The sequence below is a fragment of the Carettochelys insculpta genome, chromosome 2, assembly GCF_033958435.1.
Source record: "Carettochelys insculpta isolate YL-2023 chromosome 2, ASM3395843v1, whole genome shotgun sequence".
Lineage (NCBI taxonomy): Eukaryota > Metazoa > Chordata > Testudines > Carettochelyidae > Carettochelys > Carettochelys insculpta.
This window is the reverse complement of record NC_134138.1, coordinates 24,255,759-24,832,474: the sequence shown is the minus strand read 5'-3', so window position 1 is coordinate 24,832,474 and position 576,716 is coordinate 24,255,759. Positions and strand designations below refer to the sequence as shown.

The 576,716-nt window shown below is 44.8% G+C and overlaps 4 protein-coding genes and 2 long non-coding RNA genes across 6 annotated transcripts; 3 read left to right on the top strand and 3 right to left on the bottom strand.

Moving 5' to 3' along the window:
• Positions 1 to 93,803: 93,803 nt before the first annotated feature.
• SQLE (squalene epoxidase) lies at positions 93,804 to 118,211 on the top strand. The gene is made up of 11 exons (XM_074986671.1): positions 93,804 to 94,872; positions 98,610 to 98,859; positions 99,124 to 99,304; positions 103,029 to 103,125; positions 104,945 to 105,058; positions 106,964 to 107,135; positions 109,488 to 109,583; positions 110,101 to 110,243; positions 112,203 to 112,299; positions 112,564 to 112,651; positions 113,926 to 118,211. Exons 1-11 carry the CDS (start codon positions 94,579 to 94,581, stop codon positions 114,116 to 114,118), a joined length of 1,725 nt encoding a protein of 574 aa, XP_074842772.1. The 5' UTR covers positions 93,804 to 94,578; the 3' UTR covers positions 114,119 to 118,211.
• Positions 118,212 to 131,806: 13,595 nt separating this feature from the next.
• WASHC5 (WASH complex subunit 5) lies at positions 131,807 to 184,487 on the bottom strand. Its single transcript, XM_074985618.1, has 29 exons — positions 184,356 to 184,487; positions 178,396 to 178,698; positions 173,298 to 173,443; positions 172,273 to 172,357; positions 171,515 to 171,615; positions 170,172 to 170,361; positions 169,083 to 169,235; positions 165,770 to 165,883; positions 163,323 to 163,494; positions 161,423 to 161,550; positions 160,227 to 160,356; positions 159,598 to 159,710; positions 157,606 to 157,772; positions 157,173 to 157,248; positions 156,087 to 156,197; positions 155,852 to 155,992; positions 153,286 to 153,366; positions 152,062 to 152,163; positions 151,200 to 151,379; positions 150,371 to 150,495; positions 148,490 to 148,652; positions 147,186 to 147,288; positions 147,026 to 147,105; positions 137,216 to 137,319; positions 136,539 to 136,668; positions 136,203 to 136,299; positions 134,823 to 134,976; positions 133,434 to 133,521; positions 131,807 to 132,200 (listed from the first exon to the last, which is right to left on the bottom strand). The coding sequence occupies exons 2-29, from the start codon at positions 178,579 to 178,581 to the stop codon at positions 132,144 to 132,146; spliced, it is 3,477 nt and encodes a 1,158-aa protein (XP_074841719.1). The 5' UTR covers positions 178,582 to 178,698; positions 184,356 to 184,487; the 3' UTR covers positions 131,807 to 132,143.
• Positions 184,488 to 189,838: 5,351 nt separating this feature from the next.
• Positions 189,839 to 391,877, top strand: NSMCE2 (NSE2 SUMO ligase component of SMC5/6 complex). Its single transcript, XM_074986669.1, has 7 exons — positions 189,839 to 189,873; positions 197,094 to 197,240; positions 256,927 to 257,033; positions 288,476 to 288,629; positions 376,070 to 376,173; positions 377,174 to 377,280; positions 385,505 to 391,877. Exons 2-7 carry the CDS (start codon positions 197,108 to 197,110, stop codon positions 385,617 to 385,619), a joined length of 720 nt encoding a protein of 239 aa, XP_074842770.1. The 5' UTR covers positions 189,839 to 189,873; positions 197,094 to 197,107; the 3' UTR covers positions 385,620 to 391,877.
• On the bottom strand, positions 281,188 to 288,950 carry LOC142009123 (uncharacterized). Its single transcript, XR_012644352.1, has 3 exons — positions 288,875 to 288,950; positions 281,724 to 281,881; positions 281,188 to 281,456 (listed from the first exon to the last, which is right to left on the bottom strand). It is a non-coding gene; the product is annotated as an uncharacterized LOC142009123 (long non-coding RNA).
• LOC142008429 (uncharacterized) lies at positions 330,779 to 336,204 on the bottom strand. The gene is made up of 4 exons (XR_012644142.1): positions 335,637 to 336,204; positions 333,259 to 333,367; positions 332,103 to 332,209; positions 330,779 to 330,986 (listed from the first exon to the last, which is right to left on the bottom strand). It is a non-coding gene; the product is annotated as an uncharacterized LOC142008429 (long non-coding RNA).
• Positions 391,878 to 405,945: 14,068 nt separating the features above from the next.
• TRIB1 (tribbles pseudokinase 1) lies at positions 405,946 to 413,096 on the top strand. Its single transcript, XM_074986668.1, has 3 exons — positions 405,946 to 406,419; positions 407,904 to 408,196; positions 410,898 to 413,096. The coding sequence occupies exons 1-3, from the start codon at positions 406,096 to 406,098 to the stop codon at positions 411,364 to 411,366; spliced, it is 1,086 nt and encodes a 361-aa protein (XP_074842769.1). The 5' UTR covers positions 405,946 to 406,095; the 3' UTR covers positions 411,367 to 413,096.
• Positions 413,097 to 576,716: the final 163,620 nt, after the last annotated feature.

Here is a 576,716-nt window from a genome sequence, read left to right as displayed (position 1 = left end):
CCAACGTGGCTGCTATCCACCACTTGAGAATGTTGGGGGTCTTTGATCCTCTGTTTTCGTAAGTAGCTTCTATGGATGGTTGGCCCATATAGTTCAGAATACGTCTAGGGCTAGTCAGGGATCCATCAGGTGAGTTTAATTCTGGAAAGGGAAGGTAATTGTATGTCCTTTCTGATATGTCATGTGTGCTGTTTTCAGTAGTCCTACCATGTCAATGTAACTATCCAGGAACCCTGTGTGTTATCATGAGAGAGATCCGAGAAATGAAGGCTCTTGTCCATCTATGGTATTAAGTTCCCTGGATGTCTTGCGAACTGATATCTGTATTTTGTGCATTTATTACATCTTTCACCTTTGTCTGACCATACATTTCTTGGGTTATGATTTTTCCTATACCCTGTGTATGTAGCCTGAAAAAAAATGGTAGTTAGCCTAGAATTTGTCCCTGTCAGCCTCAGAGGTCTTACGATTATGACTTTTAGCATACTTGCTGTGTCTGCTTACATCTTCTAAGCTAGTTTCTGGATTTTCAAGTTTGGCAAGTTGCTCTTAGTTTTGCTGCTTCTCCAGGTTAGACTGATTTGCTATTTGTATAGCTGTGGTTAGGATTAAGTCTGTTTTTAACTGTAGTTGCTGTGAAATATTTTTGTCTGCAAGTTCTAGAGCTAATCTGTCTTGGATATTTTCGTGTTCGAAGACCCAAAATCAGTTTCCTGTTAGTGAATGTAAAGCTCTGGAAAAAGATATTATCAGTTTCCCCAGTTGTTGAATTCTTTGCTGAAAACATACACTTTCTTAAGCCACATTTCTCTGAAGCATAAAGTGTACACCAAACTGAGCCAGAACCTTTGTAAAGTCATCTTTGTGACTGTCTTCCATTGAGGTAAAAGACTTAAAAGTATGCTCTGCCTGTTTCCCCATTGTCTAAATTAAAGATGGTACCTGAGTAACTCCAGTTTCCTTGAGCAGTTTGGTTGTGATGCCAAATCTTGGAAAACTCTAAGTTTACAGGGGGCACTGAAGAATGACCTGAGTGATCTTGTAACCTTTGTTGTTGTTTTTTAAAGTTTGTCTCTAACCTTTATTGTACTTTCCTTCTGTTTCAATTCTCGGACACTCCTTAGGCTGCCTTCACTTCTGAAACCATATTACTTCTATCCCAGAGATACAGATAAGGTGTGTTCTATTTTAAGACATAATATGCTGCCACCTCTGGTAAGGTATGTTATACATGGCATCACCTACTGGCTATGTATTATCATACTGTTTAACAGTCTCCACTGTGCTGTGCTGAGATAGGGAAGTGCTCTTATCCTTATTTGACTCATGGGTGCTGAGGTACAGAGACTGTCACTTGCCCAATTTCATACAGGACATTTCTGATGGAACAGGGACTTGAAACCATATCTTCCAATTCCTGAGCTATTGCTCCAGCCACAGAGCCATATTTTCTTTCTCATTTTCTAGATGATGAGGACAGCTTACCCTTTGCTATCTTCTGCTCCACAGGCACACAGGCGTTGCTCGAATGGATGAGACCCATGGTCCATTGAGTTCAGTATCCTGTCTGTGACAGTGACTAGTACCAGATGAGTCAGTGGATGGTGCAAGATACCCCACAACAAGCAGATGTAAGATAGTCTACTCCCACGAATGTCTCATCTTCCTTCCTAATAGCTGGAGATTATTTTAATCTCTGAAACATTAATTTTGATCTCCCTTCCTATATTCTTTTCAAGCATGTTCTTAACCATATAAGCATCCAATCCCTCTTGGATTCTGTTTTTACTTTACTTTTGCGAGACACTCAGTTGCCTCTGGGTTGGGAAGCTTTAGAATTACAAAAATGTTATTATCATAGCAATCCAAAGAGGGCATCTCTGTGCCAAAGGTTAAATGGACATAAATCTGACATCGGGAATTGGAATACACATAAACCTATAGGGCAACACTTTAACCTCACTGGACATTCAATAAAGGATTTAAAAGTAGCCATTCTTCTACAAAAGAATTTTACCACAAGATTACAGAGGGAGACCTCTGAATTGGAATTCATTTCCAAATTTGACACATTTAAACTAGGCCTGAATAGGACCTCAACTATTTTATGCATTACAAAGGTAATTTCCCCACCTTTGATATTCACAGGAATGGGACACATTCTACTTAGTATGCTTCGTTAACTGGCCCTACTAGTAACAGGTAATATTACCCCACTGCTCTTCTGCTATTTCAACTCTGGATTCTATTTGTCTATTCCACTTTTCATCTGATGTAGTGGCTCTTACCCACGAAAGCTCATGATCTAGTGAATTTGTTAATCTCTCAGGTGCTACAGGGCTGCTTGTTATTTTTTAAGTGTTGTATTCATTACTGGAAGAGGAAACAGTTACTGGATTTTAGGGGTCGTGCACTTTGAAAATAAATATGTAAAGCAAAACTTGTATTACATTACTAATGGCCATGTTAAACATTGTTTCTAAAAGAAGGGAAGAGTCTTTAATAAAGAAGACTGAGAACTGTACTGGAAAATTTCAGGAAACTGCATAAAAAATTAGATCAGACTTATTTGATAAGTATTATCTATTACATAGGCTAATAAACCCAAACTTTTAGTGTGCAAAAGGTCACTTGTAGCCAAAATATTGCTTTGTCTGCTGGTAACCCAAGGTGAAATGCAAACTTCATTATATTTAACTGCTGCCAGATAGCTGAGCCAAAAAAAAAAAAATGGAAAGCAACCTCTGCAATCGTGCACAGACAGTGTACATACAACCCCTGTGTACAGACTGTGTGCACATACCCCTCTAAACTGTAAAGCAGGTCTCTGAGGAGATAGGTCTACTAAACCAGAACAAGTTCTGGGCAGGTGTTTTGTCATACTAGAGAGGTCAAATTACCTGTTAATAACATTGTAAAATGCTTAAGGTTATCACTTAGTAGTCACTTAATAAAAGTGGGGTTTTCCATACAGGGTTCATGTCTGATCTCTCAGTGGTATAAAATAATTTGTTAAAATGACTCTGCTATGATCCTTAATTAAAATATTCATTGTGCCTGGAGACTTCTGACATGTATAATGAAAGAACTGGATTCTGTAGCTTGGGCTGTGGTATGAATTTCCATTTGGCCTCTTGGATAGCTTTGTGTAAAGGAAAAGAAAAGACAAAAAAAGAAAAAAAAAGAAGAAATAAAAAAGCAGTCCTGTAGCACTTTAAAGACATTTATTTGTTTGTTTATTAATTTATTTAATTTACTAGGTGATGAGCTTTTGTGGGACAGACACACTTTTTCAGGTCTGGAAAATCCTGATGAACAATAACTAATAATAGAAAAGAAGAAAATAATAAGGAAAAGTGAAAGCTGGTGTCAGGATAATTTCTCCAGGACTAAGATGTGATATTTTTTAAAATGGTTGTTAACAATCTCTCTTATCCTCCTGCTTCTTTTTTCCCTCTCTGCATATGGTCAGCCTTAATGAAGAGTGACACATAATTTGGATAGTATTCCCTTAAAATTATTCAGGTGGGGTAGACCTGGTCTCCTATAGACTACAGGGATTACCAACCTCAACTCCTGCTCCCCAGTTACACGAGAATAGCAGACATGAATGGAGGGAGCACACTTCCACCCATAGGCATACATCTCACTGTCGGAGTTAAGGTTACATCTATATTACCTGGGAGCTCCACGCCATTGGGGTCAATCTTCTAGGGTTTGATTTTGCATGCCTAGTGGGGATGTGTGAAATGAAGCTATCAGGGATGGGCAGTTGACTCCTGTACTCTTCAGTCTCATGAGGAGTAAGGGAGGTTGGTGGCACAGTTTCTCCCATTGACTTCACTCAGTGAGGACAGCCAAGTAAGTTGATCATAGATAGGTCGATCCCAGTTACGCAATTGCCCTAGTTGGAATGCCATAGCTATGATTGACTTTAAGATCTAGTGCAGACCCGGCCTTAGATCCAAGCCCAGCTCCTGCTCTTGATCTTTCCCTGGCCAGGCCATCTGGATATATAGCCCAACAGAAGTGACAGTTCCAGGAAATTCAGCATGATGCTAAGCACCCATTTGCCATGCCAGTTTGGGCAGGAAGCTGTGACTTGGGAGGAGCTTTGTTCTATTCTTACTATACAATAGGACACTGTTTTGAGGGGAAGTGGGGCCTTGTTGATGAAGTATCCAGCGGTGTGTGCTATCAGTCGTTGGCCATCTTTGATGGAAAACAATGTGGCCTACAGTCAGATTCAATCTGCATGGTTCCTAGGATACAAAGGTGTTGTCATTATTATACAAAGCTCTTTCGTGATCACAGCTTCTCACCCACACATATGTGGGGAGTGAAAGCCCAATGGATGAGGATGGAAACACTTAACTGTCTTCTCCAAAATAGGTTTGTTTTATAAACACAGCTCTGCTTACGGCAGGGCCACATTTAATAGGTAGCCACCCTTGTGCTCATAGCTGTGATTTGTGTTTAGATTTTCTGTAGACTAAATATGAACTTAAAGAATTAGAAGGTTTGGTGAAGGGAGTAAGCATTGGTTTTGACTTGCAAGTAGAAGGAAGGCCTTGAAAATAATGAGTTGTAAAGCTCAAAGGAATGTAGTAGGGAGGATGTCTGTTTCAAAGAGTAACTAATGAAATACAGGACGTCTCTAAAAAGAAGGTCTCTGGACAATAGAGGTGACTGCAAGTATTTGAGATAAGACGAAGAGAATCTGTCATAAAATGAGCCAACATGGCAATTCCCCACTCCTGGCCACACACCAGAGTTATCTCAAATATTAGGACCTAAGTGAAGGAAGGTGCAAAAGAAAAACTGTTGGTTAGCAAGAAAGGAGGGGAGGAAAAAGCAATGGGAAGGAAGGTTTTAACTCTTACATGGATTAGGACTGACAATAAGGCTGAACCATCTCAGATTGGTTTTTAGCTGAAGTCAGTAACTGGCAGTGACTTTGCTCGTTTATTAAAGGCTATAAAATAAGCTCTTAAAGGTTTTGTTGCTGATATCTGTTTGTCCACCTTGGAGCCATCTAATATGGGTTTAAGCACCTCTGGGTTTAGCTTGCTTGTATCTTGATCAAATGCTTATTGTTACTCTCTAGATGTGGTAAAGTGCTTATTAGTTAGGTATTTTTAGGCGTGGTTAGAGCAATTGTATATATACCATTTGGCTTTTGAATACGATAAAGGAATTTATGATTACATTAGTGTCATAATAATAACAACCCCAACATTTGCTCTGCACTATGAAGGAAAACTGGCATCTTTTTTCTCATTCCTCAAAGCCTGGGGTTATTTGAAGGCCCGTGGGTATTTGGGATTTTATCCCCCTAAGCTGGTCGGGTTCCACGACTGAAACTTTTGTTCTCTGAAATACTGTCTCAAGATCTGTACCTCAAGAATCACTTCTGTGAATCACACTTTGCTCAGAGAACAATGTGGCTTTGTTTATGGACCCAGTTCCTTTTCTGTGCCTTTGGACAATGAACATGACTACAGCTTGCACTATTATTTACAATGCTGCACCACCCACGTGTATTTGGTGCTGTACCAACACTGAGGAAAGCTTGGTGCCTACTCCCCAAAGAGTTTACAATCAAATAAGACAGGCAAAGGTTAGAAAAAAGGGCTACACCATACAAGGTGAATGTGCAAGGTATTAATGAGGTAAGGGGTGGGGGCTGTTATGGTGTCTCTTAAACCATCTGTCTGTTCTAGGATCCCCAGTTCAAAGCAGTTAAGTTGACAACATAGAGGTCCAACATCCTGACCCTACTGTAATGTAATGTTAAAGACAGATTTCATGTTACTATCAACATGCCTTTGTAATCTGCTGAAACAATAGCAATAAAAGAGTCTAGTCTAGCAGCAGAAATAGGGCACTGGCGGTTTCCAGGCAGCTGTTCATTACTCTGCCACTGACTTGAAATGTTGGCCTTGGGAGAGTCACCCAATCTCTCTGTCCATTCATTTCCCCCTGTGAAAACAACAGTGTTCTCTCCTCTGACAAGAGTATGAGGAAACTGAGTGACTGAATGTTGGTAACATGTTCTGAGGTCCTTGCATGATTTGTCCCACAGTTTTAAGACTCTAGAGACTGTCTATTGAAAGTGCACAGGTGTAGTATTTGTGCCCTTTTTAGTCTTGTTTGCTTTCTGGCAAAAGACCTCCCGGACACCCCCAGTTATGCTACAAAGATGTTTGCAAGAGGGACCTCAGGGGGGTAGACATCGGGCCGGACAGTTGGGACAAGCTGGCAGACGATCGCAGCAGATGGAGGCAGGAACTACACAAGGGTCTTCAGAAGGGTGAGATGAGGATCAGACAGCTAGCAGAGGAGACGCGAGCCCACAGAAAGCATAGTAAGGACCTGCCAGACACCCACTACACATGCAACAGATGCAGCAAGGAAGTCACTCTCGTGTGGGCCTTCACAGTCACAGTCGACGCTGCAAATGCTGATCCCAAATGGAACTAGAAGGGTGCAATCCATAGTCTACATAGACTGAAGGATGCTGCTACTACTACTACTACTACTAGTCTTGTTTGATATAATCTGTCAGCAGAATGAGGAATTTAGCACTCCCGTGCTCTGCTGGAATACTGGAACTGGAATGTAAATTAAATTGTGATGATTTGTGATTATGGGGCTCTTGGAGCACAAATGACTCAACACCTTGGGATATACACCTCTTCCTAGCGCAGGTCATTCACACAATGCTAATCAGTTGCAGAGCCTTCTCTGAACATGCTGTGTAAATGTGGTTTGGTTTGTTTTAAAAATAAATATGGCGAGATTGAAATGCAAAGGGATGTTTGCATGCAACGTACAATATTAAAAATCGCACATAACTGATATGACATGTAAACTAAGGTCACTTTTCAGCTGTTCTGTGAGGCTGAGATTTTCAAAGGTACTGATGGGAGTCACGTGCTCACCTCTCGCAGCAGTTCAGTGCAACTTGGGTACCCGAGTCTCTTCAGCTCATTTCAGAATCTCAGGGCTATAAACTAAATTAAACTTGTCAGTGCAATTTTAATGTTGCACAATTAGGATTTGATCCTGTTTCCATTTAAGCCATTGATTACTGATTTCTATGGGAGCATAATTGGGACAATAAAGTCAAAAAGTATCAGGGAGGTAATTATCTATTACTACAGAGGTAGTGTTCAAAAGCTCCGAATCAGTTCATTATTATGGTGGTATTGTTCAAACCAGGATGGGGCCCAGTTGTGCTAGTCACTGCACAAACACATAGGAACACGTTCCCGGGAGGTGCTCTGAACTTTCCAAAATCAGGGCCAATTAATACATATGAAACTTTTAGGCTTCACCAGGCCTTAAGTACCTGGTCATTCAGTCTGGTGTTCAGCCTCTGAGGCTCCCGCTGCACTGTAAGCAAGGTCTGTGATTCACCTGTACACGTTCTAGCATGAGCTACCATATAGCTAGAATGAGTGTAAAGAGCAACAGAGGCACAGCTGAGCTGGAGAATCACAATCCTAGGGCTGGAAGAGACCTCAGGGGTCATCAAGTCCAACCCCCTGCTGGAAGTTATGTTGAATGCAAACTTGCTTGAAACCAGGCTCTGCACTACCAGTGCTACCATGACTACACTGCTATTTATACTCACACTAGTATGAGGTGGGCTAGTGTGGGTGTGTGAGCACACAAGCAGGGAAATCACACCTCTAATTTGTAGTGCAGAAGTAGCCCAAGGGACTTACATCTAATGCTTCAGCGGATGCTCCCCTCCAGACGATGCATCTAGGCCATTGTACAGTGCTGTACGCAGCAGGAGAATTCCTTCCTGACCTCTACAGCAACCAATTTATGCTCTGAAGCTACAAATGGGATTTTATTAAGCTCCCACTGCAGTATTTAACTCCTTAGCGCCCTGAAGCAGTGAATGCCTCAGGCTGACTGCAAGTAGTGTAAATGGGTATTTTCTTGCCGCAAATGTGACAAACCGTGCTGCCCAGAGCTCAATAGCACAAGTCAAGACAATGCCTGTGATAAAGTTCAAAGAGTATGTAGGTGGACTCAGATTCTGAACTCATGTTGGTGTAAGTTTGACTTTGCTCCACTGACTTCAGTGCAGGTGGTGCCTTTTTGTGACGGCACGGTATGCCACTTCCGAGCTGGGGTCCCCGGCCAGCTGGGCAGTCCCACGGCTGGAGCGCAGAGCTCCACTGGCAGCTCCAGCTCCAGGGACCTGGCCAGGGTTGGGAAATGCCTGCAGCCCCATGGCTGAGAGCAGCCGCAGTGTGGAGCTCCACTGGCAGCTCCAGCCCCGGGGTCCCAGCCAGAGGGCAGGGGTCCCCTACTGCCCTGCAGCAGGAAGACGGCTGGGGTGCAGAGCCCCGTCAGCAGACCCAGCCATGGGAGCCCTGGTTGGGGTAGAGGAAGGGGCAGAGAGCCAGCTGTGTACCGGCTCCTCTTTTTTACCAAAAAAAGCCCTGAATGCAGGTATATCTGATTCAGACAGTATAAGTTAGATCAGACTCTGAACCTTGGACCATTAATGATAGCTAGGATATTTTTATGGCAATATGCTTCTCCATTCATAGTTAAATTTCACACTAACTTCCCATTATAATACAAGAATAATGGGGCCAATTTAGACTATCTTACTTACACTGGGCAGTACCTTAGTCCCCAAGTTGCCCATTGATTACTCGTCATGTTAGGTACTATCTGATGTTCCTGCTTCTCAGTATATTACTCATTTAATACATAGCACACATTTCAGTCCAGACCTGCCTTTAGGTAATGGGACCTGATTAAAACATGAGGTTTATGGAGCCAATTTCTGCCGTCAATTGCATCCTAATCAAACCAGTGACATGCATACGGTGGCCCAAGCATAAGCGAGGACTGAATTCTACCTTAGCATGTTCATTTTACTAACTTCTCTTTGCAGGTTAACATGGTTTTGTTTTTTCTTTGAGTAGTGTTGTTGATACTACTCTGGTGGCACGAGCCAGGTCACTTTACAACCCGTCATGTAACTGATGCATTCTGATTTGATATATTACAGAGGGCTGCGTTACACAGGAAAACATAGAAGTGTAATTTTCTACCTTTTAGAATAAAAGCAGCCTTGGCTTTTTACCTTGACGACAGGAGGATACTGGCCAACGCTCATACTTGGATTGTATGAATAAATTACCTGTGGATCTCAAACTGTGGGCTGGGACTCCAAAGTGGGTTGCATCCCCATTTTAATGGGATTGCCAGGGTTGCCTTAGATTTACTGGGGCTCTGAGAGCCAAAGCCCAAGCCCCACCACCTAGGGCAAAGCTAAATAGCTTTAGCCCTGGCAGTAGGGCTCAAGTTACAGGCCCCCTTCCTGGGGTCAAAGCCTTTTGGTGAGGCTCAGGCTATGCCCACACTGCCCACCCATCTCAGCAGTAGGGTTGCCAGGCATCCAGAATGCCCAGTCAAAAAGGACCCTTGTGTCTCTGGTCAACACTGCTGACCGGGCCATTAAAGGTCCACTCGGTGGCACAGTGGGGTTAAGGAAGTCTCCTGGCCTGCACTGGCTGCGTACAGCTCCCAGAAGTGGCCTGCATGTCCCTATGGCCATAAGGCCCACAGGAGATCAGGGAAGTTGGGAACCACAGCCAGTGGGAGGTGTGGGAGTCGTGCCTGCAGGTGCAGGCAGCATGCACCATGCAGAGCAGCCTGGCCATGCCTCTGCCTACGGGCCAGACATGGTGGCCACTTCTGGGAGCAGCATGGGGGCAGGGCAGGCATGGAGCCTGCTTTAGCCCTACCATGCTATAGACCTGAGATAAGTGAGGATTCCCACTGGGTGAGTGGTCTCTGGGGTGGGGCTGAGGGGGTTGAAGTGCAGGAATGGGTTCCAGATTGAGGCAGGGGTCTGGGGTGTGAGAGGGTGTGTGATGTTATTGGATTTTGAGAAGACCATGTGAAACATTGTTGCAACTACTGTTCTAGGTTTGCACCAAATCTTGTGCAAAATCGGCCAAGTAAGGTATCTATGGAAAGCTTATGATTCACTGATTCTCTTTTTATTGTTCATATGCATGTATCATTCTTATATTTGAAGTTATGAGTATTGGCTCAGGACTTTGAAATGTTTGTTTCTGGGATGCCAAGCCACCTTTTGAGGTCTCCCAGAAATAAACATTTCAAAGTCCTGAGCCAATACTCATAACTTCAAATATAAGAATGATACACTCCAGTACCTCAACCCAGTGAAAGTGAATGAAGGTGGGGGAGAGTGAGCAATAGAGGGAAGGCAACTGGGCTGAGTGGGGCAACACATCAGAGCAAGGGAGGGGCAGGGGCTGGGACTGGGGGAGGGCGAGAGTGTTCAGTTTTGTGCAATTAGAAAATTGGCCACCTTAGGCAGTGGGGCTTGGACGGGATCAGGCTTCAGTCCCCAATCCTATGATCATGCAGTAATTTTTGTCTTCAGAAAGGGGTTGCAGTGCAGTGAAGCTTGAGAACTCTTGGTTTAAGCATTTATCCTAAGGAAGTTAGGCCTATTAAGTCTTCGCATAATTAAACTGACCAGCAATGAACCTAAGTCACAAGGTGGCACATGATACAATTATGCAATAAATAATTCTGCTGAAATTGTGCATACAGTGTTGAAAGGTAACCAAAAACATCAGCTGATTCCAGTTTGGGTATTTTAGAATAAGAACAATCAGCAGATTGTTCAACTGCATAATTGTTACAGTAACTAATTGATGTATTTGCTAATCAGATTGAGATAACTAATATACTAACCAATCGTATAAGAACAACTAGAAGTCCTGTGGCAACTTGTAGACTAATTTTGGACCATAAGCTTTCGTGAGCAAAGACCCACTTCATCATAAGCATGAGAAGTGTGGGGGGGGGGCTGGGGTTCAGAGGAGCATTTAAAGAGGGGGGTCTCAGTAAAGGGGAGGGCCAGAGCTGACAAGGTCTAATCAGTCAGGGTGGAAACGGCCCATTATCGGAAGTATACATCAAGAGAGGAGAAAACAAGTGTGATCAGTAGGTGGGGATTCCCATTGTCAGATTCTAATGTGGGGGTGTGAATATCAAGAGCAAAGAAACTGCTTTTGTAATGGGCCAGCCACTCCCAGTCTCTGTTTAATCCTTGGTTGATGGAGTCGAATTTGTTGTTGTTTTTGAAGATACAAACTAACACGGCTACCTCTCCAACAATCATATAAGGCCACCTCAACAATATCTGCGTGAGGATGTTAATTATGGCCAAAGGAGACTGAAAACTCATGAATATTTTGGCAGAAATCAGATCCTATAAGAGCTCTGACCTTGACCACCTATTCCTCAAACACTGGACTTATTTAACACTCCAGGGATAGGATTGGACCCCCGTGGACCTGCCTGCCTGCTCCTAGGTCTCCCCAAAGATTTCACAAGTATGCATATGCCAGGACACTGGCCCTAAAATTCATATTGCATGCCTGCTGTATTCTTCTTTGGAGCGGAACCTTTCAGTGTTTATTAACCATGTCATAGAATCATAGAATCATAGAACACTAGGACCGGAAGGGGCCTCGAGAGGCCATCGAGTCCAGTCCCCTGCCCCGACGGCAGGACCGACCACTATCTACACCATCCCTGATAGACATCTATCTAATCTGTTCTTAAATATCTCCAGCGAGGGAGATGCCACAACCTCCCTTGGCAACTTATTCCAGTACTTGACCACCCTGACAGTTAGGAACTTTTTCCTAATGTCCAACCTAAACTTCCCTTGCTGCAGTTTAAGTCCATTGCCTCTTGTTCTCTCCTCAGAGGCCAAGAAGAACAAATTTTCTCCCTCCTCCTTATGACACCCTTTAAGATATCTGAAAACCGCTATCATGTCCCCCCTCAATCTTCTTTTTTCCAAGCTAAACAAGCCCAATTCTTTCAGCCTTTCTTCATAAGTCATGTTCTCCAGACCTTTTATCATTCTAGTTGCTCTTCTCTGGACCTTCTCTAATTTCTCCACATCTTTTTTGAATTGGGGTGCCCAGAACTGGACACAATATTCCAGCTGAGGTCTAACCAGCGCAGAGTAGAGCGGTAGAATGATTTCTCGTGTCTTGTTCACAACACACCTGCTAATGCATCCCAGAATCATGTTTGCTATTTTGCAACAGTATCATACTGTTGACTCATATTTAACTTGTGATCTACTAGAACCCCTAGGTCCCTTTCTGCTGTACTCCTTCCTAGACAGTCTTTTCCCATTCTGTATGTGTGAAACAGATTATTCCTTCCTAAGTGCAGCACCTTACATTTATCTTTATTAAACTTCATCCTGTTTACTTCAGACCATTTCTCTAATTTATCTAGATCATTCTGAATTATGACCCTATCCTCCAAGGTAGTTGCAACCCCTCCCAGCTTGGTATCATCTGCAAACTTAATAAGCGTACTTTCTATGCCAATATCCAAATCATTAATGAAGATATTGAACAGAACTTGTCCCAAAACAGACCCCTGCGGAACCCCACTTGTTATGCTTTTCCAGCTGGATTGAGCACCATTAACAACTACTCTCTGGGTGCGATATAGCCAGCCAGTTATGCACCCACCTTATTGCAGCACGATTTAAGTTGGACTTGCCTAGTTTGTCAATAAGAATATTATGCGAGACCGTATCAAATGCTTTACTAAAGTCTAGGTATACCACATCCACTGCTTCTCCCTTATCTACGAGTCTCGTTATCGTGTCAAAAAAAGCTATCAGGTTGGTTTGACATGATTTGTTTTTTACAAAACCATGCTGGCTGTTCCCTATCACTTTACTACCTTCCAAATGCTTGCAGATGACTTCCTTAACTACTTGCTCCATTATCTTTCCTGGCACAGAAGTTAAGCTTACTGGCCTGTAATTTCCTGGATTGTTCTTATTCCCCTTTTTGTAGATGGGCACTATATTTGCCCTCTTCCAGTCTTCTGGAATCTCTCCTGTCTCCCATGACTTTCCAAAAATGAGAGCTAACGGTTCAGCTACCTCTTCTATCAGCTCCTTGAGGATTCTAGGATGCATTTCATCAGGCCCTGGTGACTTGCAGACATCTAATTTTTCCATGTCAATAAAACGTGTACAAATTCAGAAGCTTTTTCCTAAGTTGCAGCCGCGCATTTGGGTTTCCAATCTAACTGTAATTCTGATAACTCTGGGTCCAGCCTTGGAATGAGAACCTCTGAATGTTAAATAACCATAAGCAAGACTCAAACAATAGATCAGGCAACACTGTGCAAGTTCTATGGTAAAGGATTAAAATGTTTATGATGAGCAGTATTTTTCGACCTAGCAGATGTACCCAGCATTGCTCAAGTCCTGCACACTTTTTTTTTTTGGGGGGGGGCATGAAGGAGTCAGGGCATGGTGTGGAGGGTGCAAGAGTCAGAGCAGCAGGTTGAGAGGTGCGGGGGCTCAGGGCTGGGGCTGGAGGGCTCAGGGAAGGGATTTGGGAGGTGTGCAGAGGCTTAGATTGGGAGGCTTAAGACAGGAGTCTGGGAGGTCATGGCAGGGACGGGCTTACAGGGGCTACCCATGGCATAAAGGTCATGCTGCCCAGCTGGTGTCTCCTCCCAGGAGGCTGGGGTTGCTCTGTCCTACTGGGGTGGTGGAGGCTGCACTGCCCAACCCCCTGGGAGGAGTCACTGGATGGGTAGTGCCTCTCACCACAACAGACAGTCTTAGTAAGAACCCGCCCCCCGACCTCTCAGTCCTGTGCCCTTATACCATGCACCTCTAATTGCCTGCCCTGCTTCCTTCTCCCTGGAGGAGGAGTGGGCCCACTGGGTCACAGGCCTTCCCCTTACCTCTGACACTGGAGCTGAGGGCCAGGGAGAAAGTGTTTGACCTAACCCCATGGGATAGGGTGACCATGAGCTCAGACCAGCGGCCTGCAACATGCAGAGCCCTGGCCCTAGCTGGCTACTTTCTTACTGGTGCAGCCACCCTCCTGTGGTCATTCTGCAGTATAGCCTTTCTCCCGTGCTCACTTCCCCACTGTGGTCATCGTGGAACATAACTGTCCCTGCTATCAGACTCCTCTCTTTCCATCCTATGGAAAACAATCAGATTCTAGGCATACCCCATTGTCCTGGCACAACCAAATTCTTACCTTGCTGTAAGTCAGGAAGAGAGAAAGCTGCATAGCAAATTTGGAGATCCTAGCTCTTACTGTTGAGGAGGAGTTCTTGAACAAATGGACTCAAGGATGGACAGATCATAGAATCATACAATTCTAGGTCTGGAAGGGTCCTCAGGATGTCATCTAGTCCAGTCCCCTGCCTAAAGAAGGATCAACCCCAACTAAATCATCCCAGCCATGACTACGTCAAGCCTAGACTTAAAAACCTCTAGGGATGGAGATTCCACCACCTGTCTCCATAACACATTCCAGTGCCTCACCACCCTCCCAGGGAAATTGTTTTTCCTAATATCCAACCTAGACCTCTCCCTCTGTAACTTCAGATCATTGCTCTTTGTTCTGCCATCTGTCACCACTGAGAACGGCCTCTCTCTGTCTTCGTTAGAGCCCCCTTACAGAATGTTGAAAGATGCTATCAGCTCACCCCTCAGTCTTCTCTTCTGCAAACTAAATAAATCCAAATCTCTCAGCATCTCCTCACAGGTCATGTTGCTCCAGCCCCTTAATCCTTTTTGTTGCCTTTTGCTAAACCCACTCCAATGCATCCACATATTTTCTATACTGGGGGCCTAGAACTGGACACAATATTCCAGATGTGGTCTCACCAGTGCCGAGCAGAGGGGAATAATAACTTCTCTAGATCTGCTGAAAATGCTTCTCCTAATGCACCCCAGTATGCCATTATCCTTTGTGGCTACAAGGGCACACTGTTTACTCATATACAGCCTCTCACCCGCTATAATCCCCAGGTCCTTTATTGCTGCTGTGCTGCTTAGCCAGTTGGTCCTCAGCATCTAACAACACTTGGGATTCTTCGGTCCCAAGTGCAGGACTCTGCACTTGTCCTTGTTGAACCTCATCAGATTTCTTTTGGCTCAATCCTTCAATTTGTCTAGGTCACTCTGGACCCTATTCTTACCCATCAATGTGTCTACCTGACCCCCTACAACAGAAGCACATTTCTAAATACATATGTAACTGCAGCACTTATAAGATCTAAGATTGATCTCCATTCTAACAGGTATTGCACAAAGGCAGAGGAAGAACCAGACCCTCTATTGTGCAAAAGCAGAGGAAGAACCAGCCCCTCCACTGAAAATATTGCAAGCTAAAGAGCTAAAGAATCATATCACCCCCATTTTGCAGATGGGGACAGGACCTGAGGCACAGAGAAATTAAGCCCAGAGCCTAAAGGGATGCAGGTGCCAATGGGAGTTGGACACCTATATTTCTTTTATGATCTGGACCTAAATAGCTTGCACTAGGCATGGAGGAAGTCTGGAAGAGCCAAAGTCCCAGTCCAGTGTTCTATGCACGAGATCATCCTTGAGGCCCACCGATGGGGGTGGGTGGAGGAGGCAGAAGAGGCCAGTTGCCCCAGGATCTACTGGAGCAGCGGTGGTGGCAGGAACCCCAAACCCTTTAAATTGCCACTGGGCCACTCTGGGCAGTGCTGAGGGCTGGCTGCCCCCACCCCTGTCCCTTCTGCCCAAGGCCCCACCCCTTCTGGGTGCATGGAGCTGGCCCCCCTCCCATCTTGCCCACAGGCCTGGCACATCTTTAATCCCTGCCCCATCCTTCCTCTTGCTTTTCAAGAAAACATGCATAGAAAAGAAAGTTACTTGTGTTCGGGCTCATTGCCAAGTGCCATATGCCTGAGGATGGGTGTGCAGAATGGCAGAGGGTGTACAGAAATGCTCTTTCAACTGTTGGGGGCTTTTGGTTAACTGGCAACATTTTCTGTTGCTTTTGTTGGTTGGCTTGTTTCTGTTCCATGGTGACTACTTGTGTTTTATGCTTGCCTTGTGGTTAGTGAGTCACCACTGCATGGACTTGACTTTCCTCTGAGAACACAGGCAAGGAACAGGAACTCAGCAATGATCAGCAGATAAGCTCAGTTCCCCCGCCCCCCCCCCCCCCCCCCCCCCGTAATATCAAAACGATTTCCTCAAAGGAAAAGCAGCATTCTGATTCTTCTAATTTTTGGGCTCTTTTTTTCTGTGCTGTGTCTGCTCTCTTCTCCAAAGAATGGTGAAAGGGACTTCACTCCAGCTTCCATTCCTGACCAGCCCTGCTGCTCTGTCAATGATGTTAGCTGTGCTCACCATTTGACATGGTCCCCCACAAACACCTAGGGGCTTTCCCCCATCCATGGAAGGACCTTCCTGAATTCCCCCACTTCACAATCACCTTCCACCTGAAAGCCCACCACATCATGTCTATGAGAGGTTTGCTGACAGTGACACCTTTGTGAAGTAACTTGGGTAATGTTTATATAGCCGACACTTTATAGATACATGTTTATCAACATAACTGCATGTATATTGCTCCTCCTCACCCATTCTCTGTTCACTTCCTGGTTCATCTTTAGATGGTGAACACCTCAGGGCTGAGAATCAAATGAACCTGATTCTAGCTTTGTCAGTTCATGTCAAGTTAGGGTTAGGCCTAAATAGCTTTATGATGCAACTCCTTTGCAATTATTCCCTAAAGATTAGACTTGTAGGTTGGATTAGGATATCCAGGCATGTGTAAGCAAAGTCAGACTGAGCTCTCCCGGGACATCTCGTGATGACCAGGGAGAAAAGACCTCAAGAGGAGAGTGTATCTGCATAGACACACCCAGTCTGACTAGGTTATCAGCAAACAGACTGCTGGTGTTGCCAAAGTGACCAAGTTTGGCTGTTTTGGGTTAAAATTCACTGTAGGTGTTGAGTGCACCAAGAATGAAATGTTGTTATCCTGATGCTGTAAAAGACAACAAGACTATACTTAACATGCCCTGATGGAGGGTTTCATCTTATCTTTCCTTCTCCCTGGCTAAGCAGGGGGTAGTGAAGCCAATGCCAAGTAAGACTTGGGCTTTGACTCCCCCTAAAACTAGTTTATCTTCTTTAGTGTTTGAAGAAAGAACTGCCTAGACTCATTTGGGCATTCTGGTTCTCTCTCAGGGACAGTTAGAACTGAGCTTGCGGATAGGCTGATTTAAGGGGAATGAGCTGTAATTCTTGTACAGAGATCATGCCAGCCAAAGACAACGCAGAAGAGAGTGATTATTTTGCAGTATAACATCTCCACCTGAGACTGCAGGGACAATTTGGGAGGGAAGAGTGTAATTATTCAGGTTGCAATTTGGCGAGGACACCAGGCTAATAGCACTACTCTTTTTCAAAACTGTAAAGCAACATGCGGGAGATGACCATTGATAGAATTAGTCAAGGCAAGTGACTAAATAGCCCACAGATGCTTAAAGCTCTGAACCTCTCAGGAAGAGCAGGTTTCCATCCAAGGATGGCAGAATTTTCATCACTCACATGATACTCACAAAAATCCTCATTTAAACAGCTGCAGGCCACACATAACCAACCAACCAACACACAGAAATTGACAGTGTCACTCACATGATTGGTGGCTTTGTGCATACACGCATTCCTCATTTAATGAGTACTGTACTTGTGAGTACTCACTAAAACGAGGGATGCACACACTTACCTTTGTTCACTATGCGAGTGAACTTCCCCCGCTTATATGAGCAAGCTGCGGGGTCCCTGGCTGGGGCGCAGGGAGATCCACAGCCCCAGCCCAGCTGCTCTCAACACTTCCCCTGCGGCAGCTCCCTGCGCACCCCCCCGCCTGGCCCACTCCCAACACTTGCCCAGCCTGCAGCTCCCCACTGCCCCCCAGCCCTGCCCTCTCCCTACAACCCCCCTGGCCTGGTCACCAAATCCCCCTCCCCACCCCAGCCACGGCACACACACCCCCGGTACTGCTGCTGCAGCCCAGAGGAGCAAGCCGCTACCTCCTCCACCGGAGCTGTCACCAGGTTTTAACCCTCCCTCCCACTCATGGCCCCAAACTGCCCCTAGCCCTTAATCCTCTCCAACCCCAACACCAAACCCAAGGTTCAGTTACCTTTCCAAACCAGCACCACATGCTGAGACTCCTTCACCAGCTGAGGAGCACCAGGAACCAATTAGAGACTTTCACCTGTATTCTAATGGTAATTTAGTGTCCCTCCTGCAAGTTTTCGCCTACGAGCAGCAAGTTTGGAACCAATTGTGCTCCTATAGTGAGAGAGGAGTGTAACTTCACCAATGTAATTCATTGCACACCTACTCTGGTAAATGATTTTTCTCTTCGGCATGTCAGTTTTCATAGGGCAACAAAACCTGGTCCTGACTGCAAAGAGGACAGGCGGCAGAAGCCCAAGGGTTATTCAGCTTCATAAGTGAAAAGAAGGCACTCTGAATGATTGTCTTTAAAGGTGCAATGAAAAGAAAAGGAAAGGCATTGTTAGCTCTCCACTTTCTGGTTTAACAGGGTGAGTTGACCATGCTAAGTTATCAGGCTTACACTGTGTCCCAAAGGGACCCTTCAAATATGGGTCTGTGCCCAACTTGGCTACGTCTATACGGGGATGCTACATCGAAATAGCTTATTTCGATGTAGCGGAATCGAAATAAGCTATTTCGATGAATAGTGTCTACACATCCTCCAGAGCTGGTGCCGTCGACGTTCAACGTCGACGTTGGGCAGCACTACATCGAAGTAGGCGCTGCAGGGGAGCGTCTACACACCAAAGTGGCCCAAATCGAAATAAGGTGCCAGGAACAGCTGCAGGCAGGGTCACAGGGCGGACTAGCACTTCCGGGGCAACAGCTAGCCGCTCCCCTAAAAGGGCCCCTCCCAGACACACGCAGCCTGCACAGCACGCGGTCTGCAGAGCCACAAGCACGCACACCCTGTGGAAGCAGTATGGACCCCCAGCAGCAGCAGCAGCAGCCAGAGGTCCACACACCCGCCCCTGGAGGAGCAGTGCTTGCCCTGCTTAGCCATGCAGGAGGCAGCTGACCATCTTTTATTTGAGGAAGATGAGCTGCCCCCAGGGGATGAAGAAGCAGCCCCAGACCTTGCTGCCCTCCCAGCTATCCTACAAGCACGGACTGGTGGGAGCGGCTGGTGCTCGGCGAGTGGGACAACAACCGTGGGCTCCAGAATTTCTGGATGAACCGGCAGACATTCCTGGAGCTCTGCCAGTGGCTCACCCCTGCCTTACAGCACCAGGACACCTCCATGCGACGTGCGCTCACCGTCGAGAAACGGGTCAGCATCGCTGTCTGGAAGCTGGCCACTAGGGACAGCTACCAATCTGTAGGGCAGCAGTTCGGCATGGGCAAGGCCACCGTCAGGGCCCTCCTCATGGAGGTAAGAGGACCCGGGGGGGGAGCCCGGGGGGAGCCCTGGGGGGGAGCCCTTGGGGGGGGGAGCCCAGGGGTGGAGGGACAGACACACCCTGCACACCCCTCACTGGTGCTCTCTCATGTCCTTCCCCTGCAGGTCGTCCGCGCAATCAATGCCCTGCTCCTCCACAGGCTCGTGCGGCTTGGGAACCCGGATGCTGCCATCACGGGGTTTGCCAGCCTGGGCTTCCCAAATTGCTTTGGGGCTCTGGATGGGACCCATATCCCCATCTGTGCCCTGGAGCACAGCGGAGGATGCTTCCTCAATAGGAAGGGATACCATTCCGTGGTCCTCCAGGCCTTTGTGGACAGCCGGGGCCACTTCCTGGACATTTATGTTGGCTGGCCTGGCAGCACCCACGACTCCCGGGTGTTCAGAAATTCGGGCCTGTGCCGCCGGCTGGAGGTGGGGACCTACATCCCCCAGCGGGAGATCCCTGTGGGGGACACCACCATGCCTCTCTGCATCGTCGCAGACGTGGCATACCCCCTCCGGCCCTGGCTCATGCACCCCTACACAGGCCATGTCATAGCCAGCCAGGAGCGGTTCAACACGCGCTTGAACCATGCGCACCAGGTGGTCGAGCGGACTTTCGGCTGCCTCAAAGGGCGCTGGAGGTGTCTCCTCACCCGCCTGGGTGCAGGCCTCACCAACATCCCCCAGGCTGTGGGAGCATGCAGCGCACTCCACAACCTGGGGGAGAGCAAGGGAGAGGCCTTCTTCCAGGGCTGGGCTGTGGAGGCTGGCAGGGCCGACGTCCAACCACCCGCTGCCCCCAATCACCAGGTCGACCCTGAGGGGATCCGGATCCAGGAGGCCCTGCAGGCCCATTTTGACCAGGCTGTAGGGTGAATGCTGGCAGGGCCAGCTGCGGGTGAGCCACCCACTGCACGCCCCCCATCCTCCACAACACTCCCTGCCCCCATGCCCACACCACAGAGCACCCGAGAGCAACACCCCCACACTCTTCTTTGAAATAAATGGAAATGTTGTTTCAAACAAAACAGTGCAACCTCTTATTATTAACAGAAGAAAAGGGGGGAACTATTTACATGGGGGGCAACAGGGGTCCAACAAAAACTATTTACAAATGGGGGAATAGGTACAAAGGGGGGGGGCACGTCCTTGGCCCCGCACCCTAATGTCCAGAGCCCGGTGTTGGGGGGCGCGACCCATGTATCGGCCGGAGCCCTGGTCGAGGCTGGGTGGGGGCCGGGGGAACCGGCAAATACGGCCGGCCGGTGTCCGCAGGCCCATGGTCCCCCTCGGCGGCAGGCCCCAGCGTGGCAGACAGTGGAGGGACGGCAGGCGGAGCGGCGGGCGGCACGGCAGGGGGGGCAGGTGTTGAGCAATACGATCGAAAGTGTGCATGAAGGCCCCCCAAGCCTCCTGGCGCCAGGCCAGCGCTCGCTCCTGGAGCTCTAGCCACCTCTCCTCCACCCGCAGGCGCCGCTCCGACACCTCCAGCTGACAGCGGAGGGTCGCGAGCTGCTGGGGGTCTGTGGCCGTCGGCGGGTGGCTCCTCCGTCGGCCCCGTCCTGGGGCTGGTTGGTGCTCCGCCGAGGGGCTGCCCTGCTGGGATGGCCCCGGTGGGCTCTCTGGGACCACAGACACCTCTCCGGCGCTCTCCGGCCCTCCGATGGTGCAGCTGTGGAACACAGGGGGGAAGAAGAGTGGAGACAGCCGTTAGTGTGGGCCCTGACCCGTGGCCCTTGTCCCCCCACCCCTCTGCTGATGGTTCCCCATCTCCGTCCCCCGGAGATGCTGCTGCTGCTGCTGGGTCCCCCCCACACGGCGGACCCTAGGTTCCGCTCCCCCCATCCCCAGGGATGGGGCATGGCGCTGTCCTGCTGGGGGGCAGGGGCTGATGCACTCTTCTGAGGGACATGCCACTGCTGTCCTTGGGGCCATGGTCATCTGGGCATGTGGAGGGCCCTGGTCATGTCTCTTGTCCCCGCCCCTTAACCTCGGGGGTGTGCACCAGGGGGATACATACCTGATGGTCCGCTCCCACGGTCAGGGGACACCCATTGGGTGGACGCCCTGCTGGAGCTGCAGGACGGGAGGGCGATGCAGAGCCCTCCGTCGCTGGAGGAGTCCCCCTCCTCCTCCTCTGGCATCCCAGGGGTGGGCTCCTGGGGGGGCCCCTGGGGTGCAGGTCTTGCCTCCGGGGTGGACTCCGTCTCCGGGGCCTGCTGGGGCTCGTCGGCTGAGGTGTCAAGAGTGGCCTGGGGAGAGGAGGTGTACCAGGGGCCCAGGATGTCCCTGAGCTCCCTGTAAAAGGGGCAAGTGGCGGGGGCGGCCCCAGATCGGCTGTCCGCATCCTGGTCCCGGGCATAACCCTGCCACAGCTCCTTAACCTTACTCCTGATGTGGTCAGGAGTGCGGGCAGGGCGACCCTGGGCAGCCAGGCCCTCGGCCAGCCAAGTGAACGCATCCGCGTTCCACCTCTTGCTCCCCATTACCTGGAGCACCTCCTCCTCGCTCCAGAGCCCCAGCAAGTCCCGGATCTCAGCCTCCGTCCAGGAGGGGCCCCGCTGCCTCTTCCCCGGCTGGCTGCCAGCCAGGGAGCCCTGGCTCCCCTTGGGGGGGTGCCCTGTGGGCGCTTGTGGGGCTGGCTGGCTGCCATCACCGCAGGGTGTTGGGCTGCGGCTGCTGCGGGCGTGCAGGCTGAGTACGTGGCAGTGCTGCTGCCTGCACACGCTCTCAGCTTCCTGCACAGGAACTCAGGAGGCGGGGAGCTTTAAGGGGCTGCTGCACGCGGCGACCATATTGCTCAGGGGCTGGAGAGAGCATCTCTCAACCCCTCAGCTGATGGCCGCCATGGCGGACCCCCCTATTTCGATGTTGCAGGATGCGGATCGTCTACACGTGCCCTACTTCGACATTCAGCGTCAAAGTAGGGCGCTATTCCCATCTCCTGTTGGGGACAGCGACTTCAATGTCTTGCCGCCTTACGTTGATTTCAACTTCGAAATAGCGCTCGCCACGTGTAGACATGGCAGGCGCTATTTTGAAGTTGGTACGGCTACTTTGAAGTAGCCGGCTCGTGTAGACGCGGCTCTTGAGACACTTTTGAATCTAATTTTTTGGTGAGCTCTCTCAGCAACTCTTAAGATCATCTGAGCTTCAATATGCTGAGTTTCAATGAAAATCAGACTGAAGTGGTTTCAAGTTGGGCACTCAAAATCCGTGGCAACATTTTAACCGGTGCCTATTTATTATTCCTTCATAGAAAGAGAAGTGGGGAAAATAAGAGCCTGATGCTGTGTGTTGCTGTGCATCCTTAGTGTCTCTTGAAGATATTCCCATAAGTGCTTTGCAGGAGGCATGTTAGTGTCATGGCACTTCTCAATAATCTGTGAATGAGGGACAGCCTGCAGGCTTCTGTGCTGAGGACCCACTCCATGAGAAATTGAGCAGTTCCATGGCTCCATATTTTCCCAGCATGGCCCTATCCCCTTCTAGGCACTATGTAGCTTTGGAGAATGAAATACTTATGGTTCCCAAGTGCGCACTACAATGCTTCTAAGCCCTTGCATAAACAATGCAAGGGAGAAGCTATTGCCTGGTTCCCCACCCTTCCCTACTGCACACTCATGCAAATGCCAGACATGGAACAGTCAGACTATAAAAAGACTCTGAGAAATGTCTGGTTGTAGGGTCATTTTTATGAACCCTGGGCTTTATAGAACTGTTTGTTTTGTCTGAATTTGTCATGACAATCATATTCATGCCTTTGTGGTTTCCGTTTCTCTGAACTTGGTCATTGTACATCATCTCTTGTTTCAGAGAGTGACTTGGGTTTTCCCAGCTCCGCTGTCTTTGGCTGCAGTCTCATCTGAATTCTTAAGTAAGAAAGCTAACAGACGTGAGAGCATTCCAGGAACACCTGGACACTGCAGGAAGTGATGCAGATGATGATATATGCCTCACTCTGAGTCAGAGCTGAACCAAGGATGCTTTCTGCAGCCAGAGATGGTAGGGGACACAGTGCTAACAAAGCTACCATGTTCTATGTGAGATGTAAAATCATGGTACTGAACTCCTGTGGCCATTACTGATTTTCTGCAGAATACATCAAAATTATAAAAGGAGTGTGTCCCGTTCCATACTATTACATGAGGAATAGCACTGGAACCTTATCTGATGATACATTCCTTAAAGCATGAAATTCAGTGTTGAAAGTTTCTGTGAAAAACTGTGTGACCTAAACTGTTTACTCATCCACACGATCTGCTGTTTGGGAAGTGAAATGAGAATATTGCCACAGAAGGCAGAGACGTGAGTTCAGTGATCTAATGTCTGCATTTGCAAGGGAAAGACATGTTAGTCATCTCTTAAATGTGTATTTTAAAGAATGTTGTTTTAAAAGATAACACAAGACAGAATTTCAAATGGGGTCACATAAAATCTTCCAAGGGTGTCAATCAGGTATTATTGCAAAATGTCATTCTCTCTTCTTAAAACATCCTGTAAAGTAAATTAAATTAGGAGACTCCCAAAAACTGCCATTATAATGAGACATACCATACTTTCACAAGACCACAATGTTTTACTGTCTTGGAGAACTGACACTGATTTTAATTTTGCTCTAGCCACATGGTCAATCACCTTAGCTGTGGCATCATAGCCTTCTTGAAGAGGAAATTTTGGGCAGTGATGTAAAATTGATTTGAAATGCAGTGTTTTTTGTTTAGATAGACATTACCACACAGGAAGAAGTAAAGAGAGAATTATCACCCCTGACAACCAAGCAAAAACACCGGTTTGTGAGGCAAGGTACATAAAGGTTTGAAAGTTAAGCAAAATATAAAGTTGAATCTTCAAATAAACATGCTTGAAAGGCAGGGTAGCATTTGTAGTAAAGATTCTCCAAACACTCTTAATTTATAACTTAATAGTAGCTGTGTGCTAATACCCAGCTGTCCATGCACCATTTTGCTAGGTTTGTTTGCATAACAGAAGGATGATCTTGGCCCAATGAATTTACAACCTACGAATGAGATGAGAGACAGCAGATGGATGCAACAGATAGACGGGGAGCACAAGGTAAAAATGATATTCTGTATTCTAGATCAGTGCTTCTTAACCAGAGATTCAGGGCCCCCTTGGCGGAGGCCACAAGTAGGTTTCAGGCGGTGCACCAAGCCTGGCTGGCATTTGACTTGCTGAGGACCAGGAGAGAAAGCTGAAGCCCTGGGGTCCTGAGCCCTGCTACCCCGGGCTGAAGCAGGAGCCTGAGAAATTTGGCTTTTTTGGTGCCCCTGGGGGTGGGGCCTCAGGCATTTAGTCTCCTTGCTATCACCTACTGCTGATCCTGGCTTTTATATGCAGAAAAACATGGCATAGGTGGGCTTGGAGATTTTTTTAGCAGGCTGGGGGGAGAAAGAGGTGTTTGGAAAGAATAAAGTTGAAAATCTCAGGTCTAGATGACCCTCGTGGTCCCGTCTAGCCCAATGAGTCTATTCTATTTATCCTAGACACTGTATTCTACGTTACGGTTACCTAGAGTAATTCCCCACTGTAACATCTAAAGGTCAGATCCCAAAAGGGCCTTAAGCACTGCAGTGCTCAGTGCTGTAAAGCATAACTTTCACGCAGCTAGAAAACCACTGGAATAACAATGGGATTCAGAAAGCCCAAGATTTGCTGTGTAAACCCAGGGTCAGTGGGAGCTGAGCTCCCAGCTCAATACTTGCAAGCCCAGGCTTGCAAACAATGAATATCGGTCCTGGATTTAAAATTTCCGAGCCTGAGTCTCTTAGCCATGTTTAGGCATCTGCACAGCATTCTGACAAGCTGAATCAAGCCATCCTATCACAAGTCTCCTACCCCTCTGCCCAGCTGTAGCCTCTAGCCTGTTGGTGGAAATGGGCAGATCCTCCATCAGATGCTGGTGCACATTTGGTGGTGTTCTCTGACCCATTGAATGCACCTGTTGGAGGAGGTTGAGGATCAGAAAGACATGGCAGATATGAACTGGTGGATGCTCATCATGGTTCTTGGTATAGCCACTGACACCCTGCCTATGCAGACCAGCAAATCAGTAGCAAAGTCATAGGCATCGATTGGTAGGCTCACATCATCATACAGAAAAAGACCCATGGGTCCAGAGTTTTTGCATGAAGGAAGCTACCTTTCTGAAGCTTTGTAAGCTACTTACCCTGAGCCATTAGCTGCGTCTACACGTGCACGCTACTTCGAAGTAGCGGCACCAACTTCGAAATAGCGCCCGTTGCATCTACACGCGTCGGGCGCTATTTCGAAGTTAACTTCGACGTTAGGCAGCGAGACGTCGAAGTCGCTAACCTCATGAGGAGATAGGAATAGCGCCCTACTTCGACGTTCAACGTCGAAGTAGGGACCATGTAGACGATCCGCGTCCCGCAACGTCGAAATTGCTGGGTCCTCCATGGCGGCCATCAGCTGGGGGGTTGAGAGACGCTGTCTCTCCAGCCCCTGCGGGGCTCTATGGTCACCGTGTGCAGCAGCCCTTAGCCCAGGGCTTCTGGCTGCTGCTGCGGCAGCTGGGGATCCATGCTGCAGGCACAGGGTCTGCAACCAGTTGTCAGCTCTGTGTATCTTGTGTTGTTTAGTGCAACTATGTCTGGGAGGGGCCCTTTAAGGGAGCGGCTGGCTGTTGAGTCCGCCCTGTGACCCTGTCTGCAGCTGTGCCTGGCACCCTTATTTCGATGTGTGCTACTTTGGCGTGTAGACGTTCCCTCGCTGCGCCTATTTCGATGTTGGGCTGAGCAACGTCGAAGTTGAACATCGACGTTGCCGGCCCTGGAGGACGTGTAGACGTTATTCATCGAAATAGCCTATTTCGATGTCGCAACATCGAAATAAGCTATTTCGATGTTGGCTGCACGTGTAGACGTAGCCATTATGACCCCTGGCTCCCCCAGCCTTGGAGGACATGCAGTGGGGGCAGTGCCTGGTCCCAGCCTCTGGAAGGTTGGGAACTCCGCCCCAGTGTAAGTGTGGCTGAAGCTCAGATAGCTTCAGAAGACAGGGGAAGACTAAGGTGACCGTATTTCCCTATCCCAAATATGGGACTGGGAGAGATGTAGGAGTCGGCTTCTCTTCTGTCCAGGCAGCCTGAGCTGCAGGCGTACGGATGGGGTGGGCAGGCAGGGGGCTGTCGTGCAGGGGGGCTGGAAAGCAGCAGGGAGGGGCTGAGGCCAGGCGAGGGGTGCTCTCTGCACGCTCCAGGGGCCAGATCCTGCAGGGTGCCCAGAGTGCACAGGCAGGTGGGGGTGTGTCACTGCTCCTGGGAAGCTCACAGCAGCACCACAGCTCTGCCCAGGAGGAGTGGTCCCCCAGCGGGGTGCTGGGGGTGTGTGTGCTGGTACCTTCACAGACCCCCCAGAGGCCAGAGGAGAGCCCTGTGCCCCACCTCAGCCCCATCAGCCCAGCCCAGAGCTTTGCCACTTCTGCCCATGCCACCCCACCATGCAGCCCATGAGCATTAGGGGTCTGGGCATCCCCACCAGCCTCCAGGAGGCTGGCAGCTCGGCGGGGCACTGAGGCCAGGGCAGGGCCCGGGGCTGCCCACGTGTGGGCTGGGCTGGGCATGGCACGTCGCACTCTGCAGCTGCCCCTGTGGGAAAGGCCCTGGCCCTGGCGGGGTGCATGTGCAGGGCCCCAGGCACCCTGGCTTCAAGGAGCCCCAGGCAGCATATGGCCCTTGCTCTGTGTCAGGCTGGGCACTGGTCTTTCTGAGCCCTGAGCAGCTTGCGGGGCTGCTGGGGGGCGCAGAGCTGCAGAAAGCAGCCAGGGCGCCCTGTTCCCACAGGCCGGTGCTGTGCAGTGCTGGGACATTTTGCCTCTCCTGCCAGAGCATTGTGGGTGGGCTCCCGGCTTCCTCACGGCTTGGGGAGCTGGGAAGGAGGAGGCAGCCACCCCCCGCCCCATGCCCCAACATACCTCTCCCTCCACAGGGCCCTCCACTGGATCTCTCTGGTGTGGCTGAAGACCACACGAACACATGTTCTCCATGTGCTCTCTGGCCAGCAGGGGGCCGAATATAGGGCAATTAGCTCCTTAGTTAAAATAAATCAGGACGCCTTCCTGGTGCCCGAAATATGGGGCTGTCTCACCAAAAATGGGATGAATGGTCACCCTCGGGAAGACACACAGAAGGAACAGAATGGGGACAGGGCAAACCAAGCAGTTTGGGACATCATGGCTTTCCCCTGTCTCTTATACCCACCCTCCTTGTGTAGAATAGTGGTTGAATGTGTGTTTGGGAGATAGAAAACCCACCAGCGCTGTATGAAATCGGGCAGGGTGTGCTAAGTGGCAAAAAATGTGGGTTTTCATCATGGACTGCTATAAATAGATGTATTGAGAAACTGTTTGGCCTATATGTGCTATGTCATGTATTTATTTATTTATACAGCAACTCACACCCCGCCCCAGGGGCACCCTGCCCTCCTTCTTGGAGGGAGGGAAAAAAAAGGAAATGGGGCAAAAGAAGCAAGAGAAGAAGAGAAAGAGGGAGAGAAAGAGGAAAAGTGAAACTAAAAGGTCAAACCCCCAGTGTCACATGCAATTCTACAGGACTGAGTTTTTCCTAGGAAATCAAATGGTTTTAGCTGAGTGATTTCTGTACCTAGAAGTGAGATGGTACTGTGTGAATCAGACGGAACAGGTCCTATACCTCTCCAAGGCTCTTACCTTCTAAAAAGGAGCTACAAAATCCAAAGTAAGGAAGGAGAAAACTCTGATGAGTTTCCTCCTCATGCTCTTACACATTAATCCTAATTTGCTCTCAGTCCTCAAGGATCATCCCATTTATTGATAGATGAGTCTGGGGATGAAGCTGGCTGCACAGCAAAGTACCAGAACCTGCTCCTTATCCCACACTCAGTTTTTCATTAATTAGTAGACTTTAGAAGCCCAGAAGGGACCATTAGACCATCAGATCTGACCCCTGTACATCACAGCTCTGCTTTATATCTCAGCAGCTAAACTTGATCCAAGAGCATACCAGAAAGGCATCAAGAAATGGAGAATCCAGCACTTGCTTTGGTAGTTTGTTCAGACGGTGAATCATCCTCACTGTGACATATATGTGCCCCACTTCTCATATCAATTTGTCTGATTTCACCTTCTAGCCACTGGTCTTGTTCTGTCTTTCTCTGCCCAGTACTGGGATTTAGGTGTGAGCCAGATACGTAGGCATCGGGACTTTGACAGCTTTATGCAGTAGATTCATGTGTGTGTGTGGGGGGGGGGATGATTCTTAATCTTAGAGGTCTAAGCTTATCAGTAAAACTTAGGCACCTAGAGACCATGAGCTCCTACATGGCTAGGTGGCAGCTGAGCAGGAGGTTTAAGAATCCAGCTGTTGCACTTAAGCACCTACGTTGCCTAAATTCTTGCCCCTCCCAAAAGTCTGTTAATATGAGACATGCAGGCGCTGAGACACAATAACTATGGAGCCGGAAAGGCCATCTCTTTGCTTGTCACAGAGTGACTTTTCAGAGTAGAAACCTGCTGTAAACAGAGAGATGACTAAACAAATGGTTAATGTTGAAACTGAAGCTGCAGAGTCCTGTAACTGTAAATGTGTGACCACCCTGGACCCAATTCTCCTTCCAGTCCCAATGATCAGGTAACACTGTGGATGCATCCACTGAAGTTTGGGCAGAGATATATATCAGAGGGGTAGCCGTATTAGTCTGTATCTTCGAGAACAACAAGAAGTCGTGTGGTACCTTATAGACTAACAGATATTGTGGAGCGTAAGCTTTCATGGGGAAAGACCCACTTTGTCAGCTGGGCTTTGCCCACGAAAGCTTATGCTCCAAAATATCTGTTAGTCTACGAGATGGCACAGGACTTGTTCTTGTTTTTGGGCAGAGAGTTTCTCAAATGGCTTTTCATTGTTGATTTCCACAAGTGGGGCTCTAGGCTGTGGTTTTGAGGGAAGGCCCACAAACATTATCTTTACCGCCACTGCTTCTAGCACATCAACTACATTAAACAGAGCCTGCATCCTACTTGTCAGTTATATGGAGTGCAGTGAGGGACCATATGGAGACACCATTTTGCCTTCTGTGGCATTTCCATGTTGCTGGTTGCTGTGTGGGGTGGACACCAGCCTCTGTAGCACTACTGATCCCTGTCCCATGCCTATTAGAGTGAGAATATCATAGTCTGATTCTGCATTATTAAGAAATAAAATGTTTTTCTGTTAAAGATTTTCTATTTGGAAGTTGAGCCAAGTATCTCTCTGGGTTAAGGGGAAAAACTTTCAAAAGCTTGAAAGTGACAGGAACTGTGGTCCCATTTTCAAAAATCACTTGGGAGATGGCATCTTATTGGCAGTCGAGGGGATCTTAGCCATTTGGAAGCAGATTTTAAAGGTATTTAGGTGCCTAACATGGCAGACGAGGGCACACTGGGACTTCAGAAGTGTTCAGGGGCTGGATTCATGAGGGAGACTTAAGACCTACATTTTTCTGGTGGACTTTAGTGCTTAAGTCCAATGTTTAGGCATTACTGCTGTTCATAAAACCATTGATCAGATGCCACCTAACCTGTAGGCACTTAAGTGGCCTTACATTGTTGCTTCTAGCCATGAGCACAGACACTTAGTCCTCAGGCCTGTATTCAGGAATTTCTGGGAGGGGGTGTAAATGTGGACACCGCCCCCCACACACAGGGCCCAACCCTCTTCAGTCAACTTGGCCTTGCCTCTCTCCCACAGCATCTCCTTCTACCCAACTCTTCTCCTGTCTCCTACATGCCCTGCATGCTAGGGTCCTGGCTGCCATGCCCTCAGGTCTCTCCTAGCTGCTCCTCAACCCAGCACATGCACCAGGGCTCTCCTGACAGCATGCAGGGCAGGGGAGCAGTATTCCCACTACAATGTTCCATCCTTAGATGGGTTGAACTTTCTTTTGGGCAGGTTAAAATTTATTATGTGCTTCACCAATACTGAGGAAGTGCATGGATACGCACCACCAGTATGAACAAAAAACCTGCATATAAATATATATTGTAAATAGTCCATAGGTGCAGAAGAAAAATAAGGGATTGTTAACAAGGAGCAATGCTTACTTCGTTCATTTAATATGAAACCAAATTAAAAAAAAGACCACCAATCTTGTATTATCATCCTTTCTAATAACTTCAAGCTGCTGAACACACCAAAATGCATGTTATCCATACACAGTTCAGCTTTAAGATGTTAAGCAAATCTATAAGTCAATTAGAAATACTCCAAAAATTATGGGATGGAGTATGGGAGGCTCAGGGCAGTGAGCTGGGGATGTGGGAGTTCAGAAGCCAGGGTTGGGTTATATGAGGTGCTCAGGGTACAGGGACTTGTCACTCAGAATGAAAACATGCCACAGTCACTGATGGATTGTCTGTCCAGAGCCTGGAAGTTGTTTTCCCTTGACATAAGCATGAAGAAAATTGTTGTATTCACTCAAGCTATACCTCAGCAACCCACTGTCATCCCAATGTCATGAACAGCCCATTAGATGTAATTCAACAGTTTTGTTACCTTGGATATACAGTCACCAAAAACCTATCCAAGGACGAAGAACTGAACATCAGAATCGGGAATGCAGCTACTATTTTTGGCAGACTTACAAAATAGGCATGGAACAGTCCTGAACTGACAGTGAAAACAAATACACTAATCTACCAGGCATGTGTATTGAGTATCCTGGTGCATAGTTCTGAGGCATGGACCATATACTCAAACCAGGAGAAAAAACTGAACAGCTTCCATCTCTGCTGCCTCCGCAGAATTATGAATATCAGCTGGCAAGATAAAGTTTCAAATGCAGATGTCCTGTCAAGATCTGGCATACCCAGCCTCATAGCGATCCTCAACAGCAGAAGACTATGTTGGCTTGGTCATGTGAGAAGAATGGGAGATGAACATCTTCCCACAGAAATCCTCTTTGGTGAACTGTCATGTGGGTTGAGAACAAGAGGAAGACCAAAGCTAAGATGCAAGGATGCATGCAAAAGCGCCATGAAAAAATTCAACATAGATCCAAAATCCTGGAAATCTACAGCATCAGATTGAAACACCTGGCAACAACTGCTACAACAGGGCACATCATCCTTTGACAGTATGGCTACGTCTACACGTGCACGCTACATCGAAATAGCTTATTTCGATGAATAACGTCTACATGTCCTCCAGGGCTGGCGATGTCAACGTTCAACGTCGACGTTGCGCAGCACCACATCGAAACAGGCGCTGCGAGGGAATGTCTACATGCCAGAGTAGCACACATCGAAATAAGGGTGCCAGGAACAGATGCACACAGGGTCACAGGGCGGATTAGCGCTTCCGGGGCAACAGCTAGCCACTCCCTTAAAGGGCCCCTCCCAGACACACTCAGCCTGCACAGCACGCGGTCTGCAGAGCCATAGGCACGCACACCTCGAGCAACGCAGTCATGGACCCCCAGCAGCAGCAGCAGCAGCAGCAGCAGCCAGAGGTCCACCCAGCCGCCCCTGCAGGAGCAGTGCTCGCCCTGCTCCATGCCATGCAGGAGGCAGCTGAGTACCTCCTTGCCACAGAGGAGGAGCTGCCCTCAGGGGAGGAGGACGCAACCCCCAACCCTGCAGCACCCCGCCCCCCCCCGCCGCACACGCCGCCGGCTGTGGAGCTGCCCCACGAGCACCAACTGGTGGGAGTGGCTGGTGCTCGGAGAATGGGACGACGACCGCTGGCTCCAGAACTTTCGCATGAGCCAGCAGACATTTCTGGAGCTATGCCAGTGGCTCACCCCCGCACTCAGGCTCCAGGACACCTTCATGCAGCATGCCCTCAGTGTGGAGAAATGGGTTGGCATTGCTGTCTGGAAGCTGGCCACTCCAGACATCTACTGATCCGTAGGGCAGCAGTTTGGCGTCGGCAAGGCCACTGTCGGGGCTGTCCTCATGGAAGTAAGAGGACCCACAGGGGGAGGGGGAGGCAGCCCTGGCAGGGGAGGGTGGGGGAGGGGGGCCCTGGCAAGGGAGGGCCACACACACCCTGCACACCCCTCATTGGTGCTCTCCCATGTGCTTCCCCTGCCGGTCGTCCACGCCATCAACGCCCTGCTCCTCCACAGGCTCGTGAGGCTTGGGGACCCGGATGCCGCCATCGCGGGCTTTGCCACCCTGGGCTTCCCCAATTGCTTCGGGGCTCTGTATGGGACTCACATCCCCATCTGTGCCCCGGAACACAGTGGAGGACGCTACTTAAACAGGAAGGGCTACCACTCAGTGGTCCTCCAGGCCTTGGTGGACAGCTGGGGCCGTTTCCTGTACATTTATGTGGGCTGGCCTGGCAGCACCCACGACGCCTGGGTATTCCAGAACTCGTGCCTGTGCCGCCGGCTGGAGGCAGGGACCTACATCTCCCAGCGGGAGATCCCTGTGGGGGACACCACCATGCCCCTCTGCATCATCGCAGATGCGGCATACCCCCTCCGGCCCTGGCTCATGCACCCATACATGGGCCATCTGTCAGCCAGCCAGGAGCGCTTCAACCAGCGCCTGAACCACGCGTGCCAGGTGGTGGAGCGCACATTTGGGCGCCTCAAAGGGCGCTGGAGGTGTCTCCTCACCCGCCTTGATGCGGGCCCCGCCAACATCCCCCAGACTGTGGGCACGTGCAGCGCCCTACACAACCTCATGGAGAGCAAGGGGGAGGCCTTCTTTCAGGGCTGGGCTGTTGAGGCTGGCAGGGCCAATGTGCAGCCACCCGCTGCCCCCAGTCGCCAGGTGGACCCCGAAGGGACCCGGGTCTGGGAGGCCCTGCGGGTCCAGTTCGATGAGGCTGTGGGGTGAACGCTGGCAGGCCCCCCACTGCCCCCCGCATCCTCCACAACACTCCCTGCCCCTACGCCCACACCACAGAGCACCCAAGAGCACACCCCGCCACTTTTCTTGTAAATAAAAGCAGACAGTTGTTCGTCAACTCAAATATCTGTAGAACTCTTATTATTATTATCAACAAGACTAACTATTTACAGGCAAAATCTAACTTATATATATATGTATTATAAATAGGGATAAGATGAAACGGGAAGACAAGGAAGGGGAGAACTATTTACATGGGGGGGTAAGGATCAGCATAGTAACAGGGGTCAAATATACAAACTATTTACAACAAACTAACTTAAAACTGGGGGGAATATATACAAAGGGGGGGGGCCACGTCCTGGGCCCCCCACCCCCTAAAGTCCAGCGCTGGGGGTGGGTGGCCAGGATCTCCGCCTCGGCCTCAGCCCTGGCCCGGGCTGGCTGGGGGCCGGGCGGACCGGGAGATACGGCCGGCGGGTGTCAGCTGGCCCCAGGTCCCCCTCGGCAGAAGGGCCCTCGGTGGTGGGTGGTGGTGCAACGGCGGACGGCGCAGCGGCTGGAGCAGCAGGTGGAGCAGCAGGTGGAGCAGGCAGGGCGGGCGCAGCGGTGGCCGGCGCGGCATGGGGGGCCAGGTAGTCCGCGATACGGTTGAAGGTCCGCATGTAGGCCCCCCATGCCTCCTGGCACCAGGCCAGCGCCCGCTCCTGCAGCTGGAGGCGGCGTTCCTCCACCCGCAGCCACTGCTCGGCGACCTCCAGCTGCCGACAGTGGAGGGCCAGCAGCTGGGGGTCCGTCGCTGTCGGCTGGTGGTGCTGGGTCTGCCGTCTTCCCCGCCGTGGGGCTGGTCGGTCCTCCGCCGAGGGCCTGGCCTGGTGTGATGGCCCCGGAGGGCTGTCCAGGACCACTGACGCCTCGCCGGCACTCTCCGGTCCTTCCGATGGTGCAGCTGTGGAACACAGGAGCGGGGGAAGAAGAGTGGAGACAGCCATTAGTGTGGGCCCCGAGCCGCGGCCCTTGTCCCCCCACCCCTCTGCTTCAGGTTCCCCATCCCCGTCCCCGGGACATGCTGCTGTGATGGGGTTCAGGGGTCCCCCTGCACTGCACCCCGTCCGCTGGCAGGAGTGACTCTCTCTCAGCAGGTACAACAGGAGGTTTATTAGGCAACAGATGCCCAGTTTCTCACAGAAGCGACAGTACAGCAGTCAGAGACAGTCCGTCCAACCCGTCCTGGGGAGAAGACCCCGAGGGGTGCCCCTCTGGGGTGTAGCTTTCCCCCTCCTCAGGCTGGCTGCCTTCTAGCTCTCCCTTCCCCTAGCCTCTAACTGCGGCCCCCGATTCAAAGCCAGCTCGGCTCCTCCCTCCTCTTTGTTCAGGGCAGAGGTGTAACCTGCCAGTTGTAGCCCCAAGATCATCCTTAGCCACTGGGAGCTATTCTGCTTGTTTCTCATATGTAGCCTGAGTCTCGCATTTGCACTCCCCTGACTCCATCACATGCTGCTGCTGCTGCTGCTGGGTGTCCCACCCCCTCCCCCCGGGGGACCCTAGAAGTTCCGCTCCCCCCAGCCCTGGGGATGGGGCATGGCATTGTCGTGCTGCGGGGGGTGCGGGCAGGGGCTGATGCACTCTTCTGAGGGACATGCCACTGCTGTCCTTGGGGCCATGGTCATCTGGGCATGTGGAGGGCCCTGGTCATATCTATTACCCCCGCCCCTCAACCCCGGGGGTGTGCACCGAGGGGGAGGTACATACCTGACGGTCCACTCCCACGGTCGGGGGACACCCGGGGGGCGGACGCCCAGCTGGAGCTCCTGGAAGGCAGGATGATCTGGAGGCCGGTGTCGCTGGAGGAGGACTCCCCCTTCTGCTCCTCCTCCTCCTCCTCCGGTGCCCCGGGGGTGGGCTCCTGGGGGGGCCCCCGGGGTGCGGGGCTTGCCTCCGGGGCGGACTCCGCCTCCGGGGCCTGCTGGGGCTCCTCGGCCGAGGTATCAAGAGTGGCCAGAGGGGAAGAGGTGTGCCAGGGGCCCAGGATGTCCCTGAGCTCCCTGTAAAAGGGGCAAGTGACGGGGGCGGCCCCAGATCGGCTGGCCACATCCCGGGCCTGGGCGTAACCCTGCCGCAGCTCCTTCACTTTACTCCGGACATGATCCGGAGTGCGGGCAGGGTGACCCTGGGTGGCCAGGCCCTCGGCCAGCCGAGCGAACGCATCCGCATTCCGCCTCTTGCTCCCCATTACCTGGAGCACCTCCTCCTCGCTCCAGAGCCCCAGCAGGTCCCGAAGCTCGGCCTCTGTCCAGGAGGGGCCCCGCTGCCGCTTCCCCGCCTGGCTGCTGGGCTGGGACCCCTGGCTCCCCTTGGGGGGGGTCCCCTGGGGGTGCTTAGGGGGCTGGCATGCAGCCATCGCAGCTGGGGGGGGTGTCTGTGGCAGCTGAGGGACGTGCAGGCTGGCTGCGTGTCTGGGCTGCCGCCTGCACGTTCTCTCAGTTTCCTGCACAGGAAGGGAGGGGGCGGGGAGCTTTGAGGGGCCACTTCACGCGGCCACCATCAAGCTCAGGGGCTGGAGAGAGCGTCTCTCAACCCCTCAGCTGGTGGCCGCCATGGAGGACCCCGCAATTTCGATGTTGCGGGACGCGCAACGACTACACGTTCTCTACTTCGATGTTGAACATCGAAGTAGGGCACTATTCCCATCCCCTCATGGGGTTAGCGACTTCGACGTCTCACCGCCTAACATCGATGTTAACTTCGAAATAGCGCCCAACATGTGTAGCCGTGACGGGCGCTATTTCGAAGTTGGCGCCGCTACTTCGAAGTAGTGTGCATGTGTAGACGCGGCTTATATGTGCAAGCCATGTGAAAGAACTTCGTGTGAGAAGGAAAAGCTCTCAGGCTCAAGAATTTGGAAGTAGACTGACATGCAGTTATTGCAGTTGACCAGGCAAATCCAATATTGGACGGATAAGCCAAGAGAGAAGCGCAGACTCAAACACCACCCATAGATCCTCACCACCACTACTAACCACCATCTCTCAAGATGAAAAGGGGCCATATTCAGGGTACAGGACTGGAGTGTGTAGGGGGTGCAGAAGTTAGGGCACAGTGCTGGGGAGGTGGAGATGCAGGAATCAAGGTTGGGCTGCATGAGTGTCCCAGGACGGGGTTGTAATTTGTGGGGGTACAGGAGTTAGGGTAAGGTGCTGGGGATGTCAGGCGTTCAGGATTAAAAGTTGGGGTGTGTGAGGGGCCCAGAGAAAGGCATCGGGTTTCATGAAGGGCTCAGGGCAGGGCATTGGGGTGGGAAAGGTACAGGAGGCAGGGTAGCAGACTGGGAGTGTGAGTTAGGGTACAGTGTGGGGAAGGTGAGAGAAGATGACCCTGGGGCCAGGTCACTGATTACCAGGTTACCAGGTCACTGATTTTAGATCAGGGTGGTCTTTTGAAGAATTTATTTAAAAAAAACTGTCTGAAGATCCAAGCATTAAATGATAAAGCTGAATACTCAGATTGTGGAAATAAATATCTATAAAAGGATTTTTTAAAGCTGTGGTTTTCAGAAGCTGCAGCCGCAAACTAATGAAATAGGTAATGCAAATTTTAAACTAAGGTCCTGTGGACATAATACACAATTGTTTTTATCAGTAAATTTACCATTGGCACATGCCTGGTGAATGCTTTTAATGACCACTTAATGTCTCTTTCACACATGTGTACTGTAGTTTTAAGAATGCTTAATAGAGACTCTGTAGGTATTTGTTTTTGTCTAAAGTACTGGAACAAATGCAGTTGTATCATAGGGCTTTGCTACAGGCAATGGACTGTGTGATGTGCTCTGGATGAAAGCTCAATGCATGTAGGAAAGTAAGGCGATCAGTAGATTTCTGGTATAAAGCAGTGTTTATGGAACCATCATTTATCTGCCGATGCAGCCCTGCAAGTGTAGACAAGTCCTGAGGATTGCAGTGCTTAAGTTTCCTTGTTGAAACTAATCTGTGCCATCTAAGTCACCAATGGCACCTTGGTGCTTCTGAAAATTGGTGCTGTGAGATGTCCTAAGATGCTTCTGAAGATTTTACCCCAAGTCTATAGTTATTAGAAAAGCAATCTAAAGCTAAACAATTATAAGGGACAGTTCTGCTCTCACTTGCAGCCATGTAAATATTAATTTGCATAGTGGTCATGCCAAGGTGGTCTCCAGTAGGTTGGAGCCTTACAGTGCTAGGAACTGTGTAAGCCTACAGCAAGTGTGCATTCCATGCCCCAAGAATGTACACACTGCTTTCAGTGGGATTACAAGGCTGTAACTGAGTACAGAATTTTGCCTTTAGGGAGCAGTTCTTCTCAGAAGAACATCACAACTTTTTGAGCCACTGCTGACTATAATCGGAGAGGTGGCCGTGTTAGTCTGGATCTGTAACAGCAATGAAGGGTCCTGTGGCACCTTATAGACTAACAGAAAAGTTAGTCTCAAAACTTTTCATGCTCAAAACTTTTCTGTTAGTCTATAAGGTGCCACAGGACCCTTCGTTGCTGTTGCTGACTATAAAAGTCACCCAGCTGCTATAAAGGTTAGAGCAAGGTTTCTGTGTGCTTGCCTCTTCTACTTTTCTTTCAGGAACCCAAAATGGCCAGTTTGTCTCATGTTTACCTACCTCGCTTAACAAAAGACTCTTAGGTACAAACAGGAATGTCAAATATTAATTAGCCTTCAGGGAGATATTGCTTTCTGATGCTTCAAAGGGTACTTCTAAGACCAATCTCTTGAGGCATCACAACGAAGTGAAAAGAGGCTTTTCAGGTTATAGTTATAAACCTAAGAACATAAAAAATAACTGAGCTGGTATTTTCATTCATCTACATTTGCCCAGGGGTAACAGAATCTCCCTGCAGAATTTTCATATGAAAGTTGCAAGGGCTTTTTAGAAGAAGCGATTGAGTGCAGGCCTGGTGTAAATGGGTGAGACTCCCTTGATATCAATGGAGTCTCACCTATTTTCGCCAAATCTTCATCTGGTCTGGTTTTTCTGCTTTACGTTCTATGTGAGGTTCGACAGTTTTTCTGTTCCTACTGTGGCAGCTGGGACAGGGCCAGCAGTGACTCAGAACTCCTGCCTTCTCCGGTGTCACTGGGAGGTGCAGGCCTTCTCAGAGGTCCAGTGAGGCTGGGGCCACTTGCAGTGTTTGAGGCACCTAGCCATAATAAAAATAAAACATGGAAAGAAAATAAGGCCCCAAAATAGAGTGAGACATAATTTGATTTTTTAAACAAATGTGTTTTTTTTCCTAGCCTTTTTTTCTGTGCAAGTGTACTAATTATTGAAGAAAAATCTAGCTTTGAGGCCCCCTGTAAGCTTGAGGCCCAGGCCAAATGGCCCTCCTGGCGCCCCACTTTGATTGGCTGTAGGGAGGTGCTAGGAATCATACTGCAGAAGCATAGAAGAGCAGCCCTATTCTAGGTCCACAGATGTGATAGGCCATGTCAGGAGAAACTGTCTCAACATTATATTGAAACCAAAGATAAATCTGATGTCTAGTATAATCAGCCAGCAGACCATGTCTCCCCAAACCAGCACAGCCCTGGTAAGGCAGGGATGTTGTGAAAAAACAAAACCTCTCTAGCTTGGGGGGAAAACCCATGATTTTCATAACAATAAAACTCTTAAGACCTGTTTTTAAAGCGTTCCTGCACTCTGTGTTCTATTCTCATGCAAAAAACATTCCATACATTTTAGGGATCAGCTGAAATTCCCTCTTCTTGATCTTGCTCTCATGTAAAAATTTGCTTTCAATAACTACCAGCTTCCTGAACCACAAAGCTACCTGCTCTGCTGCACGGTTACAATATTCTGTGGGGAGAAAATGCAGGTGTGCTTACTGTCAGTCAGAGCAAAATAAACTTATGCTGTAGCATGAATAGAGGGATGAGCCAGAGGCTAATCTACAGTTCTTTAGCTTTCACCTGCTGCAGAAGAGATGCAGTGGGAGATTCTAGAGACTAAACCAAGCATAGGACTGCCAGCTCTCCAAGTTTCGCTGGGAGTTTCGTGGAATTGGGCTTGATCTCCTAGCAGCTACTGCAACCAGTCTAGAAGGTTTTCAGCCTCTGAAATTCTGGTGGTGCAGTGGGGCTAAGGAAGGCTCTCAGAAGCTGCTAACATGTCCTTTTAGTCCATAAGTGGTTGGGACAGGGGACTCCACATACTGCCACCTCCCCGAGTGACGTTGCTGCGGCTCTCATTGACCAAGAATAGGGAACTGTGGCCAATGGGAGATATGGAGGTGGTGCTTGAAGAGAGAGACAGTGTGGAGCTGTGTGTCTCCTTCCCCGCGCCCCGCCAGGGGCCACAGGGACATTCCAGCTGCTTCTTGGAGTGGCTGTGCAGCTGACCAGGAACTGCCCAAGGTAAGCACCACCGAACCAGAGCCCACACCCCTCACCTCCTCCTGCATTCCCACCTTCTGCTCCAGTCCTCAGCCCGCTCCCAAACATTATGCCAGCAACTCAAAAGAACCAGATGTTTTCTTGGTGAATCTGAAGTGCAAAACTGGGGACTTCAATTAGCCATAAAAGAGCAAGAAGGAAATGGGAAGATGCATGGCTCAGCGGGTTAGGAATGCCTTATGCCGCTAGGTCCTTTGACTAATGGGATGTCTACACAAGGTGCAAAGGTCAGATTTAGTAAGGTCAACTTTGTATTACTGAATTTACAAAGCTGAGGGTGCCTGTACTGCCTGTGCACGTGAGGTTGACAGAGTGGTGCCCAGTAGTGTGGCTGCCTTTGATGTTAAAAAGGATGCACTGTGGATAGCCATCCCACAGTTCCTGCTGTCCCTTTGCATTCTGGGTCATGCTCCTATTGCCTGATGGGATCAAAACATTACAGCAGGTGGCTATGAGCACATAACTTCAGCCTCCCATAATGCATTTGGCTCCTTCTTCTCTCCCTGCTTGAAAGCAATGTCAAACAATCTTGACACACTTTTTCCCCAGTTATATGTGCAGATGCCATAAGATGGCAAGCATGGGTCCTGCTCAGCTGCAAACTTCTGTGGCAAGCATTGCAAACACCTCGCACATTATGCTGCAATTTCTCAAGAGCCTAGCCCATTCCCATGTATCTGCTGACTATTACTCTCCATTCTCACAGTGCCCTGCAGGAGGAAAGCAGGGGTGAACTTGTTCTCTGGGATAATTCCTTTAAGCCGTTTGCAAGCAGGGGAGCAAACCTGGTGTTGTGATTTGTTTGGGATGAGCAAATAGGAGTGGATTGCCTCAGAGCTATCAGTTACGGAGAGCTAGGAAGCTCTATTTCAGTGTTTCCCAAACTTAAAAAATTCACCTACCCCTTTCAGAACTTTGGCCTTATTGGTGTACCCCATCTCCCAGTGCCATCCCAGTGCTTATCTCCTGATTTTTAGTAATTTATTTTCTACTGGATACCCCTTGAAATCCTTTCACACACCACTGGTGGTACACATACCACACTTTCAAAACACTGCCCTATTTCATCCAAGTTGTCATGTGGGATGTCAGTCTTCTTGGAATCAAAGAGCATGATAGGGAGTGGATGCTGACTGAATGTGGCCATAAACCTGGGCCTTATGCTGCTATGCTTTGTGCTGCAATGATGCCATGTCGCTTATTATTGACTTGGCATGGAAAGGTGTCCTACCGTGGAGAATGGAATACGGCAGGCCGCCCCAGAAACCTTCTGAATCAAATCTTTGGAGCTCATTCCTTCCACAGTGAGGTCGGCACTCAATGGGGAAATGTGTTTGGCCCTGCCTTTGCTCTCTTGCAGATAAATGGAAGACTTGAGGATGATGAATGTTGTGTAAAGCTTCTGCCCAACCCAGTGTAATGTGGATGTAAGTTTGTAACTTTCAGTTACTGTCTGTATAAACTTTAGGCTTTGTAACAATAGCATTGTTTTATAGATTTAGCTTTGTTCTATACAGTTATATTTTATTTTTATAAATTTTGTTTTGTAGCAGCTGCTAGGTCTATATTAAGTATTATAAGTTAGTAAGAAATTGTTTATAGAGACCATAAGTCTGTAAGAAATCCTGGCAGTTAGGAAGTTAGGTATGTCTGCAATTTCATTTAGATGTGTGAATGTGGATATGTGTATGTAATGGAATTGGTCCCTGAACCCAGCCTGTCCGGACAACCAGCTGCCAGCAATACTTCAATGGCCAGAGAATAACAGGAGATGAGCCCTGTAAAAGAACCCTCCTGAGAAAGAGGCCCCATCAGGAGATGATCAAATTCCCATCTGCTATTAGCTGGTGACTTATGGTCAAACTAGAGTCCTGGGACAGCAGTGATGACTCATGGTCAGACAGAATCCTGAGGCAGTGGGACAGGACAGGAGCGATGGACTGAAACATATAAAAGGACGGGTGTAAAACTATAGTGGGGGTTCTCCTTGGCATCACCACTCTGCAGGAGTTAGTCTCAGCTGGCTGGGGAGGTAGGAAGAGACGGCCCTCTCCCCAGGATGGATGGTAGTGACTGCTCCTGAGTATCATGCTGACAAGAGAGCAAGCTGATGATGGGCTCATATAATCCGCTTGCCACCCTGGATTCGAGACTACAGCCAGCACACTGTATCCACTATGTCTTGGGTTCTTCTGCTCTCTGTGCAACTATTCACCTGAGTGAGGTTGCCTGTGTAAGTGTCTGAGTGCAGGATGTTCTGAATGTGTGTGGGTGTGTGCTTGAAAGCTAGTTCCCTCTTTTTCCTTTAATCCAACAGTAGTAGTAGTAGTAGTAGTAGGCATCTTTCAGTCTGCATAGACTATGGATCGCGCCCTTTAAAGTTTCAATTGAGGACTTCATTTACAGCGTCTATTGTGACTATAAAGACCCACACGAGAGTGACAGTCCTTGCTGCATCTCTTGCAGATGTAGTGGGTGTCTGGCAAGTCCTTATTGTGCTTTCTGTGCACTCGCTTCTCCTCTGCTAGCTGTCTGATCTTCAACCCGCCCTTCTGAAGGCCCTTGTGTAACCCCTGCCTCCATCTGCTGCGGTCGTCTGCTAGTTCTTCCCAACTGTCCACCTCGATGTCTACCTCTCTGAGGTCTCTCTTGCAGACATCTTTGTAACGCAACTGGGGGCATCCAGGAGGTCTTTTGCCAGAGGCTAGCACACCATACAGGATGTCTTTTGGAATCCTTAAGAACATAAGAACATAAGAACGGCCATACTGGGTCAGACCAAAGGTCCATCAAGCCCAGCATCCCATCTGCCAACGGTGGCCAATGCCAGGTGCCCCAGAGAAGGAGAACAGAAGACAATGATCAAGTGATTTATCTCCTGCCATCCATCTCCTGCCCTTGTTATGAAGGCTAGGGCACCATACTTTATCCCTGGCTAATAGCCATTTATGGACCTAACCTGCAAAAATTTATCAAGCTCTTTTTTAAACCCTAATAGAGTCCTGGCCTTCACAGCCTCCTCAGGCAAGGAGTTCCACAGGTTGACTGTGCGCTGTGTGAAGAAAAATTTCCTTTTATTAGTTTTGAACCTACTACCCATCAATTTCATTTGGTGTCCCCTAGTTCTTGTATTATGGGAAAAGGTAAATAATTTTTCTATATTCACTTTCTCCACACCATTCATGATTTTATATACCTCTATCATATCGCCCCTCAATCGCCTTTTTTCCAAACTGAAAAGTCCCAGTCTCTCTAGCCTCTCCCCATATGGGACCCTTTCCAAGCCCCTAATCATCTTAGTCGCCCTTTTCTGAACTTTTTCTAATGCCAATATATCTTTTTTGAGGTGAGGAGACCACATCTGCACGCAGTACTCGAGATGTGGGCGTACCATAGTTTTATATAGGGGAAGTATGATATCTTTTGTCTTATTATCGATCCCTTTTTTAATAATTCCTAACATCCTATTTGCCTTACTAACTGCCGCTGCACACTGCGTGGATGTCTTCAGAGAACTATCCACTATAACTCCAAGATCCCTTTCCTGATCTGTCGCAGCTAAATTTGACCCCATCATGTAGTACGTGTAATTTGGGTTATTTTTTCCAACATGCATTACCTTACACTTACCCACATTAAATTTCATTTGCCATTTTGCTGCCCAATCACTCAGTTTGCTGAGATCTTTTTGTAGTTCTTCACAATCCCTTTTGCTTTTGACTGTCCTGAACAACTTGGTGTCATCTGCAAACTTTGCCACCTCACTGCTTACCTCATTTTCTAGATCATTGATGAACAAGTTGAACAGGATCGGTCCCAGGACTGAGCCCTGGGGAACACCACTAGTTACCCCCCTCCATAGTGAAAATTTACCATTTATTCCAACCCTTTGTTTTCTGTCTTTTAACCAATTCCCGATCCATGAAAGGACCTTTCCTCCTATCCCATGACCACCTAATTTACATAAAAGCCTTTGGTGTGGGACTGTGTCAAAGGCTTTCTGGAAATCTAAGTATATTATGTCCACTGGGTGCCCCTTGTCCGCATGTTTATTAACCCCTTCAAAGAATTCTAATAGATTAGACAGACACGACTTCCCTCTGCAGAAACCATGCTGACTTTTGCCCAACAATTCGTGCTCTTCTATGTGCCTTGCAATTTTACTCTTTACTAGTGTTTCTACTAATTTGCCTGGTACTGATGTTAAACTTATCGGTCTATAATTGCCAGGATCTCCTCTAGAGCCTTTTTTAAATATTGGTGTTATATTGGCCGTCTTCCAGTCATTTGGTACCAAAGTGGATTTAAAGGATAGGTTACAAACCACTGTTAATAACTCCGCAATTTCACATTTGAGTTCTTTCAGAACCCTTGGGTGAATGCCGTCTGGTCCTGGAGAATCTTCCATCATGCATCCTGTGGACGTGGCCAAGCCAGCGGAGTCGACGCTGCCTGAGGAGGGTGTGCATGGTTGGGATTCCAGCTTGCTTGAGGACGGCAGTGTTGGTCACTCTGTCCTTCCATGATATTCCAAGGATGCGCCTGAGGCAGCGCAAGTGGAAGACGTTCAGCCTCTTTTCCTGGTGGGCATACAGGGTCCAAGTCTCGCTGCCATAAAGGAGGGTGCTGAGGATGCAGGCTCTACAGACTTGCATTTTGGTGTGAGTGTACAACTTGTTGTTATTCCACACTCGCTTGCTGAGTCTGGACAGAGTTGTGGCCACTTTTCCGATCCTCCTATTTAGCTCAGTGTCCAACGACAGGGTGTCAGTGATGGTGGACCCAAGGTAAACGAACTCGTGGACAACCTCTAACGTATAGTTGTCAATGCTGATTGATGGGGATTCAGCAACATCCTGACCGAGTACGTTCGTCTTCTTTAGGCTGATGGTAAGCCCAAAGTCCTTGCACGCTTTGGAGAACTGATCCAGCAGTTTTTGAAGCTGGTCTTCTGTGTGAGACACTACAGCAGTATCGTCTGCGAACAGCATGTCTCTGATAAGGACTTCTCGCACCTTAGACTTAGCTTTCAGCCTTGCAAGGTTAAACAGTTTCCCATCAGATCTTGTGTGCAGCAAGGCATGCTTCAGGAGGAGTGCGAAGAAGATCCCGAACAATGTCGGAGCAAGCACGCATCCTTGTTTGACGCTGCTCCTGATTCTGAAAGCAAATCCAACAGTGGCATTTAATAAACTACGTGAAAGTGTAACCCTGGGGTGGTCTGTAGTAGAAATGAGTTAACAATTAGTCTGGCAGTTTTCAGAAACGTTAAATTTACTACAAGTTAAAAAACCCAACCTTCCAAAATGAAAAAGGACAAGTTTTCCCTCCCCAGCAGTGGAGTTTACCAGACTGCTCTGTCTGAGCTGGAGCATCTCACGCTGAGACCTGTATTCAAATGTCCACAAATGTGTAAAGATGACAATAGCCAGTGTAGAACTCTGGGGGCTATGTTTGGCCAACAGGCTGCAGCCTAATTTGTATATTGGATATATAAAATGATTTCAACAAAGGAAAAATACAGGTAACAGAATATATCCAAGTAACTATAGAAAAGGAAATTATGACAGTTTAGTGTTCCTCTTACAGTTAGTTATGGGAGAACAAGCAATTGAAATACTTTCTCCAAATCACTGGAGAACTCTCTGCTGCTACTACTGTATTCTCACTGTGTTTAAAATCTGGGGCAGAGAAGGGAGGGAGGGAGAAAGGAAAATGAAGATAAGTGAATAAGCTTTGCTATTCCCAGTTATAGCAAATTCCCTTGTGATCTGGAATTGTTACTACACGCAGTCTAAAAAGACATATTCAAACACATCCCACACAGTGTATATAGTACAGCATTGACATGTAAGAACAGGACTAAAATGCAGAGATAGAAAAACAAGGTTTAAATTAAGGCAGAAGATAAGATGCAATTTGTAGTCTAGACAATGATTTATGCAATTGTCAGCCTATGTAATTTATTATATCAAACTGCACCCTAAAATGAATAATTTAGCACAAAGATTGGAAAAAATCACTTGTAAAGTCATGAAGGTTAATAGATAACTAGGCAAACAATGGGCCAGACCATCAATTGATGTAGATCAACAAATGCCACTGAAGCCAATTGGGCTTCTCCAGTTTACACCAGCTGAGACTCTGGCCTTTTGAACACTTTGGGGGCAATGTTAAAGTCTGGACATTGTTATTCAGCACTCCCTCAGTCTTCATCTTTTCCTAAGAAAATTCTCTATGAAAAGAACATATATATTTTTTTCATAGAGAATATTCTTAGGAAAAGATGAAGACTGAGGGAGTGCTGAATAACAATGTCCAGACTTTAACATTGCACCAAATTAAAGTCCCAGTAGAAATCTTTCAAACACATTTATAAAGAAGCCTAAACCACATCTCAGACCTCCATGTTTCTGTGACTGAATGAAAAGAGATTGCATGGAGTACAGAGTCAAGTGACTTGCCTGTCAAAAGCTGTATCGCCTTAGAGAATAAAATTCAAGTGTCCCTTTCATCTGTCTTCCTCTCTGGCTCACAGAAATGATTTTCTGCTTTTATCTTCTTCAGTAAATGCCCTGGCAGACTTCATGTCCTAGAAATGAAAATCTTGTTACTGCACGCTACCCTAATTTGCAGGAAAACAATAGTAACCTAACCTGCTTCTGTGGTTAAAGAGCTGTTTCCACAGCAAGATTCCCTTGCCCCTGGCCTACTTACTAGCGATGCTGTCTGGAGTGAAATGGGTTTTCTAATCCTTATGTTTTATGTCCTTTTGAGCCTCTGATGCCTTTAGGTCTGATGGCCACAAATGGACGATTATCAGCATTGTACTTTTGGATTCATTCTCCTTATATAACTTTCCTGGAAGAATTCACCAGCCGCTTCCCACACACAAATCTGTACTGAGACATGAGGGTAAAAGGGCTTCTTTGGAAAGAAGCTCCATCTGTGAGCTCTTTGTGAGATGATATCCCAAAGGCCTGGACTTTCTGCCTTTTGATCTGGGGCTCCTTCCACTTCTTGTCTCTTCATATGTAGCTTTGAAACACATTTTTAGATATTTGAATAGTTCAGTTTGTCTAGAGCTTCACACTTGCACTCAAATGCAGGCCACAAAGTTCAGGAGTGGTTGCCTAAAGTTAGACTCACAAGTCTGTATTAAGGTATCTAAATAAATGGCTTGCTCTTCAAAAGGACTAAGCTCCTTAAGCTCCTAGCCCTAGGTGCAGGTTATCAAAGGTATTTAAGCTCCTAGCTTCCACTGAGATACCTAATACCTTTGTGGATCTGAGACCAAAATGAATGGCCTAGTTAATTTCCATCCTAGAAGATTAAAAGAACTAGCACAAGAAATTAGAAGACCATTAGCAAGGCTTTTTAATGAATCCAAATACTCAGGGGTCATAACCTATGGCTGGGGATTTGCAAATACAGTATCAATATTTGGCAAAGGAAAAAAAAAAGGTGACCCAGGAAACTATGTACTCTTCAGTCAGACTTCAATTGTAAGCAAGGTCTTAGAACAAATTGTGAAAGAGAGACTGGTTAAATACAGAAATAAACAGTAATTGGGATAAAAATACAGCATGGTTGTACAAAAGGTGGATTGTGCCAGACCAGCTTCATGTCTTTCTTTGGGAAAATAACCAATTATCTCAAGACAAGGGAAATAAAGTCAGTCTTAACTATCTGAAGTTCAGTAAAGCATTTGACACAGTTCTACATAGGAAATGAATAGTTAACTTGGAGAAGATGGGGATCAAAATGAGATTATAGGTGGGTGAGGAACTGGTTAAAGGGGAGACTCGAAGGGGTAATGCTAAAAGCAGAGGTGTCAGGCTGGAAGGAGGTTGCTTGTGGAGTTCCTTAAGTGTTGGACTTGAGTCCAATCTTATTTAATATTTCCATAAAATACTTTCATGCAAAAAGTGGGTGTGTGCTAATAAAATTTGTAGATCACTCAAAGTAGGGAGACACTGCCAATATGGAAGCAGATGGGAATATCATTCAAGAAGATATGGATGTCTTTGAAAACTGGAGTATTAGAAATGTGATGATATTTAATAGTGTAAAGTACAAAGTCATGCACTTGTGGAGTAACACACATTTTTTGTGTGAAGCTGGGGACATATCAGTTGGAAGTGACAAGGAGGAAAAGGACTGGGGTACTGTGGTCAATTGGTGTGGATAGGTGAGGTTCTGTAGCCTGCAATGTAAAGAGGTCAGACTATATGAGCCTGGAGGTGCAGCCTTAAAGTGTGTATGTCTCAGGGGAATCAGTCTTGAGGAAACATAGAAACAGATGGGTCTGTGACCACGAGAACACACAGCCACATACTACACCCTTCCAGAACGTGGTGTGCAATCCAAGGTTCCCAAGTCTCACCAGTCCTCTGCTGTCAGCAAGTATTTATGAAACTGTCTTGGCAAAGTGTGGGCCTCATCTGCTCGTGCTGTTCCATATAGAGGATGATAGTGAAGTGTAACTATCAAGACTTCAAGAAGAAGAGGTCTGTGTGCTGGATTTAAAGGTTCCATTCCTGCTGTTAAATCCCACGTTTGCTAATATTTTTTCAAGTTTTTTTTTTTAAACTTAAGAAACTACACACACAAAAATCATTAAAGGAATCTTAAAGTTGCAAAGTCAAGCACTCAGAAGTTAGGAAATTCCAGAATTGATGTTGCCTGTGCTACCTGATTTTGCCTCTTTGTCTGTAAGCATTGAGATGCAGTCTTTAATTCCATGATCACATATTTTCCCCTACCACCCTGCTTCATTTAGTTCATAGGATGGACCAAGCTCAGGTCATGCATCAGAGCTGAATAATTTAAAAGTCTGTTTTCTGTAGGATCCTGTCTCATTTGCTGCAGAACTAGGAAATTGTATAGTGAGTGAGGCAAGGGATTGTAGGAAGAGAAGGGGTGGCTTCATGCTTAAGGAAGTTGAAATTGTCCTGGAGAATGGGATTCTGTCCTTTCCTCTATCATGGAATTCTTCTGTGATGCGGGACAAGTCACCTGAACCAAACCTTTCACAAGTAGTCACTAATTCCATGTTCTTCTTTTTATGAGTGGCCATCCTGAGAGCCTGGGAACTGATTTGAACACTCACAGCTACAAACTGAAGTCATTTGGACCTGAACTTGAAAAATATGGGCGACAACCACACAGCAAAGTTATTTTGAGATAACAGCTGTTATTCTGAAATAACTTTTCTGTTGGCTACATTATGCACATTATTTTGAAATAAATTCAAAATAGCAGGTGCATTATTTCGAAATCAGTAAATCTCATTGCAGGAGGAATCATGCCTATTTAGAAATAACTGTTTCAAAATAGGTTTGTTAAGACAGGGAATAGCACTATTCCCTGTCTTAACAGCACCTATTTCAAATAGGTGCTGTTAAGACAGGGAATAGTTATTTTGAAATAGCACAATGTGTGCAGACTATGTCTGTGTCTACATGTGCCGCTTCTTCCAGAAGCAGCACGCTAATGAGCTATCTGGAAGATGCTAATGAGGTGCAGATGCAAATTTTCTGCACCTCATTAGCATATCGGCACATGGTTTGCAGTCCAGAAGAAGCTGTTCTGGACTCCAAAGGACACGTGCAGACGCACAGCCTGCGGGGATCTTCTAGAAGTAAAACCTCCTTCCGGAAGCCCCCTTCTTCCCAAAATTTTCTTCCAGAAGCTCCCCGCAGGACACATCTGCACTCATGCTTTGGAGTCTGGAAGAGCTTCTTTCAGATTCCAAACCATGTGCCGAAATGCTAATGAGGTGCAGAAAATTTGCATCCGTGCCTCATTAGCATCTTCTGGATAGCTTATTAGTGTGCCGCCTCTGGAAGAAGCAGCACGTGTAGACGCAGCCTCTGTGTTTTGAAATAGCTAAGTGCTATTTTGGAATAGCTATTCCAGAATATCTTATTTTGAAATATGGCTGCTCTGTAGGACTACGTCTACACTAGCCCCTTCTTTTTGGAAGGGGCATGATAATGAGTGAGTTGAGGAGATGCTAAAGAGGTGCTTCCATGAATATGCAGCACCTCATTAGCATAATGGAGGCCATGCATGATTCTAAAGTGTTGCTTTTGAAAGGACCCCCAGACTTTGAAAGCCTCTTCTTTCGCAAACCAAATAGGAGGAAGGGGCTTTCAAAGTTTGGGGTGTCCTTTCGAAAGGCCCCTGTCTACATGAGCTTCATGCAATTTAGAAGTGGCACTTTCAAATCACGTGTGCCTGCCATTATGCTAATGAGGTGCTGCATATTCATGGCAGCACCTTATTAGCATCTTCCCAACTCATTCATTACCATGCCTCTTCTGAAAGGAAGGGGCTAGTATAGATGTGGCCTAGATGTAGCCAGGTAGTACTGTATAATGCTTATGTAACCCACACACCTACTGGGTGTGGGTCACTGTCCCATGATGTGGCACTTAGCCCACTTATAGAGATACTACAGCCTTCTCTATAGCCTTAGCTAAGAACCAGCTGACTTTTAGCTCCTGTGGTAGAAGCTCACACACACAGGTCCCCAGGTTCAGTTCCGCCTGCTGGCATTACACTTAGGCTGTGTCTATATTAACTCCCAACTTCAAAGGGAGCATGCTAAGCAGGGTGTCAGGAGAGTATTAATGAAGTGCTGAGGTGCATATGCAGCAGTTCACTAAGCTAATTCTCCCCTGTGGCAACTTTGAAATGTTAAACTTCGAAGTACCAGCTTGCATGTAGCCCGCCAGTACTTTGATGTGCCCGGGCTATTTCGAAGTACAGCGGGTGAACCATGGCTAGACGCGAGCCGGCACTTCAAAGTTTAACACTTCGAAGTTGCCACAGGGGAGAATTGGTTTAATGAAGTGCTGCATATGCACCGCAGCACTTCATTAATAATCGCCCGGCACCCTACTTAGCATGCTCCCTTCGATGTTAGAAGCTAGTGTAGACACAGCCTAAGTCTTCTGAAAAAGTCAGACTCTAGGGCTATGATTACACTGCAGCCTTCTTTTGAAATAAGATAGTATATCTATTTTGAAATAACACAACCACACACAAAATGTGTTTTGAAATAGCAGCCAGCTATTTTGAAACTGCATCTCCAGACATATAGCACTCTTTCCCACTGGAACCCATTATTGATCATTTCGAAATAGCTCTATTCCTCTCACTTTGGCTGTGTCTACACTAGCATTATGCTTTTGAAAGGGCATGCAAATGAGGAAATCAAAAATGCAAACAAGATGCAGATTTACATATCTGGCAACTCATTTGCATATTATCCTTTCAAAAGAGCTTCTTTTGAAAGAAAAAACACAGCGTACACACAGCTCTTTCAAAAGTCAACCGTTTTCAAAAGAACTTTATTCTTTGAAAAGAGCCTCTTCTACACCGCTTTTTTTCTTTCGAAAGAAGGATATGCAAATGAGGTGCCAGATATGTAAATCTGCACCTCATTTGTATTTTTGAGTTCCTCATTTGCATGCCTTTTTCGAAAGCGCAATGCTAGTGTAGACACAGCCTTTGAAGGTTACCAATATTGGAATAATGCACATGCTATTTCAAAACAGCATGTGCGTTGTGTAGACGGCAGCCTAGCTGTTGTTATTTCGAAATAACTAGGTAGTGTAGCTGTAGCCTAGGTGTCCCATGATGGGTACCCGAAGTTAGTGGATACAGTGTGTTGAAGTAAAAGACTTCTCTGTGTTTAGGCGGCTAACATTCAGCTTTATTGAATTCAATAAGGCAACAGATGAGCCAAACTGGACACCAGTAAAACCAGGTCCAGCAAGGCTGCTTGATGCAGCTAACTCTAGTATTTTATACCCTTACACAAACAAGTCCAACATCAGAGGCAATTAGTTAGAGAAACATAAATCATTTTCAGAGAGAAAACTGTTATCAGTGAGGAGGAACAGGTATCTGGGAGTAAGAGCCCCAACTCCAAAGAGTTCATTAATGCATTCCGCTTAGCTTGTCATCCCTGCCATTCCCAAATAGGTCAGGAAAAGTCCAAGCTCTTTTGTATGTGCACAAATAAGAAATGTGAAATGGCTTCTATATAAGATGGCTTCCACAAGTGGATACAATAATGTTTCACTTCTGTCTACAGGCCTTTGCTCCACATTTGCATAATGATACTACTAAACCTTGAGCTTGGATGTGTATGATGAGAACAAATTCATTCATGTTTGTGAAGTGCTTGGATAGTCTAGTGATGAGGCATGACTAGATAGTTTGGTGTACTGTCACCACACTGCCCCGCCCCCCAGCCCTGAGCGCTGTCTCTGCAGCTCTCGTTACCCAGAAACTGTAGCCAGTGGGAGTTGAGGGGATGATGCCTGCAGGTGGAGGCAGTGCACAAAGCTGTGTGGCCACACCTCCTCCGGGAGCAGCAGGGAGAGGTCGCTGCTTGTGGGGAGATGCCTGAGGTGAGTCCCCCAGCCATGCCCAATACCCCAAAACTCCTCCTCCACTCCAGCCCTCTCCCCTGAGTTCCCGCTTGCAACCAAATTCCCTCCCTCTTAGTTAACTGGATTTTTCCACTTACTGGCCACACTTTCCCAACAGGCTGGATAAAAAACCTTCTACTGTAATTCTGTCTTCAGAGTAGTATTTGAATAGCGTGTGCAGGCTGCACCTCCAACTACCAGCACTCTCTGGTCTGACAACTTCTGTGGTCCTGGACCTGACGGCCTGGGAGCCTATGGGCAGGAGAGCTAGCCCAGGCCAGGGAGATTAGGGTCAGCTGACGTGCTGGGTGGCAGCATAGGACTGGGGCTGGAGCCCTATGGAAGTCCCCAGTAGCCCATGGCAAGCAGGACCAGGACTGGAGCCCTGTGGAAATGTGGGGCCAGAGATGGAGTCCCACAGTAGTAGGCCAGGGCCAGAACCCCATGGCAGCCCCCAGAAGCATGGGACCAGGGCTAGAGCTCCATGGCAGGAAGCTGGCAGCAGTGGGGAAAGCAGCCCAGCCAGGCTCAGGGGGAATGGGGGCTGAGGCAGGGTACTTGGTGGGTTGATAGCCTGCTGGCAACAGGCAGTGGAGTTTGGGGCTGGTGGCAGAGGACCTTCCCTGATCTGGCAAATTCTTTTGTACATAATCGATTGGGTCCCAACTATACCAGGTCAGGGCTATATATAAAACGCACAGAACCACATATGAAAGAATGAGGATAATACAAAATATTGACTAGCTTGACATTGTCCATTGTGTGTGCTGAAAGACACACAGGTCCTGTGGGAAACAAAGTATGTGGTTATATAATTAGAGACTGCGACATAATGCCTACATACAAGGGGGCTGAAAAAAGGTTGCATAGACAACCAAAATTTTGACTTATCCTAAAAGTTCTTGTTGACTTTGCAACCTCTGTGCTCTGTGAACTTACTATGTTTGTAAAATAAGTATAAGTTAGTGAAAAGGAGATTCAAAACAGACACTGGGAAATCATTTTTTCTCTGAGAAAAGATATGTTTGGAATGGCCCAGTGGGCAAAGGAAATATATAATGGTTATTCAGAAAGCAATTAGATACTAACCCCAGGGAACTGTGTTCTGAATGAGATGAGCTTTAACAGAGTAGACCCAGTAGCTTTTTTGTGCCATTGTCTCTTATATAAGACAGATTTTTTTCCATGTAGCTGAGATTTGTGTTAAGGTTGAATGTGTTATTATATATTGCGTATACAGTACTTCACCATGGACTCACTCTATACATGGCCTGCACCTAACTGCTTTCTAAAAATAAGTTAATATTCACTTTTTTAACTTATTTCTAATGACAGTTTGCAAAATAAATGTACTTGTATATGCCTTTAATGGAATTGACTGTTCCTGGTTAAACACCTCAAGAAAATAAAAAAGCGGTAAAGTAGCACTTTAAAGACTAATAAAATAATTTACTAGGTGAGCTTTTGTGGGACAGACCCACTTCTTCAGATCATAGCCATAGCAGAACAGACTCAATATTTAAGGCACAGAGAACCAAAAATAGTAATCAAGGTTGACAAATCAGAAAAAAAAGTTATCAAGGTGAGCAAATCAGAGAGTAGAGGGGCGGCGGAGGGGGAGAGGTCAAGAATTCGATTAGAATTAGCTGTTCCTCAGCTAACATCATACATGCTGTCATGTGCCAACGATGCCCAGATGCTTTGTATATTGGATAGACTTCAAAACTCTCTTAGACAAACAGTTAATGGGCACAAAACAGACATAAAAACACTACTGATCCACAAATCAGTCAGCCTACATTTTAATGGAGTAGGCCATTCTGTTAATGGCTTAAGAGTTTGTGTCTTACTGAAGAGGAATTTTCACACTACTTTGGAAAGAGAGGCTGTTAAACTCTCTTTTATATTCCAATTCGACACATTAACACATGGTTTGAAACGGGATGCAAATTTTCTGGGACATTATAGGGGCTGTTTTGCATACTTGGCTTTATCTAATTCTCCCCCCGCCCTCTACTCTCTGATTTCCTCACCTTGATAATTTTTTTTTCTGATTTGTCAACCTTGATTACTATTTTTGGTTCTCTGTGCCTTAAATATTGAGTCTAGTCTGGTATGGCTATGGGCTGAAGAAGTGGGTCTGTCCCATGAAAGCTCAGCTAATACATTCTTTTGTTAGTTTTTAAACCGCTACTTTACTGCTGTTTTGTTTTGATAGTATATAGACTAGCACGACTTTCTGTCTGTTACCCTAAGAAAATGTTCAAGCTTTTTCATCTACAAGAAAAATCACCATCCAGCCAGCTGGTGTATTGTTTTAACAGTGTGACACAAAACAACAAAAGTAAATGGAAGTCAAAGTCAAAACTGAAGATGAGCCTCTCACCCTGGAGAGGTTCTAGTGCAGGAGTCAGCAACCTTTCTGAGGAGTGATGCTGAAATTCGACATTTTGACCTCTATATATAGACATATATATATGTACATATGTACATATATATATATATATGTACATATATATATGTAGGTGATATTTTTTAAAAGTCACTTACTTACACCAGCTTCATTAATAAATGAATAAAGATGCAGAGCTTTACTGTTTGCAGGGCTCTCCCTACAGGAGCAAGGAGATATGTCACCTAAGTCTGAAGTATTCATTGATATCACTGATATTTCCTCAGCGTAAGGGCAGCACAGTTCTCGCCAGGCTGCCCTGTTTCTAAGCACAGAGAAGCAATGCTGCTGAGCCAGGGCAGTGTTGTTTTAGTTCCAAGGGACTTCAGTTGGACATTTTCGCCCATTTGTGCTGCAGCAGGGCTGGTGGGAGCTCCAGCTCCGGCTCTGGCCCCAGCTCCATGTCTCAAAAGGGAATGTGGCTCCAGCCCTAGATTTGATCAAGCTGCCTGAAAATAAACAAAACCACAAAAATCAGCAAAAAAAATCAATTTCCCACCCCACCCCACCCCCCGCACACATACATAAACCTGGTTCTTATTGTCACAGTTCCTGAGAAAACTGCACTTCTGAGTCATTCTTTTAACCCTTGATGACACCACACTCACAGCTGCAGCAGGGGCACCAGTGGGGGCTCCGGCCCCAGCCACATGCTGCTGCGGGGGCTTCCACAGCAGGGCCTCTGGTCTCAGCCCCAAGGCCCCCTCCTGTGCTGCATGGGGCGAGAAGGAGTGGGGCTGAGCTCCTGCCACCTGCTGTTAAAATCAGCTTGGATGCCTGGCCCCTCAAAACTGTTAGTCAGATGTATGCCCTACGCTGCACGTTCCAAGAAAATTGTCATTGTTGAAGGGTTGCTGCATGTGATTGAAAGAGATTTTCTTTTCATTCCTCTGTGTAATTAAACATTGGGTGTGCTTCTTTTTAGAAAAAAATGATGAGGAGTCCTGTAGTGCCTTAGAGACTAACAGATTTATTAGGGCATAAGCTTTTGTGGGTTTTGTGATTGTGGACATTCAGTGTAGCAGATGGGGAGATATGAATGTCCATCCAGAGGAAGTTGCTTCCATAGAGTGTTGGCCAATTAAGATCCTTATTGATACCAAGTTGTATAGTACTGAATGTTAGGGAGATCATATCTATAATTTTAAAGATATATTTTCTTTCATGTTTCCCAGGCCCTTCTGGGAATACTGGTATCACCTGAAAGCCTCTGCTGTGGTTTGAGGTATATATGCCAAGTCTTCCTCTGTAAACAGGGTCTGAATGAGCTCTCCCCTGACATTGAGGGAGGAACGACAGGAATAAATGTCAGATATGGACTATATGCATAGCCACACTTACTCTGCCAAGCAGATCAGCAGACAGACCTGTGTTTACCAAAGTGATTGATTCTGGCTGTCTTAAAAAATGGATTTAGCTTGAATAAAGGAGTAACAGAATTACGTTATCCATATGCTTGGAGAAAGGACATCAGGACTCTACTTAGCATGTCTTATCCTGGGAGAGGGGTGTCATCCTAATTGTTAGCTCATTCTGTAAGTAGTGGGTAGCAATGTCAAAGCTAGGCAAATATCCTAGAAAAGGGGTGAGAAAACTTCTTATGTTGGGCCCCACTTTTCACCCCTGGAATTACCAGAGCCCACCTAACCTGTCTAATGTAAGCCAAACCAATGGACATTTTGGATATGTTTATATGGAAAAAAAAAAAAACCTTCAGCGTGTGTAAGAAAATAGGCTGAATGTAAAAACATAATTAATCGGTATGTAAACAAGAATACACATACATAAAAACAGTAACATATTTCAACATTTTTAATGAGATGTCTGAGCCTCAGAACCAGCAGCTGATTATGCTGCACCCCCTTACAAAATTTCATGCCCCCCACTTTGCACACCCTTGTCCTAGAAGACAGGGATAGATAGTTTGGAGTTATAGCATACAGCTGTTTGCAAACAACTACCCATAAGGATAGGACCCCATAAGGGGTCCTTCTTTCTAATGTTCTAAATAAAGCTGACTTTGCTCCTTTGAGAGTTCTGAATCTTTTATGAGGATTTTTAGAGAGGACCTCACTAAAGAGCTGAACCTTAAAGTTGACATGCAGCCAACGGTATGAGAAAAGGCAATGCAGAAAATGCATCAGCAAAAAAGCTGATTTCCCCCTTTATACACCGAAAATAAGAGTAAGTGAAAGATCACAGCAATGGCCTGAAGCAGCAGTGACGGCAAATCCTGGTGAGCAGAGAATGAAGCACCACTCAAACTCTCTTCTCTCAGGGGGCGGATAGGGAACCCCCCCCAAATATATTTCTGAGGCAGAGATTTTTGCTGACCTTTGACAACAAACTATGAGTGGGGTGCAGTGGTGGGGAAAAGAGAATGTCATGTGAAAGAGATTCATCCTTTGGATTTTGACAGTATCAGGTTGGAAGCCATGAGTAAAAGGATATGGCCCAAAACACTGGGGGGAGGGTCACACATGAATTTTACATATTGGTTACGTACTTTCAAGTCACTGTTGTAATGTTTTCCCAAATTAGTGCTGTGTTTTCTTCTTTTTATAAAAGGTTTCTCTTGTTATACACAGACTCAGTGATTGCAAGCGGGAAGTATTGCCTCATACAGGTGCCTGGGCAGTGTTTAGTTAGATTATTGGGTGGGAGCTCTAGCTGCTTCTGTTTTGTATTGTTAAATGGAACTTCTCCATATAGGACCTGGCCCTTGTTGCTGCCTACACCACGTGTCAGGCAGATAGACATGACCCTTCCAGATAGCCATGCTATCTAAGCAGAGCTTCCTATTACCAGGGAAGAGAACAGAAAACTTCATGCAATCCACTAGGGACCTCACTATTTTTCCTTTTGGGTGCTTAGATGCTATAGTGTTGAATGCTCTTAAAATCTTTGGGAAAGGTACATAGAACTTATTGCAGTAACAGAGAGAAAGCTGTGCTAGTCTATAGACTATCAAAACAAAATAGCAGTAAAGTAGCACTTTAAAGACTAACAAAATAATTTATTAGGTGAGCTTTCGTGGGACAGACCCACTTCTTCAGACCATAGCCATACCAGAACAGACTCAATATTTAAGGCGTAGAGGACCAAAAATAGTAATCAAGGTTGACAAATCAGAAAAAAAAGTTATCAAAGTGAGCAAATCAGAGAGTAGAGGGGCAGTGGGGTGGAAGTCAAGAATTAGATTAAGCCAAGTATACAAAAGAGCCCCTATAATGATCCAGAAAATTCGCATCCTGGTTCAAACCATGTGTTAATGTGTCGAATTTGAATATAAAAGAGAGTTCAACAGCCTCTCTTTCCAAAGTAGTGTGAAAATTCCTCTTCAGTAAGACACAAACTCTTAAGTCATTAGCAGAATGGCCCATTCCATTAAAATGTAGGCTGACCGGTTTGTGGATCAGGAGTGTTTTTATGTCTGTTTTGTGCCCATTAACTCTTTGTCTGAGAGAGTTTGAAGTCTGTCCAATATACAAAGCATCTGGGCATTGTTGGCACATGATGGCATATACGATGTTAGTTGAAGAACATGAGAATGTGCCTGTGATTCTGTGAATACCCTAGTTAGCTCCAGTGATGGTATCCCCAGAAAAGATATGTGGACAAAGCTGGCAGCGGGCTTTGTTGCAAGGAAAAGTCCCAGGACTGGTGTTCCTACAGTACAGACTGTGGCTGTTGGTGAGAATTCTCATAAGGTTGGGAGGTTGCTGAACTTGTTCCAGGCACTGTTTAAAAGATTAAAGTGTTCCAATGGGCCACTGTTCTCTTTTCGTTGGTATCCTTCCTTCTTGTTGGCTTCTTTCATGAGGCCTACAAGACAAAAAGCAACCATGATATTCATGGCATATGTAAATAAAACACTCAGCAGTTAATGACTTTGGTTTTCCAGGATGTGTACATACCTTCGCTGAATAATTGTGCAGCCATCTTTCTGGAAGCTCTGCTCTTCTTTCCCGAGCCACTCTTAATCCTCATAGTGGAGGTGTGTCTGATATTCCAAAGGGTCTTCCCACATATATGAAGTTATTCATGTATTCAAAAAAGGATCCATGCTCTAGTTTGCAAACTCCTGGGTCAGGAACATCTTCTCTGTACTGTAAGAGGTCTTTCACATTTCTGGGTACTGTAAAATAATATATTATTAATGATAATATGTTGCTGTGGCTGACAGTGCAGAAGTCCATGGATCACAGATTGGCCAACTCATGTACTTTATGGGTTTTATCTTTAGTGTGTAAATGGAGAAATTCTGGAAAATGTGGAGCACTTCCCATACCTTGGAAATCATCTTTCCACTAAAACTGACATTGATATGGAAATCCAGCATTGTCTGAGCTGTGCAAACTCTGCTTTTTCCTGCCTGAGACAAAGGGTCTTTGAGAACCAGGACATCTATCCCAAGACAAAGCTCTTTGTATACCGTTCAGTGCTTGGTCCAACCCTACTATATGCATGTGAAACCTGGACAACATACAAGTGTCATTTGAAGGCACTTGAACAATATCATCAATGCTGCCTCAGGAGAATCCTAAATATCTCTTGGGAGGATAGGCATGAACACTAGTGTCCTGGAAGAGTTGAACATGACCAGCACTGAAGCCATTATCATTCATCAACAACTTTGTTGGACTGGTTATGTGGTTCAGATGTTTGATCAGCACCTCCCAGCAAGATTCATTTTTCATATTGGAGGGAGGACAGAGGAGTGTTGGGGGCCAGCAGAAGTGATATAAGAACATGCTCAAGGCACTCATGAGAAAGTGCAACATTGGTGTCAACATTTGGGAGAACCTTGTCCAAGACCATCCTTGGTGAAGAACTCTAATCCATGAGGGGGTGGTGCAATTTGAGAGGTCCCGTAGCAGTGCAGACGAGGACAGGGGGCGAAGAAGAAAAGAGCATAAAAAATTCCCCGCGCCCCTCCAACAGCTATGAACACCTGCCCATTCTGTAACAAGACCTGTGGCTCCAGAATTGGGCTGATCAGCTATCAACACACTCATAAATAAGAGGGTGACATGAAGATGTCATACTTGTTATCAAGTGATCACCAAGAATTCTGGAACACATTTTGAATTTAAATTCATGTGTATTCCCTACTTAATTTGTCATGTGTAATTAATGAGTCCAATCAATTCTTGGCTTTTTTTTTTAACTGCACAGCAGTTGCACACTTTAGAAAATGTCACAATGACATTGCTCTTCTTCATCTGTGCCTGTAACCTTCTGGCTACTTTAGATTTGGCACTTAAACTGTGCCTTTTTCTCCACTTACTTTGCATTTCTTAGTCTCTTAATGCAAGAAACACTAAGAGTATAGAACACCTAACTATGATATTAATTCTTTAACCTGCTGCATCATAGGCCATCACACACATTTCCTGTCTTGTGAATCAGTGCTGGAACACAGGCAGCCAACTCAATCAATTAGCAACCTAATTCCTGAGGAGTATGTTCAGGTCACTGGGAATCAGGCAGGAGCCAATCAAACTAATTCAGATGGATTCAGACTTTAGATGAATCATTAGGAATGAGGGAAGTCAGAGCCTGAAGCAATAGGTGAGTCCAAGCAGCTCAGTAGGGCCTAGCTGGGGGGACAACATTTTGTGGGTTTAAATAGGAAGTTCTGACCAATCAGAGATTCTGAAGTTCTTCCAGTCAGGGCCCAGAGGCAGCCTCCTGGCTATAGTTTCAGGTTTCGTGGGCTCAATGCCTGGTCAGAGTAGCAAGCCAGTGAATGTGAGTAAGAAGGCAGCAGTTGTTTGGTAAATCGCCGTGACCCAGGTTTAAGACCTGTGGAATCATGACAGTAAGATTCTGAGTAAGTGTGGTTTCTACTCCAGGCTAGCAACATTAACTAATGTTGAGTGGTAGAAGTTAGGCTCTTAAATCCATGTTAATGGTGCTAAATAAAAACAACCTGATTTTCAGAAATGTTACCCACCAACAAATTTCTATTAAAGTTAATGAATGAAAATCATTAAGATCCCTGACTGGCAAACAGAATCAATGGGCTACCTCCAGCCATTGTGTCGTTATGGTGGATGGCATCTCCTTAAGCCCTGGCTGAATTTTTCCCAGAATCTCTTTTTACGTATCATCTTACAACAGAACAGCACTCTTAGCGTCAGTATTGAGACTCCAGCTAAGTAACCAAAGGGTGGCTGCAAGGTCATATCCAAATCCCACCAATAAACAAGATTTCAGCCAGCTGTTCCAGAATAGAATCATGGAATATAATAGGGATATGATAGAAATGGCAATCTGTAAAAATGTAGAAGGGCTTTCTAGAATTTGCTCTAAACACTTGCAGACATGACCTTCCTTGCAGATTTTTGCAGCCAGCTTGTGGAGTTCTAGTTTGGTTAAATTCCAGAGAAAAGATGGAGTTCTCTAGTCAGCATGACCGGATTTTCCCTCAGAGGGTAGCTAAGAGGGCCCAGAGGGAGAGAAAGGGAGAAGAGAAGACCGATCCCTGCCACTTAGGGTTGCCCACTGTCTGACCAAACAAAATCAAACACCCTAACCCTGCCCCTTATCTGAGGCCCTGCCCCACTCATTCTATCCCTCCTCCCTCATTGCACGCTCTCCCCCTTCTTCACTCACTTGATCATTCTCACCAGGTGGGGAAGGGTCCCTTTTTGACCGAGTGTTTGGTTTAAAACTCAACACCCTGCAATACAGGGGACCTCCTCCTTCTGCTTGCATTGTGCTTAGCTAGAGGAGGATTATGCCCTTTCTACCCCCAGGCCTCTGCAACAAAGTGGGATGGGGGGAAACAAGCCCCTTCGGGGGGGTATGAAATTTCATAAGGAAATTTCATAATTTCATGATCAGCTGCTGGGTCTTAGGCTCATTCATCTCATTAATACTGCTGAAATATGTTTTTATGTACATGTATTCACATTTATATACTGAAAAAAAAGTTTTGACATTCTACAGACTTATTTTCTTACATATGCCAAAAGGTTTTTTTTTTATATGAACATAACTGAATTTCCCATTGGTTGGGATTACATTAGACAGGTTCGGGGGGGGGGGGGGGGGGCTGCTAATTGCAGGGATGAAAAGAAGGGCCCAGTATAAAAAAAAGTTTGCCCACCTCTGGATTAGGGCACTCAACCAGCTCCTCAATGGCACCTCCTCTAGAGCATAGCATGGTAATGTTTGAGTGGTGGGGAGAAGAGTGAATAGCAATGGGGTGGAACTGCAGCAAAAGAAAGAAGCAATTTCCTTTAATCTCACCCCGTCTTCTGACAACCAGCAGCCTCCAGCCAGAGCATTTATCCAGCATCCCCAAGCTCAGAATTAGCTGTGTCTTAGCTCTCCTGTGGCAGCCCATACATACAAGCTTCATTGTCTGCCTGTCTCACAGCATCTGGTGTGTCTCTCAACTCTGCATGCCAGTCTGAGGGCAGACTGTCACGAAACAGCACACAAGTCCTAAATTGGATGTGTGCCCTCAGATTTCACCAGTCAAATATTAGATGTGAATTTCCAAAGCACTGTAACAACTTTAACATAAAGTTGTAAATAGTTCCCTTAAAAAAGCAACGAGGGGTCCTGTGGCACCTTATAGACTAACAGAAATATATGAGCATAAGCTTTCGTGGGCAAAGACCCACTTCGTTGGATGCGGGACAATAGTTCCCTTGTGGACTCTGACCTATTTCACCACCCACACGCCTAACTTTGCCATAGATGGCCTCTCATATCAACAATCGCCTTAATATTCAGGTTACTCCCAGTCCCAAAAGACCAGTCACTTATCCTGGTCAGTTGTAGCTTAGATCTCTCACCAAAGACAACACATGTATCTAGTTCTAAATGTTTATTAACTAGGAAAAAGAAATATGAGCGTTATTCACTGTGTTAAAGAAGGTAAATATACACACACAAATAAGTTATGATCAGGTTTCAAAAGGCAATAGAAGATGCTGTAATAAGCCAGCCTCAGAGGGCTAACCTAAGCTAAATAGCTGGGGATCCCTTGCTTGTGCTCAGAAATCCTTGCTCCTTCCAGTAGTGTAGGAATATCAGCTTTCCTCCACTGGCATTTTTATATTCTTCCCCAAGTGTGCAAGCTTTTCTATTTGCATTCAAAAATCACCTCTGCAAGTTGCAAAAGCTACGTGAGCAGAGGAAGCTCTCCTGCTGACACAGTGCTGTGCATACAAGCGCTTATGCAGGCATAATATATGTTGCTTGGGAGAGTGGAATATTCACATCCTGAATATTCACACCGCCAAACAATATAAATTAATCCAGCATAATAGTATAGATACAGCTGTAGCAATCGAATTTGTAGTTACAGAGCAAAAATTTAAACATAATCTTTTAACTTGGAAAGTAGATATTAAAAATAAGATATAATACATGCAGCATCCTATAAACCTTCCATAAAGTCTAAGCATTAAACGCATTCTTATAATTGAATGTCTCCTTTAACAATATTAATCCACACTACTAACCCAGAGATCAGTTTCTAGCTATGCATTGTTCAGTGAGGCCTGGTGCCTTGGCATGAGCTGACACTGGGTCTTGGAGCATCACAGCCTGGTTTTCCATTTCCCTGCTAATACAGTAAAGTGTGCCTGGTCTTAGTGACCTTAAAAGGCATCTCTGTAGGGCTGAGAGCTTTTGCTCCTATTGCACAGGTATATTGTTGTATGCTGTACCCTTAAATCAAGCACTGAAATAACAGTATAGTTCATGCAAGGGTCAGAGCTTTTCTTGAGAATTGTGGTGAATTATTAATTATATTTAAAGTTTTATAAAGGCTTACATGCAATGTAAGCCAGAGGCAGTCTTTTCATTCCTGCCTCCCTTGTGCAGTTCTGGTTTCCAATTCCTTTACTTTAATGCTGGTCTTTACGGCTAGGGAAGGGTTCAGCTTTGCAAGACCCAGTCATACTTTCACTGCGTCCTTATGGTTTCCTCACTTTCTAAGACTGAATCACTGCATTATGAATTCTCAAGGGTATGGAAGATCGCTCTCCTCACTCCATCTCCTGGAGGGGAAAGAGAAAAGCTTTGCGCATGGTCAGTTCCTTATTCTATCTAAACAAAGTCTATTGCTGGAATCAGCTGGCAGGTTCCTAGGTACGCCTGGGAGGGCATGGACAGAATGGATTGTACAATTAACACCCTGTCCCTAGAATCACACCCTACCTAACCGATAAAGGTCCTTTTATGGGTGGTTGCATGCAATAGCTAGCCTTACATTTCCTAAAAATGGCTTCGCGCCGATCTGGGTTCAAGGTGAGTCTTCAGAACAGGAGTAACTCTGCATAAATAGGTGTTTAGGATCAGCAGCGGTGACTCACTTGAGTACATTTAGGGTCTGATTTGCCAAAGCCTTGGCACACTGGGTATAACTGCTACCAAAACACAATTTCCCCCTAATTTACATTATTGGCAGTGTGTTCCAACCATTTTGCACAGGTCTAAATGGCTACACATAGTAAAAGTCAAAACAGAATTTTAGCCGGTAATATTTGTGGCAAGAATTGGCTTACCTATTATACTGTTTCATTTAGATTTTTGTACTAGATACTAAAGATCAGATTCTGATCTAACAGTGCTTTTACGCATGTGTAGCTCCATTTACTTCAATGGAGCTGCTCTAAGCATACCCAAACATAACAAATCATAACCTGGCCACCAACTAGCACTTCCAGAATCCATCTGATCTTTTCAGATGCTTGTTTGTGGGGCCATCTGCTGGTTTACTTTGATATTTTCAGGGCTGGCTATTCAATGGGTTGTAGTAAAGCAGTTAAAAAATGAACAAGCTTAAATCTTAAACTGTGACACTTCATACCTTTTGATTAAGCAATCATAACATTTTGACTCTGAAATCTGGGAAGTTCTCTTCCTAAGTAGGTTTGTATTCTTCTTTATTGATGGTCTTTTCTAATCTCTAAATAAAAAGTAGTGAGCAATCTACCTGTGCAAAAATATGAAAGGGCACGGTGACCAAAAGCAATCGCTTACTACAGATAGTACTTCTTGAGTTCAACAATTCAGTTAGTAAAATTTTCTTATTAATGCAGCCCAGAAGGTAGCTTCATTTAACTAATAAAAACATTTAAAAAATGCAGTTTTTGTGTGTTTAAATTGAATTTCGAATTTCTATCCAAACAGAGCTTAATAGAAATTGCAAGGAAAATATTAATCTAGAAAAAAAGAAATGTGTCATTCTCTGTTTTCTAACATAATAAATATCTAAAAATTAAGAATTGGAATAAATATGAATTAAATTATGGAATTGCTTACATAAATGTGCACATAGTCCACCCTCCTAGTTATTATAACTAACAACTCCAGTGTAACTCCAGGTGGAGTTGGCAGCAACAAGTTCCAGGGATTTCTCCAAACAACAGAAATTAGAACCAGCTTGACCCCCGATTCAGTAACCTGGGGAAACACCCCACTACCCCTGGGTGCATCTAAGAGGCAATACTTCCCTTACCACAAGCACACTGTGTATAACAAAATAAAAGGGCAACAGGGACCCCTCCCAACATTAATTTGGGAAAACACCACAAGCATAATTCAAAAGCACCCACTTCACAATGCATTTACCAATGTACAAGCATGTGACCTTACTGAAACACTCAACCCACAGGGCATAGGGGAATGCTCTTTGCCTCCATTTCTCACCTTTTGATGTGAAAGTCCCTTAACACACCACTCTTCTTTGTCTGTGTGGAACCCCACTCGTGGGTGACAGACTCTGTTAGCAAAGACTTGGCCTCTGTTTACCCTGCCTGTTTTTTTTTTTTTTCTGATGATACTTTTTTCCTCATTCCAAGGTCGAAATAAGTAAAGTGAAAAAAACTCATTCATATAACCACAGCATTGCAAAAATAGAGCAGTCACATTTATAGCCATAGTTCCCAGCCACAGCATTGCAAAAGGAGCCTTCACATAAGCCGATAATAGCTGTGCATTGCTCACATGCAGTCATTTTCGTCCTGGTGGGGACGGTTGATGAAAGTTGTTCACAGAGCTGGAGTTACTATTTCAAGGGAAAAGCCCTCTTTAGCTTGACTTTTTCTGCATGGCAGTTTAAACTCTGTGGGGCTTGGGGGCGGGTTTCCTTTGTTTTTTGGGGAAAAAAGTTTTTTTTTCCCAAAATACCCTCCCCCAAGAGTAGACAAGCCCACTGAGTTCAGAGATTATTCAGAAGTTGTTGCAGCTCCTCTGACACTCTGTCCTCTGTTCTGAAAATAGTGGGAAAAAAGGAGTATTACCTGACCTTACTCTGCCTAGCAACAACAAGTCACATAAGGGATGTTCACCCAGTCCCTCAGGACTCTTCTGCACCTCGGAGGTGCTGAAGTAGCAGCTCAGTTGTGATCCCTTCAGGCAGCTGGGACAGGCTGCTGGCATAGTAGGCCGTCAGAGGGAGGAAGGTTGGTTGCTTCCCTGCCTTTAGGAGGCTGGAGATCTCCAGCCAGAGGGAGCGTGCCTGGTACAGTCCTTTAGTGGCAGAACAACACAGACACCCACACCTAGGAAAGGCTGCTGGTGTAGTGTGAATTCCCTCCACACCAAGGTAACAGCATAAGGGCTTGAGCCTCTGGATCCTTCAAGCTGACTTGCATTCATTTGTCACTCACCTGTCTCGATCACATTCTTCACACACAACTGCAAGTCAAGAAGAGGCAGTCTGAGGAAAGAAGATCATCTTCTGTTTATCTGGGCATCCATTTTGAAGATCCACATCAGTATCCAGTTATCCTGATTTCCCTCCCAGTGTCTCCAGTTCCTGTGACATCCTCATATCTCATCTCCTATCATCGAGAGTGTGATGAAGTGGGTCCTCCCCTAATTTATCCCATCCTGATGTTACCTGCATTTTTGGGTTCTAGTATTATGCCATTGTCTTTGCATTGACAACCGGATTTTTTATCTTATTTGTCAGGCTGAGGGGTCCCATCTTTTGGTGTTGGTGTTATTTTAAATAAAGTTATTTGTTGGACCCAACCACCCTGGTGTGTCCCCTGTACTTAATTAAATAACCAGTGATTGAGATACAGCCGGGCAGAGAACCTGTGCTTACATCCTTCTGACTCAGATGCCTCAGCCTAGACCTGACCAGATCAAATCCCTGCCTAGTAGGTTCTGGCAACTGTAGCAGGACCCCTTTATTTAGTTCAGTAAATGTTTTAGCTTCTTTTCCAGCTCTGTCAATAACTAACAGCTCAGTACGCTGTATGAGTGGGAAGCCACTGCCGTGGGTGCCGGAGCTGGAACTTTAGGTGGGGTGCCTGTTTGCCTACGGTGTGTGCTGGCATCTCCCACAATAGTGGCAGTGTACCACTGACTGCCTGCCCCAAGGCGGCTGGGAAGAATCATTGGTCTGAGGCACTGAATGACACCCTCCCTACCACCACCACAGGGATCTAGGAGGGGTGGAATCTGGGATAATTCAGATAGCAGGTAAAAGAAAGATTGTCCATCTGCTGTGGGCCCAAGCAGGGTGGGTGCTGCCAGTTCAGGTTAAGTAGGTGTCCAGTCTTTCCCAGGCTGTGGATCTGGGGAATATCAGATCTATAGTATATAAGGACTAGACCCAGAAAGCAGTGAAGAGTAGCTAATTGATTCACACAAGCTGAATCTTGTCTGACATTGACAGGGCCCTGCCCTGCATTAATAACTGCTGCTATTTACATATATCTCACCCACTGCTGACAATTGCTATCGCTAGTTCCTGTGCTCCTCTGAGGTGCAGCAGGGAAGCTGGGTGGTTTCAGGTCTCATGTGGTTGATTCTTATCCAAAATGTGCACCTGGACTATTGGTGAAACCGGATGGTTACCTGCACAGAATAAAACTTCTATTGCAATGTATGTGGAATTATTTTGGAAAGGGAAGAACCCTTGCGTGGGAGAGCTGCTCAAGGGGAGTGAGGTGTACACTACCATCACAATGTGAGGTTCATACAGGCTACAGGTATTTAAGAGGCAAGTTTCAAGAGTTTGGTGTATTGGAAGACTTGGTGTATGTGGAAAAAAGAGAGTCTCACAGAGAAATGCCCTTGTAATAAACAGAGCTTCCCCCAGTCTAAGAACTGACCTCATTTTAATCTATACTTATGAATTTGAGGAAGAATGTTACCTTTGAATAATGAAGCCATCTGAGAACATGGTGCTGTCCTTGGAAATGCATGATGGCAAACCCTATATACCCCCACAAAGTCCAATCCATAAGCTATCTATGAACTGTGAGAGGGTCATCGATCCAAGTCCCTTCACTGAAATACACAGAAGATACTAGTGACATGGAGTCTACAAAGTTGCTAAACTTGGAGGTTCAGCATCTTCCATGGTTACTCTGGAGCCTACCAACTTTTTTTTTGTGTGTTTCTCCATCACAATATCCTCCTAGAAATCAACAAATGATGTGTTTTCCCCCAAACCATGAATATTTAGAAGTAGAACTGTCCTGTGTAGCATGCAGTGGCATTTGTGATGTTCCCCCAGGAAGTCTGGTGAACTCAAATTTGTTTAGGTTAAGTAACGTTAGGTTCACCAGACTTCCTGGGGGAACATCACAAATGCCATTGCATGCTACACATTCACTTCTAGTCCCTCTAACTGAACATAAACGGGTATGTGTAAGGAAGGATAAATATATCCCAGTTAATTTGCAGGCATGCATGGATAAAGGGAGCTGTAATGGTCATGTGCCACTGAAGTGTGGGCTAAGGATACTGTGTGCTTGAGTCCTCTGGAGGAGTTGTGCTGTTATGAGTTCCTTTACCTCCCTAATAATAATTACTTGGTTGGGGTCCAAATAGATTTCCACTGCTATTATATCAGAAGTTTATTCCTTTGTTTTATAGCTAATGGATTCTATGTAATTGAAAACGATGAAATGGGTAATATATGTTTATGAAAGACAATTAGCATCAAAGGATGTGATGTTAACATCACTGCACATAGCGCATGCAGTCAAATACTTAATTGAGTGTCTAAATTGCGTGAATGCTCTGGAGCCTATTCGCATAGGAGCCAATTTAGACCTCACAGCCAGGCCTCTCAAGCGGTGTTCCTCAACCAGGGATACATGTACCCTTGTGGGGTACTCAGGAGTCTTCCAGGGGGAACATCACCTCATCTAGATATTTGCCTCATTTTACAACAGGTTACATTAAAAACAATCATAAAGTCAGTACAATCTAAAAGTTCATTCAGACAATGACTTGTTTCTACTGCTTCATGTGCCTTATGCTGAAATGTAAGTACAATATTTCTATTCCAATTCATTGATTTGATATGAAGATGGTAGAAAGTCAGCAAGTTTTCAGTAGTAGTCTTCTGTCACATTTTTGCATGTTTTGTAAATAAGTAGTTTCTAACTGAGGTGTAACTTGGCGGTATGCAAAACAAATCTGACTCCTGAAAAGGGCACGGTAATCTGGAAAGGCTGAATGGCACTTGTTTCAAGACCTCAGATTACCTTAGGACTACATTTCTCAACTGGTGGCACATGTACCCTTAGGGGTATGTGAGAGAAGTCTGGGGGTACTTATATTTTTTTTAAAAGAGGTACTTTATAAAAAAGGTTGAGAAACACTGTTCTAAAGTATAAAAACCTGGGCTCCTAGTTAAAGATCCTTTGAGAAGAGTGGCATAAGGCTTTCATTTCTGTGCATTCCTAGGGCTGTCCTTACGATTTCTGGCACCCTATGCTGCCAAGCACCTGCACACTCCAGCCCCTGTGGAAAAGTGCAAATGGGTTGATACTCTATGGAACAGGGCTGTGCTCTGGGCTATGATGGCAGGAGCTGTTTGGGGGTGGGCAGGAAGAGAGCAGGGATGCTGCTGGGGGAGCAGGCAGACCAGAGGGTTGGAGCTGCTGGCTGGTGGGTGGAGGACAAGGTGGAGTGCTGGGGTGGGGAGACCAGGGTCTGGAGTACTGGGGCTGATGGAGCTTGGAGGTGGAGTGGGGGCTGGAGGGTGGGCCAGGGGATTCGGTCTGACAGGGTTGGGAGGTGAAGCAAGGGGCAGGGAGGCCTAAGGAGATTGAGTCCAATGGGGCTGGGAGGCAGAGTAGGGACGGGAGCTGGGTGATTGTGGCCACTGGAGCCAGTGCTGCTTATGGCTGGTGGTGACTCCAGGCATATGCAGTACAGGACACTACTGAATTTGGAGCACCTTGCCCTATTGTCACTAGAGGTCACCCCAGGGTTACACTCATGTATTTTTAAGTGCCACTGTTGGGGTGCATTAAGAGAAGCATCTCCAGCAGATCTAGAGAAGTTACTATTCCCCTCTACTCAGCACTTGTGAGGCCACAACTGGAGTACTGCATCCAGTTCTGGGACCCCCAGTATAGAAAGGACGTGGACTCATTGGAGGGCAATGAAAATGATTTAGAGGGCTGGAGCACATGACCTAAGAGGAGAAGCTGAGGGATTTGGGCTCATTTAGTTTACAGATGAGAAGACTGAGGGGCAATTTAATAGCAGCTTTCAACTTCCTGAAAGAGGGCTCTAAAGAGGATGGAGAGAGGCTGTTCTCAGTGGTGACAGATGGCAGAACGAGGAGCAATGGTCTGAGGTTACAGAGTGAGAGGCGTAGGTTGGAAAGTAGAAAAAACTATTTCACCAGGAGGGTGGTGTAGCACTGGAATGCTTTACTGAGAGAGATGGTGGACTCTGCATCCCTAGAGGTTTTTAAGTCTAGGCTTGACATAGTCATGGCTGGGATGATTTAGTTGGGGTTGATCCTGCTTTAGGTGGTAGTTAGACTCAATGACCTTCTGAGGTCCCTTCCAGCCCTAGAATTCTATGATTCTATGATTCTACAGGAAAAAGGGGCACTAGCTCTCAAGCGCACACCCACACACACTCATACCTTCCTGCACTAATATACTAACACAGGCAAACTCACACAGGTGAAGAGCTGAATAGGGACAGCAGAGGTAGCCAAGGCATAACAGGTCTGGTGTGTCTGACTGCAGTCACAAATCCAGGATGGCAAGCTGATTGTATGACCCCCTTGTCAGCTTGTGTTAACTCCTACAGAGGGGTGATAGCAAGAAAAAAACCCTATAGATTTGAACTCGTCTTTTTATATGCTTCAGTTCATAGCTCTTGTCCTGTCCCACTGCCCCAGGATGCTGTATGACCCTGAGTCATCAGCTAGCAGCAGATGGGACTTTGCTCTTCTCTTGCTCTTCTCCCCTTTCTCCTTCTTGGGTGGGTTCTTTTGCAGGGCTCAGCTCCTATTAATCTTTGGCCATTAGAGTACTGCTGGCAGCTGGGTGTCCAGAAAGGTTAGCGTTGGAGATTGATTCCATTGTACACATGCCCATATTTCCACTTTCATCACTCACAAACTACAACTATATGGAACAAAGCTATAAAACAAAGATGCAAGGCTTATTACCAACATACTGTAGAAGTCATGTTATCCAGCATTCAGATGATTGGCACGTAACAGGACAGCTGCCCTGCCAGAGCAGGGCTGCCCCCTTCCCCTCAGCCGGGGTCAGCTGAGAAGGGCCAGCTGCTCTGTTGGGATTGGCAGGAGCAGCAGGGTGCTCCCCTCCCCCTGGCTCCTGGGAGTGGGGCTGGCCCTGCTTGACTAACTGGAAAATTTGATTAAATGGCAAAAATACTACATCTTGGCCACGTTACTTCTTATAGAAATTCACACTCCTTTATCATGGTGCGGTGTTGCATAGCTCAGAGGTTATTCAGGCAGTGACTGTTACAAAGCTTACAGAAAGTTATAGGGCTTAAACCCAGCGATGACTGAAAGCTACAGAGCTTACTTCTGTATCGTACTGGACTGAGCGGAGGCTTTATACAACAGCTGCCACTCCTTTTCCATCAGTCTGGGACAGAAATGTCATTGGAGTCCCCAGTGGTCCTCCCCCAGGGCTGTAAATCAGCCTGGGAGTAGAAGATCCTGGGCAATTCCACCATTGCCACTGCCAAGTCCTAAGGAATAGAAGGTCACTGTAGTTAGAGGGGCTTTCTTGCTATTTAAATTACTAAAACCCAGGTTTGCTTAATTGGGTTTGGGCTTCAAGCCCCTGGTTGTCATTATCACTCATTTGTATTTGGTATATCTGAATGGGGTTATTTCCCCATTTCTTCCTCCTTTTTTGTAATCAATCCCTAAATAACATCCTACCTGTTTGAACCTGAACATTGCCTCCTCTTTCTTTATTACACCTACATTGGAGGTAAAGGAGGTGAAAGAGTCCTACTTCAACACACCTAATTAATTTGCAGGTGAGAGTCCCTGAGAGAGGGGCCAGTCCTGTGTTTCTGTCAAAGTCGCGCTGCATCCTTTATTAATTCTGTTTTCTACTTACACCATTGGGGTAACATATGTGCTTAATTATTTATAGAACCACGAACCTAGATGCAAACTGGTAGGAAGTATAAGGACATATGCTAACAACCTGGCTCCTGAAAAGCTATTAGACCAGTGAATGATATTTATGAATGACAGCAGAACTTTCTTTCATGAATGAATTCGGACCCTAAGCAATCACAAGACTGACACCAAGAAAGAGAAGCCTGGTCCCTGAATGGCTGTTGGTCGACCTGATGTATGCTAAGAGCTGAAATAATTGCAACAAAGGAAGTTGCAAAAGAGATTTGGGAGTTCAGGTACAGGTTCATAAACCACACTTCCTGTGCATCCTGTCTCCAGATGCACACTACCCATGGAGTACAAACACTGCAGATTTTGGTGATGAAGAAAATAGGGCATAATTTTTGGTTCTTCCCAGCTATTTCCTTTTGTGCAAGAGACGCGTTTTGTTTAATTATGGCTAATGGCAAACACACCAAGACTAGGGATTAGGAAATGCAGGGGCCTTGTCCACGGTTGAGAATTTAACTCCTTAAAGGGTCATTGGATAATTGTTGTTTTCTCTTCCTTTATACATACAAGGAAAATATCAGGAAGGGGGGAAGGAAGACTAATTTTCATTATATGACAAAACAAAATTATAAACTTACTCAGAAGGTTTAAAAGAAGAGAAAGAAAGACAAGAATATTCCTGAATATTTAGGAGGCTAGAGTGGTTGACATGGCTGCCAACAGTTCAAGCAGGAAATCTGGCTCCTTCCTCAGTAGAAGAAGTGCCTGTTGTATTAACCGTGCCCATTGTATATTGCATTTTAAAGAGTCCAGGCTTTTAACATCACCCAATTACAATCCAACATTCAATAGTATTAAACAATGTTTTGTGTTTGGTTGCTGAGACCTGGCTAGCTTACCACTTGGGCAAACACACAGTTGCAAAACATCTTTTTTACCTGCTATAAAGTATGCAGAAAAAGAAGAAAAATGGTTAAAGTATTTGAAATGTAAAATATAGAGCAAGGCTTTCATTTTAATAACATCCTTTCCCCCTTTATCTGGAGAAAATCTCTGAAAGAATAAAACCCTTTTTTTACAGTCTCTTAGATATTACTAAAGATGGTAATGACTGTCCTTTTGGGGAAAAGAGAAGACTATTGACACAGGCTGGTGCTATTATTGCTGTTGTTGATGCCCAAGCCAATTTCCTAAGAAAAGATAAGCACAGAAAAGGGGAGGGTAAAGAACAGCAAATAAAAAAGTGCACTCTACCGTTGACTTGCACTGCTGGAAAAACACATGCACCACACATGATTTTGTCAGTCATTCCAAGACTGGTTGGTATAGGTCATTGCATTTAGCTACCTCTTTCTGGTCACAGATTCACAGCAGTGTTGCGTTATATACAGCCTTGACTGGATAAAGCAGAAAGGAAATAGGGTGGAGAAGGAAAAGGATACTTGGGATGGGGTGGGTGTGACCAAGTCTCACATCTCATGTGGCATTTGAGATTTAGCTAGAGCTGCTAGAGATAGCAATGTCACCTGAATCTCTCTTGCTGGCCTGGTCAGAGGAGGACATCTGTCAGGAGAAGGATGAAGAAGGTCTGGGGTTCCAACAGATGGTGATGGTGACAGTGATAGCCATGATGGTGAAGCTCACTGTGAGAGCCAATTTTTCTCTCAAAATCTTTAAAGACCCCAAAATTAAGTGATGGGTGGAATAGCTTATCCTGTCATTATTTTGTTGGTTAGATCTATTCCAATACACAAATTTTAACTCATTAATTTCAAGTCCCACATTCTTTTTTGTTTACTTGGCATGCTTTTCCACACAGACTTTGTATTACATCAGTAGGCCCTGTTAAAAAAAAAAATTCTTTCTTTCTTTCACACCTTTTTCTATTAACATTTCTCGTGATGAGCTGTTGCGGCATCTTATAAACTCACACTCATTTTTGACAGTTGGGTTCACAATTAGGGTAAATTTGTGGGCCGCAATGTCATAACAGATGGAAGGCGAGGACTGCAAGCTAAGACTTAGAACACGTCTACATAATTGACTTTACTTATGCAAGTTATGTCAGCATAAAGCTGCCACATTTCATATGTTGCTTGTGCAGGTACATACTTCACACCTTTTGTCAACACCACACATGCTGATGAAGAGTGCTTGTGTCAATGCGGAATATGGTGAAACACGTATAGGTATCCCAGTGTGCAAATTGCCATCATCCAATGTCTTTTAGAAAACTTTGGCAATGCATGGCAGGTCAGAAACAAGTCACTTGGGTGACTAGGAGCAAGGTGTCAAGCTCCTTCTGTGCCAGTTTGTCCATCTTTCAGGCTTCAGTTATACTACAGCAATCTGTTGACAGAAGTCACTGTCGAAAGAGATTTCCTGACAAAACTTCTGTCGACAGTGTGCGGCCACACACAAGTCAATCAGAAGAGCACTCCACTCTGTTGACAGAGTGGCTGGACTGCTGGGCTGCTCCCTAGACAAAGCAGGCACGCAGAAGCACAGCAGACAGGGCTGGACATTGTCCTGGACTCTTTGTCTGTTGAGAGAAGGCCCGGCAGAACATCCACAGAGTTTTTTTGTTGACAGAATCTGCTGACAAAGAGCACTCTTTTTCATGTGGGAGAGGCAGAATGTTGTTGGCAAAAGTGCAGACTTTTATTGACACATTGTCGACAAAACACATTTTGTGTGTGGCCGTTCCACAAATTTTATCAACAAAACTGGTGTTTTGTCAGCAAAACTTGCTAGTGTAGCCATAGCCATAGTGTATTCATATCCCATTATTTTTATGCCTATTTGAAAATCCCATGAACTGGTGTGGCCCTCCTGCCATTTGTGACAGGAAAATGGAACATGCAGCTCTGTTGTCCTGTCATGAGTTATTCCAGCACAGAATGCATGATCCTCTGGAATGCGCATAGCTGCAAAGAGAATCAGAGGGGGGAAATTATGACTTTTTAGAGGACAGACTGCCATGAAACATAGTGGATGTGATGGATAACCCCCAGGCTTTGTGAAAATTGGCTTATGAATATAAATATGCATAACTCAGAGATGCTTTGGACAAAATATCTCATGTAATCTACAAATGTTAATGTTACAGTTTTCTGGATCTGTATATTCTATTTTGTTGCATATACACTTCTATATGAAGTAAGAAATATGAAATGCAAATCTGTTTATAGTTTTAAATGTGCTAAAGAGAGCCATTATTCCTGCTACTGGAATGACTCAAAAAGCAGTCAAGTAGCACTTTAAAGACTAGCAAAATGGTTTATTAGGTGAGCTTTCGTGGGACAGACCCACTTCTTCAGACCATAGCCAGACCAGAACAGACTCAATATTTAAGACACAGAGAACCAAAAACAGTAAGCAAGGAGGACAAATCAGAAAAAGATAATCAAGGTGAGCAAATCAGAGAGTGGAGGGGTGGGGGGGAAGATCAAGAATTAGATTGAGCCAAGTATGCAGACGAGCCCCTGTAGTGACTCAGAAAGTTCCCATCACGATTAAACCATGTGTTAATGTGCCAAATTTGAATATAAATGTCAGCTCGTCCACTTCTCTTTCTAAAACGGAGCGATAATTTCTCTTCAGTAACACACGTACCTTGAGGTCATTGACAGAATGCCCCATTCCATTAAAATGTTGACTAAGTGGTTTGTGGATCTGGAGTGTTTTGATGTCTGTTTTGTGCCCGTTGACCCTTTGTCTAAGGGAGTTAGAAGTCTGTCCAATATACAAAGCATCTGGGCATTGTTGGCACATGATGGCATATATGATGTTAGTAGAGGAGCATGAGAAAGTGCCCATGATTCTGTGAGTAACCTGGTTAGGTCCAGTGATGGTATTTCCAGAGAAGATATGTGGACAAAGCTGGCAGCGGGCTTTGTTGCAGGGAAAGGTTCCAGGACTGGTGTTCCTGGGGTATAGATTGTGGCTGTTAGTAAGGATCCTCACGAGGTTGGGAGGTTGTCTGTAGGAGAGAACAGGCATGTCATCCAGGGCCTTCTGGAGTGTAGCATCCTGATTAAGAATAGGTTGTAGGTCTTTAATAATTCGGTGCAGTGGTCTGAGTTGGGGGCTGTAGGTGATGACCAGTGGTGTTCTGTTCTTGGCTTTTTTGGGCCGATCTTGGAGTAGCTGGTCTCTGGGTATGCGTCTGGCCCTGTCGATTTGTTTTTTTACTTCTCCTGGTGGGTAGTTCAGGTTTATGAATATTTGGTAAAGTTCTTGTAGTTTTTGGTCTCTGTCAGTAGGATCAGAGCAAATGCGATTGTACCTAAGAGCTTGACTGTAAACAATGGATCTAGTCACGTGTGCAGGATGGAAACTAGAAGGGTGTAGATAAGTATAGTCAACGGGCACAAAACAGACATCAAAACACTCCAGATCCACAAACCACTTAGTCAACATTTTAATGGAATGGGGCATTCTGTCAATGACCTCAAGGTATGTGTGTTACTGAAGAGAAATTATCGCTCCGTTTTAGAAAGAGAAGTGGACGAGCTGACATTTATATTCAAATTTGGCACATTAACACATGGTTTAATCGTGATGGGAACTTTCTGAGTCACTACAGGGGCTCGTCTGCATACTTGGCTCAATCTAATTCTTGATCTTCCCCCCCACCCCTCCACTCTCTGATTTGCTCACCTTGATTATCTTTTTCTGATTTGTCCTCCTTGCTTACTGTTTTTGGTTCTCTGTGTCTTAAATATTGAGTCTGTTCTGGTCTGGCTATGGTCTGAAGAAGTGGGTCTGTCCCACGAAAGCTCACCTAATAAACCATTTTGCTAGTCTTTAAAGTGCTACTTGACTGCTTTTTGTTTTGATAGTGTATAGACTAGCACGGCTTACTCTCTGTTACTTAATGACTCAGTGATCTACTGACTTGTAAACAGCCTTGTTTGTCCTGTAAGTGTAGAAGTTGGTTGGTGCTAGAAAGACATATGACTATGCCACTGGGCACTGAAAGCTGTTTTGATCAAGTGTTTTTCCAGGAAATAGGTGGGTATTAAAACAAAGGTTGAGAAAGTCTATTTAAGCAATGGACTCTATCAAGTCTTTGCCTGTAGCCTGTTTTGGAATCTGCCTCACAGCCCTAAGAAGAAACAAAGAACTATGAAAGATGGTTGACCCAAATGAGAGAAGAAGAATAGCTCTAGTTTGAAGATTTTAACTGACATGAGAACAGCTCTTTACGGTGAGAATCTTTAAGCAGTAAGTCTCTTAGGGAAGTTAGAACTAGCATGTGTTTTCATTTCATTTTAATAACTTACTTTGATCTATCTGTTTTCACTTTCATCCACTTAAATCCTACTGTTTTTGCTGAATAAAAATTCTTTTGTTTATTATTAAGCACAGTGTAAATGGAAGGAATGTGACGGCAGGACATCAATCCTGCTGAAGGAATTTGAAGACTGTGTTCTTTAGAGATGCAAATGGGAAGAGCTGTTTGGATGTATATATGCGAATATAAATAGGGTGTGCATACATAAATAGTTGTTTGTTTGCAAAAGCTTCTGAGAAGCAGGAAAAAGCAGTTGTGCTTCACCTATTGTAAACAACTTGTTGTGAAGTCACAAATTAAGCTATCACCCAGGTAGGAACTGTGGAATACCCCCATGCTTGAAATATTATGGGGATACAGGGCAGTCATCATCGCTGCTTAAGATGTAGATCCCCCACGGCTCCCCTCTACAGAGCTCTGTAAAGTTGAAGAGGGAGGGAGATTGGTTGAACCAGCTGCAATTCATTTGCAAATTTGACACCATCATCCAAGGACTGAACAGAAACCTGGAGTGGCTGGCCAATTACAAAAACAATTTCTCCTCTCCCGATGTTCACACCTCCACATTAGCTACTGATAATAGGCCACATCTTCCCTAACTGAATTGACCTGGTTTCTCCTCTCTTGATGTTCACAGCTCCACATTACCTGCTGATAACGGGCCACATCCTCTGTGACTGAACTGACCTTCTCAACTGTGGCCCTCCTCTTGACTGAGACTCCCTCCTTTTCATGAGCCTATATATTTAGACCCTCCTCTGGAACCCCAACTCGTGCATCTGACGAAGTTGACCTTTGCCCATGAAAACTTATGCTCCAAAATATCTGTTAGTCTATAAGGTGCCACAGGATTTCTTGTTGTTCTTGGTGGATACTGAGATGATCTGGCTAGGCCCACACCTGAAGCTACTATGAGCTGAAATCGCTGAGAGCCAAAATCATTGGCAGCTGAAGCCACAGAACTCTTCTTCAGGACTAGAAATGGTACTCAGTATCACAACTATATCCAAGATTAAGAGAGAGAACTACTTATACAAAACTCTCTGTTTCATATTGTATTTACTTGTGATGCTCTGAGAACCTTTCCCAGACCTGAAGAAGAGCTCTGTGTAGCAGGAAAACTTGTCTTTCTCACCCTCAGAAGTTGGTCCAATAAAAGACATTACCTCACTCACCTTGTTTCTCATTTGTGTCATGCCAAAATCAACTACAAGAAAATTATTTTAAGCTCTATTGTTAAGGAGTATTTTGTTCGAGCTCCTGAATGGGTATTTCCGAGGAGCTAAAAAAAGGCATGTCCCTTCCACAGGCAACAGGAAAGCTTTGTTGTTCAAAAATGGAGTAACTATAAAAAGGGAAACCAATATAAATTATTACAAACTGCCTTTACTTTGCAGTTTTATCAGGTAATATTGATTCATTTTAGAAAAATTAGTTTGTGCTCATAATTCCAAATACAAGTTAACTCTTCATGATATCGTTTCTATAAAACTTCAAAGGAAAGTTTCATATGGTTATTTGTAAAAAAGGCTAATGGCTGCCATTAGGGAGACTTTGTATCCAAAACCAATCACAGATCTCATTAAAACCAGTGCATGTGCCACACCTTATTTCAGGTAAAACAGGAAGATCAAGCTAGAGGCCTCCCTAGTGCAAACCCAAGGGCCAGGTTACTGGTTGTGGGCAGAGAGCCTGGAAAAGGTACGTGACTGATCCTGAAAAGGAGCAGAAAGACTAAGGCCAAGAACATACTGGCACTTTACAACGCTATAGCTTTCTGGCTCAGTGGTGTGGTTTAAAAGAGCTCCAGGTGACCCTGTAACTGAAGTAACATGAAAGAGTCAAACACACTCACTCTCCCCAAGGCTGCATCTTCACTACAGCAATCCTTCGAAATAAGATCTTCCAGAAGAGAATTTCCAGAAGATCTTCTTTTGAAAGATTGCATCCACACATAAACAGTGGCCCAAAAGAAGCTATCTGTTCCTTCGAAAGAGAGCATCCACACTGCCACAGGTGCTGTTTCGAAAGAATGGGTCAGGAAACACCATGGACAGGGTTGTACAGCCGGAAAGCCCTTTGGGGGGGGTGCTGGCCATGCACTGCCTTAAAGGGCCCCTCCCAAACAGCCCCTCCCTGCACATACGGCTGAGGATTGCTGAGCTGTCTACAGTGAAGCTGAACCTGTGCCTGGTTCCAACCCTCGCTTGAGAAAGCCATGGACCCACAGTAGCTGCATACCCACAGGATCGCCAGACTTATCTGCTGGTCATCCTGCTGGCAGCTGTCCTCTGCCTCCTGTGGTGCTGGAAACCTGGCCCCAGGGGCTCCAACCAACCACGGCCCCTGCCATACCCTCCCAGGGCCATTCAGAGTGTGTGGACCCACACTGTGAGCTCTGACTGGTGGGACTGGGTGGTTTCCCTCTCCTGTCAAGAGTGGCAGTCACATTAACTTGAGGCACATGCAACTTGTGCATCTCTGGAAGATTTACTGTACCAGGAAACAGAGTAAAATTTCTGAGTGATCTGGAAATCTGGTGATAAATTCATTTTGTGCAAACTTGGGTACACAAAATAATCAAGGAAACTGAAAAAAATTTGAGAACAAGAAACTAATTTTGTGAGCAGTCTGAAAATGAATTAAAAATATACCATTACTACTACTGATATGTAAACAATCTTATGCAGTTTTACAATCTGCCATATTAAAATACAAAGTGAAAGTTCAGGAAAACAAATTATTGAACAACTATAATCCTTTGTGAATAAATTTCACATGCCCTGACTCTTGATAGAGAAAACAATTTTTGTTAGAGAATGTCATTTAACCAGAAGGCAATTTTATTTGTGTATAATATATATCCAGAAAAGTGTTGATATGCAGCTTTTATAGAAGGCAATGAGTCAGGATTCTTTTGGATTTTGTTTCTCAATCTCTTGTATGTCAAACTAGAGTTCAAGAAGAAATTTCCAACTCTCAAAGAATAGTAAGGCAAGAATTTTCTCTGCGCAAGCACACCTGTGTGAAAAACACCAGGTTTAAGGCCCTATGGTCATCGGCTGGCTTGTTAGCCCTCTTATCTGTGTTCTTCCGTTATTCAGGGTCATGATTGGGGCAGCACATCCTGTGTTCTTGAAGCATCAAAGACTGTGCTTGAGATAAGCACATCTGTGCTTTAAAGCATTCTAAGACTGTGCAGTTTTCTTCTTTGTCCTTTGTGCTCTGAGGCACCTAAGAGGGGCAAGATGGAGTAAAGCAGGGGGATTCTGTCTGGCTACAGTCAGGCATGCACCGTTGCTCTTCAGTGTTGTAAGCAGAACATTACCCAAAGGTTCTCCTATCCCACCCCTTCTTTTTATAGACTTCAGGTTAGGTGTAAGCCTTGGGGATCCTGCTGTGTCATGCTGCCTCAGGGTTTTCTCTTCAGAGTGGATCTTTTTTTCACCTTCAGGGTGGTGTCTGCACTCTTCAGCCACTGAGGGAGAACTGATATTTGATCATCAGGACAGGCTGGTGTTGAGGATCAACCACATCACAAATACCCCATTCACACATCTCATACAAGTAGATAAAGTTCTAGTTTTAACAGAGCTTTACAAAATGGAGTATGTTATCAAAATGGATCCTTGGTTACAATATGGAGTCAGGTTTTGGTTTCCAATGGTACAACATAACTTGAATTACAAATATAAATTACAAATATAATCACTAACATTCTGGATGCATATACCTGGGTTTTATAGGAATACCTTAATTTTGAGTCTAATCCTGTGTTTATAGGTAATCTTATTATTTATCATACAAAAAATACAATATTACAAACAGTTTCATTCTTACTAATTTATCCTACAATCCCCTGCAATCTTACACACCCTGCTTCTGATTACAGCATATAGGCATATCAGGGCAGCCTTTCCTTGAAATCCCCAACATGAAGTGTGCATACAGTGCATTGGAGGTATGGCCAGAGTGATAATCTCTGGCTGTTCATGAGTAGTGTAATGGTGCTGGTGGTAGTAGGCATCCTTCAGTCTGCATAGATTATGGATCGCGCCCTTTAAAGTTTCAACTGAGGACTTCATTTACAGAGTCTATTGTGACTATAAAGACCCACATGAGAGTGACAGTCCTTGCTGCATCTCTTGCAGATGTAGTGGGTGTCTGGCAAGTCCTTAGTGTGCTTTCTGTGCGCTCGCTTCTCCTCTGCTAGCTGTCTGATCTTCAACTCGCCCTTCTGAAGGCCCTTGTGTAACCCCTGCTTCCATCTGCTGCCGTCGTCTGCTAGTTCTTCCCAGTTGTCCAGCTCGATGTCTACCTCTCTGAGGTCTCTCTTGCAAACATCTTTGTAACGCAACTGGGGGCGTCCGGGAGGTCTTTTGCCAGAGGCTAGCTCACCATACAGGATGTCTTTTGGAATCCTTCCATCGTTCATCCTGTGGACGTGGCCAAGCCAGCGGAGTCAATGCTGCCTGAGGAGGGTGTGCATGGTTGGGATTCCAGCTTGCTCAAGGACGGCAGTGTTGGTAACTCTGTCCTTCCATGATATTCCAAGGATGCACCTGAGGCAGGGCAAGTGGAAGACGTTCAGCCTCTTTTCCTGGGGGGCATACAGGGTCCAAGTCTCGCTGCCATAAAGGAGGGTGCTGAGGATGCAGGCTCTGTAGACTTGCATTTTGGTGTGAGTGTACAGCTTGTTGTTATTCCACACTCTCTTGCTGAGTCTGGACAGAGTTGTGGCCACTTTTCCGATCCTCCTATTTAGCTCAGTGTCCAACGACAGGGTGTCAGTGATGGTGGACCCGAGGTAAACGAACTCGTGGACAACCTCTAACGTATAGTTGTCAGCGCTGATTGATGGGGATTCAGCAACATCCTGACCGAGTACGTTCGTCTTCTTTAGGCTGATGGTAAGCCCAAAGTCCTTGCATGCTTTGGGGAACCGATCCAGCAGTTTTTGAAGCTGGTCTTCTGTGTGAGACACTACAGCAGCATCGTCTGAGAACAGCATGTCTCTGATGAGGACTTCTCGCACCTTAGACTTAGCTTTCAGCCTTGCAAGGTTAGACAGTTTCCCATCAGATCTCGTGTGCAGCAAGATGCCCTCTGTTGAAGATCCAAAGGCATGCTTCAGGAGGAGTGCGAAGAAGATCGCAAACAATGTCGGAGCAAGCACGCATCCTTGTTTGACGCTGCTCCTGATTCTGAAAGCATCCGATAATGCGCCGTCATATTGGATGGTTCCTCTCATGTTTTCGTGGAACGACTGGATCATCTTGAGTAACTGTGGAGGACAGCCTATCTTGTGGAGCAGTTTGAACAGACCATCCCTGCCAACCAAGTCAAAATGTCCTGGTGGGCATATTGAGCAAAAGCACATACTGGTCACAGTTGAGAATCTGGATTATAGTTAACAGTTGTTCCAGATATATACCAGTTCCATTAGGAGCATGAGGCCTTATCAGTTGGAGGAGTTTGGGTCAACTTCACAAAGAAACTCACATATTGCGATATTGTCACTGAACTCAGGGTTATTCGGATGATGGTTCTGGGCAGTGGGTGAAGCTGCTGCTTGAAGAGCCAAGTTCCCCAGCCTGTGGCCCCACCCTTACTCTACCTCTGCTTTGAAGAGGCCATGCCCCCACTCTGTTCACGCCCACTTCTTCTCCACTGTCTCCCTCTTCTATTCCCTCCCCGTCTTTGCTCACCCCTTCCAGCCAAATCCCTGAACCCAAATGTAGCAAATATTTGAAAAAAAAAACAACACTCTTTTAAAATTTCTGTTTAAAGAAAATGGAGAATATTTTCCACTCAGATTGTGTAGACCAGTGGTTCCTAAACTTCTCAGCATCACGCCGCCTGTTTGATTTTTGAGAAACCCTCAGGCCCCCTTGCCTCTTCTTTACCATCACACAACCCCCCCTTTAACAAAAAATTCAATCCGTACTTCTACACCTCAAAAGGCAAAAAATAAAATAAAATAAAAAACTCACAGTGGTATGAAATTTGAAATGCAAAAAAATTTTACAGCAGTGGTCTCCAATCTTTTTATACCCAAGATCACTTTTTAATTGTCAGGGCAAGCAACAAGACCCCACCCCTTTCTTGAGGCCCCATCCTCTCCGTTCCCCACCCTCCATTATTTGCTGTTCCCAACCCTTACTCACTCTTGCTGGGTTGAGACAGGAAGTACTGGCTCTCTGGTGGGAATGAGGGATTTGGGTGTGGGAAGGGGCGAATGGTGCAAGCTCTAGGAGGGAATTTGGGTGCAAGAAGAGGTGAAAAAGAGCTGCTGGCTCAGCCACAGGGCTCCAGGCTGGAGAGTGTTGGGGTCAGATGGAGCGTTGGGGTGCTGAGCAAACCACAGGCTTGTGGATGTGAGGGTGCAGGAATTCAGGTTGAGGTGTATGAGCTGTCCTACTCAATACAACACCAAATATTATGCAGTACATGATGCAGCTCTTCTGTCTTACATTTTTAATCAGTATTTCTAAGCTGATTTTATATTTTAAAAGTACTCTTAAGCCTTCAAAAAGCAATCATTCCAGATTGCTACATATTTAATGTACTAAAACAAAGTATTATTTTAAATAATCAATCTGAGCAGTTTAGTGGGTTCATCACAAAGTTAATTGCTTTTACAAAAAGGGAACACTAATTTATTTTGTGTTATCTTCATAACGTTAGAGGTTTATGAAATTTCACCATGGCTGCATTTACACTACAAAAATAACTTCGAAGTTAAACTTTGATGTAGGGCACTACTTTATTCCCAGGAATGGAGTAAGGACTTCAAAGTTGAGCTCCCTACTTCAGAGTGAACTTTGAAGGGAAAAATGTGTGTAGACTCTCTGCTGGCTACTTGGAAATAGCGCCTAACTTCAAAGTTCACTTTGAAGTTAGTTTCTAGTGTAGAAGTGCCCCATATGTTTATATTTCCAAATATTTTAGGCATAACAAAGAATTTTATATCTTAGCAAGATAACTGATTTTGGTGGAGGAGTCCCTTGAAACTAGTTCATTAAATACTCAGACATAAAGAAAGGGAAACTCATATATCTAGCTATCTGAGGCTATGTCTACACGTGAAGCCTACATCGAAATAGCTTATTTGGATGTAGCATAACGTCTACACGTCCTCCAGGGCTGGCAACGTCGATGTTCAACTTCGACGTTGCACAGCACAACATCGAAATAGGCGCTGCGAGGGAACGTCTACACGCCAAAGTAGCACACATCGAAATAAGGGTGCCAGGCACAGCTGCAGACAGGGTCACAGGGCGGACTCAACAGCAAGCCGCTCCCTTAAAGGGCCCCTCCCAGACACAGTTGCACTAAACAACACAAGATCCACAGAGCCCACAACTGGTTGCAGACCCTGTGCCTGCAGCATGGATCCCCAGCTGCCGCAGCAGCAGCCAGAAGCCCTGGGCTAAGGGCTGCTGCCCACGGTGAACATAGAGCTCCGCAGGGGCTGGAGAGAGAGCGTGTAGCCGTGACGGGCGCTATTTCGAAGTTAGTGCCGCTACTTCGAAGTAGCGTGCACGTGTAGACACGGCTTGAATGAAAATAAATGTTTTCCCTTTAATGGCTCTCTTCAACATGGGGTGTAAGTAGAGTAGAAAGGAGAGGAAGACTTTGGAAGAAAGATTTTGTATTATAGTAATTAAAATTGAAAAGGGTACGTTAGATAAGGGTGTTCTTTTTTGAAGAATTTATTAAAAACGACAATGAAAACTTATGTCTGAAGGTCCAAGCATTTAAAGCTAAACCTGAATGCCAGATTGTGCATCTAAAAATGTATGCAAAGATTTTTTTAGGGGTGTGATTTTAATAAACTTCAGCAACAAACTAATGAAATATTTAAAGCAAATTTTAAGTTAAGGCTCTGGAGACATAGCAATGCACAATTGTTTTTGTCACTAAATTCAAGACTGACACATCTGTTAAATGGCTTCATTACCACTTAATGGCTCTTTCAAGGGTTTCGTGTTGTGCTAGTGGGTCTGGCAAGCTGGAATCTTTCCACTTTAAAGTTACTAGATCCACTGGGGAGGGGAAAGGCAAGATCACCAACCTGCAGGCTGCAGCAGCCAGCTGTGGAAGTCTTCAGGAACAGTCAGAACAGTGATAGGAAGAGGAAAGGTTGAGTGCTAAGACCCAGGAGTGGCATTGTCTTCCCCTGCCGTTTAGACCCTCCACCCATGTTGATAGTCTTTCTCCATTTCTCCAACTAAATGATTTAAAAAATTAAGTATCAGTTGGTCCAGAGTATGATAATTACTCTATAGTCCAGGGAACTCGCCTGATAGGTGGGGAACCCCCTGTCCAAATTCTTTCTCCTTATTAGGAAGAAGAGGGATTTCAGCTGTAGTTTCCCAAATCCTGGGAGAATAGCTTGCAAGTGGGTTTAAGATTATAAGGGAATCCCCCTCCTCCCACAACTGTTGTGTGGAGCTAGATATCCTTTGAGCAACCCTGCAAGGTGACACCCTGAATGCAAGATAAGGATTCCTGTCTTCCTCCAGGGACTTACATGGGGCTAGATGCCTGGGTGCCTAGTGTGAGGCAGGAATCTGCATGCCTAGAAGCAGAAACGTATGTGTCTAGAGAATTTTTTACTGCAAAAGTATAGGCGCTAAGTGAGTTTGCATACCTACAGGAGGGCAACAAAGTGTGGATTTTGTGTGTCCAACAATTGGATTTAGGTATTTTAGACCCTTTGTGGATCTGTACCTTTAAGCGTACGAATCATTTAATTTGCTGGCCATCTGAGCCTCTGCTTTTTTTGAACTCACTAATCAAAAAGGGGTTCCATTCCACCACACATTGAGGGACTCACATTTAAAAGTAGAGGGCCGTGTCTACACGTGCCCCAAACTTTGAAATGGCCACGCAAATGGCCATTTCGAAGTTTACTAATGAAGCGCTTAAATGCATATTCAGCGCTTCATTAGCATGCGGGTGGCAGCGGCACTTCGAAATTGACACGCCTCGCTGCTGAGCGTCTCATCCAGACGGGGCTCCTTTTCGAAAGGACCCTGCCTACTTCAAAGTCCCCTTATTCCCATCAGCTCATGGGAATAAGGGGACTTCGAAGGAGGCGGGGTCCTTTCGAAAAGGAGCCCCGTCTGGACGAGACGCGTGGCGGGAAGCCGCGTCAATTTCGAAGTGCCGCTGCCACCTGCATGCTAATGAAGCGCTGAATATGCATTTCAGCGCTTCATTAGTAAACTTCGAAATGGCCATTTGTGTGGCCATTTCGAAGTTTGGGGCACGTGTAGACGTAGCCGAGGTTCCATTTAAATGTTCCCTTGTGAGCTCTGAATTAGCTGAAATATACTGTACAAACAATATCCTGTATTGTTAGTTACTAGAAGTAGCTATTAATGTAGTTTTTCTTTGCCTAATACAGTAATTAGGTAACTAATTTAGATCAAAATTATGTACTTAAGGTCAAAGAATTCACATAAATTGGTAACTGATGTGGGGAAATGATGTTGGTAAGCTAGTCAATACTTGTTAATTGAATCTTACTGGTAATTATTTTTATGTATATTAAACTATCTCAGGGATGAATTAGTGTATCAAGGGTATTCCTGTCATTTACTTCAGAGGTACCTCTTGAATTGCAGGTAGGCATAAAAATCATGGCACTTCAATGCTTTCTTAGAATAGATTTCCAGAGTGAGAACCCAGATTCTCCCTGCTATAACTTTCCTCTACAGGGGCAACATTGACACGTGAAGTTGGGGAAAACTGGTGGTTCAGAAACAGTACAGTATTCTCTCTATACTCCGCCACATTCTTTTACATACCAAACTCAGTTTTTCCACCAGAGGTGCTACATATGACACAATCATATGAATAATAAATAATAATCTTCCTTTTCATAACACTCATTTTCAGATGATGCTTGCAACATCGATATGAAGTAGGTATTATCCTCTTCCACATTATCAGGCAGGAAGGTTAAGTGAGCGTCTCAAAGTCTCAGTACCAAATACTGAATTAGAATGCTGAGTTCCCATCTTCTGGTCTTGTGCTCAGAGCACTTCATCATACCTTTCTAATTGTGCAATGTAAAGGGAAATGATCAGGTATAGAGGTTTAAGGGTGGAACTTGTATAAAGTAATATTATCTTCTCCAGCCTCCAGTACAGGCCTCTAAACAGGGGAGGAGGGTGTGAGTGTGAGGGGTGCATTTGCATGAACCTATGGGCCGCCCCACCCCTTCCCCACCTCACGCCTGGTCCCCTTCCTGATCGTGCTGGCCTGGGATTACCTGAAGCAGGGAGGGCAAGTGGCAGCAGCAGCAGCTGCAGAGGATTGCCTTCCCGCAGCCTCCCCAGCACTCACCACACTGTGCTCTGCGGGGCCTTCCCAGTCCGTTGAGCCCTGCTTCTCCGTTTGTGTCCAGAGTGTCTTAGGCTATGTCTATACTAGACACAGAAGTCAACTGCTGATACGCAATTTTACCTATGCCAGTTGCATAGGTAAAATCAACTTATCTGCAGTTGACTTCCATGTCTGTCCACGTGGTAGAAGGTCAATGGGAGTGTTTCTTCAGTCAATCTTCCTTATTCCTCACCTCTCACGAGGAGTACAGGGGTCAATGCCAACCCCTGAGAGTGCCATTTCACGCATGTATGAAATGAAACCCTAGAAGACCGACCTTCAGCAGGTTGATCTTCAGCTGTAGTGTGGCTCTAGAAATCACAACTAAGTGGACCTGATTCAAAACCCAGTAAGGATATGTGTCTACAGTGCAGCCCAGCCAAGATGGACGTAAACCTATTAGCTCTGCTTATGTGAACATGGTAAAAATAGCAATGCGACCAGCATTGGCAGCTGGGGCTAATCATCTGAGTTCAATCCTGCTGAGAACCTTGCATAAGTATTTGCTAAATTATGGTTTCACTGCTAGTTTTTGAATGTTTGCTCAAACACAGCTAGCATCTGCCTACCCGGGCAAACTGGGAATTGCAACTACTGTGTGTAGACAGGCCTGTTGATGCAGCGGGGCATGTGAGGCAAAGGGGTCAGTTGCCCCCAGGTCCAGCATTTCAAAGAGGTTGGGAGCTCCCAGTAGCAGCAGTTGAGGCTCCAGCCCCTTTAAAACTCTGCAGTGTGCTGTGCTGCCACCTCACGTGCAGCTCTGAGGAAGCATGGGGGGCGGGGCTTCCCAAGGCTGCCTGTCTGAAGCTCAGCCACTTCCAGGGGTGGGGAGCTGGGCCCTCCCCCACCTATGCTGCGTGTCAGTGTCATTGTGTGTAGACATATCCTGAAGTGGGTGGGAGTTTTTCTATTAATTACACTATGGGCTTGTCTACACTACCACCTTCCTTCGAAGGAAGGATGCTGCCATGCATAGGCAGCAATTCATTAAGCAAATCCCACCCACCCGCCGCGACAACTTCGAAGTTTTAAGGAGGAGTAAGGACACTTTGAAGTACTGGTGGGTGAGCCATGGCTAGATGCGTGCCGGTACTTTGAAGTTTAAAACTTCGAAGTTGCCGGGGGTGGGGGGGTGGAATTTGCTTAATGACAGCACTTCATTAGTAAACTCCCAACACCCTAATTACTATCCTTCCTTTGAAGAAAGGTGGTAGTGTAGACACAGCCTATGTGTTGAATCAGGCTCTAAATGCAAATGATTATTTTTATTTATTGTAATTAGAAACAACATGCAAACCCCTGGAGCTGTTCTACAGTAAAGGAATGTCTACGAAAAAAACATGAAGCAAGGGAAAGCTGCTGTCTGGGGCTTCTCTTTACCATTCCCTGCCACAGAGCCAGTCTAGACAGAAAGGGCTAGCTCCACAAAAGGATTTAGGATTTTTGAAGGGTGGCACTGGATTACCTAACATTTATTATTTAGACCAGTGTTTCTCAACCACAGGGACATGTACGCCTGTGAGTACACAGAGCTTTTCCTGAAGGTACATTAACTCAGTGGTTTTCAAACTTTTTTTATGAACAAGAATTGGATTTATTTTATGTTCATCTAATATCAGACAAAGTGGGTCTTTGCCCACGAAAGCTTATGCTCCAAAAAATCTGTTAATCTATAGGGTGCCACAGGACTTCTCATTGGTTTTGTGGATACAGACTAACCCCTGATACTAGTATTTTTGATCTTTTTTGCACAATCAGAAGTACAAGGACAATGTGTTGCAATGGTACAAAAAAATCTGAGTCTGAAAATTGTAGGTAATGGGGGTACGAGGGCGCTTGCGACCGGGGCTCTTGCAAACAGGGTGACTGCTAACAGGTGGGAGTTTTGAGAGGGGCTCTCCTGGTGAAAGAGGGGGAAAACTACAGCACCTTCAGGTAAGTGGCTGTCTAGAGTGTGTGGGTTTTTGTGTTTTGGGGTTCTGGGCTTGTGTTTGTCTGTTTGTCTGGAGTGCTGAGCTGTCTGTTTGAAAAGCCGTGTGCTCAGGCTGGCAGTTGGAAGCTGTGAGCCTTGATTAGGTTTGAAATCTAAAACCTCTGTGCTGATTGGCTGAGCTGTAGCCAGAGGGAGGGGCTATCAGGAAGGCTAGAGCCTTTTAAACCCTGCTGGCAAGCAACCAGGGTGCTTGCAAACAGGGTGACTGCTAACAGGCAGGAGTTTTGAGAGGAGAGTTTAGAGGGGGAGCTTAGAGGGAGCTAGTTACTGCTAACGTTCTTAAATCTTTTATAACATCCCCATCTAAAACTTTTACTTAAAAACCCCATATAGAATTAAATTAAATCAGAGGAGGAAATGGAGGCAGAAGACCAGCAGCAGAGCGGGGGCTATCCTGTTTATTGCGTCGAGTGTAATATGTATGATTACCTACCCTGTGGGCAGGTGGCGTACGTGGTAGTTTTTTTAAAGTGCTTTTACACAAATGCTTGAAGTCTGTCTAACAAGATGGGTGAATTAGAGTACCTTATATCAAAGGAGGAGATTGACATAATAGGCATCACGGAAACCTGGTGGAATAAGGACAATCAGTGGGACACTATCATACTGTGACATAAAATATCGCAGAAGGACAGAATGGTACTGTATGTGAAAGATAATATAGAAAGAATCAAATGAAATAAAAATCCTAAATGAATCAAAATGTGCCACAGAATCACTACGGATAGCAATTCCTTCCTCTGATGGGAATATAGCACTAGGGATATATTACCGACCACCTGACCAGGACAGTGATAGTGATGCTGAAATGCTAAGGGAGATTAGAGAGGCTATCAAAATAAAAAACTCAGTAATAATGGGGCATTTCAATTATCCCCATATCGACTGGGTACATGTCACCTCAGGAAGGGATTCAGAAAGAAAATTTCTTGATGCCTTAAATGACTGCTTCTTGGAGCAGCTGGTATAGGAACCCACAAGGGGAGAGGCAATTCTTGATTTAGTACTGAGTGGAACACAGGATCTGGTCCAAGAGGTAACTATTACAGGACCGCTTGGAAATAGTGACCATAACATAATAATATTTAATATTCCTGTGTTGGAAAGAACACTGCAACAGTCCAACAGTCTGGTATTTGATTTCAAAAAAGGGAATTACACAAAAATGAGGAGGTTAGTTAAACAGAAATTAAAAGGTAGAGTAACTAGAGTAAAATCCCTGCAAGCTGCATGGAAAATTTTCAAAGATACCATATTAGAGGCCCAACTTAAATGTATATCCCAAATTAAAAAACACAGTAAGAGACCTAAAAAAGAGCCACCATGGCTTAACAACCATGTAAAAGAGGCCGTGAGAGATAAAAAGGCATCTTTTAAAAAGTGGAAGTCAAATCCTAGTGATCAAAATAGAAAGGAACATAAACACTGCCAAATTAAATGTAAAAATGTAATAAGAAAAGCAAAAAAAGATTTTGAGGAACAGTTAGCCATAAATTCAAAAAACAATAGTAAAATGTTTTTTAAGTACATTAGAAGCAGGAAGCCTGCTAAAAAAGCAGTGGGACCCCTGGATGATAAAGACATAAAAGGAGCAATCAAGGAAGATAATGCCATTGCGGAAAAACTAAATGATTTCTTTGCTTCAGTCTTCATGGCTGAGGATGTTAGAGAGATTCCCAAATTGGAGCTGTCCTTTATTGGTGACAAATCTGAGGAACTGTCCCAGATTGAAGTGTCATGAGAGGAGGTTTTGGAAGTAATTGACAAGCTAAACAGTCACAAGTCTCCGGGACCGGATGGTATTCACCCAAGGGTTCTGAAAGAACTCAAATGTGAAATTGCAGAGCTATTAATGGTGGTTTGTAACCTATCCTTTAAATCAGCTTGGGTACCCAATGACCAGAAGACAGCTAATATAACACCAATATTTAAAAAGGGCTCTAAAGGAGACCCTAGCAATTATAGACCAGTAAGTCTAATGTCAGTACCGGGCAAATTAGTAGAAACAATAGTAAAGAATAAAATTGTCAGACACGTAGAAGAACATGATTTGTTGAGCAAAAGTCAACATGGTTTCTGTAAAGGGAAGTTGTGTCTTACTAATCTATTAGAGTACTTTGAAGGGGTTAACAAGCATGCGGATGGGGGGGATCCAGTAGAGATAGTATACTTAGATTTCCAGAAAGCCTTTGCCACAGTCACTCACCAAAGGCTCTTATGTAAATTAAGTGGTCATGGGATAGGAGGAAAGATCCTTTCATGGATTGGGAACTGGTTAAAAGACAGGAAACAAAGGGTAGGAATAAATGGTAAATTTTCACAATGGAAGGGGGTAACTAGTGGCGTTCCCCAAGGGTCAGTCCTGGGACCAATCTTGTTCAACTTATTTGTCAATGATCTAGAGAAAGGGGTAAGCAGTGAGGTGGCAAAGTTTGCAGATGACACCAAACTGTTCCGGATAGTCAAAACCAAAGCAGACTGTGAAGAACTTCAAAAAGATCTCAGCAAACTAAGTGATTGGGCAGCAAAATGGCAAATTAAATTTAATATGGGTAAGTGTAAGGTAATGCACATTGGGAAAAATAACCCCAATTATACATACAATATGATGGGGGCAAATTTAGCTACAACAGATCAGGAAAGGGATCTTGGAGTTATAGTAGATAGTTCTCTGAAAACATCCACACAGTGTGCAGCAGCAATCAGTAAAGCAAATAGGATGTTAGGAATAATTAAAAAAGGGATAGAAAATAGGACGAAGAATATCTTACTTCCCCTATATAAAACTATGGTACGCCCACATCTTGAATACTGCATGTAGATGTGGTCTCCTCACCTCAAAAAAGATATAGTGGCGTTAGAAAAGGTTCAGAAAAGAGCAACTAAATTTATTAAGGGTTTGGAACGGGTCCCATATGAGGAGAGGCTAGAGAGACTGGGACTTTTCAGTCTGGAAAAGAGGAGACGGAGGGGCGATATGATAGAGGTACATAAAATCATGAATGGTGTGGAGAAAGTGAATACAGAAAAGTTATTTACTTGTTCCCATAATATAAGAACTAGAGGACACCAAATGAAATTAAGGGGTAGCAGGTTCAAAACTAATAAAAGGATGTTTTACTTGACGCAGCGCACAGTCAACCTGTGGAACTCCTTACCAGAGGATGCTGTGAAGGCCAGCACTCTAACAGAATTTAAAAAAAGAGCTTGATAAATATTTGGAGGTTAGGTCCATAGATGGCTATTAGCAAGGGGTAAGGTATGGTGACTAGCCTTTTGTCAGAGGCAGGAGATGGACGGCAGGAGACAAATCCCTCGATCATTGTCTTTGGTTCACCTCCTCTGGGGCACCTGGCATTGGCTACTGTCAGCAGACAGGATACTGGGCTAGATGGACCTTTGGTCTGACCCACTATGGCCGTTCTTACGTTGTTAGGTACTTATATGTATTTTTAAAAAGGGATACTTGTTTAAAAGAAAAGGCGGAGAAACACTGATTTAGACAAGCCCTGGCATTCAAAAGGCTGGAGTGAGGTATCTAGCCAAGCACAGGTGAGCCACGGCAGCGCTGGGGAGGTGCGCCACTCCCCGCCTGCCTTACATTTTAATTGCTAAATGGGATGCCCGGCATGCCCCTCCCTGAGCCTCTGGGTGGCTCTCCTTACACGCCCGCAACTGCCAACCACCCCTCTGGGCGTGGGGCTCGGCCATCGGGAAGGAGAGCGTGGACTAGGCGCTGTGGCAGAGCAGGCCCAGCGGCCGCCACGCCAGGGGAACACACTGTTCCCCACTGCTCCGCGGAGCTGCGCCCCACCTCCCCGGCCAGCGCGCCCAGTATTCTCCCTCACCGCGCCCATGGCAACCAGAGGCAGCTGCTCCCCGCCCGCTCATTTCGTCACATCGCACTAGGGGGACCAGGAGGCACTAAGCCCCGCCCTCCGCTCCTTGCCATTGGTCAGTCCTCAATAGCGCCATCTCGGCCTAGCAGCGCCGATTGGCCGGGAGCCGCTGAGGCACGGAGCGCGCGGCGCTTGGAGGACGGTGGAGGGAGCCGCATGTTAGAATAAACCCCGCCCCCGCGTAATCTCTTGGCTGTTTGGCTAAGAGCCGTAGCCTTAGAGACGGAGAGGGCTGGGGGGGAGGTAGCCTCGCGTCACCCTCCGCAGCCTGCGAGAGGAGCGGGGCCCAGCTCAGGCGGAGGCGGAAGGGCTGGGCCGAGGCTACAGCCCAACGAGGGGCAGCTGCGGCGGAACAGCCGGGTGCCCTGTGGACTGGTCTTGTCAGAGACTGCCGGGCGGGAGGGCGAAGGGAGCCCGGGCGGGGGATCGCAACAGAGCCGCCCAGCTGCGCCAGGAGACTTGTTCCAGTTGTGGGTTGAGGGCAGGAGCCCGGGGGCAACCTGGGATTTAATAAGATTTTAGCTTTAATCAAAGAGGTCTCTGCTCTCAGTCCGCATCCCGAGGGCGGCTGTATGTCAGACCACGTGCGCTATTAAGCCAGTTAAGTACCTCGGTGGGGAAAAGCCCTGGTGCTGGAGAAGAGTGATCCCAAAGGGGAGGTAGTAACAAAACCCCTCTCCGATGGTGCATTTGATCCTCTTCAACATCAGCTCGTAGTAGCCAGGGTCGAAGATGGAGTCACGCTGTCGAATTTAAATAATATGACCTGCTGTAAACCCGTCTGCAAGTTAAGAGAAGATTTGTGTTGAATTCAGACCATTTCTGGAGCATCATTGTTTCTGGGCTGGTCCCGAACGCCTCGGCTTCTACCTTTGCAGGACCTGATGAGAAATTCTTGCTTCCACCTTGCCACACACATCTGTATCTCAAGAGAATATTTGTATTTTTGTAATTTTTCATACCTCGTGCAAGACCTCTTTTTCAGAGAACTTTGATCACAGTATTAAAGGGAGCCATCAGCAAGAGTTATTTGCCCTTGTTCACAATGTGGACTTTTCTGGGCATCGCCTCCTTCATCTATGTGTATAAGAAATGTGGTGACTTAATGATTTACGTCAACAAAGAGGTGCTGCTGATCGTGTTGATGTTTTTCTTTCTTGGTTTGCTGCTGACCTATTGGTATCGTTCCGGGTGGCTGAAAAAGCAGCAGCAGGGGCAGCTGAAACAGTCCCACTTCGGGATCCTCTGTCGTGTTCTCTCAGCTTTGCCACTTATCGGTTTTTTCTGGGCCAAATCCACCCCTGGATCTCCAAAGGTGGAACAACCCAAATCCAGAAAGGTAGGTTCAGTTTAAACCTGGGGAAGGGGAGAGAATCCCTTCACTGATGGTTTTTACAGTGGGGCTCCTCTGTCAGTTTGAGGGAAAAGCAGCTAATGAAAGTTGGAGAGGATTTATCTTTTTAGTCCCCAGCTAGGGGTTGATTAGATGTTATTTCAGTTTTGGTTGACGCATTCCTAGATAGAGCCTATTAGTCGAGCCTATTACACTGGGCTCTCTGGTTTCAGATCAGGTTTGACTGTAAACATAGTGAAAGCTCCGCTATTAAGTTGATGGTTCAGTCTCTGTGTTTTGTGTAATTTTGAATATATTTTCCCACATATGAAACAAATCTTAAATTGTCAGTGTTGTGATATGGGCCAGCTTTCAGCATTTCTACTTTTGGAATTATCTGGTGTACTGCTTTACATCTTGGAAGACTTTTAAAACATTGGGTAGACTCTCTGAAGCAGGCTGTCAGTTTGTCTTTGTGTCTCAGTGGTATGCTCATTCCTCCTCACTGGAGTACTTTACTTAGGAGTACTTGCTAAAACAAGGGATACATAGACCTGCCTTTGCTCACTAGATGAGTGAACTCACCCCACCCCCTGGTAATATGAGCCTTACCCCACTGGCCCTGCAGACCCAACCTGCCTCAGCCTAAGGCCCCCTGCCATCCCTGCAGACCCAATCTGCTGTGGTTTGAACCCCCCACCGGCTCCATGGCCCCAGCTTGCTATAGCCTGAACCCCCCTCCCCCCATTTCCCTTCAGACCCAACCCTCTGCAGTCTGAACCCCCGCCCACCCCGCAGACCCAACCTGCAGTAGCCTGAATCATCACCCTAGCCCTCCCCATGGACCCAACTGGTTGCAGCTTTAACCCCCACCCACCTACCTGCCCTACAGATCCAACCTGCCATCAGGTTTTAACCTTCCCTCCTGCTCATGGCCCTAGTCTGCCTCCAGCTTTTAACCCTCCCTACCCGCCCCAACCTAAGGTTCATTTACCTTTCAAAAGCAGCGCTATATGCTGCAAATCCTTCTCTGAGTTATGAGCACTTGGAACGAAGCAGAGACTTTTACATGTATTTTAATGGGAATTTAGTGTCCCTCTTACAAGTTTTCACCTACCAGCAGAAAATTGGGAGCCAATTGTGCTCTTATAGCAAGGGATGAGTGTATGATAGTGGAAAGTTTTTTAGTTTAAGGCAGGAGCTCAGTAGTAGCCCCATTAGGGTGCTAAGCAGATGCACAAATTCATCCTTGAATTACAATAGTGGGACTTGCTTCTACATACACTTTGGAGTAGAGATGACTGTCTGATCCCACAGAGCAGGGCTCACTGGCTTTGTGCTGCTGCAGCAGTTTCCCCAGGACTTTCAGGTAATAGATTTCTTATAAAGACTATGCCCTGCACAATAGGTAATTTATTTCAGTTAATTTATTTTATATTTACCCCCCATATTTTATAGTAATTTAAAGTAGCAGTAACATGGCATCTTGTTACTTAACAATTCTGTTTCCCTTCGACACCAGGGTGGCCAACCCATGGCTCTTCGAGCCATTAAATGCAATTTGTCCTCAGAGTTACGTGCCAGGAGTGCCATTCGCCACTCCACGCACATGCACCAGTACTTGGTGGGAGAACGACGTGGCAGCTCTGATGAATCATCATCCACCAGTTAGAATGAAGGAGGGCTGGAGTTGTGGGGCTCTGGATGAGTGGTGGGGGACTGGATTATAGCGGGGAGCTGAGGGTACGTGGTTCTGGAAGAAGGGAAAGGGATTGGATTAGATTAGAGTGGAAGGCTGGGGTTTTCTGGCTCCGGGGGAGGGCACTGAGCCACATATATGTTTTATCTATAGGTGTGTGTGTGGAGAGAAAAATAAATATACAATACATGGTTCTTTGCACTCTATCCATGGCTCTTCATCACTAACTTGTTGGCCACCCCATTCTAGTCAGTTGTACTGAAAAATATAGGTTTTATTATGTAAGCATTGCAGAAGTAACAGAGCTGTGTCAAAATGAGCCAGAGTACATTCTACTTTGCACACCATTGGTAGCTGTCACTTCGATTCTGACAGTAGAGTGTTTGTCGCTGGGAGTGATGTGAAAAGCAGAAAAATACTAGAGATTTTGAAAAATAGCAGGTACAAGCCGCAAATCTGTCACTGAAAACATTACATGGGGTTGCCAAGTAAGTTGCCGAAAGGGAATAAATAAGATATTCCACTGTACTATTTCTATTCTATTTCAGCACCCAGGGGAGCATTGATACAGGCAGTGACCTGGGAGACTATATTGACTATTCTATTTCTTGTTATTTTTGTGCAACATGAGGCATAATTGGTGACTGCCATGGAGGACTGGAACTTATGAGGCTTTTTACATACAGGACAGACATTGATTAACCAGTATGTATAATTAGATGAATGGTAGCCAGTACCTGGGGGTTTCAACTGTAAGCAGTATAAATAGTCACATTGTAGACTAGCACATATTTAAAGTTGCCCTAACACTTTCGATGATAAAACTGTTTGCAATTACTTATAACTTGGCCAAATTGTAACTGTTTGAGCTGATAACTTTGCGTTTTGACTATCTACCTTGGGATGGATTTTTTGTTTCGGAGGTGACGTTTCAGCTAAAATGGTTCAGTTATTCTCAAAATAAGGGTGCACAGAAATAGATTTTAACCATGTTAAAAGAAAGTCTTTCAACTTTTGAGAAGTTGTAGTGCCTCTATGCTTTGCACCATGGACTTAAAATTTGGCAGGGAAGTTACTGTGGTGTCAGAAACTTGCTTTTTGCCATGCTTGTGAAAATACTCCCAAATCTGGCCACATTTACAATTAGCCTCAGAAAAATCTCTGCCTCCAGACCAGTACTGGTGTTCTGTCATCCCCTCCTGCAATTCCTTTCTACTGAGTTTAGGATAGGGTGACCATCTTTCCTAGGCTAAATATGGGACAACTTGGGTGTGGGGAGGTAGGGTTGATGGCTTCCTGGTGCTTGAAATAGGGAACTGTCCTGACCAAACCGGACGTATGGTCACCCTACTCAGATAGTGGCTGCCCTGTGGAGGCTGTCACCCTGCTGGTGGGACAGGGGAATGCTTCATGGCTGCAGGGGGCAGCTGCAGCTCCTGGCTGCCTCAAGCCTTGGGGTGCTGGGAATGGGGCTGCAGCCCCACTGAGGACCTCCCCATGCCAGTGCTCCTTCTGGCTCCCTCGAGCTGTGGGGAGCCAGGAGCGGGTACTCAGCCATGCTGGTGTTCCTGCTGGCTCCCCCAAGTGATGGGGAGGCAGGAGCCAGGCGGCAGCTGTGGTGGTCAGGCTCCCAGCTTTCTGGGGAGATGGGACTCGGGTGGCAGCCATCCCACCATGTGAATGTGGGGCAATTGGCCCCTTTGTTAAAATAAATCAGGATGCCTTCCTAGTGCCTGAAATACAGGCTATCCCGGCCAAAACAGGATGGATGGTCACCTAGTTTAGTGACACTTGCTGCTCTTGAGTGTGCCCCATTGAACTCCAGTAGGGCTGCTCATATCACTAGACTTAATAATAATTTGCAGGATTAGGGGAGTTGATAGTCAGACCTAGACCCAGAAACGACTAAAAATTATGTTTTAGTTTTAAAAATCAATAATTCATTTTTATATTCTATTGTCCATGTCTTCTATTACTTGTAAAATAAAGACTGAAAATGCTAGCTAAGTCACTTTCATTTTTGTTGGTCTTCATTTCTACATAGGGTAAAAGAGGGGTAAACTCAAACATGACTGTTACAGAGACTGCTACAAATACAATATTAGCTCCTCGGTATGATCCAGAGATTATCATCGTAGGTTCAGGTGTACTTGGTTCTGCTTTGGCTGCGGTGCTGTCAAGGGATGGAAGAAAGGTGACCGTAGTAGAGAGGGATCTGAAGGAACCTGACAGGATAGTTGGAGAATTGTTACAACCTGGTGGATATAATGCTCTTAAAGACCTAGGTCTTGAAGGTGAGTGCATCTTAAAACTCAGATCTTTTTTTGCAAGAACAAAACCCTCATGTATCAAATAAAAGTATGCTTACAAAGAAAATTAAGAAATACGGCTTATTCTGGACATACTTCAGTTAAAATTGATTGTTCACATTTCCTGTTCACTATTTTACAAATGTTCCCGTCTGTGTTGTGTGCATGTGATTAAATGCTAAAGAAATAGAATAGTCTTTATATAGAGATCAATTTTTAAACACTAAAATATTGGAATTTGTTTTCCAGATTCAGTGGAAGGTCTTGATGCTCACATAGTAAATGGTTACATAATTCATGATCTAGAGAGCAAGTCAGAGGTTGAAATTCCTTATCCAAATGCTGAAGATGGTCTGGTGCAAAGTGGAAGAGCATTTCATCATGGACGCTTCATCATGAGTCTCCGAAAGGCAGCCATGGCAGAACCCAAGTAAGACCACTGCCTTAACATTTTAATCAACATAGTATAATAATTTTAGCTTAATTTTGTAGATGTTTATAAAGATACATTAATTATACGATAATCAACTAAAAGAGCATCTACATAAGCAATAGTGCACTAGTCTTTGGGACATAATTTGGTTTTGAAAATACAGGTTTTAAACATTGGGCAGAGACAAAATAATGGACCACATCAAGGAGCAGCCTAAATCTTGGGTAAATTCTTCCCTTGAACCTCTTGTAGTCATTTATATCTCTGCAAAGTCGTTGTAAAACACTAACACTGGTCAGTAATGTGCTGTCTATATAGGTAATGCTTGCACTGCATGCCTCAGAATTTAAAAATGCAGTCCAACTGGCAGTCAGTGTGGTGGATTTTCCCTGCAATTTGACTCACTCTCTCTGCCCTTCCAACAGGTATGGAAGATACTGTTTTGTAAAAATTACATTTTCCAGACAGTGTGATCTCTCATACTCCAGATGCATGAGGTCATGCTGCATGGAGTATGCTATTTTGTGGAACATTGTTGAAAAATTGGACTGCTTAAGGCATTTATGTATAGAACTGGATCATTGCATACCATACTAAAAATGTCATCGAACACCACTGTCTCTGATGTGAATGTAGAATTCTAATTTGGTGGGTTTTATGCTTGGTCTGCAGAAATCTAAACGGCTACACAAAGTTAATTCAGTGGGGAAACAAGCCCATAATGCACAATGTATACTTTAAAAAACTGGGCCAAAATGAACTCTACTATACATGGTTGTAACTTGAATGGAGTTTCACTTGTATATACCTGTGCTCATCAGAGCTGCTTGCCAAAACAAGCCATGCGTTATCTGTGAATGATGCAAAGAAGTACCTGTATTAATGAGAGAAGAAAGTGGTAAAACTGACTCATTTTATGCTCAGGATTTGTACATGCATAAAGTTATTCAGGGATAGCTTTAAATCACATCTCACTTAAATTTTCATTAACTTGACGTACGTACAGACCCTAATCATGTTGATTTTTTCCCTGAAGATTTGATTTATGATGCCATTAAATAAGTTTGCCTCAGCAAGAATTAGAATTATCATGGTTCTCTTGTCTCTCTACTCCACCTTTTCCAATGCTACATATACAAGTAAATTGTTGTAAAAAAAATAGTGAATACTTCCAGTAGTTTTAGTAATCTAGATTCTTGAAGGCAACCCTATCTTCTTTAAAAACATCTATAATAAATTTTTAAATGATCACTACCTTTTATGTAAAGGGGTGTTAGGAAATGTGTGTGTTAAAGAAAAGTAAGGTTTTCCTGCTTTGTCTTGCAACATACCACAATAAGCTATATATTTAAAAAAGAAGTGCACCATTGTGGTATGCATCTTTGTTCTTTACTGAAAATGTGTTTGTTTCCATTATGTCTATTTGACTAGATTAATTAATTATTTTGAAATAATATTTAAAGTCAGCCTTGCAATACTGCTGAGATTGGTGAGATCTGAGTTATTGTGATGCATTTGTGATAATTATGCAAATTTAAGATGCTTGGGCATGGGATGTGGACACCTAACTCTTCTTAAAATCCTTATAAAGCATATATGACATAACTTTCACAGTTTTTAGGGGCAATTTAGAAAAACTAGTATTTGTAACTTGAGTTTATTTCTTTGTTCATTTTGGATATGTCCCATTTCTCTGTGTACCAGGGGAGGACAAGTGAATATTATAGTTTGGAGATTTCAGACATTTATAATTTGAATGCTGTGGAGTCTCACTTTTTTCCTCTCAGAATTCTTAAAAATGTGACTCCTAGGGAGTTAAAAGTTAGTGTTACTACACATTAATATACTTTAGCATGTACTAATCAGTAAGTATTAATTTTCAGATGAATAAAAGTAAAATTACGTAGAGGGTAAAGCTGTGGTCCATTATCACTGTTTAGTTCTAATGATGAAGGCTCTGAATCCGTAATTGGATCTGTGTCAGTGGATCCTTGCACCCATGTGAAATGCCACTGATAGTCCAGTACAGGTTGAACCTCTCTAATCCAGAACTCTCTCATCTGGCAACATCCCTAATCTGGCATGATTTTAGACCACTTATGGGTGTGGTCAAGTTTCCCATGGTCCCATCAAATTTGTTTATAGCCACCAGTCGTGGCTCTCTATGTTCTATGCAGTCGTTTAGCTCCAGTTTACCCCAGCTGTCCTCTAAGAGCCCAGTAAGGAGTGGAAGTGTTGGTAATGCTGCTAGACAATATTGAACTCCTGTAGTTCAGCAAATTCTCTTGTTCAGCACTGATCAGATCCTGAGAGTGCTGGACTAGAGAGGTTCAACACATAGTTAAAAAATTACCCCAGCTGAGTTAGTTATGCCTGAAAACCCCCTAATGTAGATGCAGCTATATAGCAGACCCTTGTTCTTGAGGGTTTGACTAATGCCATTTGTAGCTCCCAGTGGTTTGAACATTGGCCTTGTAAACCCGGGGTTGTGAGCTCAATCCTGGAAGAGGCCATTTAGGATCTGGGGCAAATAGATTTAAAAAAAAAAACCTGTAAGGGATGGTGCTTGGTCCTGCCAAGAGGGCGGCAGACTGGACTCGATGACCTCTTAAAGTCCCTTCCAGTTCTGTGAGAGACATACATGTATAGTCTCAGAGAGGTAGCTGTGTTAGTCTGTATCTTCACAAAACAAAACAAAAAAAAACAGTCCTATAGTACCTTAAAGACTAGTAATATTATTTATTAGATGATGAGCTTTCATGGGACAGACCCACTTCTTTCAGATGTACAAAAAAAATCTGATAACTGAGAGAAAAAATTTGTTTTAAAACAAAGAAGGAAAAAAAACCTCTGACAAATCAGCTTAATGTGGGGGAGAGGGAAGTGTTGAGGCTGTGCTGTCAATAGAGCTCCTCATGGCAGCTATACCATGTACATGGGAGTGTTCTACCTGCCTAGCTATACAGGCCAACCCTCTGTAGTGTTGACCTGGGGCAGGCCATTTTCTTTCTGAGCTCCCCCACACCCCCTAACATGATATTAAAAGCTCCACAGCCCACCTCTGTCACAATAACGGGTGTCTGCATATAAAAACTCAGGACTGGCATTAGGGAGTAGCAAGCAGGGCAGTTGGCTGGAGCTTCATGCCACATGGGGCCCTGCAAAACTACGTTGCTTGGACTTCCCCTTTAGCCTCAGGTGCCTAAGGACCTTAGCTTCTATCCCACATAGCAGGGCTTTGGCTTTCTACCCTGGGCCCCAAGGAGTCTAATGTTGGCGCTGTTTGGTGACTTCCCTGAAACCTGCTCACAGTCCCCAAGTGGCCTTCCATCTCCTGCTTGAGGATTATTGGTGTAGACAAGCCCACAGGCACCAAACTTGTAAAGTCTTCCGTGGGTATTTTACATGACAGACTATGAAGTCAATAGGATTAAATCACAGTGTATAGAGTTAAGCCTATATGGATGCCTTCATAGGGCCTGAGCTATAGCATTTGGTGACATTTGGTCTTTTCCATAGATTGCAAGATAATAGGAACCATTTAATACTGTATCTGAAATAGCAGAAACCATTTTTTGTATAAATGAATGCTTTTTATATGCAGTAATGGGATCATGAACCCCCTTGTGATATCATGTCAGTTTGACACTTTGGCCCTTAATAGCCCTTTTTTTTTTTTTTTTTCCCCTCCTGTAATTTTAAAAGTTCTGATTTATTTCAGCACAAAATTCATTGAAGGGACTGTGTTACAATTGCTTGAGGAAGATGATTGTGTGGTGGGTGTTCAGTACAAGGATAAAGAAACTGGAGATACTAAGGTGAGACAGCAGATTTCACCTTTTATGTGGTAACTATTGTATAGTCACCGATATATCGTTTAAGAAGTAGTAACAGAGAAATAGCCGTGCTAGTCTATATACTATCAAAACAAAAAAGCAGTCCAATAGCACTTCAAAGACTAACAAAATAATTTATTAGGTGATGAGCTTTGGTGAGACAGACCCACTTCTTCAGACCATAGCCATACCAGAACAGACTCAATATTTAAGGCACAGAGAACCAAAAATAGTGATCAAGGTTGACAAATCAGAAAAATATTATCAAGGTGATCAAATCAGAGAGTAGAGGGGCAGAAGGGGAGGGGGAGTCAAGAATTAGATATAACCAAGTATGCATAAGAGCCCCTATAATGACCTAGAAAATTCCCATCCTGGTTCAAACCACGTGTTGATGTGTCAAATTTGAATATAAAAGAGTTCAGCAGCCTTTCTTTCCAAACTGACTCCCCACACCCACCCCTTAAATATTGAGTCTGTTCTGGTATGGCTATGATGTGAAGAAATGGGTCTGTCCCACCAAAGCTCATCACCTAATAAATTATTTTGTTAGTCTTTAAAGTGCTACTGGACTGCTTTTTTGTTTTAACATTTAAGAAGATTTTGGTATTAAAAAATGTGCATCAAGCATTAGACAAATAAAGTGAGGTTTTATGGGCTTGTGAATAGAGAGCTGGACTGGATCAGAGAGACATGCTTTCAATTTCTGGCTCTGCGACTGGTCTGCTGGGTCATTTTGGGCAAATCACTTCACTCCCTGTGTCTCTAATTCCACATCTCTTAAGTGGGAATAAAGGGTGATTTGTTGAGGATTTTGATCTACCAGTGAACAGGGCTATGCATAGGCTAGATGGTTTTTATCCTTTTTAAAAAAAGAAACTGGGCAGTAACTTGTATGTATGGCAGTACAGGTTAGAACATTACATTAAGAAAAGTGTACAGTTTCTTTTGGTGGACAAAACCCACACTTTTGATCAGTTTCTAGTGTTGAATATTTTCTTCAAATACAAGTTAAGTAACATTCCTGCAGTTTCAATTTCAGAAGATCATGGGTGTATTTTCAGACTGCTAGGGGTGGATTTTGATGTTAACTAACGTGGTATCCTAAGGCAAATAAGCGATTTTGCATAACTTGTTTTGATAGTTTGACAGTGACTTGGTCATTAATTGCAGAATTAAATAAAAGTGGTGGTGGTTTGTTATCTAGAAGTTATTTTTTGTTTATTCCTCTAAAAGGAAAATGAATTGAGATATCTATGCAGAAATCTTTTATTTATTATTCATTAGTGTAGAAAAAGATATTCCTTTTTTTTGTTTATTTATATAGAGACTTTCGGATTCCACAATAAAAATAAATTGGATGTTGAGGAGCACCTTCCTCTTTAGGTTCATCATCTTCTTAAGCTACTCATTGGGCTTGCGTACACTTGCCTGCAATGTTGAAGGGGGAATGTTAATCAGGGTGATGGGAGATTATTAATAAAGTGCTGCGGTGAATACAGTATTCACTGCAGCACTTCCTTAGTAATCTCCCATCGCCCTGATTAATGTGCCCCCTTTGAAGTTGGGGGAAAGTGTAGACCTAGCCATTATGTCTCAAAATTTTTATGGTGGTGAACTCTTCCATACTTTCTCTCATTCCAAAATGATCGATTGATTGTGCTTGTCCCTTTGTAATTGAGATAAATTAATTCAGCTTAATAATATCTTAACAGATCCACAATTACATAGGATCAACATATGAATTACAGAGACAATTTATTCATCTTTTTGAAATAAACATCACATTTTTATGCTGCAGGAACTCCATGCCCCTCTGACTGTTGTTGCTGATGGACTTTTCTCTAAGTTTAGGAGAAACTTGGTCTCCAGCAAAGTTACTGTATCATCCCATTTTGTTGGCTGCATTTTGAAAGTAAGGACCTTGTATGTATATTGCAAGAAGAAATAAGTAAGCATTCTAATGTATATTTTTCTCTTCATAATCAACTACACCTCTCAGTAGCTTCAAGAAGAGTTTTGTGTATCAGTTGAGAATTTATCCTTAGGTGTTTAAAATACCTTGATTATTTTCTGTTGTTTGGCAAATATTGATAGCAAAGTCTCTTGAATGAAATGTTCCATTGGAAGAAGAACATACTTTTAAATATTTGAATGCAAGTTATGTTAACTAATTCTTTCATTTTGGCATTGAAAATTATTAAACTATGGTCAGAATAGTGACTTTAAAAATTGGGTTGTGTGTTTTTAGTCACAAATTACTGGACTTATCTGCATGGAAACTCAAGTGTGAATCTCTAGCTCACTGGTTTGCTGCTCATTGTCTGGCCCTGTGGCTAGATTGTGCTGCTTGGAACTAAAAATTCTGCAGTATGCTTTGATGCACTCTCATTGCAAATGTGATGTAGAAATGTTATTGAATGGTAGCAGGGTCCACATACTCATCTAATGTACGGCAAGCTAATGTACTGTGGATTCACACCAAGCATTGACTTTCTGTGTGGACAATCCCACTGATGTGTATCCAGATTTAACACCATTTTTTATTTGGGAGTGTTAAAGTAGTGGGCCAGTGCTACACTCACATCTAGTGCCAGCAGCTTGATGCAAATGAGCTGTCTTGAAAATTCAAAATGGCTGCTCATTTGCATATTCTCAGCAGAAAACAAGCAGTGAAGACATGGTTCTGCCGGCAAAAAAACCCTCTGTTGCCAGCCCCTTATCCCTGGAAAAAATCAGGGATAAGGGGCTGCTGACAAGAGGGTTTTTTGCCAGAAGAACCACATCTTCACTGCTTTTCTGCTGCAGATATGCAAATGAACCACTTGAACATGCAAATTAGCACCCATTTTGAATTTTTGAGGCTGCTCATTTCCATCAAGCGGTCAGCACTAGGGGTGAGTGTAGCACTAGCCATAATGTGAAAAATAACACACTAGTTAAAATTCATACCAACCCAGGTTTTCAAAGTTCTCAAAACATCTCTGTGGAAGTCAGTGACAAATTTCTCACTGATTTCTGTGAAAGGAAGACTGGGTATGTAGTCCACACTAGTGCCCTTACTTGGTTTGAAATAAAACCCTGTGTTTTTATTTAACAATATTTCAACCACTTTAAATATTTACTATTGGTTGTAACCCTAATTCAGCAAGGTGCATAAGAACTCATTTAACTTTAAACAAACAAGTATACCTAACGACTACTCGCACTCTTATTTCTCATTTGTTCATTTTAAACAAAATCCTAAACTGGACGCTTTAGATATAGAAATTAATGAAATGTACCAGGGCCAACAGCCACTGTGTGCTCTGGGGCAAGGTGGTCGGGGGCCCCAGCTCTGTGTCCCTAGAAGTGGCAAAGCCAAAGACAGAAGCAGCATGGCTGAGAGCATCCCAGACTGGTGCTGCCCCCTCACCCCCATATGCACATGGAGCAGTGCTTCCACGGTAGTTCAAAGGGGCTCACAGCTTGGGCTGCCACCATTGCTACTTCGTCAGCAGCCTGAGCTCTAGGTCCCTTTGAAACACTAGGCCCCTGTGCAACTGACTGCTTTGTTCCCCCAGATTTGGAGGGCCTGTTGGAGTGTGTAGCTTACTATACAAATTAAAATGCATTGTCATAAAAGGTTTCCTAATGTGCAAAGAAGTCACATTGATTGATTATATGTTGGTCAAAGAACGTACTGAACTTCCAAAAAAAAACCCATATTTTTGTTAAATTTATATAACTTGTTTTGCATAAAAGATGTCAGGAAATGATTAAGCAAGAGAGCAACTTTTCGCTTCTATTAACTAGTTTTTTTGTTTAATTTCTTTTAAAGAACTCCCCCCAGTTTAAAGCCAATCATGCTGAACTTGTTTTAGCTAATCCTAGTCCAGTCCTTATCTACCAGATTTCTTCAACTGAAACTCGAGTACTTGTTGATATTCGAGGTGAAATGCCAAAAAATATCAAAGAATACATGATTGAGAAAATTTATCCACAACTTCCTGGTAAGACAACAAAGATGTGTGCTCATACTCTTTATAATGATAATGTATTATTCACCAGGTTGGGTGTGGGTTTTTTGTTTGTTTGTTGCTGAATTGTCCATTTGGAACGTCAAGCGTCTGATCAGCTGAAGTATGTATTTCTGCACATTGTCAGGGAGCTCTCTCTAGCATCCAGAATTCTTCCCTGGGTGGAGAAGGTGGTCCCTCATGCATATAAGGTCCCTCATGCAAACCACTTTATAATTCACACTCTGTTGGTCAAATGTCACTTGACTCTGCAAGCACCCATCTCCTTTTACTAGGATGTGAGTGCATCATTGGCTGTAATTCTGTAAGTTCTGGTCAACAGCAAAAGCTTTTTCCATTTATTGGTGGGGTGTGTGTGCATGCCATGGTCTTTTCTTTCCCAGAATTTCTGTACCAGCAAATGCTTCAGTGTAGATGCAGTTATATGGAAATAAAAGTACTTTTATCAATATTATGTATTTCTTCCAGGAACTGCTATGAACTATATTGATTTAAAGCAGCTTTTGTGAGTTATAAACTGCATCAACACTAGACGGAAGTGCCATTGCAGCTATACCACTTTCTGTAGTGGAGAACTTTCCTGAGGTTGACTATCAAACATGGAAAATAGGCAGGATGGAGATTCTAACTTGACTGCTAGAAAGGAGTCTGCTGTAGGACAGGAAAACCATGCTGAGAGCAGGGTGAAGAGCTGAGGACTGGTGGACTTCTAGGCTGTGTCTACACTTGTGCAAACTTTTGAAATGGCCACGCTAATGGCCAAATAGGAGAATACTAATGAGGCGCTGAAATGAATGTTCAGCGCCTCATTAGTATGCTGCCAGCCATGGCACTTCGAAGTACCAGAATTTTGAGGAGTAAAGGGACTTTGAAGTTGCCTGGGCACTTTGAAGTACCAGTAGCTTAGTGGCGGCTACACACAAGCCAGCACTTCGAAGTTTAACACTTGAAAGTTGCCACAGGGGAGAATTAGCTTAATGAAGTGCTGTATATGCACAGCAGCACTTCATTAATAATCTCCTGATACCCTACTTACCGTGCTCCCTTCGAAGTAGGGCGCTCATGTAGACACAGCTTTTATAATGGTGAATATTACAATTCCTAAGGTATGGGTTGCAAAACCAAGTAGAGGTATGCTGTCAGCCATGCACCAGATCAGTTCTATAAAGTGGTGTCTTCCATGTGATGTGACCTCATGTATGTGGTATATACAAGGTCGTTTTGTAGAGCAGAATGGTTCCTCTATGTAGTATGACCTTGCACGCACTGTACTGGTAAGATCATGCTGCAAGTCAAAGTTTTGTTGTTGTTTTGAGATTGTGAAATAATTCAGGCTCAAAATAGGGTCATGTAGGCAAAAAGATTACAGATTGGTGTGATTAAACCATTATACAGGGTCTATATGTAAACACAACATGGAATTTTCACAGCTGAAGAAGTGGGTCTGTCCCATGAAGGCTCATCACCTAATAAATCATTTTATTAATCTTTAAAGTGTTTCAAGACTTTTTTTTTTTTTGTTTGTTTTGATAACATGGAATTGAAATTTATTAAGGGGGCAAGTTTTTAAGTGGCTTTCTTATTTAAATACCTGGCATATCCTAAACTATGCAGAAGTGAACAACATATATGTCTAGATACAGATTATGCTCCTGCTGGGGAAGGTAGAGTAGGAATGATTTTATCAGTCTTCCTGAAATAGTCTTTTTTTTGGGCTGATGTGGAAACTATATTTTATGACCCTTGTGAAGGAGGCAACTCATCATGCCTTTTCTTTTGCCTGTCTTAGAGTTTCACTGATGTTTTGCCATGGTAACTGTGCTAAGCCCTGATCCTGCATTGTCAAAGTTATTGTGAGTTTTGCCACTGATTTTTTTAATGGCACCTTCGTAGGGTCATTTGAGGGCAAATGTATGTGTTTTAATGTGCTTATTCTGATTAAAATGCCAAAATTATTTGTTCTTTTCAATTTTCCTCCCCTCTGTAAATGAAGTTCCTGATGCTGCAAGCCTTTGTGTGATAAGCTGCAATTTATACAGATTCTATGAGATGCCAAGCATCCTGTACTCCCACTTAAGTCGTTTGCAACTGAGGGCAATCAGAATCTCTCAAGATTGAGCCCTTGTAGAAATATGCAGCATTGAAACCTAATTTTCTATTATTTTTAGATACCACAACATCAAATGGTAGTTTTTGTTCAGTTTACATATGTTATACTGACCATTCAGAGCTACATCTCTGTTAACTGGTTCAGATTAGTTGTACAAGTTATTTGATTTTTTTGTCCTGTATGTAATATAACTAACCAGAGTTTTATTATTGAAGGGCACCTAAAGGAACCATTCCTAACAGCAGTTCAAAATGATCGTTTGAGGACCATGCCAGCAAGCTTCCTACCTCCATCACCTGTTAACAAACGAGGTCGTGTAAGACTAAAAATACTTATGTGTAGAATTAATGACCACCAAACAGACTTAGAAATATTTTTGTTTGCCTTCAGTGCTACTTTTCAGTCGAGTTTGTTTTATCTTCTTGTGAAAATGGTGCTTTAGAAAGCATTCCTATGTGTGTTTGACACCTATAACTGGAATTAAGTTGTTGGTCATTCCCTTTTTTAAATCCCTATTTTACAACATGCATTTTTTTAAAAAGTCAGTTTTAGGCTGGTGGTTTTCATGCTTGTTATCTGTCGAAAGTGGCCAATTTTTTAATTCTTATAATCCTTTTTTAGCTGTGTGGGTTTTAAAACACATTTTCAAGCTTGTTCAGATGTATTTTACACCGTGACATCAAGTAGCTGCATAAAATCTATTTAGTTTTCAATCTGCAGAGCTTTCTTTGCTATGTCTTGACAAATTTGATAGAGAAATAAAAGTTTTGATTTCCAAATGAAAGTACTTGGCAAGTGTTCTATGCCATTATTTTTTCTCCCATCTAGGCGTTCTTCTTTTGGGAGATGCATATAATATGAGGCACCCTCTGACAGGTGGAGGAATGAGTGTTGTTTTGAATGATATTAAAATATGGAGATGCTTGCTTCAGGATATTCCAGATCTTTATGAGGATTCTGCTGTTCTTAAGGTGAGACATTATTTTGACGTTAGAATTCTAATTGTGTGGGGTTTTTTTAGGGCTGCCAACATTATTTTTAAAAAATAAGGCACTTTTTTCTTAACACATCTGTCCTACCCTTCCTTCTGATGTTGTTAATGATAATAAATAGGCAGTGCTCATTTGCATTCAGGTATTTCTTGCTACTCTTTTGCAACACTCAGCAACTCCCATCCTTTCACAGAGAAAAACAAATAAAGGAGGTCCCTTTTAACCAGGACTGTTGGCAACTCTGTTCTGAGACATGTCTAGGCTTGTGTTTCTGCAATTTCTTTTACTTAGCTCACACTTCTCTTAGCTTGGGGCTAGAACAACTAATAGATCTGTGCTCACCTAGATATTAGATTTTAGATATTATTGTGAATGATTAAACTGCTGTGGCTATTGGAAGGGATAAAAGGGGAGTCAACGGGGACCAGACCTCCTTCCCTGTCTGGATGCAGAACAGTGCAAGACACCTTCCGTCCCCCGTCTGTTGTGAGGAATTATATCCTAGTGGTGCCCGCCGTCTCCGCTCTTCTTGATGTATGGCATTTGGGTGGGAATAAGGAAGACACTGCAGAGAGGAGCCAGCTGGAGGCCAACCAGAGCAGTTGCAGAAGTAACCATAGCACAGTACTTCGGGATGCATAGAGAGGTTTCTAAAAATTTTGACAGGACTTTTTCTGCCCTGTGGTGATTGGCTGTTTGCTCCAACTCTTCCTTTTCCCGTCCCTTAATCTCCTTATCTTAGCATCACTCTGTCTGTCTGCCCTTCTTGACCCTCTTTTCCTTTGCCTCTCCCCACTCTTCCTCCAGCATCTCCTCTTTCTTCATTTTTTTCCCCATTTTTTTAGCTTCTCCTCTCATAATCAAACCAAACAATCAAACAAAACAATTGGCGCACTAACTTGAAGCTTGCTGCCATTATATGTTCAACATGTGAACGTTAGGGTGCTGCAGGAAGTAGCAGTTATTTGAAAGGTAGCATTCTTGCCTCTAAATCAACCTTTTAGTTTGTGTTATTGGGGAGGTGAAAAGCAAAGTCATCCTCATTTGTTGATCAATAAAGTTTGTGTGGCTTCATGTGTGGATGTTACCTGTAATGACCTGGCATAATAAAATTGTTTTCGGTTCAGAAAAACATACACAAACTTGGTCCAGAAGGGTTCCTTTAGAGAGAAAAATCAAAAAGTGCTAGTCTGCTGCTTTGAAAGCATCTACCATTGTAAGCTATACATTCCTCCAGGAGGACTAATCCAAAGCATCCTGAAGTCAGTGGAAAGACATCATTGATTTCAGTGAGCTTTGAAATAGGTTTGATTATAAGAGGGAAAATGTTATTAAAAATAGTAAAATAATTCAAAACAAAACAAGATTGTTAGAGTGGCCAGTGGAATCAATGCTTTGTTTGGCAAGGCAATTGTGTAAGAGAGGGAAGAATAAGATTTAGAAATATTAGGAGGGTGTAAATACCCAGGATGGAAAGCAGTTATTTAGATGGAGAGGGCGGGTGTAATTGGGTGGCATGAATGAAATGAAAAAAACTGTGTGTATACTATATGATATAGTTTTCCAGGGAAATGATGAAAGCCCCATTAGTTAAAACATTCTTCCTGTTTCTTGTTTAGTTTTAAGAGCTACCATAGGGGCTGGCAGAAGGATGGCATTATTATGTAATAGGTATCCTTCCTATCAGAGTTCATGATTCTGTTATCCTAATGGCTGTTGCTGAATGGGGGAAGAGGAGATCCAACTGGTTTTTAAACAAGCTGTCAGTATTAAGAGACAGATTTTAATCTTTAAATAGAAGAAGTGTACAAAATCTATAGGAAAATAGGGCAGCAACACCAGTAGACCTTTGAAAAGAAGATAAGTCCTCTACCCATTTAGAAGACTTCTGAATATTTTTCTGTACCATGATACGCTTAATATTTTTTATCTTTACAGGCAAAAAGGTCATTTTATTGGTCAAGAAAAAAGTCTCATTCTTTTGTAGTCAATGTTCTTGCTCAGGCCCTTTATGAACTGTTTGCTGCCAGAGATGGTATGTACATTTAAGAGAATTTCTGTAATTAATTGCAGCTTATTAAAAGTACTCAGTGTGTGTTCATGGATGAGCATGTGTAGCATTTATAATTTTCAGAAGAATTTAGAATACTTGTCAGTGTTAGTCAATGCCGCCAAAACTGTTGAGTGGTACTAGTGTCTGATATGAGCTTACATTTTGCTGATAATGTCTCTGCAGACAGCGAGGGAGGAATTCCATTTTTTTAAACAAACTGAAAATATTTTTAATTCCTTTTTCTAGATTCCTTGCATCAACTAAGGCAAGCGTGCTTCCATTACTTCAAACTTGGGGGAGAATGTGTCTCGGGTCCTGTTGGATTGCTGTCTGTGTAAGTTACATAAAACATCTACTACTGTACTGTATCAGGAACTGGCATATACCATAGTTAGTGGACTGTGATCCACTAATGGGCTGCAGCCTCACTAGCCCCCTCCTTTCGGAGGGCACATGACAACGAAGCACTTTGGCAGATGCTAATGAGGCGCTGTCATGAATATGCAGCAGCTCAGTAGCATAATGGCAGCCTTGCGCACTTCAGAAGTGCCACTTTTGAAACGCATGCCCCTTGTGTAGCAAGAGGCCTTTCAAAATGACCCCCTGATTTCAAAAGCCCCCTCTTCATTTGCTTTTGGGAAGAAGGTGCTTTCGAAATCAAGGTGTCATTTCGAAAGGCCCCTGGCTACACAGGCATCGTGTTTTGAAAGTGGCACTTCAGAAGTGCATGTGGGCCACCGTTATGCTAATGAGGTGCTGCATATTCATAGCAGCACATCAGCATCTGCTGAGGTGCCTCATTGCCATGCCCCCTCTGAAAGGATGGGCTAGTGTGGCCATAGCCATGCAGACACTTGTTCACCTTGAGTGGTCATCTGCATGGGCAAAAGGATACACACTAACAAACCTCTTTAGGATTCGTTGTTGTTTTGCTTTATGCTTTCATATAAAGCGTGTCCCCAAAGAGTTGTAGAGAGGAAGTAAGATATGTGGGCAGGACAGTTTGAGAGAGTCAAAGAGGTTCAGGATGGCTGAAGATTTGAGGCTAGCTGACACAATTCATTCACCAAGAATGGTGTTTGTGTAAAAGCTGCGGAAGAGGCCAGTTCTAGAGGAGAAGAGGGAATAGGAAAGGAGAAGAGAGACAAGTTCTTTGAAGAAGGTAGGCAGGAGTCTGGGTGTTCTTTAAAATAGGACAGTTTTGAACTGCATCCTGAAATGAATAAACAAACAATGGACTGTGTTTCTTTGAGCATGTGAGAAGGTGGACTACTACATTCCTCACTCGGAGTCCTGAGAGCTGGACCTGTGGAGTTGAAATAATCCAGATTGTAAATGATAAAGGCAGGGATGAAGGCTGCAGCAGAAATGATGCTGAGACAATGGTACATCTGGGCAATAATGTAGAAGGAATTACTTAACACACAGCAGCTCCAAGTTATGCAAAATTCTTCCATTTTGGCTGGCAGGGCTGGGATAGTTTAGATCAAACAGATGTGAGTCACATGCTAATGAAAATTTATTGAATTAATATGTAAGACTGAATATTCTATAGCACCTCAGGTGTCTGTTTATTAATGTGTTTTTTCTCTTTTTCTGTCTGTACAGCTTATCTCCTAAACCAGTGGTACTGATTGGCCACTTCTTCGCTGTTGCACTTTATGCTGTTTATTTTTGCTTTAAATCTGAGTCTTGGATTACAAAGCCACGAGCATTTTTTAGGAGTGGTGCTGTACTTTACCGGGCATGCACTGTACTATTTCCACTTATTTGCTCTGAAATGAAGTATATAGTCTATTAAAGATGAGAGAAAAATAAAGGGAGGAAGAACATGTGAAACTCACCAAGCCTTTAAAATTTTTTGGGCATGAACTGTTCGATCATAGAATCATAGAATAGTAGGACTGGAAGGGACCTCGAGAGGCCATTGAGTCCAGCCCCCTGCCACCACGGCAGGACCAAGCACTTTCTAGACCATCCCTGACAGCCATCTATCTAACCTCTTCTTAAATATCTCCAGTGATGGAGATTCTACCACCTCCCTTGGCAATTCGTTCCAGTGTTTGATCACCCTGACAGTTAGGAACTTTTTCCTAATGTCCAACCTGAAGCTCCCCTGCTGCAATTTAAGTCCATTGCCTCTTGTTCTATCCTCAGAGGCAAGGAAGAGCAAGTTCCCTCCCTCTGCCTTTTGACACCCTTTTAGATACCTGAAAACTGCTATCATGTCCCCCCTCAATCTTCTCCTTTCCAAACTAAATAAGCCCAGTTCTCTCAGCCTTCCCTCATAGGTCATGTTCTCTAGACCCTTGATCATTCTCGTTGCTCTCCTCTGGACCCTCTCCAATTTCTCCACATCCTTCCTGAACTGCGGTGCCCAGAACTGGACACAATACTCCAGCTGAGGCCTAACTAGTGCAGAGTAGAGCGGGAGAATGACTTCTCGTGTTTTGTTCACAACACACCTGTTTATGCATCCTAGAATCATGTTTGCTTTTTTTGCAACAGCATCACACTGTTGACTCATTTAACTTGTGGTCCACTATAACCCCTAGATCCCTTTCTGCTGTACTCATTCCTTGGCAGTCCTTTCCCATTCTGTACCTGTGACATTGATTGCTCCTTTCTAAGTGGAGCACTTTGCATTTGTCCTTATTAAACTTCATCCTGTTTACCTCAGCCCATTTCTCCAGTTTATCCAGATCCTTTTGAATTATGACCCTATCCTCCAAAGAAGTTGCAACCCCTCTCAGCTTGGTATCATCTGCAAACTTAAGTGTACTTTCTATGTCAATATCTAAATCGTTAATGAAGATATTGAACAGAACCGGTCCTAAAACAGACCCCTGTGGAACCCCACTAGTTATACTTTTCCAGCAGGATTGAAAGCCATTAATAACTACTCTCTGGGTACGGTTATCTAGCCAGTTGTTCACCCACCTTATAGTAGCCCCATCTAAGTTGTATTTGCGTAGTTTATTGATAAGTATATTATGTGAGACACTGTCAGATGCTTTAGTGAAGTCTAGGTATATCACATCCACTGCTTCTCCCTTATCTACAAGGCTCGTTATTCTATCAAAGAAAGCTATTAGATTGGTTTGACATGATCTGTTTTTAACAAAACCATGCTGGCTGTTCCCTGTCACCTTACCACCTTCCAACTGCTTGCAGATGATTTCTTTAATGACCTGCTCCATTATCTTTCCTGGCACAGAAGTTAAGCTGACTGGCCTGTAGTTTCCTGGGTTATTCTTGTTCCCTTTTTTATAAATGGGTACTATATTTGCCCTTTTCCAGTCTTCTGGAATCTCTCCCATCTCCCATGATTTTCCAAAAATGATTGCTAAAGGCTCAGATACCTCTTCTATCAGCTCCTTGAGGATTCTAGGATGCATTTCATCAGTCCCTGGTGATTTGCAGGCATCTAATTTTTCTAAGTAAATTTTAATTTGTTCTTTTCGTATTTCAACTTCTAAACCTACCCCTTTTTCAGTAGCATTCTCTGTCAGGTATTCCTTCAGATTTCTCAGTCAAGACCGAAACAAAGAAATCATTAAACATCTCTGCCATTTCCAAATTCCCTGTTACTGTTCCTCCCTCCTCACTGACCAATGGCCCTACCCTCTCCTTGGTCTTCCTCTTGTTACCAATGTATTTGTAAAAAGCCTTCTTGTTTCCCTTTGTGCTTGTAGCTAGTTTGAGCTCATCTTGTGCCTTAGCCTTTCTAATCTTGCTCCTGCACGCTCGTGGTGTTTGCCTATATTCATCCTTTGTAATTTGTCCTAGTTTCCATTTCTTATAAGATTCCTTTTTTAGTTTGAGATCATGCAAGATCTCCTGGTTAAGCCAAGGCAGTCTTTTGCCATGTTTTCTATCTTTCCTACACAGCGGGATAGCTTGCTTTTGGGCCTTTTATAATGTCCCTTTGAAAAACTGCCAACTCTCCTCAGCTGTTTTTCCCCTCAGTTTAGCTTCCCATGGGACTTTACCTACTAGCTGTCTGAGTTTACCAAAATCTGCCTTCCTGAAATCCATTATCTCTATTGTACTGTTTTCCCTTCTACCCTTCCTTAGAATTGTGAATTCTATGATTTCATGATCGCTTTCACCCAAGCATCCTTCCACTTTCAAATTCTCAATAATTTCCTCCCTATTTGTTAAAATTAAATCTAGAACAGCTTCTCCCCGGTAGCTTTTTCAACCTTTTGGAATAAAAAGTTGTCTGCAATGCAATCCAAACATATTGTATTATGTTTGCTTCTGTTTAAAACGCTAACCCCAGTTCAGGATTTGGCTTTCTTTTATTCTTGTCAATATATGTACATAATGTAAATATATGTTCCATTACCATCTACATTTAAAATGTCTTAATTGTTTACAATGACCATAACTAATTGTTGATATATGGTAGAAAAGTTCCAGTTCTGGCAGAGGGCAACTTCCTCATTTAATTGCATAGAATGCACCGTTAATGATGATGACAATAATAATAAAATGAAGAGTGAATAATTTGTCATTCATTGCTGCATCGTTCAGTATTTCTGGGGAGAGTTTGTTTTCTTTATTACTCTGAAATATTGTAAGAAAATCTTCATTGATTTCAATGAAAGTTTTTGCTTCTATTTTATTTCAGTTGCAATTAAAATAGCAATCTATTGACACTTAAAAAAAACTGTCAGAGTTTCAGGTTAAAAAATTACTATTTAGTGAAACTTGATTACTGTCGCAAATGTCATCCTATACTAAGTAACTAATTTTTTGAAAAAACACATTCTCCTCCCCAGAATTACTTCATTTATACAAGAGGTTACTTGGTCAAAATTTGTTTAACAATGCTGCATTTTATTAATATGGGGAAAACATGCAATTTCAATTTGAAGCTACATTCTCCCAGTTCTGAAGTCTCACTTTATTTAAAGGACTTTTCATTTTCCTTGGGTAGCAGAAGTTAACAGGTACTGACCATTTAACAGAAGTACATCTACTAGTTGTAGACACTGAAATAAAGGTAGTCAGGATTTCTTCCAAGTGAGTATTATAAATAATAGGAACGGTTATTTAAAAACACATGAGAAATACTACAAAAATGTCCTTTTTAATACTTGGATTTTGTTGTTCTTCTGCAAGCTATTGCATGTGACCAAAACGTTTAATGCCTTTTACTGACAATATTCCTCTTAATGTTACCTTTAATAATGTCCTTTCTTCTGCTATGTGTATTTTGTTTTGTCCTTACCTTTCTTTTTATTATGCTGCATAACACTGGATTGCTCTTCCATTTTTGGCTCGTTGAAAAACCCTGGTATGAGCACAGCCAGGAGGGTAGAAAGTAATGACAGATCATCTTTTTTTACCTATGATTTACAAAAATCTGTGTATTTTTTTTTTTTTTTTTTTAAAATTAAGACCGATTACGTCGCTGTATGTAAGCATAATTACCTTTTCTGTTGGACTATGAAAATATTTATGGAGAGACTTTTAATATTTTATTTGATAAATATTTCAAATGACCTTTTTTCCAGTGAAAACAGAAATATGTATTTTTCTAACCAGTATCAAACTTCGTACCCTATTGAAACTAAAAGTTGCCACATTAATAACTTTACTTAGAGGAAAAACAGTAATATTTTTCAAATATGAAAATTAATCAGATGTTCAGATATGAAAATTAAACAATGCCACTTTATGGGTATTCAGAGTTTGCAGCATTTATATTTAAAGTATTTTCATAATTTGTGGAGTCTAATTTTAGAAATGTTATTGACTAATTTATGTAATTGTGTATGTTTTATATTTGAATATTTTTTGCAGTCTCTGTAAACCAGAGGTTAATGATTCTGAGCCAAATATGCACCACCAGCTAACTAACTTAAATAAAGATACTTATTGTTCATGTGGAGATTTGTTGCTTTCTCTGGGTAATGAATGTTATAAAGCCCTGATTTAGCCAGGACCCCTAACTTTCTCAAAGTTAAACATATTTACGTACCTTTCTGAGTCAGGACCTAAGGACAGATTCTGCTCATTTGAGTTTGTAATAGGGAAAAAATATTTTGTACAGTAATGCCTTGATTTATGCGAGGGTTCCATTCCCAAGCACCCTTGTATAACTGGAATTTCGTGTGAGTTGGGGGGTTTCTCCCTGACAGAAGGCATGTTCTGCAGCCCAGGAAGCAGCAGGAGCACATGGAGCTCCTTCTGAAAGGTAAGTCCTGGATTGGGGAGCAGTGGGTTGGGGCCCTGGGAGTGGGGCAGAGGGGTTAAGCCTGGAGTGGGTTAGGGCTGGTGGGGTTGGGGGGCAGGGGGGAGTTAAGCTGGGGCTGCGAGCAGGGGACGGGCAGTTGAACTGGCGGGAGGAGATTGAGCGAGCTAGAGCCACGCATGGGGGTTGTGAGCTGGAGCCGTGCTCAGGGTCATTGAAATGGTGTTTTGCGTGTTGAGCCAGAGCTAGGTGCAGGGGCTCAGTTTGAACCTAGGCTTGCGTGGGCCAGGGGTATGAACCAGAGCCAGGGGCAGCAGGATTTTGAGTTGAGCTTAATGCGTTAATGTGAGTTAAGTGCAACTCGAAATGGTGCATTTCAAGAGTTTACTGTATATGCTTGTGTTAAAGAGCAACTTGCAAATGTAGCTTTATTAAATGGATATATAATTCTTACAGGGAATAAGAGACAAAAATATTTTTAACTAACATAAATGAGGTGTTGCATGAACCACCAGTCCCACACATCCCTCAGATTGGAGTTGGTTCACACCAAACTCATTCCAGCTGCACCTGCTTAGTTGAGAGTGTTGGCGCTCTGAACTCCTCAGCCTATCGGTTCAATTTCTCACGTCTCTGTGGAGAGACTTGGCATCTAGACCTGAGCAGCCTGCACCTAATGGTTATACAGCAAACCCTTAATTTAATGGACCCTGATATAACGGACTTCGTACATAATGGATGCTGTCTGCCAGCCCCCACCCGTTCCTAAATAAGTGCCAGAGACTCACCAGAGCCACTGCTGAGGCTGGAGGAGTTGCCAGAGAGGCTGTGGTGGGGCAACCATAGCAGCTGGGGCCAGAGGAGCTGAGGTGGGGGGCCTGTGATGGGGCACAGGAGCTCTGCTTCCCCTGCCTTGTGTGCTTGGAGCATGTCTGTGCCCAGCCGCAGCTGCCTGCAAGGTGCTGAGCAGCAGCCGTGGCATCTGAGGCTGCTGCCCACTGGCAGGCTGGGGACGGCCATGCTCTACTTTCACATGGGTGACTCAGAGCTGGTGGCTGGAGGACCTGCAGTGCTGAGAGCTGCTGGAGGTGGAAGGAGGCAAGCTGCCATTCAGATCCTCTGGTAATAGGGAGAGGGATATGGAGGTGTGAGGGGAAGAATGGGGCAGGAGGGGGAAAGGAAGGGTAGGAAAGAGGACAGGAGTCGGTATACAGTCATGGTCGTACAGTATAACCATTTGGAGATAACGGACTCTCAGCACTAACGGACACCCCTTCCTCCCATTAGTCCATTAAATTGAGTAATTTTGCTGCTACACAAGGACTGTCACTCTCGTGTGGGTCTTTATAGTCACAATAGATGCTGTAAATGAAGTCCTCAATTGAAACTTCAAAGGGTGCGATCCATAGTCTATGCAGACTGAAGGATGCTGCTACAATGCATTTAATAGCTCACAGTTAATGAATTATCATGGCAAAACCCAAAATAACATAGGCTGCTTGCAGCTCAAGCACCGTCTACATTGCTCTCTAGCTAGATCCTTAAAATGGTCTGTCTGATTTTCAGTCTGTCCATCATTAGTGACCCAAATGTTGTTGGTGCCCACACAATCACCACCTGTGCCATTCTTTGGTATTGTGAACAGCTCCTAATTCTTTTGATTATATCAGTTCAAGCCTACTACATCAAGCCCTTTCTATTTGCCGGTGGCTAATGAACTTCACTCCATCTCCCCCCAAAGAGTCCACCCTTACTGTCCACCTTCCCCCTAACAATGTCTTCACTCCTCCCCTATTACAGTCCTCGCGTGACCATGAAATGTACTTCCTCTTCCAGTTGAAGACTGGACAGGGCTATTTGTTTTAAGCAGGCCTGCTGGCAGGGCAGAAGAAGTGTCCCGGCCAGAAGTGATGTCTGTGGAGAAGGGATGGTGCCTCATTTGGGGGACAGACAAGGATAGGCCCATTTCTTTCCCTGCCTGCTCCAACCACAATAAGAGCAGAAAGATAGGAGCCAAGCTAGCAGCTCTGTTCTGTATACAGCAACCCTGCCCAAAGAACCTCAGGTGAGTCAACAGAAGGGTTACTAGGCTTGATGATTCAGAAGATGCTCCTAGGATCAGCAGTGCAGATAGGAAGGGAAATCCCAGTCCCCCAGCCAAGAGGGGCATTAGCAAGTATAAGTGTGTGTGAACATTGAGAGCCCCCCTTTCTGTGAGTAAATAGGGTGAGCAGCCACTGACAGCAGAGACTGTAGAGGAACCGCAGCCAGAAGGCACGTAGGGAGACATTGATTGGGGATGGAGAAAGGGGCGTATCAATATCTCCCTGCTTGTGATTCCCTCCATGCCTCCGATGCACAGAGTAAATGAACAGCAGGCCTGTATGCAGGAGTTTCTGTGGGTGGCGGGTGGTTTTTATTGTAAACGTGGACCACAATTTTTTTTAAATATAAGAGTTCAAAATAGTTGCACCATGAGTGTGCATAAGAGAGGTTAATGACAAATTTGATTGGAAACCGTGATTGGTAAAATGATTTTGTTATGAACAAAATTTATACAGTAATCAGTGTGCCTAAGATATGTTTATGGTTCTTTTCCTGTTGCTAGTGGCCAAGGGCATGCTGGGAAATGTAGTCCCTTCCGTAGTCCAGGGCCAGCTCTTGGCAGGGAACTGGCCAAGGAACTACAGCTCTGGGTTCTCCCATCATGGCCAGCAGGGCCCCCTGCACAGCACAATAGGGAGGAAGGGAAGGAAACTGGATATGGGGGTGTGTTTGCACCCTTCACAGCCCTCCCCACAACCACATCTACAGGCCTGGACAGGGTTCAGTCTTATCAGCATGGATCCTTCACTAGTGAGCTAGCTGAGATCTAGCAGAGCAGAAAATCTGCCCATGCTTTGTCAGAGCCAAAAGAAACTCCAAGGCTGTGTCTACACAGCATTTGGAAGGGGAATGCAAATGAGCAAGATCAAAAATTCAAATGAAGCATGGATTCACATATGTTCCAGCTCATTTGAATATTCTCCCACAATTACACTTCCCAAAGAGAATTTTCCGGAAGCAAAAACAGCCATGTAGACAATGTTCCTTTAGAAAAAATCCTGTTTTTCAAAAGAACCTTTCTTCTGCATTTGTTTCAGGAAGAAGGAGTCTTCTGAAAATGGGTTTTTCCCCCCGAAGGAAAAGCGTGCAGAGCACCCAAGAGTGCAGCCTGGAACATTGCTCTAGCACAAACTCCAGCTGCTCTATCTAGATGCCTTTTCTCATGAAAACAGAGAGGGCAGGGACAGGGAGATGGAAAACAGCAGAGGTGGGGTAGCTCCTGGGCTACAGCAAGACAAGGAGAGGAAGGCCGGTAGAGTCCATAATCAAATCTACCAAAGATGCAGCTCAGCACCATCACTGGCAGCCAGTGTGTGCTGCTGAGATTCTTCCTGTAAACCTCCCCTTCTACTTCTCTGCCATATGGCTGGGGGATAGAACAGGCAGCATGATGTCTGGGGTAGGGTCTTTTCCACCCAAAGCTCTGAGCCTGTGTAGAACTGTTCCTTACATTTTTTTGCACCAACAAAGAGCCACGTTGCCCATGTGTCAACAGCAAGTATATGCAAATGTTGCTGAGGTTGGCATTAAGGATTTGGGTTGCACAAAATTTTAATGCCCACCTTAGCAATGACAAAATATATTTGCTGTGGAGATCTGTGCCTAACATGTACCCAGGATGAGCTCTTCGCATGGGCAATATGAGTGGGTTGAACTGGTGAGTGTGGACTATTGCTGTATCTGTTGGTGTTAGAGGTGGCAGGCAGGGGCCTGAGGAGGAGGCTTTGCTCTTATGTGGCTATAAGAAACCTTGTATTTATTGCAATGGTTTTATTTCATTATAGGTTAAAGGCATTTTATTACCCTCAGTATATAGGCCTAATCAAGTAATATTCTCTGAGTACTTGCTCATGCTTGCTCCAGTGTAGGTGGGGGCTCACCCCAAGTGTCACTGTCAGAAAGTTCTCCCTCAGTGGTATCCGTCAGATTGGCCCAGCTGTTCCCTGCAGTCACAGTCTCAGTGCATCGGTATAAAGGGGCAAACACTTTTCACAAAGCAACATTCGACAGCTCAACTTGTCCTCAAAGAAAACTTGCACAGCACTTTTGTAAGGTGAGCCTGGGACCTGAAATTAATAGCACTGTTGGAAACCAAAGCATCTGGACTGAACAGGAGCACTGTTTTAATGGCTTTTTGCAACATGATGTAACACATCACTTTGACTGATAAACTTAAATGCCCTCCTCACCCCTCAGTAACAAAATTCATTACAAGAGCCTTACTGCTTTTGGTGAACAATCTCTCTGAATATGTCTTTAGCTCAGGTGCTCTCCTGCTATCTTTGGAACAAAAGCAGAGCTCTGTGCAGCTAAAAAATTCATACCTTGCATGCAACAGAGGTTGCTACAACACAGTGTTAAATCACCCTCTTGAGCGATCCTAATCTAGGAACAGTAGAATCAAAAACATATTAAACGAGTTACTGTTCTTTGTTTTTAAAAATGTTCGTGGAGCTTATCTGAAGTCCTTTATGGCTATTCTTTGCACGCAAGGGATCGTTTCTCTAGTGAGTGACTACAGACGGAGGTTCTGAAAGGTTAGCTTTATTAACACATAATGGCTACGTCTACACTAGCACATACATCGAAGTAGCCTATTTCGATGTAAGAACATTGAAATAGGCTACTTCGATGCATATTGTCTACACATCTTCCAGGGCTGGTGCCGTTGACATTCAACGTCGAAGTAGTGACAGAGAACATCGAAAGGAGCCGCCCCAGAAGGAAACGCGGAGCGTCCACACACACAAGTCCCCCCGTCGAAATAAGGGGCCAGCAAAGCCCCAAGCCGCTCCCTTAAAGGGCCCCTCCCAGACACACTCACCCTGCACAGCACGAGATCGACAGAGCCAACATCCGGTTGCAGACCCTGTGCACGCAGCATGGACCCCCAGCTGCTGCTGCAGCAGCAGCAGTACCTAGAAGCCCTGGGCTAAGGGCTGCTGCACATGGTGACTATAGAGCCCTGCAGGGGCTGGATGAAGCGTCTCTCAACCCCTCCACTGTTGGCCACCATGGAGGACCCCGCTATTTTGACGTAGCAGGACGCGGATCGTCTACACACACCCTATTTCGACATCGAATGTCAAAGCAGGGCACTATTCCCATCTTCGGATAGGAACAGTGATTTTGACGTCTCACTGCCTAACATAGACGTGATGCGTACTATTTCGCTGTTGTGCCAGCTACTTCGAAGTAGCCATCTAGTGTAGATGCACCCAATGTGAGGAACTGCAGTGTGTCTGTTTGAGCCTGACAGTGATAAAATGCTGCTCTGTACCACCTACTTTCTTCTCTGGAAGAATGCGTTGCTTTTACTAGAGAAGCAAGAGAAGGGTGCATAGTCTGAGTGGATGGTTCGCAGCCTGGTTTGGTCGATTCCATTATATCTGTAGTTATGCATGCAGCAATCTAGCAGAATTACTAGGGCGCAACATGCAAAGAATTTTTGTACTGAAGCTATGTATTAGTGTTTTCTAAGGCAATGATTACTATACTGTGCCAGAGTGCCTGTGAAATAGATTAATAATTATGGCAATTCAAATGGCGAAAATAGGCTAAGTCAAGTAAATTACATCACCAGCAGATAGCATGAAATTGAAGGAAATAGTAGATTTATTTAAGTAACTAAGAGGTGGAAAAATATTAACAAAGACAAATATTCTGGAGCTCCAAGCCTAGGTACACGATTGTTCATAGCTCCTCCCAGATCACACCAACTCAAAGCAGGCACCAGACTCTGCTAAAACAAGAGATGCAAAATTTCCAGGCAGACCTCCACTGCTACAGTGCTGAATATTTTCCACAACACATCACTCAAGAAGAGCCATGAATCCTGCACATACTTCGGGATGACATCAGATGCTCCTGGAAAAAAAAAAAAAAAACCTATGTGGGAGAAGCCAATCATTGTGATGTTGAATGAACTCACACAGACAATTAAAATAAATGACAAATATGCCCTTAGGCAAACACTCACAGACAAACACTTTTCACAGTGCAAAATCTCATTGCACATTTTACGTGTCCTCAAAAATACCCTACACAACAGCTTAAAAAAGCAAGTGTGGAAAGTAAAATTCATCACACTGATATATACCTGACATGATGCACTTAACAGGAACTTTGTTTTGAAGGCTTTTTGCAATAATTTGTAACGCACCATACTGACAAACTCCCTTAAATACACTCATCAGGAATTTACATGTAAGAAAAAACCAACCCCAAATGGCCCAATTTATTACAAGAGACATTCTACAACAAGCTTTACCAGTTTTGTTCAACAATCTGTCCAGTCAGCCAGCTCAGACACTGTGCTACCCTTTCTGGGACTGAAGAATAGTGCTATGCAGCTCAAAAATCCATATTTTCATCCATCAGAGGCAGGTGCAACCAATTGTAGCACTTCCCGAGCCTCGCTCTCCCATACTCTAAAAACAGCAAGAATTTAAAATCTCACTGCCAACATTTATTATTCTTTTTGTTATGAAAAAATGTTGTCTGGATATTAGCTCACTTCAAAGAAAGTCCTATAGCTATATGGATACCTGTTATTGGCTACGTCTACGCTAGCCCCAAAGTTTGAAATGGCCACGCAAATGGCCATTTTGAAGTTTACTAATGAAGTGCTGAAACGTATATTAAGCGATTCATGAACATGCGGGCGGCCGCGGCGCTTCAAAATTGACGTGGCTCGCCGCCGCATGGCTCGTCCCAACTGGGCTCCTTTTTGAAAGGACCCCGCCTAAGGGGACTTCGAAGTAGGCGGGGGTCCTTTCAAAAAGGAGCCCCAGCGAGATGAGCTGCGCAGCAGCGAGCCGTGTCAATTTCGAAGCGCTGCGGCTGCCTGCATGCTAATGAAGTGCTGAATATACGTTTCAGTGCTTCATTAGTAAACTTCGAAATGGCCATTTGCGTGGCCATTTCAAAGTTTGGGGCTAGTGTAGACATGGCCATTAAGCCAAAGCATCTGGGATAGTTTCCAGAAAACTTGGGAGGTCATGCTCCCTAGAGTAGTGGTTCCCAACGTTTTCACCAGTGTGGACCCCCAACCATTCCCCCAAACCATTCACGGATGCTCATCAAAGCCAATTCTAGCAATTCCTATTTGGCTTTTATTTTTTTCATGGACCCCCTATAATACCCTCACAGGCCCCTGCAAGGGTTCTGCAGACTCATTGGGAACCACTGCTCTTTTGAAATGCTTCCCAACCTTCTCCATCTCGTGGAACGCTTGTAAGAACCCAAACTTTTCCTGGTACACCAATGGTTTAAAAAATTGTATAAAATATGGCAAGAAATATCTTTTATTTCAAAATGAAACATATTACCATGCTAATTAAAGCAATATTTGACTTCATATTTTCAACTAGAATCTTAATGCAAAGTGTGAGCTTGTTTTAATGGCCACAACTGCCTAAGTCCTGATGCCTAGACATCTGGCTCACACCTACCTCCCAGCAGTGTTCTCAAACTGGGCCTTCCCCTGCCATTCTTGCCTGTAGGTCCCAATCCAGCAAGAGTGCTCAAAGACCAGGTCTTGCACACCACTGTTCTGTGTCCAGAGGAGGTGGCAGTGCTTTCTTTATAGCCTTTAGCCCAGCAGATTAAAGCCCTGACCCAGCAGCACAAGCATGGACAGAGATTGGGAGATATGGGGGGCATTGTCCCCCACTGTGTAGAGACATTGAAGAGATGGTACAAGGCGGGGAACTCAGATTTCTCCCTTAGCCCATGGAGGGAGGGAGAGGGCAGGGCAAGCTGTGGCGCCAGGCGTTCTGTTCCTGCTGGGCCATTTCCCTGACATGGCCAGTATAAGGGGAGGGCAGGAGAGTTGGGAGGTGCTGAGAACCCCATGGATTTTTGGCTCAGACTGCTTGAATGAATTATAAAGTGGGAAGATTAAAGTCTGTATTTGTGAGGTTTTTCTCTGCACTTGTAACCAATATCCTGTCTTAGGTTGCACAGCAGTGACTAGGCACCATATAATGTCTGCTCATACCGGTCTATGTTTGACAGTGGGCAGGGAGAGCACTTAAAGTCCTGATAGGTCCTGGTCTACAAAGACAGATACCTGAAGCCCAGATTTAGACACTTAACTCCCAGTTTTAGACACCTCTTTGACCCACAATAGTCTCTTATCTGGCCAGGTCCTCATCCACTTTGGATGCATATGCAGAGTCATTGAGCCAGAGAGAACGTGTGAGAATGACTCCACAGGCTGGTGATTAGGACACTGGCCTTGGAGGTGGAAGGGTCCATTTTTCTTGCTCCAGTGTTGATCAGTGTCCATCTCCTCCAGCCATGTGTTTGGAGTGAGGCGGTTACTTAATTCATTCTCCCAGGGAGTAGCTTTGGTCCCTAACTCCTAGACAGAGGGTCTCTGCTGTGGACCCAACCTGAGTTAGGTGTTTCCCTGTATCAAGGTCAAGAACTTGGTCACCTCCCTTTGTGCGTGGAGGCGGGAGGGGTTTAGGACACATTCCTCTCCTTGGCATTTCCTGCTGACTAGTGTATGTGGCTCCCTGCCTAGTGTGGGGGCTTCTGTGGATCCCAAGAGCGAGCAGCTAGTAAGGTTGTCAATGTTCTACTCACACAAAACCAAACACCTTTGCCCCATCTCCTGTTTCATCCTCCTCTGAGGCCCTGCCCCTGCTCCAGCTTGTATAATTATAGAATCCTAGGGCTGGAAAAGAGCTGAGGACGTCATTGAGTCCAGCTCCCTGCCAAAAGCAGGACCAACCCTAACTAAATCATCCCAGCCTCTGGTGTGGGGTTGGTGCTGATGGAATGGGGGTACAGAAGTGGGCTCTAGGCTGGGGTTGAGGGGTTCAGCATGTGGGAGGGGGATCAGGACTGGGACAAAGAGTTGTGGAGGGTGTGGGGGCTTAGGAATGAAGGTTCTGGGTAGCTCTTACCTCAAGCAACTGCTGAAAGTAGTGGCATGCCCCCCCCCCACCCCGGCTGCTGGCTGAATATACGTGAACGTCGAAGTAGGGCCCGTGTAGTCGTTGTGCGTCCTGCAACATCGAAATTGCGGGGTCCTCCATGGCGGCCATCAGCTGAGGGGTTGAGAGATGCTCTCTCCCGCCCGAGCTCAATGGTGGCCGCGTGGAGCGGCCCCTTAAAGGTCCCCTTCCCCTCCCTTTCCTGTGCAGGAAGCTGAGAGACCGTGCAGGCGGCAGCCCAGACATGCGGCCAGCCTGCACGTCTCTGAGCCACCGTCTGCCACCCCAGCTGCGATGGCCGCCTGGCAGCCCCACCAGCGCCCCCAGGGGACCCCCCCCCCGCAGGGAAGCCAGGGCAGCCAGGGCGGCAAGCGGCAGCGGGGCCCCTCCTGGACGGAGGCCGAGCTTCAGGACCTGCTGAGGCTCTGGAGTGAGAAGGAGGTGCTCCAGGTAATGGGGAGCAAGAGGCGGAACGTGGATGCGTTCGCTCGGCTGGCCAAGGGCCTGGCCGCCCGGGGTCAGCCTGCCCGCACTCCTGACCATGTCCGGAGTAAAGTCAATGAGCTGCGGCAGGGTTACGCCTGCGGCCGGCTGATCTGGGGCCGCCCCCGTCATTTGCCCCTTTTACAGGGAGCTCAGGGACATCCTGGGCCCCCGGCCCACCTCCTCCCCTCCGGCCACTCTTGATACCTTGGCTGAGGAGCCCCAGCAGGCCCCGAAGGGGGAGTCTGCCCCGGAGGTAAGCCCCGCATCCCAGGGGCCCCCCCTGGAGCCCACCCCCGGGGCACCGGAGGAGGAGGAGGGGGACTCCTCCTCCACTGACACAGGGCTCCAGATCCTCTTGCCATCCCAGAGCAGCAGCTGGGCATCCGCCCCCTGCCCCTGCGTGCTCCCCGACCGTGGGAGTGGACCTACAGGTATGTACCCCGCCCCCCGGTGTACACCCCCGGGGTTGAGGGGTGGGGGTAATAGATATGTGGCCAGGGCCCTCCACATGCCCAGATGGCCATGGCCCCAAGGACAGCAGTGCCATGGCCCCAAGGACAGCAGTGCCATGGCCCTCACAGGAGTGCATCAGCACTTCATTAGTAAACTTCAAAATGGCCATTTGCGTGGCCATTTCAAACTTTGGGGCTAGCGTAGACGTAGCCAATAACAGGTATCCATATAGCTATAGGACTTTCTTTGAAGTGAGCTAATATCCAGACAACATTTTTTCATAACAAAAAGAATAATAAATGTTGGCAGTGAGATTTTAAATTCTTGCTGTTTTTAGAGTATGGGAGAGCGAGGCTCGGGAAGTGCTACAATTGGTTGCACCTGCCTCTGATGGATGAAAATATGGATTTTTGAGCTGCATAGCACTATTCTTCAGTCCCAGAAAGGGTAGCACAGTGTCTGAGCTGGCTGACTGGACAGATTGTTGAACAAAACTGGTAAAGCTTGTTGTAGAATGTCTCTTGTAATAAATTGGGCCATTTGGGGTTGGTTTTTTCTTACATGTAAATTGCTGATGAGTGTATTTAAGGGAGTTTGTCAGTATGGTGCGTTACAAATTATTGCAAAAAGCCTTCAAAACAAAGTTCCTGTTAAGTGCATCATGTCAGGTATATATCAGTGTGATGAATTTTACTTTCCACACTTGCTTTTTTAAGCTGTTGTGTAGGGTTTTTTTGAGGACACATAAAATGTGCAATGGGATTTTGCACCATGAAAAGTGTTTGTCTGTGAGTGTTTGCCTAAGGGCACATTTGTCATTTATTTTAATTGTCTGTGTGAGTTCATTCAACATCACAATGATTGGCTTCTCGCACATAGTGTTTTTTTTTTTTTTTTTTTTTTTCCAGGAGCATCTGATGTCATCCCAAAGTATGTGCAGGATTCATGGCTCTTCTTGAGTGATGTGTTGTGGAAAATATTCAGCACTGTAGCAGTGGTCTGCCTGGAAATTTTGCATCTCTTGTTTTAGCAGAGTCCCAGTTGGAGAAAGTCTGCGCTGAGGGATTCCCCAGTGACCCTGAAGTCCAACTGGATGAGAAGTTTCTGGCAGACCATTTCCCACAACCTCCACTGACTCGGTCACAGATAGGGCCCTACCAAATTCACCTACATTCTGGGCAATTCCATGGCCAGAAGTTGTACAAATTGGCCAATTTCACACCTTTTGGTGCTGAAATGTGAAATTTCACAGAGTTCTAACCATGTGGGTCCTGACCCAAAATGGGACTGTGCACGGGCGGGGGTGAGGTATTGTTTGCAAAATTGTTGTGGGGAGGGGTCCCAAGAATGCCACCTTAAAGGCTGTGCTGCCTTCAGAGTAAGGCTAAACATGCCAGACAAAGGGGACGGTTACCTCCAAGATCCTTTGAAATGCCACAGCAGCACTGCTCCAATTGCCCACAGCTGTAAGGGAGAAGGGGGCCCAAGGCCATGGTCTGGGCAGTGCTGAGGGCTGACTGCCCTTGGCCCTGCCCCTTCAGAACTGGGTTGCCCACCCATATTGCCACAGGGTCCATGGTGGCTGTCAGCACCACTGGGGCTACAGTAGTTTCCACCCTCATTTCTGCACTGTCTCTCAAGGTAGCTCTGATCTCTCCACCAAGAGTGGCTGTATAGGGGAAGGACAACTCCTGTCCCTCCCCTGCCTGGCCAGATGAGCAGCTGGGAGCCCCAGATTCCCTGCAGCTTTGGGAGATCAGATTTCACAGTGCAGGACAGATTTCACAGCCTGTGACATTTTACACAACTGTGAATTTGGTAGGGCCCTATTCATAGATTCTCAGGGACCTTTTTCCCCACTCGTGGTCTGCACTGGATGGTAGTCTCCACTGGAATGGCCTGGTCCTGCTACAACCATCAAGGGGAGTTCTTCAATTCATTGTGTGTTGTTTCTTTCCAATCCAGCTTCATGGACTAAAGGGGCTGGCAGCCCGAGCTCAGGTTCTGGTGAGAAAGGCATGAGGAGGAGGAGGTCCTCTTAGTCTTTTCAAGCCTTTCATCAGTCCATGTGGTACAGCCTCTGTCTCACTTCTCTTCCCTGGATGGTCGATTTCACTATCAGCCGCCCTTGCTCTCTTTATAACCTTCAATGGTGTTGGCCACTTGGCCAGCAGATTTGACTTCCACCTTGGCAGCAACAACAAACGCTCTCACGGGGTTTAAATTTCCACATTTGGGCCCATTGCTGTCCGTCTGTTCCTGGTTGTGAGATTACAGCAGGTTCTCCTATGACAAAGCCTTCAGGAGCTCCGTGTTTCCCTCTGAGAGAACATGTATTGCCTCATGTTGGCTGTTCCTGGGCCTGGCTTCTTCCCTGCCTGGTGGAGGAGATCCAGGAGCCTTAGGGGTTGCCTCCCACGTAGCAGCTCCAGTGGGACAAGAAGAGGCCTGGGATAAACCAGACTGAGTGCCTGGATCTGAGGCTTCAGCCTTCTGGCTGTTCACTGGTTGAGTTCCAGATTCACAGCGTAACACAACATGCAGTCCGATGTCTATTACTTAACAGCTATGACCAATTAAATCAAAAAGAAGTCACAATTACAAAAAAATCCAAATATTTTAGACCTAAAATATCCAGTCGGGAACAGTCACTAAGGCTATGTCTGCACTACACAGATCTTTTGAAATAAGCCCTTCCGGAAGATCTCTTTCTAAAGAGCTTCTTTCGAAAAAGTGTGCGTCCACACACAAAAAACGTGGATACAAAAAGAGCAATCTGCTCTTTCAAAAGCGAGTGTCCACACAGCCCCCGCTGTTTTGAAAGAACAGGCCAGGGATCAAAAAAATCAAGTGCCATGAGGACTGCTGTTTCAGAAAAAGGCCCTGTGGAGCATCTACACAGGTTTTCTTTCCACAGAAGCTTTCTAAGGGGGTACTCTTCCTAAAACAGGAAAGGAAGAATGATTTTGAAAGGAACATGGCATTCTTTCGATATACTTTCCAAAGAACACTTTCTGTGTTGTAGACACTCCACGAGATCTTTTGAAAGAGTCCCCACTTGTTTCAAAAAATCTTTTGAAAGAACTTGCCAGTGTAGATGCAACCTACCTGTTTATTTCTCTGACTAAGGACTGGATCCTTTGTTCGTTTAAATCAGGGACAAAGCTACCACTGACTTCAGCGGTACAAGAGCAAGACTTAAATCCTTTTCCAGGATGTGTTCATCTGCTAGATGTTACAGAGTGAAGAAACTGATATTTGTGCATCACCTGTGGAAAAACTCCAATCCCACTGCTTTCCATGTTATTTTATTTATGATACAAAAAGCCAGTCTTCCACAAATAGTTATTTAGAACATAAAACTAAATGATTCTGTACATAAACAATTACATACAGCATTTATTACATGCAGTACAAAATGTGCTAGATGTGATAGAAATTGCATATGATACGATATATGCAAGGTTAGTTACATGGGTTAGTGCCAATGGTTACATTTTATTTAGAGCTTTGTGGTTGTTTCTCCCGAGACAGAAGAGACAGTTCTGAAGTGCTGCTTTTTCCTCTTCACCCCTCCCCAAGCTCACTTGTTTTGTGATTGGCAAGAAGGCTCATTCTTATCTCCACATTTACAGAACTGTTCTGAATTCATCAAAAATGAAATTAGGCACATGTGCTTCAACAACCTAAAGAAACAGAGAAAAATAACTCAAGTATTCCATAGCAATATTCCGCCAGGAACATAGCAAACAACACAGCCCATGTTACATGTAGGCAGCGGTCTGTCCTCATTATGGGACATATGCATTAGTTTTGGCAGAGCACTGGAGCTCTGCCACCACATGACCCAACATCAGGGAGGTCTAAGATAGCTTGTGCCAGCCAGATGATGTAAAGTGGCTGGCACCACAGGAAAGACTCTGGAGCACAGTATTCTGTATCTTTTACTCAAAAGCATTGCTTAGCAACACCCTTTCCCAGAAAGAGGAGTTTCCCCAACCTTTTCTACTTGTTACAGTTTATAGTGAATGGTATTATGTATCCAACTTGTATTGAGATGCAGACAGGCATCTTGTGATGAATAAATTGTCGGATTCATAAACTGAAAAATTAACTTTATAAACCCAAATTGTCAGGGCTGTCTTCCATGTGAAACTTCTATTTTTTTGGTATCAAGAGACCGAGAAAGAGGTTTTGGCTGCCTTACATAACATTAGTCAATGGAGAACTTGTTCTGCTCAAGTTAGAAACCACCCAAATCCACGGACCTCGATTTAGAACCCGTCACCCGCATTATCCTCATTTGTCATGATTTCAGAGTGCAAAATAACCCAGGACCACCAGTGTCCTTTGAGGGGGAACATTTCTGTCACAAATGCAATCACTAGAAGATGGGATGAGCAGAAAGTTAATTCTTCCCCAAAATTGCACAGAGGATGACACGACAGAGGTGAGATCAATGGCATAAGCAATCAAAGTCCTTTCAGGGGCCTTGTGCTGGGCACAGATGCACTTGTATGACATGCCTATCTGGCCAGTTTCCACAGAGAGATGAGTGAAAAGATGATGAAACCACTAAGCGTGACCCCCTCACAATGTACATCAGCAGCATAAATTAATCTTTTAAAAAGGACAGATGAAAAGGCATATGAAGGCTAATCTCCAGTAACAGGAAAACATCTATTGTATTGTCTACCTGCTTCCAGGCTCCCACGATAACTAATGACTGGAAAACGTAAGGCATAACAGACTACAGCCAGGACTTCTGATTAATAATGGGAATACTTTGAAGATAATGGGCCAGACACCCAGCTGGTGTAAACTCATGTACTTCCTTTGGTTTTATGACTGTTTACAGTAGCTGAGGACAGGGTGTACTTTTAATGCTCTTCCTCCTGAATCCATGTTTGCTTACTTACCCTTCTTGGTAGTTTTGTATAACGGACATAATCTTCCAGAAACATAAGGGCACCTACTACATCAGCAGGCATTTCTGGTATCTTCTGGCTATAATATAAACACAGATGAAACTCATACAGCTGGACAGTGGTATTTTCTAAGGCTACATCTACATTTACTTGGAAGGTCAATGGCTGCTATGCAATTTTTGGTAGGCCAACTGCATACCAAAAATTGACTTTGCAGTTGGCTACTTCCACGGCTGTCTTCATGGCAGAAGGCCGACAGGAGCACTCCTCCTGTCAACGTTCCTTAATCCTTGCAGCTTGCGAGCCATTCCAGGGTTGACACTGACCCTGGAACATGCCATTTGTCACATGCGCAAAACAACGTCCCAGCAGATTGAACCTACCCAGTCCATCTTCCAGAGTTAGTTTAGATGTAGCCTTACAAAACATTTGTTCTCTAGTCAAAAAGAATTTCCTCCCAAGTCATGTTTATTCACATAGGCCAGTGTGCTGTGCACGATTTCCAAGGAAAAAAATAAATAAAAGCAAACCAACAAGCAAAAAACAAACCACGACCACCTACCCTCCCACCTACCCATTCCATCCACAAGCAGAATGAATTTTGTTATGTGCACTAAGATCAAGGTAATGTGTGCCAGTAGTAGAAACAAAAAAAAATCTAGATCATGTATATTTCTGTAAGTTAACGTAGGCATAATTACTGCAGCCAGGCCAGGTTAGGCATTTAGGACTCACTACAAAAAGTAAATTTAATGCATAGATCAGTCAAACAGAACTTTGAAAAGAAGAAACCAGTAGAGCATACATGTGCACTGCAGGAAGTCCCAAGAAGTAACCCCCTCCCCACCACCAGTATGTGTTGGGAGGTGACTGTAAGAGAGAAAGTATGTGTGTGTGTTGGGGGCTGGAGAAGTTTAGGAGAGACCATGTGTTGTCTCAGAAGGCTCAGACTGCAGTAGCTGAGCTTTCCTGCTCCTGAGCCCTGTCCACCCTCCCTCAGCTCTGCAGATGAGGGTACATGGAAGGGCGGAGGGCACTGCCCAGACACCAGCTCTCCCCCTACCCGCATGCTGCAGGGGAAGCAGGACGGTCCCAGCAGCAGATGACCAGATGCACCAAGGCAGAGGCAGCAGCAATGTGGCTTCAGAGCAGTGGGGGGAAGGGGCACCAGAACACAATGCCATGCATGGCTCTCCTAATCAAGTGATTCACTCCTGGGTTGCTGCACAACCGCTCCGCTTAGTGCGAACACAGGAAGATACCAAAGCAGAAGATTACACATCTACCAGTCATGTTACATATATTTACAAAAATGAATATTCACATGAACCGAAAGCCCTTCACAAAAGGGGACATTAAAATAAATATGAGAAGAGATACCTTGTGCACTGCTCCATTGTTGAGCGAATAAACTGACCAATCAGAGCCAGAAATTGTTCAGTGTATCGTGAATGAAACTGTTTCAACAACGTGAGGAGCCCAAGCACTAAAGGGGGCCAGTCAATTGGATCCGCAGGCTTTTTGCACACCATTCCTGAAAAGAAAACACCACATTTTCCATTCTGTATTCATCAAAATGCTGGCAGCTACCACTTTCCCGGAGCTCCCAGGGAGGTCTAGCAACTGCCACCTCCTTCCCAGCTCCCTGGGGCTTGGTGGACCTGGGAGGAGCTGCTCCTCCCCAACATATCTCCCTGTCCAGTATTTGAGACAGGGTGATATGGTTGCCCTAGTTTTGAATAAGGCTCCCAAGCTCCCAGGCTCTTCCTGTGTCACAAAGGTCAAGATGAAACTCAAAACTTACCTCACAGTCAACTTAAGGGCTACATCTACACTACAGCAATTCGTCAACAGAGATCTTCCAGCAAAACTTCTGTTGACAGATCACATCCACACACAAAAGCGGATGAAAAGAGCAATCTGCTCTGTTGACAGATTGTGGCCGGAAGGCCGTCCCTCTTGTGACAGAATGGTTGACTGGAAGCTCCGCAAACAGGGCTGTCCAGTGAACCGGAAGCCCTGTCTGTCAACAAAGGGCCCTTCGGAGCATCTACATGGCTTTTTTGTTGATAGAAACAGTCAACAAAAGGTATTATTCATCATCACAGAGAGGTAGAATGCTGTCAGTGGAAGTGCTGAGTTTTGTCAACAAACTGTCGACAAAATGCATTTTGTGTGAAAAGTTTTGTCGACAAAGCTCTCTAGCATAGATGTAGCCATCATGTTCTTCTAGTATCTGAGTTCTCTCCCACATTAACAGAACACTGTAGATAATGGTGAGTAGTGCCTTTTCTGCATTACTTTACTCATGTTAAGTGAGTTGGCTGTGCATATTACCTATATTGTATTTGTCCTTGTATATTCAATTATTATCATTAAATATTTATAAAGCAGTCCTCTCTAGGATCTGACATACAGCAGTTACACTGTAGCTAATAAATGGAGTTGTACAGAGAGGGGACAGAGGAGGTCTAGTTTGTGCTGAATGTAAGAACAAAAACTCTAGCCCATACATATTAAGTCATGAACTGAATAGTCTCAGAGGGGTAACCATGTTGATCTGTAGCTTCCCAAACAAGCAGTCCTATGGCACCTTAGACATTAACAAATTTATTAGGTCACGATGAAGTGGGTTTTACCCATGAAAGCTCACGGCCTAAAACTTTTGCTTGTCTCTAGGGTGGCACAGGACTACTTGTGAATAGCTTGACTACATGTACACAGATGCCAATTGTATGTATGTAGTAATTCATACAATACCTAGATTTTTGTTGTATTGAAGTTTTGGCAGCTGGGCAATCAGAAATAGGAAGTTGACTGTGGGGAAATATGGAAGTCGTTTTGTAGTTATGTATATCTGGGAAGAAAAAGGAATACGTAGTGTTTATAGACTTATTAACAGAAGCTTCATACGTAAAAAATCTTTTTTATCCATGCTCTTACAGGAGGAAATCACAATAATCCAGAGCTTATTTGTGTCAGAACTTAAAAACACTGCTAGCTACATTTAAATGCACAAGAAGTCAGACCAAAATAATGTCTGACTGCAATTCAATGTATGTATCGGCCAGTATCACAGAATAGTGCATATCTCACCTTATTCAATGGGTTATGAATGCCAGCTGCTTCTAGATAGGCTGTAATTTCATACAAAAGTGTGTTGTCTTCCTTAGGGTAAGGCAATGATGGATTCTGATAATGGGCTTCAATGTCAGCCAAGATTGCTCTAAAATTATAAAAAAAGATAGAGATCAACTTCATATAGTTTATTATCAAGGAACAGTTAAAATAATAACAGGCAAGCCTGAAGTCATACAGCAATTGAGAAAGATGTCATATTAACATAAAATAAAATGCTGCAGACATAGGATCTCTGAAAATTATTTCAAAGAAAAATTCAGTTTTACAGATGTCCCTTTTGGTAAGGACAGGTATTTCAGTGCTTGCACGAGCCATGAACTGTACAATTGCTAGCAGTGGGGAAAAAGCAAAAAATATGGTGAAATTTTTACAATGTCACTGCTTTTAATTCTTAATCTAAATTTGACCTGCATTTCAGATATATCCAAATAATGAATGTATTCAAAATATGTTCTTTGCATTGACATTTGAATTAACAGTTACTATTGTCAATTATTTGTCCCTGAATTTGGCTGAATCTGAAACTGTCAAAACCATTCCCCAGGTTTTTTTTTTTTTTTTGTTAAGCCTGACTTAATTCACAAGAGCAATCCACATCACATATAATGTTTTCAAAGCATTCTGCTTCTTACTTATTGAGATTTTCCAAAGCAGCTGCCAAATGCTTAGAGTCAAATCTGCAGGAGTAATTTAATTCATTGGTAATCTGCTGTCTTAAAATCTGCATTTGACCAACCTGTAAAGAAAATGAATAAGAGTACTGAAAGCAATATTTAAATGTTCAAAAGACATAGAGAAAACATGTTTAAACACTATCAACTTACAGTTATATAAAACCTTAATTCCTTTAAAAATGATAAACTATTTTACATATCAATTATTTGTCCAAAAGTAAAGTTGCATCCTGCTTCTAAGTCAAACGTAGCAGCCTTTCTAAAGGCTAGAGAAGCTGTATTGCAGAGCAGTTTGAGAGAGAAATCTGAACTAGCGATTCTCAAGTGTGGTCATACTGTGGGCCATTTCTCAACAGAGCAAGTTTCAAGGCACATCTCATTGCCTGTACTCTTTATCCTGATGCCTCCTTAGCTTATTCTGTACACACTGCTTCGATATATGACAGAAAATAAGCGGACAGTGAAAAGACCTCTGACATGAGAGATGCAGCCAGTTGCTTATGTCATCTGATTTCATAACTCTGCTCTTTATTCCCTCTCCCAAAATGTGTGATAGCCTCTAGTTGCCAAGCAGTCTTGATTGATCACTTTGCAGTTTGAGTCTCAAATATGTTTAATAGCTTCATTTTGTCCTAATGACCCTTACAAAACATCCAGCAGAAATATAAGGCAGCAAGACAGGGGAAAAAAGGGGTGTTAGAGTTTAGCAGGTCAAAAATAAAAGCTTTTGTATACCCTCAAGAGATCCCTGAACAGAGTTACAAAAAACAGGGCATATAAGTGCTTGAATGCTGTTGGGTGGTTCATCATTGTGATGAAAGCAGATCTAAGAAATCCCACTTTATGCCTGAAGCTGAAGAAGTAATTTTAAGCCAGAAAGTATTACTGCTCATTCTGATATTTGGCCCAAACAACAGCATCTCCAGTAACATAGCTATGTGATTTGTAAATAATAGCTCAAAGAAAAGATCCATTATGGACTGGGCTTAGTCCTACTTAACATGTAATACACGACAGGATCATGGGAAGAGGCAAAAGAGAATTACAGATTCTACTTTTCTAAAAACAATTATGTTAAAATATAGAATCACAGAATCATAGAACACTAGGACTGGAAGGGACCTCGAGAGGCCATCGAGTCCAGTCCTCTGCCCCAATGGCAGGACCAAGTACTGTCTAAACCATCCCTGATAGACATCTATAGAAAGGTTACTCACCGTAGTAACGGTGGTTCTTTGAGATGTGTCCCCGTGGGTGCTCCACATTAGGTGTCGGGCTCGCCTGGCGCCGCAGATCGGATCTTCCAAGCAGTTTCTGCCAGACCGCGCATGCGCCGGTGCGCGCCACTCCCCCGCACGCTCCCGGCGAGGATGGGAGGGTAGTGGAGCACCCACGGGGACACATCTCGAAGAACCACCGTTCCTACGGTGAGTAACCTTTCTTTCTTCTTCGAGTGTCCCCGTGGGTGCTCCACATTAGGTGACTACCCAGCAGTAACCCAAGATAGGAGGTGGGTAATCGGATTATGTGCAGCTTGTCCCCGAGAGGACCGCTGTCGAGAGACGGGTATCCTCTTGGAATACCCTGTGAAGGGCGTAATGTTTGGCGAAGGTGTCACAGGATGACCAGGTCGCCACTCTGCAAATGTCTTTTAGCGCAACGCCCTTGAAAAGGGGCTGTTGATGCTGCCACCGCCCTAGTGGAATGAGCCCTGGGCATGGACAGGAAAGGAGTCTTTTGAGTTTGTAGCACATTTTTATGCAAGATACGATGTGCTTCGAGATTCTCTGTGAAGAGAGACATTCTCCTTTTGATTTGGGAGCGATAGAGACTAGGAGTCTATCCGTTCTCTGGAAGGACTTGGTCCTGTCTATATAGAAAGCTAGCGCCTCCTCACGTCCAGGAGGTGTAGGCGCGCCTCTTTGTTAGAGTTATGAGGCTTTGGATAAAACGAGGGTAAACAATAGGTTCGTTAGTATGAAACTCAGAAAGAAACTTTAGGAACAAAGGCTGGATGCAGCCGTATGGTTACCACCTCCTTGGAAAAAACAGCGCAGGGTGGCGTTGCCATAACTGCCGCAAGCTCGCTCACCCTGCGAGCTGACGTGATTGCGAGAAGAAAGATCGTCTTTATCATAAGGAGGCAGAGGGAAACCGTGGCCAAAGGCTCGAACGGTGGTCCCCTTTTCGCATTAAGCACCAGGTCCAAGTTCCACGAAAGTGGAAGCGGTTTCCGAGGGGAGTATAGGTTTACCAGCCCTTTAAGGAACCTGGTAACCATGGGATAGGCGAACACCATGTGCCCTGTCTCTCCGTGTCTGAATGCCAAAAAGGCGGCAAGGTGGACCTTAAACGAGGATAGCGAGAGTCCTCCTCTCTTGAGGTCCAGTAAATACTCTAATATCACAGCCATAGGCACCGAAAAGGGGGGCTAGCTGTTTGGTAGAACACCATGCCGTAAAGCGAGTCCATTTCTGCTTGTAGGTCTTCCTGGTGGAAGTCCTCCTGCTACTTTCTAGGACTTGCCGCACTTCCTCCGTACATGTGCTCTCTAGGGAGCTGAGCCATGGATTAACCACGTTTGTAGTCGCAGGCCTTGGGGGTGCGGATGCACTATGGACCCCTGGGCTTGCGTGAGCAGATCCGGCGCCACTGGAAGGGGCATCGGTGGCCGGTCCGACATGCGCAGGAGTAGGGGGAACCATTGCTGTCGATCCCACGTTGGGACTATCGGGATCATTCAGGCTCCTTCCCTCCTGGCTTTCTGCAACACTTTGTGGATGAGCACTGTGGGAGGCAAAGCTCAAAGCAGGGGGCCCCTCCATGAGATCGCGAAGGCATCCCTCAGGGACCCCCGTCCCAGTCCTGCCCTGGAGCAGAATCGCGGGCACTTCTTGTTGTGCTGAGTAGCAAACAGGTCTATCTGGGGAAAAACCCCATGCATGAAAAATCGGTTGCAGCAGATCGGGACGGATCTGCCACTCGTGCGTGAGTGCGAAAACGCGTGCTCAGCTGGTCTGCCTTCACATTGTGAGCGCCTAGGAAGTACGAGGCTTTCAAGGTTATATTGTTGGCAATGCAGCAGTTTCACGACCGGACTGCTTCTGCACATAAGGCACGGGACCGAGCTCCTCCTTGCCGATTTATATAAAACATGGTGGAGGTATTGTCTATACTGATCCCGACTACTTTGCCTTTTATATGGTCTCGAAAGTGTCTGCAGGCGTTGAACACTGCTCTGAGCTCCAGTATATTTGTGTGCAGTGACTGCTCCATGGAGGACCACAGCCCTTGCGTCACCTCTTCGCCCATGTGTGCTCCCCACCCTATGAGGGAGGCATCTGTAGTAAGAAAAACCAATATGCGTGGTTGGTGGAAGGGTACCCGTTAGCAGGTTCTCGGGGTTTACCCACCATTGCAGGGATTTGCGCACCTCTGTTGTGGGCGACGCCACCCTGTGAACAGTGTGTGCTGCCGGGTTGTATACGCTCGCCAGCCAGTGCTGCACGCTGCGCATGTGTAACTTGGCGTTCTGTTCTACAAACGTCGCTGCTGCCATGTGGCCCCGCAGCTGTAAGCACGTCAGAACCAGCACCGTAGGGCTGAAGGTGAAGACTTGCACGAGGGAGCCGACGGCCCGAAAGTGAGTCTCTGGTAGATACTCCCTCGCTGTAATAGAATTTATGCGTGCCCCTACAAACTCTATGTCCTGCGTGGGGTCTATCTTTGATTTTGTCAGATTGATAACCAGGCCAAGCGAAGAGAACGTGCCTGCTGTGACGCATATCATGCGTAGTACCTCCTCCTTTGAGGCCCCTTTGAGTAGGCAGTCATCCGGATACTGGAATATAAATACCCCCTGTCTGTGCAGGTAGGCTGACACCACTGCCAAGGGCTCGGTGAAGACTCTGGGGGCTGAGGAGAGGCCAAACGGTAGGACCTTGTATTGAAAATGTTCTTTGCCTACCATGAAAAACCAGAGGAATCGTAGGTGAGCCGGATGAATAGTTATGTGAAAATACGTGTCTTATAAGTCGAGGGCTGCGAACCAATTTCCATCGACTAGTGCCGTAAGGATGGAGGCGATTGTGATCATCCGAAAGCGTTGCTTGCGCAGGTACCGGTTGAGGCCTCGAAAATCTAAGATGGACCTCCTGCCTCCTGTCTTTTTCCCCGTGAGGAAGTACCTCGAGTAGAACCCTCTCCCTTGCAGTTGCTCCGGCACTCTTTCCACTGCCCCTATGAGCATGAGATGGTCTACCTCCTGCTTGAGCCTCGCTACGTGGGAGGCCTCCTGGAGGTGGGGCCTGGGTGGAGGTCATGGCGGTGGAAGCGACTGGAAGGGGATGCCGTACCCCGTGGCTATGATCTCCAGCACCCATTTGTCTGTGGTGATCCTTTGCCACTGGTTATAGAATGGTCGGAGGCGATGGTGGAATAACTGCTTCGGATGACCTTGCGACGGTAGTGATGGCGCAGCCCTGGATCTGTGTGTCAAACTTGTGGCCTTTGGCCCTGCCCTGAGGACGCATGGCTGTGTTGGGAACGATGCCTGGGAGTTCTGTACTGCTGGTGCTGTTGATGTCGCCCTTGCTCGTAACCCCTGTGGTACTGGGGACGCTGTTGCTGAGTCCGCAACATCCAGGGCGATCTGAACTCCCGTCCTCGAGGCCGCGTAGCCTTCTTGCATGATGGCCTTGAGCACTGGTTTCTTGCCCTCTGGAAGCGAGTCCATGAGGGAGGTTAACCTAATGTGGTTATCGAAATTATGGTTCGCTAGATGCGCTGCGTAATTTGCCATTCGCAACAGTAGAGTGGAGGAGGAGTAGACCTTTCTGCCCAACAGCTCTAGCTTTTTGGCATGTTTGTCTGTTCCCCCACATTGCGACGACTCCACCACCAAGGAATTTGGTTGCGGGTGGCTGAACAGGAACTCCGTGCCCTTTGTCGGCACGAAGTTTTTGTTTTTTTTGTTTTTTTTTTTCCCGCTCTCTTGTGGACAGGCGGAATAGTCGCAGGAGTCTGCCATATCATAGTGGCAGACTCCAAGATTGCGTCATCAAGCGGTATTGCTATTTTGGAGGAGGCCGGAGGTCTCAGATTTTTGAGGAGCTTATGATGTTTCTCTTGCACCTTAGCTGTCTGGATGCCTTGCGTGAAGGCCACCCTCATAAAACAGCTCTTGGAACTGTTTGAGATCGTCCGGAGGATGGACGTGCCCCGGGGCCGTAGCCTCATCCGGGGAGGAGAGCGAGGAACCGCTGGGGTACATCTCTCTGGACCCTTCCGGTTCCTGCTGGTGATGGTACACCCTCTCACTAGAGGTTTGCGAGGGAAAATCTCGGGGTTCCATAACCAGTCCCCCCTGAGATGCTTGAGTCTCTGTCCCCGGTCGCAATTGCCCTCGGGGGTACGAGATCGTTTGTGGGGATCTTTCCCCAGTAGATAGCCGATGGTGTCTATGCCCCGCGTGGTAGGGGCGACCATGGCAGTATAGGCACTGTTCTTGAGAAGGTGCATACCCTCTGCGTCTGGGGGAGGGCTGGAGAGAGCGATTTTGCTTAATAGTCCAGCGGTTCAAACCCCAGGAAGGGCGAAGGTGGTCCCAGCCAGGGTGAGGCTGGTTGCAAAAAAATGGAGAAGGGGGCTCCGGGTAGGCTAGGGGGGACCCCTGCCTTCTGGTTGGAGTCTGCAACATAAGCGGAGGGCTGTGAGAAAGCAACTCCACAGCCCTGTGCGGAGAGGGGCTGCAATGCCTCCTCTTGTGTGCAGCCTTCCCCCTCCCTTGAGGAGGTAACTCCGCCCCCTGACGTACAGGGGATCCCGGCCCCGTCCGCACCGAGCTCGGCACGCTCGAGGGCGGTGCCGCAGGTGCGGTGTCCTCCGCGTGCCTGCGCGCTCTGCACCGCCGGTTCCCCGGGGGTCGGTGCCGCTGCCTGCAGTGCCGCCGGTACCGGCGCTTGTTTAGCCGCCGCCCTGTCTGCGGTGCGGGGCGGCTGGCTGATTATCAGAGGCTGAGCCGCTTCCACGTGGCTCTCCGTGCCGCCACCGATCAGCTGTTGCTGCGGCTGGGGGCTGCTTGCTCCTCCCGTCCCGCTCGCTATTGTTGCCGGCAGGGATTGGGCTGGGGAGACTTTCCTCCGTTTTTGCGCTGATGGGGTGAGGGAGGCAGCTTTCCTTTTAAGGGCCCCGGGGGGTCCCTCCTGCTGCGGCCGCTCCGGCACGTCTGGCTGGAGGGCCTTATGAAAAGCAGTTTTAAGCCGCCGCCCTGCCTGCGGTGCGGGGCGGCTGGCTGATTATCGGAGGCTGAGCCGCTTCCACGTGGCTCTCCGTGCCGCCGCCGATCAGCTGTTGCTGCGGCTGGGGGCTGCTTGCTCCTCCCGTCCCGCTCGCTGTTGCTGCCGGCAGGGATCGGGTTGGGGAGACTTTCCTCCGTTTTTGCGCTGATGGAGTGAGGGAGGCAGCTCTCCTTTTATGGGCCCCGGAGGGTTCCTCCTGCTGCGGCTGCTCCGGCACGTCTGGCTGGAGGGCCTTATCAAAAGCAGCATTTTAAGCCGCATCTCCCTGTCTCTCCTTAATCACCTCTCGGCAGGACTCACATTTTTTTAAAGCCTGAAGAGGACATTGTTGGTGAGTCTTTCAGTTGTTAAGCGGGTACTTAGCACCTTCCCTGTGCTGTTTTCCCCGTCCGATGGCCTGCCTCAGCAGGAGGGCTGACGGCCCGATGCTCCTGGCCTCCGGCGCTTGTTACTGGGACTGGATTGAAGCTGTCCCGCTTGTAGTTTGTTTTGTTTTTTTTTTTGTTTGTTTTTTTTTGTTTTTTTTGAAAAATAACAACCGGCTAACTTGCAGTAGCCCAAGTACTTGAAAAACTTTAAAGAAAAACAGTTAAAGTCATTGAATACGCTACTTGGCCTTAGCCTAGTTCGGATTCCGTCTGCAGCCGACGGCGGTTAAGAGGAACTGGCGGGGACCGGATCGCGCACGTGGCCGGGAGCGCGCGGGGGAGTGGCGCGCACCGGCGCATGCGCGGTCCGGCAGAAACTGCTTGGAAGATCCGATCTGCGGCGCCGGGCGAGCCCGAAACCTAATGTGGAGCACCCACGGGGACACTCGAAGAAGAACTAACCTGTTCTTAAACATCTCCAGCGATGGAGATTCTACAACCTCCCTTGGCAATTTATTCCACTGTTTGACCACCCTAACAGTTAGGAACTTTTTCCTAATGTCCAACCTAAACCTCCCTTGCTGCAGTTTAAGCCCATTGCCTCTTGTTCTACCCTCAGAGGCCAAGAAGAACAAGTTTTCTCCCTCCTCCTCATGACACCCTTTTAGATACCTGAAAACCACTATCATGTCTCCCCTCAATCTTCTCCTTTCCAAACTAAACAAGCCCAATTCTTTCAGCCTTTCTTTATAGGTCACATTCTCTAGACCTTTAATCATTCTTGTCACTCTTTTCTGGACCCTCTCTAATTTCTCCACATCTTTCTTGAACTGCGGTGCCCAGAACTGGACACAATACTCCACCTGAGGTCTAACCAGTTCAGAGTAGAGTGGAAGAATGACTTCTCGTGTCTTGTTCACAACACACCTATTAATGCATCCCAGAATCATGTTTGCTTTTTTTGCAACAGCATCACACCGTTGACTCTCATTTAGCTTGTGGTCCACTATAACCCCTAGATCCCCTTCTGCTGTAATCATTCCTAGACAGTCTCTCCCCATTCTGTATGTGTGAAACTGATTGTTCCTTCCCAAGTGGAGCACTTTGCATTTGTCCTTATTAAACTTCATCCTGTTTACCTCAGACCATTTCTCCAATTTATCCAGATCATTTTGAATTATGACCCTATCCTCCAAAGCAGTTGCAACCCCTCCCAGCTTGGTATCATCTGCAAACTTACTAAGCTTACTTTCTATGCCAATATCTAAATCACTGATGAAGATATTGGACAGAACCAGTCCTAACAAAGACCCCTGAGGAACCCCACTTGTTATTCTTTTCCAGCAGGATTGAGAACCATCAAGAACTACTTTCTGGGTACAGTTATCCAGCCAGTTACACACCCACCTTATAGTAGACTCATCTAAATTGTATGTGCCTAGTTTTTTGATAAGAATATCATGTGAGACCATATCAAATGCTTTACTAAAGTCTATATAATGACGACAGCCCGTAGCCTTAACTGTGGGAGCTCTGCTAACTCAATTCACCCCTTTTACAAAACTATCAAAAATTTTGCCCAAATATCCCTTATCATTTGAAAACTCAGAAACGGATTATTATTGTCCTGGTAAAATACGTGCAGCAACACTGCATGTAAAGTTGTAAGATTCCTCTGTATGGTATTACCAAGACATGTTCCAAGTCCTAGAGGGAGCACCCACAAATCAGTTCACCAAAGACAAAAGGTTAGCCAGTGCCTCAGCCAGATGTCAACATAAATCAAATGGACCATTGCTTGGTTAAACAGCCTTTGACAGGAAAGATGTTGATGAAAATCTGCACCTTGACAAAAAGACAGCTGAGGTCTCCTGTCTACACAAGCTGTTCTGTCGCTCACATGTCACTGGTGATGATTCTCTACTCATTGTAGTGACAATACTTGAAGAACAAAGGAAGCAGCACTGGACTGGAGGAAGCGGGGATGCTGACCAATGTTACTGCTCGTCTTTTCCATCCACGTGTGGAATAAATTTTTGTCTGTGCACTGGGCCCGAGCAAATGTGCATAAGCAGAAGAAACACAAACCTAGCTGCTGATCAGCTTTGTGTCATCTGAATTTCTCCTGCACAGCATACAGGAGATACTGATCCTGACTGAAAGGAATTCAGCCAGTAAGAATACAGAAACATGTTGAAGAACTTTGCTTCGAATTCACTTACCATATTAAGTTAGGTATTAGTCTTATTTTATTTTTAGTTACTTATAACTGATTTTGATTCTTATGCCTCGTTAGTATAATCATTTAAAATCTATCTTCTGTAGTCACTAGACTTGTTTTATTGTTTTAGCTAAACCAGTGTGCCCGGGACTGAAGTGTTTGAGAAACTAGCCATTTCTGCACTAGGGAAGGCAAGTTGATTGCAGATACACAATTCTAGTTATGGCAATCACGAAGCTAGAATCAGCATATCTTCAATCAACTTACTTAGCCATCTTTACTGAAGAAGGATGATGGGAGAGTTTCTTCCACTGACCTTCCTTACTTTTCGCATCTCATGAGGAGTACAGGGTTTGATGCCTACCCGATAGCTTGAATTCATGTGTCCCTACCAGACATGCCAAATCGATCCCTGGAAGATCAACCCTGAGCAGGTCAGTCTTCTCGGCTAGTGTAGACATAGCCTCCATTTGGGATAACAGGACTCGTGCATAGAATTTTCTATCAATTAAATGATGGACTTTACATGAGCTTGTACTGTCTGTCAAGAGAGCTGGGCAATGTAAGATTCCTGGGAGAGTCTAGGAGCAGGAATTTCCTGCTGTTGCTCTGCATTGTACTGCATGAGTGTCTGGACATGCACAGCATGCATACAGTTTAACTGAGAGTAACTTATATGTTGGAGGCTGAGAGAGAGCAGGCCAGGAATAGCAGCTCTCACAGAGACGCAATGGAAAAGACACCCGAGGTTGGAGAACTGAGTGGACACAGATGTTCATCAACCCAGCTTGTACTTGTGGTAATGTTGCAGGAACAAATAACACATGTCCCAAAAGGGCACTCTGCTTAGCAGTAACTAAAAATATCACAACAAATGTACCTTCATTATGGCATCAAGATACGCAGTCCAGATCTTCTGAGTTTTGGCAACTGCTGAAGAATAAATTTTGCTAGCATTTGCTGTAACAACAAAACAATGAGTAAGAACACTCAGAAATCCTATAATTAGCTTTCCAGAAGCTTGTATCAGAGGCACTTACCTACAATTCCTTTCAGAGGGCTGACCACATTCATAAGAGCCTTTAATGCTTCCTGTACAGTTCTGTCTCTTAGTACGTTTTTCTGAAACATACTGAGGAAATTCTAAAAACAAATTAGCAGACATTACATACTCACAAAATATGCCTGATCTAGTAGCTCAATACAGGGATTATAGCAATTAGATCGACATTTTCTAACGGTAATTTTATTATAGGGTGAGTAAGGTAGGAAAATTCTCATGGACACAAAGGCTACGTCTACCCTAGCGCCAAACTTCGAAATGGCCATACAAATGGCCATTTCGAAGTTTACTAATGAAGCGCTGAAATGCATATTCAGAGCTTCATTAGCATGCGGGCGGCCGAGGCACTTCGAAATTGACGTGCCTCGCCGCCACGCGGCTCGTCCTGATGGGGCTCCTTTTCGAAAGGACCCCGCCTACTTCGAAGTCCCCTTATTCCCATGCATCAATTTCAAAGTGCTGCGGCTGCCCGCATGCTAATGAAGCGCAGAATATGCATTTCAGCGCTTCATTAGTAAACTTCAAAATGGCCATTTGCGTGGCCATTTCGAAGTTTGGGGCTAGTGTAGACACGGCCAAAGTGGTTAAACTTTCTTCTTCTCTGGTATTAGGACACCAGCCGTCAGCGAATAATACTTGAAGAACCAATCTTTTGCCTACCTTAATTAATTTCCAAGGAAGGACCTATTCCACGTATACATTAAAATGTTTCGCTCCCCCACTTTTTTGCCAGACCGAAGTATTAATTTCAGCTGCTTTGGAATAATTTGCGGGGGGCGGGGGAGGAAGACTTGGTTTCAAGTATGGATATGGTCAGAAAAAAAGATTATGTAGAATCAACATCTCCTTATTTTATTCCAGTAAAAACAATACACCTTTCTTTTAAGTACAACCAAGCCAAACTTTCTGTAGGTGTGTATCTTGCCCTATACTCCCCCAACCCAAAAAAGAAAGAAAATAGAGGCTGACCCAAGGTGTTCATTAAATTATACCAGGACATTATACCGCTGTAGTACTGACACCCCAAAAGTCACCCATTTAACCTGTAACAACACTTGCACTGGGGCAAGAGCTCTGACATTTTCTCCATCCGATAACTAGCAGTTTATCTTTGTGAAGAATACCTGTTTGCATTCAAGTGTGTTTGATATAAAAACTCTTCTTATAAAAGGCCAACAAGAGTGAGCCATTACAGCTTTTGCTTTTAAGTGGCAAATGGACACAAACAAATTACAAGCACTAAAAAAGAATATTTCTCAAAAATGGCAGCTCAGAAATTACCTGCAACTCCTTCACAATCATGAAACAGAGCAGCCTGTCTAGGCCATTCAGACCAAAAGTGCCTAAAGTGTCTTGGATCTCTGTGAAGAGGTGACTGTTGGTTACTTCCTGATGAGTCTTCATATCATACCATGTGTTCATTTGGTCAATGTAACATGTAACTCTAAAGGAAAATTCAGAAACAAAATAAGTTTTGAGAAAGGCTCAGTGCAGTTTCTAAGAGACCATCATGCTCTGGGACTTCTTGGTGCCAACTAAAAGAGGGCACACAAGTGCGTAAAGATTACACGGATCACCTGGGACTGATATTTATATAGTAGTTTGTCAAAGAATGTCATGTAAGGTCTCTAGTGAAAGCCTGCATCCCACTGGAACTCAGTCATTTTGAAATGTATGGATGTATGACATATAAGTTGTGTGCATATACATGCATGTACAAACACTCAGAAAATTAAGGTCTGTGGCTTGGGGCTTGTCACCTAAAGGTGAGAAACTGGGTCCTTTCAGGCAGATGATTCTCCATTATCCATCTACATGTAAACTGAGTATCACATACTTCAAAATGAATTCTTATTTATGGTCTGAACAAAACACTAAGCATATGACTGCAGTATTTCCAGGGGAAAGCCTAGAGAGGAAAGCAGAAGCAGCAGCGGTTATTCTGTTTGCAAGTGCTGACACTAGAATTTTTCTATCATCGCTGCAGACATAGCTAATCTCTGCATCTTTCCACTAAGGGAAGCAAGAGGGTGTCACGCTTGGCTCATGAACATAAGATCACAGGTCAAGCCTGGCTGTCAATCTGCAAAGATTTAGAATGAGCTTTTGTTGTATAGGACATGATGATTCCTTTTCAAAATTTAAGATCCAGTAGATGTACTGTGATTTTATTTTATATGTAATCTTCTGTTTCCAATATTTCTGCTAACAGTGGAATCTCAGTTCTTTGTTAAACAAACATATGCTTAGTTTATTTACACATAAATCAAAGTGCTGTGTGTTAAGCAGATGTGTGTTCTACAGTGCACCTGACAAGTCATGCTGTACTGTTCCTTTGGAAACATGATCCAGTAATCCTGTGAGGGGTGTGTCTACACAGCAAAATTATTTTGGAATAACACAGACATAGCCCCAGAGTGTTTCCAAGGGCTCTAATTCAAAACAGGCTCTACAGTATGTGGATGAGCTATTTCAGAATAAGTTTTGCTTATTCTGGAGCTTCCCTGTAGTGTGGGCGTGTTATTTTGGAACAGTTTACTTTGAAATAACTCCAGCATAAGACAGTCCAGAATAACTCTGTAGTGTAGACATGCCTGAATGTCCAATGGAGAAGCAGATTCACGCTCCAAGGAGATGTTCACAGGACTGAGTGGGTGGAGTGTACCTACTGTTAATCTATACAGCAGGGCCTGCAGAGATCTGGGAGGTACTCATGTTGCCAGAGGCTGGTGGGGGTGGGAGATTGACCCACAGCAGGCACACACAAGCTTCCTCATGCTCAGAGCAGGTGGCAGTGAAATGACTGGGTAACCCTGGGAATTATCACTGACATAAGTAATAAGTTACTCAGACACATGTTAGACATGAATGGGCCATAGATATCAGATGATCTCTGGGCACTCTCCATGACATCAAATCCTTTCATCCTTATAATGGGTCCATGCCATCTGTTTTTTTTTTTTTAACAACACTTTACAGCATTGCTCTTGGGCTAATCTTAGAAGTACAGAATACATTTGTGGAAGTGCTTTGTTCTGAATATTTAAAATCAGATGAGGAGACTACCACCACCTAGGGAGCAAATATGTCAGCATGACAAAAGTGGGATTCAAAGAATGCAGTGCATGAATTATAATGAAGTTTGAGACACATGGTACTCACTTCGGGTCTGTAATCCTCAGTATTTCTCTGCAAAGCCGACCAATAAATGTTACAGATTCATCTACAGGTGTGAATTTGGGTATTGGAATATGAGTGGACTGGTATATACTTTGCCAGTCTTGAATCTGAAAAACACATTTTAGAATAACTTTTCAACTCTATCTTTTGTCCCTTTCTATTTGGCTTCAGAGAATTATTTTACTTTTCTTGACAAGCAATCCTGAACAGGACTCAATACATGAGAGACTGACAAGAAGTGGTAAGGAAGAATGGGGCTAACATGAATAAGGACAAGTAATACTAGAGAATTATACTTACGCTTTTATACAGATTCTGCCCTTTTGCTAGCTATGTTTGCAACTGAGCAGATCTCCAGCTTCTCATAATGATAAACAGCATCTATATGCAGTTAAGCCCATGCAGTCTTCCAGGACACATGGGGTTAAAGAAAGGCTAGGCTCTTTGTTTTCTGTTACATTTCAATTGGTATTTTGGGATGGCGTGCAGGGGGAAGAGGAAGGCTTATTGTTGATTTTATTATTTTATGACTAATTTAAATATTCCCAAGCTATAAAACCTTGGAGAAGGGACCATCCCTTTGCCTTGTTTGGGTTCAGTGCTTAGCCCAGTGGCATCTGCAACTATGAACATGCCAAAAAAGCACTAACTTTTTTTCTTTTACATGTCCAGCATATGAAGTTGATAATCTCAATTTTGTCTGTATGAAGACGGCACAATTAATTACATGCTAACTCATATGGTATGAATGTCCAAATGTAAACACATTTGTAAAAACTGTAACAACCTTGATTGACCAGAATAAACATACCTTTGTTCTTAGGAAGTTATTGCATTCCTGTTCCACATTATAGTTGATGATGCGGGACACCTCTTCCTGCCAAATCTTTAAACCATAAATGTTGACATAATCCTGGATGTACTCAAAAGATCGATGGAATCCGTCCATGGTAGCTGCCATGTCTTTCAGTTTTGGCATCAGTTCACTTGGCTATAGAAAAAGAGATTATTAATAATAACAACACCCCCTCTCCCTGAAGATGGAGTACACCACAGACAGGGATAATTACTTGGTTTTAAGTGGTACCATGGAAAAAAATCTAACACAAGTTCAAAGTGTGTTCTATTTAGGCTTTCACGCTGTGCTTGTCTAATGGGTTTACTGGCTCCAGAATTGATTTTTTCTAACTTATCAAAGGTTAGCTGAGAATTCATGTATTTAACACAATCATAGTTGGAACAGAAACATTCGCGACTTTCAAGAGTCATGTCCAGACTATGGCGCCTCCTTCTCCAGGAACAGCTGAGTGCTTTACTGACCCATGAAGCAGCTGAGAGAACTGTATTTCTTAGATGTGAGCTGAAGTGTATTATCAATTGTTGCACGAAAACAAAGAACTCTGTGTTGGTTGGTAGGAATTTAACAACAAATTTGCGACAAAAGTTGTATCTGCTTTTACTGATTCCCTTAAGTATTTTTGATTTCCGTTAATGGCATTTCAGCTTCACATTCCACTACATAATAATGAACATCTTGAAGCGTTCATATTATCTACAGCATGAAAACCTACATGTATAGAGCTAGATGCTATTTGAAAAGGTCTAGTACATCAAGTTCCAGTCAAGTTCACATCCAGAAAAAAGTAACAAAACCAACTCTACTTGTACAGCACCTTGGCTCTGGGGTTAAAGGTGAGTCCCCTGTGAAGAGCTAGAGCTACTCGTTTGACTAGCTCTTTTCTTATTCCATCCTCTAACAACTGTTTTGGGTCCACCTGTGTAAAAAGAACCACAAGATTTCTCTGAAAGTCAGAAAAAAGGATTTTCTAAACACACACATAAAGTTTTCAATCTAAGAAACGCATTATCTTGAAATGATAATGGTATGAAGTGCGTCAGCAAGTATCAAACACAGCTGAACTGTGTAGTACCTGCTCCCTCTAGTGGCTGGCCACAAGCAAATAACTTCTAATACAGTAAAAGCTGAGTTATCTACAATTTGGATAACTGGCAAGCTCAATTAACTGGCACCCGCTCTGACAAAGTGGAGATGATTGCCACAGGACCGGGGTGAGCCAGCTGCCTGTCCATGGCCTGTATCCGCAGGGCCAGCTGGTGCCAGTGGCTGTGGGGCTGGCTCTTTAGCCAGTGGCAGTGGGGCCAGTTGTCTGGTGAGTGCAGGCAGCAGTGGGGCCAGCTGTCCGGCTGAGACTATGGCCAGCTGCCTGGCTAGGGCCATAGGACTGGCTATCCACCAGTGGCAGTGGAGTCAGGGCCAGCTGCCTGGCCAGGGCTGGGGATGATGGCTACGGGGCCCACTGTCTGGCCAACAGCAGTGCCAGCAGGGCCAGTGGCCCCTCTCCAAAATCCAGCACTTTTGATTATCCAGTACCCCCAGTTACCCAGGGGTGCCAGATTATACAGCTTCTACTGTACTTCTAGCTAACAGAGTCATATGAGTCAAGCAATTTGTGTTCAGCATCCTAACTTTAAAAGTTGCTGATGACCCTTGAGAAGGGGGTTACATGCACAGTGCAGCAGAGCACATGTAAGAAAGTTCTGTTGTCTTGATACCCATAGCAGAAGACGTGTTCTTCATTTGGGAAGAGTGAATCCCATTCAGATGGGGAAACTGCTCTTTGAAAAGGCTTGACAGTAACATTAAGTGTTAAATAAATGCAACAAATACTAAAGCCCTCGTCAAGTCAGTGCGCAGTTGGAATTGTGGGCACTTGGCATTTCAAAAAATTAGGCCATTTATTTGTGTGTCCAAGTTTAGGCACTCAAATTTGAAAACTTCGAACAAAACTATTCCCTACTTCTCTTTGGTTTTGCCTTGTAAGCTTGTTTGATTAAGCACTAATCACCCTCAGTTGTTACATCCACTGTGACATTACCTTGATGATACCAACCAGAGTAGTTTTCATCATAAGGATACCTTCAGTGAAAATTGAAATAGCATGGGTTAGCTTGGCAACCTTTAATGAGAGGAAAGGAAATTACTTATTAAAATGTAACAATAATTCAGGAACAATCACAGAAAAATAAAATAAATAAATACATTTATTGCTAAATGCAAACTTTTTATTTTATAGCAGAGTCATTTTTGTACCTTTTAACAGACGTAATTTACATCAAAATGGAATAGTTTTTCCTTTCAAGTAAATTCAGGTAGATTTTTAAGAGCAAAGCAAGAAATAAAGATGTTTCTCAAATGTTTAGTAACTTGATGGAGATTTTCAAAAAGTTAAAAATGAGAGAGAGATGCCTTGTGCTACCTAGGTACATAATTCAAAGTTATGTAAAATGGAAGTCATTGGCCATGTCTACACTAGCCCAAAACTTCGAAATGGCCGTTTTGAGGTTTACTAATGAAGCACTGAAATACATATTCAGCACCTCATTAGAATGCGGGCCATCATGGCACTTCGAAATTGCCACGGCTCGCCGCCGCGCAGCTCATCCAGACAGGGCTCCTTTTTGAAAGGACCCCGGCAGCTTCAAAATCCCCTTATTCCAGGGGATTTTGAAGTTGCTGGAGTCCTTTCAAAAGGGAGCCCTGTCTGGACGAGCCACACGGTGGCGAGCTATGGCACTTTTGAAGTGCCACGGCCGCCTGCATTCTAATGAGGTGCTGAATATGTATTTGCATGGCCAGTTCGAAGTTTTGGGCTAGTGTAGACGTAGCCATTGTTTGGGAGTCCAACGGTGGCACTGCTTTTAAAGGCATTTCACAGTAGTGACTGTTGCCAGCAACAGGCCCCAATCCAGCAGTCCTTATTCAGACAACATTCTTGTTGGCTTAACAGAATGTAGTGATTTTGGTTAGCAGTCTAATTTTCACGTTGCTAGTGCACTTGTCTGCTATTAATAATCATATTGAGATGATATATTCCCTGAGCATTGCATGATCGAGTATGAGATCTTTGAAGCTAGTAGGGTGTGCAAAGGTTATTTCTGAACACTTTGTGGAAAAACATTTTGAGGAGCAATGAGAAGACAGAGGAATTACTACTTGTAAAAAGTACTGGAGGGGTAGCCATGTTAGTCTGGATCTGTAACAGCAACGAAGGGTCCTGTGGCACCTGATAGACTAACAGAAAAGTTTTGAGCATGAGCTTTCGTGAGCACAGACTCACAAAAGCTCATGCTCAAAACTTTTCTGTTAGTCTATCAGGTGCCACAGGACCCTTCGTTCCTGTTACTTGTAAAAACAAAACCACAAAAGTTTCCTCTATCTGGACCCAGAATGCTAATCTGAATTTCAGCTTAATGTGAAAGAACCAGGCATTTGTACAGGTTTCATTAATATGCTGCATACTTCTGATGTCAGGGCAGATGATGAGGGAGAATATTAATCAGATGCAATAATAATATGAAATAGTTATACTTTAGGTCACTTGTTGTCGTGTTGCATGTGGAAATCCCTTTGAGGTCAGCGGAGTATTGGTACAAACTGCTGGAAGGACCCAGTGTATATTACAGTGCTTATATATATACACACACACACTGTGTTTTAGAGAAAGCAATTTTAGTGTTTGCGAATGTTGCCAGACTGATAGCAGCAGAGATTAAGTCAACTAGCCACAGAACAGGTTAGATTCAAACACCAATTTAAGTTTCAAAACAAAAAGCAGTCAAGTAACACTTTAAAGACTAGCAAAACAGTAAAGTGCTACTTGACTGCTTTTTGTTTTGATAGTGTATAGACTAGCACGGCTTACTCTCTGTTACAATTTAAGTTTCTCTGTGTCCCAGCATCACATGCCCCAATCTTGACTCAACCTCTGAGGGCCAGAGGGTAGTTTAAGTCTTAATGGCCCATTCAGTCCTTAACCTCTCTGTTGTGACCTGAGTGGTGATGAAGAGCCACAGTGGTGGAGGTAATATCTTTTACTTCTGTTGGTGGAAGGGACAAGTTTTTGAACCACAAAGAGCATTTCCTAAGGTCTGGAGAACATAAACTGAGCATCTAAAGCCCTGGTCTACACTAGGGATCAAAGCTGATCCCAGATACACAATTCGAGCCATGCAATTAGCATAGCTAGAATCACTGTATCAGGGTCAACTGTATTCCCTGGTAGAGATCGGGGCTCTTTACGTTCCTTCCAATGTGTCTCACTCCATATGGCAGTGTGGAGTACCAGGGTTTCCAGTCAAGCCCAGAGAGATTGATTTTGCCGCATCTTCACTGTAAATATAGACACAGTTTAATTTACTCTCCTATTCTACAGACAGCCATACTTTTAACCTTTCTGCTATGAGTTTTCAGTAGAATAAAAGGACTTTGCCAAGAAATGCAAGATTCACTTATTCCAACACTAGTCAACCCTGATTCTTATTCAATGGGCAAGTCCAGCTCTGCTAGGAATAGGTGTCTTCAACAGAGTTGCATCTACTTACACTGGGGCTAAGTTTAGCCCCAAACATTGTACTTTTCAGAATTCTGAAGTTTAACTGCACCTCATATCGTGGTCCAAGCTGAGCATAATCTCGTAGTTTGTCCTTGTCGAGACGAGTAGGGACTTCCATAATATCATGAGTCTGAAGCTTTATAATTTTGAGAAGGGAGGTAAACATGCTTTCTGGAATGATCTGCAGAACCTTCAAGGAACAAAATGACACAGACTCAGGTGAATGATAAAGTGTTAGCAAAAAAATTCAGGAGTGAAACAATTACATCTTGATAAATGCCTACCTTTCTTACATAGGAAACCAATTCACCAGAGTAATACTGCGATACACTGAGAAGGTCAGGGCTGTTTGCTTGATTAATACGAAGCAGTGGCAAGTCAAGAGCAGAGGCAAGCTAGAAATAAAATTTACAATCCTTAATTGTTTTATTTGAGATTTTGTTGCCAAATATACAAGCTAAACTTTTTAATTCCTGGTAAGCCTTTAAAATCCAGAATTCAAGTTGTCATTCTCCTGCTAAAGAATGACAATACACCACCATTACTTTTTCTTGCTAAAATATCTCACACATACACCCCTTCTGAAGCCAATGACTCTACATTTATTGTGTTCTTGTCTTGGTGGTTTGCAGATCCACCAGGAAGCACAAGACAGACTTTTATTTTTCTTATGATCTTATCCTGCTACCCACGTACTCATTTCCCTCAAACAAAAACATTTCCCATGCTTAATACCATGATGAAAATGCATCCTTTGAACTGATGTCAGATCCACCTCATGGCAGATTAAGAGCATCAGCACCACCGCCACCATCTATAGTCAGGCTCCTCTAGTTCCTGCACAGAGACACAAATGTATGTTCTCTAAAAACACCCATGTCTCCAACTAACGCTACAGATACCTGGACCAGTTATTAGGGAGGTAATATGGCCTAAAGGTTTGAGCACTGGATTTGGTGTCAGAACACCAGGATTCTAGTCCTGGTTCTGCCACTGTCCTTTTGGATGACCTAGGGCACGTCATTTTATTACTCTGTGGCTTAGCTTCTCCATTTGCAAAATGGGAATAATGAGACTGATCTCGTTTTGAAACCTACTGATGAAAGCTCTGGATACTATTAACATGAATAATTAATTAGTAACATGACTAGGTATGTTCCATGTTAAAAATTATGTGCAATCTTCATTTAAAAATCCCAAAACAACACTTAAGTGATTTCATTAATCTATAAATAGTTCTGATTACCGTTACTTTTCACATCTAAACACTTGGAATAAGCCATGTGTACAGATACACTCTGAGACCTATCTTGCTGGTACACTTCAATGATAATGACACTTCAGGAGTCATTCATTTCATTCACACCTACCTTTAGGAAAGTAGCTCTGAGTTTAGTTACCATTGAGGGGTTGGCTCTTATGCTTTCCTGCATGATAGATGTGAAGCTGGAAAACAGGAAAAAAGATCAAGCCCATCATCTCAAACTTTATTGCTCACATGTCATAGTCTGATGCAGAAACTGTACATGGAGTCAGTGGAATTACAGTTTGAATGGACTCAACCAAGAGTGATGCCTTCAGAGACCAAAGTGCAGTCAGTGTAAGGTAAGAGAGCATCAGACACTCAGTAACACCCAGTGCAGTGATGCACCATTTAAACTCCGTAGGCAATGGTTTGTCTATTTGTTTTTGATCAAAACAATCCAGCTGGAAAAGATAAGCCCGATGCACTGCTACTTAGCAAGACTGAATTAAAAAAAAACAAACCACAACAAAAAAAACAACCAGACCTTGATAACATACCTGTCAATTAACTGCCAAGCATAAGAAAGATCACCAACTATCTGCATGGTGATTAAGACCTCTTCTTTAATGTTGATTGTTCGGATCATCTGATGGAGAAATTTCCGGGTATCAGCAAGAAACTGACAAACTTGCAAATTAGATTCCAGCTGGTGAAATTCTTGGACCTGTGTTAAAAAAAAAGTCTTCATTAGACTTTTTTTTTCCTTTCCTCCTCAGACAATTTATCTAAGGGAAAAAAAAACGGCCTAAGTTTACAATTTTTTTTTTGTTAAAACAAACATTTAATAAGAACTCTTGCTTACTTTGGAACAACACAAGGGCTGTGTCTACACTAGCCCAAAACTTCGAAATGGCCATGCAAATATGAAATATTCAGCACCTCATTAGAATGCTGGCAGCTGCGGCACTTAGAAATTGATGCAGCTTGTCCTTTTCTAAAGTACCCCAGCAACTTCGAAATCCCCTTATTCCTATCTGCTGATAGGAATAAGGAGATTTCGAAGTTGCTGGGTTCCTTTCGAAATGAAGTCCCGTCTGGACGAGCCGCACGGCTGCAAGCCACGTCAATTTTTAAGTACCGCGGCTGCTGACATTCTAATGAGGCGCTGAAAATGTATTTCAGCACCTCATTAGTAAACTTCAAAATGGCTATTTGCATGGCCATTTTGAAGTTCTGGGCTAGTGTAGACATAACCAAGGAGTAAGGTGGTACCTTAAAGACTAACAGATTTATTTGGGCGTAAATTTTTGGGGGGTAAAAATCACTTCATCAGATGCATGGAGTGGAAATCACAGAGGAAGGGGTATATATATTTGTAATAACATATCAAAAGAAGGGTGTTACTTAAAAAGTGTAGGATCAGTGTTAATGAGGACAATTCAACTAGGGTGGACGTGTCTCACTCCCAACAACTAATGGGGAGGTGTGAATATCAAGAGAGGGAAAATTCCCTTTTTAGTGAGATGTCCATTCTAAATCCTTATTCAGCCTTACCTTCTTAGTGTTAAATTTTGGAACTAAATTGCAGCTCTGCTGTTTCTCTTTGTAGTCTGATTTTGAAGGTTTTTCTTCTTTTTTTTTTCCTCCCCAAAAGGATAGTTACTTTTAAATCTGTTACTGAGTGTCCAGGGTGATTAAAGGGTTCTATGAGGTTTTGCATGTTAGCTTTCTTGATGTTTGATTTGTGTCCATTTATCCTTCAGTGCCGAAACTATCTGGTTTGCCCAATATATATGGTCAAAGGACATTTGATGGCATATATCATGTTAGTAGATGTGCAGGCAGATGATCCCTCGATGGTGTGGCTAATATGGTTTGGTCCTATGATGGTGTCGTTTGTGGACAGAATTGGCAATGTGGTTTGTTGAATGGATAGGCTCCTGGGTTAGTGATTCAATGGGTATGATGTGTGGCTGCTGTGGTGTATTTGCTTCAGGATTGAGAGAACGTTACTAAGGAAGCAATTTCATTTAAAGTCTACAATTATTCCAGGGTGCCTACACACCTCGGGTGCACTCTGAGACATCAGGCTGAAATCTCTTTTACTTCCTGGAAATATGGGTAAAAAAGGCGTTTGGTATGGTATGCTGGCCAAATTCTAATATGGATATTTATCTTCTGCCACTTGCATTTCCCCATGCAGTTCTGAATGCATTTGGGTTTTCTTTTCACATCCGGTCCTAAGATGAGGTATAGGGCTATGAAAAGTTGTACAACAACAAGTTATAATTTTGTCTTAAAAGTTACTGAACTTAATGGGAGATAAGGGCTGTCACAGGAATCAGTTTATCCTGCAATAATGATCTTTATGGGTAAATCCTATAGGTCATATGGAGTGGTTTACAGAATCAAAGCCTGTATTCATATAAGGGATTTAAGTTAGAAAAGAATTTCATGATCTACTGGGTTGAAAGGCCAAAATAAACTTATCAAAAGCGTTTTTCCAAAGGTACTACACACAACACTGCTCCCAAGTCTCTGTTTTTTACCTCTTCCAATGCCTGTATCAGCTGTACAGTTTTTCTGCCTGCTGCAGTGGAATCATCATAGTTTAGAGATATTATTTGTTTGGAGATCTCTCTGAACCAAGCCTGCAGGTTTTCTATTTTAATCAGGAAAAAGGATATTTTAAAATTAGTGATGCTCAATCCTCAAACACACAATTGAGGATCTGATTAATAAAACACATGGGTTGCCTTTAATACTAAAAACATTAGCCTCTCCTAAAACATATAGTAGATAAATGAAGATTCTGTATTTTGCTTTTAAAATTCCAAAATTACCGCATGTGATTTCAAAGGGGGTACTGCCAACATAAAGGCTTGCATGATAGCTTAAAATAATTTCTAAGATGCAGTACTAGTACAAATGTAGATTGTAAAATATGAAATCATTAAAAATCCTAAACACATGTACCAGCAATGATGCTGCTTAATTAGTTCCTGCTTTATGTCTGCTTTGACAGTGGAAGTAGCTAGGGCAGTTTCAGTTTCTAATTCTAGTTAAATGGTGTTGGCTTCACAACAATGAAGGTTTTTTCTGTAATTGCTACTTTCAACATTCTCACTCCCCCCTGCAAACCTGTACTTATTCTATGTATTCATTTAATTTAAATTACCATTTTTCTCCACTCTGGTAAGAGGTTTAACTCCTGAAAAGACATCAGCAAGTTCAGTCATTCTTTCAGAGCCTTCCTTTTTATAGTTCTCCCATTTAGTCTGCTTTTCTGACAGCATTTGCTTGAACATCTATTGAAAAAACAAACCTTCAGTTTATCAATTTGGTACTAATGAAAAGTGCAATATCAATCAATTTTAAACAATACTGAAAATATTCAGTTGGCTGGAAGGGATTCATAATGAACACAACATACATTAAAAACACTGATGTATGCTTTGAATCTAAGCAAGACCTCAACAGTAACTAAATGTAAACTTAACTGCACTTGTGGGGGAAAAATACAGAGAGCAAGGCCCATGTCCAGTGGGAAACTGCTTAACACATTTTATGTTAAAAAGCGTGCTTATGGCAGATATACTGCTGAGTTTTTAGTCACCAACAAAAGGATCTACTAAATTTTTAATTTGTAGAGATTGGAGGCAATTCCAAGTCGCAGAATCTGCTACTTTCTGACTGAAAACCCAGGTAAACAAGCAGGAGACTCATTTGCTGATATTAGTGGATTGTACAGTTGTCTGTTTTAACATTCAATGCCCTTTCCTCAGCAGCTCTTCACATTTGAGGGGATATAATATGGGTTGAACCTCTCTAGTCCTGCACTCTTGGGACCTGACCCATGGCCAAAAAGAGAATTTGCCAAATCATGGGAGGTCAGTAGTGTCCAGCAGCATTACTAACATTTCCACTGCATAGTGGGCTCTTAGAAGTCATTTAGGCGTAAACTGGAGCTAAATCACAGCACAGATCACTGAGAGCCATGAAGAGTAGCTATAAACAAAATTTAGTAGAGGGGATAGCTCAGTGGTTTAAGCATTGGCTTGCTAAATCCAGGGTTGTGAGCTCAATCCTTGAGGGGGCCATTTAGGGATCTGGGGTGAAGAGATTTAAAAAAAAAAGGGGGTGGTGTCGGGCTCTGTGACCTCCCAAGGTCCCTTTCAGCTCTATGAGATGTGTATCGCCACACATTTTAATTTTTCACTCTTTTGTGTGACCACAGGAAACTTGGTTGCACCCATGGTAAGCAGACACATGGCTAACTAAAATCATGCCGGACTAAGGATGTTGTCAGACAAGAGAGCATTGGATTAGAGAGGTTCAACCTGTATTTTGATGGCTATTTTTAAATCACATTACCTCTTTCAAGATGAGCTCAAACTGTGCTGTATCCAGGAGAAGCTGGAAAAGGATCTTGGCATTGTATTTGGAATCCATTAGAATTTGCTCCTTTATCTGGCGAAGACGCTTGTTATTTGGGTCACCAGCTGCAAATGAAAGGACAAGCATTCTCACATGGTACAGAATTTATCATACTGTTGGTCATGAGCCTACTTACCAATACAGGTTGAACCTCTCTAGTCAAGTTCTGGAGTACTGGACTGGTACCAAACCAGAGAATTTGCCGAACCACAGGAGGTCGATATTGTGGCAAGCGGGTATAATTTTATTTTTATTTTGCCAAGGCAAATAAATGGAATGCTGCTTGCAACGATGCTTAATCATATATGACTACTGATACACCCTACATTAGTTTATGTCTAGTAAAGGCTCACTGACTCTCTTTGTAACAATGTGTTAGTGTTGTTACACAATTTTACTGCACTGGTACAAAGAAGCAAAAATACTTAATAAAGCAGATAAGTATATAATTTACTCACCTGTAACAACAAAGGCATATGTAGGGGTAAATTAGAACTAAATAGCAGAGAAAACTGAGTGCCAGGACTGGCAGCTGTGTGGAAAATTTGCTGGAGTGGGAGAAGCTCAGTCCCACCCATGCGAAATGGACATACAGCTAACTGAAATCATGCCAAACCAGACAGTAAAGGACTAAAGAGGTTCAAGCTGAATTTAGCTTTCTGAAAAGATGGAGAGAGACAGGGAAGGTGAGGCAGTATCTCTTCAGACCAGTTCCAGTTGCTGGTAGGGACTGATACTCTACAACACGTCACTGAACAAAACCGATATGAGTTGTGGTGGTGGAAGTTTCCACAGCACCTCTACTGACGTATCTGATGCTTGACTTGCAGGAGCTATCTGTAATTGAGAATATAGCTGAGTCTCAACGTGCATTCAGTTTTTGTTTGCTCTGCTCAGACTGCAAAAGGCACATTTGTTGGCAGTGATGATTTTTAAAATGCAGATACCTCATTATGATTAGCTGTTTTTCTTTTTAAATGCCTACAGACACTGTATGAACATAACAAAACAGATGGTCTTTGCTGTAGTGGTCTTACAATCAAAGTCCAACAGGAACTGGACTGGCATTGCCAGGCTGGAGGATTTCAAATGTTACTCAACAGCCATCAGAAATAAAATTGTTTGATTTCTAAGGGTTTGCTGTACAATATATTAAAAAGTTAGATGAAACACTGCCCGTGCTATGTAGCACTCTGAAAACTGAATTTTGTTAAACAATAAGGCAGACAGAATATGACAGTCTCCTGCTCATATGGGGTCAACCTGCATGGAATAATTCCACAGAACTGTGATTTCACATAGAAGTCCGTCTGGCTGTAAGAATAAAAATCATAAGGATGCTATTCTGAGGTGAAATATCAAGAAATGGTTGTGTAAAGGGCAACTTCTGCAAATGATCACAAGCACTGGTTGAAACTCAACTGCCTTCCATGATGCAAAAAAGAAAAATCCAATCATCATGGATGTATGTATACTAGCAAGTTCTTTTGAAAGATTTTTTCAAAAGAAGAGGGCTCTTTCAAAAGAGCCCATGGAGCGTCTACACACAAAAAGTGTTCTTTCGAAATCGCTCTTCCTTTCCCGTTTCAGGAAGAGCGCTCCCTTTCGAAAGCTTCTTTCTAAAGCAAACGTGTACACACTCTGCAGGGCCCTTCTTTCAAAAGAACAGTCTGCATTTTTGATCCCTGGCCCATTCTTTTGAAAGCGTAGGCACTGCGTGGACACACTTTTTTGAAAGAAGTTCTTCCAGAAGAGCTTCTTTCAGAAGAGCTCTGTAGTGTAGATGTAGCCCACGTGACATAGAATCCAGTGCTAAAAGCCCAGTGCATTGCCTTACCTGAGTCAGCAGTGTGAAGCATAAGCCAACGGATTGCAACATTACAGTCTCTTAAGCAGTTGAGCAGCTTGGGAATATTATCCAGCACCATCTGCTCCCTCAGGCAGCCCTCTTTCAGAAACTGCTGTACTTGAGTATGCACACGATCTGTGACAGCAGCATAGCGGCTTGCCTTCGAACATACAATACCGTCATCAGTATTGAACAAGGAAACGTTATTTATTTCCCATGTGCAGCTTTGCACGAGCACAAAGTGGGTATGTAGGAAGTAACAGGTGCTGTAAATTCACTATCCACATAGTTTCCCTGGAGATGGCCAGAGAACACAGGTCATGGCAGACTTCGTAACTAGCTGAATGCAATCTAACAACTAGAGCCTATACACAAAAGGACAATACTTCAAAAAAAAAAAACAAAAACAAAAAAAACCCTAAGTGGTTTACAAAGCTGGGCCTTCAGCTTCTAAGTAACTTAAACATAAACTTAACTTAAACTTAACTTAACTTACACTTAAAAACTTAAGTAAACTTAAGTAAACTTAGTAACTTAAATTTTAAAATATTTACTCAAAATATGGTGGAACCACCTAACTGAGAATGAAAACAGTTTACTGTCCACCCTGTAGAAAAAAACAGAGCAGTAATAAAATACTCCCCAGAACTAGAAATATTTGTTATCAATCAGTTGTGGGCTGCATTAACAGATTATGGGGAAATATGACAATTAACATTAATTTACAGTGGTTTTCTTGCAAAATCTGGCAAAACCCATAAGCATGTGATTAACTTTAGGAGTACTTTTTTTTTAAATAATTGGAGCTACTCATCTCCTAGAACTGGAAGGGACCTTGGGAGGTCATCTACTCCAGTCCCCTGCTCTTTTGGCAGGACCAAGCACCATGCCTGACATCTATTTACCCCAATCCATGAATGGCCTCCTCAAGGACTGAACTCACAAGCCTGGGTTTAGCAGGCCAATGCTCAAAACCACTGAGCTATCCCTCCCCACAATGTATAATCCAATTGAAATCAGAGTCCCAGGAGCATTAAAGTAATTTAACACAAACATGCACCCAACTTTTTTGTGCTGTGGTGTATTTTTAACCATTCTGCAGACCGCAGGTTATAAGCATTTCATGAAGATAGCTACTTTCTAGCAGATGGACAGAAACGCTGCTCAGCACAGTTGCTCAGCTCATAACAAGAGACTAAAGCCCTTCGTTAGAAAAAGCATCCTGAGAACTGTGCAACTTGATGTTGGCTGTCAGGAACTACGAACTCAAAAAAGAGCACTGGAACTTCGAGGAAGAAACAAAAATATTGCAGAAGCAAGTGCAAGCATGACTATGAAGATTCAGCGTTTGAGACTGGAAGCCATTCCCAATATTGACTTAACTGGAGCTATGCACTAGAGCAGCGGTTTCCAACTTTTTCCAGACGGGACCCATTTTGACAATCCAGGAAGACTTGGTGACTGAAGGCAATTCAAAAATGGGGGCGGGGGGGGGGGGGAAGGCAGAGCTGTAATTGTACCCGCTCATGTTTATAGATTCATGATAGTTATTTCATAGAAAAGAGGAAATATATTAACAACAACACTACATTTACTATGGTTAATCAGAGTTGTGGTGTTGGAAAGACACTCATCCCCAAACTGCTCCCCCCAGCTTAAACCCCACAAGTCAGGGGTTAGGGGAGTCACACTCAGGGGCTAGAGGAGTTACACTTGGGCTGGGAGAGTCAGACGCAGGCTGGAGGGGACTAGGGGAATAACACTCAAGGGTTAGGAGTCACTCAGGAGCAGAAGAGGGCTAGGGGAGTCACGCTCAGGGGCTGCAAAGGGCTGGGGGAGTCACACTCGGGCTGCGGGGGGTGAGGGAATTCACATTGAGAGGCTAGGAGTCACGCAGGGCTAAGGGTGTCTCACTCAGGGGCTTGGGGGTCACTCAGGCTGCAGCGTGCTAGGGGAGGCACAGGGACCCCCGCAGCTGTAAAGTTGACTGGGACATGGTGCTTGTGCTGGCAGTGCCAGGTGTGGAAACCCCAACCAGTGGGGGGGGTGAACCCCCAACCCCACAATTGGAAGCTGGCTGGGGCAGAGCCCCGGCTGGCAGTGCTGGCTGCAGGAACCCCGGCTGGGGCTGGTGGGGAGACACAGACCCCTGTGGCTGGAAGCCAGCTGGGGCCGGGAACCCCCGACCCGTGTGGGGGTCCAATCCAATTGGAATGTTAATCCAATTAAGAAGTTGAGAACTACTTCAGGAGTGTGAATGGCTTCTTAATAGCCACCTCTGGAGCTGCCCTGCTCAGCTAGCAACGCTTTTGAAATGTAATCACGACCCATGATTGGGTACTGACCCATAGGTTGGGAAACCCCTTAGTGCTAGTGAATACATGTGAAAAACCCACACAGCTTGACTCTTACCCTGAATACAAATATCTCCTCACCTGTTCTTTGATATTTGAAAGATCTAATGTATAGTTGAGGGCAGTTTTTGCAGCCTTGTAAGGTTCCCATGCATCGGCTAGATTTACAGTTATTCCCATATAAACACTAATAACCTAGGGACGGAAGCACAAAAAAATTTAAATTGTGTTCATATTCTTATTAGCCAAGAAAAATTATCTCCACCAAGAACAGGACACACTAGTTCACAGGTTAGAAAGTTAGAAACAATCAGTACCCAAACTCATATACAGATGAATTACAGCAAAAATTTCTACTCTACATCCTTATTCCCTCCACCTCCACTGCAAATCCAGGATTCTTATGGTACGTCTACATAGCAGCATTATTCAGAAATAAGCTATTCTGGAAGAGACATTCTGGAATAGCATATTTTGAAATAATGCTGCTAAATACAAAATGCATTTTGAAACAGCACTTAACTATTTTGAAATACAGCATCTAGAGAAGTAGTTACTCCTCTTTATTCAGCACTGGTGAGGCCACATCTGGAATATTGTGTCCAGTTTTGGGCCCCCCAGTATAAAAAGGATGTGGATTTGCTAGAGCAGGCTCTATTTCAAAATGGCTACATCTACACTAGCACACTACGTTGAAGTAGCCTATTTCTATGTAAGAACATCGAAATAGGCTTCTTCAACATGTATCATCTACCCATCCTCCAGGGCTGGTGCCATCGACGTTCAACGTCAAAGTAGCGACAGAGAACATCGAAAGGAGCCACCCCGGAAGGAAATGCGGAGCATCCACATACACACACAAGTGCTCCCTGTCGAAAGAATGGGCCAGCAAAGCCCCAAGCTGCTCCCTCAAAGGGCCCCTCCCAGATACACTCGCCCTGCACAGCACGAGATCCACAGAGCCGACAACTGGTTGCAGACCCTGTGCATGCAGCATGGACCCCAGCTGCAGCAGCAGCAGCCGCCACCAGAAGCCCTGGGCTAAGGGCTGCTGCACGCAGCGACCACAAAGCCCCACAGAGGCTGGACAGAGCGTCTCTCAACCCCTCTGCTGATGGCCACCATGGAGGATCCCGTTATTTCAACGTAGTGGGATGCGGATCGTCTACACATGCCCTGCTTCGACGTTGAACATCGAAGTAGGGTGCTATTCCCATCTTCGGATAGGAACAGCGATTTCAACGTCTTGCCGCCTAACATCGATTTCAACATCAAAATAGCTCATGCCACGTGTAGACGCGATGTGTACTATTTCGACGTTGTGCCAGCTACTTCGAAGTAGCCGGCTAGTATAGATGCACCCAATAGGTGCTACTCCCCGTGCAATGAAGTTCACCTATTTCAAAATAAGCCAACCACTACTTTGACATTATTTTGAAATAGTGGTTGAGCTGTGTAGACGCTAAGAAAGATATTTTGAAGTAACAGCTGTTACGTCAAAATAAATTTGCTGGGTAGACATACCCTTAGACTCTTCCTTTCACTTGACAAGACGGTGTCAATTTGAAATCTAGTCAGTTTTTTAAAGTGTCAAAGTCTCATTTGACATGAAGCATTGATTGTGTCTATCTTTTTCTATAACCTTGTAATCACCTTTTCTTAGTTTCCATCCCTGTCCCCAATCCCTTGCCAACATGTGAAAACTGCAACACAAGTGACAGGGAAACAAACCATACACAAAGGGCTATTAAATGCACAAAGCAGACAAACTGAGAAAAACTCTGTCTTCCCTGTGTTACTTAAGTTTAATGGGACTTATTATATGCAACAGCAGTATGCACAATGGCTTCAGTCTGAGGACGCGATTTTAAAAGGAACAAAAAGGAGCTGGATGCCTCCGAGGAGCCTTTAAAAATCTGAGGAGCTGAAGTGTAATGAAGTTCCCGAGGAGTTTAATTTTTTTTATGCTTGTGTGTAGTACTTGACTGTAGGTCGATATCCCATATTACTGACAGAACAGGGATATCAAAGGCAGCAGCAGTGAAACTTCACTATACCGTTCCTCTGGGATGCTTCCTTATGGGATCAGGTGTAGGAGTGAGTGGACAGTTTTTATGTGTTTTCCCCATCAGTCCTTGGTACCCTCTAATGAACACAAACAAGGAGCTTGTTAGGGTCATCTGTGACTGTATTTTGTAAATGGGGACCAATGCTCCCTGTTAACTTGTCCATCCATGTGCAGATTTTTTCCATCCCTATGCAGAATAAATTTTTATGTGCACTGAGGCATGTGTGAATGTGCACTACCAAGAGGAACACAAAACACAGCTGCATGCACTCTGCTAATCAGCTGGGCAGCATTTGAATTTCTCCTGAGTGGCTGCACAAGCACCCAGCTTACAGAAAACCTGGTGGGGACCTGCTTAAATTCACTGGAATCAGAATAACTAATTGCACAAGTTACTGAATGTCCATTAAAGATTAAAGCTTTCAGTTACTACTGAGTGCTGATTTGAATCCAGCCTAGAACTGGAAGGCTCTATCATAACTGAACCAAAGCTGATAGTTTCACCACACAACCAGTCATTAAGATATCTGCATCATTGTGGAATTGAAGATGGTAAATATTAATGAAAAATCTATAACGGTATATGCTTCCTTCCGATATTAGCATGCAGTTTCCACAAAGACAATGGAAGTTGCATACTTGTGCCCACAGGGCACAACTTCTATTCTTTCTTACAGTGCTTGCTATGATTAGTCTCTCTAATTCCCCATGTCTTTTTCTACCCTGCTTATGCAAAACAATTGGAAGTGAGTGAAGATTTGCAAGATCACTTGTTTCCACTTTGTTCACTAAGACTCCCTTCTTGTACGTACAGCCTTAAAGATAGAAAGATCCTTAAAAGATAACAGTGGAAGCTGCTATTGCATTTGCACTTCATCCTAAATGAACAAGAAGCCCTGTTGCACCTTCTAGACTAACAGATATTTTGGAGCATAAGCTTTCGTGGGCAAAGACCCGCTTCATCAGGCAGGTCTTTGCCCACAAAAGCTTATGCTCCAAAATATGTTAGTCCATAAGTGTCACAGGATTTCTTGTTTTTGAAGATACAGGCTAACTTGGTTACCTCTCTGATACCTGTCATCTAAATAAAGTAAACTACGTGTTGAATGTAACTAATATTCACACCGTTTATTATACTGGGGCTTGATCAGATCCTTTACTCAATCAACACGTTCCAAACAAAGTATATTTGAATCTCCCTAGAGGAGTTTGCATTCTGTTCTTTAACACATTATCTTCTCCAAGGAACACTTCAAAAAGGTACAGCACATAAAGTGGCACAGCAGCTTTAAATCCAGTACATGGTAGAAGAACACCAGTACTTACCCAGTTATCTGGAAAATATTTATCCACTATCTCTCTCATTTTTGCTTGCTGGGTATGAAGAACAGAAGGGTCAAAATAGAGTATCACATACAGCATGGCAGCTTGAGTAGCCAGAGCAGTGCTGCGGTGCTCCGGTAATGGATATGCAGAAACCTAGAAAGTGGAAAAAAACAAATCGAAGTACATGCAAATATTACTATGATGCACTTGAGTACTGTACATTAATATTATAAAGCTATTCTCTCTCTCAGCTGGGCATCTTGGACTTGTAAGTCTCAAATCCATCAGTCCGTCCTACTGAGCCCTTTACATCCTGCATCTCACTAAAATACTCTAGGGCTGGGTCTACCCAGAGCTCTGCTCAGCGCTGTTGTCGGCAGAGCTATGCAAAGTGAGCTTCTCAGGATTGCAAATGGCTGCTTATTTGCATATTCCTGAAGCTCATTACAAAGCCATGCAAGAGTTGGGTGCTGGCACTACAGAGGCTGTGTGGACATGCTTCTGCTGGCTAAACCCTCCTCTGTTGCCAGTCTTTTATGCCTGTTCAGGGAACTGGCAACAGGAGGGGGGTTTAGCTGGCAGAGGCCTGTCCACACAGCCTCTCCAGTGCCTACATCCCTTCTGCTGACCCTGAACTCTCGTGTGGCTATGGTAATGAGCTTTGTGAGTATGCAAATAAGCACCCATTTGCAATCCTGAGATGCTCACTTTGCATAACTCTACCAGCAGCGGTCCTGAGTAGAGCTCTGGGTAGATCCAGCCTGGCTGATTTACACATGCTAGCCACATTTTGTAAATATGTTACCTTGTTGTAAATGATTCAGAGATGGGAAGAACAAATCACTAAAGATGGACTGCAAGGAATGAGCCAGGGAAGGAGGCATTTTGGAAGACTTGGGGGTGGGGAAGGTCAGGTTAGAGACAATAATCATCCATGGACAAAGATAACTGAGGAAAGGAGAAGTGCATTCCTTCACTTTTGCTTTTGTTACCTGAAAAAAAATCTACATATATTAATAGGGCCAAGACATTGTCTTTTTATTAACTGAAACCTCAGTGAAGAGCTCCATAACACACTGGTTAACTCACCTGGTTATAGATGTCATCAGATCTCAAGCGGCCAATAACCATGCTGATGAATGTTTCACTGATGGGTACCCTACTGAAATAACTCTCGGGATAATTTAGAGGCCTTTTAGCTCCTGGTTGGCTTGAATAACCAGTGCTGCGAAGCAGCTTACATATATCATCCATATTGGAATCAGCAGATCGAGCAGCACTAGGGTACAAAAGGAAAAAGAAAATGTATCTACATGAACTGACATTTGAAAAAACAAAAACAAACAGTATTTCTCTCTTAACCAAGTAATAGCAGCTATTAATGCCTATACTGGAATCCTAACTAACAGTGCAAAGCATGAATGAAAAAGAATCTCAGACGTAGTTCACAGAGAATAGAAAGAGAAGCCATACAATTCAGAAGAGGAAACTGACATTTTCCTTTACTTCGGAATTCCCTTCCTTGCTCCACTCACACATTCTGGAAATGAGGAATCTCCATTCCACTTTCTTACGTCTGAAAGTTTAAAAAGGTACCAGCTGAGGTGTGAGGATACATTTGGGCTACGTCTACACTAGAAGCACGTGTTGACAGACGTGTCTGTCAGAAAAGATGTTCCGACAAAACTTCTTCTGACAGATTGCATCTACACATAAAAGCAGACCGATCTTTCCCGGAGTGTCTACACGGCTTTTTTGTCAACAGTTTCTGTCAACAAAACACATTTTGTGTGTAGACCCTCCACAAGTTTTGTCAACAAAACTCTCTAGTGTCGATATAGCCTTAAAGACTTTCCTTTTAGTGACAGTATTGCTGGTGAAAGGGTTTAGATTGTTAAATCACACAAATTACTTCAAGAATAGCAAAGATTTCTGAGTTAAGGTAACCTGAATCTACTGACTGGACTATTCAAAAGCATGCTGAAACTGTGGGAAGTACATTTGGGGATAAATGTACTATCTGAAAGTCAGCACATTTCTCAAAAATTTTATTCTGCCTTTAGAAACGTGTCAGTCTGATAACAAAGAGATACAGTACTGAATCTGTAGGCAGATATATTTTAGCCAAGGTGTCCACACCCTCATAAGTTCATAGTCAAAGCAAGTCTATAGCACTGCTCATGCAACTGGATTTATGCAGCATGTTCTGCACAGGCAGATCATGGTGCATGAAGGAAGAAACCTTCATGTCCATGCGGATTTGCAGAAGCACCAGCATCCACCCAGGCGGAGCTGATTGCAGAACAGGAGCCAATATCTCCACATCCCATATTAAATTAACGCTTACAGAAAGAAAAATCTTAGCTAAATATGTTGCATGGTACAATTTTATTATACAAACCACATTCAAATACTTCCAAGCACAAGGATACCTGTATCTATAGTAGGAAACCAAGATTCTCTCTCTGACCTCCCCTTCAATCTTCTGATCAATGACCAGCAACATGACTCCATACAAATAAAGAGCTTCACACTATTGAGAAATAATAGCATTCATTTGTTCATTCATAATTAACATGAACATACTTTTACCATTTAATTAAATTTTAAGGTGAATTAAGTGTTTTTTGCACCTTGTGAAAAGTGCCAGATTAAAATGCTTGAGTGTTTTGTCTCATCAACCAGATATAGCTGAGGCACCACTTTCACATAGGAGCTCACCGATGTTTGTTAGAAGTGGCTGTTTCAGAAGAAGGCTAAGCATGAGAAAAATCAGTAGGGAGATCAATACTATTTATTAGCTTTGCAGAAATGCCCACTGGCAGTACTAATGGAGTAATTTGTGTATGGGATGAGGGCAACTATCTGCTAAAATGGTCTGAGATGACCAGCCTTTTTCACAGCAGCCATGAAATGGTCATCAGGTGACAATGAGTTTTAGATAACTAATAACCTGGATCAGATCTGAATCACGAAGTGAAAATGAAAACATTTCCTTTTCCTCTTACCCTTTCCCATAATGGATTCCTAACAAAAGTGTGAAAGATCTCCAATGCAGTTTGGGAAGTTAAAATGCAGACAAAATATAACGTTAGAGTTAAAATTTAGAAAGGCTGGATGCCAAATTGTGTCAGGCGTTAACCTAGTTGATATAGCTTATTTTACTGATTACAAACAGATAAATACTTACTAGAAGTTGTTTGCCATCTTCATTAAGGAGCACTGTTTCTATTGTTTGTTGAATGTAAATTCCTTCATTTAGATCATCCAAATATCTACAAACAGTAATCAAGAGTTGGTCATTCATCACAAGGAGTCTGTTCTCTTACTTCTCAGCTGATGTGACCTTACAAGCAAGTGGGGCAGTTTCCCCTGAAGGTCAACAGAAAAGTGTAGAAGCTTGCTTATAGCATTATGACACCACCTCCCAAAATAGAAAGAAGATCACTTAGCACTGGTTTAACAAGCACAAACAAACAAAAACGTCTTAATAGTATGAAGAAGGCAATGGAGGCTTGAGCCCAACAGATGCAACATACTGAACATTCTCTGGTCCAATTAATGTCAGATTGGAAAGTACTCAGTATGTTGCAGATTCAAGTGGGAAGATCAGCTCTTTTGGAAACTATCCCCTCACATCTGTATGGATGGAAGTAGCCTAAAGAGCAGAGGATGGAAAGGAAAAACTAGTCAGATGAGGAAGAAATAAAAAGACTGAGCCTCTTTAACCTGGCATCATCAGGACCTGACAGGTGCCAGACAAGAGACTTTGCCAGACTGTGGGAGGCCAATATTGTCTAGCAGCATTATCAACTCTTTCCGTGCTTACTGGGTTCTTAAAAGACAGTTAGGGATAAATTGGAGCTAAATAACAGCACAGAACACTGAGATTCAGGACTGGGGGCTGTACACAATCTTTATGGGACCGAGGGAAACTCATCCACCTCATAACTGGTCACCCGGCTAACTAAAATCATGCCAGATTACAGATGTTGCTGGAGGAAAGAGTTCTGGATTACAGAGGTTCAACCTGTACTTGAATATTATGCAGGTGAAGTAACTGGCCTAAGGTCCATCAACATGTTGGAAACAGTAACAGCAGCACAGTGCAGTGCCCCATGCAGCAAGTCATGCTGTTACTAGATATTCTGGCAGAGAAAAAAACAATCATTAACATTAGTGGAGTCACTACCTTAATGAATCTTACACACATACCTGTTTAAGTCTACAATATATTTATGGACACTTTGAAATGCTAAATAAAATCTTGTCAAAATTTCTATGTTGTTTTCACGAAATTCTTCATCTAAATCCAGTAACTCAGGTTTGGCTTCCAACTTGCCTTCACAGATTTCAGGCCCCTAAGAAGTGGAAATTAATTCAACAGTTATTCAAGAATACTGATCAGCATGACGACTGTTTGCTGAAGGAAAGGGTATATGAATTCATGAAGCACTGAGCAACTGTATCCTCCTTAACTAGCAAAAACAGCGTTGTCAAGCAGTGTTCAGCTAACTCTGGTTTTGCAATTAAGTCTTCCTGCAAAAGATAATATGAATGTTTGAACTTCCAAATCAATTCTATAATGAAAGGTTAGTGGACTTTGCATTTTATTAGGCATTCCTACTGTGCAAACATGGTAATTAACTCCTTGGCTAAAATCCTGGCCCTACTGAAATCAGGAAGAGTTTTGCCCTTTGCTTTAGTGGAGCCACAGTTCCACTCTGTGATGGGGTTCTGGGGTCCCCCAAGCTCTGCACCCTGTCCGCAGGCAGGAGAGTCTCTTACTTAGCAGGAGAACAGCGGGTTTATTAGCCGACAGGACACAGCATCGTACAGAGGAGTCAGTGCAGCAGGCAGAGATAGCCAGTCCAATTCATGTTGGGGAGAGGAGGCCCCGAGGGGCCCTTGCCCCCTCCTTTGTCTCTCTCTCCCTCAGCCCAGACTAACTGCTTCCAACTCCCAGTTCCAATTCAAACCCCTCAGGCTCCACCTCCTCCTTTGTCTGCAGTACAAAGGTGTTACCTGGTTGTCAGGGTTACCCTCAGCAGGAGACACACACAGGTATCCCCCACTCCATCACATCTCTCCCCACTTCCAGACCGAACTGAGCGGGGTCACTCAGCCAGTGACCTGGGGAAGTTTGGGGCCCTCCCCTCGTGATTGGGCATCGGCTGCACCCTCAGTGCTCCCCTTGATGTGCACCACCTCCATGTCATAATCCTGCTGGGGGAGGCTCCAACTTAGGAGCTTGGTATTGGCCCTTTTCATGTGATGCAGCCGGGCAAGTCCCTTTAGTTCCCTCAGGTTGGTCGGTCTCCCTGCTTCTGTCTCTGGTCCATCAGCCACGTTCTCAAGTTGGGCAGGCAGAGCCCATACAGATGCTGCAGCACCAACAGATTAAATAGTTCTTTTCTGGTCTGGGCCCTGCCCTGTCTGCCCACCAGTTCATACAGCTGCTCCAGCCAATGTTTGGAATTTAGTTACAGTCCAGTAAAGGAAGGTACAAATGCTTCCACCCTTGGCATTTAGCCAGACCACCAAAATGGTTGTGTGCCTCAGTTTCCCCTTCCATGCCACACAATAGGTTTGGAATGTTCCTCCTCATGTGAGAGGTTGCAAGACTAGTTACAGGGAACAATGGTGATATTTCAGAGTTACAGACTCCTTCAACATACAACTTATGCTTCTACATCAATGTCATTATGTCACATGGCTCTTTCCAAACCTTCAGTACATGGTACAATTCTACAGCTTTTGGTAGCAGCACCCCTTGGTTACAGCAGTCAGCTTGAGTTACAGAACAAACCCATTGCAACTGCACATTTACGTTGCTCTTTGGTAGACCACAACCTTTGTGCAACATCCTTGAGAATCTGGTATTTTGGGGATAAATGGCTGAGGCCTTTCTTAGCACCATCAAGTTCTAATCTTCTCTTTTGCCCCCTGGGGTGGAAATTTGATCTTTTTGGCTGTGCCCTCCCTTCTAACAAGAGCTGGGCCATTGATGATCTCAGGGAGACGGCCCCCTCCCAGCCAGCCTGGAAATTTGCAAACCAAACTGCTTTTTGAGAGTTGTTTTGTGAGTCCCAGACGCAGAATCCACACGGAGGAATCCCTGTTTATCCCTTACTGGCCCACCAGGACCACAGCTCCTTTGTCCTTCCCCCTCCAACTACTGCCTCCCCATGGAATCAGAAGTGGAGTCCAGTATAAGAATATAAGTGTTTTCACCATCTGGAGATGGGGAATTGCTGAACCTCTCCTGCATCCTACAGAGATTGGCTGTGCAGCTGTTTTACTTGGTTCTCACAGGGCTGCTCACATTCCCTGATAGTTTTTACTTTACTTGCACCAGCTTCCAATTCCTGAGAAACTTTTACACTGCCTGCTTTGGACCCTTGCAGAGCACAGCCAGTGGTTTCACACTCAGGCAGGTCCTGGCCATGAGGGGCTGAAACAAACTTCTCCCCAGGCAAAGGGCTGCTCTGGCTCTTACAGACATGCACCTTTCCTGTTCACTCTCCTTCACCTCACTCCCATTTTCTGCAGTCCCCACAGACGGGTCAGGAAAAGTTTCAGGGAAATTTTTTTCCTCAAGAGCTCCCCCAAACAACAACTCACCCCTGTCTGGCTCCACAGGGGCACTGCTCCCTTGAGCCACAACCAGCTCCTGGGTTTTACCTACACCCAGGATCACTTCTGGCCCATCAGGCAGATTCCCATGTAATCCCCCTCCAGGCAGACAGCCAGTACCACCGGACAGAAGGTCAGGGTTCCTTTCCTCCCTTCTGCTACCAGCTCCTTTATTTTCATCAGTCAGCATAACTCCATTGCCCATCTGTTCTTGTGTCCTGGCGAGAGGATGACTCTGGTAGGACAGAGTCCTCTCACCCCCTCCCAGTAACACCTCAGCATCAGGCAAAGAACAAGTACCAGAATCGTCTGGTCTCTGGGATTCCCTGATGATACTAACTGGATCAGACCGAGTTAAAGCATCATCCCCCCTGAGAGACACAGAGGCAGGCCCACTTCCCATCTGGGCTTCAGCTGCCCTTAGATCCAGCTCTGGGATCTTGGCTCCATCTCGAGCCCCCACAGGCTCAGGCAAAGGATTCACTTCCCCAGAAGCAGAAGCACTTTTCTTGCACCAAGGACCAGTATCCTTAGCAGGGCACCACTGCCCATCCCAGAGCCATTCCCTCTGCTCCAGCCCCCATGGCTGGATTCAGAGTCACACCTGGAATGCTCTTTCCTGGTGGTTCCTTCTCCAGCCACCCCAGGCTGGTGAATCTTCCTCAGACAATGGGCTAGTTTCCTCATTGGCACCTTTTCCAAATGCAGGCTCTGCTCTCTCCCCAGGCTGCTGCTGCTGCTGTTCAACAGACAGACAGACAATGGGAGACACTCTCTCCTTTCTCCCAGCCCCCCGGCTGGTCTCCACACACACACACAGAAGGTGAAGCAGCTTCTCTCACAGACAACTTGCCATTCCCAGTGGATCAGCTGCTTTCCTGCACAGACACACAGGCACCTTCCCTGGCCCAGGCCTGGAAAACTCTTCGCAGGTCTGTCTTGGCCACTAGTAGATGATGGGTTGGAATCGCTCCTTCCCTCCTTGAGCTGTGGCAGGCCACTCGGTTCAGAACTCCATGCAGTCCAGGGTTCCCTGCCCCGATCCGGGCTCACCTCTGCAGGATTCTCCCTAGCCCTCAGCTCCGCCACTGCACATCCACGCTGCCCTGTCCATCTTCTTTAATCTCGATTCGGTTTCCAGGTGCTGCCACTTCACAGCGGAGTTGCTCAGCGTGGTTGCAGGCTCTCAGGCTGATGCCCTCTGCACCCCACGATTCCTGGAAGAATCCCTTCAGTGTGCCAGGCTCCTTGCGGGTCACAAGCTCCCCGGGGTTAGGCCGTAGGCCCCTCTGCCCTCTGGGACCGACTCCAACAGACTCTCAGAGGAACCCCTTCTTCAGTGTGACACCCGCTCTCAAGGACCATGAGTACCCTGTCTCGGGACAAACTCATTCAGCGTGTCAGCCTCCTCAGGGGTCACTTGTTCCTGGGGGTTGGGCTCTCGGCCCCTCCACCTTCTGGGACCGACTCCAACAGATTCCCAGGAGTAACCCCTCCTCAGGTGTGACACCCCCTCTCAAGGACCACGACCGCAGTTGCTTGGGTTCGGCCGCAGGCCCCTCCACCTTGGGGAGCTGCACCTCAGTGCCCTTCAGCACACCTGGGTCTCACAGGCCCCACTTCTTCCGGGGCCCCAGTCACTTACTGCTGGATGCTCCATCCTCAGGGTGCAGAACATCCCACTCCTGACACCAGTGTGATGGGGTTCTGGGGTCCCCCAAGCTCTGCACCCTGTCCGCAGGCAGGAGAGTCTCTTACTTAGCAGGAGAACAGCAGGTTTATTAGCCGACAGGACACAGCATCGTACAGAGGAGTCAGTGCAGCAGGCAGAGATAGCCAGTCCAATTCATGTTGGGGAGAGGAGGCCCCGAGGGGCCCTTGCCCCCTCCTTTGTCTCTCTCTCTCCCTCAGCCCAGACTAACTGCTTCCAACTCCCAGTTCCAATTCAAACCCCTCAGGCTCCACCTCCTCCTTTGTCTGCAGTACAAAGGTGTTACCTGGTTGTCAGGGTTACCCTCAGCAGTAGACACACACCCTCTGTGAGCCACACACACACAGGTATCCCCCACTCCATCACACACTCTTAACAGGATCTGAACCTCCCATATCAAGGCTGGATCCTCTGATCTTATGTGCAAGTTTTGCAATCAGCAGCTCATATTACTAGCCTTTTCTGATGCACATTGTCTCCCTGAAGGCAGGAAAACTCTGGGGGTATGGTTACATAGCAAAGGTATTTTATAACTGTCATTATTAGGTATTTTGAAATAGGGGCTGTGTGGACAGGGGACAGAGCTTATTTCGAAATAAGCCCTAGTGTGCCTAATTGTTCTATTCTGAAATAGGCTCTATTGTGCATGGACACTATTTCAAAATCTATGAGTGCTATTTGAAATGCCTTTTGTGTGTAGTAAGCATTATTTCAAAACAAGCTATTCTGGAAAAATCTCTTCCAGAATAGATTATTTTGAAATAACACAGCTGTGTAGACCGTTTGTTGGAATACAGGATACTGGGCTAGGGGGACTTTGGTCTGACCCACTACAGCCACTTACGTAAATTAATTACTCAATAATTGAAGGCTTAACACGTGCATATCAAAAAGGTAGAACACCTTAGCTATTGTAGGAAAATGATGGTTCAGAAAGAGATTTAACAATAGGAGAGTAATATTCACCTTAAAGTAACTGAAATCAAATATGATATCCCCATACTTCTGTTGATCAGCTTTGTCTTTGAGCCTAAACACACCAGGAATAAACTCAGAGAGTCTCAAAAGTTCTGCAATGATGGCATTCCCACAAGAGACAATCCGAAGAATTGCCTGGCCACAGTGATTGTTTTCAGCTAGAAAATCAACCATCCTGAAGATGACCGTGACTTAATAGAGATATTATTGTAGAATCTTTCTGTGTGTCAATCTTCATGTCATTTGGAGAAAGAAGTCTAGCTGGAAATATATCTACTCCACTTCAATTACCTGTAAAAACAAAAAAATCCACATATTCAGCATATTTTAAATGGCTCAGTCTATAAAGATATTAATTAAAACACTTCTGGAAAAACAATAGTAAGAGAACTCTACATCTGCCAGAAATTGTGATTAGATGGCAGATAAAAAATTAACAGTGTAGTGCACAGACAAACATAATGGCTACGTCTCCACTACAGAGATCTTTCAAAAGAAACCCTCCAGGAAGATCTCTTCCAAACACACTTCTTTTGAAAGTGTGTGTCCGCATGCAAAATAGCAGATCAAAAGAGTGATCTGCGCTTTCGAAATAGAGTGTCCACACAGCTCCCGCTCTTTCAAAAGAAGGGCCAGGGATAAAAACACTCAGTTGCCTTGAGGACTGTTCTTTTGAAAGAAGGGAGCTGCGGAGCGTCTTCACACGTTTTCTTTTGAAAGAATGTGCTCTTCCTGAAACAGCAGTGGAAGAGTGCTTTCAAAAGGAGTGCCTCGTTCTTTCAATTTACTGTCAAAAGAATGCTTTTTGTGAGTAGATGCACCGCAGGATGTTTCAAAAGAGCCCCCTTTTGAAAAATCTTTCAAAAGAACTTGCTAGTGTAGACACAGCCAATTTGTTGGGGGGGGCGGGGAACTCAACATGGTTTCTGACAAGGGAAATCATGCCTTATTAATCTACTAGAGTTTTTTGAAGGGGTCAATAAGTATGTGGACAAGGAGGATCCAGTGGATATAGTATACTTAGATTTCCAGAAAGCCTTTGACAAACTCCCTCAACAAAGGCTCTTAAGTAAATTGTCATGGGACAAGAGGGAAGGTCCTCTCATGGATTGATATCTGGTTAAAAGACAAGAAACAAAGGGTAGGAATAAATGGTAAGTTTTCACAATAGAAAGTGGTAACTAGTCATGTCCCCCAAGGGTCCATACTGGGAACAATCCTATTCAACCTATTTATAAATGATTTGGAGAAAAGAATAAATTGTGAACTCACAAAATTTAGATGATGCTATAACTACTCAAGAGCAAGATCTTGGAGTCATTGTGGATAGTTCTCCACAAACATCCACCCAATGTGCTGCAGCAATCAAAAAAGCAAAGAGAATACTAGGAATCATTAAAAAAGGGATAGGGAATAAGACAGAGGTTATCTTATTGTCATCATATATATACACATGGGATATCCACATATTGAATACTGGATACAGATGTAGTTGCCTCCTCTCAGAAAAAATAGGTTGGCATCAGGAAAGGTTCAGAAACAGACAACAAAAATTATTAGGATTTGGGAACAGGTGTCATACGAAGAAAAATTAAAAAGACTGGGAGTTTTCAACTTACAAAAGAGGATACTAAGGGAGGATATGATAGAGGTCTATAAAAACCATGAGATATTTTATTTGTGCCTATAACACAAGAACTGGGGGTGGGTGGTCACCAAATGACATTAATGGGCAACAGGTTTAAAACTAACAAAAGGAAGTTTTTCTTCATGTAACCCATAGTAGGACTGTGGAACTCTCCTTGCCAGAGCATGTTGTGAAGACCAGGTCGTTAACTGGGTTCAAAAGAGAACTAGACAAATTCATGGAGATTAGGGCCTTCAATGGCTATAAGCCAGGATGGGTAGGAATGGTGTCCTTAGCCTTTGTTTGCGGTTCAATAAGGAGAAGTGTAGAGTCCTGTACCTGGGACGGAAGAATCCCAAACATTGTTACAGGCTGGGGACCAACTGGCTTAGCAGCAGTACGATGGAAAGGAACCTAGGGGTTATGGTAGATGAAAGGCTGGATATGAGTAAACAGTGTGCTCTTGTAGCCAAGAAGGCTAACGGCATACTAGGGTGCATTAGGAGGAGCACTTCGAGCAGATCTAGAGAAGTAGTTACTCCTTTTATTCGGCACTGCTGAGGCCATATCTGGAATATTGTGTCCAGTTTTGGGCCCCCCAGTATAAAAAGGATGTGGATTTGCTGGAGCAGGTTCAGCAAAGGGCAACAAAAATGATTAAGGGTTTGGAGCAAAGACCTAGCATAGGCTGAGGGATCTGGGCTTGTTTAATTTGCACAAGAGAAGACTTAGAGGTGATTTAATAGCAGCCGTCAACTTCCTGAAGGGGAGCTCTAAAAAGGAGGGTGAGAAACTGTTCTCAGTGGTGTCAGATGGTAGAACAAGGAGTAATGGTCTGAAGTTGAAGAGGGAGAGGTGTAGGTTAGATATTAGGAAAAACTACTTCACCAGAAGGGTGGTGAAGCATTGGAATGCATTGCCTAGAGAGGAGGTGGATTCTCCATCCCTTGAGGTATTTAAGTCCTGGCTGGACAAGGTCCTGGCTGGGATGACTTAGTGGGGGTTAATCCTGCTTGAAGCAGGGGGCTGGACTAGATGACCTCCTGAGGTCCCTTCCAGCCCTGTGATTCTGTGAGGCTGGAAATGGATGACAGGAGAGGGATCAGTTGATGATTACCTGTTCTGTTCACTGACTCTGGGGCATCTAGCACTGGCCACTGTCAGAAGACAGGATATGGGGCTAGATGGACCTTTGGTCTGATGTAGTATACCTGTTCTTATGTTGTACGTCAGGAGTGAGCAAACTTTTTATGCTGGACCCCACATTTGTCCCCGCAATTAGACAGATTGAGGTGGGTGGGGGCTACTCATGTAATTCAAACTAATGGCACTGCTCTGGGAAGGTAGGGGGAAGGCTTTTAGCTTGCCTAGCTGCCTGCCGCTGTGGGCAGCCAGGCAGGCTAAAACCCTTCCCAGAGCAGTGCTGCTGTCAAGCTGACAGCAGCACTGCTCTGGAAGGTAGGGAAGGATTTTAGTCCCCCTAGCTGCCTGCTCCTGGAGGCAGCTAGGGGACTAAAACCCCCTTGTCCCCTCCCAGGATCAGCTGCCCTTCCCCCATGGCCCCAGCTCAGCCCCAGCCCACGTGCAGGGCTCCCAGCCCTCAGTGCACTCCAGCCCCGGCACAGCATACAGGGCTCAGGCTCCAGTGCCCTGCCCACCACTCCTGACAGCCTTGCTCCAACCCCCACATGCCCAGGCTCAACTCTACTTTCCCACCCCAGGCTTAACTCCTTGGCCACAACCCACCACCCAAGCCACCCCAACTTACCCGAAATTCAGGATACACAAGGGTTGCATGGAACACAACCCTCGCATATCCCAAGGGATACTGCTGTCTAATTCAAATATGCTTTCTGTAAGATGTGGTATGAAACCGGTTATTGAAAAGCTTGTAATCCTCTGAATGTGAATGTTCTATTTGCATGTGTGTATCATTCCTGTATTCTCTGTGTTAGAACCTGCTACAATAAATATCTCCATTTTATAGATATGTTAAGTTATGTCACTTGCCCAAGATGGCAGAGGAAGTCAGTGACAGAGCTTGAAAGAGAAGGTAGGTGTCCAGAAACAGCCTGCGCTTAACCTTCTAGGCTACACCAGACTACAACAGAGTTCAAACAAGGCCTCTTAAAACAAAATCACAAGTTTTGCAATCACTTCCTTTCTCATACAGTTTTAGTCAATGCAGTCAATTGCAAAGTATGGATAAGAAATCAAAATTCTATCTCAAGCCTGCAAACAGATCAGTTAAACAGTTTAATTTTTGCATGTCTCTTAGCTTGGCCAAAGGAAATCAACATTATTTATGATCACTTTTCCAGTGAGATATTTACTGCTGCAATGTTAAAAGCAATTGTTTTCATTTTTAAAAACCCTCTATGGAAAATATTGTGTTGATTTGTAAAAGCTTGTTTTAAAAAATGTTGAGCTCAATTTAAGTTGAGGGCTTCCCCTCTAAACCCACTCTATCGCAATACAGTAGGGTTCCTACATTCACAAGGGTTTGGTGTTAGGAACCCTTGAAAATGTTTAATTTTCGCAAATACCTGCTGGGGCTCAGAAGGAGGGTGACCATACGTTCTGTATTTGGGATGTCAAAAAGGCGTCCCTACTTATTCTTTAAAAAGGACTAAATGTCCCATATTTGGGCCCTCCAGGGGCTGATGGGGGAAGAGCCCTGGCAGCTGCCACTTTCCTGGGGCACTGAGGGGGGAAGAGCATTGGCAGCTGCTGCTTCCCTGGGACTCCGGGTCAGGGGAGTGCTGGTGGCTGCTGCTTCCTGTTGGGTGGGGGGGAGCACGGGCTTCCTGGAGCTTGGTGAAGCTGGGAGGAGCCACACCCCCATATATCCCTATCTCATATTTGGGACAGGGAGATATGGTTGCCCTACTCAGGAGGACACTCCCTGGGCCTGCTGCAGGTCCGCACTCTGGAGGTCCCAGGCTCCCAGAGCTGCTCCGAGCCCTGTCCAACATTGCTCTCTCCGTGCAGGCACGAGCGGCTGGGAGAGTGGAACTTAGGGGGCTCCTGCACCATGGGCGGCTCTGGACAGCAGTGGAGAGCTAGTCAGTGGCTGGGCTGGGCTGTGCCACAGGCTCTATATAGGCCAGGCTGGGGCCGGTGGCTGCCGTGAGCAAAATGACTGCTGCTGTGGCGCAGGGCATGTTAGTGCCACTGGAACTGCTGCAGCTGTTGGAGCAGGACCCCCACCTGGTCCCCTTTGCGCTCGATTTCCAGAGCAAGACCATGGCCCCGCGCTCTGGCCTCACCCTGCTCTGCCCGCAGCCCTAGGGGGTGCTAGGTCCCTGGCTCAGTGTGTGTGTGCAGAGGGGATCCTCTGCTTCTACCCTTCCCCACCATGTCAGTGACCCCACATGGGTCCCTGCAGTGGTAACCTCAGCAAGCTGGGAGAAGAGCTGTTCAGAAGCTCGCTCCTCCCACTCACTGAGCCTGGCATAGGGAAGTGGAACTGACTCCTCCAGCTGCTCACGAATAATTGAATTTGTGATTGTTGAATTTGCAAATATTGCAACCCTCCTGTACCCCCAAAAAAGGCCCAACCTTTCTACTAAGTACACCACACTGGAATAAATTTTGCACATGGGCAGAAGTTTGACCGTTTAGTGCTTATTTGCTGGATCTAGGCCTTAAAGCATTCCTCACCCTACCCTCCAGAAATTTCTAAACCAACAGAACAGCCCAGCACTATCTCCAGGTCTGAAGAGGTGGGTCTGTCCCATGAAAGCTCATCACCTAATAAATCATTTTGTTAGTCTTTAAAGCGCTACACCACTGCCCGTTTGTTTTGTTAAGATACAGACCAAAGCTACTATTAACTTGCAGCATGGTTAAGTCTTGCTCCCCGGGAAGCCAGGCCCGCATTTGGGTGTGAAAATAAAGGCTTCTTTTAGCAAAGCCTTTGCCCAGCGTGTTTCCAGGAGTTTCACCCAAGACCTGGCTGACTTTATGAGCTGTCACCTCCAGCGTGAGCGCGGAAACAAACCAACCTCTCCCCCATTCCCCGCCCTTACTGGCACTTAGCAATTTCCCTTTGCAGCAAACCCGCCTCTCCCAGGCACTCGGGTCTCCCCTCCCGCCACAGAAACGCCCGCTGAAAACCGCCCTCCCCCTATACACTCACTGCAGCGGCTCCCGGGAAGAGGACCCAACCCCGCCCAATTCACCTTCGGTTCTCCACCCCCTCGGCCACAACCCCCACCGGCGAGGGGTGGAGTGGAGCCCCTGCTGCGTCCCCACCGCCACCCCACGTAAGAGCTCCCCCCGAGCGCCTGGGCCCACCAGGCCACCCCCGCGCACGTACCGCTCCAACCGCGCTCGGGATCCTCCGGCCTCTCCGGCGGACGCCAGCCCCTGGAAGCCCTCGCGCAGCGACCCGCCCACCTCGCGCCAGCGGCCCTGGGTCATGTGCACGGGCGCCGGCTGATGAGTCGGTTCCTTCTCGGGGCCCGCCTGCGCCACGGAGAGGCCTCGGCGGCTACGGCTCCTGGAGGGAAACAGGGAGGGGCGCGCGGCGCCGCTTGCTGCTGGGGCCGGGCCGGTGTAGCCTCAATAGCTGCCTCCGTCAGACTTTCCTACCTGTAGCAGATTTCAGCGTAGAAGCTGATCATAAACTGCTCTCTGTCATAATTGGCTGCTGATGCACATTGGGCTTGTCCCTCATAGAACAGGGCCTAAGGGCGTTAGTCCGATATTAAAATGTCACTGTCTTCGCGTTATACACCATTAGCTTGAGTTAATGAGCTTCATCACCGATAACAATATCTCGATCTTACCGGATGGGGTAGCGTCAATTTTGGATTTGAAATGTATACTGAAGGCTAGTGAGACACACACATCTCATAGAACTGCAAGAGACCTCAGGAGGTCATTGAGTCCAGTCCCCTGCCCTCTTAGCAGGACCAAGCGCCATCCCTGCTTTTTTTAATTAAATCTATTTGCCCCAGATCCCTAAATAGCCCCCAAAAGGATTGACCTCACAGCCGTGGGTTTCGCATGCCACTGAGCTAGGGTGGAGGCATCATGTCTTTAATTTTAAATTATTAGCCTCCAAAGTGCCCTGTATATGGCCTAAAGGAGTTAGCTCAATATTAAATCTTCCCTGGTGGGTCAAATTTCCAGGAGGTTTGTGGACACACAAATTTGAATTCATAAGAAGGAGCTTAAAAAATCAAAGTTAGTCTAGCGTGGAAGGCAGTGGTTTTATACTGGCAGCAGATATCAACGGCCAAGCTCATTGTTAACTGTTATCTGTTGGAATTCACCGCTGATCAGAGACTATGGCTTAAAGGAGGTAGCTCAATATTAGAATTCCAGTGTATTCACTTTAAACACCATTAGCTTGAGTTAGTGAGCCCTATTACCAATAACAAAATCTCAATATTACTGGGTGGTGATGGTGTAAATTTCGAATTTAAAATTTCTAATAGAGGTTAGTGAGGATAGTTGTAGGCATCCTTCAGTCTGCATAGACTATGGATCGCGCCCTTTATAGTTTCAATTGAGGACTTCATTTACAGCGTCTACTGTGACTATGAAGACCCACACGAGAGTGATTAGTGAGGAAGCACCATGTCTTTAATATGAATTGATTAGCCTCTCAAAGTATCTCATCTGTATCCCACAAAGCTACACAGTGTCCCTCCATGTATGGCTGCTTCCTTCTCCGCCACGCTGCATTCATTTGCACATGAAGAAGGTCACAGGAAGCCCACAAATTTTTGATTGAATTAGAATTAGAATTTGAATTCTGCAGTGTCCAGGCCTGACTGCAAATATGAAGGTCCGGACATGTGGCTGATGGAACTGGGCGGGGCTGGAGAGGGCTGATAGCAAAGCTGCCCAGTGCTATGCCAACGTCCGCGGTGGGTGCTCTGAATTCTGCGACAGTACTGTGCATTCTGGCATTCTAACATGAAATGCCCACAAGCAATTGGGGCTATGGCTTTGTGGGAATGCTGTCAAAGCTGCATAGGGCAGTGGGGACACAGAAACTTGACCAAGAAAAATGGTGGGTTGAATTTCAAGAAGATTTGTGAACAGACAAATTTGAATTCATAAGAACAAGGTTAAAAAATTGAAGTTAGTCCATCACAGAAGGCAGTAATTTTATATTGGTAGCAGATTTCAATGTACGAGCTGATTGTAAACTGCTATCTGTTTGAATTTGCCACCAATGCCCATTGAGCTGGTCCATCAGGCTATGTCTACATGGACATCTTCTTTCCGCAGATGGCTCTGTCGTTACTCTGGCATAAGATCTGTTGATAGAGAGCGTCTACACATAAAAGCAGCTCACTATCAGGTTGCACTGTGTACTAAATACCAGACTGGGACCCCAGATGGTGACATCACTAAAGGCCAGTGTCATAAAGCGTTCCCTAGAGCTATGTGGCTTAGACAGTAGAGTTGACAGTGGGAGTAGAACCATCATACAAGGGCATGCTGCCCTGCAGTGCTAATCCCCAAAATGGCCATCAGGAGGTGCCAGTGTGGTGAGTCTCACACCCACCCAACCATCCCCTTCGCAGTCTTCTGTTCGGAGATAAAGTTGCCCAAAATGTTTTGGAGTTTAAAGATGCCCCATAGCAGAACTATGGCCCTTCCCATCTTGCCATCATAAGTGGCTTAGGGTACTTGGTACATCCCGTCCTGCTCATGTGCAGGTGTGTGCTCTCATTCTCCTTAGAAACTTTGGCCACATCCAGTATGAATTCCTCTGATCCTTACCACCCCTACCCTTAAGTGGGCATCCTGAGCCCCACATATTGCTTTATCGGAGGCAGGGATGATAGAGTTGTGCCTCTGGGTGAACACTGTCTTTTGGCCCTAGCTAGCTGGCACCAGGCAGGACTTGTTCTGTCATCACAACAGGCCCCGAGCATCTAAACGTCACTTTTGTAGACAGAATACTGTTGACAGAGTTATTATACTTGATCAGGAAGAGGCATAATGCTGCTGTCTGAAGAGCTGGGTTTTGCCAGCAAAAATCTTGACAGAGTGCTTTAATCATGTGGTAAATTTTCTACCAGTAGTAATTTTTTACCGGTAGCAGGTTTGTACATACAAGAGGATCATGAAGTGCCATCAGTTTGAATTTGTCGCCAATGCACTGACTGTAGGGTTTGGGATGTGTAGTCTAGGGATGGGTGTTCTACAACCACCACCCACAAGAGAAGAAGACAGGTGATGGTGGTTGTGGACACCCTCCTAAGAGAGATGGAGTCATTCATCTGCTGTCCAGACCTGGAATCTTGGGAAGTTTGCTGCTTGCCAGGACCTAGAATCCAAGATGTGAGAGAGAGTCTTCCAAAAATCATCCAACCTGTGATGCTGCATCTGTGGGGTTCATCATAAACTAAAATGATTAATGAGCTGGAGACATGACTTATGAGGAAGGCTAAGAGATTTGGGGTTATTTAGCTTGCAGAAGGGAAGACTGAGGATGATTTGATAGCAGCCTTCAACCTCCTGAAGGGGGGCTCTAAAGAGGATGGAGAGAGGCTGTTCTCAATGGTGACAGATGGCAGAACGAGGAGCAATGGTCTGGAGTTACAGCAGGGGAGGTATAGGTTGGCTATTACGAAAAACTATTTCACCACAAGAGTGGTGAAGGACTGGAATGCGTTACTGAGAGAGTTGGTGGAATCTCTATCCCTCGATGTTTTTAAGTCCTGGCTTGACAAACTTCTGGCTGGGATGATTTATATAGGGTTCATCCTACTTTACCAGGGGGCTGGACTCAATGACCGCCTGAGGTCGCTTCCAGCCCTAGGATTCTATGATTCTATGATACATCCTGAAATCAAAACTTCCCCTTTTGAAAGCTACCAATGAAAGATTGGCTTTTGATAGACCATGACCACATGCCAGAAGCGGATTGCACCTCTGATTCGCTCTCTCAGAACAACGAAGCCTTCTTTCAAAAGACAGTGTCCACACAGCAGTGGGTGGCATGGTGGATGAGCGCTTCCAGGACACGCGGCCAGCTGCTGTCTTAAGGGGCCCCTTCCAAGCACCTCCTCCCTCCACAGGCTGAGGAAAGCCTTGCTACGTGCTGGACAGCAGACCCTGTGCACAGAAGCAACTATTCCACTGGTAGCAAATTTCAATGTTCAAGCTGCTTGCCTACCATATTTTCTTTTCTTACGGGGCATTGGGATGGTTTGTTCTTGTGCCTTCAGTAAGACCTCCTTAAAATACTGCCGGTTCTCATGAACTCCTTGACCCTTCATATTAGTTTCCCAGGGGATCCTGCCTGACAGTTCTTCCAGGGAGTCAGAGTCTGCTCTTCTGAAATCAAGAGTCTGTATTTTAGTACTCACTTTTCTTCCTTTTATCAGATGCTGAAATCTAACATCTCATGATCACTGCAGCCCAGGTTGCCACACAATTCTATTTCTCCTACTAGTTCACAGAGAACCAAAAATAGTAATCAAGGTTGACAAATCAGAAAAATATTATCAAGGTGAGCAAATCAGAGAGTAGAGGGAAGAAGGGGGTGGGGGAGTCAAGAATTAGATAAAGCCAAGTATGCATAAGAGCCCCTATGACCTGAAAGTTTGCATTTTACTGAAGAGGAATTTTCACAACAGTTTGGAAAGAGAGTCTGCTGAACTCTCTTTTATATTCAAATTCCATACATTAACACGTGGTTTGAACTGGGATGGGAATTTTCTAGGTCATTATATCAGAGGGGTAGCCGTGTTAGTCTGGATCTGTAACACCAACGAAGGGTCCTGTGGCACTTTATAGACTAACGGAAAAGTTCTGAGCATGAGCTTCCGTGAGCACACTCACTTCATCAGATGCTGGTGATCTGATCACTTCACCAGCATCTGATGAAGTGAGTCTGTGCTCACGAAAGCTCATGCTCAAAACTTTTAGGTCATTATAGGGGCTCCTATGCATACTAGGCCTTATCTAATTCTTGATTCCCACCCCCACTTCTTCCCCTCTACTGTCTGATTTGCTCACCTTGATAATATTTTTCTGATTTGTCAACCTTGATTACTATTTTTGGTTCTCTGTGCCTTAAATATTGAGTCTTTTCTGGTATGGGTGTGATCTTGACTCCCCCTTGTATGTGGTTTCAGTGCCTCTGGGGTAACATTTGTAAAGGAACAAAACTCCCATAGAACTGGGGTACGAGGAGGGGAGTGCAAGTCAAGGAAACAGAGGGTGAGAACAGGCGAGACTTCCAGTGAGAACTGAGAGGACGCTGTTGTGGGAAGCTCACAGCGCAGAAGCTTGGTGCTGGCCGGGAGAGACAAGGCGTTAGTGCCGCTGTAGCTTTAAGAGCAAACAGGCAGCTGCACTGGCGAGAACATGGTGAAACGGGAGAGGGGAAATAAAACCCCTTTTTTCACCCGCCTTGTGCCCCCCGCCTCCCCTGGGCTGTGCACATTACGGGGGCGGGAAGGCTCAGCCCCATGGGGCACTGTTCCCGCCTTTGGTGTCTCCCGGGGAAGAGGAGAACACTCGCGGCCGCCAGGCTGCTCCCCTCAGCTCTAGTCACCGCCCCCCCGACCTCTTTTCCCCTTCCAGTCCCTGCACTGTCGCCCCCGACAGGACATTGACCCCACAGGTGGGTTAGTTTTTGGCCCCTGGTCACACGCCGCCCCGTCCCGCCCCGTCGATGCACTTTGTCATGTGGGAAAAGAGCGGGCAGCAATTTTCAAAGCCTTCTCAGAGCAAGAAGTAAGGGCAGCAGCTACAGCTACGCTTACTGCGCATGCCCAGCTCGAGTGAGCATGCGCAGTACTGCGGGGTGGCAGATTCCAACGATTGGCAGTTTCAGACGCTGGAGCCTCTGACACCAGGTAGGGGGCTGCGGTTGCTGCCGTTGCTTTGCAGGCGCCCCGCCCCGGCAGAGCGTCTGTTTGGGGGTGGTGAGGTTCCTTGGGGGGAGGGAGGAGCTGCCAGCTATGAGGGGTGGGGGGGTGGTAGCCTCCCTTCGCGCACTCAGCCCTGGCTGGCGTGGGGCCGGGGGGCATGTTACCCATTGAGGTTAGGGTCCATATGGGTGCTCCCAACCGTGATGCTGTTGTAATCTGCACACCTAGGTGTGGTCCCCTGTCCAGTGTACTGGCGCTTAGATCCCTTACACATGAAGAAAGACTGAGTCTTCTCTACAGCCTTAGCTGAGAGCTAGTTAGCTTTTAGCTCACCCTGTAGCAGCTCATATATGAAGCTACAGAGATCCCTGGTTTGAGCCAGCCTGAGTCAACATACATGCGTTGTTACCCCTGAGGCAGCTGCAGCTTCCTGTGGTATGGGTCAGCCTAGTGGTGGTGCTGCTGCCACCCACAACTTGGCAGGGATGTGCTGTGGTGTGGCCCCTGAGATGGGGAGGCCAAGATAACAGACCTGCATGTTTCAGCTGAGATCACCCAAGGCCACCCCAGTGAAAGATGTGGCTGAGATCAGCATTAGGCTAATGCAGGCATTAGAAGAAAGGGGAGCACTGATTGTGAGGCAAAAACAATGAGAAGTCCTGTGGCACCTTAGAGACTAACAGATATTTTGGAGTGCAAGCTCTTATGCAAAAGTTCTGCTTCTTTGCTCATGAAAGCTTATGTTCCAAAATATCTGTTAGTTTGTAAGGATTTCTCATTGTTTTTGAGGATACAGACTAATAGGGCTACCCCTCTGAAACTTGTCTGGAAGAGTGGTGTTGGCAGTGTCAGGGATACTTGGCATTTTTCATCCACAGAACTCAACATATGTTGCAAATGTCTTTTTTAAAATCCCTGTTTTAAAGATATGGGAAACTGAGTCATGGGACCATTAATTGATTTTTCCAGAATCACCCAAGAAGTCAGTGGCAGAGTTGACAACAAACTAGGTTTTTTGATGCCTGCTGGGGGCTCTGACCCATTGGTCTTTGCAGTCAGTTACCTATTTTATTTTTTGGAAGGTAAAGACTGACTACTCAGCCCCATCTTTGTCAGATTTCTAGTTATCAGGGCGATCTGTGATATTTTCAGGGAAATACTTAAAATGAAAAACCCTCTCAAAAGCTGCCTCACTGAAACACACAATTTCCCTCATTGCAAGACAGAAAGTCAGTAAAACACTGCTTAAAATGAATTTCATATGAGGGACTTTACCTCCTGATAAGGCCAATTTGTGTAGCTCTGCTCTAATATGTAGGGTTTGAATAATCCGTGTGCCTAATTTGAGTGGGAAGCTTTTGTTGGTGGGTGCAGACACCTGCATAATCTAACTTTTGTATAAAATAAGAAAAGACATTTCTAGCCTTAAGGGGCTAAAATGGGTTTATGGAAAATATATTCTGTCAAATTAATGTAATTTTTTTATGGGATTATAAATTTTGGTTGATTAAAGATAGTACAGTGAATCCTTGAGTTACGTGAGGGTTGCATTTCTGTAACCCTCGGGTAACCTGAATTTCCGTGCTAGTTGAGGGGAGATGGGAACTAGGGCTGATCAGTTTCCTGGTTCCAAAAGTGGCAGGGAGTTGGGAACCAGAGGGCAGCCTGGTTCCCATCTCCCTGCCACTTGCTGCTTATGGGACCTGGGAAACTGACCAACAGCCTGGTTTCTGTCCCCCTGCTGCTTTACCGCTTGCAGGACCTAGGAAACTGACCAGCTGGTCAGTATCTCGCATCCTGAAAATGTTATGTTTCTAAGAAACACAAAGGATCTTTTAAGAGGGACAAGGCAAGAACCCCACGTTTGAGGATACAGTACCATTATATGCGTACAGTATACATAGTTTACTCAGAGGCATATACACACACTCACACCATACCAAAGGTTGCTCACTCTAATCCATTGGCCAGATGGATTAGAGGGGAGTGTGGAGCCAGGTTCTGTTGATCTGGATCAATGCTCCCATATTGACAAGACAAGAAGAGGAGCCCAACCCTGTAGTGGAGCACTCGTCTTTTATAGCTTTTAGTCCATAGTCCTGGTTCTACCCCACTGCCCCAGGCACAATGAGTCACCAGTCAATGGCAGATGGGTTTAATCCTTTCCCGCTGCCCCAGGTCTGTGTGACGCATCACCTACAAATGGGACATAACCTTTCTGTCTGGGTGGGTCACTGATGTAGAGTCCAGTTCTCATTGTTCTTCAGCCACCAAGTCTTCGTTGTCCAGACAAGCTGGCTTCAGAGCGTAACTCTCTAAGCATCTACATTCACATTTCCAGGTGGCTTTCACACAGACAGCACAAGGTGTACAGGCTAATACAAAGTTAAAATGGAGTTTTAAATACAGTGTGGAATCTGGTACAAAATTTCTATGAATATAAAATAACCAATATAAAGGATAACACAAAGGTACAAAGTAGTATAAAATAACAAATCTAAAGAGTAATACAAAAGTCTGTGGTCTATTAAAAAGATATAGGGTAATACAGGGTGATACAAAGTTTCCACTAAAAATACATTACTATCCAGGGTTGCTACATAAGTACAACCTCTGCAATGACCTCTGGTTGTAGCCCTGGTCAGTTTCCTGAGCTCCAGAAAACTGATGCGGGTAGCAGCCTTGTTCAGTTTCCTGGGTGCAGCTAATGGAGGGGAGCCAGGAGCCAGGCTGTGGCCTGCTTCCCAGCTCCCCACCACTCCGGGGTCCAGGAAACCACTCCCATTGGGGCATCAGTTTTTCCCCTGCTTCTGTTGAGGATGTAGCCTGACTGGTGGCTGCTGCCCCTGACAGGAGCAGTTTCTGCTTCCTATTGGGGTGGCAGTTGCGTTAACCCATTGCACATATGTTGAGGGTATACTGTGTTGATGTAATATATGTAGCTTTCTGTCAGGTGGTTGACTTGTTAACACACAATATTTTGATTAAAAATTGAAAGATATAAAATTAACATGGCATGTAAATGGATTAAAATCTGACCAACTGAGAGGTCTCTAAATGTAGGTGTGGCTGGGAAATTGACATCAAGCAGTTTTGTTTCTGGTGTGGTCCCTCAGGTCCTGGTTCTTGGCTCTATGATATTTAACATTTTTATCAATTATATGGAAGAAATCATAAAATCATCATTGATAAAATAAAATCATCATTTCAACTTGTTCATCAATGATCTAGAAAATGAGGTAAGCAGTGAGGTGGCAAAGTTTGCAGATGACACCAAGTTGTTCAGGACAGTCAAAAGCAAAAGGGATTGTGAAGAACTACAAAAAGATCTCAGCAAACTGAGTGATTGGGCAGCAAAATGGCAAATGAAATTTAATGTGGGTAAGTGTAAGGTAATGCATGTTGGAAAAAATAACCCAAATTACACGTACTACATGATGGGGTCAAATTTAGCTACGACAGATCAGGAAAGGGATCTTGGAGTTATAGTGGATAGTTCTCTGAAGACATCCACGCAGTGTGCAGCGGCAGTTAGTAAGGCAAATAGGATGTTAGGAATTATTAAAAAAGGGATCGATAATAAGACAAAAGATATCATACTTCCCCTATATAAAACTATGGTACGCCCACATCTCGAGTACTGCGTGCAGATGTGGTCTCCTCACCTCAAAAAAGATATATTGGCATTAGAAAAGGTTCAGAAAAGGGCGACTAAGATGATTAGGGGCTTGGAAAGGGTCCCATATGGGGAGAGGCTAGAGAGACTGGGACTTTTCAGTTTGGAAAAGAGGCGATTGAGGGGCGATATGATAGAGGTATATAAAATCATGAATGGTGTGGAGAAAGTGAATATAGAAAAATTATTTACCTTTTCCCATAATACAAGAACTAGGGGACACCAAATGAAATTGATGGGTAGTGGGTTCAAAACTAATAAAAGGAAATTTTTCTTCACACAGCGCACAGTCAACCTGTGGAACTCCTTGCCCGAGGCGGCTGTGAAGGCCAGGACTCTATTAGGGTTTAAAAAAGAGCTTGATAAATTTTTGCAGGTCAGGTCCATAAATGGCTATTAGCCAGGGATAAAGTATGGTGCCCTAGCCTTCATAACAAGGGCAGGAGATGGATGGCAGGAGATAAATCACTTGTCTTCTGTTCTCCTTCTCTGGGGCGCCTGGCATTGGCCACCGTCGGCAGATGGGATGCTGGGCTTGATGGACCTTTGGTCTGACCCAGTATGGCCATTCTTATGTTCTTATGTTCTTATGTTCTTATGATAAAATTTTCAGATAAAACAAAAATTGGGTGACTGGTAAATTACAAAGAGGACAGGTCACTGATCTGGAGCAATCTGGATGGCTTGGCGAACTGGGTGCATGCAAACATGCATTATTGTGGCTAAATGTAAATCATGGAATTATAGGACTGGAATCGACCTCAAGAGGTCATCAAGTCCAATCCCCTGCACTCACGGCAGGACAAACCACTGTCTAGATCATTCAGAATAGGGATGTTAAAATGGTTAACTGGGTAAGTGGAGTTAACTGGTAAGGGCAAGCTAGCATCCCTAATCCCTGACAGGTGTTTTTTCAACCTGCTTTTAAAAATCTCCAATGATGGAGATTTCACAGCCTCCCTAAGCAATATATTCCAGTAGTTAACCATCCTAATAGTTACCAAGTTTTTCCTATTGTCCAACCTAAACCTCCCCTGCTGCAATTTAAACCCATTGCTTCTTGTCCTGTCATCAGAGGTTAAGAAGGATAATATTTCTCCCTCTTCCTTTTAACAACCTTTTTGGTACTTGAAAACTGTTATCAAATCCCCTTTCGATGTTCTGTTTTCTAGACTAAACAAATACAGTTCTTTCAGTCTTCCCATATAGATAATGTTTTCCAGATCTTTGATCATATTTGCTGCTTTTCTCTGGACTTTCTCCAATTTGTCCACCTCTTTTGTGAAATATGGCACTCAGAACTGGGCATGATACTCCAGCTGAGGCCTAATCAGTGCAGAGTAGAGCAGAATTGCCTTCTTGTTTCTTACTTACAAATGTATATCTCTAGGGACGAAAAATACGGACCATAGTTACAGGATGGGGACTGTATCTGGGGTGCTCTGACCCTTAAAATGTTTGGGGTTGTGGTGATTAATCAGTTGAACAAGAGATCCAGTGTGATGGTTTGGCCAAAAAAGCTAATGTGGTCCTGTAAGGCATAAAAAGAGGAATCCTGAGTTGGCGTGGAGAGGTTATTTTTTCCAGGTATTTGGTATTGGTGTGACCACTGTTGGAATTCCCCATCCAGTTGTGGTGTCACAATTCAGGAAAGATGTTGATAAATTGGAGAGGTCAGAAAAGAGCTGCAAGAATGATTAAAGGATTAGAAAATGTGCCTGTTAGTAATAGATGAAAGGTGCTCAATCTATTTATCTTAACAAAGAGAAGGAAAAGGAGTAACTTAACTGCAATCTAAGTGTCTACACAGGGAAAAATATTTAATAATGAACTCTTCAGTTAATTGGAGAAAGGCTAGATCAAATGGCTGGAAGTGGAAACAAGACAAATTTGTGTTGGCAATAAGGCATCACTCTTTACCAATGAGAGTAGTTAACTGTTGGCTCAATTTACAAAGATTGTTGTGAATTCTCCCTCGCTTATCATTTTTAAATCAAGATTGAATACTATAGAAATTATTTTTGAGCAGTTCCATGGCCTGGGTTTTATAGAAGTCCAGATTGATGATCATAATAGTATTGTCTGGCTTTGGAGTCTATGAAAATTACTTCACCAAACCAAGCCATGGCGTAGCCTGTATTTCTGTTTGCAGATTAACATCTCCAGTGCCACTGCTGCTACTCAGAGCTTCACAAGCTTGTCAGTTTTTACTATTGTTTTTCAAATCACTTTGGGCAGCTGTGACGCTGAGGAGAATTGGGTCAATTTCATTGTCATGAAACTTGGAAAAGCAGAGGCAGATACTGGGGGTGGGATCTAAAAATGAAAGTTAAGAAAACTGTACAGTATCAGAATTACATTCCTCATCCTTCTGGCAGCATCTAGAAAGAACTGGAGTATAAGTGTGTACACCTGAAGAATAGAATGACCTAAAACACAAAGGGCTAGTCTATGCAAGGGAAATAAGTAGATTTCAGATATGCAATTCTAGCTATGGTAATTGCATAGCTAGAATCACCGTATTGGGAATAAACTTGCCTGACTGTCCTAAGTGAGGAAGGTTGAGGGCAGTGTTTCTCCCGTTGACTTATCTTACTCCATGTGTCTTTACGAGATGAGCAAAATTGAACTCTGTAAGATCAGCCTTAACCGAGTTGATCTTACAGGAAATATAGATGTGCCCAAAGTAATGCACATTTAAAAACATAACCTGAGCTATACATGCAATACAGTGATCAAAATTAGCTTGTATAACTCAAGAAGGAGCTCTTAGAGTCATTGTGGATAGTTCTTTTAAAACTTATGCTCAATATGCAGGAGCAGTTAAAATAAGCTAACAGTGTGTTATGAACCATTATGGAATAGATAAGTGAGGATATGATTTTTGTCACAAAGGATTTAGTGACTTTAATGGACCTTTTTGGTAATATAAAAACATCACTCTTCGAAGTAGAAGTTGGGTAATGCATTTTTGAGACAGTCATGTCCTTTGTTTGATGGTGTCTGTTAGTGAATATTGTTACTTTCTTTCTTCTCCGGACTGCCTTTTGTCAAAATTGCCCTTCTGATCAGCGGGCATTTTATCTTCAGTGAAACTGTGTGCGTGAGAATGTGAAAGCCACAATTTGCAGTGTAGTATTTGGTGTGTCTGAGGTCAAGTCCTGACTCCAGTGAAGTCACAGAGTGTTCTCTCTGATCTGTTATATACATGGGCAGAATAAATTTAATGCGCACCAAGGCATTTGCCAATGTTCACTACTGTTAGAAACACATGCTGCCCACAGTGGGTAGCTGTGGGCCCTCTGCTGGTTGAGTGTCACATGAATCTGTTCTGGGCAACTGTCGAAGCGCTCAGCTTACAGGACAAACTGGTTACTGACACCAGTTACTGGTTACTGACTTGCTCAGGATTTCACCTCTGCTCTTTAGCATGTGATTAGAGATGCTTGCACTCTCAGCTGGATGTTTGTACTGCTGTTTCTTTTTCCAAACTCTTTATCCCTAAAACCTGCTTTTTGTTATTTCCAAGGCAATTATTTCAAGATGCCTGGGGGTTCAGTGATCTCATTCAGTTGTGTGGATTCTTCTCTATCATCTCTGAAAAACTGCCAGTCATACATAAATACTGGGATGGATATTGCTACTAATGTTGCTCTTGACCTTGTGGAAAGTTGCAGTAAGTACTTGTTTTGAGTACATTACATTTTTTTTATCATCACCTTTGAACCTTATAGACAGTCCTAAGCATACATGTGAGGGCCAATTAAATGTTAGTGTTGACTATTCTGCAGCTTTGCAGAAGTGATAGCAGTGCAGAAAGTGTGTGGGGGAAGTGGGGGGGGAACTTTTACCTTAAACTGGTTAAAAAGATTCTTGTTTTAATGTAGCTCATCTATTTTTGTTCTAATATTTTCAAAAGTGACTAGTGATTTTTTTTGGATGCTCAGTTAATGCACGTTCAAGAGGCCTCATTTTCACAAAATGCTGAGCTCCCATTTCTTAAAAGTGCCTCATGCTGAGCATCCAAAAATGGAGGAACCCGAAATCACTAGTTCCTTCTGAAATTTGTGGCCTTCATGTTTTCTGATATTAGGTGCGTGCAAATCTGCTTCCCAAGGGAAAGGGAAGTGAGAGATCACCTATTCCGATCACCAATGAGTCTGTCAACTTTTCCTGTGCTGTTACTGACCACAGCCAGGATTTGGGTTATACTCTTCTGAGGGGTGCCTAGAATGAGTGCTCTCAAATAGTCTTGGAGAAACATTAACTCCATGACAGGTTGGAAGTTTGCTTTTCCTTCAATGATATGCCACAGTGGCTTTTTTTCTAAACAGTCAAAAATTTAGCTAACAAATCCATTTATTTTTCATAAGAATGGAAATGGAAAATTCAGTGAAAACAACAAAAAATGTATTCACAAGTTCAACAACTGGACTAGACAGGCATCAGTTGGGTTTAGTTACAGTGAGGAAGAACAGCCCTTCATTCTAGAGAGTGTTACCTTTCTCCTCTCTGACCCTTTCAGCCAGCTACCGTGTCTGAGACAATGACAGGATTCTTATCTATGTGCCATTCCCATTACCTTAGTGGTGCAAGGGGAGCAGAAAATTAGCTTAATCAGACAATGTAAGAGTTCCCCTTGCATGTGGAAATCTATAGATGGAGTAAAACTGGTATAACCAGCCCTATATACCCCCACTCCTGGTTTTAACCCATCTCCTTCCCATTTAGGGGCATGCTGGGGTATGTGGGAATTTCAGAACACTGTCTTCCAGTAATCTCAGAAACTCAGAATGACTCCCTAAAAGGCGTTTATTGGCAGAATGAGTTAAAACAGTCCTGAGGCTGCACAATGTGAAATATGAACTATATGAAACACTCTGGATTGGGACTCAGGAGCTTTATTCCTGGCTCTGCCATTGACCTGCTGGATGATCTTGGGCAAATCGTGTCAATTCTTTGTGCTACAGCTTCCTCACTTGTGACATTGGGCTAATGACACTGACCTCCTTTGTAAAAAGGTTTGAGTGCTACAGATGAAAAGTACTGTATAAAAGTTAGGTACAGGCTGAACTACTCTAATCTGGCAACATTCGTAATCCAGCAAGATTTTAGTTAGCCAGATGACCATTTACCATGGGTGTGGCCAAGTTTCCTGTAGTCCCATGAAGTTTGTTTCCAGCCACCAATCCTGACTCTCAGTGTTCTGTGCTGTTACTTAGCTATAATTTACCTCTAAATGTTTTCTACGAGCACAGGAAGCAGTAGAAGTGTTGCTAGTGCTACCAGACAATATTGACTCCCCGTGATCCAGCAAATTCTCTCATTCAACACCAGTCAGGTCCCCAGGGTGCCAGATTAGAGAGGTTCAATCTGTAGTATTATCATTAACACTTAATCTGTCACACAAGTAAGCTCATGTACATGATGAAAGTATAACCTGGTGACTAGTGATTTAGCTAATGAAATGTGTATGCAAATACTTTTCTGTGAATTTCACTTTTGACTTGAGATTACCTTCTGAAGACTGGAATGTAACTGTAAGATGTTCAGTTATATTAATATTTCTCTTAAAGATTGTGGAATGGTTTATTGGACAGAAGATCTCTGTGAAAGGTTCAGAAGAAGGTTTGGGATGTGGTGAAGGACAGAGTTAAAGTAACAAGGGTGTTGTTAAGGCTCCAAAATATGTCGGTCTGTAAGGTGCCACAGGACTTCTGTTGTTTTTAGGTAGGATTTGATGTTTATACACATAATAACAATTGTAATAAACTATTGTGATATATGCCATCATGTGCCAGCAACGTTCCCTTGCCTTGTACATTGGACAAACGGGACAGTCTCTGTGCCAAAGGATGAATGGACATAAATCTGACATCAGGGATTGGAATACATTAACTTCCCTGGACATTCAATAAAGGATTTAAAAGTAGCCATTCTTCTACAAAAGGATTTCTCCACAAGGTTACAGAGGGAGACATCTGAATTGGAATTTATTTGCAAATTTGGCACTTTTTAAAATCAGGCCTTAACAAGGATCTCAATTATTTTACATGTTACAAGGACAATTTCCGCATCTTTAATGGCACACAATCTACTTAACTTAATTTGCTTCTTCTATGCCTACTATTAGCGACAGGTAATACCCTTGTTCCCTCTCCCCCCACCAATATTATATAAATCCTGGATGCTGATTGTCTACTCCAGATCTGAGGAAGTGGATCTTACCCATGAAAGCTTGTTACCTAATAAATTTAACCTTTAAGGTACTACAGGACTCCTTGTTATTTGCGTAGTTACAGACCAGCACGGATACCCCTCTGAGTATTTTAGATTTTGTTTGGACAATAAATTGTGTTGCTCTTTGTGCCAGCATTTCATTTGTGTTTCATGCATAAAAGGGATGTTTTATTGAAACAGTCTTTTGGTTTAGAGCTGAGTTGGTTTTAGAAGTTTTATTTCCTTTATAGAAAAAATAGTTTGTCCCCTCTGATTCTTCGCAACCAACCAGAAGTATGTTTGGTTTCATTAGAACATCTTGTTTTGATGTTATGAGCAATTTGATTCTTAGAAATAGCACATGCAGTAAACCCTTGATGTAACGGACTAATGAGGGGAATGGATGTCCGTTAATGCTGAAAGCCTGTTGAATCCAAGTGATGTATGATGATGCACTGACCTTCCCAGCCATCACTTGCTCTGGCCCTCTGCCTCCACCCTTTCCCTCTCCTGCCCCATTCTTCCCCTCACACCTCCGTCTCACTTCCCAATTACGGGGAGAGGAGCTGCACACTGCATGCTGGCCTGGCTCCTTCCACCTCCTCCTGCCCTGGCAGCTCCAGTGGTGGCTCCGGTGGCTCTGGTGAGTTGCAGGCATTTATTTGGGGGTGGGGAACAGCTGGCAGGCAGTGTCTGTTATTTCCGAAGTTCGTTAGATTTGGGTCCATTAAATTGCAGTTACTGTATGTAGAAAAGGCCAAGTACTATCTTATGATACATGAATGAGTTGTGTCAGTTTGTTTCAACAGGGCATTGCACTATTCACTGTGACTGAATTGATATGTGAAGGATGTTTGGTGTTAGAGTCGTGAGTAGTATTCCATGTAAGCTGAACACTTGGGTGACCACCCGGGAGAGAGTCAGGTGCCACCCAGCTGATTAGCAGAGCACTTACAGCCGCCAGGGTGAACTTGTGCCAACTCCGTTACTTCGCTGAGGGAAATAAGCAGGGGTGGAGGCCTTATTCAATAAAGGTTGTGAAGTACAGAAAATTACTACTAGCCAGAAGAACAGTAGAGACAAAAATTATTGGATTCAAATTCAACCCAGCTTTTCACTGCTTTCGTCAGTGACTCTCAGCCCACTGTCCACTTGAAGCTAATTAGCATGGAGCTGTGGCCCGTGTGATGTTCTCAGAGCTGTACACTGTATAGATAGTGTATTGATGTGGGCCACATAATATACAGAGAGCTGCATATGTGGCAAAAAGGTTGCAAATAATACTGCTATGTTGCTTCTGGAGCTCAAGCTGTGTGGTGCTGGGGAACATACTGAGTGCAAATGGGATGTTAGTAATTTGGAAAGCATGATCAGAGCAGATAAAATGTTTGGAGAGGTTAGCATCAGGCTTCAAATGCTAAGTGGAGCTTTTTAGTGAATTGAAATTTCATCACCTGACCAAATCTACGTGAAATGTTATGGGGACAGCAAAAATGAACTGTGGAAGCTCAAGTACTCACCTCCTGCCAAATGTCATATTCCTGCCCTAAAATGTGGAAATGCGAGAAGTCTCCAGAAAGCAGTGGGGTAAAAAAAAAAAATAAACAAAATTCTTTAGAAAAATTCTGTTTTTCTCTTTTAGAAAAAACCACTCTGAAGCACAGACTTAATGCAAGTTTTAGCCCAAATGATCAAAGCTTGGCAAAGTTACAAAAAATTGAAAACAGGAGGTAATGTGGGAATTGATAGGCATGTTTAACCGTAGGTAGTGTGTTTGAACTCTGCCTGTAATTGCAGTAGCAAGATGAATGGTTTTTAACTGTTGCTGGGCTACGATGATCATGTACTGTGCACCATAATGCGAATAAACACTACAGACTTAACTTTATAAATAAGCCAGGTATATGCTTTTTTCCATCATTCTTGGATTTACAGAAATGATGCTTTTGTCAGCCTCAATAGTTGGCCACTTCTAAGAGCTGCCAGCTATCTGCGTTGGTGAAATTGACAGCTGAATTAGGCCAATCTACTCTCTCTCTCTGTTCCTGGGTTTGTGAAAATATTTTTGTTGTTGCTGTCCATGGCCAAAAGGACTTTATGGCTAGCCACTGTACTTGTGGGTGTTCCAGAATGTTAGCAGTACGATTCATTGGCATACTCCCAAGATTTAACTGGCCTGAACAGCTCTGGCTCACCTTGCTTTTGTGCTCTGCCAGTCATGCTTACCTTGATCAATGATCTCGCTCCATTTGTCTCTGTCTTCCCCAGCATCCTTGTGATTTTCCTCATGTGTCCCACTATATCTTTCCCTCAGACATTTTAAATATATACAATGCATGCAAATCCAAATGGCTTTCTTTTTTTGTTACCAAGATCATGTGGCATTCCCTCATTGCCATTTTCATGTGTTGTTGGAAGGGGGCTATTTCAAATGTCACTCACCCTTTTGGTGGCCTTTCTGGAGCTCTACAATGTTACCTGTTTTAAATTTCTGCTCCATAAGAAACAGGGCGCAGTACATGTAAAATAGGAATGGTGACCACCTACACCTCTGAGCACAGATTATTTATCTTTTTCTAAATTGTTTTCTTAATTGGAAATTCAAATTTATTGTCCCTATATCACCTATAGCAAGGCATGCAAGACAAGGCATAACACCATATACAGTCAAATACACTACTGTATATGCGCAAAATAGTTACTTTGGGAGCTGCAACAGAATTTTCTGACTTGTGGTTTCAGCATGTGGAGATACACCTATCTCAGAACTGGAAGGGACCTTCAGAGGTCATTGAGTCCAGTCCCCTGCCCTCACAGAAGGACCTGTCACAATCCCTGACAGATTTTTTTTTTTTTTTTTAAATCTATTTGCCCCAGATCCCTAAATAGCCCCCTCAGAGACTGAGCTCACAACCCTGGATTTAGCAGGCCAATGCTCAAACCACTAAGCTATTCCCCTGCCACCCCATTTGTATTGCAATAGTACAGTATATTGGGAAGTACAAATGACCCGATGCCATTATTCATATTGTTAGTGTGTATCATTTTCTGTTAAGATATAAAAAAGGCAAGGTTGCTGCCCTCAAGGGGTAGGCTGCAGTGGAAGGACTAAACTGGTCTTTCATGGTTTGTCCTTAGAACAGGGGCAGTGCATATTTGTGCTGACCAAGGAGCACCACATTGGGAATTGGGACTCTCTGGGCTTGTCTACACTAGCTCCCTACTTCGAATGGAGCATGGTAAGTAGGGTATTGGGAGTTTATTCATGAAGTGCTGCACTGCATATGCAGCACTTCATTAAACAAATTCCCCCCTGCAGCAACTTTGAAGTGTTAAACTTCAAAGTGCCAGTGTCTGCTTAGCTACAGCTCACCTACCGGTACTTCTTCAACTGTAAACTTTTAAAAGAGAAACTGTAGTCCCTCAAAATGCACAATTTTCAGTTGCACTTAACTCACATTAATGCAAGTTAAGTGCAACGCAAAATCCCGCTCCCCCGGCCCTGGTTCCGCATAGCCCCTGTTCAAACCCCCCGTGTGGCCCTGGTTCAACACTCCCTCTAGCTCTGGTTCAAACCTCTGTGTGGCTCTGGCTCAATCCCTTGCATGGCCCCGGCCCTACTCCACCTCCCTGCCCCCTATAGCCCTAACCCACCCCTGGCTTAACCCCCTTGCCTCTTTCCTACAGCCCCAACCCACTGCTTAACCCTTCCCCCCTTCCCTCCTCCCCTGCACCCAGGGCTTACCTTTCAAAAGGAGCTCCAGGTGCTCCTGCTGCTTCCCCAGCGCAGACCTTGCATTCCGCCAGGGAAAAATAAAGCCTCCCTGACTTATGTGAAGTTTGAGTTATGTGAGGGTGCGTGGGAACACAACCCTTGCATAACTCGAGGGATTACTGTACTTAGAAAAGTAACAGATGTAGCTGTGTTAGTCTGTAGTCTAACACAACAAAACAACAGTAATGTAGCGCTTTAAAGACTAACAAAATGATTTATTAAGTGATGAGCTTTGGTGGGACATACCCACTTCTTCAGATCAATATTGTTTTCAGTACAGACTGACATAAGTACAGAGGTCCAAAAAATTGCAATAAAAGCTGACAAATCTAAGACATAGCACTGAAGGAGCGGAGTGAGGGGTAGAGGATGTTAAGTGTCTTGCCTGAGATAATTATGAACATCAAAGGAAAGGAAGCACTCCTTGTAATGAGTGAGATAATTGCTGTCTTTGTACATACCAAGTGCTAATGTGTCAAATTTGAATATGAATCCCAGTTCACAAATCTACCTGTGTAATCTGTTTTTAAAGTCTCTTTGTTGTAGGATGCATATTCTCAGGTCTTTTAACAGAATGGCCCACTCCATTGAAGTGCTCACGGACAGGCTTATGTGTATTGAGATTCCTGACGTCTGCTCTGCGTCCATTCATTCTCTGGCAAAGTGTTTGTCTAATGTACATTGTAGAGGGACATTGCTGGCACGTAATGGCATATATAATTTTTGTCAAGGTACGTGAGACTAAACCCTGATCATGTAATTAACATGGTTAGATCCGGTGATGGTATCCCCAGAATAAACATATGGACAAAATTGGCAAAAGGATTTGTTGCAAGGAAAAGATCCAGGATTAGTATTACTGTGGTGTAGCCTGTGACTGCTAGTGAGAATAGGAAAGGAAACTACATTTAATGAATCATAAGGGGGAGCTCTTGTCCAAATCCTTGGGAGTCATCCTCTCTGGGGAGTAAACTCCCTAGTGAGGGATGCCACTGTTCCTGGTGAAGAATACAGCTTCAGCGTATCTCATTCTAGCTTTTAGATAGATGAATTTTTATGAAAACCTGATGTATCTCTTTTCAATGTTTTTGCTAGTAGTTCACATCCTCATCCTAGTTCAGCAGAGTCAAATCATTGTATCATTGATGTCTGCTAACCAGAAGTTAGGAATTGCTTTATGCGTTGGAGCAGCTTACTGTCCCATGTAGTCCAGTATTCTCCCTCCAGCAGTGGCCACGAAGAGATGCTTTGGGAGAAGCTGCAAGAGTCCTTGAAATGGACTAACATGTCCAGAGAAATTTCTCCCTAATCCCAGGAAGTTAGTAGTTTGTTAACAGACCCTCTGCTTTGTTGCCAAACCAACATGTGCCCCTAATCAGCGGCATGCACAGGTTTAATAGAGTCACCAAATCTAGAATTCCTCTCCTCTTATCAAAGGAAATTTCTAATGTCAGCGTAACTGCGATAAGGTGCTCCCTATTTGTTCTGACAAGTGGACCCAACAACATGTTTTATTCCCCACCCCATTTTAAGTCCTTCCTTTAGTATTAGGAAATCTTTGTCCTTATTATAATAATTAATAACCCAATGACCCATGTTGTTGTCCTATATCGTGACATCTTTGTTTACCTGTTTCATAGAAGCTTTTGGGGACAGGGAGTGCATATTATGTGTGTTTTGTAAAACATGTTCTATGCTATCAAAACAAAAAACAGTCAAGTAGCACTTTAAAGACTAGCAAAATGGTTTATTAGGTGAGCTTTCGTGGGACAGACCCACTTCTTTGTTTTATGCTACTATTGTAAATGTTTCATAATTATTACACAGAAAATTTTTGCAACGGCCTATATAACGCAAGTATGAATTGCCTGCTTTGTTTGGTTTCTGAAAAGATCAAAATCTGTTTTTCCTAGGAATGGGTACTGAAGTATTAGAAACTTGCTAATTTAAAAAACACATTTCATTCTTTTCAAACAAAAGAGTGGGCTGGTCTTAATGAAATGCCTTTCTGAAGACAAGCTATTGCAGTCTGCACTGGATGCAACCAGTATCTTTGGGAAGTTTTCCAGTTTAATTATACCTTTTGCTGATGTCAAGTTCTTAGGCTCCTGTATTTACATGTATTAAACAAAAATGATTTCAGTGTTCCCTTCCTTGTCATGGGTGTTGACTGCAGGGCACTGACTTGACTACCATTTATACAAGAGATGTCTGACTATAGACTTCTCTTCATTCTAACAAAAAAGGTTAAACACCGTTCCGTGACTTCAGGCTGCAGCTTGACAAATTCAAGATTAGAAATAAAGTGCAATTTTTTAATAGTAAGCATAATTAATCATTGGAACAATTTACCAGGGTTGCAGCGGATTCTTCAAAATTTGAAGTATTTTGTCTTTCTAAAATTAGCTATCATTAACTCAGAATATGGACTTGATGTATGTATGCTGTTGAATTTGTCTGGTGGCAAGTTTTACTCTCAATGCGAGAAGAATCAAGTGGAAGTCGAAAAATGTATAGTGAAGGAAAAATGGAGATTATTAGCAAGATAAAAATTAGACAAATCTAACTTTTTTTGGTGTTTTCTTCTGTGAATTGAAAATAACTGAATACTGTAGTTCCTTTTATGTTACCAGGAGAAAAATAAAATCCAGTAGGTGGCAGCAAAGACTTTTTGTTGCATTTATTCCACTATTAACAGTAATCTATGGCATTGTTTCCCAAAGTGTGGTACGTGTACCACCCATGTGGTAAGCGAAAGGATCTCAAGGGGTACATGGCAGAAAATAAATTACTAAACATCGGGAGATAAGCACTGGGATGGCATTGGGAGAGTGGGTACGCTGATAAGGCTGAAGTCCTGAAAGGGGTATGCAAATGTTTTAAATTTGGGAAACGCTGATCTATGGAATGAAAATCCACTATTAAAATGGATTTGGAAGTTTCACTGATCTGTCACCAGACTCTTGGAATTTCAGTAATATTAACGTGTATAGGCATTAAGATTCCTGGCTAAGATAGAAGTAATTATTTTCTGTTGGCTTTTTATTCATTGTTCCTTTCTAGCCTTAAGAATATCAGCGTCAACTGCTTCACCATCCTGCATCACAAGCCACAGAATTTCACTCAGTTTTTTCTGCCTTAAACTTGATAATTTTTGGTTGGACTAGAGAGCAACTTTTCAGAAGAAATCTAGCCTTCATTTGAAAGCTAACTCGATGAAGACCATTTTCTCTTTCCTTCATCCTAGAACTGTTTTCCACTCATACTTTATTACTAAAGAAAGTTTCATGGTACAAATATCACAATGATCTTTTGACTCTGTGTGTACTGAAAAGAACTTTTGTAATTCATGATCCACATGATTTTTATATATCATTGTTAACCCTAAGACTCATGAAATGCTTGGTGGATTTCAAATATGTATTTTCTCTTCCTTTCAGCTGCCTCATGATGCAGTTCAGGCAACTCCCCTCTTAAGAGCGGCTGAAAGTTAGAGAGGTTGATAGCTGGTTTTTGGATTGCCTTGTGTAGATTCTCTTGTGTTCTAGATCTTATAGAATCATCTTCTGTAGATTCCCTTGTATTTTAGACCTTATAGAATCCTAGCAAACATCAAAATAAGTTTTAAAAGGAGCTTAAGTGCTACACAGATCTTTTTGCAAACCCATTGCACAAGGCTAAATTTTTCCCAGAGACAACTAGAAACTGGAGATATTTATATGTAGGAAGTTAGGGTCTTGACATTATTGAGTGAGGAAGTCCTTTGGCCCATGTGCGTTAAACCAGAGTAGGTGATGGTGATGGTCCCTTCCAACCTTAAAACCTATAAAGAATTTCTTGGGCCTTGTGTGGGCCATTTAGTATGGTGTAGATTTTAACCAAACCTGGAAGGTGCCTGTGTGGGACTTCTTTCAAAATGGGGAGACTGGTGTACAGCAGTCACCACATTGTCCTTGACAGATATAGGGCTTGAAACAATGGCATGGACACCGTGATGATTGGAAATCCTCTGTCAGCTGCAGCCTTCATCTGTCTTCACAGCCATTATAACATTACACAGCAGCTGTGCCTCCATTGTGAAGTTATTGTCCCTCTGATTTGCCATTGAGGACTTCTTTGATTGCACTTTGCCTGGAACCTCACACTTGATGACCATTCTGCCATGGGGGACCCTAAGGGGGTATGTCTCTCCAGGCAGCATCACTCTGAGTCATTGAAACATGCTAGGATCACCACCTTTAAAGCTTTTGTGAGCCATGAATACAACATCTGAAGTTACTTGTAGATGGAAGACAATATGAATAGTGCATAATCAGCTGTTGTGACCTGCACAGGGTATACCACTTTTTTCTTTCTCTGAGTATAGAAGTGGTTTTGTACGCAGTGCAAGATGGTCTCCTTATTGGAAGAGAAGGTTAAAAGATTAGAGATGCAACTGTCAACACTGTACTCCCCCAGAGAAAATGAAGATTTTCTGGATAGAAGGCAGCATTTGATATTGTGGATACAGCATTATGAAGAATCAGAGCATTGCAGAGTAGGGAAGAAAATTGGCAGCATGTGCCCCTGAGATGGGAAAAAAAAAGATGCCATGTGCTCCCAGACGGAGGTAGCCTGAAAATGGTTTGTTATCTGCACAGATACTGTGGTGGAAAATGGTTTGGAAAAGTCATCTGACAGACGGGTTCAGAAGGAGACCTCATCTACTGGAAGACATGGGGTGCCTTGCTCTAGGGATGGGTTTCAACAAGTACCACTCACAAGAGGAGGGGATAGAGGGAGGCAGAATGATCCATCTGCCGCCCAAGCTGGGAAACTCAAAGTATGTTTCTTCCCTGGAACTAGAATTCAGTATATGATGGAGTATCTGCTGAGGTTGATCAAGCCCTTGGATGGCTACCACTTCCTACTTCTCCATGTTAGCACCAGTGATATGCCAAGAATGACCGTTAGTAGGTTACTGCAAATTATGTGGCTCTGAGAAGAAGGGTAAAGGACTTTGAGGTGTAAATCATTTTCTCATCTGTCCTCCCTGTTGAAGAACAAGACCAGATTGGAATCATTGAATTGTGGAAACAAATACATGATTGTGGTGTCTGAGAGGGGGCTTTGGATTCTTTGGCCATGGGTGGTTGTTTTATGAATACGTATAGCTAGGAAGAGATGGAATCCACCAACAGAAGACAGGGAAGAACATTTTCTCAGGCTTGCTAACCTAGTAAGGTGGGCTTTAAGCTAGGTTAATTGGAGGACAGAGACCTAAGCCCTGATGTAAATGAGAAGGTGGGATACAAGGAGACATGTGCAATATACTGAATCATACTGAGAAAGCAGGGTCATCAGCTAGTCATCTTAGGTGCCTGTATGCAAATACAAGAAACCTTAGGGATTAGGGGTTTGGAACGGCTGCCATGTAAAGAAAGGTTAAAAAGACTGGGACTTTTCATCTTAGAAAAAAGGGGACAAAGGAGGGCTATGATAGAGGTATATAATACCATGACTGGTGTGGAAAAAGTGAATAAGGAAATGTTATTGTCTTGTTCCCATAACAAAAGAACTAGGGGTCACCAAATGAAATTAATGGATAACAGGTTTAAAACTAACAAAAGGAATTTTTTTCTTCACACAGCACATAGCAGGGCCGTGGAACTCCTTGTTATAGGAGGTTCTGAAGACCAAGACTTTACCAGGGTTCAAAAAATAGCTAGATAAATTCATGGATGTTAGGTTCATCAATGGCGGTAAGCCAGGATAGGTAGGAATGGTGTTCCTAGCCTCTGTTTATCAGTGGTTGGAAATGGGTGTTAGAAGAGGGATCGCTTTGGTGATTACCTGTTCTGTTCACTACCTCTTGGGCATCGGGCATTGGCCACTGTTGGAAGACCAGATACTGGGTTAGATGGACCTTTGGTCTGATCCTGTCTGACTGTTCTTATGTTAAGCTTGGGAAACAAGCAGGGAGAATTGGAAGTCCAGGCACAGTCAAGGAACTGTGATGTGGTTGAAATAAGAGATTTGGTGGTGTAACTCACATGACTGAAGAACTCTGATTTATGGGTATAAATTGTTCAGGAAGGACAGGAGGGAGAGAAAAGGTGAAGTTGCACTGTATGTAAAAGAGCAGTATAATTGCTCAGAACTACATTGTAAAGCTCTAGAAAAACCTGTTGAGAGTCTTTGGGTTAAGTGTAGCGGTGAAAGCAAGAAGAGTGATGCTGTGGTAGGTGTCTGCTTTAAACCACCAGACCAGGAGGATGAAGTTGATGAGGATTTCTTGGAACAACTAAAAGAAATTTCCAGATGCTAGGCTCTGGTTCTCGTGGGGGACTCCAGTCATTCTGACACCTGCTGGGAGTAGACTTGTCAACTCAGACATATCAGATGCCATTTGCAGAAATGGTGTTTTGTCCAACCAAATTGGCAAACCTATCTGTGAGAGCAGTGGACAGACAATCCAGGAAGCTTTTGGAGAGAATTGTGGATAACACTGGCTCCTCCTAGTGCAAGTGCTGGTGGAACCAACCAGGGTCATGCTCCTCTTCAGCTGCTGCTCACAAACATGGAAGAATTGGTAAAGGAAATAGAAATGAATTACACCCTGGGCAGCAGTGACCATGAAATGACTGAGTTTAAGATCCTGACAAAAGGAAGAAAGGAAAGCAACAGACTGCGAAGCCTGGATTTCAGAAATGCAAGCTTTGAGTTTCTTGGGAAACTGGTAGGAGGGATCCCCTGTGTGGCTAATATGATGGGGCAAGGAGTCGAGGAGAGTGAACTGTATTTTAAAGAAGGGTTATTGAGGCTACAAGAGCCAGCCATCACAATGTGCACAAAGAGTAGCAAATATGGCAGGTGACCAGGTTGGCTTAACAGAGAAATCTTCAGTGAGCTTTAACACAAAAAGAAAGCTTACAAGAAGTGGAAATGGACGGATGACTAGGAAGGAGTATAAAAATATTGCTTGAACGTACACATGTGTAATCTGGAAGGCTAAAGCGCATTTGCAGTTAGCAAGGGATGTGAAGGGTAGCAAGCTATGTTAGCAGGAAAGAAGGGCAGGGAAAATGTGGGGATCTGACTGAACTTGGGAGGCAACCTAGTGACAGATGTTGTACAAAAAGTTGAAGTACTCAGTACGTTTTTTGCCTTGTTTCACAGACAAGGTCAGTTCCTAGACTGTTGTCTGGGCAGCAGCACAGTATGGGGAGGAAGAAAGAAGCCTTTAGAGGTGAAAGAGAAGCTGGATATGCACATATCCCTGGGGCCTATGCTGAGGGAGTTGGCTGATGTGACTGCAAAGCCATTGACCATTATCTTTGAAATAATCAGGGCAATCATGGTAGTCCTGGATGACTGGAAAAAAGCAAATGTCGTGCCCATCTTTTTTTGTTTAAAAAAAAAAGTGAAGAATCATCATCCAAGGAACTAAAGACTGGACAGATTCACCACAGCTTCTGGAAAAGTCATGGAGCAGATTCTCAGAGTACATTGTGAAGCACTTGGAGGAGAGGAATATGATCAGGAATAGTGTGGATTCACCAAGGGCAAATTATGCCTTATCAACTTAATTGCCTTCTATGATGAGATAATTGGCTGTCTGGATATGGGGATAGTGTGGATATGATATCTCTTGACTTCAGCAAAGCTTTTGGAGTCTGGGAGGATGCTGGGAAGGGGAGCCCTGAACTTCAGGGTCTTGATCCAGGCAATCCATGGGCCACCTCCAGACTGCTGGCCAGGGGTTCTCCACCCCAGAGTAGAGGGTTAGGGTGTATGATTTATGAGTAAAGTCTGAGAAACTGGCCTTATTTAGTTAGCAGAAGAGAAGAAAGAGGGAGGGGGGTTGGTTAGCTTCCTTCAACTACCCAAAGGTGGTTTCCAAAGAGGATGGAGGTGGGCTTTTCTCAGTGCTGGCATATGACCAAACAAGGAGCAGTGGAATCAAGTTGCATGTGGGGAGGTCCAGGTTGGATATTGGGAAATACTATTTCATTTAGAGGGTGTTGAAGTAATAGAGTGTGTTACCTATGGAAGTGGTGGAATCTTCATCCTCAGAGGTTTTTAAAACCTGTTTTGACAGTGCCCTAGCTGGGATGATTTAGTTGGGTTTAATCCAGTTTTGAGAAAGGAATTGGAGTAAATGACCTCCTGAGGACTCTTCCAACCCTAATCTTCAGTGATTTTATGAAAAGCATGTGGGTTGGGAAGGTTCTTGTTTTTTAACATTTTGAGTAAATCAAGGTTTAACTTTCAGTGATCTGACTGTGAAGATTAGTAATGAGAAGAACAATGTCTTGGAGATGTTCAGAGAGATTAAAAAATTAGAGCAGTTCTTATTTTTAATTGCAGCTTTCCATTATGGAAAAACTTTCCATTTATGGAAAAATGAAGTTCGGGGCTCCCCTCCCCAGCATCTGATTAAGTTGGTCAAGCATAACTTTCCCATGGTGAATCCTTATTGACTATTTCTGATCACATTCCTGTCCTTCAAGTGCTTCAGAACATATTCTTTCAGGATCTGCTCCATAATTTTTCCAGCAACTGTGGTGAAGCTGACCAGTCTTTGGTTCCTTGGACTCTTTATCTATCTTTTTATTTATTTATTTAAAGTTAACTAAGTTAAGGAAAAGAAGTAAGCACAGCTGGCATTTTGTCAATGTTGGGTAAAAGCACCCTGCATTTTAGGAGTACTTGCAGAAAGGGAGCACTGTACACTGGGAATAATACACACAAAATGACCCTGTGTGTGTGTGTGTGTGTGTGTGTGTGCGCGCGCGCGCACACACATCTGCCTGGGAAGTCAAATGATGTATTCATAACTGTTTTGACCCCTCTTATTCCCCACTTTTTACACTAACCGTTGAAGTTTCAAACCAATGCATGGAGATTTAGCTCTGTTGCTTGCCTTTTTTTCCCTTTTTCTTCTCTCAATCATAAATTTTGTTGCTAAATTGAGGCCTTTTCCCATTTTTCAGTTTGCATCAAAATGATGTATTTGAAATGTACTTTGCTGAAAATGTATAGGCTCACCTAAGTGGAACTTGACGAGCAGTATTCATTTTGTCATTTAGGACTACATATTGGAATGAAATTTGCCTTATGTAGAGGACTGGCATTGATGCATATGTGCTACTTAAGTTCCTTCTAAGCCCATTTCCTGGGACATAACAGGTGCGTAAGCATATGCTAGCCATAAGCATGGGGTGAATTTCACCCTAACTGTGCAATACAACTTAGATTAGCCAGACTCCCTGCTTCACCTTTTCTCTGCAAGGGTCTCTCGTAGCACTGCTAACATTACATATGAAAGGCATGGGTAGTGAGATGTTATTAGGCTGATAGATTGGGCTCATGGTTGGGAGCCAGGAACTCCCGTATTCTCATTCTATATATGCTACTTGGGTGGCCCTAGGAACACCACTCACATTCTCTGTCTCTCAGTTCTCCTTTTGCTAATGGAGATGCCTACTTCACAACAGTGGTATGTGAGGATTTATTAACATTTGTACAGTGCTTTGAATGTGTAAACCTCCCATGTAGGTACTAAATCTGCTAATGTCTGATGTGTCTTGTGGAATTCACAGCTGCATGCTAGAAGTGTTTTTAACAGTCCATATCAGAAGCACTGCAGTGGGAAAAGGGAGTGTTGGAAGCAGAGGACTGGAGAAAGAGGAGGTGAGAAATGGCAGAAGAGGAAGGAAAAAAAAACAGTGTTCGTTATTGGAGGCTTAGCTCTTTTTAATCACATACAAGAGGTGTGCAGCTCCTTAGAGAACCAATTTGGGCATTGAAGAAAAGATAGGAGCAATAGGAGGGCTGAATTCTTTGATGCATGATAAGGAGGAGATATGGGAGAGGTTCCCCTTGAGAAATTTTAAATTGAACTGGGCAGCTACACCAGTGTCCTTTGAGTTTAATATGGGTAAGATTAATAATACACTTCTGCTCCATTGATGCAATACACTGCCCTATTTCCATAGTATAACAGACATAAAACTGAGATTGCTTACAGCATTAAGAATTGAATTGCTAGTGCAAACCATGTAGAAACTAAGGCTATGTCTATTCTGAAATAAAATTGATTTTAATAAATTTGACTTTTAACACTGGTCTTACATACTCAAAGTTAATTGTCCACAAATGTTCCAGAAAGGTGACTTACTGTTTCCTCATGTCAATTTACCACGTCTCCATTGCCTTATTCAAGTCCAACTGTGTGAGCAATGCATTGTGGGTACCTATTTCACAGTGCCTTCATCCTGTTGCATTCTGGGTTCTTTTTTACCCTTGGGTTCTGGGAGTAAAAATTTTGCCACAGTTGCTTGGGGGATTTGATCTCACTAACCCAGAATGCAAAGCACCATCCCAGAATTCAAAGCACTCACTAACTGCGTGAAAATGAATGGGAGATTGTGCCATTTTTTCTGGCACAGTGCTAGCGCTAACGTGGATCCTCAAACACTTCAAGTTGTTGCACAGGCCATTATGACCATTTCCCAGAATGTCATGCAGTATTTGCTTCGATGAAGGCAGTGGACTGAGATGATTGATGGTTCTGGATGAAGAGGGTGGAGATGAAATCTACGTGGACCAGGAACTTAAAAATGCTGACTTGCTTGGATGGAGTGCTTACAGTGGAGCAGCATTTTTGAACTTGTGAAACCAGCACACCTGGTGCGACCACATCATTGTGGAGATATGGAATGACCAGCAGTGGGTGCAGAATTTCTGCATGCACAAGTCCATTTTTATGGAGCAGCCTACGCCCTGAAGCACAGCAGTAAAAGAATGATACCGGCTTTAATGGTTCACAAGCAAATTGCAATCTTTTTATGGAAGTTTGCAATGCCCGATAGTTACTGGTCAGTGGCAGATCAGTTTGGGGTGGGCAGATCTACAGTGGGGGCTGTGGTGGTGCAGATAGCCAATGCAATCTGTTGGCGTCTCCTGAGGAAAACCGTGACCCTGGGAAATGTTCAGCACTTCGTAGATTGCTTTGCTGCCGTGGGGTTTCCTAACTGCAGTGGAGCAATAGATGGTGCACACATCTGCATCATGGCCCCAGACCACCAGGCCTCTGAGTATATAAACTGTAAAGGATACTTTTTGATGGCATTGCAGGTGTTAGAAGATGACAAAGGTCATTTTACTGACATCAGCATGGGATGGTTGAGAAAGTTTCACAAATTCCTTCAGAAATTGTGGTCTGTACAGAAAGCTGCTGGACAGGACATTTTTCTCAGACCAGGAAAATCAAGATTGCCAGTGTGGAGATGGCTATATTAATACTGAATGACCTTGCTTCTGCTTCCTGGCCTCATAAAGCCATAAACAGGCACCCTGGACTGCAGCAAGGAGTTCTTTAACTGTAGACTTAGCAAATGCAGAATGGTGGTGGAATTTGCCTTTGGGTGTTTAAAAGCAAGGTTCAAGTGCCTCTTGACCTACTTGAACATTTCAGAAAATAATGCCCTACAGTGGTTGCAGCGTGCTGTATTTTGCATAACCTTTGTGAATCTGGGCAGGAGAATTTCAGGATGGTCTGGAGTGCAGAAGCCGATGCCATGAGTAGGGCTTTTGTGCAGCTGACCACAAGGGCATTCACCAATGCAAATGTAGAGACAGCTGTAGTACGGGAGGCTTAAAAATAGCTTTATGAATGATTGGGCAGCCACATGATTCTGTTGTATTTGACTGTTGTGATACCACCCCCCTCCCTGCAATGATTTGTGCACCCCCAAAATGTGAACCAATAAATCAGAGCGTGGGCTTCACAGAAAGAATACTTTTATTTTATTATTATTATTATTATTATTATTATTATTATTTATTATTAGCAGAAATGCACACGTGTGAAATGAGCCAGGTTTGCCTTCCCAGGGACAGGCACTGTAGCCAGACAGAAACCCCCCATCTCTCCTACCTCTTGGATCACAAGAGAGAGAGAGCCGTCTTTGATACTTCAGGGGGCACAGGTGTGCTGCTTCATCATGACCCTGAACAACAGACAGAAGCCAGACAACAAAGGCAAACAGGCTAGCTGATGACTGGGGCCTCAGGCTGCCCTTGGCTGGTACTGGCAATTGATATGCCTAAACACCGTCCCAGGAGAGGAATCTCACGCCCATCAGAAAAGAATGCTTAAGTTATCTTCACCTCACAGGTATAAATTAAGTCTCTGTAACGCTCTTGTGTGAGAAGTGGCATCACAAAGATGATCCAACACAACTGGAATCTTTAAGATAAGGAAGAGTGTACGTGACCCAAGGAGTATAAAGAAGGGTCCGGCAGCCCACTCTAATTGAGCTCCAGTTACCCATACCTGCTGGTCAGGAAGGTCTTTGCTTCCCGAGGTCCCAGGGGACGCCCTCCTCATACTACTTCTTCCCAAGAGATTGAGTGAAAGATGCTGGCCACGCCAAAGTTAGGTAGTGCAGGGGTGACAATTATACCTGCTATGTGTTTCTTTTGCACACGTTCAATAATAACTCTGTAAACTAAATTACTTCATTATATGTAAGTTACTTGTAACCAAAGAAGTGAAGCAATAGCCTTGTAACCATAAGAGTTAAGTTTTCTTGTCTAATAAATAGTAACTATTTAAGTTTCAGCCTGACTCCTCCTGTTGCTGTATTAAACCGAACACAAAGTACCCCAGCTGGTCTTGGCTGGATTAGCATGGTCACTGGTGAGGTGTACTGAGAGCTGGGCATTGAGTCGTGTCGCCTCCATGGGGCAGACTCTTGGGGTACCCGTCAGCCACCCTGGCTGCCCGCTGTGAAGGGACTGTCTATCCTAGCAGTTAAAGACTCAGGTCAAGTAGGCTCTCAGTATAACCATTGGGGCACCCGTCAGCCACCCTGGCTGCTGCTGCGAAGGGACTGTCTGTCCTAGTAGTTAAAGACTCGCATGATATCTCACCAGGCCATCAGCTAACAGGCAGCACTGACAACCCACCAGCCCCTGGTCCTGGACTCTGTGTGGTGCCTCTGCTGTTTCATCAGCCCCATTGGCTTTGGCAACCCCTGCCACCACTTGGGTCTCTCTTCTGCAAGTCCTCTGTGGACCTTTGCGTAGCGGCATGCAGCTGTGCTGTCAGCCCTCTCCACCCCTGCCTGGGTCCCTCTGCTGAACTCCCTGCAATGATTTTTGCACCCCATCCCACCACACATGTGAATGAAGAAATCAGACTGGTTGTCATAAAAAGGTAGTTTGTTTGGGGTGGAGAGGGTTAGGTAAGGGTGCCAAGCAGGGAAAAGAATAAGTGACAAGCATGATGAAATAGCCTTTTGCACTGGCAAAAGGTCTTGGGGGTGAAGTGGCAGACTGTCCTTGCCATCCCCTCCCCTTGTTTGGGGACCGTGATGGAGGGGGGTGACCTGGATTCAGGGGAGCCCCAGCAGCAGGGAACAGAGCCTGCAAACTGAATGCTGGGTAGGGTGTCCCTCGGCAGCTCCAGCATGGAACGCAGGACCTCAGTTTGCTCTCTCACAGCCACAACGAGCTGTGCCATGTCCTCTGTCAGGTGCGCCATTTCCTCTCTCCTGAACTCCAGGATGTTCTGCCGCCACTGTTCTGTGGCCATCTGGCTGGCAGTGGCTGTTGTGTCAGCCCCTCCAGTTGCTGCAGGATAAGGTCCTGCTTGGACCTTTTGCACTTCATCATCCTATCTCCCATGCTGAGAACGCCTGCAGAAAAGTCAGTGAAACTTTATTTTTCCAAGGCCAATTTTGGCTTCTTAAGAATGACAGGAATCAAACTCTGTATTGTACAAGCCATCACTTATCCAGGCCATTTCACTGTGGTCATGGTAAGCTACTGTGTAGTGACAAGGAGAGAGACGTCTTAGTCTGTATTCTATCAAAACAAAAAAGCAGTCATGTAGCCCTTATAGCTCTAGGGACTTCTGAGAAAACGTCTTCCTCTGCTTTTGGACACTGTCCGGCTTCCCCTGCTTTAAGCACACACGCCACACCTCACTGTGCCTAGTAAAGTGGACAATAGCTTACCATAACAAAAAAGCAGTGATGTAGCACTTGAAAGACTAACAGAATAATTTGTTAGGTGATGAGCTTTAGTGGGACAGATTTACTTCGTCAGATCATAACCTTACCAGAACAGACTCAATATATAAAGCACAGAGGTCCAAAAATTGTTATCAAGATTGGCAAATCAGAAGAGCAGAGGGATGGTGGTGGGTGGGAAACTTAAGAGTTAGATAAAACATTGAAGTATGTGAAAGAGTCCTTATAATGGATCAGGTAATGGGTAATTACCTGACCCACTATAAGGACTCTTTTAAGTACTTTGACGTTTTATCTAACTCTTAACTTCCCTACCCCTCGTGCCCCCTGCTGTCCCTCTGCTCTTCTGATTTGCCAACCTTGATAACAATTTTTCTCATTTGTCAACCTTGATAACAATTTTTTGGACTTCTGTGCTTTATATATTGAGTCTGTTCTGGTAAGCTTATGTTCTGGTTTTGCTAGATCATCTGTTTTAGAAAGTCATCTAATATTTAATGATTCCATGTATCAGAGAATCCAGCAAATCCTTATGTAAGTTTTTCAGTCATTAATTACTGTCACTGACAAAAATGTGAACCCAACTTAATTTCTCTCACTTCATTTTCTAGGCATTATATCTTGTTATGCCTTTGTCTGGTAAATTAAAGAGCTCTATATCAAAAATCTACTTTCCAGAAGGTACGTGTAGGACATAGTCATCACCTTTCCCTTAGATAAGAGGTTGAGCTTCTTTTACTCTCTCTCATTCTGGGGCAGACTCTGAAGCATTCTTATAGCCTGCTTTAAACCTTTTAAAAATATCAAGGAAAAAGGTGATTAGGAATGACTCATCTTATTTTTATTGACTTGGAAAAGCCTGAAGTCACTGGTCCTGCATTGAGAACCATATAAGACTATGAGTGCACCTCAGTGCTGGAGTGGGGCCTTAGAAAAAGCTGTCTTTGATCTTTAGACATAGAACAAGTGTCTGAGAATATGTTCTTCTTCGAGTGGTCCCCGTGGGTGCTCCACAATAGGTGTCGGGCTCGCCCGGCGCCGCCGATCGGAAATCTTCCAGCAGTTTCTCCTGGATTGCGCATGCGCCGGCGCGCGTCGCGCCCCCTGCGCGCCCCTGGCCGTGTGCATGATCCGGTCCCTGCCAGTTCCTTCTCAACCGCCATCGGCTGCAGACGGAATCCACTCAGGCTAAGGCCAGAATCAGATTACTTAGTGGTTTTTTTCCACGTGTAATTTGTTGTTTCGGTTATTAAACAAAAAAAAAAGAGAGAGAAAGCAAAGACAAGGAATATCGGGGAAAAAAAAAAAAAAGAAAAAAGAGAGGAGCGGAGAAGAGAAGAGCAGATGTGAAGGCCATTTAGGCCGCCCACTGCCCCGCAGGCCGATGATCACTATTTGGGGTGGAAAGGCACAAATTAAGTGCTAAGTACCCTATTAACAATAAAGGACTCACCACAATGGCCTCTTCAGGTTTTAAAAAGCGGGAGTCATGCCGTGAAGCTGTGCCGGCCTCTGTGGGGCATAGCGAAGGCATCCGACAACTGGGGGAATTACAGCTTACCCAGACGCGTTCTCACTGTGCTAAGCTCACAGCCAGGGCCAGGAAGGACAGAGCGATGAGGCGTAAAATGCTCTTGTTGATAAGGCTCTCCAGCCGGACTTGCTGGAGAAGCCTCACCCAGAAGGGCCCTCTGGGTTGCATAAGAGGAGGGCAGCTTTTCTCTCTCACCCCCTCAGCGCAGAAACAAAGGAAACTCTCCCTGGCTTGATCCTTGCCATGCGTTTGCAGCGAGCAGGATGAGCGGAGCACACAGCCACCAGCTGCATACTCAGGCAAGCGCCAGCGCGGCAGCGCACGTGGCAGAGGCTGAGCCTCCGATTATTCAACAGCCGGCACGCGCGGCGCCTAGAGCGTGAGCCAGGCAAGCGCCGGAACTGGTGGCACCGCCACAGGCGGCACAGACCCCCGCGGCACCAGCGGTGCAGGGCTGCCAGGCATGGAGCCTGCAGGCACAGGAGGGGGATACCCGCACGGCACCGCAGCTGACGGTGCCGAGCGTGGCGCTGACAGCGGGGCCGAGATTCCCGGCACGGAAGGGGGCTGTGCCGGCCCTGCAGTGGAGGGGCAAGGCAACATCAAAAACCCGGCACCGCAGTCCATCTCTGGACAGGGCTGCGCTGCTGTTAGCACCAAGCCTTCCCCGTGTGATACACACGCCGCACCGAAGGCCTGTGTCTCCACTGGCCCATCCGGGGAAAAAAAAAACAAAAAACAAACAAACAAACAAAAAAACCTCCTTCTCCGTTCCTCCAACCAATGTCACCATGGCTTGGGCCACCTTCACCATTTCTGGGATTGGATCCCCTGGCGTACTATCACAAGCCAGTTTCACCTCTATCTGTGTTGTCGCGGAGGTCTCGCTCTCCCAGACATCGGGGGTACACACCCCGCGAGTGGTCTAGGTCTCCATCCCCGGACCCTTGCCCATGCTGCCATGGTCGTCCTTATCAGGCTGGACACAGACAAACCACAGGCCTACACCCAGGGGCAGGTCCCGCCCCCGGCCGCTCAATACCCCCGTGGGCACTCCCGATTGGGGACGGAAACACAGTTGTCTAAAGGGGAGTTAATTTTAGAACCCCAAGACTTTTCTTCACGATCCTCCGGCGAGCAAGTGTATCATCGACCGCAGGAACCTGAGGGTTCGAGGGAGGTTTACCTTAGTGGTTCCTCCTCATCCTCCCCAGATGAGGCCATGGCCCCCGGGGACGTCTCTCCCCCGGATGACTTTAAACAGTTTCAGGAGCCGTTTAGAAGGGTGGCTTTCACGCAAGACATTCAAACGGCAGAGGTGCAGGGGAAACATCACAAACTCCTGAAAAATTTGAGACCCCTGGCTTCATCTAAAATTGCTATTCTGCTGGATGAAGCCGTTCTGGAGTCAGCCACTACTACATGGCAGACTCCGGCCTCTGTTCCACCTACGAACAAGAGAGTGGATAAGAAATACTTCGTCCCGCCAAAGGGCATGGAGTTCCTCTTCAGTCACCAACAACCAAATTATTTGGTGGTCGGGTCGTCCCAGCAGAGGTCAAAGGCTTCTCAGTACAAATCGGGGGATTGGACAAAGATGCTAAGAAGCTAGAGCTGTTTGGCAGAAAGGTATATTCCTCTCCTATCCTACTATTGAGAATGGCAAATTAAGGGCACACCTAGCAAACCATAATTTTGATAATTACTCCGGGCTTACTCCCCTCATGGATTCACTTCTGGAACATAAAAAGCCGGTGTTAAAGGCGATGGTTCAAGAGGGCTACGCAGCATCGCGGACGGGAGTCCAGATCGCCCTGGACGTGGTGGACACGGCGGCACGTTCAATGGCTACAGCAGTGGTCATGCATAGAGAATCCTGGCCCCAGACGTCGGGTATCTCGAGGGACCGGCGAAGATCATGGACCTTCCCTTTGGTACACAAAAGCTGTTTGCGGACTCAACCGACTCGGTCCCTCACCCCAGTAAGGACTCGAGAGCTACACTTAGAACCTCGGGCATTTATACTCCCCCATACAGGAGGAAAAACTTTTACCCTCAGCAAAGACGCTACGCTTACAACCACAGCGTGCTCAATATCAATGGGGCTAAGACCAAGGGCGCTATCAATAGCAGCAACAGTACAGAACTCCTAGGCGACGTTCTTAACAAAGCCGTACGCCCTCGGGTCAGGCCTAAAGGCAACTAGTTTGATGGGTAGGTCGGGAGCTGCACTATCAATACCCTCGCTCAATGCCACTCTCATTTCATGTTCCATCATTGCCTCAGACCGTTCCACTCCCAATGGCAAAAGATCACCACAGACATATGGGTGCTGGAGATCATAGCCACAGGTTACGCGATCCCCTCCCAGTCGCTTCCACCGACGAAGCCTCCCACCAGGCCTCACCTCAGGGACGCTGCCACGAGGCGAGGCTCAAGCAGAAGGTGACTCACCTGATGTTCATAAGGGCGGTGGAAAGAGTGCCGGAATAATTCCAGGGGAAGGTTTTCATTCACGCTACTTCCTACCAGAGAACAAAACCGGACACTGGAGGCCATCTTAGATCTTCGGGGCCTCAACAGTTACTTGCGTAAGCAACGGTTTTGGATGATCACAGTTGCCTTGTTACTCACGGCACTGGATGATGAAGACTGGGTTGCAGCACTCGATTTACGAGATGCTTACTTTCATATAACAATCCACCCGGCACACAGACACTTCCTCCATTTCACGGTCGGCCAGGAGCGCTTCCAGCACAGGGTTCTTCCGTTTGGCCTCTCCTCGGCCCCCAGAGTCTTTACCAAAACCCTGGCAGTGGTATCAACCTACTTGCACAGACGGGGGGTGTTTATTTTTCCCATATCTGGGCGACTGCCTGCTAAAAGGGACCTCAATGGCAGAGGTCTCATGCATGATACGCGTCACAGCGGACACGTTTCTTCGCTGGGCCTAGTCATCAACCTCGCAAAGTCAAAGTCCGAACCCACACAACATATAGAGTTCATAGGGGCATGCATAAACTCTATCACAGCAAGGGTGTACCTACCCGACGCCCGCTTCCGCGCAATCAGTTTGCTGGTGCAAGTCATTACATACAGCCCCACGGTGCCGGTCTTAACGTGCCTACAGCTGCTGGGCCATACGGCGGCAGTGACGTTTGTGGTACAGAATGCCAGGTTGCACATGTCAAGCCTGTAGCATTGGCTGGTGAGCGTTTACAAACCGGCATCCCACACTGTCCACAGGGTGGTGTCGTCCACAACAGAGGTGCGTAGATCCCTGGCGTGGTGGGAAAACCCTGAGAATCTGCTAGTGGGGGTGCCTTTTCACCAACAACAAATTTCTATTTTTTTCTTACTACCGACGCCTCCCACATAGGATGGGGAGCGCACATCGGCGACAAGGTAACGCAAGGGCTATGGTCCCCTGCGGAACAGACACTGCACATAACCATGCCGGAGCTCAGAGCAGTGTTCAACACCTGCAAACATTTTCCAGATTACCTACGTGGCAGAGTAGTCGGGATTCAATACCGACAATACCTCCACTATGTTTTACATCAGTCGACAAGGAGGAGCACGATCTCGTGCCCTATGTGCGGAAGCAGTCCAATGGTAGAATTGGTGCATCGCCAACAACATAATGTTGAAAGCCTCGTACTTGCTGGGCGCTCACACCGTGAAAGCACTGGTGTTCCGCCAAGCAGTTAGCTCCCCTTGACGTTCCTATACCTGTAATACTAGAATACTTATTGGACCTCAAGAGAGGTGGGTTTTCTCTATCCTCGCTAAAGGTCCACCTCGCTGCTATATCAGCCTTTCGGCATACAGAGGAAGGGCCCATGGTATTCGCCCATCCTATTGTTACCAGGTTCTAGAAGGGGCTGTTAAACCTGTACCCCCCTCGGAAACCGCTTCCACCATCGTGGAATTTGGACTTGGTGCTCAGAACACTATCGGGTCCACCTTTTGAACCACTAGCCACAGTTCCCATACGTCTCCTTATGATTAAAAAAAACAAAAAAACCCAACAACCTTCCTCCTTGCTACTACGTCAGCCCGCAGGGTGAGTGAGCTCGTGGCAGTGATGGCAACGCTGCACTGCACAGTATTCTCAAAGGAGGTGGTAACCTTAAGGCTGCAGCCAGCCTTTGTTCCAAAAGTCTCTTCGGAGTCCAGTCTTAATGAGCCAATAGTTTTACCCTCGTTTTACCCTAAGCCTCATAGCTTCAGCACAGAGGCACGCTTGTATCTCCTGGATGTGAGGAGGGTGTTGGCCTTCTACATAGACAGAACTACGTCCTTCTGGAACACGGACAGGCTCCTAGTCTCTCTCTCTCCCAGGTCAAAAGGAGAAGGTCTCTCTTCACACAGAATCTCTAAGCACATTGTGTCCTGTATAAAAATGTGTTACAAGCTTCAAACTGCTCCTTTGCCGGCCCCGCCCAGGGCTCACTCCACCAGGGCGGTGGCGGCGTCGGCGTCAACAGCCTTCTTCAAGGGCATCGCGTTAAAAGACATCTGTAGAGCGGCGACCTGGTCTTCCTACGACACCTTCGCCGAGCATTATGCCCTGCCTCGGGTATTCGAAGAGGATACCCGTCTGTTGACAGCAGTCCTCTCAGGGGCAAGCTGCACATCAACTGATTACCCACCTCCTTACTTGGGTTACTGCTGGGTAGTCACCTATTGTGGAGCACCCACGGGGACCACTCGAAGAAGAAAGAGAAATTACTCACCTGTAGTAACGATGGTTCTTCAAGATGTGTCCCCGTGGGTGCTCCACCACCCGCCCATCCTCTCCGCTTCGGATCTCTGTCTAGTGTTTTTCAGGAGCATCTGAGGCGGTTGGTCAAGGAACTGGCAGGGACCGGATCGCGCACACGGCCAGGGGCGCTCGGGGGGGCGGCGCGCGCTGGCGCATACGCGATCCAGGAGAAACTGCTGGAAGATTTCCGATCTGCGGCGCCAGGCGAGCCTGACACCTATTGTGGAGCACCCACGGGGACACATCTAGAAGAATCATCGTTACTGCAGGTGAGTAACTTCTCTTTCTTGAATGTAGGCTTCATCCTCCTGCAAAATTAGACAGCTACCCATGGAAAATAATGGATTAGACATATGAGGTGAACTTCGTGGGTTTTTATGCATATTACTGGCATTTTATGAAGTCTTTTGTTCCCAAACTGCAGTCTGCAGTGCTCACTTGTTACTGATTTCTGGGGAGCTGGTAGGTCACATGACAAGACTGAATCTCCCTTTTTGTTCTAGCAGTTCCTACAGTTAAAGGTGGAGGGAAGGAACAATGATCTTAGCTACCAGCTCCCTCTTAGGCCTTATTTCTGTGTAAGAGGAGGGAAAGAAACACCGTAGTTGCCATCAAAAGGACTGGTGTTGTCAGTGAGAGAAGGCAACAAAACAGTTGGACAGCATGTGCAGGGGAGAGGAGGCAAAAGACAGATGGCACAGAAACATGTGCAAGGGAGCAGGAGAGAAGGAACAGAACGGATGGGAGGAAATGGAAAATGAAGAACAAGATATAAAGTGTGATTGACCTTTACACTTAGTGCATTCAAGACACTTGAGAATAACTGAACACTTGGCTAATGCTACTTTTCCAAGTGGGTAATTGCTGCAGAGATTGTGGGGATATTATACTGTTGCAAAGGGAAGGGAAGGTGTATGAGGCATTCATAAATGGGAGGAGGATTGGTTCACTTGGCTGCATATGATGATGATTTACTACTTGTAATATTGTAGTGCCTAGGAGCCCCGTTATAGACTAGGACTCCATTGTGAGAGGCTCTGTGTCAACACAACAAAAAGATTGTCCCTACCCCAGAGAGAGCTCGCAGTCTAAGGCTATGTCTACACTGTGAGATAAATTTGAATTTAAGGCAGTTAGCTCGATTGTACTAAGTGACTCTCTTCATTGTAAATACCATTAGCTCGATTTAGGGAGCACTAATATCGATAGGATAATATTGGAAATGGCTGGATGTAGTGTCAAGTTCAAATTTGACAGTTCGAGTAAAGGCCTGTCTTTGAATCAAATTCATTAGTCTTTGAAGGCTGACTGGCACTGCTGCACCTGGCTCCCGGCCTCCTGCCACTTGTGGGAACTGGGAAACTGAACAGTGCAAGGCCTGGCTCCCTGCTGTGCCTGGCTCCCAGCTCCCACAAGCCAGGTGCAGCAGCGCTGGTTAGTTTCCCGGCTCCTGCAAGCTGTGGGGATCCTGGAGCCAGGAAGCAGGGTTAGCGCTGCCAGCGGTGGAAGTGCAGCAGGACCTGGGGGAGAGCGCAGAATGCGGGGGTGAGGGGATTGTGGGACAAGTTCCCACAATGTGTGGCTGCAGCAGTTGATGTTTGGGCACTCTAGTGTGACAGTGCTAACTCGACTTTGTGGGAATTAAATATATTCAAAATTGAATTTATAAAACCCAGCATTATAAAATCAAATTTATCTGGTAGTGTAGACATGGTCTAAATATGGGACAAAAGATACAGTAGACTTCCACCTAAGTTGAATTTTTGCGTAACTCGGGAGCCAGGAAACTGACCAGTGTAGCCAGGCTCCAGCTCCCTGCTGCTCACAGGAGACAGGAAACTGACCAGTCCTGGTGTTGGTCAGTTTCCTGGCTCCCACAAGAGGAGGGGAGCCAGGAAACTGACCAGCACCAGGGCTGGTCAGTTTCCCGGCTCCCACAGTGAGGCTGGGAGGTGGGAACAAGACAGTAGCCTGTCTCTTGGCTTCCCTCCACTTGTGGGAGCTGGGAAACTGACCAACACATCAGCCAGGAAACTGACGAACACACCAGTCACTTTGGGAGCCAATGGTGGCTTCTCCCCAGCTGGGGGAAGCTGGGGAGAACCTGTGCCACTGCAGATGTCTACCTGGCTTTCCCCAGCTAGGGGAGCCCGGAGGGCTGACAGCTGCAGAGCTTCTTTGAGTTGCATTTAACTCACGTTAATGCAAGTTATGTGCAATGTGAAATCGTGCATTTCGGGGGTTTACGGTACAGATAGACTACTGGGAATATGAGGAAACCATCAGACAATTTTGGGCAGTGTGTTAGACTGTGGGTTTAGCATACCAGCAGCCACTGTTTTCAAGTTTTAAGGAGGTATATGAGAGAGGATAATGAATTAATGTTGTGGGTGTTTACCAGGAGCTTCCCCTAAGAGTGATGGGAAGGGTGGAAGAAAGCATCATGGCACAAGTTGATAGCTTGATAGCATATGAGAGACAAGAAGTACAATGGGACTGGGCCAGGAGGGCTCTACAAGTGAAGACAACTTATGTTTGGTGTGATAGAGAAGGAGGACTTGGTGGAGTGATGCAGGGAGAGAGATGGCATGGTCAAAGCCAAAGACTCAGAAAAAGGTCTTTGCAACAGCATTCTGAATGAATATGCGCAGGGACAAGACTGTATTTGTCAAGGTCTGAGGGGATACTGCAGTAATTGAGGCATGATGAGAGCTTTGACAAGAGTTCTAGTTGTGTGGATGGATAGACAAGGCCATACTTTAGAAATGTTAAGCAGAAGGAATCAGCAAGATTTAGACAGCTTGGATTTCAGGACCCTAAGAGAGGTATGAAATGAAGATGCTACCCAGGTCATGGGGCTGAGTGACAGGCAGGATGATCTTGGCCATAGTGATACAGAGAAGAGATTGTGAGAAAGGTTGTGTGGGGAGATTGTGCTCTGTTGTAGCTGTGCTGAGCTTGAATTAGTGATTAGGTAACCACAAGATGTCAGAGGGAGAGTGTCCTCGTGACATTCACTATCAAGATTTGGTGCAGAATACAAAAAAAGAGCCCTTTGTATTCTTTATTTTACTGTAGCAGTGATATTTTGCAATATATGTATAGTTTAGCCCTCAAGAATGTCAACCTGTATAAACCAGTCATGATTTAAAATACATTACTCGGAAAAAACTTGCAGAGAATGCCAGTGGAGGTGGGAGAGAGGTTGATGGTGAAAAGAACACAACCCAAAGTGTTCACACATTAAAAAAGTATTTTAACATGCTTTCCCCAGTCTGTTAGTGGGCTGAAAATCCTATATTATGCATGCATGTCAGGTGCCTAGAATTCCTTGTAGGTAAAGCTGCTACTACTACTACTTAACCCCTGTACTCCACATGGACTATAGGTCATCTACAAGTTGCCTCCACTTCACTCTGTCTTGGGACAAAACTTCCAACTGGCTCCAGAGTACCCCACATGATGTTCTTCAGTCTCAGTAGACCTCCATGTTGCCTGAGGTCTTCCTCTTTTGCATTTTCCTTGTGGACTCCATGAGAGAGCTTGACAGTCTATGTTGGATGATGGTTTTCTGAGAGTGTGGCTTAGCCATCCCCACGTTCTTCTCTTGATTTCAGTGCCAGTTGGTTCTCGTCCTGCTCTGTTCCAAAGCTCCTCTTTTGTGATGAAGTCTTGCCGTTTGATGTGAAGGATGTATCACAGGCATCTGTTTATGAATCTCTGTAGCTTGTGATTTGAAGACTTTTTAGTATGCTAGGTCTTGCATCCATACAAGAGCACACTCTTCACATTTCAAAACAAAAAGCAGTCAAGTAGCACTTTAAAGACTAGCAAAATAGTTTATTAGGTGAGCTTTCGTGGGACAGACCCACTTCTTCAGACCGTATCCAGACCAGAACAGACTCAATATTTAAGACACAGAGAACCAAAAACAGTAAGCAAGGAGGACAAATCAGAAAAAGATAATCAAGGTGAGCAAATCAGAGAGTGGAGGGGTGGGGCGGGGAGATCAAGAATTAGATTGAGTCAAGTATGCAGACGAGCCCCTATAGTGACTCAGAAAGTTCGCATCACGATTTAAACCATGTGTTAATGTTCCGAATTTGAATATAAATGTCAGTTCATCCACTTCTCTTTCTACAAAGGAGCGATAATTTCTCTTCAGTAACACACATACTTTTAGGTCATTAATAGAATGCCCCATTCCATTAAAATGTTGACTAAGTGGTTTGTGGATCTGGAGTGTTTTGATGTCTGTTTTGTGCCCGTTGACCCTTTGTCTAAGGGAGTTAGAAGTCTGTCCAATATACAAAGCATCTGGGCATTGTTGGCACATGATGGCATATATGATGTTAGTAGAGGAGCATGAGAAAGTGCCCGTGATTCTGTGAGTAACCTGGTTAGGTCCAGTGATGGTATTTCTAGAGAAGATATGTGGACAAAGCTGGCAGCGGGCTTTGTTGCAGGGAAAGGTTCCAGGACTGGTGTTCCTGGGGCATAGACTGTGGCTGTTAGTTAGGATCCTCATGAGGTTGGGAGGTTGTCTGTAGGAGAGAACAGGCATGTCACCCAGGGCCTTCTGGAGTGTAGCATCCTGATTAAGAATAGGTTGTAGGTCTTTAATGATTCGTTGCAGTGGTCTGAGTTGGGGACTGTAGGTGGTGACCAGTGGTGTTCTGTTCTTGGCTTTTTTGGGCTGATCTTGGAGTAGCTGGTTTCTGGGTATGCGTCTGGCCCTGTCGATTTGTTTTTTTACTTCTCCTGGTGGGTAATTCAGGTTTATGAATATTTGGTAAAGTTCTTGTAGTTTTTGGTCTCTGTCAGTTGGATCAGAGCAAATGCGATTATACGTAAGAGCTTGACTGTAAACAATGGATCTAGTCACGTGTGCAGGATGGAAACTAGAAGGGTGTAGATAAGTATAGCGATCAGTAGGTTTTTGGTACAGTGTGGTACTGATCAGGCCATCCTTGATTAGTACTGTAGTGTACAGGAAATGTATCTCTTGCATGTTGTAATCGAGGCATAAGTTGATGGTGGGGTGTGGATTGTTAAAGTCTCTGTGGAATTCTTCTAGAGCTTCTGTACCATGGGTCCAAATCATAAAGATGTCATCAATGTATCTTAAGTAGAGGAGTGGTAGTCGGGGACGAGAGCTGAGGAATCGTTCCACGTCAGCCATAAGTATATTAGCATATTGTGGGGCCATGCGGGTGCCCATAGCAGTTCCACTAATCTGGAGGTATAAATTGTCCCCAAAATGGAAATGATTGTGTGTGAGAACAAAGTAACAGAGGTCAGACACCAGGTTGGCTGTGGTGGCATCAGGGATGGTGTTCCTGATTGCTTGTAATCCGTCTTTATGTGGAATATTAGTGTACAGAGCCTCTACATCCATTGTGGCAAGGATGGCATTATCAGGAACTTTTCCAATGTTTTGTAATTTCCTCAGGAAGTTGGTGGTATCTCGGATATAGCTGGGAGTGTTAGTGGCATAGGGTTTGAGGAGGGAGTCCACGTAACTGCATAGTCCGGTGGTAAGGGTGCCAATACCTGAAATGATAGGGCGTCCAGGGTTTCCAGGTTTGTGGATTTTAATGGAATGGGGCATTCTGTCAATGACCTCAAGGTATGTGTGTTACTGAAGAGAAATTATCGCTCCTTTGTAGAAAGAGAAGCGGATGAACTGACATTTATATTCAAATTTGGAACATTAACACATAGTTTAAATCGTGATGTGAACTTTCTGAGTCACTATAGGGGCTCGTCTGCATACTTGGCTCAATCTAATTCTTGATCTTCCCCCCCCCACCCCTCCACTCTCTGATTTGCTCACCTTGATTATCTTTTTCTGATTTGTCCTCCTTGCTTACTGTTTTTGGTTCTCTGTGTCTTAAATATTGAGTCTGTTCTGGTCTGGATACGGTCTAAAGAAGTGGGTCTGTCCCACGAAAGCTCACCTAATAAACTATTTTGCTAGTCTTTAAAGTGCTACTTGACTGCTTTTTGTTTTGATAGTGTATAGACTAGCACGGCTTACTCTCTGTCACTCTTCACATTTGTGTTGAAGATCCGGAGTTTTGTCTTCATAGGTATTATTGGTGAGCTCCATATAGAACGGAGAGTCTTGAATGCAGCTGTTGCTTTCCCTATCGTGGCATTGTTTTCTTTATCTGTTCTTCCATCTATGCCCATGGTATTCCCCAAGTAGTTAAATTGCTTCACATCTTCCAGGTCATCCCCACCCAGTGCGATGGTGTTGTTGTTTGACTGGTTGATCCTCATTGTCTTGGTGTCTCCCTTGTTAATGCGCAGTCCAGTCGTTGAGACAGTTTTGTCTAATGTTGTGAACTTTTCTTTCATGTCAGTGTGAAAGGAGGATGACATCATCAGCAAAATCAATGTTCTCTAACTGTTTGAAAAATGTTCACTGAATGCCCCATTGATGGCCATCTGTTGTCCTGTTCATAATCCCGTCCGTTGTGATCAAGAGCAGGAAAGGTGAAAATAGGCACCCTTGTTGACTCCCGACAGTATGCTGAAGGATTCTGTCAAGACACCATTTTGAACAACTTGACATGACAAGGATTCATATGTTGAATGAATCAAGTTAATAATTTTGGATGGGATGCCGTAGCATTGCAGCAGTTTCCACAAAGCGTCTCTATCAATGCTGTCGAAGTGTTTTTCAAAGTCCATGAAGGTTATGTACATGGGGGAGTTCCACTTGAGCAACTGTTCTATGATCACTCTGAGAGTTGCTATTTGGTCAGTAAAGGATCTCTCACTTTGGACCTGGCCTGGTCTTTCCTGAGCTGTCTATTGGTTTCTGTCTTCACTCTGTCAAAGAGAATGCTCTTGAACACTTTTCTTGGAATAGACAGTAACATGATGTCCTTCCAGTTCTTGCATTCCTTCAGGTTGCCTTTCTTTGGAAGCTTGATAAGGTAACCATCTTTCCAGTCTTGTGGGATCTCTTCAGTGTCTGAAGTGAGACATCAGTCAACACCTGTCTACCTGCTTTGATTACTTCCTTGGCGATGTTGTGTGGACCAGTCGCTTTTCCGCTTTTCAGATGGGCAGTGGCTTTTCTGATTTCTTTTTTTGTAGGTCTGCAGCTGTTAATTTGCAGCAGTATATTTGCAGATGGCAACTCTGGAGGTTCCATGTGGGTGGGGCAGTTCAGTAGCTCTTCATATTGTTCCTTCCATCTACTGAGCTGCTCACTTGGGTTTGTTAGCACGTGCCCCTCCTTATCCTGTACTGGCTGATCCACTGTACACTGTGACCCAGCTAGCTCCTGTGTGATATTACAGAGCTCTTTGAGGCTTCTCTGTCCTGCAGTTTGTTTGGCTTCATGTGCAAGGTTTTCCACAATGTTCTTCTTGTCCCATTTTTCAGCCATTTTAACTTCTTTGTTGGCTTCTGAATAGTCTCTGAGCTTCCACCTTGGCTGCTCTTGTTTTGCTGTTGTTGACTGCTGCTTTTCTGTCCTTTTGTTCCTTCACTTTTCTCAGAGTTTCTGCTGTGATCGATTCTTTGTGACACCTTATCCTCTTTCCCAGCGTTTAATCACAGGTTTCTTTCTAGGCTGTTTTGGTGTGTTCCCAAATTTGTTCCACTGTAACATCTTTTGGGATGAGTTTTGCCAGATGTGCATATCTGTTGGACAGTTCCACTTGGAAACTGCCTCTCGTCTCTAAATCCTTCAGCTGATCAGTGTTGAATCTCAGTCTGGGCTTGATCACTTCTGTGGTGTACCTCTTGAGCTTGAACTTGAGTTTTAACATAACCAAATGATGGTCTGAACCTACATCTTCTCCTCTTCTAGCGCAGATGTCCTGCATTGGTCTTGTGCAAGAACTGCTGATACAGGTGTGATCAAGCTGTTTTTCTGACTGGTGGTCCAGTGAAACCCAAGTGACCTTGTGGATCCTTTTGTGTGGAAAAACACTACCACCTATCACCAATCTGTTGAAGGAACAAAAGTCACTGAAGCACTCTCCATTTTCATTCATGTTGCCTAGATCTTTTCCCATGGTCCCATGTCTGTATCTGTGCTTCCAATTTTCACATTGAAGTCGCCCATCAAAATTAACATATCCTTCTTTGCTTTCTGGTTCACCATATTTTGTAGTGTCTCATAGAAGTCTGTTTTACGTTCCTCAGCTGCTTCATTGGTTGGTGCATAACATTGCACAATTAGTACCTTTCACGCTTTGGTGTAGAATCTGGCCATGGTGGTGTGTGATGATACTGATTAAAACGCTCCATTAAAACACCTGATGCCTCTCTTGATAATATAAAGCCCACACCTTCTGTGTGTGATGTGCCCTCTTCTTCATGTCCTAAATAGATGAGAGTTTCACTGGCTGCCAGGCATAGCTGCCCAGATTGTGTCCATCTTGTCTCACACAAGCCCAAAACTGCGCACTTGTACTGTTTGATGTCAGCTGCAATCTGTGTTGTCTTCCTCACTTGATACATGGTCTGAATATTCCACATACCAAACTAGGTGGTTGTCCTGGGTGACGGAAGAGTCATCCGTGGGACAGCTTCCTTTTGGCTTTCTCTGCCATGCTACATACTCAATCCAAGTGGATTCTCAACTCCTCACAAGACTTGTGTATTTGTACGTTTCTTTCTAGATGTTTCTGTAACTTTTTTTTTATGCATAGTGTTATTAACCCTAAGTCAACCCCTTTTACCTCAGGGAGAGGTGATCCGAATTTGTCTGGTCTCTACCTTTGACCTGCCCAGTTTGGGTAACACTTCCAGGAACTGTAGCTCCCGCTGGAATAGCTCTCTGGTTCTGGAGACACAAAAGCCACCTCACCATGACAAGGGATGGGCTATGAGATAGTTGTAGTTAAAGCAGAATTACAAAATTCTACTTGCTTCTGCTATAGGCAAGTCATCTTAAAAAAAAAAAAAAAAGTCATGTGAATAAATTATAGCTTGTGATTTCCATATCAGTCATTGTGGTAAATTGTAGGTGAGTACATTTAATGCCTGGGTGGATGGATTGGCATGACAATTTTGCAGCACGGAGTTAAATCTTTAGTATATAAATTGTTCCCATTGTGCCTTTAATTTATAAATGGTCCTCCAAATGGAATCAGATATGCCATCTGTTACTTGAAATCTGTTACTTTCTCATACTTACTGATTTTTGCGTGTAGATTGCCATCAGTTCAGCCATGCTTGGAGGTGGATTATTCCTCTCATGTTTTAAAATAACTCCTTTTGTTGCCATTAAACTAATTCTTCCTGATGACTTTAGTGGAATATATCCATATTCAGGAATATCCCCATATACTGTAAATGCAGAGTTGGCATAGACACTTATACATAATACCAAAATAAAACTACTTAAATTTCCCAACAACATGAGGACAAATGGTAGAGGACATATCGTTCTTTATCTCCAGCATATGTCCTTGACAACGATGTAAATGTCAAATACCGCCATGTGGTTCTGAACTGAATTCATTACTAACAATTTAACAGTTAACAGTTCCTGATAACCATATTGTGTGATAACAATCCTCTTTGTCTTGACCATACACAGGGAAATTTGTACAGTGTCAGATTAAAATCTCCTTGGGTGTGGCCTTACTTGGCCAAAACTTCGAAATGGCCATTCTAATGGCCAAATTGGAGAATACCAATGAGGCGCTGAAATGAATATTCAGCACTTCATTAGCATACCGCTGGCCGTGGCACTTTGAAAATGCTGCGTTTCACTTGCATGCGGCTTGTCTACATGGGGGTCCATTTGAAAAGGACCCTGCAGACTTCAAAACCCCTTCTTCTGATCAGCTAATTTTGAAGGGATTTCAAAGTCTGTGGGGTCCTTTCGAGAAGGACCTCTTGTGTAGATGAGTTGTGCGCAAGCAAAGTGCAGCACTTTTGAAGTGCTACGGCTGGCGGCATGCTAATGAGATGCTGAATATTCATTTCAGCACCTCATTAGTATGCTCTGATTTGGCATTATCATGGCCATTTCAAAGTTTTGGTCAAGTGTGGCCACAGCCCTTATGTTTCCAAACAGGCTCAATTTTTAGGCAGCTATGGAGTCCATTGACCTCTCTTTTCTCCTGGCTCAAAACCATGGACAAATAGTATTACCCAAAGGCATGCTGAGAAATCAGCATCTATAACAATCTCCAGTGTATCTATTGTCTTTAAACATATGTTTGTGTCCTCTCAAAAGCATAAGTATTTACACACAAATAAGGGACCAATGCAAAGCATTGAACAATGGTCCATTCTAGAACTAAGAGAAGTAGAAAGCATTTTTCAAAAGGTAACTTAAGTAGCAACACCTCATAGTAGGAGAAGTTTGTGTATTAAGTTTTGAATAAATGAAATTCCTGCTACAGATTTAGCCTCATCATGTACCAATATACAAGCAAGAAAATTAATTCTGTATACCAGCAATTTATGTAAAAAAAGATAGATTTACCAAACCACAGAAGAGTGTTTATCCAAATGAAAGCCTGCTAGAGGCAAAATGAGGTGATGTTTTTCATTTTGCTTGCAGTTTGTGTTCAGTTTTTGCCTTTTCTGTGTGAGAAGTTTGGTATGATTTAACTGCTTGTCTTAGGAAATTATAGGCTCTGAAAGCTTCAGCTTTTGTATCACCACGTAGGTAACATTTGAGGAGTGCCACTTCAATACATGATTCACACTGAATAGAGTGTTTCATACTTGGAGTTAGATAATTAATTTGGCCTTTTGACCAAGACAGGGACTGGTATGCTAGGCTCAGGAGTGGACAGCCATTTAGAGACGAAGAGCCAAAATAACTGGATAGAGTGCAAAGAGCCATGTATTAAAAATATTTATTTTTATCTATCTATTTTATCTATATAGATAGTAGTCAACAAAATATAGTGATAAAAATAACATTACAGGACATGATGCGGGTGGTTGATAATACTAAGTTCTGTAGAATGGTTCTGTTGTAGAATGCCTGACAAAAAATTATCTTGTCCACTGATTGGCTTCTAAAGCCCCCTCACCCACTCTAACCCAGTGCACCCACCCTTCCTCCAGAGCCAGGCTCCCCTAGCCTCCCTGCTCTAACCCACTGCGCTCCCCCTCCCCCAGAGCCAGGCACTCACAGTCCTTCCTGCTCTAACGCAGTTTCTTCTTCGAAACACCCCGTGGGTGCTCCACAATAGGTGTCGGGCTTGCCCGGCGCCACAGATCGGATCTTCCAAGCAGTTTCTGCCGGACCGCGCATGCGCCGGCGCGCGCCGCTCCCCTGCGTGCTCCTGGCCATGTGCGCGATCCGGTCCCCGCCAGTTCCTCTTAACCGCCGTCGGCTGCAGACGGAATCCGAACTAGGCTAAGGCCAAGTAGCGTATTCAATGACTTTAACTGTTTTTCTTTAAAGTTTTTCAAGTACTTAGGCTACTGCAAGTTAGCCGGTTGTTATTTTTCAAAAAAAACAAAACAAAACAAAAAAACAAAACAACAAACAAACTACAAGCGGGACAGCTTCAATCCAGTCCCAGTAACAAGCACCGGAGGCCAGGAGCATAGGGCCATCAGCCCTCCTGCTGCGGCAGGCCATCGGAAGGGGAAAACAGCACAGAGAAGGTGCTAAGTACCCGTTTAACAACTGAAAGACTCACCAACGATGTCCTCTTCAGGATTTAAAAAATGTGAGTCCTGCCGAGAGGCGATCAAGGAGAGACAGGGAGATGCGGCTTAAAATGCTGCTTTTTGATAAGGCCCTCCAGCCAGACGTGCCGGAGCGGCCGCAGCAGGAGGGACCCTCCGGGGCCCATAAAAGGAAAGCTGCCTCCCTCACCCCATCAGCGCAAAAACGGAGGAAAGCCTCCCCAGCCCGATCCCTGCCGGCAGCAACAGCGAGCGGGACGGGAGGAGCGCGCAGCCCCCAGCCGCAGCAACAGCTGATCGGCGGCGGCAGGGAGAGCCACGTGGAAGCGGCTCAGCCTCCGATAATCAGCCAGCCGCCCCGCACCGCAGGCAGGGTGGCGGCTTAAAACTGCTTTTCATAAGGTCCTCCAGCCAGACGTGCCGGAGCGGCCGCAGCAGGAGGGACCCTCCAGGGCCCATAAAAGGAAAGCTGCCTCCCTCACCCCATCAGCGCAAAAACGGAGGAAAGCCTCCCCAGCCCGATCCCTGCCGGCAGCAACAGCGAGCGGGATGGGAGGAGCGCGCAGCCCCCAGCCGCAGCAACAGCTGATCGGCGGCGGCAGGGAGAGCCACGTGGAAGCGGCTCAGCCTCCGATAATCAGCCAGCCGCCCCGCACTGCAGGCAGGGCGGCGGCTAAACAAGCGCCGGTACCGGCGGCACCGCAGGCAGCGGCACTGACCCCCGGGGAACCGGCGGTGCAGAGCGCGCAGGCACGCAGCCTGCAGGCACCGGAGGACACCGCACGTGCGGCACCGCCCTCGAGCGTGCCGAGCACGGTGCGGACGGGGCCGGGATCCCCTGTACGTCAGGGGGCGGAGTTACCTCCCCAAGGGAGGGGGAAGGCTGCACACAAGAGGAGGCATTGCAGCCCCTCTCCGCACAGGGCTGTGGAGTTGCTTTCTCACAGCCCTCCGCTTATGTTGCAGACGCCAACCAGAAGGCAGGGGTCCCCCCTAGCCTACCCGGAGCCCCCTTCTCCATTTTTGCAACCAGCCTCACCCTGGCTGGGACCACCTTCACCCTTCCTGGGGTTTGAACCGCTGGACTATTATGCAAAATCGCTCTCTCCAGTGTCTCGACGATCTCCCTCCCCCAGACGCAGAGGGTATGCACCAAGGGAGTGGTCTAGGTCACCTTCCCAAGAACAGTGCCTATACTGCCATGGTCGCCCCTACCACGCGGGGCATAGACACCATCGGCAATCTACTAGGTAAAGATCCCCACAGACGATCTCATACCCCCGAGGGCAATTGCGACCGGGGACAGAGACTCAAGCATCTCAGGGGGGACTGGTTATGGAACCCCGAGATTTTCCCTCGCAAACCTCTAGTGAGAGGGTGTACCACCACCAGCAGGAACCGGAAGGGTCCAGAGGGACGTACCCCAGTGGTTCCTCGCTCTCCTCCCCGGACGAGGCTACGGCCCCGGGGGACGTCCATCCTCCGGACGATCTCAAACAGTTTCAAGAGCTGTTTAAGAGGGTGGCCTTCACGCAAGGCATCCAGACAGCAGAGGTGCAAGAGAAACACCATAAGCTCCTCAAAAATTTGAGACCTCCGGCCTCCTCCAGAGTAGCAATACCGCTTGATGAAGCGATCTTAGAGTCCGCCACTACGATATGGCAGACCCCTGCGACTATTCCGCCTGTCCAAAAGAGAGTGGATAAGAAATGCTTCGTGCCGGCGAAGGGCATGGAGTTCCTGTTCAGCCACCCACAGCCAAATTCCTTGGTGGTGGAGTCATCGCAACAATGATCAAAGACATCTCAATTCAGGACAGGGGGAACAGACAAAGATGCCAAAAAGCTAGAGCTGTTCGGCAGAAAGGTCTACTCCTCCTCCACTTTAACGTTGCGAATGGCAAATTACGCAGCGCACTTAGCGAACCATAATTTCGACAACTATTCCAGGTTAACCTCCCTCATGGACTCGCTTCCAGAGGACAAAAAGCCAGTGCTCAAGGCCATAGTGCAAGAAGGCTACGCGGCCTCGAGGACGGGAGTTCAGATCGCCCTGGACGCTGCGGACACAGCAGCACGTTCCACAGCAACGGCAGTGGTGATGCGAAGGGAGTCCTGGCTCCAGACTTCGGGTATACCGAGGGATCTGCAGGCAAAGATAGTTGACCTTCCCTTCGACTCGCAGAAGCTGTTTGCTGAATCAACTGACTCGGCCCTTCATTCCAGTAAAAATTCAAGAGCCACACTCAGGACCCTGGGGATTTACACCCCTCCATACACAAAGAAAAGGTACTACCCTCAACAAAGACGGTACCAGTACCAGCAACAGCGCCCCCAGTACCACAGGGGTTACGAGCAAGGGCGATATCAACAGCACCAGCAGTACAGAACTCCCAGGCGACATTCACAACAGAGCCGTGCGTCCTCGGGGCGGGGCCAAAGACCACAAGTTTGACCACAATCGCCTCCATCCTTACAGCACTGGACGATGGAGACTGGTTCGCAGCCCTCGATTTACAAGACGCGTACTTCCACATAACTATTCATCCGGCTCACCGGCGATTCCTCCGGTTCATGGTAGGCAACGAACACTTCCAATACAAGGTCCTACCGTTTGGCCTGTCCTCGGCCCCCAGAGTCTTCACCAAGACCTTGGCAGTGGTGTCAGCCTACCTGCACAGACAGGGGGTATTTATATTCCCGTATCTGGACGACTGCCTGCTCAAAGGGGCCTCGAAGGGGGAGGTACTACGCATGATACGCGTCACAGCAAACACGTTCTCTTCACTCGGCCTGGTTATCAATCTGGCAAAATCAAAAATACACCCCACACAGGACATACAGTTCATAGGGGCTCGCATAAACTCGGTTACAGCGAGAGTATATCTACCAGAGGCTCGCTTTCGGGCCATCGGTTCCCTTGTGTAGGTCATCACCTTCAGCCCTACGGTGCCGGTCTTGACGTGCTTGCAGCTGCTGGGCCACATGGCAGCGGCAACGTTCGTAGTACAGAACGCCAGGTTACACATGTGCAGCATGCTGCACTGGCTGGCAAGTGTATACAAACTGGCAGTACACACCGTTCACAGGGTGGTGTCGCCCACAGCCAGGGTGCGAAAATCCCTGCAATGGTGGGTAAACCCCAGGAACCTGCTAACAGGGGTACCCTTCCACCAGCCGCAAATATCGGTTTTTTCTCACTACAGATGCCTCCCTCATAGGGTGGGGAGCGCACATGGGCGAAGAGGTGACTCAAGGACTGTGGTCACCCGCGGAACAGTCACTACACATAAATATACTGGAGCTCAGAGCAGTGTTCAACGCCTGCAGACACTTTCGAGACCACATACAAGGCAAAGTCGTCGGGATCAGTACAGACAATACCTCCACCATGTTTTATGTAAACAGGCAAGGAGGAGCTCGATCCCGTGCCTTATGCGTGGAAGCAATCCGCTTATGGAACTGGTGCATCACCACCAATATAATCTTGAAAGCCTCATACTTGCCGGGTGCGCACAATGTGAAGGCAGACCAGCTGAGCAGGCGTTTTGCACTCACACACGAGTGGCAGATCCGTTCCGATCTGCTACGGCCGATTTTCCACGCATGGGGTTTTCCCCAAATAGACCTGTTTGCCACTCAGCACAACAAGAAGTGCCCACGATTCTGCTCCAGGGCAGGACTGGGATGGGGGTCCCTGGGGGATGCGTTCGCGATCCCGTGGAGGGGCCCCCTGCTTTATGCGTTTCCTCCCACAGTGCTGATCCACAAAGTCTTGCAGAAAGCCAGGAGGGAAAGGGCCCGGATGATCCTGATAGTCCCAACGTGGGATCGACAACACTGGTTCCCCTTAGTCCTGCGCATGTCGGACCGTCCACCGATGCCTCTTCCGGTGGCGCTGGATCTGCTCACACTAGCCCAGGGGTCCGTAGTGCACCCGCACCCCCAAGGCCTGCGACTGCAAGCGTGGTTAATCCATGGCTCAGCTCCCTAGAGAGCACATGCACAGTGGAAGTACAGCAAGTCCTAGAAAGTAGCAGGAGGACTTCCACCAGGAAGACCTACAAGCAAAAATGGACTCGCTTCACGGCTTGGTGTTCTACCAAACAGCTGGCCCCCCCTTTCGGTGCCTATACCTACAATACTAGAGTATTTACTGGACCTCAAGAGAGGAGGACTCTCGCTATCCTCGTTGAAGGTCCACCTTGCCGCCATCTAGGCGTTCAGACATGAGGAGGAAGGGCACACGGTGTTCGCCCACCCTATGGTTACCAGGTTCCTCAAAGGGTTGGTAAACCTATACCCCCCTCGGAAGCCGATTCCACCTTCGTGGAACTTGGACCTGGTGCTTACCACGCTAATGGGACCACCGTTCGAGCCCTTGGCCACGGTTCCCCCCCGCCGCCTCACAGTACAGACGACCTTTCTTCTTGCAATTACGTCAGCTCGTAGGGTGAGCAAGCTCACGGCAGTCATGGCAACGCCACCCTGCACTGTTTTTTCCAAGGAGGCGGTAACCATACGGCTGCATCCAGCCTTTGTTCCCAAAGTTTCTTCTGAGTTTCACATCAACGAACCTATTGTTCTACCCTCGTTTAATCCAAAGCCTCATAATTCCAACGAAGAGGCGCGCCTACACCTCCTGGACGTGAGGAGGGCGCTAGCCTTCTACGTAGACAGGACCAAGTCCTTCCGGAAAACGGATAGACTCCTAGTCTCCCTCGCTCCCAAATCGAAAGGAGAGGGTCTCTCCTCGCAGAGAATCTCAAAGCACATTGTATCCTGCATACAAATGTGCTACGAGCTCAAAAAGACTCCTTTATCGGCCACTGCCAGGGCTCATTCCACCAGGGCGGTGGCGGCATCAACAGCCTTTTTCAAGGGCGTTGCGTTAAAAGACATTTGCAGAGCGGCGACCTGGTCATCCTACAACACCTTCGCCAAACACTACGCCCTTCACAGGGTATTCCAAGAGGATACCCGTCTCTCTGCAGCGGTCCTCTCGGGGACAAGCTGCACATAATCCGATTACCCACCTCCTATCTTGGGTTACTGCTGGGTAGTCACCTATTGTGGAGCACCCACGGGGACACTCGAAGAAGAAAGAAAAGTTACTCACTGTAGTAACGGTGGTTCTTCAAGATGTGTCCCCGTGGGTGCTCCACTACCCGCCCATCCTCCCCGCTTCGGATCTCTGTTAGTGTTTTGCAGGGGCACCCGAGGCGGTTGGTCGAGGAACTGGCGGGGACCGGATCGCGCACATGGCCAGGAGCGCGCAGGGGAGTGGCGCGCGCCGGCGCATGCGCGGTCCGGCAGAAACTGCTTGGAAGATCCGATCTGCGGCGCCGGGCAAGCCCGACACCTATTGTGGAGCACCCACGGGGACACATCTCGAAGAACCACCGTTACTACAGTGAGTAACTTTTCTTTCCCTCTCCTCCCCCAGAGCTAGGCAACATCAGCCCCCCACCATGCCCACTGCCTCCTGGAGAACCAAGCATCCCCAGCCTCCAGCTCTAGGTCCATGCCCTCCCCTTCCCCTAGAGCCAGGCACCCTCCACCCCCTGCTCTAACCCAATCCTCCTCCCCTCCCTGAGAGCTAGGGACCTCCAGGGTGCTCCCCTCCCTCCACGCTAACTTACTGCTTGGGTCTCACTGGAGCTGCTGCCTGCCACCACATGCTTCTCCCTCCAGGTGCTAGGGTGCATGCGCAGAGCAGCAGGGAGCAGTCCAGGTGTGCACTACAAGCAGGAGCCACATTTCAGTGAGCAAACAGCCAGGTTGGCCATCCCTGTTCTAGCTCATTGTTTCTCAATCTTTTTGATACCAGGGGCCAGCTTGCTGCCTTCCTAAATGGTGTCAGGGGGTTCTCATGGACTGGCACCAGTCCCCTGACTCTATCTGGCTGTTGAGAAGTATTGCTCTAGCTTACTTTAGGTCAATTTTGGTTCAGTATTGTCTGGAAATCCAGTCAGTCTGTTCATTTGCAAGTACACTCAGAAGTATTCAAGGGTCACCTGCTCAGCAAATAGTTCAGTTTGGATCTGATTTTCATTTTTACTGTACCAACTTCCTCATTATCAAGCAATTCCCATTTGCCTAAAAGACTGTGAATTTTACTTGTTTCCTATAAATTGTCAATCCTTTTCCTGAATCTTTCGTTTTCTTTCTTTGCTGAGGGAAGTAAGTCTGGTGAATTAAAGTTTGTGAACAAGGCTTTAATACTGACATTCTTTCTGATTTCACCCAGATCAGGGGTTGGCAACCTGCAGCTCCAGAGCCACATGCAGCTCTTTAAGGGCTTCTTTGTGGTTCCCAATGCCATAAATGCAAAGTTTAAAAAAAAATCTGATTATTTTTGATAAATAGCGAATGTCTAGAAGCCCAACAAAAAACAACTCATATCTAAATTGCAAATGATATGTGATCTCAAAATGTTGGATGACTCCCCCTTTAATATGTGCAGTGCATTGTGGGATATGATACTGTGTTGCTAGTAAAGTCTTGATTTTGAAAAGGAGAAGGAAGCTTGTGGCATTCCTGCTATGAAAGGCAACACACATTTTAAGAAAATGGAAATTAAACGTGAAATAAAATTACATAATTAAAGTAGGTTTGGGAGTGGAAGTCAGGAAGATAGTTGTACAAACACACACATGCCGTTTCTTCACATGCCTCTTTCTCTGGAAGGGGCATGGTAATGTGCAACTGAGAAAATGCTAACGAGGCATGGAAGCAAATTTCCCACACCTCATTAGCATATGGCCATGTGATTTGGAGTCCAGAAGAATCTCTTCTGGACTTCAAAATAGCCCTGTAGACGCGGGGTCCACAGGAAACTCCCAGAAGGAAACCCTCCTTCGAGAAGCCCCCTCTTCTTCAAAATTTTAGAAGTGCAGAAGCAGGTGTAAAGTGTGAGGAAATAGATTATGTAAAAAGTTTGTGAATGTCCTGCAGTAAACATGTATTGCATTACAAATCACTGTGTGTGCACTGTTCTTAAAACATGGTTACAAAAAGTGTGGTTTAACATTATTTATTAAGGAGCACCTCGTATTCAAATGCATTGCGACACATGAATTATTGATTTTTTTTTACTGAATTTGAAAAAAGGCTCTTCCTGATATTTTGGTTGCTGACCCACTGCTCCAGATGATTTGGAAGCCAGTAAGTGCTGGAAACCCTAAAAGCAGAAACAGAAGCATTACAATGCATGAGCAAGAAGTCGTCAACCTGTAGCTTGAGTTTTTGATGCACCCTATTAACATGCATCTCGTTTGTTATCTACTCAGCTCTCAAGTGCCAAAGGTTTCATTGCTATAATGAATAATAATATTCCCACCTCTTTGATCGTCGTCACCAACAACCATGGGCTCAGTGCCCTTTGGTGTCTGATGTCTCCCTCACTATTTCCTTCTATCTTTCCCTGTCCAGTGTGGAGTGGCTTAGTTTCTGTAGACTAGCTCTGCACCAATCTACTGTATTATCTACCCAATCTCTGTGGGGTCTGCCTCTCCTATTTGAGCTGTCCATTATGCTGGCTACCAGGGCCTTGACTTTTCACTTGTTCATTCTGCAGATATGCCTAAATAACTGTAGCTTCTGTTGTATAACCTTCTGCAGTAGGTTTTCTTTCTGCTGTATCTTCCTATGTATTTCCTTGTTGGTAACTTTCTGCATCCATCCTATTCTCAGGATCTTTCTATAACAACTCTCCTCAAATGCCAATATCCTTCTCTTCAGATCTTTCGTTATCACCCATATCTCACATCTGGACAACATGCTGCTGAATATACACATTTTAAAACACTCAGCTTCATTCCAAAGCTAATTGCTTTGCTTTTCCAGATCTTATCCATCACCTTCAAACTCACTCTTGTTTTCATTATTCTATTTGCTATTTCTTCCTTACAATCTAGATCATATGTCATGTTGCTCCCCAGATACGTGAACTTCTCTATGTTCTCTAGTTGGATCCCATCTACACTGATCTACCTTTTTTCATTATCTCCAAATACCCTTGTTTTTGTTTTATCGATGTTCACAATCAGGCCATACTCCTTTCCTTCCTCATTTAGCTGCTATACCATTCTGACTAGTTTCTCTTCATCTTGCTTGATGATAACTATATCATCCACAAACCTCAAGTCATAAATTCTCATTCCATGCACTGATATCCCTTCTACCTCTTGTTTTTAATTTCGCCCATCGCTCTCTCTAGGTGTGTGATGAAGATACTCAGAGATATCGGACCTCCTTGTCTCACACCTCTTCTTGTTCTAAATCAACTTCCCAAGTCTATGCATGTTCTCTCCACATTGTCGTTGATATCTTTTATACAACTCCAACACCACACAAGTCACTTTCCGATCTATACTGTCAAATGCTTTCTGAAAATTGACAAAGCAATTGTAGATGTTCTTGTCCTTTCGTCAGGTTTTCTTGCTATCAATCTTAGTGCCAATATCTGCTGTGTGGTACTTCTGTCTTTCCTGAGCCTCTCTTGCTCATCTGCTGGATATTCTTCTTTCTGTAATCTGTATCTACATCAGAATCATCATCAGCACTTTGCCAAGATGACTCATTAGGGCAATCATTCTGTAGTTCTTCCACTCCAATGCACTGCCTTTCTTGTGTATTGTCACTAGCACAGATCTTGTCCATTCCTTAGATGGCTTCCCTTCTTTCCATGCTATGTGACAAAGGCCTATTTCCTGAATCATACTTTCTCCGCTGTATTTAATAATCTTTTCTGTGATCTTATCTTTTCCAGGGCTTTTATTATGCTTGCATTGATTTATCACAGAAGCCATTGTTATGTTGTTATTTTCTTCTTTTATGTGCTAGCAGTATACTTTATGCTATACTAGACACAAAACAAAGAAACTACCGCTCACGTTTTAATAATAAATACAGAACATAAGACTCAAAAGGAAACCTAGTGGAAGGAATAGCTTGTAGTTTTGTGTGTGTGTGTGTGTGTGTTTATAACAAGTAGACCTGATTAGGAGTAGAATTTTAACTCAGAAGGAATTTCTGATACTTGGAGATTTCATTTTATTTTGAATTTTTGCTGTCTGAAAATTTCAGAATTTTTTTCTAATTTTTTAAAAATCAGAACAAAATATTTCAACATTCCTGGAATGATTCATTCAGTAGGTCAAAATGGAACTGTCTTGTTGTGTCAGTCAGTCTTAATCCGAGTCTGAGTGAGCCACCATGTTGATGTATGGGAGTAGTATTTGGGATTTCTCACGTCCCCATTATTCCCTCTGTGTTGAATTATGCAGCTGAACTGTATCTCCCAGGATGTACCATGGTTTCTTCCTTTGCCTGAGCCACTGGAGTGCTTTATTGGAGATATGGTCTGGCTAAGGAGCTTGAATCATAAGAGAGAGTATGCGGGGGGAGGAAGCATGAAACATCCAAGCTGCAATTCCCATCACGTTCTGGTGGCTCAGGCAGATGCAGAGTTTCATGTTGAACTGATCAGAAACAAAACTGTGTTTTGATGTTTTTCCTCTAGAGTATTGAAAATCCTCTACAAAATCAACACTTTCCCACAGAAATATTTTGACTTTCTCCAGAAACCACATTTTAATTGAAAATACCCACACAAATCTAATGGTATTGGACAAGTGTGTTTATGTAAAAACATGTTTTGTTTGGCTCACTTTGAGGCAATTACAGAAGCACTGGGTTTTTAAAAGAGACAAAATTATGTACGATTCCCTAACAAGAGAAATTTCTGGCCACAGATCACTTATTGTAGCATATGAAATACATACATGATGTGAAAATTATCACATGCTTTTTCTGCATGCAGATAAAGTGTATTACTGGGTACATTATATTTTTAAGCAGCAATCAGATAGTAGCAAACAGATGGTTAAACAAATTTTTAACCCATTTTCTGGAAGTCAACCTTTGAGAAATCTGATTTGTATCAGATCTGTCAAATACTGTGAATTGAATTAGGTGTGTAGGGATAGAAAAGGAAAAAAAGACACCTGTATGGAAATGTGTTTAGAAATTCAAGTAGTATGGCAGAATAAACGGAGTGGAGGAATACATTAGTTAAAATGGAATGGAATGGTCAATGTGGATTGGTAGACATCTTGTGGAAGCATGAGGAGGGATTGAAAGGAATAACACTATTAGACAGAAATGGGGTAAGGACGATTGTATAGAAAACATGGCTGTAAAAGAACAGGCAGAAATATATAGAGAAGAAATCTTGAGAGGCATTAAGGAAAATAGTAACTACTATGACACACCAGTGGAAACATGGAGGGAGAATCAATGAGGTTCTAGCTAAAACTTCTCTGAACTGATGAAGAAAACATTTTCATTTTAAAAAAATGTAAGGGAAATATGTTTTCAGATACTGAAGAAATTATAGGGAATTTAGAAAACAAAATACAGGAAATGATTTCTGTATCTTAGATAACATTTGGTATATATACACTAATTAAGGAGTAGTAACAGAGAGGAAGCCGTGCTAGTCTATACACTATCAAAACAAAAAGCAGTCAAGTAGCACTTTAAAGACTAGCAAAATAGTTTATTAGGTGAGCTTTCATGGGACAGACCCACTTCTTCAGACCATAGCCAGTCTTAAATATTGAGTCTGTTTTGGTCTGGCTATGGTCTGAAGAAGTGGGTCTGTCCCACGAAAGCTCACCTAATAAACTATATTGCTAGTCTTTAAAGTGCTACTTGACTACTTTTTGTTTTACTAATTAAGGAAGATCATTTGGTTTCTCCAAGCAGGCAGCTCCCATTGCAATCAATGAGAAATGCCCCCTGCTGTAAAGAAGATCATAATGGCCATATTGGATTGGACCAAAGTTCCATCTGTGTCAGTATCCTGACAGCTGAGAGTGGCCATTGTCAGTTGCAATAGAGGGAATGAACAGAATAAGTGATCCCATCCTCTGTTGCCCATTCCCAGCTTTTGGCAAACCGAGGTTAGGGACACCATTACTGTCCATTCCGTCTCATAGCCATTTATTTACCTGCCCCCACCCTATGAACTTAATCTTGTTCTTTTTTGAACCCTGTTATGTTTTTGTCCTTCACAACATAGTATGGCACAGAGTTCTGCAGGTTGACTCTGTTGTTGGAAAAAATAACATCCTTTAATGTTGAAACTGAACTGAAAAACAACATACGTTGTAATAGTTATCAGGAGAAGGATACATATAGTTAGAATGGGGCTAGTGTCATTCATGGCAGACTGGCCTGAAATTTATATGTGAAGATAATATATGCTGCCTACTCTTTCAGTGAATAAGTGCTGTGTTGTTGTCCTCTCCCCATTGCTGGCCTGCTTTTGCTTTCCCTGTTCTGCTTGGGTGGGGGACTAGGATGGTGATGAGCAAGGATTTCTTCACCTTTCTGCTCCTGGCTCTATTCCCACACTGAAGGCTCTTTAATTTGCAGATCTCATGGTGATGATGCAAAATAAGAGTTCCGGAAGACTAGAATAGTGTATTGAAACTAGCAATGATATCACAGTAAAGCTCTTAACTTGTTTACAGTACTCCTCCCTCCAAGTTAAAGCGCTCTTGTTAATTCTTAAATTGGTTTTTCTGTACCAGTACATAGCTGTTAAGTGATATAATGAAGTGACTACTTCACCTACTGTTACTAGACTGACTTGAGTGTTTTAATAAAGAAAGAGGCCCTACCTGGAAGGAAAACTCTCTTTTCCACCTGTGGCTTGGTGGGAGTAGAGTGGCATTTGTGTAGGATTGGCATTACCATCAGATGAGGCAGGCTTCCGTTCCCAGGGAGGTGGAGGATGCACAATACCTGGTCTTTATGTGTTTCTCTCTAGGTATTGTTTATATTGGAACCAACTCCAAGATGTGTCATAGTAAAAATTATGTAGACCTCATTCATTAAAAAGGACACATGTTGTCCATCTATCCTGTTGATTACATCATGTGGGTGTATGAAAGAGGAACTTATTTAAATATTTTGAGCAGTATTATGACACCCTCATTTATACTGAATAGCACTTTACTCTGATCCCAATTCAGCAAAGCACCTCAGCACATACTTAACTTGAAGTCAGCATGCTTAAGCATATGATTAAGTGGTTTGCTCAATCACAGCTGTAGTAAGCACCCTCATGTATTTCAGTGGGTCTTTCTTTTCTCTGTTGCACAACTGCCCAAGAGTCAGTAAAGCACCATGCACTTGGTTAGCACATGGTGTATACTCAGGTTCCTCACCCACTGTTTTTCTGCAGCCATTTTGCTTCTGCCCTCTAACTTAGAGTCCTGGTCATCTGTTCTTGGGACTCTTCTCCATGCTGTGCAGATCCCTGGGAGGTACTGAGGTCAGGCTGTCTCCCTCAGTCCCACCCATGTATCTCATCTCTGCAAAGCAGGGGAGGAGAGACAGAAATCAGGAGAAGGACTGGGCTGCTGTAAGCTACTGCAGTCTGAACAAGCCTTCTGGTGGGTGTTACTGTGGTTAAAGAGAGAGTGCAGTCTCAGACTTCCCCAGTAGCCTGCATGTACGCATGAGCGTGTGTGTTTGTGTGCGTGCGTGCATGTGTGTCTGCACGCTCATGTATGCATACACACTCTCTCTCTGCATGTGTCTCTCACATACATGGAATCTCTGAGACACACAGGCTCTGTCTATATCACACTCATCTCCCAACATGTATCTGCTGTGTTGTTGTTGCCTCTTGGTACTTCCTGTGATGCATTTTATAATTTTATTTATCTCTCACGCTTAAATTCAGTTCTTTGAGTAGTGAACATCTAATCTGTCCTATCTGGGATAATTATCCCTTTGGTAACTTTTAAAAATATCTGTATTATACCTAGATTTCTTTGTTTCTACTGGTGACACATCCCCACACATTACTTTGATATTAGTACACATTACAAAATTCATTCCACTAATGGATTGAAAAAAATTAGAACATTGGGTGGGGCTACCTAAAGAGTAAGTATTATTGTATGAGTAATGGTGGTACCATCTGTCCCTTTGTGTCCAGTGATGCCTCACCTGCAGAGAACAAACTGGGGCAGCTTCCCCAAGCCCTATGCTTTTTAGGAGCCCTGCGGTGGCTACCCAAGCTGTCTCATGGATGGGATGGGGAATGATTACCTTGGTCAGGGTGCAGTGGTGAAGGCAGCAGCAGGGGGTCGCCTCCCCTCACCCCCTTCCCTGCACTCACCATACGGGCGCCATGAGAGGCAGCCTGCTCTGCTGTGCCACACTGTGCCCTCCTGGCCCACTGAAACCCACTTCTCTGAGGGCAACGGAGACCACTTCCTGATCCTGTGGAGACGCGAAGCTCTGTGGGCTAGGGAGGGCACTGCGGAACAGAGCAGGTTGCTGCTTGTGCCACCTGTGTGGTAAGTGCAGAGTAGCAGAGTGGAGGCAATTGCCTGTTGCTGCTGCTTCTGCCCACTGACACGTCCTGCCCCGGCTGGTCGGAGAGGAGCTAAGGGGATGGGGTGGGATGGAGCAGGGGAAGACAGGGCCTGCGATGTGGGGGAGGGTTGCTCTGGGCCTTGCTCCCCATGGCTGGGGCAATAGGATGTGTTGCTTCAGGTTCCGCCCCCTCCCGTGCCCCTCACTGAGATGGCCCTGATCAACTGGCCATTGAGATGCTGTGGGTAGGAACATCCGCCAAGGTGGTTTTTAGTTTCTGCTCTGGAGGTGAAGAACTGAGCTCACTAAGGCTTACAGTTCCCACTGGTCTATAAAGTAAATACAAGCTAATTTAAAACAAGTACCATTAGGCTGTGACTTTCAAAAGTGTATTGTTTTAACTCTGCCCCTGTTGAAGTCCAAAGAGTTTTACTATTGACTTCTGTGGAAGAATGGTTGGGCCAATGCTGAGTTCTTTTGAAAATTTCTCCTTAATCTCTCCTCACATGCAGATATGTTCCACAAATAAAAATGTTTAAGTACACATTGACTGTTATCACAATAATCATTCCAAATTCTGTACTCTTTCATCTGTGAGTCATCTGGGTTAAGAGAGCTTCCTTGTCCCTTGGAAGGATGGATGTTTCTGTGGCAAGGTCAGACTTTCATCTTTTATTTAAATAGTTAATATTTTTGCATACAACACAATTTTAATTTGAAAAAAGCCCAGTTCTGAGGGGGAGAGGAGAGTGGGTGACAGGGAATGAACCACTAGAGAACACTCCCTCCTCCGCAGGTTCTGGTTTTTGCATTCCTCTGCCAATAGGTTTCAAGCTGTTTGCTGACAGTAAAATGTGTGTTTCAGTCCATTTGTTGAGGTCCCTGAACTGTGGGGTGTGCAACCCTAAGTGTACACAAAGGAACACTGAAGGAAGCAGTGGGGGTAGGGAGGGAGTGCCTTCCAGCTCTGTGCCAGCCCTGCCTCCAGCTGTGGCCCTAGTCTTGGTGATCTCATACCTGTCTGTGCTACCCCCTCCACGCAGCCCTGGAGACCACTGATTTAGTGATTGAACCAAACAGTGCATAATATACTACTTCTAGTTGTTATTTTATCAGCTAAGGTTGTAAAGATTTGTACTGTGCATTCAATGGTCTGTTGAGGAGCCAAGTTAGGAGTCACATATCCATCCCTAATGAGCCATGGGCTCTGTGGGGGAAAAAAAAGCATATGATCATGTAATTAAGGACTGTATTGTAATGCACAGACAGAAGTGGGCAAATTAAGGTTGCAAAGGCAATCTTCAGTCTTGTATTTTTTTAACTTTGAGGTTCCTACAGAGAGAGGTTTTGCAGAGTTATTCTCTTTTTCTGTTCTAAAAAGTGAGATGGTCACATAAGCTACCGGCCATGAACGTGGAGCTGGATGGGCATTCAGGAGGCTAGTTCCAATTCCGTGCAGCCAAGCTTTTGAAGATGAGGAAAATGACTTTCACCTGGACTATAAATGTATGTGTGGCGGGGGGGAAAGCATGTAAGATACTGCAAAGAATAAAACCTTTAGACAAAGTGGCTAAGATTTTGTGGGGAAATAATTAGTGACTTAACATATTCACGTTAGATATGAAGAGATTTGATTATCAAAGGCAAATTCAGGTGTATTTCACAGTATTTTTTAATTACTGTAATAGCTAGGAGCATGGTGCTACTCAGAGATTGGAATTAACTCGGAGATCATAACTGAAAGTCAGGTTAGGAGACATTTGGGTGAGATACCAGAAAGGCACTGGTTCTCCAGTTGCAGAACTGGCTGGAGCTTGGTCATTTGCTTCTGGAGTGGAAAGTCGGAGTGCTGTGGATGTAGCTGACGTAGCATTTGGGGTTTGGATGGGGGACCTAGTGGGAATGGCAGTATTGGCCTTGAGTGCAAGCCTTCCTCCCAGCTGAAGTTAGGGGTAGGAGTACAGAGAGTTTCCTTTAGTGGTGCGGTGGGGAACTGTTATTGGTTTGGGGGCCACTGACCCATAGACAAATTAGTAGGGAGCCACAGAAGAGAGAAGCAAAAATAAAACACTTAATGGATGTGGTTCATGACTATGGACTGTGGGGTTGAGGGGGAGGGAAAGTGCAGGTATAGACTGGGGTGGGTAATCTGGTCCAGAGTGGGGTGCAGGAGCAGGATGTGGGTGGGGGATCTGGGTCAGCGGGGCAGCAGGAGCAGGCTGGGGTGTAGGTCTAGGTGAGAGGAAGGGTGCAGGAGGGTTTGGTATGTGAGGTCTGGAAGGGAGGGGACAGGACCAGGATACAGGTGGGGAGTCTGGGCAGGAAGGGGTGCAGCAGAGGAGTGTGGGGTCTGGGTGGGAGGGGGTGGAGGCTTTGGGGTTTGGCAGGGAGAGGTCAAGGTAGGGGTGAGGGATCTGAAAAGGAGGGGTGAGGGGTCTGGGAGGGAGGGAGCGGGAGCACGGTGCAGGTGTGGAGTCAGGGTGAGAGGGAGGGCACAGGAAGAGGATGCGAGATGGGCGGGGTCTGGATGGCAGGGTCATAGGAGCTGTCTGGGGGCACAAGGTCTGCGTGACGAGTCCACTTACCTTTGTACCACCCCAGATGCACATGGCTTGGCACCCCCTCCCCTCTGCTCTCAAGTACTGCTCTCTACTGCTCTGATTGGCTGGAATTCCAGCCAATCAAAGAAGTGGTAGGAAGCCTCTGGCAGGCTGCCATGTCTGCTCCAAACCTCCCCCCGCCGTGGGTCCGATGCCATGGAGGGGAACCTGGGAGTATGGATCAAGACAAGCCGTAGTCCACATCTGAACTGTATGCTGAGGGGTTCCCTACTCCTACTTTAGCCATTTGTCTGAGAGGGAATGCCTGAGAGTGGAAGATCTTGGAGTAAGAGGGTTTTTTCTTTAAAACAAAACAAAAAAAAAAACCACACCAGAAAGACAAACAGTGGAAACACGATGAAATGGGAGTGATTCTCTGAAACCTCCTTTATCACTCACTTCCTTGGAGGGGAAAAAAAGAGAAAGACCAAAGTATTTTTTCCCTTACCCATCAGTTTGTGGAACAGGCTACACAAAGATATATTGGGTACTCCGCTGCTGGTGTGGTTGTAATGAAATATGAGATTGTCTCCATGGATCTGTCATTCAATCTGTCTGTACAGTGTCTTTGGGCCTACCATAAGTTCTTCCAGGGCAGGCTGTGGTCTTAGGTGTGTGATAAATATTGGCATTTATCTTGAAACATTTGCAGCCACAGATGCACGAGAGAGCAGCAGTGGAAAGATGGCTCTTAGCATCATTTGAGACTAGAAACAGGCCGATAGGAGGGTGGAACTCTTGGGATCAGTGAACTGTAGGCAAAAGGTAAAATATCTGTTTCCTTTAGCCTGGGTTCCACCTCTTTGTGCTCATTTTTATTTATTTATTTAATTATATTTTAAGGCCTCTTTCAAGTATTCTAAAAGCAGACAAAGCCTCACTATTTATTAGGAACAGTTATTTTGAGTTTTCAGTTCAGGGAATGTTCTGTGTAAAATTGAGATGGCTCTGATGCTATGTTTAACAATGTCCTCAGCTTCCCTTTCAAAGTTTCAGAATATTCAGGCCAGTGACGTTGCTGTATGTGGTAGTTATGATTCATTTGGGCCATGGGAGGAGGGTGACAGTTACTTGCTACACAAATCTTTCCTGTGATTCATGAAACACCATTTGTGTCAGCCTTGTAGGAGGCAGTTCATATGTCTCCTAGCAGGAGGGAAAACACTTGGATTGCTGCTGTCAGATGGGCATGGAAAAATGATGGTTAAACAGAAGAAAGTGTGGTGGGGCTCTGTAGCAACAATTGTTGATGTACTTAATGGAAAGACTGGTACTCCTCAAACCTAAGTTTCTTTAAGGGGATCAGCATTACTATAATAGCCAAAAATATAAAATAATGTTACTTCTGGTGGCATTTTTAATTTTTGTTGTGACTATTGTGTAAATACATCTTTGCACTTCTGGTTGGCAGAATCTGCCATTGCTTCATATGGGAGAAGGCCAGTATTGTTGAATCTGTGTGTCAGCAAATCTTTCGGTTTCTGCTGGTAAGAGCAGAGGGACCAAAGCAGTGCTGCACTCTTGTACTCTAGCAGCAGAGATTTTTTGCTCACTGCTAGCAGACAGACAATTTACCAAATGTTGTTATATGCCAAATAGGAAAGCATTTTTTGTAGCCCACCAAAAAGTTGAAGTACAACGTTAAGTGTAGCTTCCTTGCCAAAGTTGATAACCCAAATAATTCTGGCTAGATTTACATATAAAAGAAAAGCACCTTGCAGAGGACCTCAATTTAGAATGGAAGATGGCTCAGATCTTTCGGTGGCACTGTTCATCTTCCTTTCCAGACTCCAAAAAGGAAATCCTCTGAGTTCAGGGTCCATATAGAGTAGAGGAGGATGAGGAGGGCTGGGAGTAGTAGTATCCTCTAAACTGGGGTTGTATTACCTTTCCTTTAGGGCTTCTCTATCCCAGCCATCCCACAATCCCCCCAGCCCTGTCTTACCCAAGGACCCAGAAGCATCCATGAGGAGTCCATAGCAGTAGTGCTCCAGTGGACCTCTGGTACACCACAGGAGACCTGCCTTAGGGTCTGTTGTGTGGGGCAGGGTTTGTTCAGCTCCACACTGATGGAAATGATAGGGGAGCAACTCCATAAATATGTTCCTCATGGAGGTTTCCAGCCTTCCTACCGTCAACCAGGGGCAAGCAGAAGTTAAGTTGGGGGTAATGGTTTCAGTTCTTGCAGACCTAAGAAAATTATTATTGAAAGTCAATGTGACTATTCAGTGTATCAAAAACCAGGATTTAGTCTCAGTGTCATGTATTATGTGGAGGCATTTGGAGTTGTCTCAAGGCTGCATGATTTGTGGGAGCAGAAATGAGGAGGATTTTCTCATACAAATGAACAAGCTAGAGAAATGGCTACAGAGTGCAAATTGTGATGTATTCATAGCTAAACTCCACCTTTCAGTTAGATGCTGGGGCAGAGAGATTACAATAAGCGGCTTTAAGACAAATTACTAACTAGTACATGTATGCAAATAGTTTAACCCAAAACAAAAAAGCAGTCCAGTAGCACTTTAAAGACTAACAAAATAATTTATTAGGTGATGAGCTTTTGTGGGACAGACCCACTTCTTCAGACCATAGCCATACCAGAACAGACTCAATATTTAAGGCACAGAAAACCAAAAACAGTAATCAAGGTTGACAAATCACAACCTTGACTACTATTTTTGGTTCTCTGTGCCTTAAATATTGAGTCTGTTCTGGTATGGCTATGATCTGAAGAAGTGGGTCTATTCCACAAAAGCTCATCACCTAATAAATTATTTTGTAAGTCTCGAAAGTGCTACTGGACTGTTTTTTTTGTTTTGATAGTATATAGACTAGCATGGCTTTCTCTCTGTTACGGTTTAACCCAACCTCACCAGTCAAGACACCCTCATAAAACTTTTGCTATACCCAAAAAGAGGGATGGCATTTGGAAATGGAGAATAAGGGAAGGAAAAGGTTTTACATATTGGTGCATAGAGGTGGTCTGCTTATACCACTTTGTCTTCTATTAAGTGCATATAGACTGTCATGGTTCAAAAAATAGTCCTGTTCTGCAGTCTGGCTTTTTGACAGAACTGTTCAACATCACCTCCAGCACCAAACTGCCAGCCTGGTCATTTAGGTTTGAAGTTCCTTCCTAAACCCATCTTCTTCCTAAAGTCTTTCTTGGGGGGCAATTTCTGACGTGAACAGACATCTCTCGGGTTTTTGTTCTGACTCTGAGCCTCCTAGCTTTGTCTGCTGTGGCTCCTCTTATTAGGAGGTGCCACCTCTGGGCTTCTGCCACATGATCCTTGATTACCTGATTCAACTGCTGGTCAGAGTCTAGAAGCAGGATGTTAGGACATGGTTTCTTAAAACCACATTCAACCTTCTGTAACATTGTGCTGATTCTTGGGCACATGACCAAGACTCTGCAAAGTATTCATTCACTATAGTTTAAAAAAGGGAGAAAGTGTAGCTAGGATGGATGGCGGGGAAGGAAGGTGAACCTCTCACAGCCACTAGTAGAAAGGGGTGATGGATGACCTGCTGCTTACACAGTATGATGATTGAATTATTGGGTAGTGTCAGAATGCACATGTCCACCAGAATAAGAGAAGTCTCTAATATAGTGAGGACTTCTGGAAGACCTAGAAGCCAGTGAGGCAAACAAAAGGCGAGATTCTCATCTGGAGTTAACTGAGTCATTGAGCCATTAAAGTCAGTGAGACTATAGTAACTTAAACCAGTTGAGGGTTCGACCCTTATGGTGAGTCCTCTGCTTCACAGCCTGCCAGCTCAAAGCAACCACAATATGAGCTGATTGCTCAAGCCGATTAGGCAATATTTTTCTGCATTCTTCATAAGCTGCTAGTGATGTAGAAGTGCTGCAAGGGAGGAATTACAATAATTGAGCCCCAGGGTCATGAGGGGCTGTGTTCCTGTTGCAGTGTTGTGATAGGACAAGTAAGGATGCAATTGGAAAAAAAATTGCACAACTGAAGGAAACCATACACATTTTTGTGCTGTATATGACAAGTGTCTCTCTCTGAGAGATAATAGCCAAATAAAGAGTAAGCCAGTTTAGAATGGAGATGCGAAGACATAGATGAAGGTGAGATGTAGAGGAGAGTGAAAATGGTTATGTCTTACTGAACACCTGTTCAGTAGTCATTATGTTTTGAATAGGTAATGATGACTAAATGCATTAAAGGACTTGGATTTATCCATACGGCTAAGTCCATTTTTTCCTGTGTTATAAAATGCTGACTCCGTTTAGATTTTACAATACTAATGCTTATTTTGGGGGAGGGGGAAGCAAGGGGACTAATTATAGCTTTGAACTCCACTACAATGAGACAGGGTTTCTATTAAATATTTCTCAGGCAGGCTGATGAGTCATGAAATGCAACTTCTGCAGAAAATATCCTGATTGCCTAATGACTAGGTGTTGGTAACTGAAATTACACACACTCTCTCACTCTCATGAAACCCAGGAAGTGCCTGTCTCTGAGTAAGTTGTTTATCGAAGTTACGCAAGAAATGTAAAAAGGCTTATGATTGCAAAACAGGTTAAAAAATAAACCTCAGAAATTTGAGGAACATGACAAATACCTGCTGCATAATACAGATAGTGGAATATTGTTACTGTAATTTCATTCACAAAATAGGAAGTACTTTCCATATTTTAAAGATTAAAATAATAATGTATCTTCCTTGTTAGGTAACAAAGTTCAAGCCTTGATTGACTGTAAAGAAAGAAAAGGATTGAATCATGAGATGAAAGTAACAGAATTAAGTACCTTTAGCACAAAAGCTTTACAATAAAGATTGCCACAAAATAGTATGCTGCAGAGTTCATTAAACACTTGATCCGCTGACCTACAGTTCAAACACAGTTTATTCAGATGTATCAGATGGGCATCAATTTCATTTTTTTCATAGATTTTTAAGGCCAGAAAGAGCTGTTATAATACCATCTGCTCTGATTCCTTGAATAACACATGCCCTAGCTTTCATCTGGGTTCTATCCTTGGATATACTTCATTACTGCTTCAACAATTTATGGTTAACCTAGCCTAGAGCATGTTTTAGAAAGACTTCAAATAATTAAGAATTTGAATGAAGTAACTTTCGTATGTTGGAAAGACTACAGTTTTTTAAAAGTTCTGCAGTAGAAATCATTTATCCTGGAGTTTATAAACTATGACAGTTTTTCCCTGTCAGCCAGTAATTAAAATTTGGGAGGATATACCTATCTTTTTAGACAACAGAATTTCAATAAATTGGGATTTGAGTAATGAAAATTTCACTGTATTTTAATTATATTTAAAACTATTACAGATGAATTTCATTAACTCCTATCCAGTCATGTTGCCATGTGCACAGAGGACTGATGAATACCTATGTACTTTGTTTTGCAGATGATGAAGAGGAGGTTAACAGTATGGAACGTGTGATGTTAGAGTATGCTGCAATGGACAGAGAGCTAAAGCATTATATGCAAGCAGTTCAAGATACAGTACATCAGGTAAATAATCATTGCCAGGCCAAATATGGACGAGGTTTTCTAAAACACAATTCTCTCAAAAATTACATTAAAAGAACATTTAATCTTTAAAGTCAAACTCTCTGAAATCAGGAATTGCCAGAATCAAGGTTGCCCACACAACCTTAATTCAGTCCCCTTTGCACTTGCATTGTGATAGTGTTTACTCACATGATCACATACTACTTTTTCCACAGGTTCCCTGCCTCCATTAGTGCAGAGGATGGAAGGCTCTCTGGGAATGAACCAGTGTGGTGTAGTTAATAAATAGTTTTATAGTAAATATGCCTCATTTGTTGCAGAAGTTAGAAGATGTTTAGTGAACAAAGGTGACTACAGGAATAAAAAAGATGATTCCCTGGTTCAGGCAGTTGAATACCACCATTAGGAACTGGATTCTATGAATGCTCCATCACAAAGTTCCTATTTGATGCTGAGCAAGTCATTTTTTTTGTTTTTTAAAAAGCAAACTGTTAATCAGACAATTTCATGATTGCAGACCATTATTGAATGTCATATGGAATCATCGAGGTTAGAACCTTCAGATCTATAGCTTAGACTTCTGCCACTTAGCTAACAGAGTAAATAATAACTATAGAAAGTTGTCATCTTTTGTGAGGGCCAGCCACCAAAGGGAGATGAGGCTCATGCTTTCTGCCATCCAAGGAATGCTGAGACACTGGAATCTGTAGTTCTATTCCAGGTTCTGGAGACAGTTATGCTGCTTGCATCCCCCTTTGCATGATTCCTTCTTCCCCTGACCCTTCCAGGCTGTTCATGTTCATGTTCGTGTTTTCTAGTCTCCCCTCCACAGTATGCCCACCGCAGCTTCTCATCCTGTTTCCCAGGTCCTCACTTCCACTTCCTTTCCCTGTTCAGTTTCTCATCTCAGACTCCCCACCAGCTCAGTTCCTTGCCCACCTGCCCTTGTGGGAAGCTGATTGTTTACAACTGCCTTGCCACCAGCAGAGGGAGCATCGAAAGCACAGAAGAGAGAATGTCTGTTTTCTCTGGCTGTGACTGGCCCCAAAGCTGCCAGGAGAAGCAATTTCTGGGAAAGTTGTGCTCTCTGCCCCTGTCCCATGCACAGTACAGAGAGTGGAATGGTCTGTGAATTTAACTGCTAAGTCTCTACAGGGCTCGTGTATCTGCTAGTTGTAGACAGACTTTGGCAGACAGCAAAAGACACATCCCTGCCACCACAGCAGTCTCACAGCCAAATATCAAATCTCTTCTCTAAAGCACAGAACCCTTCGAGCTTTGACAGGTGATTTTTTTTTTTAAGTGACATGGGGAAAAAGGTCACCTTGAGCAGGTGACATCAGTCTCGGAGAAGAAATGCAATTTAGGTTTCATCGTCTCAGCAGAACAAAGATCTGGGAAGGGCAGCAGGTGACTTTCCTATAGCAGTTCACGGGAAGTTGGCGCTTCTACCATTCCACTTGTCTGTTTAGGTGCTTCTTGAGAATAGTAGGCTAATAGTGGACAGAATTGGTGGACTAACAGCAAAGCATGCAGATGGTCTCCAAACTATCCAGCATTTCTCCTTCTGCCAGCCTCTGTTACCAGCTGTACACCTTCCTTAGAAAGTGTCCCCTAAAATGTATGCACATATTAAGGTGAATGAGACATGGGGCTATTTCTCTTTTATCCCTGCCAAAATTAAGACGGCTGCTATTGGAAGCAGAACAGACAGAACCACATGCTAATTAGCCTCTGCCGCCTGGCTTCTGCTATGTTGGGAAAGGCTGAATAGGAGGTTTAACTTTTTCTCAGGACAAAGCACCGGGTTAGTAATACCTGCAGGCAGAGGTTACCATTTTTCATTATTAAGAAAACATATCCTGAAGGTAAAGAAAACTTTTTCATCAGTCTGATCTTACCAAGTGTGTGTCTGTTGTTGTTCACTGTGTGGCTATGTCTACACTACAGCTGTCTGTCAGCAGAAGTTACTACTGGAAGATATTTTCCAACAAAACTTCTGTCAACAGAGTCCATCCACTTACAAGAGCGGATAGAAACAGCGATCCACTCTGTCAACAGAGAGCAGCCAAACTGGCCTGCCCTTTCTTGATGGAGTGGTCGACCAGAAGCATAGCAGACAGGGCTGCCTGATGACCTGGAAGCCCTGTCTGTTGACAAAGTGCTCCCCGGAGCATCCACACAGCCTTTTCATTGGCAGAGTCTATTGAGAAAGGCATTCTGCTTCCTGGGGGAGAGGCAGAAGGCTGTCGATGAAATTGCCAAGTTCTGTTGACAGAACACATTTTTAGCATGGATGGCCCAGGGTTTTTTTCAACTAAATGCCTGTTTTGTCCCCCCCCCCAAAAAAAGAACACCTCTAGTGTAGATGTAGCCTGTGTGTGAGGAAATAGAAGAACAGCGTGATTCCAAACCCAGGAAGCCTTGTGTATTCCCTGCTTTCTTGCTGTTAACTGCACTTTAAAATGAGTGTCCATCAAGCAGAACGGAAGCTTGAAACTAAGTGGATATGGAAACCTTGCTCTCTGCCTGCAGACAGGATTGCCTGTTCTGCAGTGATTTGGAGTTCAAATGCCTGATGTTTCACCTTGTATAACCCTTGCGAATTGCACTTACATGCCAGTATAATGCTACATAAGTTTACAATGAAATAACAAGGAAATAGTATGAAGTGTAGTTATACATTCCAAAAGCCAAGTCTTTGTTGACTTAGTCGGTGATTTGGAGCAACACAAACAAGGTGAAACTGAGCTGGATCCCCTTCTGGTTGAATCAGCAGCCTATTGAGTAAGAAGTGAGCAAATGCAGTGCAGTACTATTTCCAACAATAGACTATGGGAAATCCTTTACCGTGGAAATTCCCTCTGACGCTGAATTTAGCACACCTGTGTAATGACTTGCCTTATGCCACTTCTCCTTTTTTGTAACAAGGGTATGTTTCTTATAAAGTAAGCACTTCCTGGATTATTCTCCATGTAAAAGAATCTTAAACTGTGATGCCATGTGTTTGTTTTTGCTTTTACTTAAAGTTAAAGGCCAGATGGTTCTATTCTGGCCCCTTTATGCTCCCCCCCAGTGTATCAAAGAGGCTAGAAACAAGGCAGGAGTGGCCAGCTGAGAATTTCTTGGCTTGGGGAGCTTTTAGTTGGTAGAGAGTGTACCCAATGCCTGTAATGTCATTTTGTCCTCTCTTAGCCTTGTGGTAGGGGGAGTGGTGAGTGGGACAAGGGAATGGTTGAAATACTCATTTCTTTTTGCTTTTTCTAGAATATGGTTCATTAGGGACTATGCCCAGTTGGTGTAACGTAGAGCAGTCCCCAGACTATTCCAACTCAGACAGATCTCAGGGTAGTGCAGATCTACCCTGAGAATCAGGAAAGCATAATCAACTCGCTGATGGCTCTGCCCCTTATCCCATATGCTGTATAGCAGAGAATCTAGATTCTTATTATCCATTAATAGATTTTCAGTTGCTTATAATTTTGCTAAACATTAACCATTGATCTCTCCTGTGCTCTCTCTGCAGCTCTTGCTGAGCTGGGGCAGGTGAAGGAAAAATCAGCTTGATGAATGCAAAGCAGTGAAGAAGAGTGGAGGTGGGGGCAGGCAATTAGAAGTGGTTGTAGAAGCCAGAGATTGGGGAAGAGTGGGAGGCGGCATTGGTAGGAGGAACAGGGAGGGTGAAAGTCTGGGACGAGATGTGTGTAGAGGAAGAGACAATTGTAGGAGGTGGTGGGCAGGAACCAGGAGAACTGGACAGGGAGAGAGGTGGTGTGGCTGAGAAGGCATATAGGCACAGAGAGGAAAGTCGTTGTACAGGAAGAGAGGGGGCATGGGCAAAGGAGCTAGACTAAAATGATTGGAGCAGAAAGGGAGGTGGGAGATTGGATGAGTTGTAGAAGTTGGATTCTCAATGTATTTAGTGAATGAGGTGTGATACTGCAGGAAGAGAGCCAATGATGTCATGGTTAAGGCAGATGAATGCCCTGTTGGAGAATTGGATTCTAGTCCTGCTTCTGTCTCAGAGTTCCTTTGTGCTGTGAGGCTGAACAAGGGTTTACACCAAATTGTTCTCAGGTGGAATAGTAACACCACTGAGTAATATAAGGCTTGCTAACATAGTCTGTAGTGTAGACATAACTAGTGGTCCAGATCCCACAAATACTTATACCCACACTTTATGTACTTTGACTTCAGTAGAGCTTTTCACATTTATAAAACATGCCCTTTAGAGCTTTTCAGAGTTAGCACCATAGGTAAGAAGGAATTTATCAAAGCAAGAGCCATAGTATCTCTGCTCTCCAAGTGCTTGGTCATGTCAGGCATTTGGGTCCAGACATGGTGGAAATGATGCTGATGCAGTGGGGGATCCTCTACAAGGAAAGCTGAAGAGATCTTTTTCAGAAATCTGCCTGGTTGTAGCTTTGTGAACTAATGTGTCCTAATGATTAGAGAGCTGGGTTGGGACTCAGGACACCTGGTTTCTGTTTGCTGCTTTACCACTGGCCTGCTTGGGTAACTGTGGGCCAGTCATGTCATCTGTCTCACTTTCCATATCTATAAAATGGAGATAATTCTAGTTAGCATCTTTGTAAAATGCGTTCAGCCCTGCCAATAGAAAGTGAATATAAGTAGGTATTATCTTATTTTGTTACTGAGGATTGTAATTTTGAAGTCTTTTGGATTCTGCAGCTACTTTTGGATTCGTAGATAACTCCAGTAGAAAGACCATTAGTAACTTAATGGTATTTCAAATACAGATTTAAACTTTGAGGGCATGAAGCTAGAGCATTCTGGAATTCACTTTCCCCATTTACTGAGCACACCCTGATTTAAGACATGTCTGCACTGGCGATTTCCTGAGTAATTTGTCATAGTGAGTGTTAGGAGTAACTTTGGGGTTGGGTGGTTAATATGGTTCTCTCCACATATGTAGTGAATTGGTTTAATTAGCTTAAATATTTCCAAAGATCAGATTGGGCATGTTTTAATAAACCCATCTTTAATTTATACCTTCTGAAGAGTTGTTTTTTCTGCTAATATTGGGAATTTTAAAAATCTGCCTCATTTTTGGCAAGAATCAATAATTTTATGTGTAGGCACTTTTATTGCTCAGGACCATGACTAACGGAGAATATTATTTTGAGCTCTTTAATATAGTTTCCTAAAACATTACTTGTATTAAGGGACAGTCACTGTTGTGAAGAGCTTATGGTCTTTATAGGTTAGGCAGGCAAAGAGTGAGAGGAAGGTTATGTTCATTTTACAGATGAAGAAATGAGATATAAAAGCCTACATTCTCTAAGGTGTTTAAGTGCCTAACTTTTATTGATCTAAATACCAATCAGGATCTGGGCCAAAATAAATAAGGACTCCGTTCTGCATAGTGTCAAACATTCTGTCACAATTCCCCATAGCATTTAAGCATGCTCTAAGCCTGTAAGTCACTTAATTGATTTGACTGTGGTTACCTCACATGCTTAAAGCTAAGCATGTGATTTTTGCTAGAGGATTTGGAGATCTGTGTGACTTGCCTGTGCTTTCCTGAGTCCCAATCAAGAGCTTCAACACCAAGACTGTCCTCTTCTTGTTTTCATCTTTATCCTGTCAATCATGTTCAGATTAAAGTAGGGAAACGTCACTGAAAACTGATTTAATTTGTGCCCTAAGAAACCTCTTTTACTAACATGGCAGAATGAAGCAATAAGTATTTGGTGCAAGTAACTACTTTGTGGTTTCTTATAAGTACAATATAAAGTTTCAATTTGTGTTCAGTGGCCCTGGTGTGTCAAGTGGATCCACATAGACGGTCTTAACTCAGAGCCCAATTCAGTTAGCGTGAGTCCACCAAAGTGCAATGAATGACCCAATGTGACGGATATGTTCTGTTCTTCAGTTCACTTACTTACGTTTTAAGTGAGATTGGTAATGTTCTGTGATAGGCACAGTTAAACAACATTCTACTGCAAAATTAACTAGGTTCAACGTTTTTGCTTTAGTGGCTATTGCTATGAAATTGTGCTGTAGTAAACTAATGATGGCAAAAAGAATGTGCTGTAGTGGAAATGAGATTAACATTATTGTTCATGCATGCTTCATAAATATACTTCCCAGTTATTTTGATGAGCAACATAGTCCTGGAGTTAAACAGTCGTGAGAATGTAATATTTGTTACATGTTGTACTTAAGGTGTATTTATTTTTCTTGAGACTTAATGTCATTTATCATTAATCACCCTTAAATCTGTATGCTACCATTGCTGAACTCTTGAGTTTTGACAATATAGTATGTACTGAGTAGTTTTATAGAGCATATTAACTTTCCTTGAAGGTCTCAGCACTGCAATATGTCCCTTGGTCCCTCAGTTTCACTCATACATTTCCCTTACAGGTGGAGAAATTTAATTACTTTGTTTATTTACTTTGAATACTCTGTTGATCCTCTCCACATAGATTTTACAGCATTTTTTCCTATTTATAAAATTATATTTACAACAATTTTTGCTTATTAAGGCTGACTAAATAATTCATTTTTATATATATATATATATATATATATATATATATATACACACACACACTGTTAGCCTGATTCAGTATGGTACTTAAGTGTGTCCCTAATGGATAATCTCAGTGAGATTAGCAGGACTGCTTGTACATAACATTAGGCATTTATGTAATTATTTCACTGAATTAAGGCCCAAGGTTATCAAAAAAGGGTCTGATCTTGTCAAGATTCAAAAGCACGTGTCATGCTTGCTGTCCCATTGAGTGTACTCTACACTTACGTTTGGTTTACACTAAAGCTATAAATCAGCCTCCTCTTCATCATCATCAATAACTGTGGGCTCAGCGCCTGTTGGTGTCTGATGCCTCTCTGACTATTTCCTTCCATATTTCCCTATCCAGTGCAGAGTGGCTTAGTTTCGGTAGACTAGCTCCGCACCAATCTACTATATCATCTATCCATTCTCTGTGGAGTCTGCCTCTCCTATTCGTACCATCCATTATGCCGAATACCAGGGTCTTGATTTTTCATTCATCGTTCATTCTGCAAATATGTCCAAATAGTTGTAGCTTCTGTTTTATAACCTTCTGCAGCAGGTTCTCTTTCGGCTGTATCTTCCTATATAATTCCTCATTGGTGACCTTCTGCATCCATCCTATTCTCAGAGCCTTTCTATAACAATTCCTTTTGAATGCCAATATTCTTCTTTTTGAATCTTTCGTTATCACCCATGTCTCAGATCTGTACAACATGCTGCTGAATACACGTTTTCAAGACTCCCAGCTTTGTTCTTTAGCTAATTGCTTTGCTTTTCCAGATCTTATCCGTCGCCTTCAAACTCGGTCTTGCTTTTGCTATTCTAGTCACTATTTCCATAAATCAGCCTACATTACACTATTTCAACAAAACAAAACAGTAGAAATGTAGCACTTTAAAGACCAACAAAATGATTTATTTGGTGATGAGCTTTCGAGGGACATTTTCAGTTATGTAAGTTACATAACTGAAGTTGATGTAATTTAGGTGGATGTACAGTGGTGTCTAAACTGTGCTATATCAAAGGGAGACACTGTACTACTGACTTGCTTTCTGTTTTGGGGCAAGTGGAGTACAGGAGCTGGTGGGAGTACAGAAGTGCTGTCATTCATTTATTTTGTCTTCGCCAGACCCACTCAGTTGACATGTCTGCAGTGATCACAGCAATACTGATTTATCCATAAGTGTAGACAGGCCCTAACAAACACTATGTGAGGTATTAAATCTTGGTAGATTGGCATCATTCTGAAGACTTCACCTTATGTATGTGATAGAGATACAGATTGCACCCCCTGGTCCGGCACCCTTGGGATCTGAGCAGTACCAGATGAGGGATTTTGCTGTACCTGGGGAGGTCAGTGCCCTCGGGGCTCCTCTCTTGGCCACCAGCCCCAGACTTTCCAGACTTCCCTCTGGCCACCTGGCTGCAACAGCTCCCTGGCTGGTTCCCTGGCCCTTTGGTTCCTTAGGTGTTCCTGGTAATATGTTCAGAAGTAGAACTAATCTGGGCTGTCATGTATGGTGGGAAGCCCAGCCAAATCAGGGATTAACTTCAGCCCACCATACACTACAGCCCAGATTAGTTCTCCCTGGCGCTTTTTGCAAGGCATGGTGTTTGGAGGTGGCACTTAAACCCCTTGCAGCCCCAAAATGCTCCTGCTCCAGCCCATAATTTAAATAAATTTGTTTTTATTTTTCTTCTGTAAACTATATTTTGTAATCCTCTGTGCATTATTTTTATTGAATGACTAATGCATCTAGTGGATCTGAATTACATACTCTGAATCACTTCTTTGCTTTATCATATATTTAAATAAATGTTTAAATTTCAGTGGAACTGAAATATTGCAAAAGACTTTAACCTTTTATTCTGGAGTATGTTTGTGTCTCAGTTGTGTCAGCACAGCCTGTGCTATGGGGAAAATCTATCTAGAAAGTAGATTAGCTGATGAAGTACAGGTGTGGGTTTGGGGAGGGGAAGGGGGCAGGGTTTCAGAAGCAAAGTTTTGTGTTCAGAGTTTGCATATAAATATTGCACAATGAAAATAATTCAGATCTGTTGCCTCTGCTTTACCATCCCCCTTAATTTTCATTTTTTCAACAGGCCCCCAGTAAGGTTTCAGAAGCATTGCTCCTAGCAGATGAACTGAACTGTTTTTTGTTTGTTTTTGCTTTTGGTTAGGGTTTTTTCATTTTTCTGAGCCATTGTTCACTAACACCAATAGAGTTAACGTTGGTTTTCCCCTCTTCTTTTCACTGACTGCAGTTAATTCATGCTTTGAAGTGAAAGCCTTGTGAGCGTGGGAAAGGTATAGCCAGTTATACCAGTGCACTTATGCCAGTATAAGTGTATAGCAGTACACAGTAACCTGACCTGTTGGGATACTTGTATTCATTTTCATATAGGGCCCCTCTGTCTGCTCGCCTTCAGATGTACATGTGCCCCCTTCCATTGTTCAGAGATTTTTGTTAGCAATGCCTGTTAGGCCAACACATGCGCTGTACACATTCGTGTGCCTGGTACCAAGAATAAAGAGGTCTGTACAGGTGCTGCTTAAAGTGGCTGGCTGCTGAGGTCACCATGTGCATTTCTGCTTCGTGCATGCCATGGGGTAAAGAGGGCTCCACATGCTGCCTTCACCCTGGCACGATCCTTGCAACTCCCATTAGATGGAAACCGAGGCTGTGCTTGTGGTTACAAACAATCCAAATCCTTCGTACCCCTGTCCCAGGTCAGAATCCTCTCCTGCAGCCAAACTGCTTCCCAAACCCCACATCCTCTCCTGTGCCCCAACTCCCTAACCAGAGCTCCCTTCTGTACGCAACTTCTGTCCCAGACCCTGAATCCCTTTGTTCAAGAACTAGACAGGAACTGGAGTCCCAGAATGGTGGCAATGAGGATGAAGCAAAAGAATATGTTAGAAAAGTGTGGCCCTGGACCTCTTTCCAAAAGCTTGGAATGTCCCGCCCCCCGCCCCCCCCGTCAAAAATTATTACTCAGTCATGCTTTATATTCTTTCTTTAATGACATTTTTATATTTACTGCTTCTTGAATTTATCCTCTGACACATTCTTTTGCTTCACCCTCATTGCCACCATTTTGGAGTGGTTTTGGTTTTAGACTCAGAAAACTGAAATGTGATGACAAAGGTTTTGCAAAAGCCAAACAAAAACCTGGTCCGGTTCACTCTGCGAAAATAAAGCTGTTGCTATATAACAGAAATATTTGGTTCAGTGTTTCTCAAAGGCACCTTTTGCTTTATGAATATTTGGACATAAAATATTAAGGACATTTTTCAAGAGGACCTACATAACAAAGGTAAACAAGTCCCATTGACTTTTCACTGGCACGTGGGGTTCTAAGGGTGGGTCTACACTTACCCCCAACTTCAAAGGGGGCATGTTAATTGGGGCGATGGGAGATTACTAATGAAGTGCTGCGGTGCGTATGCTGGCATGTGTGTAGGAGGAGTAAGGGAGGAGTAGCGTGGCTACACACATGACGGAACTTTGAAGTTGCTGCCGGGGAGAATAGCCTAATGAAGTGCTGCGTATTCACCACAGCACTTCATTAGTAATCTCCCGTCACCCTGATTAACATTCCCCCTTCGAAGTTGGGGGCAAGTGTAGACAAGCCCTGAGTCCCTTTGAAAATCCCACCCTTCGTCTACTTTGGCCCTGTATTACATTATTTGACTAGTCATAGACTGAATAATATAGCCTGTCACAAAAATGTCTAAATCTATATACAGTAAGTGAGAAGGAAACCAATCCTCAACCACAGGTGGCACGTGTAGGTGCCTGGATGGTGATATGGGGCTGGGAGAAGGAATGCAATAGGTTGATGGAGTTAGTTAGAATGGAGATGGGGAGACTATATAGGTGAGTAGGTGGAGAACACAACGTGGTTTGGAGGGAGAGAACAGTAACAGAGAGGAAGCCGTGTTAGTCTGTGTTCTAACAAAACAAATTATTAACAAAACAAAACAAATTAATATTTTGTTAGTCTTTAAAGTGCTGCATGACTGCTGATTTATTTTGGAGGGAGAGAGTAAAAGAGGAAATGGTGCCACAGACTTTTCAGGAAGAGATATACTGTAATAGGGAGGAGATGGGCATCAGAACCTGAAGTCCAGCCTGAGCTGCAACTTAAAACCACTCTCGACACAGCTATTAAAGAGCACTAGCAGGAGCCTCACTGCTCCAAGTATGTCAGCCCATGCTGGGAGGCTTGCTCGCACAGGATCCAAAATGCTATGTGGACATACCCTGAGGTCCTCTCATGAAATGCGCCCCCAAGTGGCACTGACACCCTGGATAAAAAATCAGGTGAGAAAGCATTGAAGAGGTAAGCAGCGCCAGCATATTATACAGAACACTCAATACACACATATTTAAAATTACATTTAGTGGTAAGGGAGGAAACCATGTTAATACAATAATTACATTTATTTCATAGATTGCAAATTATCTCAGCAGGATTTAGTGAGCCTATGTCCACTTAATTCAGCCTAATTGGGAGCCATGTCATCCTAATCTGTAATTTCCTCTGCAGTCTGGGTTTGGAAATCTATACAGGTCCTTTTAATGTGCTTGTCCTGCTGATAGGTATAATACTATTGCAAAGCAGTAGCTTCTGATGTGAGAGTTGCAGTTATTCTATAAGAGTTGGTGTGTCTGCTAAAGTTCTCCCTCCCTCTGGCTTGCTTCTGAATTGAGTGTTTTTAAAACATACAGATTCTGGTCTTTCAGCTCTGCCAACACCACCTCTCATTCTGGCGATAGCAGGAGTAGTGAAATAACTGGAGACAACCATGAAGGGCCTGTAACTTGTCTTACTGATCATGATCCATAACTTCCTCAGGGAGGGAATCAGCTGCTACATTCTTAGGTCCTTCTGCAGTCTGTGGTGTTTTAAAATGTGAAATTCATGCCTAGTACTGTAATCTTTCACAGAATCAGACCAAAGGCTAGATATCAAGGATCTGTGGGCACGGCTGTTTTTGCTGGTGAAACCAAGGCCCTTTGGAGAAGAGGAAGAGGGTTTAGGAAGAGAGTGGGCTGTTGGGGGAGTGAGGGAAGGGAGTGGCTGAAGGTGTGCCAGAAAAAAATGGTTTTGTAATGTTAATGTGTGCCTGGACTTTACTCCACAGTGGAAGAGAGAAACAAGAGCAACAGCTAATGGAGTTAGGCAGTGGTGTGAAATGTCAAGCTGACATTAGTGAGCATACTGTGTGGAAGAAGGCAAGGAAGCGGGATGTCTCTCCCCTGCATGGGTTGAGGCAAGGGGGGACCTCCAGGCAACACTGTGTTCAAGCACATTGCCAGGGCGGTTTCCCTGGGGGAGTACCCTGGCCCGTGGTTTGCATTTGCCACCAAGTGGTTGGACACCTATAGGAGAGACAAGTGAAAGGAAGCCAACCTAGTTAAAACCCTTGGTAGTTATAGCCCACCACCTGCATGGGCCTGCTTTCAAGCACAGACCCTGGATCTCTTGCAGCCTCTCATATGGAATGAATCGGAGCCATACCCTCTTGGTGGCAGCCCCTTCCGAAGCACTCCTGCAGACTGCAAGTGGTTAGGAAAGCATGGTCACCCATACAGGATCGGGGAAACTCACTGGATGGCTATTGAGTGACATGTACCTGTGGTGCCCATGCACAACCGGGTTCCTCCCTCCAGAGTGGTGCAAACTTGCCTCCCCTAATTTTATCAGGTTTTGATGTGTGGACCTTGAGCTATAGAGAATAACCTTCCTGTTGTGCATGCTATAATAAAAAAAAAACCCCAACCTGAAGAATTTCTCTTAGCTAAAAGGAACAACCCACTGTTGTGGAAGGCCCTAAGGGAAGCCAAGCAAAAGGCTGCCTTGAAGAGTACAGCCTCACTCCCTGAACAGTAGACCAAAATAAGAACTTCAGCTAAATACCTGCAGGGCCATTGACTTCTTGATGTTGCTCCATGTCCTGGCAGCGTGGGGCCAACTATGCTGCATCCTTCAAGTCCTGATGGGGTCCAGACAACATGCAGTCCTTCAGTAAAGGCCACACCAGATAACTAGTTATCTGTAGCAAGACCACGAACTTGCCAAAAGCCTGGGACCCTGGGTAGACTGTCAGCCTCCTCTGACACTCCTCAAACACAGCTGTGTATCCTGTAAAGGTGTGGAGTGCAACTGCTACACTGGCTGTGGATGCTGCTTTAGTAACCAAGAGTCCCTAGGCTGCCAGCATTTGTTCTGGCACATTTTTGGCCTCTGGTACAAGCATTTTAAATTTTTTGGCAGGGAATCAATACAGCATTGGCTGTGTTGTTGTTGAGCCCAGGCACACACTTGGCAGTGAAATGAATACTTCCGTGCACATTGTTAAACATCTCTAGATAGAAGACTGCTTTGTGAGCCGTAGTCACATTAAGGAATCCATGCAGCTAGAGTCCTTCCTTACTCTCCCTTTGAAAAGCTACTCTCTTCCATGGGACGAGACATGAGAGAGAATAAGCCCTGGTGTCCTGCCCTTAAATCATTCCAGCAAGAGTGGGATTAAGTGCGTTCCGGCTCCTTAAAGGGAGGACAGAAGAGACAGGAAGTCCTTGGTTCCGAGTGCAATTGGCACATTTCACAAAACATAGGCCATTTGGGGCAAGTAGGACTCCATCCAAGAGCTGGCTATGCTTGTCTCAGGACCTGAGCTGACCTTTCCATGCCCTCTTTAGGTCACGTATGAAGAGACAGAGAGAAGAAATTCCCAAGTTGAACTACTTCCCCCATTCAGAAATCAGATGCATTCACATTGTAGCCAGTCTGCATGTCTATGAAACACCCATCTGACTGGAAGAATTATGCTCTGGCACTTGACTGTTATGGTTGAGCAGTATAAGGACAAAGGTAAACACACTGGAAACCATTTAAGACATAGTCTCATATTTCAGATATGGGCCATGTAGGGGAAGTGAGCTCCCTCCTACACTAATGCCTCCTCCCTAGTTAGGACACATGGAACTCAGAGTAGGTGCCTTCATACTCTTCTGTTTAACAGACTAAATTGTAGCTCTGTAACACCAAAGGCTGCATCAAGATTTGGGCGCATGGCTATCTCTCAAGAGTGCTGAGGGACAAAGGTAGGTCAGCAACTACAACTGTTGCCCATACCCCCAGTATAGTAGATATTCTAGCATAGAGGTGGCTTCTTACTTGACAAGAAGAATTGGTTCAGGTCTATAAGTGAGGGTTCTTTGGAGAGGAATGTCTCTATTTTTGCATTATGCCGGCCAAATTAACAACAACAGTAGTAATAGTGACCATAAATAATATAATTAAATTTAACGTCCTTGTGGTGGAAAAAACACCAGCGCAGCCCAGTATTATAGCATTTAATTTCAGAAATATGGACATTACAGAAATGAAGAATTTAATTAAACAAATTAAAAGATACAATGCCAAAAGTGAAAGAGCCATAGTCAAAGCAATTTCAGTGAAGGAACTTACACGTAGAGTACATAATGCATGAATTAAAAGTGAGACTTTAGTTTGACTGTGTTCAGAAACCATACTGTAACGTAGTAACAGAGAGAAAGCTGGGCTAGTCTACATACTATCAAAACAAAAAATATTTATTTATTTTGTTAGTCTTTAAAGTGCTACTTGACTGCTTTTTTGTTTTCATAGTGTAACGTATTCTTATCCAAAATAATCTGAAGACAAGAGAGGAGAGGCGACAAGACAAAGTAGGAATAGCTGAATCTAGTATAGCAAGAGCAAGGCCACTTCTAATTTAAATGTTTTGCTATTCTTAATTCTGTTTTTGGCACCTAGGTACTACTGTGGCTGGCATCTTATAAATAGCTCAGATGGGATATATATTTTTGGTGAAGGAGAGAAGGTATATAACTGAATCATCTGGGTACAAATGGTATTGTCTTCTGATGAGCCAATATTATGCCTATATAGGGAGTGTGCAAAGAATAAGGATTCCCATGAGTACCCCAGTGAAGCAAAAAAAAAAGTAATATTCCTGAGTGTCCTACAGGATCACTGGCATACAAACTGGGATAAACTACATAGTGTGCACCACACCAAGGCAAGGAGAGGAAAATCCACAGTGACAGGAACTGGTGATAAATTGTGGAGGGTGAAAACGGAAGAGAGATCTCTGGAAATTAGTGCTAATACTTCTCATCTAATACTAGAAAACTGGATTGGAAAAGTAGGAATAATAGGTAAGAAAGAATTTGTAAGATTGCATGAGACACCTGGTACAGGCATATAAAATTTGGGGAATGCTCAGAGAGAAGACTGCTCCCTAAGACATACCAAATGCCCCCAAGGAGGCACAGAGGAATTGAATCCCTAGTCTTGCCCATACCCTGCACCAGCCTACAGAACGAGACCGGCATGCAAGGGGCAGTATGCATCCATAAAAGGTGGGTAGTCATAGGCATGCCCCCTTGCTTGTAAGGGAGTTTGTGGAGGTGTTCTGTCCTAAAACGCTTTGTGATGTTCCCCCGGCAGGGCAAGTTGGTACAGTCTCCAGCACAGGGTTGTGCTTTAAAAGCACAGTGGAGCCCAGCTGGTGCATTGTCACACTGATATGTGTTACCTCCGTTAGTTTGGGCTGCAAGTGTCAGTTGAGGGTGTATGCATTTTAACTAATATCAATCCAAATAAAGCATGAGTCTGTTCTTTGCAATCCTAGTATAGCTTCCAAAAAAAGCTTTAAAGGTTATGTTTGGTTGTAATGAAAAATGACAACATGAGTCACACTGCCTGTTTGGAAAGTGCAGAGAAGAAATGCTGTCAGTGGTGAAGAATTGCCTGGGAACAAGAACCTCATAGGATGAAACAAAAAAGTTCAACCAAAGTGGCAAATGAAAGACTTCTGTTGACTTTTAGTTGAGCTGTAACCGGAAAAGATGAAAAAGGGAACCTTGAAAATTTTAAAGTGTTTTTCTATAGTTGTACTGATTTTTAACAAATATTAGCCGAACAATAGAAGCAATATTTGCAGCTGATATAAATCAGCACAATTCTATTGAAGTCAGTGAAGGTAAATCAGCGTATACCAGCTTAGGCTCTGGACTTCTATCTCTATATTGTGAAAACATTTGTTTTAATTTTGTCAGCTAAAAGAACACCATACAAAAGCAAACGGGTTGCCGAATCTGAAATCACTTACTAAAAGTCTGATACTGCTGCCTTAGGGTCTGTGTCTGTTCACTTTGAAATCAGTGCCAAAAGTCTTATTAACTTCAATGAGGTCTTAAAGACATAAGTTCCAATATATCTGTGTTTATTCATAGGGTTCTGAAAATACATTAAGCAGCTTGGTAAGCTGGTTGAACAGCCCCAGTGTCTCTGCTGAATCAGCCTTGCTCAGAGATGCTCTACTTGTGTTACAATTTTTAGTATGCTGTTAAAACAAACAACATTTCTGCTTAGTAAAAAGTTATTTTTACTGATACAGGGCATCACTTATATTTAAACAACACTATGCTGTATACCCCCACTTCATTAAAATTAAGCTGGATATTAAATGTTTTTGGGTGGGTCATAGAATCATAGATGATTAGGGTTGGAAGAGACCTTAGGAGGTCATAGAGTTCAACCCCCTGAGGAAAGCAGGACTAATCCCAACAAATTAATCCCTGCCAGCGCTTTAAGATGGGATTTAAAAACATCTAGGGAAAAAGATTCTACCTCCTCCCTGGGTAACCCATTCCAGAGTTTCACTGCCCTCATAGTGAAATAGTTTTTCCTAATGTCCAAACTAGACCTCCCACACCACAACTTGAGATCATTGTGCCTTCTTCTGTCATCTGTCACCACTGAGAACAGTCTCTCCTCACCCTTCTTAGAAACCCCTCCCCCCTTCAGGTTGTTGTTGGCTGCTATCAAATCCCCCCATTTTTCTCCTCTGTTGACTGTATAAACCCAAATCCCTTAGCCTCTCCTCAAAAGTCATGTGCTCCAGCCCCCTAACCATTTTTGTCACCTTTCACTGTGTATCCACATCATTTCTGTAATGGGTGGCTCAGAATTGGACACAGTACTCCAGATGTAGCTTCATCAGTGCTGAATAAGGGGGAAAAATCACTTCTCTAGCTCTGATGACAGTGATCCTACTAATGCAGCCCAGTATGCTGTTAGTATGCTTAGCTATAAGGGCACACTGTTGGCCTATATCCAGCTTCTCATCTGCTGTGATCCCCAGGTCCTATTCTGCAGAAATGTTGCCTGCTTAGCCAGTTGGTTGCCAGCCTGTAGCGGTGCTTGGAGTTCTTCCATCCTAGGTGCAGGGCTCTGCACTTCTCCTTGTTGAGCCTCATCAGATTTCTTTTGGCCCCATGCTCTAACTTGTCTAGTCTATGTCTACACAGCAAAGTTATTTAGAAATACCAGCTGTTATTTTGAAATAATTTTGCTAGCATCTATACAATACAATCACTATTTTGACATAATTTTGAAATAGTGGTTGGCTTACTTCAAAATAGGTAGACCTCATTCTACAAGTAATAGTGCCTATTTCAAAATAAGGACTGTTAAGACAGGCTACATGTACACTAGCATTCCTCTTTCGAAAGAGACATGCAAATGAGGAGTCTTATGGCACCTTATAGACTAACAGATATTTTGGAGTATAAGCTTTCATGGGCAAAGACCTGCTTCATCAGATGCATGAGTGGGGGGGGGTGGTTTCAGGGGGTATTTAAAGAGTGGGGTCCCAGTAAGAGGGAGGGCCAGAGCGGACAAGGTCTATTCAGCAAGGTGGAAATGGCCCAGTATCAACGGTACTTATCAAAAGATGAGAAAACAAGTCAGATCAGCCAGGGGGATGTGAGCCTTTTTCAGAGTCTAATGGGGAGATATTAGCACCCAGAACAGAGAAACTGCCTTTGTAAGCTGCAAGCCACTCCCAGTCTCTGTTTAATCCGTGGTTAATGGAGTCAAATTTGCAAATCAATTGCAGCTCAGAGATTTCTCTCTCCGTTTGATTTTTGAAGTGTTTTTGTTTCAGGACTGTCACCCTTAAATCTGCCACTGAGTGTCCAGGGAGGTTGAAGTGTTCCCCCACAGGCTTCTGTACATTACCATTCCTGATGTCTGACTTATGTCCATTTATTCTTTTACAAAGAGACTGTCCAGTTTGGCCAATGTAAATTGCAGTGGGGCATTGCTCGCACATGATGGCATATGTTATATTAGTAGATGTGCAGGTAAAGGAGCCCCTGATGGTATAGTTGGTGTTAGGTCCTGTGATGATGTCACAGATGTAGATATGTGAGCAGAGTTGGCAGCGAGGACTGTTGCAGGGGCTGGTTCCAGGCCTAGAGTCACTGGTTTGTGATTTGTAGTGGCTGGTGAGGATTTGTTTAAGGTTGACAGGCTGTGTATAGGCGAGGACAGGCCTGCCTCCCAAGGTCTGTGAGAGTGAAAGATCATTGTTCAGGCTGGGTTTCAGATCACTGATGATGTGCTGGAGAGGCCTGAGGTAGGAGCTGTATGTGATGGTCAGTGGTGTTCTCTTGTTTTCCTTGTGAGGCCAGTCTTGTAGCAGGTGGCTTCTATTTTAAAAGTGCTATTTTGAAATGCATTTTGTGCATAGTAGCATTATTTAGAAATAAGCTATTCCAGAATATGTCTTCTGGAATAGTTTATTTTGGAATATCCCTACTTTGCAGACATAACCGTAGGTCTCGCCAGACCTTATCCCTAACCACCAGCATATCAAACTCTCCCCTTATTTTAGTGTCATCTGCAAATTTGCTGAGGGTGCAAACCATCCCCTCATTCAGGTCATTAATAAAGATGTTGAATAAAATCAGTCCCTAAACCAACCCTTGGGGTATTCCCATTCGATATCAGTGCCCACCAGACATACATCCATTGAGCCTGGAGATCTAGCTACCTTCCTCTCTACCTTACGGTTAATTTATCTAATCCATACTTTTTTAACTTGCTGGCAAGAATACTGTGGGAGACCATACCAAAAGCTTTACTAAAGTCAATGTATATTATGTCCATTGCCTTCCCTGTATCCACAGAGCCAGTTATCTTGTCATAGAAGGCATTCAGGTTGATCAGGCGTAACTTTCCCTTGGTGAATCCATGTCGACTATTCCCAATCACTTTCCTCTCCTCTAAGAGCTTCAGAATGAATTCCTTGAGGATCCCCTCCAGGATTTTTTTCAGGGACTGGAGAGAGGCTGATTGGTTTGTAATTCCCCAGATTCTCCTTCTTCACTTTTTTAAAGATGGGCACTATCATTTTCCCTTTTTTCCAATCATCTGTTTCCAAAGATAATGGACAATGGCTCTGCAATCACATCAGCCAACTCCCTATGCACCCTTGGGTGCATTTGATCCGGCCCCATGGATTTGTGTATGTCCAGCTTTTCTAAATAGTTTTTTAACCTGTTCTTTCTCCACTGAGGGCTGCCTATCTCTTTCCTATACTCCACTACCTCATGCAGCACTCTGGGAGCCAACCTTGTCTGTGAAGACACAGGCAAAAGTATTGAATACTTCAGTTTTTTCCCACATAATCTGTCACTAGGTTACCTCCCTCCCTCAGGAAGGGTCCCACATCTTCGCTGACCAGCCTTTTATTGCTAACCTGCATTTAGAAACTTTTCTGGTTCCCTTTCACACCTCTAGCTAGCTACAACTCAAGTTACACTTTGGGCTTCCTGGTTACATGCCTGCATGCTCGAGCAAGATATTTATGCTCTACCCTAGTCACCTGTCCAAGTTTCCACCTCTTATACGCTTCTTTTTTGCATTCAGGCTCATCAAAGATTTCTCTGTTAAGCCAAGTTGGTTGTGTACCATATTTGCTTTTTTTGCTGCACATTGGTATGGTGTGTTCTTGTGCCTTTTACAAGGTGTCTTTAAAATACACCAACACTCTTGGACTTTCCCCCTCATGTTAGCATCCCAGGGCACCTTGCCCATCAGTTCCTTGGGGGAGCCAAAGTCTGCTTTTCTGAAATTCAGGGTCTATATTTTGTTGCTCTCCCCTCTTCCTTAAGCCTGGATCCTGAACTCATGATCACTGCTGCTTCTACTTCCCCTACCAGCTGCTCACAGTTTGATCAGCAGGTCGAGCTGAACACGATCCCCTGTTGGTTCCTTCAGCACTTGCACCATGAAGTTGTCCCCAGCATTCTCCAAAAACCTTGACTGTCCATGTGCTGCTGTATTGGTCTCTCAGCAGATGTCACAGTGATTGAAGTCCTCTATAAGAACCAGGGTCAGTGATCTGAACACTTCTGTTACTTGTCTAAAGACGGCATCGTATCCCTCATCCACCTGATCTGGTGGTTCTATAGCAGACACCCACTGCTACATCATCCTTTTTGCTCTCACCTCTGAACTCAATCCAGAGACTCTCAACAGGCTTTTCTCCTATTTCATACTGGGACTCTGAGCAGTCATACTGCTTTCTAATGTACAGTGCAACTCCATCTTTTGTCCCCTGCCTGTCCTTCTTGAACAGTTTATACCCTTCCATGACAGTGCTCCAATCATGTGGCTCTTTAGGAGCCTTGTACAGAGGATATAAAGGAGAAATATTGTCAATGAACGTTTCATTCACCAACTTTACCTACCTGTGGTGAAGTACAATAAACAATGATCTTAAAAATTGCTCTTCAACTTGACAGAATTTTTTGTTTTGTCTTATTAATCTATCCAAGAGAAGCAAGCCCAGAAGAAACAGTCATTTAGATGCTATCAGAAGAGAAATCCAGTCTGCCAGTTTTTGTAAACAGGCAGGGGTAGAGTTTTCAGAAGGAGCTAGGTGCCTGATTCTCATTGACTTTCCTCCCTTCTGCAGTTGGAAAATAGTACCTGTAACGCCTGTGTTTATTACAGTTTCTTTAAATCAGACACTGTCACATTTGAAGTAACTATATCCAATTCATCTATTTAACTTTGATCCAACTTTCTTTCCTCCTTGTCAGTCTTCTCTCCATCCTGAAACAGAGCCCAAAGAGACCAGGAAAATGAAAAACTATGTTCACAAGAATCAACTGTATAGTTTGCCCAGCTATCTTCTGTACTGTATACCACTTAGTATGTTAAAATATGTGCAGTAGAGAAGTGCAATCTATAGTAAAAGCTTTTTGTCTGAGTGCTGTTCCCATTTCATGAGAACACCAGGAAGAAAGCTTATTTAATCCAGTATAGTTCAAAGCATATCTTTTGGATTTGCACCAAAAAAATGGGCACCAACTGAAGATGCCCAATCCACCTTACTTAAAATCAGTATATACGATTCCCTTCTACATCAGACAAAGGCAAGAAATATTATGGACCAGAACTGGCTTGTGCTTACACCACTGTGGCCGTGTCTACATGAGCCCCAAACTTCGAAATGGCCACACAAATGGCCATTTCAAAGTTCACTAATGAAGCGCTGAAATGCATATTCAGCACTTCATTAGCATGCGGGCGGCTGCGGCACTTCGAAATTGACGCATCTCGCCGCCGCACATCTCGTCCCAACGGGGCTCCTTTTCGAAAGGACCCCGCCTACTTCGAAGTCCCCTTATTCCCATGAGCTCATTAGTAAACTTCGAAATGGCCATTTGTGTGGCCATTTCGAAGTTTGGGGCTCGTGTAGACATAGCCTGTGAATCCAAAGTAAGTCTATTGACTTCAGTGTAGTTACTCTGGATTTACCTTGACTTCGTTAAGAGCAGAATTTGGGTGAGCTAGCATCCTTATCTTAGTTTTGAGGTTAAACATCTCCAGCTGTACGCGAAGGAGTGAAGAGTAACAATGTGCACAGATACTAAATTAGTTAATTATAGGTTTAATGGCAGTCATCAAGAACCAGATCTTTGAAGTGCTACATCTTGACTTTTCTCCCCAAAGCTCTCTACCCATCAAGGCTGCTGGGTTATAGTTAAGATTAGTTTTCTGCTGTGTGGGCCCAGTTTATTAAGTAGTGTGTCGGAGGTGTTGGTCAGCTCCTATAAATGTGCTTCTTTAGGCATTTCACAATCATCGGGAAAGGTGTTGCTCAATCAGAGTCCCAATCCTGGAGTCATAATGTAGAGAGGTGTTCCATCTCGTCAGTCAGATATGGGCCCTGGGGCAGTTTTGAGTGGGGCAGAGCAGTATTCTAACTAGTGCATATCCCATTGCTGAGCGACAATATCCTTTGAGGCTGCCCTTGTAAAAGTTTCCAAGAGCTCTGTTTTGTTTGTATGACAACAAACAATATGATGTTAACTGAAGATTTAAAGCCAACCATAGAAGAACACTGTTTAGTTTGATCTGAAACTTTGCAGCCTGATTCACTTACAGTGATGACTCACTTAGCGTTGGTTCTCACATGATTCAGAAAGTATACGGGTGACTCAACCAACAAATTTACTTAGCTCCCATGACATTTTCCTTGCTGTGAAAAAATGCTTATTGAAAAAAAAATAAATAAAATTTTCAGCAGGCGCATTTGACTTCGCTGTGTGATAAAATAAAATGCATATGCTGAGTGAGTGCACATTTTGTAAAATATTGTTTCGCAAATTAAGGCTGATGTGAGAGCACATAGTATGAAAAAAAAGGGGGGGGTTGTAAGTTTTTTAATCAGTGTGACATTACTAAGTAATAGAAGAAGAGTTGCCTAGATTTGATGGAAGGATTTAGCAAGACTGCCCCGACTCTGATCTTTATTAATTATCCTGACCTAACAGTTGCTTGGCCAAGGTTATCAAAAGTGATTTTGGATGCCTCAGGTTTTGGGTGCTTATCTTGAGACACTTTAAAGGGACTGCCTTGCAGAAGGTGCTGAAGGCCCACCCTTCTGAAAGTCAGGCCTGTTTGAGGTGTCTCAGTTTGTCATCCCCAAAAACCAGGAAAATTGAGACATTCTTCCCCTCAGCAGGCTTGGACCAATAAATGACATTACAGTGGTTTGTGACCATACTTTGTACGTGCCAGCCACCAGTGATTTTGATTAAACTGCTCAACAGTGTCTTTAACCCTCCCCCCATCCAACTTTTATTGGAAAAAGCTCTCCAAACAAAAGGGAACAAATAATAATTAATTATCTTTCTCCTTTAGGGTAACTAAGGGAAAATTAAATATAACATTTGCAGATTTTTCACTCTCTGAAATAGGCTTAAAATAGCTTGTGATTAAAAAATGCTTGCCTTCTAACCACCACAGAAATGCCACATTGCTCTCCACATTACAGTGGTTCAGCATGTCACATCTCCAAGAGCTACTTTCTTGTCTAGTCCTCTCTCTCTGTTTAAATAGAGACGTGCCATAGCATCATGTCCTAATCCGCTCATTGTTTATAGCTACCTTTCCAACACTTAACCTGATAGAGAAACTGGACGGTTGGCTTTAAACTCTAAGCACAGCACTGTGTCTTATTTATTCTTGCCTCTTTTAGTCTCCCTTTGCAGACTTATGCCATCCTTTTTCCATCCTGTATTATCCTTAACTGTAAAATAAGGTTGATTGTGGCTATGTGATTCTAGTTTGGGACTAAATTCACTAATATTTGTAAAGTATTTTGAGAGGCTCAAAAGATAGAAGTGCATTATGAAAAACAGAGCTGGTCCACGTGGGGTTTTACTATTCAGTGACTTGCAGGCCCTGATCAGTGTTCCACGAATCTTTTCTATCCAGGTGTGGATTTTTTCCACCCACATGTGAATTAACATTTGTTATGTGCACTTTGGCACGTGTGAATGTGCATCGCCAGGAGACAGACAGACACCTCGTAGAGAGTGCTCTGCTGATCGGCTGGGTGGCATTAGAATCTCTTTGTTTACAACTGCCCATGCACAGGGTTGCCAGATGCCACACATTTTCGGTCTGCATAGTTTTTTTTTCCTACCAGTATTACTAAAATGATATTCCTGTAAAGCAAGAGCACATAAAGTGAGATGATGTTGATTGCACGCAACATTGTCTGTGAGAATGAGATCCCTTCTGCAGTCAGTCAAAGCACTGCTACGTCTCAGTTGGCATCCCTGGCAAACTCTGGGTATGCAGATTCAGTTATACTATCCTTTCGTGGGAGACCATCTTCGTTGTGACAGTCTTGCAGCTCACTCACTAGTCTAGGTTGTCCATTGGTGGCTTACAGGGAGCACTGGTCCTGATCATGCAGTTTTTCAAGCTGGCTCCATTTAAGTCAACAGCAAACCTGCAGTGAGTTCACTGGTACCAGGATTTGCCCTTAATCAGTTGACTTCTTTGTCCTTTGATTATGCTATTCAGAAAAGTAAAAACTGTCAATATACTACCCAATACAGTGTCTGGAACTGGCATGGGACATAAATGAACATGGACCAAGTCCATGAGAAATGCTAGTGTTTGTGGACAGAGCTCAACTGCCTTTTATATGCTCCAGCAATAGAGTCATCGGGTATGCTCTATCACCAAGAGGGAGTGGGCCTGCAGGCACGTGAGGTGTACCTGGGTAACGTGTACAGTAAACCCTTGATTTAGTGGACCCCGATATAATGGACTTCAGATAGAAAAGACACTGTTTGCCAGTGTCTGCCTCCCCCTCCTAAATAAGTGCTGGAGACTCACCATAGCCTCTGGGGCTGGAAGAGCTTCCTGAGTAGCTGGGGCCACCAGCGCTGGAAAGGCCACTGCAGCAGCTGCAGCTACTAGGGTCAGAGCACCTGTGGGGGCTGTGGCTGGATGCAGGAGCTGTCCTCCCCCAGTCCTGTGTTCTTGGCACATGTTGGTGCCCAGCAGCTATGGAGTCAGAGGCTGCTGCCTGCTGGCAGGCTGGGGGTGGCCATGCTGTACCTTTGCGCAGGTGGCTCAGAGCTGGGGGCTGGAGGAGCTGCAGCACTGAGAACTGCAGGAAGTGGAAGGAGCCAGGCCAGCATTCAGCTCTTCTCCTGGTAATTGGGAGAAAGAGATGGAGGTGTGAAAGGAAGAATGGGGCTGGAGAGCGAAAGGGAAGGAAGACAGAGGACAGGAGTGAGTGATGGGTTGGGAAGGTCAGTGGATCATCATATGGTATAACCATTCAGACGTAACAGACTTTTGACATTAACGGACACCCCTTTCCCTCATTAGTCTATTAAATGGAGGGTTTACCATAATCACAATTTGTTGTTGCAATTCTAGTACTACAGCTGCATTGTGTTTCTAAATATACATACCCAATACCAATGCTGGTACAGCATGTACGATAGTGCAATGACTAGATCAGGAGTCAGCAACCACTGGCACAGGCTGATTTTCATTGGCGCACAAGGTGGGAGCTCAGCCCTGCTCCTCCTCCTCCATGCAGCTGGGAGCTTGCGCAAAGCCAGGCCACCTGTGGATTAACAAAAGACCAGCTAATGATACCAACCACCACCTGAGCAGTAAAGCTCTGCATCTTAATTTATTTATTAATAAAGCTGTTATAAGTAAGACTATTAGTGACTTTAAAAGGTATCTCTGGTACTTGGACTGTACTTAGAGGTCAGAATGTCAAATTTCAGCACTCTGCCTGGGCAAGATTTCTGACCCCTGGACTATATCATTAACAGCCACACAGGCCAGCGTATGAGTTGTCTTCTTGTAACACAAGGCCAATAATAAATTCAAGTGTGGCTTTTCTCTTTTGCTGGACTATCTCTGTTACCTTTAGCACTGCTGTAAAGAAAGCTTTATAACTGACATCTCCGCTTGCATATGTCCTGACCACTTCCAGTCCATCATTATATATCATTTCTAAGTTGTTATGGAGGGTGTACTTGCCTCCACCTGCCCCATTTCTAAATCATCTGCATCTTTTAGTGCATTGACTAATGTCTGCAAAGTGTTGCATACCATGCTGTTACATAAGAATTGCAATACTGGGTCAGACCAAAGGTCTTTCTAGCCCAGTATCCTGTCTTCTGACACTGGCCAATGCCAGGTGCCCCAGAGAGAATGACGAGAAGAGACAATCATCAAGGGATCCATCCCATGTCACCCATTCACAGCTTCTCACAAAGAATGGGTAGGGACACCATCCCTTCACATCCTGGCTAATAGCCATTTATAGATCTATCCTCAGTGAATTTGTCTAGTTCTTTTAACCCTGTTATTGTCTGGACCTTCATAACATCCTCTGGCAAAACAATTCCACAGGTTGACTGTGCACTGTGTGGAGAAATACTTCCTTTTGTTTGTTATAAATCTTTTGTCTGTTAATTTCATTTGGTGACCCCCAGTTCTTCTGTCACAAGAGAGAATAAATAACACTTAAGCTGTGTCTACACGCGTCGGGCGCTATTTCGAAGTTAACTTCGACGTTAGGCGGCGAGACGTCGAAGTCGCTAACCTCATGAGGGGATCGGAATAGCGCCCTACTTCGACGTTCAACTTCGAAGTAGGGACCGTGTAGACGATCCACGTCCCGCAACGTCGAAATTGCTGGGTCCTCCATGGCGGCCATCAGCTGGGGGGTTGAGAGATGCTCTCTCTCCAGCCCCTGCGGGGCTCTATGGTCACCGTGGGCAGCAGCCCTTAGCCCAGGGCTTCTGGCTGCTTCTGCGGCAGCTGGGGATCTATGCTGCAGGCACAGGGTCTGCAACCAGTTGTCGGCTCTGTGTATCTTGTGTTGTTTAGTGCAACTGTGTCTGGGAGGGGCCCTTTAAGGGAGCGGCTTGCTGTTGAGTCCGCCCTGTGACCCTGTCTGCAGCTGTGCCTGGCACCCTTATTTCGATGTGTGCTACTTTGGCGTGTAGACGTACCCTCGCAGCGCCTATTTCGATGTGGTGCCGCGCAACGTCGAAGTTGAACATCGACGTTGCCAGCCCTGGAGGACGTGTAGACGTTATTCATCGAAATAGCCTATTTCGATGTTGCTACATCGAAATAAGCTATTTCGATGTTGGCTTCACGTGTAGACGTAGCCTTACATACTTTCTCCACACCATTCATTATTTTACAGACCTCTATCATGTTCCCTCTTAATCATCACTTTTCCAGACTGAAAAGTTCCTTTTTACTAATCTCTCATAATGTCATTCTTGGCTGACACCATTACTACAAGCATGGTCATTCACCTAATATACTTTGTGTGCTTCCTGTGTAAAATAACTTCTACACAGAAGTTCTAACTTCTACCAACATTTACAAGGTGTCAGTGGCTCCAGCTTTATCTGGGGGCGTTTATCTGTCAGGTGGCACAGATTGAGAAGTAGATGCATCAGAGAATGGTTCTGATGGTGTCACTTTGACATTTTCAGTGTTCATGTAGTCCTCATTCTTCTTTTTGTCATGTTGATAGTTCTTAACACATTACATCCTTGTCAGTAAGGAGTGGGCTGTCAGTACAGGTTGGCCCACCCTGTTCTAGCACCCTGGGTACCTGAGGAGGCTCAAACCAGGGATTTTGCCAAAAGAGGGGAGGTCAATGCTTCCCTGCCAGCTGGCAGTCCCTGCTCTTGGACTTCCCTCTGAACCATCAGCTTGCTACCAGCCACTAACCCCCACTCCCAGGCTCCCCTCTGGGCCATTGGACTGCCCTCAGCCACTAGCCCCCACTCCCAGGCTCCCCTCGGTCTGTTGGCCCACTTCTGGCTGCCTGCCCCAGCCATTAGGCTCTGCTTCGTGTCTGGCAGTGCTCCTGGCTACCAACCTGGCTTGGGCTGAGGCTCCCTATCTGCTGCTGGCTTCCTGGACCCTGCCAACTTGGCCCCAGATGTGGTTCTCCAGCCACTGCTGCCTTCCAAACCTCTATTGGTTTGCCTTCTGCCAGCCTGGCTACAGCTGCCTGGCCCCAGCCAGGTCTCCAGCTACCAGACTGCCAGCTGGTCCCATTTGCAACAGCTAGGGCACTTTGGTCCAGCAACTGCCATGGTCCTGCCAGACCATGGATGTTGCTGGACCAGTCTCAGATTGCGGAGGTTCAATCTATACTATTGTGTCTACTGTTGTGTACTGTTGGTACAATATATGTTGTATTGCAATCCTGTCCTCTCAAGATTTAAGTGCCTTTGTAGTTGTGTGTCTTTGTATTACATCACTTTTCACCTGTTTCATGGGACAGAATAAGCAGTGCACGAGAGAAACTGTGCACAGCCAGCCCATTTACTTTGTTAAGATGGACTAGAAATCCTTTTTTTCATGGAAAAACATGGAATTTGTGTTTTTTACAGAGAATCTTTGCTTTTTGCATTTTGTGTAAAAATAAAAACATATATAGTATAACCTGGGCTATCTATGCCCCCATTATCCTTCTCTCAGTATTAATTGAACTACCAGTTGCCTGGGGCTGACTCCCCAGGGCTCACTGCTGAAGCCCCAGCTGCTGTCAGCCATGGGTAGTTGCTGGTTCAGTTAATATGGGGAGCCAGATAATGGAGACTTGGTCAATGGGATTCTGTTGTATAACAGTGAAACGTTGTGTTCAGCTAATAGTCATGTGATGGGAACTTGAATTTCACCTTTCAGATGTGTGTGAACTGGGTGCTTGTGGATTTATCATGCCTATCTAATGTGGCCTTCTAGGTGCCAGCCACTGAATCATGAGCAGTTTGACCTAGTGATTGGAGCAAGAGCCCCTCCTACCAGTTAGAGTCAAATCCAAATGCAGGAAGTCCAGGAGCAAAGTCAGGGGCCATAGCCATAGCTGAGTGTCAGAACTCAAAGTCTAAGCTGAAGGTATTACCAGAGTCACGGTCAGAAGGTGTAGCAGAGGGCCAGAGCTAGGTGTCAGAAGTGAAAGCCTCAGGCAGAGAGTTAACTGGAGTCACAGTCAGAAGCTGGATCCCAGGGTTTGAGCCAAGAGTCGGAAATCAAGACGAAGCTGGGCATGCTGCAGGCTAGAAATGCATTGAGCAACCACTGGAGTGCTGCTGATACTGAGCTTTAGATATTAGCTAACTGGCTCCTTCAGCCAGTCAGGTGGTGCAGTCAATCAGATAGGTTCCAGCAGGGTTAGCTGTGCTTTAAGTTGCCAGGAGAGGGGTTCTGCTGCAGGCGAGGCTCCTGACACTAGGTATCTATGTTATGTGTCTCATCTGAGCATTTGTCATTTCCCAAACGTATGTCCTGCGAGTAAGGTGACTTCAGCTGACAGCATGAGTTAATTTATTGCGGTCATGAAATGGCTGTTGTGAGTGGAATTACTTTGTGGCTCTTAACGATCTGGGTGTTGGAAAGAAGAAGTGTTGTGTGAGCAGAGCCTCAAGGGAAGGTGCAGTGTGAGGGCAAGAGCTCGGGGAGAAGAGTCTGCGAGGGGGGGCAAGACCACCATTTGAATGCTGGCAGAGGACCCCCTCCCACAGGGACCTTCTTCCGCTACTGTCATGTATACATACTAAGTCTGTGGTCATGTACCTCTGTCAGCTGTAAAGGTCCATGCTTGCTGGAGGCCATCCAAATGCAATCTCTTAGGATGCACGCTAGTCCTTGGTCATGCAAGTTCTGGTCCTTTGTTTCTTCTGTTTTCTTGCTCACGTGAACTCAGAAAGTGAATACCTTGGTCCTCAGTGCCTTACCTCCATCTCTTGTTTCTTTGATAGCTACATCAATGTGCATGATGAGCCTCTGTTTGCTACTTGGGTGATCTATAGAGAGGGATAAGTGATTGTGTGCAATGGTTGGTGTTGTCTTTGTGGTATCTAGTTTTATTCTTTGTTCCTTGCATGAGCCTCAGCAACTTTGGGATCACTCATGTGGGCACCACTTGTGGTCTGTATGACTGTATCTGGCAGAAGCAGCTTCTGTTATGCAAGTTGTTTAGCCAGTGTGCTATCATTATTGCCAGGGTGAGTAGGTCCTAGTGATTGGCTGCTCTCAGGATATGACTCAGTGGTGCAGGCACACATCCATTAGTTACATAGCTGACAGCGACAGCAGTCTCGTGAAGTTTTTGTAGAGGGGCGTATGGGTGGAGCATACACTGTGTGTGTGGTTGTGCTGGGTTTTACATGTGTTTCAACTTGGTACCTGTTTTCTTGTGCTTACGGTTTCTGAAGATCATGCTTTCTGTAACTGTATACAGAACATTGATGCTTTCTGTTGTGACTGAGCTTCTTCTGGAGCAATTTCAGTGCTGAATCCTAAATCTGTCACTTAGTGCAGCACCTGCATCCTGCCGACTGGCACTGCTTGCCCTGGAACTGGGATAGCTTTGTCCAGTTGGTTCCTTTACCTCAAAGAGCAGATGCTGGGTACAGTCTCCTGTTGTAGACTGTTCTGTAGCTCTCTGTGAGCCCTGGTGCTGCTTATGGGTCTGTTGTTGAGTGTCCCAGCCTTTTTTCTGTCCTGCAGGCTGTGTTCTGTAGGTACGGTTGTTATGCTCTCTCGAGGCTAGATGAGGCTAAAATGTCTGGCTTGGGTCAGCTAGCTTGGGCTCATAGGGCTAGAGCTGCGGGGCCAACAGTTACAGTGTAGATGTTAGGGCTTGGGCTGAAGCTTGAACTCTGAGACCCTCCACCTCTGCAGATGCAGCCTGAGCTCAAATGTTTACACAGCAGTTGCTCAGCCTTGAAGCCCAAGCCTCAAAAATTTGAGTGACCTGGCCTGGGCCAGGCCTACGTTTTTTATCCCTGTATAGACGTACTCTTGGTAGTTGGTGAGGCTGGCCTCCATGTACAACCACTGTCGTGTCTTTCTTGCAACAAGAGTTTTCTGATTGTAAGACTACATGGTTTTCTACTGTGTCTCTGCTTGGCCCATTGTCAGGAACGACACTGCACTCTCTCTACCAAACTGGCTTTTGCCCTTGCTTGTTCGATGGATGAATTTGATGTGCTGTCATTGATGGATGAGTTTCTCTTGGGCTGTGTAGTCTGTTGAGTATTCTCATACATCTTGAATCCCCACAAGTTCTTCCTATTACACAGACATGACTTTTTCAGCTCTTGAAATGGAATATTTTACTAGTGGTCTCTAGCCTCTTTGTTCCACTTGGCACCTGGAGGGATTATAGTGTAATGGCTTGAGCTGGCTGATGCACTCAGTAACCTTCCTTGTTAGGCCCCCATTTTCTCTTTTGTAGCCCTACTGCCTGCATGGGTGTGTGTTTTGGACTAGTAGGTCTAGTATGAGAGAGAGAGTAGGGTTGGCACATGCAAATACCCTGAAGGGTAAGGATCAGGACTCTTTAACAGACTGTAAAGCACATCTTGCACTGTTGGTGCTGTGCAAATAGGTAAGAACTATGTTTCCTTGTATATGTCTTTTTGTATTATCTTGCCTGGTACTGTGCCCATTCATGTATAGAGATATTAAGCTCTTAAGTAGAGTCATGTGGAAAAGGAGAGGAAATCACCATATGCAAAAGTTTTCATCAAATTTCATCTCCATCTTTTGTAGAAATTTCATTTTTGGTGAAATTTTCCCCGCAGCTGTTTGAACAAAGAGTTATTCATGTATCTGAAGTGTGGCCCTAGTGGACTGAAGACTGGAGTGGTGCCCAGGAGATTTGGGTGCCATTTCTGATTGTGGCTTATTCAGAAATCTCGATCTTGTCCTGTTTCTCAAATCCACATCTTTAAAATGGGAATAGTGATACTTACCTCATTTGTGAAGTGGTTGTCTACCTGCTGATAAAAAGTGCTATGTTAGAACTAAGTAGCAGAAGTAGTAGTAAGATATGTATGCACCCAAAACTGCCCTGGGTACCATTAAAATCTTTACACTCAGAGTTGTTAACTTGTTATATGAGGTATGCAGTTTTCTCTCTTCTGAGTAGAAGGAATGATACCTGTTCAACAACAAAGGTAAATGTCTCTGTGCACTAATTGTCTAGATTTTAATGGTAGCCACTGGATAAATAAGTTTATTTCTGGAATGTTTCAACCTTTAGTTTAGTTGGAGACTGAATATCTTAATGAAGTTCACATTACTGCACCTTCACTCTTTGCTTTGGGTTATGGGGACTGTCTTCTAACGAGTAACAAAGTTGTGTTTATTTTCTTTTCAGATAAAACGAGACAAACCAGAAGATATACCAGATCTAAAAGATGTAGTAAAACAAAAATTCACTGCATTGGAAAGCAAAAATAAAGACTCAGATTTGCAAAAAAATGAAAAATATATGCATTTCATGGAACAGCTTAAAAGAATGAGAAAACAGTGTAAGTCAATTTTTTAAAGTTATGTTTTTCTGGAAATATAGCATCTGTCTGTCTGTCTTTCTCTGTCTCTCTGTCTCTGTTTCTCTCTCTAAAAACATATTTAAAAAATGGTTCAGTTTCTTCCTAACTTGTAAAATACAATCCAGCCAAACAGAGCTCAGATGTTTACATGCATTTCTCATACATGACATTTAAATTTACAATCTACATAGGTAAGTAAACAGCACAGTAAGTAACAACCTTACAGTTTTATTTAGTCTGTCATGGTGCTTGTCCTGCTTGCATCCATATGCAATGTAAATCTTGTCTGACATCATTTTTCTCTCCTACGTGAAGATGGGTTTTTCTTTTAAAGATACTGTTTTCTCATAATTGGTAGGATCTCCCAAAAGGATTAGGTAAGCTGTTTTCATTTGTCGTTTTAACAGATTGTCCCTGTTTCACAACTTAGACTATGTTGCAACCCTAAAGAGACCTTTGCTTTAATTGTAGAACTATATTGCTGGAAAATGCTTACCATGTGTGTTCTCAGGTTTACTGCTTCTACACACGCACCGTGTAACTGTGTAGTTTATTCAAATCCATCTGCTTTAATTCCTGTTGATTCACCAAGTGGTAAAATTTTAAGTTTATTGTGCTTGAGCTGTCAGAGAAGTTAGGAAGTTAGCAATAGTAGTGTTTATACAAGGCAAGAAAATCATGTTTGTATTTTTTATTGCACAGTGACGGTAATAGCTATTAAAAACCATTCTGATTACTAATCCTGGGAAAATTCATGGGTCTTAAAACGATATGTATCATTCTCACCCTGTCCAATCATGATAACATTTTAGAATCATATTGTTCCACTTACCATCCCTTGACCCTTGTCCTGGTGTCAACCTCCCATAACACACACACACTTGGATTTCAACATAAACTGATAGCTCATGAACTGTGGGAATCACAGATTAATGATTTACACAATTGGAAGTGGAGATGCTGGCTGCTTTCATAAAGCAGAGTTTTTTTAACTTACAATCCTGGCCGCTGGTGCAAAGCCAAGTAAAATCAGTGAAAAACATCTCCTTTTGACTTCAGTGGCTTTTGGATCAGTCTCCTGGAAAGACTCCTGGAGTGGGAGGATGATGATACTGAATTTAAGGTCTGATACCTCAAGACTTGTAAGGAGAAGACTTAAATGTTGTGTGTCTTCTGAAAATGGAGAACCAGGCTCTCCAGTGGTAGTTGGCATTTGTTTTACATTCCTCTGGTTTGCAGGAAACTGGGCTTCAGAATGATCGTTGGTCTATCAGTCTAAGACTATTCTTGGGATTGAATAGAACTAAACAGAGACCACAGCCAGAGTGACCGTCAGTCCCTGCATAACCATAACATTATTGCTGCACCGTCATTATGTTGTAATTCCAGGTTTCTAGGTGTCTGTAATTCAGAAAGTAAGGGCTTAATAATTGAAACTAGATTTGTTTCCCACCCTGTAATTGCCTGTAGAGTGATTACCTTCTGTAAATATACTTTATCTCTGGCCAAGTGACCAAATACTAACCACTAGAATTAATGAACATCACCCATTTCTTTTATTTATTTATTTTTTTAATTTGAGGTATTTTATTGTTGCAGTTGCCTGAAACCCAGTTAACACTTCCTTTACTAGCCATTAACATTTTTGTTTTGGTTGTTCATTGAAGGGGTGCCAGCAGTATGCAGCTGGTGATGTTGGCTAGACCAGTGTGCCCTGTACATGGGCTGCTTCTCAGTTTTGCCAGATTGGGAACAGTTGCACACATGTTTCTGATCATAGGCTTGAAAGTGTTGGAAGAAATCACAATGCCAGTCTGAAAGGCTGAATGGTAAAACATTAGGGCTGTGTCCACACTAGCAAGTTTTTTTTGAAAGATTTTTAGAAAGAAGGGGGCTCTTTGGAAAGATCCCACAGAGCAGCTACATACAAAAAGCATTCAATAAATTGCAGCTACATACAAAAAACATTTCAATAAATTGAAAGAATATGGCACTCTTTTTGAGAGTGTTCTTCCATTCCCGTTTCAAGAAGTGTGCCCCCTTTTGAAAGCTTCCTTTGAAAGAAAATGTGTAGACGCTCCACAGGGCCCTTCCTTCGAAAGAATAGTCTTCATTTTCGATCTCCAGCCCATTCTTTCGAAAGAGTGGGGGCTGTGTGGATGCTCTCTTTCAAGGAGAGCAAATCACTCTTCTGAGCCACTTTTTTGTGTGTGGGCACACTCTTTTGAAAGAAGTTCTTTTGGAAGAGATCTTCTGGAAGAGCTTCTTTCGAAAGATCTCTGTAGGGTAGACGTATCCTAGATGAAATGTACTGGCAAACTTGGATACGCTACCATGATCCTACATTAAAATAAAACCAACAAGATCCTCTTTTTTGCTCTCTCTATTATTAAAAGGAAAACTAAATGCTTCTTTTTGACTGAGAATATAAATGCATTAGAGATGGAAAAAGCATGTAATGCTTCACAAAGTAACCACAACTCCCCTGCCTTGTGCACCTGTCAGTATATTCATGTGATTTCTAGTTGATGAACACTCCCTGAAAGGATCCATAAAGCCAATATTCATTTTTGCTTCTGTTGTCCCCTTAACCAGATGATACCACGCTGAGAGGGGTTGCAAATGCTTTGGACGATAGGGTCATAATTCAAAATGATCTGGATAAATTGGAGAAATGGTCTGAGGTAAACAGGATGAAGTTTAATAAGGACAAATGCAAAGTGCTCCACTTGGGAAGGAACAATCAGTTTCACACATACAGAATGGGGAGAGACTGTCTAGGAATGACTACAGCAGAAAGGGATCTAGGGGTAATAGTGGACCACAAGCTAAATATGAGTCAACAGTATGATGCTGTTGCAAAGAAAAAAAAAAAAGCAAACATGATTCTGGGATGCATTAATAGGTGTGCTGTGAGCAAGACACGAGAAGTCATTCTTCCCCTCTACTCTGCTCTGGTTAGGCCTCAGCTGGAGTATCGTGTCCAGTTCTGGGCCCTGCAGTTCAAGAAAGATGTGGAGAAATTAGAGAGGATCCAGAAAAGAGCGACAAGAATGATTAAAGGTCTAGAGAATGTGACCTATGAAGAAAAGCTGAAAGAATTGGGCTTGTTTAGTTTGGAAAAGAGAAGATTGAGGGGAGACATGATAGTGGTTTTCAGGTATCTAAAAGGGTGTCATGAGGAGGAGGGAGAAAAGTTGTTCTTCTTGGCCTCTGAGGATAGAACAAGAGGCAATGGGCTTAAACTGCAGCAAGGGAGGTTTAAGTTGGACATTAGGAAAAAGTTCCTAACTGTCAGGGTGGTCAAACAGTGGAATAAATTGCCAAGGGAGGTTGTGGAATCTCCATTGCTGGAGATATTTAAAAACAGGTTAGATAGATGTCTATCAGGGATGGTTTAGACAGTACTTGGTCCTGCCATTGGGGCAGGGGGCTGGACTCGATGGCCTCTCGAGGTCCCTTCCAGTCTGTGTTCTATGATTTTTTCCATGAAGCTTACATGAAATTGCCAAGTGAAAATGGTTATGAAGAGCACCAGTAGAGGTTTTTTCCTATTCAATTGTTACATAGAATTAATATAATAAAATGTAATGATAATTTGGCATCACCAAACTGTGCACTAGCTAATTGTGTAGCCATGCAATTTTAGTGCTGCTACCCTGATCCTTTCCCCTCTTTCTCTTCTGTTGTTTGTTACCTTCACACATCACTTGTCTTAAACCCTTCCCCCCAGCCTGAAAGAGACCACATCCATGAAGCTGGGGCTGGGACCGCTGCCAGGCCCATAGGCAGTGTCTGTGTGGCTGGGGCAGGCGTCCGGCAGATTGGCTGGGATTGGAGCTCGGGATGACAAAAGTGGGGCCGGAGCCAGCAGCCCATTTAGGCCAGTCATAGGAGTCCAGCTGGAGCTGGAGGTAGGGGTGCCAAAGGCAGAGAGGTGAGCCAGGGTGGAAGGGTCGTGAGCTGGGGGGGACAGAAGCAGGTGACCTCCTGAAGGCTGGCAAATTTGTTCATTTGGGACTGGTCATGTTCCAAGGGCACCAGATCAGGGAGGTCCAACCTGTTACAGCTACTATAAAACATCTGTCACACTTGGCATCTTCTGTACATTAAATGGGAAACTAAAAGACCTCAGACTGATAAAAAATTAATAGTTTAAGTAACATGGGTTACAGAGCTAGAGATTGTACTTGCTGATTAGCCCTTCTAGGAACTATCAAAATTAAATTAAATTAACATTCTCAATTAAATAATTTTTATTTTTAATTTAATTTTTATCTTCCTTAAAGAAAGTAAAATCTCAAATAGCATTCCAGAGGGTGCCTTTGATATACTTTGGCATCAAATGAAAAGGCTATTTTAGTGTAGTGTTATGCAGTGTAGATTGAACTTCTCTAGTCCACCACCCTCAGGACTTGACCCATGCCAAATGAGAGAATTTGCCGGACCATGGGAGGCCAATATTTTCCAGCAACATTGCCTGCACTTCCACAGCTTATTGGGCTCTTAAAAGATATTTGAGGTAAATTACGACTAAATAACACCAGAAGACACTCAGAGCCAGGACTGGTGGCTGGAAACAAGTTTTATGAGACCTTGGAAAACTTGGCCACGTACATGATAAGCAGTCTTGCGGCTAATTAAAATCATGCCAAATTACAGATGTAATTGGACAAGAGAGTACTGAACTAATGGGGCTCAACCTGTACTTGAAATTTTAAACATATAGAAGAAACACAAAACACAAAGTTACAGTTTCACAGCAGCCATGACTTACCTCCCTCAGACTCTATCCTGCAAGGTGCTGAGCTCTCATCACAAGGAGGCAAAACAGTTTAGTTCATGCATAATCCAAATTATTTCAATGTGTCCATTTGTGTGGTTACACATAAGCAAGTGCTTAAGCATTTCAGTGAATTAAGGATCACTCACTCAGCACTTCGTAGAACTGATACCCTTATGCATTACAGTGGGAATGTCAGTCATGTCTGTAGCTGAGGTTGCAGAGTAGTTTCCTGTCTAGCCCCCCCTGCAGTCACGAAATGTTCACACTATACGATTACATTTTCCACAATTCATCTTTGTCCAAAAGTGACTTCTTTTAAACATTTGAAGGCAGGCAGCTTAGTTATTTTTGACAATGAGGAACATGTTAAAAAATAGTAACAGAGAGGAAGCTGTGCTAGTCTATACACTATCAAAACAAAAAGCAGTCAAGTAGCACTTTAAAGACTAGCAAAAGAGTTTATTAGGTTAGCTTTCGTGGGACAGAGCCACTTCTTCAGACCATAGCCAGACCAGAACAGACTCAATATTTAAGGCACAGAGAACCAAAAACAGTAAGCAAGGAGGACAAATCAGAATCTCCTCCTTGCTTACTGTTTTTGGTTCTCTGTGCCTTAAATATTGAGTCTGTTCTGGTCTGGCTATGATCTGAAGAAGTGGCTCTGTCCCACGAAAGCTCACCTAATAAACTCTTTTGCTAGTCTTTAAAGTGCTACTTGACTGCTTTTTGTTTTGCTGATAAAAAATGTAATTTTACCACAATAAAAGAAATAATAGCCCTTTCTTTTTCAACTGTTCAACAATCTAAGCAGCTAAGAGTAGAAAGATGAAACAGTCTTCAGTAAGGGAAGTGCCTAGCAATGCTCCAGGTACAAATGATTTGGATTTAACTTCAGGTGCATTTTCCAAAAGTGCCGAGTGTCTTAGGACACTAAGGCTATTCTACAGGGCGCCATAAGCTAGAAATGAGCTATTTTGAGTAATTTCGAAATAGGCTGTATTGGCATATGGCACTGTCTAATGGTGCCACATGCTGAAATAAAGCCCTATTTTGAGGCATCCCTGTACTCATGCAAAGAGGTGTTCAGGGACTCTGAAATAGTGCACACGTTATCTTGAAAACTCTTTTGAGACAACGGGCACATTGCACAGGCATGAGCCGCTATTTCGGGATACACCCACCATCTAGACATAGCCTAAGGGTAGGTATACACAGCAAAGTTTATTTCGAAATAACAGCTATTATTTTGAAATAACTATTCTAGCATCTACACAATGCAGCTGCTGTTTTAAAATAATTTTGAAGTAGCAATGGGCTTATTTCATAATAGGCAGACCTCATTCCATGAGGAACAGTGCCCATTTGACCTATTTTGAAATAGGGGCTGTGTACACAGGAGCTACATCTACACTACAGAGATTTTTTGAAAGAAGCCATTCTGGAAGACCTCTTCCGAAAAAACCTCTTTTGGAAGAGTGTGTCCACACACAAAAAAAGAGATCAAAAGAATGCTGTGCTCTTTTGAAAGAGAGCCTCCACACAGCCCTCACTCTTTCGAAAGAACAGGCCAGGGATCAAAAAATGCAGAGTATATACTACTGACTCATGCTGGCAGGTAGATGTGTTAGCTCCAACTGGCACCTAAGAGGAATTAGAATTCTTTTCTGAGCCTCTTCATGTACTACATATTTATGTTGGTAGAACCATATCACTTGTATATGGAAAATCTAATCATACCGACTTAACTTGCAGAGTAGACAGTGCTGTATCACTGGGAGGTCTTCTACCATCACCACAGCTACTGCCTCTCAGGGAAATGGGGTACCTTAAGTAGTATCTTCATTGAACATTGTAGCTGCAGTGCTGTAAGTGCAGGCAAGCTATGAGATAGGAAAGTGAAGAGTGGAGCAGAAAAGGGCAGCTTACATGGAGAAAACTTAAGCAGGAGTTTAAGTTCTGATATTGTTATATTGGCTCTCATATTGTTATTGGAGTTGGCAGTGAAACCAAACTCCGGGAAGGAGGTATAATCTGGCTTTATATGGTATGTGTGAACACTGCTTGGAACAGGGAGAGAATTCCTCCTGCTTATACTCTGGATTGCACACCAAAGAGGCAGTGCTTATAATTGAAAAGAGAACAGATGGCAAATGGCTGCTGATGCATATATTCAGCTACATACCTTAGAAAAAACATGTTTTAAAAATGTGTACCTAAGGCTGAAGACAAATTGTGATATGACATTATATCACTTGAGTCATGTTTTATAAGACCGCAGACTCATAAAGGGTCAAAGTTAAAAAGGCATGTACAACTTTGCCAGGAAATTTTGTGAGTTTTGAAGCTGTGTTACTATACGGCTCTCTTAACAAACAATAACAAATAACAATACATAAAACAACAATACTTAATATGTACACAATGCTGTAAGGGTCTTATCCCAATGGGAGTCTAGCCAGAGCTGGAATTATAACTCAGTACTTCTTGACTTCCACCCCTGTGCTCATTCCTCCTCTAGACACTCTGTCTTAGGTACCAGTGCACTCTAACGATGTTCAATCCTATGTCTCAGCAAGTTTTAATTGTTACTGATTATAGTTCAGTCATGCCTAGATGCCGCATCAGGATAAAGGCATCATTGTGCTAGGCACCGAAAAAACACCCAAGCATAGGAAGTCTCTGTCCCAAATAGTTTACAGTCTTAGCCTCCAAGCATACAAAAGTCTAGACCTATGAATAACTTTAAGCACATGAGTAATCCCAATTAGTTTAATTTATGTTGCTGCTGCCAGGCGCCCTGAAAGGCTCCCAGGCCCTGGCCCTTCTGCCAGTAGGCTACCGCCCTTGGGGCTCTGTGGTCCTGGAACATACGCTGGCCCTGTCAGACCATGGATCTTGCCACAACAGAGAGTCCCGGATTGGGGAGATGCAACCTGTAGCAGGCACTTTAGAATTGTAACCCATACATTTCACTTATGCGCAAAACAAAAATAACATGTCCATATTCCTTTTGTACAAAACATTAAAACTCAAGTGAATTGCTGGGTCTGCCAGCCACTTTAAGCCATGAATTTGGAAGGATGGAAGAGAGAAAGTGTGTTCAATTGGACAACAAATAATTTTTATAAACACTATTGATTATGGCATTCCTTTCTCCTAGGGTGCGCCTACACTAGCCGGCTACTTTGAAGTAGCTGGCACAACGTGGAAATAGCATGTGTCACATCTACATGCGCCGTGTGCTATTTCGACATTCAAATCAACTTTAAGCGGCGAGACGTTGCAATCACTATTCCCATCCGAAGATGGGAAGAGCGCCCTACTTTGATGTTCAGTGTCGAAGTAGGGTACGTGTAGACGATCCACGTCCCGCTACTTCGAAATAGCGAGGTCCACCATGGCGGCAATCAGCTGTTAGGCGGAGACATGCTGTCCAGCCCCTGTGGGGCTCTATGATCTCTGCGCCCAGCGGTTCTTAAAGCTGCATGGACCCGGAAACCCCGTAGCAGGAAGCTGACACTGTGCAGGCAGCAGCTCTGCCACGAGGTGCCCCTGCATAGGCTAGACGGACACCATGGCAGCGAGCCAGCCACCCAAGTGCCCCCAGAGCACCCCCTCCAGGCCATCCCAGGCCTCCAGCCGGTGGGTTAGGAAGCAGGGCCCCTCCTGGACTGACTCTGAGCTCCGTGACCTGCTGGGGCTCTGGGGTGAGGAGGAGGTGCTGCATATCATGGGGAGCAAGCGGCGGAACGCAGAGACGTTCGCCCGACTGGCTGAGGGCCTGGCTGCCCGAGGTCACCCTGCCCGCACTCCTGACCCTGTCAGGAGTAAGGTCAAGGAGTTGCGGCAGGGTTACGCCCGGGCCCGGGACTCGGCCAGCTGGTCTGGGGCTGCCCCTGCCGCTTGCCCCTATTAACAGGAGCTCAGGGCTATCCTGGGCCCCCGGGGCACCTCCTCCCCCCACCAGCCATCCTTGACACCATGGCCGACGAGTCCCAGCAGGCCTTGGAGCCAGGGTCGGGTCCGGAGGCCAGCCCTGCACCCCCTGGGCTAGAGCCAGGACCCTCCACCCCGGCCAACGAGTGGTCCAGCAAGGAGGGGGAGCTTGTGCTGGACATCCCATCCCGCAGCTCTAGCTGGGTGTCTGCTAGACGGGCCTCTCCTGATCCTGGCAGTGCACTGTCGGGTATGTACTCCGCAGGGCACAGACCCCTTGAGCATGGGGCAGGGGCACCACTTGATCGGGGGCCCCCCACATCCTCACAAGACCCCAGCCTGCCATGGCCCGGGCAGACCAGGCCCAGGGACGGTGCCACAGACACCAGTGCCCAGCAGCACCTCCAGTCATGGACAGTGCCGTGTCCCAACCCGAGTCGGGGGTGAGAAGGGTGGACCACTGGAAGGGGCCACCCACAGGATCACTGCATGCACCAGTGAGGAATGGGGGAGACCACAGGCCCTGGGGGGATGGGCGGTTGGGCCATGGGTCAAGGCCGGGTAGTCATGGCCTCCCTTCCTCCTTTCCACCTGTTTCTGCAGCTGCACCATCTGTGGTCCCAGACAGCCTCCCGAGACCACCAGACCACCAATGCCCAGGGTTGCCGCCTGCACCAGGACGGGCCCGCGCCCTCCAGGGCCACTGCCGCAGCACACATGGCCCGGAGGTGGCTGCTGCCCTCCAGTGCCAGGCAGACATCATGGAGCGGAGACTCCAGTTTGAGGAGTGGGAGGCCGCCTGGCTACGGGAGGCCTGGTGGGAGTTTATGGCCACCTTCAACTGGGTGACCGACACCTTTGAGGAGCTGGTGGCCCGTCTGCCCCCCCGCCGATGTCTTGCCTGCTGCCCCGCCCACCAGCTCCACAGGGTAGGAGTCGCCCGGGGCCAATGACTGGGCCGAGGACCTGCCTCGGCCATACCTCCCCATCCTCCTGGCCCGCAGCCCGCCTTGCTGGGGAGCCCGGCTCGGGGGGACTGGCCACCCAAAAGCACCGCGGATAGCGCCCTTCCACCCCCGCCCCAGAATGATGGGCCGATGTGTGACCTGCCCACGTCTCCCCCCATATATAGTTGTCTCCGCCCTTGTATATAGTTATTTATAGTTGACCCCCCCGTACATAGTTTATTATAGATGTTCCCACCTGTATATAGTTATTTTCAATGATTCTGTTTTATTTGGTTTATATATGCCGAAAAGAGGCGAAATTTTTGATTATGTAAATAATGACAGTTTTATTTTTCAAAAAACCTGTGTCCTGTGTGCTTTTGGTGAGGGTGGGGTGTGGGTGCTGGGGCGGGGTGCAGGGATGGCCTGGGAGTCACTCACTAGCCCCCTGGTCGAAGTATTCCTTTAGGGCCTCCTTGACCTGGACCCCGTCCTGGTGGGCTTGGCGGCTCGGGGCAGCGGCTGGCTGGAGGTAGGCTGTTCCAGCCTCCAGTGTCCAGCCCTGCACGAAGGCCTCCCCCTGGCTTTCCACCAGGTTGTGGAGCGAGAAGCAGGCACCCACTAACTGGGGGATGTTTTGGAGGCCCAGGTCTAGGCGTGCCACGAGGCAATGCCAGCGGCCCTTCAGGTGCCCGAAGGCTCGCTCAACCACTTGGTGGGCATGGTTGAGTCGGGCATTGTAGTGCTCCTGGCTAGCATTGAAGTGGCCTGTATAGGGCCGCATAAGCTAGGGCTGGAGGGGGTAAGCCGCATCCCCCACAATGCAGAGGGGTACAGTGGTGGTATCCCCCAGAGAGATCTCCCTCTGGGGGATGTAGGTCCCCGCCTGCAGTCTGCGGCATAGTCCCGAATTCCGGAAAACGTGTGCGTCATGGGTACAGCTGGGCCAGCCCACACATATGTCCTGGAAGCGGCCACGACTGTCCACCATGGCCTGCAGGACCAGAAAGTGGTAGTCCTTCCTCTTGATATAGCGGCCACCACTATGGTCTGGGGTGTGGATGGGGATGTGGTTCCCATTGAAGGCTCCAAAGCAGTTGGGGAATCCCATGGCGGCGAATCCCTTGATGGCCGCATCCAGGTACCCAACTCAGATGACCCTCTTCAGCAGCAGGGCATTGAGTGCACACACCACCTGTGGAGAGGGAACATGGGTGCCTGTGAGGGTTTGCAGAGTTTGACCCCCCCATCTGGGCCCCCTCCCCAGGCGGTTCAGACCCAGGCCTCCTTACCTCCATCGGGACAGCCCCAACTGTGGCCTTTCCCACTCCAAACTGCTGGCCCATGGAGCAGTAGCTGTCTGGAGTGGCCAGCTTCCAGACAGCTATTGCGACCCTCTTCTTGACGGGGAGGGCATGCCGCATTCGGGTGTCGTGGTGCCTCAGTGTGAGGGTGAGCCACTGGCAGAGCTCCATGAAGGTCTGCCGGCTCATGAGGAAGTTCTGCAGCCACTGTTCATCATTCCGTTCCCCCATAACCAGGTGCTCCCACCACTCGGTGCTGGAGGGGTAACTCCAGAGTCGGTGTGGCACCCGGTGGGGGAGGAGCAGCAGGGCCCGATGGTCTGGGGCACCTCCTGGTGCCCCTGGGGAGGGCTCCCATTCCAGAAGTGAGTGGCTTGCAGCTGCCCTGAAAGGGCTAGTCTGCTCTGTGATCCCCATCGGCGGGCTTTCTTGACTCCTTATTTCAAAAGAGGATGCTTGTGTGTGTAGATGCTCTGCATTTCCTTCCGGGGCAGCTCCTTTCGATGTTCCCTGTTGCTACTTCGACGTTGAACGTTGATGTCACCAGTCCTGGAGGATGTGTAGATGATAATTGTCGAAGTAGCCTATTTCGATGTTCTTACTTCGAAATAGGCTACTTCGACGTAGTGTCCTAGTGTAGACGTAGCCCTAGCAAAATAAGCAAAGGGATGTAGTTTGGAATGTAACAACACAGCATTTGTAATCAACTTCCCTGCCCTCTCCACAGGTAGAAGTCTTCCTCAGAAACTGCGGAGGGAAAGAGTTGATATCAGAGTTGGCATTTTACTAAGATAGATTCATGACCAATAAAAACGAGTCATTTTCAGAAGATACCCTTTTAATTGTAGCTGTTCAAATAAGGATGTCGAATGATAGTTGTCTGCACTTATTTCTAAATCATACATTTAGCAGGATTTGTAATTTATTTTTTCTCTTTGATGTAAGTTTGGATAGTAAAATAATGCTATGAAAGGAATTCCCGTTAGATTTATAAAACAGGAATTAAATTGGTTTGCTTCTGGTATGATAAGAAGACAGTCACTAACATGATATACTGCTGACTGACAACCATCATCTAATTAATCCTTACAACACTCTAGTGGGGTAGGTAGATAACAAATACTATTATGTCTATTTAAACAGTAAGAGTCTTGAGGCACATGAGTGAAGCTACATACCCAAACTCATACGACCATCTACTGGCAGACCTTGGATTGTGGTAATCATTTTAAAATTGTTTTTATTATTATGATTGTGATGTGGAAAGGAGAATTTAATTACAGAGCCCAATTATGGGAAGTTTCAAAAGGTGACTGTTATGAGTGACTGAAAATGGGCTTTGAATGGATACTGTTATGACAATCAGTGCAATATGTGACTTTAGTTTTGGAGTACGTACATATAACAAAGTAGGTCTTTTCCCACAAAAGCTTATGCTCCATTAAATATGTTGGTCTGTAAGGTGCCACTGGACTTCTTGTTGTTTTTGCTGATACAGACTAACATGGCTACCCCTCTGATACTTGAATTTTGGGTCTCAGTAAAATTCCTCATGGCAGGTCATCATACTATATCAAAGAGAATGGTTGGACAGAAAGTCTGGGACCTGAGACACCCATGAGTAGTGGGCAGCCCAGGACCAGGCACCAACTCCCCACCTCTCACAGGAGCTGGGAAACTGAACTAGCTGCCGCCACTGACAGGAGAGATTTCCCTGCTCCTGACAGGGGTGGCGAGAGTCAGGCTGCCACCCCTGACAGGAGCGGTTTCCCAGGTCCTGTTGGGGCAGCAGCCTGACTCTTGGCTGCCGCCACTGACAGGAGTGGAGAAACTGACCACCACAGCAGCTGGTCAGTTCCCCCGGTGCTGTGAGAGGTGGGCAGCCCACAGCCAGGCTCTCAGCTGCCCACCACTCACAGGAGCATTGCTGCACTGGTCTGTTTCCTGGCTCCAGCAAGTGTAGGGGATCCAGGAACCATCTGCTGTCGCTGGTCAGTTTCCCGGCTCCCGCAAGCATTGGGGACCTGGAAGCCAGGCTACCACTGGGTTCCCAGCTCCTCACTACTTGCACAAAATTTGAGTTATGCGTGGTTGCTATGGAATGCAAACTACTCATAACTTGGGGGTCTACTCTATTTTGTATGTACATTTGGGTTTATGTTTTCAAATATGAATTACTTTGGATTTATCACCATTAACATTCATTTGCCATTTTGTTTCCCATTTACTTAATTTTGTGAGATCCTTTTGATGCTCTTCACAATCTGCTTTGGACTTCGTTCTGCTCAAGACAGTTATCTTGAACTATCATGTGCAAATGTTGCTAGCTTACACTTTACTCCTTTCTCCAGATCATTTATGACTTGTTAAATAGGATTGGTTCCGGTATGGAGTCCTGTGGTATAAGACTCCATTCTGAAACTCGTTCTCCATTTTGAAAACTAATAATTTATTCCTGCCCTTTGTTTCATTTCTTTTAATGAGTTATCAATCTATGAGAGGACCTTCTCTCTTATCCTACAACGGCTTATTGGTTTTTTTTTGGTCCCACTTAAAAGCCTTTCATGAGGACCTTGTCAATGTTTTCTGGAAATCTAAGTACACTGTGTCCACTAGAATCTCTTGTCCGTGTGCTTGTTGATCCCCCGCCTCACAGAATTGTAGTAGATAAGTGAAGTATGATTTTCCTTTACAGAAACCACATTGACTTGCCCCCACAAATTTTGTTCATTAATGTGTCTGACAATTCTATTCTTTATTATAGTTTCAACTAATTTGCCCAGTACTGATTTACTGGTCTGTAATTTCCAGGATTACATTTAGACACATTAGCTATCTTCCAGTGTTTTGGTACTGAAGATGATTTAAAGGATATGTTACAAACCATTGTTAGTAGTTCCGCAATTTCACATTTGAGTTCTTTCGGAGCTCTTGGGTGAATGTCATCTGGTCCTGGTGACTTACTAGTGTTTAGTTGATCAGTTTGTTCCAAAACCTCCTCTAATAACACCTCAATGTGGTACAGTTCCTCAGATTTGTCACCTAAAAAGAATGGCTTAAGTTTGGGAGTCTCCCTAACATCCTCAGCTGTGAAAACAAATGCAAAGAATTCATTTAGTTTTTCATCAATGACCTTATCACTCTCGAGTAATCTTTTAGCATCTCAATTATCCAGTGGCCCTGCTGATTGTTTAGCAGGCTTCCTGCTTCTGATGTACTTAACAAAATTTTGCTATTACTTTTTCGAGTTTTTCACTAGCTGTTCTTCAAATTCCTTATTGGCCTTCTTAATTGTATTTTTACACTTCATTTGACAGAATTTATGCTTCTTTCTATTTTTCTCACTGGGATTAAATTTCCATTTTTAAATGATGCCTTTTTATCTCTAACTGCTTCTTTTACTTGCTTAATAAGTCATGGTGACACTTTTTTGGTTCTCTTATTTAGTTTTTTAATTTGGCGTATTCCTTTAAGTTGAGCTTCTGTCATCTTTAAAAAGTTTCCATGCAGCTTGGAGGGATTTTCCTTTTGTCACTGTACCTTTTAATTTTTGTTTAACTAATCTCCTCTTTTTTGTGATTAAATGCCACAGTTTTGGGTTCCTGTAATGTTATTCCCACCACAGGGATGTTAAATTTTATTATGTTATGATCACGGTTTCCAAGTGGTCCAGTTAATATTCACCTCTAGGACTAGATCCTGCACTTCTGGGCTGCACCTACACTAGCAAGTGCTTTTAAAAGAAGGGGGCTCTTTCAAAAGAGCCCATGGAGTGTCTACACACAAAAAGCCTTCTTTCCAAAGTAAATCAAAAGAATGTGGCACTCCTTTTGAAATCACTCTTCCTTTCCTGTTTCAGTAAGAGCCCCCCCGCTTTTGAAAGCTTCTTTCAAAAGAAAACATTTGTAGACGCTCTGCAGGTCCGTTCTTTTGAAAGAACAGTCTTAATTTTTGATCCCTGGCTCATTCTTTCGAAAGAGCGGGGACTGTGTGGACACTCCCTTTTGAAAAAGCAGATCACTCTTTTCATCTGCTTTTTTGTGTGTGGACACACACTTTCGAAAGACGCTCTTCTGGACGAGCTTCTTTCAAAAGATCTCCTTAGTGCAGATGTAGCCCTGATGTGTAAAATGGGGATAACAATACTTCTTGCCTCACAGGATTGTTGTTAGGGCATACACATTAAAGATTATGAGATGGTGAGATACAACAGTAATGGGGGCAATCGAGATGTCTAAAATAGATGCCTGAATCACAAATTTGCCATCATAGTTGGCAATCTCAGCTGAAATGCTAAAGACAGAATGAACTGTGGACTCTGAACTCTCCTGCCACTCTGCGAGCTCGTCCTTCTTAAATGCATTAGCAGAATATCTCAGGGAACTTTGCAGTGATTTTACCCATCAGGCTTCATCTGCGCTACAGCAGAAAGTCTATTTAAGCTACATGACTCCAGCCATGTTAATAACATAGCTGAAGTCGATGTGCCTTAAGATGAGTTACTACAAGTTACTCATGCATCTGATGAAGCGGGTCTTTGCCCATGAAAATTTATGCTCTAAAATATCTGTAAGTCTATTAGGTGCCACAGGACTTCCTGTTGTTTTTGAAAATACAGACGAACTCGGCTACCTCTCTGATACTTGCAAGTTTTGAGAAACTCTCCCATCAACTTATTTTGCTCTTCTTACTAAGGGTAGATTAACAGAGTCAACCAGAGAACAATCTGTGGTCAATTTGGCAGGTCTTCACTAGACTCGCCAAGTTGACTGCCAGTGGATTGATTCAGAGCATCAATCTGGGCTGTAGTATAGAATTAGCCATAGTTAAAAAGAAGGGAGAGAAAGTGATAAAAGAAGAGAAGTAGCTGACTGATGGAAAGACATAAGCAGGTTAGTAGTTATGTTGTAGCACTCAAAAGTGTGCTAGAGACTTCACAGCAAATTTAGAATGATGTCTGACCTGCCTTAAGAGCTTACAGTCTGAATTTTAGAAGTGATTAAATGTATACAGGTGACAAACTGTAAGGAGTGAATGGAACAGAGAAGAATAGAGATGCATAGTACTTCAGTCACGTGTAAAAACAACAAAAAGTCCTGTGGCATCTTGCTCAGTTTAGATATGAGCTTCTTAGCATTCAGATAAGGGACTAAAGAAATTGACAAGGATAGCAGAAAACCAAGAAAACATCCATGAAGCTGTAAGATTAATGAAATTTATTTTATGTCTTTCATTTATTTGGCTGCTCGTAGAGATGCTTCTCTTTCCTGGAGAGGTGTTGGTTTTTTTTTTTTACCCCTCTTATGGCCACGTAATTGCTTGAGCACCTTATGTTTGGGGTCTCTAAGTCAATAATACAGTACATGAGTGTGAATATGATGTGGGAGCCAAATATGTGTGCTGAGCATCAAGATCCAGGTTTTATCAGACAGAATAGGGAAGTGAATCTAAGACCAAGCAGAACAAATGATGATCCATCACTATGTGTCAGCAGCACTCCCTGTGGCAATTACACACAGAAACTGAGTTTACTGAAAGGAAAATATTAGTATATTTACAGTACATTAAACATGTTACCTTCCTTATAGACCCATAAGATATCTTTCAGAATAAGTCTAAGCTGTCCAGCCACAGCTGCAAAGTTATGCAGCATCAGTCACTATGCAGGGTAGCATCATGATGGCCCCCATGGGGAACTCCCAGGTCGGGATGCACATGCCGTCCTGCATTTGGTGCCCCAGCCAGGAGTTTCGGAATATTTGGACATCGTGGGCTCGCCCGGACCAGCCCACACAGATGTCGGTGAAGCAGCCCTCGGTGTCAACGAGGGCTTGCAGCACCACTGAGTGGTGTGTGTTGTGGCATATATAGCAGCTCACACTGTGGTCTGGGGTGTGGATCGCTATATGGGTTCATTGAGGGTGCTGAAGCTGTTGGAGAACCCAATTACTGTGAATCCTACCATGGTGGTGTCAAGATCCCCAACCTGAACATCCATCCACAGGAAGATACAGTTGATTGCCTGGACCACCTGTGTGAGGGAGGGCATTAACAATTGGGCCTGCACGGTGGGGTGCCCCATGGCCCTCTGCCCCCCAGACCCCACCCCTGCAGGGCCCCCAGCCCAGGAGCCCACTCCTCTCTCCCCGTGGTGGGTGTGGGACTCCCAGCCTGACTTACCTCCAGGAGGACAGCTCTGACAGTGGCCTTGCCCACCCCAAATTGGTGTCCAACTGAATGGTGGCTCTCTGGGGTTTGGCCAGCTTCCACAATGCGATCCCCACCCTTTTCTCGAGTGGGAGCGCGGGCCGTAAGCAGGTGTTCTTGTGCCTCGGGGCTGGTGTGAGCCAGTGGCACAGCTTCAGATATCTGCTTCGACATCCTCAGGTTCTGGAGCCACCTTTCATCATCTCGCTGGCCCAGCACCAGCCTCTCCCACCAGTCTCTGCTGCTGGGTGACCTCCAGAAGTGCTGGAGGGGACAGGGAATGGGGTGCTGCAAGTGCACTGTGGCAAGGGCCTGCAGGACCCCAGTGGGAGGGGTCACGGACTACAGGGCATTCACCAGGGCCAGGATGTCCATGCCCAGCTGAGCCCTTGGGTTGGGGAAGGCATCGTCCTCTGGTAGCTGCTGGGGCTGCATGTGCTGCAGCCTTTGCTGTGACTATGGTGTCTGCAATGCTGTCTGCAGCTCAGCAGCCCCTGTGTGTGCAGGGTGGGTGTGTTTGGGAGGGCTCCGGAAAAGGGGGGAGCTGGCTGCGAGCCACAGAAGGACTTATCAGCCATGCAACCCTGTGTGCAATGTTCCCTGCCTTGTTCTTTGGAAAGGGCACATGTTGCAGTGCAGATGCTCCCTTTCGAAAGAACGGGTCAGTGGCTTTCGAAATTTGCATGTAGTATAGATACAGCCTGATTGTTGTGCATGTGAGCAGTCCTGCTGAAGTTACTCACCTGTGTAAGTATAGCATCTGGGCTGTGGTTTGTGCAGATATTTTCCAGACCCCATGTGCTCCCTTTACCACTTCTCTTATTTTACTCACCTGCTCTGTGGTCTGAATCAGTATCCATCCTGGTTGTTATGCAGCTGCTTTCCCTTTTCAGATGACCAGCCTGCCTCCTGATCTTTTCTGCAGCTTTCTTTCTGGTAGGTTCTCCTTAGGGAATCCTTATGCTATAGGTATATGTTCTTCTTTGAGTGGTCCCCGTGGGTACTCCACAGTAGGTGTCAGGCTCGCCCTGGCGCCGCAGCTCGGAAATTCTTCAGCAGTCTCCGTCGGGTCGCGCATGTGCCGATGCGCGTCGCCTCTTCACGCACTTATGGTCACGTGTGCGATCCAGTTCCTTCTCAACTGCCAACAGCTGCAGACGGAATCCTCTCCGGCTCCAGTGCCCGAGACAGGTAAACTCATTCTATTCGTGTTAATAGTTATAATATTAATAGTTAGCAGTTATATAGTTATTATAGTATTAGTTTACCCTGTTTATAGTTCGTTTTAGAAGTACAAGACTGTTTTAAGGATCAGAGTAGCCACCTCCAGGCGGGCCCGCTAGTTTTGTCAAGCCTTCAAAGGCCAACAGTTGCTATTGTTTGGCAAATAGACTGTTAAGTGTGCTGTTAGCACTTAAGGACTCAGAGAGTTAAATTCTAACAATGTCGTCCCCCGATTTTAAAAAGTGTGAATCTTGCCGGGAGGCCATGCCTGCTTCGGATGGCCACAGCAGATGCATCCGGTGCCTAGGGGAGACCCACGTTCCCCAGAAGTGCTCCCATTGTTCCAAATTAACGAATAGAGCTAGGAAAGATAGAGAGATGAGGTTAAAGATGCTGCTCTTTGACAAAGCACTTCAACCTGCCTCATCAGAGAAGCCCCATAAGGAGGGCTCTTCAGGATTGCACAAGGGGAAGGCTGCCTCTTTGACCTCTTCTGTGCAGAAGAAGAAAAAAGCTTCTCCAGCTCGATCCCTGCCCATTACCTCTGGGAGCGGGACGAGCGAAACAAAGGGCCCGGGCATGCTGGCTTCTTCTGCTGAGAAAGCCGCAGCTCTTTTACCTGCGCAGGGGCCTACGGTTCCTAAGGAAACGGCACAGAGGGCCGTGCAGGCACTGGACAGACCGGCACTGGCTACTGCGGCACCGAACGTTTTGGCTCCGACGGCACCGGAGCAACACTCGGCACGAAGCCCTACGGGGCCAAGCGAAGCACCCCGAGCGGCACCGAGAACGACGGCACCGGGGGCAGCGGAACCTAGCACAGCACCCGCTACGGTGCCTAGCCCTCCGGCACCGATAAGACCACCAGTGATGCCTGAAAGAGCAAAAGCTAAAGCAAAGACCCGGCACCGCAGTCCTTCCCCTGAGGTAATTGCGCTGCCATTATCGCCGCGATTCCCACCGGAGATTTGACGAGCAGCAACACCTTCAGCCTGCCACAGACATCCATCTCCCTTTCTCCAAAGCCCATCTCATGAAGTTGCACGCTTCTCACCATCATCTAGCAGAGACCCCTATGAGTATTCTCACAGAGGCTCTCCCCATACGTCGGTGTCATCTCGACGGTCACGGCATTCTCTGCATCACCCTTACATCTTTGAGTCGTGGTACAGGTCCCCATCACCGGGCCCCTGTCCCTGTTGCTATGACCGCCACCATTATACGGGACATCAACATAGGAGGTCTGCATCTCATCATAGATCTCCGTCAACTCCTCCTCAATGCCACAGTGCACAGCTTCCACCTGGGGGAACACCGCAAGTTTCCCAATCAGAGACTGGATCAAAAGATTTTGAGCCTCACCTTGAAGCTTCAAAAGGGCAACCATATCAATACAGCCAGGATCCCGAGGAACTGGAGGAGAGACACCACACTGATGCCTCCTCATCCTCTCCAGATGAAGTGGTGGTTTCTGGGGACATTTCCCCCCCAGATGACCTAAAACAATTCCAGGAGCTGTTCAAAAGGGCAGCTCAATCTCAGGACATTCAGGTGGCGGAAGTGCAGGAGAAGCACCACAAGCTTCTTAAAAACCTCAGGCCCCCGTCCTCTATTAAAATAGCTATACCATTGGACGATGCAATTATGGAGGCAGCCACTGACATATGGCAAACTCCGGCCTCCGCTCCTCCTACCAACAAAATGGCAGACAAAAAGTATTTCGTCCCTGCTAAAGGTATGGAATTCTTGTTTTGTCATCCACAGCCAAATTCGCTAGTAGTCGAATCCTCTCAACATAGATCCAAAACGTCCCAGTACAAATCCGGGGAACTGGACAAGGATATAAAGAAACTGGATCTTCTCGGTAGAAAGGCCTACTCATCATCTACCCTGTTGCTTCGCATGGCTAACTATGCTGCCCATTTGTCGAACCACAATTTCGACAACTACTCCAAACTTACCGCCCTCATGGACTTCCTCCCGGAGGATAAGAAGCCGATCCTTAAGGCAATTATACAAGAAGGCTATGCGGCTTCTCGAGCAGGCGTCCAGATTGCATTAGATGTAGCGGACACAGCAGCCCGTGCCGTAGCCACTGCGGTTGTAATGCGCAGGGAGTCATGGCTTCACACCTCCGGCATTCCCAAGGAGCTACAAGTAAAAGTAGCAGACCTTCCCTTTGACAAATGAAATTATTTGCCGAATCAACTGACTCAGTCTTACACTCTAGCAAAGACTCCAGAGCGACACTTCGGACTTTGGGGATATACACCCCGCCATATAGAAGGAAAAAGTTTTATCCTCAACAACGCCGTTATGGTTACCAACCGCAATGTACCCACTTTCAACGGGAGTATGGTCAGGGATGTCATCAACAACCACATTACAAGGCCCCTAGACGTCGACCTCAACAAGGCAACGCCTCCTCAGGGCAAAATATAAGACAGCAGGTTTGACAGGTATGTTGAGGGTCGCAAAACCAAGACCGTATCTCGGTGCCAATCTCAGTACATGTTCCATCACCGACTCAAGCTGTTCTACCCACAATGGAAAAGCATCACTTTGGACAAGTGGGTATTGGAGATTGTAAACACGGGATACACGATCCCCTTCCAATCATTACCTCCACCAAATCCTCCCACTGCACCCCTTCTCACAGACCCCTCTCACCTACCAGAATTAAGGCGGGAGGTGGACCACCTCCTATTCATAGGGGCGGTGGAGAGAGTACCAGAGCAATTTGAAGGCAAAGGTTTCTACTCCAGGTACTTCCTGACAGAGAAGAAGACAGGAGGGTGGAGGCCCATTTTGGATCTTCGGGCACTCAACCAATATCTATGCAAACAGCGCTTCAAGATGACTACGGTGGCTTCAATAATCACGGCACTAGACGACGGAGATTGGTTTGCAGCCCTCGACTTACAGGATGCGTATTTTCATATTGCAATTCATCCAGCGCACAAGCGCTTCCTCCGGTTTATTGTCGGCACAGATCATTTTCAGTACAGAGTCCTTCCATTCGGCCTCTCTTCAGCACCCAGAGTCTTCACCAAGACCCTAGCGGTCGTGTCAGCATACCTGCACAGACAGGGCGTTTTCATCTTCCTGTACCTGGACGATTGCCTGCTAAACGGAGCTTCCCAGGCAGAGGTATTACGGATGATACACATCACCACAAACACATTTACCTCACTGGGCCTCATCATCAACTTCTCAAAGTCAAAGACCGACCCCACGCAAAATATAGAATTTATAGGGGCTCGGATAGACTCTGTCATGTCAAGGGTATATTTGCCCGAAGCCCGTTTGCACACCATCGAATCTCTAGTACAACTAATAACATACAGCCCCACTGTCTCAGTCCTAACGTGCTTACAACTACTGGGGCACATGGCGACCACCACGTTTGTGGTACAAAACGCCAGGCTGCACATGCAAGGATTGCAGCATTGGTTGGCAACCGTATACAAACCATCAATCCATACTGTTCACAAGATGGTGTCACTCACAACGGAGGCACGAAGGTCACTAGCATGGTGGGTAGACCCCAAGAATCTACTAACAGGGGTGCCCTTCCACCAACCACAAATCACTGTTTGCATTACAACAGATGCCTCCCACACGGGATGGGGGGCACACATGGACAACAAAACCACTCAAGGTTTATGGTCCCCTGCAGAGAAGACACTGCACATAAACATATTAGAACTTAGAGCAGTGTTCAGTGCATGCAGGCATTTTCGGAATTATCTGCGCGGAAATGTAGTTGGTGTAAATACCGACACCACCACCACCATGTTTTATATAAACCGGCGGGGGGGGGCCAGGTCTCGTACACTCTGTGCGGAGGCGGTCCAACTGTGGACCTGGTGCATTGCCAACAATATAACCATAAAAGCTTCATACTTACCGGGTGTCCACAACGTCAAGGCGGACCAGCTCAGCAGACACTTTGCGCCCACACACGAGTGGCAGATCCATTTAGACCTGCTTCACCAAGTGTTCCGCAGATGGGGTTTTCCCCAAATCGACTTGTTCGCCACTTGCGACAACAAGAAATGTCCCTGATACTGCTCCAGAGCGGGCATGGGACAGGGGTCTTTGGGGGATGCCTTCATGATCCCATGGAAGGGCCCTCTACTTTATGCGTTCCCTCCCACAACACTCATACACAAGGTCTTGGAGAAAGCCATAAGGGAGAGAGCACGCATGATACTCATAGTCCCGACCTGGGACCGGCAACAATGGTTCCCCTTGCTTCTACGCATGGCACAGCATCGGCCGTTTCCCCTACCAACAGTGCCGGACATTCTCACACAGGCTCGGGGGTCAATACTTCACCCGCACCCGCAAAGACTCTGGCTACAAGCATGGTTAATCCATGGCTTGGCGCCCTAGAGACTACATGCTCAGAGGGAGTGCAGCAAGTCCTTGAATGTAGTTGGAGGACTTCCACCAGAAAGACTTATCAACACAAATGGTCGCGTTTTTCCGATTGGTGCTCTTCCAGGCAACTAACACCCCGGAACGCCACTATACCTATGATTCTGGACTACCTGCTACAACTCAAACAAAAGGGACTCTCTGTATCCTCTATAAAGGTTCATCTGGCGGCTATATCAGCTTTTCGGCATGAGGAGGATGGATCAACCATATTTGCCCATCCTGTTGTCTCACGCTTCCTAAAGGGGTTGGTAAACCTGTACCCCCTCAGAAACCAATACCGCCGTCATGGAGTTTAGACTTAGTTCTACACACGCTCTCGGGACCGCCCTTTGAACCATTGGCTACGGTTCCCCTTCGACTACTTACCATTAAAACGACCTTCCTCCTGGCAATCACGTCAGCTCGCAGGGCGAGCGAGCTCGCAGCCATAATGTCCATACCACCCTGCACGATATTCTCAAAGGAGGCAGTGGTCTTACGTTTGCACCCAGCCTTCGTTCCAAAGATTTTCATATCAACGAACCAATAGTATTGCCCTCGTTCTATCCTAAGCCTCACAACTTGAGCAAAGAGGCACGATTGCACTTACTGGACGTAAGAAGGGCACTGGCCTTCTACATCGATAGAACTAAGTCTTTCCGGAAAACGGACAGACTCCTGGTGTCCATTGCATCCAGGTCAAAAGGGGAAGCACTATCTTCGCAGAGGATTTCAAATCACATCGTGTCATGCATAAGACTGCGTTACGAGCTTCGCAAGACTCCTCTGCCAGTTCCTCCCAGGGCCCACTCCACTAGGGCGATGGCGGCGTCGACAGCCTTCTTCAAGGGAATCGCGCTGAGAGACATCTGCAGAGCGGCAACGTGGTCTTCCTATGACACCTTCGCCAAGCACTACGCCATGCACAGGATGCTTGATGAGGATACACGCCTGTCGACAGCAGTCCTTTCAAGGGCAAGCTGCGCATAAATCGGGTACCCACCTCCTTTTTCGGGTGGGGTTACTGCTGGGTAGTCACCTACTGTGGAGCACCCACGGGGACCACTCGAAGAAGAAAGAGAAGTTACTCACCTGTGTAGTAACGATGGTTCTTCGAGATGTGTCCCCGTGGGTGCTCCACTACCCACCCGTTCCTCCCCACTTCGGAGCTCTGTTTGTGCTTTGCAGAGACGTCTGGAGCGGTTGATCAGGAACTGGCGGGGACCGGATCGTGCACGTGACCGTAAGTGCACGAAGAGCTGACGCGCATCGGCACATGCGCGACCCGACGGAGACTGCTGAAGAATTTCCGAGCTGCGGCGCCGGGGCGAGCCCGACACCTACTGTGGAGCACCCACGGGGACACATCTCGAAGAACCATCGTTACTACACAGGTGAGTAACTTCTCTTTACCTGTGGCTGATGTTATTTAGGCTTGCCCAGTGCGTCCTTCTTGGCAAGCCTTGCTCTGTACTGAGAAGAAGATATTATTGTAGGCAAATACATAACAGCTGTCTGAGTATGAAGAGCTATATTTTTAATTGATTTTGCTTGCTTTTTGGTGAAGAATCATTGTTGTGCCAGTAAGATAGGCAGCTCTGTTTATGACAAATTGGAAAAGCAGCATTCTAGAGGAAAGTAGTAGTTATCCAATATTAACAGTATTTGAATGGTGCTGTTAAATAGTCCTGTTAGTGGTATGCTGAATATTGCTTTACATTTTTGCTAGAGATGGAAAACCTAGTAGCTGAGTGAGTGAGTCATGAAACCCAGAGTTTCAAATTTCAGTCATAAAAGAAAGAAGAGTTTTTCCATATAATTTAGTTGGCTGAATTCTTGTGCCTAATGGCTGCATATATACCATAAACATTGTGAAGAAGCAACCATGGAAACACTTGTTTTCTTGCCGTTGCTAAATTTACTCTGGGTTGAATATTAACACAGTGCCTGGCAGTACTTTAAAAGCAAAAATAGCTTAAGTGTGACTCACTATGAGTCATTTATTGCTAGCCCTCCTATATTGCCTAGAGCTTGACATTGAACAAGTTGGCAGCCTGCATTGTTACATTTTTTTTCTAGGAACTCTGAACACATTTCATTCTTGTGAATTCTCTTGTGCAACAATATTAAACACAGCAATGTGTTTGTTTTGCTTTCAAAGTCAAATGAATCAGAAGATGGTGAAACAAAAGAATATTTCTCTTGGCAATTCTCGAAAAGTTGGATTCTGAGAATTATCTTTTAGCTACAGGAACAAAATGATTGCATGTATGTTAAAAGTTAATATCACTTTGTCCAGGTTATATGTAACACATACTTTCAGCATTTTAATATCCGTTGAAAGTACTGTCCAAACTATGCTTTTTTTCTTTTCTTTTTCTTTTTCCAGAGTACTCTTTTGAGCCTGAGCAGCTCTGTAGCTTAAGAGCCTTTTTCCTTTTGCTGGCAAAGGTCTTATAATGGGAACCAGTCAACAGTATTTCTATTGGCCTCTGTATTTCATAGGCACACCCTAAGTAGGACAGTTGGTATCTGACAGCAGGAAAGTGAATAGTTTGATAGCGAGCTGTGGGAAAGTCTATAAACGATCAGCTGATGTCAGTCAGATGGGGTGGGGTGAGGGTGGCTGGCTGAAAGCAAAAGAAGCTTTGCTGAGGCATAGATGACACGATATCCTGAAATATGCTGGAAGGGCCAAATTCTTTACTCTCAGTTACACCAGATTTAGGGGCTTTCAAGTGCATTTCTCATAGAAATGGCTAATAAAATATCAAACTAATGAATAATTTTCACAAAGCAAGTTCTTAAAATCTTTACTATTTTTTGGTAGGAGAGGAATTCCCTTGTGGAACAATCACCTCTTGGCATTGACACACAATCCTCTGCACCTTTTTAAAAGTAAACATCATGTTAAAATAGAAATAAAGTCCTATCAGGCTACAGAAGTAAATGCATGTCTACACTTCAGACTTGATGGACTTATTTTAGGTGGGCGTATAGCCACCACACTGTCCGGTTTCCACACCACCCTGCTTCTGTCGGTGATACATTTTCAACAGGAGTGCTTCTACCTAGTGAAGAGGGGCAGTGTTGGTGTGTGAGAGCCAGCACTTTCAGCTCCACACAGCTCCCTTTCCAGAGCACTGCTGTCCTTCCTACCTCTATCTTCCCACCCCCTGGCATTTGGCTCCCTCCTCCCACACAGGAGTCGGGGGCCAGCTTCCCAGGCTTCTTTCCTCCCTGTTGCCTCTGGCAGTGTGGGACAGCCACCTGGGCATCTCCATTTCCAGAGTGGGAGCAGGACGCTGAACAGGCATAGGCTGATTGGGAGTGGAGAGCAACTGGGCTTTAGCTGCTCAGTTTTCAACCGAGAGCGGATGTAACTTACCCAGTACTTAGCCCTATGCAGTGTAGCACTAACTGCACTGACTAGGACAGCAACGAAGGGTCCTGTGGCACCTTATAGACTAACAGAAAAGTTTTGAGCATGAGCTTTCGTGAGCTCAAAACTTTTCTGTTAGTCTATAAGGTGCCACAGGACCCTACTTTGCTATTACAGATCCAGACTAACACGGCTACCCCTCCGATACTTGCACCGACTATGGTTTCTGATGAAAGTATTTTCCCTTAGAAATTTCATATAATGAATCAAAAGACAGTGACAGAAAAGACCGTTAAATCTTAACAGTGACATCATAAGCAACATCTTGATAAAAATTTGTTATGTAGTTGGTTTAACATAAAAAAAGTTATAAATACTGGCCTCATGTTGCAGTGCTAGAGAGTCTCAGTAAACTTGCTTAAAATCTATAACAGAATCAGAGAAATCTAGGGGGGGCGGACCTTGAGACTTCATCCATCCAATCTGAGGCCAGACCAGGATGACTTCCAACAGGAGTGTGTCCAACTTGTTTTTAGTGATCTCGATCAATGATTCCATAGTCTGCTTTGTTAACGTATTGCAGGACTTGATTATCCATAACTGGTGTAACTTTACAAATGGAGGTCCAGTAGATTTAACTGAGATCAGTATAAAACCTATTTTCAAGGCCATGATTAGCTACAGCAGTCCACAGTAGAAACAATTGTGCTGTATCAGATAGATAGTATGGAGTGGGAACTGCTTCTTATGAAAATGTTAACTAATCAATGGCAAAATGATGACCCCTGAATTTTTGGTAGTATTCATGTCTCATTTTTTGGGCAGTCTTTTCCAACTTAATATGTATGCAGTACCTTAGCCACACTTCCAGACTTATGCGGAGTACAGAAATGCACTAATTCATATTAAGAACAAGATTGTGGCTGTTACGACATAACTATGTGTAGGAGGCAGTGCGAAGCTTAACAGCTCTGAGAGGATCCCCAGAATGATAGGGACAGTTGTTCCTCTATACACGTAGTACACTGCAAATTGCATTCACACACAGTAAAATGTGGGGCAGGACCATAGAGCTTTGCTTCCCAGAAGGAAACAGAAGTGTGCACACCAGCTGTCTGGATGAGGAGAGACTCTGTGGTGTATGCCCCTTTTGCAGAGGCATAAAAAGCTTTGTGTTTGTCAGGGGACAGAGAGGTAATCAAACACAAGCTGCACAGTATGGCACTAAAGGTGGACTCACTTGCAAAGCTTTTCCATAAATACTTAAGGAATACATTGTGGAACATAATCCAGCACTCTCACACACATGTATATTGTAGCATTACAAAAGGAAACCTTTCCTAATTAAAATGTTATAAAATCAGTCTCTTCACTTACCTGCCCAGTCTTGAATCCAGAAGTGGGTTTATATATATATAATCATCAATGTGTGAAGGAAAGACAGACATATAAGGAAAAGCAGCAAAGCAACATATACAGTGTTCAAAGTAGCACAAACCACTGTTTTCCAATGTAAGTCCCAAAAAAGGGTTGTGGCAAATTGGTGGATTTATGATACCTTCTTGCTGATTAAAGTCTTGAACCTGCAAGCCTTAAATCACACAAGTAGTCATGGTTCATTAAAGTTTGCTTGAAATGGATTGTAAGGCATACATGATCAAAGATTTACAGCATCCAGTAGCCTAGTTGTAGAAATGATCATTGATCACGTTCCCAACAGTGAAATACTGAAAATAAGGAGAGAACCTGTCCAAATGGCTACTTCCTGGGTGGTTGCCAGTTTCTTTTTTCTGTTCAGGAGCCTCAGGCATCCTGTTGCCTTACCAGGTTACCCTCCTTGTGGTATGCTGGTACACTAACCTGTAGTTTTGGTCAGAGGCATCTGTGTAAGGAAAGACTTGGCAAACAAATCCATCTGGGACATGAATTTCTCAGAGACCAGAGACTAGTCATAAAAATTAGAGGTTTAAAAGACTTACAATATGGTGAAGGTTTGCCCTTTTAAGTGGAACAGATTTAGAGTTTTCATCTAACTTGGTCACAAGAGCATTGAAAATAATGTGCTATTAAATAACAATTGAAGCTACATGTAGAAACTTCAGGTCTCTTGCAAATGAAATATGACAATGCTCATATTTTGACAAATATATGCTGTCAGGTATAGGTAGCTGAATCTCTGCCCAGTGATATTGAGGAAAATAAGGAGGAGTGCAAAGCAGAGGTTTCAATTGGAAGAGCTCTTTCAAGGGTGAAGATTTTCATCCTGTAGTTTGGGCTTGTCTGCACTTAAAATGTTGCTGCAGCATGGCTGCACTGCTGTAGCACTTTAGTGTAGACCACAGTTCTCAAACTTTTGCACTGATGACCGTGTCTCATAGCAAGTCTCAGAGTGTGACCTTTTACATATAAAAATTGTTTTTAATTTATCATTATTATAAATGCTGGAGAAAAGGTGGGATTTAGATGGAGGCTAACAGTTGTGACCCCACGTAATAACCTTGCTACATGCTGAGAGGCCACAGCTCCCCTACCCCCATTTTGAGAAGCCGGGGTAGCATAAGGCATATTTATACTTACAGGAAGATTGACACGCTGCTGTTGATCTTCCAAAATTCAATTTTGAGCATCTGGTGAAGATGCAGCAAAACTGATCTCTCTGTGCTTAGCCATCAACCCCTGTACTCCACACTATCGTGTTGAGTAAGGCATGTCAATGTGAAACTGAAGAAGCTCAGATACACTAGGGAAGTAAACCAGTTCTGATATGTTGATTCTAGCTACACAAATGGCATATCTAGAATTGTGTCTCTGAAATCGACTGTGTTGCCTAGTGTAGACCTAGCCATAATAATCAACATCTCCAAAAACCAATAGCTAGGTTGAGGTGGGTAAAATATGGCCCATGGGTGCATCCAGCCTGTTAAACTGCCAGATCCAGCTTGCCTCTGTCCCACGGCCCAGCAGGAGCCTCAAGCAGGCTCTCTGCCTTCCGCATCCCATATGCCGCTCAAAAAGGCTGGCTGCAAGGGCCTTGTGCTTCTTTGAGCATTGCGAGCTCCTGGCACAGGGGACTTCCTGTGCTGCTCCCACCACCAGCATAATCTTGCAGTTATGGGAGCTGCATGGGCTGTGCTTGTGGTGCAGGCAGTGTGCGAAGTACTCCTGCCAAGAGGCACATGGCATGCAGAAAGCAAATGGTTCCTGAAGGTGTCCGCTTTGAGTGGTGTGCAGGGGCATAGAAGGCAGGGAGCCTGCCTGAGGGTCCTGTTGGCCTGCTGTCTGGGAGCTACCTAGGTAGGTGTGTTCCAGCTACAGTGTGTACCCGGTGTCCCAGTCACTCCCTCATCCAACCCCTCCTGTACCCTGACTCAAATCACAGCCCAAACCCTCTCCATCTCCTCTTCTATACTCATGGTCCATCCCACACCCTTCATTCCCTCTACCCTTCTCCATGTCAGAAGCCTCTCTTGAACTATATAGCCCCCACAGATTCTGCACCCCAATCCCCCGCCCCAGGTCACAACCCTTTCCTTCCCCCAAACTCTCTCCCAGACTACACACCACCTTCTGCACTCAAATCCCCTACCCTGAGCTCCCTTATACACCCAACTTCAATTCCAGATCCTGCACCTTCTCCATTAATATAATGGAAGAATGCAGTCCTTGATCACTTAACCAAATTCTGGGAGACTCCCACCCAAAAAAAATTATTGCCCACCCCCAAGCTAGGCCACGAAAGAATTCTGTAGCTGGAGTTAAGAAGGTATGAATATGTCTCTTGAATGTAGGGTTTTCGCTCTCCTGAGAGATGTAGCTATAGTGATGCAAATTTGTATTGAAGCCCAGGCCTTGGGCTATTAACGCAATGGAGAGGTAACTAAATACAAGGCCTATCTTTTAAAGAATTGTCATCAATGACTGTTGTGTGAACACTTACTTTTAGTACCTAAGAAGGATTTAGGATGCTAAAGCTTAGTTCCTATTGTTGAAAACCTTGGCTATCATGTTGCAGTGTCAGTCACAGAATATGATTACAGGGTAAGTATGTAGCTCGTTTCTCAGGATTCCAGTTAATGAATTTTTGTTCTCATATTTTTCAGAGTCTGGCACCACGTGCTCTTTCCTGTGCTTCTTATACATTAATTTGCTTCTGTTACTTCTTGCTGATTAGAAGTTAGGCCTCTGTGTGAGACATACATATAATTAACATTATATTTGATATTCAAAACAACATCGTTACTGTACTTTTAGGTGGAAAATAAGTAGCAAACATTGAAAACTCTTAAGAAACAAAGAACCTGTAAATATATTAAGCTTCTTTATGATTATGAGCAAAGAACAAAAATAGAAAATGTAATCTATGTAGGATGTTTAAAGGTTATTACAGTATTGTTTAAAGATAATATTTTAAAGGAAAATTGATGATGTGTCATCAGTTCAAGCATAGTTCTTTAGTTTAGAAATCTACTACAGTATGTGAGTCACTTGATTTTTATCAGTGGCTAGCAGGTAAACAAGAGATTTATTTCCCAATGGCTTTTTCATATGATGATGACAAACTTCATTGCACAACAATGGTCACATTCCAGAGTTGCAACCAGGTTCTGAAGGGCTCAATTTCACAATTGCTTAATGTGTCATTGCAGAACAGTGACCTTTTAGTGAAGAATGGAGAAGATTGCTTTTTCAAACTTAAAATTGGATATATCACTAATGTAATGCCTTAATTTTAAATAATAACATTCTTGTCCTTGGTTATTCTGCTTATGAACCTTTAGATGGTTAAAGCGTTTATAACAAGCAAGTGAAGATGCCTAAAAATATTAATATTGATTCAGGAGTGTAAGCCATAATGTTAACATGTTGCCAGGTTTTTTAAAAAAAAATTCCTGGTAACCTGTTTGTAAGACTAGAACTCACCTTGGGAACAGTGTTAATAATGTTTGTTTAAAGGCTTTCATTTGTATCAGTATATTTTGTTTGGCTTTTTTAAGCTGACTCCCTTCATTAAACATCAGAAGTTTATCTGATGTAAAATTGGGTTTTCTGTCTTTTTTTTTTTTTAAAGTCTTTGTAGATAATGATCTCCTGATGATATGTGTTTACAGTAGCAATACAGGAAAGTAAACTCTGGTCACATCTTGGAGGTGAGAATAAATTGAAATTAAATTAAAAGTAAAATATTCTTTCTTAATTTTACATTTTATAGAGCGGCAATGGGTGACTTAGGCTAGGAAGTGGGCCACGGCCTTCTTTCATCTCAAGATATGTCTACACTAGGCAAAGTAAGTCAACTGCAGATAAGTAATTCTGTCTATGGCAGTTGTGTAGCTAGAATTGACCTATCTGGCCTCAGCTTACTTGGCCATTCTTACTGAACAAGGTCAATGGGAGAGTTTCTACCATTGAGCTCCCTTACTCCTCTAGTCTCATGGGTTGACTGCAACCCCTGAGAGGATTATTTCACATGCCCCTACCAGAGGCACGAAATCAAACCCTGGAAGAACAACCCTGAGTGGGTTGATCTTCTGATATAGTGTAGACATAGCCTTAGTGGGCCACAAGATAAGCATATGCTATGCCAGGATAGGGTAGTTTTGCTACTTGTAACTGTACTTGTGTATCTACAATTTGTGGGTGTGCTGACTGAACTGTAGCAGCACTTTGGGAGCACCCAAATCTACCAGTCAAGGTTGTGTGCAATCAGCATGTACCTTGCTTCATGTGCCTTTGCTTTGCATGTATATCAGTTTAGTGATATTGATAGGACAAAAAATTAGGTCGATGGAAAACAGGGATCTGGCAACCCAGTGAATGGGCAATGGTAAACAAAATGTCTTGCGAGCCACACACTGAATCCTGATGAGCTGCATGCAGCTCAGAGGCTGCTGATTGCCCATCATTGTTAAATAGCATCCATCTGGTAAAGTGTTACAACAGAGTTATTCATTGCCAGATTGTGTCAGGATTTCTAGTTTTCATTTCAAGCAGAAAACACATTTATCATGCTAAATCAATAAGTACAAATTAAAATAAAAAACAGTAATATGCCTTTAAAGAGAGATCTAAATATTAGATACTTCCTGTCAGAAATCTTGTGCTAGTCACACTGGTTACTATACAGTAGCTTGTTTCCTGGTCAGGGAGTTTAGTAATTTGGGGAGCAATGCAAGAAGCACTGTGCTTACCTATGTGTGTGTGTGTGTGCGCGCACACACAAAAACAACGTGGTAAAATTCAGAATAGCCTGAGTGAAAAAATTAATACAAAGCTATCATATTGTAGCAGTCACAAACAATCATGGGGGGAAAGTTGGGGGGCCTGCAACTGAGAATATTCTGTCATTAACCTTTTAAAGATGAGTTCTGGGTACCAACAAAATGGTCCCAATAGACTTTGTCAGAAGGGAGATGGTTTCTTGGTCCCAGCAATCTAGGAATTTAAAGATGATAGCTATTTCACTCACAACTGAATAGTTATTATGTGGCTAGGGCTAAGATTTATCCGGGGGGGGCAACCTTGTTTGGTCAGGGCCACTGACCCACTAAAGATCATTCAGGGCCACACATGTGAGAAGCACACCAGCCTCAGAGTGTGGAGGATGAGGGCTAGTAGATTTTTGGGCCCCCCAGGCTCTGGGGTGGGGCCATAAAAGAGGGATTCAGTGTGGGAAGGGGCTGCCAGGAAGTGGACTTGTGGTGTGGGGTCTGGGTGGGAGGGAGGATGCAGGAGCGGGCTGATGTGGGGGGTCTGAGCAATGAAGGGCACTTACCTGCATGTCACCCGCTGCTTTCAGGCACTACCCTCACTGCTCCTGTTGGCCTGAGATGGTGAGATGAATAGGGTAAGGGGAATGGGGAGCGCAACTCATCACCCCCACCCTAAAAATAGTTCTGGCATTACTGACTCTGTTCATGCTCCATCCTTTCCTGCTTCGTCATTTTCAGACCATCTGTCTGCCATATTGAGCTGCATGGATGATGCAGAGAGAAGGTGTGACTGTGAGCCAGTCTGTTTATGGTTGTGGATACGAGTGTGGGAACATTTCTCATTAAACATTAGAAGAGTGGTCCAGTGACTGAGTAATGCAACCTTCCAAGATGTCTGGGTCCAGAGAGTGTACCATCAAAACATGTGATGAAACATTTGGTATTTACTTTACAATGTAACAGAACGAGAGATGAGCAACATGGTAGAAATATATAGGCATTTTAGTATAAAATATTGTAATTTTAATTGATATTCTCTATTTGGGCATGTTTTATCTCTTTTTCACTATAACAAAAATATTAATGATGTGGTTTGTCACAGACAGTAAGATGAATTCTGGCTGTTTAAGACCACTGGGTAACTAAAAACTGGGCATCAGTGTATTTAAAATAAATGAACTCTTTGTTGTAATAATGCAAAAAGACAGCAGTTTGATGTATGCACATTTCCCCAGACAGTCTCAGGAATGTATTGTCTTAGATTTAAAGTAACAAAACATATCTTTGGGGTGGTTGTTGGGGGGAAATAGTTCAGATTTTTGAGTGGGGGAGGTATTTTTTTAAGCAGTCACTTACCTAACAAAAAGGTAAACCGAGTTACTGTAGTTCCTTCTGTCTTGTTGTCAGTTATATTTAAAACAGTGGTCCTTTGCAATCCTTGAACAAGTGATTACTATTACAAATTAGTGTAATGTCCAGATTCATATAAAAGCATAGCAACAGAGTTCAAATTATGTAGAATTTAAATTGATATAAGGTGGAACAAGCCCCAGTGCAGAGGCTCATAGAAATTAGGTGCCACATAAGGCATTTAACATGAGGATAAAATGGTACATAGTTTAACAGTTTCAGTGTAACTGCACTTGTATATTCTGTGTGTGGTTAACCTAAGGCAGGGGTATGCAGTCTGCAGCTCTGGATCCGTGTGCGGCCCTTTAAGGTGTCCTTTGCGGCTCCAGATACTGCTGCTGCTGACGCCTCCATGGCTCTCTACTGTGCCCCCCTGACAAGAGTCCCTCGGGCAAGGCATGGCCACAGAGCTCGCCTCAAGTGGGCTCCTCACTCCGCTGGCAGGTCGTTGATCCTAGGACATGAGAGAGGTCTAGGGGGAGGGCAGTATGTGTGCCCAAGCCGAACGCAGCTCTTTGAGCAATAAAATGTGTGGAGCCATGGGAGTGCTGTGCAGCGCCCCAGCACTTGAAGGGATAAGTGTGTGGCAGTAGCAATAGTGGTGGCGGCAGCGGCTCCAGTGAGTTGTGGCACTGGATTACAGCGGGGGAGAGGGGACTGGGGATGTCAGGCTCTGGAGGAGGAGAGGCGAGATTGGGTTAAAGTGGCGGAGAAGTGGGAGAGAGTTGGGGGTGTCTGGCTCTGGACGAGGGGAGGGGGTTTTGGGTTAAAGCAGGGGGCTGGGGGTAGTTATAATTTTTTAAAAAGGGGATACTTTATAAAAAAAAAAAAAAAAAAAAAAAAAAAGGGAGGGCGTTGAGAAACACTGGTGCGGAGGGTTGATGTGAACATTGCTCCTTCCTGCTTAAGAGCCTGTCACCAGGCGCAGCATTTTCATTGTCCTCATTTGCTCTCCAACGCAGGGGTGAAAATAACTTAAATTTCTAACTGGTACGAATCATTGTGTGTGCACTGTTCTTAAAACGGGCTACAAAAATTACAGTTTGACGTTATTTATTAAGGACTGTCTAGTGTTCATGTGCATTGCAGCTCTTGAAGTATTGATTTTGTAACTCAATGTGAAAAAATGGCTCTTGCTATTTTGATTGGAGACCCCTGACCTAGGGCACCCCTTTTAGGCTCTCAGCTATTAGGTGTCACATCTCCTGGGCTATGGCATGTGTTTGTTTCTCTCCAAACATGGCTTTTAAGGGTACTCAGCTTCTTGGTTTACATTGTGATATACCCAACAAGCCAGAGTGCCTAAACAGATCAGTGCCTGTGCTTTGTTTTCTCTCTGAAGGCTATAACCAGTGGATTGCCTGCTGCAGTAAGTTGCCACATAGTTCTTTCTAAGCAAGTGTAACACCAGCGGACCCTGGTCCTCTCTTGAACCGGGGACATCTGGAGCTTAGGGTATGAGCTTCTGTTGCATGAGCTAAATGTCAGCTTCCTATTAGCTAAGGCTGTAGAGCAGACTCATTACTCTCTCTGTAAGTGGTCTCAGTGCTACTAGATGGGACAATACAGCAGACTCAAACTGTGTGCCTTCACCAAGTACATTTGTTCTTAAGCTAATAGCAGTACAGTGAAAACATAAAAGCAATAGCAGTTGCTGTATTTGCTGTATCAGAAGGAAGGCCCTGAGTCAGTTTTATCTGAGGCCATGTAACCAAAAATACTTCCTTTATCTATTATCTGTGGAGAATCTAGTCTGGACTAGTATATGTGAGCATCCCCAGATTCCTCCTGTGAGCGAGGGGTTCAAGCCTGGCTCATTTATCATACGGTGGGTTTATACTTAAAACACTGCATGGTGCAGCTATGCCTCTGCAGTGCTTCAGTGATGGGGTAACTTCACCAATGGAGAATTTCTCCCAACAGCACAGTTAATCTGCCTCTCTGAGAGTCAGTAGCTATCTCAATGGGAAAAGCTCTCTTGTTGACATAGCGTTGCTTTACCCGGGGGTTAGGTCAGTATAACTACACCACTTACACCCTGAACAATATATAGTGTAGACCTGTCCTTAATCGCCACTCACCAGAGCACTGTGGTAGCTCTCCTCCATGCAGCAGATGTCAATGATACGTACATTATTCATTTAAACTAATGGACCCTTGAAGATATTGCATGGTTTGCAATATATGTCACATTGCCCTCCTCGGGTAGGTCTACACAGGAAAGTTATTTCAAAATAACTATCCTAGTGTCTACATAATGCAACCGCTGTTTCGAAATAATTTCAAAATAGTAGTTGGCTTATTTCGAAATTGGTAGATCTCATTCTATGAGGAATAGCGCCTATTTTGAAATAGGCTCTATCTGTGTAGATGCTGTTTTTTGAAATAGCTAAGTACTTTTTCAAAATGTATTTTTTGGGGGCAGCAGCTTTATTTCAGAATATGATAAATATGAGTCAACAGTGTGATGCTGCTGCAAAAAAAGCAAACATGATTCTGGGATGCATTAACAGGAATGTTGAAAGCAAGAGACAAGAAGTCATTCTTCCGCTCTATTCAGTGCTCATTAGGCCTCAAATCGAGTATTGTGTCCAGTTTTGGGCACCACATTTCAAGAAGGATGTGGAGAAATTGGAGAAGGTCCAAAGAAGAGCAACAAGCATGATTAAAGGTCTAGAGAACATGAGCTATGAGGGAAGACTGAAAGAACTGGGCGTGTTTAGTTTAGAAAGGAGAAGACTTAAAGGGGACATGATAGCAGTTTTCTAGTACGTCATAGAGGTTTACAAGGAGGAGGGAGAAAAATTATTCTCCTTGGCCTCTGAGGATAGGAAAAGGAGCAATGGACTTAAACTGCAGCAAGGGAGGTTTAGCTTAGACATTAGGAAAAACTTCTTAACTGTCAGGGTGGTTAAACGCTTGAATAAGTTACCTAAGGAAGTTGTGCAATCTCCATCGCTGGAGACATTTAAGAGCAGGTTAGACGGACACGTATCAGGGATGGTTTAGAGATGGTGTTTGGCCCTGCTGAGAGGACAGGGACCTGGACTTGATGACCTCTTGAGGTCCCTTACAGTTCTAGTGTTCTATGATTCCATGAAATAGGCTCTTCTGGAATAGCTAATTTCAAAAGCTGTTGTGTAGAAATACCCCTGAAGAGGTAGCCATGGTAGTCTGTATTCTAACAAAACAAAGCAGCAGTCATGCAGCACTTTAAAGACTAACAAAATGACATTAGCACTTGTTATGAACAAAGACATTAATTATCTCACACATTACGAGGACTGCTTCCCTTCCCTTGATGTTCATAATTATCTCAACCAAGACGCTTAACTTCCCTCACCCCTTACCCCGCTCCTTCAGTTCTATGTATTTGATTTGTCAGTTTTTATTTCAGTGTTTTTGGACCTCTGTGCTATATAGCTGAGTCTGGACTGGAAATTCTATAGATCTGAAGCAGTGGGTCTGTCCCATGAAAGCTCATCATGTAATAAATCATTTTGTTAGTCTTTAAAGTGCTACATGACTGCTGTTTTGTTTTGTTATACCCCTAGAAAGTTTATGTATGTAATACATAAACTGAATACATTGGTTTTTCAATGTTATTGCAGAAGATTGCTAGATCTGTCACATGTAGATCCTTGTGCAGGCCCTCTGCCTTATGGTAAATTTTACCCCTACTGTATAGGAGAATTATCCCAATAGCTGTGTTCCACAGGCACTTAAGCTTGTTTAGCCATTGTTTTGTCCAATTCTACTCGTGGTAACACATTCTATTTAGAAAGGGGGGCTGCTGCATTCTTTACCACTGACATCCCATAGCTGTAATGAGGTCCCTCACTGAGAGGAAAGCTCAATTTCTGGGGGAAATGATGGTATGTGTCAGCACTGCTGTGTCCACATCAGAGAGAAGCATTCTAAATCCTCCTGTGGTGCCAGCTAGAATGCCCTTAGTATAAATGATTGTCCTGAAATAGAATGAAAACTTTGTTTCAAGTGAAAGGGGAGTCTTAAGTCAATCCAGATGCATGTAAAAGCATGACAGCTGAGTTGGAGAAGAAATGGCACATTCTTTTTGAAGTGAACATCTTCTAAATCGTGACGGAACATCTGAGGAAAAATTATATTTCCCTTCCAGGCCAATTGTGACCGTCAATAGTGTTTCAGGGTTTGTGGACTTAAAATTGAGATTCACTCAAAAAAGTTTTTCTGGGAGCTTCTTTGTGTGTCTTTGTCCTGTTACTTTAAACTTTGCAGTACTGTGGGTTGAGATTAGCAAGTACGCAACATTTGCTGGTTCTTAGTTTGCTTCATTGGAGGTTTGAATTTTTGAATTTAGAGAAAGTTATTTTAAACCAACATCAAAGAAAATGCACTGGAGCAGAACTGTTAAAGAAAGCACTCATGGTAGACACTGTATCATTGTTTCTTAACCTTCAGTGTTAGATAGAATTACAGTGACATTGAATCTGCATTCCAACCCCTAATGCCATCACCAGCCTCCCCAAAAATTGGTTGAAAAATTCCACCCAGCTGTACCTGGAAAATCAATTTCAGTGATCAGTTCTGAACAGAAAAGGAGTGCTTTTTGCCACCCAAGATGCCCACTGGTAGCCTAGCTATGCACAACCTAGCACGGGCAATGTTATTCATGCAAATTAAATTTAAATTTGGTCAAAAGGCCATTAAAAATAAACAAATATGGGGAAAGGGATTTTATATAATATATACTCCCAACAGGAAACCAGTTTGTGGTAGTAAATAAAGATCCAGAAGAAAAATTCTATAAAAAGTTTCATACAGTTTTTAATTAACTTTCCAGTGTGTTTGTTTAATGAGTCCTTTGGAACCCTTGTCTTACACCTTAGCAGTCCATGCATGAAGAAACACTTTCAAAGCAATCTGTGGTTCAGTGCCCAGCTTCTTTTAATTCACTTCCCATTACACACACAAAGCTGGGAGCATTGCACTAATTCCATTGTAGGTATTACAACAGAAGGAGAATGCTAATAGTATCAAGGGGCTACAGTGCATTGATCCAATGTCAGCTGGCTCATGTAAGGCAGCTGGAATTTGTTATTACCCCCTCCACACTCTCGCTCTCTCTCCCCACCCCCCAGACAGACCTTCTGTCAACCACAGTCAGGCTGCAGAACTTGGCATGAGGCTGGGGTCATATAAAGTTGTACTAGTACATACAGACATACATACATACCTACAAAGTGTAAACTTTACAGTGTATTTTAAAAGTATAAGATAGTTATAGTAATCAAAGTAAAACCTTATAAAGAACCACAAATATAACATTTAAAAAGGAAATTATACCTCTGAGTTCCCATTTTTTCCATGCTTAAATATCTCGGGAAGGACTTTGAATTAGTAGGTATTATATTCTAGTGGAACACATGCCTTCATGCCCTTAATCCATTCTAATACTCAGTTCCTTTACACAATATCTACTATGAGTGCTTTTCTCCCAGTACTGCTCCAATGAAGTTTCTTTTATGTCTGTTCAAGATAGCTTTTTCTAAATTTAAAAATTCAGACCTCCAAGGAAGCAATCTAAGAACCACCAAATTTTGCATTTGTTCACTATGCATCTAATCCCTCTGGTGTAGTATTTCCCTATGGCTGATGCCAGAACCAAATGCTCATGAGGAAAATACAAGAACTTCAGCAAGGACAATTAGGATAGGTCTACACAGCAAGGTTATTTTGAAATAACTTTGCTAGCATCTACACAACACAAAAAATACTTTCAAAATAGCGATTGGCTTATTTTGAAATATGTAAACCTCATTCTGCGAGGAATAGAGCTTATTTTGAAATAAGCCATAGTGAGTCCAATGGCTCTATTTTGAAGTAGGTTCTATGGCTACGTCTATACTAGCCCAAAACTTCGAAATTGCCATGCAAATGGCCATTTCGAAGTTTATTAATGAAGTGCTGAAATATATATTCAGCACCTCATTAGTATGCCGGCAGCTGCGGCACTTCAAAATTGCTTTGGCTTGCCCAGATGGGGCTCCTTTCGAAAGGACCCCGGCAACTTCGAAATCCCCTTATTCCTAACAGCAGGTAGGAATGAGGGGATTTCGAAGTTGCCGGGGAGCTTTCAAAAAGGAGACCCATCTGGACAAGCCGCGCGGCAGCGAGCTGCAACAATTTCAAAGTGTTGCCGCTGCCGGCATGCTAATGAGGTGCTGAATATGTATTTTAGCGCTTCATTGGTAAACTTTGAAATGGCCATTTGCATGGCCATTTCGATGTTTTGGGCTAGTGTAGACACGTCCTGTGTGAGTAGAAGCTGTATTTTGAAATAGTAAGTGCTATTTTGACATAAATTTTGTGTCTAGCTGTGTTATTTTGAAATAGACTATTATAGAATATCTCTTCCATCGTAGATAATTTTGAAATAAGGCTGTTGTGTAGACATACCCTAAGGCTACGTCTACACTAAAAGCATCTGTCAACCCTACGGAATAACTTGATTACAGAAGCAGTTTCTTCCCAGCGTCCTCATTTAGAGGCTAGCTTATGCCTCAAAGCATGGGGAGGGTTGTTTTCCTCTTTGCCTGTTCCTGTTAAAAGAATATGTTAATTATGTTAACATAATTTTACCATAAGTTTTCTAGTCCTTTTTTCAAACCTTCCTTTGGCTCCTGTTTTTTGTCTTCCTTCCTTTTGATAACATTGCCATTCTTGATGGCTCATTTCTCTCATAAGTGCGTTCATGCTTTTAAAAAAAAAAAAGAAAAGGTCAAGTACCACTTTAATTACTAACAATAATTTATTAGGTGGTGAGCTTTCATGGGACAGACCCACTTCTTCAGTCCCACAAAAGCTCATCACCTAATAAATTATAGTTAATCTTTAAAGAGCTACTTGACTGTTTTTTGTTTTAATAGAATACAGACTAACACAGCTATCTCTCTGTCACTATTCTTCATGCTTTGTGTCATGGCACATCATAGACATAGGGCAAAACTCCAAAGCAATGTCCATAAACTGCCACATTATTGTCCTCCAAGTTGCCTCAGACCTCTACCGTAATGCCTGCAGAGTACTGCAATCTAATAACGTTGAAGCAGATAGTCTGTTGTGCTTACTGCTCCTGATAGGCTAAGAATTATATACATCCTATTATTTATGATACCTTGTCTTTGCCAACACCCACAAAATCAATTCACCCCACTTGTCTGACTCACCACTGCAGATATAAAGCAGATATCCACAGATTTTCAAGGTTCTGTTTATTTTCTGTGCTTGTCAAGTACCTAGGACAGTGGAGCCCTAGTCAGGTTTGCTTCTGTGTACTACTGCAATATTAATATAACTGTAATAATACTTTTGCAGACATTTAACAAATATTTTAAACATAAAAACATTATTCTTCTGTGAAACAAACCACATAGCCTTAGCTATGGGCAAAAGCTTATATCAAGTACATCCAACTGAGCTGCTTTGCAAGTCTCCTTGTTACAACAGCCAGTATTTTATTAATGGAACTTAATTCATGAACTGTGTTTAAACTACTGAATTTTATTTACTTTAAACAAATGAAGACTTTCTCATGACAAATACTTAATCCATCCAAATTGCATAACTGGAGGATTTAGGGATTAGTTAGCTTTGAAAATGGGTCAGGGAAAACATCTCTATTTGGTTAAAAGCTAGTCAGGTGAGGAAATGAGTGAAATAGTATGAAAGCTTTTCAGAAAGGTTTTTGTAAATGAGTTTTATGTAATGGTATGAAGAATATTTTGTGTGGATACAGGCATACGGCATTGTTCTTCTCTTACACTGGTATAAATTGAGAGCAACTGCACTGAAGTCACACTTGTAAAAATGGTGTAAGTCAGAGGAGAATCAAGAGCATAGTTTGTGTGCGTGCATGTAAACATATGTGCTTCTTTGATAGGCATTTGCATAAAATGTATGATTTCATAAAAACTTCCAAATAAAAATTAGGACCAGTGTTCCAAAGCTATGACTCTCCCAGATCAACTAAAACTAAACTCTGTTTTCCAATCTTCTACTCTTCCCTCCTTTCCAGTCCCTAAAAACACCTGTCTCTTGTCCAAGGCTCTCTGCTTAGCTGCTTATCATGACATATGTTGCCCACAGGATCTCAGTGCCTGAGTTCTTGAATTTGTGTTCTGGCACACTGAGGAGAAAGCAAATTCCACAAATGCTCTGTTTCTAGATTGTCCCAATTAAATCAGGCTCTCTTCAGCTTTTCAGCTACAACAGAATCACAGAAAAAGAGAGTCTGTCTCTGTAGGTAATTCATTTAAGGCTTCTTAAAAGTTATACCTTTAATTGCACTTGGAAACCCCCCTACAACAATAACATTCAGTGTAGACCACAGATCAAAATCTGCTCCAAGCAGCCCTTTATTTGGTATCCACATTCAGCACCAGTTGAAATTTTTGGGAGATCCGCTGGGTGTGTTACAATCTATCCTGAAGGGAGCCATGATGGATAACAGTGGCTAAGTTGACATCTGATTTAAAAGAAAAAAAGGCACACCATTGTAGTGAGAACAGATGATAACAAACGTTCTTGGCCATTGTAGTTACCTAGGTATCTGAGCCCAGATGAGGAATGCAACAGGATGCATGATGGGCTGAGAATATGGGTAAAGTTAGGCAGGTTCCTTGCTCTGTGTGCCAATGTTATGTATTTATTTTTCAGAGGTAGCTGTGTTAAGTCTGTATCTTCAAAAACAGCAAGAAGTTCTGAGGCAGCTTATAGACTAAAAGATATTCTGATGAAGTGGGTCTTTGCCCATGAAAGCTTATGCTCCAAAATATTTGTTAGTTTATAAGGTGCCAGAGGACCTCTCGTTGTATTTATTTTTCTTTCCTCTTTTTAATGAAAGGTTAGAGCTTGCACAAAAAGGTGACATTTCCACAGGAATTCCTTCTTTTGTCCATGATGTGCAGGATGGGGACTGTGTATCCCTGAAGATGATGGCAATGTGAATATACTCAATCACATTTATAGATTTATATTCAAAATTAAATGGTATTTCTATTACTGTAGATCCACATCTGGCAGCCCTTGCTAAGGCAAAACACACAATTGTTCTGAACGAGTAATGCAGAATTTGTTCTGTAGATAGTTTTTAAAAATTGTAAAAGTTCATGGAACCAGGTTTGCCTGAGTGTAACTAGACAGTTCATCTCTCAGCTTTAACATTCGTCCTTGGGATACAGCTGGAGTTGATATCTACTTTCTGAAGAAGAGTGTTTAATAGATTACAATTTATCCTTTAAGCACATCACTTCCAGACAGCTATTTCAATATGGGAACATGCCAAGAGCTTCCCTGACCTGTGCATTTGGACTTACCTAACTTAATAATGAAACTGTACGTTGGCTTGGGAAAATGAGATTGAGAGATACAACACCAATTAATCATTAACTTTAGTCCAGATGTCAACACCCAAGTCTGATTGTAAAGATACAAGAACCTTCTACTTTGTAGCCTCTATTCATAAAGCCCCACTTTTGCACAGCTCAGATCCGCTGAGTCTGCTCTAAACTATACAGTTGTGGGCTATTCCCAGGGCCCATTCCAGCAATCACAAATCACTGGCATGCAATGGTGATCTTACCTAACCCTCCCTTCTCCCATCCCAGTTTCTTATACGGTCTGGAAAGAGGATTTCCTCCATCCCCAATGAGCTCTTCAACTGGATGGGTCTGCTGTACAAAAGATTCACTGCAAAAAAAGAGTGGCATTGTAATATGTCATGTTAGCTAAGTTAACATTGAGAGAGCTCCAGAGTCTGCCTGAATTGAACCCCGTGAGAGAAACCCACATAACCCTTTGTTTTAGAAAGCATATCGATTTGTTTAACTCAGCTTAAAGCACAGTGTCGCTAGTGAAACTTTCTTAGATTCATAAAGCCCCCAATCTCGCTCACAATGCAGCTGATGGGTAATTTGCCACTGAGCACATCCAGACCCACAAGGCCAGTTTTTTAGGGCATTCTGCTGAGTCTTGTGAGAATGGGCAGGATATATGTGAAATTACAAGCTATTGCTTTAGCACAGAAAGCCTTGTACAAATTTTTGTGTTCCTTTTCCCACACAGCTAGCATCTGACTCATCTGTCATGGAGGCAGTCTAGCATTTCTCATTTTCAGGTTTTGTTCTGTAATAAAGCCAAACACAAATATTGAAGTTTGAGGATCTCCACTGGGGAGCTCAAGTTTCCTGAAGTTCATCTGCAAACCACACTGTTCTTAAGGAACATTTCACCAGGTTAAGTCTCTGAAGCCCAAGAATGGCAAGGCCAAGAAGAGTGGTAGAGTCATTCACCAAGCCACCACCATGCAGTTGTGTGGTAGGTTGGCTCATTACCAGAATCAGAATTGCTTAGAAAAAAAACAAATAGTGAAATCTTAGAGCTTGTATTTTGAGAGAGTTCATGGGTCAGCACAATCTCAACTTGACTGAGCTACGTTGGTGATCCTAAGCAATTTCAAATTTAGATTAATTTAGAGACTAACTTCAATCTATGAAACTCCCTTATCTACATTCACACTACTCTGACTGTATAAATAAAAGTTGTGTGCACCATGTAGCGTTAGGAAGATTGTGACATTTGGAACCTGCCCTTCAAAACAGCTCTTGCAAAAACTGCTTGCTGACACTATGCCCTAGATTTGTATCGGACTATACAGGAGTATTTAACTACCAGCTTCAATGAGCAGAGAAACCCCTTTTTTACATTATATGATAACATTTCAGCATTTTGATACTGACCTTTTTAAATAGAATAACTCAGAACCCAGATTTTTTGTTTGTTTGTTTATTTTCAGTAACTGGGTAGTTCACTGTATTCTCTGATACGCTGCACAACACCAAAGTATACCTGTAATACAAACAGGGATGAGAGGGCAAGAGAGATTACATTTTTGTTTTTAAAAAATGTTCATTTTAACGAGAAACAAAGCAACATAAATATATCCATCTCATATTGGAAAGTACCATGCTTACTTTAACTACTTGAGTTACCATACTGCAGCAAAGAAGCTGTAAGCACAACTGTTCCTCTGTTAAGTAAAGCAGATACTGTCTTATGGTCCTTTGTCAAATATGTGAACATAATCAGAATGACAAATAAGTCATAACTAATGCCATTCAAAACAATATAGTCATGGTACAGTAAACGTTTTTATATGTGTTGCATCACAAAGATTTATTGAAGAGATAAAAATGATTATGGAAAACACTGTGCAGTAACTATGGCAACGGTTATTTGATCTCGCAATAATTAGCTAAGCATCTGATTGCACAATACTTTCACAATACCTCCATGGTTAGTTCATTAAACAAAATTAGATTTTATTTGAAATTTCATCATTCCTTGTCCTAAGCTTGGTTGTAAGTTCAAATGAGCTTGAAAATATATTTTCAAAGTGCTGTTATACATGAATGTAACATACACTGTACATTAATTTGTTAAATTTATTAGACAGTAATGCTGAATACATTGATAGTTTTGAAAGTTTTATTTTAACTCTGTTAGTCTCAGTGTACCTATATGCCTGTACAGAACATCCTGTATGAGCATGTATTTGCATATTATATGTAGGCACATACAACAACTACACTTAAAGGACATTATTAAGGTTGCAAAGTTAAGCACTTCCAAGTTAGAAAATGTCATTATTCATGTTGCTGTGCAAACTTAATTTGTCCTCCTTTTGTGTGAACATTATGATAGCCTTTATTTACATGATCACATACTATTTTTCCACAGAATTCCTGCCTCATTCAGTCCACAGAATAGACAATGCTCATTTAATAAGAAGCTATCTAATATTTTGCTTTATCCTGATTGTTCAGTATGTGGACCTCTGCCTCATTTACTGTGCACTAGTCAAACCTTTTTCTTTAGACCATAGCATTATTTTCCTTGTGGCTTTTTAATGTCATTTGTCACTATAATGTTTGAGTGCTCCATGAAAATTGTTTTTTACAACACCCCTGTGAGATGCATGGATTTGATCCCTAATTTGTACATGGTGAACGGAGGTGCATAGAGATGTATGATAGATGTATTCATGAATTTTAGATTCTGCATTTGAGGCCTTATTATTCAGAGTATTAGCACTACATAGTGCAGTGTCTGATTTCCTGTTTTTAAAAAGCAAACTGAAGACAGAGAACTTCCATCATGAAGCATCCTACTTATACCTATATGTTTCATCGGCAGGGTTGGAACTTACTGAGGCCCACTGAACAGACCTCTGCCTCTTGAGCTAAAGGTGTAACTAATAGCAGTAGTAGGCTATCAATTTCTATGTGGACTGGCACTGACAAAGGATACTTTGCCACAGTCTTTCACAGATATTGGTTGACAGCAGAGGAATGACAAGACTTGGGAATCCTGGCTTTCATTCCAGGCTCTGGATGGATGTCTTTGGGTGAAAACAGATGGCTATTCCATAATCTGACACTCCGAGGGCAGAAGGTGGGGGCCTGCAAGAGACCTTAAAAATACCTTGCCTCTATAGGCTTCTGCATAAAAGCTTCCCAAGGTCACAGAATCCCTGACCTTGAGAGGTAGCTGTTACCAGCCAAGTGAGAAAACCCCTTTTTAGAACCCTGGAGGACAAACTTGGGATGCCTCCCTGTGAGGTAACCCCAAGCTCTTAACCCTCTTTTAGGAGAGAGCTTGAGAACAAAGAGAAGAGCAAACTGCAGTCTCTGATAGCTAACCTTTCGGTTTAGGCATACATACATATAGAATCTGCTTTAGGACTCAGGAATTAAATCATTGCCTTAAAAAGGGTGTTTCGTTAACAAAACAAAAGATACATGGGATAATGCATACTTGATTATGAGGTGTTACCAAGCAACTAAAAAAAGGTAGACTAAAACACAGAGAATGACTTCCCTGGGATTTAGTTTAAAAGTTACAATGTTACAGGGGTGTACATTAGTTCCATTCTCCTCAGCTAATTAAGTCCCAGTCTCCACAGCTTGGGCTTCTCATCCTATTTCCAGTCTCTTTGGCCACCAAATCCTAATGTCACCCCTGCAAACTCTCTGCCTCAGTCTCTCACCCACTCCCAGTCTCCTTTCGCTGCCATTCCCAGCCTCCCAGTTTCTTTCCCAGCCATTTCCAGACTCACCCATCCACAGTTTCTTGTCCAGGTCTTTGTCCAGCCAGTCTTTGTTCTCCTCTTCACATCTCTCTCCTTCCCTCCATCCTGTCACCCTACAGGGTTTGTCTTCTTGCCCAGCCAGTCCCAAATCTCCTCCATTTCCCTGCCTCCCTACACCCCCCTCCCGCAACGCCAGGTCACAGTTTCTTCCACTCTCACACTTACTAACAACAGCAGCCTCTAATCCGAGTTTCATCCCCCATGCTCCTTCTCCTGGTCTGCTTTGCCACACAGGTTCAGCAACTTTCACCCCTGCATTCTTATTTTTCCTCCTCTGTCCTGCATATGCCCAGCAGGAGATCGTTGAGAACAGTTTTTCTATTCTCTGTTTATGTTCCTGGACCCAAAAGAAAAACACAGCAGCATAAAAGCTGCAGTTGCAGGGAAAGGCCTTCTCAGCCCCAGGCTGGAACATGTCCAGTGCAGACAAAATCTTTGGGGAATTGAGCGGCTATAATCTGAAGTATCTACTGAGCATGTGCAAACAGTATTTTTTTTCAGAGACTTATAACCTGAGCAAATTTTAATAGATTATGAAAACCATCAAAAAGCACATCCCTAACACACAGGCTGAATTTCAAGTCCCTGCTTCAAAGCATTAGGGTGATGTAGTTGTTTAAAGAAAAGATTATCAGAATTTAACGTAGGAAAACCAATCTACTTGTTGCTGTTCTTTTCTAAAAAATAGTTGAACTCATTTGACTCCATTTTTTTCATAGCGTTCAGTCTGAGGCAGACACCTGAGATGGAGAATTTCAAGCCAAACAGTTACAGTTTGGCGAAGTTAGAAGCAACTGTAAAGAGGACATTATAATGTGAAATGTCGAGGAACTTTAGTAACAGGTGGCACTACCTACCTCATCTATAATAGGTAGAGTATACAGACTTGTTTTATATGCGGCAAACTTGATTTTTATTCAGCACAAAGCATCTGTTAAATTAATTGAGCAGAACATAACATAATTATACTGTTTTCACTATATCTCTGTGAGTGTGCGTATTGTTCTGCTCAGTTAATTTATATGGTTTTCCTGAAGCACCATTCTTAAACTTTCATGATTAATCTCTGGGAATAGAATGTAGGGTAGGCTGGATATATCTGGTGCTTTTCAAAATTCCAGGTATTAAAGTGCTTCACAGTATTTACGTGTTATTAGTCTTAGTCTAGTCCTCAGTATTTATACAGCTCACCTTACTGTAACATCTGAGCACTTCACAATCTTTAATATATTTCTCTTCCCAGTGCTCCTGTGAAGTAGGGAGGGAAGTGCTGTTATCTTTATTTTGCAGATGAAACACAGACTAAGTGACTTGCACATCCCTCACAAATTCTGTGGCAGAATAAGGAATTCTTTTTTTTTCCAGCTCCCAGGTTAGCACCTAGATCACTAGATCATCTTTCTCCAAATCCTGTCTGACTCTGACTGCTGAGTAGGTAGGAGAGGCTGACTGAACCTCAGCAGAGGTGATGTGGGTGGGATAGGAGAAACACAGGGGTTTCTCTTGCTCACTGATGACCTTACTTGTTGATAGGATATGCACAAAGTGACTGACAGCATTTGCTTTTAAGGGTTCAGTTTTGATTTTAAACTAAACACAGAAAGCCAGGTTTTAACAAAGACAGCTGGCATTTTTATTCCAAAATATTCAGAAATCAGAGCCTTTTTTTCCAGACCCTTATAAAACTGTGTGTCATGGCTCATGGCCTCACAGGCTGACTTGTCCTGTGTTGTGCATGTGCTTGGAGAGTGCGGTGATTAGATTGGATTGAGATGTAAGCAAGGTTTTAAAGAGGAATTTAAAAGAAGTAAATTATGACTTTATGAATTTTGACAGGATGTTTGTCTCTACAAAGAGACAGCACGTCAGAGAGCCTGGAGATGCTTTAGGGCTGATGTGATAAATGAGGTGAGACTAAAGGGCTTTAAAAGTGAAGGGGAGAGTATGAATGGGAATTGAGGGCACTCAGAATGTCTTGAGTGCCACTCAGCTCATGCAGGTTAGGGTCCTGAGGCCATAATCCATCTAACGTGCTTTTCTATGAGTAACTTTCTATATGTGCTTTGTCCCTTGCCGATATTCACACAGATACATGTTTGTAGTATTGTGCCTTACAATGGAAACCCTTAGATGCAGCAATGTTGTCTTTTTTAATATATTGCTTGCAGAGCCATGTGTGCGCATCACTATAAATCAAAACAACTGAAAAAAATGGTATTTGGCAAAATATAGGTTCCCATAATAAATTCTGCAAAAAAAAAGTGCATATTTTTCATAGCAGAAAATGTGGTTTGTGTAAACAGAGTATTCTGACGTTCATGATAAACTGTTTGAAATTTTATTATTTTGCAAGCGTGGGGAAGAGTGGGAGGAGGGAATTAAAGAAAAGTCATGTGTGGCAGGCAGTACATTTTTTACCTCTGTCAGTGCTAACTACCTAGGGCTCAGGTAAGTCTCAAATGCCAAGTGCACAGCTTCACTCTGATCAAAATATTTACTACTAAAATCCTTCCAGCCAGTGTGAAATGCACTTTCAGATTAGATGTTTTTTTTAAAATGCATTTGCATGGGACAATACTGGCCCAGACTCTTTGACGAAAGCTGTATATCTGGCAGTGATCGGAGGGATTTAGCTACATATATTGGAGTGGAAAGAATTCATGGTCTTTTGGGGATGCTCAGATTTGGGACCCAGTCCTTTTCACTGGTACAACAGTATTGGCACAGAAACATCAGAGGGCAGGTGAAAAGATCTTTTACTGAGAGACAGGAGGAAGGGAGCGAGTAATGCTTAGTGCTCCTGGAGTAGGAGACCTGTCTTCCCATAAATCAGAATTGAATCTGATCAGCTGAGACTAGATCAGTGTGGGGACTCAACTTACATCAGGAGCTGTTTTTGCAAGAAGCAAAAATGAGTTTACCTGCCCATCAGTCAACTATCTCTAGCCTTACACTTGATAGAAACTATTTTAGCCTTTTGGCAACGTTGCAAGACTATATCTGTACTCAGGACACATTAGCTACGTCTACACAAGAGGCTTTTTTCCTGGCAAAACTGGGCTTTTGTCGGGAAAAAACGCCGAGCATCTACACCCAAAATCCTATTGGGTGTGTAGCAGTCCATTAACAGACATCATGTTAGACAAATTATTGGGATGACAAATGTTTTCACATGTTGCTCATTGCAGAACTATTTAACAGTGATTAAAAATTGTAGGGCCTGGACAGTACCTTTGAGAGGTACAGTAGATGTTGTGAAGTCCATACAGCTGTAGTAAAAAAGGGCTGGCATCAGCATCTCTTGTAAAGAAGAGACATTGGGGCTTACTGCCCTGTCACTTGCACCAGCATAAATCAGGAACAGACTTATGCAAAAAGTGAAATTGGTATCAAGCCAATTAAGCCAGTGCCATTGGATGGAAAATTTAAGAGAAATATAGTTGAATCTACCCTTTGCAAATAATAAAACAAGCAAAGAAAATCCTTGGCTAAATAGTCATCTTACATCTACAGCTTTTATATATGTAGTACTTTTCAGACTAGTTAAAAATGACAGGCCCCTGTCATTCCAAACAACTTACAGTTTAAATATTTGTTGAAATGCAGGTGGCGGTGGGAGAGAGGGAGGAAGGCGGCGTTAAAGAACATTCATATTACTTGCTAATGCTGGGATATTCTCTTTGGTGCACTTATATACATTTAGTCATGGCTTCAACATCCATGGAGTGTGTGATGCACCTTCAGACTGATGTATTAAGCTGTGTATAACTCTGTTATTTGAAGCAATACAACAAATAGACAATTAAATTAGGATGGCTTTTCCCAGCTTTTTCTTGATTTTGAGCTCTGCTGACAGGAATTATGTGCAAATCTGTGGAAAGCATCTTGCACAAGTGGGCATTACCAGAATACAAACAAATGAGGATGATAACAATTAGTAAAATTACTCAGTTATTTCCAGTTGAACCAAACAGGGGGAAAAGATTTAGCTCATAAACTGTTCTATGTGAAATGTTATCTTTCTGTAACCAAAATGCCTCTGGTTTTGAAGTCCAGCAGTTGATAGGACAATAGAATGCTCAGTAAATCATGCTGTCAGTATTCTCCACACTTATGTATAAATCCTTTAGGTCTAGTGTTTAACTAAACAAAACCAATAACATAAATAGATTATGGGCACAGGCAGCAAAGCTGAATGTCTGTCTATTGAATAATAGAGGAAATACTTCTATTGCATCATAAAACTTGGAGTTTGATAGAATCAAGGTTGTGAACATATGTAGCTCACTGTGAAACTCTTTCTGGGTTGTTGATACTCTTACAATATTTTGTGGTGTGAAGTCTATTTTTTTTATTCAAAGCCAATGTCTAGGGCTGAGTGGCTGTTGGTGGGTGCACTCAGTTCTAAGTGGGTAGTATTTCATTAACATGTTTATTGCTGCTCTCAAGTGGTGGACTGCAGGTCCTATTAATCCTAATTACCATATGAAAAACGCATACACTGAGGGTGCCACATACATCCTTGAAGTCGTGTCCTGGTGATAAATTGTTCCCTTGGTGAAACTATGCTCCTTGAGGAAAAAACTGTAAAATGTTTGGATGGCCTGAAGTGTGTTTCTCACTAACAGTTGTTGTATGAGGAGCCCTGCAAAACTAAAGGCTAGCAGATGTGTGCCCACTGATATGGGGACTTTCCCCATCTATAATAAGGGGAGCTCCTTCATATATAGACAGGACATTCGTCGAGAGACTAACTGTAATAGAGGTTGAACCTCTCTAGTCCAGCACCCTCTGACCTGGCAACATCCCTGGTCTGGCCTGATTTTAGTTAGCCAGATGTCCACTTATCATGGATGTGACCAGGTTTGCTGCAGTCCCATAAAGTTTGTTTACATCCAGTAGTCCTGGCTGTCAGTGTTCTGTGCTGTTATTTATGTCTAATTTACCCCCTGAGAACCCTGTAAGCAGTGGAAGTGTTGTCAATACAACTAGACAATATTGACCTCCCAAGGTCCGGCAAATTCTCTGGTTTAACACCAGTTAGGTCCCAAGGGTACCGTATTAGAGAGATTCAAACTGCATAATATATACTGAATAGAGAAGCCTATCATCGATCATTGCCGCAGATTTCAAAACACTTAATACAAGAGTTCCGGATAACCACCTAAGGTGAAATCCTGGCCCGATTCAAGTCAATAGGATTTTTGCCATTGACTTGAGTGAAGCCAGGATTTCAGCTACTGCCTCTAACCTTCTCTTTTATGGAAAGGAGACAGAGAATGTTTTAGGGGTTTGGGTTTGGTTTGGGTTGTTTTGGTTTGTGTTTGTGTTTTTTGTTGTTTGTGCTCGACATCAGGGCCATTCTGCAAAGGTTGCAGCCCAAATCTTGACTTTCCTTTAGGTTTAATTCCACATGTGTTAGGTTCACTTATTCATTTACTTTTTGATCTTGGTTTGTGCCACATTGAATATGTAGTACCTCTAAATTTTTTTTTGACCATAAGTTTATTGCTTTGGCAAATAAAGGACATTGCTTCTGTGTCAAGAACTGTTGCTTAGTGGTAGTAGTCATTCCTGAGAAATGGTTCATTTGGTGCTGACAGTGCATGTGTCATCATCAAAGGCTTTGAAATGCAGCAACGCTCAAGGCTATATTCTGTCTCCCATGTTGCCCAACAAGATGCCTCTTGGAGACATCTGAACATGGCAGGAAGCCTCCATCAGTAAGCTGCTGGTAAATATCAGTGACTTTGTGCTCAGGAGAACCTGTAAGTTCAGCATCTACCATGAAGAAATGAGGGGATGATATTGCCAGCTGGCTATGTTGGAATCCCTTCTTCTTAATGCTGATAAAACTGAAGTCTTACTACTGAAAGACAAGGGTGATTTCCTCCACATTTATTCAGTCATTGTTTATTCATAGGATTTGTCTAGAGATAATGAAGCCATGTTTCGAGTTTTGGAATGTCTTTCAGCCATGGCCTTCTCACAGAAAATCCCATGTGTTAGATGCGTTATGAAATATTTTTTTAGTTGCTCACTTAGCCTATTCTCTTATTTAGCTTGCAATCACATCACAGTAACAGAATATCCCTCATGACTACAAGGCTTGTTTATTGTAATTTAATTTATCCATTCTCACAGGATGGCTTTTACATTGCTAGCAATATGTTCAGAGTTGAGCAATGCTGGTTTGAATGCATATATGAGCATATTACTATGATTCTCGACAGTAAGTGCTTGTGAAGATGAGGCCTGTCGATGGTGGCACAAAAGGGGCAGTTGCTCTTTGGCCCGGCAATTCAAAAGGATGCCTAGGGCCCTTTAAATAACTATTGGAGCATCACACAGCACCTCCAGGCATCTCTGAAGGCTGCCTGGGGGGCCAAGGATGGTTTCTGTCTAAGGCTCCACGCTTTCTGGGAGCACAGAGCCACCCCACCACCTTGCCCAGGGCCCTGCAAGTCTCTTGGCACCACTGATGAAGACTGACTGTAAGGTTACACTGTTGACTTCTAAACGGCTGTCAGGTAGTTGAGATTGGCTGTATTTTAACCTCTCTTTGGTTTTTGTGCTGGGGCTTGTAAGATTTAGGTGTCTAAGCACCTAAATGCCTGAGACCCTCTTTAGCTTAATTCTAGAGTAGTGGTGTGCAACAGAAGTTAAAGGATCACCACAGCCTGCCCTCTGCTCAAAATAAATGACCTCCCCAAATGCTGAAAACTCACCAGAGCAGCTGCTACCACCACTGGAGCTGCCCCAGGTCCTGGGGCTGGAGCCGTGGCTGGAGCTGCACCAGGGCTGCGGGAACCCACAGCTCCAGGCTGGAGCCGCTGCAGGAGGAGCTGCCATGCACTTGTCCCACCAAGTGGTGGGGTGAATGCATGGAGGGGTGAAGGGTGCTCCATGTGTATGGCTCTAAGTAGCCACATTTTGCCACACTGTGATGTTCAGTTAGCCACATGTGGCAAGCGGCAAGCCTATTGGGCACTGCAGTTCTAGGGGTATGTATTTGTGCAAAACTTGCTAATTAGGGATCCTACTGTGACATCTTAAATTGTCAGATGATCACAATTTTACTATCTTGGAACAATTAGCATTAAATACATTAGCAATTTGATCAGGGAAACTAAAGATGCAAGTTAGAATGTTAAAAATGCATGATGGAAGTGGGAGTTGTAGCACAGCAAGTTGTTGCTTTCCATTTGCTGCTGTTGAACATAGATTGCATCATTATTATAGTCTTGAAGCCTTAAATTCCAACCATCCTACAGAGTATTTGACAGCATGCAGGGAAAATTACATTGTACGTAGCTCAGGTCCTGAATGATACATATATTATTGTATATGTATTAATGTGTGTGTATATTTTACACACACACACACACACTCAGTTTTGGCAGGAGGTAGGATTTTGATACTTCAGGACTCTATCCAGTCTATGTATGCCTTTCTAATGAGATTTTCACCATGACAACAAAGCAACATTTAGCTATGCAGTTTTATAACAAACTGCAGATAAGGTGATCAGACTGCAAAATCTGCTCACACAAAGGGGGAGTTCATAGAAAGTGAACTTTTTTTTAGATAGCTAATGTGACAACTGACTTCAGCACTAACTCCAAAATAATTTATAAAAATCTATCATTCGGCTTCACTTCTCTGTGAGATTCTAGGAAGTAACAACAGAATAAATTCACACTTCTCAGTCTGTGATGAAGTGTGGAACAGATACTAAAAATAAGTGAAACATGACTCATATCTTAATTCTGTGTTGTACCGCAGCTACTGTACTGAAGTGTAGACCCAACTGGATAGGATAACAGCTTCCAAATAATGTTCATGTATACAATTTTATTTTTCTGTTCAGTTATCAGTAAATATTTACCATAAATAGCTGCTGGAAGGACTCTGTAATTTTGACTGCATGCCTGCTGGAAAGGAAAGTTTCAATGGGAGCAGTGGGGAACATAATAAATCAAATGTGTTTGGAATTTAATTACAGTAATATTCTGGCAGGAAATCTTTAATTCTGTTTCAAATGTAAATATGTTTCTTATCTCTGTTAATCTTTGAGAGGGAGGCCATGCTGATATTCCTTTGTTGGTTATCTTTTTAATTTCACCATATCAGCAATGCCACCATATTTAAATCTATTTCAGGATCATATTAACTCATGATAATTAGATTATCATAAAAACTGTGACTCAGTGTGACAGTATGCAGAGGTTGTTGGAGAAAGTCCTGGTATTGGGGCTGGTAGGTCATTTTTCTTAGTATTTTCTATGCCTCATTTCCCTTACATGCAGTGCCTGTGTGTATCATGTACTTATATGATCCCCATTACCATTGTACCTGAGCCCTTAAAAATACTTATCCCCATAACACACCAGTGAAGTAGGGCAGTGCTGCGATTTCACTTTTAGAGACGGTCAACTGAGGCACAAAGAGCCTAAGCAAGTTGCTTAAGGTCTGTCAGGAATTCTGTGGCAATTCAGGGAATTAAATCTAGCCCTCCCGAGTCATAAGCTGGCAGACTAATCACTGAACCATCCTTCTTCACATTCCTTAACTGTTTTGTTTCCCGGGCAGTCTATGACCTGATGTCCCTGGGGACATGCAAACATATCTAGGCCAAATTCTTCCATTTTTACTCTTGCTGAGAAGTACCTAAGTCCCATGGGTAGCTGCCTCTTTTCCTTGTATAAGGCTGAACGTGGCCTTCAGTGAATAGAGATTTCATCCCTTCTTCATTTAGGTTCCTCTAAATTAGACAGTTGGTATCTTGTCAGACATTTATTTTCAAATTGGATCTTTTAAAATGTTGCTGTTTAGGAAGTGAATATCTTAGAAGCTGTTGAATCTTATAAACAAGAGGGGGTGGGTGTTTTCAATTGTCTTATCATACACCACAAAATCAAATACTACAAAGATCCAGTCAGAAGAAGTGCTTACTACCTTTATTAATGATTTGGCATGACTGGAAAGATTAACAGAACATAAGACATTATTTAGAATAAGTAAACTAGAGAAGACAAGGAACAGCACTAAGCATCTGGGTAGCATTGTGATGGATCAAATTCACTATACAGCAGGTAAGTTCAGGGTGATGTATGTTGTAAGTATCAATTTTATATACATGTTACTGCATTTAGAGTTATATAACTACTTCAGGGAGTCATATCTGAGGTGTGTCAGCATGGACAGTGCACGCAAGACTGAACCAAAATCATATGAAGAGTCTTGCTGATTTATTTTCAGCCAGCATAACATAAATGTCAAAAGTCTTTAATTTTATGGCTGCTCCATTAAATAGTCTACAGTCCGAAGGATTAAATCACACTACACACACATTGCAGAAATTAAGATGAGGAGATCCCCTTATGAGTCTTAGCCTAGCAGTGGAAGAAAAAGCGAACAAGTTGACGCTAGTGGTGGGCAATCTGTGTTTCATGGACTCCCTCCCCCATGTGCCTTTCGTGCTCTGGGGCACTAGAGCTCTGCACTTTGTACTTCTTCCCCATCCTCCCAGCACTTTAGGAATGCTGTGAATCTGCTGATTTGTGCTCATCCCTGCTCCACATGCTCCTTCCCAGAGTTAGAGCACCGCAAATCGGATGTTCCAGCTATGGAAAGGGGAAGGAGAATCAGGGACAAGCACAAACCAGCAGATTCATGGTGCTTCTAAAGTGCTGGGAAGGAGGGGAAGAAGTAGAAAGTGCAGGCGTCCAATGCCCCATTGCATGAGAGGCGCATGGGGAGGGGGACAAACATAGGTGGAATCCCAGTGGGCTGTGGATTCTTGCGGCTCACTGAGGGTGAAGGCAGTGCACCTAGGCCCACCCAGTTTTTGATTGTCCATTGTTGTGTTAGGCTGTCTAAGAAATTAATAAAGCAAATGCAATAAACAACTGGTACATCCTTATTGTGTCCTCATCTTTAGAAAATTATAGCTATGATGGAAAGGGCCCACAGAAGGGCAACAAAAATTATTAGAGACATATGATGAGATATTTAAGAGAAGGGCCACACAGTTTGGGCAGGAGGTGACATCAGAGAGGTGTGTGAAATGATGAACTCTGCAGAGAATGCTTTTTCTTACTCATGATTCTAGGACAAGGGGACACTCAGTTAAGGTAAAACAAAATCACAGTTAAAAAACTGATGCAAAGAAATGCCATTTTTCCTTTCAAAAATTTGACACCAGGTGGTGATGAGGCCAAAAGAAAACTTGAGGCATATACTTTACATTCCTCCTACCCAAGTAAAAAATGCTGAACAGATGACAGAAACCAGGGCAATTAAGTGAGGAAACAAGGGGGAAAAAACTTTTATTTTTTTAATGGAAGCAAGATCTTTAAGAAAAAAAAATCAGAGCCTGAAGAGAGAAAAGTTTGAGCAAGATTTTCAAAAGTAACTAGTGGTTTTGGTGATCTCATTTTTGCATGTCCAACTTGAAACATCTTACATGTGTAGTAGACAAAGAAGGAGAGAGTGCAGTGTTTTAGAGTAGCCAGGTGCCTTGTATAATGTGGAAAGGATGGAGATGATTAGCAGGATAATGTTAACCTCCAATTCAGTGATAGCCTTTCCATGGATGACAGAAAGCAAGCTAGATAGCATATAGTTAAAACTTGGTTATGAAAGTGTTAGATGCATTTAAAGAACACAGAATAAGTAGTCAAAATGCAGTGCTGAGTCACAATTTTTAAAGGAAGTTAGCATGGAAATAAGTGAACCCTTAACTGTCATTTTAACAACTTCATTACATTATGGGAGACTTTGGAGGATTGAACCTCGGAAATGTCAACATTTAATGCGTTATTTTTTAAAGGCTTATGAGTGGAGCTTTTTAAACTATATACTTAAGAAATTTATCCAGCATCCCAGATTTCATTTTCAAATTTGGAAACAATATAGAAAGCTTTGTGAATCAGAAATAATCCACATCATGCTGTCAGTATTGTATGCTTCAGTACGCCAGCTAATGTCTGTAGTCTTATCGCCCTCAAAGCACACCTGTACTTTTCTAACAAATCCTTAATATTGTTTTCAGTATTTTTTGCTGGATGATTATGTTCCTGTAATTACTGTGTTTTTGTCAACTTTCTTTTCCCCCAGGATATGCAGTTACAACTGCAATATTCTTATTTATATTTGTGTTCTGGTAGTGCCTATATTCTTCAGTCCCAACTGGTGTGCCATCATGCTGGGCAATGCACATGCATGTAGTAAGAGACAGTTGCTGCCCCAGGATGCTTACAGTATACATAGAGAAGTTAAGTGAATTCCCGTGAAGTCTGTGGCAAAGACCAGATGTCCCACTCCAGTGCCTTAACCATAAAACAATAGCGTTTCTCTCAGTGACATTGTTGATGGTGTGTACTTCTTTTCTTCCCAACCTTCTTTTGATGTCTGAAGATTGGAAAAGGAAAAAAAAAAAAAGAATGAAATAGAATGAATAGCTAGTTATTCATTTGCCTGAAGGAGTTAACTTCAAGCTGATATGACATGCATAATGAAAATGGGCCTTGATTCATAGAGTATAATTACATACAGGTCTGCCAACAGGAGAGGAAAAGGAGGGAGTTGCACAGGGGCCCAGTGTTTCAGAGGGGCCTGGAGCTCCCACCACTGTCACTACTACCTTGTTATGGAGTCCGGGCCCCTTGAACTGCTTTGGCAGCACCACTCTGCCTCTCTGCATGGCTATGGGGGGAGGAGAGGCCCAGTGCCATGGTCCAAGTGATGCTAAAGGCTGACTGCCCTTGGCCCTGCTCCTTCCACCGTTGGGCCTGCTCTTTCCAGGAGTGAGGAGCTAGGCCCCCTCCTATCTTTCATTGGGGTTCTCAGTGGCTGTCGGCCTGGCTTGTTACATATGTAGTTAAAGTGTCGCCTGAATGAGGAAACTGTGTGCTGTACTTGAATGTAGGGGTCTCATCATTTACTTTTCTTTATTTCTGTGTATATACTTCATTTCATAATGATACCAGTAAGAAATATTGTCACACTTTTCTAACTACGAGATGCCTGTGTTATTGACTTTCTGGCACTCAGGCTATGTGTAGTTAGTATAAGCTACTAAAGTCTGGTCCTTGTGGCTCATATGGCCAACAAAAGCCCAAATAAAAATATATCCTTATGTCATAGTCTATATCGGTGTGTATTGTGCAATCTTAATAAAGGGAATTTCCCTTTCTTTCCTGTAAACGGTAGTATTTCATGTAAGCAACATTTTGATACTCTTTTGCATACCCAGGGCTTATCAGAATTATTTGGGGTTTCTCCCATGTTTTCTACAAGAATTAAGGGGTGGCTGGCAGCAATGATGCCATTGTTTTTCCTGGAAAAGGGAGACATTATGAAAAATAAAAAAGTCTTAGTTCTAATGTTTTAAAGTCAAACAAAGGTAACCTAAGTTTCATTGAAGGGAGCACATAAATGATGTGAGGCTACTTCCCTTTAGGGTTGTGAGGAATCTTTGAGTTTATTCATCCTTGCTTTAGCAATCATTAACAGTCACAGTTGTTATATCAATTTTTATTCACATCAGAAATAAATCATTTGTGTGTGTGTGTGTGTGTGTATATATATGTATGCCCTAGAATAAACCCTGAACCCATACAGAGCACACAGTTCTCTGATTTGCAATATCGTTATCAAGTCCAAAAGTACTACTCAGGGAGCTTGTGGATGTACACAGGCTTGCTTAAATAAAGTCTTAACTCCCATTTAGCTTTCTCTGGCAGGCATCCACACTTGGCGAAAAATAAAAAAAATATTCCAGGGCCTTTTCTTTAGGTAATGCCAAATTCCCTTTTCTCTTCAAAAATAGAAGCTCTAAGAGAAAATAAGACTGTTTGTTACATTGTCACTCATTCTGGGATCATAGGCAGCAGAGACAAAAGTGCCTTTTCCTGCAAATAATTCATTTCCTTGTTAATGTAGAACTATATCTCTTGCTACTTCTATCAATGTGTCTTTTCCAGTGCTCATAACAACTTGTGAGGTTGGGGAGGATTATGATTCCCATTTTACAGATGGAAAATAGAATTCCAAAAAAATTAATTGACTTGTCCAATGACACAAAGGCAACAGGTGGCACTGATTAGAAGCTAGTACAGGTTGAACCTCTCTACTCTGGAAATCTCTCATCTGGCAACATTCATAATCTGGCATGATTTTTAGTCAGCTGGATAACCGCTTATCATGGTGAGTAGTCATAGAGAGGTAGCCTTGTTAGTCTGTATCTTAACAACACAAAAAAGCAGTCCTGTGGGACTCTAATAGTCCTGTAGACTATTTTCTTAATCTTTAAATTACAATGGGACTGCTTTTTTCACTTACTATGGGTGTGGCCAAGTTTCCTGTGGTCCCATAAAGTTTGTTACAATCACCAGTCCTGCCTCTCAGTGTTCTGTGCTGTTGTTTAGTTGTAATTTACCCCTAAATGTCATGTAAGATCCCAGTAAACAGTAGAAGTGTTGGTAATGCTGCTAAACAATATTGACCTCCCGTGGTCTAGCAAATTCTCCCATTGAGCACCAGTCAGGTCCCAAGAGTGCTGGCTAGAGACATTCAACCTGTACTTACCCTGAAGTTTCTCAAGGTTGGTGTTTACATAAATTAGAGTTAGCGTGAGGTATAGAATGGAAGTTATGATACTGTAAGATTTTTAGCTTAGAAGAGAGAGAACCAGATTTAACAGGTTAGCACTTCCAGTCTTTTGGAATGAGAGAGGATAGACATCCAGAACTGTTTTAAAAGTTACATGCTTAATAGGAAACCATTTTCAGGGAAAGACAGGGAAAGATTGTGGGATTTTACTTCAGATTCCATAACTACATGGCAAAAAAGAAAAAAAAAAGCTGCTTGCTGCCAACAATTAGGTATGTGTACTTGGCTTGAAATTCACAGTTATCTGTAGAATTTGGAGGTCAAAATTACATTTTCTAGAGGAAACAAAGTCACATAACCAGACAGATATTGGAATGTCTGCATTAACCTTGAAAATATTATCTCAGAGGGTACTGAAGCAGATTGACTAAACTTTGATGACATGTGGGACTTCATAATATTTGAAGAGAATATTGCTGTTTTATACTCAGAGTATTTATTTCTTGCCATGCATGCTTTTTAGAAACATTCAGCATAAAGAGATTTGTTTTGTCCCTGTGAAAAATGAGGTTATTTATGAATGCAGAAAGATATGTTTGATAATAGGACTTCTGAGTGTGCATGTGCTTTAAATTCTACTGGTGCTGGTTGTTTTCAGATGATGTGAAGATAATTTTTCTGGGATGAATTTTTTTAGAGCATGGTGTACTAATGTCTTTTTATTTGATTATTAGTTTTTACATGTGTCCCTGCAGGTTAGTTGGTGCCTCAGTTTCCACTTACCCAGGATGAAACTCCAAGCCTTCTCAAGGAAGGACTTACTACCACACCCAAGTCTCCTTCCAGGCAGTTTTCTTCTTCAGGGCTATGTTTACACTGCTGCAATCTGTCAACAGATGTTACTGTCAGAAGATATCTTCCGATAAAACTTCTATTGACAGATTGCAGCCACACATTAAAGCGGACCAAGAAAGCAATCTTTTCTGTCAACACAGAGCAGCCAGACTGCTTGGCTACTCTCTCAATGGACTGTCCAATGGGAAGCACAGCAGACCAGGTTGCCTGGTGACCCAGAAGCTCTGTCTGTCAACAGAGGGCTCCCTGGAGCATCCATATGGCTTTTTTTCCAACACATGCTGCGATAAACACATTCTGCCTCATAAGGGAGAGGCAGAAGTCTGTCAACAAAAATGCCTCATTCTGTCAATTTACTGTTGACAGAATACAATTTTAGTGTGGATGTTCCACAGCCCACCTTGGCCTACAGCTCCTAGAGGCTGTTTGCCCTTTGCCTTTCTCAGTCCCTGCTGGAGAAACCCATCTTCCTTCTCCAGCTGCTCCACTTGAGCTCTCTCAGCCTATTATAAAAAACCACTGATCTCTTCCAAGCTGTCTGATAAATGGTTTCACATCCATTAGGTCTTAAAGGGGCAGGTCATCCTGATGCACTCCCACGTAGTAGATGAAGTGATTAGTACAGCCATTTTTTTTGAAGAAATGTAGCTTCATTATTATGATATTTACTACCTTCTAAACTGATGTCTAGATCCTTGCATAAAAGAGCACAGCTCTTTTTAGAAGTGCTGTGAATCAAAAGAAGCCAAGTCAATGGAATTTATGGGTGCTTGGCAATCAGAGAATTGGGCCACTTTTGTTTAGGCTGCTAAGCCAATATTTAGGCAGTTAACTTTAGGCAGACAGCTGTTGAAATGTTGTTCTTAAGATCTGTAGTTTTGTTCTTGTGCTAGCACTTCACAGTTTGTTTTCTTGCCTAGTGACTTTATCTTTCACATATGCTTGTTGGAAAGGGTCTCTCTCTATTATTGTCATTGGCTGAGCTCAAAGGTCAACTGAGAGGGAGGAATCAAAGAGTACAGTCAAATTATGGGCCTGAATGACAGGATGTTGGCCTTGGCAACAATGATGGAGAAGAGGAGTGAGAGCATTTGCGAAGATAAGGGGCCAGATCCTTACTACCACTCTCATGGCACAAAACAGCCATGAAAGCCAAAGGATTCAGGGTCCTGATGATCTCCCTGCATAGAGGTTTCCAACCCAATCCCTCCCAGATGCAAAGTGAACATGACTGACAAATTCCTTTGCTTCATCGATCACCAGATGCTTTGTCTATACCCACTGCTTGAAATAGCCCTTGGGAACACAGGTAGCCAGGTGTAAGACAGAGCAACCATTTGGATTCTCTGACTTTTGCCTGGCACCTGACTGGGCTTAGGATAGGGAGACTATAAAGGTGGTTTTGTACTCTTTGTTTCCTTACTCTTCTCTTTTGCTGTGCACAACTTGGCCAAACTAGAGAATCTGGCAAAAAAAATATCCAATTTTGGCCATATTAGATTTATGCTAATAGAAGTATCAGCTGAAGATGGAGGCTGAGACAGAGATTGAATAAAGAGCATCAGGTCACAAATTTGAGAGTCAAAGGCATATAAAAGCCATATGAATGATTGAGGGCACCAGAGAAAGATGTCAAGAAGACAAATGACGAGATATGACCTGTACCTGTCATATAGCTATGTTAAATCAATAGCATTCTATAGATGGCTCTGTAAAAGCTGTATATCTTTCAAACAACCTCCAAAGTGGCTTTTTATGTGGTAATGAAGCACACTTGACAATAAACTCACTGCATACTTGCATCAGAAGATACCCTTAAAGCAAGCTGTGGGGTCCACCATGCTAGCCACTAGTCAAATGTGGTCATTTGGCCAGTTGTGTGTGTCTAGTTGGCTTGAACAATAAATATATTTTCAGAATTATGTGGCTGGTTCGCTGTAGCTGTAACCATTGTAGTATTGGTCTGGCAGAACTGGTTGGACCCTGTGGCCTTAAAGTAAGGCAAAACATTTTATGTGCGTACCAATATCGAAGTAATCATGAAACAGGAAAGGAGATAAGTATTTTCTAATGTAATCAGTTCAAAGAAGGCAATCACTGGAGCTGAATTTTGGGTGCTTTCCAGAATGAGTTATTAAGCAAGCAGAGTTTTGATATTTAGCTTTTCTTCATGCTTTTCTCTGGTTCGGTAATTTGCTTGTAAAATCTGCTTTTTCAATGATCTGTAAAATTCATAAATAGAATAAGTCCAGTCATGTTCCAAGAAAAATTTTTACCCCAGAAGGGGAAGTGCCAGAAATTACATGAAATCCAATTAGGATTTAGTTATTGCTTTCAATTATACATGGCCTTACTGAGATTCAATGGTGATGGACGGCATCATAAACCCTAAGACAAAAGATGTGTGTCTTGTGATCCAGGTACAAGTGATACAGTGAGGAGTGCCTCAAAGAGAAACCAACTGTCTGAAGAGCAGGATGTAGGTATTCAGTGTATAAAAATGCAACATATTGGTGATCAGAACACACCTCCAGTTTAACAATCATGACTTGGTTTCCACAGCAAAGACCATTCCAAATTTATCTTTAGATAGACTTATCACCTCTGTAGTAAATTCCCCCTGCCCCCTTGCAATCTCCTAGGTTCCCCCTCCTACACACACAGCAACACTCCAGAAAAGAACCCCAGGTTGTGATCTGCGTATCCAAAAGGAGTAATCATCACTGGTGAATTAACAGAAGCTTTTAAAAGAGATGGTAAATGTACTGTACATCTGTTGCAGCAAAAAATGATTACAGGTCATGCTTGAAGACAGACTTTCATAAAGCTGAATGAAAAACCTGATTCATCTCATGGGGATCCACCCACCCATTCAGCCCTCAACACTGAATTTTATTTTAGTTTCAAAGGGAAAATAAAAAGCCCTGAATGTAAGACCTGCCTGAACATATTCCTTTTTAGTATTTCATTCTAACTTGTAAAGTAATGTTTTGATTATGAGATTTTCAAATGCAATTTTCTAAATACTAATAACTCTACATTTCTACACATCTTGTGTCATAATCACCACCACAGGCACAACTTGTTATGTCTGATGTAGGCCACAGATAAGTGGGCTTTTATCATTTCAAATAATATTTTGGTTGTTTAAATTGCTAGTTTCAGTTAAGCAGCATTTCTTGCGCTATTTTATATGCATGGTTAGAGTACCATGTTGTCACTTAAACTTCCCTGTGCTGAGACTGTGTGAAATTTATGGTGCTAACTAGGATTTCATTCAAAAATGGTCTGTTATGAACAGCAAAGACTCTGATCCGAAAATTGTCATGTCTGAGCTGGGGCTCCAATATCTAGCCATATTAAGTGTGTTGCAGAACTAATTCCTGAGTATGATGGTGTTTCTAGTGTTACAAGTTTATATCTAATTTTATACATTGTCACTGTGTGATTCTTCTTTGAGTGTCCATTCAAAATTGTGTGTGTGTGGGCACATGCTCAGTCACTGGCAGCTTTTTGCCCTAGTCAGTAGTCATAGGGTCTGTGCAATGCCCCCTGGAGTGAAGCCAATATGGCAACTAATATATGTCCCGCCTGACACCCCCCTCCCTGCTCACTTCCTTCTCACCACGCTGCGGGTTGTTGGAGCTCGTGCTTTCTCTGCTCAAATCTTTAGCTACTAGCCTATTGTAGTGTAAATAGTTCTTGAAGAAGTGTAAATAGCTTAATAGAACAGAGAGGGAGCTGTGCTAGTCTATATGCTATCAAAACAAAAAGCAGTCAAGTAACACTTTAAAGACTAGCAAAATAATTTATTAGGTGAGCTTTTGTGGGACAGACCCACTTCTTGAGACCATAGCCAGACCAGACCAGAGTCAATATTTAAGGCACAGAGAACCAAAAACAGTAATCAAGGAGGACAAATCAGAAAAAAATGATCAAGGTGAGCAAATCAGAGAGTGGAGGGGTTGTGGGGGGAGAAGGTCAAGAATTAGATTAAGCCAAGTATGCAGACGAGCCCCTATAGTGACTCAGAATTGGCACCCTTACCACCGGACTATCCAGTTACATGGACTCCCTCCTCAAACCCTATGCCATCAACACTCCTAGCTATCTCCAAGATACCACCAGCTTCCTGAGGAAATTACAAAACATCGGAAAAGTTTCTGATAACGCCATTCTTGCCACAATAGATGTACAGGCTCTGTACACTAAAATTCCACATAAAGATGGATTACAAGCAATCAGGAATACCATCCCTGATGTCACCACAGCCAGTCTGGTGTCTGACCTCTGTAACTTTGTTCTCACCCACAATTATTTCCAATTTGGGGACAATTTGTACCTCCAGATTAGTGGAACTGCTATGGGCACCCGCATGGCCCCACAATATGCTAGTATATTTATGGCTGACCTGGAACAACGATTCCTCAGCTCTCATCCACTATTACCCCTCCTCTTCTTAAGATACATTGATGACATCTTTATGATTTGGACCCATGGTTTAGAGACTCTAAAAGAAATCCACAGAGACTTTAACAATCTACATCCCTCCATCAATTTATGCCTTGATTGCTCCACGCAAGAGGTACATTTCCTGGACACTACAGTACTAATCTAGGATGGCCTGATCAGTACGACTCTGTACCGGAGACCTACTGATCGCTATACTTACCTACACCCTTCTAGCTTCCATCCTGCACACACAACTATATCCATTGTTTACAGTCAAGCTCATAGATACAATCGCATTTGTTCTGATCCAACTGACAGTGACCAAAAACTACAATATCTTTACCAAATATTCATAAACCTGAATTACCGACCAGGAGTAGTAAAAAAACAAATTGACAGGGCCAGACGAATACCCAGAGACCAGCTACTCCAAGATCAGCCCAAAAAAGCCAAGAACAGAACACCACTGGTCATCACTTACAGCCCCCTACTCAAACCACTGCAACGAATTATTAAAGACCTGCAACCTATCCTTAATCAGGATGCCACAATCCAGAAGGCCCTAGGTGACATGCCTGTTCTCTCCTACAGACAACCTCCCAGCCTTATGAGGATCCTCACCAACAGCCACAGTCTATACCCCAGGAATACCAGTCCTAGAACCCTTCCTTGCAACAAAGCCTGCTGCCAGCTTCATCCACATATCTTCTCTGGAAATACTATCGCTGGACCTAACCAGGTTATTCACAGAATCACAGGCACTTTCTCATGCTCCTCAACTAACATCATATATGCCATCATGTGCCAACAATGCCCAGATGCTTTGTACGTTGGACAGACTTCTAACTCCCTTAGGCAAAGGGTTAATGGTCACAAAACAGATATCAAAACACTCCAGATCCACAAACCAGTTAGTCAACATTTTAATGGAGTGGACCATTCTGTTAATGACTGAGGAGTACGTGTGTTACTGAAAAAAAATTTTGCACCACTATTCAAAGGGAAACAGCCAAGCTGTCTTTTATATTCAAATTTGGCACATTAACACGTGGTTTGAACCGGGATGGGAATTTTCTCAGTCACTATAGGGGCTCGTCTGCATACTTGGTTTAACCTAATTCTTGACCTTCCCTCCTCCACCCCTCCACTCTCTGATTTTCTCACCTTGATCATTTTTTTTCTGATTTGTCCTCCTTGATTACTGTTTTTTGTTCTCTGACTCTTAAATATTGACTCTGTTCTGGTATGGCTATGGTCTGAAGAAGAGGGTGTGTCCCATGAAAGCTCACCTAATAAATTATTTTGCTAGTCTTTAAAGTGCTACTTGACTGCTTTTTGTTTTGATTGTAAATAGTTTAGTACTTGATAGTTAGTCTTAGTGTTTTAACTAGTAGCCAAGGTGGGGCTTTCCATCCCCCTTGACGCCTTGGCACTAGGGAATACCTGGCTCCCCAGGCTTTAACACTTGTTCAGAATGTGGCAAATACATGCCAAAAAGTGGCACCCTTTCAGTCTGTTTGATTTGTTAGGGGGAAGGACACTTGCATCATTGCTGTTAAATTTGTAAAGCCTTTAAGCCCAGAACTTTGAAAGATAGGGCCTGACGCCTTAAAGTCCTCTTAATGGAGGCAGCTCTTAACCTCAAGGGTCTCCTGCAGGATTGGAGAGTGGAGCCTCCTTGGTGCAAAGTGCACTGGCGCCATCAACCACGGTGCCACCTAAGGACTCCCAGCACCAAGAGAAGGTACAGGCACCATCGCTTTCTCGGCACCATAGGAGTCAATCTCAGGTGCCGATGAAGAGGAGGAGGCATGAGAGGCATTGCTCGCCAAAGAAGCAGGGCAACCTCACGTCCAAGGCTCTGGTGCACACTGCTGAAGGGAGGAGGCACGTCCGTTGAAGCTGTTGCGGAGCAGGAGCCTGCAGGCGCTGGACTTGCCTTCAACACCAAAGGCATTTTGAGCAGCACAAGGACTGCTCCAGATGACGGTGTTGGGTCCCTATGGAGGACAGGTGCTGTAGCACTGAAATGGCATGATCGGGGCTCATGGACATCACACCGGCGCCAACCCCTGTGTTCCTGTCAACACTGGCAATCACACCATATTCCGTCCTGAGCGCTCCGGTTCCAACCCAGCAGACTGTGGGCCACTTTCAGGTGCCCTATACTCTGGCACCGGCATTGTCCCTGGCGTGCATGACATCGGTGCCGACTCTGATGGCCCCTCCATGGTCATCTGCCTCTGAATCGGTGTTGAAGTCAGATTCCTTCTATTTGAGCTCTGGATGGAGCGGGAGCTCGAGAAGGTCGCACCATAGCTGTTGCAGGCACCATAGTCATTGCTCAGATGGTATGGGTTGGCCGCTGGCTTTGCAGGCGACTCAGCAATGGCCCGTCTGGACCCCATGGGTAGTCCATGAGGGGTGCAGGGCCAGGCTGTTGGAGTGCCTTTAATGATGCTGGGGTCCAGCCAATCCCTTGCTCGGCACCGTCAGCGTCACTGGGCGTCCCATCACTGGAACAAAGACAGGAAGTGGCAGTCACCATGGAGCCACCTGCTTCTATCTTGTTGGCATCGACCTCAGCACCATCATCAGTGCTGTCGCAGGGGGACTGGACCCCTTCCGTGCCAGCGCCATCTGTAATTGTTCCTCCAGTGCTGATGGGGGAGGCACCAGCTCAGGCACCAGCACTGACCCAACCGCAGGGGCGGTAACTGTGCTGTCTGTGCCTCCTGTGGTGGGGTTTTCAGGCCAGCTGATGCCCAGGCCAGCTCCACCTACAGTGCCCCCGCAGTTCACCCATAAGCTCCATAGGGGGCCAAATGCCTGACCAGGTCACTAGTACCCTTCCCCTCCAAATGGAAGCACAAGGTCTATCAGCATCTTCCTCCCTTGAGGCAGTGGTAGTGGGCTTATTGGCCTTGCCCGAAATGGAGGATGGCAGGGCTTTTCAACAGCTCCTTGGGAGAGTGGCCTAAAACTTGGGGGTGCAAGTGGAGGAGGTCCAGGATGAAATGGACCCTTGTCATGGACATTTTGTCCTCCGCGGGCCCAACCAGGGTAACTCTGCCCATAATCAAAACAATTGCCACTACAGCTAAAATGGTCTGGCAGACTCCTGCTTCTGCCCTTCCTACAGCCCAGAGCAATGGGAGACAGTACTTTTGTCCCATCCCAGGGCAATGAACATTTGTTCATACATCCCCCACCTGACTCTCTGGTAGTGGATGCTACTAACCATAGAAAGCTCCAAGGGTTCCGGAGTCCCTCCCCAAAAACTGAGATGCTAAATGCTTGGACCTCTATGGGAGGAAGGTCTATTCAGTGGGGGGTCGGGGGGGTGGGGTTGCAGTTAAGAATTGCTAACCAGCAGGCTCTGGTTAGCAGATATACCTATAATACAGTCAGTGCCCTCTCTAGGTTCTCTGAGATGGTGCCACCCGAAGCCAAGCAGGACTTCACAGCCGTGGTGGAGGAGAACTAACTGATTTCAAGGGCAGCCCTGCAGGCAGCAGTGGATGCTGCGGATGCTGCCATGAAGCTTATGGACTCCAGAGTGGCAATGTGCAGAGGGGCTTGGCCGCAGGTTTCAGGCCTGCCTCGTGAGGTCTAGTAGACAATCCAGGATCTCCGCTTTGATGTCCTTACCCTGTTTTCAGATAATTCAGATAAAAGACTGCATAGTCTGAAAGACTCGAGGGCCACCCTCCGCTCCTTGGGCTTGCATATACCTACCAACCAATGCAGGCATTTTAACCCCGTCCTCAAGAAAGACAGTTTCTGCAGCCATGAACAGGATAGGCAGAACAGGATAGGCAGGTGAAGGCAGAACAGGATAGGCAGGTGCCGTTCAGGCCAACAACCTCAGGTTCACCAGAAGGGTCCACAGGGACTCAAGCCAGAGTTTTGATGGCATGGTCAGGAGCATTGAATTGATCTCACCCACTCCAGCATCCCAACATTTTTGGTTCTGCCTATCCCCCTTTTGCCATATGCGGTGCAGCATCACCACAGGCCAGAGGGTCCAGTGTATGGCAGAGAAAGGATACACCATTCAGTTATCTTCCTACCTCACTCCCCAGCCCTCTTCCCTGTCCCTTTTCAGGATCATGAGATCCTGTTACAGCAGGAATTGCAATCTCTCCTGGGCTCTGGGGCCATAGAAGAAGTTCCTCCCAGGTTCAGGGGATAGGGGTTTTATTCCTGGTATTACCTAATTCTGAAACCAAAGGAGGGCTTGAGACCCGTCCTGGACCTAAGACATCTCAAAGACTTTGTGAAAAAGATAAAATTTCATACAATATCCCTGGGTCTCATGCTGCCAATGCTGGAGCTGGGGGACTGGTTTGCAGCTCTCAACTTACAGGATGCATATATCCATATTTCTATCTGCCCTTCTCACAGGAGGTTTCTCAGGTTTATGGCAGATGGAAACCATTATCAGTTCACTATTCTGTCTTCCGGTCTGTCTGCAGCCCCAAGAGAGTAGCAGCACATCTACGCAGGAAAGGGGTGCAGCTGTTCCCATACCTGGACGACTGGCTAGTCAAAGGTTGTTCCAGGGAGCAGGTGATTCAGCATGTACAGGTGATTCATCAAATCTTTGTAAGACTCGGTCTCTTGATCAACAAGGCAAAGTCGGTGTTGGTCCCATCTCAATCAATAGAGTTTGTAGGGGCATGACTGGCTGCCAGGTGTGCCAGGGCATACTTGCCGGATGACAGGTTCAAGTCCATGGGGGCCATCATCAGAGACATCCTGGCAGTTCCCACCACGGTGGCCAGGTGATGCCTGCATTTGCTGGGTCACATGGCAGTGTGCACATTCGTAGTATGGCATACCAGGTTAAGGATGCGCTCTCTAGAGCTGTGGCTGTCATTGGTGTATGACCCTGTAAGAGAGAGTTTAGACTTGGTGGTTACAGTGCCAACACAGACTTTGTTGACCCTGTGCTGGTGGCTAGATGAGGGGGTTGTCTTCCCAGGAGTTCCCTTTGCCCCTCAGCAGCCCTCACTTTCCCTACTAATGGACGCTTCAGACCAGGGATTGGGTGTGCACCTGGGTCAGCTGTGAACGAAGGTTCTTTGGAGCGTGTCAGACCTTCGGCTCCATATAAACGTGAGGGAGCTCAAGGGCATCAGACTAACGTGTGACTTTCAAGGCCATTCTGACGGGACGTTGCATGTCAGTCAGCACAGACAACACAACAGCAATGTACTATAGAAACAAAAGGGGTGGGGGGCGCACTCCTCTCCACTGTGTCATGAGGCCATAGTGCTCTGGGACTTCTCCATACAGCACATCATCGTGCTGCAGGCCCCTTACGTGTCACATGTGCACAATTCACTGATGGATCAACTTCGCAAGTCCTTTACAGATCACAAGTGGTCTCTCCGCCTGGAGGTTGTTCATTCTATTTTCCAGAGATGGGGGTTATCCCCAGATGGACCTGTTTGTCTCTCACATTTTGCTCCTACCGCAATCAGAGCCTGGGGTCTTGGGCAGACACCTTTAGAGTCCCCTGGTCGGGCAGGCTGATGTATGCGTTCCCTCCAATCCTGCTAGTTCACAGGGTCCTCCTCAAGATTCACTCAGAAGGGGCATTGATCATCTTGGTGGCACCAACCATCAGCACTGGCACTCGATCCTCCTGCAGTTGTCGATCTGCAAGCCGATGACGTTGCCGATGTGGCTGGATCTGCTGATGAAGCAAGGGGGAGACTGCAACATCCCAATCTCCAGTTGTTGCACTTCATGGCATGGATGCTCCATGGCTGAGTGACCGGGAGCTGGCCTGTTTGGATCCCATAAAGGAAGTATTGTTAAATAGTAGAAAACCCTCCACGAGGGTGACTTATTTGGCTAAGTGGAAAAGGCTTTTGGTGTGGGTGTCTCACAAAGGGCTATCTCCCTCATAAGCCCCCATCCTGTTGATTTCAGATTACCTATGGGGTCTGGTACAGGAGGGCTTATCCCTCTCCTCAGTTTTGGTGCATATAGCTGCTATCTCAGCCTTTCACGTGGATCATGGAACATCTTCTGTGTTTTCAGACTCCACAGACAAAAGGTTTCTGAAAGGTTTAGAAAGAATCAAGCCCCAGGGTCGGGCACCACTTCACCCATGGGATCTCAGTTTGGTGTTAGCCAAGCTTATGGGGGCCCCCTTTGAACCCCTGGCCACCTGCTCCCTGCTGTTTCTGAGTTACAAAACGGTGTTTTTGGTGACAGTCACCTCAGCCAGGAAGGCATCTGAGTTGAGGGCACTTTCAGTGGACCCCTTGTACACAGTGTTTCACAAGGGTAAGATTAGGCTGAGACCTCACCCTGTGTTTTTACCTAAGGTGGTCTCCACATTTCATGTTAACCAAGACATTTGCCTACTAGTATTTTACCCAAAGCCCCATGCCTCCCCAAGTGAGCAATGTTTGCATACCTTAGGCATTGGAAGGGCGCTGGCCTCCTATATGGATAGGATTAGGCCCTTTAGAAGAATGCAGCAACTCTTTGTGGCAGTTGCTGATAGGATGAAGGGCCTTCTGGTCTCCTCCCAGCAGGTTTCGTCCTGGATAGTGACGTGCATCAAGGAGTGTTACAAGATCTCAGGGGGGCGGTCCTCCCCAGCCAGTTAGGGCACACTCCGTGAGAACACAGGCATCTTCTGTGGCATATTTGGTGCAGGTGCCTATCCAGGGCATCTGTAGGGCAGCCACCGGATCCTCAATTCATACGTTTACAGCACATTATGCTGTGAGGCAGCACACACAGGAAGATGCTGTGGTGGGCAGGGCTCTCCTGCAGTCCATTCAGGGCTCCGACCCCACCTCCCAGGTATTGGCTTGTATTCACCCAACTTGGAATGGTCATGAGCAATCACTTGAACAAAAAAGACAGTTACCTGTTCTGTGACTGGTATTCTTTGAGATGTGTTGCTCGTGTCCATTCGAAAACCCTCCCGCCTTCCCCACTGTTGGAGTAGCCGGCAAGAAGGAACTGAGTGGGGCGGGGAACGCTACAGTGGAATTTAATTTCAGAAAGAGGAACTACACAAATGTGAGCAGGTTAGCTAAAAAATAGAAGTTAAAAGGTACAGTGCCACAAGTGAGATCCCTTTAAGCTACAGGGAAACTTTTTGAAGACACTGTAATAGAGGCTCAACTTACATGTATATCCCCAAATTTAAAAAAAAAAAAAAAACATAAAAAGAAAACCAAAACCCACTCCACATTGGTGAGGCCTCAGCTAGAGTACTGTATCCAGTTTTAGGCACATACTTTAAAAAAGATGTGGACAAACTTGAAAAGTTCCAGAGGAGAGCAATGAAAAATGATAAAAGGTTAAGAAAAACTGACCTGTGAAGAAAGGGAGATTTGCCTAGAAGTTAGAAAAAACTTTATAAGGCTAGCTAAGCACTGGAATTAGTATGTGACACCCCTCGATGTATCTTTAATTTGTACTTTATTCCCACATTTTGCAAGAGCTTGTCATCCATCATATACCAAATGGATGAATTGCAGGTACCTGTACAAACCAGGGAGGCCCAGTGACAGTGACCCCTGAGTGACCTAGCCTCAAGGCTGGGTTGTAGGGCTTTATTTTGTTGCCTTGGTTACTGATTTGGAAGGAGCCTTGACAAGCCAGTCATGCCTCACTTGATATCACCATTGGGCCACCTGTTGTGAAATGCTGATACTTTGGAGGATGTGATCTTTTAATCCCCCCAACTTCTTTTTTTTAGAGTACACTGTGTGTATAAGCACAAGCAAGAATTGACAACTAGGGCAGGACGTGCAAGAGAATATACAATAGTGAGTAACACCACAGCTATTCTTTTGTTCATGCCTGCACACTACAGAAGTTAGAGTAAAGTGGGAGCACATAGCTAACTGACTCATTGGCATGACTGGGACTGCACAAAATTCCGTGGGACTTAGCAGCATGTCCCCTTCTTTGGTTTTACTTCTGTTACTAGACAGGAGTAACTTCAGCTGACCTCTAATTAATTCAGTGTTAGCTTCCCCAGTATTCCTTTCCTTGCCTCTGTGTGTTCTTGCCTCTGCTCATCTGCACAGACAACAATCCGCACGTATGCTTTGAAGGATCAAAGTCTTTCCCCCACTCATCATTCTACCCTTTTCATCCTCCAAGAGTAAGAGAACAGATACATGGGGGCCTTGAGATTTTGGAAAATAGTATTCACGTGAGCCAAATTGTAAACTTCACAGAAACACTTAAGCATAATGACCTTGCACTCCACCACGCAGAGACTTGCAGGGCTAAGACCAAAATGGCAGTGTTGCAATGCAGATGGGCAGTGTGGAAATATTAACATTTTACCACACTATTGGGAAGGGGAATGTGTCATCTAAGAAAAAGAGAGAAATCTTCAATAAGCTATTTATATCAGATTTAAAGTCAACTATTAGTGTCCAAATCTGCAGGTTGGTGCAATAATAGTCTACGTGCATTTATAACTGTGTTTTAATAACTGTTGGTCAGATGTCTAATTTGTCTCATGATGTAAGGCAAGATTAAAAAAACAGCACTGTACATACAGCTGTTCCTAAGTAGTGCCGATATGTTTTGCTGTGTAGCCCCTGTGATGTTGTGAAGGACACTGTATAAATTGAAATGTAGCACTTTAAAGACATCAGACGATGTGGGTCTGTCCTGCAAAAGCTCATCATCTAATAAATCATTTTGTTAGTCTTTAAAGTGCTACGTTTCTGCTGTTTTGTTTTATTGGAATACAGACTAACAAGGCTCCCTATCTGTTACTACATAAATTGGTGAGCATTGGTGTATTTGTTTCTGTGAAAAAAGAACTAATAAAGATGACTATTGTGAAGGTTTTGTTCAGTTTGCATAAGCTTAATATAACCACAGTGCAACAACACAGAGGGATGTAGTATCGCAGCCCTGTTCTTAACCTAATTGAAAAGTTTGCAGTTTTAAGATTGAGCAATACCATTTCTTAAACTTCCTCTTTTTTTTTTTTTGAATGAGCCAGAAGGTTTATTTCTTAATTTGTTTCGATATGAGATTAAGTGAATACTTCTTGACATTTCCCATGCATATATAGCAACATTTAAAAAAAAAACTGCCTGAAGAAGAAAAATTGCATGTTCTTCAAGATATTACAGTCCATGAAAGTTTCATGAAACAGGAAATGGGCCATTATGAATTTACAAAAACATACTAGTTTCCATGTTGCATCAGGTTTTGGGGGGCTGGAATTGAGTCATGTGCTGCGAATGTATTTGAAAATACTGAGGAATCAGTGTTGCCTAGTGGATAAGACACTTGAATGGAACTCACAAGCTCCTGGACTCTTGCGCCAGTTTGTTTGGTGACCCTGGGGAAGTTTTCCCCTCTGTAAAACTGACACATGCTCATTATAAAGGGTTTACAATCCCCACATGAAAGGGCTCTAGTATTATTTCTGCAATTGGTTGATATTTGTACAGGCACTCAGGCATTACAGTACCCATCTAGAAAGAGAACTATGGTACTCCCAGCATGGAAAAATAATGCAGCCCCACTCCAGGCTAGCAGTGCAGAGACATTCTGGTAGGGAAGGGGTCATAGACAGGCTGGATTTGAACAGGTATTTCCCTTCTCCTCTTTCGCTTCATGAAGCCCCTGAGGGCCCATACTGATTGCCATTTTAAAGCCTCTGTAGCTGTGTCTACACGTGCACGCTACTTCGAAGTAGCGGCACTAACTTCGAAATAGCGCCCGTCGCGGCTACATGCGTTGGGCGCTATTTCGAAGTTAACTTCGACGTTAGGCGGTGAGACGTCGAAGTCGCTAACCTCATGAGGGGATCGGAATAGCGCCCTACTTCGACGTTCAACGTCGAAGTAGGGACCGTGTAGACGATCCGCGTCCCGCAACGTCGAAATTGCCGGGTCCTCCATGGCGACCATCAGCTGGGGGGTTGAGAGGCGCACTCTCTCCAGCCCCTGCGGGGCTCTATGGTCACCGTGGGCAGCAGCCCTTAGCCCAGGGCTTCTGGCTGCTGCTGCCGCAGCTGGGGATCCATGCTGCATACACAGGGTCTGCAACCAGTTGTCGGCTCTGTGGATCTTGTGTTGTTTAGTGCAACTGTGTCTGGGAGGGGCCCTTTAAGGGAGCGGCTTGCTGTTGAGTCCGCCCTGTGACCCTGTCTGCAGCTGTGCCTGGCGCCCTTATTTCGATGTGTGCTACTTTGGCGTGTAGACGTACCCTCGCAGCGCCTATTTCGATGTGGTGCCGCGCAACGTCGAAGTTGAACATCGACGTTGCCAGCCCTGGAGGACGTGTAGACGTTATTCATCGTCTCTACATAGAAATAGGCTACTTCGAAGTAGGCTTCACGTGTAGACGTAGCTTGTGTGTCACTATTGGGCCCTTTCCTATTAAGTACCCTGCTTAGTGAGTGGGGTCTCTCAGGATGGTAAGGGGATACTACTTTTTTCTGGGTGTGGAGGTTTCCTTTGTCGGAAAGGGAAGAGGAGGTTGATCCTTCTGTTGTAGTGGGGCCCCCTTCTTCCTACCACCTGTTTACCTTTATCAGTATGCTAGATGTTGTTGAATCATTGACATTTAAACTGTCACAGCATGAACAAGGAAACCACAGAAATGATGTGGAGTATGAAATGACTTTCATATGAGGAGAGATCAAAAAGACTGGTGTTCAGTTTGGACTGACTGGTGACTGAAGGGGGCAGTATGATACAAGTCCGTAAAATGATGAAGAGTGTGGAACAAGTGAGCCACAAAAAGTTATTTACCCCCTTCATATAAGACAAGAACCAGGGGTCACCTAATGAAATTAGTAAGCAGCAGGTCTAAAACAAACTAAAGGAAGTACAACTTCACACAAAGTCCATTCACCCTTTGGAACTCTTTGTCAGGGGATGTCGTGAAGGATAACAGCATAACTGGGTTCAAAAAGTGTTCAGGAATGCAGCCTCATGCTTTTTGGGTATCCCTAACCCTTTGATTGCCAGATGCTGGGACAGGACAATGAGAGAAGAGACATTTGATAATTGCATCTGAAGCATCTGGCAACAGCCACTGTTGAATGCAGCATACTGGGCTAGATGGAACATTGGTCTGGCCCTTCATGGTCTTTTTATGTCCACAATATTAATGTTTAGAAAACAGATTTAAGGTCTCATTCCTTCTTTCTGTCCTACCTTCCTCCCTTCCAGACTCCCTCATTACACGTGAAATGATCTATCCTACATCTGAAATAAGACATACAACTCAAAACATTCATGTGACTTTAACTGCTATTTCGGCATTGTGTTTTTCAGTATTAGACTACTTTGTTGGACTACAGTAGCCCGGAAAAGAGAATTTCCATTTAGTGGGAAAATTCTGGATTGTTGCTGATTTATTCAGATGCAGAATAAAACAAACTAACCCCCCAGATTTTCTGGTGAAACAGAACAATTTGTTTCAGGCCCAGACTGCCAGGGAGTGTCTTGAGCTGTCAGGATGCCTGTCTACTAGGCCTGCTTTCTGGGGAGCTGGATAGCAAGCAGCTTGGGCTGGTTTCCTGTTAGCTGGCCCCTCAGTTACTGCCTGCCTTCCTGCCTGGTCTCAGTCTAATGTTTTGATAGAATCAATGCATTCCCATGGACCATTTTCATTCTGTTGAAACATGATTTTCCAACACAAACTCTGATTAGAAAACTTTTGACTGGTTCTAGTTTTGAGACTAGTGTGGATTACAAGGGTACAGAGATGGGACACTAAAGGTGGGAGGTGATTTTTGGCTATGTACATTCCAGATTGTATTAAGTATCTTTGTTGAGAGATGTGTTGGGCAAAGGTTTATAGTTATAAGCCCTTTATTCAAAAGGTGTATATATATAGGCTAGCTTTTTGAGGGATGGTCAGACTTAACAGGCAGGATGGCTTAAACAGTAGCAGTAGAGTGAAGTAGTAAGGATCAGTTTCTCAGATATATTGGTAATGCAGATTCCTGTGGCTAGTGTTATGTTTTATGTGTATTTGTTTGGTATAAAATGGAGGAATCTGATCTCAGATTTTCCATGAAGTGTGATTCCTGTGACTTTATCATCAGTTACACCAGTAACGCCTTATATCCTCTGAGTCTTTTCAGTCCATGTGCACAAATTAGTGAATGTTTGTCATGTCCTCCCACCATTTTTTTAAGTGCTGATTTCTCATACTTATTTTTGTAGGCCATGACAACATGGTGAAGCAAGGGAGCTGTCAGTATTGGCTTGCCAGGCTAACAGAATTGTAATCATGGAAAAGGGTCCTCATTTCTTAGGAGACTTATGTATACTTTTCACACAATGGAACTGTTCCAGAAAACAAGAAAAAGATCATCAGATCTTATAACTTGCTTTGAATAATATATACATTTAAAGTTTTGATAGAAATTACCACAGGACATGCATGGATGCATATTTTTTATTTTACTGATTGTTTAATTTGTATATAATTTCAAGTGTCTTCCTGTCACTTTAAGTCTTTTTTCCATCAAATCCTGGCAGTGCATGCTGAAGGACCTTGTGGCCTGGTGTTTTCAAAGTTCTGTTAAACATGGGCTACCACTTTTTGTGTTTTCTTGACATTTAAATGTAACTTTAGAGGCAGCCAGTGATGTAAAGAACTCTTGTTCTGCTCACTGTTCCTCCTACGGTAAGGTGTTTTAGAAACTTACTAATTTGTGCCTTCAGCTTCTCTAGGGTTGTCAGGCATCTAGTTATCTACTGGAATATCCAGTCAAAAACATACCTGAATGCTCTGGTTAGCACTGCTGACAGGGCTGTTAAAGGTCCAGTCAGTGGAGCTATGGCAGGGACAATGGAAGCTGTCGGGGCAGTGCCTCCACATGTGGGTAGTCTGCACAGTGCAGATCCCTCTGGCCACAACTCTGAATCGGGTTCAGCTATGGCAGCCACTTCCAGGAGCAGTACGCCAGCCCTAAGCCCACTCCTGCACCCTAAGACCCTTATTTCTGGCCCCACCCTGGAGCCTGCACCTTCAGCAGGAGGCCTCACTCCCTCTGCACTCCAGCCTCACTCCCTCTGCACTCCATCCAAGGATGTTTAGTTTTGTGCAATTATAAATTTGGCAATTCTAACCTTTTCCCCTCCCGCTGAGGAAAAGGTGGATGGTTCATGCTCAGGCACTTTCAAGTATGAAAAGCCAACCACTTCTGTGTTTGTGCTTCTTACGCAAAAATTTGTTCAATTGTTAGCGTGTAAGTCAAGAATTTATTTGCAAATTAACAACAAATTGCTTGGCTTTGGCAGCTGCACTAAATTTGCAAATGCAGGGCTGTCACAACATAGAACAGGCCACTGTTGTCAAATCAGAGTGTGTTTTGCAACATAAGCAAGCATTCGAACTGTAGCATATTTTAACAGAAGGCCTACTTTGGCTTGGTTGGTAAATTAAATTATCACCTGCCTTGTGGCAAAAGTCAAAAGCCTTTGAAGTATGTGCTGCATCTAGCTTACATACTTTGTTCTCCTTCTTAAAATATCAAACCAGACTGTAATGTAACAGATGCCAGTAGACTTGCAAGAAAAGTTAAATTCCTGCTAGCGTCTCTGGCAATGATAGCCAGTTGGTCTGCAGCCTTTAACAATGCTTGAGATTGTTCTGACACAAGTGCAGGATTCTACACTTCTTCTGGCTGAACCACATCAGATTTCTTTTGGCCCAATCCTTCAATTTATCCAGGTCACTGTGGATCCTATCTCTACCCTCCAATGTATCTGCCTCTCTCCCTAGCTTTAGTGTCATCCGCTAACTTGCTGAGGGTGCAATCCAGTCCCTCATCCAGGTCATTAATAAAGATGTTGGACAACACCAGCCCCAGAACCGAGGCTGGGGGCACTCCACTTGAAACTGACCACCATTCAGATATTGAGCCATTGACCACTACCCATTGGGCCCAACTGTCAAGCCAGCTTTCTATCCATCTTATAGTCCATCTATCCAATCCATAGTTTCTTAACTTATGGGCAAGGATGTTGTGGGAGACTGTATCAGAAGCTTTGCAAAGTCGTGGTATATCACATCCACTGTCTTCCCCGTGTCCACAGAGCCTGTTACCTGATCATAGAAGCTAAGATTGGTCATACATAACTTGCCCTTGGTGAATCCATGTTGACTATTTTTGATCACTTTTCCCTCTTCCAAGTACTCCAAAATGGATTCCTTGAGGATCTCCTCCATATTTTCCCAGGAACTGAGGTAAGGCCGGCCAGTCTATTGTTCTCTTGATAGTCTCTCTTTCCTTTTTTAAAGATGGCCACACTACCTTTGCCTTTTTCCAATCATCCGGGATCTCTCCTGATCTCCAAGAGTCTTCAAAGATACTGGCCAAAGGCTAAGCAATGACATCTGCCAATTTGCTCAGTACCCTTGGGTGCATTAAATCCAGACCCATGGATTTGTGTACATCTAGTTTTTCTAGGGAGCTATTAACTTGTTCCCTCCCCATTGGTGTCTGCCTTCCACCTTCCTATACTGCATTGTCTAGCACTGTAGTGTGGGAGCTGTCCTTGTCTGACTGAGGCAAAAGCAGCATTGAGTACTGAGGCAAAAACAGCATTGAGTACTTCAGCTTGTCTTAAATCATCTGTCACTCGGTTACCTCTTTCATCCAGTAACAGCCCCACACTTTCCCTGATCACCCTTTTATTGTTAACATGCCTGTAGAAACCCTTCTTTGTTATCCTTCACATTCCTTGCCAGCTGCAGTTTCAATTGTGCTTTTGCTTTCCTGATTACTCTCTGGCATTCTGCAGCCATATATTTATACTCGTCCTTAGTCAAGTGTCCACATTTCCACTTCTTATATGCATCCTTTCTTAGTTCAAGCTGACCAAGGATTTCCCTTTTGAGCCAAGCTGGGTGCCTACCATATTTGTGTTTCTTACCGTGCAGCAGGATGATTTGTTCCTGTGCCTTCAGTAAGGCTTCTTTAAAATACTGCCAGTTCTTCCAAACTCTTTTCTCCATCATCTTCGTTTCCTAAGACATCCTGCTCATCAGTTCTCTCAGGGAGTCGAAGTCTGCTATTTTGAAATCAAGGGTCTGTATTTTGCTGCTCCCTTTTCTTTCTTTTGTCAGGATCCTGAAATCTACCATCTCGTGGTCACTGCAGCCCAGGTTGCCACCCACTTCTATTTCTTCTACTAGTTCTTCCTTGTTTGTGAGCAGCAGGTCTAGTTGTGCATTCAGGTCTACCCCTATCTTTCACTGTTCTTTATTCAGCAGGCAGAAGAACCTGATATTTCAATGTACACAGATAGCACTTCTCGTCTCAGAATTCTCAGGCAGAACCAGCTGCTGCTATGTCTACAACGCCAACAGTACTTGAAACCAGTCTTCCCCAAAGCCCAGTCCAGTATGTAGTCCCCACAGTTAGGGCGTATCTGCTCCAGTGAGGTTGAGGAACGTATTTTGGTGGGGGTCTCCTTTGAAAATTAGCATATAAGCAAATAAATTAAAAAAAAACAACAATGCATCAGAATCTATTCTCTTGCTGCTTCATTTGACAAATGTGATAAGCTTTTGGGTCTGTCTCAGTGTTTTCTAAAGCACTTATCACTGTGATATGTCAGCACTAATTTACAAGTAAGTGTTCTGTAATGTGTCAAAATAATGAAGTCTTAGTTGTATTCGTATGAGACATTAATGCAACACCCTTCTGTTGTACCTTCTCAGAATAGGTGGACTGTATAAATTTCAAGAGTTAAAGGCAAGGATTAAAGGATTTAATACAAAGGTTAAATTAGGGAGGAATAGCCAGACTGCACAACATTTTCCAGAGGTGAGGCCCTTAACTGAACCAAAGCTGATCCTGGTCCAGGGTTGATGGATCTGAATGGGACAATTCTGGAGGTTCTTCAGGTAGAAGGGCTGCCAGTGCCTGGGCCTGTGGCCAATTGATAGTCACCACTGCAGACCTTTGAGCAAGATGAAGAGTGGGACGTTTACAACTCAGAAGCATTCCACAGTCTGCATAGAGACCACTGTCATGGATCAGGCATTGGTGGTTGGTTGATGCTGGACGAAGGACCTCAGTCCTGACCACAAAATGTGCACCACTCCTGCTATCTGTGATGGCTCCTCAGTGGTCCTCAGTGCTGGTTGGAAGATGAACAGGATGATGACAACCCTGAATCAGATGCCAGGATCCTGCCAGAGCAAGGCCAGAGGGCACGAGCAGGCAGCTTGTTACCCAGAGCAAGGCAGGAAGTGGCACTGCTGAGGGAAGTGTTACTCTCAGTACCGAGCATGCTGGTGCCAGAAGCTGTGTCAGTCCTAAAGTGGACAGCAGTACCAGAGTGTCTAGTGGTACCAGTGTTACGGGTAGCAAAAGCCTTTTGTGGTGCTGACTGAAGTGATACGTAGGCGGTTCCTGGTACCAGGCCTGCTTCTGCAGCCCATGGAAGGGAAATACTGGGATGCAATGCCAACTGACCCAAAGGCTCACCAGCTCAATTCAGCTAAAGGGGAGCTATAATTGATGCAGCCCTGGCGAAGTCCTTGCCTAGAGGAGGGTTGAGACCAAAAAGGTAGAAGAGGTCTGTAACAGCCTGGTATGCCATCAGTGTACAAACACTCAGTACTGGCATCTCCCTCTTTGGTACACAATCCCTCATCCATGGATGGCTGGAGGCTGGAACTGTAGTACAGGGTTTCTAGCCTCCCTACGAGGTACCAGGAGGGGCTATAAGTACCCATGCCATCCCACGCCTCAGCACCCATTCTGTGCTGCTCTGCACCTTTCCTGGGGCGGGCAGAAAAGTTGCCAAAACATTCTTGATTTTTATCTTATGCAGTCTTTTCCTTGGATCCTCCATTTCTTCGTAGAGGTGCCTGCTCTGTAATCTGAAGTGGCAGCACTCTGGGAACCTAAGGATGATCTCCAACTTGATGAGGTTCCATACCAAAGCAGGTCGTAAGGCCTATTTGAGCAGGAAGTGCGTCAGGTGAAGATCTTGAGCCACATGAGTCTGTTTCTTAAATGATCTGCACGCCACACAGTTCTACATGACAGGGACCTAGCTGAGACAGAACAAGCACCACTGTTGGGCATTGTTGTTGGGGATCATTTCCCACACAAATGACCATGTTCAGACCGTGTTCCAAGAGAAACAGACTGCTAAACCAACATTACTTTAACCCTTGGGATAAGACTGACTATATACAACAATGGAAAAAAACTAAACCAGTTCTGAGTTGAGCACATGCAGAGCTCTGACTCCAGCCACAGGCAGTAAGAAGGAACTGTAAGAAGAGGATTGTGGCAGTGCTGCATCACGTCGGCAGGGGAGGGGCTGTAGCCATGAGACACCAGTGCCACCCCTCTCCAGGTACTGCTAGGCAAATTTTGCTGGTTCGGGTGCACGTGTATGCACACATTTGTATGGAATGCCTGGCTGCATCTACTAGAAGAATTGGTATTTCATTCATGCAGTAGTAATTCACGAGGAAAAAAGGCAATGTGGTTAACTGAAGTATGCATGGCCCAGCATTTTCATACCTTTTTCAGATAGAAAAATCAAACTTATCAACACAGGCCTTGATCCTGTGACCATTTATTCACATTGTGCTTAGTAACATAAGGAGTCCCTTGATATGAAAGAAACTGTTCATATTTGTAAGAATTTACAAGATGGGTTCTGTAGTTTAAAATGCCTGGCTAAAGACATGGTACTAATTCGAAGTCTGTGTGTGACTGAGATCGCAAAGGTATATGTGTGTATTCTCCTATGTAATCACTGCAGGATGTACTGGAATTGGCAAGAAAAAACTACTTTCTCCCCCTTCATAATCCAAAGCAGCAAGCAGCCACAACAAATATGTGGGTGATTTATCCAAAGTATCATAATGTTCTATTGGCTTCTATTTCAGGTGCTGTTAACTTACTCTCACTCTTACAGTATCTTTAAATAATATTAATAGCATGTGAGAAGATATACCTCCAGAAACTGTTATAAGTAGTTCTTTATTGTTATTATTTGTAAAATTATAAAAGATTAGGGTTGGAAGAGACGTCTGTAGATCATCTAGTCCAACTCCCTGCTCAATGCAGGACCAACCCCAACTAAATCATCCCAACCAGGAATTTGTCAAATCTGGCATTAAAAATCTTACGAGGCAGATTCTATTACCTCCCTAGCTAACCCATTCTGGAGCTTCACCACTCTCCTAGTGAAACTTTTTTTTTTCCTAATATCCAGCCTGGACCTCCTCCACGGCAACTTCATTTCTCCTTGTTCTGTCACGTTCTGTCATCTGCCACTGAGAACAGTCTAGCTTCATCCTCTTTGGAACCCATCATAAGGTAATTGAAGGTTGCAATCAAATTCTCTCTCATTCTGCTCTTCTGCAGACTAAATAAGGCCTGTCCCCAGAGCCTCTCCTCATAAGTCATGTGCCCAAGCTCCCTAATAATTTTCATGGCTCTCCTCTGGACTCTCTACAATTTGTACACATCTTTACTGTAGCCAGGTGCCAAAAAGTGAACAAAGTACTCCAGATGTTGCCTCACTAATGCTGAATAGAAGCAATTAATCATTTCCCTTGATCTGCTACTAATGCAGCCCAATCTACCTGCCTGGTTTTGACCTACCCCATCACCAGTGCTCCCTGTAGAACAGGTTCTGGACTGGGCAAGATCGGTGCAACCAACAAGTATCGCTTGGGCCTTTATGACAGCCTTTTGTGCAACTGCAGTGCAACACAGAAGATGACACATACTGTTAATGAGTGCTTGCTGACGAGGGTCAGAGATGGTCTAGAAGAACTGTATCATGCTGCTCAAAATGCAGTTGCTTAGCTAGACAACTATGCACATGTTAAGAAAAATAAATAAGCCATTAACCTTCTTGGCAACAATGACACACTGACTCATATCCAACTTCTCATCCACCGTAATCCCCAGTTCTCTTTCTGCAGAAGTGCTGCTTAGCTAGCTGGTTCCCAGCCTGGAGCAGTGCATGGGGTTCTTCCATCCTAAATGCAGCACTCTGCTCTTGTCCTTGTTAAACCTTATTAGATTTCTTTTAGCCCAGTCCTCCAATATTTTTAGGTCACTCTGGATCTTATCCCTACCCTCCAGCATATATATCCTTTCCCCCAGCTTTGTGTCACCCACAAATTTGTTTGCAATCCATCTCCTCATTTAGCTCATTAGTGGTCTGCAGTATTGCAAGAGCACTGTGAGGCCATTGTCCCAGTGTATTAGACACCATGAAAACAAAGGGACAGTCCAAGCCCAAAAGAACTTAGGTCAGGTCCAAAGTAAGAGAAAGTTTAAAACGAGTCCATGAAGAACTGTAGATCCAGTTATAGCACTGGAATTTAAGCTGGCATTTTCAAACCGGGTGCCTAAAGTTAGCTCCTAAAATACAAGCATCTTGACCTTCTAAACTGATGAACACCCATCAATCTCACTGAAATCTGTAGCGGTTAAACATTTGCAATGCACTTCTACTTAAGTGCCTAACTTTAAACACCTAGATCTGAAAATATTGGCCTAAGTCCGTATGTGTGACACATTTATAAGAACAGTTTGGTTTAAAATGACCTCTGTACATTGCAGGCTTTAGAGCTGTACCCAACTGTGTTGGTGTCCAAACATCACCAACATTTGTAACCAAAGAAGACCACCTCAGTCATCTGACCTAAAACTCCTCTGCAGCACTCCCATATTGTTGTTGACATAAAGCATGGGAACATGTGCTATGCTCCTGAATTGGAACAAAATGAAGCCTAAAAAAGTGAAATTCTCCAGATGTTTTCAGCTGGAAATATCAAAGCTATGAAGTACCAAAACTTAAAGATTCTGTGAATTTATGGAAGATCTGTAGCCCTTGTGCTGTATTGGTTTCACTTGTAAGAAAAGAACTCATATGGCTTTCAGAGAAAGAATATTCCATATTGTAGCCTATGGTTACTGAAGGTCTAGATACACCTACAGCAGCCTGTTGCCCTTGAACTCTAAGGTGCAATTTACCTATTGTTTTTGTAAGGAGAGAGCCTTGGTTTTTTTCCTACTAGTTTTCACAAGATGGTTTTTATGTTCATGAAATACAGTGTGTTATACACTGAAGATTACCTGTGTGCATTTTGAAGAGGAACATCATAAAAAAGGTCTATGAAATAGTGCCTAATGCAGATAATTGGTCCTTGCTTTCCTTATAGTACCTGTTTCTGGATTTACAGACAACTAAATTGTGTCCTCTTCCATCTCTCTTTATTTTTTTTTGACTTGCTAATGATTCTATTGAAAGGCTATTTTGCCAGGAGAACTACCAATCTGTTTTGTTGGTACTTCTCAATGTTGTTATTTGATGACTTTCAAGGATTTAAATGAGTGAGGTCTTTTTAACAAAGATATTGTCCAAAAATAGACATGTCCTTGTTGTTAGAGTGAATGTGTGTTTGCTAGAATCACCCCAAACCCATTTTGACGCTTCTGTGAGAGTTGGCAGTCAGAGGAAGGTGGGAGTTCGGGCAGGATAGGAAGAAGAGGGAAAGATGCAAAAATGAAATATAACCAGTAGCAAGACGTGGTGCAGCAAAAGGTGTAACTACTACCAATGGCAGCAACAACAGTTCTATAGCCAGTATGCTCCAGTGGTTCAACATTTGGAATACAGCCTGGGTTCTGTGAAGGGATGGGTGCTGCCGGAGAACAGATAGGCTCTGCTACCACTGGGGAAAGCAGTAACATCAGAGAGAGATGCTGAGTGAGCCACAGAGTCACTAAAATCTCCAGGTGCCTCAACAATGGGGAGATGGTTGTGCAGAGAGCTGCACACGGGCACAGCAATGCCAGAGAGGGAAAGCAGGGATATAGCATGTCTATTCATCTTACATGTGCATCAATGACTTTTAATCATTACATATTTTGCAAATAAAAGGGTTTGCCTAGACACAAGTCAGCTTATGTGGAAATACGTATCATATCTGTTCAGATTGAACTTTGAAAATACATGTCAATTTAAGAAAATGGGCTCTTGTTCATATACCTTAGTAGAGGTTCCCTCTCACTGATACAAGGTTAAATAAAATGGTTGTAGGGATTGTTTTGGCTATTGAGAAAACTGAGACCATATCCTACTTATATTCAGGCCAGTGAATCCCCAGCAGATCACAAAATCAGCATTGTTATTCTAGATTTGGTTTGGTATAAGAACAGAATTATAGTATCTGCTTTGGCAAATGCAGAGATTTTTAAGAGAAGTAACAAGTCCTACCATCATGGATGATTTTGCTGAATCAGGCTTTCATTTCCCTCTCATATAAAAATCATGACTGTAGTTGTCAGCATTTAAAAACTAACATTTCTTAGCAGATACCACACAGTTTTTATGATTGTTTTTTATTTAGGGAAAAACGGTCTCATCTTGGTTACTGCTGCTACTTACTGATTTTTTTGATAAAAATTAATAATTTGTCTTTTCTCATTGTAGTTGGTCTCCAGTCAGATGCTGATGCTAATGAGGCCATTGAACAAATAGATGAAGACATAGCAGTGACACAAAGTCAGATGAACTTTATTTGTCCAATCACACAGGTACGCAACAATTACTACTGTATAAGATAAATATTTCCCATCTTTAATTACTTCACTGCATTGATTTTTAGAAACTAGACCATGGAAATTGTTAATGGGATCATAATTGGGTTGTGCTGCTGAAGTAAAACTTCATGGAGTAATGCAGTGTACCAGCTAGGGTCTGATCCTGTAATTTGAGTAGTACAGCATATGGAGCACAGGACCATCCTGATGCATTAAGCGAGAGACTTGAATGTGCGGAACTTGGAGCTCAGTTATATTCTGTTACCAGAGCATAGCACTTTATTCCACATGGTTATACCTTCCTAACCTATGATGGGCCTGGATAGTTGTGAACCTTGAACTTAATTGTACATTTAAAAAAAAAGTGAAAATAGCTAGAGAAAAGGAAGGATTATACGCACAATGTGTATTCTATACATTGGTGCTTGAGATGGTTAGAGATTTTCTGTTAGAATGTTTTTTTCTGTTTGAAAAATGCTTTTTTCCCAAAATCAAAGTTTTCCATTGGGGAATGTCAAAATGACAATTGAACATCCAGAAGCTCCCTACCAAGGAAAGAATGAAACTGACATAAGCTTTCAAGACAACACCTACAGATTGGATCTCCGTGGTCTGACACCCTCAGGACCTGACTGGTCCCAAATGAAGGAATTTGCCAGACTAGGGGAGGCCCATGCCTACAGCCCACCAGCCTGCCGCCTCTCCTCTGCTTCCAGCTCCACGTCTGCCCCCCGCATCCCTCCCCACCTCTGGCCTCCAAACCATCATCACTGGTGGCTCCCACTACTGCCAAGCCGCTGGACATTATCCTGAGCCATGTGGAGGCTGGCTCTTTCCTGTCTTGGGATTCCCACCCCCCATGGGATTTTCTTCTTTTTCCATGAAGTTGATTTCCTTTTACCAGCCAGCTGTAACTCAGGTTATCACCAACATTCCATAGTAGGTCTGAGAATGTATTCAAAATCATTATTCTCTTACATATACTCAATTGCAGATGGAAATGGAGAATCCAGTTCGAAATAAAGTCTGCGGCCACACCTACGAAAAAGCAGCAATTCTAAAAATTATCCAGCATCGAGAACATCAAAAGAAAAAAGCAAGGTAGGCAAGCAAGAGCGTGTTTGAGGTGGTTGGGTATACTTGGCTTCCTGCATGTGAGGAATCATATAGTACTTGTTCTGCAAAATGTATTTGTGTTGGCAATGCTGAAGGAAGTAATATTTTAATGTCTGCCCCAAATCACAGTCTCCTCATTAGTACTGTGCACATGGAGGAGAACTTTAAAAAAAAAAAAAAAAAAGAAAAGAAAAAGAGGAATTATTCAGGAAGTCTAGGAGAAAGTAACTCCCATTCAGTGTACCTGCATAGCATCTTAAGAGATCTATTACAGTCTTCAACAATAAATAAACTCTAACATCCTAAAATTGCTCATTCATTAATTTTTTTTACAATGTGTATGTTTTAAAATTGTCAAAGATAATGTAAATGGAAGAGAAAAGATAGCACTACCCACCCTTTTTTAGCTGTATATTATACTATACAATAAACCTCTTTAATATCCAGTAGCTCCAGGACTGGGAGGTTGCTGGATGTTCAAATATTCTGGATAATACAGCAATGCACAACACTAAAGAAAAAAAGATTAGATATTAAGAAACAAACTAAAAAGTATGCAGAATACTTTATTTGCCAACAGCAGTAGTATTGTACACTGTAAACTTATACTGTATTTGCTGTATATATATTTTTTTTACTTTCACTCTACTGTACTTATGGAAAGTGTAACTAAAATTACTTACGATTAAAATGCTGGTTATTTGAGAGTTCCAGATGATAAACTATTGGATATGAAAGTGTTTACTGTAGTAAGAAAAATTAACAAATACAGAAAATTATAAAGTCTTAGCTCAAGGGACAACTAATCCTTATAGTTCTTTACATGATCCAGGAAAAATCTGTTTACTAAAAATCTGTTTCCCAACCTGGGGCCTGGGTCTGTGAGGGTTTTGCAGGGGGTCCATGAAAAAAATAAAAGATAAATAAGAACAATCATAGAAAAGTTTTAAATAAATTCAGAATTACAATCAATTATTATTTTAAAATTAAATATCTTCCAGTAATTAATTTATGACCAAAAATCTATGTTGTGGTGTCGTTATGTGATGAAATGATTGTGATGGTTAGAAGCATGCAAACATTAGCCATATATTCAACATGTATCTGTGGCTGAAATCAGGCTCACTGAAGAGAAAGGAGACTGATGAGCAGAGTGGACCATCTAAATGTTAATTCTTTATGGTTCCTTTTTTCATTTAATGAAGTGTACATAGTGGCTAGGATTGGTTTTGATGGGGGTCTTTTAATGGTTTGGGAGAGGTGGCTGGGTGTCCACCCTTATGAAAAGGTTGGGAACCACTGCTATAGATGATTGTGGTAGCACTGTCTATGGTAAAGGTTGCCTGTCTCATTCCATAAGACAACCCTATTTTCAGCTGCTTATAACTTTGCCAAAGTCAGGGCACAATTTTTTCCATTCTGGGTGTTGCGCTCAGGTTCTTGCTGCTGCGGCTGCTGTTTAGTTTCAGCCATTTGCGAATGAGATCAGGGGCAATATGGGTGGGCTTGTTTGTTTTTAAAACGTATATTCTCCGTCTTCTGATGAAAAGCAGAAACGAAATATTTGGTGGTAGCGTCACCGTGGAGACAGAGAGATGCTTCTGAGTGAAAATCAGTCCATGTTTGGCCAAGTTATAAGCCTCTGAAAAATTGGCAATATTTCACATGTTCAGAAGTTTATCAGTGATTGGTGGCATTATCCTCCAAATATTCTGTCTGCACTCAACATCCTTAAGCTGCACACAGCTCCTGTGTACTGATCAGCAGCTCATGCACCATTCCCACAGTGACTGCAAATGCATCATCCCAGGACTGCAAAAGCTGAGTAGGACTTTACCTGAAGTGGTCCTTCCTGACTTCAGGAGATTTATTGTACTGGCTACTCAAATTGATAGCATGGAGAAAGCAATCTATCCAGCATGCAAATGAATGAAGGGAGATGAACACTTAAGGATCAATAGGAGCCAGAGGGGACAGGGAGGCAGGAACATACAAGCTGGGTAGGGAGATTGGAACAAAGTGGAACAGCAATTGAGAGGTTGAAAGAAGAGTGAAGAGAGGCAGCAACTGGATCCAAAGGGTGGGAGCCAAAAGAAACAAGAACAGGCTGTGGGGACAGAGGCAGAATACCTATAACCACTAGACTCTGCTCCTCTCCAGAAGCTGGAGTTGAACAAAACAGAACCAAGTCTCAACTTTCTTCTCCTGGTATTAATTAGCTGTGAAATCCACTGGCAAAATGAGATTATTTCCCTGCAAGAGATGGTCCCCCGCAATCAAGATAACAGCCCTGCTACTCAGATAGCTCACGTCACAGAGGTTGTTGCTATAGCACTAACAATTCTAATGTTGCTAATGACCTGCATGGGAGGCAGTATTCTTCTGCATGACAGAATATGTTTTTTTTGTTTGCTTTTTAAGAAACTAAGGAAATTACATAGACACACACTTCCCTACGTTAAGGCTGCCAAGTCAAACACTCAAAATTTAGAAAATGGCAGCATTCAAAATGCACATATGGCATTTCCTAACTTTTTGTTATAGCAAAATCAAAACCTTAACATACTGCGTTGTACCTTTCTTGTTCAGTGTCAGGATACCGTTCAAAGACCTTGGCTAAAGATTCTGGTGTGCCAGCTTGGGGGGAGTCCTCCCCTGAGCCCACTAGAAAGCGTGACCAAATCTTTAAATACTATCCTTTTTTGGAATTTCTTGTGTATGTGCTTGGACTGAAAGCATTTCAATTACAAGACACTCCCTGTTTTACCATACACCATTCAATAGGACGTTTTTCAAGTATCTTGAAATACGGAGTCTCGCTGTTAGTGTGTAGAGGTGATGGCAAGGGGAGTGTGCCCCTTCTTGGGAGGAGCAAGCCACACCACCTCTCCAAAGTCTAGGAGCTGCCTGGTTCTGAGCAGGCAACAGTCTCTATGAGACCCTTTCCCCTTTAAGTGAGCTGCAGGTGTGCCATATATATATATGCCCTAGCCCAGGGGCAGGGCAGGGCTGCAGTCCAAGCAGGCAGTCAGTGTATAAGCACCAGCCCTAGGTCAGGACGGGGCAGCAGTTAGGCTCTGCACCTTGCTGCAGGGCGGAGCAACCACACAGTGTATAAGCCCTGGCCCTTGGGCAGGGCACAGCAGGGCAGCAGTAGTGGAAGGCTCAGCTCCTGTAGGGAGGCTGGGCAAACACAGAGTATGAGCCCTGCCCCTAAGGCTAGGCAGGGCAGCAGTCAATGTAACAGTGTCTAGGGCACAGCAGTGCAGCAGTCAAACAGGCAACAGTGTGTAAGCCCTGGTCCTGGGACAAGGCGTGTCTGTTACCGAGGAGAGGCTCAGCTCCCTTCTAACAGGGCTGAGCCGTCAAGTAGTGGCAGGGCAGCAACTCCAGCACACCATTGTGGCAGTGTGGGTTGCCAGAGGCGAGGGGCTACCTCTCCAGGGGAAATAGGGGGCACAAGCCCACCTGCTCCCCAGCCCAGGACCCTAGCAGCAGCTCATGCCAGGCAGCGGAGATCCAGGCCACAACACTCGGGACATGGGTTCTGGTGGAACGTTCCCTGGGCTATTTCCTACCTCCACCTCCATTGGCACAGGGTCCCACTCAGGGTCATCTGGAAGGTTGGGCAACTCTGCATCCTCCGAGTACACAGCTGTTGGCAGGTCAGGAAACTTGGGCATGTCCATGTCATTGGTGTAGTGGACTGGTGGCAGGACTGTAAGCTCAGGCAGGTCCTTGACCTCTGGGTAGCTGGCAGCTGGCCAGTTTGCAGGCTCCAGCAGGTTGAGTGCTTTCAGGTGGCAGGCAGCTGGCAGGTTCACAGGCTTGGGCAGGTCTAGGACATCCAGGTACCTGGCAGCTGGCAGGTTTCTAGACTTTGACAGGTCAGGTCCTTCCTAGTAGTGGGTCTGCAGCAGGGCAGAGGGCCCAAGTAGGTTAGGGACCTCTGGATAGTGCGCAAGCGGCAGGCTTGGACGCATCCCTGGGGTCCTGTCAAGGCAGCTGGTGGGCCCATCAGGCCAGTCAGTCAGCCTGGTGCAGGGCCTTCGTCTCTTGCTCCCAGGCACCCAGCCAAGCCCTTCTGCTCAGCTCAGAGGTCACCCTTTTAATGAGCCTTGGGGCCCACCCTGGGCACTTCCTGCCTCCTGTGTCAGTCTGTGGCAGGCTCTGGGCATGCCCACCTTGGCCTCCAGGAGGCTTCCCCTGCTTCAGGGGTGGGATGGGACCACACCAACTCACTAAGAGTGATACATTAATTTATTTTTCATTTCTGCTTAAAATGCAGATCCTTTACTGGAGCATTAAGTAACAGGTCAGAGGATCTCTTGGAGGCCAGCATTTTGTCATAAGATGAATCCCTTTAATAATTTCCTCCAAAAACTAACTCATTCTGTGACATTACTACCATATGATTAAGTATGTTCTCCTTTTCCCACAACCTCTGCATCAGAACGCCTCCCTAGTAGCAAACATATGATGGATGTTTACTAGAGTCAAATGCCATTGGTACAATCATTTATATGTTTTTTTTATGAGCTACACAAATGGAAGATGTATATTCCCTTTCCCATAGAGCCACCAAATCACCAAGGTCAATTGCTTTGTCCAAATCCCTCAACAACTTTTTCAATTAAAATTATATAGATCTTAGAAATTTAAACTTTTGTTTCCAGCTTTTTGCTGGCTCAAGTCCTAAAATGTGGTAAAAGGTCTCGAGAGTCTCCTCATGTCCAGATTTGATTTCTAAATATGAAAATACAGAATCTTTGTATTTATATTATTATCTACATCTTGGTGTGACTTCAGATCAGGACCGGGAACAGCTGTCTGAACTGAGTAATCTCAGTGCCTACCCATCAGGAATGGTCACTTTGATATTTCCTAGGGTAATTCCTGACAGGCAGTGCTACATTAATTAACATGCTCACGAGTGCTTGACATGCAATCTTAATGTAGCTTATTGTTGGGTTATTTTTATGTTATTGTATAATATGTTAGAAGCGCCTGTGACACAAATGACAGCGTTTTATTTGAATTATTTTTAGAAAGATCAGTTAGACATGCTACGTCATTCGTCATTTGTGCATATATCCATTTAAATTGAGCCAAGTTGCTGTTTTGTTCTGGAAATACAGAATCGATTTTTGAAATCCCACAACCTACCAGGTCTATAGAAACCTTTCAGTCTTATATCTCAAGTTCTCATCTCGAGTAGACCATTCTCTATCACAGTCGTTCCCAACCTTTTCAGGAACACGGCACACTTCAATAAGGCAAACAATTCCACAGCGCACCTACGTTTTTTCAGCTGAATCGATTGCTCATAAATGTTCCATTTTCTTACATTTATTGTGGTTACAGTCTTACTAGAGAGGTTTGCAACATAGTAGTGCATACAACAAGCTAAACAAGGATCAAATGGGATGTTGAGTAATCAAGTAACTGCTAAAATGTTTGATTATTTGCAGGGTGGGGAGATGGGCCCAGAGAACAGGCTCCCCTTCCTGCCAGCCCATTCGAGCTGGAATGTGATATTTAAACTGCATCCTAGCTTCAGTGGGCTCCCGCCCTCTGTCCCTGCTTGCCATAGCAAAAAGGGGGGAAAGGCTCCCTGCCAGCCCATTTGGGCTGGGAAGCAGCATTTCCCCTCCTGCGGCGTTGGCATTTCCCCTCACAGCAACTCTGCACAGAGCTGCCACGGGGAGAAATTGAAGAAATTTCACAGCACGCTGAAGTTCTCACAGCACACTGGTTGAAAACCACTGCTGTCATAATGCTACATGATTTTATTATTCATCGCGGTGTTTCAGTGGGAGCAAACCTACTCCACATTTTTTAAGGGCAAAACCTGTTCTGTTTGGCAGAGCACAAGTTAATGACTTTGTGAGGAGATCAATATGTAGTTAAGGAGAGAACAGGTGAGGAATGGAAGCCCCTCCCTCATCCTAGAGTTACAGCCATCGCTATAGTCACAGCAGACATCTGTACTTACCGGAAGATTGACTTTCTAGCAGTCAGTCTTCTGGGATTTGACCCACACTTTGGGACTGCAGTAAATCGAGCAATCAGGGTGCCACCATCGACCCTGGTACTCCATGCAGTAACAAAGCGTAAGGGAAGTCGATGAAAGAGTTTCTCCCATCAACCTCCCACTGTGGGGAACGGTGGCAAAAATCGATTTAAGATGCATTGACCCCAGCTGTGCAATTCTTGTAGCCAGAATTGTGTATCTTATATCTGTTTACCATAGACCTGGCTACAGCAAGCTGCATACTTCTCTTTCCCCAAACCTGTAGAGCTGATCGATGCACTTTGTAGGCCATTGGCTATGTCTCATCCATTAACATGGCCTGCCCCCAGCTGCCACCTTCAGTGCTCCTGCAAAGGAACCTGCTGTGCAGCTCAGCTCCACTGCATATCTTAAGGACTGCTAAGTACTGCTGTGTGCCTTTCCCAACACCGTGTCTTCCACAGCCTGGGAGAATTGCATGCATTCGTTACAGCAGTACTAATACTTAACAGGAAGTGTTTTATGTGAAGCTTTTAAGGCACTCGACAAACACTAATTAAGTGTTGCAGCACTTGTTGTATCAGACAGATAATTATTATTCTACTAGTTTATATATTGAAAAACTGAGGCACAGGGTGGTTAAGTGATTTGCCGGAGGCTGACACAACAAGCCAGTGACAAAGCCTGAAATAGAAGTGATGAGAGCTGACTTCACTGCCTTCCCAGTTCTAGACAAAATTCCTTCCCAAAAAGAAACTAGGTTCCAAAGAAAGTGAGTCCTTAAATGTAGGGTTAACATGTTTTGAACTTTCTAAAGAGAGGACACCCTTGAGAGGGAGTTTATCTTTATTTGCAAAGTCATGGTGCATTAATATACTGTATATACCATAACACATTACTACAACGTGAGTTGGTAGATACTGATACAGAGACACTCCCTCTCATGGGTGTCCTCTTTTTAGAACGTCCAAACATGGTAACCTTACTCACATGTTTTGACTCTGGACATTATCCATACACATATGGCTCCACTAGCAAGAGAAATGGTACCCTCATCTCTGAATATCTTTCACTATTGAAATAGTATCGTGAACCGTAGAAGATTAGGGTCTAGTCCAATCCCTGGCTCAAAACAGGACTAATCCCAAAAAAACCATTCCAGCCAGGGCTTTATCTAACTTGTCTTTAAAAACTTCCAAGGATGGAGATTCCACGACCTCCCTTGGCAGCCCATTCCTATGTTTCACCACCCTCTCAGTGAAACAGTTTTTCCTAATGTTCAACCTGGACCTCCCACACTGCAGCTTGAGACCATTGCTCCTCATTCTGTCATCTGTCACCACTGAGAACAGCCTCTCTCCATCCTTTTTGGAGCCTCCCTTCCATAAATGAATGTTGCTGTCAAATCCTCCCTCATTCTGCTCCTCTGCAGATTTAATAAGTCCCGTTCCCTCAGCCCAGTGCCCCAGCCCCCTAATTATTTTTGTTGCCCTCACTGAACTCTCTCCAATTTGTCCACGTTATTTCTATAGATGGGAGAACAAAACTGGACACAATAGTCTAGATGTGGCCTCACCAGTGCCAAACAGAGGGCCTTCTGCTGGCAATGCTCCTGTTAGTGCTATGACCTTACCTGACTAACTGCAGCTAAATAACAACACTGGTTTTGTTCTACTTTTACAGATGACTAATATAATGCATACCCCTCTCCCCTCCATTCTTGCGAGGACTTATCACTTTTCATAACCTTAGCTCTTCTCTGACTCACTTTGTGGCTCTGGGCAAGTCACTTAACCTCATTAATCTGTTTCCCTATCTATATAACAAGGATAGTACTCATTCACCACAGATGTGGGGAATACAGTGCTTTGAAGATATAAAGCAGTATACAAGGATTACAGTAAATGTATTATTAGTAACAGAGGCAACTGCTGTTGGATTTAAGACAGTGATCAACAGGTGAAAGTCTCTATATTTCATTACATTTGTTCTTGAGACATCAGCTCCTTCCTATTAAGATTATTAGACATTTTTTTTTCTCCAAGAGAGATTTAATATCCAGCAAAGAAAAGCTGCAACAAGTCATTGTCAAAAATAAGCTGGGGGCATGGGAAGGGAATAAAAAATTAAACAGCAAATGCTACATTCTTCTGAGAAATATGATTCTTCTGACTTACTTATTTTTCTTTTTAACAGCTGCCCTAAAATTGGCTGTACCAATTTAGACGTAAAGAAGACAGATCTTGTACAAGATGAAGTACTTAAAAGAGCGATTGACAGTCAGAATAAACAAAGCCGAACAATGCTATAGAAGTCAGCTGGATACGGTGTTACCACAAAGAAAATTTGTTATTGCAGGTCTTGTGTGATGGGCTGATGCTTTGTAAGTAGGTTGTATAACTGATTGTTCAAGTGACTGCTCAGGTGTGTTCCAAGTAGGGTGTGCACTAGCCAGTAGCCATAGGGTCGGTGTGGCGTCCCATGGAGTGGCGCCAGTATGGTGACCAATATATACACTGCCCGACCCATCCCCCGTTCAGTTCCTTCTCACTGTGCTGTGGGTTGCTGGAGCTCTCTCTTCTTTGGTAGTGGGCTGGTAGCCATCACTTGTAAATTAGTTCGTAATTGTTAGTGTAAATAGTTAAGATAGTTACTTATCACTTGTAAATAGTTTTCACTTAGTTACCATTGAGCCAAGGCAGGGCTTTAACCCTTTTCAGTACCAGGGGATGCCTGGTTCCCTAGGTTTCAAAACCTGTTGAAAATGTGGCAAATGAATGCCCAAGCGTGATCCACACAGGACTTGTTTGAGTTGCCTCAGTGAGGCATGCCTTTGTGAACGTTGCACCGTCTGTAAGGCCATCAAACCTAGGACTCTAAAGGACAGAGCACAACATTTAAAAGTCCTACTAATGGAAGCGGCCTTGTGCCCAGACATTTCCCCTGCAGAAGCTCAGATTGGTGCATCGTTGGTGCCGAGTGCTCTGGCACCGTCGGTACCCTCAGAAAGCTCCCGACATCGGGACAGGGCCTAGCGCTACAAGGCGACACAGAAGCCAGTCCCTGGTGCCTCAAAATAAGAAGAGGCGTGAACAGGGGTGGTCCTCTGAAAGGGTCAAGTGCCAAGAACCCTGCAAGGCATCTGCCAGATTGCACCATGAGTTGGCTCATGGAGTGTGGGCATCAACGCCGGTGTGAGGCAGAAGCCCGCGCTCTCTGAGGCTGCCCTCAATGCCAGAGGTATTCAGTGTGGTGCAGGGCCTGTCACAGCTCATGGTGCTGGGATCGATGCTGCACTGGGAGTCCTCATCACCACCAGAGGGACCATCCCAGATGCAGGCACCAACGCAGACCACCGGGCAGGTGTCATCCTTTCTGGCACTGTTGCAGTTCCTGACACCAGACCAGCCTCCACAAGAGAGACCTACAGTGACCCCGTTCAATGTGCCTTATCACACGGCTCAAGGGAGACAGGAGCCTACACAAACCATGGGCCCCATGGCACTGCCCTGGTTGTCAGCATCAGAATTGGTGTCAGAGTCCAACTCTTATTGCTTCAGCTCAGTCAGGAATGGAAGCACAAGATTGTCGTACCACAACAGACGTCGGTACCAGAGTTGTCACCCTGAGGATGAGGGTTGGCCGGCATCCTCTCAATACACATCCCATTGGTCCTTTCTGGACCCTGTGGGTGGTCCATGAAATGCAAGGGCAGGCCGTGGGACTCAGTACTAGGGTGCCTGACACTCCTCAGGTGCCAAGGTTGACACTGTCAGCGTCACTGGGGGCTCTTCTGCTGGAACAGTCACAAGGGCTGACCATGTTGAAGGCCCCTTCGGCGACCTTGGCATTGGCATTGGTGCCATCACAGATGGCACCAACTCAACTTTGGGCACCACCCTTGCAGGCACCAGGACCCACGGCACCAGTGGGCCTGGTGCCATCCCAGGTGCCTAATTACCCTGACGTGCCCATAATGCAGCCCACATTTTTATCGGGCACTCTACCCCAGGTACCAAGCACAGTGCTGCAGACAACGGTGCTGGGGACTCAAACAGGGGAAGTGGAACCCCTCTTGCTGGTGAGCATGGAAGGGGCAGGGGTGTTGTTCTTGTCCTCCCCAGATGAGGCCTTGGCCGGATCCTCAGCATCCCAAGTGATGGAGGATGGTAGGGCATGCCAGCAGTTGCTACGCAGGGTGGTCCAGGGCCTGGGTATACAAGCAGAGGAGGTCAGGGACGAAATAGAGCCGGTGACAGATATCCCCTCAGCATCAGGGTCCACAAGGGTAGCACTGCCCACTAGTAAAACAATTGCCAATATGGCAAAGACAGTGTTGCAGACCCCAGCTGCTACCCTACCCACAGCCAGGAGGAACGAGCTCTGGTACTTTGTCCTGCCCAGGGCAATGAGCACCTCTGTATCCACCCTCCCTCTGACTCCCTTGTTGTTGATGCAGTGAATCATAGGGAGACAAGGGTTTCAAGGCCCTTCCCCTAAAAACAGAGAGGCCAAATGCCTGGACTTGTACAGCAGAAAGGTTCACTCGACAGGAGGCCTACAGTTAAGGATTGCTAACCAGCAGGCTCTGGTTAGCAGGTACGCACAGGTACAACGTGGACAGTTTCTAATCCCATTTCTCGAAGCTGGTTTCACCGAAGAATATACCTGATTTTAGTGTGGTGGTGGGTGAGCATAAGCTCATAATCAGGGCAGCACTGCAGGCAGCGCTGGACGCGGCAGATGCTGCCACTAGGGTCGTGGCCTCTGGGATAGCCATGTGTAGGGGAGCATGGTTGCAAGTCTTGGGGCTCCCCTATGAGGTCCAACAGACTATCCAGGACCTACCCTTTGAAGGGCCATCCGTGTTTTCGGAAAAGACAGACCAAAGGCTCCACAGCCTGAAAGACTCGAGGGCCACCTTACACTCACTGAGCCTGCACACCCCTGCGACCCAATGTCGACATTTCATGCCTAGGTCTCAGTTCAGACAATTCCCTCAACAGCAACGGGATACCAGTAGAAGATGGGGCCACACTAATAGGAGATGTCATGGCCAACAGACTCAGGGCCAGAGTCATCAAAAACCCCCACTAGGGCCTAATCAATTATTTTGACGGAGCAGTTGGGAGTGACACGCCGGTCACCACCTCAGTTCCAGCTCAGCTTTTATTTTCATTCTGCCTGTACCCCTTCTACCATGCCTGGTGCAACATAACTTCGGACCAGTGGGTCCTGCACACAGTAGAAAGGGGTTATGCTGTCCAATTTTCTTTGTAACCCCCTTCTAACTCTCCTTCCCCATCTCTCTTCAGGGGCCTCTCTCATGAAATTCTGCTTAGGTGGGAGATACAGTCTCTCCTTCAGCATGGGGCTATAGAGGAGGTTTCCCATCAGTTTCGGGGACAGGGGGTTTGTTCCCATTATTTCATAATCCCGAAGGCAAAACAGGGGCTAAGGCCCATCTTGGACCCACAAAATCTGAACACATTTGTAAAAAAGATAAGGTTTCATATGATATCCCTGGGGCTTAACTATTCCAATGCTGGAATGGGGGGACTGGTTTGCAGCTCTTGACTTACAGGATGCATATTTCCACATAGCAATTTATCCCCCGCTCAGGATGTTCCTCTGTTTTGTGGTGGGAAAGGACCATTATCAGTTCACAGTCCTTCTGTTTGGTCTGTCCTCTGCCCCGAGGGTCTTCACCAAATGCATGACAGTGGTGGCAGCCTTCCTACACAGGCAGGGGATGCACCTCTTTCCCCACCTGGATGATTGGCTGGTCAGGAGTTGCTCGCAGTGCCAGGTAGCACAGCACATGCAGTTGGTACAACAAATGTTCGACACTCTCAGTCTCAGAATAAATGAGGCAAAGTCAGTGTTGACCCCCACCTAAATAATGGAGTTTGTGGATGCCCTACTAGATTCGGGACAGGCCAGGGCCTTCCTGATGCAAAGCAGCTTTCAGGCCATGGCATCTCTTATCCACAAATTGATCAAGTTCCCCACTACGATGGCCAGAGGCTGCCTCAGGTTGTTGGGTCACATGGCAGCATGCGCATTTGTAGTTCAGTATGCCAGACTGCGAATGTGTCCTTTCCAACTGTGGCTTTCATCAGTGTACTGACCTGTCAGGGACAACATAGACGTGTTGATGACAGTCCCTCCACGAGTGCTATTAACCCTACACTGGTGGCTGAATGCTCAATTGGTCGGCATGGGAGTGCCTTTCAGCACCCCCCCCCCCCGCCTCTAGTCACAAAAGCCTTAGACTTGGGCTTGGGGAGTGGGGCATCTGGGAGACCGCCAGACCCTGGCCCTGTGGAGCAAGGAGGCCTGGCTCCACATATATGTTCAAGAACTCAGGGCCATCAGTCTCGCAGGTGAGGTGTTTCAAAACAGTTTGAAGAGTCAATGTGTTGCTTGACAATACCACAGCAGTGTGCTATATAAACAAGGAAGGGGATACACGCTCCTCTTCCCTGTGTCACAAGGCCCTCAGGCTCTGGGAGTTTTGCATTCAACATCAAATTCTCCTGAAAGCGTGTTACCTATCGGGGGCCCACAACTCCCTGATGGACTGTCTCAGCAGATTGTTCATGGACCATGAGTGGTCACTACACCCGGAAGTGCTGTATTTAATTTTCCAGAAGTGGGGACATCCCCAAGTAGACCTATTCGCGTCCTATCTCAATGTGAAGTGCCAGACATTCTGTTCGTACCAGAATTGGAGCCTGGGCTCCTGGGTAGATGCATTCAGCATTCACTGGTCAGGCCCTCTGCTTTACGCCTTCCCTCCAGTGCCACTCATCCACTGAACTCTACCCAAAATTCGGTCAGACAGGGCATCAGTAATCCTAGTGGCCCCAGTGTGGGCTCGACATCACTGGTACCCAACCCTCTCAGAGCTGTCCATCTGCAACCCAATAGCACTCCCATTATGCCCAGATCTGTTGATGTAGGAGGAGGGGAGACTGCAGCACCCCAACCTTCAGGCGCTGCATCCCACAGCATGGAAGCTCCATGGCTGAAAGCGATGGAGCTCTTGTGCTCGGAACCTGTGAAAGACGTGCTGTTGAACAGCAGGAAGCCATCCACAAGGGCAACATACGTAGCCAAATGGAAAAGATTTTCTCTCTGGGCAACTCAAAAGGGGTTATCCCTAGGGCAGACTCCAATACCAGTTATTCTGGATTACTTGTTCTTGAGTCAGGAAGGGTTATCACTATCCTCTATCAAGGTGCACTTAGTGGCTAACTCTTCCTTTCACCCGGGGTCAGGCCTATCATCGGTCTTCTCAGGCCCTGCGGTACAGAGGTTTATGAAAGGCATGGAAAGGGTCAGGCCACAGGTGCAACCCCATCTGCCGGTGTGGGACCTCAGTCTGATATTGTCAAGACTCATGGGGGCACCTTTCAAACCCCTTTCTTCCTATTTCCTCCTGTTTCCTCCTGTTTCTTAGTTACAAAACAGCATTCTTGGTGGCCATTACTTTGGCTAGGAGGATGTTGGAACTAAGAGCCCTGTCGGTGGACCCACTGTACACGGTGTTCTGCAAGGACAAGGTCAGGTTGAGACCCCACTCAGCGTTCCTGACAAAGGTGGTCTCCTCCTTTCATGTTAGCCAGGACATTTCCCTACCAGTCTTTTGCCCAAAGCTTCATGCCTCCCCTAGGGAGCAGAGTCTGCATACTTGGGATGTTTGGAGGGCACTGGCCTTCTATATGGACAGGACCAAACCTTTTAGGAAGTCCCAACAGCTGTTTGTGGCAGTGGCAGACAGGATGAAGGGCCTCCCGGTCTCCTCCTAGCAGATCTCCTCCTGGATAGTGGCCTGCATTAAGGAATGCTATAAGCTGGCAGGGGTCCTCCCTCCCCCGATCAGAGCTCACTCTGCCAGAGCTCAAGCTTTCTCAGCAGCATATCTGGCCCAGGACCCTCTCCGGTATATATGCAGGGTGGCCACCTGGTCCTCCATACACACATTCACAGCCCATTATGTATTGATGCTGCATACTAGAGATGATGCTGCAGGAGGCAGGGCTGTGCTACATTCTGTCTGTGGCTCCGACCCCACCTCTTAGGCATTGGCTTGTATTCACCCAACTTGGAATGCGCATGAGCAATCACTCAAAGAAGAAAAGTGTGTTATGTAACTGGTGTTCTTTGAGATGTGTTGCTCTTGTCCATTCCAAAACCCTCCCGCCTTCCTCACTGTCGGAGTAGCCAGCAAGAAGGAACTGAGCGGGGTGTGGGTTGGGCGGTGCAGATATTGGTCGCCATACAGGCGCCACTTCAGGGGGCTCCACGTCGACCCTATGGCTACTGGTGTGGGCAAAAGGCTTCCAGGAACTGGGCATGTGCCAGCCCACACCCAACTTGGAATGGACGTTAGGTAATTGTCTTTTAAGTGTATCACTGAAGGCAATGTTGAAGGTGTCAGTTGTAACCAAAAGCATTTTTTTGACTGCCAAGTGTAAAGCATTCCAGTTCAACTTGTGTGTTTTTCTTCCTCAATCTCTACAAGTGTTGTATTTTATCAATAAAATATATTTGCAAAATGTAACCTCCTTTGTCAACAGTGTGCTCATTTTCAGAGCATTCTGAAGATCTTAATTTAGGTCCAAAGCTGCAAATGAGTGCTAGGGATCGCACTGTTTCTTATTGTGCACCTTCCCAATGAGAAGTCTCTGGGACAACCCATGGTAGGAGGCACTTTGGCCAAAATTTTCAGAAGCATGTTGTGGGTTGCCTCTATTTTTGGATGCCCAAAAAAGACATCTTAAGGGGGCCTGATTTTCAGAAGGTGCTAAGGATCTAGATCTAATGTTTTGGAATTCAAAGTCATCAGAGTCACTTTTGAAAATTTTGATATATTCCCAGTATTAATTGCAGGTCCCAGCCCTTAACCATAGTGTGCTTCTGTATTTCTAGCTGCAAAATTGTGGGCACCAGTAATTTTGATCACAAAGAGGTTGGGATGTTGGAATGTGTCTGCAAATAAGGGAGTTAGACACATAAGAGAGAGAAATGCAGGCCAAAAATTGTATGTAGTGCAATTTGTTCCTGTAAGATGGAGAATAGTTGTTGGGCAGAACTGGCCCTATTGTGCTCTGCAGTGTGATGGAGTTTGCAATAATGTGGTATTCATGTTAATATGTTCTCAGAGATCTATATGTGGGTACTTCGGAAGTTCATTATCCCAGCATTCCCGTGAGTGATGCTACCCTAGATAGAGGTTACTGTCTTGGATATGTATGTTAACCATATTTTAAGAGTTGGGCTTGATCTTAAGATCAAGTGGGAGGATTTGAATTGGGAATGTAGGTGGTCAGCATTGCTCTGAATCAGGCACTTTACCTATATATGCCTAGTCACTAGTATTTAAAGTGCCTGGGTAAGGCAGTAACGGTGTGTGAAAGACCAAGCAAACCTGCAGTACAATATTATAAAAAAGAGAAAAGCGAGTAGGTCAGCACCCATATCACTTGTGCAATAAGTTGAAAATATTCTTTAAATGTTCACATTCCTGCCTCCCAGTAAATTATTCTCCTTCCTTCCTTTCTTCCCTAGCTTGGATTAGGCAATAGCTGTGAAGTTATGAAACCTGAATAGCAAGTATGGCCTATAAACTCTGAGAGCCTTTTACTCTTTTGAAGGAAAGAAATTTAGCAGTTTGGCAGAAGATACCTGCCTTACTTTAACAGCAGTTACCTAGGATGTCCGAAGCAGTGTGTGTATTTAAATTGAAGTTGGGTTTTTCTTTTTTATAATCAAATACTATTTGAGAATGTCCAGGACTCACCTTATAAAGTCATGACAAATAATTATGGGATCCTTCTAGATACATTAGAGTATTTCTGATAATACTCATTACCTAAATGGCATAGAAATCACTGATATGGTGCGTATGATTTTCAGTTGCCTAAAAATTTTGCAGTTCTTGACCAAATGCTATTCTCTGATCTATGTGGCCAATCTTGACTCATTCCATTACATGCATAGAATAGCTACTCGCATCAGTGAACTTCTCACTGCTCATCTTATGGGAGTGGAGAGAAGCCCAGAGCAGACCTTTGCCCTTTGTGCTATAAAACAGGTGACTTTCTATTTCTAATAAAGCATATACATGATTTTCCAATTGATACTGAAACACTGTGGGTCAAATCCTCAGCTGCCATCGAGGTGCTCTTGGCACAGTGGGTAGGAGCATGCGGAGGTGCCTGTTTAATTTGAGGCTCTTATGCAGCAGGCTGGTGCCCCAATACTGGGGTTCTAACATAAAACATCTGCCAGGAGTTCTAAGAACCCATTACAACTATGCGAGGAAAGGAAAGCCCCAGGTGGAGAGACAAGAGAGCTGGTGTAGGAGCCCATGCAGCTGCTTCTGTGCTCTCACAGAATCCTGCCACATAAGGAATATTCTCCAAGAGACGAGCACAATAGGCTTATGGTTGTTCAGTACTGATGAAGCAACACAATGGACAGAGCATGGCCTGAAATTGAGGCCCAGGAGTTCACAAGAAACCCCATGTCATTTATTCATGGTAATGAGTGTTTATCATTCTTTTTTCAGAAATCATGCTTGGTTGGTTATAGTTAATTTTTCAAAAAGCCATCTTGAGCATTGGTTTGGGCTGTACAAATGCAAATGTGGAGAAGAGACAACCTCCCTGTTCAAGTGGTTCCATAAAAATGGAAGAAGAAGAAGAAGAAGAAAACCTCAAGGGATTTAAGCACAGAAATGAAGTATTGCCAATGAATAGAGAAATGACAAAGACATGGAAGTGGGCTTTTCAGCATAGTTAAAATTTCAAATCATCATGTGTTTGGAATACAAGCTATCATACCTAAGCATGCATGCAATAAGGGATCACAATCTATTTTATCTCACTCTTTGATGTTCAGTAATTTTGCAACAAGATTATAGGAAAGTGAATCCAGATTTAGCCTTTTTCTGTAAAGTGATGCCCTAAGAATGAAAGAAAAGCCACACCCACTTAATCCTGGTCCAAGCAGGAGGCATACAGATCAATGGGCTTTTCTTAAGAGATATTGAGAGGGACACTCATTCCCACTAAAATTTACGAGTCTCTTCGGGTGTGGCCATAAATGACTAAAGGTATAGCCGGTCAAAAGAATCCTGACAGCTGTCTACCCTACAACTTTCAGTAGTGCCCTAGAGTGGGTGCCATTTAAAAAGTTCTCAATTTCAAAGTTAGGGAATATCTAACATTCCCAAATCGCTGGAAATAGTGGTGCTGATGACTTAGAAGATGGCACTCTTTCATAAAGGATACCCAAACAATACCTTTATGTGCTCAGTTACCAGTTGGAGTTGCTCATTCCTGATGAGATGTCAAACTGAGGTTCTGACTACCTATGGTCACCACTATTCCATGACACTTTGTTCAAGAGTATAGGGTTAAACCTTGGTACCATGGCCATAGCCCTACCCTGAGAATGTACTGACTCCCATCTAAATTCAGATCAAGCTGTAACTAGATTTTCATCACCTTCTGGATTATGCATCTATGCTTACTAATCCCAGATTGTATGTTGCAATGTTCTGTACCAGCTAGCTGCATTTCAGTAATAGGTAAAATGAAATAATTTAGAGAGGGAAGTAACTTAGTGCTGAGATCCTGAATGAAAAGTGCCATGTAATTGTACCTACCTTCCTACTTTCTTCTCCTAACAGTCAGTAGCTTTAAATAGAAAGCACCCCATTGCAAATGAAGATTTACTTTTCAAAGGAATTACATATCAATATTAACATAAATTCTGTGATTGCAAGTAAGATAGTAAATGCTTGCCTGAATAATGAGTTATGTTTTAACCATGTGATACTATTTGTGGGTGGAAGCCTTTTATTGGTATAGTCACTAGCATAAATACAGTAAACGCTGTCTTACCCAGCATTCTATCATTGAGAACATTCAAATAATCAGCCTTTTAACCATAAGCAAATTTTAGTTACATTTTCCATAAGTACAGTATGGTGAAAGTAAATACAAATAAATACAGAAAATATGGCATAAGTTTACAGTATATGATAACACTTTTGGTGGTAAATGAAGTACTCTACATATATTTTTGTTTGTTTCTTAATACCTAATCTTGTTTTTCTTTAGTGTTATGCATTGCTAGGCATACCTCTCTATTATCCAGAATATTGAATATCTGGCAACCTCCCAGTTCCAAGGCTGCCAGATACACAAGAGTTTACAGTATTGCCAAATTAAGTATCAGAGGAAAATCATGTGCCTAGATAGGAAAGTCTGCTACCTGACTCTGAGTTGCTAATCCGTAAATATAAAAGGTAGAAAAGTGATTGATCATTAAGCAGCCAAAACACAATGCGTGTGTTTAACTTTTACTGTCTGCCTAACTTTTGATGGAGTACCTCAGTTACTTAAATGATACTACAGTGCATGAGATGAAATGCTAACCACATTGAAATTCATGGGAATTTTGCCCCTGATTTCAGTGGAGCCAGGATTTCATTCATAGCGTGCAAACTTTAACATGTGCCTTAGGATCAGGGCCTAAAGATGCAGTTTCTTCAAAGAGATGGTGTTGATTTTATTCCCATCCATGAAACAGAGGTTGAAAGCATGCGTGTGACCTGAATAGCATAAGGAGTTTATCAAAGAAACCATTTGTAAACTCAGGATAAATTGTATCATCTTGACCAGAAGGGAAACTGAAAGACACTCTCTAGTTGTTCTAACTTATGCAATCAACGTCTGGAGCAAAATTATGATGTGAGGTTAAAAATCTGAACCTCCAATGTGAGAATTTCAAAGAGACCTCAAATAACAGAAGAAGCTTTCATGCTCTCTAGAACAGAAAGGAGCAAAGTCAGAAGATGCTGTTCATGAGACTCTGTATCATTGTGATTTGGTAACAATCAGCTTCCCAAGGGGGAGTGATTATAGTTTTTGCCAATGCCATCATTAACAACACTTCCAGACAGGCTATAACTCAATAGTTCTCTAATATTTTATGCCAATGATCCCTTCCTTAGTGTAAGATTCTGAGGGTGACCCCTCCCACCCTTTATAAATTACGAACAGGGATTTGTATTAATGTGGGTAAAAGGCCTTATTTCAAAATAAGCTCTTCCAGAAGAGCTTATTTCAAAATGATGATGCTGCACACACAAATGCATTTTTAAATAGCACCTCGCTGTTTCAAAATACAGTATCTACATACATAGAGCCTATTTCAAAACAGAGCCATTGGACGTGTTACAGCTTATTTCGAAATAGGCTCTCTTCCCTATCTTAACAGCATCTATTTCAAAATAGCTATTTTGAAATAGCTGCTATTCCTCATAGAATTAGGTTTACCAATTTCAAAATAAGCCAACTGCTATTTTGAGACTATTTTGAAATAGCAGTTGAGTTGCGTAGACACTAAGTGCGTAGACACAGCCTGGAAGATACTGATGAGGCGCAGATGTAAATTTCCCATACCTAATTAAAATTGAGGAAGAGGGGGCTTTGAAAGGAGGGTTTCCTTCCAGGGGATCCCCGTGGGCCAGGCACCTCCATGGCTATTTTGGAGTCCGGAAGGACTTCGTCCAGACTCTGAATCACATGGCTATATGCCAATGAGGTGCAGGACATTTACATCTGTGCTTCATTAGCATCTTCCAGGCTGCTCATTACTACTGGAAGGGGCATATGTAGAAGTGGCCTAGGATAATTATTTCAAAATAACTTTGCCGTGTAGACCTACCCATAGAGTAAGTGCTGCACAGAAGTGTCCACAGAAGTTGCTGTAAATAAACAAAACAGCAAATCAAGATAAGAAATTCTAGACAGAGCAGTGCCCACCAGAGACCTCTCTCCCTGCTTTTTAACAGAGTGAATCTAGCAGCCTTAGTACACGTAGCCAGAAGAGACCAACAAGAAAAGCAAAGAATATCTATTTCAGTTAAAAATACACGTTAGTATGTTCATGGGAGGAAAAGGGTTGGGCCTGTCACCCGTGTCCTGAGCTTCCAACAAAACTTCTGTTGACAGATCACAGCCAAACATCACAAAAGCGATCTGCTTTATTGACAGAGAATGGCCGGGCTGCCCAGACACTCTCTTGACAAAACGGCCAACCATGAGCACAGCAGACAGGGCTGCCCAGTGTCCTGGCAGCTCTGTCTGTTGACAGAGGGCCACCCGGAATGTCCAGACCAGCTTTGTATAGACAGATCTCTGTCAACAGAGATGTTGTACCCCGTGGGGAGCAGGATAAGACTGTTGACAAAAGTGCTGTGTTCTGTTGATTTACTGTCAACAGAACGCCTGGGGAATGTGGACTCTCTGTGGTTTTTGTCGACAATTCCCAAATAAGTGATAAAATTATGTGCGTTTTACAAAGGCCATACATGGCCCCTGGCTGGGTACACAAAGCTGAGTGTGCACCTGCACAGTAAAACCACCCACAAATTCAGCAATTCTTCCTGCCATGAGTGCACTCACTTCGTAAATTTGCTTTTGCTCTGACACATGTTTTACAGCATTGTTTCTCAACCAGGGATACAAGTACCCTTGGGGGGATACACGGAGGGCTTCCAGGGGTGCATCAACTCACCTAGATATTTGCCTAGTTTTACAACTGGCTACATAAAAATACCCACTAGTAAAGTCAGTACAATCTAAAAGTTCATTCAGACAATGACTTGTTTCCACAGCTTCATATGCCTTACATTGAAATGTAAGTACAATATTTCTATTCTAATTCATTGATCTGATAATAAGATGGTAGAAAGTCAGCAAGTTTTCGGTAGTAGTCTCCTGTCATATTTTTGTAAGTAAGTCATTTTTAAGTGAGGTGTAACTTGGTGGTATGCAAAACAAATCTGACTCATGAAAAGGGCACAGTAATCTGGAAAGGCTGAATGGCACTTGTTTCAAGACCTCAGATTACCTTAAGACCATGTTTCTCAACTGGTGGTACGTGTACCCTTAGGGGTATGTGAGAGAAGTCCGCGGGTACTTTTTTTTTTAAAGGGGTATTTAAAAAAAAGAAACAACTTTGAGAAGCCCTATTTACATCATTACCCATCTTGATGCTCACAGCATTAAATAAATCTCTTGGGATCATTCATAGATGCATTTGGATTGAATTTCATCCCTATGCAAGCATGCAGGCCTGATGGACCCTTGGCCTACTGGATATTGCCAGGGGCCAATTTGGTAGACTTGATCAGCTTCACCAACTACACTTCATTTATGCCCATATGACATTTAAGTGGTGCAGAGGGCACCGATCCCGAGCGCAATCGCTTGCCTGTCTATGCCTAATCCATCCTGCAGTGCCCCCGTGCCAGGTTTTCTGTAGAATCTCCCATGCCAAATTGGCCTTGCAGCTACTTTGTTGCTGCATTAGCCTGCACAAAGTACCCATGACACAGGGATTAATAGTCCTGAGTCCTCAAATAGCTCTTAAGTGGAACTTAAGTGCCATCTAAGCAGAGTGCTGGCCCTCTGAGCAAGAATGAATTTCACCCTTGGTGTTTACTAAGCGGGTACAAAGTGACTTGCTGTAATATTCTTGCAGCTGAGCTGACCAAACAGAATGTTGGGAGAAGAAGTAGAACTCTTGTTACTGTCTTCTGGTTTTTAAAGCAATGGAACATGATTTAAAAACACATCACACAATGTTTAAAATCAGTCACAAAAACTAAAGGAAAGGCTGCATTAAGTAAAGCCCCTTGGCTCCACATTCTGCAAATGTGTAATGCTCAAATGTTTTGTGTAGTTCTTCATATACCTTTTATGTGAAATCCTCTTAGGGTTAGGCCCCAGCCCCAACCCCCAGCTGGCAGGCACACACATTACCATTCAAGTCCATTGCTAAGCAGGGCAAACTGTCTCATGCTGGACACATGCCTGCTAGAGCAGAAAAACATGTTGCTGTGCAGGAGCAGTAAAGAATGAGGATTTGCATACATTTTCAGGCATGTTTTGAATTAGTCAAAACAGCACAAGTATGCAGGAATTATTTCCAGTTTACAGTGCAGCATGAGGCAGAAATAGTATGGGTGAAAATACAGATCTTTTCTCAGAATGCTACAGCACCAAACAAGTCTTACTGATGCTGCTGATTCTTTTAAAAATGGGTTTATTAATGCCTGTCCTTTTACTGCTACTGTGCCACTTATTCATAACATTATACATTGTACAAAACTATGAAAGGTGCGTCACAGAAGCAGGGAAATAGGCGTTCCCTGTAGTGAACACTTTACAGATGGAAGGCGCTGAGTCTGAAAAGACCCTTCCATGTGCATTAATATTTACTCAGTGAGAGTAATCTCATTGACAACTTGGGGACGCGGCATGATGTAGTAGATGAAGTGCTAGACTGGGCAGTGGGGGGGTTGGGTTCTCTGCAGTTCTGTCATTTCCCTTCTGTGCTTCAGCTTTCCCCCTCACGTCCTTTGTCTGTCTGTCTAGGCTGTACAGACCCAAAGAGGGTGTGATAAGATCTTTCAATGGACCAGCTTCTATTGGTGTGACAAGTTTTTGAACTAATGCTGAGCTCTCCTTCACACCAGGAAAGGCACCCTCAGCATCACAGCTAAACGCAAGCTGGAACCAACTTTTCATCCTAAGTAGCTAACACATATTCTAAAGGACTATCCAAGGTGACTGTAAACTCTTTGGAACAGGAATTGTCTCTTGTGTGTTTGCATAGTGACCAGCACAATGGGGTCTCTTGGCATTGCTGAACACAAATCAACAATGATAATAATCACCACGTAGGGAGGCAAGCACATCCATATGGTCAGGACCTAAACCTCTCATCTGGGTGGGTGCAGATGCTTACCACACAGAGCTGTCTGCAGGACTCCAGCCTAACTTCAGACCTCATGCAGTAAGTGTGGGTTGCAAGAAGCTACAGAGGGTAGGATGCAGGCAGGAGATGAGATCTAATAATGAGGTCGCATGATTGCTCAGTGAGATACTTCTCCTTAAAAGGGGCATTGAGCATAGTGTTTCTCTGTGCAAGAATAAAAGGGGGTACCTGGGTGGTTCCCTTTGCAGGCTGGGGACTGAAGCGATTGTGGCAGACTGAAGGCAGTGGGCTGTAGGAGCCTTGTGGAAGGCAGATATATAGGAATCTGGGTGAGTGGGCTTCTGTTCCCTGCATAAAAAAGCCCTTTGGGCTCATTAAAAAAAGAGCTAGATAAATTCGTGGAGGTTAGGTCCATTAATGGCTGCTAGCCAGGGTGGGTAGGAATGGTGTCCTTAGCCTCCATTTGTCAGAAGCTGGAGACAGATGGCAGACAAGAGATCGCTTGATTGTTACCTGTTCAGTCCACTCCATCTGGGGCACTTGGCATTGGCCACTGTCATTTAGACAGGATACTGGGCTGGATGGACATTTGGTCTGACCCAGTAGGGCTGTTCTTATTAAGAGTGGGCCTGCAGCAGTAGGCTAATTAGACATCTGTGGCCAGTTCAGGCTGACAAGCTCTCCTTTAAAAAGGCCCCCTCAGTAAAGGAGCAGGGAGAAGAAGAATGGACCAGGAGAACTGGGCTCCCCACCCCTTTCCCCAGGAGAGCAGCCCCAGCGGAAGGATGGGGCACCAGGGGCACTTGAGATCTTGCCCCATACTAGTGACTTGTCTATGATGAGAGTGGCTCTGGAAAGACCTGAGGCAGTGAAAGGGAAGTTGTGAGCCTCTGAGGCATGTGAGAAAAGCCCCCAGGAAGTGTGGGACCCAGAGGGTACAGTGGGGGTTCTGCCACAGCATGTGTGCATCTTGTACATGTGGCTATATAATGGAGGTTTTGATTAAAAAGCTTTAATCCACTTTTTGCAGGTGACACAGCCATTTCTTTCAGTGTCTGAGTAGTAAATAAAATAAATAGCTTGTGTGTATATATAGAAAAAAAAACTCTTAGTCTTTTGCAGTGTCCACACATATTGCAACACTGCCCAAAAAAGTATCCTAAACCAGCACTATTTCAGATGTAGAAAATAAACCTCCTATTTGCTTATGCAAAGTCACAAGCCACATGAAATTTGCAAAGTTCCCAGAATTAGAAAAGACAAAGGTCAGATTTTTGCTTAGAAAACTTCAAGAGAGAGAACATAAAATATCATGTTTTGAGACATGAGGAGACCTGGTTCAGAAACAATCTGCACCTCTTTAACAGAACCATATTTCTGAAAACAGAAAATGCAGCCCCTGGGAAATCCCTCTCGGGTATGTGCTTCTCATGTTCAAACACATTAATGGGCCAGCTATGCTATGAGTCATCAACACGAGAATTTCATGTGTTTCCTTAAATACACCGAAAGTAGCAGAAGGCATATTTGATGCTGCAGAGTGGTTATCTATTAAGTATCATAACTAATACCTGCATTCAATGAATTGTAGTTTTCCCTGATAGAAAGGATCTTATTTAGTTTATTAGAATCATTTTGTTACAATGAATGAGCAGACTAGAATCTTGACAGTTAAGCTGATTGAACATACAGTTTAGTAGTGAGAGGCCTATTGTGTTGCTATCCAAGTCTCAATGCTGTAGTAAAGAGAATCTGTATGTGTGCAAATAGCACATTTTGGTTGTTCTTTCTCCTGAAGAATTCTGTCAAAACTAGAGCTGGCTAAATTATCCGTGAGGAACATTTGTTGGCTGTGTTGCTCTTTTTTTTTTTCCCATTTGCAAACAATCCTTTTCCTTGCAAATGCTTCTCCTGATTTCTGTTCATCAGTTTGTTATTAATTTGGAGCCATCATTTTCAGCCTCCGGGTGGGGGGGGGTGGGTTGTAAGCTGTTCAGATTGACTTGGCAATTCACTGGATATGATCAGTCACCTAGGTCACAAGATATTATTTCTTCTACCTGACTGGATCATTGAAACTTTTTTAAACAGAAGCCTGACAAATAGTAAATATTTTTGGTCATATGTAAGTACTGGTAAACTTGTGAAACATCCAGTCTACAATAACTTCAAATGAATATTTGTAAACAGTGAGTAACAAGGGTGGGTGGCATACAATGAATATAGAGGTACAGTATGTGTAGCTGTGATCACAGATTCACACTGGCTGGTTTAGGGGTTGGTTTGTCTCACTGTTTTTTAACACTGTTTTTTAACACTATTTACCTGTGCACTAAATGTCAGTGGTTCACCGCTGGGTCATCATATGCACAAGAATAAAAATCCCTGTCTCCAACATACTGAATGGGCTGAAAAAGAAATTAATGGGAAAACAGGGATAACTTGGAGAGGCCTGGGCTGCAGAAGGGAAAAGTATCGGATCTCTCGGCGCTGCCTGCCTGGGTCTCTGCTCTTGGTGAAGCTCATCCTGGGGCTATTTGTGTCTATTGCAGAGGGGAATGTTTGTGTGTGTCTGTCTCTTGTGCATCCACTCTGAGCAGGAACTCAGCTGTGTCCATTGTTAGGGAAATCTCTATATTTTGTTAGAGCAGTTTCAGGAGAGTTGGACTTTGTGGGGGATGCTTTGCTCCTGGGTGGCCCTCTAGACTTTTTTGTTCTTTAGGTTCTTTTTAGCCTAACCCGCTTTGTGACAGGATCCCATCTTTCACTGTGCTTCAAGATAGCACACACTAAATCCACCAGCATCAAGTTGTGTTCCACCTGTCATCTTGTAACGTCTGCAGCAGACAAACTCACTCAGCACCTGTTCTGCCTCATGGAGAACAGACCTCAAGGTCAGGACAAGGAGGCAATGTCTACACAGCAGCCTTATTCCTGAATACAGTAATGCCTTCATTTACACGGAGATTGCGTCCTGGGCAACCTCTGCTTAAAGCAAATTTTATGTAAACTGGGGGGGGGAAAGGTTTGGGGAGATCCCTGGAATTCTCCTGGCTGGGGGAGCAGGCAGCTGGAGCCACTGCAGAGCTCTGCTGCTCCCCAGCTTCCCCCAGCTGGGAGAAGCAGCACAGCTGCCAGCTCCAGCTGCCTCTTTTTTGGGGGAAGAAGGGAGCTTTCGAAATCAGGATTTCCTTTCAAAGGAATCCCATCTCCATGGCTAGTTTTCAGTTAGAAAGCAGCACTTTCAATACCCCGGAGTGGCTGCCAGTATGAAAGTCAGGTGCTGAATATTCATGTCTGCACCTCATTACCATTTCTGATCCGCGGCATTTACATCCTTTCCAAAAGGGAGGGGTAGTGTAGATGTAGCCAAAATGCATTTCAAAATAGTGCTCAACTATTTCAAAATAGTGTTTACACACAATAGAACCTATTTTGAAAGAGAGCCATTGGCCTCACTATGGCTTATTTTGAAATCAGGGCCGTGTAGACAGGGAATAGGGTTAGGTTTCAAAATAGGTGCTATTCCTCGTACAATGAGGTTTCCCAACTTTGAAAGAAAGCATGTTATTTCTTTGAAATAGTGGTTGTGTTGTGTAGACACTTGCGTAGTTATTTCAAAATAGCAGCTATTTCTGAAATAACTTTGCTGTGTAGATATGCCCGGACTCAGTAGCACCAAGGTCTCAGTCCCAGCTCACTAAGTCCAGCATTACCAGCCAAGGGAGAATCATGTCTGCTGAAATTAGGATACATCAGAACAAAATGACTGAGGCTCCCTACGGCAGCAAGACACTGCATAAGTAGTTGAAATTTCTGGAAGTTTCCCTGCTGCATAACCTGCAGGTAGAAAAAAAAATGCTAGAGCTGCTTTTAGGGACAACTTCTTTTAAAAACAAGTGTTCTCCATATCCCTCTATTTGTGCTTCTATCACACTTGGACTCGTATTCAGGTGGTAAGGGATACAATTGTTTAGTCTTGCATCTACACATTCACTGTGTGGACAGAAGTGCTGGAACAATTTTCATTGTGGGAGTGCTGAGAGTCTTTGAAACAAACTGTAGATCTTGTATTGGTGCAGTATGGAGTGCCACAGTGATGTGAGGAAACAATACTGTAAACCCTAATTTAATGCATAGCCATAGGTGATGTCACCTACTTTAAATGTCTTGCTGCACACCTGGTAGGAATGTGAAAGGAGAACAAGGACAAACTGCATGCCGTACTGGTAGATTATATCTGAACTGCATGCAAAGCTGTGTTGCTAGGTAACAGGGCAGAATCCTAAGCAATGCAGCTGTGTGTAGCGCTGGAGCTTTACACGGGTCACCTTATTTTGTGCAGGGGAAGGTGTACGGCAAGTGGTAATTCAAAGGTGTAAAAAGGGATGGTCTTGTGCTGAGGGCAGTCTCTGATGATTTGGGAGATGTGGATACACTTCACAGTTCTGCTGCCTCCAGCTCGGCTCAATGTATTTGGGCAAGTCACTCGATCTCTCTGTGCACTATTAAACTGGTATTAATGACACCAGCAAACTCTGCTTCTCCAGAGTTTTGGGAGGAAGAATCTCTGATGTCTACACTTGCCCCCTTCTTTGAAGGGGATATGGTAATCAGCCTGGTCAGAGAATGCTAATGATGTGCTGTGATGAATATGCAGCACTTCATTAGGTTAATTCTCCCCCATGGCAACTTTGAAGTGCTGGCATGCTATGTAGCCAAGGGCACTTTGAAGTGCCTGCACTACTTCAAAGTGCCTTTACTCCCCAAAACCTTGAGGAGTAAAGACACTTTGAAGTAGTGTGGGCACTTTGAAGTGCTGGAGGCTTCGCATATGCCAGCACTTTGAAATCTGACACTTCGAAGTTGCTGCAGGGGAGAATTAGCTTAATGAAATGCTGCATATTCATTGCAGCACTTCATTAGTAATCTCCCATCAGCCTGATTACCATGCCCCCTTTGAAGAAGGGGGCAAGTGTAGACACGGCCCTGTTTGAACAATTACACGTATTACTGAAGTGTGCCACATTACAGCCCCTCTGCCCATCCCCAGCTGCATGCACTGCTGGCATCTGACACAGAACTGCATTCACTGCTGGAGTGTGACATAAACTACGTGCACTTCTGCAAGGTGGCACCAAGCTGTATGCACCCCTGTACACACACCACATCCCAGCTAGGTATGCATGCACCCCACTACCTCCCCACCACATACACTGGTGTGCTGAAGTAGGGCACAAAGAAGCTGCCTGCACCACTCCCCCTCACACACCGCATACCCAGCAGGAGTATAACACAACACAGGTGCATGCACTTCCCCCCCGCCCGCACACACTGCCGCGCTTAAGTATGGTACAAAGCAGCAGCTTGTACTTCCCCACCCCTCATGTACTGCACAAGGAGCAGACGTATGACACAACAGAGGTCTATGCATTGCCCCTCCACACACACCTAGCAGGCATATTACACAACACAGGTTCGTGGATTACCCTACCCCCGCGTACACAGGAGGAGTGTAACACAACACAGGTGCATGCACTGCTCTGCCCCCCCCACACACGGGGCTGTGGAGTGGCACAAACCACTCCTCCCCCTCCCGCGCCGGAGTATGACGCAGGGGAACCGCCGCCGCCGCCCCGCTCCCATCCTATCTCCTCAATGAGGCGGGCGCGCCAATGAGCGCGCGCCTCGCGCCCTCGGCCCCGCCCACTTCCCCTCGCGTCAGGGGCACTTGGCAGCGCCCCAGCGGCGGGCGCCTGGCAGCGGCGCGCGGGCAGGGGGACGGCCCGGCCCGGCCCGGCCCGGCCCAGCCCAGCCCGGCCCCCGCGGACGGGGAGCCTACGCGTGAGTCACGCCAGGCGGGCACAGCCGGGCCGGCCGCTGGTGCTCACTCGCACACGCCGAGCAGGAGGCGAGGGGAGCGACCTGTCCCGCTCGGCGCTGGGGGACCCGCCGCTAGCTGCCCGCTCGCCGCCTCCATGAGCCGCCAGGCGCCGCCCCGCAGCCCGGCGCTGCTGCTGCCGGCCGCCCGCTGCCGGAGCGCCCCCTCCAAGCGCCTGCTCCTCCCCGACGGCTCCGCCGAGGAAGCGCCTGCGGCCAAGTGCCCTCGCCTCGCCGAGTGCCCCAGCAGCCCGCCGGAGTGTCTGAGCGCGCCGGGCTCGCCCTGCGCCCCCGCCTCGCCGGGCAGCGGCAGCGCCCCCGGGCCCAGCCTCATCGCCGGCTACCTGCTGCTGCCGCTGGCCGACAGGGAGCGTGTGTCCCGCGCGCTCAACATCCACACGGGCCAGGAGCTGCGCTGCAAGGTAAGCGCCCGTCCTCCCCGCCCGCCGCCGGCGCTGGGTACCGGGGCGCACCGCCCGGAAGGGGCGCCCGTCGCAGCCAGGGCTTGCACGCCGGCTCGTGGGCTCTCGGCGGCCCCAGGGCACGGGCTGTCCCTGCGCCGGCCGCTCGGGCAGCCGGGGGGGGGGGCGTGCTCCCCTTCCAGGGCTCAGCTGTGCTAAGGTGCGGGGCAGGGAGCCGATCTGCTGCCCGGGGCCTCGGGCTCTGCCGGTGAGAAAAGTTAGAGCTGCTGTGTGCGGAGCGCTGCCCCCACTGCCCAGCTGCCCCCGTGCGGGCTGCCGGCCTCCCCGCTCGCAGCTCATCGGGTTCCCGGGGGCTGGGGCTCTGGTTAGCTGGGAAGGGAGGGATACAACGGTCAGGTGCAGCTGCGGGAAACAGGCTTTCGAGCTAATGCTCTCGGTTCAGACAACAGCAGCTGCTCCCTCCCTCTGGCCCTTGCTGCCAGTGACACACAGCAGCTTTGTGCCTGACGAGCCCGGCTGGTAGAGTTTTCCCCGAGATGTCAGCGGTGCTTGTAAAGAGCACACTCTGCTTGTCTCTCGTCCCTGTTTCTGAAAGGGGTAGCTGCTACCGCTGAGCTAACTGCTGCCACCTGCTGCCGGGCTCCGAGGAGATCAGGCCTGTTTCCCTAAGCCCTTTCTTGGCAGACGGGCCTAAAGGCATGTTTGGGACTGAGAAGAAAAGGCGGGGAGAGATTTAATGACTGTAATATTGGGTAATGAAGGAAGTGAAGTCGGAATTGTAAGTTGTGTCTCCAAGTTTCTCCATGGAGATAGCAAATTAATAGAAATGATGACATTCCATGTGTGTCACTGATTCCAGTCAGGCCTCGGATGTGAGTAACTCTAGCAAAGCTTAACAGCTCACCAAGAGAACACTGTCAGATACTTACAAAACATCCGCCTGCCTGCCAGCCATTCCCTGAATTAAACATCTGTGGGTTTAATCCTTTTGCCTATTGCAGCTTGCATTCTGGGGCTTAGGGTAACCACAGTCCCCCTTCTCTGAAACCTTGGAGTAAATGAAAAGCAAAAATCATCAGGAGTTCTTAAATGTTTCTTCTCCATCCACAAAACAAGAGCAGACCTGTAGCACTGTAAAATCTATCAAAATAATTTAGTTCCAGACTATTTCCTGATCTGGAGAAGTGGGTCTGCCCCACAAAAGCTCATCACCTAATATTTTATTTTGTTAGTCTTTAAAGTGCTACAGCACTGCTTTTTTTTTTTTTTTCGTTCTGTGAAGATACAGACTAACACGGCTGCCTCTCTGTGAGACTTTTCCATCCTGTTAACAGTATCTGAATACCGTTTAACATAATTGACACTGAGTGCTGGCCTCCATCTGGTAGTTCCAGTATTGTCCCTGAAAATCTGTTGTATGGCAAACCACCTTTAGCACTCCTGGTAATGGAAATTCAATTTTTTTTTTAATTTTCTATTTATAGGTGTTCCCTCTCAAACACTACCAGGACAAAATTCGACCTTATGTTCAGCTGCCATCTCATAAAAATATCACTGGGGTAGTGGAAGTGATTCTGGGGGACACTAAAGTCTACGTCTTCCTTGAGAAGGATTATGGGGACATGCACTCCTATGTGAGGAGCTGCAAAAGGCTGCGAGAAGATGAGGCTGCCAAGCTGTTCAAGCAGATTGTCTCAGCTGTAGCTCACTGCCATCAATCAGCCATTGTGCTGGGTGACCTGAAGCTCAGGAAATTTGTCTTTTCTACTGAAGAAAGGTAAGCTCTGTTCAATGAATGGACTTTCTGCAGGAGGTGGGAAGGAATAGCCCTTCTAGAGGAGAAGTTTAGTCAAGTTAATCAAGGTTCTTTAGAGCAGACAAGGGGGAATAGTAGTTTCTTTGGGAGGGGTGGGGGAGAAGCAGAGTAGAGAAGTGAAATAAGGTTCTAAACTAACTGTCCGCTGCAAGTTGTCCTGTGTACAACTTGTTTTGTGTGTGTCTGTGTATACGTGTCCCTAACATTAATTTTTCCTGGGGGCTTGATTTATGTATTTACCTGGCATAGGTTCTTGTCTGATCAGCAGCTGCTCAGATTAGACTGGTGTACAAACAGATAACAATTTGAGAATTTACTAGCTCCAGATGTCAAAATACAATGTGTTTGAACATCAGATTCAAAGTGAAATGAAAAAAGGCACAGACAGGGAAAATAACCTTGATTTAAAAACAAAGGTGTAAAGCTGCTCTGCTGTAATTGGATGTTTGCAGGTGGACTCTTGGCCATTTGCAAAGCCACCCTGAACTCAGTGCAAGGAACTACCAGCATAGATTTCATAGCAGGATGAGGTTCTCAGTTCGGAGTTTCTTTTGCAGAATGGGTCTGTAAAAGCTCATTTTTAGCAATGTTAGTATAGTTGGAGTCTCTTTTGGTATGTCTCCACAGCAGCTTTATTTGAAAATAAGCTATTCCAGAAGAGAGATTCCAAAATAGCTTATTTTGAAATAATTCTGGTACATGCAAAAATGCAGCTCAAAAGAGTACTTAGCTGTTGCAAAATACAGCATCTACACACACAGGGCCTATTTTGAAATAGAGCCATTGGAGGGACTATGGCTTATTTCAAAATAGGCTCTATTCCATGTTTGATCAGCACCTGTTTCGAAATGGGCACTATTCCTCATAGAATGAGGTTTACCAATTTCAAAATAAGTCAACCGCTATTTTGAAATAGCAGTTGCATTGTTTACATGCTAGGGTGGTTATTTCAAAATAACTTTGCTGTATAGCTGTACCCTTCTACACAGTTATGCTTACAGTGAATGTAGAAGCACTTATTACTGCTTCTCAACCCAGGACAGACTCCATACTTTAAGAACTAAGTGCCACATATCTGCTGTGCTTTGTATATGGTCACAGCCTCACCCACATGCACAAAGAAAGAAATGAAAGGGTTAAAATGGGCAAATGTAACATGAAGGAGGTTTACATCTTATGTTGAGAACACAAATGTTAAATGAACTACTTGTGGAACATACAGTGCAGAGATATTGCCTATTGAAATTTAGCCCAAAGCATCAGCTTTGTGAAAACTAGATTTACAAAATCTAGGTCAATAGAACTGTCTGATTTTTTTTTTTTTTTTTAAATTATTCAGGTAGTAAAACAACTATTTAAGCAAACATTTTTGTGCAGTGCGTGTTGCCTTGTATTGCAGGCTGGCACAATGAAAATCCTCCAATCTAAAAGATGAACTTTTGAACAAAATTGAAAGGAACTAGTTTTATTCTAATAAAAACTGTAGACTCAACATTTAAACGTGAAGAACACTTTTAAAATTCTTTCACTAATAGCCAAAGTCTTTAAAACAAGAACATTTATTTTTAAAAATAGATATATTAGCCAAGTTAAAATTGTTTTAACTTAATGCACAAAACAAGATAGCTGTTTGAACACTTCCTTTTTTAAGTAGAAAAATATAGAAATAACCTACAAAAAGTAACTCCCTTAAAGGAAACTGTTGCAGCTTTTCCCACCTATGATGAGATGTTACCCTTGACGAAATGCTAGATTGCACACAGTTTTTCTCATTTGGAAATATGCATTGCACAGGCTAATGTCCTATATGCCAGGTTTGGTAATAAGAGGGTTAAGCAGTATAAGGCAGACTCTCTTAATCTAAGAAGCACAGGTGCAGTGTTTTAGTGCTATGGCAGCCAATGGTAGGCCAGCAGCATAGGCTGAGTCATATTTTCCGTTTACAGATCCAATGGGTATTTTACATTATGGTAGGAAGTCACATTGAGGACATGCTGCAGTTAATGTGTTTACGCACCATTAAGCTGTAAGGCAGAACAAAGCCATTTAAGAGCAAAGGAATGACCCCCGCCCCCAAGCTAATATAAAACCTTTTTACTTAACCTGCACAGTTAGGAACTAGGATGAGCCTGTACCTGCAGAATAGGTGGCTATTGCAGCATGTCATTGGGGGGTGGGGGGGAAGAATATAAAGGAGCAGGAAGGTTAATCACCATTGCATGTGCAAAGGGGATCTGGACTTAGAGATTTTAAAATGTGTGATGCTGTGTGGTGCAGTCTCATAGTTAAACTGGAAATAGTCATAACACTGTAGTAAATCAACCAAGTGTAGTTACAGTACAATCTGTGCAGAATGGCATTCATTCAGTGGTATTGCTCAATAGTGGAATTTGAACAAAGTATGGGAGATAGATAACATGATTTTCCACAATATGCAGTCTTGTGTTACATTGATACTGCAGGTGTACCTTTGCACCCATATCGGGTATAGCCTAGCAGTCTTGATTTTTCTCTGCTACATATTTGCAACTAAGCTTTTCCTCCTTGGTCGCAGTATTGTGCTTGGGGCTGTAACAGCAGACAGCCTTGCGTGATTAAATTATCTCTGTGCTCATTATTAAAACAGTTTTGTATCATATACATCGTTTTTTCTTTTCCTCAGGACTCAGCTGAGACTAGAGAGCCTAGAAGATACTCACATCATCAAGGGGGAAGACGATGCTCTGTCGGACAAACATGGCTGCCCAGCATATGTCAGCCCTGAGATCTTAAACACGACAGGGACCTACTCTGGAAAATCAGCTGACGTTTGGAGTTTAGGAGTTATGTTGTACACTCTCCTAGTGGGGCGATACCCCTTCCATGACTCAGACCCTAGTACTCTGTTTTCTAAAATCCGCCGGGGACAGTTCTGTGTTCCTGATCACGTCTCTCCCAAAGCCAGATGCCTCATTCGCAGCCTGCTGAGACGGGAGCCCTCTGAAAGACTCACTGCTCCAGAGATCTTGCTTCATCCTTGGTTTGAAGCAGTTTTGGAACCTGGATACTTAGACCAGGATATAGGAACTTCTGATCAAATTGTTCCAGAGTGTCATGGAGACAATGATGATATTAGTTCATTCTTCTGTTAGTCTAAAATCTCCAAGAACCTACATCGGCTCACATGGCATCTTTTTAGGGTTTCATATTTCCACATTAGAGTGTTGTGCATTTGTAAAGTGTCACTATAATCAGAAAAGTGACTGTTTAAAAAACAAGTAAATAAACCAGGCAGGCAACTACTTACTCAGTGGATCCAGATTCTTATCTGCTTACTCTGCTGGTAAGTTATTACTATTAATGCTGCAAGGCCAATACAGCTGTGGAAGAGCCAGCTGGAATCTGTTCTGCCTCATGCATCAACAACGATGCAATTGCTGGGTGATGTTTGATTGCAGAATCTTATTACTGGTGATGTAAGAGACAGATAGCAAGAAGCTAGGCCTCCTAGTTTTCCCCAGAGGTATTGAGTGGAATGTGTAGCCTTGATGGTGAAAAGACTAAATGGGGGAAGATCAAATCTGACATGGAAATTAATAAGAATCAGATTTTGTTGTCAGTTTTTTTACAGAGTAATTTTCTGATTATAAGTGCACTTTAATAGGGGAGAGGGGTCTTGACCCATCATGTCCAACTACATCTTAACTTGTCAGGAAGCTCCTGCTGTTAGCAGATATATGACGCTATGGAAGATGCATCCATAAACTACATACATACTATTGTGTTTATTGCTTTTGGCTGGTTAGATCAGTAACCCTGAAAGGAGAAGATACCTGAATTAGCAGCTGGATTTTATATAATACCGTATCCCTGAACATAAAATGCATTTTTAATTTATTTAAGCCTAACTGTGACAAAGAATATTTAATTCTATGCCCTGGTAAATTCTGAGGGTCTCAGCATCTATTCCTGTACCAAAATAAAACATCATAGGTTGGAGCACCTTGTTAAGAAAAGAGAGAGGATATCTTATACAGTGTATGTGAACCCTTCTGCTTTCCTGTGGGCTTGGTTCTCTTAGGTTTAAAATCCTGTACAAAATCTTGGTTGGTCTTGAAACTTAAACTCTCCATACATCCTTACTTGACTATTCAGGTGTTGTCTCATCAGCCTCTGGCTACATTTGTTTTAATTTTTTGCATGACCATTCATAATATTTCAAATTCATGTGGCTAATAAGTCAAAATAATCACTAATTTCCTGGGTCACAAATAAGTAAAGCCTAAGATTTCTGCTTTGTTTCATGTCCATGCCTGGTTGATGTAGGGATATATCAATGTGTATTAAAGTGGTTCACTAAAATAACACACAAGCAGTTCCTAAAGTTTATTAAACGGGTAAATGACTGTGCTGTACCTTGACAGAATGGCACTACAGTGATGCGATTATTTTAAGGACTAACCCTTGGCAAGCTACAGTACCACCCTGCATTGTGAGAATGCAATGTATACCTCATGTACTTCGCATCTATATTTTACTGTTTGGTTCTAGGGACGGGGGTTGCTGTTGTTTGTGTCCCCTAATAACTGAGGTGTTGAAGAGCAGTTTAATGTGAATTATTGTTGGCAATACTAACTTGACAGAATCATGAGCATTGGAGAACCATGAAGTACCTCTGTTGCACTAAATCTCTCATGATTGCTTGACATTTGTATCTGTGATACAGTTTTAAAAAGTAAATCTGTATATATTGGTGGAAAAGCTGCCGCAAAAGCTAAAAACACTATGTCCCACCTGTAAATATGTATATATGTGGAAACCTAGATAAAGTCTGACTTGTAAAAAAAGAAAAAAAATTTTAATAAACCTGGTTTCATAAATGTGTGCGCTCAGTTTTTTGGTGACTTGCTGTTTACTTATTTAGACTATATTAATCTGAAATGTGTATTGGTCTCAAAGATACTTTTTTTTTTTTTTTTTTTTTTTTTTTTTTTAAAAAAACCTTCAGTGGTGCAGCTGCTTGGTCACATGGGAGATGCTTTCCATTTAATGCCAAATCCTGTAACTGTCACTCATGTAAAATTCCCATTTACTCCTGTTGCATTACCTGCATCAGGACAGCAGAGTATGGCTTCTAGCACCTTTCTCCAAGGATTTCAAAGGCCTTTGCAGAAACAGTAATTCAGTAATACTATGTTGAGGTATTAGAGCTATTCTTCATATGGGGAAACTGAGACATAAAAGGCACAAGTATTTCAAAAGTCACTATTAATATGAATGTGAATTTTTGATACCCAACATAAGAACGGCCATATTGGGTCAGACCAAAGGTCCATCTACCCCAGTATCCTGTCTGCCAACAGTAGCCAATGCCAGGTGCCCCAGAGGAGGTGAACGGAAGACAATGATCAAGCAATTTGCCTCCTGCCATCCATCTCCTGTCTTTGGCAAAAGGCTAGTGCCCTACCTTACCCCTTGCTAATAGCCATCTATGGACCTAACCTCCAAACATTTATACAGCTCTTTCCCACTGTAGGGAAACAATGATCTGAATTCCATTACTTTGTACCTTGCATAAGCATTTGCATCTGCACTGCAGGCATAAAAGACTACCCTATCAGAAAGCTTTGGTTTTTGCATAGGTGTTCATAACTGCACCAGGTGCAAACCACTAGAAAATTAGATCTGAGGTGTCTAAAACTGAGCACCTGAAAGTAGAGTCTGCTTTTTGAAAATGTTTCCTTCAATCAAGGGCACACAGCAAGTCAGTTGTGAATTAAATCCAGCAGTCTTGCTGCTTGTTCCATTAGTCAATGCACAAGATGGTTTGGGTGCCTAATGAAATGAACATACAGATAGTCATATTTCTTGGACCCATGAGGATGAGGAATATAAATAGTAACTATATCAAGGTTATAGAATGTACCTTCGTTACAGAGAGCTGTCCTTATGAGCCACCCAGGAAGGCATTCTTCTGTAGTTAGCATTGTCCTTGGAAATAACCAGCAGTCCTGTATGTAGCACCTTAAAGACTAACAAATTGATTAGATTATAAGCTTCCATAGGTAAGACATGCTTCTGAAAGTACACAATGAACTTTGTATGTGTATTTTATTGTTTGGACATAGGGAGGTATTACTTGTGAAGCTACAGATGAAGATGGCTATTCTGAGATTGTCCTTGGATTTTAAATATGTTTGTCTGTCAAATCTGTGCCTATGTGAAACTATACCATCTTTTTTTCCTAAATCATGAACTGAAAAGGAAAAGATGTGAAGTAAGGTCAATGCAGAGAAAAACCTTTATCTTCACTATAACAGCAACAAAGGGTCCTGTGGCACCTTATAGACTAACAGAAAAGTTTTGAGCATGAGCTTTCGTGAGCACAGACTCACTTCATTGGATGAAGTGAGTCTGTGCTCACGAAAGCTCATGCTCAAAATTTTTCTATTAGTCTATAAGGTGCCACAGGACCCTTCGTTGCTGTTACAGATCCAGACTAACATGACTACCCCTCCGATACTATCTTCGCTATACTCATTCTGAGACTAGTTATATATGCAGTCAACATATTTTCCATGTGCTTGCTGAGTGTATGTCAGATACCAATATATCTCAAGTTACTTTACCAAAGTTATTCTTGGGGGGCGTATATAAATATACACACTACCTAGGCAGTCTGATTAAGTTACCCACAGCCCTACAATGAGTTGTGTCTTGGATAGAAACCCTGAGGCACCTTTATCAAATAATTGCAGGAAGTTTGGACTTTGATAAATGCTTTGAAAGATTTCAAAACATTTTTTTCTCCTACAGTTAAATCATCCTTATTAGGCCAGCATCTGGGTCACCCCAGACTTTTTCTCACAGGCATTGTACTGTTGAGCAATTAGAATAACTGCAAAGAATAGCAACACCTGCAGACAACTTCAGTGTTCCCTTAAGGATTGTAACATTCATTCTGACAAGAGAATAAATTTCTGGTGCTTTGCAACCTCATAATTCATGCATTACTGTGCATAAAGTTTCCAAGCATGTCAAAAGAATGCATGTTAAGTAGCTAAAACTTTCTTGATGTGTGTGAGAAACTTTTATTTAGGTGAAGCATGAAGTATTTTTTTAAGGAGGCCACAATTCACGCATTACTCAGTATGACCTTTTGGGCAAGGATGAGTTCCTTGCTTTCTTGTTCTTAGCTAGTCATTACTTTCACCTTGAACCTGCAAAATGATGAATGACTCCTAGGTTGTGTCAAGAGCTTTCATTTGCTATTGGGTTTTTCTCAGAGTGTTGAAGCGGAGGTGAGATTGCTCAGTAACATTGTCACCAAAATGATTGTTCCCTCTGAGTTTGCCAGTACACAGTTCTTCATATAGGTTATTCTTTTTTCAGCTCTAAATTGATCTTAATTGTTAACTAATTGGGAATTTTAAATGATGGCAAAGAAGTGTAAATTAGAATCAGCAAATACTGAGTAAAAGGTAAAATTGCTTTTCCCAGACACCTGTTCCTGGATCTGAACAGCAGGTGATATTTCTCATGTTCTGCACAGACTTATTTGCCTGAATGAGTTGTTGATAAAAAGACTGGTGTTTTGTGAAGATGTACACATGTAAAATTAATTCCACTAGGCTAACGTCTAAAGCTGTGTAAATGCAGTTTTCTATACTTCTGCTTTAAGAGAGACAAGTTTAAAAACATGTTTTCCCACCAATATTGCAATATGCAAATTCTCTTCAGATTTTGGTTTTACCCACAATTATATATTTCAACTTCTTTTTTTATGCCATTAGATTCCATCAGAAAAAAAGTATTGCTTAGTATTTTGTGAATAGGTAAATACTTCTTTCAAAATTTAATTTCACACACAGGAAAAATAGCTTGACTATTTAAAATCCTCTTTTCTGGTTACCTTGTATGCATACAGCCATGCTTTGATCAACCTGTTGCCAAATTCATGGTTAAATGAAAACTCTTTTTGAGTTGTTGGTGGTAAAGAAAGTATAAAATTTGCACCATTTTTATATTTTCATAACAGATAATATTTGCTCTCAGCAGTGAAAACCTTATGCCACATTTCAGCCTTGTTCCATTTGGTCCCACAAAATTACAAATTCTTCAGGATGTGAGTTTAGAGCAAGGAAAACATAATGGAACCGGCTGTTTAAAAATGCTTCAATGAAAATGTGATAGCTTTCTCTGCTCTGTATGTATTTATTTACAGTATTTAACCAGATAACCAAGCTGATGTGCAGCACTCCACTTCCAAATTTGGCTTTAAAGCAGGAGAAGCAGATGTATCAATTACATTTTGTCACATACAAACATAACTGTGTGAAGCAATCCTGTTTCTAACAACAGTAGGCTGTGCAGAGAAGACCAAAATAAATAAAATGCATAGAGCAAGAGGTAACACTCTTCTTTATACTAAATGTATGGGCCAAAAGGGTGCAAATGCACTTTCTGCTCAAGCTTTTACTCATTTTGCCTGATTATAGAGAGACAAATTAAGTTTGTTTTCTCACACTGAAATATGGATGATTAATATCTTTGTTGAACACTGAGGCCATAGTCTCATCACATTGGGTGTGGATTCCTGCATGCATCTCTTCTTATTAATAATGGCTAATTAATGTGTAGTTTGCAGAAGGGGATGAGACTATAATTTGGTGACATGCTGTGAGCACATATGTGGGTTTATCACTTAAAGAACCATCAGGGTGATACCAAGTGTGGGTGATGGCAACAGCATGAATCAGCTGACTTGTTTATTTTACAGTTCTGTTGCAGGAAAACATTCACCTCTATTAACTACAGCCAGCAACAAAAGTTGAGCTTGATAAATTATTAGTAGCAATGTTCTCAGTGGCTTTGCTTAGATTTGACTCCTCTTGCGCAAATTGCAGATTAGGAAAGGATTAGGTAACAACAGCGTGGCTAAAGTGTTACACATAACATTGGCGCTCAGCCAAGGAATGTAGCATGCAGAAGCTGACATTGCCTAACAAATCATATATAGCTTCAGTCATCATAGAAAATGACTCTGGCCATCTCCTCAGCAGTTCAGTTTCTACTTTGTTACTCAGTGTTTTACAGCTGAAAAAGGTTTGCTAGAATTTTTTTTTTTAAATTTCTAGGTAGTGACAAATCTGTAAACATTTAGATGAGTCATCGAAACCATAAATGTAACCGAGTGTAAAACCATTGTTGGGCCTCACAGTAATATTCTGGTCAAGTCTCAACATGTCAAGTTTGCAGCGCTGCTGCTGTTTAAATGTTAAAAGTTTTCGCAGTGCAACCAACCCGTAGGAAAAAACTAATCCAGATTGCTTGGAATTTGAGCCTGCTCACCTAATTCACAGCAAAGGGCCTGCTTTTGAACATGGTCAGTGAACCAGTCCTGTGAGTAAAAGCTACTCACGGTGAGTCAGAGTTGCAGAATAAGTTTCAGAACCCCAGAATCTCTGTGGATTTCAATGGAAGTTAGGCACTTAAATATTTTTGAGGAAGTAGTAACCTAGGGAGAGCTCATGTGTTTGTATAAGGCAAGGAGGATTTGGCACTTTGCATCCAGATGAAAGTTTGCAATATGGTCTAGGCTGGCTCAAGTTTAATACTAAATGTAAACTGTAGGTTGTAAAACATGGCAGGTGAAATGTTGGCTCCAATGGAGTACATGTCAAGACTCATTGGGACCAGGACTCCCCAGAGAAAGATTATGAATAGAAAGCAAACTGTAGTTAAATCACACTATATTTCCAAAGACAAGGTGGTTGGATCCTCTTTACCTTATACCTTGTGTACGCATTTGTTCCCTTGCACAGGGAGTAAAATGTAAGTGAAAAAGATGACGTGAGCACCCCAGGAATGTTCTGAACTCTTTTGGCAGTACACTCATCCCTCGCTAGACAAGCACATTCGGTTCCCAACTTTCTGCTCCTAGGCAAAAACGCGTAAGAGGGACTCTAAATTCCCATTAAAATACATGTAAAAGTCTCTGATTGGTTCCTAGTGCGCCTAACTCTGCGAAGGGTTTGCAGCATGTGACACTGTTTTTGAAAGGTAAATAAACCTTGGGTTTGCGGGGGGGGGGAGCTTGGGGAGGGTTAACAGTTTGGGGCCATAAGTGGGAGGGAGGGTTAAAAGCTGGTGGTGGGTTGGATCCGTGGGGCAAGCGGGTGGGTTAAGGCTGCCACAGGTTGGGTGTGAGGGCCGGTGGGAGGGTCAGGCTGCAGCAGTTTGGGGCCGAGGGGCTGGCGGCGGGGGCAGTCAGGCTGTGGCGGGTTGGGGCTGTGGGGCCAGCGGGGTGTCAGGCTGCCATGGTTTGGGGCTGTGGGGTTGGCGGGGGGGGTGTCATCCTGTGTTAGGCTGGGTGTGTGCAGCCTGCAAGGGATGTGGTGGGTTGAGACTGTGGGGCTGGTGGGGGGTGGTCAGCTGTGGCGGGGGGTGTTGGAGCTGCGGGGAGGGGGTAAAGCTCGTGTTAGCAGGAAGAGTTTGCTCGTCTAGTGAACAAAGGTAAGTATATGTGTCCCTTGTTTAAATGAGTACTCGTAAGTAAAGTACTCATTTAATAAGGGATGAGTGTAGTGTAAATGGTTGAACAAAGTGAGGGTCATGGAGATTCAGGCCCATAGACTCCGAAGACTTATTAATGTTGCCAGCTCCTGCATTTTTATCCTGAATATCAGGCTTAGTAATGTCTTAGTTAAAAACCTCAGATGCTGAAGTCAAGTTATTATGTTAGCCACTCAACTTTTATTTATAAAACAGCTAAAGGTAAGTTTCTGGTTTGCCTGGTTGTGAAAAGACATTTGAAAAAACGTGACCCAAGCGCAGCTAAAAATCTGAAAAAAAGAGCCCAAAATACCATTTTTTTTTGACAAACCAAAGATTTTTAATCCAATCATAATTCAGGGACCCTGACTTTTTGAACATTTGTGAATGGTAGTCCTGTGAATTCTATGTATCTAGTCTGTGCTCATCACTTTACAAGAGGACAGGTCTTCAGCTGACACAAATGAATCACTGGATGCTCATAAGGCTGTGCCTGTTTACACCAGCTGAGGATATGAGTGAACCCCCCCCGCCACAGATTCAGTAAATAGTTCTTTTTCACAGCACGTTAGAGGAACTTCGCCTCTTCCTTTAGAATTATGTACTAATTTAGTAACACTTTTATTCTCAATTTTTTCTTCTTCTTTCCCCAGGGCTGGGAGAAGAGCTGGAATCTGCATTTCATCCTAAGGGGGTGAGCTTTCATGTGATTTTCTTGTAGAAGGGCAATGCAGGTAGGTGTGTAAGCTACCAAGAAAGTGCAGTGTTCCTGCTCTTGTCAGTTTCAGTCTAGTTCTCCGTAGTTGTTCCAGACAAGGTAGTTATCATGGATTGTGGGGGAACGGAGCCCAGAGAGTCCTTAGGGTTTATGGGGCGCTGTGCAGTACTATGAAACTGGTGCCGCTATGCCCAGTGGCAGCCCAGGTAAGGATGGCGATTTTTTAGACATCTCTAAAAAATAATCTTCAGCAACGCACTAATGAAACACTTTTAAAGCAAATTTTAAACTCAGGTCCTGCAAACTAACACAGCATATTCAGAAACTAACCGTACATACCTGGGGTTGGCAAATGCCTGCCAAATGGCTTCATTACCGCTTGGATGGCTCTTTCACAGGTTCAGTGTTCCGCTAATAGCTCTGGTAGGCTTTTTTCACTGTTAAGTTAACTAGATCCTTTCTGGAGGAAGCAGCACCCCAGAACTGGGATTGGAAGAAGTGTCTGGTTGGACATTAACCCCTGTGGTGCCCCAAACTTTCAGGTGCCCTGCGCAGCTGCCTATTCTGCATATGGGTGAAGACAGCTCGGCTGAAGATCAACACAAGGAGCTCGAGGCTGATCCAAAATCCTTTGGAATGTCAAAAACGTAACCATTTTACCAGATACACGCTTGATATCGGTGTAACTTCTTCCCATTCATTTCCACACTGCAATGTGCTGTGACAGCCAAAGCCATGTCTGCAGGAAGGGGCACTTCATGTGAGTGAGCCATGGATAAAAGATGCCATTTTTGGCATTTGCTCCTGTGTTAGAGAAAGGGAGTTCTGGTGGTTAAAGCAAGATGTGCGGCCTCAGAAGATCAGGGTTTAATTCCAGGCTTCTGTGTACTTAATCTCCTTGGGCCTCAGAGCCCAACGTGTGAAAAATTAGACAATAACAGTTCTCTCTATCTGCAGAGCTCCAGCTTCACAGATCAGCAGCAGTGCAAAGAAGAAGCCATGGCTGTTGGGAGATTTGTTCTCTGCCCCCTACAGCACTGGCTAGCTAACAGCTGACAGGAAATTCCATTTCTCCTTCCTGTGTCCAGCTCTCTGCTGAGCAGAGGATGGGACTGGCATTTGAGAAGGGACTTTGTGGGTAGGGTCATCTGCAGACACAAAATTTGTGTCCACATTCTCAAAAATGAGCTGTGCATATCCACATTGACATCCACAGAGGTGGACACCTGTGGATATAAAGTGGATACCTGCAAATTTGCAAGCTTCTAGACACAAAATTTGAATCAGCACCCACATCCATATTTGCAAAAATGATCCGCAGGTAGCGGCATCCACATTCATGGACAGCCACAGATTTGCAGGGCTCTATGTTTGGGCACATGCTGCAGTTTGGTCACAGCTAGCAGTCCAAGCTGGGGGCTGAGGGACCTGCCCAGAAGCTGCTGAGCTGTGCAGCCGCTGTGAGCCTGTGTAACCCACACCCCTATGTGTAGTTAATGGTCCCATGTAGTGGTACCTTGACCACATCACCTGCACTGCCCAGACCCCTGCAGATCAGCTGTGTAGTGAAGGAGGCCCCATCTGGTGACTGATGGGCTGACATGAGGGAGCACCAGAGGTGACTGTAGTTGCTAGGATTCCTAGTTAAATCCTGGGTAAATCCCTGCCTCTCCAAAGGCAGGAGGGGGGTATCCCCAGCTCAAGACAAGTGGTGGGGGGCTGAAATTCATTGCCAAACAGAGGAGCTTCCACTGCACCACCCTTGGCCTGCATTGTTTGTTTAGGTTGCCAGGTCTTAAGTGCAAGCTCCATAGGCCAGACTTATCAAATTATTTAGATGTCTAGTATAGCAGATTGTTGCTAGTGGTACTTTTCTAAAGCCCCTAGCTCCCTGACTCCTGCTGATTTGAATGGGAGCTGGGTCCATATGTGCTTATGAGAATCTCACTAGGCAATTATCGGCATCTTTAGGCATCTCAGTTCTTTTAGAAGTCTGTCCTCATGTGTCTTATGATGTATTTGTGCAGCACCTAGAGCAATGTGGCAAAGATCTGGGCTGGGTCCTCTTGGCAAGGCAACCAGTGGTGCAAAAGCATTGAAAAGACTAGGATGTGCACATTTGGAGGACAGAGTCCTTCAGCTAAGGGTGATACTCCATAGACCCTGTTCTTCAACGTATTTCCCTTTCCTACCAGTGTGACCCTCATCTTCAGTATCAGTTAGCTGCTCTGCCTTTCATCCAGGTGCTAGTCTCTCATGGCCCCAGGGCTAGTGTAGGGCTTGTGATGGGCAAAGCACTAACCTTAGTAATCCCTGCAACAGATTTTGTTTGATGTTCTAGGACATTTGTAACTAATATGTCCTGTGATGTAGATTCCTCCAGGAAGCAGTGTCATTTTTGGAAGAGGTCATCATGGGCTGTACCAAATGGGGCAATTTCCTGCAATGTCCTTGAATGAACTCATTGTGTTACATTTATGTAATATTAGGAGCCGGAATTGTACGTAACCTCAGTCTAGAGGGCAAAGGTGACAAAAATCGCAACCCCAGATAGCATCTTTGGGTCCAGTGCTTTAAATGAATGGTTCGTTGTCTGATTGTGGGCTACTCCTACTGCTGGTAGGTCTTTGGAGAGAAAGCAAAGCACTGGTGATGCCAGGTTTAGCTACCTGGGCTTGCTGGGAATAACATAGCATAGGGTGGGAAATGTGCAGTCTGGGAAAAGCACCAGTCAGGAGGGAGAGAGATGCAGATCTGTGACCAAGAACAGTGATGGCCGAGGAGCCAGGAGCCTAAAGGGGGTGTCCTTGCTTGACCATGGAAGAGGAATACAGGTGCTCTTGCCCTGAAATTGTGGCACATCTTACTTGGTTGAAAGAATTTCTGAGTCTTTTTTTATAAAGTCCTCCCTTTTCACAAAAAATTACAAGTACACCCAGACTTCTCTCGCATATATATAAGTTTATGTGTGCCACCGGTTGAGCAACATGGTCCTAAGGTAATCTGAGGTCTTGAAACAAGTGCCATTCAACCTTTCCAGATTACTGTACCCTTTTCAGGAGTCAGATTTGTTTTTTATACCACCAAGTTACACCTCACTTAAAAACGACTTACTTCCCAAAACATGCAAAAATATCATAGAAGACTGCTACTGAAAACTTGCTGTCTTTCTACCATCTTATTATCAAGTCAATGAATTGGAATAGAAATATTGTACTTACATTTCAGCATAAGGCATATGAAGCAGTAGAAACAAGTCATTGTCAATGATTCTACTGACTTCACTAGTGTTTTCTGTGTAGCCTGTTGTAAAACTAGGAAAATATCTAGATGAGTTGATGTACCCCCGGAAGACCTTGGTGTACCCCCCAGGGTATTCAGACCCCCACTTGAGAAACACTGACTTAAATAATCCATTTTGCAAGCCATTCAGGCTGTAAAGCACTCCCATAATTTTGGGTTTGTTCTGGATGGTAAAGCCCTTTATTGTAACTATTGTGACTTTCTATCCAAATGTATCAAAACCAGGTGACTAGAATGAAGCACTTACCTTCACATGTGGCACCTTATACAAGTGGCCTGATTTTTCCAAGCTTCTGTGCACCTGCAGCTCCCACAAAAGTCAATGGGGCAACTATGGGGCTCCCATAAAAGTCAATGGGGAGTAAGGAATATTGGATATGACCTTCGATCAGTGATGCGTAGCCACAACTAAGGAGTGGGCCTCCTTTGCCCCTGGAGGCTGCAGCAACCCCTGCCCATGTGGGTGCTACCTGTGACTTCACAGACCCCCTGTCTGCCCCACCCCCTATGCACTTCTTGTGCACCAGGGCCCTGGGCCCTGCACGTTCTTCCCCTTCCCCTCCTAGCACTTTTGGAGCACCGTGCATGGCCTGATTCACGCTCATCCCTGCTCCTGCCCCTCCCTCCCTCCCAAGGCTGGAACGCTGCGAATCAGCTGTTCACGGCTGTTCCCGTTCTAGGAGGGAGGGCCAGGTGCAGGGGCAAGTGTGAACCGGTGGATTTGCGATGCTCCAAAAGGGCTGGGAGGAGCAGAAAGTGCAGGGCTCTGGTGCCCCAGTGTGTGAGAGGTGCATGAGGGTGGCATGCAGCCAGGAAGAGTGTGGGCCACAGGTGGACCCCTGGTGGGCTGCATGCAGCCTGCATGTCACAGGGTGCTCATCACTTGGCTTAGCTCCTTTTCAAATGAATGGTCATTGGGGGGGTGGGCAATAGCTTTCGGTGGAGGGAGGGGGTCAGTCCAAGAATTTGGAAAGTGGCGAAGGGCCTCACTCTTCAACGTTATTCATGGAGGAGGGGTGGGGTCTGGGATGGAGGCTGGGTACAGAAGGCAGCTTGGGGTAAGGGACTGAGGTGGGGGAAGGGTCTGGGAGAGAGTTTGGGGGCAGGAGGCAATTGTGACCTGGGGCGAGGGACTGAGGTGCAGGGTTTGGGTTGTAATCTAGGGCAGGGGAAGGGTGTGAGCTGGGGCAGGCTATGGGGGTGCAGGGTGTGGGGAGGAGTAAGGGTGCAGGGTTATGTGGGCTATGGGGCAGGAGGGGGTCAGAGGGTTTGGGTTATGGGGCAGGAGGAAGGGCCCCACAACCCTTTGCTAAGTGGTGGGTGGGGCAGGCAGGGAGCCTGCCTGAGACTCCCAGCTGTGTCTGCGTGCCAGATAGCAGTGGACCAGGTCCAGCCAGAGGCCATATTTTGCCTGGCCCTGGTTTTCAGCTTGTAGGCTATCAAATACAAGCCATACATAATTAGCTACAGAAGTTTTTACAGCATGCAAGCAATAGGTGTGACTGATGTTCCAACAGACAAGAATGCTCATTTGCTTAACATGTTTCCTGTGATGCCAGACCTGCACATATGCCATACATTAGCCATTAGGGTGCCAAGTTAAATCAAATTAGCTGATTCCTAGAACCTTCACCTTCAGTATCTCCACAGGAGTGAGTGAGTGCTACCCTCAAATACAAAAGGAAAAATATGGTTGTTTATGAGATAAAAATGCATTCACAGGCTGTGAAATACTTAAGACTTTAATGATTAGTTGTAAAGAAATAAAGTTTGCAGATAATGATGCAGCTATGAGTCAAGCTGCTGCAGTGGCTCGCTGGTTCAGAATAAGGAAGCAAATATTACCGTGAACAGATATGCAGGCACTTAACACATGCAAGGCCAGATTCTCATTACTGATCTGGTTGCTTTGCACTGCTTGGGCATTACAAAGGAGCTGGAAGAGAGACTCAGACAGGGTGTACTGTGCTGTGCTGTTTTTCACCTGGCATATAATCCCTGAGGGTATGTCTACACAACAGGGTTATTTCAAAATAAACTATTCCAGAAGAACTTCTGTTGAAATAACACAGAAAATGCGTTTCGAAACAGCACTCAGCTATTTTGAAATACGCTGTCTACACACATAGAGCCTATTTTGAAACACAGCCGTTGGACGTACAATGGGTTATTTCGAAATAGGTGCTATTCCTCATAGAATGTGGTTTACCAATTTTGGCGTAAGTCAACTCCTATTTCAAAATTATTTTGAAAGAGCGGTTGTGTTGTCTAGCTGCTAGGATAGTTTTTTCAGAATAACTTTGCCATTCAGCCTGACCCTTAGAACACACGGCGGTTCTGTCTCATTTGGGAACAGTAGCCAGTGCAGCTCAGCTCACCTAAGAGGGAGCTGGAATCAGATCCCTGCTAGCTGCTCCTGCCCACACACCTCTCCTGTGCTTAGGAGATCTCTGTGCAGGAGGGCACCAGGCCTTTAAGGGCAGATCCTCAGTCAGTATCTACATTTTCTGGTTTTATACAAAATGTCCTGTCACTGCTGTATGCTGGAGTAAACTCATCCCTGGTTTAGCATAATTGAAGTTGACGGTGCTGTAGGGAATACTTGGGCTCACCCTTTTGATATTGAACCTGGCTAAAAGAAAGAAAAAAGGCTGGGTGGGGGGATCCCTTGCCATGAAAATATTAGCCATTCTGAGACAAAGCTTCATCCCCAAGCAGGATGAAATGTCAAAACTGTGAATGTTTTTGCAGAAAGAGATTGAAAGAAAAATGCTGTTCCTGGCTGTGCCCGGGAAAGGCTTTCTTTAGCTACTTGTGAAATGGACACAATGATTGTTATTTGTATTACCCATAGTGCCTTGGAGCTCTGCCCCCCCCGAAAAAAAAAAGAAAAAAGAGAGCTTACAATGGAAGAATAAGACAAGAAACAATAGTTTGTTTATGTTGGGGGGAAGGGACCCCTCTGTTCTGAGGACTGGATCCAGCCTGCCAATTAATTTCATCCATCTGTGACATATCTCCACTTGGCAGGCCGGAAGCTCTGTCATTTCCCTGATGACTGTTCATGCAGGGGATATCAGGGAAGCTCTGTGTGATGCCCCTTCCCTCAACTCTGTCTCCGCAGCTCGCATTGGCCAGGAACCCTGGCGGCCACTGCGGGAAGTCACACGGGGCTAAGGAAGGCAGGGAGCCTGCCTCTGCCCAACTGTGCCATTGACTGGGAGCCATCTTAGACAAAAATTGCCAAGCCAGGGCCCACATCCCACTCCCCCTGACCCAGGCCAGAACACTTTCCCCCAACATGCACACGTGGCCTATGATTAATTTTTTCTGTGGGTCAGTGGCCCCTGAGAGCAAAAAGGTTTCCCACCCCTGGTTTACATGTACTCCTCCCTCTAGCACTAGCAATGAGACAATATTGTCGCAATAGACCAGACCAGAAAGACACAGATGTGATCTAATGGCGATAAACTTCATGTTAATTCTCAGGTTTTGGTGGAGGGGGGGTTAATTAGGAGGGGATCGCCCAAAGGAGAAGGAAAGATAAGCAGGACAACTCGAACAGGGCTGGGGAGAAGAGTGAAAAAGGCAAGTGAAGCTGAGGTGAAGAGACTATGAGGGAGGGGAAGGGAGAGGGCTGGAGCAAGCAGCCAACCAGCACAGGCTGACTAAGTCCATTCACAACTGTGGAAATGTCTCTGGATATCCAGCAGTCCCAGCTTTGGCTACTGCAGCTCCTACTGGCTGGAGTCTCTGGAAGGGTTGCTACGTTTGGTTGGATGTATTCCTGGAGGTTTCATCACAAGACATCAGCTTTAATTAAGGATTAATCTTAAATTCCTGGACACTCCAAGACAATCCTGGAGGGTTGCCAGCATTAGTCCGTGGATGCTTTTCTTTGCCACTAAGCCGAGTTCAGCTGCTCTGCTTCCTTCTCTCCAGCTCCCCTAACTCCAGGAAACAGGAAGAGCCTATCTTCCGGAGCTGGGTGGGATTGAGCTAGCCGTTAAAAATAGCAGTGCAGCTGAAGTGGTGTGGGCTCGCCTCCCCCCTGAACATTCCTGGTACGGGATTGGCCTCAGATGATTCCCTGATCTTCCACCCCAGCAACACTGCCATTTTTAGCACGCTAGCAAGAGCGGAGCTAGAGCATGTTCATCTCTCCAAGCTGGGAATTGCATCTTCCCACTGCAATGTAGACTTACAGAGCAGCCCTGGAAGACACTGCCTGTTTCCTGGAGCTAGCTGCAGGCCAGGAGGAAGAGCACCTTCTGCCTATCCCTTGCCATCCCCAGGAGCTGGGGAGGAGGCGGTGTTGGGCAAAAATGTAATCAAATCTGTCCTGGGTGCAACAAAACATTTTGTTCTGCTGAACTGGCACGTTCTGACTGAATTGTTTTGTCGGGAAATGTCTGACTCCCCTAGTGACTACCACACAATGCAGGCAGAGTGAAAGTGGGAGATCAGCAGAGAGAGACCCAGGTTCTCCGAGATACGTAAGTGCCTCACATGAATTGATTTCGGGGGGGTGGGGGTTGGTGCCTAAATACCCCAGAGGATCTGGGCCTCTGTAAAAAGTGAGGGACAAGTTCTGTCAGGGCTGCTGGAACAATGTGCAAAGTTGGAATGCTAAGAGCCTTCAAACCAAGCTGTAAACCCTTGCGTAAAACAGATACCACCCCTGCAGTGCTAGTTCCAGCACTTATGAATTGTACAGTGCTTAATTGCAGAATATTCCTGTTTAACTCAACAGGAATTTTGCTCATCTGTGGACTACAGAATCTGCCCCCTCCCTCCCAATGTCTGAAGCTCTAGATCTGACCTAGTCTGACCTTAGCAGGAGCAGTTGCCCAACTCCAAGTTTTGTGAGGCTCAACAATTAACTTTCCAAATAGCTTTAGAAAAACAGCAGCGCTGGTTCAGAAGTGCTGCGTTAGCTGGCAAGGCTTTGGTCGAGTTCCTTCCACGAGTGCGGTATTTGCTAACTTCAGCACTTTGTGCAAACTACAGCACTACAACATGCTGGCCATCACTCACAGACCTGCAAGCGACTAGGGGAGCCGTAGTGACTGTTCCCACTCTGTTGCTTTCCCTGGATCAGACAAGGTTTTCCATCGCTGCAGGTAAAACTCACCAAAGTGCACCCCTAAACTCCAAATTGCATCCTGCTTTGAGGGTCACAGGGGGACTGAAGTGGCTTCTGCAGAGGGGTGACTTTTACCCAAGGTGCTGCAACCATATGTACTGTATTTTAGCTAATCTTCGTGAAATGAAGGGCCACAGTTCCACTGAAAACCTTTTCAAACGTTGAGTGGAACACATGGGTTTTTTACATTACCCACTTTCTGGAAAAAAATCTTCATGGTTTTATTGTTCTTATTACTTGAGCATCACAGTTTTATATGTAACTAGGAGATGTACTCAGCATTGCTTGGGTCCTTTCTCAGCTTTTGGATCCACCCTGCCTGTTCTTTGGCAGGGGTGGGGAGGGGTGGGAGGCTGTATGGACCAAGGCTCCTGTCCTGCTTGACCATCCTTATGTTGGGGGATTGGTGTCAGGCTGTGGCTCCCGCCCTGCTGTCTGTCCCTGCGGGTGGGGTGGGTCATGCAGTGGCTCTCAGACTCCCTATATTCTCCTGGGAAGGAGGCAGTTTGGGACATGACTGGAAACCCTTGCCAGTCCCTGGGTTGGGAGGCGGAGTCAGGTCACAGCTCCTGCCCCTCCACCCCATCTGTTCTTGGGATGCAAGGAGGCTGGGTGAGGCCACAACTCCTGGACCCTCCACATATCTTTGGCAGGGGGAAGCTGGGTCAGGCTGTGGCTCCTGGACACCCACCTGTCCTCGGCGGGAGGCCAAGCCAGACCAAGGCTCCCCTCCTGGCCTCTGCCACTGGCCTGTGCCACTGGGTGTGGCCTGAATTCAGGGGGATGGGATAGGCTGGCGGGGTTGGGCCAGGCTGCACTTGAGTGTTGGACCTGGCGTGAGGTGCGGGGGGCGGGGTGGGTCAAGCTGAACCACAGAGCTAGGCCCAGCCCAGGGGGTGAGCCAGGGGCAGGAGAGACTGAGATGCTGGATCAGGCCCCGTCCCCAGGATGAGCCCAGGGGGGCTGGGTTGAGTGTTGGCACAGGGCCTGTCCCTGGTTCCAGGCTGAGGCTGGGGTGGGGTCCAAGTCACTCCGTAGAATCGCTGTTCCTGGTGGTGAGTCTCTCCCTTTCTGTGCTCTGGTGAACCATGAGACATCTGTCCTGTCCCACTTTCCAGGCACAACCAAACCCTGACCTTAGTGTAAGTTCAGGTAAGAGGAAGTTGCATACCAAATTTTGTGGTCATAGCTCTTATGGGTTCAGAGGCATTCTTGGCAGATGCATTCTTTAAATAGATATAAAGATAATTTGTTTGTTTAGTAAATAGAGCACATGATATGCCAACATGATGATCTTTTCTTTTGCAGAGTGCTTTGACTCATTACTGTGCACTAGATAGTTCTACTGTTTAGAATCGGACCGATTCAGGTGCTGTTGAGCGTGACTGTCAGCATAGCATCTGACATGCTGTAATGTCATCGAATAGTGAGGACAGGTGTCATCTAACTCCAAGAAATCTTTAGAACCTTGCTCAGCCCATTATGTTCTGTTTGGTGTTCCATGGTCTCAAAAAGTTTAAGAACCACTGATCTAGACTAATGGCCACTCTCTGTGCTCTTCTGCCCTAATAGACTTAGATTGTAAGATTTTTGGGGCATATCATGTTGTATACATTTGCATGGCACTTAGTATATGCTGGGGGGACCTACTGAAATCAACTAGGGCCTGGTCTACACGAGGAGATTGGGTCAGGTTTAATGGTTTAAGGGGGATTTTATAAACCATCAGTCTATATCCCAGCACTCAATAGGTTAATTTCAAGGGGTTCTAATGTCAACTTTTCTAATGCTGATTTCCCCGTGAGCAACTCCTACAAGTTGAGTTTGCAACGTTGACCTATATAAGTGCAAATGGCAGTGTTGTTAAAATTGATTTTATTAGCCTCCAAAATTATCCCACAATGCCCCTCAATGGCCGTGTCTACACTAGCCCCAAACTTCAAAAAGGCCATGTAAATGGCCATTTCGAAGTTTACTAATGAGGCACTGAAATACACATTCAGTGCCTCATTAGCATGCGGGCGGCCGCGGCACTTCGAAATTGACGCGGCTCGCTGCTGCGCGGCTCGTCCCGACAGGGCTCCTTTTCGAAAGGACCCCGGCTACTTCGAAGTCCCTTATTCCCATCTGCTCACAGGAATAAGGGGACTTTGAAGTAGGCAGGGTCCTTTCGAAAAGGAGCCCCGTCGGGACGAGCCGCGCGGCGGCGAGCCACGTCAATTTCGAAGCGCCGTGGCCGTCCACATGCTAATGAAGCGCTGAATATGCATTTCAGCGCTTCATTAGTAAACTTCAAAATGGCCATTTGCGTGGCCATTTCGAAGTTTGGGGCTAGTGTAGACATAGCCAATGTGTCTTTCCTGGCTATTGGTCCACCTCCACTGCTCTCTATCTGAGCAGGAAGTAGATGTCAGGAAGTGGTGGTCATCAGCTTGGGAATTTTGATTAGATTTCCTTTCCTCTCTGATTAGTGTGGCGAGCAGATGTGTGGATCACATCTCTGGAGCACAGCTTGTAGCCATGAGCTCTCAGGATTGCAAAAGTGCTCCAGCATTGAGCCAGCAGGAGATCTTGGACCTCATCTCAGTGTCAGGGGAAGAAGCTATTTTTCTCCAGCTCAAAGCCAGCAAAAGAAATGCTAATATTTATGCTAAAATATCACAAGGCATGATTCTCAAAGGCTACACCAGGGACACTCAGCAGTGCCATGTTAAGATCGAGGAGCTGAGGCAGAGTGCCAGAAATGCAAACAAGTGAATGGCTGGTTTGGGCTATCTCCCCAGAAATGCTGATAGTTCAATGAGCTTCACGCTATTCTGGGGACAGAGCAACCTCTGCCCTCAGAAGATGACTTGACTCCTCCTTATAGAGCATTTCTTGCGGGGATGATGAAGTGCACCCTGATTAGGAAGAGGTGGATGACAGCAGGGTCCAGTCAAGTGTAGAAGCAGAGCCTGAAAGCCAGAAGCTGTTTCTCAACTTGGAGCCCATCACTTTAACTCAGGAGGTGGCTTCAAATGCAAACCCAGATCCTGGAGAGGGCCCTTCTGTTAAGTATGCTTTTCTTTTCTACTGATAATAAGCTGTTGCAGGGTGGAAGGTCTACACTCATTTCCCTTAGAGCAACCTGTTAATATTTCTGGGGATGGAGCACTGATCCTGTTTGGAAAAAAAGCTGAAGGTCTTAGACAGGCCCTGTTGGATTCTCCTTATGAGCTTTATGGGGAGACCTGACTTGTTCCTGCTGTTACCGTAGGACACCTTACCGTGCCAAGCCACCAGTGAGTGATCTGGAAGCATGGCCCATTCAGAGCATTCTCGCAAATTTTCCAACATTATAACTGGGCAGAATGAGCAAACTTTCTTTATCCCTTTTTCTTATTCTGATGAGGCTGATGTCTCATTTGGCAATCTAGAATGCATGGGAAGTTTCATGAGTCACGAATGATTTTTTGCCTGTGATCTATCCAGTGCAGAGCAAAATTAATACATTTTCTGGAGCAGCTGCTTTAAATCCAGGTACTATTTTAAGCAGCACATGCTCCAGGTAACCCCCAGTCTTGTGGGCAATCAGACCCTCCCCTGGTTCACATGCCCTCCTGGAGTGACTTTTAATGTTTTTTTAACTCCTGGAGCAGCCACTTTAAAATCCAGGTGCTGCTTTAAGAATGTCACAATGCAGCCACCCACTCCTCCCTGGGGTGGCATCTGTTGGGACACACACCCATCCCCCATGTTGCTTTAAGAAGGCCGGGCTTACACAGCAGCAAAATTTTTTTTCCTGTGAACCAAAGACACCTGACCATAGTGTTCAAGATAAAACCCAGCTGCAGAAGAATTTAAATTGTTTTGACTAGAATCATGCTTTCTGCAGCCTTAAGAGTCACCAGAGTGACCTTGCAGTTTCAATATGTTCTTTTATAGAGACAGATAGCCATTTGTTCTGTCAGTATGGTCATTGCTACAAGTAAAGATAAAGGTGTTGTTATTGACAATGCTATTAATATTTCTACATGTATGTTATCAGGACCCAATCTTGGTAGACGACAAAGAGGCCCCAGTCCCATCCATAAGAGGTTGCCCCAAATGTGGAGGAGGATGAAGTCCTGCCATGAAATGTTGGAGAGTTATTTTGAAGTTGCAACAAAGGTAAAAGGAGAGCTGGCTGACTGGAGGAACACCATGATGGACTGTCAAGAACAAATGCATGCTTCATTCCTGTCCATAATGAACAGACAGACTGAGATGATTGGGTCACTGATTGATGAATCACAATGAGCGACCTCTGCCTTAAGTGAAGCAGTGCTTGAGAAAACAAAGTCAGGAGACTCTGCACCCGCCTCCAATACATGCCCTATTACATGCCACCCTATCCTTACACATCACCTTCCCTTTATGGGGCCCTCCATCCTCTGGCCACTCCAGGCATCTCCGCTGCATGTCACCCTCACTCCATTTGTTCTCCTCCCCTGGAGTCACTGTCTTTTGTAGGAGGAGCTTATTGATCACCTTGGCTATCTGGGTGACAGCAGCCCTCAGTGTAGATTTTCCCACTCCAGATTGATTTGCCACTTACCGGTAGCTGTCTGGCATTGCAAACTTCCACAGAACAATTGCCACATGCTTCTCAACTGTCAAAACAGGTTTCATTCTGGTATCACTGCACTTGAGGGCAGGAGCCAGCAGTTCACAAAGTTCCTTGAAAGTTGCCTTGCACACGTGAAAGGTTTGCAGCCAGTGCTGATCATTCCATGACTGCAAAACAATGTGATCCCACCAGTCTGAACTGGTTTCAGGGGTCCAGAACCTGTGTTCCACGCTGTGCAGTGCTTCCAGTGCTGCCAGCAAATCCACAGTGCTTCTTTCCAGATCTTTACGTCCGTCAGTGCCCTTGGCAGCAATGAGATGATACTGCATGGACAGTACGTTCAGAAGATACTGCATTGCAGTGTGAGAGTTGAGCACAAGACACTGCAACAAACTTTGAAGCAACTCCATGTCGATGTTGGTGTTTTTAATGGCGGATGGCCATCAGTATAAAACCATGTGAAAATGCCATTTGTTTTCAGTGGGAAGTGAGGGAAATGCTTTCTGGAATGATGACATCAGAAAGCCAGAGCCATTTGCAGTGACTTTCTTTCCCACAAGACACTGGCACAAAATGCCACAATGCACTGGGTCTGCAGGAACTGTGGGATAAGTGCCCACAATGCACTGCTTCCACAGTTGGACTTAGGCTACCTTGTGGGGACACACTAAATAAACTTGGTGAGTGGTTTGAGACACTCAGATTTGACTTTATAATACCTAGTTTTAAAATGTCAGCTTTAACCAATTTGTCTTTATTCCCAAGTGAGACATACCCATGTGTCTTTCAGATGACTTCTCTGGGTTTTGGGTCTGTTCTGAGTGAAAAAACAGTAGTTCTGCTTAATGCTGACAATAACAACACATTGAAACTAGAATGTTTTTCTTTTACCCTTTGACTTCCCGCCCTCTCTTTATGACTCAGCAGTATCTCTACCCAGCAATGTAATTCCTGGATGAGCTTTGCAGAGATGCATTCTCCGATATTATAATGAATTGCTCTTTCCATTCTGCAATCTGCAGAAAGTATTACAATAAAAATCACAATCAGGAGAGCCTGTCCAATGCACTCAATTTCAAAACAGGTGCAAGGGATTAAAAAAAAACATGTAAAAGGCAATTATATGCTATAGGAAAATTCCCCAAGGAGGCATTCACTAGGTAAATCCACATTAGAAGCTGGGATTGTTCCAAACAGTGGTGTTATCTGGTATGTTATCGGCCACACAAAAATGTCATCCCATGCTAGCATTGTGTATTTGCACATTTCATCCTAATTAAACAAACTGATTTAATTAAACTGGTTAAACAAAATGTTAGTGAAAATTTCAACTAAAGCAGTAACCAGTAGTATCTTATAGGAAATAAATGGCTTTGTGTGAATCTGAGTAACTGAACAGTACAGTTAAAAGCATGAACTTGCTCATCTAGGTAGTCCTATGTACCCCTGGTTATATAACTGGTTGCAGACCCTTAATAAATGTGTATATTTGACAATCGTGTGTCTTTGTTAGCATAAAATTAACCATAAACAAGACTGGAATTTTATAAGGGTTCAAACCTTTTTTTTTGTAAATGGACAATTTCTGGGTGACTTGGGTTTGAAATAGCCTTTGTTTCTCACCATTTTTTATTCAGCTAAGTTGACTGAAGCACAAGATCATGTGTTCTTGCCAAAAGCTATCCTCTGAGTCATTGGCTCATCCCAGATTAGAACTTTTGAGTGACCAGACCTTTGATCAAATCACAAGACCATGTGGCCTGTTCCGATGCCTTGATGGAAGACAATATCAATAGACGTAAGGGAGTTTACAAAAGGCAGAATTGGAATGTGTCATAAATGGGTGTTTTGTGTGTATTAGATGAACCAGATGGATGAGATGTTTTAAAAGCTTATGTCAAAATATCCATTGAGTAAGTGCGTCTCTGAGCAAAAGACAAAAGGTTACTAGAGGTAACTGTGCAGTAAGTATTGCACACAACACGCATACATCTCCTCATGAGTGACTGCTTTATAAAACAAGTTCAGTGGCTTCACCCTTTGCAAATAGAGAATTACAATCAGAAAGCAAGATTATTTTCAAGGGAAAAATCAACATATTGAGGTGCAGGTTGAATCCCTCTAATCCAGAACTCTTTCATCCAGCAGCATCCATAATCTGACATCATTTTAGTTGGCCAGCTGACCACTCATCATGGGTGAGGCTAAGTTTCCCGTGGTCCCATAAAGTCTGTCTACAGCCACCAGTCCTGGCTCTTGGTGTTCTCTGCTGTTATTTAGCTGTAATTTACCCCTAAATGTCGTCTAAGAGACCAGTAAGCAGCAGAAGTGTTGGTAATGTGTTAGACAATATCAACCTCGCATGGGCTAACAAATTCTCTCATCTGGCATTGGTCAGGTCCCAAGGATGCTGGACAAGAGAGGTTCAACCCCTACCTACAAAAAAGTAAAAAGCCATTGTTGTTGTGAGGAGTTATTTGTCACAACTGATTTATAACCATACATTGCACTGAGGCTATGGAAACACCTAAAAAAAAACCTTCATGGCTAGACAAGTATCTATTGAAGTAAGCCTACAGGTTTGTTTTGTCTGCTTTCCATTACCTGTGATGACCTTTTAGTCTCCTTCGTGGAACACCATGCTCCCTGACTGTTGCAGATGTTTATCCCCCACCACCATTGTAACACCTGTCTCTTGATCTCTCATGGCTGATGATCTATTTTTTGCTTCTTTGAGGAATGGGAATTCCTGGACTTTCACAAACCTGCACAGAAAACATTTTAATACTTTCCAGAAGTGAAGGGTTCTTTTGTTTTGTAGCTCTAATGACCCAGTCAGGTTCTTATTTCCCGAGTACAGGGAAGAAAAGAAAGGAGTTTGGTCAAAACACGAATCACACCAAAATACTAATCTGGTGAGGGGAGAGAGGGACATGTCTCTTGTCCCTCTGAGAGCTCCTCCCTCTGTTGGAAGTAGAGAGCAATGCTGGATAAAAGCATGTTCACATGTTGCCTTTGGAGTCCTCTTTGGAACAGAACTACATGCGGAGCTCCACCTTCATCTCAAGAACTGCAGCAGGCGCCAAAGTGGCAGAGAGCAGAGGCAAAGAGAATACGACTTTTGGCCTGCTTGAGATTTCAAGGAGGAAGCAAATAAGAAAGTAGCAACCTGATGATTGGAAGGGACTTTTCACTTAGAAAATAGGAGACTAAGGGGACTAAGAGGGACACAATAGAGGTCTATAAAATTTAGAGGTATGGAGAGAGGGAATAAGGAAAAGCTATTTACTTGTACTCATAACGCAAGAACTAGGGGTCATCAATAAAATTAGGAGGAGATAAGTTTAAAACAAACAAAAGGAAGTATTTCTTCATGCAGCACACAGTCATCCTGTGGAACTCCTTGCCAGAGGATGTTGTGAAGACCAGGACTTTAAGAAGTTCTAAAAAGAACTAAATAAATTCATGGAGGACAGGTCCATCAACACTTATTAGCCAGGATGGGTAGGAATGGCGTCCCTAGCCGCTGTTTGTCAGAGGCTGGCAATGGATGATAGGAGAGGGATCACTCAATGATTACCTGTTCTATTCACTCCCTCTTGTGCATCTGGCACTGGGCAATGATGGAAGACAGGACACTGGGCTAGATGGACCTTTGGTTGATCCAGTCTGGCCATTCTTATATTCTTCTGATAGGGGGTTTGATTTTGTGAAACTTATAAGAGTGAGGAGATTAAAGGAGAAGCTGAGCCCCCTGTTACCTAGCAAGGATGGGGGGGGCAGTACAGTGACAAGAGCCACTGACACATTTTTCAGAAGGTAAGGGGAGACAGGGCACAGAACTTCTTTTCAGGGGTCAGATATAATTTTTTGCTTGGTGACAAAGGGCAGGCTAATCATCAGCCTTAGCATCTCTTCTGGGCACCAGCCACACCTGATGGGTCACCCAACATCTTCAAGCCAAAGGCCCTGCCTTCTTTTCACAATGCCAGCCCTTTCTGGGCACTAATAGTAATAATAATATGCATCATCCCTGGCTATTTCATGGGGCCACAAATTATGACAGTATTTCCTGTGAGATCAGAACTTATTTGCAGAGAGAATCATAGAATCATAGAATACTCCAACTGGAAGGGACCTCCAAGAAATCATCAAGTCTAATTACGTGCCCTTAAGCAAGGACCAAGCACCATGCATATCATCCCTGTTAAATATGTATCTAACCTGTTCTTAAATATCTCCAGTTATGGAAATTCTACAACCACCCTGGACAATTTATTCCAGTGCTTAACCATCCTGACAGTGAGAAAACTTTTCCCAATGTCCAACCTAACCCTCCCTGGTTGCAGTTTAAGCTCATTGCTTCCTGTCCTATCATTAGAGGCTAAGGAGAATAATTTTTCCCTTCTCCTTTTAATACCCTTTTATCTACTTGAAAGCTGCTATCATGTCCCTTCTCAGCCTTCTCTTTTCCAAATTAAACAAGCCCAGTTCTTTTAATCTTCTCTCATAGGTCATATTTTCTAGACCTTTAATCTTTTTAGTTCTTCTCTGGATCCTTTCCAATTTCTCCACATCCCTCTTAAAATGCGGTGCTGAGAATTGGACACAGTACTCCAACTGAAGCCCAATCAGCACAGAGCAGAGCAAAAAATGATTTCTCATGTCTTAGGTCTGGTCTACTCTAGGGATCAAAGATAAGCAATTCTAGCTATGCCATTTGTGTATCTGGAATCAACGTATCAGGATCAACTTTTTGCCTTAAGGTAGATCAGGGCCTGTTTGGGCTTGCGTCGATGTCCCTTACTCTACATGTCAGCGTGGAGTACCAGGGCTGAAGGCCAAGCCAACAAGTAAAGTGACATTCTCAGAAAACACAAAATGAGAGCATTAGCACGCAATATTTTACTAAGTACTGAGAGCTCTTCTATGAAGTGGTGTACCTGTTAATTAATGATGGAGGTTGAGATACACGCTTGGATAAGGGGAACACATAGGTCTGAGAGAAAAATCCTACTTGCTGCTCTGTATTGATGGCAGTGACTACTGCAGATGCAACAGAAATGAGTCAGTCTGGTCCAGCAAACTGAGCCCTGGGATAGGATGAGGGAGGGCAGGAAATTCTGTGCTCTAAGCCCAGCTCTGCTACTGCGTGGCCACTCTCCGTGTGACTTTACCAAGTTACTCTTGCAGTTGAATGTACCTGTCAATAAGCAGGCTGATTTTTGTGATCTGTACCGCCCATTGATTCATAGGCTCTCGAAAAATCAGCCCCCTTTTATTCTCTCTCTGCATTGGTTTTCCCGTCTGGGAATGGGGGAGGGCAACTGGTTTGTTTCTTACATCAGTGCAGAATTTACAAGCAATAAGCCCATTAAGCTGCAGGGGACCTCACCAAGCTCAGTCAGTGACACCTTTTGCAACTTCACTCCTAGGATTCCTCTAACTTGGCTTTCTGATAGTACTGGAGAGAATCTGAGCATGGTTGCGGGAATTCATGAAGGGTAGAAATCACAGATTTCTGGTGAGTGTTAGTTCAGAAAGACAGATTCTTCCTGAGTGCAAAAGCATCTAAAGTATGTCACAGCATTGGTTTGGCTGGACTGTGCAGAGCCATATTTCTTAACAATTGCCCCTTAGAGGAAGCTGAGTATCCTCAGAGCACTGGAGTGAGAGGGTGTATGACCAAGCTGAGAATTACCCTCGGCTCTCATTATGAAAAGCCGCAATCCAGGGTTAATTAACCTGTGGTCTGGAGCAGAGGGTCCAAAGCAGCAGAACAGCACTTTGAAACAGAAACGCAGCCAGAATGACAAGGCAAACAGCTCTGCCCAGGGCTCAAACCGCTTCAAAAATTCTACAAAGCAGGAGACGACATCATGGGGCAAGCTGTAAGCTCTGATATGCTGAATGAGCTGAGATGAACAAGTTCTTCTTATAGAAGCAGCAGCTGGGAAGCAGAGCCTTGCCTGGATGTCACAGGTTTACCAGCCCCTGGGCAGCAGAGAGGGAGGGCTAAGAGCTCTCAGTACATTGAAAACATGAAAAGAATTCATGGAAACACCTTTCACTACCCTTGCCACAGATGAGGACTCTGAATCAGAAGCTAAGGATCACGGTTTCATCTGATCTGTTGTGTAAATAGTGATGACTTAATTATCATCTAACTTGCACTGGCATTAGTCAGCAGTAGGTCAGGTAGTGCAGCCCCAGGGGTAGAGCTTCAGATCAGGGCTGGAGGGGAGCCTATATGCAACCACTGACCTGATTTGCAAATGGTGTTATCATTCTGTACTCTTTTTTTCCATGCACTCCTCCCCTTTGGGTTTGTCTGTTTCTAGTGCAGGGTCTGTGGGGCCAGGACAGTCTATTGCACAGTGCCTCGCATAATGGGGCCCCTCTCTCTACTGGCATTGCTGTGTTCCCAACTTTAATGCCACTGAAGCCAGTTAAAACGGTGTGGGACCCAATTAAATGAGAGAAGAACCAGACTCCAAATAGATAATCCTTTCCATGTTGATTGCACTTTCCAGGCAAGTATTTCAGAGCTGGGCACAACTACAGACTGTAGCTACCCTGTGAGCAAGCGGTCTAATCTCCATGCACACATACTCTTGCAGAGAATACAGCTAGCTGTGGCACAGTGGTGGTGTGGGTAGCAAAGGGGGGAGGCATGGCTTAACTGTGCTGAGTACATAGCCATTGGTTTCAGGTGGGGCTGCATGCCTTGGAGAGAAATGTTGCTTCCCCTGCTTGAGCTACTGTGGCTAAGCTGCTATTTATACTGGCGGTTGCTCAGTGCTGTAAGAGCAGGGGTGTCACAGTCCTAGCTCACCTTACTGCAGCTGAGTTGGGGTGCTGGAATAATGGGCAGAGTGGGGGTGCTGAAAGCCATTGAACTCAGCTGTAAACCTTGTGTGTGAGGGAAACTGCTTCCAGACAGGCAGCACCAAGCCCTAGTTCCAGCACCTCTGCATATCGTCATCCTCACAATATCCCACTGAGAAGCCTGCTGATGTGGGATGAAGGGATGCAACTGCACAGGGACCTGACAGGCCAAGAGTTGCGTCAGGAGCAGCTGTGGTGGCCAGGAGCTCCGGGCCCCTTTGAAATGCTGTGGGAGTGTCAGTCCATGCAGCCTCTGAGCGTTTGGATGGGGGTAGTGGGCTCAGCACCCTGTTTTGGGCAGCGCTAAGGGCTGACTGCCCTTGGCTCTGTCCCTTCTCCTTGAAGTTCGCCCTTTCCAGGGTGTGGAAGTGTCCCTCACAGCCTTCCTTCTGGGCCCATGGTGGTTGCCAGCTCTGCAGTCTGCTGACACTGGTGAGGGACTTAATAGTCCCTCTTTACAGATGGGGAAAGTGAGGCACAGAAGCACTAAGTCATTTGTCCAATGTTACAGAATGAGCCTGTGTCTACGGCAGGTGTAGAACCCAGAGGTTTGGATGCTCACTGCAACTACTGGACAAGAGAGCCAGTTAAAAAGTTGGTTTGAGAGATGGGTGTGTTACAGCTCAGGGTGCCTGCATCTATGATCCCTCTCCATGGTACCCCCGACAGGCTCCCATCTACTCAGCCACCACCACTCTTGGTCAGAGACCTTCATCTTTCTCCTGACCATATTATTTTCCAGGCTTCTCCATTCTTTGCCACCTCTCTGATATTCCCAGCTAGCCAGAATGCCCAGACAGGACAGTGTGTGCACTGGGCTTTCTCTGTGAGGCTCTGAACACTGTACTGCCAGCAGTCACAAGCTACCATGCAACAAACTCATTTATTCTTAAGGTGAAAGCGGTACCAAGAAAACATAAAACCTAATGAAAGTGCCTCTATGGATGCTAAAACCTTTCCAGAGGTCACTGACATTTTCTAGGGCTTCAGTATGTTGATGTCCTTTCATAGAATCATAGGGTTGGAAGAGACCTCAGGAGATCATTGAGTCCAACCCCCTGCTAAAAGCAGGCGCAATCCCATTTAAATCATCCCAGCCAGGGTCTTGTCGAGCCAGGACTTAAAGACTTGAGGGAAGGAAATTCTACCACCTTGCGAGGTGACCAGTGCTTCACCTTCTTAGTGAAATAGTGTTTTCTAATATCCTGCTTAGACCTCCCACACTGCAACTTGAGACCCTTGCTCCTTGTTCTGCCATCTGTCACTACTGAGAAAAGTCTCTCTCCATCCTCTTTGGAACTTCCCTTCAGGCAGTTGAAGGCTGCTATCCAATCCCTCCTCACTCTTCTCCTCTGTAGACTAAATAACCCTAAATCCCTCAGCTTCTCCTCATAGCCATGTGTTCCAGACCCCTAATAATTTTTGTTGCCCTCTCCACACCCATGCTGCAGGTCCTGCCCCTCCCTACTCCACCCCCATCTCACCCCCTTACCTTTCTGAGCAACTGGGCTGGGGATTACCTGGGGCAGAGAGTGATGGGCGGAAGAAGTAGAAGCAGGGGGTCACCGCCCCTCGTCATCCTCCCCAACTCACCATGCAGCGTGAGTGGCAGCCTGCTCTGCTCCACCCCACCATGCCCTCCTGGTCTGCTGAGCTCTGCTTCTCCATGGGTGGTGGGGTGTGGAGGCCACTTCCAACTGCTGTGGAGAAGGAGGGCTCCGCAGGTCAGGGGGGCCCAGCCTGGCAGAGTGAAGCAGAGACAGCTGCTGCTGTTACCACCTGTGTGGTGAGTGAAGAAGGGGCTGGGAGGTGACAACCCCTGCTTCTTCTGCCACCCATTGCCACCTGTCCCAGGTGATCCTCCCCCTCCTGTCCATAGGACAGCTGGGACAGCTGCCATGGGGTCTGCAAAAGTGTAGGGGCTGTGGTGGCTGACCTACCTTGTCCTGTGGATGGGCCAGCTCAGGACCACATACTTTCTGTATTGAGTGGCCCAGAACCGGATACAATATTCCAGATGTGGCTTCACCAATATTAAGTAAAGGGGAATAATCACTTCCCTAGATCTGCTGGCAGTGCTCTTACTAAGGCAACGTGTTAGCATAACTATTGACTCGTATCCAGCTTCTCATTCACTGCATTCCCCAGGTCCTTTTCTGCAGAACTGCTGCTTAGCCAGTTGGTCCCCAGCCTGTAGCAGTGCTTGCGATTCTTCCATCCCAAGTACAGGACTCCGCACTTGCCCTTGTTGAATCTCATTAGATTTCTTTTGGCCCAATCCTCCAATTTCTCTACTCACTCTGGACCCTATCCCTACCCTCCAGTGTGTCTACCTCTCTCCCTAGATTGGCAACATCTGCAAACTAGGGAAGGTGCAATCCATCCCCTCATCCAGGTCAGTAATGAATATGTCAAATAAAACCAGTTGCAGCACTGAGCCTTTGGGCACTCTGCTTGATTCTGACTGCCAACCAGACATCCAGCTATTGACCGCTGTCCACTGAGCTCAAAGATCTAGCCAGATTTCTATCCACCTTACTGTCCATTCATCCAGTCCATACTTCTTTAACTGTCTGGCAAGAATACTGAGGGAGACCATATCAAAGGCTTTGCTAAAGTCAAGGTACATCACATCAACCCTTCCCAGGAGAAAATGCCCCCTTCCATGAAACAAAAGCCCTGTTTTTGCTGAATACCCCTCCATTTCTGTTGAATTTTCACTTTAAAAATGTTCTGCTGTGCCCCCCATTGCTCTGTGAACATTGGCTTTGTTTAAGTTGAAGACGCTTTATGCAAAACAGGTCACGTAACATATAATTTTTAAAACCAAAAAGCAGTCCAGTAGCACTTTAAAGACTAACAAAATAATTTATCAGGTGATGAGCTTTTGTGGGACAGATCCACTTCTTCAGATCATAGCCATGGCTACGGTCTGAAGAACTGAATCTGTCTCACGAAAGCTCATCACCTAATAAATTATTTTGTTAGTCTTTAAAGTGCTACTGGACTGCTTTTTTATTTTGATAGTATATAGACTAGAACGGCTATCTCTCTGTTGTTATAACTTTTAAAGTTACAGTGTGCTGAATCTATAGCTCCTATTTTTGTGCGTCATTCTTATATCTGAAGTTAGAAATGTGAATTGTGAATCTATTCTTAATTCTAAATGTGCTAATGAGGGCCATTAGTGATACTTTAGGAACTTAAAGGCTCATTACCTAAACCAAAGACCTGTGAATGTCTTTACTTTTCCTGAGGTGGTTGGTCCAAGAAAAACATGTGACCATGCCCCATGGTTCAGGAATCCACCTTGAATCTGGTACTTTTCCATGGATTTGGCGAGACTGTAGAAAGGGATCCCAACCTAAAGAATGTCTATTTGAGGAATGGAAAGCAAGGAAATCTTTTTTTCAGTTGGCTTTTGAAATTGCCTCCCTACAATGAAAAGACCTGGAAACTAAGAACCATAGTGAAAGAGTGAAGGCAAGGTTGCTAGGCCCTGGTCAGGAAAAGATCAACTCTGGCCTGAGATAAGAACAACTATTTAGAGCAAGAATTTGCATCTAACCAGTTTCATAGTGTATTAGAAGTAGGTGGTGTCATTTCTTTAAGTTAACTTAGTAGCTCACTTTGATCTTTCTGTTTGCAATCACGTAAATCCTACTTTTTATAATTAATAAAAACACTTTTGTTTATTAGGAAGACTGCTATAAATAACTGTTACCTTTGGAAGCTGGGAGTGAAGCAACCATTGTGCCTATCTCTCTTTCATTGATAAAGGCGGCAAACATCTTTATGAGCTTTCCCTGTGTAAAACTTTTACGCAGGATAAGATGCATTTATTTGCAGTTTCGGTCCCTTTGGGGAGTTGGTTTCCTGGGTGCCGTCAAAGGCCTTACAGTTGAGTCCTCCCAGAGCTGAGCTGGTTCAGTGTCTATGCTGCTCTGCAGTGGGGTGGTTACTTTGGCTGTGCTTTGGCTGGGGGAGACCAGAGCTTCTGGTCTAGGAGGACAGGGTGGTGGGGAGCCCTAGAGAGCTCACTGTCACCACACCAGGCTACAGTGTCAAGGAACTGTCCGTGATCCAACCCAGAACACTGACCATCTTGACCAGCTCGGAGAACATGATAAGATTTTAAAACTATCATCCAAGGCTTTTTGGAAAACAAACCAACCAAGAACCTTTATGTGGGTTCAGCAAAGGACAAGCAGCCCTTTTATAAAGAACATGCATTGTGTGGTATTAAAAACATTCTGAACCAGCTCTAAAAGACTGCTGAGCTTCACTAGCTTTACACTGCCAGACAGAACAACAGCTTGTGCCTACGTCAAAGATCCCAAGCTCTCTTACATATGCCAGAAGCCTCACAGCACTGCAAATTCACCCGTTATTATGGGGCACCTGCAGTATTTGTGGACTCTTTATGCTACAAGAAGAAAAACTTGGCACATAGCAACACTGCTAGATATTGAAAATTCAGTAATATACTTATGGCTTCCTTAGAATGTAATAGTATACTTTAGATTTCATAGCTTCCTTAGGTGGTAAGACATGAAGAGAATGAACTGCAACTGGGACACACTGGAGAAAATGGCCAAAGACAGCCAGAAGTGGAGGACCTTTGTTGCCAGCGGGTATAAAATAAGCTTTAGCTAACTAACTAACTTAGGTGGCAAGTTCTATAGGCCAGGGTCAGTCCTTTCATTCTGTCTGTGTACAGCACCTTGCATGGGGAGGGTCCTGGTATGTAACTACGATGCCTAGCTGACATTCCAGTATAAAAATCAGTATTAAATAACAGCCCCTGTGAGTATAGGGCACAGTTTTCAGGGGCTGACCCAACACCGATTAAAATGAATGGCAAGGGTCCTCGTAGGCCCTTTATATTTTGAATACAAAAATAAAACCTGAAATAAATAAATGGAAAGGTAATACCCCGGTGGCTGCTTTAGTTTGTGTGGGCTGCTGAAGGCATATGCTCCTGTAACCGGGATGCCGGCTTGTGTAATTTGTGTCTATTGCAGGAGCCAGACCGTAGCACCTTATATAGCATCTCATTTGAAAATAAAGCCCCTGCTGCATTGTGCTCAGCACAGGAAGATTTGCTGCTCAAAACCTGGCCTCACTTATCTCCTATTATCGCTGTCCTAGGAGTTCACATGGATTCCAGTGTTAATGTTGATGGATTTTTTTCAATGGCTGGAGGTAGGTTTTTTTGGTCTCCATGGTGGTTTTTGACATTTGGGGTGAGTATGAGAGTAAACAGCTTTGCCATTTCTCACCCAGAACCCAGACAGCTGCCAGGTTAAAACCTGGGATGTCTCATCAGCAAGAGAGGAAGGGAGGAGGAAGAACCTGCAGAAACTGCCATAAACATAGGCGAGTGGCTTGTCACCGGGTCACTCAGGGGTCAGGAATTCCAAGGTATGGGCAAAGTCACTAGGGCTTGTGCATAGCTAGGCGGGCAGCATGGAATAGCTGGGATACCTGAGTTTTAACTGTATTTAGACATTACAATCGGCTTGAACAGTTTTTATTGCAGAGCAAAGGACAATTTAATAAAACCAGTGCCAGTCTGACTGGACATCAGGATTTTCTCCCCCATGACTGGATCTACCAAGGTAAACCACTCGCTCACATAATCTGTCTTGCCCAATTTAATTTACATTGGGCTTATGGTGAGGAAGGGTTTATATGGTAGTCAGAGAACTATGTGCGCCTTAGGGCTTGCCTACAGTGGTACAGACATGCCACTGCAATGCTTCACTGTTGAACATTGTCTATGCCAATGGGTGGGATTCTACGTATGCTGATGACAAATATTTCACCTTTCCGAGAGATGGTGGCTAGGCCAATGGAAGAATTCTTTGGCTGAACTTGTGTTGTCTACTGGGGAGCTTAGGTCAGCTTACTCAGGCTGCTGGGAGTTGCGGATGTTTCACACTGCTGTAAGCAGCATTTCCTGTAAGCTGAGTACTTGGATGGCCACCCAGGAGAGATTCATGGGCCACCCAGATGATTAGCAGAAAACCCACAGCCACTCGCAGGCAGCAGCATGTGTTTTGACTGGTCATGCACCTCTACACATGCCTCGGGGCACATAACAAAATTTATTCTGTCCACGGATGTAAGAACTAAGAGGGAACACTGCCCAGAAGATGTAGCTTAATTTAGTTGCAATTATGTGGGTGGATGATATAGTAGATTGGTGTGGAGCTAGTCTACAGAAACTAAGCCGCTCCGTGCTGGACAGGAAAAGATGGAAGGAAACAGTGGGGGAGGCATCGGACACCAATGGGCGCGGAGCCAATTGTTGTTGTTGATGATGATGATGACGATGATGCCTTCTGAGAACAAGTTACTGCGACTATCCTAAACTCAACCCTGCCACCGATTTTCACTGTGGCTTTTGTCTGGTCACTTCAGGGTCAAAGTTCTTAAAATTTTAGTTAAAGCTGCCTCTATATTTGTGTGCCCTAGTGAGGTTCACTTTTCCAATTTGAGCCACAAACTCTCTGTGCCTTGGTATACCTTTCTGTGCAATGTGGATAAGGACAGTTAACAATAGTGCAGTAAATCTTCTATGGACATGCCCTCTTTTTTTTCCCCCTTGAAGGATCTCAAAGCCTCTTATAAAATTAACAAACAGTTCACAGAGGTCACTTTATCTACCACTGAAGTGCAGACAGCTTTGTGGGTGATGTGTGGCAAATATTTAACATTCCAGAGCAGTAGGAAGCAGAGAAGAGTCCCTTATCCAACTGAAACTAAAGGGAGATTTAAAACAGGCAGGATGTAGATAGCTATATTGGGATTTTGTTAATACTTGGCTACCTCACACGGCTGTTAGGTAGCTTAGTTACCTATTTATAAGCACTGCAATCCTCAGAGGAATGGCACTCTAGAAAGGGAATTTCAGAATCTGCCCTTGCAAACTTGAATGAGTTAAACATTATCTGATAAGAAGTCACTGTTTTGGGTTTTATTTTCAAAACACCCCATGTGCAAATGAATAATGCAACATTCAACCTGTTGAGCAAGTGACCATGTACATAAGATGCTGTTTACTCAAGATACTTCCATCAAACACAAGCAGGTTGCCTAACTAAGTTTGCAAGCAAATGTTACAAGACCACCATTGCAACAGGTACTGACCTAAAAGGCTGCAGGCAAAAGGTTAGGCATGGACTGAAGCTAAATGTGACATGGATTGATCATAAACATTAGGCCCCCACCAAAAATGCTGATGTTAAGAGGCAGAGAAGGGAGCTTGGTTCTGCTGGAAAATAAAACTCCACAAGCAGGTGTAATGCTTCTAGTGTGACCCCTACCCCTAGACGTGGATCACTGTCCCATGTGGTGGTACCTACACCTAGGGTCTCCTCTATAGCTTTAGATGAGAAGCCCCCTGGCTTTCACTTCAAACTGTAGGGGCTTGTGCACTAAGCTCCAGAGATGCCAGGTTTGAGTCTGCCTGTGGGCTGTTATGGTAGGGAATAGCTACAGGCAAGGGGCAAAACTGAAGGGGAGTTGGTGTTGATGAAAACCCAAATTTTGCAAACCCTTTCTGGGGCAGAGGACAAAAGAGAAGCCTAGGGCCTGGAGGTTCACTCAGTTGGTTCTTAAATCAGTCTCTCCTGAAAGGTCACTGACTTTTACTGAGTTACGTAAAATCCGGATCTGATGAATGAGGCTTTTGTATAAGGCCTATGATATAATGTATCAGTTCCCCTGTACAAGAAAGCCATAAACCAGAGAGCTAATCAGTTGAAGCATCATAAGGAAATGCCGCTGGGGTGGATAGATTATTGTGAAAGTGCTGGTACTGGAAATCTAAGATGCCTGGCTAATAAAATACTTGCTCCACTTTGGAGTCATTAATCTATCAGGGCTGGATACCTTTCTCACAAGGACAGGCTGGGGAGGTTGTAATTTTGAAAGTAGTGTTCAAAGTGATGGCGTGATCAGAGAAGGCAGAACAAAAGCCCTGGCCCTATGTAGCACATCTCACATGAATTATACTTCGAAGGCTCTGGTAAGAAACCCAGAATTATACATTGCTGCTCAGACTCAGCCTCTCTCCCCTTATCATCTCCACCAGCTCTTTACAGGAGCCGTAGAGTACTCAGCACAAGGCATTTTACTTTACCTTCCAGATTTTTGTACTGACAACCTATCGGTGTATTAAAGAGGTGGTTGGGGAAGCTGGAGGTTTTGATATCTGCTCAGGCAGCCAGGAAGGCACAGCAGCTTTTCTTGTTTCACTGACAGCCCAAACGTCCTGGAGGCTTTTGGGAGCAGAGTTCCCTATAATTTTTTTCTGTCTGGGGCAAAATAAATACTGTTCTGTGCACCAAGGCATGTGTGGGTGTGCACCACCAGCAGAAAAACAGCCAGTGGGTGCTCTGATAATCAGCTGGGCAGCACCGGAATCTCTCCTGGGTGGCTGCCCAAGCACTCAGCTACGAGGGAATGCTGCTTGGCACCAAAGGAAGGGTTGCTGTCCTCTATCCTCCCCACCATTTTTTGGGGTGGAGGCTGAGAGAAGCTGGTATTTGGGGAAGGGGATTGAATTCTTCATTCTCAGCCCTTCCAAGGCGTGTCAGAGCTGCCCTGCTGCTCTGTGACCCGGCAAGCGGTGCTGGGGAAGGGCATTGGCTTGAAGATTGGGCTGAAGGGGAATGAAAAGGAATGCTAAGTGAATACTGTCAAATGTTTGAGATCCACTGTCTAGGGCTTCAGCACTGAAGGCTAATGAGGCCTCTTACTAAGTGCCCCAGAGCCCTCAGGCTGAAACTGGGGCAATGGTGGTGCCTTGGGCTAGTAAACTTGGGAGCGGTAGGAGAGAGACAACAAGCTGACTGGCTTTGAGAGGGGACTGGGAACAGGGAGGTGGATGAAGTGAGGGGAAAATGGGAGAGAGGAGTGAGATTCAGGTTCTCTTCCCACCTTGTTGTTGCCTTGAGTTCACCTCAGAGACGTGCATCATCTCTCTGGGCAGCTGTCTCCCCTGTAGGCTGTGCCCTTGGTCTGCCTTGCCTAGTTAGCATGTGATTACTTCAGGGGCCTCCAGTGTTTACTCCTCCCAGCGCCTACCCCAAAGGGGCTGTGATCGTGGTCCTGATCCCCATGCTGAGCAGAGCCTGGCTCTCGGTTTCAGTCAGTAACTCTGCATTTCAGATTGGAATTTGGTTTCCCTGAGGTGAGACACAGCCCTGTCTGGAGCACTGTGAGACCCCCCAGCTTGTCCTCAATGCTGTGTAGAGAGTGGGGCTGTTCGGGAGGGTACGGGTGGGGGAAGTACAGGGAACTCTATGTCAGTGAATGTCCAAAATAAAGCTTTGGTTTCAAATTTGCAGTTGCCAGGAGACTGCTGCATTTGTTTCCTTTGAGCAACTGGGGGAGGCAGGTTCCTTTTCTGCCTGTGGAACTGTTACTTGATTGTTAAGAGCTTGGGGTAGCTGCTCACAGCTGGGATCATGTATGTAAAGCCAACAGACACAGGCTGCTGGCACTAGGGACTGAACCTGTGATTAGAGGTATGAAAGCCCTGTGCCCTACTGTATGAGCTAAAGGCCAGCAGACTCTCAGGCAAGGCTGTAGAGTAGAGACTTCACTTACCCTAGTATGAGGTCTCAGTGCCTCTGGGTACTACAGACACATGAAAAAAATGACGGACATGTGTCCCCTTCTCGTCAAATAAACGATGGGGTGGGAATATCCTCGGTAATCAGGGTTCCCTCTAATATTTTCCATCCATGGGCAGAATACATTTTATTCTGGGCATCCAGGCATGGGAGGATGTGCACCACCAATAGAAACCCACGATGCCGGCTGGTGGCGGCTGTGGGTGCTCTGCCAATCAGCTGGGTGGCCTCTGGGTGGCTGTCCACGCGCTCAGCTTAGAGGGAACACTGCTGGTAATATTCCAAATCTACAGCCCGGAGAGAGGCTGTGTGGTGCGCTTGCTCAAATGACTGTTCCCCTTCGCCATTGTAATCAAATGGTCGTCACAAAATCAGTGCTGTCCAACATGAATATTAACTGCCCCCTCAATCATAACAAATGCAATCAAGTGATTCCAAGCCAAACTAGCTTTCACTTGGTGAGGGCTGGGCCCAGGGCATTACGGAGCAACAACAGCACATGAGGTAAGGTGGGGGAGGGTCCACTGAGGGAATCTTTCCAGTGACTTGAGATCGGCTTTGGTGGGAGGTGTGGGTAGGGCCCAAAGGCAGATAAATGATAATATTGGAGGTAACGGGAGTCTTACCACTGACTGCAGTGGCAGCAGAATTGGACCTCCACCGTAGGGGAGTTTATACAGGGGGATTAAGTGTACTGCAGCAGTCTGCACTGGTTACAGCATGTGAATAAACAAAAGAAACACGTTTCCATGCAATGAGCAATGGACACGTAATTACCACCCGAAAAGTCAATATTTTACTAGCAGTAGGCCTGAGAGCACTTACGAAACCAAGGTATTTTGTTTGTAAACAACCTTCCAAGCTTTTTTTTTTCTTTATGTGAGGTCCTGTCAGCTCTGGAGATTTATATTTATTTTTATTATTACAGTCACAGGTCCCAGAAGGATGAATATGGTGTGTTTATGACCCTAACAAAGAGGCAGAGCTGCTGCCAACTCATGAGTCTTCAGTATGTATTAAGCACCATGGAGCAAAGTTTGTTGGCTGGCATAGAGGACCAGGGTTGTGAAAGGTGAGGCTTACCTTAGGCTGCCGTGTGCCGCCTTAGACACGGAAATAAGTGGCTTCGTTTTAAAACAAGCCCTGCAGCTCCCCTGAGGGAGCTGTTTGGAGCTCTCTGCCTTTTTGCAAGTCAGACCTTGGAATATGGATCTAATCTTCCCATGCACATGTTTGTAAACTTTAGCTCAGGTAAATAACACTGTACGCTCCTCCAAGGATCTCAAAGCACTTTCGGAGACTTTGTTTAAAGTGTCACAGCACCTCTGGGTCCAGTAAATAGGAATTAGATCCATTTCACAGAGGGGGTGAACCAGGCAGGAATGGGTCAACACCCAGGTCCTCGGAGAGATGTGGAGATAAGTATTTAAATCTATGGTGTTAGCTGTCCATATCCTTTTGAAAACCTGGGACTATGTGACTTGCCTAGGCTGCACAGGAAGACGGTGGCTGAGTTTGGAAGAGCACTCAGGGGGCCTATCCCCCATCTTCTCTACTGGCTCCTCTTGTCTGTTAACAGCTTATCAGCAGAAAGCAAGACATGTACTCTAAACTCACACTGCAGTCTCCAAAACATTTCCTTTTACTTTTTCAGCAGCCAAAAGAAATTGAATGTAGACTTGTGCTTTATTCTCAACCCTCCGCCTTAGCTAGGCACTGAAATTAAAAACCCATGAAATACAAACTGAAAGGTCATGGGAAGATCACCAACCACATTTAACTGCAGATTTGGCAATTTTTATCTTGCCCTGCAAATTACTTGTTTCCTGCTTTGACAGCTTTGAATGTACTGTTTTTTATCACTCTCCTCCTGGGCCAGGGCAGCCACAAAGATTCAGCTGGCCCCAAGCAGGACAGTTTCTGCACAGCAGATTCTGTAATTTGACTTTTTAATTGTTTTGCTTTCTTAACATTTCTCTTCAGTAGGGCATCCCCAGGGCCCCACAGCTCCAAGCAGAGTCACCTTATTGCTGTAGTTCTGGGTAAACATCTTTCAGGTGTTTGGCTGCTGCTGTGTGCTTCCCTGTGAAGATTATTGATGAGGACTGCAGTTTCCAGCTCTTTCCTGCTAAACCTGGATCTCTTTGTTTAAGCTATCACAGCACTGCTGTGTCCAGTAAACGGGAATTAGACCCATTTCACAGGGGGTAAACCAGGACAGGAAGAGGTTACCACCCAGGTCCTCAGAGAGATGTGGCGATAAGTATTGAAATCAACCTGGATCTGGAGTTGACCTAGATCTCTTGCTGGCCCATTGTGTGACCTTGATCAGCTCACACTTTGGCCATGTTACTCAGAGAGGGTGAGGCTGGGGGAAGACAGAATTGCGGGGCCTCTAAGCCAGGTCAGCTCTGTGCTTCTGAAAGGGGTGGGACCTCAGGCAGAAGAGGAGGAGCGGGAGGCTGGGCTTTTCCCATCCATTCATCAACACCGGCTGGAGCATGCTGCTGAGGGCTCCAGCAGTGATCCCCTACTGTCAGCAGGCCTGATGGTAGTGATACTTGCCTCCTTTGTAGAGCACTTTGAAATGAATGGATGCAAAGCACTGTGTAAGAGCTCAGTGTTATTCCCTTCAGCTGTAACGCTTACAGGCAGAAGCAGACCTGGGACCTCTGGAGCTTTGTGAGTGAGCCTCTACCGCTTGAGCTAAAAGCCAGCTGGCTCTCAGCTGAGGCTGCAGAGGATACTCGGTCTTTCTCTGTGTAAGTGGTCTATGTGCCACTGCGTGGGACAGCAAACCACCCCCAGCCAATGTGTGGCTTACACAGCAGGCCCCTCAGTCATTACTGTCTAGCAGTTTTGTGGCGCCAGTGGCAAAAGTTTGCACGGAGAACACAAAACTCACATCATTTAGGAATTTTGGTCGCACTGGAATGCCAGTGGCGCAGCTGGATGACATCGTGCCGACTCCAGGAGCCCCCTAACCCTTGCTCTCGCTCTACTGAGTTCTCATCTCCTCTGCTAGAGTGTTAGAGTCTCACTCTAATTTTAAAGCCAGGTTAATTTGCATGGCAGTGGAAGGGTACAACAGTGTAGCATGTGACACCTGGTAGGAATGGGTTGCAATGAAGAAAAGGGAATATGAAGCTGGATTTCAAAGGAAAACTTCCTGAGAGTGAAATTTGGTATTCGAATGGCTCTCAGACAGCCAGGGCCCAGACCACACACTAAGAGATGTCCTGATTTGGAAAGGCATTGAAAGCAGTGTAAGTTGTGTGGAGCCACACATTGCTGAGGATCAGGCCTTAGTAAAACAGGGTCAGCACTATGACTGTTGGACAGAAGTGACTAAGAAGCCAATGTGGTGGATGCTTTAGTCAGTATATTCTCAACTAAACTGCTTTGGATTTGGAATCTACCCAACCCTCCTCCACAGTCTGGGGCATGGCTCAGATGATGTCTTTTCCATCTCTAATCATGATGAGTATGTGATTCATCAGGAAAGGGGAGATCTCAGTTGTGCTGTTTTCTTGGTTTTATTTGCTTGTTTGCTAAAATGGAATCTGGTGGGAGATAAAGAAGATCTCTCATCCTCTTGTCAGTTTGTTTCATGTAGGGCTGTCTGTGTTTTCGCACCATCTCTTCAGCGATGGACTTCTGGCTCCTTGCTTCTTTCTTACAGCCTGCCCATTGCTTTTGCTTTTCTCTCTTTGTCTCCAATGTTCTCAAGGTTTTCTTTGGCTCTCCTCCGGGAGGGGGATTGCTTGTAGCAGGAGTTGGGTTATGGGATGTGAGGCTCATTACCTCCACACTGCTCCTTTGCAGCAGCCCACATTGGTGAAAGATGTTACCACCTGAGGGCCACTCAGTGGTCTAAGTGAAAGGACAATTTCCTAGAGAACAAGGGTCCATCTCATGCAAATTGCTCATAGCACACGTCAAAGACTGAATGGTCGTGTAGATGGTCCAAGGTCATCCATCCACTTCATTATCAAGAGACATGAACAGTCAGAAGTGACGAAGTTTACACTGCCATTGCCTGTCTTGTATTTGTTCTGTAGATAAATAGAATAATTGTTGTCCAGGGATAGCTCCTGCCATTAACAAACTCTTCCTTAACATGCACCTAATTTCAATAAAAGACAAAACACTTGAGGAGAAAAGCTCTCTTTTCTCTTTAGCCTATGCTTCTTGCATTCTGGTTCCCTCTGCCATCACACTCATCCCTTGCTGTATGAGCACAATTGGTTCCCAACTTTCTGCTCGTAGGTGAAAACTTGGAAGAGGAATACTAAACTCCTATTAAAATACATGTAAAAGTCTCTGATTCGTCCAAGTGCTCGTAACTCAGTGAAGGATTTGCAGTATGTGGTGCTGCTTTTGAAAGGTAAATGAACCTTGGGTTTGGGGAGGTTGGGGAAGGTTAAAGGTTTGGGACAGTTTGGGGCCATGAGCAGGAGGGAGGGTTAAAACCTGGTGGCATGTTGGATCCATGGGACAGGTCGGGGGAGAGGGGGTTAAGGCTGTGGAGGGTTGGGTCCATGGGGCAGGGTAGGGGTTTTCAGGCAGCTATTGGTTGGGACTGTGGGGTGAGCTGTGGGGTTCAGGCCACAGCAGGTTGGGTCCATGGTGTGGGCAGCGGGGGGTGGTTTCAGACTGCAGAGAGTTGAGTTTGTGGGGAGGTTGGGGGTTTTAGGCTGCAGTGGGTTGGGTCTATGGGGCGGGCGGGGAGGGTTCAGGCTACTGTGGGTTGGGTCCATGGGGAGGATGGAGGGTTCAGGCTGAGATGGGTGGGGTCTGCAGGGCTGGTGGGGGCAGGTGGTGTCAGGCTGTGGTGGGTGGGAGCCATGGGGAGGGGTAAGGCTTATATTAGCAGGTGGGGGGAGTTCATTCATATAGTGAACAAAGGCAGGTACATGTGTCCCTTGTTTTAGCGACTACTCGTAAGTAAAGTACTCGTTTAATGGGGGATGAGGGTACTCATGATTTTAATCGCATAGACTAATTTCTCTACTCTTTCAAATGGATGTAAACCCAGTGAAGTCAATGGAGCTATGTTGAATTATGCCTGATCCGGGAATTCTGTTCTCTAATGCTGACAGTGGTTGCAAGAGGTGTGAAAGATACTTGGTATGATGAAGCTGGACTACATTGTGCTGGCTGGGCTAGTGATATGCACTTCTTTTGCTACAGTCCTGCCTTTATGTTCGTTAATATTGGTCCTCACTTTCCTGAGTTAAGCCTGATTTTCTAAAGCAACCTTTAATTTTGTCTGCCTCTATTTTAGAGTGACTAATTTTGTGCCTACCAATTTCTCAAGTTGGGTACCCTTGGAACTTAGGAACACTTTCGCTAAGGGCCTATATTTCAGGTATGCCGAGCATGCAGCAATTCTTTTGGTTTAATCTCAATTCCAGCTTGAAAAGAAATCAGGGGATGAAATGGGCCTTGCTTTACTGCAGCATTACTTCACTTTTGCACCAGTGGATCTCAGGAGAGTGCCAACAGTGTAAAACTGGAGCAATACACTGATGACACACACATTCAGGGGCAAACGATCAGTATGCTGTTGTGAATATTTGGGAGCATCTTACGGGTGATATTGTGACCACCTTAAATTGGGGAGCAATTACAGAAATAAGCCCAGTGGAATCAATGGGGACTGTTCATGGAAGGAACTTTCCACCAGTGTGAGCCAGGGGTTCATTCTGACCATAAAGTGCTTGGTTTTAAATCAGCTCACATTTCAAGGATGCAACACGTACATCCAAATGCATTAATCAACCCCTCTGCCCTATAAATACATTTAAAGGGTTAAACTTTCATTAGTAAATGATGGAAAATGTTGATTTCACTGTAAACACAAAAAACATATCCATCACTTACGGTCAAAAGTCACACAGATAGGCAAGGTAAAAAAAAACGAGGTTTGAGAGCTCATTAGAATTTGATTTAAGAGTATTTACTTTGTATATTGTGATCCGTAATGTTGACTGTGTTTTAATACGTACGAAGCTTCAACTTTTTGCACCTCCAGTTCTATCATGAAATATTATTGTCTGGCACCCTGATTGTCTGACCTTCTCCTCATAAGTTTCTGTAAATGTGAAAATGTAAATCAATACATTTTGAAACAAATGATTACAATACATATCCAAAATTACTGATCAAGCTTAGTTATATGTGTAGTACCCAGAGACACTGAGACCTCATACCAGGGTGAGTGAAGTCTCTGCTCTACAGCTTTGCCTAAGAGCCAGCTGCCCTTTAGCTCACATGGTAGAGCACAGGGCTTTAGCCCTGCCAGTTCAGATCCTGGTGCCAGCCACCCAGGTCTGTTGGTGTTACACATGGAAAGGCTGGATTCTAATGCCCTAACACAGAACTCTCTCATGTGACTTGTTCTGTTGAAGACAATGGGATTAGTAGTTATGAGTGCTCATTTCCTGAGTATAAAGTTGAAATGGGTCCCAAAGGAGGATCAAATAGCATTGGTATAAAATTGGAGGAAGCCCTTTTTTAATTGGATCACATGCTTCACTGTGCCTGATAGCCACTTATCTATCTGGTGAAAAAGAAAAGAGAAATATCAGCTTCCCATGAAAATAAGAAAAAGATCTCCACAGATTTTGTCTCTCTTTTTTTGTTGAGTTTGCATATTTCACTTCTACAGGGGGAATAACAGCTGTGATCTTGCCTCATCACAGTTGCAAAGAAACGATGATCCCCTTTCGCTGCATTTCCTAATTCCCCCAGTTCCTCTTTCAGGTTTATGCCTTTCTGTATGAAGCTCTCCTGGTAGCATAGAAATTAATTGAAATGAGTATGACTAAGAGGGGAAGACCCGAGAATGTCAGGATTTCAGTAGTAGCTCCTGAATTGCATAAGTGCTATTTTTAAAGTGATTGCAGACAATGTTATGAATCATTGCAAACATACTCAGCTAAAGATGGGCTATTTCTTCCGAAAGGCTGAGTCTGACCATTTAGCACCTGACTTTCCTCTGACTGTGACAAAGCTTTCAAATGGATACTGCTTGGGGCCTAATCATAACCAGCACAGTTAGGTGGCATTATTAATTTGATGCATTATGAACAGGGGGTCTGATCCAAAGATGCCATACAACCACAACTTCCACTGAAGCCAAGCTCAGATGATTACTCAGCCTCCTCCTTTGTGACCTCCTTGACAACCACATCAATAAATCAAGTCCACTAAAAATTCCACAGCTAGGAGATGACTGTCCATAGCCATCAACCTAAGTAAGACCCTGTCTTTTTGTGTTATTCTACTTACTCCGGTTCACCTAGTACAAGCTTCTCAGAGCCCCCATATCTCTTCTACTCTCTGTTCCTCCAATCTTGTTCTTCTGCTGTCCATCCCTCCCTCTGCCTGCACACTGACAATGCCAGGATTGATGCGCTGTTTGTGCACCACTTTCCTGTCAATGACTTAGGACTTTCTCCAAAGCTGCTTTCTACACAAGGCAGAACCGCCCCAAGGTGTGCAGAAAGAGTCTTGTTCTCTCCTGCAAACTTGCTCTGAAATGAACCATCTAGCAAAAAAGAGAAAAAAGAAAACAAAGAAAAGAAAGGAAAAGAAAAGTTCTCCTCCATGTTCTATCATGGCATATGGTCACTTTCACCAAGTAAGCCCATAACCTTATTGTTGGCTTCTGTCCCCTCTCTTCTGCACTCCTCTTTCCAGAGACCAGCTAAACCAAGATCGGCCCAAAAAAGCCAAGAACAGAACACCACTGGTCATCACCTACAGCCCCCAACTCAGACCACTGCAACGAATTATTAAAGACCTACAACCTATCCTTAATCAGGATGCCACACTCCAGAAGGCCCTGGGTGACATGCCTGTTCTCTCCTACAGACAACCTCCCAGCCCTATGAGGATCCTCACTAATAGCCACAGTCTATACCCCAGGAATACCAGTCCTGGAACCTTTCCTTGCAACAAAGCCCGCTGCCAGCTTTGTCCACATATCTTCTCTGGAAATACCATCACTGGACCTAACCAGGTTACTCACAGAATCACAGGCACTTTCTCACGCTCCTCCACTAACATCATATATGCCATCATGTGCCAACAATACCCAGATGCTTTGTACATTGGACAGACTTCTAACTCCCTTAGACAAAGGGTTAATGGGCACAAAACAGACATCAAAACACTCCAGATCCACAAACCAGTTAGTCAACATTTTAATGGAAAGGGGCGTTCTGTCAATGACCTAAAGGTATGTGTGTTACTGAAAAAGAACTTTCGCACCATTCTTCAAAGAGAAACAGCCGAGCTGGCTTTTATGTTCAAATTCAGCACATTAACACATGGTTTAAACCGGGATGGGAACTTTCTGAGTCACTATAGGGGCTCGTCTGCATACTTGGCTCAATCTAATTCTTGACCTCCCCCCCGACCCCTCCACTCTCTGATTTGCTCACCTTGATTATCTTTTTCTGATTTGTCCTCCTTGCTTACTGTTTTTGGTTCTCTGTGTCTTAAATATTGAGTCTGTTCTGGTCTGGCTATGGTCTGAAGAAGTGGGTCTGTCCCAAGACAGCTCACCTAATAAGCTATTTTGCTAGTCTTTAAAGTGTTACTTGACTGCTTTCTCTTTCTTCGGGGTGTAGCTGGTCAGGAATTTTCTGCTGGAAATCTTTCCCAAGGGGGAATCAAAATGAAACATTTTCTTTTGGGCTGAATCAACATTAATATGTGTGCAACTGAACTGCTGCAGTGCCTCATGGGAGTTGTACTTGTGGGCCATGTGTACATATGCCCCTCCCTTTCAGAAAGGGCATGTTAATGAGGCACTTCGGAACAGGTTAATGAGGAGCTAACATGCATATTAAGTGCCTTCTTAGCATAATTGCAGCCAGTTGCGCTTCAAAAGTGCTGCTTTCGAAACACAGACTGGCTGTACAGATGCGAATGCTTTGAAAAAAGTGCCACACTTTGAAATTTCCTTATTTCCAAAGTGAATTGGGAATAAGGGAATTTCAAAGTGTGGGGTTTATTTTGAAGTGCCCGTGTCTATACAGCCAGTCTGCATTTCGAAAGCAGCGCTTTTGAAACGCCACTGGCTGCCGTTATGCTAATGAGGCACTGAATATGCATGTCAGCACCTCATTAACCTGTTCTGAAGTGCCTCATTAACATGCCCCTTCTGAAAGGGAGGGGCATGTGTAGACATGGCACCGGTGCCTCATGCCTCCATTTTACTGTATGGGCCACGTTTTCTGATTGGACTGTATCACCCACAACGTGCTGTGGTTCCCGCTTTGTCCGAGTTGCCATGCTGCTTCATGAGAGTTCATTGGAATGATTGCGGTCAGTCAAGGAAGATTTGGTTTGGCATGAGACCCAAGGGCAAGAAGAGGGCATGAAACACCCACAAAACATCTCCCTCGAGGTACTGCTGCAGCTCAGGCAGATGAAGTTTAATGTCAGATCAACTCAAACCAGCATGCTTTGACACCCTCCCAAGGTGTTTGTTTAGCACTCAGGTGCTTACTTAATGTGATTTACATAGACAACATACGCTATGCACGTCCTCCTACGTGTGCAGGGTCCCACTTATTTCAATGGGGTTTTGGCCAGGCCCCCGGTAAGAGCCTAATCCTGCAAGTTGCTGAGGCTCAGATACTCAAAGTTACCTAAGTGTCTATCTTCCATTGAAATCAATGGGAGTCAGGTGCCTGAACAGTTTCAGGGTCTGAGCCTGAGTGCGTTTGAGCTGTTGATCATTTTCATCTCTCATTGACTTCTTGCTGTAGTCAATGAAGTGGAAGGCACTTGCTATTTTGCATTCAGCGCCTTTCAGGATGAGGCCCATTGGTTAGTAGTCTGGAACATGCCAGCCTCTGAGGTTTAAACCCAGCCCTAAAAGTGCGAAACAGACGTCTTAAGTTTGGATAAAAGTTACTGCACTTAAAACTGGACTGGGTTTCTGCTTTGCCATCTGCCAGGTCTGGTTTCGAAGGGCCCAGTCTGTCTGTGGTTAGCCCAGCAGCATTGCAACTTGTTGCTGTCTTGTTTACTGTCTGCCTTTCTGCTAGAGAGGGACAGAAGGAAGCAGATGGAAATCCCTTACATCCAAAAGGCTGAAGGAGGCTCATAATTGTCTCTCCTAACTCTACTGTTGCACTCAGTAGCAGGACAGTTAGCCATTAAGGCTAACAGGCTGTTTATCCAAAGGAGGACAAGATGTGCACTCTATTGGTGGAATTTAGAGGTGTTTTCCTGACATTGCAGCCCTGTGGAGCAACCAGACAGAGAGGCTGGGACTGGAGTAGAAATGGAGTAAGATAGTTCATGACACATTATAATATTTATCTTTGTGCCAGCTACTATAAGATAAGGATAATCAAATATCATGTTTCAAGATGTAAATTAATAGCTGTGGGATACAGAAGATTTATAAAGATGGCTCTAGATACAAAATATACCTTTAACATAATGGGGAATTTTGCTTTCGTCTGGAGTGGGTGGTAGTGTGATTCAGTGGATAGAACATGGGCATGTGGATTAGGTGACTCAGGCCCCTGTACTTGCTCTGCAGAGAATGCTCTGTGCGACTTTACACAAATCACCTGACTTCTCTGTTGGCAACAAAAGAAACTTTATGGGGAAAACCCCCTCAAAAAATACAACCACAATTTTTACTCCTTTTAAAACCAACAACAGACCTGAATTTTGAAATTTGGATGCCATTTCAAGATTTTCAAAAGTGACCAGGGGTCCTGTGGCACCTTATAGACTAACAGAAACGTATGAGCATAAGCTTTCATGGGCAAAGACCACGAAAGAGCTACCTGCATCTGACGAAGTGGGTCTTTGCCCACGAAACCTTATGCTCATACATTTCTGTTAGTCTATAAGGTGCCACAGGACCCCTCGTTGCTTTTGCAGATCCAGACTAACACGGCTACCCCTCTGATTTCAAGATTTTGGACAACAAATAACAGAGAGAGGGGAAGGAAGCCACTCTGTTCCTGTCCAAGCCGTTCTCCATCACTGTTTCTTCAGCTCTAAAATGTGGTCAATACAATGCTCCTGAATGGAAGAGGACCAAGAGGGAAATCAAATATTAGGTCCAGGGACTGCATCTCAGTCAGAATAAGCTTCATGACAGCCTGGCATATGATGAGGATGGTGAATTCTGAAAGGAGGCTATAAAAGTTGCCAACCTTGAATAGGGAAGTGGAAATTGAAATAAAAGGAGAAGAAAAATAGATATTTTATATAAAGATAATGGAGATATATAGATGACTAGGGCTAAGTGTTATTAATATGTCCATGATACTTATGCAGAGTCCCATTAAATCATAGTGTATCTGGAGACAAATCACATGCACAAAGCTTTATATAGGTTTGACTAAAACTATTTGCACCCAGTTCCAAGCTTGTCTGCTGACATTTGATTTTCTTTGGTGTGCTATTGAAATCCAGAAATATTAACAAAAATGAAGACATAATGAACCACAAGCCTTAACAATAACTTACGAGCAACTTTACCCAGTGTTGTTTGGTATTTAAGTAAAGTCAGGGGGAGGCTGGGGCTGGGCTCCTGGTTGGGGAGGAGATGCCTTCCCTCACTCCAGCTGTGGTGCTTTGACCCAGGACATGTAAGAGCATGGGGGTGGGGGCAGGGGCACTGTTCTTCCGCAGTCTCGGCAGGAAGTGGGTTCAGGGCCAGGGCACTTTTCCCTGGCTCCAGGGAAAGGTGCACAGGTGGGGGTGGCCAGGGCTGGGGCTGCAATGATTTTTCCCGTCCGGCGAAAGTGGTGGGGGTTGGGGCCCCGGGGACTGTGGCATTTTTCCCTGGCCTCAGTTACAGGTGCAGGGGCAGAGCTGGGGCTGGGAGGTGAGGTTTTTCGCAATTGCTCCTGGCTCTAGTAAGAGCTGCAAGGGTAGAGACAGGACTGGGTTGCTTTCCCTGGCCCCAGCCTGAGCTTCAGTGCTGGCCAGGGGAGGCAGGGCCAGGGATTCCTGTCCTCAGCATCTTCAGACAGGATAATTGCGGGGGAGGGACAGCAGGGCACTGTGTGGCACTGTGGCTGAGTGCTAGGGATGGGGGGAGCTAGGTCAGGGGGTACTGACCTGTGCAGAGGCCGGCAGGGTGGAGACCCTGTTCTCCACATGGTCACTGTTTTCCTGCTGCGGCTGCTGTCCCCAGTGGTCACTCTGCAGCACCATTGTTCCCTGCAGTCACTGTCCCAGTGGGGAGGCTGAAGTACAGTACACCCTTGGTTAAACGGACCCTGATTTAACGGACTTTGGGAAAAAAAAAAGATGCTGTCCGCCAGGCCCCCTTCCCCCCTAGAAAAATGCTGATGACTCACCAGAGCTGCTGGAGCCAGAACCGCTGCTGGGGCTGGAGTAGCCACAGCGCTGAGACCACTGAGAGCCACGGGAAGTGGAAGGAGCTAGGCCAGCACGCAGCACCTCTCCTGGTAATTGACAGAGGGAGATGGAGGGGGTGAGGGGAAGAATGGGGCAGGAGTGGGGAAGAAAAGAGGTGAGGCAGAGGACAGGAGTGAGTGATGGGCTGGGAAGGTCAGTGCATCATTGTACAGTACAGCCATTCAGATTCAACGGACTTTTGGCATTAATGGACACCTCTTCCACCCATTAGTCTGTTAGCTTGAGGGTTTATTATATGTTATCCCTCCTCTTGGTGCTGCCTCCCTGCCCTTGGTCTGGAAAATTGTGAGATTTCAGGAACTTCCCACTTTCCAAGCACAACCAAACCATGACCTTGGTTTAAATTAGGCTAAGAGAAAGCTGACTACAGTTTAGGAGGAGTTCTTGAATAAACGGAGCAGAGACAGACACACTCTAAGATACACATAGGCCGTGGCTACACTAGCACCCCCATTTTGAAAGGGAGATGCTAATGAGCCACTTCGGCAGTGTAGATGGGGGCCTTTCAAAAGGCAGTTAGTAAGGCAAATAGGATGTTAGGAATTATTAAAAAAGGGATCGATAATAAGACAAAAGATATCATACTTCCCCTATATAAAACTATGGTACGCCCACATCTTGAGTACTGCGTGCAGATGTGGTCTCCTCACCTCAAAAAAGATATATTGGCATTAGAAAAGGTTCAGAAAAGGGCGACTAAGATGATTAGGGGCTTGGAACGGGTCCCATATGGGGAGAGGCTAGAGAGACTGGGACTTTTCAGTTTGGAAAAGAGGCGATTGAGGGGCGATATGATAGAGGTATATAAAATCATGAATGGTGTGGAGAAAGTGAATATAGAAAAATTATTTACCTTTTCCCATAATACAAGAACTAGGGGACACCAAAGGAAATTGATGGGTAGTAGGTTCAAAACTAATAAAAGGAAATTTTTCTTCACACAGCACACAGTCAACCTGTGGAACTCCTTGCCCGAGGAGGCTGTGAAGGCCAGGACTCTATTAGGGTTTAAAAAAGAGCTCGATAAATTTTTGCAGGTTAGGTCCATAAATGGCTATTAGCCAGGGATAAAGTATGGTGCCCTAGCCTTCAGAACAAGGGCAGGAGATGGATGGCAGGAGATAAATCACTTGATCATTGTCTTCTGTTCTCCTTCTCTGGGGCACCTGGCATTGGCCACCGTCGGCAGATGGGATGCTGGGCTGGATGGACCTTTGGTCTGACCCAGTATGGCCATTCTTATGTTCTTATGTTCTTATTTCAAAAGCCCTTTCTTCCCAAAACCAAATGAGAAGAAGGGGCTTTCGAGGTCTGGGTGTCCTTTCGAAAGGCCCCTGTTTACACAGTGGCACGGGTTTCGAAAGTGGCACTTTTGAACTACACGTGGCCACCATTATGCATGGCAGCACCTCATTAGCATCTGCCGAAGCGTCTCATTAACATCCCTCTTTCAAAAGGGGGCTGCTAGTGTAGCCACGGCCATGTAGATTTTAACATATGGATGCATTCCCTCCAGGATCCTGGCGATCGCTCCATTTAATAGCACATAGTAACATTGTTTTATCAACATTGTATAATATTCACACCTGGAGACTCCAGCCTAGGCAGGGGCCCCTTGGTGCTAGACGTTGTCCCAAGAGTAGAAAGTTTTTGCTCCAAAGAGCTTACCGTGTAAGTGAGAGAAGCAGAACATGCTCTGAGCTGGGGTATGAACCTATATCTCCAAGAAAAACTATTTAACTACCCTGGTCCTCCTCACAAGAATTTAGGAGACAAAAATAAAGGAGAATCATATATTCAAATAAAACAGTGAGTGCCAGAACACAGATCTGCTGAAATTTGGTCAGTTCACTGTGACTGAGCCCGAGCAATCAGGGTTTCAGGTCAGAAGGACAGAATGGTGCTTATCGAAACTAGAATTGGCTGTTAGCCTTGAGGGGAAGGTGCCTGCCTGTCATCACCTGTTGAATGACCACAGTTTGCACTTTGTGCCTTGGAACTTTCCCATCCAAAGACCAACCTGTTTTCTTTTATGGGACCTGAGAAGACCACAGCTCAAGCCGGGCCAATGGCCTGATTCTTTTCATGGTAAAGGTAGCCCACTCATCAGTGCAGTCCTGTCGCTGTGAAAACAGCCACTCATGTCCATTCACATGGACGTATTTCAGAAATCTGAACAAAAGGAGGGTTTCAGGGTTTCTTGCTATACAGATTCACAATCTTGCCAAAACCAAGAATCATAGAAATGTAGGGCTGGAAGGGACGTTGAGAGGCAGAGGTGACCAGTGTGGGGATTCTAGGGAGGCACCAGCTAAGTGCCCCTGCCCCAACCCTGCTCCATGCATGCCCCACCCCCTCCCTGCCCCTCTTGCCCATGCGCCACTCATAGGACTGTCCCATACTCATTGGAAGCAGTGAGATGCTCATGGTGAGTGTGTGTGGGGGTGATGCTGCAGGTTCATGTAGCTCCCTGTATCACCTGCGTGAAGAGGTCACCAAGTTCTACCCCTTGTGCACAGACAGGACCACATGAATCTAGACCATCACTGAGAAGTGTTTGCCCAACATGTTCTTAAAAATCATGTGCCTTTGAATCCAGTGCTGAGCACCCTGCAACCCTAGTTTAGTCATTACTTAGACAGAAACCCCATTGAAATTCTACCTCTTGGGACATTTTTCTTTTACACTCTCACTGCTACCCCAAGTGCAGTCTTCTTCAACATGTACAGATATAGATGTTGGCATGTGCAGCCCAGGTGGGAGACCTGGTGACCTGCCCTTAGAAGGGTGTATTCTTAGGCATGTTTTACACGCTGTCCCTGAAGGTGACAGATGGCAGAACAAGGAGCAATGGTCTGAAGTTACAGAAGGAGAGGAGTATGTTGAATATTAGGAAAAACTACTTCACCAGGGGCGTGTTGAAGCACTGGAATGAATTGCCCAGAGAGGTGGTGGATTCTCCATCCCTAGAGGTTTTTAAGTCCTGGCTTGACAAGGTCCTGGCTGGGATGACTTAGTTGGGGTTGATCCTGCTTGAAGCAGGGGGCTGGACTTGATGACCTCCTGAGGTCCCCTCCAACCCTATGATTCTATGAAGGAAAAATATAAAGTGTAACATGCACATCAATCTGACCCGCTGCTCTCATACAATCAGGGGCACAGTCCTGTTTCCAAGTCTCCCCAGCACCTGGGGTAAAATTCCCCTTTCTTCACACCAGCCATGTCCTTTTGTATGGATGTCACACTGGGCCCAATGAGGTAAGAGAAAAAAGTGTCTCCTTACTTGCTCTGAAGTTATCAATGGGGCATTGCTCCCTTTGTGCTGCTCCAGCTGCTTTCACCTGTACCAGCAGCGTTCAGAAAATCTGGGTGCTACTGGTAGCTCTGTGATGGCCATTCTCTCTTGCATTATGAGGCACAGACTCTGGCCCCATGGGAACCCTGCAGGACCGAGACCCTAGCCACAGTGGAGATTAGAGAGGGGAATTTGACCCATATCTGAGTTCTCTCTCCCTAAGACTAAGAACACTTTACATGAATAATTGGATCTTCAACTGTGGATTTGCTAAACTGCCATGCATTACACAAAGAACACAACTATGCCTGTGAAGCACAGCCCTAAGTGTGAGGTGGTGCAGAGCTGTGCTACTCCTGGGGGAGCTCTGGGTGGGTTTGTACATCAAGGATGTGCCCTCCTGGATGGGAAAGAGAAGTAAACCTCTGTCATCCTCCCACCTATATTCATGCAAGGTTTGAGCACAGCCAGGTCTTCTCTGTTTTGGTGACCTTCTGATGTTCTAAGGCAGGAATTTCCTTTTCCTGACATTAACCCACAGGATGTTGTGGAGAGTAGTAACCTTGATTCTTGTGTGAATGTCTCTTAGGAGACTTAGCTTGTTTATGATGGGGCTGGGCAGCAGGCTTGTTTTCTGGGTGAAGTCCATGCCTATTTTAAGTGTGCATAGGCCTTTTGCTGGCCTTCAGCAACTGGTATGAATTATACCTTCTGTGAGTGCTGATTAACAAAACTATGTGACGGTGTTCATTTCTCTGAATTTTAGGCAGCTCTGAGCTGTTAAACACGTGAGCAGAAACAATGTCTGGCAGTCTACAAATTATGACAACAGAGAGATCGTCCTTAGTTTAATATGTTTAATGCACTGAATGACAGAAAATGTTTTATCATCAGCAAACACAGTCCTTACAGGTTAGAACCCCACTCTGCTGGAGAGCAGGAAAAGGCCCAGTTTAATGGGGGTTTGTTGGGCTCATCTGGAAAATGAAAAGGTGGGAGGTTTCTGAGCTTTGTAATGGGAAGGCAAATGTACAGTCTGCAGGTATCTGAGCAATTTCCTGGTATCTTTCCCAAAGAGATGCTAGCGCTAAGAGGCAGTGCTGTGGGGTTTCTCTGCTATTTTGGAGTCCGGTTGCAACAAGTAGCATTGCAACGTCCTGATGCCAGAGCTGGAAATTGATCTGTTACTGATGGGAGCCCCTGATACATACTCTGGCTCACCACATCTTGAATGTGAAATGTTGGGTTTCAACAGGCAGCCCTCTTTCTTAATGTGGACATTACTCCATTTCAGTTGCTTTATATCAGCACGTACAGTGTAACTCCTGAAACACCCCAGAGCCAACTGACTATTGCTTAGCACTCTCAAACATCAGAGCATGAAGACACATTGACTGTGTTGTATAGTGGCACTTGCTTTTTGTTTTCTAAGTGGGAAAAGCATCATGAGTCTCATCTTGTTTAAGTTTCTAAGCCACCCACATTAAAATGAAAGGGCAGCATTGCTTTTCCATGTCTACCCTGATGTGGCATGAAAAGGCAGGTTACAACAGTGCCGGTCGGTTATGTCACCCAACATGATGTGGTAATGCAATGTGAAAGCAAGACAGAATGCAAGAACCTATGTCCAAAACAGGCTGCTTTCAAAACTGAGCCTGTTTCTACCCTTCTCATGGTGCAAGAGACATTTCATCCAGCTTTAATGTAACAGATGCCAAAGCTGCCTTCTTGTGCTAATCCTGTTTATAGTTCTCATAACTTTGCTTGGCATTGCTGATTTCCGTCTTTCCTGGGAAGCCAAGGAAAAAGGAAGGGAGATGGGAGATCTTATTTGTTTCTTCATCTCCCTACTTCCATGCATTTAATGCTCATGGAAGGGGCTTGATATGTCCAGAAGTGCCCAGTGCTGGCCCATCTCAGCCCCCAAGGAAGGCAATGGTAAAATGACATCTGGCTTCAGTGGGAGCAGACCTAGGTCAATGATGAGCACTTTTGAAAAGCCCATCCTCCAATTCTCTGTGTAGTCTGAGCAACAAAAATATAAATTTCCTCAGCCAGTGCCCCCCTCAATTTTACACTGGAGAGGTGCTCCCCTCCAACGGCTAGAGGATGGATTTTACTATAGTCATTGGGAAATATATTGCAAATGCATGTTATTTATGTTACTTGACTGTAAACTACTCATCAGTGGGAGGGATGATTCAGTGGTTATGGCATTAACCTAGGACATAGAAGACTATGGCTCAATTCCCTGCTCTGACACTGACTTCCTATGTGACCTTGGGTAAGATCCTTAACCTCCTTGTGCCTTAATTTCCCATCTGTAAAATGGCAATACCACATATAAGCCGTGTCTACACGTGCACGCTACTTCGAAGTAGCGGCACTAACTTCGAAATAGCGCCCGTCACGGCTACACGCGCCGGGCGCTATTTCGAAGTTAACTTTGACGTTAGGCGGCGAGACGTCGAAGTCGCTAACCCCATGAGGGGATAGGAATAGCGCCCTACTTCGACGTTCAACGTCGAAGTAGGGACCGTGTAGTCATTGCGCGTCCCGCAACTTCGAAATAGCGGGGTCCGCCATGGTGGCCATCAGCTGATGGGTTGAGAGATGCTCTCTCTCGAGCCCCTGCGGGGCTCTATGGTCACCGTGGGCAGCAGCCCTTAGCCCAGGGCTTCTGGCTGCTGCTGCGGCAGCTGGGGATGCATGCTGCAGGCACAGGGTCTGCAACCAGTTGTCAGCTCTGTGTATTTTGTGTTGTTTAGTGCAACTGTGTCTGGGAGGGGCCCTTTAGGGGAGCGGCTTGCTGTTGAGTCCGCCCTGTGACCCTGTCTGCAGCTGTGCCTGGCACCCTTATTTCGATGTGTGCTACTTTGGCGTGTAGATGTTCCCTCGCAGCGCCTATTTCGATGTGGTGCCGCGCAACGTCGAAGTTGAACATCGACGTTGCCAGCCCTGGAGGACGTGTGGACGTTATTCATCGAAATAGCCTATTTCGATGTCGCCACACCGAAATAAGCTATTTCGATGTAGGCTTCACGTGTAGACGTAGCCATATATTGTGAGGATAAAGACTATGAAATGATTTGAGATTGAATGATCAAAAGATCTGCATAAAAGTTGGGTGTTATTATATGCCCCTTGTCTTATCTTGTAAGCTCTTCTAGGAAGGGATTTCACCTTCAAATCTGTTTCTAAGACACAGGTGCCCTGTTAATACAATGATACCAGAATCCTGTCTGACTTCTGGCAAGGTTGTAATGTACATAATAAATAGTAATCATAGTTTACTCCCTCTGGCCTGTTCCATGGCTGGTCCCATTGACAGCAAAGGGAAGAGGAGACATGATCAAAATGGATTAGACTACACAAAAAACCTATGTAATACAGAAAGGTACTCAGAGGATGTGGTGATGATGACTAGCTAGCTCAGTTATGTAAACCACAGAGCTAGAAGTTGCAGAGGGATGGAGCTCTTGGCTCTACCTGTCGAGAAGGAAGGGGAGCGGGAGGTCAGATATTATCAGGTTCATTTTTAAGAATTACAATGTTGCTTACCCACACTCCTCGGCTGGTGGGCAGAGAGAGACGTGAGCATGGGGCAGCAATCCCGTCCCTGTCACCCATTCCCAGCTCTCAGCACACAGCTTCTGGGACACTGCTCCTGCCCAGCCTGGCTGATGGCCATGGAGGGACCTGTCCTCAAGGGACTGATCTAGCTCTGTTGTGACCCCTGGTAAAATCCTGCTCTGCAGAGTGTCCTCCAGCGAGGAGTTCCCAAGGTTGATGATGTACCGGGGGAAGAACATATATAATTTCTTTTGTTTGGTAAAATCAATAGTTATTTTACATATTTTTCTATTGTGATCTGGTAAAGAACTGGATAGTTTCACAGTGCTGAATTGGATTGAATTTTGTGCATGTTATATAATTGTTCAAATAAAAGTTAAATGCAGATAAAGTAGATTTCTTTTCATTAATACCTAAATGTTTTCAATGTTATTTGTAAATCGAATGCAATATTATTTTCCAGTTCCAGTGTTATTCATCCATATAGTTAACTGCTTTTATAAAGCAGCTAATGAACTGATTTACAAGTAATGAAGAAAATACAATTTTTATACCCCTCCTTACTCCCCACCTCCGGCTGCTGGTGCCCGTTATTTTTGTGGAGGACATCTGGCAACCTTAATTATAAAACGGTGGCATTGACCAAAATCCTGATTTGGGTGGCTTGTTTAGTAATATGTAATTAGGGTTTCTTTTGTTTTTTGTGGTTATTCACCCCACCCTCAATAAAAATATAGTTGTGGCTCTGTGTTCACCCAAGTGCCTTCTTGTGCTTGGGGGAAAACTGCCTGCAAAGGCAGCCAGGGAGATTTTATTTTAATTTCCCAGGAGCTCAAGCTGCAGTTTTATTTATTGAGGAACAAAAGAAATACCATTCTAGATAGATTGAACCCAGCCGTCATTGATTCCTGGCAGAAGGGTTACAGCTACACAGAGGTTACCGGTTAATGCCAGTCATGGAAGCAGTTCCTTTTTGATGTGAGCTATGACTGAGCATGTTCCCTCTTCTAAGTGCCAGTGCTACCAGGGTGCCTCTAACTGGGGTTTGGTATTTTAAAGCAAGGGAGTTCTGGGAGATGTAGTCACCACCAGAGACACACTGGGAAACGCAGGCTGCTGCAGGGTATTCTGGGAAAGTGTGGGTAAGCTTTTTAAGGAGCTGTCACTTGTTCAAAACAGATGAAAGAGTTGCAAGGAGAAAAAAAAATCCACCTAGTTAGGGCCTGCAGAAGGCTGCCATGTGGGAAAGGGGTGAAGGAAAGAGACCTGAGGTAATATACTGCTACTGAAGACAAGAAGCCCAGTGTGAGTGCTAGTTATTGTTCAGAGGTGGGAGGGTGGCCCCCTTCAATTCCTGTACCCATTTGGGGAGGATCACTGTGGATCCTGGAGAAGGATTCTAGAACTACTGAGCCGGAGTGTGTATAGGAACTCTTTAGTCCTGTGTTATCATGATAAGCGATTGCTTAGCAGTGCTTAATTTGTGCCTGATGTTGCCAGGACTGAGACCTGGCACCTCTGGGCTGGCTGCGTCAGTTATGAAAGTACAAACAAAATAAAATAAAACAAAACAAAATCACCCCACTTCAGCCCTGACAGCTCTTTCATTACACATTTAACACTGCTGTATGAGCCCGGGGAGGCAGGATAACCATTGTGCGTTAAGACTTCTGGTTTCCCTTTCAAAGGGGAAAATTTCACATGGAGGCTGTGACCAGCTGGCAGTGGGGAACAGTCTGCTATGTGGATGCATGTGGAAATAGATTTGGATCAATATCCTGCATTGCCACCCATGTGGAAAATTACTCCTCAGTCCTGGTGCTGTTGAACATTGATTCCACTTTCTTCCTGTAAAATGGATGTGCCAGTAGCTGATCTTTCAGGGAGGGGAAAACTGTTTAAATTGCTCTGGTTAAATCTTCAATAAAACAGTGATAGGCAAACCAGGGTGTGATTCAGAAGCGGAGGCCATTTAATTTAAACTGATGATGAGGTGGGAGACTTTGGCCACCAGGGTCCCATTTCTGCCCACTCCTCTTAGAAACAGAGATTTCCAAAATAGAACACTTTTGGCTTTTCAAAGCCTGTTGGGTTTCTTGTGACAGGAATTCCTAACAGAGCAATCAGGTTTGGGTACCACAGCATCGATTCAAAGTTTAGGATCAGCCAGAGCTTATCTAAACCACTGTTGTGTAGAATGAAACAACCAATCCATTGTTATCCCCACTCTGCACAGTCATAGGACTGGAAGGGGCCTGGAGAGGCCTTCAAGTCCAGTCTCCTGCACTCATGGCAGGACTAGCTAGACCAGTCCTTCTCAAGCTTTTTGTAATAGGTAGCTATCACATGACAGACTTCTGCAAAAGTTGCCACTCTCATTTCACCTAGATCACTGAATAGCTTCCTGACAACAGCCTCTGATCAGTCATAACTTGGGGTGTTTTCAATTCAAGCAGCTGCAGGTACAATTCTTTACCTATCCCCTAAATCATGCAGTCCCCTCTACTTTGCAGTTTCTCTGTAATAAAACCCATTGCAGTAAAACCAGTAGAAATATAAACACTAACAGTAAAAACATTTTAAACACGCTGCCAGGTTTTCCTACCAATGTTATAATTCTCTGGTTACCCAGTTTGTAGCGGGGGTGAATTTCACCCTGTGAAGAGGGCCAGCATGATATCCATGCATCACTTGAGTCTCACTTAAACCTTCACTCAAGTACTTTGGTAGCATATAGACCTTGCATTTTGTACAGGGGTGAATTTCACTCTGTAGGATTTAATAAGTACCGTGACTCTAGCAATCAAGGACACTTGTGCAGGGGACACATTCTGAAGAGCTTATTACTTAGGACTTATAATTCACATAAGCCCTTGAATTCTTTGTAGATAGTTACAGAGGAGGCATGTTCATGAGATTGAAGGTTTCTATGCCACATGCTATTCATTTCCAAGGACACAAACAGGAATGACTTTGAAAAGCTGAATAGCCTGTCAGCGAACTTACAGATTTTTTCTAAGTCTATAGGTGTTTTTTATGCACTTGTTTAGGACTCATCTATGTTTCGAGAAGTTCACGGTTTCAGTCAGTAGGGGATAAGGTTTTCACAATTGCTCAGCATTGGCCTACATGTTCCCACTGAGGTTCAAGGGGAACTTTATCACTGACTCCAGAAGGAGAAGAGCAGGGTCAGTGCTGAGCGCTCTTGAAAATCCCAACCTGCCTGTTCTGTGAGCCCTGAAACTTGACATGGGAGTCTTATTTAGGGCAGGTCTACACTTAAGATGTTGCTGCAGGAAGACACTACTACACTGGTGGGAGAGAGTCAGTAAAGTTAATCCACCTCTGAGAGAGGTGATAGCTAGGTTGACAGGAAGAGCTCTGTACACGAGCAGGTGGATTAGTATAATGGTCACTCAGGTGTGTGGATTTTTCACACCCCTGAGTGATGTAGCTATCCCAAGCTAAGTTGATAGCGTAAACATGACTTTAGAGCTCTTTAGAAAAGACTGGAGCAAGCTCTACCATCAGTGGCTTCCCAGAGGTGGGTTTGACTGTAATATCTACCCCAGTGTATTTATGCAAAGTTCACTGTATCCAGCTAGGTACAGAAATGTGCTAAAAATGTCAGAAGAAAATGGGTATAGAAAAACCTTGGGAATACAGTTTGTCTTATGATCTGACATGAAAAGTACGTTATCACTCAGTGTCTGGAGGGAGCTTTTCTGGAGGACTGTATACTCTAATGGGGTGCTACTGTACTGTGATTTGGGTTTAACCTTTCTCATGGACCTTTGGGGTAGCACGATCCCACTGGCAGATCATGTTATGCAATGACGATTGTTTTGTTGTCTGGAATTGTCAGGTTCTGGCCAATGCCAGGAGCATGGTACTATTAATACCTATGCATTTAAAATTAGATTCTGCCAAGTGCTGGTCTTTATCCCCACTGTAGCAAAATAATTATAAACGAATACAAGCTCAGAATGTGCTCAGCTGAAGCCATTAGGATTACTTGTGTATACAATTAAGTATGTATCTAGAATTCAACCATGCAGACAGGGAAGACTAACACAGGCAAGGAAAAATGTGCGAAGGGAGGGTATGGGGAGGTAACTGGAGAAGAGATCAATGTTGGAAAGGTCCATGGAGGGAAAAGTGGTTTTTAAGGGTTGACATGAAGAAGGCTAGGGTGTATTGGCCCCATATTTGGAACAGGCTACCATTGTCCCAAAAAGATGTATGTTCTTGCTGTGCAGGCAGTAATGTAAAGGACAGGATAATCTGAATATCAGTCTCTCCTATTCCAGCCTAGTTCTGTGTGAGTAAGGGAATGTCGAAGCAGGGTGCTTACTTCGAAGCTGCCCCCATCTTCACTATCAATCTGAAATTCAAAGTTTGTTAGTGCAGCTGCTGTAAGACATATGAGGCTCTGAATATGCATGTCAGCACCTCATTAGCCTGCTTTGAATTGCCACATAACCATGCCCCCTCCAAAGGGGCAATGGTAGTGTAGTAGCAGCCTTGGTGGACTAGTGGGACAAAACTCCTAATGTGGAGGTTCTCTAGCTACATGAGGTCACAGGCATGGAAGCAATGCTTATGAACAGAGAGTTTCACTGGACTGGTTACATTAAGAGGATGGATGATACATGGATACCAAAGATAGTCTTCTGTGGCCCGCTTACTCATGGAAAGTGCTCTATTGGTGGTCAGTATAAGCCCTATAAAGACATCTTAAAGGCCAATGCGAAGCCATGCGGCATATCTCCCAATGATCTGGAATCTCTAGGTCAGGACAGATTGTCCTGGTGGCAAACCACTGTACAGGCTTTTAATGGCTTTGAGAGTCAGTGTATCCAGGCACCATAGGAAAAGCGTAGGATCCAAAAAGAATATACAATAACTTCAAGTTGGTGGCTTTTTATGTAGCATCTGTAGGTCGGCTCTGCCGATCAAGGATTGCTTTAGATGTTCACCAACAGCATCACAGGAGATGAGATCCCTTAACTGATGGCTCAAGTCCAAGAAGAAGAAGATGGTGTGTCTGGGGTAAATTTCTCTTGATGGAGGCCATTCCTCTCGAGGCAGCTTCCTTTTAGTCTCCTCTTACAACATACAGGAGAGCAGCAGGCCTATGCTATCCCCACAACCACAGGGAGAACACTTGAGTCTTGGTCAGCCAAATAGCTGTAGATTGCACAATTGGCTCTTCACACTAAGTTGATTAGTTACCTAAAAGGCTCAAAGAACAGAAGGAAAATCACATAACTTGTGCAACTTCTGAGGGACTTTGTGGTCAATAGGTGTTTTGTCAGCCCTCCACAGAAAGGTAAATTTCATCCACAGTGACTAATTTCCCAATACCCTGCGGTTCCAATTTGGAAAACCTGGAACACCAAATAACCTGTCAATGGGCACACACATGTTCTTAAATATGTGCTTTGCTTGAAGTCCTTTGCTGGACCTTACATGTTTGACAAAAGTCCCAACAGTTAGATTGTAAATGGCGACCGGTGAGGTTGCATCGGCCAAGTAGCTAATTTGATATCTTGAATCCAAAACGATCAGTGTTTGGTTGCCTTTTACTGCCTAACTGTTGGGGCTTTCTCCATTTATGACTGAACAATTGCATTATTGTATAAGAAAGTGCTTCCTATTCATGCTATTCTTAATAGATTTTAAATGTGAGTTTCCTGTAGGAAGGTGGCCTGTAGTAGAACAGATTATGCATTTTTCTCCTGTGTTTTAGGTGTACTTTTAACTCTGGCTATTGCTGTTGATGAGCGTGTTGTAGAGCAGTTGTGTAGCAACCACCCCTGAATAGTTCAGTGTTGAAAGCTTTCATTCTCCTTTTAATAATAATGAAACTAGTTAACACTAATTCTACACAGTCGCTCTCAAGGCTGCTTAGAAAGCGTGCATTCATGGATTTAGTCTGAAACACTATAGAAATGGCATGCAACATAATTACTAAGCTAGAAAAAGCAGAATTATAATAGCAAATGGAGCTGTGTGGAATACTTGCATCAAGCCTTGGACCCTTGATTCTATGATTCCTGTGACCCACACAAAGCCAGTTCGGGTTCAGGCCTATAAACATGTTCTGAGATTCCTAAATGTTTTCCAGTAGCCCTTCCTCCCAGTTTAACTTCCCTCCTTACACTGGAAGTCATGAGATCCCACTTCTTTCCCCTGATCTAAGAGGTAGCGGAGTATGTAGTCAGGCTAGCTCAATTCCTTCTGGGGCAGAGTGACTCCCCTCGATTTAAGAAGGTAGGATGCAGCCCTTCCTCCTACCTGTCTGTCAGGTGCGGAACAGACAGAATGAGTTTAGAAGCTCACAACCTGCTAGACTCAGGGGAGGAAGGAATGTTCAATGGGGATGAAATTCCTTCTGTGGAGAAGGCTCCGGACACATGTTGCTTAAACCATTTTCTGAGGTTTGTGCGGTAGCTTCTTCGAAAGCAAATTTCAAATTGCAATATTTGGCTGTAGATTTCACAATTGGCTTTTCACACTGGTTGGTTAGTTACCTAAGATGCTCAGTCAAGGAATAGAAGCACTACTACATTACTCTTGTAACTAGCTAAGACTTAGTATGGACTTGGTGGGGCATAGCTGTTTATCCAGCCCTCCACGGAAGGGTAAATTTAATCCATAGCGGTGAACTTTCCTGATGTCCTGGCTCTCCAATTTGAAATCCTGGAACAGAAGATAGGAAGTTAACGGGCATGCTCAGGTGCTTCAAGAGAAGCATGTACTTAAGTGCTTTGCTGGATCAGCACTGGGGAGCCCTGCACCTTACAAGATCAAGGCACAAGTGCAGTTGTTCCTGGGACTTTTCCCATGCTATTATAAACTTCAAGAACTGTAGCTACAAAAATTCAGGAAAAAGTGCTCAACACGTCCTGGATGGCAAATCTTCTTCTCATGCATCCTTGTGCAGGTAGCAAGCACTTTTGTTTCTTAGCTGCTGTAGCTGGGATCAATGGGTACAATTCCATCCTTATAACCGAGGCCTGAATTAACCAGTGCATGCTCAATGCACTGGAATGGTGCCTTCATGTCACATTTGGCTTTCCACTGTCATCACCACTGGAACCATTCCACTGAGCCTGAGGCCAGCCAGTAGGGTATGTGCCCAGAGGTAAGGCTGTGTTGGGGTGGGAACACTGGTAGTAGGGCTGGAGCTCAGGGAAAAACAGGCCAGGTCAGACCGCCTCATTTCTGTGGGGAATGCAATGAGACCCCAAAGCTGGGCCCTTTCTGAACCTTCTAACCTATCACCAGCCCTTTGGGGAGAATAGGAACCCCACAGTAGACCCATTTGCAATAAGGGTCTTGTAGACAAGGCCCATGCTGAGGCGCTACGGTTCAAAATCTAGCAGCCTCGCTCCTGCTTGGACTGCTGACTCTGGAGTCACACTCCTGGCCCTCTTTCTCCAGTTCCTGTCATAGCCAAGGTGCCTCAGGAGCAAATTAGCTAAGGACGATGGTGTTGTTCTTATACAGGAGACACAAGATGGGTGAGGAAATAATCTTTTATTGGATCAACTTCTGCTGGCGAGACAGACGCGCTTTTGAGCTGTGCACCATAACTCCTTTGCCAACAGAAGCTGGTCCAATAAAAGATATTACTTCACCCACCTTGTCTCTCCACTATCTTGGGGCTGACACAACGACACCAACACATTAGTTTTATATATCTACTCTTTAGATAATTGTTACCCTGTAAATTGACCTTTGTTAATCTGTTGTCTGGCAATATGTGACTTGACTCTATTGACACTGGCACCATTTCTTCAAACCATCAAGCCAGCTGGAACAGAAGGCATGAAAATAAAGACATGCACTACAAACTGGTGCTCAGCTCAATTAGAACTGCTTACCCTGTTTGAAGTCACTTCAGAGGTGTACTTACCCCAATGGGAGAAGCGTCATGAATGTTTTTAGTGACACATTAAGTTGCTTCTTTCAGGATTTGTGACTAGAAACTAAAGGACCAATCCTCACCTTGAGACTTGGGGGCTGTGTGTGTGTGTAACAACAGTCTGTAGCTAGCTAAGATGTACAAATTACTCATGCCTTTAGCAAGACCTAGCTTCACACTGCAGGGAAGGAAAGCAAGCAAACATTGTTGCATTCTGAAGTTTTCAGTGGCAATGCCTGTTGTCCTGCCCTGAACATTAGGAACTACAGTAACATAAGAAGCGAGGGATGGGCCCAATGGATTGAATCCGATGGCTTATTATACAAGAACAGCAAATCTAAACTGTATGTTACTGAGTAAATCTGAATTTATTCTACTCGCTGAGAGAAATCTACAGCAGACTGTTCTAAGTCAGTTGTCAGAATTAAGACAAATATAAGTTCAGAGCCCCCTCTGCTCATATTGAAATCAGTGAGAGTTAGAAGGTATGCTCAGAGACACCTTTCACTTGGCTTGAGTTCTGTGAGATGATGAGCAGCTCCTGTAACTGTGATGATAGAAGCCACTCACAATTAGCCGTCTTTGTAACTCTAACGGGCCCAGATCATCTGCACAAAGAATTACACCTAGGTCCTCTGGAGCTTGGTGAATGAGACCCTACCACATCCCAGCTAGTGTCTACACAATGCAACTGCTATTTTGAAATAATTTCAAAATAGCAGTTGGCTAATTTTGAAAAACCTCATTCTGGCTGCATCTACATTGAGCCCTAGTGCTGACAGTTTGATGCAAATAAGCAGTCTCAAAAATGCAAAATGGTGGCTCATTTGCATATCCACACAGCTAATGTGCATATTCATGAGATTAATTTTCATTTTGCCACAGAAATCAAGTGGTGTAGCCATGGCTCTGCTGGCAAAAACTCCCTTTGTTGGCAGCCCCTTATGCCTGATATTTTTTTTAAGAAAAGCAGGGAATCCCAGAGAGCATTGGTGCAGTTAGGATCACTCAGAAGAAGAAGAGAAGGAAAGACAGAGCGCCTCAGTTTCTAGTGGTTAGTCTCTTTCCCCCTTTTGAAAATCACTGTTCCTCTGGGGAAAGAACACCTAGGGCTTGTCTGCACCACCTCCCTACTTCAAAGGGAGGGTGGTAAGTAGGGTGTCGGGAGATTGTTAATGAAATGCTGTGCTCCACATGCAGCACTTCATGAAGCTAATTCTCCCCCCTACCCCCGTGGCATCTCCGAAGTGTTAAAACTTTGAAGTGCCAGATTGTGTGTGGCTGTGGCTAACTCACCGGTACTTCCAAGTGCCTGGGGAGTAAAGGGACTTCGAAGTTGCCCAGGCACTTCGAAGTACCGGTGGGTTAGCTGTGGCTACGTGCGATTGGGCATGAGTTTAACACTTCGGAGCTGCTGCGGGGGAGAATTAGCTTGATGAAGTGCTGCAGATGCAGCGCAGCACTTCATTAATAATCTCCCGACACCCTACTTCCCACCCTCCCTTTGAAGTAGGGTGGTAGTGTAGACAAGCCCCGAGAGAAATATGTGCAGCAGCCAAGAGGATTGGCAAAGGTGCTCAGGCTACAGTAATCAATGAGGCTTTACTTGTGCTGACTGTGCCAGGCTAACAGGAACCTCCCTGGTCCCCTGGGGGAGGAACACCAATGTGCACGGCAGCCAAGCGGATTGGCAAAGGTGCTCAGGCTCCAATTATCTCAGAGCATTTGTGCAGCAAACAGGACACCACAGAGACTATGCAGCTCCCCCAAGCCATGTGCTCTGGGAAGTGGGGTTGGCGGGGCCAGTCCACAATTAAGCATTGGCCATGGCCAGCCCCCGAGTCCTGCAGAGCCGGGGAGAGCCAGGGATTGTGAGGCTCCCATTAGCATGGAGCAGGCACCAGGCTCGAGGGGGGCCAGCCCACGATTCACTATGGCCAGGGCATCCTGGCAACAGCCAGCTAGCCTGTCCCCGAAAATCTTTGCTGCAGGCAGAGACTTTCCCCCAGCAACAGCCAGCCCCAAATCTTTCCTGCCTTTGAAGCCTTCACCGTGCTCAAGCTAGGACATGCTGCTGTCTGGAAGCATGGTCCACCCAGTGCAGCAGGCATGTGTTTTTATTGGGTGGAAGGCTAGCCACGTCATGTGGTTGGGTGGGGGGTGCAGTCCCCCGACTGCATGGTGCCTGTAGGGGAATGGAGCTGCTTCTGCACAAGTGTGACTTGTAGAAAAGAAGTTTCTTGGTATCTCATACAAGCTTGACCCCCGCCCCTAGACAAGCATGACCCCCACAGCCAAGCTGCCACATGCTGTGTCCGGGCAGGGGCTAGCCCTCAAGATGCAATGAGTCCCTGGCTCTCCTGTTGGCTCCATGCTGGAGCTCTGTAAAGTAGTTACCTGCGATCGCCACACTGATCATAAACAAATGAATTCTAAATGCCGGGCTTCCTGTTTTCTACTTCCTGCTCACCTGGAGCGATGACATGAAAGGACACGTTGAGGGGCTTTGTGGGACAGTTCTGGGGCTAATAAAATCAACTTCAACTCTGGTTAATCTACACTGCTTTAGCTCGACCTTGCAAATTCGATTTTTTGAGTAACTTTGTTGGGAAGTTAACAGTACAGAAGTCGGCATTACAGCTGCTTAGAATTGACTTACTGAGCACTGGAGTGTGGACAGAGAGTTTATAAAATTGACTATAGAGGCTTAAATTTGACTTTATCTCCTAGTGTGGACCAGGCCTTAGAATTCACATCTGATAACTCTGGAAATGCAAAGAGCAGCCACAAAGGACCTGGGAGCTGAGGGTGAGTGTTTTTATTGTTTTAAATCATCTGTGTGTTTCTTGAACTGTTTCTTAACCATTATTTCTGATTCTGCTTTTCTGTCCTCTGTTAGAGGCGTTGTAATGTCCTTAGATTGTGTCAACAGCAATGTATTGAATAGGCGGGAGAGAAAGGGAGTCCAAAGCTAAGCAAAGCAGCGTGATAGAGATGGAAGAATTTCCACCCATGCACTCATCATGTACTGCAATAATGGAATAATCATGTATGGTTTCTTTATAGCTGTCTTCCCATAGCATTTACCCCCTCTGGCTAGAGATGAAGCAGGGAGGGTAGTGCAGTCAGTTTTTACAATCATGTTTGCATCATGATTTACATTTTATGATCCCCATTAGAAAGCCAAGATGCATAAGGAGAGCTAATGAAGTAACTTCATCTCACGGTGGATCTGTTGATTCATTACACTTTGCTTGGGCTTGCACCCTTTGATTTTTTTTTGCCACAGTCCTACAAACCCTAAAAACTTGAAACAAAACACAGTTGTTTCCCTCATTTTGACATGGATGTTACTTCAAACTGAGTCGTACATGGTTTTGACTCAACTCTCTACCTCTGCCCAGATTTGCTCAACACAAGATCAGCGCTGGCCCAAACACATTGCCAACCTTTCAAGCAATGTTTTCTAGGTTTTGGGTGAAATTAAAGCCAGATGGCTTCATTGAATAGACATAACAGCTACTGGAATGAGTGAAACAGTAGAGATCCCTTACCGGTGTTTCTGTTTTATAGCAGGTTATTGAATGTTCTTGAGTATTCTCTATGCTTGTTGTCAGTGAAGTTGAACACTGGTTTTGTGTGTCTAATTCTGCATGCCAGAAGGAAGCCTGAGCATGCTTGTTATGATTTTGTGTGCTGCCCCTTTAAATGGTTAGCATACCACTGCCTCCTGAAATCAGTCCCAGGCTCACTTCAGTCGCAGTGTGTCAGGTACACGGTCCTCTCTCATGTTTGTTCATGTTTTTACTCTTGCAATCTAAACTAAATGACCCTTAGGCTGAAAGTCTCTGGCTGCTTTTGGTGTCTAGCAAACGATTTTTTTCATTTCCCATAGTGCTTGGAAAAACATGTCCTGCTGTTTTGTAGAAGAGAACAACCTCCACCTGATTATCATTACTGCTGTTGCAATGGATGTCAAACTGTGGGCTGTGAAGCTGAGAAAAGAAATGGGAAGTACTTGCAGATTATATGCAGGGAGGTCATTAAATAGACATGGCCCTGGGAAATGAGTGTGCAAAATTAGTAAAATGATACCTGACTCTCTAGCTACACCTTTTGTGCTTTCTCTGTCATGTAGGTTGTGAGTTCTTTGTGGCAGATGTTGTCTTTGTTACATGTCTGTACAGTGCTTAGCATCACAAGGGCCTTGAGTGAGGTTTTTAGGCATGATTGTAATACCAATTAAACATATTAAAGCTCCTTTCATCTTAGGACCTCAAAGAACTTTGTAGATCTTAACTATGAAATCTCATAATAGACTGGCCAAATAGGAATGGTGTGTATGTAAATCTCTCTCAAGGCTGGCTTATTCTCTTCTGATGTTCAGCCATCTTTTAGATTAGAACACAGCTGCCACTTGGACACAGAGGATGATCAGGGATGAGTTTAGGAAAAGAACTATTATCTACTATATGGCATCCAAGTGCGCTAGAAATTTTGCAAATAAGGAAACAAGGCCGTTCTCATGAGAGCAAGCTAACAATAATAAAGATTATCCTAACCAAGTGAAACTGCAAGGGGAATCTAGAGAGGAGTGGGTACATCTAGGCTACGTCTACATGTGCACGCTACATCGAAATAGCTTATTTCGATGTAGCGACATCAAAATAGTCTATTTCGATGAATAACGTCTACACATCCTCCAGGGCTGGCAGCGTCGATGTTCAACTTCGACGTTGGGCAGCACCACATCGAAATAGGCGCTGTGAGGGAACGTCTACATGCCAAAGTAGCACCCATCGAAATAAGGGTGTCAGGAACAGCTGCAGCCAGGGTCACAGGGCGGACTCAACAGCAAGCCGCTCCCTTAAAGGGCCCCTCCCAGACACAGTTGCACTATACAACACAAGATCCACAGAGCCGACAACTGGTTGCAGACCCTGTGCATGCAGCATGGATCCGCAGCTGCCACAGCAGCAGCCAGAAGCCCTGGGCTAAGGGCTGCTGCACACGGTGACCATAGAGCCCCGCAGGGGCTGGAGACAGAGCGTCTCTCAACCCCTCAGCTGATGGCTGATGGCGGATGGCGGACCCCACTATTTCAATGTTGCGGGACGCGGATCGTCTACACGTGCCCTACTTCAACATTGAACGTCGAAGTAGGGCGCTATTCCCATCCCCTCATAGGGTTAGCGGCTTCGACGTCTCGCTGCCTAACGTCGATTTCAACTTCGAAATAGTGCTCGCCACGTTTAGCCGTGACGGGCACTATTTCGAAGTTAGTGCCGCTACTTCGAAGTAGCGTGCACGTGTAGACACGGCTCTACACTTATGGGAAGACCGATGCACTGGCAGTGGATCTCCAGGGTTTGATTTAGTGAACTGACGGGGCTGCACTAAATCAAACTGTCCTGGTACTGCTGCTGACCCCGGTACTCCTTGCAGTTGTGTGGCATAAGGGAAGTTGACGGGAGAGTTTCTCCCATCGACCTCCTGCTGTGGGGATGGTGTCAAAAATCAATTTCGGATGTCTTGACTCCAGCTAAGCAATTCTTGTTGGCGGAGTTGCATATCTCAAATTGTTTTTAATCTCCTAGTGTAGAACTGGCCATGATGACGTTATTGGACCTGAACAAGAGCTGAAGTTGCTGGAGCAGAATGGAAAGTCAGATCTGTGATATTTTCCCTGGGAGGTACATTGTATTTCAATAAAAATTCAGTGTCAGAAGAACCAAAATGGAATTTTTCAAAAAACTGGTCTGGGCTTCATGGCTCCCTGCGCAGCAAGGAGACTGGTTAGCAGCCACAGAACTGGGCAGCTGGAAGGACTGGCTCCCAAGTTGTTTGCCAGGGGTCTTCTGAGAGGCCAGCAGAGGCAGGTGGGCAAGCTGACAGGAAACCAGCCTGGCCGGGCAGCCTGCCAGTTCTTCAAAAGTTTGAACATACTCAACTTGTCCCCATGGAACATTTAGATTCCATCTAATCAGAATTTTCTGATGGAGAAAACGTCACTGGAGAAATATGTCCAGCTTTCTTGCTTGGCTACTGTGGATGACATGATGAGCAATTGCAGGGGACATTCAGCACATTCTACTCCCTCCCCTGCCCCATGTAAAAGACATCAACTTCAGCAATAGTGGCTGGACCTGGATTAGACATCACAGTGTAATGGAATGACCATAGGTTTGGAAGCCAGGAACTCCTGGTTTTGTTTGTTTAGATCTCAGCTCCGATTTACTGTTCACTCCTGGGCAAGTTCTCTGGAATTCGGTTTCTCTACATTGAAAATAGTGGCAGTACTTGATTGCCTGCTTCATTGGTGTGGTTTAAGGTTTAATTTAGTTTCATTTTAAAGTGCTTTTGACGATCTAAACCACTGGATATGATGGGAAACACGTGGCATAATGGAAAAAAAGATGCTACGCAAGACACTAGAGTCAGTGTTGCAACAGGCAGTACAGTCATGAGGTCAGCAGCTTCGGCCTTGATTCAGCAAAGCATTAGAGCACACGATGCAGTTCTGAGCTGAATCAGGGCCTAAAACTGTGAGTTCTTTGGGACAGAGACTGTCTGCAGTCATCTCTGCCTAGTGCAATGGGGCTATATGATGGCTGAGGCGTATATGCACTAACATAATAAGTAAACCATCAAGAGAAATGTAAGACTGAAGATATCAATTGACATAATACCACAAGTCACTGAAGGACCAGAGAAGAGAGATGCACTGTAAAATGTCCTATTAGCTGAATACCTGTATACCTCACGGCTTGCGCTGTTCTCTAAGTCATTAAAGCACAATCTTGTTCACTGTAAATAAAGACGACAAAATTATAGGGTATACGTACGCACACTTCCTAGGCAGCTGAACGGGCAAGAAAGGACTTGGTTTCCTTCCAGTTCAAAATCTTGTTGTGTTACTAGGTAATTGAATAAATGAGTTGTTACTCAGAGTGATGTCAGCCTAGGATTTACCATTAAAAAAATCCTGTCACAATGAATGAACAATATAATAATGTAATGAAGCAATGAGGCGTGACAGGGCATGAGTTATGGTGTGACAATTTACACCTTTGAAAGTGACTGATGTGGTCTAAGCCAGGACACAAGCTAAAGAGAATTTGCTATCTATCAGTCCGAGCACGGATGTTTCTGACAGGGATTCTACCATTAAAAAAATGTCTGTTTTTGTAACCTGCCCTCCTATAATGAAATAGAAATGGCAGAGGGCAGGAAAATGAAATCTGAATTCTGTAACCGGCTAAGCCCTTGTGATTTCAGTGGGAACTGGGCGCATGCAGCGGAGATCGGCACACCTTGAGGGTGTGTCTAAGCAGGAACAAATGACCGAGGCTGGCACAGGTCAGCTGACTGGGGCTTAGGTTGTGGAATTAAAAATCACTGTGTAGACTTCTGGGCTCAGGCTGGCACAGGAGCTCTGGGAATCTCCATCCCTGCAGGGTCCCCAAACTTGGGCTTTAGCCTGAGTCCAGATGTCTACACAATATTTTTTTTCCAGCCCTGGACCCAAATGCCATGAGCCTCAGCCAGCTAACCTGGGTCAACCATGGGATTTTATCCCTGTACAGTCCTACTAAAGACTATTGTGCAAACACCCATCACATTGAAAATGAATTTAGCATATTAGTAAGCTGCAGGAATCTGCAAGAAGGAAATGGCTTTGAGCCATTGTTACTAATTAATCTCCATGTTGAATAGTAACAGAGAGGTAGCTGCATTAGTCTGCATTCTAACAAAACAAAACAGGAGTCATGTCACACTTTAAAGACTAATAAAATTATTTAGACTAACAAAATGATTTATTCAGTGATAACACCAAATAAAGTGTTTTGTTAGTCTTTAAAGTGCTATATGACAGCTGTTTTGTTTAATTAATCTCCAGTTGTGGGTTTAGGCTCAGATCCTCATAGGTGCCTAACTTTCACTGATTTTAAGCATCTGGACCCAAGTGTTGTAGGAGACACCCATAAGGACAGTTTTTGCGCATGGATGCAGACAGTTTCAGAAACGCACCTGAGACCCAAGGTCTGGGAGACCCAGAGGAGCAGTTAAGGGCCTAATTACATTGCTTTGCTCCTCCCTCCCCATGCTTGTGGTAGAGTGCGTATTGACAGAGGTCGGGCATGTCTACACTTGGAGCTAGGGGTGTGACTCCCATCTGGAGGAAACATACTTGTGCTAGCTCTTCTAGAATTAGCATGCTAAACACAGCAGTGCAGCTGCAGGAGCATGAGCATAGGGGAGCAGAAAATAGCTGTCCCAAGTAAAACTTTCCTGGTCCCCATCTGTACATACTCCCGTGGCTCGCCAAGTGGTGTTCACCCTTCCAGGAGCAGAGTCTTTAGGAAGGCATTAGAAAGTGGGCAGATATGAGGGGGTGGGAAAACTATAGACTGAATTACAGCAACTTTTCAAAGACTCAATTTCCTCATCATCTGAGGCCAGTTCTGACTGCAGAATGTAACCTTAAGCTATTCAGACAAAATCCCATTCAAGTCAATGGGAGTTTGTCTGTGGAGGGACCTCAGATTCCATTCCAGGTATTTAGCAAGACATGGTTTTGAGGAGAAACCAAAAAACACAGTGGGTACATCTACACTAGCCGGCTACTTTGAAGTAGCCGGTACAATGTCGAAATAGCACCCGTCGCGTCTACACGCACCATGTGCTATTTTGACGTTGAAACTGAGGTTAGGCGGCGAGATGGCGAAATTGCTATTCCCGTCCGAAGATGGGAATAGCACCCTACTTCGACGTTGAACGTCAAAGTAGGGTGTGTGTAGATGATCTGCGTCCCGCTACTTCGAAATAGTGGGGTCCTCTATGGCGGCCATCTGCTGAGGGGTTGAGATGCTCTGTCCAGCCCCTGTGGGGCTCTATGGTCCCTGCGCGCAGCAGCCTTTAAAGCACCACTGACCTGGATTTCCTGTGGCAGGAAGCTGAGAGCGTGCAGGCAGCAGCACACACACATGCTAGCCCTGAACGCTTTCCAGAGGCCCCAATCTTCACTGCCACAGGCCTTGGCATCGAGCCAGGCCCCCAAGGGATCCCAGGGATCCCCTCCTGAGGGGACCCAGGCACCCCCAGCAGCCAAGTGGGGGGCCAAAAAGAGGTGGGGCCCATCCTGGTCGGAGGCCGAGCTCTGAGACCTGCTGGGGCTCTGGGGTGAGGAGGAGGTGCTCCACGTGATGGGGAGCAAGTGGCAGAATGCAGAAGCATTCTCCTGACTGGCCGAGGGCCTGACTGCCTGGGGTCGCCCTGCCTGCACTCTGGATCACATCCGGAGTAAGGTGAAGGAGTTGCGGCAGGGGTATGCCTGGGGACTGGGACTCAGCCAGCCGATCTGGGGCAGCCCCTGACACTTGCCCCTATTACAGGGAGCTCAGGGCCATCCTGGGCCCCTGGGACACCTCCTCCCCGCTTGGCCACCCTTGACACCATCGCCGATGAGCCCCAGCAGGCCTCGGAGCCGGAGTCCGGCCCAGAAGCCAGCACTGCACCCCAGGGCCCATCCGAGGAGCCCCGCCTCAGGACAGCGGAGGAGGGGGGGCTCCTCATAGACCTCCCCTCCCGGAGCACCAGCCCACCGGGCTTCCCCTGACCACGGCAATGGAGGGTCAGGTATGTACCCCACAGGGCACACACCCATGGGCCATAGGGTGGGGGCACCAGACATGACCGGGAACCTCACACAGCCCCAGCGGACCCCAACCCACAACCGCCCAGCCACAGCACGGTCCCAGGACAGTGGCACAGCCATCAGCGCCTGTCAGCACCTGCACCCATGGACAGCACTGCCCTAACCCCGGGGGCGGGAGGATAATGCTATGGGGACAGCCAACAGTGACATCACACCCACCGATGGGGATGGAGACCCAGCACCCAAGTGGGGGCAGGGGGAACGGGCCATGGGCTGGGGCATGGTACTAACAGCCTTCCCCTCCCTCTCTCCCTCTCTGCAGCTGCACCATCCAACATCCCCGGCAGCCAGGCACCCTCTGTCGTCCCCGACAGCCCGCTGGAGGTCAGCCACCGCCAGTGCCCGGAGACACCCCCAAGGCCAGCGGGATGGTTCTGCCACCGCCGGACCCTGGGGATGGCCCCTGTGGACCCCCAGCTCCTGGCAGCTCTCCAGCGGCAGATGGAGGTGGTGGAGGAGAGACTGAGGTGGGACCAGGAGGAGTCCACCCAGCGGTGGGTGGTGTGGGAGTATTTCATGGGGGTCTTCCAGGACATAGCCGGGTCAATCCGGGAGGCCGTCGCCCAGCTCCCACCCCCTGCTGCCCCCCAGGCCGCCCTCCCTGCTGCTCCACCCGATGCCCCCCTGCCATACCGCCTGCTACCCCACCTGCCTCACCGCCTGCTGCCCCACCTGCCATGCCACCTGCAAGTTCCCCAGGACCAGAGCCCACTGGGGCTGAAGACCAACCAGTGGAGGTATCCCGGACGTACTTGCTGGTCCTCCCAGTCCCCAGCCAGCCACGCTGGGGACCACAGACACGGGGGGTGCGTAGCGAGCCATACCCGCCGGGGGTTGCACCCTTCTACCCCTAACCCGGACTGATGGGCCAACGGCCAAGCCGTCTGTCGGGCCCCCATGTATATAGTTATCCCCCATGTATATACTTGTCCCCCTTGCAGTTTCTGTTATGCACAAAACAAAATTAGCAGTTTTCAAAACAAAAGGTTTTATTTTCCAAATAACTGGAGGTGTGTGCTTGTTGCGGGGGTGGCATGTGGGTGTTGGGGGCGGTGTGCGGACAGCTCAGGCTGTGTGTGTGTGGGGTCCTCTGTGGAAGACCAGGGAGGTGCTCAGGGGTCTCCCTGATTGAAGTGAGCCTGCAGGGCCTCGCGGACCTGTACCCCCTCATGGTGGGCCTGGCGGCTGGGTGCGGCGGCTAGCTGGGGGAAGCCTGTGCCAGTGTCGACTGCCCACCCCTGGACAAAGCCTCCCCCTTGCTCTCAACAATGTTGTTGAGCATGCAGCATGCGCCCACAACCTGGGGGATGTTCTGGAGGCTGATGTCCAGTCGGGCAAGGAGGCACCGCCAGCGGCCCTTCAGACGGCCAAAGGTCCTCTCCACCACCTGGCGGGCGTGGTTCAGGCGGGCGTTGAATCACTACTGGCTGGTGTTGAGGTGGCCGGTGTACGGGCTCATGAACCAGGGCTGGAGGAGGTAGGCCACGTCTGCCACGAGGCAGAGGGGCACGGTGGTGTCCCCCAGAGAGATCTCCCTCTGGGGGATGTAGGTCCCCACCTCCAGCTGGCGGCATAGGCCCGAGTTCCTAAAAACATGGGCATCATGTGTGCAGCCAGGCCAGCCCACGTACATGTCCTGGAAGTGGCCCCGACTGTCCACCATGGCCTGCAGAACCACGGAGTGGTAGCCCCTGAGGTTTATGTATCCTCCTCTGCTATGGTCCGGGATGCGGATGGGGGTGTGGGTCCTGTCCAGGGCCCTGAAGCAGTTCAGGAACCCCATGGAGGTGAATCCAGCGATGGCTGCGTCCAGGTCCCCGAGTCGGACGACCCTCTGGAGCAGCATGGCATTGAGCGCACAGACCACCTGTGGGGAGGGAACACAGGTGCCCATGACGGTGTGCAGAGTGCCCCAGGGCCCTCTCTACCTGTCTGGAGTGGCCAGCTTCCAGATGGCTATTGCGACCCTCCTCTTGACGGGGAGGGCATGCCGCATCCGGGTGTCATGGTGCCTCAGTGTATGGGTGAGCCACTGGCAGAGCTCAAGAAAGGTCTGCTGGCACATGCAGAAGTTCTGCAGCCACACGTTGTCGTTCCACTCCTGCATGACCAGCTGCTCCCACCACTCGGAGCTGCTGGGGTAGCTCCAGAGGCAGGGGAGCAGCCAGCGGCGGGAGGAAGAGGGGAGCCCAGTGGTCAGGGGCATCCCTGTCTGGCCCCGGGGAGGGCTCCTCTGGCAGGAACCACTGGGCGGCCTTCCGGGCAGCACCTAGCAGGGTGCTTGCCTCCTGGATGACTACCTGGAGGGCCTCCTCTTCCTGCTGCTGCTGCGGGTCCGTATGTGCTGTGACTTGGTCGGCAAGAGTGTGGAGAGTACCCTGCGGACCTCGTGCTATGCAGGCCGGGTGTGTCTGGGAGGGGACCTTTAAAGGAGCAGCTTGCTTTTGACCTGGAAGGGCTAGTGCAGCCTGTGACCTGGTCCGTGGGCTCTCCTGGTCCCTTATTTCAATGGGGAGCGCTTGTGTGTGTGGACGCTCCATGTTTCCTTCTGGGGTGGCTCCTTTCGACGTCTCCCGTCGCTACTGCGATGTTGAACGTCGACGGCACCAGCCCTGGAGGACATGTAGACGATACGCGTCGAAGTAGCTTATTTCGATGTTCTTACGTTGAAATAGGCAACTTCGACATAGTGTGCTAGTGTAGACGTAGCCAGCCAGTGAAAATCTTCCCTTTCAATGGAAAAGTAGGTCATTTGACAAAGCAAAACACGGCTACCTTCTTTTTTCCCCCTCCTCCCTTTACTGAAGAGTTGGCATAGAAGAGGGGTATTCAGTGATTTACTCCACTCTCATCCAAAGTCTGCAATCGCTTCCTGAGCATGAGTAGCAGCTGCAAGGTGCATGCTATGTTCTCTTGCCTTTCTAGCATACCTGCGCTGGTTAGTTTAGCACTAAACGCACCATGGGATAGGGACCGCAGCAGCATTTTCCAGTCCCAATGGGGAAGGGTGAACATGTTGTCATGTGCACTTCTCCGGTGTATACACAAAACACACACTTGGCAATACTAACAGGAAACAAAATGCTCCCAAAACTACATGTGGAAAGAAGCTTCACTACTGACCAGAGGTGGAAAAAGTACCCCCAAAGTTACTTGAGTATAAGTGCAGCTGCTTCATGGGTAGGGGTGTACTTAAGTACAAGTTATTAGCATTCTGCTGGAAAAACTACTTGAGTAAAAGTATATACCTGTGCTCTCTCTCACCCACACCCCTCCCCTCAAATCTAGATTGTACTTACGTGTGCAGAAATGAAAGCAGCTGCACTTTTACTCAAGTAACCTTTTGGACACTTTTTCCACCTCCGCTGCTGACATGCCTGCCCCACTCCAATCCTGCGTTCCAGGCCTGGAAAATTAAGTTGGTAGAAGAAGTGTTTCTGTATCTTTTGGTGGATCTGTATATCAGTTCAGACGAGCAGAGCTTTGAAGTCCATTTCAGCTGCTGAATGTGCTCTTGAGAATGAATGAACTTTCAAGTTGTTAATGTTGCTGTACTCCATAAGTCATGTGCCTTCTCAGGCTAGTGGAGTCCTTGGGTGACGGTAAAAACAGGAGTTGACAAGATACATGAGACTCAGTTCCTTGAGAGCTTTCACCTTGAAAGACAAGTGATGGCCTTGGGTTTTAAAGACCTGTCAAAATAAAGTGCTTGCAACTGAAATCCATGGAGAGGGGGTTTTAAATTAATTTTGCTTTTTTCTTGCCCTTCATGGCTGGTGGGAGGAGTTGGCTTGGCAGTTGGATTCTGATGTCCTTCATCCATCAAAAGAACAAGTACAGTCTGAGCAGCAGCAATGCTCACTTAGCTAAACTAGTATTAAATTTATTCTGGGGGGGGCAGCTCTCAAGGTGAAAGGTATCTCTTTTGCTTACTATTTACCTTTCCTTATAACTGAAGAACAAGGGGACAGCCAGTAAAAATTAAATGCAACCAATATGAAATTAATGAAAAGGACTCACTCTTATTGTTAACATAATGCATGCTTAATCTGTGGAACTCCCTGCCACAGGATGTTATGGAGACCACGAACACAGAACTACTGAGAAGAGGGTTAACACTTTTCTTGATGAGAACATTTGGATAAAAAATATACAAAGCTCATTCTTCAGAGTATAAATCAACCAGTAACCAAGTGGAGTTAGAAGCAAAAAAAGCTTCCCTGTAAACATGTTTTTGAAATCTTGTCCATTCTCAGGCTCTTTGCTCTCTGAAACACCTGGTACTGGTGCCTGTTGGGGACAGGGTAGTGGGCTGTTTAATTAAGTAAATTAAATGCTATGTGACATGAGGTTCTGCCATTAAGCACAGGCTCTCTTCCCCTGTGAGAACAGAAAGCTGCCCCAGAAATGATGTGGAAAATGTTCTATATGACATCGGCCATCTTTGTAATTAAATCTTTACTCCTGATAAACCACTCAGAACTGCTGCTGTAATACACCCTGTGTCTCTGTAAGGCCACCTAGTCCTACACGTAAGTTCTATGGGTCCAGAGCCGCTGAGAGGCACTGTGGGCCCCAGGGCAAGGGAGGAGGAGGGCCAGTCTCTGTGCCCCGGAAGACATGGGGCCAACAGCAGAGGGGTCAGGGCCTAGGGCATTCACCCCTCAGCACTGCCCGGCTGTGGTGCTCCCTTTCCCCCAAAACTGTGCGTAGCCAGAGCTGCCGTGGCAATTCAGAGGGGTTTGGAGCTCTGGCTGCCGCTGCTGCTATGTTGGCAGTGGTGGCTGGAGCTCTGGGCCCCTTTGAAACGCCCCCTTTGCTCCTCCCATCTGTGAGCCTGTACAGGTCTAGCTGTGCACTGTTGTAACTCCATTGATGTCAGTGGCACTGTTCCTGACTTACATCATGGTGAGTGAGATCAGAAGTAGGCCCCATGGGTAAGAAGAAGTTTTCCTAGATTACCTCTTGCAACTTGAAGAGGGCTTGTTTTAGTCAAGGACTAGTGTAACGAATCAGGACTTCACGTTAAAGGTGTTTGAAAGATACGTAGTCAGTGTTCCCTGGGACAAGGAAGATAGGCTGTCTTTTCAGTCAGGATTACATTTTCTCCTTGGGGTCCCCAGTCAGGAAAACTCTTAAGCACACACATAAGCCCCGTTGGAGTCAAAACTTTAGCTTCGGGCATGTTACGAAGAGGTGCCTGAGTTGAGATGGACATAAACCAAGCTTTTCTAAATCCAGACCTGTGTGACTCATAGAATTCAATGAGATGCATCCACATATGAATACCAGCAGGCATACATTATCTTCTATTTACAGCATCACAGGCTGCCTGCTGGCTTATGAAAATGCAGTGTGAATTAAGAGACACCTACTTAATGCTGGGGTTGCAGAATCTGTCTAACTAATCTATATACAGAAGTGTAAAGGGCAAAGTAAAGATGTTAGGGAAATCTTAAAATCTCAGCCCCAGTAGGAAATGAGATTGAAGTTTACCGCTGTTCAGTCGCCTAAATGAAAGGAATTAAACACTTGAATGCAATGAATGACTACTGGGCCCACTCCTGCATTTCTTTTACAGCCAGAACTTTCACTGATGACAAGGAACACAAGGCCTGACCTTGAGTGCCCTGTGTCTCCTTTAAGCATGTTGATGTGACAGGGAATGTTTAACCCTGACATTGAGGCAAGATTATGAATAAACTTAGAAGTCAAAGTTAGCAAAATTCTTTTTTTTTTTTGATTTTAGAATTTAGCAGTGCCATCTGCAGGAAACTCTGAGAATGTCATCTGTGCAAGCAGAGAGCAAACCTCTGCTCTCGGCCCTGCAAAACAGATTTCCCGTTCACGACTGTGCTCTCCCTAGAGAAGCAGGATTTTCACTGTTGCTGGTGAGCGATACATGCCTGCTGATAAGGAAGAGTATCTGAAGAGAGATCCTCCGAGTTCAGAACGTTGCTTAGAGATCCGGCTCTGGTAACATCTATCTATTCCAACAAGCATTTGCAGCATTTTGCATTGTATTTAAGGCCAGATCCAAATGTCAGTGGGTCAATGGGAGCCTTTGCACTGAGCTGGATCTAGCCCTTAATCCTCTCATCTATCCCATGGAAAGCTCTCTCCATCTGTGCACTAGTGCTCTTCAAAGGCACTCAAGTAGACAGACAGATGACATTATTTAGTGCCATACAATGCTGCATAAGAAGTGATGCTGGTGAGTCATTACACGGCATTCTTCCCTCTGACTCAGTATCAAGTCAATGCCCCAGCGTGTTGCTCAGGGGCCCTGTGTTGCTGCAGGCGCTCTCTTTCAGAAGAGAAGCAAAAACCAAGGCCTCCGCTCCCTTATTTATTATTATTTATTGACAAAAAACATTTTCCCATGAGTCACTGGGTTGCACTTTGGAGAATTATAGCCCTAGCACCAATTATCTTTAGTTTCCAGTAAAGAACTGGAGAGTTCAGTGCCAAGAGGGATCAGTCTTTTGAACGATCTGGAACAAAATGTTTTATTTAAAAAAACAGCGAGACGAGGCTATTGCACATTCTCTCCAGGGCATGAGACCTTAATACGTGAACATTAATGGGGCATGAATGTCAAGCCCTCTCCCTTTCGTTTACCACTTCTATGACTGCTTTCAGTTACTTTTGCCTGTATGCCACCACTTTACTCATGCCTACTGAATATGCAGCAGAACTGAATAGAGAATGACCATTCTGCTTCATGGCAACTTTTTGAGGTTTTATGAATTTGTTGTAATTCAGCAACAGAACGGATATAGAAATGTGCGTGTGTGAGAGACTGAAGTGGTCTGGGATGTGGGAGACCAGGTTAAAGCAGCCTATGTCTGATCAAAGCTGGACAGCCCAGATCACTCTGAGTCAGGCAGAGAAGGGGCTGCAGCCTGGGCCTCTCATATCTGACAGCAGGACTCTAACCACCTGCACAGTTCCCCAGGCAAAGTAGGGGAGGAGCCAGGTCCATATTGCTGGGAGGGGTGGGCCTTGTGCAGAAGGGGCGGGGCTGACACAGCCTGAGCTCCGGGCCACTTGCGCTCACAGCTGCGTGAAGCATGAGCACTCCAGTAGAGATTTAAAGGACCTGGGGCTCTGGCCACCAGTACTATCGCATTATCAGTGGCAGCAGCTAGGAGCCCCAGGCCCCTTTGCCTCTCCTGGTCCAATTGCCCCCTTTGCGCCCTCCCATCCATGGGCCTGTGTGTTGCTCTCTAAAACCTCCCAGGCAAAAGCTGATCAGAAATCGCTTTGTCTTCACAAAACATTTTGGACTTGAGAATTTCATTTAGTCATCAATGTTCTGACCAGCTCTATCATTCAGCTGTGTTAACTGGACAAGTTAAATAAAAGGCTTCTTAAAATCCCATCATATTTCTTGGAAGTGAAACATTACTGTGACAAAACTCGAGTTACTTGATTCTGTCTGCAGTACCCCAAACTCCTCCCCGGTTTCCATTAGATAAATTATTCTCCACTCTTCTTCTTTTATTAAAGAAACAGCCCCTCTCCCCCTAACACTGCATGTGGCTGGTAGTTCACAATGGCTGCCATTCAAGATGACTTTGCTGTGGAGGCTGGTGAGTAAAGCTTAGGTATAATTTTTTTAGACTTGAGTCTAAGCTCTGTGAAAATGTTGTATATTCAGCGTAGCTGAGATCAAAAGCCCATGGAGTTTATCTGGATTTGCATTGGTGTAAATGAAATCATGCTATATAGAACAGGGACAAGTTGTGATGGCACCTTTCTGACTGAAAAGTGCTACAGAAATGCAAAGCAATTCATAGTTGAAAAACAGCATCTGGGCTGTGAAAACCCGAGGAGAAAGAGGCAGAGAGAGTTCAGCATTTCCTGGCTTTACCATTAAATAGTATTTGCGTGATTGTAGCACCCTGGAGCACTGCACGAACTGGGGGTGGGATGTGTGTGTGTTGCACATATGCAAATCTTTACATGGGTAATAAAGGGGACTAGGTTAAAAAAGCTGTTAAAATAACACCTGATCTGCAGCTCCTATGTATTTTCTCTCACTTCAATTAGCTTCAATGCGTGGGAGTTATAGGCAATAAAGTCAGACTACTCAAGAAATCCAGATTTTGTAAATTAAGATGGTTTTAATTACAACATATATAAAAGCTAGTGAAAAACTTCAGGTGCTGCTGCTCTGCAACCACATTTTACTTGAAACAGAAAAAAGTTTGAAGAGGAAGATGCTGTGTGTGGGGACTGTAAGTTAATTAGTAGATGGATGTGAATTGTGAAATGTTAGTGGGGGTTTTTGTCTCAGTCATCTGGAGCACATGCTTAGCTGTGCGAGCGTCTTTCCAGGAGAGATTAATTTTCACATGGGTTCAGAGGAACAGAACTAAGTTATTTTAATTGCCTAGGAAGGCATCTGGGGCTCCAAACAGGAGTCTTACTGCAAGAAGGTCACAAAACCCATAATTCTCACCAGTAAATGTACTCTTGGCTGCTTCCACATATAAATTAAGATGACTAATGTTGAGAGTAGAAAAGAGATCAGCTTAATTTTTTAAAGCCGGTCATGTCACATGTGGAATTCATACTGTTGGTTTATGGCACATTTTTATGGCCAGCTGCTGACCTTATACCATCCCAGCCTTCTCTTTCAACTGGGCTTGACACTACTATGGCAGAGAAACTAAACAGCCAAACAATACTAAAATACAAAGTTTCAGGTATCTGGGTTCCAGAATCTAGGGAAATGGATGATGAAATTAGAGCTAAGATAATAAACACGAGACAGATGGTGAGAGAAATGTTATGTCACAAGAGGATACAAATAAGATTAAAAAGAAAAGCCTGTAAAATGGGGGTCTGTCCAATTGTAATATGTGGCTCTGAGTGTTGGGCCACAAGAAAAAAAGCCATGAACAAATGATCTGACCCACACAAATAGGAATGTTCAGCTGATTAAGCAGCGTACGCAAGAAAGACAAAGTGAGGAATGTGTATGTTAGAGACGTGCTCAAAGTAACAAGTAGAAAAAAAATGACGGTGTGTAGGCAGGTACTGATGGTTTGGTCATGAAAATGCAGTCCTGATAAATGTGTGGGTGAGAGCACCCAACAAGATCAATATTGAAGGATAGAGACAGTGAGGCTAACCCAAAAGGAAGTGGTGGGATATCACAGAAGAAGACATGTTACTATGTGGTATGAAAGAGACTATGACATTGAACAGAGAACATTAGAGGGAGAGAACTTGTGGAGTGGACTTCTTTTGATGGGATTATTGAAAGGAAGCAGTCATCATGCAAGGATTGGCATCGACGTACTGCAAATGAACTATGTAATTTTTCATTCTAGTCCATGATTTACCAAGGGAGAGAACATACAATGTCACTGAAATGCTTCTTAAAATCTTATTGTACAGTTTTAATTAGTGGATAGTTCTCTCCACTGCTTCTTGGTGGCATTATGTTCCATCTCTATGACATGTTACAAAGGGATGTTGCTAAATTGAAACCGATTTGAACATGTCGATAAAGTTATGACAAGCAAATGAAATGAAATTCCAAATTAGTCATTTAATGTTATTTAGATTTCTTAATTACTAGTTTTATTACTGCAGCAGCTCAAGGTGCTAACAGACCAGAGCTCAATTGTGCGAGGTTCTGTGCAAAATGTATAGAAAGAAACAGTCCTTGTCCTGAAGAGCTTGTAGGAGAGGGAAAGGATGGACGCATGGGAAATAATTCCTTTTTACAGAACTGAGCTACTGAGACCAAAAGAGTGGCGGATCAGGGACAGAATATATGGCATAGCCAAGAACCAAAGGCAAACATTGAGCCTGGTCCCAAACAAAAGATCATCCTTCTTTCTTAGATTCACTGAGGTTTGTGCTGTGTTTGCTAAAACACGTGTGTTGAGCCCCATTCTGTTGTCACTTAGAGGGTGCGTCAACCTGGAGTAACTTTGCTGAAAACATCAGAATTCATCCAGACTTTCACCATTGTAGCTGAGAACTGAATCTGGCCTCTGGGGCCTAAGAGTGAACTCCACCACCTCAGTTCCAAGTGGTTGGGACCCAAAATGTCATGCATTATATTGTTTAGTGCCAGTTTTCCGAGACGGTACGCGCTCTGCAAAATGTTCTGGGAGGCCTTGCATAAAGGGTGATAAAATAGAAGTTTGTTTATCAGATCAAAGGTTGTTCACCCCTGCCTTCATTAGGAAAGAAAGGTGATTGTGAGGTAAGTCCATGCATGTAAGCACAACATAATAGATTTAATTGCTTTGCAAAGTGAATTGCAAATAATAGTTCCTAGAAACTAGATACCATAAGAGCAAATTCTACTCTCCATGCCCAACCACCTCCCTTTGACCTCAGTGGGAGTCACGTGCAGGTATCTAAAGGCAGAGTTTGAACCACAGGGCATAACGAGAAGAATTGGTCATGGCCCAAGCAAAAATGGGAATGCATCCTGTGTTTTGAGCATGAACAGTCATGTCAATACCATTGGAACTATTAGAGTGCTTTCATGGCAGCCCGCTTCACTGACATTGAGTATTGGACCTAGGAACATCCAGAGCTGAAAGAAGGCACTTCTACAGCTTCAATTAAAGAGCAATTCTGTCAAATCAAGAGCTGATACAGATTCTCCTTCTCTGTATATTAGGAGGAGAGCATGTAACACAGCTGAAGTATGAGTTACCCCTTAATGTCAGGCTAACACTTCAGTATCTTGCTGAATTGGAGGTGTGGTGACTAATGGGTCCTTAATAACTCAGTGTAGGACTCAGAATTGGTGTTGGGAAGTAGCCACCAATGAAGGGGGTGGGTCAAAGAGGGCAATTGCCCCAGACCTGGCCTTTCAAAGGGGCCCAGAGCTCTGGTTGCTGCCTTGCTACTTTGGCACTGGCAGCAGCCGGAGCTCCAGGCTCCTTCGAAATGCTGCAGCTGTGCTGTTGTGGCTGCGCACAGCTGTGAGGAGGTGTGTGGGGGGGCAGTGCCACAGTCTGGGTGCTGCTGAAAGGTGACTGCTCTAGGCCCCGCCTCTTCTGCTTTTGGACCTGCCCTTTCCAGGGCATGGAGATGAGACCCCCTCTCCCACCTTGCCGCAGGACATGAGGTGGTTGTTGGCACCACTGGGCAGCAACCTGGGAATGAATGCAAAACTCCAGGATAAACTGGGGCAGGGTCGGGGAAGGGAGGGCGGGCAGGGGAAAATAACAACGTAGTTTATATACAGGACTGGGTTTCTACATTTTAAAAAAGAAGTCAGAAGCAATTACGCTACCCCAGAAGAAATGAGAGCAACTTTTTGGACAAACTTTTCCACAATTGCTTGCGGCTTTGCTTATGAGTAATATTTCCAGTTGCTTGGCTTGTGCGCTACACAATAAAATATAAATACCATGTGGAATGTTCTTTGTCACAGAAAAAGGTTTATTAAGAGCAGATTTGCATTCACCATCCTGACTTTAATAAAGCAGGATGTTTTTTTCTCAGATAAGGTACATTCAGTCTGCTGAACAGTGACTGATATGTGTTTATTTCAGTTGAGTCATCAGTGGTATTAATATTATCTTATTTACCAATGTTTGCCATTTTATAGCTTTTGACTCGGCAGGGTGACTCACCTTGCACAGAAACTGAGAACAAGAACATAAGAGTTTTTTTTTTTCTTTTACTTCTTCCTTTTTGGCTTGGGATGGGAATTGAAAATGACCTTTGAGGCATAGTCTGAGTCATGCAGTTATCATATTTACCTCTGCTGTTGTGAGACTAATATAATAACTATAAACATTCATCCCCTCCCCTCTGCATACAATCCACAAGGAAAAAGTTAGAGATTCAGAGCACACTAGCTAGTCACAGAGATGGATACCTATAGTCAACCACCCTCCCAGTGCTCAAGCGGAAAGAGAAGTTCTAAATATAACTCACTAGGCAGAGGAGATACTTAACACTTTTTTATTGTTGCCCTCTGCACTGTCATAGGGGATGATGGGCAAAAAAAACAAACAAAAAACGAATAAAGCAAAAGAGGAATTGCCATTCCACTGGCCACCGTTGAACTAAGTTCAGGGCTCTGTAAAACATTTGCAACTAAACCCAGAAGCATGCAATTATGTTTTAGCTTGAATGTGGGAACAAACCTACCAGAACTTGATCCAAACCTGTTTCTTCAAACCTTGAACCAACCTTTTCCTCCCCATTCCTGCATGTTAATTACTGCTGTGCATTATTTACATTTCCATAGAACCTAGAGGCCTCAACCAAAATCAAACAAAACTACCTGGGCCCTTTCCAGATTTGGATTCTATGGTGTAAACTTCCGCTGTGTTGCTTTCATAAGGTGGTTATGTAAGCATACCTGTCTTTTTAGTATCACACAGGAGATCGACTCTCATACATGGGCATTCACAGGTCTAGCTGTATGAAGTCACAGGACCCTGAGGCTGTGTCTACACAGCAGCATTATTTTGAAATAAGCTATTCCAGAAGAGATTTTCTGGAATAACTTATTTCATAGTAACTCTGCTACACACACAATGCGTATCGAAATAGTGCTCAGCTATTTCAAACTAGAGCATCTAAACACAATAGAGCCTATTTTAAATAGAGACATTGGTCGCACTATGGCTTTTTGCAAAATAAGACATACACTAGCCCCCTTCTCTGACGGGGGCATGAAAATGACATGGACCAAGGAATATCAATGAGGTGTTTCAATGTATATGCAGTGCCTCATTAGCATAATGGCGGCTGCGCACATTTTGAAGCTGCTAACTTTGAAGGGCTGACACTCAGTCTAGAAGCGGGCGCTTCAAAATATGTGCCCAACTTTGAAATTCCCTTACTCCCAAAACAAATTGTGCAGGCAGGGCTGGAATGAAGTTTACCTATTTTGAAATAGCAATTGTGTTGTGTAGATGCTCACAAAGTTATTTCAAAATAATGGCTATTTTTTTGAAATAATTTTGCTGTGCAGACATACCCTGAATGTGCTGTTTTACTAGATTTATCTAATGACTTAGGGAGACATTTTGCTTTGTGTGCCTTCAAATGCTAAGGGTTGGAGTGGCTACAATGGGACTAGCATACTCTGGAGGAATTTTAAATGAATTCAATTCTCCCTGGGTCTCTGAAAACATGGGATTTTGTTTTTGGGTTGGGGCGTTCTGTTACCCACCTGACTCTATCTACTGGCAGTTGTGAAGGTTGGACCGTGCGCCAACCCTGCCCATCTTGCTCAAGCATCTAGTATTTATGCAAGTCAGGAGTGCTTAGTTAAATACCTACCTTACAAAGCTTGAGTGCCTAAAACTTTGGCCTTCCCACCTCACCCAGTATGTTTGCCCTGGGGTCTTCACCAGATGTTCGTATTCGCTAATTAATTCAAGATAATTGTATACCGGATTATGAACAGGACAACAGATGGCTGTCAATGAGGCATTTGGTGGACACTCTTCAAACAGGTAGAGGACACTGATTTTGCTGATATCATCCTCCTTTCACACCGACATGAAAGCATGGAAGAAAAGGTCACAACACTAGACAAAACTGCCTCAGTGACTGGACTGAGCATTAACAAGGGACAGACCAAGACAATGAGGATCAACCAGTCGAACAACACCAGCATCACACAGGGAGGGGATGACCTGGAAGATGTAGAGAAGTTCGCCTACTTGGGGAGTATTATGGGCAGTGGTGGAGGAACAGATAAGGATATCAATGCCAGGACAGGGATAGCAACAGCTGCATTCAAGACTCTTTATCCCATAGGGAGTTCACAAATAATACCTGTGAAGACAAAACTGCATACCTTTAACACAAATGTGGAATGTGCTCTTGTATAGCTGTGAGACCTGGCATACTAAAAAGTCTTCAAATCACAAGCTACAGACATTCATAAACAGATGTCTGAGGTACATCCTTAACATCAAATGGCAAGACTTCATCACAAATGAGGACCCTTGGAACAGAGCAGGAAGAGAACCAATTGACACTGAAATCAGGAGAAGAAAGGGGGGATGGCTAGGCTACACTCTCAGAAAACCATCCTCCAGCACAGTCTGTCAAGATCTCATATGGAACCGGCTAGGAAAAGGCAAAAGAGGAAGACCTTGGACAATGTGGAGAAGGTTTACTGTGATTGAAGAAGAACTACTGGGGTACTCCCGAGCAAGCTAGAAGTTTTCTCCCAAGACAGAGTAAAGTGGAGGAGACTTGTAGATGACCTGTGCTCCACACTGGCATGAGCTTGTTTCATGGTGCCATAACCAGCACTCCACTGTGTACAAAGCATCCAGTGCAGCCAGTGTCTTCCAGCTCCTCCTCTCCAGCATCTCCAGCGTCCATGGCTTCTCAGAGTTTCCATCACTCTGACAGCTGCTTAGGTGCTGCACATTCTGCAGCACAATGTGTGAGGTGCTCCTAATATTTGACACAACAGTTTAAACTGTTCCATGGTAGCCTTGTAATGACATCTGCACGGGTATGAAAAAAGGGCATGAAAACACTTTTTGCTGTTGGTTACCAAAGGCAGTGGGAGGAGACAACTGCACTATGGGATGCTGACGACACGCACTCACAACCACCTGTGGCACATTTTTTTCCTGTCAGACACTGGGACAGAAACCCACAATGCAACAGGGTAGGGTTAGTACCCACAATGCATTGCTGACAAAGTTGAAGCTGGTAACACTAATGGGGACACACTGTTGACTTTATGTACTGGTGCAGACAGGCACCCTTGACTTTGTAAAATCGGGTGCTAAAAAAGGACCTTAACAAATTTAACCTAATTTTGTAGTGTAGTTCTGAGAATTCCTTTTAAATATGAAGACCACCCAATGGCATTTCCCATAAACAGAGCCAGTAGAACAGGTTGATGTGTATGTGCAGTGGTAGTCTGTCTGGATCTTGAGCTCTTCAGAGCAGTGATCCTGTCTTTTTAGCCACCTGCCATCATACCACACTTCTAGCACTCTAAAACAAATAACAATTAATAAGTGAAGCTGTTTGAGGTTTTGGGGCAAGCATTAGCAAACAGAGCTGTAATGCAGCACTGCCTCATCTTTCTCAGTCACCATTCTAACTTCACATCTGTGTTTTATTTTTCACTAGGGCAGGGGTCAGCAACCTTTCCAAGGTGCAGTGCTGAAATTTGACCTTTTGACATCTATGTAGGGTCCAAGAGGCAGTGATACGTTTAATGTCACTAATGGTCCTACCTACAACAGCTTCATAAATACATAAGTGAAGGTGCAGAGTTTTACTGCTCAGGTGGTGGTTGGTAGCATTAGCAAGTCTTTTGTTAATCCACAGGTGGCCTGGCTTTGAGCCAGATCCCAACTGCATGGGGGATGAGGGGTGGGGCTGGGCTCCCGCCTTGGGAGTCAGTGACCCCTGCACTAGAGAATGGTTGGCCTGGCTATAGTCAAAGAAAAAGCTGGAGGTTTTCTTCAGGGCTGCTAGTTTTGGCCTTCTAGACTCTAGAGGAGCTTTGAGAAGTATCAGCCAGGTGAAGATCACACTTACGACCACTCTTCTCAGACACAACCATTCTGTGCTCATGCCCTGTCCATTCTTTATGCTAAACACCTGGAAATGAGGTAGCTGTTCAATGGGGAGATGTGTAGGCTGAGAGATGGAGGCTGAGAGATGTTCACAGGTGCTTAGCCTCCCACCCCACACTCCCAAAGGACGAAAGCTTTGCTGTGACAAGTACTAATGCGAACAGTACTTTGTTGGCAACAGAGCTCTCCTTCTGACAAACTGCTGCTCATAGTGGGCAGAAGATTTTTGTCACCAAAAGTGCCAACAAATACATTGCCTGAGGTATGGCAACACAGCTATGTTGACACAGCCATGTCGTTAGAAGCGGCATAGTGTAGACATAGCCTAAGTTATGTCATTTCCATCTGTGTGCACTGGCATAAATTTCCCTAATATAGACAAGGCAGCTGCCACTGTTGCTCACGGCATTGGATTATGCTGCATTCTTAGTTGTGTGTGCCCAGCTTTCGCTCACACTTGTGCTGGAGCACAGAAAGCTTGATTATGCGCCATTAAAGCCTTGTTTATATAGAGGAAATTGAGCTGCTCAGCTGTGCTGGAATAATCATTAACCTATAACTTCTGATATAACTTAGGACTTGTCTACATGGTGAGTTAGTGTGTGGCAATCCTGAGTGCGACTGTACAGCACACTAACTTACCATGCACTACTTGGCCATGGGTCCTATCCTACCACAAGTGAATTTACATGTAGGCGTTGGTTCTTGTATATGCAAGAGGGAGACTGCTCTATTAGTTAATTTGAACAGGAACACTGCCTGAAGGCTTCTAAAAGTTACTCTGAGACCCTATAAGTATAACTTTGAAGGAAATATTTCTGCATGGGTGCGCTTTGATGTACTTGTGCTTCAAACAGCAGTAAGTCTAAGGGCACTATGGAATTTTAGTTTGCATTAGCAGGTCCATGGGGTCAGTTAGTGCATGGTAAGCTAGTGCATTGCAGAATGACACTGTGACTAGCCCCACACTAAGTTTCCAAATAGATATGCCTTTTCCATACTCCAGATAACAGGGTTTCCTGTTCCATTCATTCCCTCTGGGCATTGACCACTGTTGGAAGACAGGATACTGGACTAGACTGACCTTTGGTTTAACTAAGTATGGCAGTTCTTATTCTCTTATATGCTAATTCCTGTGTGTGAACAGTCTGTTCTGGAATAAAAGTGATTTAATTTTGGACTAAACCCTGCTTTAGGGTGGAGTAATTATTGTGGAATAAACTCAGTTTCATTCCTGAACAATGCACACACACACAAATTATTCTGCAATAATCATGCTGGCCAAAGTTTCCAGGCAGACAAGTCCTAAGTCTCAGTCCTAACGTGTGCATTTCAGGTTTGAAAGACCATTCCTGTGTCTCTTTTCCACTGCTACAGAGTGAGTGGTAGAGCTCAAATGAATTCAGGCACCTTGGCTCCCAGTTCCCTAGTCTTATCTTTAAACACTGTCCCCATTCATTTATTTGCACCTATAATTGCTAAAAGAGCCAGAAACCTGCAAATATAGTCCCTTACATCAAATATATTAGACAAAGCCTCAGAAATAAATTCACAAGGGGGTATTAATTGATGCTGCGTCAGCCATTCCAACCCAAAATCAGAAACATACACACACACACACGCTGCAGTGCAGGAAAATGGCTAAAAGTTTGCCACTGAGGCTCTGTACTAGAGGAACCTCTGTTGGGGTTTTTGATCTGTAAAAACACTTTCGAAAGCATCTTAATCATAAGTCCCATTTTCAAAAATGACCTTGGAGCCTCCATCCTACTGCAAAGATAGTCAAAAGCATCTGATTTTTGTGTGCCAAACTTGAGATACTTTAACAGGGGTGAGATTCTCTGAGAGTGGATGCTTAGCACTTTCTGAGAACCCCCTTTCAGGGGTGTCATATTGGGTACCTTTCTGGAGGTGCCCCAAATCCTGAAAACCTTGGCATAGCCATTATAATCTTAAAGGCATTTGGGTTGACTCAGTTCCTTCTCTCTTCCCAGCCATCATTCAGTCTGCTTCACAGACGAAAACAATCATTTAATTAACCTACTTTCAGTTTTGTGCAGTTTTGTGTGCTGAGTACCAGCGAGTGACACGTCTGATTTCTGCCATTGGTCTATGCATGCGGTCATGACCAATGTTCCCTCTATTTTTACGTGCCCTGAGGCATGCATGGATGTGCACTGTCAATAGAAACGTGGTTGTGGGTGGTCTTCTAATCATCTGGGTAGCACCTGAATTTTTCTTGGTTGGCTGCCCAAGTATACAGTTTACAAGGAACACGGCCTGCTAAAAATGGACTGTGTTGGACCCTTGCTCCACAGGTGGGCTGATTGAAACAAAAATCAAGACGAACACGGCTTCTTGTTGGGAACTAACTTGAATAGCTGCAGAATTCTGTGCTTCAAACTCAAAACCAAATAGTTTCTTTTTCATATTTAGTTGCCTAAAAAAGAAAAATCCCTCTTAAGATGAGGATTGGCTAAATATTACCTTTTACCCTAGTACATATTGGCAACTTAAGGTGGTATGTCTGTGCCTGTTTTCCCCAGGTTGGATTTGCTGACTATATACTCATTTAGGCAAGAGGTGGAATAAGGCAGGTAGACTTCTTGGGGTTGAAGCTGTTGCAGGAGAACCTGTGTGTTGGGTATTCCACTGGAAAATGAGTGACTCCGTTTAATCTATGAATACACACAAATAATTCCCATTGAAACCTGGGGGAGTTGTGGGTAGAAGTCTGAGATCAGAACTGCACCCATGACTTCATGGGGTCTGGGAAGGGGAAGTTAAAAGCCTGCACTATTGTGTGCAGGCTGTAAAAGTGGGGCAGGGGTGAAGGTGTCGCCTATTCAAATGAAAGGGGTTAGGCATAAGAATACATTTGTGAGACAGAGGTTAGAGAAAATAAAGGATTCCACAGAGATGCTGAATTTTTGCTGGATCTATACCCTGACCTTTGACAGGCCATTTAATGGCAAAGGTCTCTTCAATACCATTCCTCAGGTCCTAACCACTCTGCATATAGAATTGTGGGACTTTTATCAATAATTAAATTCATTTTCTTTGGAGACAGCAGGGGGAGCTCAAGTTCTGCTAAAGAATTCCAAAGAAGAATTCAAAGAGCTATTTGTTGCAACTCTGTGCTTTTTTTTTTGTAGCCAAAAAGAAATTAGATGAATGGGTTTGTTTTTGTTTAAAAAGACTCTTGTATATTCCACAGGGAGACTGTGTGAAATACGGATATATTAATTAATTTGAAGGAGAACAGTGCCTGAATACTTTAAAGAGTTACAGAGACCCTATAAATATCATCTTAAAGGAAATGTTTCCAGAGGCCTGGAGGAAGATCAAAAGGAGTTTTGTTGCCTGTTTCACAGAAAGGGCAGAGTGCAGTGAGCAGCCAGGTTGGGTCTGTATGGGAATAATGAGATGTTCCTGTCCTTCACTTGTCTTGGGGTCACCTTGGTTAAGTGCTAGAGTCATGGCAAAGCCATCATTGGCAGACAACGCAGAAGGACATGTTGGTCTCAGCAAGGGGATGGCAATGAGGCATGCTCTGTGTGATAGCAAAGGCAACTTGCATGATATATGGGTAGATGGAGCTCTTGAGCTCAGGTCAGCTGCTCATCTAGGAGGACAAATCTGAACACAAACCCTGCCCCCAGGCCAGATGCCGTGCTTGTGTTATCTATTGCATCAGCATCCCGTTAGCCGTTTGGGCAAGAGAGTGGGAAAGGCTCTGCACAACTCTCTCTCACATAAAGCTATTCACAATGCAGGTCATTTGACTAATTCCTCTCACTCAACCAGTGCAGCAGAGTCTTGTGGCAATGCAAGAGTGGTGATGAGGACAGGCGGATGCTGCTGAGAGTCACAACTTTCTGCACCTAGGTGTCCATAGGGTGAGGTTGTTCTCCACAGATCGGAGAAGTTCAGGAGCTTGTATCCTCCTGAGATGATGGAGCACAGTACTGATCTCCCCATTCTGGGGAAGGATGACTAAAAATAAAATTTAAACACAACCTGTCCTTTCTGTATCTATGGGGCTGCTGCTCCTAAAAGGTCATCCAACTCAGAGGGTGAAATAAAACAAAGATTCTCAGACTGACATTTGGGTCATAGAATGTCAGAATTCTACTTGACAATGACAGCAGTCTGGAATGGTCAGTCCTTAGTGCTAAAACACTGAAGAGGTGTTATAAGCATTGCTGCCCTCTGGGAAACCAGGCTCACTGATGAGTCCCACCATGAGAAGGCAGGAGCAAGCTACATCTGCAAATGGAGTGATGTTACTTGCTCCACATCAGTCAATGGCTGACTTATGGTGCTCCACATAAATTTGTCCAGAGATCAGTATAACACCATTATCATTGCCTACGTACCAACAATGACTCAGACATATGAGATCAAGGAGATATTTTGTGAAGACATCAATAAGATATCAGAGGGTAAACACACCAGGACAAACTCTTTGTCCTTGGAGACTTTAATGCTCATCTGGGAGATGGCTCTACATCCACTGTTACCTGCCTGTTCTTCTTGCTGTTACTTGCCAGTTCTTCCCGCTGTTACCTGCCTATTCTTCACCCAGTCTCAGGACCCACAGCCTTCCCAGACTGCAGAGCTCCATCGACAGGCTGCTGCTCTGCCCCAGTGCCCCACATTCTGGGGTCCTTCCCTGCCATGGAACCCCAAGCCCCACCTTGTCATCAGTCATCATCATCATTGCCGGTCATCATCTAGCCCCTTACCTCAGGAGCAAACTGCAGTCTGAAATGGCTACTTATCATTGACAAGGGGCTGGATCTGCTGTTCTCGCCTGCCCTGGCTGCTTCCCTAGCACCCCTCAGACCCCTGTCACTAGGCCTCAGCCTCAGGCAAGGGCTCCCATGGCTTACTGTGCCTTTTCCCAGCACCGCTCTTTCTGTGGTACCCCACTCAGGCTGCTTGGTCACTTTCCCTCCAGGGCTGAAGCAAGAGTGTGTGCACCCTGTCCAGCCATCTCCTTTATACTGCCCTGCTGGACTCTGATTGGCTGCCAAAAGCCTTACCACTGGTTGGCTCCCTGGACAGCCTTTGTCAAGGGCTGTTTTTAAGCCTTTCTGTACCAGTGCAGGACAACCAACCTGTCATGACTGGATGACCCATCCAAGCTTTGGATGTCTTCCAGAGGGATTTCCGAGCCAGCAAACTCAGCAGTACCGCTGAGTCTGTACCTATCTGAATGCTCGATCATTTAAAAACTCTTACTTTCTCTTTTCTTTATAATAAACCTTTCCTTTAGTTGGACATTTTCAGTACGGGAAATTTCCTTGGCATTTTGAGTAAGGGGTGCCCCCAGGCAACCCAGGTCAGAATGGCATTGCTGGAAAGCGTGCTAAGCAGGTAGCTGAATTTCCTGACCATGTTCAGGATCAGTTGTCTATTGTGATGGCATGGGCTCAATGCCATGATGCCTGGCATGCTCCTCCACATGTAGAGCCATCTCCCAGGAGGGTGGTGAAGCACTGGAATGAGCTGCCTAGAGAGGTGGTGGATTCTCCATCCCTCAAGGTTTTTAAGTCCTGGCTTGACAAGGTCCTGGCTGGGATGACTTAGTGGGGGTTGATCCTGCTTGAAGCAGGGGACTGGACTAGATGACCTCCTGAGGTCCCTTCCAGCCCTATGGTTCTATGAGGCACCAGCCAGAAGGACACACTCCAGAGGCTGAAGAGCGAATTCCCTGAGCAACTAACAGGAGGTGCCGCAGCGATGCATCTCATGCTCGGTTACACAGTCCTTTGTTCAGAGCTTTGTTTGTAGAAAAATTACGCCAGTGGTAAGAATTAGGAATGAAGACAAAATGGTGATGATGAGGCTCCCTTATACTGTAGGATCTCAACATTCATGAGGGTTCTGTGTTCAGAACTCTTGCAAATGTTGATTTTCACAAATACGGTGGCGGGGGTGGAGGGTCAGTGCTTGGAGCCCTGGTGAAGTGACGGCTGCCAGCCCTCCCCGCTGGAGCACCTGAGAAGCAGCAGCCACTGGTGCTCCCGGCCCCGGAGCTCCAGGAAGCAGCAGCTGCTGGCCCTCCCCACCGGTGCCCTGGGAAGCAGCAGCCTCAAGTAGCCCCTCGAGAACAATTGAATTTGTGAACATTAAGTTGGTGAATGTGGGGACCTTGCTGTATACTCCTTTTGTCATGTGGCTTCAACTTCTTGTGGCCCAAACACAAGCCTTGCAGTACATGGCATGCAAAAGCTTTTAGGTTCTCTGTTCTCCAGCATGCCCCTACATGTCTTGATGACTCATAAGGTGTACTCCCAACCCTTTTTAATGGCTTCATTATACCACGGATGATCCTTGATTGACCATAGAACAGGCTAGCCCATGGTTTCCCAGGGGCGTGCCCCCCTGAGGGGGCATGGAGAAATTCCAGGGGAGGTGCAAGGCGACATGGCCCCCTCCCATCATTCTCCCCATCTGAAGAAAGATCTGGCCTTTGCTTCTGGCTCTCAGCCCCTGCCATTTTGCTTGGGTGACGCAGCGCAGCAGGTATAAAAAGCAGGCAGCTGGCAAAGACCTGCGTGGAGCTGGCTGTCTTCTGCAAATGAGAGTGAGAGTGGGTTGTGGGGAGGGAGGAGGAGAAAGATGGGGTTAGATGGGGGGTTGGGCGTGCCTGGCTTTGGGGGAGGGGCTCAAGTGGGCAGCCAGCTTGTGGGACTCATGGGGCTCAGGTGGGTGGCCCTGGCAGAGCAGGGCTTGGGCAGCTGGCCTCAACAGCATGGGGCTTGGGCAGCTTGGGGTGATGAGTGGGTGGTTGGCCCTGGCAGCATGGGGCTCAGGTGGGCAGATCAGGGGGCTGGCCCATGGCTGGGGTGGGTGACTGGGTGGCTGGTCCCAGCAGCACGGGCTTTGAGTGGCTGGTGGGCAGATGAATGGCTGGCCCTGGTGGCTGGTGGGCAAGCGGGTGGCTGGCCCCAGCGATGTGGGGCTTGGGCAGGCAGCTCTGGCACCACAGATCTCAGGCAGATGGGCAGCTGGCACAGGCAGCTCTGGAGACTGGCACAGGGCTCAGGCAGCTGGCCAGCTGGGGCTTCACCAGGCAACCACAAGGGACCAAGAAAAATTATTTGTGCTTATTTTCAGTTTTAAGCAACATTTTTATATCAAGCTTTTGTGTTTATTTCAAATTACGAACTGAAGTTTTTGTTAAAGCGGGGCTTGGATGGTGTCAAAGAAGAGGCGGGGGTGGTGGCGTGAGGGTTTCTCAAAAATCAAAAGGGGGGCTTGATGCCAAAAAGTTTGGGAACCACTGGGCTAAGGCCAGTGCTAATGCCATTCTGTCTCGGGGGTGTCATCCAGAAACACAGCCCAATTTTTATATCTTACAATACAAAGGCATACATAAGATTATCATACCTGGCAAATTACAACATTTTCCACTGATAACTTACATGGCACATCCAGTGAGATTCCAGCCAATGTTATAACATTGGTTTCCGTAATATCATAAAGTGTCCCCCATATTCTATACTGTATGGTGCTCAGCCTTTTGTCGAAGGCGGGAGATGGACAGCAGGAGACAAATCACTTGACCATTGTCTTTGGTTCACCTCCTCTGGGGCAGCTGGCATTGGCTACTGTCGGCAGACAGGATACTGGGCTAGATGCACCTTCAGTATGACCCAGTATGGCCGTTCTTATGTTCTTATGTCGTTATGTTATTACAGCTATGTTGGATGATAAGCTCACTCAGCAGCTGGCAGAGGCCAGTTTGGCATTCGGCAGGCTCACCCAGAGGTTCTGTAGGGACTGCAGAGTCTGCCTCAGACCCAAGATAAAAAGCTGCCGCACTGTTACGCACACCTCACTCCTCCACCTCTGTGAGACGGTGCTCTACCGACACCACACCAAACAGCTAAAGAGCTTCCACCTTCTCTGCCTAAGATCCACCTGCAACATCAAATGGCAGCACAGGATCCCCAAACTCAACATTCACAAGAACGCCAAACCCCTGCTATTGAGAGCATGCTCATCAGGGCTCACTTACGCTGAATCCAATGTGTGGTACACACAGAGATGTTCCATATACTGAAAGCAGTGCTCTACAGCCAGTTGGGTAGGGAAACCTACTCTATGGGTTGACCCATCGTAAGATATAAAAATACCTTCATATTATATAAAGCCTCTGTTTTACTCCAGTACAATGCAGATGTAAGTCCTGTAACTTTGTGTAAGCTTTGCTTCATAGCAGCTGCCAGGTCTGTATTAAGAACTATGTGTTAGTAAGAAACTGTTTATAGATACCATAAGTCTGTAAGAAATCCTGGCTGTTCCTTTGTAAAAGAAATTGCTTTCTCTGAAGTGAGCTTTCCTTTGTGCGAGTGAGGACAGTGTGAATGTGGGTGTATATATACAATGGAATCAGTCCCTGAAGCCAGAGGGTTGGAACAACCAGCTGCCAGCAGCACCCTGATGGCCAGAGAATAATAGGAGCTGAGCCCTGAAAGAGAACCAACCCAAGCAAGAGAAAGAGACTCCATCAAGAGAAGATTAAAGTCTAAAGTTAGCTGACGACTCATGATCATATAGAGTTCTGTGACAGTGACAAGAACTATGTTAATTTCTTTGCCTTCTAACTACTGACATTGCTTCAGCCATAATTTATACTCAGATTCAGCCTGGTACTTACTCAAAAGCATAAAGCTCAACATGTATTTAAGTGGTCTGTGGAAGGGGGTCTCAGGTAGAATAGGTTCCCTCCTACCTTTGGTCTTCAGTTATGTGCCCAATATCTGCCATTCTCTGCGGCATTATAGTATAACTCATGTTACCAAATAAGCAAGTGCAAAAGAAGTAATGTACTTCCTTTTGATTAACTTCTCCCAGCACAAAAGGCTATTAACTATACCCTCAAGTCATAGCAATATCATTAAAACAGCACTTTAAAATATGTGACCATGCCCTGTGGTTCTCCTTTAATTTAGGAGATTGCATATAGTTGAAGTCACACTGAAACTGAAGTTTATCTCACTTATCCATCTATCACTTTGGTTAATACAGCAGTTTGGTTTTTGCCTAAATTACTCTGGTAGTGCAGTGTCCTAGTTGCAGAAGGGTATATATTCTCTGAAGATTTGTTGGAAGATGTGGTTTATTACTTCTTTCGATGCCAGTTCTGTATTCGAGTTAATACATATTATGTTTATTGCAAACAACATTTCAAAAGAACAGCCATATTTTCTATGTCAGGAATTGACATGTGACCTTGAACAGATCTGTTGAACTTAATGTGAAGTTTTCATAAAAGGGTCATCCTAACTTTTTTTTTTTGCCTCAGAGAAGTAGCCATGTTAGTTTGCAAATTCACAAAACAAAAAAGCAGTCCCGTAGCACCTGAAAGACTAACAATATTATTTATTAGATGATGAGCTTTCATGGGACAGACTCACTTCTTCAGATCTGGAGAATAATTGATAACTGAGAGGAGAAAAAACCTGATTGATAGAAAGAGCAAAAATAAAAAACCTGATGAAGAAGCTACATGTGGTGGGGCGGGCGGGGGGAGACAAAAAACCTCTGCAAGTATCTGCTAAGTGGGAAGTCTGCCAGCACTGCAAATATCAAAGGTCGGGAAACTGTCCTTGTAATGCCTAAAGTAATTGAGATCTTTGTTGAGTCCATGGTGACATGTATCCAACTTGAGAATGAATTCTAATTCAGAGGGTTCCCTTTGTAATCTGGTTTTAAGATCTCTTTCTTTTAAACCACACACCATTAAGTCTTCACTAGTGTTGGTTTTTTTGAACCAACGTATTCTCTTTGATATATAACATGCTGTTAGCTGATGGTCGGGGTGAGATACCACTTGTGCACTCACTTCATCCGAGTCTTTAACTGCTAGGACAGACAGTCCCTTTGCAGCGGGCAGCCAGGGAGGCTGACGGGTGCCCCAAGAGTCTGCTCCGTGGAGGCAGCACTACTCAGCGCTCAGCTCTCAGTACACCTCACCAGTGACCAGGCTAAAACAGCTGAAAAGCAGCTGATTTCTTTGTTTTGTGTTAGGTTTGCACAGTAACAGGAAGAGTCAGGTTAAAAACTTAACCAGTTGCTTATTTATTGACTAAGGAACTTAACTCTTATGGTTACAAGATTACAAGGTTTATACTTTGTTACAAGATTACAAGGTTTGTACTTCCCTTCTTTAGTTACCAACAGCTAGCATATAACAATTCATAGATCTATTATTGAATGTGCACAAAAGCAAAAGCAATATACTTAACAGGTCTTATTCTCACCCCTGCATTACCCAACGTGGCATGACCAGCATTTTCACTCAATCCCTTGGGAAGAAACAATACAAAGAAAGGGCATCCGCTGGGACCTCGGGAGGCAAAGACCCTCCTGACCGGCAGGTAGAGGTAATTGGAGCTCAGTTAGAGGGGGCTGCCAGGCCCTACTTTATACCCACTGGGTCACGTATGCTCTTCCTTATCTCAAAAGATGCCAATTGAATTAGATTGTCTCATGACACTAGTTCTCACAGGGAGTTCAAGGATCTAGTTCACACCTGTGAGGTGGAGATTTAGGGCATTCTTTCTTTATGGGACAGAGGTTTCCTCGTCTGGGACATTTGTGTAGGCAGATCAACTGATGGTACTAGCCAAGGGCAGCCTGAGGCCCCGGCTGTCTGTTTGCCCATTTGTCTTTTGTTGTCTGGTTTCGGCCCATTCAGGGTCGTTATGTTGCATCAAAAGACTGTGCCTGAGATTAGTGAGTCAAATGCTGTTCGCTTTATGAGAGCTCTGGGAACAGAACTTTGGAATCTTCATTCCAATGCATTGTTCTGACCACAGAATAAAATTCCCTGCTTATGGGCTCCACTACTTGTCCCTCCAGAAGATGCTCCTTACACTCTATGCATTGCAAAATGAATGCCAGTTTCACATTTGTAGATACATAAATCATGTAATATTAACACATCAAAGAGTGTGATGCACTAATTATGCCTCTAATGGGGGCCTCAGGTAGGATAGATGGCCTCCTAGCATTGGACATGCAACTGAAGGGCAAAACTAGGGGGGAATCTATGTGAAACCATACTATTTGAACACTAGTATACTTGGTAATATACAAGAAACAAATAAAGAAAGGCTGTCTCCCAAGGATCTCATGAACTGAAAAACAGATATAAAAAAGACAAGACCCTTGCAGAAAACTGGAGGAGGGTATTAACATAAAGTTATAGGTAGATATGCATTTTATGTAGTTCTGAATAGTGATGGGTGCTTGTGCTTGTGAGAAAAAATGAGATCTTTTATGGGAAAACAGACACTTTCCAGAAAAAAAACATTTTGTCAAAAGCCAATTTTCAGTGCAAAAGTGCTGACAGAAAGTTTGCATTCAGCTCTCCAATGGACATCATTTATAGAGTAAAGAAAAACGCAAACCTGCACTGTGATGGAAGCTGCAGATGTTTCACACCCTTGTTACTTCCTCCTCCCTTCCCTCCCAAATAAAAGCGAGTCTGAGACTGACAAATCTGGAAACTAAAGTTCTGGTTACAGAAAGGAAAGGGTTCCTCACTAGATCCCTGTAGTAGAGACAGCTGGACCGAAAAAAAGATTTCCAAAGTGCTAATTTCCCTAATCTATTATTAACTGTGCTTGGAGCTGGTCAAAGGAGCTGTCACAGGCAGCAGCCTGTGTCTGTGTTTAATGATTTAAAAGAAAATTACAAAATTAAATGAATAAAAATTAATTGGAGACACCAGGCTCTTCCACTTCTAGTGTTTGCACAGAAAGACAGCTGTAGCCCCAGCCATGGTATCTGTTCTGCCAGCCTTGTGAATTAGTTATGTCTAGGAGCTATTTAGAATTGAACAGATGGAAGTTTCAACACAGGCATGTTGGAAGAGGTAAAACCCCTGTGTTGCCAAATGTGCCCTTGTCACCAAGAACCAAAATCGTTTTCTTCCCAGGAGCCTTTTCGGGGTCAGCTCTGGAGCAGGGGTGGTTGTTATAGACGTCTTAGCTGAGGAATGTGAGAACACAGGATTGCTATTTCAGCTCACCAATGTGGAATGTCAAATGGGTTGCCTCTCCGCCTTGCTAAGGAACGCCAAGTGCCACAGCAGACCCTGGTGCAGCATGACAAATGCAGGGTTTGTCTCTACTGACTGGGAGATTGACCCGTTTTGCATTAATTTTCCAGAGTTCGATTTTGAGCATCTAGTAAACGTGTGAAATCAATCTCCCTGGGGTCAGCAGTCAGCCTCTGTACTCCTCTCATGAGAAGTAAAGGAGGTCAGCGGGAGAAATGATCCCATTGGCCTCCCTCAGTGGCGACAGACCTTGCAGTTGACTACAGGTATGTTGATTCTAGCTACGCAGTTGCCATAGCTAGGATGGCCTATCTGCAGTTGGCAGTAAGGTCTAGCATAGACCAAGCCTTAGGATCATTCCATGTAAATCTCCCCTGCTCGAAAACCCAGCCTGTCCATTAGATTCGCTTGGCTTGATGTTGATTTTGTCCTGGTGTAATTCCATTAGCCCTAGTGAGGAAATTTTAGGTTGGAACTCTTGGAAGTGAGGTGAGAACAAGGTTCAAATTCTGGAGCCAGCTTTCATGTAAAAATTTCTCAAAAACAGCGAGAAGTCCTGTGGCACCTTCTAGACTAACAGATAATTTGGAGCATACTTTCATGGGCAAAGGTCTGCTTCTAGCCCTTATAGCCAGGAGGATAGTTGTCTGAGTGTAACCCTTAGATGACTAATATACACAAAACCTCAGTTGTAACTAAATTGGATTTCTACACACAACGGATTCCTGTCACACACACTGTTGCATCTGTAGGCCAAGATAATTGAATTCCTCTCGTTCACCCCACTCTCCCATCTCCCTCCATTTCAGGGCATACAGAAGAGAGAAACTACCGTGATTTGTAACTGGTTAAATTATTTCCAAGCCCTGAAATTTCAGGATCACCATCTTTTAATTCCTACAGGCAGAATGGAGAGGAGGATGTTATATGACAAATGGGGAGCTGGCTGAAGCTGGTAAGTGTGTTATTCCGATGTCGGAGGCTTTGTTTGTCCCCACCCCCTTCCTGGTTTGCTGATTTCCATTAACATCAATGGGGTTATTCCCGCTGATGCCTAAAGGCACCCTGAAAGTTTGGAGTTGGCCCTTTGCATCCAGACAGAGAGGTCACCGAGCTGAGTGTAGGACCTCACTTGGCTCAGGTGACAACATGCCTAACTCCCTAAAGGATATGCATATTTTAAGCCCCAGACAGTTCATTCCCTCCAATTTCCACCTACCACACCTCCCTTCCACATGGAACAACAACTCCTGTACACCACTGGCCGCACACTTCAACTCAGAGAAATGCTGGTTTACCCAGGGAAGCGTGTTCAGTATAGGATAAAAGTGCATCCAAGAGCAGATATTCCAGGGGAGACCAGATGTCACAGTCCATGAGGGGTTTTTCATGCTGTGAAGTTGATAGGGCCCTAGTGAGGGCTTGCCCCTACCCCAGGATTAGAAGGGTGAAAGTAGCCAGGTAGGTCAATTAGCTGCCCTGGCTGCAGCAAGAGGAAAAGCAACGAGCAAAGAGAAGATTAAAGGAGACTTGGGTGGGCAGGAATGGGGTGGGGGAGGGGCTACAAAACACAAGAACTGAGGCAGAAGAAAGGCTGCTGGGTAAAGCTGCAGGAAGGCAGGCAGCAGTCACTAACTGAGAAGCAGGGGAACTATTTTTGGCTGCAGGGCAGTTACCAGCTCCAGCTGGTTGGAGCTGGGACTCCCAGAGAAGTGGGGGAGGACAGGAGAGCACAAGAAGCAGTCCAGGGAAGGGGCAGTAGGGGTGATAGGTCAGAGCCCTGAACAGATGAGCTGACGTTACTTGGACTGGAATCTGGAAGGTGAGCTCTGGTCCCCCTACTGGCCACTGGGGAAGTTGCATCATCAAGAGAAGATGGTTTGGGACTGTTTCTATAGAAGGACATGAAGATAACGCTGGAAAGGGGAAATATGGATGGTGACCCAGACCCAGGCCAGGTTCACGAAGAGGAGGTTGTGGTTCCTGTAGTGAGGCAGACCTGCAGGCTGAGAGGAAGATGAGAGAGGTACCACATGAAGAGAGAGCACCAGCTGGCAGAGCTAATCTCCAGGAAGGCCAGCAGGAGGCACCACTGTGCTGAGCGGAACCCATCGCCTGCAGTCAGATGCAGAATGAATAATTGGCTGAGAGCTGTTTTGGCAGCTTCGTAACTCTGGAGAACTGACTGACTGCACCGTTTTGCTGCCCGGTGAAGCACCAGTCCACAGGGCAAATGTCACTTCATTTCCACTCCAGGCATGAAGCTGAGCACTGCAATGCTGACATTCCAGTTTTCACACGCTACTGCTGGGATCCACTCAGAAAGGGTTAAATCAAATATTATACTGGAAACCACTGCCAGGCAAAGGAGAAGGATTTTTCTTTTTTTCAAATGCTGTGTCCCTTCAGTTGCTAAGAGCAGCTTCCTTGTGGGCCACTGATATGAACTGAAGCTGGCATTACAATGAAGGCAAAGCCCATCAGTGTTACACATGATATTAACAATCATCAAACACTAAGCCGTGTAATGTATTGTGTCCGCTTCTGGAGCGTCCTCATTTCTCTTCTTTTATTTAATTAGGGAAATAAATGCATCTCTTAGGTAACCTTACAAATCACCTGCAAATTCAATATATCAGCTCTCTCCTTGCTTCAGGGCCTTATCCAACAATCAATGCAAGGCTAATCCACATGTACAGCAGGTTGGAAAGTTACTTTTTGAATAACATTTTGATGGATATGCAGCATTAGGTTTTTAATTTAATCATCCTCATGCTCCTTTCTGCAGATGATGTGGAGAGGACCCTGTGGCAGACATCACAGTGTGGGAGCGTGCCACCCTAAGGCCATAACTTTCCTTGCCCTACAAATCTTGTGGATATCCCTCCATGAATTTGCCATGGGCAGGACAGGAAGGAGATGTCTATTGTCTTCTTCCTTCTTCAGACCTTCAAGCAAGCTGTGTGCAAGTTACTGTTGACAGGATCTGCAGTAAATTTTGCTGATTTCCCCTCTATGCATTGAGGGGCTGGCTTCAGGAGTTTCCCTGCTCCTGTGAGTGGTGCAGAGCTGAAGCCTGGCTCCCAGCTCCACCCTGCTCACAGGAGACAGGAAACTGACCAGTGCTGCAGCACTGGTCAGCTTCCTGGCTTTCTCACATAATGTGAAATTTGACTTAGGCAGGGTTGTGCAGGAATGCAACCTCCACATAAGTCAGGGGTCAACTGTACTTGCTAGAGTTTCTTTTTCTTTCTATTTTCTTCAGCAGTGTTTGACTTCCCTTTTTGAAAGGGCTCCTTTTTTCTCTAATTGCCTTTCTTATTCTGGTTAGCCGTGGTGGCATTTTTTTGGGCTCCCCTTTTTTGGTTTGTTTATTTGTAATTTCTAAGGTTACATACAATGTGACCCTACTATGAGGTTTTTTAAAAAAGTTGCCATGCCCCTTGCAGACATTTCACTCTTGTGACAATTCCTTTAGATTTCAGTTTAACTAGCCTCCTAATTTTCTCAAGTTCCTCTTTTTTAAAGTTCAATCTTACCGTGGGGGGGTTTCTGAAAATTTTCTCCTACAAGGATGTTAAATTTAATTCCATTAGGGGCACTACAGGTTGAACCTCTCTGGTCTGGCACCCTCAGGACCTGACCAATGCTGGATGAGAGAATTTGGCAGATGATAGGAGGTCAATATTGTCTAACAGCATTACCAACACTTCTACTGCTTACTGGGCTCTGAGAAGACATTTAGAGTAAATTAGAGCTAAACAACAGCACAGATCACAGAGATCCAGGACTTCTGGCTGCAGACAAACTTTATGGGACTGTGGGAAACATGACCACACTCATGATAAGTGGTCGTCTGACTAATCATGGTGGATTACGAATGTTGCTGAACAAGAGAGTTCCGGATTAAAGAGGTTCAACCTGTATTATAAAGAGGTACTGTGCCACTTAGGACTGAACCAAGAATGGCACCTCCTCTTGTGGGTACCAGGAAAAGCTGCTCCAAGGAGCAGTCATTAATTGTGACGAGGAACACCTTCCATTGTATGCTGAGTAAATTCATTGAAGAATTGATTAACGACCCATCCCCTGTTCAGGTCCTGAATGGATGTTACAGAAGAGTAGACTGAACAACTCTGCACCTGCAGCACTCCAGGATCCATAGTACCCTGAATAGATTCACTCTCAGTTACTGTTTATCTGCAGGGCTTCAGCTGTGTCCTGTTCCCTGTGACGGGAGCTCCTACCTAAGCACTGGTTTGCAAAGACCAAGACATGCTCGAAACACTTCTTTACTTTTTAATAGAATGATAATATTCTTGATGCTGAAAGAAAAACACAGTGGGGTGGGAACTGCTGGTGTAATTGTCCAAGGTGATCAGTTTCCATGGTGGCTAAGGTCTTCTAGAAAGTGTGGGAGAAGGAGAGAGGGGAACGTTCCAATAGGGTCCACCTAGCCTGTCTGTCTTTCAGCAGATATCTTTGTAATACCTAAGCTTCTAGAAGAGAAGTGGGCAATAATTTTGATGGGGTGGGGGCATGCCAAGATTTTGGTAAGTTGTGAAGGGCTTCACTTTTTTATGGAGGAGGTACAGGGTCTGGGATGGAGGTTGGGTGCAGAAAGTGTAGGGGACTGTGGTACAGGAGAGCATGTGGGGTCTGAAAGGGACTTTGGGTGAAGGAGGGGGTTGTGATCCCAGGCAGGGTATTGGGGTGTAGGGCCAGGAGAGGGTATGGGTGCAGGAGAGGATTCTGTCCTGGGGGAGTGGTGTCAGAAGGGGTGCAGGTCTTGGATGGAGTCGGGGTCTGGGAGGTGCGAGGTGCCAGAGACAAGCTCTGGCTGGGAGGCTCTTATCTAATAGGTAGCTCCTGGCCAAGAGTACTCTCAGGCTGGATTCCCTGCCTGCCAGAAGCCCCAGACTGCTCCAAGTGGCTGGCTGTTCCATGTGGCTGTCAGTGTTCTGGAGGGAAGTCTTCACATGCTGTCCCCAACCCCCGTCTAAATCTCTCTGTGCCTTTTGGCCATTTTCTGACCAATAGCAGCTGAGAGATTTTGCAGGAGGCGGGGACCACACTAAGCCCCTTTCACCTGCATCACAGAGAGCTACAGGGAGCAGCCAGTTGCTTTGATTGGCGTTGCTCTGGGCCACAGGGATGGGTTGTGGGCCAGATTAAAATGCTTGGTGTTTCGGATCTGGCCTGTGGTCCATATCTTGCTTGCCTGGGAGTGAGACCCCCACTTACCAGTAACGCACTGTCCTCTACTATGTATTTTCCAGTCCTCTCTGGCACAGGCACCGACTTCCCCTGTTAGACCCCCCCCCATCCCGTGTTTGCTCCCCAGAACAGACCCCACTCCACCCCTTTCCCCAAACCTCCACCTCCTCGCTGCCCTCCCCGCTTCCCTCTTGGAGCACCCTGAATGTTGTGAAAGAGCCGTTTTGCGACAGCCAAGAGGCACTGGGGGATGGGTGGGAGAAGAGGAGCATGGCTGCCATGGTACCTGATAAGTTTTCCCTGTTGGTGCTTCAGGCCTGGAGCACCCCGGGAGCTGGTGCCTGTGCTTTGTGGGCTCTTGATTTACCTGTCTTTAGCAAACGGGCAGCTAACGTTTCCCTTAGCCTTGCACTACAGCAGTGGTTCCCAAGCTTTTCGGCATCATGCCCCGCCCTTTTGATTTTTGAGAAACTCTCACCCCACCACCTCTTCTTTACCATCAGCCAACCCCCCTTCAACAAAACATTCAATTCGTAATTTAAAATAAACACAAAATTGATATAAAAATGTTATTTGAAAATAAAAATAAGCACAAATAGTTTTTCTTGCCACCCGTGTGGGTGCCTGGTGCAGCCCCTGCTGGCCAGCTGCCTGTCCAAGCTGACCGCCTGCCCGCCAGCCTGAGCCACCCATGCCCTGCAATACTGGGGCCAGCTGCCAGAGCCCTGTGAGCCCCCCTGTTCAAGCCCCTCCCCTCCCACCAAGCCAGGTACCCCAAGTCACCCACTCACTCCATCCCTCTCCCACAAGCCAGGCACCCCCAGCTCCCATCTAACCCCATCTTTCTCCTCCTTCCCCTCCCCTCACCAACCCACACTCATTCCCCTTTGTAGCAGGCTCATAGCTCCATGTGGGTCTTCACTGACTGCCTGCTTGTTATAGACGCTGCGCCAGGCTGCCCACGTAAAATGGCAGGGGCTGAGAGGTGGAAACAAAGGCTGGCTTTGTCCTTGGGTGGGAGGAATGACCGGGGGGGTGGGTCTGGGTTGCCTTCTGCCCCTCCTGGAATTTCTTCACACACCCCAGGGGCACGCTGCTGAGTTTGGGAAGCCATGCACTAGAGAGCCTTGGGCCAGTCACTTTTCCTTGTCTCTGCCTCTGGTTCTCCTCCTGCACCTTTTCAGTCTTTTCTTTAAGCTGTAAGCACCAATCACTGAATGAATGTACTGTAACACAAACAGAGAAGGATAATTTGCCCTGTGGAGCTGATGAACATCGAATCTCCTCCATTCCTCTTAGGTGAAATAACATCTGAAAAATCCAGTGGTGTAAGAAAAGGATCACAGTCCAGATAGCTTTTCACTGACAATGGCAACTGTTACAGTTCTCTCTCAGTGAGTCTTAATCTGTTCTATTGTCTTTGTCAGTTTCTTCCCTGTTTATCATGGTTCACCTCCCACCTTCGCTGGACAACAAAGAAGCACAAAGATTATGGAAGGCATACAGTTCCCATGCTCAATGCTCCCAAGGCATTCTGGGTAAACCAGTCAGAATGCTTTGAGGACAGAGTGTGGACAAGGGGGCTGTACCCCAAGCAGGTGTGTGTGTCCAGAAACATCCATACTGTGAAGTGACCTTAAGTAGCTTAGATGTGTGATACAACCTCCACCTGCTCAGTGTTTCCTCTAAGATGAGCACTTGAGCAGCCTCCCAGGACAGATTCAAATGTCACCCAGCTGATTGGCAGAGCTCCCACAGTTGGCAGCAGGTGCTTCTTCCAGTGGTGCACATCCATACATGCCTCAGTGCACATAACAAAATGTATTCTGCGCATGGATGGAAAAAATTAGAGGGAACATTACTGCTGGTCACTGACCATATCTCATAATTACTATTTTCACTGCATGACATACTCCAATTAAGATATGCAGGCTACATAAGATTGATACATAATCTTCCAAATTTTAATGTTTTTATTAGATCAACTAAAATGCTGCCTTTGAATGAAGTCCAGTTTTAAATACAGGACCAAATATCTTCCCTTTGATTATTACTGCTTATCTTTGTGCTCCAGACAAATGGCATCCCCTCCATCTCCTGACTCAAAACAGTGTAACACTCTGGTGTATGGCATTTCACAAACAGACATCAGTGTGAAACATCAAAGATCCAAAGAAGGCATAAGCTTCTGCAAATGTATCAGCTCCTGCGTAATTCCACTTTGAAACTACTGTAATGGTGGTAGGAAAAATGTTAGTGCTTTCATATAAACTATTGTTTAATTCTAGAAACAAGCACACAGCCTTGGCTATTAAACCTGGAGATTAAAAACAGAGGACCAGACCCTAAATCAGCAAGTCATCATAAATCAGTCCTCAATATCAGTTGCTCCAATGTAAGTAGTTTCACACTTACACCATTAAAACTTTGAGGAAAATGATGTAAAAATTCCTCGGGCTTAAGTGTTTATATCATTTAGAAAATGGACAATTAGTGTACCCTCCTAGCATCCTCTGCGGTGCTCCTCTGTCTCACACTGCACAGATGATAAAAATAGTTTAAAATGTATTTTGTGTTAGGATTATTTCTTTAAAGTATTGCTTAAAATGCTTAAATATATGCATGGTAATGGCAAGTAAAATACTGCACATAGGATAAAAAGAGTTAAAAATGTACTTTGGGTTAGGATCATTTCTTTAAATGTTGCTTAAAATGCTTTAAATATCTGTTACGGTAAGTGAGTGGTACATTAGGGTTTAAATGGTCACATAGGAAAAATTTACACTTACAGTCCCTATTTACATTTTTTCTTATGGGGGAAAATTTCTTATTATATGCTGTTCTGCTTTAAGTCGTAACTCTACGGTCCCTATCCCTGACATATATCAAGGATGTCTATCTAATGTCTCCATTGTCTTCAATGAATCCACACTGACTTGCAGCAACATATATAATTTTAAACATTAATTTTAATAAGAGTACCTAGTTCTTTCTGTAGCACATTTCATCTCTCAATCTCAAAGCACTTTACAAATGAGATGAGTATCAGTAAACACTGGGAGAACATGGAGAAAACAGAGTGAGTGTGAATTGATCCATTTTGTTAAGTTCTCCCTATTCCCCAAGATTGAAATAATAAGGTTTAGATGTTGTCTGAATTTGTATGGATTTTTAAGAAGCAGAATAAGAGGGCCCGTTGGCTGTCCTTTGTTAAACTAATGTCAGCACATCAATAAGGGGGACTATCAGCAGACTGAGCCTTACCAGTCTTAACTAGTAACAGAGAGGGAGCTGCGCTAGTCTATATACTATCAAAACAAAAAGGAGTCAAGTAGCACTTTAAAGACTAGCAAAATAGTTTACTAGGTGAGTTTTCATGGGACAGACCCACTTCTTCAGACCATAGCCAGACCAGAACAGACTCAACATTTAAGGCACAGAGAACCAAAAACAGTAATCAAGGAGGACAAATCAGAAAAAAATGATCCAGGTGAGCAAATCAGAGAGTAAAGGGGTAGAAAGTCGGGGGGAGGTCAAGAATTAGATTAAGCCAAGTATGCAAATGAGCCCCTATAGTGACTCAGAAAATGCAGCCAGTATAGGGGCTCATTTGCATACATGGCTTAATCTAATTCTTGACCTCCCCCCCACCCCTCTGCTCTCTGATTTGCTTACCTTGATCATTTTTCTCTCATTTGTCCTCCTTGATTACTGTTTTTGGTTGTCTGTGCCTTAAATGTTGAGTCTGTTCTGGTCTGGCTATGGTCTGAAGAAGTGCATCTGTCCCACAAAAGCTCACCTCATAAATTATTTTGATCATCTTTAAAGTGCTACTTGACTGCTTTTTGTTTTGACAGTCTTAGTTACTGCAACAGAGAAACCCTCAAGTAGACTGGTCTTCTATTATTTAAATGTTATATACTGTATAAGTGCAATCACACTGAATAACTGACTGACAAGAAAGTTTCTTTTCTCCCAAGACAATTACCTGACAAGCTCTTCCCCCTTTCTTCCACACAGAGATTCCCACCTATTTTCTGAAACTAGCTGCTGCCTGTTCCTTTTGTTTGTTGCCTTACTCTAGGCACCTTTTAATTATCTTCCTGGTTTCCTAGAGGTAAGAAATACAGTATCTGGGTTAGCTCAGTGGGTAAGCACCAACCCTAATGCTGAGCTCCATGAACGAGAGGAGTGGAAAATAATTAAAGGTCCTGTGGCTATTGTGGATGAAGAATGGAAATGAAGTGGGAGACGAGTTACACAGCTTGTAGCATGAGAAGAGAGAGTGATCTGAAACATTGTATCCCTCAGTCCATAATTGTCATTCTTAGGCACTTAACAAAGCCCTTCAATCTTTTCTTCTGAGGTGTTCCTCTTGGTGTCCTTCGGCTGCCTGATTACTGATGCTTTTTCAGAAGAAGTGGGGGAGAGGGAGAGAGATGCTGCTTAGTCAACTTCTTTTCCTCTTTACCAAGTTGCTTACAGACACCAGATTAAGACTGCTGGGAAGAGAATAAAGCTGTGCGAGTCAGGGTCTGATACTCCAGTGCACAGCCTCAGCCAGTGGCATGGAAGGGGCCGAGGAGGCAGAGAGGATCATGGGGAGGGCTGAGAGATGATGAATTAAAAACAACTTCAGTATTTTGGAAGTCTGTCTGGGAAAAAAAATCAAACCACAAATCAATCAGATAGGCGACCTTTTCCTGGGGAGGGCAATGAGGCATAGAAAGGGAGGGAGGCTGAGAGCAGAAGTTCTTGAGAAGGTGTAAAATGGATAGAAGTCTTGAGGGAAAGGTGGAGCAGAAAGTGTAGCAGGTTAATTGGAGGCCAATGCTGAGGTTATGAGCTCCTAGCATTGGCTCTTAGCATTAAGTAAGTTCTTCCACTGTGTTTCATGATACTTCTAGTTCTTGAGGTTGATGTTCAGCTCAGTGAGGTATGCTCAGTTCTGAAGGAAGGATGCATAGTGTGTGAGGAAGGGATAAGATGGTAGGTGCAGAAGGAAAGACCAAATTGCAGATGATTTACATTGGGGAAGGAGGCAAATTCTTCAGGAAAGAAGGGAAAATGCAGAGGGAATTTTGCTGATAGTTCTCCATTGCTGACATTCATGAGGATCAGAATAGGAAGAAAACCCATGTCTAGGGAAAGAGAAGTTAAAGGCAACTAGTTGGTGGTTAGCCTTGGTGACTGGCCATTGGACATGTGATAGAAAGCATTGCTGATACACAGTCTTACAGTCAAAGATCCAATACAGAGGTGTCTTAAGTTGGTGATTTCTTGGCTGAGAGTCACAGGCAGTATCAGAGGCTACAGGTTCATGGAAAGTCAGTGTTGATATTTATACATGCACTTGATGATTCTGCCTGAAGTGAAAGACTGGTGAGTGACAGGAGATATAAACCTTTTTGTCTCATGGTGGATGATAGAAAAATTGACAGACATTTGATGTCTGTGAATCAGGGAGCTTAATCGGTTACATAGTGGCACTTCTCTGGGCACTCCCTGGGAGCTATTAAATGGTATCCCAAGGGAGTGACTATGGGAAATAATTGCCATATTTGAAATGGGGAAAATTCTGTCACATGGCCTTGTGGGCTCTGTATTTGTAGATGAACACTTTCAAGTGTCCACGTAGTACAAGTTATTCCTTCCAGGGTGTCACCTTACTCTTGATTACAGTGGTTTAAAGTCTGCAGTTGCTTTGCCCAGTTGCTTAGCTTTGCTTCCTTCCTTCCTTCCTTGGCTACGTCTACATGTGAAGCCTACATCAAAGGAGCTTATTTCGATGTAGCGACATCGAAATAGGCTATTTCGATGAATAATGTCTACACGTCCTCCAGGGCTGGCAACGTCAACGTTCAACATCGATGTTGTGCAGCACCACATCGAAATAGGCGCTGCGAGGGAATGTCTACACGCCAAAGTAGCACACATCGAAATAAGGGTGCCAGGCACAGCTGCAGACAGGGTCACAGGGCGGACTCAACAGCAAGCTGCTCCCTTAAAGGGCCCCTCCCAGACACACTTGCACTAAACAACACAAGATCCACAGAGCCGACAACTGGTTGCAGACCCTGTGCATGCAGCATGGATCCTCAGCTGCAGCAGCAGCAGCCAGAAGCCCTGGGCTAAGGGCTGCTGAACACGGTGACCACAGAGCCCTGCAGGGGCTGGAGAGAGAGCGTCTCTCAACCCCTCAGCTGTTGGCCGCCATGGCGGACCCCGCTATTTCGATGTTGCGGGACGCAGATCGGCTACACGTGCCCTACTTCGATGTTCAACTTCGAAGTAGGGCGCTATTCCCATCCCCTCATGGGGTTAGCGGCTTCGACGTCTTGCCGCCTAATGTCGATGTTAACATCAAAATAGCGCCCAACACGTGTAGCCGTGACGGGTGCTATTTCGAAGTTAGTGCCGCTACTTCGAAGTAGCGTGCACGTGTAGACACGGCTCTTAAGTGCCAGGCCAACTGGTGTAGACGGTTGTGGCCCTCCACCCTTGTCTATTCTGAATGCTTTCTAGCATTTTCACAGTGCTTCCGCACTGTAACCAGGAAGTAATACTATCCCATAATTTCTCTTGCTGCCTACCCCTACCCCATTTACTATCTAATTTCCCCATCATTACTAGGTGTTCAAGTCCTAATTTCTTCATTACATGTCCTATAAATTTTGCTTGCCTTGTCTTTGTTCTCACTAGCAACGATCTCCTACACTGTGCTTCTATCAAACCAAACTCATTCATCCTCTTAGCTGTCCATGGAATATGGAACATCCTTTTTAAAAACCACGTTTCTGTGGCTTCAATGGACTTCTCAGCTTGCTTGCGGATTGTTCATGCTTCAGACCCGTATAAGAATATTGGCTCAATATAACATTGCAAAACCCTTTTCCTAACTTCTAATGATAACGACTTGTTAGTGAGGATACTCCTCATTCTCTGGACTGCAGACTTTGCTTGTGCAATTCTGCATTTAACTTCCGTTGTACATCTAGCATCTGATGTGATATAATACCCCAAGTATTTAAATTTAGTCACCTGACATATAACTATCCTGTTCATGCTTATGTCGCACCTTGGCATAACTTTGCTTTCAGTTATTAGCATTGATTCCGTTTTTGCAAGGTTTACCTTAAGTCCCTTCAGCTCACTTTCCCTATTAACTGTGTTGACTAATTCTTGCAGTTGCCTTTCATTTTCTGCAATTAAAACTGTATCATCAGCATATCGAAGATTATATAAATTTTGTCCACCAATATTTAACCATATTTAATTTAGCTTTGCTAGGTCTGCTTAATTCTTCATGTAACCCTATCCCTTTCTGGCAAGCTCATTTGTGTCATCTGCAGCTTTTACTATTCCATACGGCGCTTCTCAAATGAGGGCCAGCAGTGTTAGGCTGAAGCTGCCTGAATAACAAGCAGTCCTGTAGCACCTTAAAGACTAGGAAATTTATTAGGTGATGAGCTTTCATGGGTAAGACCAGAAAGTCCCAATCTTTTCAGCATCGTCTCCCTCATCCAGCCCCAGTCAGGACAGTAACCTGTGACAATATGTGTGTTTAACTGCCAGTGGCATAGCAAAATGTTTAACAAAAATTTCAGAAAAAGCCACTTGCAGGAAACAAAGATGGAAAACTAGATTTGAATCCGGCAGTTGTCCCATTCTGTACTATGTGATGTTCTAACAAGCCATGGAAGTACAGGAAATGCGCAATTGTCAGGGGGATGTGATGACGGTTCCATGCATGCTTATTATATATTTCACACACCCCTTCCTGTTCACTGGCCCAGAGTGAGTGTTAAAGACTGGCAAAGCCTTGTGAGTTCTTAAACAGCTTTGGAAGATTGGTTCCGAGGCTCCTTTGTGTGCTCTGAATTGTGTGTTCATCTGTGTCCAGCCCCACTCAGACAAATCACCCAGACCAGGCTTTATTATGCAAGGAATATAGAACAAGATTACTATACAGCAGCCTGCTTCCTGCTGGCTGGCTATGAGCTCCCAGCTCAGTCAGTGATGAGACATCTGGCTGGAGTGGGAGCAGAGGGCACATTCTGTCAGGAACCAGGAAGTTCTCCCAGCATGCCACAGTTTGTACTTCAGAACTTGCTGTTCTCAGAGCTGCTGTAGAAGGCATTTTAAAAGTGTTTTACAAAAGTGGTGCTTTTTTTTTTGAAGAAGAAGAGACTGTGTCCCACAAAAGCATGGTATTGGTTATCAAGACTCTAGGCTTTTGTACTCGCTTCTGCCAATGACTTACTTGACGTGAGCAAGTCACATTAGGCAAAAATTGCAAAAAGTGTCAACTTTTTGGGGCGCCTCCAGCAATGGGTGCCTGATTTGAGATCCCTAGACCCTGAGGTTCAGAGTGTTGCCGTGGAGTTGTGACGGCACTGAAAACAAATCAAGCTACAGGTGTTGAGCTGGACAATAAAAATATCAAAATGGAAACAAGTTCCTGGGAACTTTGGAATATCTTGACCTGACTCTTTCTCTGCTTCAGTCTCTTCCCTAAAGAAAATGAGGGTAACAATATCTCAGTGGAGCTTTATGATGCTTCCTGACATGATGAATGCATGGGAAGTGTTTTGAGATCCTGTAAGGAAAGAATACTGTTGAAGTGCCCATGATTATCATTATTATAACAGAAATCCAACTAAGGGAGGAAAATTAAAAGTGTATGCAGTGTATGCACAAGGGTTAGAAGCTGTGCTCACACACAGAATGGATGAGCCACCTGGGAAATAAAGCATAGAAATGCTTATTACTAACACATTTCAAAAGGCCTCTCATTTGAATTGCTGTGCAATATAAAGAACTTGATAAGTTGTTAGAGGAATAAACAGTATTTTATACCGGCAGCTCTAATTGTGCATAACTGTAAGTTTTAACTGAGCAAGTAGCTCCATGTGCTTTTAGAATATAATTTATGATACCATAGCTTGACTTGCTCAGTGTGCCCCTGAAGAGTGAGATGCAAGAGCATATGTAAATACTTCCTAATTATGCACAGCAACAGGAATTCACAGATGGGAAATACAACCACCCACCAAAGGCCTGCTATCCATAATTCCTCCTTGAAACAGTCTCTTGTTGCAATAGATTTTGGTAAGTTTTTGGAACGGATAATAAGATTCCATTACTTAAATTGGGTTTCAAACAAATGAGAGTTCTTGCTTGCTTTTAGAGTAGAACATATTGTAGCTGATAGCAGCGACTAACTACAGTGCAAAATGCACCTCTCTACTACTGCAAATGCAATGCTCTGCAATAATGGAAATAAAGATTATTCAGATGCAGCACTGTGTTTTAAGAAACATTTTTCAGTGAATTTGTTCCCATTCTTTGGAGTCAAATAATCCATAGTGTGCAAATTTCACTGCTCTTAGATATGTTCAGGATAATGAGGGGTACATTGTTAAAGCCATGTGAAAGATTTCCATTAACATGAAAGGACTTTCATAGTGAAATGGCATGGAAAATGCTGAAATAGTGTCTTACCTAAACTTCAGACATCGTTACCATTTAATGGGGTGAAATCTGTTACCTATTCCACCATACAGCTTAAGGGAAAAATAAGAATTAAAACTGGCATTTTCAATGGCGCATAAGTAGATCCCAAGCAAATTGATGGTCAATTTTGGTTCACATCATGGTCATCACATTTTAAAAATTGTAAATTTCAAGATTTTGGCTATTTAAATCTGAAATTCCAGAGTTTTGTGATTGTGGGGGGCCCTGACCAAAAACTGAGTATGGGGGAGAGTCACAAGTTTATTGTAGGGGTGTGTGACAAGGTGTACCCATCCCTGTGGCGTCGCCCACTGACTGTCCTAGGAACTTGCTCTGGCCTCATGTAGGGCACCCTGCTCTGGTGGTGTCCCATTGTCATCACTTGACTTCTGGTCTTGCATCTCTCCCAGGGCTGCAGCATCCCCCTTCTGGGCACTGCTGTCTGGCTGTGCTATGCTCTGTTGTCTCTCCCTCCTTCCAATCCACAGTACTATCAATTGCCTCAGTGGCCTATTGCAATCATTACCCTAGCCACGTGCTCCAGGGGCCAACTATGGTCTCACTTGGCAGCTCTCATTCTTGGCAAGTGTGGGGAGAAGAGGTGAGCCCAGACCCACCCCCACACTACTGTGGGCCCCAAGCCAGGGACCCTCTAGAGGCACACTCCATCTCCCCTTCTCGATCTTTCCTGGACCACCTCCCTATCTCCCCATTGTAGCCCCCTCCACCTTCCCTCAAGGTGCTGATCTATAGTCATCCCCAAACCGCCCAGGATAGCACTTTGCATGGTGCTAATGGCTTCCCTGTCCTGCTTAACCCAGCTCCTGCCCCCTTGAGGGAGCTGAACTACTTCAGCCCTCTGCTCCTTTTATACAGGGCTTCCTCAGCTCTGACTGGCTGCTCTTCACTCCATCTCCCTATTGGCTGTCTTCTGATCCTCCCTCCTATTGGCTGTGTGTGGCACAGCCTCCCTGGGCCTGCCTTTAATTCTTGCACAAGGACAGCAGTGGGGAAAAGGCCTTGTGACATAGTGTTTGTGGTGTTGCTATCCTTATGTCTGCACTGCTAGTGGCAGTGCTGGGCAACTGGAGAACAGTGACTGTTGGCTGGGAACTCAGCTCTGAAGGCACATGTGTAACCCTCAGCAGCACAGAAGTAGAATCATAGAATCATAAAGCGGTAGAGTTGGAAGAGACCTAAAAAAGCCATCAAGTCCAGCCCCCTGCCCTAGGCAGGACCAAACCCATCAGATCAGCCCAGCCAGGGCTTTGTTGAGGTGAGACTTAAATACCTCCAGGGATGCAGACTCCACTACTTCCCTGGGTAGACCACTCCAATGCTTCACCACCCTCCGAGTGCAAAAGTTTTTCCTAATGTTCAACCTGGACCTTCCCAACCATAACTCGAGACCATTGTTCCGTGTTTTGCTATCTGTGACCACTGTGAACAGCCTCTCTCCAGCCTCTTTGCAACCTCCCTTCAGTAAGCTGAAGGCTGTTATCAAGTCCCCCCTCAGTCTTCTCTTCTGCAGACTAAACTGACCCAATTCCCCCAACCTTTCTTCATAGGTCATATGCTCCAGCCCCCTAATTACTTTGGTCACCCTCTGCTGGACCCTCTCCAGTGTGTCCACATCCTTCCTATAACTGGAGGCCCAGAACTGGACACAGTACTCCAGATGCGGCCTCATCAAAGCCAAATAAAGAGGAATAATCACTTCTCTGGATCTACTGGCAGCGCTCCTTTTGATGCAATCTAATGTGCCATTAGCCTTCTTGGCTACAATGACACACTGTTGACTCATGTCCAGCTTCTCATCCATTACAGCTCCCAGGTCCTTTTCTGCAGAACTACTACAAAGCGAGTCAGACCCCAGCCTGTAACAATGCTTGGGATTCTTCTGGCCCAAGTGCAGGACTCTGCACTTGTCCTTATTGAACCTCATCAGATTTCTTGCAGCCCAGTCTTCCAATTTGTCTAAGTCACTCTGGACCCTGTCCCTACCCTCCAGCATAACTACCTCTCCCCCTAGCTTAGTGTCATCCACAAACTTGCTGAGGGTGCAATCCAACCCCTCATCCAGGCCATTGATAAATATGTTGAACAGAACAGGACCCAGAACTGAACCTTGGAGCACTCCACTAGAAACCGACCACCATCCTGACATTGAGTCATTGATCACTACCCACTGGGCTCAACCTTCTAGCCAGCTTTCTATCCATCTTACCGTCCATTTATCCAATCCACATTCCTTTAACTTGCTGACAAGAGTATTGTGGGAGACCGTATCAAAAGCTTTGCTAAAGTCAAGATAAATCACATCCATTGATTTTCCCCTATCCACAGAGCCAGTTATCTCATCACAGAAACTAATCAGATTGGTCAGGCATGACTTGCCCTTCATTAATCCATGCTGACTATTCCTGATCACTTGCCCCTCTTCCAAGTGCCTCAAAATGACTTCCTTGAGGAGCCCTTCCATGATTTTTCCAGGGACTGATGTAAGACTGACCAGCCTATAGTTCCCTGGATCATCCTTCTTCCCTTTTTTAAAGATGGGCACTACATTTGCCTTTTTCCAATCATCCGGGATCTCTCCTGATCTCCACGACTGCATCCCACATCGCATCACTTATCGCATTAGTCTGGGAGCTGTCCTTGTCTGTGAAGACAGAGGCAAAGAAAGCATTAAGTGCTTCAGCTTTCCCTGCATCATCTGTCACTGGGTTACCTCCTTCATCCAGTAGGGGCCCCACACCCTCTCTGACCACCTTCTTCTTGCTAGCATGCCTGTAGAAACTTTTCTTGTTATCCTTCACATTCCTCGCAAGTCGCGATTCCAGTTGCACTTTCACCTTTCTGATAACTGCCCTGCATTCTCGAGCTATACATTTATATCCCTCCCTAGACATCTGTTCAAGTTTCCACTTTTTGTCAGTTTCCCTTTTTGTGCCTAAGTTTTCCAAGGATTTCCCCAATAAGCCAGTCTGGTCTCCTACCATATTTACTTCTCTTGCTGCTCATTGGGATGGTTTCTTTCTGCATCTTCAATAGGGCTTCCTTAAAATACTGCCAGTTTTCCTGGACTCCTTTTCCCTTCATGGTAGCATCCCAGGGAATTCTGCCCATCAGGTTCTGGAAGGAGTCAAAGTCTGCTTTTCTGAAGTCCAAGGTGTGTAATTTACTGCTCTCTTTCTCTCCTTTGGTCAGGATCCTGAAGTCTACCATTTCATGATCACTGGTTCCCAGGTTGTCACCCACCTCTACCTTCCCTGTTACTTCCTCCCTGTTTGTAAGCAGCAGGTCAAGCTGTGCACAACCTTTGGTCGGGTCCTTCATCACTTGTACCAAGAAGTGATCCCCAACATTCTCCAGAAACTTCCTGGACTGCTTGTGTACTGCCATATTAGTCTCCCAACAGCTGTCAGGGTAATTAAAGCCCCCCCATGATAATGAGAGCCTGCGATCTGGAAACTTCTCTCAGTTATCCAAAAAACCCCTCATCTACCTTATCATCCTGATTTGGTGGCCTGTAGCAGACACCAACCACCACATCTCCAGTGCTGCCTGCACTACTAAGCTTGACCCATAGATTCTCAACAGGCTTTTCTCCTTCTATGTACTGGAGTTCCAAGCAATCATAGTGCTCTCTTACATACAGTGCAGCTCCTCCTCCTTTTCTCCCTTGCTTGCTCTTCCTGCACAGTTTATACCATTTCATTACAGCGCTCCAGTCATGTGAGTCATCCCACCAAGTCTCTGTTATCCCAATCAAGTCATAGTTCTTGGACTGGGCCAGGGCTTCTAATTCCTCCTGCGTGTTACCCAGGCTTCTGGCACTGGTGTACAAACACCTTAGATAACCAGTCGATCTCCCTGCCCTCTCTACTCAAACCAGGGGTCTACTTTTGTTGTACATTCCTCTTTGCAATTCTTCCCAGCCTCCAAGTTCCTTTCTCCCCTCAGGGTTTTGGTCACTGGCCCCCAGTGAACCTAGTTGAAAGCTCTCCTCACTAAGTTTGCAAGCCTATTTGCAAAAATTCTCCTTCCTTTCTTGGTTAGGTGGACCCCATCTCTTCCCAATAATCCTTGTGCCCGGAACAGTGTTCCATAATCAAAGAATCCAAACAGTGTCCCATGATCAAAGAATCCAAAGCCCTGTCTCTGACACCACCATAACCACGCATTTACTTCCTCAGTGCGATGGTCCCTACCTAGCCCTTTCCCTTCGACAGGAAGGATGGACAAGAACACCACTTGCGCTCTACATTCTTTGACCCTTCTTCCTAGTGCCACATAATCCGCAGTATCCCGCTCTGATTCACGGGTAGTCAAGAGGTAGGTCACAGGCTGAATCTGGACAGCCAGACAATTATGAGTGGGCCACAAAGGTCCAATGGGCTGAAGCTGACCCAGAGCTGGAGTTGTGCAGATCCATGCTTGCTTCCCAGCACTGGGCTCCCTGAGCAGGGAGTGGGTAGCTGGTCTGGGTTGTGGGGTGCAGTGTGTCCCCACACAGCAGCTTCTATAGCTGCATCCCCACCAGCTCGATCCTTTACCGCCCAGAAGAAGCGCAGGCTGGGGGAAGAGTGGGCCATGTGGGCAAATGAGGAGGTGCTGGCACCTGGGCTTGGTGCCTGAGATGTCAGGGGCCTTGCTAGATGGCATGGGTGGGGAGCTGGGGGTGGATCTGGGGGCTGTGGGGAGGTGGGATGCCTGGCCCACCATGTATGTTGGGCTACCATACATCCAGCTTTTGACCAGAACAACTGCTTGAAAAGGGAACCTGCTGGCTCTGGTTGGCATCACTCATCAGGCTGTTAAATGTCTGGTCTGTGGTGGAGGGAGTGGGGGGCCCAGGGCTGAGGCAGGCTTCCTACCTCCCTTGGCTTCTGGAAGAGCCACCAGGTCCTCCCAGCCTGTAGGTACATGGGCAGCCAGGGAAACTCCCTGTGTTATCCCCCTGCCCTGAGTGCTGGGAACGGCAACCAATGGGAGCAGTGGGGGCAGCTCCTGCAGGCATGAGATATTGCACCCTGAGCTCCCTCCTGCACCCCAACCCCCTTCTCCAGGCTGGAATCTCCTCCTGCACCCAAACTCACTCCTGGAGCCTGCACCCAACCCTCTGCCCCGACCCTGAGCCCCTCCTGCATTGCAAATTGCTCATCCCTGGCCCAACCCTAGAGCCCTCACCCACAGCTGAAGCCCTCACTCCAGTACCGCAATGTTCTACCTCAGCCCAGAGTCCTCTCCTGCACCTCCAAACCCCTTATCCACAGCCCCACCCAGAGACTGCATTCTCTGCCAGAACCTTCAACCCCTGCCCCCGGCGCCCTAAGGCCCAGCCACCCAGCTGGGAAGGGTGACAGAGTCAGGCTCCATCTCCATGCCCTGGAGAGAGGGTGAGAGACCCTCAGGAATGTGCTGCATCCTGAGCCTGAGCCAGTTGCCTGGTCACTGTGATGGAGTGACACTGCCCTCCACTTTGAGAGTGAAGCTGAAGGTTCCCCCTCCAGCACACCCCAGCTCTCTCACCCAGTGTGCACACACACATCCCACAAACTACTAATTATCCCTTCCAGCACCCCCAAATACTTCTTCAGTACACACACACAGCATACCAGCACCCCCAAAGACCTGCTCAGCCCATGCACCCCTGCACTCTCTGTGTACTCCTCCCTTTACACACATCCCCCTTTATAACCTCTCCAAATACTCCCAAATAGTACAGCCATCCCTCTAGCTATATGCAACGTCAATAATTTTTTGATCAAACCAAAGTTAACCCAGAACAAATCCAGATCTTAAAACAGTTGTCTGAAAGTTTTTAAATGCTGCTATTTGCATCTATTTGACTTTTTATCTATATACTTTCTCAAAGTCTCAGATATAATTTATTACATCTTTCTTGAAAATTATTTGCAGGCTATGCAGTGGTTTGATTCTCCTTCTCATTTAATACACTAACATAGAAGCAGTAGGCCCTGGGGTATATTACGCAGCTTTGTATATGGTTACTGAACAGGGCCAGAGGCAGTGTGAAATATGTTTTTCTGGAGTTTAGATATTCACTGTACCTTGACCTAGAAATTTGGACCTTGAGAAAAATAATTGGCTACCCCAGCTCCAGCTAGTAAACAGAGGCTTCTCTTACATATCTAAGTTCTTCTCCTTCTCAAATGTGTGTGTATTCCCAGATCTTCCCTGAAATGAACATTGCTCTCCAGGTACTTAGGAACATCTTTTATTCTGATGATGGAAGAGACAAGGTTTTAATTTACAGCTGAGGAAGATCTCTGTGTATCAGGAAAGCTTGTCTTCTTTGCCAGCAGATTTTGGTCCAATAAAATGTTCTCACCCACCTCATCCCTCTAGTGATATGGGATCAATGTGGCTACAACCACTGTGCAACCTACAGTCATCTGACTTCCCAAGAAAAATTACCATGATTCACCAAATGGTTACAAGAACAAAACCTGGACAAACCACAGTCATAAAGGTAACTCTACTCACTGATCTCACATAGGTTAAGACCAGGTAGTTATGTCAGTGGCCAGCTTGTTTTTTATTTTTCAGTTTACAGTCTGAGATAAGTTTTTCTCCTTGGACTTGCATGGGTCTTATTAGAGAATTCCCGATGGTGAACAGATATTGCTAATGCTGATTTGCCTGAGGCCAATTAATAGAAGACTTTTTGTAGGACTTATACTTTTCAAACATATCCTTTCTTCCTTCTCTTACCTACCACAGATGACATTTTGAAGGAACACAGTTTTCTCTTGACATTTGATGAAGAAATGCAAAGTGTTTGGCTTAAATTAATAAAGGATCAAAGATAAATCCATTTGAAAAAATCTTCTTAGGAATTCCAGGTGCAGTGTTTGATTGGTGCAATCAGCCAGATGAAGCACTCCATTCCTTCTCTCCCACCTGCAGCCAGTCCTGTGTGTAACATTTAAAAAACACACTGACAGAAGCATGTGGGCTAACAAACAAGACAACCCGCATGTGTTAGCTGAATGACTCAGTGGAAGGGCACTAAGCACTGGGAGATTTTTCCTGTAGGTCAATAATTGGTCTCAGTAGTGACGGGTTGCAGAACAAATTACAGAGGAAGGGGTGTAAGTTGGATATTAGGAAAAACTATGTCACCAGGACAGTGGTGAAGCAATGGAATGCTTTACCTAGAGAGGTGGTAGAATCTCTATCCCTGGAGGTTTCTAACTCCCAGCTTGACAAAGTTCTGGCTGGGATGATTAAGTTAGGGTTGCTCCTGCTTTAGGCATTGGGCTGGAGTTGATGGCCTCCTGAAGTCCCTTCCAGCCCTAGGATTCTATGATTGTAATTTGATTTCACTGCGAACCAAGTTTGACACTTCAGTGATGTGAGTTAATGGCGTCAGTCATACACCAGCAGACAGATGGCCACATCACAAATTGTGGCACGTTGTTGGCAGAATTAGCAAAGAAGTCAAAGACTAATAGGGTGGAGAACAAACTATATTGTCAGCCCTAGAGGTGAACACTTCTGGTCAGGACTAAAGACTTCCCATGAGGAGGGAGTTTGTGAAATGCAGCTTCCTATTAATGAAGCTCTGTTTATTTTGAGTAGCCAGACAATGCTGAGGTTTTAAGGCTGCTGTTGCTTATCAGCTAATGTACCTGACCATTTAGCTCAGATTATTGAGATTCATGTCTTCAGAGATTCTAGATCCATGCCTTGGTGATCATCTCCACCACTCCTCCATTCATCTTCATTTCACTTGCATTGCTTTCTCTCTATTCTGCTCCTTTTATGGATCAGTAGAGCTTGACAGATGCAAAGACTTTCCATCCAGCAGCTTCCAAGGTGCTTGGTGCTTCTGAAAGACTGGGGTCTTTCTGACAGCAGAAAATATTCACATGTCCTAAGGTGCCACTGATTTCAGTGGGATATCAGAAGATAATGGGTGGTGAGGTGAATTATTGAAGTGTCTATCAAGATCATTATTGAGTTCTGTTTGTGAAAAATGTAGGAATTGGATAGGTTATAAAGCAAACAAACCAAAAAAAGGGCAATTTAATATTTTGGGGCTATGATTCAACCTGTAGGTTTGTTTCAAGTTTTGCTCTAGACACGAAGAAGAAATTATAGTCCCAGAATGGGCATGTGGTTACCAGGAAGGTGAGAAGGGACTATTTTTTGTTCCCTGTTTGTACAGTTCCTAGAACACCAGAGTTCTGCTCTATGATTGGGACTCCCAGCACTACCACAACTCTACTACTAATAGAATGGAATTCACAGATTTTTTTTCCTTTCTCTTTTAAATACAGAATTGAGGCTAACTTATGTGGGCCCCACGAAGGTCATCTCATCCTTATTGCTCTTGCTTATGAGAATGACTCCTGTTTAACAAGAAATGTAGCCCGTTGCATTCTATTATCATAGAAGAGTTGAGTGGATAATCAAACATTTATGTGACTCTAGTTTTGGTTATATTAAAGAAAATTAATATAATTTGCACATACAGTACATGCTTTTATCTTTTTATGATTTGAGCTCCATATGAGCAAGCAGGCAAATTGTATTAAGTATCAAGGTGATAAAGAGAAAGAGAAAAACAATATTTTCAAAGTAATGAGTTAAATCTGAATACATTTAAAACTCAATAATACATAAAATTAGTGCTGGCTTTGATGGTTACATGGCAGAGATACAGAAATTTCAGCCCCATTTCCTGTAATCAGCACTCTAAATGAAATAAAAAATGGAGCCCATTATACAATAGTAGAACTGGAAGGGACCTTGAGAGGTCATTGAGTTTAGTCCCCTGCATTACTGGCAGGACCAAGCACCATCTAGGCCATCCCTGCTAGATGTCTATCTAATCTGCTCTTAAATATCTCCAGTGATGGAGATTCCACAACCTCCCTCGGCAATTTATTCCAGTGCTTAACAACCCACACAGGAAGTTTTTCCTTATGTCCAACTAAACCTCCCTGGCTGCAATTTAAGCCCATTGCTGTTTGTCCTGCCATCAGAGGTTAAGGAGAATAATTTGTCTGCCTCCTCCTTGTAGCAACCTTTTAGGTAAATCCAATTGGTAAATGCTTATATGCTAGAGAATTGTGATCAATTGGCAGCCAAACGTAAGCAAGTTAAAACATGTAAAGATTTGTGGCAGTTAAGAAGATTATTTGGTAGGCAAGTCAGAACATATCTAACCACACTCAAACTTGCACCTTCATCACTGCAGAGAAAAAATTGTTGTTTTTAAAATAAACAATTCTTTGTGCCACCGAAATGGCACCTACACAACATTCTACATTCTTCTGCTTTACAGTTTTGTTGGATGATTCTTTAACATGTGCATGTGAGTTGTGCAAGGAGTTAAAATGCTGAACCATTATTTGCTTACACTAAATTACATAGTTAATGTGCCTGGCAGAATTGTTGCTAGCCAAAGCAGGCGTTCAATGGTGCAGGGCAGAGGAGAATATAATAGCTGTGTGGCTTGGCTAGCATGTATGGGGCTGAAGGGGGGACTTCAAGATTTAAAGGCATAAGCAGCCATAGCTTGAGCCAAAAAGCCAACACTCTGTAGCTGAGAACTGTAACGACTCATATCCTCCATGGATCAGCTCAGCACGGTACCTAAAGAACACATTCGTCACTGGGTTACAGACATGCAACTGGTGAAGTAGACAAGATGTGGTGGTTTCCCTTTTGATCCCATACTTCTGAGTTTTAGGGGGTGAGCCAAGCTGAGTGCAGAAAGGCATGGGGGAGAAAGTGGAAAAAAAAGGCCAAGAGGAAATGGAAGGGAAATGAGAAGAATTGGTAATTTTTTGGGAGGGGAGTATTAGTGCGGCTGAGTGCAACTCAGCTCAGTTTCAATACAATGAGACTTTACTGGCATGACAAGCAGTATAAATGTTACCAGAGACAGACAGCTGAGGTCTGGGTGAGAGACAGGTGGGCTCCAACAAGAGTAGGGCTAAACATTGGGTTTAGCAGTTTCTCATCACTGTCTGTTCCAGATCTGGTGTCAGGCCAATCACTGGAGTTTCACCCACTGACAACAAGATTTGATCCTTTTGTCTCCTCTCTGACTTGTCCATGTTCCTCTGCCTTTTCTCCTGTTTGTGGTCACCTCACAGTGCTCCTTCCTGTGTATTCTCTCTCCCTCAGATCATTCATGCTTTGAAAATGTCCAGAGGGCAGTTTCCTCTGCTTCTGACAGGCACCAGCAGCAGTGGTGTGGTGCATTCCCTGTTCTTTGCATGAGTGGGCAGAAAGAATTTTCATTTACTTCCTCTTCAGTGTCTCTCTTCCTTTCCTCCTTCTATGCTACTATGGGCTATGTCTAGATTAGAGTGATTTATTGACAGAAGTATTTGTCGGAAGATATTTTGCAACAGAACTATCGACAGCTCACATCCAGACAGAAAAATGGATCAAAAGAGCAATCCACTCTGTTGACAGAAAATGGCCGGATTGCCCGGTCACTCTACCAGCTGAAGGGCCATCCAGAACCACAGCAGACAGGGTCGGAGGTCACCACTGCCTTCAGGGAGCCCTGGCGAGATGCTTCCATAAAGTGACCTGCCCCCAGTACCCCTTCCCTGCCTGTGCTGCAGGCATGCTTATCTCCTTGACGGACAGTACAGCCAGAGCAGGGCTTGGACGCTTTCTGGAAGACACAGCTCATCCTAGGGAAGTATCAGTATCAGAGCAGTCTCCGGTCTTGTGCTGGCCCACGCAGAGGTGCTTCAGAACCTGCTGCACATCGTGACTGCTGTCCTCCTCTTCCTCACAGAGGGCGAGCCCGAGACCATCTCTGAGGACCTCACTATGGCTGCAGGATGGCCACGCTTGCACCCACCTCCTGGGTGAACAGGCAGATCTGGAGGAAGTGCACCAGTTCTGACTGGTGGGAGAGGCTGGTCGTGGGGCAGTGGGATGACCATCAGTGGCTCCAGAACTTCCAAATGCAGAAGGACACATTCTTGGAGCTCTGTGCCTGGCTCGCCCCTCACCCTCAAGAGACACAGTTGACTCAACTGAGAATCATAGAACACTAGAACAGGAAGGGGTTCTCGAGAGGTCATCAAGTCCAGTCTTCAGCCTTCACAGCAGGACCAAGCACCATATATATCATCCCTGTTATGTACTAAACAACCTGTTCTTCAATATCTCCAATGATGGAGGTTTGTTAGCCGGTGGCCCGGTAATGTGCGGTGAGGTACCAACTATGCCCTTGTTACCATCCGAGTCTTTAACTGCTAGAGCGCAGGGCTTCTTCGCAGCGGGCAGTCTGGACCAGACTGACGGATGCCCCAGGGTCCTAAACACCCGAGTCTTTTACTGCTACAGCAGGGAGCTCCGTCGCAGGGGGCAGCCAAGATTGACTGATGGGTGCCCCAATGGTAGCACTAAGAGCCTTTCCACACCCGAGGCTTCAACTGCTAGGACGCACTGTTGAACTGTTAAAGTTCTTTTGATTGTGCAGGCTGTGTTGTAGTGACAAAAAGTAACAGCAGTCAGGCTTAGATCTTAACTAGTTACAAGTTTATTAAGCTACAGTTATAAGCATGTGGTTACAAAAGGCTATTGTCTACTTCTTATATGCTAGCAGAGTACAGGTGTTAACAGGTTACATTACAATTCAATACCACAACGTATTAATGCAACAGCATCTATCTATAGAGCTCTAATTCTTTAACTCTGTGCACCAGAAGGAGACCTTAATGTGGGTACATCTTACCCTCCTTAATATGGGTACATCTTACCCTCCTTGCATCTCTCGATACCAGCATAGCCAAGCCAGGATCGGTCACTCAATTCCGCGGAAAGAAGAATACGAGGTTGGGCATCCCCAGTTGCGGACCTCGGGAGGTAATCACCTGACCCGACCAGCAGGTAGTTGGTGGGAATGCACTCAGAGTCAGTGTGCTGCTGGGCCCATCTTTATACCCCTTGGGTCACGTATTCTCTTTCTTATCTATGGTGCGAGATCGTACTGGTCTGTGTTTTGTGACGCCAGTTTTTACAAGGACAATTCTTACTTAATTTGCACTTGTAAGACAGGAGATAAGCAATTTTGGGAGTACAGGCCATTCTTTTACAAGGGTGGAGATTTCTCTTCTGGGATGGCTGTGTGGGCGCATCAAATCCATCAATGCCAGCTGGGGTAATTTCCTGAGGCCCCCTTGTTAACAGTTAGCCTGCTAGCCCTCTATCTGTGTTTTCAGTTCCTCAGGGTCAAGATGAGCCAGCACATCTGGGCCTCTTTAGGAAGGCATCAAAGACTGTGCTGTTTAACTGCTGTTCAGTGCCCTGTGTGCTCTGAGGCACCTTAGAGGGGAGGCAAAAGCTGGTCTGTAGTGGGGAGATTTTGTCTGGCTACAAGGTTCTACAACCATCTTAGGCAATTTATTCCAGAACTTAACCACCCTGATAGTTAGGAAGTTTTTCCTAATGTGTAACCTAAATGTCCCTTGCTGCAATTTATGAGCATTGAAAATAATTAAATGCTTTTAAGCCTAAACCTCCCTTGCTGCAATTTAGGCCTATTGACGATGTTCAGCCACAGCAGATGAGCCATTCAATTTGTATAATCCTGGGGATTTTTGACACACTAGGACACCAGATCAACAGAGGAAAAAATACAGTGTTGCTGACCCAAAGTAACAGTAGCAGATTGGTTCTCTGACGAGGCTTCACAAACGGGAATAAAGGCCAGCTGGGTGTATTCATCAGTTGCTGCCATTTTTCGGAATACAAATAGGGGCCACAGATGTTGCAAAAACTCCAGTCACAGGTGAGTAGCCTCTTTTTAAGCCTCAGCCCTTGCTTTGGGCTGCTAATCCAGGAATCTTTTCAGCACAGTCCTGTTTGGTACATTATAGTATGGCACAAGTCTACACTATAAGGGTGCGTCCATGGGTTCATTATGAGAAGCAGAATCTTTGGGGGCTATTGGGGCAGTGAGGGAGGAGGAATACCAAATCATTAGGTCAACAGAGAATGGTTCCTGAAAACATGAAATAATTTTTCACAGCTCAGAGTCAGCATGGAGGGTACAAAAGATAACAGAGAATCCTTTAAAAAAGGGATAGTTTGGACTGGTTTCTGGTGGCAGGGTAGCCTAGTGGTTAGATCACAGAGTAGGCATTCAGAAACGGGGCGGGGGGGGGCGTGCTGGCTCTCTGTCTGCTGTGCTTCTGGCCCAGGAACCCTGAAGCACTTCCTAGCTAGTTCTTTAGTTTTGGGCATGGCTCCAATAGTCCAGATTCCCCTTAGTTGGGGGTCTCTCAGTGGGTTCTCCCCTTTTCCTAGAGAGACTGGGTGGGGCTTACTTGCTCCCATGGTTGTTGAGCAGGCAGAGTGTGGTTTCTGTCCTGAGAGTGCTGAAGCTCCTGCTTCCTCCCTGCTACTCAACCCCAAAATGAGCCAGGCTCCTTGCTTTACTCCTCCATCTAGGCCTGGCATTGGTTGCAGGTAAAGCAAGGCTGGGCTAGCTGGGCCCAGAGGCTTTTTTTAAAACATGGGACACTGGGCCCTCCTTCCTTCACTCCATCACGGGTAGTTCAAAACCCACCCCCCAAAACCCAGAATCTCGACAGAGATCAGATATTTTTCTTTGACTACACAATAGGCAACAATGAAAGAAAAACAGCTTTGAAATTATGCTTCTTTTCAGGGTATTTTGTATAATATTATTGGCAATGATCTCGGCACTGGGGCTTATCAAGAACTCTCAGCTTGTATTGCAATTAAAAGTTAAACCCCACTTTTCATGTTTTCATAGCTGAATGCTTAATTTTGTTTTGCATGCATTATCGGCTAAATCACTCACTTCTCCTTTACTTTTTATTTTGGCTGTGCCATGCAAAAGCTTATGTATGTGCATAATTTTGCGTGCATGTGTAGCTCCTTTGAAGGCTGTGGGATTATTCACATGCATAAATTAAGTATTTTATGTAAGGTTTTGTAGGGATGGGTAATATTCAAGCACAGTGGAGGAAGTTATTGAAAGCAATAGTATAAGCATATTATGCAAAGCGGTGAAAACTTGGAAATCAAAGGTTCTGAAAAGAAGATGCTCATCAATTAGGGACACACCAAGGAAGCATGATGTGAAAACAATATACAAAAAAGATTAAGTTGCATGGAAACACACAATTAAGTCAATGAGACATGCAATAAAAAGGCTATTGGTGAACTGACGGCAAACACCAAAAAAGTGCTAGAAATGTGGAAAGAGCATTTCAGCAGAGTGCTGAACCCATAGTTCATCTAGATACATGCATTCTACACATACCAGATGATTGGTTTTCAGTCTTCTCAAACGACTGTACCCCTTTCAAGCATCTGATTTTTCTTGCACACCCCGCACTTACTTACAAAATCAGACATAATACAAATATGTCATTATTCTATTACTGACAAATGGCTTACTTTGTCATTTTTACCATATACTTATAAAATAAATCATTTGGAACATAAACATTTCAGTTACATTTCAGAGTACACCACGTAGAGCAGTGTAAACAAGTCGGCTGTATAAAATTTTAATTTACACTGACTTCGTTGGGCGTCTTATGTAGCCTTTTGTAAAACGAGGTAAATATTTAGATAACGTACCTGAAGGAAGATCTCTACATAACCCCATGGGTATGTGTGCTCCTGGCTGAGAACCATTGTGCTAGAAGAACTGAGCAGCTTTCAAGGTGGGATGGATATCTGCTCTGGACCACCATAAGAAGAAGAAATAAAAAGAGCAATGAAGCAGTTGAAAACTGAGGAAGTACAGGAAATAACAGATATTTGAACTTCCAAAAGCTGGTGTGGCAAGTGCTATCAAAGCAGAAGAAAAAATATACACTCAATTAAGGGAGCAGGAGGTGGCATTGAATGACCAGTTACAGGTTATAGTTCTACGAGTCTTGAAGAGAGGAGATTGTGTCAGTCCAAGTAATTAGAGAGCTATGAAGTTATTGTTAGTGTTAAGTAAAATCATGATGAAATGAATTGTCTACAGATTAAGTACAATTTTAGAGGAAATAGCGGTTGAGGAACAATGAGGTTTTAGATGAGGCTGACGTATTGACCACATACTCATGCTCTGACAGCTGATGAAGGCCGTGAGTTGACGAGAATGGGTATTGAAGATGTTTGTTGCTTTCATTGATTTTATGAAGCTATTTGATTCAGATTGGAAGGAAACACTGGGGGAAGTAGTAAAATCATATGAGGTTCCAGGGAAGACAATTGCAATTATAAAAGCTACATAAAAAGACTCTTGCTGTACTGTAAGAATTGGTGGACAATAAGCAAGTTCAAGTCAAAGTCTGATGTAAAGCCAAGGGGAGGTGGAATTGCTGTCACTTCTCATCACGTTCATCTAAGGTTAGATGAAAGTGCCATTGACTGATTTAGTGCTAAATTTCTTGGCTTATGCAGTTGTCATTGTACAACTGGCAGATAACCTGGAATTGTTAAGAACTGTTCTGTACTTTGAAAAATTGGTACAGCCATCTTGGACTGGGCTTGCTGATGGGGGAGGAAGCAAAAGGCAGATGCTCCCTTGGCCCAGCATTTCAAGGCTGCCCAGAGCTCCTACCATCGCTGTTGCTACTTCAGACCCCTTCGAAATACCGCAGAGCACTGTGCCACCCCTCCACGTGAGGTTCTAACAGAGCATGGGGGAGGCAGGCCTGACTGCTCTAACCCCTACCTCTTCCGCCCATGGCCCTGCCCCTTCTGTATGTGGAGGGGGAGCCCGACTGCCCTCCCACCTTTCCCCTGGGCCCGGGGTAGCAGCGGCCCACTGTCTTGGACTTATAAATTCCAAAAAAGATGAGGTGGTTACAGTTTGGAAAGGAAATGATAAAGAAAATGTTGAAATGCAGCACAGGTGAAGTTATAGAACAAGTAGAATCTTACGTATACATTGGGGTGAAAGTAACTTAAAATTTCTTATATGTACTGTCCTATTGCAACCTGGGTTCTGGCCAGCTCTTTAAGTAGCTTCCTACTGGCTTTTGCTTCAGCTCAGCCACCTCTTGCTGGAGCTGCGCACCAGGGTGCACCCGCTTACTTCCACCCGTAGTATACGTAGGTATCTTGAAAAGTGCCAATGGCCCCACCAAGAATGAGATTAAAAGGAGATATGCCTTAGACCCAAGTACTGCACAGAAACTGAAGAAGTTGGTGGATGATAAGAGCATTATGTCTGGCATCAGAGAAAATACATCAAAACAGTGTATAGCAGGATTACTCAATCACTGAGAAGCAGCAGCATTAAATGAAATAGATATCAGATGGCTGGAGGCAATAGAGATGAGCTCTTTGGAAGATGATATTTGGGAGGAGGTATTGTCTCAAGACAAAGAAGTTAGAAGGAGAAGATGATGTAAAAGCCGGGTGCAGGACTGGCTACAAATAGAAAAGATTACAATGACGAGGACATTCAGAAGACAAAGGGAATCACGCAAATCCAACAGTGGTCAGTGAGACTTAGAGAACGGCCACTGACTAAGGAACGGGGTGTCATGTACAGGTGGTGGGTCAGAAAACCATGGCAGGCCCCAGGGAAAAGGGGGAAGGGGACCCAGGTCCGCACCCCAGAAAGGGTAGGACCAAGGGCAGAAGAGGCAGGACCTAAGGCAGTCAGCCCTTAGCATGACTCGGAGTGTGGCACTGCCCACTACCCCTCACCAGAGCCTTGCAGAGTGGTGGAGCAGCACTGCTATGGTGTTTCAAAGGGGCCTGAAACTCCAACTGCCACTCTGGACCCCTTTGAAACATTGGGCACCGATGCAACAGCCCCTTTAGCACCCCCACCCCACTGTTGACAGGCCTATATGCAGGGACAGGACCAGGCTGGGCTTAATGAAGGAAAAAACCCATGGCTGGACTGAATGGCCACTCACTACTGCTTCTGTGTCTGCAAAGATGCATTGAGATGAAGCAAGAGAGAGAAATCTTGGAGGGTCACAGCATGATATTAGAGTCCTGACTAAACAAGTAGGGTGCACACTGGGCGCGGGATGGGATAGCTCAGTGGTTTGGGCATGGGCCTGCTAAATCCAGAGTTGTGAGCTCCATCCTGGAGGGGGCTGTTTAGGGATCTGGGGCAAATAGAAAACATCTGTCAGGGATGGTGATAGGTGAATGCAGGAGACTGGACGTGATGACCTCTCAAGATGCCTTCCGGTTCTATTGTTCCCAGATTTGCCTGTTACTCTGGGCTATGCTCATTTATTTGGGGCTACAGTGGGGAGAGGTGAGTAGTTCTACCAGAGTGCTGCTTGTGACACTAGTGTTCCTCAGCAGCTTTACTTCTCCCTTCTGCCAGTTCCCTCCCAATGGAGCTGTTCTGCCCGACCCAGGGTCCACAGGATTCAGTTCTTCCCACCCTGGACTCAGGTGAACACACACACACACAAACACACGCACACACACTGCCAGAGCTCATCTGAGAGGACCAGTTAATCAGCACTTACAAGCTGACACCTTATATGTCCCTGTACTCAGTGGGCTGGATTACACAGCAGTGCCAAGCTGTGGCCCTTAGGTACCCTTGGACTCAGTGGCTGGGTTAAACAGCAGTCTCAGCTGCCACCCTCATATGCCACCCCAGTTCAGCACCCCCTCCCCAGTCCCCACTCTCACAGCCCAATCATTCTACCAGTAACCCACTGGATGGGCAACCCCCCAGAAGTTCTGTGCACCACAGGGATCTTGTAGCTTAGGCAAAAGACGCATTGTTGCAGAGTGAATGGAGAAGCCAAAACAACATCCCTGAGGATGAGTGAGCCAGACAGGAAGAAAAAGAGAGAGAAGCAACCAGTGTAACAATGAAAGTTATTTATTTCTGGGTAGTGAATGTATATTTAACAGTTACAATAGTAAATTAACTAATTACAAACGCCAGGGCTAGCAAATCATAGAACTTATTACATAAGGCAAGGTTAGGAGGCTATGCCCAGAGAGAGAGAGAGAGAGAGAGAGAGAGAGAGAGAGAGAGAGAGAGAGAGTGAGATCTCACCACTCTGTGGAGTTTGACCTGACTGGGGGTCCCAGACAGTGATGGTAGCTGGGGCTCCAGAGGGCAGGAGACAAGCAGAGTCCCCAGCATGATCAAGCAGGAGATGCTGAGGTCTCAATGGAACTGGTGTAGAGTTTAAATCCAGGCATCAGAACAGTTTCTTGAGCAAGGGTATGTGTTTTTGTAGAGACAGAGCAATGGTTCAAAAAGAACACTGGGTTTGCTTATGGTAAACAGAGGCGAGACAACAGAGCGATCATGCCTGGCAATGGGTGATGTTCCTTAAACCAGCTCACAAGGCAACTAGGCAGTTTCAGTATTTTGGGTATCAATACGATCCATTACTAGAATTGGTCTGATTATGACTAATTTGGGTGTGAACAGGCCTGAGTTCATTAGCATTTGGAGCAGAGATTTTCCATCAGACAGTGCTTCTCCGCTTTCAGTATCCCGTAGTTCAGTGTGTTTCCTGCTTTGGAAGAGCTGTTCTCCATTCATTATGCCAATGGAGAGGTCTTCCTGTTCCATGTTCAATGCAGATGAGGCTAGGGGTGTTTCATCAATCCAATTACCCTTGTTGGTAGGATTTAGGTGTGTCCACCCCTGCCAGTTTCAGTGCTTTGTCTTTGATTCAAGCAGAGGCCTGAGGGAAGAGGATCTGTTTTCCATGAGTCTCACTCCCTGGCTCCCCAAGAGCACAGGGCTGACAGGTGGTCATGCTCTGGTCCCCCCAAAACACAGAGCTGGTAGGTAACTCTATGAGGTATGTGTATCTCCATATTTTTATTGAGAAGTCAGGCAAATGGCAGGTATAGTAAGCATTTGGGTCATCTAGGTATATAGTAAATATTTTCATGAGTGACCAACACCGCCGTCCTCGAGCAAGCTGGAATCCCAACCATGCACACCCTCCTCAGGCAGCGTCGACTCCGCTGGCTTGGCCATGTCCACAGGATGAATGATGGAAGGATTCCAAAAGATATCCTGTGTGGTGAGCTAGCCTCTGGCAAAAGACCTCCCGGACGCCCCCAGTTGCACTACAAAGATGTCTGCAAGAGAGACCTCAGAGAGGTAGACATCGAGCTGGACAACTGGGAAGACCTAGCAGACGACCGCAGCAGATGGAGGCAGGGGTTACACAAGGGCCTTCAGAAGGGCGAGATGAAGATCAGACAGCTAGCAGAGGAGAAGCGAGCGCACAGAAAGCACAGCAAGGACTTGCCAGACACCCACTACATCTGCAAGAGATGCAGCAAGGACTGTCACTCTCGTGTGGGTCTACATAGTCACAATAGACGCTGTAAATGAAGTCCTCAACTGAAACTTTAAAGGGTGCGATCCATAGTCTATGCAGACTGAAGGATGCCTACTACTACTACCTCCCTCAGCAATGTCACTTAGCTATACAGCAGAACTCCATCTATTGGAGCTAACTGGGACCAAGACCAGATCGGCTAGTTAGAAATTCAACTGATTTACAGAATGTGAAAGCTTGAGGCTGCGGCGCCATCTAGTGGCCACAGGAGAAAGCGCATCTACTTCTGGACCCCTGTGTCCTGGTGATATGGAGAGTGAGATAGAGGTCTACCGAATCAGCCAACACCTATTAATGTAAACTTTTAAAGGACATTACTGTAGCTGAGTGATTATGGCAGGGACTCATGACTGTGAGGGCAGCCTGGGGGCAGACTGTCATAAAACAGGGCAGACACCCCAAACTATTTATATGTTCTGTCATTAGATTTCACTAACTTAGTCCAGGCCTATGCTAGGGTAGAACACTGATGTGAGATAGGCAACTCCAGCTATGTGAGTTGTGTAGCTGGAGTCGATGTATCTTATGTTGATTTTCTGTGCCATCCCCACAGTAGGAGGTTGATGGGGGAAACTCTCCCATCGACATCTCTCACTTCTTGCCATTGCAAGACACTAACAGGCATTGATGATTACTGCTTTCAGCTGGCTTTGTTGTCCCTCAGTTTCTTGTTGCTGAATGATAACTGAAAGAAGTGCAATATTGACATTGGCACATGAGAGATGCTTGCCCAGGATTGCTCAAAATGAAGAGAAGTAATACATGATGGTCCCCTGTATTTTGACCTTGCTCACCAATAAGCTGAGGAGGACAAGAGGCACAGGAGGAAGGAGTCATGGTCAACAGCCATCTGCCGTACCTGGCAACATCTTTCCTCACTGTAATAGAACTTGTGGTTCAAGGATAGGCCTTATGAACCACCTGAGGCTCCACATTTCCCAAGGAAGATGATCATACCTGGCAACGTGTAATCACAATCACATCACATCATCATACAGCCCCGTTGCGCATTCCAGTCTGTCTCGACACTTCAGACAAGCTGGAGTTAGGGATAAATGGCCACTTATACAAAAGATCACAATATATTCAGGTTGTTCCTGGTTCCAAAAGACCAGTCATGTACCATAGGTCAATTTGTATCTTAGTTCTCGTGCCAATGCTTATAGCTGATCCGTGATAAACTAAATAAAGGTTTATTAATTGGGAAAGAGAAAGGAGAATTATTTAGAGGTTAAAGTAGACACCATATATTACACATGAATTACAAGCTATAGTTCCAAAAGTTGAAAGAGTGATAGTAACTTGTCAGCCCTGAATGTCTGTTTAAAGTAATCCAGACTGTCTCTGGGTCTCTCTGCTTTTGTTTCCTAGCTTCAGCCCTGTGAAAGATGAAAAATCTTCATGTCAGTTAGCTACATACCCTTCTTCCAGAATTTAGACTGATGGGATGAGATTTTCTGCACATATCCTGGTAGGAGTAGTTATCCAAATCTTTCTAATGTGATGTCACACAGTAGGACACTTATTTGGAATAGTTCCCCTTGATGGGCAAGGGAGCTACTCTTCTGGTGTGAGTTCACAAGTTCAGAGCAGGCATTTTTACACATATTACACTGATTTTATATATTACTTTAGGGCAGGAGAGTACAGACTGATGCATGCAGCAACTTAGAAGCATTTTATAAAATCTAACCACTTAGTATATGCTGTTAAGTCTAGCATCTCTGTTAGTACACATGTAACCCAGGGCAGGTCTACACTAGACCTGAAAGTCAATCCTAGGTATGCAATTCCAGCTACAACAATTGTGTAGCTGGAATTGAATTATCTAGGATTAATTTATCTGGCTGTCTCCCATTGGCCTCCCTTACTCCTCGTGATAATGAGAAGTACAGGGGTCTCATGAAATCGAACCCCAGAAGACTGACCCAGAAGGTCCATCTCCCAGTAAGTGCAGATGTATCGTCAGAGACGCAGAGAACACTGAAAAGGGAGAGTGAAATCCGCTCTACTGCCTCAGCTGAGAGTTAATTGGCATTTCAGATCATGCAGTAGAGGCACATGACTGTCGGTTTTAAGGTTTAATCTTAGTTCTTAGTCTCAGGTTTAATCCCTCCTGCCGATGACCCAGGTCTATCGGCGTTATGCACATAATTGAACAGCTATGAATTTGTCCATGCTCAGCTGACAATCAAGAGCTGCACCTGGTTTGCCAGTCTTACTTACTCTTACCTTCTGTTTAATAAGTGGGAGTTTATCCTTGACTCTGTTGTGAGGCAGCTGAGTAAAAGAGCAAATTCCCAGGCTGCAGTCCTGTGACAAAAGTGTTATTTTGTTGAACTGAGCAGTCCCCTTACAAATAGGGACATTGAATTGCTTTTTAGATCACGGCTTGATGCTTTACTGAAACCATTTACATGCACTTATTTACAAGCATTTATTTTGCACCCATCATCATTACGACTGGTCATCACACAACTTGAGACATGCAAGAGCTCAGTCATAGAGACAAAACCCTGTTGTTTGCCCAATTCATCTAAGAACCCATCTAATTTAAACCCAGTGGCTCTTGTAAACTCTTTCGAAAGGTGGCCAGGTTTATACTTTACTGTATTCCTGCAGAAAGTGAGTTCCCAAGTGGGGGCTGTGCTACTGTGAGAGCTTTGCCACTGGCATATATTTGGGCTTGTCTACACTAGCTCCCTCCTTTGAAGGGGGCATGTAAATGAGCCCGGTCTGTGCATAACAATGAGGTGCTGTGCTGCTTATGCAGCCCCTCATTAGCATAATTCCTTCCATGGGAACTTCGAAGTTGCTAACTTTGACGTGTCGGCAAGCTGTATAGCTGCGGGCACTTTGAAGCACCTGCACAACTTTGAAGTTGCCATGGCAGGAATTATGCTAATGAGGTGCTGCATATGCAGCTCAGCACCTCATTGCTATTCACCGCTCGGGCTCCTTTACATGCCCCCTTTGAAGGAGGGGGCTAGTGTAGGCAAGCCCTTTAGGTAATAGTGTTTGAATTGGCGGATTCTGACTTAAAGAAAATGATAGCAGGGTTAGAAATTGCAATGCATAGGATTAAGCTGATTTACAAATAAGCACAAAAATATTAATCCTTAGGTGGATTTTAAAATGGCTCAAAAGCTAAACCTGGAAAATAGCTTTTGAGGCATTGATGGACCATTGTGTGAGCTGAAACATTTTAAAAAATATTACCTTACTCTCGTACAATGAATTGGCTTTTTTAGAGCTGTTTCAGTCAAGCCTTTGAAAATGTAGCAATGCAGTTTTGAAATGTATATATTGGTTTGTGAAATAAAAAAATCATTGTGGAAAGCACAGGCAGTACAATTCAGGTAAGTAGTCATTTTTTAAAAAAAATTGAGCGATAATTTTTTCCAAAAATAATAAAATCCTCAAAATGATCATCTGAATGGTTTGATTTTACGTTCTGTACCACAGAATATCTGCCAAGGTCTGTAAGATCCTGTTGTGTTTTTTAAGAATCTTACCATGTAAGCTTTAGTCCAAAGCAATTTTTACTGCTAAATTCTAAGTATTGAGTTTATAATAGAAAGCCTGTCTCCACCTTACCTACCTAATGTACAAGCTAACCACTGTAATTAGCCCAAATGACAGAGGTATGCGAGATGAGAATTGTATTTCCATTGTTATCATGGTATCTTCCATGAACTTTCAGTGCTGATGAACTAATGGTCTGTTTGGTACCTTTTTGAAGACTTTCTTCTTCTAACTACTTCATCTTAACCTTGGTAGAGCTTCAGTATGAATCCTCACTTCTTCCAACTTTCCTAATCCCTTCATATAATTGAATGGAAATTGAATGTAGAACTTTGGGCAAGCAAAAGCATAATGAAAGATCACCATATAACCTGTACAGAATTAGTACCCTGTAATCTCTCAAGTGGCCTCACACCTGTACCCTGCATTGCTGCTAACAGTGGCAAAGATAATTTATACATTCTTGTCCTAGCTTTTGTCCTCCTTTCTCTGCTCCTTTGCCTCTCCTAATAACTGGAAGCTTGTGAAGGGCTCAGATAATATTTTCCTATGTTCCTGTACAACAGAATAGCTGTGACAAGAGGGACGCCTGGCTTGTCGGCTCTTTCCTGAGATTCAGGGGAGACAGATGGGAAGAGGCCAAGGGGCTGTTGTGATTGATGTCCAAGTGCATTAGCATGAGAGGAGGAACTCCCTGCTTGTCATTCTTCCCCTGCCTGGCGAAAGACCTCACACCACCTAGGCCTAGGTGAACCTGAACACCAGATGTGTGCAACAGCAGCTGCACTGTTAGAAATAAGAGAATGTCTGAACAAGTGCTTGGAGAGGATGCAATGTGCAATGCCTTAACATTAGTAAAGCGCATCATTGGAAACCTGGTGGGACTTGCAGTAATACAAGTTTTACATCTGTATAATGAGAGGAGGGTTAATATCAGTTTATGAATAGCATTCATATTGATTCAAAGGACTTGATTTAGAAATGAATACAGCTGGCTGGAAAAATTAAGATTTTTGTAAAAAAAAAAAACCCTCCAAACAAACCAAAAACTGAAAAAAGTGGTTTCAGTAAAAATCCCTTCAAAATTTAAACATTGAACTCTTTCATATCCAGCTGCCCCAGGACTGCGAGGTTGCTGTACATTCAAATATTCTGGATAATAGGTATACCGAGCAATACAGAACGCTAAAGAAAAACAAGTTTAGATTTTGAGAAGCAAACAAAAATGAATGCAGAGTACTTTATTCACCAACCACATTAGTACTGTACACTGTAAACTTATAGGCTATGTCTACACCACAGATTTTTGTTGACAAAACCAGTTTTTTTTTGACAAAACTCGCGGAGCATCTACACACAAAATGTGTTTTATTGACAGGTTGTGGACAAAACTTGGCACTTGCACTGACAGTGTTCTGCCTCTCCGTGATGAGGAATAATGCCTTTGCCGACGGTTTCTGTCAACAAAACAGCCACGTAGATGCTCTGGCGGCGGGGAGTGGGGGGCCTCTGTAGACAGACAGGGCTTCTGGTTCACCAGGCAGCCCCGTCTGCTTTGCTTCCAGTTGGCTGTTCTGTCGAGAGAGCAGCTGGGCAAACTGGCTGCTCTTTGTTGATGGAGCAGATTGCTTTTTTGATTCGTTTTTGTGTGTGGATGTGATCTGTTGGCAGAAGTTTTACTGGAAGATCTCTTCCAACAGTAACTTCTATCGACAGATGGCTGCAGTGCAGATGTAATCATACCATATTTGCTGTTTTTATTTGTATTTACATTTACTATGCTGTACTCATGGAAAACATAAGTAAAATGCTGGTTATTTGAGAGATCCAGGTGGTAGAATGCTGGATATAAAAGAGTTTACTGTATTTATATTTTGAAGTGTGTCAGCCTGTGCTCTATGTGATCTAGAACTCTTCTTAAACTGTAAGAGCTACAACCATGAAATCTGGTATGCAGCTTCCTCTTACCCTAACGTAAATCAAGGTCAGGATTCGGTTGTGCCTGGAAAGTGGGAAGTGATGCATATCCCGCAGTGTTCCAGAACATGGAAGGGGACCACTGGCGGCAACCGCAGCAGGAAAACGGTGGCTGTAGGACCCTGCTGGCCTCCAGACAGGAAAGTGTCCCCCTGCCCAACCCTCTGCCCTCCTAGTGCTTAACTACAGCTCTGCACAGGAGGACCCTTGTTCTCTCCCCACAATTCGCTCCTCCCGTGGAGACACTGGGGCCAGGAACAGTGTTTCATGCTTGTTCACAGCCCTGCCCTGCCCCCCCTCAGCGTGGGGCTGTGAACAAGCATGAAACCCTGTTGCTGGTCCCCACGCCTGCACCTCTCACTGGGGCTGGGGAAAAGCAGAATGGCCCTGGCCCTGCTCTGCCCTGTCCCTCAGCACCTCTCTCTGGTGCCAGGGCAAAGTGGCCCAGCCCCACTCCTGCAGATTTATTGAGGGATGAGGAAGGCCCAACAGAGACCGGGCCTGGAGCTGCAGCCTGGCCCAGGCCACCCTTCTTAGGACAGACATGGAACCATGAATCATGGCCCAAACTGGTTCTCCACAAGGACAGGTGAGGGGTGGGGCTGGGAGCTGCCTCCCTGGGGACAGCTGGGGAGCTGGAGCAGTGGCCCAAATCATCCCACCCTTCTGAGGTCATGTCATTGGGGCTGGAACCCATGGCCTGATCGGCTAGGCGGGGGAAAGGGCTTGAAGCCACAGTCTAGCTCATTCCCTGCTCTCCAAGAAGATCCCAGTGTTGGGAAATGTCAACCCATCTTGGCCCCCAGAGAAGATACCAGATTCAGGAACTGAGCCATGCCCTGTCCCCAGAAAAGTCACGAGGGGGCTGCAGAGACACTGAGGCTGAGCACTGCAGCCCTGGCTGTCACCCTGGGCCAGTGACACCTTTCCCACTGCGAGAGAACCCAGAAATCCCTGCCCCCATAATTCCCGGCCCTGTGCCCTGGGCCCCTTGCTCAACTCTTCCACTTCCACCCTAAGCTCCTCACATACCCAACCCGGCACCCTCCACTCTCTTCCGTCTGCCCTCACCCTCTGCCCTCACTCCTGCACTCTCCACCCCAGCATCAGCCCCCTCCCATCTTTCAGAGCCTCACCCCTCACTTCTGTCCCCCACGCCCTGGCCACAGCCCCCCACATAACCCCCGGTCCTGAGCTCCCCCACCCAAACCAACCTCCTGCCCTGATTTCTGCTCCCACCACTCCCTTCACTGAGTCCCGTCATTCCACTCCCTTCACTGAGTCCTGTCATTTAAATAAAACCTGTATATTGTCCTTCTAATTAAAACACATTACTTCAGTTAAGGACCTAAGCAAGGCTAAGTATATCTGGTGGTAAATCATAAACAAAAACTTATTTTCATTGAAGTGCTTTTTGTGGGACGGGTGAATAAATATTTCCCAACTGGCTTTAGAACGGAACTTAGTATTCTTTCTTTCTCTGCCCCCATGTCTTGTCCATTTAAGTCCCGATCCTGTACATGAGCTTTGGGGGGTCTCTAACAGGCATAGGGGAAAGCAGGAAGGTCCAAATTTGCTTTTCGGTCTCACCAGTATGAATTTGGAAAAACTGGGCCTGATTTCAGTCTCTTCTACACTAGTGTTACAGGAATACCATTGAATTCCATAGTTACTTGGATTTACATCAACAAAATGAGAGAGAAATCAAAGTCCCAAGGATGGATTTTGGCCTTAAGTGAAGTAATCTGCAAACGTGTCAGAAGTTTCAGATCAGAGTGGAAAAATAAACATTCATTTTACAATTGTTTCACCTCATCACAATTCCAAGAGTCACAGAAACACGAAGTTACTTTTTAAAACATTCTGACTTGAATCCTATACAATGGACTGTAGTAATTAGTCAACTGCCTGCTGTGGTGGGATTACAGTGAGATTGCCAGTACAGGGCTGCAATTAGGGTTCTTTTAACAGTGGGAACTCAACTTCACATGAACTGAGAGAAAATGCAGGGAGAACATCTACCGATCCATTGTTCTTAAACGCAGCCAGCCTCCTTGTAGTTGGAGGTTATAAATAGGGAGACCAGAGAGAGGGCTGTCAGATTTCTCTGAAGTGCAAAGCGAGGTGACTCTGAAAGAAAGTATAACTGGTGATAATAAGGGTGCCTAGATAGGAACACACAGTACCTAAGTTTGCTTTAGGAACAAAAGAAAACTTGTTTTTAGAGATCAATGTGAAATGTATTGTCCCCTCACCAATTTTCCTTTTGTGAGTAGAAGCAGAAATTAGACAGGTCCCCTACTTTACTGTAGATCAATAAATAGAAGGCCATAAAAAAGAATCAGAACAGCAAATCATTGTCTCTCCAAAGCCAAATAACTTGTTTTTACCCCTGAGGTAATTCTGCACCTCTACACGTGTGTGGAATATTAGAAACCCAGATGTGGTTCTCCTGCCTTCACTTCAGCTACCTGCCAAATGCATCCAAGATCACTTATGCACACCTCATTCAAAAGTGGAGGAGTCAGGGGCACTTTTGTATTTGTACATTGTTATGGGCTGTAGAGTAAAATATACCACGAATGTAAAATGGCAGTGCTATTACGCATACAAATGGCATGGCCTATGCTTTTTGGAAGACACCTTTACGTATGACCAGGTTACAGCTAGTTTTATTGCTGTTACTGTATTTGTAACTTTATTTAGAACTGTAGAGGACACGTGTGCAGTTATTAATTATTAATGTCTATTCATTACTCAAAGTCTGTATGTTCTAGCCCTTTGAGGGTGCTTCAGTATAGCTCTCAACCTACCATGGATGAAATTTGTACCACTAGCCTTTCAAAAGTGGGGTGTTTGGGATTTGTGTATAAATCATAGCTGGTAGAGAGGAAGGCTGATGATGCAATTAAAGCTCATAATAGTGGACCTGCAGTCCTGGATTAAATTCCCAGCAGTGATATGGTCTTACGTGGTTCTGGGCCATCTCTCAGAGCCTCTGTTTCTCATCTGTACAATAGAGTTAATACTACTGTTCTCTTTCTTGACTAATTAATTTGAAAGGCCTTTGGAACAAGACAAGATTGTCTTTTCCCGTGTGCAAGTAAAGCACATAGTGCAAGCGACCCAATTCTCAAATGCTGTTCCTCTATAAATAAAAACTGATGCATTCTTCTGCCAGTCTGTGCTCCAGTCACTATACAAAGGATTCACTGGGAGCTGAACTCCCTGAAGACAATAATTGCACTAAAATGAATGGGACTGTTTGTGTTTGTTACCCAAGAAAGGTCTGCCCCTTGACAGGGAATTGAACACCAGCGCCAGGTATAATATTTTGCCTCTGGAATTCTCCCTCTGCTTTATCTTATTTTCTTTCTTTCTCCATCCATCCATCATCGTTAATAGCCTTGAGCATTTGAAAAAATAATCTGTAATACACTGGCCATAAAGGACAAATGGCTAATGCTTTAATTATCTGGGGTCAGGAAAGCTAAGCCATCGATTACAGAGAATGAAGGAGCCCTCTTTGGCTTCTTCATTACAATTCTGTGTCTTGTCTGATAATCCTATATTCTGATTAGCTCTGAAGGTCTTCTGGCATATGCCAATTCCAGGTGGGATTTTGGCCGGACTAACAACAATGCCGTCGGAGATTTCAAAGCCAGGGGAGCCATTCTGATTATCTGGACTGATTTCCTGCATCACACAGAGCAAGGGATTTCACTCAGTAATTCCTGAATCAGGTTCACGTTTTGTGGCATCCACTGAAGGAAAACTGGTGTTTGCTTTCCCTACCTATGTCAGTATAACTAAATCACTCACGGATATAGATTTTCCAGACCTCTGAGCGATGTAGTTATATTGATCAAACTCCCAGTATAGACAGTGCTATGTGGATGGGAGGAGCTTCTTCCATCAACATATCTGTCTCCTCTTGGGGAGGTGAAGTACCCATGCTGGTGGGAGAAGTTCTCCTGTTGATGTCAGGAGCAAACTCCACCTAAGTGTGACAGTCCTTTTAATAGGTAGGAGGTTTAAAACCAACCAAAGGAAGCATTTCTTCATGCAATGCACAGTCAACCCATGGAACTCCTTGCCAGAAGATGTTGTGAAGATCAGGACTTTAGCAGGGTTCGAAAAGGAGCTGGACAAATTCATGGAGGCTAGGTCTATCAATGGCTATTAGCCAGGATGGGTAGCAATGGCATCCCAAACCTCTGTTTGTCAGAAGCTGGGAAGATCACTTGTTCTACTCATCCCTCTGAGACACCTGGCGTTGGCCACTGTCGGAAGACGGAACACTGGGCTAGATGGACCTGTGGTTTGACCCAGTATATCCGTTATTAGATTCTAGTGCCTGGGTGAAAAGCATTTGGTGTGTTCTTTAAAATAAACTGGATAAATTTGTTTGGCATGCAGTAATTCTGCTCTCCCCAGTTCCACACCAGATCTATTGTAAATTTTACATCCTTGTATCATTTTTAAATTAACAGCCATTAATTTAGTGTACCCAATTAGTATTAAAATAGCTTTACTTTCTTTCTGCAGTTCATGAAGCCCCTGATCTTTCAGCTCCATGGCACTCTAACAACATCCATAAGGCTCTCTACACAGGCATATGGGGTTGCCTGCATGGAGTTAATTGTAGGATCAAGCTTACAGGGTCAAAGGATTGTGTTCACTCATTGCTACCTTTCCTCTTTTGGTGGAATTCAGCCAGCAAAAATGCCTACATACAATTGCAGATCAACTCAGAAAACAGTGTATGTAGAATTTAGGCAATGCATCGTCATTTGGTAGGCTCTGGGATGAATTTTACATTAAGCTAGTGTCCAGTGGGCCCCATACCATAGGTTAAAATATAAGAACCAATAAATCAAGACAAGAACAAATGGGAGTGAGGAGTATGATTTCAATTACATATTCAGCATCTTGGAGATGACAGAGTATCATTTTGGCATTTTAGTAGGGTAGCATAAAACCTAAAAGCAAGATGTGTCACTTTGTACATGGACTCAGCTGAGACCAATATACCCTGAGGAGTACGTTATCCTGCTTCAAAGTCATTCCCAAGTAAACAGCAGCTGCAATATGGTACTTTTCTGGTACATAAATAAATCCTTTACAATGCTACATAGCGTACTTTTTTCCTGTATTACACTGGCTTTGGAAAACAGTATTGAAACCTTTCCAAGAGCTGGTTGCACATTGGTTCAAAGCAATCTACTTATATCACCCTAAAGACTCTGATTAGACAGGATCCAAAGAGTTGGTCTTAAGGATCCGTGCAAATCCCTCTACCCTGGCCCATCTCCAGCCCATGGAAGGAGATTAACACAGCTAGAATCATCACGAAGATGGACTTTTTATAGTCTTGTCTCTCTGTACTAGTTGCTTGATGATCTGCTACTCTGTTTGAGCAATTGTTTCAGGCTCCAAACAAGACATCTCAAAAATTAGGCTGGCCTTCCTCCTGGGTCACAATATCCTGCGAGGTCTATTCATTACCTCAGGATAAATCCACCCATGTGATTGGGACACTCTTGGCCTTCCTTGCAACTTTTAGAATACAAAGTGAGAAGAAGTGTGGTGAGGGGAAAAGAACAAAAAGGGGAATTTTTTCAGGATAAATGACCATAGTCTGGTTCTAAATTGTCAGAATACAACGGCAACATGCCCCTGGGATCACTGTATTCAGGTTGATAGCTGGATCAGCAGGTGAAAGGGGGAAGGATTAGTCTACAAACTAGGGCAGTGTTTCCCAAAGGGTGTTCCACAGAACCGTGGGGTTCCACGAAGTGAAATAAGGGTTCTGTGAGAAAATGCCATTGCAGCAACATTTTATTATGTACAATAATAACTAATATTTAAGCACTTATGATTTTTAGCAAAAACCATTTTCATTCATATTTGTCACGCTGTGTCCCTCTGTAGTGCCAGCTTAGCCAGAGCATGGGGACGATGATGTCCCTACTCTATGCTGTGCATGCAGTCGGTGCGATTGCCTGTTACATACCACCGTAAATCCCCGTACTCACTCTCAGGAAGCGTGGATCATTTTGGGGCATCTTATGTCAAGAATTTTCAGCTTTATCAAGATGTGCAATCCATCAGTTGTTACCCTTTGCCAGCACATACTTGAGCAAAACTGGCTTCTCGAATTACGCAGCAACGAAAACAAAATACAGAAATTGACTGAATGCTGTGCCAGACATGCAAATCCAACTTTCCAGTATTAAACCAAATATAAAAAGAATTTGCCAATAAAAGAACAACCCACTCCTCTAAAGGAAAACTGCCAATGTAATGCATATTAGTTTGTGAGCTTTATTTTTTGTAAAGATTAAGTGTGATTTTTGTTTTTAAATATCTGTAATTAAACTAAATGTTGATCTCATGACCTTGTTTAGCATTTGTTTATTATTATCCTTACTTATTTGTGGTCCCCTTTTTCAGCTCCATATGTAAGAGTCTTATTGGGGTTCCACAAAATTATCTCAAATTTAAAAGGGTTCTGTGACCAAATAAAACTGTGAAACACTGAGCTAGGGAAACACTGAGAATCATGGCAGAAGCCTCCATTTATATTTGAAACAGGCATTCATGTGAAAAGTCTATGTTGTACATGAAATGAGCTTTGGTAGAGGATTTGGTGCTATTTTTATGCCCTTGAATTTATAAAATATATTGGGAAAATGGCAGAAGTTTTTTCCAAATACAGTAGAATCCACTTTAATAAACTCAACCCTAGATAAAAGTAGCATGAAATCTCTCAGTTGTTGTTTTGCATTGCAGAGTTAAGCTGCAATTCCAGTTCAGTGAACTATGTCTTGAGTGCTACGAGGGGCCATTCACAACTACAGAACAAATAAATTCCCCCCCAAGAAACTGTAATAAAACTAGAAAATTGTGGCATGGCTTTCGATTACATCCAAAGCACTGGTCCTGCCAGGCTTTAGCTCACTGGGCAAGGTACTACACAGCTTTGGCTCCCATTGAATTAGCTAATGTGGGCATCTCATACTCAGAATTCAGGCATGGCAATGATCTATTGGAGGGAGTCCTCTGGGTGTTGTTAAAAATCCCCCAGCATTTTCACGGAAAGAATGAGTTTTTTTCTCTCTCTGATGTTCATTTTCTCCCTCTGGATACTGCTGCAAATGATCAGGAAAAAAAATCTTATAAAGAGCAGCTTGTTTGGAAAGCAGCAGATTGCAATGAGTGTCAAATAGCTGCAAAACATATTCCTGGAGACAGATGCCTCTTATCTGGTTCTCCAAAGTGTGTGTGTGTGTGTGTATGTGTGCATACACATTTATAGTCTTCCAAATACACTGGCCAACCTTACACTCTGATTACACCTTATTATTCATTGTACTGTGTGTCTTTTTTCAGCAACAAAGAATAAACACTCCTGCAGGCACACATTTAATCTGCCTTTATCGAGTGCCGCTGCTTCCCTCCTTGGTTCTGGTGGAAAGACAGCCTATTGTCTTTCAGTGGGAAAACCAATGAATAGATTCTGCAGTGCCTTGCCTCTCTGCAAATGGGCATCCCTGTTGTCTGGGGTTTGACATGAACAAAGGGACCAAGCATGCAAAACGTTGGGTCACGGGTGCTCTGTGCCTCCAAGCAAATGCTCCACACTGTTGCACAGCTGGGCCGTATGGGGGAGCAGAGTTTTGATAGGGGCCCCTTGTTAAAAGAAGAAGGTGTCTGAGGACAGAACCACTTTTTTTCTCTTCTCAGTTCTGGCTCCCATTCCCCATAGAACCATAGAATCACAGGGATGGAAGAGACCTCAGGAGGTCATCCAGACCAACCCCCTGCCCAAAGTAGGATCAACCCTAACTAAATTATCCCAGCCAGGACTTTGTCAAGCTGGAACTTAAAAAAACCTCTAGGGATGGAGATCCCACCACCCCTCTAGGTAACGCATTCCAGTGCTTCACCACTTTCCTGGGGAAATAGTTTTTCTTAATATGCAACCTAGACCTCCCTCACTATAACTTGAGACCATTGTTCTGCCATCTCTCACTATTGAGAACAGCCTCTCTCCATCCTCTTTCGAGCTCCCCTTCAGGAATTTGAAGGCTGCTATTAAATCACTCCTCAGTCTATTCTACTGCAAACTAAATAAGCTCAACTCCCTCAGCCTCTCCTTGTAGGTGTCCCACTCACACTATTAACATAAGAACATAAGAACATAAGAACATAAGAACATAACATAAGAATGGCCATACTGGGTCAGACCAAAGGTCCATCAAGCCCAGCATCCCATCTGCCGACGGTGGCCAATGCCAGGTGCCCCAGAGAAGGAGAACAGAAGACAAGTGATTTATCTCCTGCCATCCATCTCCTGCCCTTGTTATGAAGGCTAGGGCACCATACTTTATCCCTGGCTAATAGCCATTTATGGACCTGACCTGCAAAAATTTATCAAGCTCTTTTTTAAACCCTAATAGAGTCCTGGCCTTCACAGCCTCCTCGGGCAAGGAGTTCCACAGGTTGACTGTGCGCTGTGTGAAGAAAAATTTCCTTTTATTAGTTTTGAACCTACTACCCATCAATTTCATTTGGTGTCCCCTAGTTCTTGTATTATGGGAAAAGGTAAATAATTTTTCTATATTCACTTTCTCCACACCATTCATGATTTTATATACCTCTATCATATCGCCCCTCAATCGCCTCTTTTCCAAACTGAAAAGTCCCAGTCTCTCTAGCCTCTCCCCATATGGGACCCTTTCCAAGCCCCTAATCATCTTAGTCGCCCTTTTCTGAACCTTTTCTAATGCCAATATATCTTTTTTGAGGTGAGGAGACCACATCTGCACGCAGTACTCGAGATGTGGGCGTACCATAGTTTTATATAGGGGAAGTATGATATCTTTTGTCTTATTATCGATCCCTTTTTTAATAATTCCTAACATCCTATTTGCCTTACTAACTGCCGCTGCACACTGCGTGGATGTCTTCAGAGAACTATCCACTATAACTCCAAGATCCCTTTCCTGATCTGTCGTAGCTAAATTTGACCCCATCATGTAGTACGTGTAATTTGGGTTATTTTTTCCAACATGCATTACCTTACACTTACCCACATTAAATTTCATTTGCCATTTTGCTGCCCAATCACTCAGTTTGCTGAGATCTCCTTGTAGTTCTTCACAATCCCTTTTGCTTTTGACTGTCCTGAACAACTTGGTGTCATCTGCAAACTTTGCCACCTCACTGCTTACCTCATTTTCTAGATCATTGATGAACAAGTTGAACAGGATCGGTCCCAGGACTGAGCCCTGGGGAACACCACTAGTTACCCCCCTCCATTGTGAAAATTTACCATTTATTTATGCTGGAGAAACCGTGATGGAAACAGGACTCTCCTGTGCTTTAGTTGATACAGTTGCACACAGGCGTTCTGAGGAAAGACAATGAGCACCATTTCCTCTATGCAGATTCTTCACTGCCTCTCCCTAACTTCCCACACCACTTTTCCAGTCTGCTGGGAAAGTGCCTGGGCCAACAGATGGTAAGCGGTGTTTTGTATTCCTCCCTTCTTCTGTCACTTCTGACTTCACACACAATAGTAGTGCTCATGAAGGCAGATTAAACTTTATAGACATGGGTCATGGGACATTCTTGAGCTACTGATCATTCTCAGGTATATAATGCAGCATGCATGTCTCATGCACATCTCTTGCAATTTGCTGGAGAAAGGAGCTGTATCTCCTACTAGTTACAGGAGTGCTTATTCCAGGGTTGAATTTGGCCTTGTGTTTGCAGGAGCTAAGCACAATATGAAAGCTTCAGCATATGAGCTGAATTTGCATGTGTCTTATGCCTCTGAGCCACCCTGAAATAAATGCTCAGCCAAACTTGTCACAAAATTACTATATAGGCTGCTGACAAATACAGCACATTGTTGCTACCACTAGTTGGTGGGAGCACAAAATGTTTCAACAAGCTATATAATGTAAAACTAGATACTTTAACATTCTGTCTTTAATGTTGTCTTTTAGACACTTACATCTGTCACTTGATGTCAAATTAATGGCTAGAAAGAGAGAGGTTTCTGAGTGATGCCTTTAAAAAAAATAAAAATTCCAGGCTGATTATACCTCCATCAGTGCTGGGTTGAGATTACTTTCAAGGCAATTTCAAACACTTCTCAGTAGCTCATTCAAATTCTACAGTTACTTAAAGATTTTGGCTCCAAGGGGCACCCTCAGAGGGGAGCATTTGGTGACAGACTTCCCTGTTCTACCAGGAAGGAGGGCTCAGCTCAACTGTCTCTCCAGGACCTGGGCAGTGTACAACTGGGATTGCTAGTTTTTCTACCCCACCCAGTGGTGCAGGTCCATTTCCCTCTTCCCTCTCTTCCATCCTGGTTGGCAGCCAGTTTATGCAGCCCAGGGTGCCGGCTAGGCCTCCCATGCTTCAATTCCTTGGTGAGGTACTGACTGGTTAACCAAAGGAAATGCAGGAAGCCATGACGCCTGGGGGCAGGCAGTGAAGCTTGTTAGCTCAAATTCCTTAGAAATCCCTTATTAACATAGTAACTGAGCATCTCGAAATTATTAATGTATTGATCCTTCCAAGCCCCACCCCCACAGAGAAGTCTCATTATACCCATTTCACGCCTGGGGAAGGAAGGAACAGAAAGGTAATGTGATATACCCAACGTTACATGGGAAATCAGGTGCTGGATGGAATTTAACTTGTGTTTATCAGGGCCAAAGTTAACATCCTAACCAGTGGATCACCTGTCTACTTTACAATCTACTGAAGCCAATGGATTAGTGAGCAGGAGCCGATGATGGTCTCTCAAGACAAATCTTCAGGTTATCATGGTGTTTCCTCCTGAGAATATTCTCTCCTGTTGTGAGATTTGCTCTCTTGTGACTATCAAGTCCAATATTAGATGACTGTATGGCTCTCCAGGAAATAGAGGAAATATTGAGGCACAGAAACCATGAGTTCTGTACCTTATTCTTCACCGTTTTGAACCTCACAATAGAATCATAGAATCATAGAACAACAGAGCTGGAAGAGACCTAAAAAAGCCATTGAGTCCAGCCCCCTGCTCTAAGCAGGACCAAACCCATCCGATCAGCCCCGCCAGGGCTTTGTCAAGCTAAGAATTAAACACTTCCAGGGATGGAGACTCCACTGCTTCCCTGGCTAGACCATTCCAGTGCTTCACCACCCTCCTAGAGAAAAAGCTTTTCCTAATGTTCAACCTGGACCTTCCCAACTGCAACTTGAGACCATTGTTCCATGTTCTGCCATCCGTGACCACTGTGAACAGCCTCTCTCCAGCCTCTTTGCAGCCTCCCTTCAGTAAGTTGAAGGCTGTTATCAAGTCCCCCCTCAGTCTTCTCTTTTCAGACTAAACAATCCCAATTCCCTCAACCTTTCTTCATAGGTCATATGCTCCAGCCCCCTAATTATTTTGGTCGCCCTCCGCTGGACCCTCTTCAGTGTATCCACATCCTTCCTATAACTGGGGGCTCAGAACTGGACACAGTGCTCCAGATGCGGCCGCACCAAAGCCGAATAAAGAGGAATAATCACTTCTCTGGATCTACAGGCAACACTCCTCTTGATGCAACCTAATATGCCATCAGCTTTCTTGGCTACAATGACACACTGTTGACTCATGTCCAGCTTCTCATCCACTACAACTCCCAGGTCCTTTTCTGCAGAACTACTACAAAGCGAGTCAGACCCCAGCCTGTAACAATGCTTGGGATTCTTCTGGCCCAAGCGCAGGACTCTGCACTTGTTCTTATTGAACCTCATCAGATTTCTTGCAGCGCAGTCTTCCAATTTGTCTAAGTCAGTCTGGACCCTGTCCCTACCCTCCAGCATAACTACCTCTCCCCCTAGCTTAGTGTCATCCGCAAACTTGCTGAGGGTGCAATCCAACCCCTCATCCACATCATTGATAAATACATTGAACAGAACAGGACCCACAACAGAACCTTGGGGAACTCCACTAGAAACCAACTGCCATCCCGACATTGAGCCATTGATCACTACCGTCTGGGCCCGACCTTCTAGCCAGTTTTCTATCCTTCTTACTGCCCATTTATCCAATCCACATTCCTTTAACTTGCCGACAAGAATATTGTGGGAGACCGTATCAAAAGCTTTGCTAAAGTCAAGATAAATCACATCCATTGATTTTCCCCTATCCACAGAGCCGCTTATCTCATCATAGAAACTAATCAGATTGGTCAGGCATGATTTGCCCTTCATGAATCCATGCTGACTATTCCTGATCACTCTCCCCTCCTCCAAGTGCCTCAAAATGACTTCCTTGAGGAGCCCTTCCATGATTTTTACAGGGACTGATGTAAGACTGACCAGCCTATAGTTCCCTGGATCGTCCTTCTTCCCTTTTTTAAAGACGGGCACTACATTTGCCTTTTTCCAATCACAATAAAAAGGTCTGGTTCCAACTTGGGCAAACATTTGCGTTTACTCTTATTTAATCACAGCCATTTTCATTTTCCCTTTTGAAAAGCACTGAAAGTAGGGACTTACAAAAGAAATACTAAGCTACAACTGTAGCAGTGCAGAAATTATACTGGTCTGTAGTTCAGTGCAGTACTTTGTGTGTGCTGTCAAATATTTGACTGTTAGTATATGCTTGACATTAATTTTGTTGAAACGTGTGTGTCTGCAAGTTGAAATACTTCATTTAGAGAAAACAGATTTGTTTCTAGTTAATTGTAGCCTGAACAGATGTACGGGAGCAACACTGCAGATCATGTTAGATGGTTTTTCACAGCTCTGGAAATACACTTGGGTAATTGTATAGCCACCTGCAGTTGTGCAGATGAAAACCTCTCTGCTCCAGCTGTAACACTCACAAAAAGCTCTGCTGTCCTTCACAGAAGCAGGTCCAGGTTTCAGAGAAGGAAGAACTTGAACAGCTTGAGCTGTTTTCACTCTTGGATTCACATTGCCGGTTGTCCCTGCAAACTAGCTCTCAGGTTCACATTGCCTTGCAACCTTTTTATGGCTGTAACAAGCAGAAGCAAAGTAACAGCTAAACTATTTAAATCAGAATAGACTGCTGAACATAAATGATCAGCCATGGGACCCTGCTGCATATGCAACACCTGCTGTGATGTGGGATATTTGTAGGATTCTGTCTTGTGTTTATGTAAATAAAGAGATTAATTAGATTTTATTTGAGGACTACGAAAAACCTGTGTATGCTCAGCTCTCAGGTTCTCTGCTGTGCTTTTAACCCTGGCAATATGAGTCACTGTTTCATGACGCAACCAACAGTGCAGTAACATTTATGTCTGTGCGATGCGCAGTCTTATCTGACTGAAATTAAGCAGGTTGGAAAATGGGATGATTCTGGAATATTCAATCTGACTTGGAAATAAATTGGAAATTAAAAGTGGGCACACAAAATACTTCCAGCATTGAAGGTGGTGGTGCCCAACCTTCTCCTATCACTCCCCAACTTTCCAGTCATAGTATCTGTTTGTGTCCCCTCACAAATACGTGCACAGTTGGCCCAGCAGAGGAGCTTGGTGTTAACAAGGAGCTCAGAACAGAACTGGGGATGGGGGAGGACCTGGGGCAAGAGGCAGAGCTAGGCTGGGGGCGGAGCAGGGGGCAGAGTGGAGCTGTGACTGAGGGCAGAGTGGGGCTGGGTGGCATGCCCTCTTCACTCCCTGTGGGGATTGGTCCTGGCTTCACTGCCTGTCCCCTGAATGTTTCTCCATGGCCCACTCAGCAAGCATGCCCCACAGTTTGCAGACCACTGATTTAAAGTCTTACCCTGTTCCTCCTAAAATCAATGACAAAGTTCCCACTGATTTCAGTGGAAGCAAAACTGTATGATTCATGGTCTCATTTGAAGTTGCTATGAATTTTTCTATAGATTTCAGTTGCATTTGTGACAGGTCATTATATGACAGGAACAACCAAGAAGTGATAGGAGGAGCCAATAGATCTGGTGGCTTTTTACTAAATTCTGAGATCCTAGGATTTTTTGTTTTGAACTCACTGTGCAGGTTTTGGCATTTTAAAAATATATAGAAGCTGTTTGGTGGAATGCAGGAGAATGGGACATTATCTTAGGTGTTCTCTGTGGTTGGGGAATGTGGTTGACAACTTAGATATTAGGGACAACAATTACGCAGAGCATTTTATAACTGCTATTTGACTGGCCATTTTAGTTGCATACATAGCTCAGACACCACTGGGGGCTGCAGGCAAAGGTCTCCCATAAAGCTTCCTAGATGCACACCCTGTCCCTGTGTGCTTGGCGGGCTGGAGCTGCACCAGCTGATCGTAGGTGCTTCCGCTGTTTGGCCCCCACTCCAGGATGAAGGCCAAACCTGACCCTCCACCAGATTGTGGAGGGTGCAGCAGGCAGCCATGACATGGGGGACATTCTCCTCCCCTCCATGTCCAGCCATGCCAGGAGGCAATGGAATTGAGCCTTCAGGTGCCCGAAGGTGCACTCAGCCAGGTAGTGTAACCCATTTGAGGCAGAACTGATCCTGGGTGGGGTCCGGCTGCCCACTGTAGGGCCTCACGAGCCACGACATTAGTGGGTAGGCCGTATCCCCCACCATGCACAATGGCATGTTCGCATCCTCAATGGCCAGCTCCTGGTGGGGGACATAGGTGCCCCCTTCCATCCTCTGGCACCGGCCAGAGTTGCGGAACACCCTGGCTTTGTGAGCCCAGCCTGACCAGCCAACACAGAAGCCCAGGAACTCTCTGTGGTGGTCCACTAGGGTCTGCAGCACAACGGAGTATTGTCCTTTTAGGTTTAGGTACCATGCTGCTCTGTGGTCCGGGGCCCAGATGGGGATGTGGGCCCTGCTGATCACCCCAAAACAACTGGGAAGCTGAAGGTGTTGAAGCCAGCCATGATGGGGTCCAGCTCATTCAGGCACACAAGTCTCCAGAGCAGGAGTGTGTTAAAGGCCCACACTACCTGTGAAGGGAGGAGACCAGGCACACATGTTAGAGATGGGGGGAGAGAGCACCTCTGGGTCCCAGTGGGCTCCCCTGGCCCTTCCCATATTCTCCTCCCCTGATCTCTCTGGGCACCTGCTCTGGGAGGCCGCCCCCAGCAGAAGGGTTGTCTGAGGATGTGGCGGCCTGTCCTCCGGGGATGGGGTTTTGGTCCCTAACTCCTCCCTTCTCACACTCCTGCCCCTGCCTCCTGTGGCTCCTCCTTGTGCGGAACCTGCCCACGACCCACCCTACCTCCTCCTCTCTCCCTCTCCCCCTTGCAGGGCCTCTGGCCTGGGAGTGCCTTACCTGAATTACTGTGGCCCCGACGGTTGCTCGTGGAGTGGTAGCTGTTGGGGATAACCAGCTTCTACAAGGCAAGGGTGACCCACTTCTTGAGGGGGATGGTGAGCTGCATGGTGATGTCCTGTTGTTGGAGAGTGGGGGCGAGCCAGCTGCAGAACTCCATGAAGGTTTCCTTGCGCATCCAGAAATTCTGGAGCTGCTGCTGGTCATCCCATTGTCCCAAAACTAGCTGGTCCCACCAATTGGAGTGGGTGGGGTACCTCCAGACCCACCTGAGAACCTGAAGAAATGAGGGCGGGCGGGCAATGGGGGCACTGCAGGCATACTCAGCGGGCCAGGCTCGTCTCCCCAGATGTACTGGAAGACAGTCAAGCATGATCACTGGCACTGCACTGGCATGCTTGCGGTCAGGAAAGAACTGGATCCCTCATAGCTGACTAGGGAGCCCTGCAGCAGCTTTGGTTTCCCTTAAGGAGGTCGGCAAGCCTCAGCATGGGCAGGGAATGTGGGTCAGGGAGGCCCTTTTAAGAGTGAGCCTGCCCAAAGGACCTGCAAGTGCTTGCTGTCCATGCAACCCTGTCTTCCAGAGGTTTTGGACCAATCCTCTCGAGAAAGAGGCCAGAGTGTGTGGCCGCTTTCTGTCAACAGAGCAGATCGCTTTTTCAATCTGCTTCTATGTGCAGATGCAATCTGTCAATGGAAGTTTTGTCAGGAAATCACTTCCGACAGCTGCTTCTGTTGACAGATTGCTATAGTGTAGACATAGCCCATGAGCTGATTGTTTGATGGTTAGGTAAGACACTCATTCAGTGTTAAGCTCAATAACATTGGCATAAATATGCAGGGATTCCAGTGACTTTGTAATGACATTAATCCAAATTTACACCGGTGTAATTAAGCTCATAATTTAGTTTATATTTAAAACTGAAAAAAACAATGCACTGGATTCTCCTCCTGCTTATGCTGATTTTACACTCTAGTGACTGTAATGGAGATAGTTTTGTTTTACACTGGTGTGATTTCAGAATCAGACCCAGTGCTTTGAATTATTCGTATAACCGGACTTCAATGAGGGCCTGATCCTGCAGTCACTGAGGTTAATTGGAATCTTCCCAGTGACTTCAGAGGCACCAGGACAGGGTCCTAAGGAGTGTTGCATGAACTAGGTCTTTTTGTGTTTGCAAGAAATAAAACTGAAAGTTTCCTTCTCAGAAGAGCAGAATGCTTGATTCTTCTCATGTGCGCCAGCTAAGCACAGCTGGAATTTCATTAACATCATCTCCTCAACAGATGGTGCTGATAGGAACAAAAGAGTCACCAGGTAATAGAGCCCATTTTTACAAAGATTTGCATGAATATAATACAACACTGTTGGCCCCAGATTCTCACTGTTGTAACTGAGACAAGAACTAGGCCCACAGTATCTAGCTGTGTCATCTTGTAATATTTATTTCAAATCCTATTGTCCCTTTGTGCTACAAGAATTGACTGGTTAAGTAGATTTTGTTGTTCATATAAGAGCAAGAAATATTTAAAGCCCTAATGTGCCACAAACCCGACCCCCCCAAAAAAAATTAAAAAAGTACACCAAAACATTGGAGTCACTAATTGTATTATAATTCCAGAATGTAAAATCCGATTTGAATAAATGAAGAAATATATTAGATTTCTGTTATAAACCATGCATACATGTGTATGCTTTAATTCTTCTCAAATATGGTTTGAAATAAACTGACTTGCATTCACCGACCTTGCCTGGGATAATCTCTGTGCGTATGTGGGTAGGTTATATATTATTTTTAAAATTAATTTTCCAAGCAGAACGCAGGCAAAGAACATAAATCAAACAAATCATAACATATGGGCAAAATGTGATATAAAAATAGTAATTTAGCTCCATCTAGCTGATAAACAGAGATCTCAAGTGGAAGGCGATAGTGTAGGCAGAAAACAATTCAATCTAATTCTAAACACAATAGCTTCATAAATTTAAATAGTACAGACCATAAAACCATTCTCCAGTGTACTTATGGTGAAATTCAGCCTTGTCCATTTGCACCCTGCAGGGAATTTTCAGAGAAGTGAGTGAAAATTAATTGCCTAACTCCTATTTGTCTATTGAAATTCTTACCCTACAGATAAACTCTTTGATCCTTTTGAACAGAATCTGAGTAGGACTTGAGTGGTGTGTGAAGCCTGCTTTCGTCCTCTCTACAGTCCTAATTTTCAGTCTTCTGTACCACCAAGAATAGACGAGTTGGGTAGGTTTTTGTTTGGATGTCAGTTCTGTTGCCTGTCATCAGTGGCTGAAAAGGCAGTTTCACAAATAATCTGACTGAAAACTTTAGATAACTTCCAACTAGTCTTTTACAACCATTTGCCCCGATCACAGGTGTTAGGATAGGAAACCGCCACATGGGAAAGGAAAGGCTTAAAGAGTGGCTCTGTGGTTACATGCCTCCACACCAACTCACCTGCAAAGCCTGCACAGGCTGGAGGAGGATCTTAAAAAGGGGAGGAGGGTAGCTAAGCGGCCTGCAGGCGCTGGAAATGAGATGCTCTGCTGTCATGCTTACTGCTCTGAAGACAAAGAATTACAGGGGAATCAGCTGAGCTCACAGGAGCTAAGAAAACCAAACCCAAGGCCCAAAGCCTTCCCTGCATCACACATTAGCCGCGTCTACACGTGCCGGCTACTTCGAAGTAGCTGCGCCAACTTCGAAATAGCGCCCGCCATGTCTACACGTGGTGAGCACTATTTCGAAGTTGAAATCGACATAAGGCGGCGAGACTTCGAAGTCGCTATCCCCAACAGGAGATGGGAATACCGCCTTACTTCGATGTTGAACGTCGAAGTAGGGCACGTGTAGACGATCCGCGTCCCGCAACATCGAAATAGTGGGGTCCGCCCTGGCGGCCATCAGCTGAGGGGTTGAGAGACGCTCTCTCCAGCCCTTGCGGGGCTCTATGGTCACCGTGTGCAGCAGCCCTTAGCCCAGGGCTTCTGGCTGCTGCTGTTGCAGCTGGGGATCCATGCTGCATACACAGGGTCTGCAACCAGTTGTTGGCTCTGTGGATCTTGTGCTGTTTAGTGCAAGTGTGTCTGGGAGGAGCCCTTTAAGGGAGTGGCTAGCTGTTGCCCGGGAAGTGCTAGTCTGCCCTGTGACCTTGTCTGCAGCTGTTCCTGGCACCCTTATTTCGATGTGGGTCACTTTGGCGTGTAGACGCTCTCCTGCAGCACCTACTTCGATGTGGTGCTGCCCAACGTTGACGTTGAACGTCGACGGCACCAGCCCTGGAGGACGTGTAGACGCTATTCATTGAAATAGCTTATTTCGATTTCACTACATCGAAATAAGCTATTTCGAAGTAGCATACACGCGTAGACATAGCTATTGAGAGCAATACAACCTTATCAAGAGGTGCTGCCTTAGTCATAGTCACTGTCTGAAAACTAGCTTCGTACTTTGCTGTGCCGTAGGATTTCTTCTTTAGAGAAGCTACACCTGCATGTAGATAAAACTGTACAAAAACAAGGTATCATAAGGAAGGAAATGAAATCTCATGTAAATAGAGCCAACACTGAAGAGCAACAGGGGTTTGCTTGGAGCCTTCCCACACAGCCCAACTGCTCAGGCCTTCGTCTCTGTGGCTGATGCAGAGGAGACAGACAAAAATGATTGATTTTAAGCAGCTTAAATGGATCCAGTAAATAGCATGGCCACATCATGATCAGCACATACATATGTACGTAGAAAGAAAATGTTTTTTTAGACACTAACAGGTTATTTTTATTTTGGATTTAGTTTGGGACTTCTCAGGCTGGTTGATTTTTTTTTTCCTCGTACTCTGTAATTTCTAAACTAAATCCCAGGGACGTAATTCTCTGTGCTCTCATACTGGTAATCTTTAGCTTCTTTAATTACATCTAACAACCAAGTATATTTATTTTCTCTTTCTTGGTACTTTTTTCATCTTTGTGAAAAAATTACTTTTTTAAGGCAATGATTTGATTCCTGTATCTTGGAGGAGTATCTGTATAAATGCCTAGGCCAAAAGAGTCAGCTATCAGATTACAGCTGTTTGTTTCCAAACTATCTCCAAAGGAAAGTGTGAAGCTGGGGGCTAACCCACAGGGAGATGTCCAAGTGTCGTCCTGGGTTTTAAGGGAGGCCTTTACAATTGGTGGTGGTGGCACTGCCTCCCAGTGTCTGTGACCTTGGGGACATTTTTTAAACAGAGCCTATAGAGGCAAGGTCAGAATGGGGAGGCAGCCCTGACATCTGCACTTTTACCTCCAGGAAAGGACCAGCCCAGGAGTAACTGCTGCCTGAGACCTGGGCATAGTGATCTGGCCAAGGCTACAAAGAAGGACATGTGACTCTCAGATGGTTGCAACTTTGTGTTTTAGTTCTTCACCCGTGGGAGGAGAAGAGACTGGTATGGAGAGATTCATGGAGGAAGATGTATCGCTTCCTAGGGTGCAGGAGTAAACTGCGTACCACTGAATCCTGTATTAAAGGCTAGTGGATAAGGTGGGCTGAGGCTTCCTTGCTAACCCTTAAAGGACAATCCCAGAGGCCTATCCCTGATTAACAGAATCTAATTGGAGGTAGAAGTCTTTGGAGATAAAAGTCTTGGCCCAAGTTAGGAAGCTTGGGGTCTCCAACTTAATCTGAAAGCTCCCGCATTGTTGGACCCTTTATATGTTCATTGAAAGGGACAGGTTTGAATACGTAACCTGGCTGGAGGGTGGATTCTCTGGAAAGACAGACCATCGCAGGGCAAAATGGCAGTCAGAAATGAGGATTTTGGGGAGGAAGACCATCTGCCATATCCCTCTCTGACCATTAGGTGGTGGTGGTAGCGGAGAGTGTCCGCATTGTCACCACCCAGTTTTAAGACAAGAAGAAAAAAATAATGTGTCAACTTCTAATAGCCTTACTGACATTCCACAGAAGCTACTCCCAGAATTTCAGTACAGGCACAAGACGTGCTAGTCAGATTCTTACCCAGACGTGTAGGTGGGGAAAGTGCTTTGCTGCTAGACAGATAAAGCTAGATGATTGATTGCCCTCATATGCCTGATGCTTGGTGGAAAAAGGAGTCTGAGGGTGAGATCCTCACCCTTGCTCCAGTATCTCTATGGCTATTACAAAGACCAGAGTGTTTTAAAAGTGCCATAAAAGCCTTGTATCTAGCTGAAGAGGATTTCCCCAATACAGGCACCATGGAATACATTTATAAACTGCCCTCACAAAGGCTGGCTTAGGAAGTAGGGTGGGAGTATGAGGCTAGAAGCAGAGCTCTCATTCAGCATGGCTTCCTATAGCGCAGCCCTGGGAGGTTGCTGTAAATTAGACAGGCTTTCAAAGTTACTTAAGCTACACCGCAGCAACCTCAAGTGCCCAGAGCATCCCAGGATCAGAAGGGCACATAGACACCCCTCCTCTTGAGATGTAACTTCTGTGCTGTGACTCTTGCAGGCATCCTATTAGAACTAAGCAGGAAATGAAACAGAAGCAGTATAAGCTCTAGCTCGCACCATTGATACGAAAGGTTCTTATATATCCATAGAATCATAGAATCTTAGAACACTCAAACTGGAAGAGATCTTGAGAGGTCATCAGGCCCAGTCCCCTGCCTTCATGGCAGGACAAAGCACCATCTAGAGTCTCTAAACCATCCCTGATAGGTGTTGACCTAACTTGCTCTTAAATATCTCCAGTGATGGAGATTCCACAACCTTCCTAGGCAATTTATTCAAGTGTTTAACCACCTGACAGTTAGGAATTTTGTCCTAATGTCTAACCTGAACCTCCCTTGCTGCAGTTTAAGCCCATTGCTTCTTGTCCTGTCCTTGGAGGCCAAGGAGAACAGTATTTCTCACTCCTCCTTGTAACACTCTTTTAAGTACTTGAAAACCACTACCATGTCCTCTTTCAGTCTACTCTTTTCTAAACTAAACAAGCCTAGTTCTTTCAGTCATCCCTCATAGCTCATGTTCTCTAGATCTTTAATAATTCTTATTGCTCTTCTCTGGGCCTTTTCCAATTTCTCCACATCTTTCTTGAAATGTGGTGCTCAGAAATGGATACAATTCCTCATCTGAGGCCTAATCAGCACAGGGTAGAGTGGAAGAATGACTTCTCATGTCTTGCTCACCATAGTCCTGTTAATGCATTTTCTTTTATCCAGCCATATTCCTTCCCTCTTAAGGCCCATGGAAAGAAGGGAAAGAGCCTACTTCCATCAGTAAAACTACATTGGTGATCTTTGCTTTATTCCTTTAAAAGCTTGCAGGAGGCAGTTGACCATGGTAACAATTTGGCTTTGGCCAAACTACAAACTTGAGTCTTCAGAAGTTACAAACATAACTTAATGAGGAAAAGTCAACATGATTTCTGTAAAGGGAAATCATGCCTTACTAATCCACTAGAGTTCTTTGAGGTGTTCAATAAGCATGTGGACAATAGAAATCCAGCGAATATAGCATATTTTAATTTCCAGAAAGCCTTTGATAAGGACCCTCACCAAAGGCTGTTAAGTAAAATAAGTAGACAAACTAGACTGTGAAGAGCTTCAAAAAGATCTCACAAAACTAAGTGAATGGGCAACAAAATGGCAAATGGATTTTATTGTTGATAAATGTAAAGTAATGCACATTGGAAAACATAATCCCAACTATACATAAAAAATGCTAGGGCCTAATTTAGCTATAACCACTCAAGACAGAGCTCTAGGAGTCATTGTGGAGAGTTCTCTGGAAACACCCACTCAATATGCTGCAGCAGTCAAAAAGGCAAATAGAATGCTAGGAGTCATTAAAAAGGGATAAAGAGACAGAGAATATCTTATGGCATCTGTAGATGTGTATGGTATGCCCGCATTTTCAATATTGCATACAGGTGTGTTTGCCTCATCTCGAAAAAGATATATTGACATTGGAAAAGGTTCAGAAAAGGGCAACAAAAATGATTAGGAGTTTGGAACGTCTGCCATATGAAGAAAGATTAAAAACACTGGGACTTTTCAGATTAGAAAAAAGAGACTAAGGGGGGATATGTAGAGGTCTGTAAAATCAAGACTAGTGTGGAAAAAGTGAGTAAGGAAAAGTTACTTACTTGTTCCTACAACAAAAGAACTCGGGGTCACCAAATGATATTAATGGATAGCAGGTTTAAACCTAACAAAAGGAAATTTTTCTTTACAGAGCACATAGTAGGCATGTGGAACTCCTTGCCAGAAAAGGTGGAAGGTGGTGAAGATCAAGACTTTAACAGGGTTCAAAAAAGAACTAGATAAATTCATGGAGGTTAGGTCCATCAGTGGATGTTAGGCAGGATAGGTAGGATGGTCTCCTTAGCCTCTGTTTGTCAGAGGCTGGAAATGGATGTCAGGAGAGGGATCGCTTTTGGGATTAACTGTTCTGTTCATGCCCTCTGGGGCATCAGGCGTTGGCCTCTGTTGGAAGACGGCATACTAGGCTAGATGGACCTTTGGTCTGACCCAGTATGGTTGTTCTTATGTTCTTATATTGTATAGTGCTTGTGCGATGCATAGTTTCTTGCTTGCGTCAGCCCTGTGCATGCTCATCTGAGCTGCATCTACACGTGCACGCTACTTCGAAGTAGCGGCACCAACTTCGAAATAGCACCCGTCGCGTCTACATGCGTCGGGTGCTATTTCGAAGTTAACTTCGACGTTAGGCGGCGAGACGTCGAAGTCGCTAACCTCATGAGGAGATAGGAATAGCGCCCTACTTCGACGTTCAACGTCGAAGTAGGGACCGTGTAGACGATCCACGTCCCGCAACGTCGAAATTGCTGGGTCCTCCATGGTGGCCATCAGCTGGGGGGTTGAGAGATGCTCTCTCTCCAGCCCCTGCGGGGCTCTATGGTCACCGTGGGCAGCAGCCCTTAGCCCAGGGCTTCTGGCTGCTTCTGCGGCAGCTGGGGATCTATGCTGCAGGCACAGGGTCTGCAACCAGTTGTCAGCTCTGTGGATCTTGTGTTGTTTAGTGCAGCTGTGTCTGGGAGGGGCCCTTTAAGGGAGCGGCTTGCTGTTGAGTCTGCCCTGTGACCCTGTCTGCAGCTGTGCCTGGCATCCCTATTTCGATGTGTGCTACTTTGACGTGTAGACGTTCCCTCGCTGCGCCTA

Bases quoted from the DNA above. Each gene is read 5' to 3' on its own strand.
- SQLE (XM_074986671.1), top strand. From the start codon at position 94,579: ATGTGGACTTTTCTGGGCATCGCCTCCTTCATCTATGTGTATAAGAAA. The intron at 103,126-104,944 runs GTGAGACAGCAG...TTTATGCTGCAG, and splicing joins AAGAAACTGGAGATACTAAG to GAACTCCATGCCCCTCTGAC. The intron at 109,584-110,100 runs GTCGTGTAAGAC...TCTCCCATCTAG, and splicing joins ATCACCTGTTAACAAACGAG to GCGTTCTTCTTTTGGGAGAT.
- WASHC5 (XM_074985618.1), bottom strand. From the start codon at position 178,581: ATGGTTGATTTTCTAGCTGAAAACAATCACTGTGGCCAGGCAATTCTT. The intron at 161,551-163,322 runs GTAAGGCAATGC...TTTCATTTGCAG, and splicing joins GCTTCACACTGCTGACTCAG to CTGGTGACCCAAATAACAAG. The intron at 147,289-148,489 runs GTAATTTCTGAG...ATTTGTTTTTAG, and splicing joins TGATTGTGAAGGAGTTGCAG to AATTTCCTCAGTATGTTTCA.
- NSMCE2 (XM_074986669.1), top strand. From the start codon at position 197,108: ATGCCTGGGGGTTCAGTGATCTCATTCAGTTGTGTGGATTCTTCTCTA. The intron at 288,630-376,069 runs GTAAGTCAATTT...TTCTCATTGTAG, and splicing joins TAAAAGAATGAGAAAACAGT to TTGGTCTCCAGTCAGATGCT. The intron at 376,174-377,173 runs GTACGCAACAAT...ACTCAATTGCAG, and splicing joins TTATTTGTCCAATCACACAG to ATGGAAATGGAGAATCCAGT.
- TRIB1 (XM_074986668.1), top strand. From the start codon at position 406,096: ATGAGCCGCCAGGCGCCGCCCCGCAGCCCGGCGCTGCTGCTGCCGGCC. The intron at 406,420-407,903 runs GTAAGCGCCCGT...TTCTATTTATAG, and splicing joins GCCAGGAGCTGCGCTGCAAG to GTGTTCCCTCTCAAACACTA. The intron at 408,197-410,897 runs GTAAGCTCTGTT...TCTTTTCCTCAG, and splicing joins GTCTTTTCTACTGAAGAAAG to GACTCAGCTGAGACTAGAGA.